Here is a 476,072-nt window from a genome sequence, read left to right on the forward strand (position 1 = left end):
ATGATCCCTGCTGGAAACCTCTAATTGCAAGCATTCTGTCTATTGATTTCATTTTCTGAATCATCTGCTCTGATAATCTGAATGAGGTTTGAGAAGCACCAGCCTAAGGTACAGCAGTCATTCTCAACTGGGGGCAACTTTGCCCACCCACCCCCACTCCCCAGGGGGAGGACATTTGCTAATGTATAGAGACATTTTTGTTTGTCGCCACTGGGAGGAGGTGTACTGGCATCTAGTAGAGAAAGGCTACAGATGCTGCTATACATCTTATGATGCACAGGAACTATACTCCACAACAAAGAATTATTCAGTCCAAGATGTCAATAGTGTTGTTTTTGAGAAACTCTGAGCTAGAGTAACCCGAACCCTTACCCTGAGAGTGAACAGATGATAACAGAGATCCTTGGCAGGGGCCCCAGGAGCTGTGCCAAATACCTCCACATCCAAACCAAGGTACCACTATGGGGATGGGGAAGTAGGTGCTTTGCTTTTATCTCAAGCCAAGTCTGACGGGCTTCATGAGCACCAATTGGAAAAGATGACATATGTCCCTTGACATCTTAGACAGACAAGACTTGGTAACTGATTCACATTTGAAAAGTCCTAAGTCAAGAGGCCGAGGCTGCCTCCAAGCACAAGATGCGCACAAGGCTGATTGGGAACAGTCCACACTTCTGTGCACGATATACATGTGCTTTTTGTGGACCAAGTGAGAACCCCATGTAAGAGAGCTGGACTGACTCATCCTGAGAGGGGCTGTCTAACAGGACTGCCTGCACGGGTGAGATGATCCCAACCTGGAGACAGATCCCTGGATATCAGAGGACTGATATAAGATACACCAGAAGATACTTTTCTGAGTCAAGAGACTGTGGGTGGGTGACCAACCTACAGAGGCATTCCGTGAAAGAAAGGGTCAGCTTCAAACGTCAGCTACACCCCAAGGACACTGACACCAGGCTAAAACTGTTCCCGTTAAGAAAGGTCCTTTCTGCCCCAACTGTTTTATTCAACCCTGGAGGGGACCCAGATGAAAAGCCAGCCAGGGAAAAGGTAGAACAAGGCCAGGGGGAGGGGGGGAATGATGGAGAATTTTTGAACTGTATGAGTCTGAGATTTTTGACATTGCACTGGATGGGAAAAAAGACCATTTGTTTACTTCTAAAAAATGACTAGAGAACTTTTTAATTACTTGAGAGTGACTGGAAAATCCAAAGCCTTTGCCTAAGATTTTGTCCTAAGTTTAGAGAGGGATCCTCAGAGATTTTCGGAGACAATAATGAGAAAGAATAAAATTGGTTTCTGCTTGCCCTCTCCCAAATCCGGCTTGTTCATCAAATTAGGAACAACAATTTAAGAGTTTCTGTCACTTATAACCAAAAACAGATTATGAAGCCTCAGTTTAAATCAGGGTTTCTCAACAGTGGCACTAAGGACATTTTGGACTCTCTTATTACTCAAATGCAAAGGAATCTGAGGCCTTCTTCCTCCAGCCCTCCTCTGGGATATTGGCGAATATCCCATGGGGCAACCCCACCCTCAGATGAAAACCAACAAGTATTTGAGTCCTTCAATGCGTGGCTCTGAAAATATTGTGAACAAGACAGAAACACTGCTCTCACTGAGCTTACAGTTCAGAGGAGCCAGGCAAAAAATTAAGTACACATGAAAATCTTTTTTTTTTTTTTGAGGAAGATAGGCCCTGAGCTAACATCTGCCAATCCTCCTCTCTTTGCTGAGGAAGACTGGCCCTGGGCTAACATCCGTGCCCATCTTCCTCCACTTTATATGGGACGCCGCCACAGCATTGTTTGCCAAGCAGTGTGTTGGTGCACGCCCGGGATCCGGGCAGGCGAACCCTGGGCCACCACAGCAGAGTGCGCGCACTTAACCGCTTGCGCCACCAGGCCTGTCCCACAAAAATCTTAAAATAACTAAAATTTATTGTAAATTCTCTGAAGGAAACAAACAGGATACTGAAGTGGGGAATAATGGATGAAGAGTGCTACTTTAGACAGGGAATATCGAGGTCGGAGTTAGCCAGGTGAAGGAGGGACAGGAGTTGAGAGTAGGTATCTGGTAAAAGTGTATCTGACTGAGGAAACAGCATTTGCAAAAGCTTATTTAATCTCAGGTACATGAGCATCAAAATGTATGCTTTGTGTGTTGCTATTTTTATTTGCCATTCAATTGCAAGAATGAGAAGGTATTTTTTTTTTTTTAAAGATTTTATTTATTTTATTTTTTCCCCCCAAAGCCCCAGTGGATAGTTGTATGTCGTAGCTGCACATCCTTCTAGTTGCTGTATGCGGGACTCGGCCTCAGGATGAACGGAGAAGTGGTGCCTCGATGCATACCCGGGATCCGAACCCGGGCCACGAGCATCGCAGCGCACGCACTTAACCACCAAGCCACAGGGCCGGCCCGGTATTTTTGTTTTGATATGACCATTCAATTGTCTTCCTTCCTCCCTCTTCCTACCCCCACTTCTTTTCTCCTCCTTCCTTTCTTCTTGTCCTTCATTTCTTCTCCCCGCCACCTTCCCCTGCATTACCAGATCCTTCAGTATCTGGCCTGATACACAACTCCAGGGTTTACAATTCACATCATATTTGATACCAATGGCGCCTCAAGAGTTCTGTTCCAGACTCTGTGATTCAGCAGGGTGTCCACACTATGGAATGTATGTATAATCTCTCCTCTCTGAGGGTGGGGGTTGATAGATTGATTTCCCAATGATAGTATCCTTCTTTTTCTTGTTTTTTCTTTTTTGGTGAGGAAGATTGGCCCTGAGCTAACATCCATGTCAATCTTCCTCCATTTTGTATGTGGGATGCCACCACAGCATGGCTTGATGAGTGGTGTGTAGGTCTGCACCTGGGATCTGAACCCGAAAACCCCGGGCCGCCAAAGCAGGGCATGCAAACTTAACCACTACACCACCAGGCCAACCTCGATAGTATCCTTTTTTTTTTCTTTTTTTTGCTGATAAAGATTCACCCTGAGCTAACATCTGTGCCAGTCTTCCTCTATTTTGTGTGTGGGTTGCCACTACAGCATAGCCACTGACAAGTGGGCTAGGTCCATGTGCAAGATCTGAACCCTGGCCACTAAAATGGAGCATGCTGAACTTAACCACTAGGCTACGGGGCCGGGCCCTGATAGCATCCTTCTTTATAGCCTATTGATATATCCTTTGAAGAAAAGTAAGGGATTAAGGATTCTGGATTAAGGAATAAAAGGATAAAGGTAAATTTCCAAGGGTGGGCAAGGAGGATGGGAATCTACAGAAGTTAAAAGTGGGAGAGATGTTGCATTGTCAGAGTGCATTTGCTTTGTGAGGACTGGTCCACAGCAAGGACTTGACCTGGTGTCCACATAGAGGCCCTAACCTGCTGTCATCTAGGCATGAGCCACACTGCCTCAAACAGTCACATCATTTGTCTTTCCTGTGCCCTAGAACCCCTGAAGGACAGTTAAGCCAAAGAGGGCCCTGGTTACCAAGCAGGTTGGTAGCGGGGGGACTTGGGGGTTGAACTGAATTTGCTTGAACACTACAGTAACAGAACACGCCAGAGACATTTTCAGTAACACGCCTGAGACATTTTCAGTGAAGGAATTTCGGGAACAGTGACTTTTGTCTTTTTGTCTACTTGGTTATCTGACATTGATTCGTGGAAATATATATATAAGCTCTTTATCACTTAAATATATTTGAAATATCTTCTATTTGCTGGCTTGACTTTTCATCTCGTTTTTGTGTGTGTGTGAGGAAGATCAGCCCTGAGCTAACATCCATGCTAATCCTCCTCTTTTTGCTGAGGAAGGCTGGCCCTGAGCTAACATCCCTGCCCATCTTCCTCTGCTTTTTACAGGACGCCCCCTCAGCATGGCCTGACAAGTAGTGCATCGGTGCAGCCCAGGATCCGAACCCCAGGCCGCCAGCAGCGGAGCGTGTGGACTTAACCTCTAAGCCACAGGGCTGGCCCCTGTTGTCTTTTGATGCAGAGATGAGTTTTACAGGTGACACATAGTTTTGGGCAGCAAAATTACTTAATAATGGACACCGTTTCAAACCTCCTTTTCAAAATGCTCTCATTACACAAGTTTCTTTCAAAAAGCAGTTACTTTCTCACTCATTTTTATTCCTCCTCCTTTTTTTTTTTTCCCCTCCCCAAAGCCCCAGTAGATAGTTGTATGCCACAGTTGCACATCCCTCCAGCCGCTGTACGTGGGCCGCGGCCTCAGCATGCCTGGAGAAGCGGTGCGTCGGTGCGCGCCCGGATCCGCGCCCGGGATCTGAACCAGCGGAGCACGCGCACCCAACCGCCAAGCCACGGGGGCCGGCCCCTCTCACTCATTTTTATTTTTTTTTTTTTAAAGATTTTATTTATTTATTTTTCCCCCAAAGCCCCAGTACATAGTTGTCTGTCATAGCTGCACATCCTTCCAGCTGCTGTATGTGGGACGCGGCCTCAGCATGGCCGGAAGAGCGGTGCCTCGGTGCGCACCCGGGATCCGAACCCGGGCCGCCGGCAGCGGAGAGCACGCACTTAACCGCTAAGCCACGGGGCCGGCCCCTCACTCATTTTTAAAATATCCCTTTTCCTTTGAGGCCTTAGGTGACATGTATAGACTAAAAAAAGTCTTTTTTAGTTAACATATTGCTGACAGCCACTCGTTATCACAGCAAAGGTTAGAAAATTTAAAACACTTGTCTTTTTTCAAATTAACCTATACAACTCTCCTTTAAGTCAGACAGTACTTTTGCACAAGACATCAGGGAACAAACGATTTTCATGATCATTCTGTTCACTTTTTACAGAGGAGTATAAATATTTAAAACATTTAGATATTTGACTTTTTAAAATAAAAACCATATTGCTGACATCATGTAGCACGTAAACTGAAATATTTTGAAATATGTTGAAAATAAAGGAAGGAACGGTAGCACCATAGGCATCCTCCGAATTGTGAAACTTCCATTCTCGTTCACTGAACCCAGGATAGGTGACCATTTGTGGGGCAAACTGAGGCCTTGGCGTCAATCCCTACATAGAATCTTGGCAAAGATTCATTTCTTCCATATTTACCATAAGAATGGAAGTAGAAGCTCCCGTATTTTCTACTTGTTTCTGACGGAGATTGAGCATCTTGCATTAACATTTGGGTACATGCCCCACTTGGAGACCAAAAAGTTAGAGGCACTCAGACACACCGAAACTGCGATTTTAACGAGAATTTGTATCAAACTGCTTTTATTGTTTGCATATCAATCAATTGAACGCATTTTAACAGTTACACAAATTGGAAGGCGGATCTCTTTCTCTAGGCACTAAGCCAATACTAAGGTTTCAATAAATATTTGATTTGATCTTGATTATGGCTTAGGGGAAAACGGGACAGATGAATTTCTACTTTGCAGATGTGGAAAAGGAAACACAATTACTTTCAGAGAATCTAGGTCCTAAGATGTTGGGAGAATAAAGAGGAGAGAAGGGGAAAAAAGTATTGAATTAAGTTGTCTAATATTCCTTTGTAATATTCCTTTGTACAAGGTCAGAAACTTGAGGCCCTTCCGTGGGCAGCCTTCATGTAGATTCTGTAATGCATCGAGGCGAGAAAAGAAGGGAGAACTCGTGTAAAAACGAAAAGCGCCTCAAACCTAAAACTGCTCTGCAAGCACACGGTGCCCCCGCCTGCCCCGGCGGGCTGCCTTGGAAGTCCCCGGGGCAGGGCAGGCCTGGGTCTCCTACCTGAGCCCGCCGCGGCGGCCACGCCCCAGGTCGGGGCGGTCTCTCCTCGCAGCCCCGCCCCTCCCCGCCCGCCCGCCCGCGACGCCCGAGGCGCCTGCGGCGGCCTCGGAGACACCGGAAGGGGCCGCGGCTGCTGCGGGAAGTGGCGGGTGCGGGAGGCGGGGAGCCCGCGGGCAGCGCTGCGGAGCCGCTCTCCGGCCCTCCGGCCGCGACGCCGCTCCTCTCCGAGGCCCGGGGAGGAGGAGAGGAGCTGGCCGCAGGCCGCTGTCGGCCGCGCTGGCGGGGCCCGCGGGGAAGGCCGTGGAGGTGAGCGCGGCGCTGTGGAGGGCGCGGGGGGCCGGGCTCCGGGCTCCTCGCGCGCGCCGGGGGCTGCGGACGCTGCCCGGCCCCTTCTTCTGGGTCCGGGGCGGTGGGGGGCGCGCGGGCGGGAAGCAGGCCTGGGCCCCTCGCAGTGCTCTGCGTTGCGGGGATGATCTGGCGGCCGCCCGGGCGGGGGTCGGCGGAGGACGCGACTCAGTCGTAGGTTTGAGGAGGGGGTTCCCAGGGGCGCTCCCCTGGGAGGCAGGCGGGGGCAGGCGAGTCCTCGCGGGGGCTCCGCTCTTTCGCTCGGTCTCCCGGTGCCGGCGTGCCAGCCGCGCACGGGGGGCGCAGACGGCTGCAAGCCCCGCGGCGCGCGGCTCCGGTTGTGGTTTCGCTTTGCGGCGCAGTTGGGGCGATCGGACCCGTTCGTGCAGCCCCAGGGCCCCGTTATTCATTGTTAGGGAGGAGAAAACCTACGTGTCATCGTCGCTGGAATTTTTCTTCGACCAGTGTTTGATGCAGACTGTTTCACAGGTTACCCCCTACGGGCTGTCCGTCTGCAGCTTTTGTTTGGGTCAAATTTCCATAGTGTCTGGTTTCCCAGAGCTTTACTCTTACATGTTTACCGACTACAAAACGCTCGTTATTTGAATATTTGCAGGGTGCAAGTTGAGCTGTTGGATGAGATTCTTCTAGGTGCTTTGCCCTCAATTTAAGTATTTTTAGGGTTTACATTCTCGCATAATCAGTATTAGGCCTGGAAAATTGGGCCAGAAGGGAAAATCCTGGCAGGAGCGTAGGCTCTAAACTGAGGAAGAATTTTTACCACAAGGATCTCTAGACTTCTTGCTTAATAGATGTATAGAATTACAGAGTTTTTTAGTTTAATTAGATTATTTTACTTTTAAGAAGAACCTGTTTCAACAAATAATGAGGCCGTCCTAGTTCCATTTCTGGTTGAGACAGTTGTATCATCTGGAATGGTCTAACCAAATCAGATAATAGGCTAAATATTGTTAGTGGATTCATACTATTAATATAAATAAGGGGAAAAGTAGGAATCTTATTGAAAGACGGTGCTAATTTACAAAAAAATAATAGTTATATTTACACTATGCCAGGAGCTGTATGTTATTTCATTTACTTTGGCAGGATTGGAAAAAAAAAGGACAGTACAAAAAATATTCCAGGAACAAAGTATTTGACGTCTTGCTGAATGTAAGAGGGATCGTCTACTTAACATTGCTTCTTGTTTTTGATCTGGTTTGCTGCCAGCTTTCACTTTTTTGGCTTTTGTGAGCTCTTTATAATCTACCAATAAGCAAATAACATAACAATGCAGTTTTATGGCATTAGATTGTGGTAAATAGATTATTTTTTTAAATATTTGAAATTCAGAGTTGAGATAATTCTTACATTTATGTATCTGTATTGCTGTTAGAATTTTCAGTGACCTTTCACATACAATCTTATTTGATCCTCATGCCAATCGAGTTAGGAATGCCAAGAAGTCTTTTCCCGTGACAAGCATTTTGAGATTGTATAGGGATCAGACTTTCCTTAAAGCCTGAAATAATCTCGCTGAAGTAACCTTTGATATAAATTGGAATTCAGATAAGATATTGGAGCATTGTGAACTATCACATACAACGGACTGTGGACTCTGCAATAAAATGAAGTACATAAATGGTGAAAGATTTTTGATAAAAAATGTGAAATGTAATTGTTTCTAAAAAAAAAAAGAAACAGTAACAGCTGTTTCTTCAGTGTAGTTTTTAATCTTTTTAACTGTACGTGTGATTGCAGGAGCATTTTGATAAATAGGATAGCTCCAAAGAGTCCAAGATGAGTACAGTTGGTTTAATTGTCTATAAAAAGGAGCGTGAATTTTGTACAATATAGTATGTATATTAAGAGAACTAATATTTAAGAGACAATGTGTAATGGAAATAAATGTCCCTTTCAAAAGTTACTTTAGGGGGCCTGCCTGGTGGCGCAAGTGGTTAAGTGCAGGCACACCGCTGCAGTGGCCCGGGGTTCGCCGGTTCGGATCCCGGTGCACACCGATGCACACCGCTTGTCAAGCCCTGCCATGCTATGGCGGCGCCCCATGTAAAGTGAAGGAAGATGGGCGTGGATGTTAGCCCAGGGCTAGTCTTCCTCAGCAAAGAGAGGAGGATTGGCAAATGTTAGCTCAGGGCTGATCTTCCTCGCAGAAAAAAAAAAAAAAAAGTTACTTTAGAAGGCTAAGTAGGGGGCCGGCCCCGTGGCTTAGCGGGGGTTAAGTGCCCGCGCTCGGCTACTGGCGGCCCGGGTTGGGACCCTGGGCGCACACCAACACACTGCTTCTCCGGCCATGCTGAGGCCGCGTCCCACATACAGCAACTAGAAGGATGTGCAGCTATGACCTACAACTATCTACTGGGGCTTTGGGGGCAAAATAAATAAACAAAATAAAAAAACATTTAAAAAAATAAAATAAACTGTTAAAAAAAAAGGCTAAGTAGGTTCAATATCTGTAAGTGTACTAGGAAATAATACCCTTTGGAAATTAAAAAGAATGAAATATGATTTCTACCTTCAAAGAACTTAGGGTCAGGTTTGTACTCAAGTAGGGCAGTTTTATACATAATTACAGTAAGTGCCTTATGAGTATTATAATCAGGAATTTAGTGAGGGGGACATACCTTGTGATTGGATCTTGCTGGAGATAGCATTTGAGATGAGTGAGCTTTGAAAGATTTTCAACAAGCAAATATTGGAGGACATGTCTAAAATGAACAGATTATTGGGTTCCTGGAAAGGTGCAAGTTATATTTGAGAAACGATCAGTAGAACAATTTGGCTGATAATAAGTTATGGTTTGTAGAATTTAGTAAAAGGAGATCAAAAAGACAAATCATTGAAGGTGTTTGATCAGAAGAGGTATGTGATCCACAGGAATGCAGAATGAGCTGTAACTGGGAGAAGATTGAGACCAGGACAGCACTTGGGCAGCTTTAGGTTAAGCAAGATTTTTTTTTTTCCTTGGTGAGGAAGACTAGCCCTGAGCTAACATCTGATGCCAGTCCTCCCCTTTTTTCTTGAGGAAGACTGGCCCTGAGCTAACATCCGTGCCCATCTTCCTCTACTTTATATGGGACGCTGCCACAGCATGGCTTGCCAAGCGGTGTGTCGGTGCGTGCCTGGGATCCGAACCTGTGAGCCCTGGGCCTCCGAAGCGGAGCGCGCGCACTTAACCGCTTGCGCCACCAGGCCGGCCCCTAAGCAAGATCTTGACAGCATCACTTTTGTGGCCCTTGTAGTTTCTCTGAAGTGCTATCTTGGAAGCAGACCTTGAGATAAGAACATGGGTGCAGGTGAGATGCCAGGAAGCACAAGTGAGGGAGTGGGTAAAAAGTCGGAGAAGGGAAAAAAGCCAATGGATGGGCTTAATGCGGGGCTTAATCCTGTGGAGATTTTCGTAGAACTGCCTCAGCATTGTCCCACCAGATGAAGGCGAGCTGGGGAGCTTTTTTACCTATTCCCAGTCCTCACTGATGGAGATCATCCTTGAAATGCCTCGAGCACTTCCATTGCCTTCGCTCGGGTTGGGCAAGCTCCTGATGTGTTGGAGAACTTAGAAGCAGAGAAATGGTTGAGTTGGGAAGCTGTCAGTCTGCCTGGATACTGTCTATACCAGCTTCAGGGGAATATTGAGGTGGGCTGAAGGGAAAGGGGGCCAGATATCGACTGTGTCAGTTAACAGGCACCCTCCTTAAATAATCCGGATGTGAAATAAAAGCCTCCATTTTGGTGGAGACTAAAAGAAATATGAATTGAGGAAAAGTGGTGAAAAATGAAGCAAGAAGTAGAATTTGGTAACTGATCGAATATACAAAGTGAGGAGGGAATCTACGATGGCACTGAGGTGTGAAAGTTACATAAATTGTGATTGAGGAGGGTTGACGGAAGGTCACCGACTTTCAAATTAGTTATTTCAGGAGAATAAAGGAGTTTCAGAGTGTTGAAGAGTGTTGATAAAGTAGAGTGTAGATGATCAGGCATTCAAAAGGGAAAAGTAGGGTGGAGATTTGAACAGTGCTGCCACCCCTATTAAATTTATAGAGTCTGGCCCGTACTTGGTTGTAAGTCTCTGTATTCCCAGGGCCTAGCACAGTCCTGAAATATGGTAATATGGTGAAAATATGGGACTGAACGTGACATAAAATAAGGCCATTTCCTACAGTTTTTAACTATTTATAAAATCCTGGAGGAGGAATTTCTAATATTTTTAGTAGAGGCAGTATTGAGATGAATAAATTTTGATTCTTTTTTATAATCACCAATATTCTGGTAAACAAAAAAAAATTGACAAAATTTCTTAGAGTGGTTCTCATTTGAATGTGGTAGTTGCATGTGTTTTTCCATGTTTCTGCATGGTCCACATAAGTATTTTTTTTTTTTTTTAAGATTTTATTTATTTATTTTTTCCCCCCAAAGCCCCAGTAGATAGCTGTGTGTCATAGCTGCACATCCTTCCAGTTGCTGTATGTGGGACGCGGCCTCAGCATGGCCGGAGAAGCAGCGCGTCGGTGTGAGCCCGGGATCCGAACCCGGGCCGCCAGCAGTGGAGCGCGCTCACTTAACCACTAAGCCACGGGGCGGGCCCCACATAAGTATTTTTAATGACTGTCCCATAATGCTGATGTAGTTATTTAATTACCCCTCCGTCTTGCTCAGAAGCCTCCGTTAGAACTCTGTCATATTCATTCATTCTTGTTCTCCCTCTTTCTTCCTCTCCCTCCCCCCCTTTTCTTCTCTCTTCCCCTCTTCCCTAGGTGTTTGTCATAATTATTTCAACTAGATAAGGCTACAATTGACTGTACTCTGCCATTGGACAGATTTTTTTTTTTCTTTATAGGAAATGCTAATTAATGTTTGCAAATCTCAATTAAAGGATTTTATTTAGAGTGAGGGTTGCCAGGTTTGAGCTATGCTTTTGGATTATTTATTGTGGCAGTGTTAAGAATAGATTCTAGGGGCCGGCCCCGTGGCATAGCGGTTAAGTGCGCGAGCTCTGCTACAGTGGCCCGGGGTTCAGATCCCAGGCGTGCCCCGATGCACTGCTTGTCAAGCCATGCTGTGGCGGCGTCCCACATAAAGTGGAGGAAGATGGGCATGGATGTTAGCCCAGGGCCAGTCTTCCTCAGCAAAAAGAGGAGGATTGGCAGATGTTAGCTCAGGGCCGATCTTCCTCACCAAAAAAAAAAAAAAAAAAAAAGAATAGATTCTAGAACAGATAGATTGCAGATATTGAAATCAAGAGATTATATAGTTCTCTTTGGGCTGGCCCCGTGGCTTAGCAGTTAAGTGCACGCGCTCCACTACTGGCGGCCCGGTTCGGATCCGGGCGCGCACCGATGCAGTGCTTCTCCGGCCATGCTGAGGCTGCGTCCCACATACAGCAACTAGAAGGATATGCAACTGTGACACACAACTATCTACTGGGGCTTCGGGGGAAAAAAAAAGGAGGAGCATTGGCAATAGATGTTAGCTCAGAGCTGGTCTTCCTCAGCAAAAAGAGGAGGATTAGAATGGATGTTAGCTCAGGGCTGATCTTCCTCACACACACACACAAAAATAAAATTAAAAAAAAGATTATATAGTTCTCTTAATAGATTTAATAAGCTTCTCATTAATTAGACTGTTAAGGGTCAAAGAGGGAAATTAGAAGATTAATACTAAATTTCTTTGTTATGGTTTGAATGAAAATTAAGAATGATTGGGGGATTTTATAGGACTGTGAGATCTGTGTGAATATTTGAAGAAGTTTGTGTTTGCCAGAATATTTGTTGAAAGGACAAGAAACAGTTCTTCGTGTAGGTTCACGCCTGGGAACCAAACCCAGGCTGTGGAGGCAGAGCACAGTGAACTTAACTGCTAGGCCACTGAGGCTGGCCCAAAAAATGGTTCTTGAAAGTGCTCATCAGAGTTCATAGGTTAAAAGTCTCCACGAACAATTACTATGGGTTGATTTAGAATGAAAGAAACTTTCTGCTTGTTATTGCGCTCTTCTCACTCATACTTCCATCCATCGGTTTTTTGGCTTGCTTTTATTGGGTAGCAAGTTTCTTCTATGGTAAATATAGAAAAATTAGCCATAAGCTTATTATAGTATTGCATTTTTGCAATTAGAATAATTGTAAAGCCTAATATTTAAAATAGTACTCTTGGGCTAGTCCGACTAGTTGTAGTGGTGGAACAACAGTCTAGGTTGAAACTTCTGACAGACAAATGAATTTTTCCGTAATCAGAGAATCTTAGAATTGACTTTTTTTTTTTTTTTTTAAAGATTTTATTTATTCAGCTTTTTCCCCCCAAAGCCCCAGTAGATAGTTGTATGTCATAGGTTCACATCCTTCTAGTTGCTGTACGCAGGACTCGGCCTCGCGTTGGACGGAGAAGTGGTGCCTCCGGGCGCTCCCGGGATCCGAACCCGGGCCGCCAGCATCAGAGCGCGCGCACTTAACCGCTAAGCCACAGAGCCGGCCCTGGAATTGACTTTTTAGTGCAAAATGTTGTCCTTTGAAATACCTCTGACGGTCATCTAGCCTCTGTGTGTAACAATGGTGGGGAACATCCTACTTCCCAAGGTTTGCCCTTCGGTTTTTGTATAGCCCTAATTATTGAAACTCTTCACCATTGATTGAATTTGCTATTTCTAATTTTCTCAAGTTACGTAAAAAACAAAGGATTCCTCTTACTTTGGTCATTATGTCCAAATCAAGTCCTCCAACTTCTGCCTTCTGCTGTCTAAACATCCATGCTTTCAGTTGTTTCTCATAATAGTTAACATTTATTTATTGAGTGCTTATGTCACTCTGTTCTAAGCACTTTATGTATGTTACCACACACACACATATATATGGGTGTATATGTATGTGATTATGTAGGTATATATAATCCTCCCAAAACTCCATGAGGTAGATATTTGTAACTATCTCAGTTTTATAGATGAGGGAACTGAGGCTCAGACAAGTAACCCTGATCACAAACCAAGACATAGTGGAGCTTGGATTTGAACCCAGGTAGCCTTGCTCAGAAATTTTACTGTTAGCCACAGTGTCATCTTTATCATAAGGTACAGTTTTCAAATTATTTGAGGCCATCTATGGAAAGCATTCTTATTCTGTAGCTTTTAGTATTCTTCATAAATAAAATATTCCAGGTAATAATCTATTTAGTGGGCCAGCCCCGTGGCGTAGCGGTTAAGTGCATGCGCTCCGCTGCTGGTGGCCCGGGTTTGGATCCCGGGAGCGCACTGATGCACCGCTTGTCAGGCCATGCTGTGGTGCGTCCCGTATAAAGTGGAGGAAGATGGGCATGGATGTTAGCCCAGGGCCAGCCTTCCTCAGCAAAAAGAGGAGGATTAGCATGGATGTTAGCTCAGGGCTGATCTTCCTCACACACACACACAAAAATCTGTTTAGTTTATCAGTACAGTAAGACTAGCTATTCTTTGTATTCTGAAACCTATTCTCTTGACAAATTGAGTAAGAATTGCCCTGTTGTTTCATGCATCTTCTAGCATCTAGAATCTAAATACTTGAAACCCTTTTTTTGGCCTCACTTTAGACAGTAGATTCTTTGAACCCCGATATAGAATATTACATCCATCCTTGTTAATTTAGCTCATTTCTCTAGTTTTTCTTTAAAAACTTATTTTTATCATTTTATAGTTAGATTCCACTAGCCTACCTTCTGTATCTTTATCCAGATTTTTGTTAAAAGTATTGAATAGTTTTGCCACTTGCTAATACAGACCTTCTTCTGGATTCACTTTAATCTTCTGTATAACTATTAAATTAGCTACCTGACTAAATTCCCCTGACATAAATTTTTATCCTGCAGTCTCTTGAATCTGACTTTATAAAGTTTTACTTTTTGGAATAGACCAGGCAGTGGAACACAGGCAGTTTCTCAATAATAAAAGGTTCTTATTAGGTTACCAACTATGTCCTGATGTGTAATAAATATTAATAATGGGTCCCTTTGCTTTTCCAATATTAAACTTTGAATATCTGTTCCTCTGTTGTTAGGATGGCAGAGTGAGAATTTTGGGCCTGAAACTTGGAGATTGTACTGCTAGAATTCCCCTCCATGAAAGTAATATCTTCAGGAGCGGTTTTGACTCTACAGATGGGCAAACGAGCCCCCAAAACTGTATATCATAGAGCATGAATGCAGTCATTTCAATCTGGAAAATTTTTCAGTTGGTGTTATTATCCTCATTATGGCTGAGAAAATTTCAAATAGTCCAATTAGGGTAGATAGAGGAAAAAGTTGCCAGATAAAAGATTTCAAAGGTAAGGACAAATTGAGGTCAGACTCTGGAAAGCTGTAATTTCTATGCAAAGCTTGAATTTTCTTGTGCTCCCTGGTGATTCCCAACCTGTTAACCACAAGCTTCTAGAGCATTCTCAGAGTTGTGTGGGATATGCATTTGTAGACGGAACAAATAGCATTTTCATACACAACTGTTATTTTCACTGCCTTTATGTTGTCTGTCTTTTCTAATGTCTCCCCTGAACAAGCTATCAGACCACAATGAAAGCATGCATGCCTTCTTTCTTTTGATGTACACTTAGAGAAAAAATTGAAGGAGCTAAGAACCCCTGTTGTCTTACCCTCTTATATCTGAATACCCTACTCTCAATCAATCTTTATCAAAAGAAGGCATAAAAGAATGGTTTTGTTACCATAGTGAATTAACTTAGTAAAATAGATGACTAGAATATTAAGGACTTTCTACTTTGATAGTCTTGTATTTAATTACAGTGAATACTTAAATAGCCTTAGTACAAATTGTTAGCTTTTGTTTACATTAACTAATTCTCATTAAATTGGTTAGATACCGGAAAATTAATAGCAGAACAGAGAGAACTTATTTTAATCTTTCCCTAGCCCCCATTTCTTTTTTGCTCTGAGGCAACATTCAGAGTATATAACCTTCAAGACTATATTTTTATGCTTTTACAGTAGATGTGTACATCCAGATACAATGTGCTGTTATATATGTTTTAAAATTTTTACTTCGGTAGTATCATACATTATGTATCATTTTACATCTTCCTTTTTTCCATTCAACATTATGTCCTTTAGATCTATCCATGTTGATAAATTATCCATTCAGTTCAATTGTCATGTGGTGTCCGGTCATGAATACACCATTTATATATCCATTCTTCTGATGATGGACTTAAAACATTTTAAAATCAAAACTGAGATTACAGACTATCTAGAAAGCAGTGAGAAGGAGAACATTTCCATTTCGTTGGCAAACATTGGTATTTAGAGGAAAATGTATAATTGAAATACTTGTATTATTAAGTAAATAAAAATGAGAGAATTCAGTACTCATATTTAGGGATTAAGAAAATAAAACCAAAACCAAGTAGAACGTGGAGATTAAAGATAAAACTGTAGTTAATGGAATTAGTAGAAAGGATAAATCCCAAAGCTGGTTTTTTGCCAAGACCAATGAACTAGATAAAGCTCTTGTAGAAGGAAAAAAAATTGGAGTAAAAATATACAAGATTATGAATGAGAAAGGAAACATCATAGACACCCAGATATAGGAGAGATTAATGGATGATTTTATAGCAAAATATAAATTAGTAAAATTGACACAAGAAGTGGAAAACTTGAATTGATCAGTTTCCACTAAAAGATTGAAAAAATGATTGAAGATCTATCCGTGAGAGGCAGCATAACAGATGGTTTCACACCTGAATTTCATTTAACTTATAAAGAACATATAATTAAAAAAAAACCCTATCCTGTGGTATAGAAGATGCAAAGTGCATTCTGTGAAGCACATATACTTCGACCAGAAAAGGTCAGTCTCACTTATGTCTAGAAATGCAACATTTCTAAATACAATGTTAGCCAATAGAATCTAGATACGAAACAGACTAATGGTACATTTGGAAGCATTAGGGTATATTATACCAGTGCAACGATCATTAGTATCAAATCTCTTGATATAATAGATTATATCAACAAATGAAGCAAGAGATATAGTAAGCCATCAGTAGTTGCTGAAAAGGCACTTCATAAAGTTCATCAAGACCATTTCTTTTTTTTTTTTTTTTTAATTAATTTATTTATTTATTTTTTCCCCCCAAAGCCCCAGTAGATAGCTGTGTGTCGTAGCTGCACATCCTTCTAGTTGCTGTATGTGGGACGCGGCCTCAGGATGAACGGAGAAGTGGTGCCTCGATGCACACCCGGGATCCGAACCCGGGCCACCAGCATCGCAGCGCGCGCACTTAACCACCAAGCCACGAGGCCGGCCCCTAAGACCATTTCTAATAAAAAAAGATCTAAGTAAATTAAGAATAAAAGGAAATTATAGCAAATATTCTGAACGGCAAAACCATTAAAACAAGGACCCCAATATAGATGCTCACGATCACTTTTATATTCAAGATTTCAACAGGTAATTGGTATTAATATTGGAAAATAAGTAAAACTATTACATTTTCCAGTATATTCAGAAAATGGCTAAGAAAACTGGGAAAAGGAATAGTGAAGGAGGTATATCTTGCAGTTAACAAAATATTCTATATAGTTATGCATCACTTAACGATGGTGATATGTTCTGAGAAATGCATCGTTAGGCGATTTTGTCATTATGTGAACATCATAGAGTGTACTTACACAAACCTAGATGTTGTAGCCTACTAAACACCTAGGCTATATGATATTAACCTTATGGGACCACCACCGTTGTATATGCTGTCTGTTGACCAAAACGTTGTTATGCGGCGCATGACTATATAGCCTCTGTAATCAGATTAATATGGTATTGGCATAGACAGATTAGTGGAACAAAATAGAGAATCCAGAAATATGTGTAAATTTAATAAAGAGTAAAGATAGTTTTACAATTCAGTGGGAAATGGGTAGATTATGTAATAAGTGGTGCTGATACAACTGTGTGCCCATCTGGAAGAAAATAAAATTGGATTCCTGTCTTAAGATAAACTCCAGATGGATTAAAGCCTTGTGAAAAAATATTTAAGGTTATTCTACAGCTTTAGCTATGTGTATGGAAATGTAAAATGGTACAGCTGCTATGGCTGACAGTATCTATGTATATGTATGGTATGGCAATTCCTAAAAAAATAAAAAATAGAATTACCATATGATATAGCAATTTCACTTCTGGGTATATACTCAGAAGAATCAAAAGCAAGGACTTGAAGAGATATTTGGACAGCCGTGTTCATAGCAGTATTATTCACAATAGCCAAAAGGTGGAAGTAACCTAAGTGTCCAGTGGTGGATGAATGGATAAACAAAATGTGGTAAATACATACAGTTGAATGTTTGCTCAACCTGGAAAAGGAAGGAAGTTCTGACACATGCTACAGAATGGACGAACCTTGAGGACATTATGCTAAGTAAAATAAGCCAATCACAAAAAAACATACTGTATAATTTCGGTTATGAGGTACCCAGACTAGTGAAATTCATCGAGACAGAAAGTTGCCAGGGACTGGTGGGAGGAAGAATGGAGGTTTGCTGTTTAATGGCTGTAGAGTTTCAGTTTTGCAAGATGAAAAGAGTTCTGGAAGTTGGTTGCATAACAGTGTGAATGTACTTAATGCTACTGAACTGTACAGTTAAAAGTGGTTAAGATGATAAATTTATGTTATGTGTGTATAGCCAAAACCACGGGTTAAAACTTAATAAACAAATAGTAAGTTTGAAAAAACATTTGCAGCATAGAAAACAGGATTAATTTTAAAAGAAACGCTATTGACTCAATAGTAAAAAGGGGAAAATAAAGAAGCAGTAAATAAAAGAGCAAATCTAGGAGGCCATAAAATTCATGAAAAGACACTCAAACTCACTGATTGTCAAGGTAATTCAAATTAAAGTACTAGTGAAATATAACAATATGCCCATCAAATGACAGAGGTAAACAATAATACCAATTGCTAGTAGATAGAATGGTGTTGCTGTGCAGAGAATGGTATTCCCTTATATTATTAGTGGAAATGTAAGTTCTTAGAGCATTTATGGAAAGTAGCCTTGCAAAATCTGTTTTTACAAACTGGCCCATGTAAGATTATATTTACAAGGATGTTTTTAATGGCAGAATATGGAAACAAAGTGAATGTCCATTGACAGAAGAATTGATTGGATAATTTATGCAATGCGTGCATCATGGCATATGTGGATCTGTGAAAAAGTTGACATAGAATGATATCTGGTAAAGTATTATCGACCAAAAAAAGGCCATATATGTCTCTGTCTCTGTGTTTGTGTATGATTGAAGCACACATAACATGTTTTATAGTGCAAGTATGCTGATGATAATCTTTCAGCTTTTGTATGTCTAAAGAGATCTTTGCTTTACCTTTACTATTTTTTGTGAGGAAGATTGGCTCTGAGCTAACATCTGCCAATCTTCCTCTTTTTGCTGAGGAAGACTGGCCCTGGGCTAACATCCATGCCCATCTTCCTCTACTTTATATGGGACGCCACCACAGCATGGCTTGACAAGCGGTGCGCCGGTGTGCGCCCGGGATCCGAACCAGCAAGCCCCAGGCCACCACAGCGGAGCGCGCGCACTTAACTGCTTGCACCGCTGGGCCCGCTCCAACTTTTATTTTTTTATTATTTTTTGTGTGTGTGAGGAAGATCAGCCCTGAGCTAACATCCATGCTAATCCTCCTCCTTTTGCTGAGGAAAACCGGCTCTGAGCTAACATCTATTGCCAATCCTCCTCCTTTTTTTTTTTTTCCCCCCAAAGCCCCAACAGAGAGTTGTGTGTCATAGTTGCACATCCTTCTAGTTGCTGTATGTGGGACGTGGTCTCAGCGTGACAGGAGAAGCGGTGCGTCGGTGCGCGCCCGGTATCCGAACCTGGGCCGCCAGTAGCGGAGCGCACGCACTTAACCGCTAAGCCACGGGGCCGGCCCCCAACGTTTATTTTTGAAAGATGTTTTCCTAGGTGTGAAATTCTAGGTTAGTGGTCTTCCTTCAGCACTGTGAAGATGTTGTTCCACTGTCTTCTGGCTTGCATTGCTTTCAGTATGCATTATGGGTCTTTCTTGGCTGCTTTTAAGGTGTTCTTTTTATTGTTGGTTTTAAGCAACTTGTTGTTGATGTGCCATAATATAACTTGTTCATGTCTTGTGGCTTGAGTTTGTTGTGTTGCTTCAATTTGTAGGTTTGTAGTTTTCATCAGATTTGAACGTTTCCACTCAGCTGGGTAACGCTCTTGTTTAATTTTCTCGATCTTATCTTTTTGTTTAAATTTGGATAATTTCTTTTGCTGTGTCTTGAAGTTCATTATTCTTTTGCATTGTCTGATCTGCTGTTTATCTCATCCACTGTATTTTTCACCTCAGACTTTTTTTTTGTTAACATCTAGAAATTTCATTTGGGTCTTTTTTTCTATCTTCCTTATTTCTTCTTAATGTGTATATCCTTGGTTCTACCATCTGTGTCATTTCTGGATCTCTTTCCTTCCTCACTGTGGGTTAGATTTTCCTTCTTTTTTATGTCTTATAATTTTTTTTTTAAAGGAAATTTGAAGGGAACTTTAATCATTAATTCTTTTTTTTCTTTTATAATTTTATTTATTTATTTTTTTTCCCCCCAAAGCCCCAGTAGATGGTTGTATGTCATAGCTGCACATCCTTGTAGTTGCTGTATGTGGGAAGCGGCCTCAGCGTGGCCAGAGAAGCGGTGTGTCAGTGCGTGCCTGGGAGCTGAACCCGGGCCGCCGGCAGCGGAGCGCGAGCACTTAACCGCTAAGCCATGGGGCCTGCCCTATGTCTTATAATTTTTGATTGGATGCCAGACATTGTGATTTTTACCTTGTCAGGTGCTAGGTTTTTTCATTCCATTGAATGTCCTTCAGCTTTGTTCTGGGACACAGTTAAGTTCTTTGGGAATAGCTGACCCTGTAATACTTGCTTTTGAACTTTTTTAAGGTAGAACCAAAGTAGTTTCTGGTCGAGGGGTTATTCTTTCCCAATACTGAGGCAATACCCTTCTGAGTACTCTATTTTATTCCCTCTGTGTTCTGAAGTCTTTCAACTCTGGCTAGTGGGAACACAGACCTGTGTTGGCTTTGAGAATTGTTCTACTTAGTCCTTTCCGGTAGTTCTTTCCCCTCTTTAGGGTAATATAATCACAGGCACGTGCTCATTGATAGTCAGCTGAAGACTTAATGGTAGCCCTCTCTAAATTTCCAGAGTTCACTCGCTCTCTATTCAGTTCTTTGCTCTCTGTTACTCTACCCTGTGAATTCTAGCCACCTCGGCCTCCCTGAATTTTCAACTCTGTCTCTACTACTCAAGGAGACTGTCAGACTCTGGGTTTTCTCCTACTGGTACTGTGGCCTAGAAATTCTCTCCAAGCAGTAAGCTGGGGCAGTTACCTTGTTTTTATCTCTAGGTGGCAGTGTCCCACACTGCCTATTGTCCGTTGTCTGAAAACCATTGTTTTATGTATGTTGTCTGGTTTTTTAGTTATTTAAAGTGAGAGGGTAAATCTGGTCCCTGTTACTGAATCATGGCTGGCGGTGGAAGGAATTGGGTAAGAGGGAAGAGGTATCTAACCACAAAAGGAAGTGAGAGGTGGGTGGAAAAGATTTCCTAACCCTCCCCCAAACATAAATAAGAAGTGGAAAATATTAACAATTATTTTAAGTTTAACGTCATGCTCTGAAAATCTGGAACATGGCTTATTTAATATTATGTAGTAAGGTATTTTTAGAAATAATGATTTATTCACTATTAAGCCCAGAGTGACTGCTGATGTATTTTGTAGGTTGCAGTATAATATTGGACTCATTATTTGATTTGATTTAATTGAACCTTTTTGTTTGACCTTTTTGTTTAATGTGTTTACTAATGTGTTAATATTTCAGCACATTTATAACTCTTTATTCTTTCCTAGTAAGTTCCTTAATTTTTTCTCAAATAGTGTTCTCAAACCCCAAAGATGAACTAAGGGCATGAAAAGCCCTGTTATTAAGAATGTACAGCCCAAAGAAGACCAAGAAATACTGAGTTAGACTTGAGACTTTTACTTGTAAGTCACTCACTTTACTTGAACCAATCATAAGCTTTTTGTGTGTTAAATGCTGTGTATCAGTTAGCTCTACTAACTGATTGATAAGATTTGTAGTGGAGATAGATAAAATTTAGCAACATTATAATATTCCTATCATTCTTTTTCTCATAAGTTATATTTATAACATTGTGATGTCTTGGAGGAAATTAAATGAATTGGGATTGTAAAACACTTTACCTTCCGTTTATTTTAATGGAATTGAGGAAACTTCTGAAGAATATTAGGAAAATTATGATTGATTTGGGAAATTACCTCAGTCTTTAACTGGTGGTCTCATGGGGGAGGGAGGTATGAGACCTTAATGGTCATATTAAAAAAACTATATAAAGGGATGCTGCAGAGTCCTAATAAAGTTGTATGTGTATGTGTAGTACTATGTGTGTGTATGTACACACACACACACTTGATATGTACTGCCTTGTTTAATCCTTACAATAACCCCATAAGTCAGGTATGCTCTTACAGGTATCCTCAGGTCCATCTGACTTCAGAGCCCTTGCTCTTACCCATAAGATATATAGGTGGATTCAAATCCTAGTTCTGCCAGATGCTAACAATGTGAGCTCAGTCAAATTGGTCTCTTTTAGCCTTATATGCAAATGAAAATAATAATTGTACCTACCTTGCGGTTATTGAAAGGATCATATGAGAATGTGGTTCTCAACCTGGGGTAATTTGTCCCCTAGAGGACATAATTTTACACTGTCTAGTGACATTGGTTGTCAAAGCTCAGAGTGGTGGTGAGGGTGTTCTGGCATCTAGTGGGTAGAAGCAGTATGTTGCTAAAAATCTTACAATGCGCAGGCCAACTCCTCCCAATAAAGATTTATCTGACCCAAAATGTCAATGGTGCCAAGGTTGAGAAACTCTGATATAAAGTGACTATCCTAGTATATTGCTAGGATACCAGATAATTTCATTTATATCATCAGTAGGTGCTGCTGCTAGCATGAAAATGAAGGTTTCCATTTGAATTTTCTCTCTTTTCAATTTCTGTTCCAGTTTAAGAGTTAACCTTTTTTTTTTTTTTTAAAAAAAAAGAGGATAATAATACTTAAATTGGGCAGGCCAGCCCGGTGGCATAGTGGTTAAGTTCCTGCGCTCCGCTTTGGCGGCCCGGGGTTCACAGGTTCGGATCCTGGGTGTGGGCCGACGCACCGCTTGGCAAGCCATGCTGTGGTGGCATCCCATATAAAGTGGAGGAAGATGGGCATGGGTGTTAGCCCAGGGCCAGTCTTCCTCAGCAAAAAGAGGAGGATTGGCAATGGATGTTAGCTCAGGGCTAATCTTCCTCACACACACACACACAAAAAACTTAAATTGAATAACTTGAACTTTTTCTGTTTTTATATCAATAAAAAGTCAAATGAGAGAGAGACGGGAAGAAGCAGGAAAGGTAACGGAGAAGCAAACTTACGTTGATTCATAGGTGTCAATTTTAATAAAATGTTTAGTAGAGAAATTTCCAATGTTCAAATTAACTTCAGTTATGAAAGTAACCTAGGTATATTTGAAAATATACTCTTTTGTAGGGCAAACTTGTAAACATGTATGCTTCTTATTTTATTTTCTATTTTAATCATTGTTTAATATATTACCATTTTTTAATTAACTTTTTGGTCATTTTTCCTTTAGATATTACCTCATTTGGAAGGCTTTGGGAAACAGGAAAAAATTTCTAACAAAATGTCAACTTTCCGTAATCACTGTCCACATTTGGATTCAGTTGGTGAAATAACGAAAGAAGATTTAATACAAAAATCTCATGTAAGATACAGGTTTTTTTCTTCCTTAAAAAATCATATTCATTTTTCTCCCACGTGTGTTTTTTCTAAATTACTACAATACTCTATGTTCATAAGTCCCAATTTTTTATGTATGATATTATTAATGAATTGTATTTGTTTGGCTGTGTCAATGTAACGATAATGTTGTCTGTGTGATTTTTGTTTCTTAGGGTACTTGTCAGGATTGTAAAGTCAGAGGACCAAATCTTTGGGCGTGCCTGGAGGTATGCATATGTTTCTTCTCAAAAGTTTGATAGTATAAAAATTTATATCTGAGTCAGGGTAACTAGAAGATTTTTTTGACACTTAAAGGATTTCATAAATGAACATACTTTAAAAAGATCATTATTGATAAAAATTAAACTTCAGACGTGGAGTTTTAACTTATAGTGCTTTTGCAGAGTTTTAGTAAGTCGCTATAATATTTTACATTTGCCTTTTGTTAGAGGTGACATAGCTTTTAACTTAGAAATCTTCTGGTTTTATTCTTTCGGCCTAGTACCTTTTGATTAAAATAACTGACTGTGGAAAGTCATTGAATCATTAAGTTAAAACATGTGATGAAAACTTAATTGTAAATGTAATTGTAATGCTCTGATTGTAAATTTACACATTTATAAAATACCTTATTTTCCTTTTCGTATAATTATTTATAGGATAGATGTTCATATGTTGGCTGTGGTGAATCACAAGTAGATCACAGCACCATACATTCTCAGGTATGTATATAGAAAATTTTCATGCAAGACATTTTTAAAAGAGAGCCTGAATTATTAATTGAAGTCGTAGTTCAAAATTTTGCCCTTTTTTATATGAGTCAAACGTTTGCTTATACTCTCTGAAAGATGGAGAGGGAAATTGCTAAGAAGATCAATATTAGAATGTGGTTGTAATTAAGAGAGGAGTAATTTAAGAAGTATGCCTCTAGATGTCTGGAGATGATAGCTAGCATATTGGGAGGATGTGGGGGTTGAAGTCAAGACTGGATGCCTAGGCTTACAACAGGGCCTGGCTAACTTCAAGTCTCAGCTCATATTACCTTTTCCTGCATATCTTCCTAACTGGAGGCCCCTTTCTACTTCACCCTAGTTGTTTGGTGCTTGTGTGTAATTCTGGCATGCCTCTTTTATAGTATTAGGTAGAGCTTCCAGTCTAAACTGTAAGTTTCCTGAGAATGAACTATGCTTTTCACGTTGATATCTCTACAGCATCAACAGTTCTCAGTCAGGGTTCCTCAAGAGAATTAATTAAGTCCGAATACCCCAAAGCTCTCAGGCATCATTGTATATAATTAATTTACTTCTCTTCTGTGCATCTAGAATGGTAGTGCTATGTACTATTCTTGGGAGAATTGAGAAAATAGTTATTCAAATCATTTTCTATAGGGCATAATTCTCTTGCAGAATTCCAGTTGAGAAAGGCTGGAGTTTTATATGTCCAAGATCATATATTCACTATTGCCTGAGCCATTTTGTGCTTTGACTCATGTCATTTGTGTTCTTTTGCCGTTCTGATCTCCTAGAATAGTTACTATGCTACTGTCAATTATTTTCTTGTTTTATACTTATTTGCTAACTGCAAAGCAGAGTCTCATGCTCTGCTGTTTATCTTTATAATGGAATAGTGGTGAAAAATGACAAGAGAATAACTTCTAGAGTAGGCTTAGATATTGTTACTATTCACTATACTTTAGCTGTTTATCTAAAGAATGTTTTTTGGTGCTCCAGTTTAACTGTTCTCTTTTGAGTGTATTATTATTCATCAAAGACCAGCAGTTCATCTTCAATGATCTTTTGAAATGTTTTCAACTATATCTAATTTTGGTTCCTCTTCTCCCTCCCATGTGACATTATACAGGAGACCAAGCATTATTTAACTGTGAACCTTACCACTCTTCGAGTATGGTGTTATGCTTGCAGCAAAGAAGTATTTTTGGATAGGAAATTAGGAACTCAGCCTTCATTGCCTCATGTAAGACCGCTTCACCAAACACAAGAAAACAGTGTCCAGGTAATAATCTAAATCCATTTAATTAAAATACCAAATATTTTCAGGTAATAATTTTAAATATGTCATGTATTTTAAATTTAAAAGAACCCTACCTAAGCTGTACTTTAAAAAATTTCTGTAACATGCCTTTTTTCCTCAAATGACACAGTGGGGCTGGCCTTTGTTCTTTTGTAGAATAATAGGTTAGGGTGAGATTGAAGCCCGCCTGTTTGAAGATGGAGAACACCTGATGTGTTTTTAAAATTAAAAAAAAAATTGGTTTAATGTTTATCTTTTTCTAGCAAATCTGATTCGAGGAGAGATGGTAGGCCTTCTTTGATAAGGAATAACAAATTGTAATTCAGCTCCCTTTTTCTCATTTCCCTCTCCTTTCCACCCCCATTTGCATTACTGTGAACATTTTACTAATGTATTGAAAACCAGATAGACTATATTAAAGCTTACCGTCAGTCTTTGGTTACAAAATATATGTAAGCTTGCAAAGATTGATCACTTAATTTGAGAATTTTACAGTCATATAAAAATAGGAAAAGGGAAATGAAAAAATTAGAGTAATTAGTTGGCTTCTAACTTATTCTAATCATCATTTGCTCTGTATGGTTTCATTAACACATTAGTGAGTTTTTTTCCTCATGTGTGTTACAGAAATTGTGTTGTATTTGTATACTTGTGTCCCTTGATACCAACTCGCTTAGATTTTCCTATTGTATCTTTGTATCACTTTCTGATGGTAGACATTTCTGATAATAAATTTTCTTGCCTCGCACTTTATATAACTTAACGTGACTAGGTTTTAGACAAGGTATACTTGTTGCATTTTTAGTTTCACAGTTGAATGGCTCTAGTTAATAAATCACCACCATTACTGTTTCTCCCACTGATGCCTGTTTATCATTCAGAAATGTGTTTTTTGTCTTTTTGAATGCCCTGCTAGTTTGAAAATAAGTTTTCCTTAGCCGTTTTATATTATTAACAAAAATATGATAACTAAAAGTTGAATTACATAAGGAACTGATAACAGTATTTTATAAGCGCAGTACCTAAAAGGTGGTTAAAAGAATAAGCGCAGATAGTTCATGAAGAAGAAATACAAATAAAAACACATTGAGAAAATAATCATCACTAACTAAAGAAAAGTAAGTTAAAACAGCTATCTGTTGCCATTTCTGCCAGAATAGATTAAGATTGCAAACTCTTAATGTTGAATCTGGTTGAGTAAATATACTGATACTTTTTACTAATGGCTTGTAAATAATTCTCTGGTGAGTTATATTTATAAATTATAAAAGGCATGAATTTGCTCTCATGGAACTTCTTGATGATCCCATTGTTAAAGAAATTACTCAGAAGAAAAAAAGTTATTTGTACAAATTTCTTTAGAGGTATAAAATATATAGACCGTTTAAACCCAATTCGTCAGAGCATTAATTACAAAATAACAGTATTGGAAACTATCAAATGTCATTCATAAAATTTTTCAAATAGAAGTTTTTTCTAGGAGGTAAGATTTTGAATGATGTTTTTCTAAGCCTCTGTAACTCTCTGTATTTAAATACAACAAAGTGAGAATATGGGGCCTGCTCAAATGTCCAGTATCTACAGATGCCAGGGAGGTAAAGTAAATGTATAAAGTGGGTGGGTATGAGTGCATATGCATGCATTGTAGGGGTGGAATAAGGGTCTAAGTCGGAGATTCAGAGGACATACTAAGTGTGTGCTCCTATTCAGTTTCCTCCTCCAACTGATAGCTGCTAAATGGGTTCAGTGTACTTAGATCTTCTGCTATTACAAGAGAACTTGCAAAAGCTGTTTTTTTTTTTTTTTTTTGTGAGGAAGACCAGCCCTGAGCTAACATCTGATGCCAATCCTCCTCTTTTTCGCTGAGGAAGACTGGCCCTGGGCTAACATCCGTGCCCATCTTCCTCTACTTTACGTGGGACGCCACCACAGCATGGCTTAACAAGCAGTGCATCCGTGTGCACCCGGGATCCGAACTGGCGAACCCCGGGCCGCTGCAGCGGATCACGTGCACTTAACCGCTTGCACCACCGGGCCGGCCTCTGCAAAAGCTGATTTTTATGAGCTCTCTCAATTTTTAAAATATTAGCTCAAAGTTTTACTTTCATTTTGGTTTTGTCTTTTTTTTTTTCAACAGTATAGGCTAGCATTTGACCAACAGGTCACCAGTTGCAACCTCTGAGTTAAACCAGTTCTCAGGAATTAATATTAGAATATTTTATTGCTGTTTAAAACAAGTGAACTATTTCATATGCATAAAAGGATGCAAAATAAGTCTAGTAACAAGTATCAGGAGAGATTGTAGAAGTCTATAGATAAATTGGTGTGTTAGGATGGAAAAACTTTAGTATTTTTTTCCTGTAAAAAGAAAAATCTGAAAAGGCAATGTAGGATATGTGCACTTAGGGCTTTTTAGCTGTAATGTGATCTCACTTAATTAGAGGTAATTGTGTTTAAATTCAGAAAAATCACCGTGGCTTTGTTATTCAAGTACATGTGTTAATAAAGGTAGGGTGGCATGCTATTACCTAGTGTAGATCCTTATTGTTTTCAAAATATAAATGTAAATTTTATTCTAATTGGTAATACCATGAATTCCTACTTAGAGTTCTTTAAAATAACATCTCTTAATTTTTAGAGTGTAGATGTTACATGAGATAAAATTAAAAAATTTTTCTAACCTAAGGATTTGTTCAAGTCTGCTATCTTTTCTGTTATCAAGGATTTTAAAATACCCAGTAACACAACATTAAAAACTCCTCTGGTTGCTGTATTTGATGATCTGGACATAGAAGTGGAGGAAGAAGATGAACTTAAGGCAAGAGGTAAAATAATTCTCTCAAGTATAATGCTTGTTTGTGTGGCACTGCCCATTTAGTTAGGAAACTGTGTATAATTTGAAAATTGCAAAATCTAGAGGAGAAAGGGACTCTACAGACGATAATTACGAAAAAGAAAAAATTCTGAAATTTGCCCTAGGACAATTCTATTTGCAAGGAAAGCAAACTGACAACCTTGAGTGACGCTTGGTTTCTCCAGCATCACTTTACCAAAGCCCACAGGTCTTAGTATAAACTATCTGTATATAATTTAGTACAAATTTTCTTTTATGATTAATGTAAGGGAATTTTAATCTTTTAAGTGTATATTTAAATAATTTTCTGAAAATTAACACTTTGGTATATGTCTGACTTTTCTGAGTTAAGTTGCTATTTTGTATTTCCATAATGTGTTTTATATTTCCTTAACGTAGTTTGGGAACCAGAATAACTACCATACGTAGTTATGTTTTCAGTAAACACATAAAATAGAGTTATTGTGTTATTGGATTATGATATAATTTATAATTTTTCTTAATAGGTCTTACAGGTTTGAAAAATATTGGAAATACTTGTTATATGAATGCAGCTTTGCAGGCTCTTTCTAATTGGTAAGTAGAGAAATTATTTTTGTTTTATTTTGAAATTAATTTTGTTCATATAGCTTTTTTTTGTGTGTGAGAGGAAGATCAGCCCTGAGCTAACATCCACGCTAATCCTCCTCTTTTTGCTGAGGAAGACCGGCTCTGAGCTAACATCTATTGCCAATCCTCCTCCCTTTTTTTTTTTTGTTCCCCCAGAGCCCCAGTAGATAGTTGTATGTCCCAGTTGCACATCCTTCTAGTTGCTGTATGTGGGACGCGGCCTCAGCATGGCCGGACAAACGGATCTGAACCCGGGCTGCCAGTAGCGGAGCGCCTGCACTTAACCGCTAAGCCATGGGGCCGGCCCTCATATAGCTTTTTAAAGTTGCCCTTTGAGCAGAAAACCATGCTGCTGTAATATGCTCAAAAAAAAAAAAAACAAAAAAGAAGAGGAGTGAGAGGAGAAAAGAAAGAAACACACATTAATAGTAATATGGGAGAAAGTTAACAATTCTATTCAATTCCCTTATCCAACAAGATCCTATAAATCCCTGGCTATACTTCCCTCATCTCCCTCAATACATAATTTTCCCCCTCACCTCAACTTTCTGAAATGCCCCCATTTAGAAAATTATGTGGATTAACTAAAACTAAATATATAAATATTTCTGAAAAAATTATTTCCTCTTTCTTGTTGAGTAACTCTCAAGGTAGAATAGGTAAGAAACTAGGTTTGGACATAATCCCTTATTGTCCTAATGAGATTACTGTATTCATGCCTGTAGTTAGACTGGTCCTGGCTTAGACCCTAGGTAGTTGTATGTCTTTGAACAAGTTACTTGTTTTTTTACATCTAGAAAATGAGGAGCTTGAACTAATTAATTCCTCAATTCACTTTTAGTTCAGCAATCCTATGAAAATATTTTATATTTTTCTGTAGGTGGAAAGTCTCTAATAAAGTATCCAGATTTTCTTTCTTTTTTTTTTTTTTTTTTTATTTAATTATTTTTTTCATGAGGAGGATTAGCCCAGAGCTAACATCTGTTGCCAATCCTTTTTTTGCTGAGGAAAATTGGCCCTGGGCTTGTGTCTGTGCCCATCTTCCTCTACTTTTTTTTTGTATGTGGGACACCTGCCACAGCATGGCTTGATAAGTGGTGTGTAGGTCCACACCCAGGATCCAAACCTGCGAACCCCAGGCCACTGGAGCGGAGCACGCGAACTTAACCACTATGCCACTGGGCCGGCCTCCAGATTTTCTTTTTTTTTTTTAAATCATACTCCTAAAGAGTAGGTAGGGGCAAGATGGCCTGTTTGGTATATATCAGGTTCATCAGGTCTAACGTGTAGTTTTTTTATTTTATTTTATTTTATTTTTTGGTGAGGAAGATTGGCCCTGAGCTGACATTTGTTGCCAGTGCTCCTCTTTTTGCTTGAGGAACATTGTCCCTGAGCTAACATCCATGCCAGTCCTCCTCTATTTTTTGTATGTGGGACGCCGCCACAGCATGGCTTGGCAAGTGGTGTATACGTCTGTGCCCGGGATCCGAAGCTGCAAACCCTGGACCGCCAAGGCAAAGTGCTTGAACTTAACCACTACGCCATTGGGCTGGCCCCTAATGTGTAGTTTAAGTCCAGTGTTTCCTTATTGATTCTCTATCTGGATGATCTATCCATTGTTGAAAATGGGGTATTGAAGTCCCCTACTATTACTGTATTGCTGTCCGTTTCTTCCTTCAGATCTGTTAATATTTGCTTTATATTTATTTATATTTATATAGTGACCTTCTTTATCTCTCGTGACAGCTTTTGAATTTAAGTCTGTTTTGTCCAATATAAGTATAGCTACCCATGCCCTCTTTTGGTTTCCACTTGCATAGAATATCTTTAGGATAGCCAGTTTCTTGCAGGCCAGGATTTGGTCCTTTGCCCAGTCAGTTTCTAATAAGTGAATAGATTCATGGAGGTTCCTTCAAGGTAATCAAGCTCATAAAAGACTACAGTGCCTTATAAATTGCCAGCTTGAGCCACTGGATGGATAACAGTACCACTTACTGGGATGTAGAAGCTTGGAGGAAGAGCAGATTGACTTGAAAGTTAAATTTTGAGCATGTTAAATTTGAGATGCCCATGACAGCCTTCATTTTGGGCACTTGATATAAATCTGGAGTTTAGAATGAGATGTTTGACTTTTATAAATTTGACCGTCATTGGCATATGCCTGAACATTTAAGATCACCCAGGGAAAAGAGTACTTAGGGAAGAGAGGAAAAGTCATAGGATTATGTCCTGAGGAGCCCTGATATTTAGAAATCTGGTAAGAGCAGAAAAAACGATGAAGAGGGGAAAGGGTGGCCAGAGAGGTAAAGAAGAAGAGTAGAAAAGTGCGTTACAGGGCCGGCCCCGTGGCTTAGTGGTTAAGTGCGCGTGCTCAGCTGCTGGCGGCCCGGGTTCGGATCCCGGGCGCGCACCAACGCACCGCTTCTCCTGCCATGCTGAGGCCGTGTCCCACATACAGCAACTAGAGGGATGTGCAGCTATGACATACAACTGTCTACTGGGGCTTTGGGGGAAAAAAATAAATAAATAAAACCTTAAACAAAAAAAAAAAGAAAAGTGCATTACATTGGTCAAGAGAAGGGTTGCTTGAGAATGAGGGAGTAAGTCACCTGTGACGAATGCTGCTGAGAGGGCACTGGGGGTGTTAACTGGGTCTGGCATCACTGAGGACTCCGATGTGGTGGGGTCAGATCTGATTTGAATGGGAACGAATTTGACGAAATGAATGTGAAACTGTAAAAGGAAGCAAAGGAATCATAGATACAAGGCTCTATGTGTATTGAAAGACTAGAAGTCTTTGAAAGACTAGAAGTCAATCAGTATTAAGCTTTGATTCCACTATAACATTTTTCCTTTTTTAAAATTAGCCCACCTTTGACACAGTTTTTTCTGGATTGTGGAGGACTAGCTCGGACAGACAAGAAACCAGCCATTTGTAAAAGTTATCTCAAACTGATGACAGAGCTGTGGCATAAAAGCAGGTGTGTACTTAATATATTTGTTTTCTTTTTTATATATTTAAATGAATCATAGGTATTAAAAGGATGCAGGTCCATTTATAGAGCTGGAAAAATTAGAAGAGAGGGAGATTTGAGATGAGTTCAGTTTTGGGCACTTACTTGGAAACTGAACATCCAGATGAAGTATCAGGACTAGAGATCGGATATTGAACTGCTACAGCTGCTGTTACTGAACCTTGTGTGTTTTAATGCAGGCATTCTCACAGTGTTAAGTCAGGCCATAGATACCTTCACAAATGTTCATTTTTCTGCTTATGTTTATTTGCTCTAAAGTGTAGCATTAGAAGAAAAATTGTTTGCTGTAATATTTTACTAATTTTGTTTTAGAGCTATTCAGAAAACTGCTTTTACCATTTGTCCTTCTTAATGGTTCCTAAACCACCCAACCTTACCCCTAAGAAAATAATCACCAAAGCTATCTTTTTTTTCTTTCTTTTTTTTTTTTTTGTGTGAGGAAGATTGGCCCTGAGCTAACATCTGCCAATCCTCCTCTTTTTGCTGAGGAAGACTGGCCCTGGGCTAACATCCATGCCCATCTTCCTCTACTTTATATGGGACGCCTGCCACAGCATGGCCTGACAAGCGGTGCGTTGGTGCATGCCTGGGATCTGAACCGGCGAACCCTGGGCCGCTGCAGTGGAGTGCGTGCACTTAACCGCTTGCGCCACTGGGCCAGCCCCCAAAGCTATCTTTTTTTTAACTTTACTTTTATGTAAGACCTTTGAGGGTTTTGTTTTTGTTTTTGTTTTTTTTTCTGAGAAAGATTGTCCCTGAGTTAACATCTGTTGCCAATCTTCCTCTTTTTGCTTGAAGAAGGTTGTCCCTGAGCTAACATCTGTGCCAGTCGTCTTCTATTTTGTATGTGGGACGCCACGACAGCATGGCTTGATGAGCAGTGTGTAGTGCTGCCACAGCATGGCTTGATGAGCGGTGTGTAGGTCCATGCCTGGGATCCCAACCCGTGAATCCTGGGGCTGCCGAAGCGGAGCACACAAACTTATCCACTGTGCTGACGGGCCAGCCCCGACTTTTGAGATTTTAGTGATTTCTAATATAAAAATTTCAGTTTTTCAAGTTTTAGCATTCATTCTTTCATAAGTGCCTCAGTTTTCTTTGAGATATTTGACTCCCTACTAAGAGTATTTCTTAAGTTAAACAAAAATTTGTTACTACTGTCATTTCAGTATGCTAGAAAAAGAGGATGGTTTTAATGAGTTCTTTTGGGATGTGAAGGTAAATGTCATCTGCATCTGTAACATTAAAAAGCCTGAATCCTCCGTTGTCGTTTCTCTCTATTGGGTATTATCCAGTGCTGCCACAGGCTCTCATGTTTCTAAGTTCTTTTCTGCATAGCCCTAATTACTATGTTGAACCATCTTTGCCCTGAAACTGTGCTTTAAACTTAATATTCCCGGAGGTTTACCAAACTTCAGAAGCGTCATAGTACAGAATACTAAGCGGTGAAATCTCATATATTTGGTTTACTTTTCATTCTTGTTTTCATGGGTATTTGATGGCTGGTTTTAAAGTTTTATTTAGATAGTCTACTAGGTACACTTAACCTTAATTATCCCAGAAATTTCAAGTAATTAAAATTTTATTTTTAGTAATTAATTAGAAGTATTTTTGAGAAATTACTTAGTAGAGCACGATCATTTCATCAGAGAGGAAAGCAATAAAATATAGCTTAAATATTAGTAATAAGCTGTTCTGATGAGCTGATGAAACATAATACTGGGCAATTTTGAGTGATTTTTTTGAAACAAATACTTTCTTGATTGCTAATTTCTAAAATAAAAACTGAAAATCACGGATTTCTCATTAAAAATGTTTTCTTGCTCAGGCCAGGATCTGTTGTCCCTACTAATCTGTTTCAAGGAATTAAAACTGTAAACCCAACGTTTCGGGGGTATTCTCAGCAGGTAAGTCTTCATTGCTATCCATTCATAATATTAATCTTTAATAAATTTGCAAAATGCTATTATGCATTATGCTATTATGTAGTCATTTGTATTTCTTCCTTTATAAATATATTTTATTTGTCCATTTATATTTTGGGGTCATCACTCCTTGTGTCTTTATTTACCAAGAATGATAACCCTTTATCATATGTTTTGCTTATATTTTTCCACTTTTCTCTCAATTTTCTATTTTTCTAGAAATTTTTAAGTCTTGATGTGTGTAAATATGTCAATATATTTCTTCTAGTGCTTTTAGCTTTGGGAAGTTCCTCATCCAGAGATAAGTTTTCACCTATATTTTCTATGACTTATGCTTTAGTTTTTTAAAAAATGTAATTCTTCAGTGCATCTGTAATTTATTTCATATTACAATATAATTCAAATTTCATTTTTCACAGCTAACAAATTGTGCCAAACTACAAATTTAAAAATTTTCTTCTGATTTTTAAAATTTCTTCTTTATTAATTTTTATGCATAAAATAGTATATAATAGGGTCTGTTTCTAAGCTTTCTAATCCATTTCATTGACCTGTGGTTTTCTGAATTAGTACCAATGGCAGTTTCAATTATTGTAGCTTTATATAATATCTTTCAATATTAATACCTAGCCCTCACATATTTTTCTTTTTCAAAACAATACCTATTCCCTGTTAATTTTTTTCTGATGCAAATTCCCAGATCACTGAATAGTATCCAGTAGAGACTGTGATTTGGTGGGTGTGAGTTGGGGCCTACAAATTTGTATTTTCTTTTTTTTTTTTGTGAGGAAGATTAGCCCTGAATTAATATCTGTTGCCAATCCTCCTCTTTTTGCTGAGGAAGACTGGCCCTGGGCTAACATCCGTGCCCATCTTCCTCCACTTTATATGGGACGCCTGCCACAGCATGGCTTGACAAGCCGTGCATCAGTGCATGCCCAGGATCTGAACCCTGGGCTGCCGCAGCGGAGCGCACACACTTAACCACTGCGCCACTGGGCTGGCCCCGAATTTGTATTTTCGATAAGCATTCCAGGTTGATCAAGGATTTTTCTTTGAGATATAGTATAAGATTGGATGCAGCTTTAATTTTAAGCCAAACTTATAAAATATTTGAATTTAGGACGTCTCTCTGAATTCTAATTGACACGAGGCAAATCCATGTTTTCTTTATGCCTTACTCTTCCAGTTTTTTAAAAAGGCAGCAGTGGGGCCGGCGCCATGCCTTAGCGGTTAAGTGCAGGCGCTCTGCTACTGGTGGCCCGGGTTCGGATCCCAGGTGTGCACTGACACACCGCTTCTCCGGCCATGCTGAGGCCGTGTCCCACATACAGCAACTAGAAGGATGTGCAGCTATGACATACAACTATCTACTGGGGCTTTGGGGGGCAAAAAAGGAGGAGGATTGGCAATAGATGTTAGCACAGAGCCGGTCTTCCTCAGCAAAAAAGAGGAGGATTAGCATGGATGTTAGCTCAGGGCTGATCTTCCTCACAAAAAAAAAAAATAGCAGCAATAGTAAAAGCTGGCCTCCAAATCATCTTCAGTTTTTTAATTACTTTTGTTTTCTTTACATAAATTTTTAGAAATTAGTGCTTCCCTTCCCTCCAGTGCTTTATGTTCTATAATCTGTTAATTCCTCAGTATAATGCTACACATTTAGAAATCAGCTGATAACTACATTTTGTATATTTTCTCTTAGTTTCTATATACATGTATTTTTAATGAAGTGGTAATATCTGTGTTGCTTATCTATTAGGATGCTCAAGAATTCCTTCGATGTTTAATGGATCTGCTTCATGAAGAATTGAAAGAACAGGTCATGGAAGTAGAGGAAGATCCTCAAACTCTAACGACTGAGGAGACCATGGAAGAAGACAAGAGCCAGTCAGATGTAGATTTTCAGTCTTGCGAATCTTGTAGCAGCAGTGATAAAGCAGAAAATGAAAGTGGCTCTAGAGGCTTTTCTGAAGATAATAATGAAACAACAATGTTAATTCAGGATGATGAGAACAATTCAGAAATGTCAAAAGACTGGCAAAAAGAGAAGATGTGCAATAAGATTAATAAAGTAAATTCTGAAGGAGAGTTACATAAAGATAGAGACTCTGTATCTGAAACAGTCGACTTGAACAACCAGGAAACTGTCAAAGTGCAAATACACAGCAGAGCTTCAGGTGACAATTTAATAATTAGAAAATGATATTTTCATTAGTAGACAATGAGTGCAAGATACTATATTTGTATTTAAGATTATAATTGTAATTTCACCATTTTCTGAGGAAATTAGCATGGCATGTTCCTAAAATCAGAACCCATTTCTAATTTACACATTAATATTCACAGTTTATATTTAACATAATAAAAATGAAATAGAATGATTAATAGCTTTGGCTTTATATTTTGTGTGTAGTGTATGACATTATAGTTCAACCATACTAATTTGAAGAAAGAGGTAATTAAATAATTGTTACTTCGGGGCTTTCTAACTAGTAGAGTTCAGCAATATTTGCATGTGAGTGTTAAGTTATTGTCATTCTCAGCAGATTCTGTTGCAATCCTGGGAAAAAGCAAAATAACCTAAATTGCAATTTTATAATCTTACAAACTGTTAGATTTAGATTGCTGTCATGGGCATCACATCAGCTAATATGAAATATTTTGTATATGTTTTGGTATAGGAGTTTAATTAACTATAATGAACCCTGTCATGATAGAGTATATCATAACACTAGTCAGTGTTCCTTTGAGAAAGCAAGTGGCCAAATGAAGGGTAGTTGAGCTACGTTGCTTTGCATTTATTTCTTCAAGAGTTAACTTGGGCCGGCCTCGTGGCTTAGCGGTTAAGTGCGTGCGCTCCGCTACTGGCGGCCCGGGTTCAGATCCTGGGCGCGCACGGCGCACCACTTCTCTGGCCATGCTGAAGCCGCATCCCACATACAGCAACTAGAAGGATGTGCAACTATGACATACAACTATCTATTGGGGCTTTGGGGAAAAAAAGGAGGAGGATTGGCAATAGATGTTAGCTCAGAGCCGGTCTTCCTCAGCAAAAAGAGGAGGATTAGCATGGATGTTAGCTCAGGGCTGATCTTCCTCACAAAAAAAAAAAAAAAAAAGAGTTAACTTATCTTGGGTTATTGTGGTATTTGGTTCTTCAAGGCACAAAATTAAACCATTAGAGGTTCAGATTATCTGATCTTAAAATAAATGGCAGACAAGTTAACATAAAAAGTTTATCTTCTCTAATTACTGAAGAGTGAGAACTATAAGCAATTTATTTAGGTATTTGAACGAATTGAAAATTCCTTCTTGAGGAAAAGGATATTTCCTTAACCACAGGAATACTTGTGGTTCACCTGTGTACAGTGCATAAATGCTTTCTAGTCAGGCTCCTTAATTATACTGACCTTAGGTTTAGAGTTTAGATGTGTTTAGAAGTCGTTTAGTCAAGAAATGTGAAATGTCAGTCTTAAAAGACTTAGCGTAGACTGCTGTTGAGCCTTCCCTTGTCAAGAGTCTGATTGAGTCTGAAGGGATATACTGTACTGGTTCTTTTGTGTGTGTGTGTGTGTGTGTATGAGTGTGTGAGGATTATTAGCCCTGAGCTAACATCTGTTGCCAATCCTCCTCTTTTTGCTGAGGAAGATTGGCCCTGAGCTAACATCCGTGCCCATCTTCCTCTACTTTATATGTGGGATGCCGCCACAGCATGGCTTGATAAGCGGTGCGTAGCTCTATGCCCGGGATACAAGACTGCGAACCCCGGGCTGCCAAAGTGGAGCACGCAAACTTAACCACTTTGCCACCAGGCTGGCCCTGGGATGTACTGGTTCTTTATTGCTCCATAGCAGGTTTGTTCTTAAACATAATAACTAATTGATGACCTAGATCACGGATCTGAGCTTTTACATTTTTTAAAGACCTGATTGAAAAATGTGACAAAGACCATGTATGGCACACAAAACCTAAAATATTTACTATCTGGTCCTCTATAGGAAGCATTTGCCAATCCCTGATCTAGATCATATTTACTGTATTCCCTTCAGAAGGGCCTAGAGTGAGTCTCTTTGGCTCTCTCCTGCCAGTGTTATACAGTCTGCCTTTAGTCGTGGTTGAGATAATGAGAAATGCCTAGGTGAAAGTAGTAAAATTCATTTATTTTGCATTATCTGGAAAAATCCCTGAAGTCATTCTGTTTCAGGGTCTCTTATGAACATTTCTCTTTTCTTCACTCACATACTTATTGAGCGCAATACCTTGCCCTGAAATACGTGTTATGTACTAGGAATCCAACAGCAAACTATCAAGATAACTCTCAGGAGTTTATATTTGCTTGATTCATAATCTAATTCCAAAAAAGGTCCTTTCCTGACAAAGGGATGTGTTTCCTTTTATCACAGAAAGAATAAAATAATTTATGATTATTTTTTGCCTAAATTTCTTAGATTTTGATTTCTCTGTTGGGGAAGATAATCTTTTTCTCCCACATGGTTTTAAAGCTTTTTAAAAACTGTCCTAAATATCGTATTAAAAAAGACTAACTTAGGACAAATCCTCTCTGGTTTTATATTTCCACTGCTCACTTCCTGAATTGCCTACAACAGAAATGTGTTATAAACATTAATTGAATTCCTAGGGGGAGAATCACTGTTATTTCACTTAACAAGCACTTTGTCTGTTAAGTATTTTACCCGACAGTTATTTATTATTTTTGTGTGTGTGTGTGTGTGTGAGGAAGATCAGCCCTGAGCTAACATCCATGCCAATCCTCCTCTTTTTGCTGAGGAAGACTGGCCCTGGGCTAACATCCATGCCCATCTTCCTCCACTTTATATGGGACGCCGCCACAGCATGTCCTGACAAATGGTGCATTGTTGTGCGCTTGGGATCCGATCCTGGGCCGCCAGCAGCGGAGCGTGCGCACTTAACCGCTATGCCACAGGGCCGACCCCTACCTGACAGTTATTAAAGTGAATTGGTGTTCAGAATCTCAAATGAAGAAACCTTTAAATTAATTAACATTATTTGACAGGTGGAATAATTTTACTATTTAAGGTAATAATACAAATTTTAAATATTGCAGAATATATTACTGATGTCCATTTGAATGACCTGTCTACACCACAGATCCTCCCATCAAATGAAGGTGTTAATCCACGTTTATCAGCAAGCCCTCCTAAATCAGGCAATTTGTGGCCAGGATTGGCACCCACACACAAAAAAGGTAGAAGTTTCAGTTATTCAGGTTCCTTTGCTTTGATAATTTAAAGTGTTAATTATGAAATATTATTCATTCCTTTAAAATTGACAGCATAATTTTACATAAACATGATTTAAAATTTTTTTGTGTGTGTGGCACAAATTTACATACAATAGAAGTCACTCTTGGTGTAGAGTTCTGAGTTTTAACACTTGCATAGATTCTTGTTACCACCAACACAAACAGAATGTAGAACAATTCCAACACCCCAAAGAATTCCCACACACTACCCCTTTGTAGACCATCTCCCTACTCCTCCCTAAGCCCTGGCTCTCTTGATCTGTTCTCTATTCCTATGGTTTCGCCTTTTCCAGAATGTCATATAAATGCAGTCATACAGTATGTAGTCTTTTGAAGCAGGCTGCTTTCACTTAGTGTAATTCTTTTGAAATATAGGCATGTTGTTGTGTGTCTGAATAGTTCCTTTTTATTACTAAGTAGTATTTCATTGTATGACTATACTACTGTTTGTTCATTCGCTCATTGAAGGACATTTGAATTGTTCCAGTTTTGGCAATTATGAATAATGCTGCTGTAAACATTTGTGTACAGGTTTCTGTATGAACATAAGTTTTCATTTGTCTAGAGTAAACACCCAGAAGTGGGGTTATTGGGTTTTATGTTAGTTGTATGCTTAATGTTGTACAGAATTGTTTTCCAGAGTGGCTATATCATTTTGCATACCCACCAGCTATATGTGAGAGTTCCAGTATTACAAAACTCTTAGAAGAAAACATAGGAGAAAGTCTTCATAACCTTATATTAGACAAATAATTCTTTGAAGACATCAAAATCATGATCCATGAAAGTAAAAACTTAAAAACTTTCTTGGCAAAAGACACTATTAAGAGAATGAGAAGATAAGATTGAGAGAAAATATTTGTTAATTGTATAGCTGACAAAGGACTTGTATCCAGAATATATAAAGAACTCCCAAAACTTAATTATATAATCCTTTCTTCGAATAAAGCCTTCCTTGGAAGCAAAAACAAACAATTAAAAGCAAAACTATTCAGATTGAAGTCAAGATGGGGAGACTGAACCCCTCCTATTTCATCTGGGTTTCTCTGGATTTTTTTTTTTAAGGAATGCCCTTGAATGGTATTTTGACAAATTTCTTCAGCATAGTAAATTTTAATGTTAAAGATTCCAGAGAAAAATGCTAAAGGAACTACTTTGATTTTTAAAAAAATGTTCTACACTTGTTTTTCAATCCTAGCTCAATCTGCATCATCTCCAAAGAGAAAAAAACAGCATAAGAAATACCGAAGTGTTATTTCAGACATATTTGATGGAACAATCATTAGTTCAGTGCAGTGTCTGACTTGTGACAGGGTGAGTATGAGGGAATTATAACACACAGGAAATTTCCGTCAAATGTTCTTTTTTAAAAAAACCTAACAAAATGGTATGAAAAGTTTAATTCCTTCTCCCTGCTGCTGCTGACTATACATGTATTTCTTGTGTTTACATCACTATAAATTGATTCTAGGAGTAGAATTTGTTTTTTGGAAGTAATAGCACCTTGTTTAAGGATGGGTCTTTGACCCATCATTGGACAGGCATGCATAAGCAGGAAGAATTAACTCAGTTCTTCATCGCTCATCACATATAAAGGTGATATGTTGCTCAGCAACAAGAATCAGTAACACATGCGTATTCTCCCAAGGCTGATGAAATCAGTATACTGGGAAACTGTTGCTATTCACAGGCACAAGGCTGAGAATGTCTCATCTACGTTTGGTTGTATGGCTTGTGCATATTTTCCCATGTTAAGATTGGGGCTCAGATAATAAAGATAGTGTCAGGTTCATATACAAGAGCATAAATTAAAATTGTCATGAATTCTTTAACAATACCTCTAAATCCCTGAATTTCTTTGAGCTTTTCTTAAGAGTAATTTTACTTCAGTGCAGTAATGAATATAATTAATGAATATAAAATGACATCTCTCACCAAAAAAAGCCCACAAAGTAAGTTTTCAATTATTGTGTTAGAATCTTAAGTCTAGGGGCTTTCAATAGAGTCATTTCCATGTAGGCTGTTTTGGTACCAAATATTTAAATGGAATTATCCTGAAATGTTTTCACCTATTTAAAAATTACATGCTAGGTTTTACATCTTTTAAAAACTATCACGAGAGCTTATTTCCAAAAATAAATGCAGTAGTGCTTAAGAGCTTAGATCTGAAGCTACAGTGGCTGGATGTGAGGTACTTCTCTATGCTGCAGGGTCCTCGACTAATGGGGATGTTAGTTACCTCATAAGATTTATGTGAAGATTCAGTTGAGAACAGCACCTGGTATACATCAAGTGTTTTTGCTGTTATTCGTATAAACACAGTTTGATTTTTTGTTTTTTGCTTGTTATAACTTGCTTTGATCTTTGCAGTCTAAAATCTGTCCTCATAAATATTTGTACTGGATTATTTTCATCTCATTCTTAAAACACAAAACAATTTTAGGTATCCGTAACCCTTGAGACCTTTCAAGATCTGTCCTTGCCGATCCCTGGCAAGGAAGACCTTGCTAAACTGCATTCATCGAGTCATCCAACTTCTATAGTCAAAGCAGGATCATGTGGCGAAGCGTATGCTCCACAAGGGTGGATAGCTTTTTTCATGGAATATGTGAAGAGGTATGTATATATTTTCTTTGTGTTAATTGGTTGTTAAAAACTGCTGTTTCTGCTGTACTGGCAGAACACTTCCTTTTTTTTTTTCTATCAATAATGTTTCAGGTTTGTTGTCTCATGTGTCCCTAGCTGGTTTTGGGGTCCAATAGTAACCTTGCAAGATTGTCTTGCTGCCTTCTTCGCCAGAGATGAACTAAAAGGTAAGAAATATGAAACGGTTTTCATTTATGGCTAAGTTGTTATGGGTGATCTAAAATACTAGTGAGACTAAATATAAAATGTATTCATAGAAGCTCAGTTTTAAGACAGCTTAAATGGTACTTGCCCATACTGCCACAGTGCCAATATCTACCATGGCAATATAAATATAAATACCACAAATCATAGCCTGAAGTCATTTATACAGATTCCTGTAGTACAAGACAGTATGATAAGTGAGATATCTTAAAACTGCTCTGGATTCAAAGAAGTGAAAATTCAACCAATATACAAGACTTATTTATGTATCTGGACTAGTCTGTGAAATCTTCCATAATATTTAAGATCCTTCACTATTTTCGTGTGTCCAGCACCTTGCTTAGACATATCGTAGGTGGTCAATAAATTTTGTTGAGTGAATAAATGGAAAGGATGTTATTTGTGATAGGCCTTCAAGGTTGTAAAGAGAGGTACAAGTTGTTTTAGGCAAAGTAAATGTCATGAGCTGACTCTTGAGTAGAAACTAAAAAATGTGAGCTTTGTGTTACTGTACTGCAAGGTCTGCCTGTGGCAAACTTGAAGAACTGCAGAACCACAAGAAAATAACTTGCTTTTCATTGAGAGGAATGACCAGATCTGTTCTGTTTTCAGGTGACAATATGTACAGTTGTGAAAAATGCAAAAAGTAAGTGTCATTGACAATACTTTGAATTGCATGTTTTATATTTCAAATGATATTTTTCTTGGTTATATGAATTGGGCATGTGGAGTTAATTTTCCACTTCATTTAGAAAAAGACCAGTAAGCTTTGTCCTTGTAAAAATAAAGAGACTGGTTGTTGTGTAGAACAAATTTGAGGTAAAAATTTTAACAGATTTAATAGGCTTGTTTAAGATGTGAAAGTGTATTTTGAGATATAAGTATAATTTTTTGCTCAGCAACTTCTAGCAAATAAAATGCTTTTTATGCTAAAAAAAAGTATGTGATTTTGCATAAAACATTTTCCAGATATTTTATGTAAGATATACTAGGATATATAACATACAGTTTCATTACATAGGTTAAGTTTTGTCATCCTAAATAAGGCAATATTGTCTTCTGGATTACCAGGTTAGCAGGCTACACTCAGGAAGTGAAAGTGACTATAAAGGTACATAGTTTCAAATCTGGGTAAAATTCGGAAAGGTTACACCAACTTTGATGTTACCTGCTCTATGAGGGCAGAATAGAAAGATAGTTAAGAAAAGTATGATTTTGTTTCTTTATATCTACTACTAGCTGCCTTTTTCTATCTTGTAATAAATTTAGGCTTTTAAGGCTTCTTGGTGGTAAGTTAGAAAAGAAAAGTAATTGGAGAATTGAAGGCAAATATGTTTGAGGTAGGGTGAACTGGGAAATTTTTCTGAGTCTCTGTAATAAAAAAATAATAGCCTCCTAATAAAATCTAGAATCTTCATAGTACAAACTTCTGGCTGTTGGCAGTAACCCCAGGGAAATGTTGATCTGCAGCTGTTGGTCCTCTTCATGACAAAAAGGAATGGTGTATGTTGTAAAGATGAAAAGCTGCCTTGTACTTTCTAGAAAAAAATACACCTCTAGTGATTTGGAAAGTATTTATTATCAGTTTGTCCTTGAAGGCCATAGCTGATGGCTAAAGAGGGAGTTGGTCTGGAGGGGGGAACCTTCCTTAAAAAGTAACGCTGATGAGGAAGAAGAAAGTAGTGAAGATGGAAGAGAACCTTGCATCTGCCCCCAAATCTGCAGTAGAGATCTGTCAAGCGTATGCTAATATTGACTGTTAATAACAACCTCCCTGGGGCCGGCCCCGTGGCTTAGCGGTTAAGTGCGTGCGCTCCGCTGCCGGCGGCCCGGGTTCGGATCCCGGGTACGCACCGAGGCACCACTCCTCCAGCCATGCTGAGGCCGCATCCCACATACAGCAACTAGAAGGATGTGCAGCTGTGACAGACAACTATGTACTGGGGCTTTGGGGGAAAAATAAATAAATAAAATCTTTAAAAAAAAAAAAAAAAAAAATAACAACCTCCCTTCATTTATCTCGGGTTGTTTGTTTCCACAGTTAAGAATAAAGGTTATATTGACCTGACCAACCAATTCTATAAAATTGCAATTTTATTTTACCCAGTTTAACTTGATATTTGGATGTTATAAAGGCATAGCCAGACCATGGATGGTAAGACATTTGTTTAAAAAAATTAGTTTTCATCAAAGAATTACACAACTCCCTAAATTTTTATTACTGATATCTTGGTTGAAATAATTTTTTTAAATAAGGGACTCCAGTGCTTTACTAGTGTGTACTTTTAAATGGGGTAGCATGTAGGTAGTCAGCATTTTTTGTCTAATACCTTTTGTCTCTGCATTTTCTAAAAGGTTTTGCTGTATATTTGAAAATACTAAAGCTTTTGTAGATTCGTATGGGAAATGGATTTATTTAAATTGTTTTTTTTCCTTTTCCCCCCTTAGGTTGAGGAATGGAGTAAAGTTTTGTAAAGTACAAAAGTTTCCTGAGGTATGGGCTTTATTATAATTCAGTTTATTTTATGTGGTAGGAACATAAAGCATTAACATAACACAACATAGTAAATTCTTCAGCGTGGTTGAAGAGTGGAGTGGTTCTATTCACTGGTTGCTATGTATACCCTATTAGGATTATCCATTTTTAAAATACTGAGTTACATACCAAGTAAGTGCCCTTACAGTAAAACTGTATTGAACACAGTTTAATCAGACCTTGTAGGATCTTGCAGGTATAAAGTATAAAATTAGAAAAGCCAGTAGTTGTGAACTTAGGAAGTACTGTGTTTCACCATTTCCACATTTTAATATCTGGAATCCAATTATCATAATTGCAGGAGAATGTTTAACCTTGACACTTAAAAGAGTCTATTAAATATACACATTGAATTATCTAGCATGTAAAACAATAGAATTTTATGGGCCGGCCCCATGGCTTAGCGGTTAAGTGCTTGCGCTCCACTATTGGCGGCCCGGGTTCGGATCCGGGCTCGCACCGACACGCTGCTTCTCCGGCCATGCTGAGGCCGAGTCCCACATACAGCAACTAAAAGGATGTGCAACTATGACACACAACTATCTACTGGGGCTTTGAGGGGGGGGGAATTATCTAGCATGTAAAACAATAGAATTTTAAATGATCTTACCTTTTTCTTTTAGATTTTATGCATTCATCTTAAAAGATTCAGACATGAACTGATGTTTTCCACCAAAATCAGTACCCATGTTTCATTTCCACTGGAAGGCCTGGATCTTCAGCCATTTCTTGCTAAAGATAGTCCAGCTCAAATTGTTACCTATGATCTTCTGTCAGTCATTTGTCATCACGGAACTGCAAGTAGTAAGTATACAAGTTTGACACATGTTCTTAGATTAAAAAAAAAGTAAACATCTGAACGGATCTCGTAAATAAGACCTGACTGACCAAAAGAAAACATGTAAAGATGGATTTTTATTTTATTTTAATTATTAAAAACGTGCTAGGAAATTGAATAATTTTACTCTGAAATACTGGAAATTATGTTTTGTATGAAGTTAAATAATGAAGACTTTAACATGATCATGTTTATTTTTTTTTTTTTAAGATTTTATTTATTTATTTTTCCCCCAAAGCCCCAGTACATAGTTGTCTGTCATAGCTGCACATCCTTCTAGTTGCTGTATGTGGGACGCGGCCTCAGCATGGCTGGAGGAGTGGTGCCTCGGTGCGCACCCGGGATCTGACCCCGGGCCGCCGGCAGCGGAGCGCACGCACTTAACCACTAAGCCACGGGGCCGGCCCCACATGATCGTGTTTATACTGGGTTTTTTAAGATTACATTTTCTGTCCTTATTTCATTTCCTCAAGTGATGGTGGTGAGACTGCGTACTGGAAAAAAATAGGAGCATAGTTCTTGCTGTATCTCAGTTTGCACTAGGAACTGGGGATACAAAAAGTAGTTTATCTTCCGTTCTTGTGTTAATGTTGTATTACTGAAATGATTTAAATTTTTCCACTGCAATTCAGGTGGACACTATATCGCCTACTGCCGAAACAATTTAAATAATCTCTGGTATGAATTTGATGATCAAAGTGTCACTGAAGTTTCAGAATCTACTGTACAAAATGCTGAAGCTTATGTTCTTTTCTACAGGTAAGGAAGTAACTCCTGAATAGGCTATTTTGACAAATATGAAAGAATATCTCACTTTGGGGTTGTTAGTGGCTTTGAAGACTTTCAAAATGGATTGCTGAGTGAAGATTAGAAATTATTTTACTCTCATTTCATTATGTGAGTAAAATAAAGTGAAACGTTACATGCAGAATGATCCTGTGTTAAGAAAATGTTAATTCATTTAGTTGAAGGGCAAAGGAATATATTTGGTTTTAGAAAGATTGGTTTTAATAAAAAGAAAACTAGGCGCTGACAGTAGAAATTAAGTACCAGATTTTCTCCTAAAATAGCTAATAAAGGAAGTATTGCTATAAAAATAAATCTTTGGTATTTTTCAGTATCTTTTAAAAGATTAAGTGCCAGCTATTGAAAGAGGAAAACAGCTATTTAGATTGATCTTATTAACAAACATTTGAATGCCTACTGTGTACCAGTAGTTATGAGGATACCAATAGTTAAGATTCAGTATTGCCGCTAGAGGTATATAATGTAATGGGGGGTGATACAAAGTGTTTTTCTCTTGAATAGTTCCCAAGACCTAGTAAGATTCACAGTATTAATGTGTATGCTAAGTCTAATAAGGAACAGGGAAAATCCACTTACTAGTCTAATGAAGTAAAGTGCACATTGAATTTAATGAATCATTGTCCTTCATAGGAAGAGCAGTGAAGAGGCACAAAAAGAGAGGCGACGGATATCAAATCTGTTGAACATAATGGAACCAAGTCTCCTTCAGTTTTATATTTCTCGACAGTGGCTAAATAAATTTAAGACCTTTGCTGAACCTGGTCCTATTTCAAATAACGATTTTCTCTGCATTCATGGAGGTAAGAAGTTCTGTAATGGAAAGTAATGGTAGGAGTTTGCTGTTAAATAATTTACAAATTAGGAAAGAGCCAAGAATTTTCCTCTCCCACTTATTGTCCATTTTCCCATCTGCAGTCCAGCTTAAATGTGTTCAATTCGCTATGGTTTCAGGAATTGGCCTTTTCTTCTGATTATAGGTAATCTGTAGCTTCTTCATAGAACAGATATTTATTAAGTCCCCTGTGCTAGAGCCGGAGAATACCTAAGACACTATTTCTGTTCTCAGAGCTGTAATTTCGTAGTAGAGACAGATACATAAACAGCCAATGACAATACAGTGAGCACTTTTATTACGCATCATTTTTCTCGGCCGAGAGGCATTCAGCTACCCACTGTATTTGTGGCTCTTATCCCTTTTGTCTACATGAATAGCTGGCCCTTTTCCTGAGTATGAAAATGTACTTGGAATTTAACAAAAAAGCCTCATATAGTTATTTGCTAAGTATAACTTAATGCTTTTGTGATTGGCTATGTTTGGTCCCATGATGATAACACCTTAGTGTGGTACCTTGATTAAATTTCATGGTTGAAGATCAATATTCTCATTAATTATTTTTGCGGTGAAACCACAAGAGATAGTAGGAATCTCCTGTATTGGATTTAGAAACCTCAACCTTGAATATTTCTGTAGGTGAATTCTTCTCTTGTTATTTCCCTACTTGAACTACTAACATAAGCCTCTTTCTGTTCTGAATTTCCCTGTAAATCTTTTATGACATTTATCTGTGCCTGTCTTTTACTATAGTTACTTATATAAGTGCTTCATTTCTTCTGCTAGCTCATAAGCTCCATGAAGGAAAGGTTGTCTCTTATTTATCTCAAATTTCCCCCAATACACAGTCAAGACTTAGTAGAGATTTACGTAAGTTAAATACTTGAAGATCTTGGTTAACTGATTTTTCTCTGTTTCAAGAAATATGTTCATCTTTAGGAACATAATCACCAAAAAATGCTTATACTTGCTTAACTTTTAACCTTTTGGGGAGGAGTTTTAAGAATAATGATTGAAAAATGCCAGTAATTAATCAGTTATAAAATGAGTTTAACCTTTGAAAATAATATAAAGGAATTTAAGAATGAGACAGACCCATCTAAACTTTTTTAGGTGTTCCTCCACGAAAAGCTAGTTATATTGAAGACCTGGTTTTGATGCTGCCTCAGAACCTTTGGGATAACCTATATAGCAGGTTTGTTCTTTAAATCAGACAGTATGATATTGTGAAAATCAGTTTATGAAACTGGTTTAAAGGGGATTGGATTATTTCATATATGTTCCTTGTGCTGTATGTTGCTTATGGAGAATATCCCCCCTTTCCTTCTTGCATTCCCTCTGAAGTATGAGTAGGAAGACTTTGTAGCTAGTGTGGCCCTAATCTGGATAATTAATTCTAATTTTTATGTTCAGATTACCTGTATTTGTAAAACTGTGCCTAATATTTAACTCTTGAACTTTAAAGTTAAAAATTTTATTTTAGAACGTTTCATACATAATTTCCTTATTATGTTTTCCTTAGGTAAATATTGAAAATAATTCGTTCCATGAATTCTTGAGTGGCCAGGGGAAGCCTCATGTTTAAAACTTAAGACCATGGCTGTGTGTAACTAAGATTTATATGTTGTATGCTCATTTTTAAAAGCGACTTCTTCTACTTTGTGTTGTTGTTGCCTCAAACATGTTTTGTAGCAGAAGTAGCTATAAGGGAAAGTTGAAATATAGATAAAAACAGGTTAGTCAATAAATTGATCAAGTCATTGACCATTATAAACATAACATCGAGTCCTTTTGATTATTTAATTTTTACATTAGTTTAAGTATGACTGACAATTTTCCTGGGAGGATTTATTCTTTACTAGGCATGTAGCCATTGAGTAAAAGTTGGAGACATCAGCTTTCTTCAAGATTCCTGTAATTATTAAATTCTTCATACTTTAGGTATGGAGGAGGACCAGCTGTCAACCATTTGTACATTTGTCACACTTGCCAAATTGAGGCGGAGAAAATTGAAAAAAGAAGAAAAACTGAATTGGAAATTTTTATCCGGGTAAAAAACGTGATGTTTTTCAAATTGTAAATATGATCTAGGATAAAGATACAGAACTAACAATTAGCGGAACTATATTACGTTAATGAACTGATTGCATGAAAGAGTTGTAATAGATTGGGTGTGTAACAGTGAGAGTCCCCAGGCAAGTCACTACAAATCTAGTGAGTTAAGGTCTCCTTGTGTGGGTTTTAGTTTTCATGGTTTGGTAATAAATTTTGTTTTATGGATTAGCACTGGCAAGAAAGGTCCTTATTGAAATGGTGAATTATAGGTTTCCTTAAGTTAGTGTTTTTCTGAAAGCAACTACCAGACTGTATTCTCTACTTTCTCCCCTCTGTGAAATATAATATTGTTTTGGGGGACTCTCTGTGTAAATATACCCAGTTTCTACCAAGTGAGTGTATTATGAAGCATTCCTTGATTGCAAGCAGCAGAAAGTCTGATCACAGAATCAATAAGAAATGCTGAACAACCAGGTTTTGTGGACAAGGACTAGTATAGTCCCGTTTATCTAGGGAGCAAGAAGTAAGTCTCTTCAAAGTGCTGCTCTCAGTAACACAGCTCCAACTCTTTACGATCCAAGTTACCAGTAGAGAATCCTAGTAGAGTTTGGTCACTTGAGAGGCATGTTCAGTGGTAATCCTACTGAAACTATATTAGATGAAGGGATAATTCTGTAAGAGAAAATTGAGATTCTTTTAGCAAAAGAGGGGGCCGGCCCGGTGGCTTAGCAGTTGAGTGCACGCGCTCCGCTGCTGGCGGCCCGGGTTCGGATCCCGGGCGTGCACCGACGCACCGCTTCTCCGGCCATGCTGAGGCCGCGTCCCACATACAGCAACTAGAGGGATGTGCAGCTATGACATACAACTATCTGCTGGGGCTTTGGGGGAAAAAATAAATAAATAAAATCTTTAAAAAAAAAAAAGAGGGGGAGAAGTTATTGAGCAGACAGAATAGATGAACAGTACATTCCATGTTGTGACTGCCCAGCATGCGCCCGCACATGCGAGCACACACATGCGCGCACACACCTGCTTCTCTTCATAGATTTAGGGCTGTTTTTGTGCCTGTGCTAAAGTAAAGAAATTTTCACATACACAGGAAGATATTACAGGTATGAATTTTTTTGTTGTGCTTGGGCCTCATTTGCTTCCTAAATCTAAGAGAGAAAATTTTAGTTGAATATTAAAACTAATTCATCCCATGAATGCTTAAATAAATGGCTAATGACTGATCCATTAGGGATTGATCAACAGAAGCCATTCTAAGTATTTTCAGTAGAATAGGAGTACAGGCAATGAAAGACTTAAACAGTTACTTAAAGGACTGGGCAGTGAAGGACACGCTGACTTTCAGGAAATGCAGTAAAGGACATGCTGACTTTCAGGAAATGCAGTGAAGGACATGCTGACTTTCAGGAGATGCAGTGAAGGACATGCTGACTTTCAGGAGATGAAGTGGGAAAGGTTGCCATTCTGAAGGTAGGAATCGGGCAGTGGCGCAGAGTGGGTTTCAGAGCCCAGGCAGGGTAAAGAGAGCTTTTGTGTATTGGCGTGGGGTCAGTCAAGGGTGTTGGAACCCAGGCAAGATGAGAATGGATGCCCATGTTGGCTGGGGATTGGTGTGTGAAGGGGCGCAGTATAGTGGCAGTGGTAGAATCGAGGGATTGGTTTCATTTGAAGAATCAATCAAATAAAAAGTGTAACGAGATCCAGGTTTCTCATTGCCAGATAACGGGGTTACGGGTATGGAAAGGGAGAAAACAGAAATGGCCTCTGTGTTATTAGATTTAAGTTGTAGGTATCTTTGTGAACTCATGGTCATACATACATAGATATAGAGGTATAAATGTGTGTATGTGTGTACGAATATATAGAAACAAATAATGTACATATATTAATTCCCTAACTCTGTCACTGAAAGGACCTGGGAGCAGTGATGACTGCAGTAGGATTGAGCATACCTGGCTCTCATCAGATCTTGGCTTCCAAACATCTTTCTCCACTAAAAGGAACCAGCCCTCCTTGGAGAAATGGCAGCTCTCAGGTCCGGAGCAGGGGAATTACAAGATGAGCCTGGAACATCTTACTGTGCCAAAAATTAAAGTTCTTGAAGAATGATAGGAACCTGTCAAAAGTACACAGAAGCCAGCTTGAAGGGACTCCTACTTGGCACATTTGGGACAATTTGAGCTTCAAAATAAATTATAGTAACATTATAACCCATTAAACAAAATAGAAGATGTTGCATCCATACTGATATAAATAAATAAGTGAATAAATTGAAAGGTTGATGAGGAATGGAATATTAACATAATTTCAACTTATTCCCTACAAAATACTTATTAATTATAAAGACAAAAACTAAGCAGAGAAGCCTGGCACCACCTTAATGAACTTATTAAGTGAACATCAGTAGAAATGGAGCAAATCAAAACCATGTGCCAGGATAGGATACAGTGAGAAGAACACAATGTCACTTACTTGGTACACAGATGCGTAATCTGAATCTCAAATGAGGAAAGACAGACAAACCAGAATCGGGAGACATCTTATAAAACAACTGGCCTGTAGGGCCGGCCCTGTGGCTTAGCGGTTAAGTGCGCGCGCTCCACTGCTGGCGGCCCAGGTTCGGATCCCGGACTCGCACCGACGCACCGCTTCTCCGGCCATGCTGAGGCCGCGTCCCACATACAGCAACTAGAAGGATGTGCAGCTATGACATACAGCTATCTACTGGGGCTTTGGGGGGAAAAAATAAAAATAAATGAAATCTTTAAAAAAAAACAAAACAACTGGCCTGTAGTCTTCAAAATTGTCAAGGACGTGAAAGTCAAGGAAAGACTGAGGAACTGTGCCAAATTAAAGGAAATAGGAAGTTACACGCAACAAGTGATTCTTAACTGGATCCTTTGGCTATAAATGACGTTGTTGGATCAATTGGAAAAACTTAATGGAATCTGAGAGTTAGATGCTAGTATTATATCAGTGTTAATTTCCAGATGTTTATCATTTGTGTTAACTGTGGAGGAAAAAGTCCTTATATGTATGAAATATACACCAAGAGTTCTGGAGGAAAACATTTACTGAGCAACTTACTCTGAAATGGTTTAGGAAAAGAAAATTTCTTTTCTTTTTACTGGAGTTTTCTTGTAAGTTTGAGATTGTTTCAAAGTTAAAAAATCGTAAATTGCAGAAAGCCTCTGAAAGCTATCTATGCTGTTTGCCACTGGTAGTTCTCAGGAGAATGCTCAGAAACCTGATAAACCTCTAATCTCAGGTCCCTGGTGGGATTCTCTGAGGATGCTCAGAAGACACAAGATGCTGCTGTTAAAGATGTTAGCTGGCTATGACACCAAGTGAGGGATTCTTGGGAAGATGCTTGGAAGTAGTGGCAAAACCCTGTTTGTGCCATCTGTGGATGCCGCAGTCGTGCCCACAGCAGCCACCAGAATGGGGGAAGAATGTTTGTCTTGTGCCTTCCATATATTGCGTATATCATTGGTAGTGCCTAATCTGGAGCACTACTGGCAAGGGATCACGGAAAAGGTAGTCTCCGCTTCATAGAAGAGAGTATAAGAATGAATGGAGGGCCGGCCCCGTGGCTTAGCGGTTAAGTGCGTGCGCTGCGATGCAGGCTGCCCGGGTTCGGATCCCGGGCGCACACAGACGCACTGCTTCTCCGGCCATGCTGAGGCCGCGTCCCACATACAACAACTAGAAGAATGTGCAACTATGACTTACAACTATCGCTTGGGGCTTTAGGGGAAAAATAAATAAATTAAAAAAAAAAAAAAATTAAAAAAAAAAAAAAGAATGAATGGAAATGATGCATTAACAGACAAGACAGGTCAGCCTGCCCCCTTGTCAATTTAGCATTCATATGCATTCGTACATCTAAGCAACGACAGTAGCAACAGTATCGTGTTTCTGTCTAACGTGATGCAACTAACTCATACATGAATACATGCAGCATTTACCCTATCCCTAAACTTGGGAGACCAAAGTCCCAGTACTCATTATATCCTTTTCTGGGTGATGGTCATTCACCTTTAGTTCAGTCAGTTCAGTCACGATCTCCCTTTTATGTTCTGTATTCTAAAGAATATAAGATTAACCACCAACAACATACCTTATTTGAAATAGTAGAGGAATGAAAGGAAAAATAAATTGGTAATTTTTTACAAACTGGTAAATGTTTACAAATACGTACATTGGGTAAGGAAGAAATATGTGTCTATGGTTGATGACTACCTATTCCATATTCCCTGTTTTCTCAGCCAGCTTCAGCTGGTTATATTTGTGTTTACCTGGTAAACTAAACCAGACCTTCATTCCTGAAGAGTCTGAGCTCTTTGTGGTCTTGCCTGTGTTAGATTTCTCTAGCTGTCTATTAGCTTTTAACTTCTGGATATGGAAATAACTGGATGGTGCTTGTAGTGTGTTGAATGGTGGTCTTCCCAAAGGTAGTTCCATGTTTTAATCCTTGTGAATTGACCTTATTTGTGAATTTGACTTTATTTGAAGAAAAGGGTCTCTGCTTATGTAATAAGTTAAGGATCTCTAGATGAGATCATCCTGGATTTATCTGCATGGGTCCTAAATCCATTGATGAGTGTTCTTATAAAGAGATGCACAGAGGAGAGATACATAGAGAAGAGGTGAAAGCAATATGAAACCAGGAGGCAGAGACTGGAGTATCTAGCCACAAAGCAGAAGCTTGAAGAGGCGAGGAACAGAATCTCCCCTAAACTCTTCCCAGGAAGCATGGTCCTGCCTACACCTTGATTTTGGACTTCTGGCCTCCAGAACTTTGAGAGAATATCTGGTTTAAGCTACCAAGTTTGTGGTAATTTGTTACAACAGCCCTCTGAAACTAATACAGTGGATATAATCTGGTTTTCAGACGTAGTCCTCCTTGCTCCTGTTGGTAGCAGTCATTTTATTGCACCCTTCATATAGCCAGTACTGTAACCCCCTCTTTGCCTCTTGGTTCAGTGACATGAGGAACTCAAAATGACCAGAGGAGTGTCTCAACTGCCAGTCCACTAAAGCCATTATTGTGTCCCTTTGGGAGCTAATACCTCCAAACTAGTAGAGGCCAAAGTTGTGGTGATGCGAAGCAAAGCTTTTGTGAGTACGTCAATGGATAGTGGTAGACAAGCTCTTCCACTTCCTTTACCTGGTACCTGCCCCATGTGTTCTGCTTATGGGAAGAACAGCACCATATGTTGGTTTCTAGTGTGGAGCGTATGCCACATCATATACGATAGTGCCAGCCCCACAGAGTTTTTTTTTTTTTTTTTTTTTTTTAAAGATTTTATTTATTCAGTTTTTTCCCCCCAAAGCCCCAGTAGATAGTTGCATGTCATAGGTTCACATCCTTCTAGTTGCTGTACGTGGGACTCGGCCTCGCGTTGGACGGAGAAGTGGTGCCTCGGGGCGCTCCCGGGATCCGAACCCGGGCTGCCAGCATCAGAGCGCGCGCACTTAACCGCTAAGCCACGGAGCCGGCCCCCCACAGAGTTTTGCCACCCAGGCCAGTAGCTTTTAGGTGATGCCACATGGTAAGGTCGGTGAGCCCATTTCTTCATTTATTTTGTATAAAATGAGTTCCATAGTCAGAAGTAATGTGGGATATCATCTCAGTGAATGAGACATTCAGTAAGACCAAGAATGGTAGTAATGGGAGAAACATTGTGGGTTAGGAAGGTAGACCCAAATCCAGTGTAAGTTCTAGGTATTTCTAAAGCACATGTCCTCCAAGGACTATATCTAGACTATATAAAGAATTCATAGAACTCAAGAAAACAAATATTCCAATTTAAAAATAAGCAAAAGATTTTAAAGACATTATCCTTAAGATATGACTGATCACATGAAAAGATACACTATCAAGAGTCATTAGGAAAAAGCAGATTAAAACCACGATGGATACTGTTACACACTTCCTAGAATGGCTAGAATAAACAGGTGGACAATATCAAATGCTAACAAGAATGCAGAACAACTAGAATTCTAATATGAACATCACTGGTGGGAATGCAAAATGTTACATGCCAAATGACAAAGCAGGTTCTTGTAGGTTACACAAACACTTAGCACATGACTCAGCAATCTCACTCCTAGGTATTGACTCCAGAGAGATGAAAACTATGTTCACAAAAACCTGTACACAAATGTTTATAGCAGTATTGCTCATAATTGTCCTAAACTGGAAATAATTGAAGTATCCATCAGCTGGCAAATGGATAAACAAATTGTGGTATAGCCATACAATGGAATACTACTCAGCAATAAAAAAAGTTGGACTACTGATGGATGCAACAACGTGGATGAATCTCAGAAACATTATGCCCAAGTGAAAGAAGGCAGACATAAATAGTACTATGTAATGTATAATTCCATTTATATGAAATGTCCAAAAAATGAAAAACTATGGAGCTGAAGTGGATCAGTGGTTTCCTGGGGCTGAGAGGAAAGAATTGAGTGCAAACTGGTGTGAGGGAACTTTCTGGGTTGTCAGAAGTATTCTAAACTGGATTGTGGTGGTAGTTGCACAGCTATAAATTCACTGAAAACCTTTGAGCTTTATACTAACATTGGGTGGATTATACCTTAATAAAGCTGGTTTTTTTTAAAGATTTTATTTATTTTATTTTTCCCCCCAAAGCCCCAGTGGATAGTTGTATGTCGTAGCTGCACATCCTTCTAGTTGCTGTATGCGGGACTCGGCCTCAGGATGAACGGAGAAGTGGTGCCTCGATGCGCACCCGGGATCCGAACCCGGGCCACCAGCATCGCAGCGCGCACACTTAACCACCAAGCCACAGGGCCGGCCCTAAAGCTGTTTTTTTTTTAAAACAAATCTATGATTATTCCATAACACCAGGGTTTTTTTGTCTTATTCTACCCCCTCCCTTTTTTTTTGACAAAGCAGTGTGTTAGTATAAAAAATAACACTGGAGTACAAAAATAGGTGCCATTGACGGAATGGAAATTAAGTGTAGTTTCTGAAAAATTGAAAAAGCAGATAGGATCGGATTAAGAAGTAAACCAGGGCTGGCCCCGTGGCTTAGCAGTTAAGTGCACGCGCTCCGCTGCTGGCGGCCCGGGTTCGGATCCCGGGCGTGCACCGACGCACCGCTTCTCCTGCCATGCTGAGGCCGCGTCCCACATACAGCAACTAGAAGGATGTGCAGCTATGACATACAACTATCCACTGGGGCTTTGGGGAAAAAATAAATAAATAAAATCTTTAAAAAAAAAAAAAAAGAAGTAAACCAAAGGCCACGGGAAATGACCACACAGGCTTCAACCTTGGCAGTGACAGCAATAATACTCTCAGCATTCTGTTCCTGCATTGTACAAGGCAGCAAGCATGAAGGTGTCTGCTTGGATAGGGCAGTTAATATGCACACTTGGGTCAGTTAAAGAAACCATTATCTTCGCTTGTAATATCTACAAAGAGTAGTGATTTTCTGAAGTATGCCTTAAAATAAATATGATTGATCCTCACCTCAGGGAGATGCATAAGGACATTGTATCCTAAAAACAAAAGAAGACTTAATAGATGGATTGATGGAAGGGCAGAATAAATGCTGCTGGAGAGCAAATTAGGTACGGAAAGATCTAGCAAAGGGTTCCTCCTAAAATGAAGCACAAGGATAAACAGATGGAAAACAAAGAAAAGCTTCAACATGTTGGGTAGATAAAGCATCCAGTGTTTTTCTAATAGCTGTTTTAGAAAAGAATAGAAGGAAGGAACTACTTTTAGAGCAACAGTTTAGAAAAATTTCCCAGAACTAAAGAAAAACAGATGCCTTTAAATTAATGGGTGATTGTACTTAACTAAATTTTTACAAGCTCCCATCTGGACACATCAGGAAGAAACATCCTAATGCCAAAGATAAAGAAAGTCCTAAAAGTGTCCAAACCTGGTAATGCTATGAATTAAATGGATTCATCTGGCAGAATCAGTCTGACATTACATTTCAGAAATCTTAGTTCTCTAGGGATGAGTTGTATATCACAGAAAGTCCTAACTTTGATTCTATACTTTGAGACAAACATGCCTTGATTTCTTTGCTAACCACCAGAGACAGCCACAACATTTTTATTGCCTTTCATTATTCTATGGAAGCAGCTATCTTGTGTCCCAGAAGGATCCCTACCCTCAAATAACTTAGATTTAATGAATAATACATTATACATTAAAAGGTGATGAGTTCTATGGAAAAGGAAAATATGTAACAGGATAAGACGGATCAGGAGTCCAGCGATGAGGGGAGGAGTCAGGTGCACTTTTAAACAGGGTGATGAAGATGGGCCTCATCGAGAAGGTGACATTTAAGCAAAGACTTGAAGGAGATGAGGGAGATAGTCACATATCTGCAAAAAGAAGTGTTAGCCATGCAAAAGCTTTGAGAGGCAGAAATGTATCTGCTTGGTTCTGGGAATAACAAAGAGGTCTGTATGAGCAGAAGTGAATAAATGAAGAAGAAGGTATTAGAAGATGATGTCAAATCATGGGGCCAGACCATGGAGGTACTTCTGGGCTATTAGAATCTTTGGGGACAATTGCAGGGTTTTGATTATAGGAGAGACATCTGAACTTGGTTGTCTTTGTCCACAAGTACTGTGTACCATGGGCATTTAGTTACCCATCATGAAATGTTTTTAGGAGTCTCACTGCCGTTTCACACTGTTACATTTAGATAAATTTCTTTTTTTTTTTTTATAATTTTATTTATTTATTTTCCCCCCCAAAGCCCCAGTAGATAGTTGTATGTTATAGCTGCATGTCCTTCTAGTTGCTGTATGTGGGACGCTGCCTCAGCATCGCCGGAGAAGCAGTGAGTCGGTGCGCGCCCGGGATCTGAACCCGGGCCGCCAGCAGCGGAGTGTGCACTTAACTGCTAAGCCACGGGGCTGGCCCTAGATAAATTTCAAATACCCTTCATTTTGCTCAGGCTCTGTTGCCTCTACCTCTGTTTCTACACCAGTTTTTCTGTCAGTGGGTTTCTTTAGTTGAAAGTGGTAGAAGCCAGATTGGCTAACTTAAGCACAAAAGAGATTTATTGAAAAGAAAATTTGAATAACCAGACCTCCAGAAATTCAGGAACCAAGGTAGCCCTGGGTATATAGTAACGAAATTGACATTGGAGTGACTCCATTCACCTTTAGGTTACTCCTCTAAAGAGTTCCACTTCTAGTAGAGTTTCGCCTAGTTTGAGTCACGTACCCATTCCTTAGGACTTAGGACTAGGGGAGGAAGTGGAATATCTTCAGGGACTGTCCCACCCCTGTCGAGAATTTATCCTATATATACGTGTATATTGTCTGTGAAGTGACATGTACGAGATCATTCGTGGCAGCATTGTGTTTTTAATAGCAGCATGTCGACCGATACCTTAAGTGACTAGAAGTAAGCTGTAGACAGTGGATGTGGTATGTTTAAATAAGATTTACACGTCAGATTTTTTTTTTTTTTTTTTTTTTTGTGTGTGTGCTCATTCGTTTTTTTTTTTTTATTGCAGTAACATTGGTAACACGTCAGATTTTTAATAAATATATGGAGTATTTATTGTTTTGAAGACTTTGCCTTGACCATCTCCACTTATCCAATCTTTTATGTCCCTTTTGTGTATACTTGGTAAATTTTGAGACATAACCTAGAATTGTTTATTAATGGGTGTTACGATGTATCCTAGTATTAAGATAATTTAGCATCGATGTACATCACATTCTTTGTGTATGAGGAATTGGCCTTATCAGATGCTAGAGTAGAGTGGTTTTATTGTTATGCTACAAAACAAGTTCTAGATGTTAGGTCACGGATTTTTTTTTCCCCCATAGCTCAACAGAGCATTCCAGGAAGAGGACTCTCCAGCTACTTTTTATTGCATCAGTATGCAGTGGTTTAGAGAATGGGAAAGTTTTGTGAAGGGTAAAGATGGAGGTAAGTGGTTAACTGAAAAATGAAATTCTTTGCAGATTTGTTTGTTTATTTAACAAATATTTTTTTAATGTAAATAACATTTTTACTGAACATACCTTTTCTAAAATAAAAAACAGAAGAGTGGCGTTGTTTTACATTTTTGAAATTTCTTGTACTTAGTACAAGACAGCTGCATTTTCATATCTGCTTCTGAATTCAATCTGTTGCAATATGTTATTTTTGTAGAAGTATTAACAGATATTTTTTGAATATCTCTATGCACTTGGGATTATACCAGTAAACAAGGGAGAAAAAGGTCTCTGCTCTCAGGGATCTTACATTCTAGTTTATATTTTGGTTGTTTTTAATTTTCTAAAACCTATGTCATGAATTATAGCATATTCATAGCAGGAACAAAGGAACTGAACAAAATTAGTCTGCTATCTTAATATTGAAAAGTTAAAAAAAATCTGTCCGTCAATAAGATTGGTTAAATTATGGTTTATCCATTACAATGGATACTGTGTGGACTTTAAAAATAATTTGTGTGACACTATTTAATAATTTAAAAATAAGATGTTCTTGATATATGAAAAAGGTTGCAATACAGTATGCATAGTTTGAACTTTTTGTATTTAACAAAAATAAAGGCAGGGCCGGCCCGGTGGCTTAGTGGTTAAGTTCAAGTGCTCGGCTTTGGTGGCCCGGGGTTCACCAGTTTGGATCCTGGGCACGGACCTACACACTCCTCATCAAGCCATGCTGAGACGGTATCCCACGTAGAGCGACTAGAAGGGTGTACAACTCGGACATACAACTATCTAGTGAGTCTTTGGGGAGAGATAAAAAAAGGAAAAAAGGAGGAAGATGGGCAACAGATGGGAGGAAGATTGGCAACAGATGTTAGCTCAAGGCCAATCTTTCTCAAAAAAATAATAATAATAATAATAAAAGGCAGGGCCGGCCCCGTGGCTTAGCGGTTAAGTGCGCGCGCTCTGCTGCTGGCGGCCCGGGTTCAGATCCCGGGCGCGCACCGACACACCGCTTCTCCAGCCATGCTGAGGCCGCGTCCCACATACGGCAACTAGAAGGATGTGCAACTATGAAAACTATCTACTGGGGCTTTGGGGGAAAAAATAAATGAATAAATAAAATTATTAAAAAATAATAATAAAAGGCAAATATGCAAAGGCAAAAAGACCACAAAAATAAAATAGTTTGCCTCTCTTTCTATAGTGGGATTACAGTATTTTTTTCTTCCTTGTGCCTTTTTTTTACAGCTTTTGATAATGAACATGCACTGTACTTCTGTACTCAAGGGGAAAACAAATAAGGTTTTCTTCCTTACATTAAAAAAAGGATGTAGGGGCTGGCCTGGTGGCGCAAGTGGTTAAGTGTATATGTTCCACTGCGGCGGCCCGGGGTTCGCCGGTTCGGATCCCAGGCGCACACCGACGCACTGCTTGGCAAGCCATGCTGTGGCGGCCTCCCACATAAAGTGAAGGAAAATGGGCACGGATGTTAGCCTAGGGCCAGTCTTCCTCAGCAAAAAAAAAAAAAAAAAAAAAAGCCGAGGATTGGCAGATGTTAGCACAGGGCTGATCTTCCTCACAAAAACAAACAAAAAAAGGATGTATTTTAACATTTCATTTTGTAATGCTTTTATTGTTTTTAGGTTTTTTTTTGTGAGGAAGATCAGCCCTGAGCTAACATCCATGCTAATCCTCCTCTTTTTTGCTGAGAAAGACTGGCTCTGAGCTAACATCTATTGCCAGTCCTCCTCCTTTTTTTCCCCAAACCCGCAGTAGATAGTTGGATGTTATAGTTGCACATCCTTCTAGTTGCTGTACGTGGGACACGGCTTCAGCACGGCCAGAGAAGCAGTGTGTCGGTGCGCGCCCGGGATCCGAACCTGGGCCGCCAGTAGACCGTGTGCACTTAACTGCTAAGCCACGGGGCCGGCCCTATTGTTTTTAGTTTAAGTAATGACAATCTGAAACAAATCGAGAACTACATAATTTTTTTTAAATTACAAAGGAATTGTTCTTTTATAGCATTTAAAAGTGCATTTTAACCTGTAATCCCCAAATGGATTGTTAAGAAATCATTTCTAGGGGCTGGCCCGGTGGCATAGTGGTTAAGTTCATGCACTCTGCTTCGGCGGCCCAGGGTTGCAGGTTCAAATCCCGGGCATGGACCTATGCACTGCTCATAAAGCCATGCTATGGTGGCATCCCACATACAAAACAGAGGAAGATGGGCACAGATGTTAGCTCAGGGACAATCTTCCTCACAAAAAAAAAGAAAAAAGAAATCATTTCTATTAGATTTTGTATGATAGTGAGAGAGCCTCTCACCTTTCCTGGTTCTCTTTTGGGGGAACTAAGATCCAAAAAGGAAGAAGCTCAAGAGAAGACAGTTAAGAATTGACTATAATAATCTGACTGAAAAATAATCAATCTGATTATATAGTTACATCCCTCAATTATTTCAGACACAGAAATATGCAAATCTTTCGTGCATTTCTTTGAAAAGTATGCATTTTGATCATTTGTTTTTCCTTGTCACTTAGATCCTCCGGGTCCTATTGACAACACTAAAATTGCAGTCACTAAGTGTGGCAGTGTAATGCTCAGGCAAGGTAAGTTGGACTAATATTTAAGCCTTTACTTGTTAGTGATTTGTCACTGTTAAGAATATATCATCACTAGCCATCTATGCCACTTTTTTTTTTCCAAGCTCAACAATGTGATTCATACATGAAGTAGGACAGATAGTGGAAAAGCTGCCAACGTTGAATTTTTATCTGAGGAAAGGTTTTAAGGCTGTTGATAGGAGCTAGGAAAAAGGATCTCTAACTTTTTAAGACAGACCATAAAATTACAGCTTATAACAGTATGGGCTGATAGTCTGAAGATTCACGTTCCAGAAGTTCTCAGTCATTCCTAGAGGATTCATGCTGGGGGGTACATTGAAAAAGCCTTTGCAGTATGAATATGTAGATTTGTAAATATTATTCTTTCTATATTCACTTAATTTTAGGAGCAGATTCTGGTCAGATATCTGAGGAAACATGGAGTTTTCTACAGTCTATATATGGTGGAGGGCCCGAAGTTATCCTGCGACCTCCAGTTGTGCACGTTGACCCTGATACACTACAAGCAGAAGAAAAAATTGAAGTAGAAACTCGGTCTTTGTAATTTTGAGGATGTAGACAGTTCTAATGAGAAATCATTTTCATTTCCCCTGACATGTACACTTGCAAAAAACATTCCTAAAAGCATGTTTATTTTCTTGATTTTTAATATTTTCTCTCTTATTCCTTCTTACTGGGCATTATGGAAGAATATGTTAAAATGTATAATATACTACAGGTTGGTGTATTTAATGCTAGATAACTTACCAGGAAGTCTTTCAGTGTAATATTTTTGAAAGAGAAGGGTTGATCATGATCATTTGGGAATCAGGTCGTCTTTGATCTTTATACTACATGCAAATCCACAGTCTCCTTTGTAGTTTTGTAAATACTTCTGCTTTGAAAACTTTGTCATTACTCTAAACCACGGTAACTCTGACCAATCTTTTCAGTTCTCCAAAAACCTAATTTAATTATATAGTTTTGACATGGCTTCATATAATAAAGAGCCTATTTTAAATTGAGAGTTGTAGTCAGAAAAATGTTAACTTCCTAAAGCTCAGGAAACGTTAGGGTGTCACTTCTTTTGCACTGCAGCATATAAACTAGCATCTTAATATTTACGAAATGTGTTTTTGAATGTATCAAGGATGTTTTTAGTTTGAGTGGAATTTGTGTCAGCAGATATCAGTAACTTATTGCCTCTTATACTGGTAAAATGTTAAACTTTAATTCCTATAAACCTAGATAGTATTCATTAATATCAGTAAAAAAACTTAGTTTTAGGGCACATTTTATTTTGAGAGCATGAAGTATGCAATGTGTCAATAAGATTGTTGATAAAGCTGAAGCCACTTGCAAAATGATTTTTTTAATGAAATGCATAAAGTCTTTTTCAGTAATATAGTATGCACTGCTATTTGCTTGATTATGTGATGTCAAAAGTTTAACTAAATTCCAAGTACAGGAGCAAACTGTATTACTTTGAGGGTGTTGAATAGCATTCATGATGGCTTTGTTTTGGCTTGGGGCAAGTTGCCACGAGCTAAAACAGCGTTGTTAAAATCAGTTCAATAAAAATTATTTAAAAATGTATAACTTGGACGTTGAATTTATTTGATAGATATTAAGGGTGAAGGGTATAAAGTTCATTAATGTCTTCCTGTTATTTCTTAATCAAAGTATGCAAAATAGGAAGTCATTCAGTGTAGTATTTAAAGTTTGGATGTTTGAAATGATGCACTTATTCATCAGCCATTAAGAGTTATTTGAATTTAAAAAATATATTTATAGTTTTTAGTTTTCTTCTTCCTTATTATTATACTGTGATCCTCGTCAAGGACTGAACGATATTATTGATCTGTCTCTGCATCACCAGAGTTTAGTGTAATGCCTGGCATTTAGGAGATAATCAAAAAAGGTTTGTTTTTAATAGTGCTTGCCATTTATTGAATACTTGTGATGTTTCAGCCATTCTACTAAAGTGCTTTACTTAACATTTAATCCTCGTTACAACCCTATGACTTAGGTCAAGTGGCTGGCCTAAAGTCATACAGCAAAGAATTGGCAGCTTTGGGACTCCAACTCAAGTTGGTGTAACTTCATACCGAAGCTCTTATTCACTGTGATATATTGTCTTCTTTTGAAACAGATTATAGGGCCGGTCCTGTGGCTTAGCGGTTAAGTGCGCATGCTCCGCTGCTGGCAGCCCGGGTTTGGATCCCAGGCACGCACCGACGCACCGCTTCTCCGGCCATGCTGAGGCCGTGTCCCACATACAGCAACTAGAAGGATGTGCAGCTGTGACATACAACTATCTACTGGGGCTTTGGGGGGAAAAATAAATAAATAAAATTATAAAAAAAAAAAAGAAACAGATTATAGTATTAGTCACGTTCACTAATAGCATCTGTCATTGGGATATATAAGATGATAAAGAATACCAGTCTCCAAGAGCATAAATAATTTTTTTGTTATAATCATCAAAATATGTAACAACACAGTAAAGGGGTAGCAGTCCCATAGACTTTCAGCTAAAGGTTGACATATGTGTTGATGGGTGTGAAATAAAAGAAATGGTTTCTCTGAAGATGATTTGCTTGGAAATATTTAAGCTTAGAAATAGGAAAATTGCAATCAAGGGATAGTGAGAGCCTACATGTGTTAAGAGTACATTGATTGGGACCGGCCCCGTGGCGTAGCGGTTAAGTGCGTGTGCTCCGCTGCTGGCGACCCGGGTTTGGATCCTGGGCGTGCACCGCAGCACCGCTTGTCAGGCCATGCTGTGGCGGTGTCCCATATGAAGTGGAGGAAGATGGGCACAGACGTTAGTCCAGGGCCAGTCTTCCTCAGCAAGAAGAGGAGGAGTAGCATGGGTGTTAGCTCAGGGCTGATCTTCCTCAAAAAAAAAAAAAAAAAGTACATTGATTTATAACACGAAGTTGATTAGTTTTTGGACTCTGGAGTCGGTTTGCTTGTACTCAAATCCTAGTAGCTATATCACCTTCCAGCTATGATTTGGAACAGCACTTAAAATTCTCTGATCTTGTTTTTTTCATCTGTTAAATGAGAATGTTGCAGGTTGGGTTTTCCAGGAAGCAGATGTTGAGATGGAGTTAGGAATGCAAATGATTTGTTTGGGAGTAACACTGGTGAAAGAAAATGGAGGAAGCAGGATTGAGCAGGAGTTATCAGACCATAACGCTGACCTGACAAAGTCTCTACCAGCCCCATGGGGAGATCTGGAGCTAAGATTAGCCATTAGAGGAGTCTTGCGTTGGGCAGAAATGGCTAGACCCTAGTACTATCGCCTTGTTCTGTCACTGGCTAGTGGCTGCCTAGAAAAAGAGAGTGACCTCAAATTGACACTGGAGAAACTAACAGATAAATGCTGTCAGCCAAGCACATTCCTCTCAGTTGGGCAGTGAATACTTTCTTGAAGAGTGGTTTGAAAATCTGCATGTCTGCCACACTTGATCATAGGATTATGATAATTACATGTGTGGTTATATACAATATAATTAACATAATGGGCACATGATGATGTGATCTTATTCTCTTTCTCCTTTTCAAAATGTGTAACTTTTAAGGGCACATTATCTGTGTAAGAAGCCTGCTAAAAATGTTTAATCTGAATCTGATCATGAAGGGGGAAAATCAAAATAATTTTTTAAAAAGGCACATTGTGCCAAACAGCTGTCCTGAACTCTTCAAAAAATTAGTATTATGAAAGACAAAAAAAGGCTGATGAAGATTAAGAGAACATGATAGCTAAATGTAATGTGTGATCCTTGCTTGATCCTGAATTGGAGGAAATAAATTTATAAGGAGCAAATATTGGAACAGTTGGGGAAATCTGTACTTTTTATTTATTTATATATTTATTTATTTATTTATTATGTGTGAGGAGATCAGCCCTGTGCTAACAACTGCCAATCCTCCTCTTTTTTTGCTGAGGAAGACTGGCCCTGGGCTAACATCCGTGCCCATCTTCCTCCACTTTATATGGGATGCTGCCACAGCATGGCTTGCCAAGCAGTGCATTGGTGCACGCCCAGGATCCGAACGGGCGAACCCCGGGCCGCCGCAGCCCAGCGCGTGCACTTAACCGCCTGCGCCACCGGGCCGGCTGGGAAATTTGAATATGGAGTATATATTGCATAATAGTACTGCATCAGTGTTAAATTTCTTGAGTGTGGTTAACTACTCTAGTAATGTGAGAGAATGACCTTGGTAGGAAATACATGCTAAAGTTTTTAAAGTTGAAGTCATGCTATATGAGATACATGTCTGTGAGAGAGAGAGAGAGAGCATGCGTGTGCGTGCACATGTGGCAAGAATTAATAATTGGTGAATCTAGGTGAGTGGCACAGAGATTCATTCTATTCTTGGAACTTTTCTGTAGGTTTGAAATTTTTCAAAAAAAAAAGTTGGGGGTGAATAAGCAATTGTTACCAACCCTACTCCCCCAATTTAAAAAGTTTTCTCTCCCTTGATTCTCAAAATAACTTCGTTGCTCAGAAAGGTGGTGATTTGCATAAGATTACATATTCAGGTTAATTACATAGTTAATTACATAGTTACAGGTTAATATTCATATATCCTGAACTATCACTAAACTACTTTCAGTTTTAAAATGTAGTTTAAGAAGGAATAGAATTTCAGAACCATTTAGAATCATTGAACTCAAAAAGAGAAGATGGGAAGGCTAACAGTATCAATATACTTTTATGTCGTAATTAGAAAATATTTGTTTTTGCATCAGTTTAGCTCCCAGTGCTTAGTGACATCCTTAGTGATCCTTTGTCAGTTCCTTGGGATAGCACACTACCACACCAGCTCTTCCAGACCTTCCCTTTCCCCTGGCTGCAGTAGATAACCTTAGCCCGTTTTTGCTAAGATTGAGGAGGTATAAGGTCCATTGTCATCCTTTTGTCGCCACCTCTTAATATTTGGTACCCTCTCTCTTTCTAGATAGAGAAAAAAGCAGCCTTTCTCCTCCCTCTCTGACTTCCTCTGTTCCCCTATTAATTCATTTAGTCATTCAGGGTACTTTACGTGCCCTTTCACTTCCCTCAGTACATTTTAAAATCAAGTATCCACCCCATAGACCTCAAACTTTCCCTCTTCACTAGCACTTCCCCTGCCTTTAAAGTTGCTACATTTTCTTTTACTAGGAAGATGAGGGAAATGAATATTCATTCCCTAGACCAATCTGACACACCTGTTTCTTCACTTCTTTTTTATTGACAAACTTTGTACTTGATCGGTCGACACTCTGCTTCCACTTCAGTATTCCTCCTCTTTCCTTTTCAAATTGACTATCTGGCTTCTATGGCCACCCTGCTCAAAAAAAGTTTTTCTCTTATATGGCTTATTAGCAATCATTACTATTATTATAACAAAATCTGGTAGATTATCTGTGACTAATTATATCAGAAAGAGGCAACTTCCTTGACTTTTGAAGCGACTGCCGTAACTCAAAGAAAGGTGATCAGTTTGAATATACTTGTCACCATTTTGAAGGATTGTGGGTGAGGGGGTTAGGTAAGAAACTGTTTCTTTAGGGGAAAAAACAGGCCATTGTTCAAAACTATTTCAATAACACAACCACTACCAATCATGGCTAATGTTGAGTTCTTAGCAAATGTCAGGTACTAGGCTAAACATGCATACAAACAGATTAATGTGCCCAAGTACATACAACAATTAAGTGTCAGAATTCAAACCAGATGTGTGATTCCAAAACCTGTGCTTCGCTCAGAAGTCACAAATTTCCAATTAGGAAATCCAATGGTTGTTTCTCAGTGACAACTGTCTCCTGAACCTCCCTCTTTAAACTTGTATGGTTCTGCATTTTATCAATTTTTTCCCCCTGCATTATCTGCCTACTGTGCCTTCTCTTCTTTTTGCCTCTCTTATTCTAGATGTTGAATGGTAAATCTCCTGTCACTCTACCTTTGTAAATATATACTGTATTCTCTTATTTAGAGCTCATTCACTCCCTTACTTTCAACTATCACTTCTTTTAAAATGATTTTCAAGTATATTTCACCACCCTTAATGTCTCTTCTAAATTCAAGTCCCAATTACTAACTCTGCTGAATATATCTACTCACATGTCAGTCACCTAAAACTCAATATTTTGAAAAGCAATATAGTCAGGAGTATGGGCTCCAGAGCCAGTATATCAGTTACTTTTGCTACAATAATGCTATGTAACAACCACAAAGGCTCAGTGGTATACAAGAACTTGTATTTATTTTATAAGTCTATGGAGTTCAGCTGATCAGGCCTTGGCTGATCTCAGCTGGGCTCGCTCATGTATCTGCAGTCAGCTGGGCTCACTCATTTCTCTTGGTTGGGCTGATCTAGGATGACTTCCACTGAGATGCCTGGAGCAAATTGGCTCTATTTCTTGTGTCCATCAGGCTAAACCCAGGCATGTTCTCTTGGTTATTGCAGAGGAGCAAGTCATTTTCAAGTTTCTGCGTGTGTCCTATCTGCTAATAATTCATTGGCCAAAGCAAGTTACATGGTGGAACTCAAAATCCAGAGAAGGGGGAATAGATTCTGTTTTTAATGAGAGGAACTGCAAAGTCACGTGGCAAAAGATGTGAAAAATTAAGGCTATTAATGCAATCAATCTACTTTAGTCAAATTGCTTATATTTGAATACTGGCTCTGCCACTTCATAGCTGTGTGACCTTGGAAAGTTTTCTGACCTCAATTTCCTCACCTGCAAAATGAGTACAGGTTTACAAGTCTACCTCCTTGGGTTGTTGTGAAACTAAATGTTTTAAAAGATATAAAGTACATAGTAAGTGCACAGTATCTCTCTACCCAGTTTTGGGTGCAGATAACGCGCCCTGCCAGATGCCTAGTCCTACAGTGCTTTTCACATGTCACCAGTGGCACAAAGTCCAGGATCCCAGTCCATCCCCCTCTATGGCTCTAAGTGTTAAGTAGAATTCATGTCTGAAGTGTGTACCTTTCCAGAATTATGGAGGCATAATTACTTTTGATAGCAACTATTCAGGTGTAGATTGATCAGACGAGCTCTTTGGGTTTAAGTTTCTTCAGTTCTGTGTGTCTCACCCGTGTGAACTTCTGCTACACGACCTGTGGACACTGAAGTGTGAGACTGTTCATGAATATAGAAGTAGGTGTGGTTCTCCGACAGTAAAGTCATGATGCTACTCAGGTTGGAGACTGTCTTTTGTAGCATAACAAAGCACTCAAAACTTACTGGCTTAATGGGGCCGGCCCCGTGGTGTAGTGGTTAAGTGCTGGTGCTATACTGCTAGCGGCCCTGGTTCGGATCCTGGGAGCACACCGAGGCACCACTTGTCAGGCCGTGCTGTGGCTGCATCCCATATAAAGTGGAGAAAAGATAGGCACAGATGTTAGCCCAGGGCCAGTCCTCCTCAGCAAAAAGAGGAAGATTGGCATGGATGTTAGCTCAGGGCTGATCTTCCTCACCAAAAAAAAAAAAACTTACTGGCTTAAAACAAGGATTTATCATTTTTCACAATTCTGTGGGTTGTCTGGGTGGTTCTTCTGCTCCATGTGGTGTTGTCTGGAGTCACTCACGAGGCTGCATTGAGCTGGCAGATAGACTGTGCTAGAAGGTCCAAGAAGGCTTCTAACATAACTGGGGCCTTGGTGCTGACTGTCAGCTGAGGCCCTACGGTTATCTCTATCAAGACTTTTCTCTACAGGATCTCATCTTCCAGGGCCTCTCCACGTGGCTTCTCTCTCTAGGTGGATATAGCCTGATCTTCATTACTGCATGCAGCTGGGTTCCAAAAGGATGAAAGAAAATACTGTAGGCTTCTAAAGGGTTAGGACTGGGATGGCACGGTGTCATTTCTGCCATCTTTTATTGGGAGGGAACTACTAGATATCAATATAACCGTCTTGACCAGCCTGGTGAAGCAAAGGGAAGGAGGTAGAAGGGGTCACACAATATTTGGTTGTCCCACTTTTAATGATACAAGGATTGGTCAGTGTGTTCAGATGCTGAGAGCTTAATTCTTCCATTGTAAAGTTACTGGTCAACTTTTCAACTAATAGTTTTATCTACTAATGGTTGTTGCCTAAATCAATTATTTCATTACAGATTATAAAATGGTGATTTTCTAATTCTAGTGTTTCTTTTTTTTTTTTTTTGGAGGAAGATTGGCCCTGTGCTAACATCTGTTGCCAATCTTACTCTTTTTCTTTTTTTTTTTCTCCCCAAAGCCCCAGTGCATAGTTGTGTATCATAGTTGTAGAGTTGTAGCTCTTCTATGTGGGATGCTGCCTGAGCATGGCCCGATGAGCGGTGAGCAGGTCCCTGCCCAGGATCTGAACCGGCGAACCCCAGGCCACTGAAGAAGAACCAGTGAACTTAACCACTGCGCCACTGGGCCAGCCCCCTCTAGTGGTTCTTTTGAGGCACTTTTTCAAAATCTTCTTCACGTTGTAAATGAATTGTGAGACAAGAAAGGAAAGTGGTTCTGGATCTGTGATGTGGTAAATGTTGAAACCAGGACTAACTTGGTGCTCTTGGGGTCAGTTGAGATCCAGGAGACTAGTATATATGGAGTGTATTAACTAAATGAATGATGGATCATCTGAAGAATGTATAGTCTACTCATTCTTTCAAACATTTCTGGATCTTTCCTTGTACTAAACCAGACTATGAGTTTCTTACCTGGGCTATGTTGTTCACGTCTTCCAGGCCTACAGAATTGCCTTCAGCCTAGATTGAGAGATGTTGTAATAAAGAAAGAGTCTGATAAAATTAATTGATGGATTTACTATAAGGATGCTGTTGAGGGCACTGTTCAGCCTATCACATGATCTTGTTTTGAGAAACCACGGGAGAAATTTATCTTTGGTCTTAGTACTGGGAATGGTAATGCCTCCTCTGAGCAACTGGTTTGTTATCCCATGGATACTGAGACTGTCATAACTGATCTTGTTTTTGCTTGTTATGTCTGCCAGAAGCTTAAAGCAAGTGTTCGGGACCTTAGAACATGTATTTTTGTGCTCTATTTTTCTTGCTTTTATCTTCCTTTTGCCTGAATTTTGCCATTTTAATTATTTTAAATTCTATTTTACTTATTATATTAATTTTTTGGAAGCCACATAAGTGTTTTTAGAAATAAGCAAGGCATAATTTTTAAAAATATGCCAAATATATTGGCCTTTTTAGTGGTATACAATGTCTTCCCCACTAGGCACTAAGCACCAAAAGGATTTGTCTTTTTTTTGTGTGTGTGAGGAAGATCAGCCCTGAGCTAACATCCATGCCAATCCTCCTCTTTTTGCTGAGGAAGACTGGCCGTGAGCTAACATCCATGCCAATCTTCCTCCATTTTATGTGGGATGCTGCCACAGCATGGCCTGACAAGGGGTGCATCGGTGCGCGCCTGGGATCCGAACCCGGGCCGCCAGCAGCGGAGCGCACACACTTAACCGCTAAGCCATGGGGCAGGCCTCTGTCTTGTTCACTTCCAGTGCTTAACACAGTGTGTGGCACAAAATAGGTGTCTCGTAAATTTGTCTAAGAAGTTAATGTTGATGACTCCCTCTTTCAAATTTCCTCTTCCTTGGTTTTTGGGGTACCCTTCCCTCCCATGGGGTACTCTTCTATCACATGGGGGTACCCTTCTATCCCAGTTCTTTTTTACTGTTCTGAACCCTTATTTCTCTTCCATAGTTGTCACTTTTTTTCCTTGCCTCCAAATTTCAGAATTTCTCTGGGTTTTGTTCTTCATTTTCAGCTCTTCTCACTCTTTGTGCCTTCCCTGGATAACCTAATCTACACCCTGGGTTCCAGTTACCACTTCTATGTTAAAGACTCAAATCTGTCCCTCCAGCTCAGACCTGAAGCCTGAATCCCAGACAGATATATTCAACTGACTCCCGGGCAGCTTCATTTGGATATATGAGTTACTTTAAATTCAGCACACCCTAACCAAACACATCACTTTCCTCCCTAAACTTGCTCCTACTTTAGTATTTCCTATGGTCATCAATGATACCTCCATCTCCCCGGTCACCCAAGCCAGGAATCCTAGACTCATCTTTTAACTCACCTTCAAATTCAATCAGCTATCCAAATCTTGGACATTCAGCCCCAAAATATCTGGACACATATTTGGACACAAGGACATTCATTAAAACAATCATTTATTAATAGCAGGAATGTGGAACCACCTGAATGCCCCCAAATAGAAAAATGGTCAAATAAATTATATAACCATCTCTTGGAGCTTTTGAAGAATATTTAATGACATGGAAAATATCTTATGATCCAATGAGAGAAATTAGATCATTGTTTCATATTAGATTTTATATATATCCATAGAAAAAGTAGTGGCTTCTTTCTGGTAGTAGTAAGTTGTAGTAGTAGTAGTAGTAGTAAACATATAAGTAGGTAGTATTAAATTCCATCCTCGTAGGGCCTTTGCATCAACTCTTCCCTCTGTGTGGAATGTTTTTCCCACGCTTTGCCTGACTAAATCCTAAATGCGTATTCATACTTGGGGTCTCACTCACCCTGAGTGTTACTTCCTCAGGAAGGCCTCCCTTTTCCTTTTATTTAAAGACCTTAGAATATGTACTTTTGGGCATATGGACATATTCTCATAGTGCATTGCACTTTTCATTCATGGTACTTAGTTTGAATTTTAGTACAATATTTGTGATTATTTCTTGAATGTCAACCTTCTCTAGACTACAGGCTCTGTAACAGTAGAGTCTATCCTTGTTTTGTCCATTACTGTATCTCCAGCACCTGGTACAGCTCCTGGTATATTTACTGAAAAAGTGAATGAATGAACTACATCAATGGTTTTCTAAGTGTGTGCTGAGGCAGTGCCTCACGTGCCATGGTAAGGGGCTGAGGGAGATGCCAGTGGTTGCCCCTTCCATTCCCAGGTCATCTTTTATTTGCGTAAAGTATTGGATTCTGGCATAAGATTGTTTGTAAAAGGAATGTCAGTGCTTCAGGATATATTGTACAGACCCTGAATTAGATGATCTTGACGTCTCTTCCATCTTCAATATTCTGTGATCCTAGATGAAAATAACAAAGGCTATATTTGGATGTATCATAATTAGGGAGTAGCCTTCACCAGTGAGGTTGGCAGTGGTTCTTTTTTCCAAGAGCAAGGAAGCTCCTCTTTCCCTTAGATAATTGAAGATCCGAGGGGCTCTTATCCCTTTCTACTTGGCTAAGATCTACTCCTGGGCCTAGAGTTTTCTCTCCTTGGCTACCCTTTTTACCATCAGTGAACTTGTCCTTTCTCCTCATCCCTTTAGTGCTTGCTCCAAAGACCCTCGAGTCCAGCCACTTGGTGCTTCTTGTAGTTTCCCTCTCACATTGCCATGCATTCACATTCATGCAGTTCCCTCAGCTGAGAATGGTCTTTTTTCTCTGCTTTGCAAAGTCAGGCTGTAACTCAAATGCCAACCCTCGTAAAAAGCTTTTTTCAAACCCTCCTCTGTTCCCACATTATTTTATTTATATATCTATATAGAACCTTCTGCACTTCAAACTTGGGCAAGTTACTTAACTCTTTTTTAAGCCTATTTTCTCATCAGAAAAATGTGAATAGTGCCACAGGTTGTGTTCCCCAGAAAGCAGACTCTTACATGGTTAGTGTGCAGATTTATTAGGGAATGCTCCTGGGATCATCACTTGTGAGAGGGAATGGAAGAAGAATTTGACAGAGGGAGAAGCTGAGCTGCGATGCAATCTTAATGGGGTGCCTCAGCTGACGAGGGTTGTTCTGGAGATGGGATGCTCCATCAGAATTGTCCCAAGTTGAGGTGAGAGGGCTGGGCCTTCCAACAATCCTTAGATACTGTTAGTGCCCGTGCATTGATCAGTCATTGGATGCAGACTCCTTGGGAAGGGGTGTGACATTGGGCAATGCTAGAAGGGAGCTGACAGCTGATGGCTGTCTGTGGCCAACACTCAGGGCCGCTGGGGTAATAAGTCCTTCATTCCTGAAGGGCATCAGAGAAGTACATTTCAGTGCCCACCACTAATAGTATCTATCTCAGGATTGCTGGAAGCCTAAAATAGGATAAGGTATAAAAAGCATATTGCTGGCACAGCATATTGCTGGCATATAGGACTCAAGAAGAGATGGTTATTATGGTTATTATAAATAAAACTTGGCTCTATAAGCATATAGAGCAAGGTAGGGAAACATTGTTTTGTTTATTTTTGTGTCTCTAGTCCTAGTGTAGAACCTGGAACCAATTAGGTTCAATAAAGGCTTGTTGATGTGTTAATATAAGAATACACCGCCACACTTTGTCTTGAAGCAGATGTTACCTTCAGTTGAAATCTCAACTAAAATAAATAAAAAAAGCCATTTCAGCCATTTAATAACTTTTATTAGCAAAATTAAAGGAGGCACACATATCTATTTGCCTGAAAAAAAAGTTCCAAAGACAAGGAAAACAAAAGCAACGAAGCAGTACTTGACAACTGCAGAAGAGCTCCACTTAAAATGGCTTCTATCACTAGATTTTATGTTTTTGGAAGAGAATCTTCAAATTATAGACAGGGAAGGAGATTTAGCTCAGCTTTTCCACAGCTCATATGGTTAGGTTGTGAATAGAACTATCAACCCAAAGGAAGTGCTTATCGCCATCACTGCGTGTTGGGCTGGGCTGTATTCTCCTGCATGCTCAATATAGTTCGTTGACATGTTTTAATAGAGTATTTATTAAACACTGCTTTGTGCCAGACACAGGTCTGGGGATATCGCAACGAGCAAAGGTTACAAAGTCCCTGCCTTTAAGGATCTCACATTCTTGGTAGCAGGGGAGGGACAAATAGGATCTGGAAGTGATAACTTTAAGAGCGGTGGTGCAAGTGTGCTCTTTTGGATACAGGAGTCTGGGAAGATGTCGACCTTTGATAAAGGACCTAAAATACGCACTGCACATCGACGAGTTAAAAGAAATCTGGAAGCAGTGTTCTAGCCAGAGAACAGCAAGCGCAAAGTCCTGAAGTGCATTGAGCCTGCGTGTTGTAGGAACGGTTGGAAAGCCAGAAGGGTGAGCAAGGGGGCCGTGCGATGGCAGATGAGGAGGGCAGGAGCATATATAACACACACACACACAGATATTTTCCTAGCCTCAGACCACACTGCTAAGGGAACTGGGGTGTAGAAATCCCTCAAGAGGCCACAAGGAGCAGGATGAAGCGGACTTCTAACAGCGGAGCTACAGGCACGCCTTTCCTCCAAGGGTAGGGCCAAGGTAGAGCACCGCAGGGGATGGACTGGGTCCCGCCCTCAGCCCCACCTTCGCCCAGGGCCGGGGGCGGAGCGCGGGGCCGACCCGCGGGGGTCCCCGGCCCGGCGGTGCTGCACGCGCCGCAGTTACCAGCAGGCGGTGCAGTCAGCGCGCCTGCAGCCGCCGCCGCCGCCCGCCCGGCCCGGCGCGGAGAAAGGAGGGGACCGGAAGGAGCCGCTGGTGCTGCGGGAAGTGGCAGGAGCGGGAGGCGGGGACCCACCTGGAAGCGCCGCGGCGCCGCTGTCGAGCTTCCTGCGGCAGCGGCCACCCGAGCAAGTGCCGTGGCGGGGGCGGAGAGCGGCCACGGCGGCGGCGTCCCCCCGAGTGGCCTGCGGCGCCCGGCCCCGCGCGAAAGGTGAGCAGGCGCTCGGGGCACGTGGTGAGGACCCGAGGCGGGGGAGAGGGAATGGAGGAGGAGGGAACCCGGGGGACGATCGGCTGTGGGACTCGGCTTTGGAGCCGAGCGCGGGGAGGGGGTGGGCTGGCGGCGACGGCGAAGCCCCCACGTGGGGCGGGGGTGCGCGCGCACGTGTGCGCGGGCGACAGGGGGGCGGGGAGGGCTCCTGGGAGGGCGACGGGCGCGCGCCCGCTCAGTAGTGGCCCACGTGACGGGCACGCCGAGAATCTGCTTCCACGTGACAGGCAGGGAGGCTGGCTGAAGCAGAGGGATGCTGTGTCTGTGTAGGATAACTGCGGACAGCGGAGGTTTTAGGGTTGTGTTGCTGCTTTTCTTCTCTACTGGGGGAATAAGATGAGAAGTATAAGGCGGGAAAGACTTCCTGCTCTTTCTCTGCTATACACGTTCTCCAGTCCGTTAATGAAGCACTTTTTAAGTTCCGAAATACTGATTTCTCTGTCCCGCCATGTTGGTTGAGAGGAAACTCGCGAGATGCTGGAGGGCTTGTATCGCGAGATCTCTCGATTCTCGCGGGACCTTGTTGGCAGAGCAGTTGTCCTGGATGGCGGAGCTTTGGGTTCCGGGGGCCTGGGACCCGCAACTCTTTCTTGAAGGCAAGTTGTTAGGGAGGGGCCGGGGGCGAGTGCCTCGCGGTGCCGGGAGACGTGCTGTGTCAGCTTCCTCCGGTCTTGAAGGGATACATTGACCCCATTGAGTCGGCACGGTCCTCCCCACCCCCCCGCGGGCGCTCCGCCACCTGCAGAAGCCTCAGCCAGGGCTGCCTCTGCCCCGCGCGGGGACCGTTCCACCCCCGTCCCGCTCACTGGAAGTCCGCAGCCGGGCTCGCGCAGACGCGGCGATTCCAGTGGATACCGTTCGCTTACTTCCAAACGTTCTTGTCAGTTTTCCCCCTTGTTGCCATTTTCTAAGGAATTCCAGACCCGTTAACTATTCTGACGCTTGTTTCTGCGGCGGTACCTTTCTCCACGGGGCGTTCTCGGACGCTTCAAACAGAGCGCCCTCCACTTCTCTGGGCGTCATTGACTCCCATTTATTTGGTCCTTGGTAACTTCCTCATCACTCGAACTTACTTTGTATTTACAGTAACTTTTGGCAGTATTGGGAGGGATCCCTCGTATCTCTGTCAGTACCTGATGTCAGGATAAAATCGTTCTTTTAATCTTTTTGTACGTGCTTATTAACTCAGAATTGTCGGTAAGATTTTGATTACTAGTGTGTTAGGAGGTTGCCATCTTTGATGTTCAAGGATGGTTGTTTTAGGTTACATATTTAAGGTAATAGTGGAATGGTTTAAGTCAAATTTTTAGTTAAAAGCAAACCTCTCTTCATAAACTTTGGTATCAAAGTTTGCGTTACAGTTTTTCCTTAAATGAGTTTGACATGAAATTAATTTTTCTCGAACTCTCCAGTGTCTTATCCAAAATTTCTTTACAGTGTACTTTTTTTATATTCTTGAGCGGTCTTTGGATTTATTTAGTATTCGTAGCGGGGAGTTAATTACAAAACTAAGCAGATACCTATAATCCATTCATAATTTGTTTTCTTTTTTAAACTACCAAAGTGTTCTTTGCTTCTACAGTTAATACAGAAAAGTATAACGAGTAAAACGCTCCCTGTTAACTCTATCTACCCATTTGCCTTCCTCCGTCTTAAATCTCTGTAACCACTCTTGGCAGTAGCTGTGTATTATTCCAGATATTTCCCGTGTATTTGTTTGTTTTTTTTTAATGGAGAAGAGGAAGTGGAGGAGTGTTGTTTTAAGATAGACTGTGACAACATTAGCAATCAGTAAAATTTTTTCTACTCAGTTAAATTTTTAGTGATATATGCATATTGTGACTCATATGCATATTTGCTTTAAAAAAGTAAATTTTCTACTTGTACAGGTTTTTTGGTAGTGTAGTTTCGTGAAAATATCTTGAGTGGTAGCATTATTTCTGCTCTAGAGATTCAGTTGCTGGTAGCTTTGCATAAAAATAAAGTCCATGTAAAATAGGATTTAAAGAAATGTTTTATCACTTGAGTTTTACAGTTTTTTGTTTAATGTTTGTGTTATATATTTGCCCTTATATTCGTATGTTTATATTTTATAATACTTATATATTCTAAACTGTAACCCAAATATGTGCATAGGAGTTCTCCAGAAGTTTTGAAGGTTAACAGCTCCATTAAAGTAATAGTTCTGACCATGCAGTTTAGTGAGTTCAACTGGAGAGTGGTAGATGTATTAGTAGTTAATGCAAGCAAACGTACATATAGTACTCAAAAATTGCTAAGCAGCGTTTGTGATCATTGTGTTTTGTATTTTTCCCCCCAAACCTACCAGCAATATTGTTTATCAGACCTGTCACATAAAAAAGAGTGTCCACTCTTCTTGGGCATTGTGGTTTTCTGTTGTAATAGTTCAGGTAGGAATGTTGGGGAATAAAAGTGAGTGTTGAGAGGTGCCGTGTGGGAAAGAGGAAAAGAGACATGGGAGTGTGTGTAGGTTGATACTGAAATGGAATTGGAGAAACTGTGGAGAAAAGAGAGGATGGTAGAAGGTTAACAGAGCTGTGGTCCAAGAATAGGCAGGCTCCTGATGGTTGGAGGGCAATTTGAGTTGAATAGAATTTGGAATCACTGTTTGAGGCAATTTTTTCCTCTGAAATAATTTTGTTAGACAGTTTTCAGTACACCCCCCAAATTGCTTGATATCACCTGTCATAAAAAGTCAGCAACTTAAGTTGATATTTGTGAATTCTTTTCTTAGGTAAAGCTCTCTTGTTAAATAACTTTTGTTGCGTACATTTTATTATTTTTAGAAGTAGGAAATTGTGAAAATGACAGTGGATTCAAAGGTCACAGTTCTGTTAATGCCCTTTGTAAAGGTATCTACAAAGTTTTGCTTGGTGCTTGGGCTTTTGGTAGTTCATGTGTGCATCTGATCTTTGCTATAATAAGAATAAGATAATTCCTATTCTTACAACTTTGTTTTATAAACTGTTTTTGGTAGCAGATCTTGGGAATCACCAGTCTTTTACAGAAACTAAGTTATCTGAGGTACTGGGTAGAAATATGCTGAGAAAATCTGAGAGAGAGAAGAAATGTATTTTACATGATTTGAGTTTGCTTGAGTAAAACTTAACCAAGAAATTTTATTTTCCTTTTTCTCATTTATTACTGTCATAGAAATGATCTATGAGAGCTAATGAGCTTCAGTGATAGAGGAAATTAATAACAGTGATAATATAATGTGATTTATCCTCACTTGGATTTTTTTCTTAAGGTCTGACACAGTGCTAATTTCCATGGACCTCTAACTTTGTAAACTATACAGGGTAATACCTATTTACGTATTAATTACATCAAGAATATGTTTTATTTTTTACCTCTTCTTGAACCAGTGTCCAAGAGAGATTACAGAAAATTACTTGACCAGAAACATCAATGAAAGTATGTTGCAGGTGCTTTTAAAAAAATCTATCTAATTTCATATGAAAATTCAGTCTGGATTTAACTACAAGGAATATTTGCTTAAAGTAATATTTAATATAGATGTGGTGTACACTTTGGTGCAAACTTCTGTAGTTAATACTCTGACAACTGCTTTTAATTGTACTTTAAAAAACACTACCAGTAAATATTTCCCAGAGTCCTAAGTCTTCTAAAGCTGTGGAAGTATGGACTTTGCTTTTTTTTTTTTTTTTTTTGGCGAGTAAGATTAGCCCTGACTAACATCTGTTGCCAATCGTCCTCTTTTTGCTGAGGAAGATTGGCCCTGGGCTAACGTCCTTGCCCATCTTCCTCTACTTTATATGGGACACTGCCACAGCATGGCTTGATAAGTAGTGTGTAGGTCTGTGCCTGGGATCTGAACCTGCGAACCCCGGGCCACCGAAGCGGAGTGTGGGAATTTAACTGCTACGCCACTGGGCTGCACCCTGGACTTTGCTATTTGAACTTGTCCTTCTCACCTCTTTTGGTTTTTTTTCTTTTAAGCTGTCCTTTCTCATATATGTAGGTAATTTTTGTCTTGTCAGAAACAAATGAGTTGAGTAGCTTTCCCTGAGGAGACTTTCAGAGTATTTAATTATTATTATGTTTGGGGGAACTCCAGTATATTTATAAGTTACAGTCAGTAATTCAGCAAACATTTTTTCAAGTGCTAATGATCTCAGCCGTTTGAAACAGCAGGGATCCTGAGCCTTCCAAGTAGGTAACCAAGTAGTAGACCACAGTAGTAAGCCTATGGTCTTTATTCAGAAGCTACTAATTGGAGTAAATTCAGGGTTGGTTATCTGATTTTTTAGCCACAGATTATAATCCACAGGGTTGGCCATTGGAGTTAGGCACACTGACAGCTGAAATGTCATCTTATTTCAAGGGAAAAGGAAGAAGAGCTGTTGAAAAGTAGATGGAGGGGCCGGCCTGGTGGCGTAGTGGTTAAGTTCGCGTGGTCTGCTTTGGTGGCCTGGGGTTCACTGGTTTGGATCCTGGGCGCTGACCAATGCACTGCCTGTCATGCCATCCTCTGGCAGCGTCCCATATAAAGTAGAGGAAGATGGGCATGGATGTTAGCTCAGGGCCAATCTTCCTTGCACACACACACAAAAATGTAGGTGGAACTATGGAAGAACAGTGTTTTAAGGCCATTACATAGAGATGTACAGTCCTATAATCATTAACTTCTGAGGGAATCACAATATTGTAGAGCAGTATAGTACATGGTATGTCACAATGACGACCTTAATCATAAATAAACTTGTATTCTACGTACTGTGTTTAAGGAAGTAAGAAATTGGTGTCTTTTTAAAAGATAGAGCGGTAAATGTTTTCAAATCTTTGTTAATTAGTACATTTCAGTTTTCTAGAAAATTCACTTACAGAACTTATCTGATGATACCAAATAAAAATGGTGCTCTTGTGTATGGAATTTCCTTGTTTTATTTTATTGCTTTTACCTGTTTATTTCCTTATTTAATATTTCAAGAGATTGCCTCTCAAATAAGGCTCTATTACATTTAATATTTGATATCCATAGTAACCAGTTGTCTAAAGACTAGCACCTTGGTTGATGAAGGAATTTTCAAAGCAGATGATTAGAATTAGTAAATAATCTGTCTATATGATTCAGTTCTGTAGTTTTGAACCCTGAGAATTGAATCTCCAACCTTTGCACAGCTGAGTGTCTTGAGGTGAGAAATGTTTCATTTTGTAGTGGATTTTCTTTGCTTGCTTTCCCAGTCTCTTTTAATATGTTGATTTAAACTTTATATTCCCTTCAGTGGTAGAGTAGTGGTAGATAGTATTTGACATAGGTGTAAGATGTATGTATGTGTTTGTGTTTTAATGATTTTGATGTCTAGCTTGAGGATTTTAAATCTTGGGAATTAATATAATATTAACATTTTGATATATTTCTTCCATTATTTTAAAATATATCCTTTACATACTTGCAGATAAAACATGTTTAATTTCATGTCCTGCTTTTAAACCTAACGTTAGGTAACATTTGCCCATTCTCACAGTGAGTCTTCATAACCATCATTATAAATGGTTGTATGATGTTCTGTCTGTAGATGTATCATTCCCCTCTTCTAATATTTTGCATATATAAATAACAGAATGAAGAACATTAATACATAAGGTGTTTCCTGTATGTAGTATATTGCCAGATAGTATATTGCCATTTTGTAGTATATTGCCAGAAATGATTTTTAGGTACATTTTAAAGGCTTTTAAAACATACTGTTGCGATATTTATCAGAAGGATCCAGGGGCCGGCTCCGTGGCTTAGCGGTTAAGTGCGCGCGCTCTGATGCTGGCGGCCCGGGTTCGGATCCCAGGCACGCCCCAAGGCACCACTTCTCCGTCCAACCCGAGGCTGAGTCCCACGTACAGCAACTAGAAGGACGTGAACCTATGACATACAACTATCTACTGGGGCTTTGGGGGGAAAAAAATGAATAAATAAAATCTTTAAAAAAAAAAAAAAAAGGATCCATTAATATTCACATTGGAGTAGTTGTTGCTCTATACCTCAGTATTAAATATTTATAAAATAGGATGTAAGCCATATCACTTTTTTTCTTAGATTACTTGAGGTGAAACATTACTCTGTGCTTAACAGATGTATTTCTTTTGTGAGTTTTTAAGATAAACAGAATTTTAAAATTAATATAATCAAATCTTTTGATCTAATTTTGTTCTACTCCTGATCTTATGAAATTCTTTCTTGTCCAGAAATGTAATAAACAAACAATACTGATTTAATACGGTTTCTTTTAGTTTTTCTAGGTTAGATTTAAATAAATTTAGGGGCCGGCCCCGTGGCTTAGCAGTTGAGTGTGTGCACTCCACTACCGGCGGCCTGGGTTCGGATCCCGGGCGCACACCGTCCCACTGCTTGTCCGGCCACGCTGAGGCAGCGTCCCACATACAGCAACTAGGAGGATGTGCAACTATGACATACAACTATCTACTGGGGCTTTGGGGAGAAAAAGGGGAAAAAAAGAGGAGGATTGGCAATAGATGTTAGCTCAGGGCCAGTCTTCCTCAGCAAAAAGAGGAGGACTGGCATGGATGTTAGCTCAGGGCTGATCTTCCTCACCAAAAAAAAAAGTTTGAATAAATTTAACTTTTTACCTCATCGACCATTGGTGTGAAGTGAGAATCTAAATGTTTTCCTCCTAATTGGTAATTGTCTCAACTCTATTAAATAACTCTTTATTTTTCCATTTTTTTGTTATATTTCATTTTTACATTTTAAATTGTTTATTTTTATCCCAAACTTTAATTATTTATTTATTTATTTATTTTTCCCCCAAAGCCCCAGTAGATAGTTGTATGTCATAGTTGCACATCCTTCTAGTTGCTGTATGTGGGACGCAGCCTCAGCATGGCCGAAGAAGCGGTGCGTCCGTGTGTGCCCCGGATCCGAACCTGGGCCCCTGGTGGCGGAGCGCGTGCACTTAACCGCTAAGCCACAGGGCCGGCCCCAAGGAGAACATTTTTAATATTGAAAGTTCTTATTGTTTATGAAAGTGTGGTTTTTTCTTTATGAAATAATTATTGAAGATATTAAAATAATTTTTAAAAAGTGAGATACTTACATTTTAACATTTTAAAACTAGGATGGCTCCAAAGCTGTTATTTTATTAAATAAAGACTTCAACATTTTCTGTTGTTTACAGATTGGTGTGATTTACATGAATGCTAGGAAGAAAAACCAGATTAACTTTGTGAATGTGAAACCATAATAAATATTTGAAAACACATGTGTCCTGTGTTAGGGGATCACATAAAAAGAATTGCAGATGAAGAACTTGGTATGATGAAATTTCCTTCTAACCGTGGATTGGGATGAGACTTAAAGGGATTGGAACATAATTTACACCTTTTATTTCTCCTGGAATTCTGCTACCCCATAAGGGATGAGTTGATTTCGTTAATGTCACTGAAGTGGTTTAGGAAATAGCAGTAGCTAATTGTATTCTGACGCTTACTTACCCTCCTTACTAGTTATTTTTTTTTTTATTGGTTAGAAGTTTAAGGAAAACATTCTACATTTCGTATGCATACATTTTTCCATTAGAAAGTAGATTTATGTGTTTCATAAATAAAGTGAAACAATACTTTATTTGGCTTGGCTGTATTATAGAGGGAAGTACCAAGATTTTTTTTCTCCTGAAAAAGGTGTGTGTGTGTATTTGTGCGATTTATCTACTGATAGCCCTTGAGGAGCTTTGTAATACTAATCTGTATTAACTCTCTATTCCCCATCCCAAACCTGTAATTCTTAATCAACTGTCTCTACTAAATATAATTTTTCAATGTTGTTTTTGCAGTAATATGTTTCATTCCCTGAGGGAGAAATTTCCTCTTTTCTTCTCCCTGCTTTTTAAAAAAATGTAAATATGAGTAAAGTATAATGCACACAGAAAGTTCTCATAAATGTACAGTTCAGTGAATTTTCACAATGTGAACACACCTGTGTAATCATTACTAAGAAGCAGAACATTATCAAAAGCTCAGAAACTGTCTTTGTGCTCTATTCTGGTCATTAACCGCCCTTGCCATGGGAAGCCACTATTTTGATGTCTAGTACCAGAGAAATCTTTTTTTTTTTTTGGAGGAAGATTCACCCCAAGCTAACATCTGTTGCCAGTCTTCCTCTTTTTTTTTTTTGCTTGAGGAAGACTAGCCCTGAGCTAACATCTGTGCCAGTCTTCCCCTATTTTGTATGCGGGTTGCTGCCTCAGCATGGTTGACAAGTGGTGTAGGTCTGTGCCAGGGATCCGAACCTGTGAACCAGGCCACCGAAGTGGAGTGCACTAAACTTAACCACTACGCCGTGGGGCCAGCCCCCAGAGAATAATTTTGCTTGCTTTTGAACTTTGATTTCCTTCATAAACATTATTGCATCTTTATCCTGTTTTGATATGAGTAACCTGGGAAATCCTAGAACTCAATCTAATTTATACCTGTAGATCTCAGCACTTGACTTAGACATTTTTCTCATCGCATTCATAATTTTCATGAACTCTTAGAAGGGACATGAAAGAAAAGCCTTCTTTGTTTTCGGATTCTGTGGTAGACCCTGTTTGTTTTAATGTTAATTTGGGCAAATGTGATACTTGTAATTTCTGTCATTGATGGCCTACAACAGTACCTCAGCTTTTTGTTTTTCAGTTGAAAATTTTGTTTTGAAGACTTCGCTACAGCATTCCTGACCACCTAATAGCTTTTTGGACTTCTGTCCTATGACTTGGCAGGTTTCTTTTCATTCTTTGAATTCTTTTCAAGCAGTGATTCCCGTTCTAGTTTTTATGACAGACACCCTGTGGTATCCTCTTTTATTTCAAAGAATGTTGTGAGTGCCCCACCCCCCTGCAAGAAAAAAGCCCCAATTTAGGTTAAACTATTTTAAAATATTTATTTTATATTTATGAACAGTACAACATTGCAGTGTGCAGATTATAAAACCAAATTATAGGCTACTAAAAAATTGAGAATGAGGGCCGGCCCTGTGGCTTGGTGGTTAAGTGCGCGCGCTGCAATGCTGGTGGCCCGGGTTCGGATCCCGGGTGCGCATCGAGGCACCACTTCTCCGTCCATCCTGGGGCCGAGTCCCACATACAGCAACTAGAAGGATGTGCAGCTATGACATACAACTATCTACTGGGGCTTTGGGGGGAAAAAATAAAATAAATAAAATCTTTAAAAAAAAAAAAAAAATTGAGAATGAGCTAAGAGCCTTACCTAGTTAGTATGCTCTTTCAGGCTGGCTTCAAGTGTAAGTGCAACTTTATTATCAGAAATTCTCCTTTTTTATTTTCTTTTCTACCCTTCCCATTTCACTTTCTTAATTGTAAAGAAAGGGATAGTGGAAGATTTATTGCTGTGTTCCTGCACATAATTTTTCTTTCACAAAAGTCCCATGGTTAGTTTGAAAGATACACTTAATTTCCTTTGTAAACGAATTTTGATTATTGTTGGTAATTGTTAGGGCCAGAATATTATAAATGGCCTGTAGCTTTTGAAATTACATATTTTGTTCAAGAATAATTTAAGATTAATACGTACCTACATTTCAGTCTCTAGTGATCTTTTATTTGCTAAGCTTTTGTGGAAATTAAAAGTAATGCAAAGTTTTAGCCTAATTCCTAAAAAAAGTTTTCTTTTTGCCTGGAGATGTTAAATGTCTGACTTTGGGGGAATATCGTTTTATAGGAGAACATTATCCCATGAAGAATGAAAGAGAGAGTAATTGACTTTCGTAATGGTTACAGAGTTACCACTAAGTTTGCATAAATGCTGTTCTTACTTGGTGAATGAGTCAGGACATTTTCCAGTTTGACCTAAGCCACATATATAGATAGGTAGATATTTTTTTTTCTATAGTTAGCAAAATGTCACCAAGGAAATTCTGATTCATTTGTAACTCGAAGGCAGTGGTTTCTCAAACTTTAGTATGCATCGTATTCACCTTGAAGCGTTGTTTATTTTTGTTTTTTTAAAATAATGGATGGCTGGGCCCCACCCCTGGAATTTCAGATTTACTAGGTCAGAAGACCAAACTTGGAGAACCAATACCAGGGTATAGTCAGGGCACCTGCTTTTAGAAACAAACACACAGCCCACAAGTGATTCTGATGTATATCCTAGCTGAGAACCTTGGAGCAGTAGTTCTCAAAATATGGTCCTGGGAATAGCAGTATAGCATCACTTGGGAACGTGTTACAAATGCAGGTTCTCAAACTCTGGAGTGGAACCCAGAAAGCTGTTTTATTTATTTATTTATTTGTTTATGTATGTATGTATGTATGAATGTATGAGCAAGATCAGCCCTGAGCTAATATGCATGTCAATCCTCCTTTTTTTGCTGAGGAAGACCAGCCCTGAACTAACATCTATTGCCAATCCTCCTCTTTTTTTCCCCTTTTTCTCTCCAAAGCCCCAGTAGATAGTTGTATGTCATAGTTGCACATCCTTCTAGTTGCTGTATGTGGGACGCTGCCTCAGCATGGCCGGACAAGCGATGCGTCGGTGCGTGCCCGGGATCCGGGCCTGGGCTGCCAGTAGCGGAGCGCACACACTTAACCGCTAGGCCATGGGGCCAGCCCCAGAAATCTGTATTTTAAACCACCTCTCCAAGTGATTCTGATGTGTGCTGAAGTTTGAGAACCATCCTTGTAACTCAAAAGTGTCTGTGGCACCTGTCTGGGAACTTGTTAGAAATGCAAATTTCAGGCCCTACCTAGATCTTTGGAATAACAGAATCTCTTTTTAACTAGATTTCCAGGCAGTTTGAATGTATATTGCAGATTGTGAAGGGCTGCTCTAGATGGTTTGTAAAGCTATTATAAAAGTAATACTGATAAATTAAAATTGACTGAATATTTACTCTATACTGGATACATATAAATACTGTCTTCATTATCATTAAGTCCTCAGGACAACCTTGTAAAGATGGTCACTGTTACCCTTGTTCTGCAAATGAGCAAGTTGAAGCAGAGAGGTTAAGTATCTTGCTCAGTGTCACACAGGTGCTAAATGCAGCAGGGTTTGAGACATAAACCTAAGCATTCAAACTCTGCTTGTGGAGTTTGAGGTGCTATCATCAGGACCATTTATGTGTGTATATGTGTGTCCTCTCTTGTTCCAGCACTGTAGTACATATTGTAATGAATTTTTGTGTCACATTTTACAATGACATTTGAATTTTCTTCAGGGTCTTATATTCAAGGACTATTTTTGCTAAAATATTGTGTTTTAGACAGAAAAACAGTCAGAACTGGAAGCTGTGATTTGAGTACTTTGGTCTTTAAAAGTAGAAATCTCTTGTTTATTCATCAAGGTTTTATTTAGACTCTTTGTTCCCTTATACGTTTTGTTTTTGCGTGCAGTTTTAGTAAGGCAACTCTTACTGGTTAGTGTTTCATTTAAAATTTTGCACAGTGATAAGTGTCATTTTCAAGGGTTGTAGTTCTTTATTAAAGAGACCACAAGGTAGTTCAGTACCTAGAGGCCTCAGTGTGCTAAAATTACACTTTGGGGTTCAATTCAAGTAAGACTTGCAGATTTGCAGAATAATAGATCTAAATGCTGGTGTTAATTTCAAGATGGCAATATAAGGAAGGAGCCTCCTGGTCACCTTATTAATTACAGGTTTTATTTGGGAGGATTTCTGACTCATATTCTTCTTAAGTGCACACTTCAGTGACTTTTAGTAAATATACAGTGTTGTGCAACCGTCCCCACAGTTCAGTTTTAGAACATTTCCGTCAGTCCAGAAAGATTTCCTTTGCTTATTTTATTTTATTTTTATTTTTGTTTTTTTTTTAAGATTTTATTTATTTATTTATTTTCCCCCCCAAGCCCCAGTAGATAGTTGTATGTCATAGCTGTACATCCTTCTAGTTGCTGTATGTGGGACGCGGCCTCAGCATGGCTGGAGAAGCGGTGCGTCGGTGCGTGCCCGGGATCCAAACCCAGGCCACCGGCAGCGGAGCTCGAGCACTTAACCGCTAAGCCACCGGGCCGGCCCTCCTTTGCTTATTTTAAGTCATTCTCACCTCAGCCTATTACAGGTTTTTAAAAAATCAGCCAGTACATTTTAGAAATCCTTTAATATAGTACCATACTACAGCTTAGTAGTAAAAACCTACTTATAAACCTTAATCCATTAGCCTTTTTTTTTACTTATTTTTAAGAAACTGAAAAAAAAATATTGATATTCTAGCTCTTAATTTGTGTCCACTCAGATCAGTTTACCTGATTGGTAGGATTTAAAGTGATGTGAATGGTAGTGTTCAGGTCTAGGAAATGTTCTTTCATTCGCTTAATTGGCTATATAAAATCTAATGTGTGAGAAGGAAATCAGGAGAAGAGAGGGAGAAGATAATTAAGAGAAACTAGAGTCCCATGATGATATTGACAACTATAGAGTTCTCATTGTCTGTTTGGTGGTTGCTTGGTTTCTGGAAAACTGCCATAAGTATTTGTGTTGTCTTGATCTGAATACTTCACAAGAATGACAGTTTTGTTTCTTTTTTTAAAGCTTTTCTCCACGTGTACTTTAAGAATTTAAAGGGTGACTAACGTAGTATGCTGAATAAGGTAGTTAAGCTACCTGATTTTATTATGTCTCTAACCCTGGATTTTTATGGTTGTAGGTAAGGTTCTTTTAACACAAAAATATCTGAAGAATATGTTTGGCATAATGTGATACAGTTTTTGGTTTTAATTAGTGGATTAATTAAATAATACACTAATAATAAAGATTATCAGAGCTTTTGATAAATTCTTTGCTAGCAGTTTAATCTCCTAAAAGTTGAAGAGAATTGGTGGTGTGAAATTTATTCTGACCAATGAGGAAGAGCAGTGAGGGACATAATGGAATTAACCATTTTTGAACATCTCTTTTTGGGCCAGTGGACCCATTTTATAGTCACTTCTCTGTGGTGTAGTAAAAAGAACATGGGCTTGGAATCAGATAGACCTGAATTTAAATCCTGGCTCTAGCACTTATGAGCTCTGTAACTTTAAGCAAGTTACTTATCTCTAAGCCTTTGTTTTCCTCATTATAAATGATATAGTACTTGCTACTTATATGTAGAATATATAAGGTCCTTGATATAAAATAGGTGCTCAATAAATGATGTTATTTTATTGATGTGGAAAAATGGAGGCTCAGAGAAGTAAGTGACAAATATCTGTCCGACTCGAAAGCCCATGCTTTCACGCTACTCTTTGCCTCCCAACTGGAAATGGAATCATGGGCATCGAAAGGCAGTGCCTGTGTAATCTTGGAGTTTATATTTAGGTAGGAATTCACAGAAAAGCAGATTTCAGAAAGTTCAGAAAAAAAGGTTGGTAATGACCACAGATGGTATAAACAATCAGTGTCGATCGAAGGCTCTTAAAAATGAAACCTGTTATTAAAATTACAAAAAATTTCCATTGAGGGGAGAAAAATGTGAGTCGTCTAAGGAAATTATTATGATTTGCACAAGTAATTTCTAATAAATTTCAAAAGAAAATATATCAAGAATACTGACATAGCTAATGGTTAATACAGAAAAGTCATGTGTCAGTAGGTATGTAGGGAGGCTAGAGCTCTGAATGAGTTAAAGCTTGCAAAAAATGCTTAAGGACAACGAAAAGGGCTAGTTTTAGTTAAATTCAGACCAATATCAGTAAGGAAGAAAGAGGCCCATTGATTGGGGAGATAACATTAAACAATGAGAACTACTCATATCTCTTCTCTTATATCTAGGAAAATGATTTTCAAACTGGAAGGGAGACAACCCTGTTTAAAGAGGAAATTTTATTCTGTGATATGCTATGTGATAGCGTCTAGTTTCATTAAATAAATTTAGATCTCTAGTTCTAATGAGTTACTTAGAGCAAAGAAGTGTTGGTGTTTCTTGATGTCTACGGCTGCTTTTGGGTGTAGAGAAGACTGTTTACAATTTTTGGTAAAATTGAGTAATTAAAGTAATAAATTAAAAAACTTGTCTTTAAGTTCAAGTTATACATTTTGTCCTATTAATAAATCTAGCAAGTTTAATATAAACTAAGGATATTTTTATTGTTTTGGGCAGCGTGGGGGATGACATTTGGGTTAATATATTTTAGTAATTCTAGTTGAACAGATTAAATCTCCCTTACAATACCCTTCCCAGGTAAAATGGCTTTTGTACTGGTTTTCTTTTCCTGTAATACTCTTCTCATATATTTGCATGGCTTGCTCCCTTACTTCTCAGGTTCAAATGTCACCTGATCTAGAGAGGTTTTCCCTGATGAGGGAGTTTCCAAGGGGCATTATTTACGTAGACTTCTGTGTGAATGGTACTCACTGGTGTGACCCTCATTACGCCATCTAAAATAGCACCTTCTTCCTTCACTTTCCCTGGTTACTTTTCTTCATAGTAATTATCATACCTAATATTTATTATTTGTCTCTTCTCATTAAAATATAAGATTTGTGAAGGTTGAAATTATGTTTTAGGGCCGGCCCCGTGGCTTGGTGGTTAAGTGAGCGCGCTCCACTGCTGGCGACCCGGGTTCGGATCCCGGGCTCGCACCGACGCGCTGCTTCTCCGGCCATGCTGAGGCCGCGTCCCACATACAGCAACTAGAAGGATGTGCAGCTGTGACACACAACTATCTACTGGGGCTTTGGGGAAAAAAATAAATAAATAAAATCTTAAAAAAAAAAAAAAAAGAAATTATGTTTTGTTCACTGATTTTGTTCTCAGAGCCTGGAATGATGCCTAGGTCATGGTGGATGCTTAGTGATTGTTTCTTGAATGAATGAGCTTATACTGTAAAGTACTTGGAACAGTGTGGGGCACTAGGAAAATGCTGTTTGAATGTTAGCTGTTAGTACTACTGTTACTACTGCTGCTTAACTTAATTACATTCCTTATATTTATGCATTTAATATACTGGGTTTTGTTTTATTTTTTTTAGCACTTTATATGCCTTATGGAATAAATGTAAAATTTCAACAGGCAGGACTTTCCCAAATATTAAAACTCTTTTTAAGTTAATAAATGAAACATGTAAATATAGTGATTCACAAGTTCTCTTAAACATTCCAATATTGCTTATTAACCAAATCAAATCTCTTATACCTTTAAAGTCATAAGTCTGAAGTCGGTTACTATTTTAAATTTAGAATAAGACTGTCAAATCTATAATGTTAAAATTCTCTTAAACATTACAAGAACTTCAAGAAAAAATATATAGATGGTTTTAAATTTAACATGGAAATAATATCATAGGTTTGATAAACTTAATTTCAGCATTATATTTAATTCTAATTCATCTTGGAGGTTGGACAGTCACTTAAGGGAACAGTTTTGTTGTTTCAGGCAAGTTGAAATTTCTCTCACACAGTTTATGACCACAGATCAGTTACCATTTCTTGACAGGCTGATTATCAACCTGACATTGGCCTTGGAAAATGCCTTTGTCCAGGTGGTTTTTCTCATGCTACGGGTGGACGTATTGAATCTTTAACAAAAATCATCCCTATGAAAACAGTGGAACTCCAAGACAACGCCCTTTGGTTTCTTCTGAATTCAAATTTAAAGTCTTTCGTAAATAATTTGTAACTGCCTTTTTTTGTGTGTGTGTGTGAGGAAGATTGGCTCTAACATCTGTTGCCAATCTTCCTCTTTTTGCTTGAGGAAAGTTGTCCCTGAGCTAACATCTGTGCCAGTCTTCCTCTATTTTATATGTAAGATGCTGCCATGACGTGGCTTGACAAGCAGTGTGTAACTCTGTGCCCAGGATCTGAATCCTTGAACCCCAGGTCCTGAAGTGGAGTGCACGAACCTAACCACTATGCTACCTGGTCGGCCCCTGTAACTGCTTTTTAACTGCATTGCCTGATCAAGTTCTATAAACCCCATCCAGGTTGCTTCACTACTTGATTGGATTCCAAGAATCCATTTTCTACCTGTCTGGCTTATGCCACGGGTTTTAGATCATTTAAGTGACATGAACTGAGAGGTGTTGATAGCTTTTGTTAATTTGTGGTGAATCAAAGTATGTCAGAAGACTAGAAACAGACATAGTCTTATTTTTAAAAAAGGAAAATGTAGTTTTGGAAATCATTTTCCATCCTTGGAGGTGAGGTAGAGAAATATAGGCTAGCTCATCAGCATTAAGAACATTACATTAATAGGTGTAAAATAACCTTTCTTAAATAGTGTTACAAAGAAATCAGTGTCGAAGTTAGAGATGTATTTAAAAAAGCTATTTTTGTCCTTGTATATTTTAATATTTTTATTAATGCTTTAGATAAATATACGGTTGTGCTTATAAAATTTCTGTACAACTCAGCTGGCAAGGATAGATGACTAAAGCAACTTCAAAATTTTGCCTGAAATAGCAGGTAGGAACCTATAGTGTGAGTTGCTTAAAAGTGAGGAATTAAAAAAATTTTGGAATTCAATTGAAAAAGTTCTGTGAGCAGAATTCAGTTCACGAATTTTAAGGCACTATACTAAGGGAATTAAAAATCAGTTACACTGTTCCTTCAAGGAGCCTATAATAAAGTAGAGAATACAGACATATCAGACTATACATTGTAAATTTTATGATAGAAGAATTAAGTGTTATGGGAGCAAAAGAGAGAGTAGTTAATTCTGAGGGATCATTGAATTCGTCTTTGAGCAAGAAGAGTTTCCAGGAATTGAAGATGAGGGAAAGTCATTGTCTTTTTTTCAATTGGAGGACTGAAAAATCAATTAGGGCTGTGTTTGTTAAGACAGATATATTTGTGAGCTGATAAAGACTAGATTGGAATGGGAGACTAATTAGGCTATTGCAGGTTGAATGGAGTGATGATGGTCTGAACTGGAGCAATAACAACAGGACAGAAAGAATAGACAGTTTTTTCCAAGACATTTTAGAAGTAGAATAAGTGGGATTTGTTGATTGTATATTGGTAGGAAAAAGAAAGAGTTAAGATGTCTCAAAGCTTTGTAGTTTGGGTGATTAGATATTTGTCACTGAGATTGTTGATATAAGGAGGAGGTAATTTTGCCAGGCAAGGAAGAAAATGAGTAGGGATTTGTACTTGTGGAATACAAGGTACTTTTGGCACATCTAGATTGAGAGCTCAGAATATGGTAGTCTGAAGTTTGGGGTAGAGGTTGGGTTTAGAGACACAAAACAGTTTATAGGTTAAAATTTTCTGAAAGAGAGTTATAATGATTTTCCCTATGGAGAGAGGATTAGAAAGGGACGTGTACATCTTGAGGGGAGCAGAGAGGAGTCACAATGCGTGAGAAAACGGAAGAGAAGAGACTTGGAAAATTTGTCTCAGAGGTAGGAAGAAAACTAGAAGGAAGTGGAGGTCGAAGATGGGAGTTTCAAAGGAAGGAGGGAAATGATGACTTGGTTAGAAGCTTCAGAGGGACAAATGATGTGGGGACTGAGAATATCAACTTTTGCATTTGGGGGAAGAACTAGCTCAATTTGATAGAGACTTTTAGGAGTTTGGTTTTGCATAATCTGAGAGATCCAACAGTGTGAGTTGCTTAAAAAAGAAAAAACAAAACAAATGAAGTACAGGGCTGTGTTGATAGGATTCTGTCCATAATAAGGGATATAATATGTATTCCTTGTTGGTTAGCACACATTTACAATGTTGACCTTGCTTCTGAAAGCTGTTTTTTTTTTTTAAAGATTTTTATTTATTTATTTTTTTCCCCCCAAAGCCCCAGTAGATAGTTGTATGTCATAGCTGCACATCCTTCTAGTTGCTGTACGTGGGACGCGGCCTCAGCATGGCTGGAGAAGCGATGCGTTGGTGCGCGCCCGGGATCCGAACCCGGGTCGCCAGCAGCGGAGCGTGCGCACTTAGCCGCTAAGCCACGGAGCCAGCCCTGAAAGCTGAGTTTTAAGAACAGGAAATGAAAAATTGGATGTTTTAAGAGGAAGATAACCAGATGATGAAGTGTCTGAGAACTGTTGAAGGAGTTGAGAGTGCTTACTATGAAGGGAGAATGGGAGGGGACAGCTATTTTCAGGTAATGAAAGGCTATAATGAATAGTCTTCATAGAGTGGCACTAGATCCAGGTAAGTACTGCCAGACTTTTTTCCTTAAGAACTAGGATATTCTCTTAAATAGTTACAGTTACAATGAAAAAATCAGGAAATTTAACATTAATGTAATGTTACCTAATTCATAGTCATAATCAAATTTTCTCAATCATCCTAATGACTTTCATAGCCTTTTAAAATGGAGGAGATCATGCGTTGTATTTAATTATCTCATGTCTCTAGACTCCTTTAATCTGGAACAGTTCAAGTTTCTTGACCTTGACATTTTTGAACAGTTTAGGCCAGTTATTGATTTTTTATTTTTATTTTTTGTGAGGATGATTAGCCCTGAGCTAACGTCCGATGCCAGTCCTCTTTTTGCTGAGGAAGATTGGCCCTGGGCTAACATCCGTGCCCATCTTCCTCTATTTTATATGGGACGCCGCCACATCATGGCTTGACAAGTGGTGTGTTGGTGCGTGCCTGGGATCCGAACCTGTGAACCCTCAGCTGCCGCCGAAGCAGAGCATGTGGCTCTAACCATTACGCCACCGGGCTGGCCCCTAGGCCAGTTATTTTGTTGAATGTACCTCAATTTGTGTTTTTGATGTTTCCTTTTGGTTAGATTCAGGCTATACATACTGTTAGTCTTAAATGTAATTAACTTTTTCAAAAACCTTTTTATTGACATATACATTTGTAAAATACATCATCATTATATATAATATATATAACGTATATAGCTCAGTGAATTTTCAGAAACTGAACACTCCTGAGTAACCAGCGACTAGGTCAAGAAAGAGAAAATTAGCAGTGCTTTCTTCCAGTCACCTTCTTCCCCATCTCAAGGGTATGTTTTATCCTGACTCTGACGGAATAGATTAGTTTTCTCAGATTTTGAACTTTATGTAAATGACATCATGTAATGTTAACTTTTGAAAGATTTTAAACCTAAATATTTTTACTATTGCTATGAAATTACGGAATCATTCAAGTTTTATCCTTTTGCTTCTAGGGAAAAGATGATCTTTTGTATTTGTATAATTTGTTTAAAATGTGAGTCTGTACTGACTTTTCCATTCGTGTATAGAAATTCCCGTACCTCTGTATGATGAAATTGATGCTGACATTTCTATTGAAATGAACAGAAATTACATTATTTTTTTTTAGTGAAAAATAAAAAAAATCATCAAAAGTGGTTTAGATATAAAGTAGGATTTAATTTGGAATATCTAAATTAGGTATTGTCTATAGGATTTTGATAGTGTTATCTTCTGATGAACATACTGATTGGGAGAAGGGGTATTTTTTTTTTTTTTTTTTTTGTGAGGAAATCAGCCTGGTGCTAACATCTGCCAATCCTCTTTTTTTGCTGACGAAGACTGGCCCTAGGCTAACAACCGTGCCCATCTCTCTTTTTTTTTTTTTTTTTTAAAGATTTTATTTATTTTTTTATTTTTTCCCCCCAAAGCCCCAGTAGATAGTTGTATGTCATAGCTGCACATCCTTCTAGTTGCTGTATGTGGGACTCGGCCTCAGGATGGACGGAGAAGTGGTGCCTCGATGCGCACCCTGGATCCGAACCCGGGCCACCAGCATCGCAGCGCGCGCACTTAACCACCAAGCCACAGGGCCGGCCCTAACCGTGCCCATCTCTTCCACCTTACATGGGACGCCGCCACAGCACGGCTTGCCAAGCGGTGCGTCAGTGCACTCCCGGGATCGGAACTGGTGAAACCCGGGACGCCGCCGAAGCGGAGCGCCCGCACTTAACCGCGTGTGCCACTGGGCCGGCCCCGGAGAAGGGGTATTGTAGAAGGAAAGATATAAAAAGATAAAGGACTTTAATGATAAGTGTTTGATATTAAAACCAGAAATTAGGCTCTGCTAAGGCAGGATGGCATGAAACTCTTTCTTCTGGTAGGGAAGTTTGGTGAAGCTTGACATCTTTTTTTTCTGATGTCCTTTGTTCCTCGGTAAATAATTATCAACACTGTGGGTTTTCTTACTGTGGGAAATTGGGCCATCCCCTTAAAACAATGGAATGAAGTGGCATTTGGCGGTGGTTTCTGAAGGATGTGCTTAGTCTGAAGTTCTGATAATCAGTTATTTGGCATTTGGCACTTGTGTGTTTCTCTGATAAACGTTACTATCTCAATGTCAAGTTACTCTGTGTGGTTTTTGAGCTAAGAAAATTTTCCTTAGGTAAATTGAAATACTGTAGAATCAGCATTTCTAACCATTCTGTAGCCTTGAGCAGAATATCAGAATGCCTTGTGAGAGTTTCTAGCAAGTGTCCCTTTTAAGTTTTATTGATTTCTGCTATATTTATGACATGGCATCTTCAGGTATGATTTTTTTTTTTAAGAGGTACAGGAATTAAAAAAATCTGAGACCCTTGCCACCCCTACACCTTCAGTCATACTTCTTTGAAAGGATGCTTTTTCTTTTTTTAAATCAAAACATCAGATTAAACTTTTCTTTATTTAAAAAGTTGATTAGGTTTATTAGAAAAAATGAAGTGAATTGATTAGCCTAAATCTAAAATTATCTTTCATTGTAACATTAAAACACTGATAAAGCTGCATTGAGTGATAGCAAATTAGTAAAGCATATTATAAACCTCCTTTTCTGTATAAAGTATGCTTTATAAGCATATCTTAATGCACTTTTTTGCAGTCACTTTATTTTTTTTTATTTTTTATTTTTTTTAATTTTTATTTATTTGTTTATTTTCCTCCAAAGCCCCAGTAGATAGTTGTATGCCATAGCTGCATATCCTTCCAGTTGCTGTACGTGGGACGCGGCCTCAGCCTGGCCGGAGAAGCGGCGCATCAGTGCGGGCCCGGGATCCGAACCCCGGGCTGCCAGCAGCGGAGCGCAAGCACTTAACCGCTAAGCCACGGGGCCGGCCCATGCAGAGTCACTTCAAAGTAAATTTAGAATTTACATTCCTAACAGAATGGATGGGGTTAAATTAGGGACTGCTTATAAGGTTTTTGTAGAGCCCTTGACAGTTTTAAGACTTTAACCATGTAACGTGTTAAGGGGAAAAGGGGGAGCAGGATGCAAAACTAAGTATGTGTGTGTGAATTTTGTTTTAAAAAGTGCACCTAGAAATAAGAATGGAAGGGAATACACCAGTATATTACGTGGTTGTTGAAGTGGGTTAAGCTATATTCGTACTTTATATTAAGGATATGTCTAATAATAATTGTATAATAATTATTCATTTAACAAATATCTATTGACCATCAAGTGCTAGACTAGGCTCTGGATTATAAAAATGAAGAAAACAGATAAGTTCTTCTAGTGGAGGGCCGGCCCTGTGGCTTAGCGGTTGGGTGCGCGCGCTCCCGCTGCTGGCGGCCGGGGTTCAGATCCCAGGTGCGCACCGACGCACTGCTTCTCCGGCCATGCTGAGGCCGCGTTCCACGTACAGCAGCTAGAAGGATGTGCAGCTGTGACATACAACTATCTACTGGGGCTTTGGGGGAAAAATAAATAAATAAAATCTTCAAAAAAAAAAAAAAGTTCTTCTAGTGGAGCTTATATTCAAGTTACAGGAGACGGCAAGCAAATATTCAGTTGAACCGTATTAAATTGCTGTTATTTTGCCATTTTTGACCTATAAAACTGGCAATTTCATGTGGCTCAACCTAATATATATGTCAGATCGTGATAAGTGCTGTGGAAAAAACTGAAAGTAGGATAAAGAGGATAGAAATTGTGGTTGTGTGGAGGCGGGGAGTGGTGGTCAGGGCAGCCGGATATGGTGATATCAGCAGAGAACTGAAAGAACTGAAGGAACTAACCAGAAAAGTATTCCACACGGATGGAACAGTAAATTGAAGTTCTGAAGCTTGCAGTTGTGTATTGCTCTGTGCTTGTGAGAATGCTTTAATGTATTTTTTGCAGTATTATGTGTTCTAATTGTAGTCCTAGCTTAGGCCAACTATATTAGCACAATAAATTTTCCTAGGCAGGGGAATAGAATTAAGATATGATTATCTTCTATGTGTTTTTTACATATACCTGTTTTCTGGATAACAGTTCCCAACTTTTTCCTATAAAAGATCTTATTTATTATTTTCCCTCATAATCTATATTTTCAGAGGTTTTGTTTGCTAAACAAGTAGTGTTAATACTTCTGATCAGCATTGAGATTAACATTTCTATATAACTTTCTAGTAAAGAAACTTAGGTAGCGGGCCGGCCCCGTGGCTTGGCCGTTGGGTGCGCGTGCGCCGCTCCTGGTGGCCCGGGTTCGGATCCTGGGCGCGCACCGACACACTGCTTCTCCGGCCATGCTGAGGCCGCATCCCACATACAGCAACTAGAAGGATGTGCAGCTATGACATACAACTATCTACTGGGGCTTTGGGGGAGAAAAATAAATAAAAAAAAAAAAAAAAAAAAAGAAACTTAGGTAGAACTAATGATAACAATGTAAATACCGTCAATTCTCATTATTTGCCGGTTTCATATTTACGAACTCACCTACTTGCTAAAATTTGTTTGTAACCCCAAAATCAGTACTCCTGGAGATTTCATGGTCTTTCACAGACATTTGCAGAGTGGTGAAAAATTTGAGTCACCCACTGTACATGTTCCCAGCTGAGGTTGAACAAGGTCATGCTCTGCCTTCTTTCAGCTGTCATACTGTAAACAGTGTTCTTTTCATCGTCTGTTTAGTGCCGTGTCTTTCGCATTTTTATGTTTTTTGGGATGAGATTTTGCTGTTTAAAATGACCTCGAATTGTGCTGAAGTGCTGTCTAGCGTTCCTAAGTGCAATAAAGTTGTGATATATCTTATGGAGAAAATACATGTATTAGATAAGTTTCATTCAGGTATGAGTTGTAGTGCTGTTGGCGGTGAGTTCAATGTTCATGAATCAACAATGTATATTAAATAAGGTGTCTTTAAACAGAAACACATAAAACAAGGTTACCCTGCATTTCCCTTAGGAGAACTGATTCAGTATTGGCTAATTCAGTGTTTGTGGCAACTTTATGGAACATAACCACTGGGAATGATGAGAATCAACACCATGAGATTTGTTATGACAGTTATAGGTTTTTGAAATATTTTTTTTTCATTTTAATTTTATTTATTTATTTTTTGAGGAAGATTGGCCTTACGCTAATACCTGTTGCCAATCTTCCTTTTTTTTTTTTTCTTTTTTCTCCCCAAAGCCCCAGTACATAGTTGTGTATCATAGTTGTAGAGTTGTAGCTTTTCTGTATGGGATGCCACCTCAGCGTGACTTGATGAGCGGGTGAGTAGGTCCACGCCCAGGATCTGAACCAGAAAACCCGGGCCGCCAAAGCAGAACGCCTGAACTTAACCTCTATGCCGCTAGGCCAGCCCCAGGTTTTTGAAATACTGCAACTAGCTAAGGAACCCTTTAACCTCCTCTATAGGTTCTTAGAGGTGGCGGAGCATTGTTTTAGAGGTGGATTAGTATGTTGGTGAAATTTTTTTGTCCTCTCAGCTACTCTTAATTGTTTTTTTTTTTTTTTTAAGATTTTATTTATTTTTATTTTTTCCCCCCAAAGCCCCAGTAGATAGTTGTATGTCACAGCTGCACATCCTTCTAGTTGCTGTATGTGGGACGCGGCCTCAGCATGGCGGGAGAAGCGGTGCGTCGGTGCGCGCCCGGGATCCGAACCCGGGCCGCCAGCAGCGGAGCACGCACGCACTTAACCGCTAAGCCATGGGGCCGGCCCTTAATTGTTGTTCTTGATTGTGTTGACCAAAACCATTGAGAATTCTTAGGACAGGTGGAGCATGGCTTTTAGAAAGGATTAAGTAATCATTTATTATCTGTGACTGGCTTTTAAAGAAACTGACATTGAATAACATCCTTCAAGATAAAAATCACTGAATAAAATTAGTGGAAATTTAGCCTTTTCTCTAAATTTAACTAATTGACAAATTTATAACCACACTAAATACAGCATTGCAGAATTGGAATTTAAAATGATTATAGGGCCGGCTCCGTGGCTTAGCGGTTAAGTGTGCGCGCTCTGATGCTGGCGGCCCGGGTTCGGATCCCGGGAGCGCCCCGAGGCACCACTTCTCCGTCCAACGCGAGGCCGAGTCCCACGTACAGCAACTAGAAGGATGTGAACCTATGACATACAACTATCTACTGGGGCTTTGGGGGGAAAAACTGAATAAATAAAATCTTTAAAAAAAAAATAAATAAAATGATTATAAATGTAAGACTTTTGTTTTTAATATTTTAAAGTAAGCACTTAAGAATCATAATTATTTGTAAGCATTTTCAAAATGCTGTCTACAGTATGGCAGCTATGAAAGATAGCTTTAGAGAGGAAAACTGAAAGTTGATAAGGGAAAACGTTTATAAAAATTGAAAGTAATAGAGGGATCTTTACATCAGACATTTCACATAGGCTTTGCTGAATTACTAATACTTAAGTTGCAAATATCCATTAAAGATGAATGGTTGTGCAGAGCTGAGGTCGTGTCCTAATGATGATAAGTGCATGGTACATAACATGTGTTCAATTTATCCTGAAATAAATCAGTCTTACTAGTCCAAGAATCATTTCCAAGCTTTTCTGTTCCAGGAATAACCAAGCTTGTTTGGACCTCAATCAGAATGATATTTACGTAGATGCTTTCTCATTTCATATCTTCTAAGTCATCAGTCAACTAAGGGAATTTTTTTGACTTAAGAAATTGAAAAGTTCAGGTTGTTTATCTGGCTTCAGGCAGAACTAAATCAAAGTGTTTAAATGATGTCCTTTTAGGGCTATATTTCTTTGGCCACTGAGAGTTTCAGCCTTATTCTTGGCCACTGAGAGTTGCTTGGCTGCTGACAGTTTCAACCTTATATTTTGCTGCTCTAGTGAGAATCCTGTCTGTTAGGCTGTCTTAATTAGCCATATAACATCTCATGGAGGAACTGTGATTGGTGTTGCTTGCATCATACGCTGTGTGTGTGTATACACATATACATGTGTACACATAGATGCACGGATATGTACAATATAGCTTTACATTGTGTGAACTTTTAGCTTGTTTATTTTCATTGCTGAATATTATTTCATTGAATAATTCATCTAATGTTGATGGGCATTTAGGTAGTTAAAAATAGTGCTGCTATGAACATTCTGGTACATGTCTTTAGATGAAACATGCGTGCATTTTTTTTCACGTATATGCATTTCTATTGGGTATATACCTAGCTAGGATTGACGTGGTTGGGTCAGACAGTGTGTATTTATTGAGCCGTAGATATTACCAAGCAGTTTGCCAAAGTGGTTGTATCAGTTTACACTCCTACCAGTAGCATATCAGAGTTCTGGTTGCTCCACATTCTTGTCAATACTTGGTTTTGTCTTCTTTTATTATTTATTTATTTATTTATTTATTTTTTGAGGCAGATTGGCCCTGAGGTAACATCTGTTGCCAATCTTCCTCTTTTTCTTTTTTCTCCCGAAAGCCCTAGTACATAGTTGCATATCCTAGTTGTAGGTCCTTCTAGTTCCCCTATGTGGGATCCCACCTCCACAGGTCTTGATGAGTGGTAAGTATGTCCGTGCCTAGGATCTGAACCAGTGAACCCCAGGCAGCCGCCTAGGATCTGAACCAGTGAACCCCAGGCAGCCGAATCAGAACGCGAGAACATAACCGCTATGTCACCGGGTCGGCCTGGTTTTGTCTTTTTTTAAAATCTTAGTCATTGTGGTTTTGATTTCTGTTTCCTTGATGACTAATGAAGTAGAACATCATTTCACGTTTATTGGCTAATTGGATCTCTTCTTTGTGTTCGAAATGCCTGGTTCGAAATGCCTGGTTAAGTCTTTTGCCCATTTAAAAAATATTAGGTTGTCTGTCTTGTTCTTATTGGTTTATAGGAATTTATAGAATATAATTTGGACTTGAGTCCTTTTTTTGATCAAACTGTGTATTGCAGATATTTTCTCCCACTCTGTGGGTTGCTTTTCATTCTCTTAATGGTTTTTTGCTGAACAGACGTTCAAAATTGTAATATCCAGTTGATCCATTTTTTCACATATGGCTTTTTGTGAACTGTTTAAGAGAATCTTTGCCTAGTCCAAGATCCTGAAGATATTCTTCTGTTGTTTATCCTTCACCTTTAGATCCATAGTCTGTCTGAATTGATTTTTGTGTGTGGCACGAGGTAGTAGTCAAAACACATTTTATTTCATATGGATATCCAGTTGACCGAGTATAATCTATTGGAAAAAACCTTCCTTTCCCCATTGTACTGTAGTTTTACCTTTGTAGTAAATCAGGTGACCATATTTGCTCATACTCCTTTTGGTTAAAGGAAAAGTAGTTGTTCCTTTTAAACATTTAAAAATATTGTCATTGGGCCGGCCCCGTGGCTTAGCGGTTAAGTGCGCGAGCTCCGCTGCTGGCGGCCTGGGTTCGGATCCCGGGCGCGCACCGACGCACCGCTTCTCCGGCCATGCTGAGGCCGCGTCCCACATACAGCAACTAGAAGGATGTGCAACTATGACATACAACTATCTACTGGGGCTTTGGGGGAAAAAATAAATAAATAAAATTATTAAAAAAAAAATATTGTCATGACTAAAAGTCAAAGGAAAAGTAATTCTACAAGAAAACATTTTTAATTTTGATCTTGAAAATCCTTTGTTTTATCACATTATATTAGTATTAACTAATTGGCTTGCTTGTCTTAAGTTTTCTCTTCTAGGAGATAAATAGGAAATAAATACAATGATGGGTACTTTCGGCATCAAGCCTTACGCACTGCCATGTGTTCAGGCCTCACACCTCTTCATAGATGGACATCTTTCCCTCTTCTGGACAAAGAGAGAAGACTTTGCAGGAGAGCCTGAATGACTTACAAAGAAGTATAAAACTCTCTTCTCTAGTTTTCTGTTAAATGATATCATTCATTAAACAACAAACATACTACAGAAAACAATAATAGACCTGTCAGAATATCTTCTACTTTTGATTAGCACTGGGCTATTCTTACAGATTTCGTGTAAGTAGTATAAAGTTGTTATTGATATTCTCAAGTAAATCTGTATTTTAACTTCTGGAAAACTTGATTGTTGACAGCCTTTGGGAGGAAGTATTAACACAGACCCTGTATCATCTGTTTTTCAGACATAACCTATCTTATTTTCTTGTGGAAGGAGTTCTTCCTTCACAGTGTTCATAGAATTATTATCATAATGCAGAGAGCCAGAGTCTCGTGGATTGAACTCTGGTTTAGGCAGTAAAACCTAGGTTCAAGTTCTGGCTTTATTAGTTGTGATCATAGGCATTTCTTGAGTCTGTTGCCATATTTAGGGAATGAAGATGATGCCTAGCCTGTCTACTTTTGAGGTTATTCTGAAGGTATAATGAGGAAGTTGTTATTGTAAAGCACAGTATCAGTAGAGTGGTTATATGTTCTGCCACTTAATTAGCTGTGTAATGTTGGATAAAATAACTTTGTTAAGCCTCAGTTGTCTCATCTGTAAAATGAGAATAATAATAGTGCCTACCTCCATCAGGTTTTGAGAGTTTTAAATGAGATAATGCATATAAAGTATAGAGCCTGGCATATTGGACATAATAAATGTTAACAGTCCTTTTTATATACATCTAGTGATTAGGCACTATGTATTGGGGGTACTTTATATAAATTATTTCGTGTAATTCTTAGGACAATTCTCTGTGGTAGGAATGCTTTTCCCCCATTTCACAGATGAGGAACAAGTGTCAGAGGTTAATTGCTCAAGGTCACATAACCTTGTAAGTGGTTTCGTTTGGATTGGAACCTAAAACTTTTAAAATTTTTCTCTCCAGTATACTCAGATGCCTTTCAAATATATGCTGTAGGTATGTCTACACCATATGGACAAATCACCTTTGATTCATGTTTACAAAATTTTTCAGACTGAGTTTTGTGTATTTCTACTGTTTTCAAATGTCTTCTATCCCAGTCTTCCTAGATTTCTTTAATTTGCTCAATAGGCCAGAACTTCTACTACAGAAATAAACATACTTTGTTGGTATATAATTAAGAACAGTTAATGGTTTGTTTACAAACCACTAGACTCCTTGAGTCTGGCTGAGTTAGCTATTACAGAGTGACTTTCGATTTTACGTTTGGAAAGGGAAAAATACTCTTTGATTTTATTCTCTGCTTATAAGGAGCTTACTTCAATTTGAAGTGCAAAACTGTAATGACTCTATAGCCAAGAGAAAAAGGTCAGAAGACCCAGAAATGAAAAAGTACCGAGCCTTAAATATTTCTGGGTGAAGGTTTTTAATGCTGAGTCTGGGAAGATAGAAACAGCCATTGTATTCAAAGGGAATTTGGAGAAATATTTTCAAGTTTTCTTTTTTTTTTTTTTTCCCCTGATGCAGTTCATTTTTTGAACTTGGAAAACTAATGGAGATCTTTAAAGTAGTCTTAGTCAAAGTACCTCCTGCATGATGGTCTTTCACATTTCACTCCATTGCTTGTAAAATGGGTAGCATTCAAATAAACTCTTTCACTTGGTGCTATATATTTATTTAAAATCCATTTTTATTTATTTATTTATTTTTAAAGATTTATTTATTTATTTTCCCCCCAAAGCCCCAGTAGATAGTTGTATGTCATAGTTGCACAGCCTTGTAGTTGCCGTATGTGGGACGCGGCCTCAGCGTGGCCGGAGAAGCGGTGCGTTGGTGTGCGCCCGGGATCCGAACCCGGGCCGCCAGCATCAGAGAGCACGCACTTAACCGCTAAGCCACAGGGCCGGCCCTAAAATCCATTTTTAAAAGACAGTTTTTGTGGAAAGGTCTGTGTGTTTGTGAGCAAAAGATTTTCTACTGACAATTCATATGTGAAGTTGAATTTGTAAATCATTGGGAAAATAAAACAGCATTTATGAATTTTGTCAACAACTTGGAATTTATCTTCTATGTGGAGTTAGATTTAGGTGTTTATGAAAGACAATTTGTTGTGTGTTTGTAGGTCATAATACTAACACTGTTTCCCAAACTTCAATCCTCTTATAACTTATTTTTAGTGTATGTAAATATAATCTGTATAATTCTTTACTTGAGACTTTTCTTTGACTAAACCTTCTGCCTAGCCTCAATTAAAATTTTTTTAGTAAAATCATTGGTTTGATGCACTAGTTATCCTTTTTCATAATACTCCTTAAAGTAAACACTACCTAAATAAAAGGTCATTCTTTTACTCTCTGAAATTATCAGCGTAAGAATGAATAACATATTTTGAAATGTATCGAATTAACTGAATTATCACATTTATAGTTACATATCAGCATATAACTCTGAAATTCATAGGAAAAAAATGAGAAATAGTCTTTGATGGTTAATGAGTCCGTAGCTTATAGAAAAATTGCTTCTAAATTTTTCTTTTTTTTTTTTTTTTAAAGATTTTATTTATTTTATTTTTTGCCCCCAAAGCCCCAGTAGATAGTTGTATGTCATAGCTGCACACCCTTCTAGTTGCTGTATGTGGGACTCGGCCCCAGGATGGACAGAGAAGTGGTGCCTCGATGCGCACCCGGGATCCGAACCCGGGCCGCCAGCATCGCAGCGCGCGCACTTAACCACCAAGCCACAGGGCCGGCCTAAATTTTTCTTTTTCTTGGTGAGGAAGATTAGCCCTGAGCTAACATCCATTGCCAATTGTCCTCTCTTTGCTGAGGAAGATTGGCCCTGGGCTAACATCCATGCCCATCTTCCTCTACTTTATATGGCATGCCGCCACAGCATTGCTTGACAAGCAGTGCGTCACTCCACCCCTGGGATCTGAACCTGTGAACCCCGGCTGCTGAAGCGGAGTGTGGAACTTAACCGCTTCGCCACTGGGCTGGCTCCTAAATGGGTTTTTAAAACTTCATTTATATCCTTAGATTCACTTTATGTTTTTACTTTGTTCAGTACTGCTTTGACCCACTTACATGAAATAGAATTCTTGAATAATATTTAGAAGTGATAGCTTGATAATTCCTTGTCTTTTTAATACTTATTTCTGTATGATGTCATAATATCAGTTTTATTACAACTTCAGTGGTTCCAAGTTATTGTATTTAATTGGCAAAAACTTAAAAAAGGTTTTACAGATGAGTCCAGGATAATTTTCAAAAAAATTTTTGGGATCAGTGTGGGGTCGCCAATTTTTAATTTTTTTAAAAAATGACATTAGAAAATTTACTGAAACCTCCTTTCACACCAAAAAAGAGGATGACATAAATTCAGAACAAAGGAATTCTTTAAATTGAGTAAATCTAGCTATATGGAAACTGAAGTATATTTTCTGTATTTTACTCACTTCACTGAAGACTAGTTTTTGGGACCTAATAGCCTAAACACAGAATTTGGTTATGTTTATTTTTTCAGGTTTTTGTCCCATTTCTCTGACGGTTCTTTGTCAGTTTCTGGAATTGTCTCTTCTTTTTATACCTGGTACCTGGACATTGGTGCCTTCAGAGTTTCTGTCCAAAACCCTCTTCTCTATTCTCACCTTGGTTGAATTAATTTGCTGTCACAGCTTCAACTGTGATTCATGAATTATGCTTCTGTAGACTATTCATGTTTTGAGAATTAGCCTGAGATTTTCTACTTCTAAAATGGAACATTAGAATCTTTTGCTGAAGATTTTATTCCGTTAGATTTTTCTTTAAACTAATATTAGAACATTCACTTATATACTACTCACTTTATATACTATAAGTTAGAGAAAGCTATGACATCATTAAAGGTGCACATTATGTACCAAAAAAAAAAAATGATGAATGATTGGATATGTGTATGGGTGAGTGGGTTGGATGATAGAGGAAAAGGGAACTAAAAAGTTTACTGCAGAGTTTTGGTTTGGACAACAGGGTGTTTTGTCGTGTCATTCATTTAGATAAGTAATTCTGATGGAGGAACCAGGTATTAGTACTGGGGCTGCAAGGAAGATGATGAATTCAGTTTTGAACAAGAAGAATTTGAGGTTTTTGTAGAATCTGGCAAGCAGTTGGATATATGGAACTGAAGCTCTGAAGAGAAAAGTAGAAGCTGACATACAGATTTAGGAGCTCTCAGCATTAGTGAGGTTATTGTGCGAGGATAAAAGAAGGCAGTTAACAGAAGAGGGACTAGGACAGAACCTTGAGGAGTACTCCCTGAGCAAAGGATGAGTAGTTTAAGAATCTTTGACTTTCTCTTAAAACCCCACATCCAGTCTATTAGTGAATAGATTAGTCTATTAGTGAATTCTGTTGGGCCTGCCTTCAAAATCTGTGTTGAAGTGGATCATTTCTTACCACTTCCACTGATAACTGCACTGTTATTTCTCCTATAGCAATAATAGCTTCTGAAACCATTTCTAGTCTTTTGTTGTGTACAGTCTGTTCTACACACTGCAGTCCAAATGATCCTTTTAAATAAATGTCGGATCATGTTACTCCCTTGATCAAAATTCGCCAGTGGCTTTCATCTCACTCAGAATAAAATCCAAAGCCCTGACTGTGGCCTACCAGGTCCTACATGATCACTATTTAAATGTTAGGTCATTAGAGAATTCCTTTCTGACCACATCATCATTTTTCATTGTCTTCTCTTTATTTATTTATGTTTTTATTGGTCATAATAGTTTATAACATTGTGAAATTTCAGTTGTACATTATTATTTGTCCGTCACTGTATGAATGCACCCCTTCAGCCCTTGGGCACACCCACAACCCTCCTCCGCCTGGTAACCACTAAACTGCTCTCTCTGTCCGTTAATCTTAGACATATGAATGAAATCATATGCTGTTTGTCTATCTCTGTCTGGCTTATTTTCGCTTCATGTAATATCCTCAAGATCCATCCATGTTGTGAATGGGACTTTTTTTTTTTTATGGCTAAGGAGAATTCCATTGTATATATACACCATATCTTCTTTATCCAATCATCAGTCGATGGGCACTTGGGTTGCTTCCACTTCTTGGCTATAGTGAATAATGCTGCAATGAACATAGGGGTGCATAAGTCTCTTTGAATTGTTGATTTCAAGTTCTTTGGGTAAATACCCAGTAGTGGGATAGCTGGGTCATATGGTATTTTTATTTTTAATTTTTTGAAACATCTCCATACTGTTTTCCATGATGGCTGTACCAGTTTGCATTCCCGCCAGCAGTGTTATGAGGGTTCCTTTTTCTCCACAACCTCGCCAACATTTGTAACTTTTTGTCTTGGTGATTATAGCCATTCTAAGGGGTGTAAGTGTAGCTTTGATTTGCATTTCCCTGATGGTTAGTGATGTTGAACATCTTTTCCTGTGCCTATTGGCGATCTGTATATCTTTTTTGGAAAAATGTTCAGATCCTCTGCCCATTTTTTGATTGGGTTGTTTGTTTTTTTTGTTGAGTTATGTGAGTACTTTGTATATTATGGAGATTAACCCCTCGTCGGATATATGATTTGCAAATATTTCCTTCCAGTTGGTGGGTTGTCTTTTCGTTTTGATCCTGGTTTCCTTTCCCTTGCAGAAGCTCTTTAGTCTGATGAAGTCCCACTTGTTTATTTTTTCTTTTGCTTCCCTTGTCTGAGTAGACATGGAATTGGAAAAGATGCCTCTAAGACTGGTATCAGAGTGTATTGCCTATATTTTCTTCTAGGAGTTTTATGGTTTCATGTCTTACCTTCAAGTCTTTGATCCATTTTGAGTTAATTTTTCTGTATTGTGAAAAATAATGGTCTACTTTCATTCTTTTGCATATGGCTGTCCAGTTTTCCCAGCACCATTTGTTGAAGAGACTTTCCTTTCTCCATTGTATGTTCTTAGCTCTTTTGTTGAATATTAGCTGTCCATAGATGTGTGGTTTTATTTCTGGGTTTTCGGTTCTGTTCCACTGATCTATGTGCCTGTCTTTGTACCAGTACCCTACTGTTTTGATTACTATAGCTTTGTAGTATATTTTGAAGTCAGGGATTGTGATGCCTCCAGCTTTGTTCTTTTCTCTCAGGATTGCTTTAGCTTTTTTCTCAGGATTGGGGTCTTTTGTTGCCCCATATGAATTTTAGGATTCTTTGTTCTCCTTCTGTGAAGAATGTCATTGGGATTCTGATTGGGATTGCATTGAATCTGTAGATTGCTTTAGGTAGTATGGACATTTTAACTATATTTGTTCTTTCAATCTTTGTGCATGGGAAATCTTTCCATTTCTTTATGTCATCATCAATTTCTTTCAGTAATGTCTTATAGTTTTCATTGTATAGGTCTTTCATCTCCTTGGCTAAATTTATTCCTAGATATTTTATTCTTTATGTTGTGATCATAAATGAGATTTTCTTCTTGAATTCTCTTTCTGTTAGTTTGTTATTAGAGTGTAGAACTGCAACTGATTTTTGTAAGTTGATTTTGTACCCTGCAACTTTGCTGTATTTGTTGATTATTTCTAATAGTTTACCGATGTATTCTTTAGGGTTTTCTATATATAAAATCATGTCATCTCCAAACAGTGAGAGTTTCACTTCTTCATTGCCTATTTGGATTCCTTTTATTTCTTTTTCTTGCCTAATTGCTCTGGCCAAAACTACCTCCAATACTATGTTGAATAGAGTGGCAAGAGTGGGCACCCTTGTCTTGTTCCTGTTCTCAGAAGGATGGTTTTCAATTTTTCCCCGTTGAGTATGATGTTGGCTGTGGGTTTGTTGAATATGGCCTTTCTGTGTTGAGGTATTTTCCTTCTATACCCATTTTATTCAGAGTTTTTATCGTGAATGGATGTTGGATCTTGTCAAATGCTTTCTCTGCGCCTATTGAGATGATCATGTGGTTTTTATACCTCATTTTATTAACGTGGTGTATCACATTGATTGACTTGTGGATGTTGAACCATCCCTGTGTCCCTGGTATGAATCCCACTTGATCATGGTGTACAGTCTTTTTAATGTATTGCTGTATTCAGTTTGCCAATGTTTTGTTGAGGATTTTTGCATCTATCAGTGATGTTGGCCTGTAATTTTCCTTCTTTGAGTTGTCCTTATCCTCCTTTGATGTCAGGGTCATGTTGGCTGTGTAGAATGTGTTAGAAAGTGTTCCATCTTCCTCATTTTTTTGGAATAGTTTAAGAAGGGTAGATATTAAATGTTCTTTGAATGTTTGTTAGAATTCTCCAGAGAAGCCATCTGGTCCTGGACTTTTATTTTGGGGGAGGTTTTTGATTACTGTTTCAATCTCCTTACTTGTGATTGGTCTATTCAGATTCTCTATTTTTTCTTGGTTGAGTTTTGGGAGGTTGTATGGGTCTAAGAATTTATCCATTTCTTCTAGATTGTCCAATTTGTTGGCATGCAGTTTTTCACAGTATTCTCTTATAATCCAGTGTATTTCTGTGGTATCTGTTGTAATTTCTCCCCTTGCATTTCTAATTTTATTTATTTGAGCCTTCTCTCTTTTTTTTTTAGTGAGTCTGGCTAAGAGTTTGTCAGTTTTGTTTATCTTCTCAAAGAACCAACTCTTAGTTTCCTTGATCCTTTCTACTTCTTTTTTTGGTTACACTTTCATTTATTTCTGCTCTAATTTTTATTATTTCCCTCTTTCTGCTGACTTTGGGCTTTGTTCTTCTTTTTCTAGTTCTGTTAGGTATAGTTTAAAATTGCTTCTTTGAGATTTTTCTTGTTAAAGTGGGCCTGTATTGCTATGAGTTTCCCTCTTAGGACTGCTTTTGCTGCATCCCACATGAGTTGGTATGGTGTATTTTCATTTTTATTTGTGTCCAGTTACTTTCTGATTTCTCCGTTAATTTCTTCAACAATCCATTAGTTGTTCAGTAGCATGTTGTTTAGTCTCCACATCTTTGTCACTTGCCCAGTTTTTTTCTTGTAGTTGATTTCTAGTTTCATAGCATTATGGTCAGAAAAGATGCTTGATATGATTCAGTCTTCTGAAATTTATTGAGGATTGCTTTCCAACATATGGTATATCCTTGAGAATGTTCCATGTGTGCTTGAGAATGATGTGTATTCTGCTGTCTTTGGATGGAGTGTTCTATATATATCTCTCTGTGTATATTAAGTCCATCTCGTCTAGTTTTGTTTAAATCCACAATTTCCATGTTGACTTTCTGTCTGGGTGATCTATCCATTGATGTAAGTGGGGGTATTAAGATCCCCTACTATTATTGTGTGGTTGTTAATATCTCCTTTTAGGTTTGTTAATAGTTGCTTTATGTACCTTGGTGTTCCTGTGTTGGGTGCGTATATATTTAAAAATATTATGTCTTCTTATTGGAGTGTCCCTTTTATCATTATATACTGCCCCTCTTTGTTGCTCATTAGCTCTTTTATCTGGAAGTCTACTTTGTCTAAGTATGGCAACACCTGCTTTCTTTTGTTTGCCATTAGCTTGGAGTATTGTCTTCCATCCCTTCACTCTGAGCCTGTTTGTCTTTAGAGCTGAGGTGTGTTTCCTGGAGGCAGTGTATTGTTGGGGTGTGATTTTTAATCCATCCTGCCACTCTGTGTCTTTTGATTGGAGAATTCAATCCATTTACATTTAGAGTGATTATTGATGTATGAGGGCTTAATGCTGCCATTTTATTGCTCATTTTTCGGTTCTTCTGCATTTGCCTTGTTTCTTGTCCCGTGTATTTCGGACTACCGATTCAGTTTGGTAGTTCTCTATGATGGTTATATTAGTTTTCTCTTTATTTATCATTTGTGTCTCTCTTCTGATTATTTCTTTAGTGGTTACCATGAGGTTTGTATAAAAAAATCTCATAGATGAGGTAGTCCGTTTTCTGATAGCCTCTTATTTCCTTAGGCTAAGCCGATTCCATCCCTTTCCTCTTGCCCTTCTAAGTTATTATTGTCACAACTTATTCCATCTTGTGTTGTGAGTTTGTGGTTAAAATGATGAGATTATATTTATTTTTGATGTTTTCCTTCCCTTTATCTACAATGTTATAATTGTTTGCTAACCTATTCTGACAGAGACCTGTAATTTTCTGATTTTGTCTACATATGTTCTTTTTTTTTTTTTTTTTTTTAAATTTTTATTTCTTTATTTATTTTTCCCCCCAAAGCCCCAGTAGATAGTTGTATGTCATAGCTGCACATCCTTCTAGTTGCTGTACGTGGGATGCGGCCTCAGCATGGCTGGAGAAGCGGTGCGTCAGTGAGCGCCCGGGATCCGAACCCGGGCCACCAGCAGCGGAGCGCGCGCACTTAACTGCTAAGCCACGGGGCTGGCCCCTGTTCTCCTTGCTCAAGGCTTTGTAATCCTTTATTTTTTGCCCCCCAGGTATGAGGGCCTAGTTGAGCATTCTTGTAGGGAGCGTCTTGTGTTGATGAACTCACTTAGCTTTTGTTTATGTGGGAAAGTTTTTATTTCTCCATCATATCTGAAGGATACTTTTGCTGGATAGAGTATTCTTGGCTGAAACTTTTTCTCTTTCAGAATTTTGAATATATCATTCCACTCTCTCCTAGCCTGTAAGGTTTCTGCTGAGAAATCCACTGAAAGTCTGATAGGGGTTCCTTTGTAGGTTATTTTCTTCTGCCTTGCTGCCCTTAATATTTTTTCTTTGTCATTGACTTTTGCCAGCTTTACTGCTATATGCCTTGGAGAATTTCTTTTTACGTTGATACAGTTAGGAGTTCTATTGGCTTCTTTCACTTGTGTTTCCAGCTCCTTCTCCAAGTAGGGAAGTTCTCAGGTATTATTTCTTCGAACAAGCTTTCTGCTCCATTCTCCTCTTCTCCTTCTGGAATACCTATAATCCTTATGTTGCATTTCCTAATTGAGTTGGATATTTCTTGGAGAGCTTCTTCATTTCTTTTTAGCCATAGTTCTCTCTCCTCCTCCATCTGAAGCATTTCAGTATTTCTGTCCTCCAGACTGCTGATTCTCTCCTCCATAATATCAGCTCTGTTATTCAGGGAGTCCGGATTTTTCTACATCTCATCCATTGTGTTTTCATCTCCAACATTTCTGATTCGTTTTTCTTTATAGTTTCAGTCTCTTTTGTGAAGATGTTCCTGATTTCATTGAACTATCTGTATTTTCTTGTAACTGATTGAGTTTATTTATGATAGCTATTTTGAATTCTCTGTCATTTAGATTATAAATTCCTGTGCCTTCAGCATTGATTTCTGGTGCTCGTCATTTTCCTTCTGGTCTGGAGATTTAATAAATTATTTTATACTGTCTGATGATGTGGATTTGTGCCTCCACATAGTGATAGTATCTGGTTGCAGATTCCACCTGCCGACTTTGGGTAGGGGTCAAGAGCTGTGTGTTCTGAGCCGGTTGCGATCTGTGGCTCACTTGCACACAGCTGCTGCTTTTCTGTCTTCTCTATGGGTGCCCTGGCCAAATGGCTGAGCTGGAGCGCCAGTTTAGGGGAGGGGCACGTTCTTTTGCCTGTAAGATCCCAGGGGCGTTCTCACTTTGCCCTCGCTATCTGCTCTCCTGGGGTGCTAGCTTGATGGAGATACCCCACAGTAGTTTCGTCACCTCTGTGTAGGGCTTTTCCATGAGCTGTGAGGGAACTTAGAGAGTGAAACTGTTCCCACAGAGGGCTGCCCTTCCCTCCTCTCCTCAGAGCCACACAAGGTCTGGACCCTGGGTCTGGAGCCCAGGGTCCTTCCCGATGAGGAGGGAGAGGAGATCTCCTTACCTCCTTCCACTTCCTGTAGGGGGGTCCAGCACTTCCACTTTCAGCCGTATGGCTGCCTGGTCTCTTGGACATCTTTTGTGTGGTGTGAATGTCCTCTGTTGGTATATGAATGTCTTTTTTGTTGTATCTTAGTGGGGAGAGTCTAAGGGGAGAGCTCACGCCTCCATAATGCTGCTGTCACTCCTCTTCTCTTTATTTTGTATAGTACTTCTCACCTGACATAATTTATATATTGAATTGTTTATAAAAAATATAAGCTCTGAAAGCAGGAACTTTCCTTTACATTCCAGTCTCCAGAACGGTTGTCATGACCATGGTTGGTCCCAGTTAATATTTACTGAATGAAGGAAAACGAGTGACAATATTGGATGTTGTCACTTTCCTGCTTAAATTTTTGTTTATTCTTTTATTCCCTTTGATCAGATTTCTTATTGTACTCTGTTCCCTTTCCATTATACTCTTGAGTTCACATTCACACAGCAGCCAGAATGATCTTTTAAAAATGTATATCATGGGGCCGGCCCGGTGGCGTAACGGTTAAGTACACGCTCTCTGCTGCTGGCGGCCCAGGTTCGGATCCTGGACACGCACTGATGTACTGCTTCTCTGGCCATGCTGTGGTGGCGTCCCACATAAAGTGGAGGAAGATGGGCACGGATGTTAGCCCAGGGCCAGTCTTCCTCAGCAAAAAGAGGAGGACTGGGATGGATGTTAGCTCAGGGCTGATCTTCCTCACATACACAAAAAAAATGTATATCAGATTGTATCATTCCCCTCTTTAAAATTCTTCAATAGAATAAATAATCCAAAATAAATTAAATAAAACAAAATTTAAAAAGTAAATAAAAACAAAGATCAAATTCATCTCATAGCCTACAAAGCCCTTTATGGTCCGGCGGCTGTCTGCTTTAGAGCTTCTTTCGTGATACTTTCTCCCTTGCCTGCCCCAAGGGTCCAACCTCACTGGCCTCATTCCAGTTTCTGATACGCCAAGTCTTTTTTTATTTCAGTGCCTCCATAGATACTGTTCCTCTTTTCTCAAACTTTTTTTCCCTTACTGGTTTATCCTCCATATTTACCCTTAGTTTGAGTAATGTCCCGATAATAATCTTTAATAAAGGCTTTCTGGGCACCAGGGAAATGAAGAATAAGAGAGGATATTTTGTTATAAAATAGTTTTCGTGAATGAAACAGACAAGTGAATAGATGAGTATAGTAAATAGTAATTTTCAAACTTATAGGGGGATAGTTTGAGGGATGGTGGGCAAGCTTACTGTCATGCAGTCACTTTACCTTTACTTTTAAGTAGAGTGTATTCACTTTTTTGTTTCTCCAGCACATAATTTAATTAAGAGTTTTTGCCTTAAAAAACAGTTTGAAAAACACCACATATGCTTGGTGGTATGATAAGAGCTATGCACAGAGTTCCCTGAGAACAGTTAGCTTCCTGGAGGATGTGGTTGCATGCGATCTGTGCCTTGAAGGGCAAGATAAATGTTAGCAGAGGAAGGAAGGTAAAGATGCTTGAGGCAGAGGTAGTTTTAATCCTTGGCTGTTTATCAAAACGATCCTTGGAACTCTTAAAAAATATATACCTCTACACTTTGTGACAATTGATCACTGTACATTTTTAATTTGTGTACTTCTCTGTATGTATACTGTACTTTAATAGAAAAGTTAAAAAGAATATAAAAAGTAAAATAATTACAATGAGACTGAATTCCAGACCTGAGGAATCAGCAACTCCTGCTTTTTTTCTTCAGTGCCACAGATGATTCTGATACTTATCCATGGTTGAAATCCTCTGGGATAGGAGATTGCAGTTTAGATCAGTTGGCTACTAGGGAGGATTTAGAGTAGAATTAGATAGGGATGGAACATTTAGATACAATTTGCACATCCTCATTGAGAAGCTTAGATTTTAATCTGTATCCCAGAAAGGGTGTTTTGTTTTTTGGGTTTATTTTGGTACAGCTTTATTGAAGAATAATTCACTGCACAATAATTTAGTGTATACAGTTTGATAAGTTTTTGTATGATATGCACTGTGCAGCCATCACTAATAAAGATAGAGAACATACCTGTCACCCCTCAAAGTATCCTCATGCCTTTTTGCAATCTCTTCCTACTGTTGCTCTCTTCTCCCCCATACTCTGGCCACCACTGATCTCCTTTTTGTCACTGTAGACGGGGATGTGGATTGTTGTCAAATGCTTTTTCTATATTTGTATAGATGATCTTATGGTTTTCTTTGATAGTCTGTTAATATAGAGTGAATTGCATTGAATCAACCTGTGTACATGTAAACCAATCTTACATTTTGGGGATAAATATCATTTGACCATGATGTATTATCCTTTTATAAATTATTAGAATTGGTTTGTTGAAAATTTGTTTAGAATTTTGCTTCTCTGTTCATGAGGAATATGGGTTTGTAGTTTTGTTTTCTTGTAATGTCTTTTTCTGGTTTTGGTATCAGAGTAATAGAATGAGTTGAGAAGTATTCCTCTTCAATTTTCTGGAAGAGATTGAGTAGATTGGTATTTCTTCCTTAAATGTGTAATACATAGTATAGTCAGAATTCGCCAGTGAAGTCCTCTGGGCCTGAAGTTTTATTAGCCAGTAAGTTTTTAACTATAACTTCAATTTCTTTAGAAATATTTAATGTATTCATTTCTCCTTAGGTGAGCTTTGGTAGTTTTTGATATTTCAAGGAATTTGTCCATTTCATCTAAATTGTTTGACTTACTGGCATGAAGTGATTTATAATCTCTTTTAAAAATTGAGATATATAGGGCCGGCCCTGTGGCTTAGCGGTTAAGTGCACACGCTGCACTGCTGGTGGCCCGGGTTCGGATCCCGGGCGCGCATCGACACACCGCTTCTCCGGCCATGCTGAGGCCGCGTCCCACATACAGCAACTAGAAGGATGTGCAGCTATGACATACAACTATCTACTGGGGCTTTGGGGGGAAAAAATAAATAAATAAATAAAAATTAAAAAACAAATTGAGATATATAAAAATTGAGGTATAATAAAATTTACCCTTTTTAAGTGTACAATTAGTGATTTTTTAGTATATTCACAAAATTGCCCAACTATTACCAGTATCTAATTGCAGAATACTTCTAAAAAGAAACTGCATACCCTTTAGCAATCACTTTCTACCCTCTGCTCCCTCCTCCATTCTCTACAAGCACTAGTCTCCTTTTTGTTTCTATGAATTTGCCTTTTGTGGACATTCATAAAAATGGAATCATACAGCATGTGACCTTTGGTGACTGACTTCTTTCATTTAGCATAATGTTTTTAAGGTTCATCCGTGTTGTAACATGTATCAACACCTCATTCCTTTTTATGGCTGAATAATATTCCATCATATACTACATTTTGTTTATCCATTCAGCAGTTTATGGACATTTAGGTTGTTTCCACTTTTAGCCTATATGAATAATGTTGCTATGAACATTTGTAAACAAGTTTTTGTGCAAAAATATGTTTCCTTTTTCTTGAGTATATATCTAGAAGTGGACTTCCTAGGTCATATGATAATTCTATGTTTAACTTACTGAGGAAATGCCAAACTTTTCCAAAGCAGCTGCACAATTACATTCCCACCAGCAATGTTAGGAGGGTTACCAATTTCTCCACATCCTTGCCAACACTTGTTATTGTCCATCTTTTTATTATATTCCTCCCGGTGGGTATGAAGTGGTTTCTCATTGTGGTTTTAATTTGTATTTCTCTGATGGCTAATGATGTTGAGCATCTTTTCATGTGCTTGTTGGCTATTTGTACATCTTCTTTGCAGAAATATCTGTTCAAGTCTTTGCCCATTTTTTAATTAAATTATTTGTCTTTTTATTGAGTTGTAAAGTTTCTTTATAGACAGATGATTTGCAAACATTTTCTCTCATTCTGTGGGTTTTTTTTTCATTATTTTGGTAGAGTTCATAGAAGCACAAAAAGTTTTAATTTTGATGATTCCAGTTTATGTGTATTTTTCTTTGGTTGCTTGTTCTTTTTTAATTTTAAATTTTAAACTGTGGTTGAATATGCATAACATAAAATTGACCATTTTAATCTTTTTTGTGTGTGTGTGTGTGTGTGTGTGTGTGAGGAAGATTAGTCCTGAGCTAACATCTGCCAATCCTCCTCTTTTTGCTGAAGAAGACTGGCCCTGGGATAACATCCGTGCCCATCTTCCTCCACTTTATATGGGACGCCGCCACAGCATGGCTTGACAAGCGGTGCTTCAGTGCACACCCGGCATCCGAACCCTGGGCTGCCGCAGCGGAGCGTGCGCACTTAACTGCTATGCCACCAGGCCGGCCCCCATTTTAATAATTTTTAAGTGTACAGTTTAGTGGTATTAAATACATTGACCTTTTTGGGCAGCCATTACCACCATTTATCTCCAGAACTTCTTTCATTTTGGAAAACCTTAACTCTGTACCCCTTAAACAATAACTCTCCATTTTCCCTTTCCCCTAGTCCCTGGCAACCACCATTCTACTTTCTACCTCTGAATTTGACTACTCTGGCTACCTTATATAAGTGGAATCATATATCTTTCATTCTTGGTTTCTTGTGCTTTTAGGCTCATATGTAAGAAACCATTGTCTAATCCAAGGTCACAAAGATTTATACTTAGGTTTTCTTCTAAGAATGTTGTTTTAGCTCCTACATATAGATCTTTGATTTATTTTGAGTTAATTTTTGTATATGATGTGAAATAGGGTCTGACTTTCTTTTGCGTGTTGATAGCCAGTTGTTTTAGCACCCTTTGTTGGAAAGGTTATTCTTCTTTCTCCATTGATTTGTCTTGGTACCCTTGGAATAATTATCTCTTAAGTATAGAATCTATAGTAATATCACTTCTTTCTTTTGTAATATTGGTAATTTGTATATTTTTCCTGATCAGTCTGGCTAGAGATTTATCAGTTTTATTGATTTTTCTTAACCATCTTTTGGTTTATTGATTTTTTTTTTTTCTATTTCATTGATTTCTATTCTTTATTATTTCCTTTCTTCTTTTTATATGGGTTTTATTACACTTTCTAGTATCTTAAGGTGAAAGCTAACATAATTGAGTTGAGATCTTTCTTCTTTGTAATACAGTCATGCACTGCAAAACGATGTTTTGGTCAATGACAGACTGCATGTATGATGGTGGTCCCATTAGATTAGTACCATACAGCTTAGGTGTGTAGTAGGCTATACCGTCTAGGTTTGTGTAAGTACACTCTATGATGTTCACACAACAGTGACATCGCCTAATGACACATTTCTAACATATCCTCGTCATTAAGCAACACATGACTGTGTATCTTTACTGCTATAAATTTCCCTGTATGTACTGCTTTTGTTGCATCCTATAGATTTAATATATTGTGTTTTTATTTTCATTTAGTTCTACTATTCTAATTTCTCTTTTGATTTTTTTCTTTGACTCATGGGTTATTTAGAAGCATGTTAGTTATTTCAAGATATTTGGGGATTTTTGAGATATATTTTTATTATTGATTTCTAATTTGATTCCATTGTGGTCACGATTTATATGACTTGAATCCTTTAAAATTTATTGATTGTTATTCTTTCCGAGTAACTTTTTCCAGATAACTAAACTACTTTTAAACTTTTTAGACCATTTATATTTGAAAGGGCTGTATTAAAGTGATTATTGACATAGTTAAGTTTAAATCTACTACCTTAGGGGCCGGCCCTGTGGCTTGGTGGTTAAGTGCGCGCGCTGCGATGCTGGTGGCCCGGGTTCGGATCCCGGGTGCGCATCGAGGCACCACTTCTCCATTCATCCTGAGGCCGAGTCCCACATACAGCAACTAGAAGGATGTGCAGCTACGACACACAACTATCCACTGGGGTTTTGGGGGGAAAAATAAAATAAATAAAATCTTTAAAAAAAAAAAAATAAATCTACTACCTTGCTATTTTTTAAAAAATTTCTCCTATATGTTCTTTGTTCCCTTTTCTCTCTTTTTCTGCCTTCTTTTGGATTGAGTATTTTTATTTTTTACGATTTTATTTTATTGCCTTCATTGGCTTATTAACTATCACATTTGTTTCTTTTATTTTTTTTTTAGTGGCTGCTTTAGGGTTCATAGTATACATCTTTAATTTATCACAGTGTATCTTGAAGTGATATTATACCACTTCACATGTAGTATAAGAGTGTTACAACATTGTATTTCCCCCATCCTGGCTGTTGTGCTATTACATTTTACTTCCCTGTATGTTATAAATTTCATAGTATATTGGTATCTTTTTTGCTTTAAATAGTCAATTATCTTTTAAGGAGATTTAAAAAGTAAGAGGAAAAGTCTTTTATATTTATCGTCACATACCATTTCTGGTGTTTTTCATTCCTTTTGGTAGATTCAGACTTCCCTCTAGTATCTTTTTCCTTTTGCCTGAAGAACTTCCTTTAACATTTCTTAACATAGTGCATGTGTGTTGGTGATGGATTCTTTTAATATTTACAATTTGAAATTACCGTTATTTCACCTTAGTTTTTGAAAGACATTTTCTCTGGTATTTCTTTCAGTATGTTCAAGATAAACTTCATTGTCTAGTGTCTTGTGTTGTTTCCAGTGAGTAGTCTGCTGTCAATCTTATTTTTCTTCCTGTGTATAAATGTGTCATTTTTTTCTATCTGCTTTTAAGATATTCTTTTTATTACTAGTTTAAAGTAATTTGGTTATATATAACTGACTGTAGTTTTCTTCATGTTTCTTGTGCTTGGGTTTATTTAGTCTCTTTTATCCGTGGGTTTATAATTTCCATCAAATTTGAAAAATTTTGGGCCATTAATTTTTCAGATATTTTTTTTCTGTTTCTTTTGGGCACTCCAGTTACCTATATACTAGGCTGCTTGATGTCCTATAGCTCGTTTATGCTTTTTTTTTCTTCAATCTTGCTTCTCTCTGAGATTTATTTTGTATAGTTTCTATTGCTTTGTCTTCATGTTCATTGACATTTTCTTTGCAGTGTCTAATCTGCTGTTAAGCCCAACTAGCATTTTTTCATTCCTAAAAGAATCAATTTGTTTTTTTAAAAAAAAATATCTTCTGGGCCAGCCCTGGTGGCCTAGTAGTTAAGTTTGGCACACTCTGCTGTGGTGGGTTGGGTTTGGTTCCCCAGCACGGCCCTACACCATTTGTCTGTCAGTGGCCTTGCATTGGCGGTGGCTCATATACAAAAAGAGGAAGATTGACAGTGGATGTTAGCTCGGGGTGAATCTTCCCCAGCTAGAAAGAAAAAAAAAATCTTTCCTATCTTTACCTAACATGCTTAATCTTTCCATTTACCTTTTGAACATATGAACTACAGTTATAATAACTTAATGTTCTTGTCTAGTAAGTCTAACATATATGGTTTCTTTTCTCTTGATTGATTTTTCTCATTATTAGTGGTATTTTCCTGCTTCTTTGCATGTCCGATAATTTTTAATTGGATGCCAGGCATTGTCAATTGTACCTTATTTCATGCTGGAAGTTTTTGTATTCCTATAAATTTCTTGAGCTTTGTTCTGGGACACAGTTAAGTTCCTTGGAAATGGCTTTATTCTTTTGAGGCTTGCTTTTAATCTTTGTTAGGTGGCACCGGAGTTTTTAGAGCTCATTTTGCCCCACTACTGAGGGAGTGCCCTTCTGTGCACTTTATTTGATGTCCTGTGAATTAGGAGGTTTTCTGCTCTGGCTAGTAGGAACTGTTCCTGGTCCTGTGTGAGCCATGGGTAGTGGTATGCTAGAGCTTGTGCGAGTTCATTGTTGAAATGTTAGGAAGTTTGTGAGCCAGTTTAATTCTTAATATAATTAAATCATATAAGTTTATAATTAAATCAATTATATTAAGAACCAAGGTGATAAATACTCAAAACTCATTGCCTCCTAATTATATTATTACATATTACTATTTTTGCGCTCTGATGGTAATGTACATTTGTTGTATCTCTATGGTGGAAATACAATCATGCATCACATGGTCAATGATGGACTGCACATATGATGGTGGTCTCATAAGATTAGTATCATATAGCCTAGGTGTGTAGTGGGCTACACCATCTAGATTTGTCTAAGTACACTCTATAATGTTTGCATAACAAAGAAATCACCAGTGATGAATTTCTCAGAGCATATCCTTGTTGTTAAGTGTCGTGTGACTGACTGTACTATATAATGTTTAATGTGCTACTGTGTATTTCTTCCTAACTTTGCACTCAGCGATATTACTTGATAGCTTGAAATTGGCCATAGGTAGGAGTATTCACACCACACACCCTGGTAAACCTGTAAACCAGGAACTACAAACCACTAACCGCCCCAGTTGTTACACATTTTCTTGCATTCCCCTGGCTATGGGTATCTTTCCCTGTACTCCTTCTGGGTAGTTTTCCAGGCCTTGGAAACAAGGCCTGGTACAATGTTCTGGGGACCCTAGCTACTTTGATCTCCCTACACTCCTCACTTCATCTTCTTTTTTTTTTTTTAAATAATTTTATTTATTTATTTATTTTTCCCCCCAAAGCCCCAGTAGATAGGTGTATGTCATAGCTGCACATCCTTTTAGTTGCTGTATGTGGGACGTGGCCTCAGCATGGCTGGAGAAGCGGTGCATCGGTGCGCACCTGGGATCCGAACCCGGGCCACCAGCAGCGGAGTGGGCACACTTAACCGCTAAGCCACGGGGCTGGCCCATCACTTCATCATCTTAACTCAGGGAGACTGCTGAACTTTGCCAGGGATCACTTGCCCTGCTCTGCAGCCTGGAAACTCTCCAGACAGTAAGCTGGGGCAATTAAAGGCTTTGCCTCATTTGTTTCTTCTCTTTCATTGATCACTGTCCTACATTGTTTGGTTTCCAATGTCTAAAAAACATTTTCATGTATTTTATCCAGATTTTTATTTGTTTCAGGTGGCAGCATAAATCTCATTCCTATTACTCTGTCTTAGCCAGAAGTGGAGGTCCCTTGGAAGGGTTTTAGAAAGCAGAGTGACAAAATTGTGCATTTTAGATTATTCTGTAGATCCTGCATTTGTAAGGGGAGAGACTTAAAGTAGAGGGACCAATTACAAGGCAGGTGGGTTAGTTCAAGTGAGAGATGTTGAAGGCCTAAGGTTGGTCGTGGATGATGATACTGGGGGGGGGGAATGATTTGAGAAATATGTAGGGGGAAGAATCTAGTGCAGGGTTTCTAAAAGGATAGAATATGAGCCATTTACATCTGAATCACCTGTAGTATTTGATAAAATGAAGTTTCTGTGTCGTGCCCCAAGTTTATTGAATCTGAATTTCTAAGGAAAAAGTTTAAAAATTTGCATTTTAAGCAAATACCTAGGATAATGCTTATGAACACTGAAGCTTCAGAAGAAACTGATGTAATTCTTTTTAAAATATGTTCTTTGGGCCGGCCCCGTGGCTTAGCGGTTGTGTGCGCGCGCTCCGCTGCTGGCGGCCTGGGTTTGGATCCCGGGCGCGCACTGACGCACCTCTTCTCTGGCCATGCTGAGGCCGCGTCCCACATACAGCAACTAGAAGGATGTGCAGCTACGACATACAACTGTCTACTGGGGCTTTGGGGGGGGAAAATAAATTAAAAAAAAAAAAAATATGATCTTCGTCTTTGGGGAGCTCCTACATTGGAATGACCTGAAGTGCTTAATAAAAAATAAAGATTTATGCATGCATGTCCAAAACTTCTGAATCTGAATTTCTGGGGTGGTTGGTTCGAGGAAATTTCTTAGACACACTAAAGTTTGAAAAGCAGTAAGCTAAAGTACTTTACAGACGTAATCTCTTCTGAACTTCACAATAACTCTGAGACGGAGTAGGCAGGCATTATGTCTCCTGTTTTATAGTTGAAGAAATGAAGCACGAAGTGGTTTGCTTATGGTCAAACAGTTATTAGTGGTGTAGGGAATCATACTTATGTCTCCTTCCACCAAACCTGATGCTCTTTCTACTACCTTTCTGTTGACTGTGAAATAGGCTTATCTCTAAAATCTGTACCAAGTAAAAATTCAGTTCAGCTCTCTATAGCAAGTAACCGTGATAAGCTTTATTGCCTAGCAAAGGTGTTTATATCTTTGACCATTATCGTAATGTTTTTTACAACTGACTTTAAATGCCCCCCTTTGTTTCTTTTAAAATCATTTAAAGACAGACTAGAGTGCACATATTTAATATTTTCATTTATAACAACTGAAGAATTGGGTCTAAATATGAATCTATAGTATAACCTTTGTTTTGAGTTTCTTTTCTTGAGTCTTGTAAAACTAAAAAAAAATTTCAGTGTCTTGTAATTTAGGTTGCGTTTAGCTTAGACCTCACAGTTATACTTTTAAGTAAGTTGTGTGGTTTATAACTTTGCTGTATCACTAGGACTGATAATATTTTCTAGTGAGATTTTCTGTAGTCTTTTGAAGTAATTTCATATGTGCCATGAATCTGAGATCCTGCAATCTATTTAACACAGTAGTACCAGTGTTAGACTGCAAATAGTAGGAAAAGTAATTCTTTTCAGGCAAGATTGGTTTTTGGATTTGCTTTTGGAGTTCTTGAATAGTCAATGAATTTTATTAGTATGTGAAAACAAGCAAAGCTCTGTGGTAAGGAATAAATAAGAAGGCCTTAGGAACAGGATTTAAATGGTTTGTTTTCCATTTTGTATTCTTTTTAAAGATAAAATAGCTTAAGTTTTTTATAAACTTAAGGAAGTAAGTTACTATAGTTAAATAAATCAAATAAAAAATTATTGTAGCTTATCACAATTCAAAGTAGTTGATCTGCTCCAGAAAGATTATAGCATTTGTGCAGAATGCTTAAATTTGAAATGTATAGTGAATGAAATGAAGAATGCAGTGTAGGGAGTATAAATTTTTGGCTAGTTTAACTTCCTTGCTTGTTATAAGAGAATTTATAGCAACTTTTAAATTTAGGAATACTTATATCTGTGTTAATTTTTATGGCATTATTTAAAGTCTTTTTTAACATTTGTAAACAAATGAATAGAGAATTGTTTTAAGTGTTTAAGGATAGATATCAGTTACTTTTTTTTTTTTTTTTTTTTGGTGAGGAAGATTGGCCCTGAGCTAATGTCGGTTGCCAATCTTCCTCCTTTTCTTTGAGGAAGATTATCCTTGAGCTAACATCTGTGCCAGTCCTCCTCTATTTTGTATATGGGACGCCACCACAGCATGGCATGATGAACGGTGTATAGGTCCACACCCGGGATACGAACCTGCGAACCTCACCACTATGCCACTGTGCTGGCCTTGATATCAGTGTTTCTTAATCACTGTTTATTCTATTGTCTTATTTCCTCCAATTTTTTTTATTGAGATGTAATTGACATATAACATTAATTTCTACTCTGTTATTAATGAAACTTATCACTAAGAAGATCTGGCAGGTTAACAATATCAATAGCAGATTTTGTCTGCAAAACAGATGTAAGGCTATCTGCATTTTCTGTGTAGATTTTTTACTTTCTTTTTATTATATAGGAATTTGGAATGGCACACCATGGTGAATCATGTCAGAATGCCATTCATAGGTTTCTTTCTTTGATATGTATGAATGACTATTTTTTGCAGCTCCTTTTTTTCCACTAATAAACTGGTTGAAATGACTTAAGGTTTTAGATAATGCTTTTTGTCATCATTGTAAACACATCACTGTGTTTCTCAGACTTGTAATCTACAACCAAGTCTATGTTTTTAAGAAGCTTACCTTTAAGGAATGTTTGTACAGCTACATCTTGATTTATTTCTTCATTTATTTTGTCACACATATTTTCTCTTTACTTCCAAAATAACATTGGCAAATTAGTCTCAGAGGGATAATCTGACCAAGGCAAAAATATCACTGTAAAAGACATTGAATATTTTCAAGTCACATTTAAGGGAAAATCATGATCTTTTTTACTGCATTCTTAAGCATTATAGATTTATTCCCTAATATCGTAAAACACACAAAAAGTACTTTTCTATTAATGTCTGAATAATTATAGACTTCTGGAAAATGAGGTTTACCTACATTGGTAATCAGAAAGGAATCTAAGGAGCTCTCAAATTTGTAAGAATTTTAATTTAGAATTAAATTTTGAAATATTTTATGTGGGTACTCAGAATCATTTGTAAGAGTGTTAGCAAATCCTCTTAGTCTGTTGAAGATAACACACGTTTTGTAGCTAAACATAAGGAATTATTTGTGAAGTTTATTAGAAAATGCAGTGTGCTGTGTGTTTGGAAATATTATCACTTTTATCCACAAATCTGTAAACAGTAACACATCCATAGTGACTATATTGTGGTTTCCCTTCACAGATATCAAGTTGTGCTAGTACAACCATATAAATAATTAATACCTGAAGTCTCAATGTAACATGGACATTAACAGTGATGACAGATAAATGCAGACGCTTGGGAATCAAATACTAGGCGAAACACTTTAAAAAAGGTAAGAAAAAAATGTAATCTTAATTAAGGCCAAGTGGGCTTTAGTTAGTAGAAGTTATTGACTGAAGTTTCTTTTTCAGTGTATCAGGCTTTTAAGAAACACATCTGCATGATCCTGTTTATCTTAATACTGGTAGAACTCCACTGTAAGTATTAGTTCTTCTGTGAAAATAACAGTTGCAGATATCCTTGCCTGGTAAATACCATAATGGATGATGTTCCTATAGTGAACCCAATCCAAATAGGGTAGTAATGTTGCTGACTGGACCTTGATGGAGTGCTAGATCTGGGTGTTCATGTCTACTCAGATGCATCTCACTTATGGATCCTCATTGCCTGTGATGATTGCCACCACCGCCTCACACTATAGAATGTAATGTTTTCCATGTTTGTGAAAGGCTTTCAGGATTGGGTACAAAGGAGTTGGAGTCTTTGTTATAAGAAGAGGGAATTTTCAAATCAAGGGTTACTTTTTGTAGGATCATGTTTTCATTGCACACCCTCCTCATGTTAATTTAGAAAATTTTTTAATGTAGTATTAAATGATTTTATTTAGAGAGTTTTCCTACCTTTTGCTTTTCAGGAATTTACAAGGCATATTTGGGAGAGATTGCATCTACAGATATTAGATATTAGCCCTGTTCCCCTTCTAGCTGACTAAAAGTGTAATCTGTTTATTTTTACTAGGTAATACTCTAGTTTATAAGGTTTGATAATTGCATCAGTTTTTAAATTGTAATCTTTCACCAAAAATAGTGTCACTTTTAGAATATCTTGTTTTGTGTTTATAATAAAGTGACAATTTCGATAATAAACATCACTAGTCTTTTTCCTGGTGTTCCTCCTTGTTTCCAAATGGGCTCTCATAATAACCTATTTAGCAACATTCTCTGAAAAGGATATCATAATACGTTATTATAAAGTAAACCTACAATTAATCAGACTGTCCAAGAAATGAAATGTAATTAGGTTAATTAAAAATCTGGCCAGCTGGGTACTAAAACCAGAAAATCCTTATTGTTTTTGTCTTTGTTGAAAATCCATATGCCAAAAATAATAGAAATTTTCCTTTATAGTAGAATCTTGTAGCACTTTAATAACCCCTCAAGGTTATGATGGAGATATAGAAGACTTGGTTGATTCTCTTGTGTGTATAACCCAAATTATTTTTGTTGTTCAGTCCACAGTTTTGCATACTTGAAGGCCAAAATTTGGGGAGGCCTCTAGAATAAGAGTAAGAGATCATAAATTCTGTATGAGAAATCTTCTTATCAAGGGCAGTCTTTGGGTCATCTCAAAAAAATATTGCCTAGATTCTAGAAAAGAACTGAGTCACATTTTGACTCAAACTGAGTTGTTATAAAGGTTTAGTATATTTCAAGCTCTTTTTGATTTGTCTTTGTTGGTTTCTAAGAAGGCTTTTCCAGTTTCTTAATATCTCTGAGACTACGGAGTTACAAACAAGTACCAAAGTTGTTACAATAAACAGTCTATTACTTGCTATTTCCTCTTATTATAGAAGGGGTAAATCTATTAGCGTAAGTTAATTTGTTTCTTTAATTCTTTTTTTTTATTATTTTAAAGAAAGGAATTTAGGAGGTTCTAGTATTCTCCATGGCTGAAGCTGAGAGTCTGAAACCCTGATGCTTAAGCTCTATTCTAGATCATAGCTCCAACTCCTTCAGGATATAAGGAAAAGAGATAATATTTCCACAATGATAGATCTTTGGTTGTACAGGTAAGTTATTTAGTTTTGCAGTAGTGAAGACAACTATAGTTTGATTTTTTTTGGGGAGGGGGGCACTTGTTACTTTTCAATACTTCTTTCTCTGCATGGAAAATTGTGCAGTCTAGCTTGCTGTTCATAGGAGTTTGGAGCTATAGGGAATGGGTTAGGGATGAAATATTTTCCCACTTTTTTTTTTCTCAACGGGGATAAATGAAATCTCTAGAGCAGATTATACCTATCTTTGACACCCTAGGTGTTTTTGATTCAAGGAGCATTTTGAAATTCCTTGACTTCTCTTTCTCCTCCATTGTCTTTTTAAGTGTGTATTCATTTAGCTCTATCTGTATCTGTCTGTCTATCTATCTGTCATATACCTGTCTCTTTTAATGGGGAAGAAAGAAGAGATTCCTTTATACAAGAAAGTACATAATAGAGTTCCCAGACTTCAAAAGGGGGGACGTATTAAGAACCTTAAGTTGAATTGCATACAAGGGTCCCCATGTTTCACTCTCCTACTTTTAACCTTGTAGGTACAGTGGTAATTGCTCAGCTGAAGAAATTGGTCTTAAAAGAATTGTATGAGAGGGTAGTCAGAATGATTATTAAGCAGTTTATGTTTATGTTCTAGACAAATAGAAGAACAGTCATATTTGGTAGCACTTCCCCATTGTTCTTGCTCTTTTTTGCCTTTTGCTTTGGTTTGTCTACATAGTATCATGACCAGTTTCCTAAAAATTGTTTGCTTAATAAAACTGAGTATTATGAGAATGAATATCAGCTAGGACATTGATGTTAATGGAGGATTGCCAGTCCCTCAATTCCCCAACTACTTTGATGATTATAGTAGGAGCAAAAGATTACAGGCAGTGTCTTTGAAATATCTTTTTGAGATTTCTTTCTCTTAAGTAAAGGTGATAGCGGGAGTAATGAATAAGGTGATAGCTGGAGTAGTGTTTCATTAGGTAGACCGTTTTGGTTTAATGTTTATTATTCCTTTCAGTTCTCATTGATGCATTTCTGCAGATATGATCACAGGGGCTGGAAATTTATGATCTCAAACATAGCTAATACTGTTTCAGAATCCTATGGTTAGATTTGAAGCAAAAGTAGATTCAAATTTGGGGGAGGGTAGTTCAAAAGCAAATAAATGGGTGAGATATGTGGAATTACAGGTAGGATTTGGGGCTTAATATGAATGGATAGGCTGAAATTTGGTTGACTGTCCTTCTCAGATATGCCGTCCAAAGGATGAAGACTTACCAGGGCAGAGAAAAGAGGAAAGGTGTATAGTGATTGATCATATTCTTTTCTCTCTATTCTAGATAGTGCCATATTCATTAGTTGGTGGATAACATATAGGAAAAACTTCATTCTGGTTGCTACATTGGGTTTTGCTGTGTGGATATATTAACTAATAGTTTCCCTTAATTCTAAAACTAGAGTGATTGAATTTCTAGTTCCAGTTGGGTGTTGGCTAAGGTTTTCACCATATGCTTCCTATTTAGTTAACTAGCAGGGTTATTTTCTGAGATACTTAGTTTGTAAATGAGTTCCTTTCTGTTTCCTTAGCAACTTAATTTTTGACAGGAATATAATTTTGTGATCCAAGCCTCTTCACTGAATCTTTTCAGTAACTCTGTATTATAAAATGAAGGAAACAACTGCCTTAGTCTCTAATACATTGCTAAGCATGGCAAAACAATGTTGAGACTTGGTTGAGATAATCAGGACATTTTTAGTCCTTTTTTGGTAATTGAATTTTGCAGTTTATCAGATATCTACGGAAGATATGTGCCTTTACATATGGCTATCCAAAATGGAAAAGATATGAAGAAAAACGTTAGAACAGAAGGAAAAAATCATCAGAGGGAAGAGGGTTACAATTTCATTTAACTCTAATCTTCAGAATTTTAACCAATTTATTACCTTAAGTGCATGTAGTATGTTAATTTCAGGAAAGAAATTTTTATAGTCCTCTATTTGGTACTTCCTTAGCCAAGGGAATAGTGGCTTTATTTATAAATTTTTTAATATTAGGATCAAATAAGGAATTAAAGGCTATATTATAAATAGATCTAATTTAGTTTGAAACTTGATGACTATATTATTTTAATAGAATACTGTCTGGTTTCAGTGATCTAAGGCAGTGGTTCTCAAACCCTAGTAGGCATATAAGTCACCTGAGACTCTGATAAATTGATAAGTCTGGGGCAGGGTCTGATATTCTGCATTTCTAACAAACTTCTAGGAGATGCCCATGATGCTGGTTCTCAGGCCACACTTTGAGTTGCAAGAGTTTGAGGTACCAGAAGAGTCTTTGTTATGAAACAGATTTGCTGTAAATATGGCCTGATAGCACAGGATTTGAGAACTCTAAAACATGGGCTTCATTGTAGTTGTTGAATGGAGTTAAAAATATTTTTAGGGAGCAAAAGAAATAAAAAGAGGTTTAATCTTTCATATTAATCAGTGTTGTGATCACTGGAATGGTGAGAAAATAAAATAGGCCCTTGTTATAGGCAGTATTTTATAATGAGATATATATGGTTTGTTTTTATAAGTAGTTCTGAGTACTAATAATAATAGGTTTATTTCATTAATAATGATGAGGCAGAGATTTTGCTCTCATTTGGATTGGTGTGGAAAGAAAGGAAAGGCTAGGAATGTTTGTTATTGGAATCATTTGAGGTTTATAAGTCCTTAATTGGCATCACATTTTAAAATGTAAAGATTAACAGATTCTTTTTTGTTTATAAAATATTACTGTTGCCAATATTATTTTGAACAATAAATTATGAATATAATTGAATTTGCCTTAAAGATATTTGCATTAGATTTTGTAAGTAAAGTTTATAAAATTAACTTATGTTTTCTTTGTATATTTACATAGGTATTTAATATTTAAAAATCAGTAACCTTCAAATTTGAGAGCTCCAGATTTGGGTACATGAAACAAATTGATTTTAATATTTTTTAGTTTGTGCTCTTTTGAAACATCATTTGAAGTATAACTTAAGTTTTTGGTAATTAAAAGTAGTATTTATGGGACATTCACTGTTTATTACCTGTGAATAAAAATAGATAGATTGTAATCTTGAAAAGATTTTAGCAAAAGAGAATTGCATGTCAGGTCCCTCTAATGCATCCCAAAACGAAGTTTACTGTGAGTTCTGATTGGTGTCCCACACTTAGTGTTCATTTGATTGCTATGGAATTCTCTGGAACAAATTATCATGCTTTAATCCCAGGGCTGGTTTTGTTAGTCTTGTACGATTTTTAAAAATTGTTAATTAAAAATTTAGAGGTATGCCATACTCTGAAATAAAACTGAATTCAACCACCTTATATATTTTACAGGATACTTTCTCAATTCATTTGTCAACAGGCAGGAACAGGAAGACAGTTTCCTTTAATGTTTCCTTTTTTTGTATGTGGTAGCGTGTTGCTGTGTCTTCTAGTTCTTCATAACTTTTCCATTGTTAGACATTTCCAGCTGAGGCAAAGGAGGATTGTATTTGATTTGCGGGGGGAGGGTAGAATGGCGTTTGGAGGCTTATAGGAGAAGGAGGCTATGGGAAGGATGGCAAAGGGGAGGGTGGGTACTGTGAAACTTTGTACTACAGCCATTTATTGGCCTCTTTCTCTATCCATCCTGCACCCCATTCGAAGCTGGCAGTGTAGAGGCAAAGTATCTTGTGAAAAGCTAAACAGAGAGGATCAGAAGAATGGAGACTTGAACTTTTAATAGCTCCTGTATTCTGCTTGATGGGAGAGCCTTTGGAAAATATCACTAAACCACTCAGAGTTTATCCAAATGGATCAATCAGGGAGTTTTTCAGTTTCCCTCGCATTTCTATCTTAGAAACTCCAAACATCCACACCAGAAAACTTACTCATCTCCCCAACAGGCATTAAAACTGTGGCATACACATATACACAGGAGTTCGAAGAAGGAAAGGATGAGGTTATATGTGTACTCCTGATTTTTTAAATGTAATATTTGCTTCGGGGTCTTCTTTCCCTTTTTCTTCTATCCTCTTTGGAATACTTCCCTTCACTTGCTAATTTATGACTCTCCTTCTAGAGACTGGGGAGGCTGGCTTTGCTGTTTTGCTCTTAGCAAGTGCAAGCTAGAATTGTGATTTCTTTCCGTCTGCTTAATTACAGAAATTCTACTGCAACCAAAATTTTTTGGATGCCACATAGTTTATTATCAAAAGATTTGACCGGAAACTCATTTTAGTGAGAGTGAATTAAAAAGAGCAGAGCCTGCCTTTTTAATTGCTGCCTTTTTAATTCCTGCCTCCCAGGAATGTTTTGAGGAAACATGAGAAATGATTGTGGGATAGTTTTTGTGATAGCTGCTATATAAATTCAAGATTATTATTTAATAACCAAGATGAAATCCTGTCTTTGAGAGAGATCTTTTCTGGGCCCTTTGTGCCTATGTATCTGAGAGGCAGATACACAGTGAGGCAGGTTAAGAGCAGGGTCTCTAGAGCCCTGCCCTTCCACTTACTAGCTGTGTGACTTTGGACAGATTACTTAAACTGTATGTGCCTTGATCTCCTTGTTTGTAAAGTAGGGATGATAAAAGCACCTATCCTAGTTGTTGTGAGACTTAAGTGAGTTAATTATGTAAAGTATGTAGAACGATGCCTGGATCATATTAAGTACCATATAATTGTTAGCTATTAATAATATCATTTTTCAAAATGTTAATAAAAGAAATTTTGTCATAATTTATTAGTATTGGCTATACTTGGATTAAAAAGTTATAGCTTTATACTTTTGTTTTAGGTATATTAACTATTACCTTTTTCTCATTATTTTGTTTACATTTTTGAAGGTTTCCCAATGAGTGGATCATGATGACCGTATTGTAGGGACTTGCCATAGTATGGCTGCTTCCCGATCTACTCGTGTTACAAGATCAACAGTGGGGTTAAACGGCTTGGATGAATCTTTTTGTGGTAGAACTTTAAGGAATCGTAGCATTGCTCACCCTGAAGAAATCTCTTCTCATTCTCAAGTACGGTCAAGGTCACCAAAGAAGAAACCAGAGCCTGTGCAAATTCAGAAAGGAAATAATAGTGGAAGAACTACTGATTTAAAACAGCAAAGTACTCGAGAATCATGGGTAAGCCCTAGGAAAAGAGGACTTTCTTCTTCAGAAAAAGATAACGTAGAAAGGCAGGCTGTAGAAAATTGTGAGAGAAGGCAAACAGAACCTGTTTCACCAGTTTTAAAAAGAATTAAGCGTTGTCTTAGATCTGAAGCACCAAACAGTTCAGAAGAAGATTCACCTATAAAATCAGACAAGGAGTCAGTAGAACAGAGGAGTACAGTAGTGGACAATGATGCAGATTTTCAAGGGACTAAACGAGCTTGTCGATGTCTTATACTGGATGATTGTGAGAAAAGGGAAATTAAAAAGGTGAATGTCAGTGAGGAAGGGCCACTTAATTCTGCAGTAGTTGAAGAAATCACAGGCTATTTGGCTGTCAATGGTGTTGATGACAGTGATTCAGCTGTTATAAACTGTGATGACTGTCAGCCTGATGGGAACACTAAACAAAATAGCACTGGTTCCTATGTGTTGCAGGAAAAATCAGTAGCTGAAAATGGGGATTCGGATACCCACACTTCAATGTTCCTTGATAGTAGAAAGGAGGACAGTTATATAGACCATAACGTGCCTTGCACAAATTCAGAAGTGCAGGTCAAGCTGGAGGACCACAAAATAGTAACTGCCTGCCTGCCTGTGGAACATGTTAACCAGCTGACTACTGAGCCAGCTACAGGCCCCTTTTCTGAAATTCAGTCATCTTTAAGGGATTCTGAGGAGGAAGTAGATGTGGTGGGAGATAGCAGTGCCTCAAAAGAGCAGTGTAATGAAAACACCAATAACGCCCTGGACACAAGTCTTGAGAATATGCCAGTCTCTGGAGAATCAGAACCATCTTCTGTTCTAGACTGTGTTTCAGCTCAAATGATGTCTTTATCAGAACCTCAAGAACATCGATATACTCTGAGAACTTCACCACGAAGGGCGGCCCCTACCAGAGGTAGTCCCACTAAAAACACTTCTCCTTGCAGAGAAAATGGACAATTTGAGGAGAATAATCTTAGTCCCAATGAAACAAATGCAACTGTTAGTGATAATATAAGTGAGTCTCCCAGAAATCCTGATGAAATTTCTCAGAGTGAAAAAGGGATATGTTGTGACTCTGAAAATAATGGGAGTGAAGGACTAAGTAAGCCACCCTCAGAGGCAAGACTCAATATTGGACATTTGCCATCTGCCAAAGAGAGTGCCAATCCGCACATTACAGAAGAGGAAGATGATGATCCTGATGTTTATTACTTTGAATCAGATCATGTGGCACTGAAACACAACAAAGAGTATGTGTAAATATGGTAACCATGAATTCTGCTTTGTTTATTATTCCCCACGTTTTCAGTATCTAGTCATAAATGTCTATTCCTAGTGTTTTTATTACAGCTAAAATGAATGCTTTAGCTGAAATTTTAGCTTTAATGTAATGATTTTCTCAACTCTTAAAAAAACTCCAAAAAAAAGAAAGACTTTAAAACTCAACTTTATTACTCTTCTCAGTGACAATATGGTTTTCTAGATTTGGTTTTTCACACATCTCAGAAAAGACCTGTAGAAACAGGGTTGATGGTGTTTTGTTTTTTAATAAGTTTTATACCATTTGAGTTAATTTATAAAATGGAAACATTGTTAGTTATCACAATACACTTTGATTTATAGTTGTAGAAGGTTATGAAGTGTCTATGCCTACCAGATAGAGTAGAGCAACTGATGAGTGCTTAGACAACATCCAGATAAGGAAAATCTAGCAAGCTACAAATCTACTTTTATCTTAGTTGCTTATATCTAATTTCCAATTAAAACTTTTGATTTAAAGTGTGCTTTATGCATCATTTTTCACTTTTGTGATTTAGAGAAGTAGATATTACTGTTAATACTATGACAGCTAGTTGTATGTCATAATTAGCATATTAGAAAGAGCCTGCTCCATAGTTTACATAGAGCATTTTGAGACAGCTTTTTCCTGATTCTAAATTACAAGGGGAGACTATATCTTAAAATACTTTCAGTTCTTAACCTTTGTGATAAAGGCACTCTTTAAAATAAAGAATTAAGTGTCCAAATTTATCACAGTTTTGCTTAGATTTCCTTTGAAGTATTCTTGGCGGTAACACAAATGAATTGGAGCTATGTCTAAATAAACCTGAAAGGAACTGTTAACAAACAGTGCTTATCATAAATGTCATGATAACCAACAGTGAAAGGTACATTTATATATGTTAATCACCTTTACTTCTACAGAGCAGGCTTTTGAATTAATATCCCAATCAGATTATACAGACTGCATTAAAATACTGATTTGAAGAACCTTTGTAATGTTTTTGTTGTGGTAGTTGTCAGATCCTGGTATGTATCAGGTCAAAGTATCAAATCCTGGTTGTGGAACATAATAAGTTTTTGCCGTGTATTATAGATAGTTCAGATTTTGGATATGATAATATGGTGGCCTTTTAGTATAGGTCTCTTTACTAAAAATTTTCGTCTGTTTTCTTTGTAAATAGTATTTTAGTATAGGGTTTAATAGAGAGGTCCTTTTATCTGAGCACTTTATTCATTTATTTTGTGGAACTGTTAGCATTTTCATGTATTTAAAGTGTTTTAAAGTCCAATTTGAGGTAGAAAACTTGTAAGTGAAGTTTTTTCTATTTTAGGTTAGTTGAGTTCTTACCATCAGTATTATGTGTCAGTTTTTAAAAGTATCACTTATCTCTAGGCACAAAGGAGCAGAGCATATGTCTTGGGGAAATACCAAAAGCTCAAAAAATGTGCATTTTTACAAAATGATATTTGGCTAATTCTGTTCTTTGCTTATTATTGTTTCTTTGGCGAAAGAGATGCTCTCTTAAGGCTTAGCTGGTTATTGATGATGGAAAATATTTTCCCATTAATTATGTTACTTTTGTTGTAAGAGCTTTCCTGATGATGATTCTGAAGGATGATGATGTTCTTATAAACAATTGTCTCAAGATAGTGGCCATAACACTTAAAAAGTGATGTTCTGTATTCCTAAGCCTTTGGGAATGAGAGCAATACAGTTTCATGGGTTCCTTAGGATATACAGAGTCCTATGAAATTTGGATGTTAGTTGCTTTGTTAGGACAGTGTTCTCAAATTAATGCCTCATTGGGTGACTTTGGGCAAAAGAAATCAGTCCTTGCTTTTTTACCTTGCTCCAAGACTTTTGAAGAGAGCACCTTTTGACACTTCACTTTTAACTTTTTTTTTTCCCTAAAGGAAGCAGATCAGGAGAAATGAGATGAAGAGAGGGGGCATCTTGATTAGCATCTTGGTTAGAGATAATTTAAGGAAAATTGGGAGAGGGTAAATTTGATCATGTCAGATGTAATCTCTTCAGTAAAGTCCCTATTCCTATGCTTTTTGTGTAGAGCCAAGAGATGATTGGATGTAGCGTTGGCTCTTTTTACCCAAATTGTCATTGTTAAGAATAGCATCATGATACGTCTAATGCTTCCGAGTCTCAAGTAAATTTCTGGCAGTTTGAAATTGTTATTAAAAGGCACTTGGGGTAAAGAAAAAAAAAACACGGGGTAGATGGATTATTATCTTCCTGCATACACAGATGTGCATACACCCCCTATCAAATTTTTTTTTTTCTTTTTTATTCTTCTCATGCTGGAAAATTTCTCCAGATAATTATCTTTTGAAACTGGGAATTGGCCATTGCCCAGCCTACACGTGAAATGTCTTTACCGGTAGGGAATGAGTACTTCCTGATAGCCAGTTTAAAAAATACGTTATTAATAGAAAACACTGAGCATGGTTTAGTTCTTTGGAGCCAGGAGGACATGGCTCTTCTTTGTTCCAGTTCAACTCTCCTCTAAATTAACATTGATTAGTTCATCAGCAACCTTCTGTTCTAGCATTCAGCCTGTAATTTATCCATCTTGCTTGTAAGGATATCACATGTAGAGTCGTCTCATCACTTGTAAATGTTATTGTGTGTAGAGTCCTAGCCTTAGACCTGATTCGTGGAAATTAGGTCATAGGCGAGAGAAATGAATCTGCAGATGTTCTGGGTACTTACCTTGTTTCCTCTCTAGATGCCACCCCTCTTCTCCAGCACATAAACCCACAGTGTGCTTTTATATATTTATTTTTCCAAATGAAGAACTCCTCTATGAGTAAAGGACTAAAGAGTATATTTTTCTCTGGCAAAATTCCGGCTGTGGATTATTTTACTAGATGTGCCTTCTCAAAGATTAGGGGCTGGGCAATCAAAAGAGATATATTTTGTCTCAAAACTCTCTGATCTTCAAGATTGATGGATTCTGTTAAAGTGGTAGATAATACCTAGTGACTCTCTTTTTGGCCTAAATAGCCAGACTGACTGAGATCATGTACTTAACTGTGGATTGCCCTTTCTGTTTGGGAATTGGTCTTTTGCTCATTTTGAATCAGAAGCACTGAAACTGATCTCTAAGTTTTCAAGTTCTGGCTCTAGGGAGAGCAGATATGGAAGATTTTGGGTCCTGGGCTTTAATGTTCAGAGCTTTTCTTCCATTTCACAAGGCAATCACTGGAAAATAAAATTTCAAGTGAAAATGTGATTTGTTCAGTCGCCTCTGAATTCTTATTGTGCAAGAGTAGTTAAATTTATATTTGAAGGGCCTTGTATAGTTTCAGTTAAGGATCTTGTAACCTGTCATGAACAGATAGAGGGTGAAAAGTCAGATTCAGGGTTTCTCGATTCTTGAGGTCTCACAAAAGATTAACTCACTGATAGTATTGCCAATGTTGATACCAATTTTTAAGTGTCTAGATAATGAAAGTGTATGAGTAAGATAGTTCTTGCTCATCTAAGAGTATTGCTCATGTAGTCTCCAGGTAAGAATCTAATTTTCAAGCCATATTAGAGAATATTTACAAGAATTGTAGTTTCAAACTTGGTTCTCTGAAAATGTTAATGTACTAAATAATTATGATATATCCTGTTGCACCATGCTTATGATGAACCGTTTGATATCTTTATCAATTTCAGAAGCTGCATAGAGAAAATCCTCATCAGTTCTTACAGACTCACTTCCTGTGAGACTACTTTTACTGTTTGTCAAAGAATTTCTTTCAAGGAGCCAGAAAACTCCAAGACTAGGGATGGATTTTGCTTAAAAGCACTAGAGGAGTCATCCTGCACTGGATAAAATAATTTTACCTTTGTACTGTGGTTTATCATTTACAAAGCAATTTCATGTAGTTTCTCATTTGACACCCACAACAACTCGAAAGGAGACAGCATAGGTGGCATTATGCACTCCTCATTTCCTAACTCATAATTAAGGTTTTTAAGTTATTTAAGTATCATGATGAATTATTGGTAGAAATGGGATTAGAACTCCTATCTTCTAATTCATAGTCTGACCTATACTTGGTTACCTCATCCAATAAGGACTTGTTCCGTGGACTTTTGGGTTTCTAGGCTGAGAATTCACATGGAGCAGATCTTGGGTACTCAGTTTTCAAAATTCTTTAGCCCGAGTTTAAGCTCTGTAACTGTAATCATGATTACTTGGTTTTATCTGTCAGAGAATCAGCATTATAGGTAAGTAACCTGTTCTATTTATTGAATGAAATACTTTCCTGTTCATCATTTTGAAGAACATTTTGTTTGTGTGTCTATGAAGAATAACTGCTTTTGTTAGTGTGTCTGTGAAGAATAACTGCCCTGTGCAAGCTGGGGAACTAAAACTACGGCTATAGCTCGACTTTGAATAGAGAATTTGGATAGTTTGTAAAAAATACTTTGGGGAGTGTTTAGAATGCAGTTAGGTATATTAAAGTCAGAGGTTACTAGGGAAAGCTCATGCTTGGTATACCTTGTCAACTCATTGGAAAAGGCTGTGGGCTATAGTAGGCAGATTGGCTCCGGGAGTTTGGCACAAAGAATAACGGGAAGAGGGAAATAACTGTCCTAAGTATAAAATTTTTGCTTGTAAGTGGAGTAAGCCATTGACTATCAAAATAGTCAGTGAATTCTTTGTTTTTTAAAATTTTTTTGAGGAAGATTAGCCCTGAGCTAACATCTGTTGCCAGTCTTCCTCTTTTTGCTGAGGAAGATGGGCCCTGGTGCCCATCTTCCTCTACTTTATATGGGGCGCCGCCACAGGATGGCTTGACAAGCGGTGCATCCGTCTGCGCCCAGAATCCGAATCTGTGAACCCCGGGCCGCCGGAGCGGAGCGCGTGAACTTAATTGCTACGCCACAGGGCTGGCCCCTGTTTTTTTCTTTGAATACCAACATCTTTTATTTCAACTGATGTGAATAGTTTCTAAAAGTGATTCTCTGCTGTAATCCAAGTATATTTGTACCCGAGTATAATTTAACCTTTTCTTCTGGATTTAGGGTTATCTTTGCTGACAGAGGTTATGTAGTGATACTTTTCTGGCATCACTGCCAGAATAGGTCTGTTTTCACCTATGTTAAATGATTTGGGCTTCTCTGCTTTTTATGTTCTTATAATTAGGCTTCTTTTCTATGTTCTTTTCAAGTTGCATGGCTTCTTATAATTTCTTTTCTTCTTTTTTGGCGGCTTTCATTAGTCGCTTGTGTTGTTATGGTGTGCTATCACGGTACTTTCCTGTAATAACTCAGCCTTCCTTTCTAATTGACTGTTTTTAGTTCTCTTTAAACTTGGAAATCAGAGTAACCAAGCTTATCAAAATTAAGTCTCATGATTCTTGAGTGATACACTGAGGAATTTCTCTTTGAATGGATAGAGAAGCATTTGTGCATGGGATTTTTTTTTTTTTTTTGTGAGGAAGATCAGCCCTGAGCTAACATCCATGCTAATCCTCCTCTTTTTGCTGAGGAAGACCGGCTCTGAGCTAACATCTATTGCCAATCCTCCTCCTTTTTTTTTTCCCCCAAAGCCCCAGTAGAGAGTTGTATGTCATAGTTGCACATCCTTCTAGTTGCTCTTTGTGGGATGCGGCCTCAGCATGGCCGGAGAAGCGGTGTGTCGGTGCGCGCCCAGGATCTGAACCGGGGCCACCAGTAGCAGAGCGCATGCACCCAACCGCCAAGCCACAGGGCCCGCCCAGGATGTTTGTTTTAATTGTGTGTTTTCTTGTTTGCTTGTTTTCTGGTTTGGAGATTATGTCTTATGTAAGTTACCAGACATCTTAATTCTGGATAAACAATTGTTTCTTTATAAATAGCAATAAATACTCATTAGCAATAAAACCCATCTAAACAATTATCCTTTATTTGAGACCAATTGAAGCTTAGCCGTTAGTTGCAGGAACTTTATTTCAGTAGTTTTTATGGTAGGCTCAAAAATATTGTATTTTTACATATTAGTAAGCAGATTATACCATATATACTATTTCTCTGATAATTCATGTGATTAGATAGTGTATTATAATGTATCATAATGGGAAAATCTGTCTTGTAGATCTGTCTTGTGACCTTTCAACTCTGTCTGTTTTCGGTGGGATCTGTTTACCACTATTTCCTTTATATTATTATGGAAAGTTGCTTCTACTTGTCTCTTTAACCTCCGATTTTAACATAGGGAAATTTGTAAAGTGGTGAGAGGAGAGTAATTTGTTCAAGAGTCTCAATAGGGGCCGGCCCCGTGGCTTAGCGGTTAAGTGTGTGCGCTCTGCTGCTGGCGGCCCGGGTTCAGATCCCGGGCGCGCACCAACGCACCGATTCTCCGGCCATGCTGAGGCCGCGTCCCACATACATCAACTAGAATGCTGTGCAGCTATGACGTACAACTATCTACTGGGGCTTTGGGGGGAAAATAAATAAATAAAATTAAAAAAAAAAAAAGAGTCTCAATAGGCAGAAATCTCTGTAGTGTGTTATGATTTAATTTTCACATGTCTAGTAATCTTTGTATGGTGGGCAATGTAAATATGTTGTTAAGAGTGGATTTTGTTCTCTTTATTTAAAAAGTGTTGCAATTTGTTCTGACAGGCAGTTAATTAGCTTGATAATAAGCTTGATCCTGTTAGGGCTTCTGCTTTAGCTCTGTTAGGGGAAGTCCAGAGTCCAGAATACCCAGTATTCTGGGTGTAGTTTCACCATACTTCTATGGCGTGGCCTTTCTGCTGTCTCATTTATAAAGGTCTTTACTCTCGCTGGGTGAAACCTGATGAGCCTAGCCTCGTGAGAACACTGGTAGTTGTTCCGTGTACAGCTCCTTGGTAGTTGTTCTTTGCTTGGTTTCCTGGAATCTCATGTTTTACACATGCAGCTTTATATTCAGCCAAAGACTTAAGGAGACTTCTATGCGATTTCTGTGTTTTCTGTCTTTTTATGTTTTGCTTTTTGCTCTTTGGTGCTCTGTCCCACAAATTCCAGCTGCCTCAGCTTCCCCAAACTCTGTTTTCTGTCTCTCTGCTCATCAAGACCCCTTCCTGTTCCATGGCACTGACAGTATCTCCATGTAGGAAGTGAGTGGGATCATAGGGCTTATCTCATTTGTTTGCCCTCTCTCACACATCACAGTCCTGCACTGCCTGGTGTCCAATGTCTAACAATAATTGTTTCTAGGTTTTCTCCAGGTTTCTAGTTCTGTATGGCAGGAGAGTATTTGGTGTTAGTTATTTTGTCATGACTGGAAGCAGAAGTCTCTCATTTAATTTTAATATGTATTAGGTATGTTTTCTTCTTATGACAATCAACCCCAACCTGCAGTTTTGACCATTTGGAAATTATTTTTTGCTGACACTCTTGTGACAATGAGGGCTAGTTTTTAGTTATAGCTTAAAAATTCGTTTACGCAACTTCTTTTTCTAAGAAGCTAAAGTCAGAAATTGGAATAATACCAATTTGAATTGAACGATGAAGGTAAAAGAGACTTGACATTTAGTTGTGTTGATGCGATGTTGCTGTGCAGAAGTAAAAATTGGGTTACTGGTTCACAGAGTTCGTGAGGATGGTTAAAAGAGAGAGTGACACACAAGAAGAAATAATGTTTACTAGGTTTGAAATGGTACCCTTAAGAGATTAAGGAGTAATGTACCTGAGTTTTAGTTAGCTGCTTTCCTTAGATCCTTTAAGTTTTTTTACTGGACCAGATTTGCTGTATTATATTTTCAGAAAACTGTGGTGAATATGCTCTTTTTATGACTATCAGTTTAATCTAGTTTCTTGTAAATGTTTTTTTCTTAAGTAAAATTACATGTAGAATATTTTGCAGAAATTTATTTTCCCTGGTACTGTAATTCTTACCATTTGTATTAAGTTGGAGAAATTTGATTCAACTTTTCTTTCTTTCTTTTTTTTTTTGCTACTTTTCACTTGTCCTGTATTATCCTTCCCTTTAATTTTTAAATGTATTTTTTATCATATTATTTTAATTAACAGTTCTTAGAATATAAAAGCCTAAGATTATTTCGTTATGTTTAAACTTTTAGTTGGAGGGAAAGAGTCATGCTAACAGTTTATTGGCAATGAGTATTTTGTTATGTTTAAACTTTTAGTTGGAGGGAAAGGGTCATGCTAATAGTTTATTGGCAATGAGGGTAGGAAGTGCAATTGAAAAAGATTACAACCAAAACCTAAAATATCTTCTTTTTTTTTTTAACCTTTTTTTTAATAATTTTATTTATTTATTTTTTCCCCCAAAGCCCCAGTAGATAGTTGTATGCCATAGCTGCACATCCTTCCAGTTGCTGTATGTGGGACGAGACCTTAGCATGGCCGTAGAAGCGGTGCGTCGGTGCGCGCCCAGGATCCGAACCCAAGCCGCCAGCAGCGGCGCGCGCGCACTTAACCACTAAGCCATGGGGCCGGCCCTTAAAATATCTTCTTAATAAACATTTCAAAACATAGACATGGATGTGAAGAGTCAAGTTAAATGAAGCAAGTATAATATTTTATGTCATAAGTAATGTTTTTTTTAAGGCACCAATCATGACTAGATAATGTTTTTATTTTTAAAATCCTATCTCGTGTAAATCTAGAATCTCAATATTTTAAAAAATTTTATTTGTAAATTATTTACAAAGGTTGGACTAGATTTGAGGAACATTCCAATCCCCTTCCATTTCCATTTTTTACCTGGCAGTATGACGCTAGATAAAATGTTTTTAACTTCTGTGGTTGTCAGTTTTCTCATCTATAAATAAAGGCTGGCACAACTTGATTTCTGTAATTCTAATTGTTTCACATGTATATATGTATGTATGTATATATGATTTAAAATTCTCTTTCTCTGCCCTTTCCCTTACTTTTGACACTGCTCAAGCTTCAGTTATTGATTTTTTCTTATTTTGCGTGCTCTCTGTGGGTATTCTCACTTACTGCTGTGGCATAAATTACCATCTACATACTGATGGATTTCCACAAGTATATCTCCAGTCAGATTATTCTTGAGCCTCAGACTGTTTACAAGATATCTTCATTTGCATGTCCCGCAGTAAACTCAGTGAAACATGTCTGAAACTGAATTTATAATTGCTTCCTCCACATACACCTAATGTTCAGCACTATCTTTTTACTTAATCAGTAGTGTTTTTCACTTGCCAAGTCTAGAAAAATGGCAGTAATCTTCAATTACTTCTTCACTATACCCTTCTTTCCCATCAGTGTTATTGTTTCAACTTTATTTCTTTCTTCTCAGTGCCACTTTCTTAAATTTAGGTCACTATCATCTCTTTTCTGGAGTACTGGAAATTCTTGCTTAATTGCCTTCCATGGTACTAGTATACTATTTCCCCAGTGGACTCCTGTACTGTAGCTGCAGTGAATGTCCTTAGAACAAAATCTACTCTTTAAAATGAATTATTGCATGTTTTTTTGTGTGTGTGTGAGAGAAAGATCAGCCCTGAGCTAACATCCGTGCTAATCCTCCTGTTTTTTTTGCTGAGGAAGACCGGCTCTGAGCTAACATCTATTGCCAATCCTCTTCCTTTTTTTCTCCCCAAAGCCCCCCAGTAGATAGTTGTATGTCATAGTTGCACATCCTTCTAGTTGCTGTATGTGGGACGCAGCCTCAGCATGGCCGGAGAAGCGGTGCGTTGGTGCGTGCCTGGCATCCGAACCCAGGCCGCCAGTAGCAGAGTGCGCGCACTTAACCGCTAAGCCACGGGGCCGGCCCATATTGCGTGATTTTTAAACATTCTTTTTTACTATCTGCCTCTCACTCTATATTCTAAACAGATTAAACCTTTAGTTTCTCAATTATTATGTTCTTTCACTCTAGGCTTTCTCATATGCCTAACTGCCTGCTCTAGTCCACCCCCATTTCCCTGGTTATTTTCCTTTGTCTGCAAAGGGGGAATCTCTGAGAAATCTTTCCTGTCTTCCCAGAGCTGATTAATTACTCTTTGTGTGCTCTATATTAGCAGATTATAATTTTCTGTGAACATGTACAACAGATCTCAAGCTCTGTGAGGGAACTGTGTCATTCTAGTAGGTTGATGTATCATCAGAGCAATATCAAGCCTTATCCTGGTTTGAAAATGTCAGAAAAATTTAGCATGCTTTTCATAGTAGAAATTTTTTTATACCATTAGTTTGACTTTTAAGATTCTGAATTTCTGGAGTTAGTATTAGTGGTGATTTCCTTTTTTAACTTTTGAAAAAATCTAGTCTAACTTTTCAAAAGAAAAAATGAATAAGCTGCATAATCATTTCACTAAACTCAGGAATTGGAGAGAGAGGGGGCTGGTAGAAGGGTGTGTCTCGTGATCAAAGATGGTTGTCTGTACACATTACCTGGTGGTAAAATAGTGTTTTTCATGGCTGTATAAAAAACGTAAGCTCAGTTGTTAATACCGGACCCCAGAGAGAGGAAGTAGTTGTATTATAAAGCAAATTTACAAGTTTGTTATGATCAGAATGTTGCATATGGTTTCAAATATATTTTTACAATCTATTTTTGCCAATAGGCCTTAAAAAGCATACAAAGTGGTACGAATCTGGTTGGGGTTGGGGTTGTCTTGTTGAATTGTTGAATTGAAGGACTTGAAAGAAACTGTGTATCCCTGTCCATTTATGTGTATCTAGCCTATTATTTAAAGATTTTTCAATAGATGATATTACTCATCTTTCTCTGTGTAAACTCATAATTTTGTGTAGATGCTAGAAATAATTGAGAATGACAAGACATGTCCTGTGGCTTTGAAGTTATTGTGAAATTGTATATAGATAGCTTAACAGATATTTAGTTTGGTTATATTTGAAGTGTGTTGGCTGTTAGAGTATTAGTTTATAAATAGAAATTACTAGCTTGTCTCTACTGTATGAAACTTTTATGTATTTGCAATTCCAGAGTAGAAGGTGAATTTTTTAGATGTTACAGTGGATTGTTTCTTAGAATGGGTAATCTAAAACTCTGGTGTAAGGAAAATATGTGAATCTTGATCTAATTGGTGGTCAGGATTTTTTCTAGATGTTTGTGCAACTTTTATAATATCGACCACAATACAATTGCATTCAGCTTCCTATTTTAAGAGGGAAAACTCAAGAATTCTGTTGAATAGATTTAGATGAACAGGTACTAGGAACAAGTTGAAAGGTCATCTTTTAAGGTTTATTATCACAAGAAACTCAGACTCTTTAGAGAGGGAAAACAACCCACTTTTTTTTTTTTTTTTTCCCCTTAAAAGCCTCATGTTTCTGAATTTGGGGAAATAAAAAGCAATAAAAATATAAATCAAATATTTAAAAATGTTGATAAGGCAATTGAATCTTGGAAAGTACAAAACAGAACTCTTCATTAACGTATCATGTACTTTGGGATCTTTTTTTTCTGTTATGTGTAGATTACTTTTCTAAAAATAGGTACTTCTGATGACAGGATTTCTTATAAGTTTTCATACTTCCTCATTTGACTTGAGATACAGACATTTATTTTATTTATTTATTTTTGGTAAATATTTATTTAATTATATAAAAGTATTAAACACTATTAAAAAGTTGAAGACATGATAAACTAGTGGAATCAACATTTACAATCAATATTACATTGGTTACTGTTCTTAACATATTTTTTTTTTTTAATTTTTTTTTATTGCAGTAACATTGGTTTATAACATTGTAAAAATTTCAGGTGTACATCATTGTACTTCTATTTCTGCATGGACTACATCATGTTCACCCACATTTTTTTGAAGGCTGTAAGAATGTGGATTAAAAAAAAAAAATACGGCTACATTCTTCTAAAAATTCTGGGGCCGACTCGGTGGCCTGGTGCTTAAGTTCGGTGTGCTCTGCTTTGGCGGCTTAGGTTCGCAGGTTTGGATTCTGGTTGTGGACCTACACCACTCATCAAGCCATGCTGTGGCAGTGACCCACATACAAAATAGAGGAAAGATTGACACAAGTGTTAGCTCAGGGCCAATCTTCCTCACCCCCCAAAAAAAAAAATCCATGAAAGCCTTTATATGATATTTCAAAAGGTATTCAATTTGAATACAGGATATTCAGTTTGAACATAAGGTATTAAAATCCAGTAACTAGTAAGGAACCTCAGTAGCTTATTTAAAATCAGCAAGGGAAATAAAGTCAAAGTAGTCAGAGCTTGTTTTAGTAAGAACTTGTTGGTTGCAAGAATCAGAAACCCATTCAAAGTATGTCAAATAAAAAAATGTTTATTTTAAATAAATAGTAGATAGTCTTATGAATATCCAAAGTCAGTAAATAAGGTCTAGCCAGGCCTTGTGAAATTGTAACTTGTCAGTGTTCAAGATAATACTGTCTTACTTCTGCTTTTCTCTGTGTAGTACAGACTGGTTTTTCTTTTGTTAACTGTTTTTTATACACTTTTCCCCTTCTTTCCCCCATAATTTCAGTTTGCAAATGGCAATGACTCCCCACTGTGCTTGCGCTGGTCTCAACTCTACGTGATCTTTCTTTTCCAGAGCCTCTTCACATTCTCTAAAGAGAGCCTAGTTATTGACTCTCTAGTAGATTGACTCCCTTGGGTCAGGTTTCCATCCATGGCAAAATTATCCATGGTAGGGGGTGGAGCTATTGGCCGGGGGTAGAGGGGTAAGCAAAGGCTGCCTTGGCCTGCCCCTTCCACAAAGACTTCTTCCAGAAAAGAGGTTGATGGGCAGTGTAGGCTTCAAAACATGCCTGTTATAGACCATTTGATGTTTAGGGTCAAATTGTATTCTTGACCATTTAGTTGTGTATGAAATGGGTTATGGGAACCCTCATACATTGCTAGTGGGAATGCAAAATAAAATGGTGCACCCACTTTGGAAATGTATTTGGTGGTTCCTTGATAAGTTAAACAAAATTACCATATGATCCAGCAATTCCACTTTTAGATATATATTGAAAAGAATTAACGGCAAGTGTTCAAATAAAAACTTTTACACAGATGTTCCTGGCAGCACTGTTCACAATAGTCAAAAGTTGGAAACAACTCAGATGTCCATTAACTGATGAATGGGTAAACAAAATGAGGTATTATCAATACAATGGAATATTATTCAGCCTTAAAAGGAATGAAGTACTTTTACATGTTACAACATGGATGAATCTTGAAAACGTTATGCTGAGTGAAAGAAGCCAGACACAAAAGGTCACATATTATATGATTTTATTTATATGAAATATCCAGAATAAGCAAATTCATAAAGACAGCAGATTTATGGTTGCCCGGGGCTGATGGTTGCACAACATTGTGAATGTAGTAAATGCCACTTGATTGTGTGCTTTAAAATGGTGAATTTTATATTATGTGAATTTTGACACAATAAAAAGAAAGCCAAAAAAAAAGGATTGGTGAGGTATGTGTATACCAGGGGATACTCGAAATAATCCACTGGGAGATAGGAAGAAAATGCTATTTATATGTATTTTTCCTCTTAAGAATTTCTGGGATTCTTTGTATATATTTATAATGTATATAATAAGTACAGTAAAACGTGTAATTTATAAGTAAGTATACATATTGGAAGCATGTGCCACAATTTTTGTTTTATTTTTTACCTGTAGAGGTGCTTAGTGCAAAAAATATGGAAATCACTGTTTTTAACACGGAAAAGCCAATTACTGATAAATCATTAATTTTTTGCTTTAGTGTTTAGAAGGAGTTTTAAAAGATATTATTAGATTCTCTCTTGAAGTAGACCGGTTATAGAATCCTAATAATATACTTAGAGAAACTACAGAGCTCAGCTGACATTCACTTAACAGTCTTGAAAATAACTTGGGTTGCATTTAGCCAAATTGTGTGGTCTATTATAATTGGACTGACATTTTAAGTATGACTGTTATTCCTAAGAAGAACACCAAGAGGTCTTGGGAATTAGAGATTTGTGAACATCTTCATACTGGGAAGCTGTGAGACCAATAATACTAATGATAGTAGATATGAATACTGGGTATTTAAATAAAAATGAACTATTTTGGGGAAAGGAGTCATGATTTCTGCAAGGACAGGGATAGGAAGCATGCCTGGGTAATTAATGAGAATTTTTTCTCAAGAGATAAATTGTTAATAAGATAAAGAAAACTTAGAGTGTATAACGTATATAGACTTTAAAAGCCTTTGGGAAGGTTCCATGTAATTATGGTCATTTCCTTTTTAATGTGTGATTAAAAAGAAATATTAGTTAATTTGAGGCGGCCTTTGATGTACAGGAGTTACATAGTGGTTATATTAGGTAGCATGTGACTATAAGGTAGTACTACTGATTTTTTAAGCTTTATTAAAAAAGCAAAAACAAGTGGAATGATATCAGTACTTTACTTTGCTAGACTCAACTATGATTGCTCAAAATGTTTTTGGAACTCAACTTTTGGAACAGTTTGCAGAATATCCTCAGTGGCAGTTCTTTTTAAAGGATATTTAATTTTTACTAGGATTCTCAATCAAGTTTGGTGCAGAAATATAACACAGAGAAATATATATTCTTTGTGTCAAAAATGAAATATAGGGGCCAGCCTCGTGGCTGAGTGGTTCAAATTCTGTGTGCTCCGCTTCAGTGGCCCAGGTTCGTGGGTTCAGATCCTGGGCACGGACCTACTCCACTCATCAGCCATGCTATAGAGGCATCCCACATACAAAATAGAGAAAGATTGGCATAGATGTTAGCTCAGGACAAATCTTCCTCACTGAAAAAAAAAATATGTATAAATAATGAAACTGACGTCCTTTGATCCCTCATTAACCTGAACTAAATGTGACACATAAACTTAGCTCTGAAGAATTTCACAACAACTGTATAGCCATTTTGCATATGCATCATTTAGTGCTAAACAGAGTAGAACAATGTTAATTTAACTATCTTCTTTCCTGGATTGTGAGTTTCTTGAAGCTAAGGACCATGTTTGTTGATGTAGTTTCTCCACATTGATTTAATTGTTGCCATCCTTGTTAAAGATTGAGAATATTTTATAGGCTTTTTTCCCCCTTCTTTGTCTTATTTTTTTGAATTATTATAGTAAAAAATTCTGGGAAATCATTATGTTTATAGACCCTCCTCCTTAATGCTTATATTCCGTAATTCTGCGTCTGTTTAATTTTGAGTGACCCCTGACTATCCGAAGGTCATTTACTGTGATGACGGTATTGCTGTTTTTTTGTTAGGTGGGAAGAAGGCTTCCTCAAATCATTTGATCTGCAGATCATCAATTGTGAAAGCAAAGAGAAAGAGAAGAGGGAGCACCTGGGGCTGCACTGGTGCAGAGGGTCTGATGGCTCTGGATGCCTCTGCTATTGCTGCCATGCTGTGCAGTCTTCATTCCTTCATTCACCCCATTCATTAATGCTTCTCTGAAGAATGTTCTTTTCACATTTACTTCACTAATATTAGAAGTCGATTTTAACTTCTGGTTCCTTGGCCATGGTTAGAATCTGAAGTTATGTTTTCATTTGAAAGTAGATCAATATGAATATTGTGGGGGCTTTGAAACTTGAAGCTAGGCACACCCTGGGCTCTTGCCTCTTTGTTTTATTACTCTTTTCTGGCATAACACTGTACTCACTTCTGATTTTTATATCCAGTCATCCTTGTTATCTTTAAGATGAAGATACAGTAGGTAATAAAATCGTTTAATTAGTAAATGACTAGAGTATATCTAGGGTTCACTGTGGTGGGAGTCAACTCCTAGGAGTGGAAGTGGCAGAGCTATTATGCTAATTGTACATGTAATAAGCTTTTATTTTTCTCTTTGAAATTAGAGGTACAGCAAAATTGTTTGTTTTCTATTAGGACCTACTAGATAAAAAGATTTATTTTAACACTTTACATACAGTTGGTGTAATGATAATGGTTTCAGAGGCTATTTTATCCCTCTCAGTTTATAGGTATAAAGAACTAGACCAGAAAAGATGAATCATGTTGAAGATTTCAGAATTAGTGACAGGATTGCCACTTGTTCCATGTTTCCTCACTCACATGTCAGGCATTTTCTACTCTTGATTCCTTATAAAAGTTTTAAATTATTATTATTGTTATTATTTTGGTCTACATAACAGTCCTGAGGATATGTTAGTCAAATTTCACTACCCCAGTGAAGAAACCGTAAAATTCTCCTATATTTTATTTATGTATGTATGTATGTATGTATGTATGTGAGGAAGATCAGCCCTGAGCTAACATTCATGCTAATCCTCCTCTTTTTGCTGAGGAAGACCGGCTCTGAGCTAATATCTATTGCTAATCCTCCTCCTTTTTTCCCCCCAAAGCCCCAGTAGGTAGTTGTATGTCATAGTTGCACATCCTTCTAGTTGCTGTATGTGGCATGTGGCCTCAACATGGCCAGAGAAGCGGTGCGTCGGTGCGCGCCCGGGATCCGAACACGGGCCACCAGTAGCGGAGCACGCGCACTTAACCGCTAAGCCATGGGGCCGGCCCCCTCCTACATTTTTTTGATGGGCTTTTTTAGTATAGTTTTAGATTTATGGAAAAATTAAGAAGAAAGTACACAGAATTCCCATATACCCTGCACCCAGATTTCTCTAGCAACATCTTATATTAGTATAATATATTTGTTATAATTAATGAATTGATACATTATTGTTAACTATATTATAATATAGTTCTAATTAACTAATATATATAATATAATAAAGTCCACACTTTATTGAGTTCCTTAGTTTTTACCTAATGTCTTTCTGTTCCAGAATCCAATCTGGGATACCACATTACATTTTTTTTTAAATTTTATTTATTTATTTTTTTCCCCCAAAGCCCCAGTAGATAGTTGTATGTCATAGCTTCACATCCTTCTAGTTGCTGGATGTGGGACACGGCCTCAGCATGGCCGGAGAAGCGGTGTGTCGGTGTGCGCCCGGGATCCGAACCCAGGCCGCCAGCAGCGGAGCGTGCGCACCCAACTGCCAAGCCACGGGGCCGGCCACCCATTGCATTTTATTTTCATGTCTCTTGAGGCTTCTCTTGGCTGTGGCAGTTTCTCAGACTTGCCTTGTTGACGACCTGGGCAATTTTGAGGGATACTGGTCAGGTATTAATAGATGCCTCTCTATTGTAGTTTGTCTGATGTCTTCTTCCTGATTAGACTGGGGTTGTGGGTTTTGGGGAGGAAGACCACAGAGGTAAAGTGCCATTTATATCACATCATACCCAGAGATATACTGTTAATATGATTGTTGCTGTTGTTGTTGACCTTGATCACCTGGCTGAGGTAGTATTTGTCAGGTTTCTCCACTGTAGAATTACTCTTTTTTCTTCCACCTTTCCATGTTGTATTCTTTGGAAAGAAGTCACTGCACAGCCGACACTTAAAAAGAGTAGAGTATCTATGTAAATGATTTGGATTCTTCTGCATGGGAGATTTTTTTTCTCTTTTCTTTCATTCATTTATTCAATCATTTGTTTGTATCAGTATGGACTCATACATATTTATTTTATACTTTGGGTTATAATTTAGTAGTACTTTATCTTGTTGCTCAGATTGTTCCATTGGGAACCTTTCTGTTGGTGCCTCTGTCCTACCAGGTGATATGTTTTTGTTTGGTTTGCTTGTTTTTTGAGTACTTTCTTACTCTCTGGCACTTCAGAATACTCCAGGCTCATTTTGTATATTTCCTACCCCAGTCCTAGAATCAGCCGTTTCTCCAAGGAAACCTGGGTCTCTTCATCACAGAATGGTGTTAAAAACCAGTATTTGGGTGCTATGTGTGCTTATTGCTACTGGGGTGTTGTTGCTTTTTTTAGCTGTTTCAGGTGTCAGAGCAAGAAAAAAAAATATATATATGGGCCGGCCCCGTGGCTTGGTGGTTGGGTGCGCGTGCTCTGCTACTGGCGGCCCGGGTTCGGATCCCGGGCGTGCACCGACGCACCGCTTCTCCGGCCATGCTGAGGCCGTGTTCCACATACAGCAACTAGAAGGTTGTGCAACTATGACATATAGCTACCTACTGGGGCTTTGGGGCAAAGAAAAGGAGGAGGATTGGCAATAGATGTTAGCTCAGAGCCGGTTTTCCTCAGCAAAAAGAGGAGGATTAGCACGGATGTTAGCTCAGGGCTGATCTTCCTCACACACACACACACACACACACACAAATATATATATATATACACACACACACACTAACCTGTGTATCTGTGCACATATCTATAAATCTATATGTAATAATCTGTATCTATACTAAGCTAAATCTGAGTTCATATTTTGACTCTGCGTCTAATCCGTTATATTATCACTTAGATCATTCTAGCCTCTTTCCATTGCTTATTGGTAAACTCCAGCAGTGACAAACCTGGCTCTCTCCATTTGCCATCCATTTACTTAATTTTCAGTTCTAGTATGCATGTATAGTAGTATCAGAATTGTTAGCCTATATCCCCATGGAAAATAACTTTATCAACCAGAGAATAGTTCTTATGTGCAAGTCCTTTTAGTTTTACAGATACTACTCATTTCCAAAGTTACCTGGATCAGGACCTTTTCCTTCTGCTCCCTTTGGTGAGGTTATTCATGCGTTTGTAATACAGTTAGATCCTTCTGTCACAGTTTGCATTCCTGACCTCATAGAAGATTTTTAAAAATTTTAATATGTTGAAGTTGATACTTTGTAGAGTTCTGTAGGTTTTAACAAACGTGTAACGTCATGTGTTCACCATTACAGTGTCATACAGAATAGTTTTACTGCTGTAAAAATCTCCTTCGCTTCACCCCTTTCACCATCTCTCTCTCTTCCCAAACTTCTGAGAACCAGTGATCTTTTTACTATCTCCACAGTTTTGCCTAGTCCAGAATGTCACATAATAGTATGAAGCTTTTTCAGACTGGCTTCTTTCACTGAACAGTATGCATTTAAGGTTGATCCATGTTTTTTTACGGTGTGATAGCCCATTTGTTTTTATTTCTGAATAATATTCCATTTTATGGGTGTGTCACAGTTGGTTATCCGTTTACCTGTTGAAGGACATCTTGATTGCTTCCAGGTTTTGGTAATTATGAATAAAACTATAAATATTTGCATACAGGTTTTGTGTGGACATGTTTTCAAATCAGTTGGGAAAATACCTAAATGTTTGCTTGCTAGATCTAATGGTAAGACTATGTTTAGTTTTGTAAGAAACTGCCAAACTATCTTCCAAAGTAGCTGTTTTGCTTTCCCATCAGCAGTGAAGGCGAGTTCCTGTTGCTCTGCATCCTCACCAGCATTTGGTGTTGTCAGGTTTTTGGATTTTAACCAATCTAATAGGTGTGTGGTGACCCTCCTGTATTTTTAATGTGCACATTGCAGAGACCTGGGCCATATAAAAATATTTACCATGCTTGACATTTTATTTCATGCAGTAGATGTTTTTATAAACATTTTTGTAAGTGAAATAATTTTAAAGGCTTTGGGGATCACTTAAGGAAACTGTTGGTAATTTCTAATGCAAAAAATTTTTGGCATAATTGATTCCCTTGTTATAAATCTGTTCAAAGCTCTTTCAAAATGAAACTTTTGTTAGAAGAATAGTGAGGTGTGTTTATCATGAGAACAAGAAATTTCTCAGTAACACATTCCCCTGTATTTTGAATTATGGTATATAATACCCTATTAAAATTTATTTTTCTCAAAAGATGAAAAAAAGTGATAACTGTGTTTATTTTATGATGTTGAAATTATGGGGACTCTATTTCTTTTCATGTTTCACATTTTCTGCACTGTTACGTAACTAGAAAATATTTTTAAAAATCAAACATGGGGCCAGCCCGGCAGCGCAGTGGTTAAGTGTTCGCGCTCTGCTTTGGCAGCCCGGGATTTGCAGGTTTGGATCCTGGGCTTGCAGCGACGCACCGTTTGTCAAGCCTTGCTGTGGCGGCGTCCCATATAAAGTAGAGGAAGATGGGCACGGATGGCCCAGGGCCAATCTTCCTCAGCAAAAAGATGGAGGATTGGCTAGCTCAGGGCTGATCTTCCTCACCATAAAAAGAAAAAAGATTCAAACATATAAAATTTATTCTTATGAAGAGTAAATATTGTTATAAAGAGTAAATATTGTTATGAAGAGTTTAAAAAGGAATTTTAACCACCCCTTCCAAAAAAAAAAAACCACACCCCAAAAATGTCAGTTCTCTTGTGTTGTGCTAGGGAGGAAGGAGCACTAAGATGTAGACTCAAGAGAGATTGGCATGGGTCTCAACCCTTAGCGGCCAATCATGACGAAGTCAGTCTCTTTGAACTCCATTTTCTTCGATTGTGAGATGAAGAGGTTGTGCTTATCCTTGAGATGGTACCTTCTAGCTCTAATATTCTATGATTCTGTGGCGTCTGTAGTTGCTATTTTGGTAATTTTGCTTAATATTGTTCTCCTAAGCAAACTTTTTTTTTTAAAAATAGGTTTCTAAGAATTTTAAATGATCTTATCCATCTGTGGGATAAATTTGTGTCAATTGATACTTAATTATTAATTCGGCACATATCTATTGAGTGCCTTCTTCATGCTAGTGGAGTGCTGGTTGCTGGGGATATATGAACAGATAAGTCATCTACTTGAATTAAATATGGTGTACATAATTATTGCAAGGTCATCTGTATTTTTATGTGTGTAAATGTCAGATTTATTTATTTTTCTGGGAAGTTTCCTTTTGTAAAAAGAGACAAATATAAAAGTGTTAGGTGTCATTATCACTTGAAGGTCAGTGTGAAGTGATATTAAACACTTATTAATGAAGCTAGTAAGAAAAAGTATTTGTCGAGATTAGCAGTGTTTACGCCCCGCCCTATTCAAAGTCTGATGTTGAAAAAAATGAAAGCCTTAAACCTCACATAAACTAACATTTTGATTAAATTAATTCAGTATAAGAGTTTGAGAAAAAAATTTACGATGTCAGATAGTTTATTGGTAACTAAATTTTCATTAGTCTCAACAATCCTTTAAGCCTTTTGTGTTCTGAAATTTATTATAGACAAAACATTCTGACTTTACAATGTGAAACTATAACAAGGGGCTAGAATGTAAATAACTGGTTCTGTTTGAGAATCTTGCATAGTTTACATTTTATTTAGGTATTTTTAAAGTGTTTGACAATTTTATGGGCCGGCTCCGTGGCTTAGCGGTTAAGTGCGCGCACTCTGATGCTGGCGGCCTGGGTTCGGATCCCGGGAGCGCCCCGAGGCACCACTTCTCCGTCCAACGTGAGGCCGAGTCCCACGTACAGCAACTAAAAGGATGTGAACCTATGACATACAACTGTCTGCTGGGGCTTTGGGGGGAAAAAAAACTGAATAAATAAAATCTTTAAAGTGTTTGACAATTTTAGCTGAAGGGAACTATCAGTATGTATATAATTGCATAAATATTTCATACTTTGGGTGATTTAGAGGATTTTGGTGCCTGATATTTTAATTTTTTTTTGTTTTAGGATGTCAGAAGTAAGATTTTAGATTTGAAATATTATCCGTTTTCTTTTTTTTAAGAAGAAACTCTTTGAAACAATGGTTCATAAATTTTAGTCTATATAAAACTTACCATGTCTTGTTTAAAATATAGACTCCTGGGCCTACACTCAGAGATTGTTTTAGTAGATTTGGGATGGGAACTAGGTACCTGGATTCTTAACATGCATCTTGGGGATATGGATGCAGCTGGACCTTAGATCACTTTGAGAAACTGCTGTTACAAACTTTTTCTTCCACCTTTAAAAGATTCCCCTGACCCTACATTTTGTGGGATGGAAGAGAAATATCATCTTCACCTTGTCTGGAGGAAGGTGATATTGAGGGAAAGATAGGACATAGGGGAGATATGTCCTTGAGAACATCTATCATTTCTTTGATTCTAAGAAATCTGATTGAAATGATGATTGAAATCTTTCAGCTTTCTGGAGGACTTAGCAAAATGCAGTGCTGTTTGCAGACCACAGTAAAAATGCAAACTCACATTGTATGGATTTTGTGATTATTAATTTGAAAATAGGCATTATTCTTACAAATGTGATTTTCTAATGTCTCAATAGCCTAGCAGAAAATTGAATTGTCAGACTCTGGAAGAAATAGGTGGTTTTGGTTTTGAGAAATAATTATTTTTTCATTTCTAGACATAGTAATTTTTATCTGCTATGTTCAGAGTCTCAGGTTTAACTAATTAATTTAAAACTGCCTTGATGATAGAGTGAAAAAATTACAGTAGCTTGTTAATCATGTTTGTAAACCATGTAAAAAATAATGATTGTGTAAGACCTGCATCTGTTTTGACTTAAGTATTTTTAATTAAGTGTAGGTGAAATCCTAGTTGGTCACTGGCACTGATTTAGGGCTCTCCAGTATTTCAGTGCTGGGGTAATTGCTTTTGCTTAAAGCTGGTGCTTCAGTACTATAGATTCTTTAAAATTAATTTTATCAATCAAACATGTAGTCTGGGCTGCTGTTGCTTTGCTCGGACTTAATTCAGTTCGGCTAACCTCTGTTGAGTGCCTACTGTCAACTTGGTGTAGTCTTAGACACGACATACATAAAGATGAGTAAGATTTGGTCCGTTTCCCCAAAGAGTTTAGGGAGACACATCTTAAACCACTACCCTGTTTCCATCCCCATTTGTATTTTAGTCACACAGTCTTGTTTTCACTTCTTCCAAGTATTTTGCTCCCTTTCACCATTGGACTTTTTTCTTATGTCTGCAAGTCTCAATTAATCATTTAATATCGCAAGGATGTTTTTGAAGCTACTGCTTTTCCATAACACTTGAGATGTGATTGCAGAGTATTTGTGTTTGCCTTTCCTTTTGTTTTCCTTCCCCAGTAATTGGCACAGAATAGATGGACAACTGATAATTGGCAAATAAATACATAGACGAATACACAGTTTTTTATTCCCTTAACAACTCTTTTCTATATTTGCCCTTATCTCTCCTTGCTTCCTTTTCTTATCTGGCTTAGATTCTCTGATCTTTAAATGCATAGTTTTCTTGCCAGTTTTTTTTCTTCCCAGCTCCCATTGCGTTTCCTTTGTTCCTACTAAAGAAAAATCACATACTTCTGCATATTGTTACTACTATAAATTCATGGTTTCCAGTTATAGTTGGGGCCTCTGAGGTGCCCTGTACCTTCCATATTTCCCTAATCAGCTTTTTCTTCATGACTATTTAAAATCTTTTTTACTCTCATTAAGCCTCTCACTCCACAGATGACTTGGCCTTCTACTTCATGAGAAAATAAAAGGCAGCAGAGCAGAACTACCTCAGTCAGCATCTTGCTACGTATTTATCTACGTCTGTACCTGTCCTTCGTGAGTGAGAGTGTAGCCTATTGATTATGCTCTGGGGAGTCAGAGAGGTTTAGTGGGGTTCAAATCCACCACTTGAAACCTTGGGCAAGTTACTTAACCTCCTTGAAGTTTTGTTACCTCATCTATAAAAAGAGAGTAATAATACCTTCATATAGGGCTGCTGGCTATTGTAAAGGGCTTAGCATGGTATCTTATAAATACTCAATTTAATACAGAATCATGGTAGTGATGATGATGATAAAAAACAATCTTTAAATAAGTGAATGAAGGAATCTCTTTTTCCTACCTGAGGCTAAGCCTTCTACCAGTGAGTTCGGTCCCATCCCGTCTTTCTTTTTAAGGACTTGCTCTGTTTGTTATTACTCTTGACTTATTTTTTAGAATCAACCTTTCTTTTTTTGTGTGTGAGGAAGATCAGCACTGAGCTAACATCCATGCCAGTCCTCCTCTTTTTGCTGAGGAAGACTGGCTCTGGGCTAATATATGTGCCTGTCTTCCTCCACGTTATATGGGACACTGCCACAGCATGGCCTGACAAGCTGTGCATTGGTGTGCGCCTGGCATCTGAACTCGGGCCGCCAGCAGCGGAGCGTGCACACTTAACTGCTACGCCACGGGGCCGGCCCCCTAGAATCAACCTCTCTAATGGGCCCTTTCCCGTCAGCATTTAAACATGCTTAAGTCTTTCCTGGTTTAAAAATCATCTTTTTGTTTCCCATATACTTTTTTCAACACTGTCCTACTTTCTTTCTCCCTTTCATAGCTAAATTTCTTGAATAAATTGGTTGTATTTCTATTTCCTGAAGTGTTGAAGTCTGGCTTGGACCTCCATCACTCCACTCAAGTGACTTAGTGATTTCCTTGTATGAAATCCAGTGGACGTACCACAGTCTTTTACCTTAGATTTTTTATTAGGAGTTGGCTTTGTAGGCCCTCGTTTTTTTGTTTTTTCTGGTGAGGAGATTGGCTCTGAGATAACATCTGTCACCAGTCTTCTTTTTGCTTGAGGAAGATTGTGCCTGAGCCAACATCTGTGCCAGTCTTCCTGTACTTTGTATATGGGACGCCACCACAGCATGGCTTGATGAGCAGTGTGTAGGTCCATACCCAGGATCAGATCCCACGAAGCACAGGCTGCCAAAGTGGAGCATGGGAACCTTAGGCCAGTTTCCACTGTGGCACCAGGCCAGCCCCTTGTGGGCCCTCCTTCTTGAAACATTTTTTTCAGTTTCTTTTATCTAGACAGTCACCAAGTGCTATAGAGCCTATCTCATAAATCTCAGATAACTGACTCTTTCTGTCTCCATTCCCACTACCTTAATACATTCCATCTTCTCCTGGGTTATTACGACAGCTCATTAATTGGTCTCCCTCTAGAGTCTTGCTCTGCTCTGCTCTGTTCTTCCTGTTCTGATGTGAATGGTCTTTGTAAAATGTGAAATTTTTATTTTTCTTCAGCGTAAAACTTCTTCACAGCTTCTTATTGCCCTTAAAATCACATTCAGTCTTGGCTTCACCGAGCTCTGTGTAACGATCCCTTTCTTCCTCCCAAGCCTCAACTCTGTTCACTTCCAGTCACACCAAACCTCTTTTCTTAAGTGCTGTACTTTGCTTAGAAGCACAAGTTTCTGCATAATGTCCCTTCTGTTTCTTCTGTTTGGAACAGTGCTTGAACTCCTTCCCTTCTACCCCCGTTTCCCAGCTAGTTCCATCTCTTCTGGTCTCAGTTGAACTTCTTTTGGGAAGTTTTCCCTGACCATCAGAGATCTTTGATGCTGTCCTGTGTTGTGTGTGTCTCTCTTTACATTACGCAGCACCCCATATTGTAATTGTGTGTTTGCTTATTTGTGTTGCCCCCTTGACTGATAGTTTTGTTAGGAAAAGGCACTTGTCTGTTTTGTCCACCATTGTATCCCGAGTGCTTAATGCAGGACCTTAGTCTAGTAGGTTAATGAGTTAATGAATAAATGAGTGAAGTCTTGTTGGTTCTCCAAGTATTTGGAACTAAAAAAAATGATGTTAAAAATCATACTTTGGCATCAGAGTGTAGAAATGTATATGAAGCTTATTTAAGCCTTCTATTTAAATCAGACCAAGTGGCTGATCTTTCCTGACTCATTTTAAGCTAGACAAAACAACAAAGTGATAAGAGACAAGGAAAATATAGCTTAGCTGTCTTACTTGATTCCTTTTTTTTTTTGATTACTTACTTGATTTTTTTTTTTTTAGTATTGTAGAGAGAGACTGTAGACTCCAATGTATATCTATTTTAGGCCAGTTTCCAGGTGCTAAGGTAGATTCTGAAAAGAAAAACCTGATAACTTTTGTTACAGTGGCCACTGAAAGAATGACTGTATTTTCAGGATTGTTGATTAAACCTTCATGCAAAAGAACATACCCTTTGAAACATATTAGAAATTACACTTCTTTCAGGAGGCCAGGTATATATTGAGAACATACAAGTGAAGGCTTTTTGGAAAGAGGCAAGTGTTTTTGTACAACTGTTTGAGGCTATCAAAACTCCTCTTTAATTATGAACATGTTTTAGTTAAATGTTGGTTACTCTGTTTATGATACATTTAATTAAAAAAAAAAAATCTCCGGGTACTTTTCTTTCTCCTCTGTTGTTTTCTGTTATTGAATTAGTATTTGTACTAGTAGATGAATAGGAAGACTTGTTAAATAGGCTAATTTTATTACTGTTCTGCTATATTTTAAAAAGAGGCAGGAAGGGGCCAGCCCGGTGGCACAAGCGGTTAAGTGCGCACATTCCGCTGCGGCAGCCCAGGGTTCACCGGTTCGGATCCCGGGTGCGCACCGACGCACCGCTTGTTAAGCCATGCTGTGGCGGCGTCCCATATAAAGTAGAGGAAGATGGGCATGGATGTTAGCCCGGGGCCGGTCTTCCTCAGCAAAAAAGAGGAGGATTGGCATTGGATGTTAGCTCAGGGCTGGTCCTCCTCACCAAAAAAAAAAAAAAAAAAAAGAGGCAGGAAATTAAGGCCTCAAGTCAGGTTTCGGATAATTTCTGAGTTTTAGGTGTAGGCTAATTTTTTCCAGTGTATAAAATGTAAGCTCAGTATTACACATAAATTAGGATGTGTAAATAATCATGTTATGGAAAGAATTTTATGACAAGAATCTTCTATCAGTACTTAACGTTTCCAAGTTTTGGTTATGCCATCTGTAAAGTGGTAATAATACCTATTTCAGAGGGTTTTTGATGGACAGTAAATATGATCACATATATGAACATAACTAATATGTACTCAATATTTGTGGAATGAGAGTACAAGTAAGGTAACAATAGCTATACAAGGGTAAAATTAATAGTAGTGTAAATATAATGAAATTATAAGGTAGCAATATCAATACAAGAAAAAAAAGTTTCTATTCCATTTTGTGATTTAAAAATTTTGTATAGGGGCCGGCCCGGTGGCGCAAGAGGTTAGGTGCGTGCGCTCTACTGCTGCGGCCCGGGGTTCGCTGGTTCGGGTCCCGGCTGCGCACCAATGCACCGCTGTGGTGGCGTCCCATATAAAATATAGGAAGATGGGCACGATGTTAGCCCAGGGCCAGTCTTCCTCAGCAAAAAAGAGGAGGATTGGCATTGGATGTTAGCTCAGGGCTGGTCCTCTTCACAAAAAAAAAAAAAAAATTTTGTATAAATCCAACTCTTGCCAGATGCTTATACACCTAAACACAACTTTAACCATTCTTTTTTTTAATTACTCTTTAAAAACCACTGTGGTATAAATACTTAAGTTGGTCTAATATTGTTATCTAGGAGAACTACCATTACTAAACTGAAGGGACTCTTGTGCTCCAACTTTTCCTCCCCCCAGCCTCCTCATCAGAATGCACTGTTTAACAGTATATAGTAGCTATACCAGGCATAATGGTTTCTATTTTAATGTCACTACTGTGCTGAAGCACTAAAATTAAAAGACTAGAATTGTGCTTACTTAATAGCTTAGGTTGTATAACTGTAGTCGGTGTAGAGATTAGATTTATTTGACGAAGATTTTACATTTGAAATGCTCCAACAATTATCACTCTTAAGCAGAATAGAGATAATATCTAAAAAGATATTTTGAAGATTTTATTTATTTATTTTTTCCCCCCAAAGCCCCAGTAGATAGTTGTGTGTCACAGCTGCACATCCTTCTAGTTGCTGTATGTGGGATGCGGCCTCAGCATGGCTGGAGAAGCAGCGCGTCGGTGCGAGCCCGGGATCCGAACCCGGGTCGCCAGCAGTGGAGCGCGCTCACTTAACCACCAAGCCACGGGGCCGGCCCCTAAAAAGATATTTTGAATAAATACTCATATTGGGCAGAGATAGTGGCTGAAAAATATTTATAAATTGGTGAGTTCTACAACCATTAGAATGATTGCTCTGTATGGTAAAGTGTAACCAGAAATAAATGACAGTAAATTTCCTAACATAAAGTTTTTAATTTTAAAATAATCAGATGGGATCTCTTAAAGTCTAATATTTCAGCTGGTGGGATCTTAAATATATACCTCAATTAAATACTTTCTCTTTTGCTTTCCAAGGTAACAAAGCAGTAGTGGCTACAGGGAAGGTTGGGAAATTTATTTTATTTTATTTATTTAAATAGTTTTTTTTTAAAGAACATTTTTAGATTTATAGAAAAATTAAGAACATATTACAGAGAGTTCCCATATACTCCCTACCCAATTTCCCCTATTATTAATAATCTTACATTAGTATGATACATTTATTACAATTAATGAATCAATGTTAATACATTATTATTAACTAAAGTCCGTATTTTATTTAGAATTCCTTAGTTTTTGCCTAATATCCTTTTTCGGTTCTGGAATCCCATCTAGGATACCACATTACATTTAGTTTTTGTGTCCCCCTAGGCTTCTCTTGGCCATGGCAATTTTTCAGACTTTCCTTGTTGTTGATGACCTGGTCAATTTTGAGGGGTACTGGTCAGTATTATAGATTTCTCTCTATTGGAATTTGTCTGATGTTTTCCTAATGACTAGACTAGGGTGGGTTTTGGGGAGGAAGCCCACAGAGGTAAAGTGCAGTTTTTCTCATGTCATACCAAGGGGTATACTACTAATAATTTACTGCTGTTGCTGTTGACCTTGATCACCTGGCTGAGGTAGCATTTGTTAGGTTTCTCCACTGTAGAGTTATTCTTCTCCCTCTTTCTAGTCACTATGCACAGCCCACACTTAAGGGGTGGGGGGGTATGTTCTCCCTCCTTGAGGGCAGAGTATCTACAAAGTTATTATATATATAAATTATATAATCTCCCCCCCTTCCGTCTCTCCCACTCCCTCCCCCCTTCATTCAATCATTTATTTATATCAGTATGGACTCATTTATTTTTATACCTTGGTTATAATTTAGTATTTATTTATTTTGTTGCTAAAATTGTTCTAGCTTTGGCCATTGGGAACCTTTCTGTTGTCCCACCAAGGGGGTGTATTTTTGTTGCATGTGTTTGTTTTTTGAGCACTGTCTTACTTTTTGGCACAAAATACTCCAGACTCGTCTTGTATATTTCCTGCCCCAGCCCTAGAATCGGCCATCTCTCCGGGGAACCTTGGTTTCCTTTATTGGAGAATGGTGTTAGAAACCAATATTTGGGTGCTGTGTTTGCTCATTGCTACTGGGGGGTGTTGTTGCTTTTATTGAGCTGTCTCAGCTGACAGAGCAAGAAAATATATGTGTGTGTACTATCCTGTGTATATACACATCTATAAATATTTCTATATGTAATCACCTATATCTATACTAAGCTAAACATGAGTTTGTATTTTGACTTGACCTCTAATCCATTATATTACCTCATAGATCATTTTAGCCTCCTTCCCTTGCTTATCTGTAAATCCCCACTCCAGCACTGGCAAACCTGGCCATCTACCACTCATTTATTTAGTTGTTTAATTCTATTTTATATGTATAGCAGTATTAGAATTGTTAACTCTTAACCCTGTGGGAAATACCTGTCAGTTGGAATATGGTGCTTATGTGTGGTTCCTTTTGCCTTTAATCTTAGAGATTCCACTCATTTCCAAAGTTGTCTAGGTTAGTACCTTTTCCTTCTACCCCCTTCACTGAGGTTGTTTCATATATTTATAGTACAGTTAGATCCTTCTGTCACAGTTTACATTCCTTCCTAGGATCCCTTGACCTTCTAAATGATTTTTTTAAACTTGCATACATTAAGATTCATTCTTTATGCTTTAAGGTTTTTTTTATGGGTTTTGACAAATGCATAATGTCATGCATCCAGCATTATAGTATTATACAGAATAATTTCACTGGTATAAGAAAAACCCCCTTTGCGTCATGTATTCAGTGCTTCTCCCTCTCCCTGAATTTCTGGGGACTGTTGATCTTAGTTACTGTCTCTGTAATTTTACCTTTACAAGATGTCATATACTTGGAATCAGAATATATGGCCTTTTTAGACTGAAGAAATTTATTTTTTAAATGCTCTTTCCTGGTATCCTTAGAAACCGTCTTAGAATGACCTTGATGGAAGTCTAGTCCAAACTTCCACCTAATATAACACCTCTGTAGCATCTTTTGATGGTGGTCATTTGGTATCTGTTTGAATTTATCTAGTGACAGGGAACTCACTACTTGTTGAAATCTTTCCTTGTGTTGAGCCTCAGATTCCTCCCTAAAACTTCTACTCAATGATGTGAGTTTTGAGTTTGACTTTGGGGTGACTTGGAATATGCATTCCCGTCTCTACAAAGCAGGTGCTCATATTTTGGAGACAGTTGTAATATGCTCTTTTCTGCCAGCAGTGTACCTTTAACTTCTCTGCTTTTCAGAACCCTAGCTAGTTAACAACTTGTGGGTACACGTCAGTGTTAAATATGGTGTTCAAAATGTAATCTTATACATCAGCTACATAGCTTTCTATGTGGTTTCCATTGCCATTTTCATCTCTCTCAAGTTTATCTTACACATTGCAGCCATTTTAGCCTTCCAGATGCAAATGTCTTTTTATATCATCATTGTCAAAACTTGCAGTTGCTCCCTGTTGCATTAGAGTGGTGCTTCTTTATGCAGGACGTGTTTCAGAAAAATCTGTGGAATTTCTTTTTTAATTATAGATGCTCAAGCTGTACTTCCTGGGGATTCAGCAAGTGGAAAGTGATGTTTCACTTTTGAAAAAGGTTTTGTAGTCACTTATCTGGTCTGTTCTTCTCATTTTCTAGCTGAGGAAGCTGAGGTTTAATGACTTGAATAAGGTCCCATAGTTAGTTGCTAATAGAGCTGGGCCTTGAACCAGGACTCCTATGTGAATCCTAAATAAAGTTCTAAAAAGGTAGAAGTGATCTCTCTGTAACATTTTCTTCCTAGAAAACTTTCCCTTTTAAAAAAAATTGTGCAATATCATAACAGTAATGAAATAATTATATACTGATACGGAGTAATTATGAAATCAAACAGTCTATAATTGTTTAACCACAATCCAGGTTAAGAAGTACAATATTGACAGCACTTGAGAAGTTTCCTGTGAATAGTTCCTCAGTTACCCACTCCCTCTTCTCAGAGATAACCACTGTCTTACTTTTGTGAAAATTCTTTGCTGTTTTAAAAGGTTTTACCACCTATGTGTGTATCCCTAAACAGTAAAGTTTAGTTTTTGAACCATGCTACATGTACTCTTTTGTGATACATTATGTTTTTGATATTTTACCTGTGTTGATATAAATAGGTATAAGTTGTCTGTTTTCATTGCTGTATAGTACTCCATTGTATACCTGTATCACAGTTTATCCATTCTGCTTAGATGGACATTTGGGTTGTTTCTGATTTTGAGTTGTCATAAATAAGGCTGCTATAAATATATGCTGCTGTGTATGTTCAAGGGTTTCTTTTTTTTTTAGTGAGGAAGACCAGCCCTGAGCTAACATCCAATGCCAATCCTCCTCTTTTTTTGCTGAGGAAGACTGGCCCTGGGCTAACATCCATGCCCATCTTCCTCTACTTTATATGGGACGCCGCCACAGCATGGCTTAACAAGTGGTGTGTCCGTGAGTGCCTGGGATCCGAACCGGTGAACCCCAGGCCACCGCAGTGGAGTGCATGCACTTAACTGCCTTGCGCCACCAGGCCGGCCCTCAAGAGTTTCTTGAGGTTACATACCTATATGTGGGATGTCTGGATCTTGGGGTATGTGCATTTTCAGCCTTTCTAGATGATGACAAACTGAGATATTCTACTCCACTGTGAGAGGGCTGTTTACTTCCTATTCACCCTTATTCCTAGGGTATAGCTCTTCAGGATCTCAGGCCAAGGCATAGGCTGGTTTCTCAGAGCCTCTACCCTTGATAGGCCTTGGACTCCAGCTTTGATCTCCAACCATTTTAAGCTATCAAAAGCACTGCTCAGCCTCTCAGTCTCCGCTACTGGATCAGTCAATTGCTCCAGGGTAAAAGTGCCCCAAAACATATTTTAACTTTTTCCATTTTCTTATGGATCTTGACCTGGTGATACATGATGATTCTCTTAGCTCTTTGATGCTTTTAAATATTTTTTCCAGCCTCTCTAGAATGAAGGGTTTGTTCTGAATGTGCTAGTCTACATTTTCGGGAAGTGGAAATTTGTCCTCATTGGGCTTTTAGTTGTAATTATTATATATATATATATTTTGTGTGTGTGTGTGTGTATGTGAGGAAGATTAGCCCTGAGCTAACATCTGTTGCCAAGCCTCCCCTTTTTGCTGAGGAAGATCGGCCCTGGGCTAACATCTGTGCCCATCTTCCTCTACTTTATATGTGGGACGCCTGCCACAGCATGGCTTGATAAACAGTGTGTAGGTCCATGCTCGGGATCTGAACCTGCAAACCCTGGGCCTCTGAAGCGGAGCATGTGAACTCAACCACTACACCACTGCGCTGGCCCCTTAATTATTATATTTTTAAAATTTGAATTTCCTTTTTTTTCAGAGCTACATACTCTGTTTTTTGTTTCCTATTCCCTGTAGCTATTTTCAAGCTTGTCTTTTATTCCTTTTGTCTTGCTTTCTTGTATGCTTGGTAATTTTTAAACCTGAGCTGTTCACTTTCTTTGGAAAATTATTTATTGGTTATCTTTGAGGCCTATGATTAAGATGTATTTCTCCAGAGAAAATTGCATTTGCTTTTGTGGGTATCTTTGTGGGGGATGGGGGTGTGTGTACCAGTCCAGAACTACTGCTTTAAACTATAGTCATGGCTTCAGTTCTTTTAGGCCACCCGGGTAATTGGATTTGGGGCAGCAAATATGTACAAGGACTGTATTGTGGTAACAGCTTGTTATGCTTGAAATTTTTATCTGCTGCTTTTCTTCATTCTCAGAGCAACTTACCTGTGGGATGAGAGTGAGGGGTAGGGTTGCAGCTTGATGGGAGAGGGCCTCCTGTTAGACTATCTCCTTTGGTGGCTCTGTCTTCTGTTCCCTGGCCAAGTGAAGTACAGAAAATGGAGCTCAAGCTTGCATGGTTCAGTCCCTGCCCTCAGGGCCAGGGCCATTTTGTGCTCCGTTGGACTCTCCCAATTTATGCCTTCACTTAGATTTTGGCCTGTTAATAAAAAGTGTTAGTATCTTACTGGTTCTTCCATGCTTTTAAAATAAAGAAGTACATGGTTTTTTCTTTACTTGTTTTTAATTCAGCATTTTTAGTTATTTTCAAAATTGGGTTGATCTTATACCTGGAAAGACATATTATCAGAAGCTGAGGTATTAGTTTCTGGCTTAACACAGAATATTTTAAAAGGCTTTTTGATCGTCCTCTAATGATTTCTGGATTTAAATAGAAAGTAAGTGAGAGATCATTTATGAGTTATTGAATTTGCAGATCCTGTAGTTTCAAGTGTTTGAAACCCTTCATGAAGGAAGAGAAAGTATCATCATACAGCTCCTGTTTCACTAAATAGATAATTTTTAAAAATGTATGTTCTACTCACATAAAAATAATTTCTGTTCAGTCATGTATGTACCTAGTGAGCTCAGTATTTTGCAGAAATTGGAAATACCACTCTTGATTGAAATGATGGTGTAGTTAGACTAAGTTGAGACACTTCCCTCCCAAATTGTTTTACACTGATAAATTGCTAGGATGGAATTTGTTATTGTTTAAAATGGCCCGGTTGTTATTCTTGAGGAACAATTCACTTTAACATAGTTTTGTCCTGTTGAAAATGAAATCCAGCATGTATCTTGCTCTTTTTTCTCTTATTTCCTTCTACTCACCAATGCATACCTGTGTGCATTTGTACACATGTGCACACATGTGAAACATATTGGTTAACTCATCTGATGTAAGTTTTTCTATACCCCTTTCCCTTTTCTTCTTACAGTGTAGTTAACCTAATACATTGATTCTTATGTCACCTTACTTCTTCTAGTTTTTTTCAGTGTGTTTAATCAAGCTCACTGTTCATAGGATAATCAAGCTGCTCTTTTCCAGTAGCCAAGTGTAATGAATAGCTTCTTCATTACTCAGTTTTTATTTAGGAAAATTATAGAACTTAGAAAAACTAAAAGAATAGTATGGTATGTATCTGTATGTTCTTCAGCTAAATTCACCAGTTGTTAACAACTTAACATGTTGTAACATTTGTTCTCTCTCTCTCTCCCTTTCACCTCCTCCTCCTTCTCCCCCCATACACTATAAAAGTTTTCTATTTGCTGAGCCATTTACAAGTATGTTGTAGACTCATCACCCTTATAGTTCAGTATATATCTCCTAAAAACAAGGACATTCTCCTGCATAACCTTAAATACCTTATTATTACACCCCAGCCGTTTGGCATTGGTACAATAAAATGATATAATCCACAATCTGTATTTAAATTCTTCCATCTGTTCCCAAAAATGTCGTTTCCCCTCCATGGGTTCTAATGCAAGATTAGGCATTACATGTGGTTGTCATGTCTCTGTATCCTTTAATCTAGAGCAGGGCCTAGCAGACTTTTTCTTAAAGGGCCAGATAGTAAATATTTTAGTCTTTGGGGATCAGCTTCACTTTGCAACTACTCCACTCTGTCATTGTAGCTAGAAAGCAGTCATAAGACATTATGTAAACAAATGAGTGTAGCTATGTTCCAGTAAGACCTTATTTATAAAAACAGACAGTCTGTAGGTTGTAGACCCCTGATCTAGAATAACTTTCTATTTTTTTGTGTGTGTCTCTAGTGACACTATTTAATGACTGTTTGAAGAATCAGGCCAAGTTTTTGGCAGAATGTTCCTCAGTCTGAATTTTAAAAAATGTTTCTCATTAGTTTTCTAAGATTACAAATGCCATGTAACCTTAAGAGTTGTTTGTACAATAGAAATGGAAATCTGATTCCTTGAAAAAGATTCTGGTTCAATTGAAAATAAAATCTTTATTTCTCTCTCTCTCTCCCTCCCTCTCTCTCCCTCCCTCTCTCTCTCTCTCTCTCTCTCTCTCTCTCTCTCTCTCTCTCTCTCACAGTGTGTAATGTTACTGCCCAGAAATTGGACAATAAAATTAAACTTCTAGATTGTTAATTCCTTGGTATTCTCTTTCAGACATTAAGATTTTTACCTATATACTCCTTCATATCAATGTTTTTATATTCACAGAAGTGAGTAGAGAATTCAAGAGGACTTGTATAATGAAAGGGAGTAAAAATATCAAGAGGACTTGTATAATGAAAGGGAGTAAAAATAACTTAGATATAGACTTGAAGAGTATTTACATTTTAGCCAAATATAATTCCAGAATATAAAAAGCTAAAATTATTTTATGGTGAAGGCATGAAACAAATTAACAGTTTTTCACCACGGGTAAGCTTACTGTTCTTAACGTTAGGTTAAGCTTTAGAAATAGATAACAAATAATTTTGGTAAATTTAATACAAAGTTGTCCATGTGGGAAAGCTTTAGCTATGCTTGCTTCCATGCAAAAGTATATACATTTTTTTTTAGTCATTCTGTTCTCTTGGTTCTGTGAGTAGAAAAAGTGAAAGTGGCATGTTTTACTGGAATTAAAGAATTTTAGGAGTTTTAGTGCTTGAATTTCCTTTAAATATCTTTATGAACATCTCTGGTGATTGAGTGCTTTCCTACCATCTTTTATTGGTTTTGACTGAGGCAAGGTTTTTCTTCATATTGTGTGTTTATCACAATTTGATTCTAGTTTGACCCTTTATACCCTGTAGAACAAGTCTACCTCCTTTTCTACATAGCTGCGTGTTAAATAAAGACTGAAATAATGTTTTATTGGATATTTTCATTTCTAGGCTAAATATTCTCAGTCTTTATTCCTCACATCACATCTCCTCAATAAATGCTGATATGATCTTGGCAAGTTACTTAATTTGTGCCTTGATTTCCTTATTTGTAAAATAAGGATAATGGTACCTATCATGTAAGTTTCTTGTGAGAATGGAGTTATTACACTTAAAATACAATGTCTGCGTATAGTATACATTCAGTAAGTGTTAGACACTACTGTTATTTCTTGTTATGTAGTTTCTCATCCACCTTGTCTGTTCATGGACCTTTTTGTCTCTCAAAGCAGAGCTGTGTACAGTAGCAGGTGTGATCTGATCAGCCCAGGAAGAGTACAGTGATCATGTCCCCCATTAATTTGGACTACAATTGGAGTTTTCTTTTTAATTCATTGTGGAGAATTTCAAACATACAAAAAAGTAGACAGACTGGTATGATGGACCCTCACATACCCGTCCTCCAGCCCCAAGAATATGGCCAATCCTGTCCCATTCACTCCAATTCAGTTTCTTTTCTCCCTCTCTAGTGTAATTGTAGCTCCCCTACTGTACCTAAGCTCTGTTTCTGATTTACCTTGGTAATTACTAAAGCTTTCAGGATAGTGCTTGTTCGCTTAGTAAGTAATTATTGAATTAATGAACAAATGAATCTTGCCTCAATTGATGCCTGGATCAGCTTCCAGTACTTTGCTTTTGGAGATGAAGTGAGTGGGTGGGTAGCATTGAAAACAGATTTGTCTTTATCATACTGTTCTTTTAGATGTCACCCCAGTTTTTTATGATTCCTTCCATTTCTGCTTAGGGATATATATGGTAATCTTACTGGTAAAATCTCTGAGTACTCTAGGAAATAATTCAAATTAGCTGGGCTAGTAGACTTGAATTCACTATTTTCTTACAGTCTTTTCACTTATTCCGGACTTGGTCTGTACCAATGTTTATCCTAGGCCTTTCAATCTGATAATCATTTTACCTTGATTAAAGAGAAGCAAAGAGTTATACTTTCTTTGTCATCTCTGTTAGAATTATTTTTTTAAAGTCAGCATTATTGTGGAATAATTTACGTACAGTAAGATTGTTAGAATTTGTTGTTTTCAAATGGATGCCTTTTTCCCCCAGTGTCAATAACTGACTGTAGCAGTTTTTTTTTAAGCCTCTACTTGTTTTTTCCATAACTTTATTCTTTCTTGTGCCTCATTAATTGTTGTTGTGCTTACAGCAGTGGGCTGAAAGTTTGAGAGACTCATAGTCATTTTTATATTGATGATATAGAAGTATGTAACTCCTGTTAAAAACAGGGGTGAATTGTATCATAGAGACACCATGACAAGTCTTTGGTTATTCAGCTAGTGGGGGAGGAGTTCTGGAGGTGAAGCATGGCAGTTAAGGGTATTGTCAAGAGCATAGGTTCTCCTACTCAGCTCACTACCATCGTCTCAAGACTGAGCCTACGTGAGCCTGCCTGGTCGGAACAGCCAGTGCAGGCAGGGCTGTACACTCCATACACCTCAAAGCAAACGAAGGCTTAGGAAAGTGAATTTAGACTTAACCTCGGAAACTTATCCAGGAGTGACTTAGTACAGCCCTTGCTTTCCAACTCAGTTCTTACTTTTCAATGAACTATCTCTAGCTTGAGAGGAGTCTTATCCTTCAGTGTTAGTGGTTTTTACCTTAATTATTAAACGTTTTTACCTTAATTATTAAACATTTCATCAGGGGTTAGTTAACAAGAGACTTGAGAACAAGAATAAGATGTGTTTTAGGCAGGGGGCTGAGAAAGTTTTCTAAAAGAGAATGTCAGTTGTAATTACACCATGGCCGTGAACCTCAAAATTGCATGTTTTTCCTAAGAAATTTCTGCTAGTTTCCTAACTTATGAACTGAAAAGATTCAGTATACTTTTTTTTTTTTTTAAATAACCAGGTAATTTTTTTTTTTTGTGAGGAAGATCAGCCCTGAGCTAACATCCATGCCAATACTCCTCTTTTTGCTGAGGAAGACTGGCCCTGAGCTAACATCTATTGCCAATCCTCCTCCTTTTTTTTTCCCCACCTTTCTCTCCCCAAAGCCCCAGTAGATAGTTGTATGTCATAGTTGCACATCCTTCTAGTTGCTGTATGTGGGATGCTGCCTCAGCATGGCCGGAGAAGCGGTGTGTCGGTGCGCGCCTGGGATCCGAACCCGGGCCGCCAGTAGTGGAGCGCATGCACTTAACCGCTAAGCTATGGGGCCAGCACCCAGTATACTTTTTGATTGCGCAGTATATCCATTCATTCATTTGTTCATTCAAAAAATATTTACTGAGCATCTATATACTGGGAAGTGTGCTGCACACTGGATAAACAAAACAGTGAACTTTTCTGATGTGTTTTCCGTTGTGGAGTTTACAGTCTAGTGGGAAACAGAATGGAGTTTATTTAAAGCCATAAAGAAAAATGGTGCTTCACTAATACTTTAAGGGAGTAACCACTTATTTTGAAGTAAACCTTTTCTTGATTCTTTTTGCAAGATGTATTTGAGCATTCAGGGCTTTTGGGTTAACATGTTTCCATATGTGTATCGATATGTGAAATTAGACACTAGTCAGAGAGGCAGGACAACTTGAATCAAAAACAAGAGAGAGAATTAATTAGTATACATGTAGCGTAGTGAGATTTCAAGATAATGACAGGTAGTAGATTTGTGTGGGTAAGTTATGTGTTAGCTGTGCTAAATGGACCTTTGTAGGCAGGAAAGTAAAAAAATATCTTTAAAGCCTTTCTTTAAAAATGTTCAGTACTTAAGAATTGATGGGAAAGTAAACTTCCTCTAGAATGGAGGTATAATGGAAAGAGCAATGAGAATCGTGACACCTAAGATCATGTTTGAATTACATGACAGTTTCCTGTAACTCTGGGCAAGAAAACGTACCTCCGATTCCTTATTCCGACAGAGTACAACAGAGGGACTGGATTTGATCTCTCCTAGTGCTAAAATCTTATGATTTTAATTGTTTTTTATTTAGCAGTTTCTTGATGACTTTGATTGTTGGAAAGTCAAGATGCTTTCTTGTTTTCTGCACTTGTTCAGGTTCCAGAATTAAAAACTTAAGATGGGGGAATAAGGCTTTGCTTTCTCTAACTGATCTTTTTTTTTTTTTAAAGATTTTATTTATTTTATTTTTTCCCCCCAAAGCCCCAGTGGATAGTTGTATGTCGTAGCTGCACATCCTTCTAGTTGCTGTATGCGGGACTCGGCCTCAGGATGAACGGAGAAGTGGTGCCTCGATGCGCACCCGGGATCCGAACCCGGGCCGCCAGCATCGCAGCGCGCGCACTTAACCGCCAAGCCACAGGGCTGGCCCATCTCTCTAACTGATCTTTTCTGACTAGGTACTTCGTAACTCATGAAGACCTCATTTATTCCCAGTAATATGTTTTACTAAACTCTTTCAGGTAACTTTAAAAAGACTGTGTGACTTATTAGTAGATTGTGGCTTGAACTCAGTTTTTATTTGTCGTTGTTGCTAGAAAATTTTAGTGAGGTGTTTTTCTTTGTCTCTGTAGTTATCAGAGACTGTTACAGACGATTGCTGTACTCGAGGCTCAGCGTTCTCAAGCAGTCCAGGACCTTGAAAGTCTAGGCAAACACCAGAGAGAAGCACTAAAAAATCCCATTGGATTTGTGGAAAAACTCCAGAAGAAGGTATATATAGAGAACTTTTTAAGATTTATTGAGATATATTTGATAACTTGGTTTATTCTTTTTGTATGGGTATATACTTTTTTACATGTTTAATTTTTTCCCTTCTGTAATTAACTGTGCTACTGAAGGCAAATCCTGCCTTCCTTCACCCCCACCAAACCACACAATAAAATACCCCAATGAGAATAGCTAGGAGCTTTAATTGGATATTTGTATAGGAACTTGATGTCCTTTTCCTTAGCCATTTTTACGATCTTTTCCTTTTACCTTCCCCAACTTAGAGTGTTTTCCCTCTTCTCCTTTAAGGACTTCAGGATTAGTGAAGCTAAAAGAAAAAATACTTGAGGATTTATTAATTGCTTAGTTGCGGGTTACTTTTGTAACTTATCATAGTGAGATAGAAAACAATGGTGATAAAAACAGAAACTCTATTTTAAATGTCTTTAAGATTAGGGTTGCGAAGTCCATGAGGAGGAAGTATAAATTTTACTTAATTCTGAAATGACTTTTATTTTAGTGTGGAAATTCCTTATAATTTTCTATTTCTCTTAAAACATAACTTTTCATATTTAATAGTTAACCATTTGAAAGTGATTGAAGTTTTTATAGTAACTTTCTTGGTATATAAATATGGAGACATTCTAAATGTGCATTTATGCTGTAGTATGTGTCTTGAATTAGGGACCCACTAATTGTTCAATAAATTTGAGAGGCATAATATTAATCAGCATTATGTGAAAAGATTAAAACTATAAAAAAGAATCTTCTTCACCTTGATAAACAAAAACCTAGCCTGTATAGTATGACAAGTTTAGTATAGTTATTAGTTACTGGTTTTTAATGGATTATAGAAGTGGTCTACTAGGTGTTGAGGGAAGAGCCCTCGGGACTTGATTTCATTTAGATGTATTAATTTATTATTCGGATCTTTCTAGGTTTATTATTTACTTGGCAAACATTCTTTTCTCTTCATGCTTTCAGAACATTGAATATCATAATGGATGTAGACTCTCTATATTGATTTGTTAGAACTTCTAAAGTTTTTGAACCCTGTTGTACCCTCTCTGTTATAGTGGGCCAACTTAGATGTTTATTGATTCTGCATTGGTTTTAAATAGTTTGCTGGTGCAAAAAGATATAGTACAATGGTTACTTACAATGGATTCAACTGAAACAGATGGATTAGAAAAGTAAATATTAATAAAACATTATTAACCTTAATCTCATTTTGTGGATGGGCAAAAAGATGCACTTAGGCACATTTACTAGGTTTGTATGTGGTTGGTTATTTGCTGGTTCTCCATTTCCACCTTTAGTTTAGAACTGAATTTCTTTTCATTTTGTCTCAGAAACAGAGATGTGATATTGACCATCTTAAGAATCTTTTACCAAAATGTACAGATGTATATTAAATCCAGATACTTTAGTAATCATGAAAGACTTATGTTCCTTGGAAAGAAAATTATTATTGGATTTAATTTGGAAGTTTGATTAGGTTTACCATATTAGTTTAGTTGTTGACATGAGATCCGTTTGTTTTAGTGGACGTCTAAAAACTGCTAATTGAAATTAAGAAAACTCGTGGTATATATTGGTATATAGAATGCGGGGAAGATTTAGTTTTCTTTGATATTACCATCATTATTTTAAAAGACACTCTAATTTTGCAAAAGTTGAGCCTTAGACTAATGTGTAGTATGATGATGATGATGATGATGATAATGTAATATGTCAAAAGCAAAAGAAAAATTAAGAATTCTGTGTCACAAAAGTGGATTTTGCTTGCCAGTTTCATAATTTATGACCTGATTTTTTTCTCAACTTTTTATTATGAAAAATGTTAAGTACACGAAAAGTTGAAAGTGTTACATAGTTAACACACACCCATATCCACTCCCTAGAGTCAACACTTAACATTTTACTATATTTGCTTTATCACATATCTATCAATCCTTCAGTCCATCATCCCATCTTATTTCAAGATGGGAATGCATTTGATACATTCCAGAGTTGCAGATGTATGCACTTCACACCAAAACACTTCAGAATGCATATCGTTAACGAAAATTTTTTCTTTTTAAACTTTTTTTTTTTTTAAATGTTAGGCTTTTTTTTTTTTTTTAAATTTTTTATTTATTTATTTTTTTCCCTCAAAGCCCCAGCAGATAGCTGTATGTCATAGCTGCACATCCCTCCAGTCGCTGCATGTGGGACGCGGCCCCAGCACGGCGGGAGAAGCGGTGCGTCGGTGCGCACCCGGGATCTGAACCCGGGCCGCCAGCAGCGGAGCACGTGCCACCCAACCGCTAAGCCACGGGGCCGGCCCTTTTTAAAGATTTTATTTATTTTATTTTTTTCCCCCCAAAGCCCCAGTAGATAGTTGTATGTCATAGCTGCACATCCTTCCAGTTGCTGTATGTGGGACTCGGCCTCAGGATGGACGGAGAATTGGTGCCTCGATGCGCACCCGGGATCCGAACCCGGGCCACCAGCATTGCAGCGCGCGCACTTAACCACCAAGCCACAGGGCCGGCCCCCGGTCCTTTTTAAACTTTTTAAGGTGAAATTTATATACAGTGAAATTGACAAATCCAATTGTAGCATTATATGAGTTCTGACAAATACATCTACCTATGTAACCCAAATCCCTATCAAAAGATATTGATCATAATGATCTGGTTTTAGTAATTATGATAACTAGTGATTTCTCTAATGGTGGTTGTAAAATAACTGATTTCCAAGTAAATTAAAGGTGTAGTTTTGATTCTCAAGATATTATAATTTTTTGTACATGTGGTTAGAGTTGTATATTGTGAAAATAATTCATTGTTTTATGGATATGTCATGAACATGGAGGTACATTTAAAATGAATTCTGTGTGTCAAGTCTCGTCTAGGCAATCAAACACATTTCATATACTGTTCTTAGAGATAAAAACCTTCCTTGGCTTTGCTATTCATGTTTCAAGTGTTAATGATAAAGTATAATGTGTCTAAAAATAGTGCTTATATTTTGTTAAATTCATTCTTCCTTCACTTGCTATCATCTTTTCTACTTAATGTTTAGACTATATTATGTTACTTTTATTGGCTCTTGGATTCAAACAGTGAATAGAAATGTCCAGTTGATGATGATTTGGATTTGGACTCATCTGAAAATATGATTATAGTTGGTAATTTCTTGAATTAAATTTAGACTGTCACTTTATTATTTTTTTCCCCAGGCTGATATAGGGCTTCCATATCCACAGAGAGTTGTTCAATTGCCCGAGATTGTATGGGACCAATATACCAATAGCCTTGGGAACTTTGAAAGAGAATTTAAAAATCGTAAAAGACATACAAGGAGAGTTAAGCTAGTTTTCGATAAAGGTAAGAAATTATATGGTAAGAATTTAAGGAAAGAAATATCTGGCAAAGTCTTGCTTTAATAATCCTACACATGGTCTTCTTTTTAGTAGGTTTACCTGCTAGACCAAAAAGTCCTTTAGATCCTAAGAAGGATGGAGAGTCCCTTTCATACTCTATATTGCCTTTGAGTGATGGTCCAGAAGGCTCAAACAGTCGTCCTCAGGTAAGCAGTATGAAGTGTTGGAGTAGGAAAATTTGAATTGTAGACAAAACATTTTAACATTTTCCTGGTTTGTATTCTTAAAATTCACACAGTCTTTAACTAAAGATAGTGGGGACATGAACATTGAAGTTAAGAGAAACCTGGGTTGGAATCTCAACTCTGCCACGTACTGGCTGTGGAACTTCAGATGTTATTTATATTAAAGTCTCTAAGCTGCAGTTTCCTTTCATGTAAAATGTGATTAATATTACCTATGTTGTAGAGTTGTTGTGAGGATTAGATTAGTAGTACGTGTAACATGCCTAGTACAGTGCCTGACACACAGTATTTATTCTAAAAATAAGACCTCTTTGTGTGTAGGGGAGTGTGACCAGGATTTGAGTCCTGGCCTTGCAACTATTAGTTAGATGAACCTCGGTAGACATGTGAGTTCAGAATGGAAAAGTAATATTTTCTTTTCTTTGAAATGAAGTTACGGTCATAGATATTGCAGAATTACTAGGGGTATAAAACCAAATGAACTAAAGGAATGTGAAAACCTTTTGCAAACAATAAAAAATTATGTACACATTAAAAAAATAAATTTACTAAAATATTTTGAAATTAATAAAAAATTCCAGAATTTGTATGTTATTCGGCTATATCAAAGGGTAGTCTTTGTTATTTTCTCCTTGACAAAAGCCTTGTTTTTATATGCAGATGATAAGGGGACGCCTGTGTGATGATACCAAACCTGAAACATTTAACCAGTTGTGGACTGTTGAAGAACAGGTAATAGGTATTTCTAAATTGTTTAGGTTGGAAAAAAAAATGGTTAAGGGGCCAGCCCCGTGGCTTAGCGGTTAAGTGCGCATGCTCCGCTACTGGCGGCCTGGGTTTGGATCCCAGACGCGCACCGACGCACCACTTCTCTGGCCATGCTGAGGCGGCGTCCCATATACAGCAACTAGAAGGATGTGCAATTATGACATACAGCTACCTACTGGGGCTTTGGGGCAAAAAAACAAGGAGGAGGATTGGCAATAGATGTTAGCTCAGAGCTGGTCTTCCTCAGCAAAAAGAGGAGGATTGGCATGGATGATAGCTCAAGGCTGATCTTCCTCACACACACAAAAAAAAAGTTAAAATTAGAGCCAATATTATGAGTAAAGTGTATATTGTTGTATGTAATCCCTCTTAACTGTGAATTTAAAATATTTAAACTTATTTCTGTATACCTTTTTGCACACTTCAAGAGTTTTGAATTTTGAGAACATATGAATTCCTTTTTGGGGGTGATTTTTAATGAAGGAACCTGGGTTATGGGAGGGGCATTGGAAAAGTTAGTGAAATGGATAGAAGAAAGTTTTTGTAATGTAGCTTTGGGAGAGAGAAAAACCTGGGGCCAAGTAAAGCTGTTCCTCAAAGTACATTTTTTTTTTTGTTGTGGAGGGGAGCTAGCAAAGCCGGCTCAGAGCATTGTGTTTGATTTTGGGATACAGCTAGGATTGTTTGTGGGTGAGGTTTGAGACACATCTCTGTCTCTTAACGAAGATTAACCCCACAGCTATCATGAGTTTAGTAGTTTATAAAAAGCATTAGGAAAACTTTATTTGAAGCATCCAGATTATTCTGCATCTTTAAGACTGTGGGAGAATTTAGGAGGTAAGTCAGAATATTAAAATCAAATATTTGAATGGAGGACCACACAAAAGAGGGAAAAGTCTCTTTTATTTATTTATTTTTTATTTTTATTTTTTTTTAAAGATTTTATTTTATTATTTATTTTTTTACCCCCAAAGCCCCAGTAGATAGATTTATGTCATAGTTGCACATCCTTCTAGTTGCTGTATGTGGGACACGGCCTCAGCGTGGCCGGAGAAGCGGTGCGTCGGTGCGCGCCCGGGATCCGAACCCGGGCCGCCAGCAGCGGAGCGCGTGCACTTAACCGCTAAGCCATAGGGCCGGCCCATGGAAAAGTCTCTTTTAGTATTCTGTCTAAATTCAAATGAATTTACACATTTTTGTCAAATCTATGGGGGCGAGCCTGAACGTAGTCTAGCAAGAGAAGATGGCCAATGGAAATCACTAAGATGTGTAAAATACTAATTAATTAGTTAATTACATTTTTGGGGTGCTGTCGTTTTATTGAAGTGACCAGAAAAATCTTTCACAGGTTTATTCTCTGATCTCTTTTTCCCCATGACATCATAAGTTCCTTCCTAGAAATTTTTTCTACCATGAGGATTTCTAGTGATCTAACCCCCAAAGTTGAGGAGGGAGTGTTACTGTTTAAAATGAAATGTGAATATGTTTATTTAGAAACTCAGTATTAGACTTCCTCAAATTTGGTCTTCGGTTTGGCTTAGAAAAAGCTTGAACAGCTACTCCTGAAGTACCCTCCTGAAGAAGTAGAATCTCGACGCTGGCAGAAGATAGCTGATGAGCTGGGGAATAGGACAGCAAAACAGGTAACTGAGGAGATGGCCCCATATTGTTGGCATGTTTTTGATTGTTTTTTTATGAAGAATAATGCAGCTGACATCAACAGATCTGCCGCATCATTTTTAGCTACAGAGTGCTAAGAAAGTATGTGGGTTTTTAAAAATTTATTAGTGTTGTGTATTTTTGTGTTAATTTCAGAAACAACTTGGAATAATTCTGCTTTGGATCATTACTAAATACTAAAAAGTGAAAATGTAATGAACTTAGTGTCTCTTGAATGTTTAGTGAGAGCACCAGTTATGTACTTTTTGGTTAGACTGTGCTAACAGATTTGTGACATTGCCTTAGTCAATGTTCCCTAGTTATCTTTCTAAAAAAATACCTAGCGGTTTTCTCCTTCGCATTCCCATCGATATTAATAGATGTGTTTTTATGCTACAAGCATGAGTGTTCACAAGTTGAAAATGTGTGTTTAGCTTTGGAATCAAACAAATTTAATTTATTTTTTGTCTAGATTTTAAAATATAAGTGTCTTGGTGGCAGCTTAAAATTATTTCTAGGTTTATGATAAATTTTAAATTGTTAGCATTCATTAAGATACACGTACATTTTAATTTTTAAAAACTATTCAGGTACTGCATGTCTTGTCATTATGTTAAAAGACTTGTCATGTTTTCTTAGGTTGCCAGCCGAGTGCAGAAGTATTTCATAAAACTAACTAAAGCTGGCATTCCAGTCCCAGGCAGAACACCAAACTTGTATATATACTCCAAAAAGGTAAAAAGAAAAGAGATGAAAGTAAACCCTAATCTTCGATTAAACTCATCAAAGTCAGAATTGGTGTGTAAAAGTGTATGTATTTATCAGAAGAGAGTTGTTTTATTTCTAATATTTGACTCACTCTATGCATTTGGTTATATTGGGCATAAACGTAGGATAGAATTCCATTATTGCTACTCAGTGAAATTGAGTGAGCTTTAATGATGATTGTTCATTATCTTCTTAGGAGTAGGTTAGTTTATGTGAATGAGTGCTACTTGAAATATTTTATTTTTATTTTATTTTTTATTTTTAAAGATTTTATTTATTCAGTTTTTTCCCCCCAAAGCCCCAGTAGATAGTTGTACGTCATAGGTTCACATCCTTCTAGTTGCTGTACGCGGGACTCGGCCTCGCGTTGAACGGAGAAGTGGTGCCTCGGGTCGCTCCTGGGATCCGAACCCCGGGCCGCCAGCATCAGAGCGCGCGCACTTAACCGCTAAGCCACGGGGCCGGCCCATTACTTGAAATATTTTAGATTAAATGTATATCACAAAGGTCTTTGTGAAGTTTTAAGGGTGTTTGACTCTTTAATAACACAGTCAATTTCTGTTTTACAGATATGCTATGTAAATCCAAGAATAGAATGTTTATTAAGATATTTAATCCTCAGTATAATTCTCGAACTGTAGGTAGTATTATCACCTTCACTTTACTGATAAGAATGACAGCCAGCTGTTAATATTATTACTGTTAAATGCTCTGGGCCAGGTACTGTTCTACAACCTTTTTATAGATGAGAAAACTAGGCCTTAAAGTACATTGAGTAAATTGTCTAGTCACATAGCTAGTAGGTCTTGGAACCATTGATCTTCTGATTCTGATCCTAACTAAGCCTTTTCCACTATTCTCTGTGGCTCTACAGTGAAAAAGCTACCATCCCTTTCCTGCATAGAACACTGTATCAAATTGTAGCCAATTTTTTGCTTTAATTGCAAAAAATAAAGCACATAATTGGCCTTCTTTCATTTCCTTAGTAAATATCCTGTTACTTCCCCTCCCCCATCACTGCCATCCTTCACATAAAGAGAAGCTAAGAGTATATCTAATGCTATTACCCTTTGTTATTGAAGCTAATTATTTTACACAGTTTTACATTAAGAATATTGTCACTTCTCCGTCCAACGTGAGGCCGAGTCCCACGTACAGCAACTAGAAGGATGTGAACCTATGACATACAACTATCTACTGGGGCTTTGGGGGGAAAAAACTGAATAAATAAAATCTTTTAAAAAAAAAAAAAAAAAAAAAGAATATTGTCTAAACAGCTCCATGTTTTACAAGTTTTGTTTTTATTCTTTTTACCAAGCTTTGGAAGCTTGTTTTAATTTGTCAGTTGTTTGAAATATTTTGGATCCCCCCAACCCCAAATGTAGCATTACCTGTATTAGATATGTAGAATTCATACGGTAACTTTGGAACGTTGGAAACTTGATAACCAGCGTTCACCGTAACAGCTCTAATTTTCATGGTTAATTTCTAAGTTAACTTTAGATGTGTCATGCACATTACATTTTTACAGCTAAGACTAGATGATGGTAACAAAGGGAATACTAAAGAAAGCTAAATGTGTTCCCTCCTTTGGGTGCACTTAATTTTAAATTAACAGACATTTTGACTGTAGAGATCCATCCCAGTCGCAGACACAATGATTCCTTGCTGTGGTTAGTTTGAATTTTGAAACAGATGAGATGATGGTTCTCCGTGTGGCTGAGGTTATTCTTTGTGGCTGTGCTGTTGGTAGAGGCAGTCTGCATTGTGGTTGAGACTGAGGGCTTTGGCAACACACAGGCATAGTTTGTAATCTTGGTTCTACCACTATCTAGCTGCAACACCTTGAGCAAGAAACGTAACCTCTCTGTGCCTCCATTTCTTCATCTTTAAATTAGAGGTGATAATAACTACTTTATAGGAATGTTGTGAGGATTAAATTCATTGACACAGAGTAAGCAGTCATTACCATTTTCAGACATACATCATGTTGTAGAAATTTTCTTTTTACTTGATAGTTTTATATCTGGCTTAGGCTACTTCATCCTCCCTGATCGTCTATAAAATGACCATAAGAGGAGTTCAACATTTGAATGCCAAGAGTGTGATAAATGCTGGGATACAAATAAGCTAGATAATGTGCATGTGACCCATTGTACTGTTGTTGGGGTACTGCCCCTATATTTCTTCTTCTTCTTTTTTTTTTTTTAAGGCTAGTTGTGCTTTAAAAATACAGATATCATAGAAAAAGCAACAACATAAGAGTATGCTGAAGGGTAGAGGTGAAATCCTTCTAATGGATAGACTTGCAGGAAGTAACATTTATATTTTTATATTTTTGATTCTTTTAGTGATTTTTCCACTGTCCCAATTAAAAATTTGTTTTCTCACTTAGTCTTCAACAAGCAGACGACAGCACCCCCTTAATAAGCATCTCTTTAAACCTTCCACTTTCATGACTTCCCATGAACCACCAGTGTATATGGATGAAGATGATGACCGATCCTGTTTTCATAGCCACATGAACACTGCTATTGAGGAGGCATCAGTAAGTTATCTATTTATACTGTATCTATCTATCTATATAGATATCTATTATCTATCTAAATATCTATCTATTATCTATCTAAATAGATAATATCTATATATTTGTGTATTATACAGATTAGGGTACAGAATGAGAGCACCAGGATTTTCTAATTATTCCTACTCTTCAGAGAATATGCTTTCTTTTCTTTTAATTAACAAGTCACATTTGTTCGGTTTTTTTACGATGTGTTTCATAAATTTTTTAATAAAGAAATTTTCACACATATACAAAAATAGAATAATATAATGAACCCACATGCACCCATCACCCAACTTAACAAAGATCAGCTTGTGGCAATCTTGTTTTCATCTATTCTTCCTACCCACCCCAACTCTATCCTGGATTATTTTGGAGCAAATCCCAGACATTACACAGTATCATTATCATGTTTATTAAAAGGTAATTCTTTATATAATCAAATATACAGTCAGTTCGCATTTCCCCAGTCCTTCTTTAAATTCCAATAGATTTCCTCTTTCCCTCCCTCCCTCCCTCTCTTTTTTTTTAAATTTTATTTATTTATTTTTTTTCCCCCAAAGCCCCAGTAGATAGTTGTATGTCATAGCTGCACATCCTTCCAGTTGCTGTACGTGGGACGCGGCCTCAGCATGGCCAGAGAAGTGGTGCGTTGGTGCGCGCCCGGGATCCAAACCCGGGCGCCAGTAGCGGAGCGCGCGCACTTAACTGCTAAGCCATGAGGCCGGCCCTTTCTCTCTCTCTTTACTTTCTCACAATTTTTTTTGTTGAAAAACAGGGTCATTTGTCTTGTAGAATTTACCGCAGTCTGTTTATTGTTTGCATCTCCTTGATGTCATTTAACCTATTCCTCTGTTCCTTGAATTTCCTATAAATTGGTAGTGGATCTAGGTAATTGATCAGATTCAGATTTGTTTTTTTGTTAGGGTGGGCAGAACTACGTCATGTGTACTTCCATCAGTCTGGTGCTCTGTCTTTTTTGATGTAGCAGCCATTGATCATTGCCTAGATTCTTTAATTTATTAGGTGTTACAAAATAGTGATATTCTTTTATTTTTTCTTTTATTTGATAGACTAGTCTATAAAGTAAACCTCCCTCATCAACTGTTTGATTACCCTAAGGTACATATAGAAAAGGCAGCATAACTGCTTGATTTTTTTCCCTTTAAAATAAGAAAAGTTTTTGAAATAATGAGTTTATTCTTTAATATTCTCCAAAAATGACTAATGAGGTTTTTAAATTTTTGTATTCTTATGAACTGTGGGAGTTAAATATATTTAATGTGTTTCAGTGCATTGATATTATCTTTATTAGTGTTTAAGTTGGCCCATTGGTCATTTGTAACCTATTCAAGTTGGATTTTGAATTCTTCTGATAAGATTCTAGCAGTCTTTGATAGCTTCCTTACTGTCTGGTATGACAAGGAAATTCCAGGCTTATCTTGTATATTTCTTGCCTCAGACCTAGGGGTCAGTCCTGCTTTCTTTTATTGGGAAATGGTATTTGGAGACTATATCCTGACTCTAGGAATGTTACTTGCTGCTGGGTTGATCATTGTTTCTAGGCCTATTTAGTGGACAGAGCTGGGAAATATGTTATATTTTTGTTCAAAGATAAAAGATATCATAAGTTCATATTTCTATTTCAAATTCAATTTAAGGACTATGGGGATATTACTTACTTGTATTGATCTTAAGTGTGTATCTTCTTTCTTCCATGCTGAAAATCCCAGTTATCAGTGACATCAACAAAATAACTTTCTTTGTCTTACACTGCTCACATAGCCTCAGAGTGGAATAATACTAACACTACTATCAACAATGTGATTACTGAAAACAGATGTTTTGTGGCAGTTCTTTTTTTGCTATAGGATATATCCCACTACAGAAATAAAGTCAAATTACACTTTTAAATCCTCTTGGAATAATTTCTCTCTGTGTTATCATTGACTGGATGCTAATTTAGGTTGATTCATTTCATTTTACTTTTTATTCATAGAGATTCCGTTTTATTGCTGTTAATATTTTTTATTTTATTATCTTGAAATTTGTTTCCAGAATAATTAACATGATTCCGATTCCTTGTGTAAAGGACATAAAGATTACCTTGTATCTTTCTGGGTTTTTTTGTTGTTGAGATCATACTAGTTTATAACATTGTGAAATTTCAATACATTATTATCTGTTATTTACCATAAAAATGTGCCCCTTCACCCCTTGTGCCCACCTCCCAACCCCATTCCCCTCTGGTAACCACTAATCTGTTCTCTCTGTCCATGTGTTTGTTTATCTTCCACACATGAGTGAAATCATACGGTGTTTGTCTTTCTCTGTCTGGCTTATTTCGCTTAACATAATACCTTTGAGGTCCATCAGCATTGTTGCGAATGGGATGATTTTGTCTCTTTATATGGCTGAGTAGTATTCCGTTGTATACATATACCACATCTTCTTTTCGAATCATCAGTCAGTGGGCACTTGGGTTGCTTCTACTTCTTGGCTGTATTGAATAATGCTGCAGTGAACATAGGGGTGCATAAGTCTCTTTGAATTGTTGATTTCAAGTTCTTTGGATAAATACCCAGTAGGGGGATAACTGGGTCATATAATATTTCTATTTTTAATTTTTTGAGAAATCTCCATACTGTTTTCCATATTGGCTGTACCAGTTTGCATTCCCACCAGCAGTGTATGAGTGTTGCCTTTTCTCCACATCCTCTCCAACATTTGTTATTTTTTGTCTTGGTAATTATAGCCATTCTAAGGGGTGTAAAGTGATATCTTAGTGTAGTTTTGATTTGCATTTCACTGGTGATTGGTGATGTTGAACATCTTTTCATGTCCCTGTTGGCCATCAGTATATCTTCTTTGATATATGAACAGAAAAATGTCTGTTCATATCCTCTGCCCGTTTTTTGATCAGGTTGTTTGTTTTTTTGTTGTTGAGTTGTGTGAGTTCTTTATATATTTTGGAGATTAACCCCTTGTTGGATATATGATTTGCAAATATTTTCTCCCAGTTGGTGAGTTGCTTTTCGTTTTGTTCCTGGTTGCCTTTGCCTTGCAGAAGCTCTTTAGTCTGATGAAGTCCCACTTGTTTATTTTTTTTTTCTTTCCCTTGTCCGAGTAAACATGGTATTTGAAAAGATCCTTCTAAGACTGATGTCAAAGTGTGTATTGCCTATATTTCTTCTAGGAGTTTTATAGTTTCAGGTCTTAACCTTCAAGTCTTTCATCCATTTTGAGTTGTTTTTGTGAATGGCGATAGCAGATGGTCCACTTTCATCTTTTGCATGTGGCTGTCCAGTTTTCCCAACACCATTTATTGAAGAGACTTTCCTTTCTCCATTGTATGTTCTTAGCTCCTTTGTTGAAGATTAGCTGTCTGTAGATGTGTGGTTTTATGTCTGGGCTCTCAATTCTGTTCCATTGATCTGTGTGTCTGTTTTTGTACCAGTACCATGCTATTTTGATTACTATAGCTTTGGTAGTATATTTTGAACTCAGGGATTGTGATGCCTCCAGCATTGTTCTTTTTTCTCAGGAATGCTTTAGCTATTTGGGGTCTTTTGTTGCCCCACATGAATTTTAGGATTCTTTGTTCTATTTCCGTGAAGAATGTCATGGAATTCTGATTGGGATTGCATTGAATCTCTAGATTGCTTTAGGTAGTATGGACATTTTAACTGTATTTATTCTTCCAATCCATGTGCATGGAATGTCTTTCTATCTTTATGTCATCATCAGTTTCTTTCAATAATGTGTTCTTCAGTAATGTCTATAGTTTTCATTGTATTAGTCTTTCACCTCCTTGGTTAAATTTATTCCTAGATATTTTATTCTTTATGTTGCGATTGTAAATGGGATTGTATTCTTGAGTTCTCTTTCTGTTAGTTGTTATTAGAGTATAGAAATGCAACTGATTTTTTTAAGTTGATTTTGTACCCTGCAACTTTGCTCTTGTTGTTATTTATAATAGTTTCTGATGGATTCCTTAGGGTTTTCTATATATAAAATCACGTTGTCTGCAAAGAGCAAGAATGTCACTTCTTCATTGCCTACTGGACTCCTTTTATTTCTTTTTCTTGCCTAATTGCTCTGGCTGAAACCTCTACTACTTTGTTGAACAAGAGTGGCAAGAGTGGGCACACTTGTCTTGTTCCTGTTCTCAGAGGGATGGCTTTCAGTTTTTCACCGTTGAGTATGATGTTGGCTGTAGGTTTGTCATATATGACTTTTATTATGTTGAGGTACTTTCCTTCTATACCCATTTTATTGAGAGTTTTTATCATAAATGGATGTTGGATCTTGTCAAATGCTTTCTCTGCGCCTATTGAGATGATCATGTAGTTTTTATTCCTCATTGTGTTAATGTGATGTATCACATTGATTGATTTCTGGACACATCCTGTATCCCTGGTGTAGATCCCACTTGATTATGGTGTATGATCTTTTTAATGTATTGCTGTGTTTGGTTTGCCAATATTTTGTTGAGGATTTTTGCATCTATGTTCATTAGTGATAGTGGCCTGTAATTTTCCTTCTTGGTGTTTTCCTTGTCTGGCTTTGGTGTCAGGGTGATGTTGGCCTCATAGAATGTGTTAGAAAGTGTTCTGTCTTCCTCAATTTTTGGAGTAGTTTGAGAAGAGTAGATATTAAATGTTCTTTGAATGTTTGGTAGAATTCTCCAGAGAACCCATCTGGCCCTGGACTTTTATTTTTGGGCAGGTTTTTGATTACTGTTTCAATCTTTTTTCTTGTGGTTGGTCTATTCACATTCTCTATTTCTTCTTGATTCAGTTTGGGGAGGTTGTATGAGTCTAAGAATTTATCCATTTCTTCTAGATCATCCAATTTGTTGGCATATAGTTTTTCATAGTATTCTCTTATAATCTTTTGTATTTCTGTGGTATCCATTGTAATTTCTCCTCTTTCATTTCTAATTTTATTTATTTAAGGCTCCTCTCTTTTTCTTAGTGAGTCTGGCTAAGGGTTTGTCAATTTTGTTTATTTTCACAAAGAACCAGCTCTTAGTTTCATTGATCATTTCTACTGTTTTTTTGGTTTCAATTTCATTTACTTCTGCTCTAATTTTTATTATTTCCCTCCTTCTGCTGACTTGGGCTTTGTTCTTATTTTTCTAGTTCTATTGGGTGTAGTTTAAGATTACTTATTTGAGATTTTTCTTCTTTGTTAAGGTGGGCTTGTATTGCTATGAATTTCCCTCTCAGGACCACTTTTGCTGCATCCCATATGCGTTGGTATGATGTGTTTTCATTTTCATTTGTCTCCAGATATTTTTTGATTTTTCCTTTAATTTCTTCAGTGATCCATTGGTTGTTCAGTAGCATGTTGTTTAGTCTCCACATCTTTGTCACTTTCCCACCTTTTTTTCTTGTAGTCGATTTCTACTTTCATAGCATTATGGTAGGAAAAAGGTGCTTGATATGATTTCAATCTTCTTAAATTTATTGAGGCTTCCCTTGTTTCCCAATGTGTGGTCTATCCTAGAGAATGTTCCATGCAGGCTTGAGAAGATGTGTAATCTGCTATGTTTGGATGGAGTGCTCTATATATATCTGTTAAGTCCATCTGGTCTAGTATTTCATTTAAATCCACTATTTCCTTGTTTACTTTTTGTCTGAGTGATCTATCCATTGATGTAAGTGGGGTATTAAGGTCCCCTACTATTATTGTGTTGTTGTTAATGTTTCCTTTTAGGTTTGTTAATAGTTGCTTTATATACTTTGGTGCTTCTGTGTTGGGTGCATATATATTTATACGTGTTACGTCTTTTTGGTGGAGTGTCCTTTTTATCGTTATATACTGCTCTTCTTTGTCTCTCATTACCTGTTTTATCTTGAAGTCTACTTTGTCTGATATAAGTATGGCAACACCTGCTTTCTTTTGTTTGCCATTAGCTTGGAGTATCGTCTTCATCCCTTCACTCTGACCCTCTGTTTGTCTTTAGAGCTGAGATGTGTTTCCTGGAGGCAGCATATTGTTGGGTCTTGATTTTTAATCCATCCTGCCACTCTGTGTCTTTTGATTGGAGAATTCAATCCATTTGCATTTAGAGTGATTATTGATATATGAGGGCTTAATGCTGTCATTTTATTGCTCGTTTTCCAGCTCTTCTGCATTTCCCTTGTTTCTCATCCTGTGTATTTCGGACTACCAGTTCAGTTTGGTAGTTCTCTGTGATGGTTATCTTAGTTTTCTCTTTATCATTTGTGTCTCTGTTCTGATTATTTTTTTAGTGGTTACCATAAGGTTTATATAAAAAATTTCATATGTGAGATAGTCCATTTTCTGACAGCCTCTTATTTCCTTAGACTAAGGCAATTCCATCCCTTTTTTCTTCCCCTTCTAAGTTATTATTGTCACGACTTATTCCATCTTGTGTTGTGACTTTGTGGTTAAAATGATGAGATTATATTTATTTTTGATGTTTTCCTTCCCTTTATCTTTAGTGTTTTAATTATTTGCTAACCTGTTCTGATAGAGACCTGCAATTTTCTGATTTTGTCTACCTATATATCTCCTTGGTCAAGGCTTTGTAACCCCTTCCTTTTTTTTTCCCAAGTATGAGGGCCTTCTTGAGCATTTCTTCTAGGGGACGTCTTGTGCTGATGAACTCCCTCAGCTTTTGTTTATCTGGGAAGGTTTTTATTTCTCCATCATATCTGAAGGGTACTTTTGCTGAATAGAGTATTCTTAGCTAAAAGTTTTTGTCTTTCAGAATTTTGAATATATCATTCCACTCTCTCCTAGCCTGTAAGGTTTCTGCTGAGAAATTCACTGAAAGTCTGATAGGGATTCCTTTGTAGATTATTTTCTTCTGCCTTGCTGCCCTTAATATTTTTTCTTTGTCATTGACTTTTGCCAGCTCTACTACTATTTGCCTTGGAGAATGTATTTTTACATTAATATAATTAAGAGTTCTCTTGGCTTCTTTCACTTGTGTTTCCAGCTCTTTTCCCAGCTTTGAGAAGTTCTCAGGTATTATTTCTTTGAAGATGCTTTCTGCTCCATTCTCCTTTTCTTTGCCCTCTGGAATATCCATAGTCCTTATGTTGCCTTTCCTAATTGAGTTGGATACTTCTCAGGGAATTTCTTCATTTCTTTTTAATCTTAGTTCTCTCTCCTCCATCTGAAGCATTTCTATTTTTTTAAATTTAATTTTATTTATTTATTTTTTCCCCCAAAGCCCCAGTAGATAGTTGCATGTCACAGCTGCACATCCTTCTAGTTGCTGTATGTGGGACGCGGCCTCAGCGTGGCCGGAGAAGCGCGTCGGTGCGCGCCTGGGATCCGAACCTGGGCCGCCAGCAGCAGAGCGCGTGCACCTAACCGCTAAGCCACGGGGCCGGCCCTGAAGCATTTCTATATTTCTGTCCTCCTGACTGCTGATTCTCTCCTCCATAATATCAAATCTGTTATTCAGGGAGTCCAGAGTTTTCTTTATGTCATCCATTGTGTTTTCATCTCCAACATTTCTGATTGGTTTTGCTTTATAGTTTCAGTCTCTTTTGTGAAGACGTTCCTGATTTCATTGAACTATCTGTATTTTCTTGTAACTGATTGAGTTTTTTTATGATAGCTGTTGTGAATTCTCTGTCATTTAGATTGTAAATTTCTGTGCCTTCAGCATTGATTTCTGGGTGCTCCTCATTTTCCTTCTGGTCTAGAGATTTAATAAATTTTTTCATACTGTTTGACGGCATGGATTTGTGCCTCCACATAGTGATAGTATCTGGTTGCAGCTTTCACCTGCTGCCACTGGCTGGGGGTCAAGAGCTTTGTATTCTCCATTCTCTCCTTCTTCCAGCCCTTGGCAACTGCCATTCTACTTTCTGTCTATGAATTTAACTGATCTGGGTTATCTCACATAAGTGGAATTACACAGTTTTCGTCCTTTTGTGACTGGCTTATATCACTTAGCATAATGTCTTCAAGGTTCGTCCATCTTGTAACGTGTGTCACAATTTCCTTCCTTTTTAAAGCTTAATAATATTCCCTGGTGTGTATATACCATATTTTGTTTATCCATCCATCCATCAGTGGACACTTGGGTTGTTTCCACCTTTTGGCTGTTGTGAATAATGCCGCTGTGAAGACAGTATCTCTTCGAGTGCCTGCTTACAGTTCTTTTGGGTATATACCGAGAATTGGAATTGCTGGATCATGTAGTAATTCTTTGTTTAATTTTTTGAGGAACCTCCGTACTGTTTTCCATAGTGGCTCCAACATTTTTCATTCTCACCAACCATGCCACAAGAGTTTCAATTTCTCTACATCATTGCCAACTCTTGCTATTTTCTGTTTTTTTCTTTTGATAGTAGCCATCCAATTGGGTGTGAGGTGATGTAACTTTTCTTAATCTTAATCTCGTTTACCAAATTTGGTAATATCCTTAGACTTTAGATCCAAATTTAAAAATTTAGCACAATTTGTACTTTGTATTTGCTTAAAATATCTGATTTTGATAAATTTCATTATAAAGCTTATTACTGCATTATTATTTAGGTCACATAATATTTATCAGTGTTATTTATTACGTTACTTATGTTGTCTTTCTCTGTGATGACACAGAAAGGCAGTAGCTTTAATTTAACATCTTTGCTTGATAAGAATTTGAAATGAATGAAAGATAGTGGGAGATAAGGTAGGTGAAGTGTGAGATTGTAAAGAATCTTTTATCCAGGTGAGGATTTTAGATTTGATGCTGTAGACAAGAAGTCATTGGGAGATTTTAAGTGATGGTGGGGGCAGAGGAGGGAGTGCATACTACAGAGGAGCAATTTGAGAGAGATTTTAGAAAGTATTAAGTAGTGACAGAATTTGTTGGATTAGATATGAGACAGTGAAAAATTAAGGGTAACTCTTATTAGATTTAGGCCTTGGGCTGCTGAGTGTGGAAGGAGTTAGTTAAATAGACAAATCTGGTTTAAAAAATCACCTGACTCTGCAACTAATTAAGTATGTGACCTTGAGCAAATGTTATAATTTCCGTAAATGTCAGTTTCCTTAATGTAAAATAAACATAGTTGTTAATAACATACCTGACATGGAGAGCAGGAGGAATGGGAGGGGCGGGGTTGTGTGGTCCAGGATTGGGAATTGATAGAACACAGGGTCAGTGAATTGGGAATAATTTTAGGAGCATTGTGGAAATTAGTGACCATGGGATCAGTCACTGGGTGGCAGAGCACAAATAAACTGGGAGAATAGGAAGCAGTTAGCAAGTCATCTATCAACTTCAACTTCATATTTATATAGTTTTTACTGTCTGTTTCTTTTATACTCTATTCTTAATAATCATCTTTGTAACTTGGTTCATCCCTTTGAGTAAGAGAGGAATGTATTGGGAGTACAGAGCAGAAAGCAGAGCAGAGATTGGTTTGTTTGTTGTTACCTGAGGAAGCATAAAAATTTGTTATATTGGAAAAGAGGAGCTTCCTGCAGATCAGGGAGAAGTAGATTATCAGGAGTCTCTGAAGTAGCCATGAGTATTTTGGGATAGGATTGAGTTGCATTAGTGTATGACAGAGGTGGGAGTCATGCCATGTTCCCTTGCTGCTTGGATTATGAGGTAGCCTACTGCAATTCAGTATTACTGTTGCATTAAGAAGCTCTACAAAATTGTTAGTCTAAAATATTGTTGATAGCAGCGCTAATTTTCTATGAGCCCTAAAAGGTGAGGTATGTTAAAAATGAAAAATATCTGTCAATAGAAAAATATTCTATATCAATATTTCTTATACTTAGTTCATCTTAATTATCAAACTAACATTTTTGTTTTATGTTTTGTTCTTTTCAATAGGATGAAGAAAGTATTCCTATCATGTATAGGAATTTACCTGAGTATAAGGAACTATTACAGTTTAAAAAGTTAAAGAAGCAGAAACTTCAGCAAATGCAAGCTGAGAGTGGGTTTGTGCAACATGTGGGCTTCAAGGTAAATTCTACTTAACCTTACTATTGAAAAGGTGATGAGAGATATTTAAGGTGGTTTCCAGGGCTTTGACCTCCACAACTTCTGAGCATACAGATAAAAGTTACTAAGTTTAGCTCTTGTCCTGTTCATTTATACAAATTAGTGTGCCTCAGTTACTGATGTCAAGAGGTTTATGATTCAGTAGAGAAAAGACAAACATACAAGTATCTATACTTTGAAGTGAAGTGTGAGATGAAAAGTTTTTGTCTAGCTATTTCTTTTTCTTTGCCCCCAGCTTTACTGAGATATAACTGATAAAAAATTTATATATTTAAGAAATACAAAAATTTAAGGTGTAAAAAAATCACCCCACATAGTTATCTCTTTCTTTTTGTGGTGAGAACACTTAAAAAAGACTCTCTTAGCAGATGACAAGTATGCCATACAGTATTATTAGATATAATCCCCGTGCTGTACATTAGCTCTTCAGAACTTATTCATCTTATAACTGAAAGTTTGTACCCTTTTACCAACAACTCCCCATTTCTCCCACCCTCTAGCTCCTGGCAACTACCATTCTACTCTCTGCTTCGACTTCTTTAGATTCCATATATAAGTGAGATCATACAGCATTTGTCTTTCTGTGTCTGGCTTATTTCACTTAGCATAATGTCCTCTAGTTTCATCTATGTTGTGGTAAATGGCAGGATTTCTTTCTGTTTTATGACTGAATAATATTCCATTGTATATGGGATATTTTTTATGTATATAAAATAAAAATAAAAATATTATTTATATATAAAATCATATTTATCCAGTCATCCATTGAGCTATTTCTCTTTTTGTTGCTATTGTTCATAGATCATAAATTTCTCTTCCCCTTTCAGATTCAGTTATCTCTGCTGTTTTTTGAGAGGCTGGTAGTAATACATCCATTCATTCCACAAAATTTTGAAATACCCGTTGTGTTCCAGGCACTTTGCTAAGTGCTAGGGATTCAGCAGTAAACTAGGTGGACTCAGTTCCTGCCCTTACTCTGTTTTCATCTCAGAAGGAATTTAGAGAAGTTAAATAAGTAAAATAGTTGACTACGACTAGAGTGCATACTGGAGAATAGTGAGAGGCTGTTGAGGTGCCTTGGAAATTTTGCTAAATTAAACTCTCGTAAAAGGTTGGGGAACCATTGAAGGATTTTAAACAGAGAGTAACATGAAATTTGCATTCCAGAAAGATCATTCTAATTGCTTAAACTGTTAATATTGATAATCTTTAGGAAGGAAGGGGGTTTAGAGTGGATAACTCAATTTTTGACTACTAGATTGTTAAATTCTTTAAACAATAATGTATTCATGTATGTTATTTATGTAATGGGAAAAAAAATTAAGTGAGAGGGAAAAAGATCATTCTGGCCTTAGTATGGAGAATGGATAGGAAGAAAGCAAGGCTGGAGGCAGGGAGACTGGTTAGAGATTCTTTTGGTAATTTAGACAAAAGATGTGGAAATAGAGACTGACAGGTTTGAGAACACTTTAAGCATTAGAGTTGACTGTACTTTGTGGAATTGGAGCAGGTAATATTGAGACCATGAACTATAAATTTGCTGGTAGTGGTATTACATACCTTATGTGTGCTGTGACTGATAAACTGAAATTTGAAGCAAAATTATTATACCTCTGACGTGCCCATTAGCCAGACTATATTAAATGATTTTTCCTCTTGATCTTTCAGTGACTCTGCTTCTCCATTAGAGATATTCCTGATTGACAGCTCTGGCCTTTCAAGAGGAAACTCTTTCCACTTCTCCTAATTTTGTTGCAAGACCCCGCCGTGGCTTGTTTGCCAGTGTATCAGCCACTCTACTTGGCCTGATGATCAAAGAAACTAGAAATGAGATTTAGTTTGATTTCCAAAATTGCACAGAACACACTGAGGGCTACCACAATGCCACCACATTGAGAAAGAGCTAGATCTGCCTTTTCTTCATGATGGGCATTAGTTCTTAGGAATCTTCCGGCTTTGGAGAATAATGCACTAAATAAAAGTTTAGAGAGGATTTTGTGTTTACCTCGGTTTATGTTAGCTATAGCTATGATAGCCTGTGGAATAGTTCTGTAACATGTTTGGATAGTTTTAACTATTAAGTCAATGGTTCTCAATCACAGTCGTTATACACTGGTCTGGTCCTATATACAGCACACTGGTCCTTTCAACTAAATAGTTACTAATAATCACATGCTCAAGTTTGCGGGTGATTTGCTTAAAATTTTTTAAAATTATTAAAGCATATTGAAGGTTGGCTTTTATAATGTCCCTCTCACCCACCTGTAGCTTGATCTTGAGTGGATGGAATTTCAGCCAGTTGGCTAGAAACTATCTAACTTAGAACCATTTTTATGTTATACCACTGTCTAGTGAATGGGAAGAAAGGAGAGGATGTCTCTGTGCACGTCATGTGTTTCCAGCAGAAAAAAAAGTGTCTTGGAACAATATAGCTTAATACTTTTTCTCTCTGAATCTTTATTATAGTGCGATAACTGTGGCATAGAACCTATCCAGGGTGTTCGGTGGCACTGCCAGGATTGTCCTCCGGAAATGTCTTTGGATTTCTGTGATTCTTGTTCAGACTGGTGCGTGTTTTCTTCATTTTAGGTCTGATTTGTTGACAAGTAAAGAGCTTTTCAGCCGCTAGTGAATTTGATTTCCATACTACTTAGAAAATCACATATGGTGTATTAAACTTTGTTGTTCTAGGCAATTAAGAAATTTTCTTTAGGGCCGGCCCCGTGGCTTGGCGGTTAGGTGTGCGCGCTCTGCTGCTGGCGGCCCGGGTTTGGATCCGGGGTGCGCACCGACACACCACTTCTCTGGCCATGCTGGGGCCATGTCCCATATGCAGCAACTGGAAGGATGTGCAGCTATGGCATACAACTATCTACTGGGGCTTTGGGGGGAAAAATAAATAAATAAAATCTTTAAGAAATTTTCTTTAATCATACTACTTCTCAAGTAACTTTTCAGTAGAGATTTTGATAGATTAATGGATTTAAACAGGTAGAGCTGTGAGGAAGTTTTGTAATATCTAGACCAAAATGCATCCAGTGCCATGTAATGATGTGTTTGTGTTTTTTCTTTGCAGCCTACATGAAACAGATATTCACAAGGAAGATCACCAATTAGAACCTGTTTATAGGTCAGAGACATTCTTAGACAGAGACTACTGTGTGTCCCAAGGCACCAGTTATAATTACCTTGACCCAAACTACTTTCCAGCAAACAGATGACATGGAAGAGAACATCGTATACTAGTCCTCTTCAACACATAGCAATGGTATCATTGTGAATTATGTGCACAGTTTGGAAAGATTCTCTGCTTTCCCTGAAATGACACTCACAGCATGACAGCTTCCTGAGTGTTCTCGTCAAGTCCAGCTCTGCACCGTTGTGGCTCTAGATCACTGTTCAGCAGCTGAACATTCCTGGTGAGCAAAGGGTTTCCTTGGTGAATTTCTCACCACCACCTTAAAGCCTTTTAGGTGGTGATCTTAAATGGGTGAGATGGAAACGAGAGCACACATTAAAGAGAGAGTAAATTCCAAAGGTTTCAAAGAACTTGGTCATAAATATGATAATGAGAAGACAAAAGTATTTATATTAAAACAGTTTAGTAGCTTTCAGTTTTGTGAAAATAGTTTTCAGCACAGAAACTGACTTCTTTAGACAAAGTTTTAACCAATGATGGTGTTTGCTTCTAGGATATACACTTTAAAACAACTCACTGTCCCAGTGGTGGCCACTGATGGCCTTTAGTAAGTTGGAGCTGCTTAACCATATTGATGTCTAATTTCTTTTAACCACAATGAACTGTCCTTATTACCAACAGTGAAGCACTACAGGAGGCAACTGTGGTATTGCTTCCTTAACCAGCTCATGGTGTGTGAATGTTATAAAATTGTCACTCAGATATATTTTTTAAATGTAATGTTATATAAGATTATCATGTGATGTGTACAAACTATGGTGAAAAGTGCCAGTGGTAGTAACTGTGTAAAGTCTCTAATTCACAACATTAATTCCTTTAAAATACACAGCCTTCTGCCTCTGTATTTGGAGTTGTTAGTGCAACTCATCAAAGAAAACTGCCTAATATAAAAATCATATATATGGTAATAATTTCCCTCTTTTGTAGTCTGCACAAGATCCATAAAAGATTGTATTTTTATTACTATTTAAACAAGTGATAGAATTGAGTCTGCGCAGTGAGCGAGAGTTCACGTGCATTCTTTTATACTGCTGGATTTTGTTGTGCATCATTTAAAACATTTTGTATGTTTCTTCTTATCTGTGTATACAGTATGTTCTTGAATAATGTTCATTTGTCAGGAGAACTGTGAGAAATAAACTATGTGGATACTGTCTGTTTATATTATAGAATGTTTGTTGTGACTTCCTTTTGGTTAGATTTTGGAGTTTTTTACTAGTGTTAAAACCGCAATTTTTTTTTTTTTTTTTAAGGGGTTGTTTTACCTACCTGTCCTTTAAAAAGAGTAAGGACTGTATTATGGAAAAGGGGGTGAACTTGAGAAGCTCTGTAAAAGATGGTAATGTTTTCACTCAGTGTGTGCTGAAACACTAAATTAAAATAGGTTGCAAAAAGAACACATACCATGGTTAAAGAAAAAGGCAATTATTCATGTGCAGATGTGAAAACTAAACTTCGGTTGAAAAATTTTACTCTCATTCTTTTTGATGAAAATAAGCCCCTCACGTATTTCATTTAAACAGGTGGTTTTTGAAAATCACTATACTCCTTGAAAAATAGAATTGATTATCGGAAAAGATAATATAAATATTCTAAGATTAATTATTATACTGACCCAATTTTTTTTTTTTTTTTTTTTTTTTTAATTTTTTGTTTATTGCAGTAACATTGGTTTATAACATTGTAAAAATTTCAGGTGTACATCATTGTACTTCTATTTCTGCATGGACCACATCATGTTCACCACCAAAATACTAATTACAACCCATCACCACACACATGCACCGAATTATCCCTTTCACCCTCCTCCCTCCCCCCTCCCCTCTGGCAACCACCAATCCAATCTCTGTCCCTATGTATCCGTCCATTGTTGTCACTATCTACTACTTAATGAAGGAAATCATACGGTATTTGACCTTCTCCCTCTGACTTATTTCACTTTGCATTATACCCTCAATGTATACTGACCCAATTTTTATAGTTCCTTGTTTTTTCCAATTTTAAATCAAGGGAACATTAGTCCTCTTCAATCATTGTAGGGTACTAAAATCTATACCCTATTTTGTTTAATTGAGAAAAGTAATAGAATTTTAAATATAGAAATATGAGAATTTTAAAGTAATATATTGATTAAATATTACTGATGATGTTTATAAAATATATCACATCAGAAGAAAAGAATATGGATTTGAGCTTAACTTCCCACCTTGGAATTATTAGTTGTGGGGAGTAGAGGGGAATTGTTAGAATTCTGGGCATTTTGATATTAAATGTTAAGTGAATATGCCGAAGATCTACCTTCAACTTGTAGCAAGACAGTGGCATTTGATGATAAATTCTGTAACTTCTGTGTTTGTATAGGAATAATACTGATTAGTTTTGGAGAACCATTCAGATCCATTCAGAAATCCCATGAAGTATTCTTTGAAAGAGGGCTGTGAGTAATACAATTGTTAGGTAAACAGAGTAGACAAAATACATCCACTTAAATGTATTTTTCAAGGACAAAGCTTTTGAGAATTTTGAGTGGCAAAGAGTATTATTTTCTGCTTGAGCAAGATGTGTTTATTTTACATTTTTCAGCTCTAAGCAAATAGTCCTCATGCCTTTAAAAGGCCCTAAAGGGCAGTAATAGTGGTAATGTGTTGTTGTTGTCATTTGAGGACTGCAGGAATGGGCAGGGTTGTCATTTTCAAGTAGGCCTTCCATCTCCTACAAAGAATTATTGGCTGTAAGAGACAACACAGACCTACTTGCTAAAGCATTGCTTATTAAGTGGTATTTAGTAGGTCAGAAGTATTTCCTGAAATATTATGCTCAAGTTATTGCTAAGAACTGAAGGAACTTGTAATGACACCTAAAACCACTGCTTTAAGGTTTAGGCAGAGGAGATTTTGATTGGTGTGATGTGCACTAATAATAGCACACTGATATAGTGCTTACTATGTGCCAAGCAAGCATATAATAACAGATTTAATTTTCACAACCTTATGAGACGGGTTCATTTATTATCCTGCTTTCATATGAGGAAATCTAGCCAGAGAGGTTAAATAAATTGCCCAAGGTCTTATAGTTAGTAAAGTGGTGATGCTTGGATTTTAACCTAGACAGATTGCTCCAGAGTCAGCGTCTGCCTCACTACCCTATTTCCTGAGCAAGAGTATTCCTTTTGTGTCAGGCATCACTAAGGCATTGGAGGTCGAGGTGTGCAGGAGTTGCTTTCCAGTCTTTTTTCCTGGGGTGGTGTGGTCCTAGAGTGCAGACCTGAGCACATGTCCAGGTTTATAGCACAGAATAGAGAAGCATATCTGTGGATGGGGGAAAAGCACTGAAATGGTCTGCCATGGTGAATTAGAAAAACACACATACCTAGAATTTACATATTCTAATTTGGCAGCAAACATGGTTGTGAGGCTTGAGGCAAAGTTGATACTAAGGCTTGTGTCTCCTGCCTCAGGTAGAATTTGTTTCTGTGCCTCTCGCTTGACCTAATAGTTTGCCTTGTCCATTTTTCTCCCCTTTCCCCTTTTATTTAAATTAAATTGCAGAACACAATAGTTCACTGAGGTATGAGGAACATTAAAAAAAAGAAATAGAGAAAACAGTACATCACATGTAGTAAGGATAAATATTGTTTTGTGAGATTTCTTTTTTAGTTATAAGTGTGGCATGCTATGTAAACTGTATTTTTTACTGTAGATAAAGTTTGAAGGCCGTTGTTCCACATGCACTGGATGGAATTGGAAGTCTCCAGATAATAAGTAGGTTTTTCCACAAGTTTATGGAGGCATTGTCCTTTTTAGGCTGTAAGGTGTTTGTTTTTGTCTCTTAGCTTGATGAAAAATGTGCTTTGTTTATATGATTCCAGAAAAAGACATAACTTTTTGTTTCACAGTTCATGTAGCTGATTAAATGGATTTTTGAGAGTGCTGTCAGATTTAGCTTCTTGAGGACAGAGACCATCCATGTCTGTCTGTAACCCTAGGGCCTGGCTCTTCATAGGCTCTCAATAAATAATTGTTGGTAGTATGACCAATGTTTTGGTGAGTTACATTTTTTCTCTAGGAAGTTAGGAGATATCACCTACACCTGAGTCTATCTGTGAGTGCATCTGTGGGACCCTTAGAAGGTTTGGCTCAGGAGATCTCCTTTACAGGGCTCTGAGAGGACTGAAGAATTGGCATCCTGTCTTATCTAAAGGATATGGTTCAACCCTGGGTAGCTGAGAAGATTTTGGTTCTCTCTGGGACCCCAGTTAGGCCATGTATCTTGATTCTCTGCCATGTTTTTAGAGTGATGTAATGGAAAGGGCACTAGAGTGGAAATTCTGGGTCCTAGTCCCAATTGTGGGAGAGAGGCACTCAATAAATGTTGACAAAGAACCATCTTTTATTGAGCGCTAGGAACTAGTAAATGGTTTATGTGTATTATTAACTCGCTTAATCCTCACAACACCTCTATTAGGTTGCTTACCATTATGATCTCCACTGTATAGATGAGAAAACTGAGGTTCAGAGGATTGAAATGTTAGCTCTCAATAATAATTGCTCTGTGTGGGGCTGAGGATACAAAGCCTTGCCCTCAAGGAGCTTATAATCTAATGCAGAAGACGAGCAATAAACAAGTAAATAAAGAATATTATGTAATTTTAAGCAGAGATAAATGCTGTGAAGAAAAATAATGCTTGAAGAAGAATGATGGAAGAATGGGGACCAGTCTGTCATGTTAGATGGAATAATAAAAGAACGCCTCAATGACAAGGGTAAATTTGAACAGAGACCTGAATAGAGTGAGGGAATTAGCCTTGGAGGAAGAGGCAGAAGGATAGCAATGACAAGGGCTCTGATCCAGTAAGGAGCTTGGCTTGTTCAGGCAACATTAAGAGGGCCAGTGTAGCTTGAGCTAAATGAGCAAGAAGAGAGTGGTAGTTGATGGGTGAGAGAGGGTACAGGGCCAGATTAGGTGAGGCCTTGAAAGTAGACCATTGTAAAGGAGTTTGCATTGTGTTCTGATGTCTTCTCCATACGCACAAGGTATTCTGCTATGCAGAGACCTCTAAGGTCCTTTCCTGCTTTAAAATCCTATGACTTTAAAGTAGTGATGTCATTTGAAGCCATTCAAATCAGTAACATGTTTTAGCAGTTCTGTAGAAGACTGGATTTGCACCTCTAGGTACTCTTCGGGGCAAAGCCCCTGCTGATTTTTTTCAAGAGGGTAGCCAACTACAGCCGTAAAAGCTATGGCTGGGCCGTCTACTGCCCTGCTGTCTCCTTCCCCTTACCCAAGCTATCAAAGCGGTGGTGGGTATGGACTGTGTTTGCCAATATGCGGTATGTGTTTAAGGAATGTTAATCCCTTCAAAAGAGTTATTTTGTGTTTTCTGGCACAACTGATAATTTTCATCCTGTAACTCTCTTTTTCTAGTTTGCTCAAATACTCCTTGTGCTCCCCTATAGAGAGTATAACAACTTGGGGTAGTAATAAAGTATTTGACAACTGTGTGAGCTGTAGGAATGTGCCCCTTTTTGTTAATAGAGGCATAATTGTAACCAAAGACATTTAATTTCTTCTTTAGCAAACACTGACATTTCTGTTTAAGAATGACTGCTAGAGAAAAAGGAAATATGAAAATTACCATGTATCATGAATACACTGAGAGTTCTCTCTGTAATAGCTCAAAACTGATATATGGCCAAAATTAAAACCATATGAGCATATCGTAAATCTCAACTATTACTGTGTTTGCTTCTAATTCTGTTTGGAATAAGGCTTCAAATGCTTTCCAGAATGATTTGAGTTACAAATAAATAGAAAAAGAGTTATCCTGTGTTCCATTTATTTTATTTGTATATATCCATGTCAAGAAAAAAAATGACTTTAAAAATACAATTCTGTCCCAGGAATGGATCCTTATCTGCACAACCATTGAAGGAAAAAAAAAATCATGCAAACTGAAACTATGGTCTTGTGTAGTGATTGAATGGACAATGCAGTTCCAGTAGAATATATAAGAAGCTCTGATTTGGCAACAGATAGCACAAAAGAGAACCCAGATTTCACTGGTTTGATGCAAGGGAACACAATTTTACATATGAGTATGATAAGGTTTTCAAACCCCTGGAAAAGGCCCGTATGAAACAAATACAGCATTGGGATCTGTTAAACGTCATGTACTGACTTGCGTCTTCCCACCCACATGAGTTTTGGTACTCTTACTTTATGTCTTACTTGTTTGGCAACAATAGTAAGAAAATAGGTGATCATTTAAAATCAAAACTATAAGTTGACATTAGTCCAGTGAATGCAATGACAAATCACCTCATGCTTTTAAATTATGTTTGGTCATTGGTATTAATATATAATTGCCAAAATGCACCACCAGGTATAGAAGAGACTAGGTTAGACGATTTATCCAATTTGTTCTCTTAGCCATTATGACAGTATTCCAAGTAGCCAGTTTCATAAAAATGAATAGAGAAATGTTACTGGTGACTACTTTGGGTTTTGCTGTCTTGGAAAAGCTATACAATTTCACATTTTTAAAATTTCTTATCACAGTTTTCAAATTTAATCAAATTTCTTATCAGCCATTGGCATTGTTTTGTCAATCCAATCTCTCTGGCTCTGAGCTACCACTGCATGAGACTTGAGGAAACAGCGACAGCCGCCAGAGGAAGATGCCCAGGCCTGCCCCCCATATTAAGGGCCTTCATCAGACAACAGCATATAATCCTGGGGAGAGGAAGGAAGATGTGATGGGAGTTAGGGATGCTAACTCCCTATTTGATGAAAGTAGAACCAAATGATCAGACTCGAGCAAGTCCTAAGGGCACAACTGACAGACTGGCACTGCACTGCTGTTCACATACTAACTTAGCTCGGAGGGGCAACCTATGTGGTAGGAAAGTGTGTGTGCTGTGAGTGCAGACAGCTGTCTGAACTGTGAAGGAAAGGTCAGGTAATACCAGGTACGCCATGCATGATTTCCAGACACCTCTCAGGTCAAGCTGGGAAGCAAACAGCAACATCAGGATTTGGGGGGGACAGAAAAGGTTAACTTGAAACATATTGTGTTAAGGGGTAAACCTTTTAATATTTTTCTCTGTCTCCACTCTCCTTAACATGCGTGCATTTTTGCTTTCAGAAAAGAGAGTCAATAGCTGTGCAGAGACGAAGAAAAACTTCTTCTGGTGTCCCCTCTGCATTTATCTGTATTTAAAAGGAGAAAAAGAGAAAGTCTTAAAAAATGTTTGTAAATAAGACATTTTTAAGAATAAAAAAAGATGACCTGCTTATAACTTGCTATGCAAAATTTTAAAACATAAAACCCCAAAACCACAGAGAAAAAAGTGAACAGTAGTTTAAAAACTAAGTGCCTAAATTAAAACAATAAGATAACCACTCACATCTATTAGAATGGCCAAAATGCAAAACCCTGACTCCACCAGATGCTGACGAGGATGTGGAGCAACAGGAGCGCTCCTTCACTGCTGGTGGGGATGCAGAATGGCACAGCCACTCTGGAAGACACTTGGGCAGTTTCTGACAAAATTAAGCATTCTCTTACCATGTGATCCAGCGCCTGCACTCCTTGGTAGTTACCCAAAGCAGTTGAAAACTTGTGCACACAAAAACTTGCACATAGATGTTTATAGGAGCTTTATTCACGATTGTCAAAACTTAGAAGCAAACAAGATGTCCTTCAGTAGGTGAGTGGATAAGTAAACTGTGGCACATCCAGACAATGGAATATTATTCAGTGCTCAAAAGAAATGAGCTATCAAGCCATGGAAAGACATGGAGGAACCTTAAATGCATATGACCAAGTGAAAGAAGCCAATCTGAAAAGGCTACATACAATACGACATTCTGGAAAATGCAAAACTATGGAGACAGTAAAAAGATCGTGGGGAGAGAGGAATGACTAGGTGGAACACAGAGGTAGTTGTTTATGGTAGTGAAACTATTCTGCATAATAGTATAATGGTAGATACACGTCATTATACATTTGTCAAAACCCACAGAAGGTACAACATCAAGAGTGAACCCTAAGGTAAACTAGAGACTTCGGGTGATAACGAGGTGTTGATGTAGGTTCATCGATTGCAAGCAACGTCCTCCTCTTGTGTGGGATGTTGATAGTGGAGGAGGTTGTGCGTGTTTGGGGGTAGGCGGTATAGGAGAACCCCGTACTTTATGCTCGATTTTACTGTGAACCTAAAACTGCTCTAAAAAATGAAGTATAAATAACAACAACAACAAACACTAGCTGCCCTGTTGAGGTAAAGCATTGTTACGGGTTATGGAAAGACTTTGGAATTGGTTAAAATGAGACCTCTGAGTGTTCTGGAGCGTTTGGAGCAGGGTGGGAATAGGGCGGAGGTTGGGGGATGAGGAGGAGGGGTGCAGAGAAGGAAGCGGAAGCTGGGACCTCAGCTGGCGAGGGTGCTGGGGGCAGAGTCTGCTTGGAGATTGCTGACACGCCCGTGCACAGAGGAAGTAGGAAGGAGCTGATGTCCTGGGCACGAAGGCTCTGCTATCCCTTCCTCTCTCAGAATGTCCTGACAGTGTGCCAACCACTGAGAGTAATCCCACCACACATGGAACACCCACGGCAAGTAGAGGCCTGGTGGTCCAAGTGAAACTCACGGGAAGGGGAGTGGGGTGGGGGTGGGGGTTGCGAGCTTGCTAAAATGCAGCTTTTTCACGCTTCATCTCCAGAGGGTCTCCTTTGGTAGGTTTGGGCTGGGCCTTCCAATCTGCATATTTAACAAATGCTCCAGCTGGTTTTGATGTGGGCCATCTTGGACCACAGTTTGAGAAACACTAGATGATTTCTTCAACTCTTGTCTAACTTTGTGCGAACTAGTTTCCATTTCACAACCCTAGGGACTTCACTGATTCCAAACATAGAATGAATTCTCAAAAAAACAAAAAACAAAAAACACCACACTTAAATATCCCAGAAAATAGATACAACATTTATAGAAGCATTGTTTGTAATAGCCTCAGACTGGAAAAATGGAAAATGTCCATCAGCAGTAGATGGATAAATAAATTGTGGCAGAGTCATATAATGGAATACTATAATAATGGGAAAAAAAACTACGGCTACATTCAACAACATAGATTAATCTCACAAAGCTGAGGGAAAGAAGCAAGTCTCAAAAGTACATGCTTACAGTATGATTCAATTGATATAAAGGTCAAAAACAAGCAACACTAAATTATATTGGTTAAGAATCTATATATAGGGGGTAAAACCATAAAGAGAAGCAAGGAAACGATTATCATAAAAGTCAGGAGAGTGGTTCCTTCTTGGGGAGAGGAAGGAGGTGTGATCAGGAGGATGCGTGGGGGAGCTGCAACACTGTTGTTTCCTGACCTGTGTGGTGATTACACGGTGTTCATTTTATAATTCTTCAAACTGTACATATTACTTGTATGCATTCCTGTATGTGCATCTCACAATAAGGAAAAATAAACAAAAATTAAAACTTAAAAGAATTTTTAAGCCCCCCCCGCCACTCCCAATGTGTCGTATGATATCCTTATAGGGGAGTCAAAGACAGCCGTCGGCAACTGTCTCCCCACCAGAGGCTCTCCATTTGGGGGCAGTGACTTGGCCTCCGCCACGGTTCTGTCCCTCACAGCGCCTTGCCTATCACTTCTCGTCTCCTTCCTTTTCCTTCCAGCCAACAGACATTTCCTGGCTGCCAACAATGTACTGTGTCCTGGAGAGACCAAGCTGAACTAGACAGCGGTCCTGCTCTCAAGGAGCTCACAGCTCAGGGGCAGAGACAATTAACAGGAATTTATACTGTTGGGGGGTAAGAACGGGAGCTGTGGATAAAGGAGCACCTTACACAAGCTTGGTAGGCCAGGCAAGCTTCCTGAGGAAAGTCATCATCATCATCATCATCATTTAAAATAATGAACTTTACCACTAATGAAGATGAATCCTTGTTATGTATTTATTTGTCTTTTTTCCCCCACTTCTGCCCTCCCTTCTCTGCTAGCTCCCTTCCTTCTTCCTTCCCTCCCCCCCCCCAGTCCCTTCCTCCATCCCTCCATCCCTGCTTTGCCCACTCCGCCCCACTCCTTCCCGCCCTCGCGCTTTTCCCCTCCTTCCCTTCCTGGCTCCTTCTCTTGCTCACTCCCTTCCCTCCTCATTTGCTCCCTGTTCCATCCGCTGCTCCATCCCACCCCACCTCCCTAGCATAAGCGCTTTTTAAACAATCAGGTAATTCTAAAAATGATCTTAGAAGACAGGCTATCCCCATTTCACAGCTGACAAAACTGAGGCTGTGACAGATGAATTAAATTTCCCAAGGTCATGCAGCTAAGTAAGTGGCAGAGATCTGTTTCAAACCCAGATCTCTGACTCCAAAGTCCTTGTGCTTGTTGACTACATACACTACATCCACTGGTTTGAAATGGCTGAATGGTTGAATTTGATGGGAGTAGCAAGGAGTGAAGCTGGAATGATATGCAGAAGTTGACTATAAAGAGGCTTATATACCCTATTACATGAGAATAATGGAGAGTCACACAAGGGTTTTTAAGGAATGGGTTGATATCATCAAACACAGGTACATAAAAATCTTTGATAAATATTTGTTTAATTGAAAAGAATTGCAAAAAGGTTGAAGTGTAAGGCAAAGAGCACTGTATTAGGAGTGACGATACCTGTGCTGTCCCCAGTGGGCTTCAAGACTCCGACTAGCCACTCATCCTTTTGGGGCCTCGGTTTCCTCCTCTGCTGTATGAGAGGACTGAACTAGGACTTGAGAGTCTCCAGGTGGGTTCCAGCTCTGGTATTCTGTGCTATTCTGAATCTAAGTTCACATTTTCATGGGGATGAGGCTCCTATCCGTAGGCATCAGGATTGTTCAGGTCAGCTTAGTGTCTCCAGCTAAGGGGAGCCTGGTGGAATGGGTATGTATTTGCAGATGGTAAAGAAGAATGAGTCTTCCCTCTGGAGAGAACAGCATGTGCCAAGGCTCGGAGCTCTGAAAGCATCTGGATTTTTCAGGGAGCACTGGGTCATTTGTTGAGGGTACAGCAAAAGCGGTTTGGTTTGGGGAAGGAGAAGGAGAGGAGGCTTGACAAATAGGTTGGGATGAGGTTGTGCCTCCATAGATTTGCCTATTCTGGACATTTTAGATAAATGGAACTATGCGGTCTCTTATGACTGGTTTCTTTCACTTAGCATCATGTTTTCAAAGTTAACCACGTTGTAGTGGGCATCAACACCACTCCTTTGTATTGCAGCATAATGCCTTATCATCTTTAACCTGAATCTACAAGACCTGCCTTGGAATGTCTGCCCTCCTCACATCCCTTTTCAGCAAATCTGCCACTGCCCACTGCGCTCTGAACAGTCACCTGACTTTGCCTTATCAAACCTGGGAGGAGGGAGAAGGGGAGGGGTTGGTGACTTCCTTTCCCTGCCCCTTCTCAGTCTCCCTTCCTTGCAGTAAGCGTGGCTAAGAAAAGACAAATCCACAAACCCTTGGCTTATCATTTACGCTGTCCACAGCCATATCAGTGGGAGATACATCAGGTCTCTGGAACCCAAGAAGTTCTCTGAGCACAAAGACACAGTACAATCCTTTGTATGCCATGTAAGTTCTCTGGCCTAGTGTCCAATGCTTTGTTCTTGGCACAAACACTTCCCAAAGCCCACTCCAGATCTTTCCCAGAAGAGGACACTAATTAGACTAGGGATGACCCCAAGTCACCTTCTACTTCATTTGCACATCAGTATTCTTAGTACAATTAGGGATGCCTGTAGTGGGACTTTCAGATGGGTTACACCATCTGCTTCATTTGGACAAACCACACCTATATTCTGGCACCTCTCTTGTCCTCACAAGGTGGTCGATATTTTGCAGTCTTCCTCATTATTTATCTGCTCTCCACAGTGTCTGGCTGAACTCTACTAGTTCCTTGCGTTTAACTGACTTATCACATCCTATTTCTAGCTAGCCCTGAAACATTTCCCTCCTCCAATCTGTTCTCCTCTAACCAATACTACCGAACATTCTCCAACCTTATATGCTTTGCTAAATTTATCTTCCTTCCAAAAGAAACCCAGGCCTGCATTTCCCACGTCCTTGTCTCCTATCTAATAGTCATTATGTCTTTTTTAACACTGATAAATTGTTAGTACAAAATTTTTTAAAAGACCATTGATTATGTCCTATTTTTCTCTATTTTCATAATTGATAACCTGGTCGTTCAATGTCATGCCAGCTTTGGATTCACATAATTTGGGTTGACCGTTATCCAGAATTTCTTTTAGATTCTGATGAAAACACATTTGTTCATTACAACCACCTTTCAGTTCATTGTGTTACCTTCCCTCTTTATCATCATAATGAACTAATGGCTCCTTCAACACATTCAACTGGTTGCAGTTCACTGTAATGTTCAATTTTTCACTTCTTGGTCAGATAAAACCCACCATTATCTCAAATATCTACACGTCCAGCTAGATGGTAGGATCTGTGAGGACAAGGCTGTCACTCAACATTTGTACCCTCAGTGCTTGGCTCTAGATAGGCAGGCAAAGAAAAGTCAAATGAAAGAATGTATCCTCATTTCCACATTCCCTCTTCCCTTTCCTCACAGAAACAGGCTGTTGTGGGGGAAGAAATACGCTCTTGGCCCATTTTCTGACCCACAATCTGGACTTGATGGAAGGACATGGGATTCTCTCTTATGAAAACTGGGCAACTTGGCTTCAGAAACAAGGGCTAATGAGCACGAGTGCCTGAGGGGCGACCCTTGTTAACCTCTGACAGCTGGAGGCGAAGGCTTTCCACTGGGATCGTGTCAATCAGGCCAAAGCTGAGGTTTTGGGGGAATCTGGGGGCCCGGCTGCAGGAGTGAGTCATGCCCCGGAGCTTAGCTGGACCATTTCCCGCTTCTATTTCCATCCCAAACCTCCCTCTTCATTTTACTTCGTGGCTTAAATATGGGGATTTATTTATTTAATTAAATAAAAAAAAGCTTCTCGTTGCCACCCAGCCAGAGTCACATGCTGTGGTGTGTGCCTCTGTGGAGCCCAAGGACGTGAGGAGATTTAACGACAAAATCAAATAATCAGGCTTTCTAGGTGGAATAAGTAGCCTTTGACTTGGGTGAGTGGGAAATCTATGAAGCTATCTGGGATTCTCATTAGGCCCAAGAAACAAAGTTCTGAGAAAAAAATTTAGAGGCAGTGAGGCAACTTCTTTTTTCTTATAGAAGGCGGGTGTGTGTGTGTGTGTGTGTGTGTGTGTGTTGGGAAAGGTATGAATTGGGTTTTTATGGAGCAAAAGTGAGCCCAGCTGGGCTGGCCTGGTGGTGTAGTGGTTAAGTTCGCGTGCTCTGCTTTGAAGGCTTGGGGTTCGTAGGTTCGGATCCCAGGCGCGGACCTATACACTGCTCATCAAGCCATGCTGTGGCAGGCGTCGCACACATAAAGTAGAGGAAGATGGGCACAGATGTTAGCCCAGGGCCAAACTTCCTCAGGAAAAAGAGGAGGATTGGCAATGGAGGTTAGCGCAGGGCTAATCTTCCTCACCAAAAAAATAAAAGGAAAAAAAAAACAGCCCAGCTGAACGGGGTGAGACCAAAGCCTCTGTCCACTCTCTGAATCTCCCCTTTGTTTCTCTGTAGATTACCCCAACATTTCCTGAGTCTCAAAGTGGATTCTCCCTGCTCATCTAATTGCCACATGGAGAATACTTTAGGAGAACAATAAGTGGCTTTTATATTTTCACATATAACTGTGTAACTCAAAGGAAATGGCAAAGAACCAACTGACTAAGTGCCTTCTAAGTTACAGGAACTATTCTCAGTATTTACAACTTTAGCAAATTTTAAACCAGCTAACAAGGTGCTGGTGTTGAACGTCTTTGGTGAACAGATAAGAAGCCTGTGTAATTAGCATATTGTCGTTTTGTGTGAAGGAGATTTCCTCAACAATTGTGCAAACTTGAAAATAAGATGTCCTCCAATATATGGTAAGTTTTTGCTCCATAATCAATACTTATAATACCAATTTACAGCAACCCTCTTTTCCCATGAATAGTAAAAGCAAGTTTCATGATGTCCCTTTCCCAAAAGATCTCCAATTCTGAATCAGCAAAGTCAGAATGTATGAGGTTTTAATGTATTAAATTTAATTGAAAACTAGGTAAGTGGATTTGCTTCTGACTTTAAGAACTTGCCCTTTTTGGTCTGAGATTTGATATAAAATCCTGCAGTAAGTGATCAACATAGAAAAGATTTTTTTAAAAAAAGCTAAAAACAAGTGAACAGGAAATATGATTACATTTCCGAGTTTGCACCTGAGTTCTCGAAGGACAGCAGTCAGAGATAATATTTCCCAGCAGTCAGCAGAACATATGTTAAATTAGGAAAGTAGTCACATCGCTTTGGGAATTGCCCATTTTGCCTACTCTTCTCTTTAGTTCCACGAATTTGTAAACCATAAAACAGTTGGCCGGTTCAAACACTGCCCAGGTCTAGTTGTGTTTTTCCTGAATTTTCCCACACTGTTCAAAACATTGCTTGAGTTTTAGTCTTGCTTTTCATGTTTTGGTATCATGGGGCTTCTGGGACAAACCCACGCTGTCCCAGAGTGGTTTATGATTATATTGTGTGTGCCACCTTCCTCCTCTTCTAATCCTGTCCTCCGTTAAACCAGGCAGAGCCTCACACCACAGGGATCCCTCTTGGCCGGAGGAGAGCAGCCAAGGCCAAGCCCTTCATGTGCTGCACCTGTGCACCGGCCGGGGACTGTCATTAGATGCATTTTTCAAAAGTTAGGGTTATGTACAAGACTGCTCCTGGGGAGTCATCCATTTCTCATATCCGGTCAGGCCACGTATTTCTCCTCATTCTCAAGGCCTTAGAAAGAAGGAGGACTATATATGCTTTTACTTTAGAGAGCTTTAAGGACAAGCTTTAGCAAAAATACAAGGATGATTTATAATCTGCACATTAATGGCTTCTCTAAACATAGGACTTCCCAAAGGACGAGCAGTTTGTCCGTTTAAAATGTCACATGGTACTATCTTTCCTTCTGTCTTCTCTTTCTCCCAATTCTGTCTGAAGTTTAAATTCAACTAACAGGGGGCCTGCCCCGTGCCTTAGCGGTTAAGCACGAGCGCTCTGCTACTGGCGGCCCGAGTTCGGATCCTGGGGGCGCACCAACACACTGCTTCTCTGGCCATGGTGTGGCCGCGTCCCACATACAGCAACTAGAAGGATGTGCAACTATGACACGCAACTATCTACTGGGGCTTTGGGGAGAAAAAAAAAAGGAGGAGGATTGGCAATAGATGTTAGCTCAGAGCCGGTCTTCCTCAGCAAAAAGAGGAGGATTAGCATGGATGTTAGCTCAGGGCTGATCTTCCTCACAAAATAAATAAGTAAGTAAATAAATAAATAAATAAAATAAATTCAACTAACAGATTTTTTACAGACATGAAAAAAAAAATCATCTTTTCTAAAAGTGACCTTTCTAAAACAGATCTGATCAGTCATTTCCCTATTTAAAGTTACCCAGTGGTTCCCTCCATTACCTGCAGTATTTAGCTCAAATTTTCTAGGATAGTCTAGAACTGTGCTATCCAATGCAGTAGCCACGCGTGGCTTCTGAACACTTGAAATGTGGCTAGTACAACGGAGGAACTGAATTTTTAATATTATGAAATTAAAATTAATTTAACTTTTAAAACTGGTATTTGATTCGGTTACTGGAAAATTAAAAAATATATGGAACAACTTGGGTATGTGAAATCTACCTTTTCTACCATAAATTTTATGAAATGCAAATACAATTCTGGTATTTCTGATGAAAATTTCGCATCTGAATTGAGATATGCTTGAGTACCAGATTTTGAAGACATATTAAAAAAAAGAATGTAAAAATATCTCAATTTTTATATCTATTACATGTTGAAATTATAATACTTAGGATATAGTAGGTTAAATAAAATGTATTGTTAAATTAATTTCATTTGTTTCTTTTTACTTTTTTTTGGTTAATGTGACTACTAGGACATTTTAAATTACATATGTGGCCCACATTATATTTCTGTTGGACAATGCTGATCTAGAAAATGTATTGAATGAAGGAGGAATGAATGAATGAATGAACGGATTCAAGACCCCTCACAGCCTTGCCTCACTTTGCTTTTCAGTCTAGCCTGCCTCTACTTTAATTCATCTGTTTGGCACTACATCCTGTGCTGACATTATTGAGCCCCCAAGTGTCAATGCCTTTGTCCCTTCTCCTCCGTCTGTCATGAAGTTGTACTCATCCTTAGGACCCAGCCCAAATGTCTTCTTCTCTCTGAAGCCTTTATCTACCTTTCCAGGCCCAAGCTCTGTGCTCCCAAAGACCTGGAACATTCTGTCAATCCTAGTACTACATCTATCAGCTGGCTGGGGGTGCAGATTTTCATGCGTCTTTTTTCCTCTCTGAATTCCTAGCATGAAGCACCATGCCTGGGACATTAGAGATGCCCCATCAATGTCAGTGACTAGTCAGGGACCTCAGATGGACCAGCACCAATTCTCTGCCGGTGGAATCCATGGCAGCGGCTCCGGGAGAGGTTCTGAGTTGAGGGAAGCCCATGGAAGAGTCTGCCCCGAGACGGGTGAAGGCAAAACCCACCATGTGATGAAAGCAGCCACAGAGGAAGGAAATCAAGAATGTGCACAGGAGAGAACAAAGGTCTGGAGTTCTCTTCCGCCTGCTGTTCTGGGAGGATACAGGCTGCAGTGAGCACAACTCATTTCAACGGGACTGCAGCGGGGCAAAGAATATTGCACTGAATCAAAAGCTCTTTGCGGGAATCTAGTGAAGGCCTGAGAGTCAGGAGGGGAGAGGGCTGGAGAGAAGACTGTTTCAAGCAGAGTCATAAAGAATGAGTTTCAGTCTCTCAGAGACAGATGGAAGGTTCATGCCTCATTTGTCAAGTGAGAGGAGAGAACCTTAGGGCTCCTGGAAGTCGCTTTCTCCTTCAAAGTGAAAACCTTTCTTGTTCTCGAGCCAGCAGGCAGGACGGAGGGTTGTCTCCAAGTCCAGGTTGCTGGTGGCTGTCACCCTGGGGAGTGCTGCCTCGGGACTGAGTAGTAAACTTGGCTGAGGTGGGGCATCGATAGAAGGGGCCAAACATCCAGGAACTGGGAAATCCCAGAGCTTTTCTCTGTTCAGAGCTCTTCTCAGGGCAATGTGGAGAGAAAGGGGAGTGGAAACGAATGGGTTAAAAAAACCTCTGCTTAGACTAGCTTAGCAGTCTCTCCCACCAGAAACAAAAGCCCAAATAAGGGGGTTTGTTTACTGCATAGTTGTCAGTAGTAGACAAATAGAACCCACCTAGAAAGAAACTAGTTGAATAAATTATAGAATATCCATATTACGGAATATTACATAACTATTAAAAAGAAAACATTATTGTGATATGTATTGACTTCCAGATGTTCCCAAGAAATGTGTACAGGATGGTAGTATTTTCATGAAATCAGAACTCCCCACCACAGGGGGAGGGTGTGTTTATACAGAGTAGATAGGTTGAGGTGAGAGAGAGAGAGGGTGAGAGAATGACAGAGAGAGAACAAGAGAGAAAGAAGAAGGAGGAGGAGGAAGGTGGGGAGGTGGAAAGATACACAAGAAACTGTTCACGCTGGTTTTTTTTTTTTTTTTTTTAGTGAGGAAGATTAGTCCTGAGCTAAACAACTGTTGCCAATCCTCCTCTTTTTGCTGAGGAAGATTGGCCCTGGACTAACATCCGTGCCCATCTTCCTCTACTTTATATGTGGGACGCTGCCACAGCATGGCTTGATGAGCAGTGCATAGGTCCGCTCCTGTGATCTGAACCTGCAAACCCGGGCCTGCCGAAGCAGAGCGTGCAAACTTAACCACTATGCCCCTGGGCCGGCTCCTCACACTGGTTTTTTGAAGGGAGTAAGATTGGAAGGAGCATTGTTAGTTGTTTTATAAATAGATAGATAGATACCTTTACTCTTCACTTTATTGTAGTGAGCATTACTTTAGTAATTTGAAAAAAAGAAATCTTTTGAGTAAATCTAATCCCAGCCACCAACGTGAACACGGCAATTTAACGCAGCAAGGACCACTGGATCACCTGCTAATGCTCTCCTCTGTGTAGCCTATTTGATGGCTCTTCAAAGAATCTCAAGGAAACACCCTCTCCCGCCCCTTACCTCCTGGGGCATGGGATCTGGCAAGCATCCCTTGATAAAGCCTCTCCCAACTTCCCACTAAAATATCCATGGAGACCAAGAAAAAAGTGAGGAGTCATAGGAATTCTGAAAACTGGGCTTGTTACTTATTGCCAATGGAACTAGATTCCATAATGTGCTCCTGACCCAGAAAATGACCAGAAAAGCAGATATCTGTCCTTCTGCTACATGGCCATGATTTTCAAAGGCAAGAGTTCTCCCTATGCTCCACCAGGACATATTTTTCTATATCTGACTTATGACCGTATTCCCAAAAGAACAACTGAAGGGTGTGGGGACGCATGCCAAACTCGGAGGAGCGGCCCTGGTGCAGGAGGGGCAAGAAGGAAGAGCCCTGGGAGCAAGGGCATCGCAGGGCACGGGGTCCCTGCTCAGCCCCCTCAACCCCGCAATTCCACATTAGGTGCCAGCTTCCCAGATGCTGGAGACCAGAGGAGGAGCTGTGCACCCTGGTGTGCCCTCCAGCGTGAGATCTGAGCACGACCAGTCCTGAGTGCCACCAGTACTTAAGGGCACATAAAATGAGATTAATGCCAATCTGCATATCCTGTGGGTCTGGAGGATTCCCCTCCACCTCCACCCCTGAATGGGAGGATGTAGCAGATTATAGTTTCCAAAAATGGTAGCAACAGTATCTCCCACCCACGTACTCTTCTGAATGTGACTTTGCCACTCACCCATCAAGAGATGGTGTATAACCACCATCCCTTAGAACCTGGGCTGGCCTTCTCGTAACCCGTAGAAAGTAGTAGAAGCGACACTGTGTAACTTCCTAGGCAAGGTCAGAAGAAGCCTTGCAGCTCCTGCCTTGGGCCCTTGGAACATTCACTGGAGGCTATCACTGGGGCACCAGCTTTGGACCCCAGGAGCAATGCTGTGAGGAGCACAGCCGTTCTAGAGAGGTCACACATAGGCGCTCTGGTTGACAGTTCCGGCTAAGCCATCTCAGCTCAGGCAGCAGACATGTGAATGAAGAACCATCTCTGAAGTGGACACAATAACCCTAGCTGGGGTAGCCCCCGGTGTCTGAGTCATCCCAGCTGAGGCCCCAAACACCAGGGAGCAGAGAAGAGACATCCCCACCATGCTTCTTTCAAATTCCTGATGTGCAGAGGCCACGAGTATCAAATCATGGTGCTTGTTTTACACCACTAAATTTTGAGGTGGTTTATTAGCAACAGCAGTAGATAACCAGAATAGAAGATAAGTGAACTTAAACAAATTGAGATTTCTGGGGGAAAAAACTACAGAAAAAGGCAAAGGGCCACTATTCCAGTGACTCAGAAGGAGAGAAGACCCTTGAAAATCATATAATGCAGAACCTGGAAAATTTTTAAATAAAATTTTTGAATACTCGACAATAAATATTTATTGAGTACCTTTTTTTTTCTTATGCCAGGCTCAGTGCTACACACTGGGGATACAGCTGTCAACAAGACAGACATAATTCTTCCCACCAGAGAACTGACTTTCTATTGGTAGCTACAGAGAAGTAAAGTAATTATAACAAAGCATGATAAATACAAAGAGGGAGAAAGAAACAAGGCTCTAAGAACACACAGGAAGGACAATTCATGTGCACTGTTGCTAGTTTCACCAGAATGTAAGAAGACATGGTTGCTAGGAAACAAGAACAGAAAGTCATGAAATGAGAACAGGCTCAGACTGAAAAGGCAACAGTGTGAGATGAAAAGAATAAGCTAAGGTAAACAAAAATACACATGAGAATTAAAATCAATGTCGGCAGCTAGAGAGCAGGAATGATGGTGTAAAAAACTGAATTGAATGGGGTTGGCCCCATGGTGTAGCAGTTAAGTGCGCGTGCTCCGCTGCCGACGGACTGGATTCGGGTCCCAGGAGCACACGGATGCACCGCTTGTCAGGCCACGCTGTGGCGGCATCCCACATAAAGTGGAGGAAGATCAGTATGGATGTTAGCTCAGGGCCAATCTTCCTCCCCCAAAAAAGAGGAGGATTGGCATGGATGTTAGCTCAGGGCTGATCTTCCTCACAAAAGAAACCCCAAAAAACAAACAAAAAAGCTGAATTGGGAATGTGGAAGACAAATTTGGGATTTTCCCCAGAAAGTAGATTGCAAAAAAATGAAAATAATGGAGTGGGTTACAGATATGGAACTGTGCTCTCCAGTAAGGAAGTCACTGCCCCGTTGTTGCTATTGAGCACTTGAAATATGGCTACTCAGAATGGAGATGCGCTGTCTGTGTAAAATACACACTGGATTTAAAAAAAAAAAAAAATTAGCGTTACCTGTTTCTTTTTACTTTTTTTTTTTTTGGTGCGGAAGATCGGCCCTGGGCTAACATCTGTTGCCAATCCTCCTCTTTTTGCTTGAAGAAGATTGTCTCTGAGCTAACACCCGTGCCCATCTTCCTCTATTTTGTACGGGGGACACCACCACTGCATGGCTTGATAAGCAGTGTGTAGGTCCACACCTGGGATCCGAACCTGCGAACCCCTGGCCACTGTAGTGGAGTGCATCGAACTTTAACCACTAGGCCATCAGGGCTGGTTCAATGTTTACTTATTTTTGATCAAAAAATATTATGACCTAACTTTTATATCCAGTGCAACTCATTTGTATGTAAAGTCACCATAGGGACATTCTCAGATATTCAGAGAGAAATTGAACTGAAAATTAGTTGGAGTTCCTTTAGACAACTGAAAGAAGTATCAAAATTAAGAATTCCAGTACAGAGAATTCAAGGCATAAAGTAATCCTGGGCTTTCCTTTACTTGTTAGACTCCAAGCCAAGCAGTCTAGTCAAGTAAGGGTTATCAAGCAGATTTTGCATCCAAGGGGTGAAATCTGGTGTTATGGTGCCTTCTGCTTCCACTCCTTTTATGGCAGGACCAGGGACTGCATTACTCATCTCCATTCGTCAGGTCACAGGAAGTCTCCCGCCAGACTGGATGACTACCCAGAACAATATGGGTACTGCTGTGTTTCAGGACTTAACTAAAAATGGCTAAACTATTTTTTTTTTTTTTTTAAAGATTTTATTTATTTTATTTTTTCCCCCCAAAGCCCCAGTGGATAGTTGTGTGTCGTAGCTGCACATCCTTCTAGTTGCTGTATGCGGGACTCGGCCTCAGGATGAACGGAGAACCGGTGCCTCGATGCGCACCCGGAATCCGAACCCGGGCCACCAGCATTGCAGTGCGCGCACTCAACCACCAAGCCACAGGGCCGGCCCGGCTAAACTATTTTAAAAAAAAAATTTTTTTTTTTGTGAGGAAGATCAGCCCTGAGCTAACATCCATGCTAATCCTCCTTTTTTTTGCTGAGGAAGACCAGCTCTGAGCCAACATCCATTGCCAATCCTCCTCTTTTTTTGTCCCCAAAGCCCCCCAGTAGATAGTTGTATGTCATAGTTGCACATCCTTCTAGTTGCTGTATGTGGGACACGGCCTCAGCATGGCCACAGAAGCGGTGCGTCGGTGGGCGCCCGGGATCCGAACCCCGGGGCCGCCAGTGCGCGCACTCAACCGCTAAGCCACGGGGTCGCCCCGGCTAAACTATTTATGAAGTTGGGACACTGCAGCAGAAGAATGCTGAATAAAAACCTATTTTCTCCTTTACAAAAGCAGAGTTATGAAGGAACTGGATTTTCTGCATCTGTAAAATGCATGTTTGATAAGTCATTGGCCTCTCTCTCTATTTTTTTAATTGATTAAGACCAATAAATAACCCAGGGACAGCTATCATCTGTTATCAGGCCCTTTTCATCTATGGCCTGGGGTGTTTCTGGGCTAATTATACCATGAGCAAAAAGTATATAAAAAATGGGGAAAAACAAATGTTGACCAATTACGGCAACAAGAAAATAACTCAAAATGTTCATTAGTGGTTATCTTTGAATGGAAAAATTCTGGAAAATTTTTGTCTTTATACTCTTAAATTTTCTTTTTTCTTTTTTTAAAGATTTTATTTATTTATTTTTCCCCCCCAAAAGCCCCAGTAGATAGTTGCATGTCATAGCTGCACATCCTTCCAGTTGCTGTATGTGGGACGCGGCCTCAGCATGGCCAGAGAAGTGGTGCGCGCCCGGGATCCGAACCCGGGCCGCCAGCAGCGGAGCACGCGCACCCAACCGCCAAGCCACAGGGCCGGCCCCAATACTCTTAAATTTTCTAGTTTGTTTTTTTTTAAAAGTAGTTGTTACTTTTAGACTTAGAAAAATGAGAGATTTTAAGGATCAATTTATACAATTCTGTACATGCCACTCGAGGGCGCTATTTCTGGGGTTTCTCCAGTTCGCAACAAGCCCTTCTTTTCTGGGAATTCCTTGTCTCCCACCCAATTCCCAGGGAAGAGTCCCAGACAACTATGTTTATATCAGTCAGATCTTAATTCAAATGCTACCTCCCCAGAGACTTTCCGAACACCCACCTAAAACACCCCCCCCCCCCCCGACAACTCACTCTTCTGTTTTATTCATAGAGCCTATCCTATTAGCAATTATTTTACTTTCTTGTCTACCGTTTTTCTCTTCCCAGTGAGGGACTTCGTCTGTCTTGTTTACTGCTGTGTTTCCAGCACCAAGAACAGTGTCTGACATGTTGTATGCACTCAGTGTTGTATCCTCAGAACAAATGGAAAAGCCCCAGGTGAGCCCACCTGCCTGGCCATAGCTGAAAGGACCAGGGAGAAGAGCCTGAGCAAAGCAAGGCCAATCAGAAAATTTCTCTCTGGAATTTGGAACTGTTGTGGGAACTTGTGAATGTGGAAGCTGCAGGATGGCCATATTCTGGCTTCTGGGCCAGAAAGAGAGAAAAATCTGATGGGCGAGAGAAGGTGAGGACGTGTGTGAGAAGCAGAGGGGAGCCAGGCCCCAGAGCCGTCCTGGGCCTGCTGTGTGTCAGCTCTGGGGCGCATCACCTTATAATTAAGTTCCGTGTTTCAGGTTGGCCAGCTGGAGTTGGGGCCTGTTACCTATAACCAAAGAGTCCTGACTGACAAACCCATGGTCACGACATTTTATTTTTTCTGAGAATCACAGAGTGATAGAGCCAGAGGATTCCAGGAGATTATCTTCTGTCCATCCATTTTCTTTTAGGATGAAGTTCACAAAGCTCGTTCGCACCACCGTGCCTCAGGCTCTCTGATGCTCAGGCCAGTGTTTTCTCCACCAGGGAGGCTTTGGCCAGTTATTGTGCTTTTCACCCCCAAATGCTACCTTTCAATTGTTTTTTCAGTAATAAATGCTCCCACTCAAGGTGAAAAAAAGCTTCCTCTTATGGGTTAACTCCAGTGAACTGGGTGTGACTATCACACTGCTGTGCTGAGAACGTTCCTGAGGCAGCGTCCAGACTGGGTAGCAAAGGAGTGCCACAGCTCTCCGGGCAGGGAGGAAGGGAGTGGAACGGAGTCAAGTTGTGTTCTAACTCTTTCTCAGATACACAGCAAAGCTGCTTTATGAGAGGGGAAACAGTTGAAAAGTCAGGGCTCTATCGTATCACACATGCCTCTGGCCCTTGGCTTATGTTACAAGGAGTTCTGACTTTATCCTGTGATGATGGCACAGCAAGGACACAAAGAACAAGGCAGTGACTGTGTAAATTCTGCTTGGCTTTTCTATTACCTTTGTTTGAAATTGCATTGCACTTTCTTTGGCTAGCTGCTGGCCAAGAGGGCTGACTGTCATCAGGCAGGGGTCAGCTGGTGGATTCAATACAAGCATAACTGGGCAACACCGAGGCCTGAGGGAAGTGCTTTGGAGGCTGGGCTGTTTCTGGGCTGGACCACAGCGGGGCTCTAATTCCAAAATAAATCTCACTGAGCTACTGATTTGTCTCACTTGCATCTTGAAGTGCATTCACCACCCCCACCTGGTTTAAGAAAACCCGTTAAGCCATCTAGGAGCCCACCTGGATGGTGGGCAGCCCTGCCTTGGGCTCCATAAGCCAGTGAGACAGGGAGGGGGTGCTAACAATCCAAAGAACATCACGGGAACAAGACACAAGCTGTCACTTAGAATCCAGGGAGAGAGGAAGCTGTTGCAAGACGACCAGGCAGGAGCTCAGAGGCCAGAGAGCACGAAGGGACAGAGGCTGTCTCCTTCCCCAATGGAAAACAAGCCTGCCCCCTCCCTGCTTCTCCTCTGGTCCCCCTTCTGTAGTCCGAGCTGCTGGCAAACCCCACGGGGCACCTGCGAACAATTCTCACCTCCCGGGGCCCAGCACTCCAGCCCTGCTGTCTCTAGACGAGGTGGGGGAGGAAGCTGGCTCATCTCTGTGGCTGCGTGGGGAGAGGACAGCCCAGGGCAGAGGCTTCCCCAGAGGCCCGCTGGGGGTTCTGAGGGCTGGAGCCCACACTGCTCTGGAGTCAGGGCTGGAGTGGTTCTAAATATTTGCAAAGTGGATCATACATGTTACCTTACCATGGACCCAGCTGCCAGCATCTCCAAAACGCAGGGGAAGCTGAAGAGACAAGCCAAATGGGACTGGAAACTTCCTTTCCCACTAACTAAGGAGGATTCCAGAAGTCAGATTTATCTGAGAACTCAGCCCCTGTATCCATGTGCCAATCATTTGTGAGTGTGTAGAATCTGGGCTGGAATAACACAAGAGAGAGATAAAAGGGATTTTCTGACTCCGAAAGTGGTGAAACTCTGAATTACTTAGGGATTTTCTCACCTCTACCAATCTTTTTTCTTTTTGTGAGGAAGATGGGCCCCTGAGCTAACATCTGTGCCCATCTTCCTCTATTTTGTATTTGGGACACTGCCACAGCATGGCTTGATGAGTGGTGCGTAAGTCCGCGCCGGGGATTCGAACCTGCGAAGCCTGGGCCGCTGAAGCAGAGCGTGTGAACTTAACCACTATGCCACCAGGCCGGCTCCTCACCTCTACCAATCTTGAAAGTGGAAGAAGTTCTCTTCTATCTGGATAATTTCCGTATGTGGTCCAGGCTGTACAAATCACTCACCTTGGACAGGCCTTTGAAACCCTGAATTCTTAAGACCCTGCTCTTATATAATGCACTTTTTGTTTGCTTGTTTTTAAAGATCTGAGTCTTTGTTTTCTGTGGTAACTGGAGGTTACACGAATCACAACACATAGGTTTCATCTTGCACATCAATTGGTAGCAGCTGCCCGGAGTGCTGTGTTCACAAACATTCTGAGGCCACACCCGGGTACTGCAGGAAAGAGTGCCACGACGGATCAGCAGTGCCTGCCGTGGATACGGAAGTTGGGGACGATGGCTCTCATGCCACGTGTCTCACATTCCTGAGTTAAATCAGGGGCATCTTTCAGACTTCTATACCCAGGGCTAAGATCTTAAGATTCTGCAAAATGGACCTCTTACCTTCTAACAGGTTTAGAAGATAATAATTTATTATTAATGGTTTTCCCCAAGGAATTGATAACGTAACTGCCTCAGAGACAAGTTTTACGACTGATGTCTCCTATTAACTTCCCTGAATCACAAGAAGCAGGTGTCCACTCTCCCTACTCTGCTTTGGCTCCTCAGGATTTTGTTCCTGGATCACTGTCCCAGCCTCCCAGTGGTCTCCTAGCCTTACCTTCTTGGGGTCCGTTCTCCACAAGACTGGCGGAGGGAGCGTCTAAATCAAAACCCTGACCACGCCTGTCCCCCGTGGTTCCCGTCATCTCAGGACAATTGTCTGCTCCCACATAAGGTTCATCTTGATCCAGTCCTTGCTTGTCTCTCCATCCCCATCTCTTGCTCCTCTTTTTCCTTGGCACTTTGTGTCACAGCCAAGCCCAGTTCCTTGTCTCTCCTGACCTTTCTCACTTGGGCTCCTTCTGTGTGGAGTGCCCCACTCCCTCCCAGCACCCCCACCCTGTGGCTCAGCTTTGTTCTCCTCCTGCGGCCTTCCTCGATGCCTTTCCTTCCCCCTCAGACTGTGTTCAAGGGCCCTCAGACCTTACTCTGTGCCTGCTTGGATCCCATATGGTGCTCACAGGTTTGTCTCTCTCCCCCCTAACACCCTAGGCTCTAGCAGGCAAGAGCCACATCTTATCATCTGCTCCAAACCACCAGGGCAATGGACGGCCCATGGGAGGTGCTTGACACATATTTATTAAATAAGTGAAGGGAGGGAGATTGGTAGTTTTCCCAAATTCATGAAATTAATGCTGACTCAGCATGGATTATTACTCATGATCATTAAGTTGATGCTATCCATTTCCACAGTCTCTTCAGTGTTTCACCTAATTACCTGTTCTCCTGCCCCCATGTGCTACTGCTCCCAATGTAAGTTACTGCTAGAAATTGAGGCAAAGGAGCCAAGTGCAATTATGAACTATATAAAAATCTAGAAATTCAAAGTTGTTGAATTTTAGATCTAGATAAGATCTTTCTGATCATCCTGTTCAGCTGAGGTCTAGAAGGCAGCACTTATGCCTCATCCATGTCCCCCTCCCTCCCTTTCTCTCTCTCTCGCTCTTTCTTGGAAAAACTATAATAGCATACATGAAAACTGTATGACCAGCTTTTCATAGTCCATATAATGACAGATATTTAATTTTGATTGATACAAAAGTGAAGAGAGTAAGGGACCCATATTTTGGCCCAAATCGTGCAGCTGTATGCAGCTCTGATTCCCAGATCCTTAACCAAAATTTTCCCAGTTTTTTCTCTTTTCTTGGAAAAAAAAAAAAAGGGTAACTGGCTCATTTTGGTGAGGGGAAGTGAAATAATTCACCTTGTGTAGCTGTGTCTTCGTCTCATAGTAGGCGATCAAGGGGATGGATGCTCGGTAGTAGGTTTCAAGGCGCTTGGCGATGGTGGCGGTGTTGTCATCCGTGTGAGGGCTGCCCCGGCTCCTCTGGAGAAGGCGGTTGGTCATGGTGTCTGCCGAGCAGTCCATACAGATCACCAAGTGTGGGTCTCCAATCTAGGGGTGGGGAGCACAACATGATCAGAAATTCCACTCTGCGATGTTCTGGAAAGACCTGGGACCCCCAGTTCTTTCCTTTCTTGGCCTTCTGATTCCTCTCAAGCTCCCACAACTACATCGTGGCAGAGTTGGGACTGGACTTCAGGGCTTTCCATACACTGCCTCAGAACCGTCTCTTGCCCTCAGCTTTTGTCACCTTACGTAATGTGGGAATTAGATAGTAAGCTATGCAATGCAGTCACAATCTGTCCTCCATACTAAGGGGAGGAGTGTGTGTGTGTGTTTGTTTCTTCCTGGAAGCCTTCCCTGACTTACTGAGGCAGAGCTAATCCCTTCCTCCTTTGTACCAGCATTATATCTTATACCAGCCACCAGTAGCGTGATGTGACCCCCACACTGTGTGGGGGTCAGCAGAGCATAATGGTTGAACGCACAAAGGTTGAAGTCAGGCTGCTTAGGGTCGAATCCTGGTGTGGTGACTTGTCTCCATGATGGTTGTCATCAATTCCTTGCCTCAGTATACTTTAAGCTCTTCCCCCACTGAGACATAGGGTCCATTCCTCCACCTCCTTGAGTCTGGGCTGACCTATAACTGTTTCGACCAACAGAATACAGTGGAAATGATGCCACATGCTTTTAGAAGCAAGATCATAAGAAATTTTGCAGTTTCTGGCTGGTCAGCTGCCATCTAAGATGTCCAGCTCCTCTGACTGCTAAGCTGCAAGGAAGCCCAAGCTAGCCACACGAGAGGCCATGTGGACAGAGATGCTGGCCCAGCCCTCCGCTGTTTTAGACATTCCAGCCCCTGGCTCCAGACATGTGCACTCAGCCTTAGCCACTGTCTGACTGCAGCTATATAAAGGATCCCAAGTGAAAGCCAGCCAGCCAAGCCCATCAACCCTCAGAACCTGTTAGAGAAAATAGCGAATTGTTATTTTAAGCAACCTGGCTTTATCCTTAACTAAAAGTCTCACTCAATTTCTCTGCACCCAAGTTTTCTCATTTATATAATGAAGATGATCATAAATTGCTGTGAGGATTAAAGAAAATTAAGTAAGGTAATGTAGGCATGTTGCTTGGCATATAGCAAACAATAAGGCTTAGCTATTATGCTTATTTCCAGTGTTAGGCTACGATCTCTCTGTGTGCAGGAGGTGGGAGTGCTCAGCTCCCGATCCCAGGTCGTGCATACAGTAGGTGATTAAGAAATGTTTGAATGAATGAATGACAGTGACATGATTAGTAGCATGAATCTCCCCATTTCCCCATCCTTCTCTTAAGTGTTCTTTTGCTCCTGATGTCTCAGAGAGATGCCAACCTTGCCTCCACTATGACCCCCAACTCTGGATCAACAGAAACTTGCTCCCTCCTGATCTTGCAGTAGTCAGGCTGTAAGTAAATGAAGGCTTGCTGCCCCACTGTGGAAAGTGCCCAGGATGGCTGGGAAGAAAGTCAGGCTGGGGGAGGACTTGTAGGCAACACATGGAATCATAAGTTCCTTGTGAGTGTTGATCAAACATTTATCTGCCCCCTGGTGAGGGATGTGCTTTAAGGAACAGAGTGGAAAAATTCTCCAAAATCTGGAAGAGTGAAATAAACCTCTGGAATACGTCATGCAACTTTACTGCCTGTATTAATTGGAAAACAAAATGAGCATCTGACAATGGCTGGGTGAAGGTTTAGAAGAAAATGACCCTGGTCCACCAGCAGAGGGCGAGCTTGGGAGGCAGGCTAGGGTTCAGTTGCAGAGTTTGGCTCCCTGGAGCAGTTGCTGTTTGGGGCCGCGTGAGGAGACTAAGCACTTTTTCTAATTGTGGGGGGTTTTCAGGCCACTCTTGGGGACAGGAAAGATAATTCAGGGACTCATTCAGGTACAGAGATAATGTGTATCTGAGCAGGAGCTGGCAGTAAATGACCCTCTGGACCAAAATAAGCGCAGGACCCCAGGTAGCTTTGCCTTCCACGTTGATTCTCCAGGCGTGGTCCACAGACCAGCAGCACAGGCGTTGCTAGGGAGCTTGTCAGAAATGCGGTCTCAGGCACGGTCCCCAACCTGCTCAATCAGAGTCTGCATTTTAAGAAGACCGCCTGGGGATTCTTCACAAAATAATAGTTTGAGAAGCTGCTCTACCAAACCATTTCCTCCTGCCAAGACTAAGGGGTTTGACCTAACCTCTCTCTCCTGGAATCAGCATTCCTTTCCTATGTAAAGAGCTATCAAGCAGCCATTCCATTTGGAAGTGGCCTGTACCACTGATGTTTTCAATATCTAAAAATGTTTGAAATGTCTGAATGAAATACCATTTAATTATTTTTCAAAACACTGATATACACCTTTAGGAAGTCCCTTGGAGCAGCTCCCTGGTTCCCAGCTCTGCCTCTTTTTCATGGGACTGTGGTCAGCCTCTAGCATCACGTGAGTGAGAGAGCGGAGAACTCTGCCCTTGTCTGAATGAATCAGAGACTTGGGGACAGCTCCCTGTCCCCGACATCACTCTGCTGGTGTCCCTGCGATTCTGCCACAGCAGCACTGGGTGCTTCACGGCCTGTGCGTATTCAGGGATCCCCACCAGCGCACAAGGGCCCTTGGAGGGTGGTCAAGACACCCGTAGCATCATTCCAGCAGCTGACCACACTGTGCTAAGGGCTTTATGGATGGCCATCCTTTAACCCTTTCAGCACCCCTGTCGGGGGTATTATCTCTACCTTAAGCAGGAGGAAATGGAGGGCCAGCCCCAGTTAAGTTTGGCACGCTCCACTTCAGTGGGCTGGGTTCGGTTACCCCGTGCGGACCTACACCACTCGTTTGTCAGTGGCCATGCTGGGCGGTTGCCCAAGGTCACTGAGGACTAGTTAGTGACAGTCCTGAACCAGCTGTGTTTAACTCCAAAGCCTAGTGACTTCACCCTGGTGGAGGGCGCCAGAGCCTTCAGACTGAGGCTCAGGCCAGATGCCTGGTGGGCCAAATGGAGCCAGGAGAGGAGGGCGGGGTAGAGGGAAAGGAAGTGGGTGGGGTCAGAGGTCACGGGCACTGTACTTTACAGAGCTGGCTCTCGCTGCCTCTTGGGGTCTAGCTGGGGTCAGCATTCACTCGGCTGAGAGCAGCCACCAGGATGAGGGCGTCGGCTTCAGTGGACTTGTGACAGTGGCTCTGCCTTGGTAGTTCCAGCAGGAGGAGCGGGAGGAGGAGTTTACCCTGCTCTCCTCTGACCCCCACTCTAGTTTTCTTCTGATTAAGTCAGGACACTGGTTAGGCCACATTTACCAGTGGGCAGGGTGACTCTCTTGTGTTGAGAATAACAGCTGTCTTGTTCTCTCTGGGTGCCTCAGTTTCCTCATTTTAAAGTGAGGATAATAATAGTTTCTACCTCAGTAGGATGATTGTGAGGATTAAACGGGTTAATACATGTCAGGTGCCTGGCCCATTTCAAGCACTATATAAACGTGAGCTCATATTATTTAATGTGGGCCTGGCAATAGACTCATCCCTTTGAACTGTAAAAGCCCCTGTTGGTCAGATTTGGGTTTAGAAAGAGTCAGAGGCCCCACCCACATTTTTAGCCTAAGTCACATGCTCCAGCATATTTACCAGTCTCATTGCACCCCGGGGGTGGGGGGTGGGGTGGGAGTGTGAAGGTCCCTGGCTAACAATGAAGCGGCCTGCCTATTCCCATTTGCTCCCACCCCTGGGGTATATCCCCTTGGGAACCTCACTAGAGGAAGGGAATCTGGGTCATTCCAGCATTCCTGAACACACAACCCTACCAATAGTAATACCACCCCACTGCCAACATAACTTCAGCCCCCACACTGCCATAACACAGCTCAAAGTTCTACAACGAACCAGAAGTAAGATGAAGAGAGCAGAAAATCTCAAGTGGAAAATCCCAAGGTGTTCCCCCAGGCACCCTACAACTCCAAACAACTAGAACACACCATCTAGAAAGTCGCTTGGCCTGACTCAACCTTTTTCTGTTAAGAGCTCGTTCTGAAGATTAGAATACATTGATAAATATATATAAACAGAACCACTGGTTCTGTAGATAAAAAGCGTTAGGAGAGAGTTAAGAGTAGTTGGGTAGAGGGATATAATGCCATCATTCATACATCCAGGAAAATTATCTGCATGTTCTGGCTAAGGCAAGAATTTTGGCTAAGAGACTTCTGGAGGGAAAAGCCAAGAGCGAGTCCGTGCATTTACCTCTATTAGTATGTGTTTACTTTGGCTGCTGTTGAGTAAAAGGCTTGGTTAAGACAGGAAAGTGTTTCAATTTCACACCAGGGAGCCAGGCCAAGTACACAGCCCTCCTCAAGATGATGATAATCTATAAAGTGGGGATAATAACACCTACGGAACAGGATTATGAAGATTAATATAATGACATCGGGAAAGCATCTAGTTCAGTTCCAGCACATTTTAAGTGCTCAAAAAATAACAGCTATTATTCTGTTAGTTATGTATTCTGTGTGATTTTAACTGTAGAAAAATGAGCAGAATAAAGACTGGAAGAACATATCTCAAAATGTTAATGGGTGTTATCTCTGGGTGTTAGATATTCTTTTTTTTTTTTTTTTTTAAAGATTTTATTTATTTATTTTTCCCCCAAAGCCCCAGTAGATAGTTGTATGTCGTAGTTGCACATCCATTCTAGTTGCTGTATATGGGACGCGGCCTCAGCATGGCCGGAGAAGCGGTGCGTCGGTGCTCGCCCGGGATCCGAACCCGGGCCACCAGCAGCGGAGCGCGAGCACTTAACCGCTAAGCCACGGGGCCGGCCCTAGATATTCTTTGTTTTACACTTTTCTGTATTGTCTCATATGTATGTAATTTTTATTTCTATAATTAGAAAAATACACAATTTTGAAAAAAACGGTAACAATTTCTTGAACCCACTATGCAGACTTATACATGTGTAAGGCACTCTTCAAGGATTCCATCCAGTCTTCCCAAGAAGCAGTGAGATAGCTATCTTCAAACTACATTTTATAGAAGAGGAAATTGAGATACGTAAAGTTGAATGACTTGACAATGAGTTATAAAGCCAGGCTCTGAATATAAGCCTCTTAACACCGAAGTCACTACAACCAGGGATTCTTAACTGGGGTGGAAGATAAGGATGGTGATCAGAAACCCCAACTCCTCCTTCATATTCCTTCTGCCCCTGTGACACACACACACACACACACACACACTCACACACACACAAAGTCGCTGACATCCTTCCCTTCCTCAATACACCATATTGGATACTGAAGGCACAGATCGTTAATTCAATGAGGGAAAAAACCAGCCTTGGGAATAGAAGATAGGAAAGTAATAGAGAAATCACATACAGACTTACCCCTAAGCTGTGGACATCAGTCTGTGTCTGGTTTTTAGTGATGTTATGTACAGTAGCCAAGCAAATCCTCAAAGGAACTTGCATCTCAGAGAATTCAGCTATAGGTATGCTAAAGCGTCAGGCTACCTAACCGAACTGGATTTTTTTGGCAACAGATGGTACCGTGCATCAGGCACATCAGGCTCTGTGGCTGGTGAGATGCCCGTAGGCTGGCTGAAACCAGTCCCAGGCCTGAATGGGCTTCAATCATGGTGGCAGGTCTGACGGGTGTACAAGAAACACTCATTATGCCCTCAACCAGGCTGTTTTCTCTGAATCTCTGCATAAAATCAGATGTCTATATTTGTCTTTGCCAAATTTCAAATTAATTATTTGCCTGTAATTTGAAGGGGGCTGTACAAATGACGGGGTCCCTGCTGGGCATAAATGAATCAATAACGGCTCGTTCTGTGCTTGTAGCATCGTTGTTCTTCTGGTCAGGTTTCAAGCAGGTGCTGGTTTTGGAGGGTTGGATGAGTTCTCTTGCACACAAACCTAATGGATATTAGAATCTTCTAAAGTCACTGTACGTAGGGACAAATCAATATCATGCTTGATCTTCGCAAACTCCCAGCAGTATGTAAAAGACTGTTTTTAGAGACATCTCACTTGAAGGTCGCCGGTTCAGTAATGAAATGGGGCACTTGTATATTTCTTGAAATGGCATGAATTTTAGCTTGGGGTGAAGCTGTCCAGGCACTATGTTGACGACTCTTTCTCATCGCTAAAGTTCTAGATCCGCTTCTTTTCTGACACAGTCTAACACCTGTCTGAACGGTGCCCAGCGGGAGAGGAAGTTTTGCTTTGCTTTAGGGATGTGACTTGGGTGGATGACTCGAATGCATACATACCCGAAGGCCAGGGAAAGACCGCTTGTCCCTCCAAAGCCCTTAACTCACCCAGACCAGGTCATAAGCAAAGGCGAAAGGTGTGACAGAGTGGGGGTTTACAGGTTTGTATGAGGTATGATTAAAAATGAGTGACCCTAAACTACAGAACATTTTACAGCCTTTTATAGCTTAGAAAACACGTTTATGTATATTATATCATTTGATGCTCATAAAACCCTCTATCTAGGGTTTGGCAGGCATATTATGATCCCCATTTTACAGAGGAAGAATCTGAAGTTGTGTGACTTGCTGAGGGTCACACTAATATATGGCAGAGATGAAAATCCAGATTTTCTGATTCCAGATTACACGAGTGACGTGCTTTAAAGATGTCACCTGGGAGGCTCTGCGTGTATGCCAATAGTGCTGTCACCGCTCCAAACAGTTCGGAATCCCACAGGCCTAAATTCAGGGATTTGCCTTCGGATTCAGTTTAAAAAGTCCCAAAAGGAGAATAAGTATTATAATATTGTTGTTGTTTGCACACAGTAGTTGGTCAAAAAAAGGCCATCTTTACCAGACATCTTATTTATCACACTTGGCCATTTGGGGGTTTCAAAAGAACAATCTATCACCTCTGAGAGCAATTAAAAAAAGACTTTTGAAAACATTTTTTCCCCAGCACTTCCAAGCAATTGCATGACCTGCCCTGACCCTCCCAGAGGCCTGCCCAGGGCTCTTGGACCTTAAACTCACAGGCAAGGTAAGTGTGAAATCAGCTGGTCGGCTGCTGCCACCTTGAAGCCTGAAACTCAATAAACATTGTTGACCCTGCAGCAGTTCGAGCACATTCCCAATCACCACCAGGCAGGGAGCTCCTCCAGGGCCGACCACACCTTCCTCTTCTCTGCATCTCCCCTCAACCCCCAGCCTTGCACAGGCCCTGATCCTTAGGTGGCGAAGGAAAAATGTCCCCGTCCCTCAATTAGTCAGCGTGTATCCCTGGGTGCCTTATGCACAGCCTGGACAATGGCTAGAAGACTAGAATAAACAAAAATGTAAAACAATCCATGGAAGATTTAACATCATTAAGATGTCAACGCTACCCAAAGTAATCTAAAGATTTAGTGCAATCCCTATCAAGTCCCAATGGCATTTTTTTTTTTTTGCAGAAATAGAAATATCCATCCTAAAATTCATATGGAATCTCAAGGGACCCTGAATAGCTAAACCAATCTTGAAAAAAGAACAAAGTTAGTGGTCTCATACTTCCTGATTTAAAAACTTATTACAAAGCCACAGTAATCAGTGTGGTACTGGCATAAAGACAGACATACAGACCAGTGGAATAGAATAGACAGCCCAGAAACAAACTCTCATATATGTGGTCAAATGATTTTTGACAAGGGTGTCAAGACCATTCAATGGCGAAAAAACAGTCTTGTTGGGGAAACTAGACATCCAAATGCAAAAGAACGAGGTTGGATCCTTACTTTATATCATATACAAAAATTGGTCAAAACGGATTAAACACCTAAATGTAAGAGGTAAAATGATAAAACTCTTAGAAGAAAACATGGGGGAAAAGCTTCATAACATTGGTTTGGTAATGATTTCTTGGATATGACACCAAAAGCACGGGAAACAAAAGCAAAAATAAATTGAACTAGGGGCCGGCCTGGTGGCGCAAGTGGTTGGGTGCGCGCGCTCCGCTGCAGCGGCCCGGGGTTCGCTGGTTCGGATCCCGGGCGCGCACCGACGCACTGCTTGGCAAGCCATGCTGTGGCGGCGTCCCATATAAAGTGGAGGAAGATGGGCACAGATGTTAGCCCAGGGCCGTCTTCCTCAGCAAAAAAAGAGGAGGATTGGCGGATGTTAGCACAGGGCTGATCTCCTCACAAAAAAAAAAAAAAAATAAATAAATAAATAAATTGAACTATATCAAAATAAAAAACTTCTGTGCATCAAAGGACACAATCAACAGAATGATGAAAAGGCAGCCTACAGAATGAGAGAAAATATTAGCAAATCATATATCTGATAAGGGGTTAATATCCAGAATATATAAAGAACTCCTACAACTCAACAACAACAAAAAACCGAACAACCCGATTAAAAAATGGGCAAAGGACTTGAACAGATATTTCTCCAAAGAAAATATACAAATGGCCAACAATCACATGAAAAGATGCTCAACATCATTTATCATTAGGGAAATGCACACCAAAACCACAGTGAGATACCACCTCACACCCATTAGGATGGCTATTACAAAAAAAAAACCAAACAAAAAAGCCCCCCAGAAAATAACAAGTGCTGGTGAGGATGTGGAGAAACTGGAACCCTCGTGCACTATTGGTGGGAAGGTAAAATGGTGCAGCAGCTATGGCTGGCAGTATGTGTGTATATGTATAGTATGGCAATTCCTCAAAAAATTAAAAATAGAATTACCATTTGATAAGTAATTTCACTTCTTTGTATATACACCAAAAGAGTTGAAAGCAGGGTCTTGAAGAGATATTTGTATATCCGTGTTCATAGCAGCATTATTTATGATAGCCAAAAAGTGGAAGCAACCTAAGTATCAATAGATGAATGGATAAACAAAATATTATTCAGCCTTACAAAGCAAGGAAATTGTAACACATGATACAACTTGAATGAATCTTGAGGATATTATGCTAAGTGAAATAAGCCAGTCACAAAAGGACAAATCTGTCTGATGCCACTTATATGAGGTGCCTTGAGAAGTCAAATTCATAGAGACAGAAAGTAGAATGGCGGCTGCCAGGGGCTGATGGGAGGGGGAAATAGGGAGTTGTTTAATCGGTGCAGAGTTTCAGTTTTGCAAGATGAAAAGAGTTCTGGGGCCGGCTCCGTGGCTTAGCGGTTAAGTGCGCGCGCTCTGATACTGGCGGCCCGGGTTCGGATCCCGGGAGCGCCCCGAGGCACCACTTCTCCGTCCAACGTGAGGCCGAGTCCCACGTACAGCAACTAGAAGGATGTGAACCTATGACATACAACTATCTACTGGGGCTTTGGGGGGAAAAAACTGAATAAATAAAATCTTTAAAAAAAAAAAAAAAAAAAAAAAAGAGTTCTGGAGACTGGCTACACAACAGTGCAAGTACACTTAACACTACTGAACTGTACACTTAAAATTGGTTAAGATGGTAAATTTTAAATAGCTCCTCTATTTAAAAAGATTATTAAAAATATATCAAAAGAAATAATATATATGACAATCTTTTAAAACTAGTCGAAAGAGATATCTATATAAATATTAATTCTTGTAGGCTGTGGAGTCTTTGTTTAATAAATGGGGATAACTGTCCCTCTCTTGCTTGTTCTTTGTAAAATCAGAGGTAATGTATGTAAAGTGCGTAGCACAGGACCCAGCCCAGAGTAGGTTCAATAAATGGTAGCTACGACGGTTTTTACTGACTGCTGTTCCCCTGTGAGTGGCCCTGATCCACCCTCTTCACCGGGAGAGGGTGGGACCTGGGGAGGTTGGGATGGTGGGAGTTGGAGTGGTGGCAAATATATATATATTTGATTCTGCCTGTCTGGCATCCATTGCCCTGCCTTCTTCTAAGGGCATCCCTAGTTTTCTTTGGGTAATCTCCCTTCCCTTTCTCAGTCTGTGTGGTTCAGGTGTGGCGCCTGTTCTCCCTCTTCCCTTCCCATCCCCACCCTGGTCCTCCAGGCTGGACCAGCCTATTCCTGGAGATTCCGTCACATGCCCTCCCATCTTCCCCTTGGCCACAGTGATCGGCTCAGTGATGGGCCCGTGACCTAATAATCCAGGATGATGAAACACAACCCAGGAGAATAGAAACCCTTTTCTGTGAGGTCACGTAGATGGCGGAATATAAACCTGAAACAGGAAGAAAACGAGGCCAACACAAAGGAAAGAAAATCCAAGAGATGGAGAAAGTCAGGTGATTGATGAGCAAGTTTGAATACATGGATCCGACCAAGTGTGAACCACTCCTGGAGGTTTCAGTACTTGAGCCAATAAATCCACCACCATCAGTCCCCGCTTCTCCTTTTTTTTTGCCAGTGTGTTCGAGTTTCTGCCATTCGTAATGGAAAGTTTTGATTAATGTAACTGGGAAAGGGATAGACCTTGAATTTATCCCCCAACCTCAATGATGTCCCCTATTTTTCTTCTGGGATGGTCCCCATAACAACACTCACCCTACGTCCGAACTCTGCCCCCTGCTTTACTTCCCGAGGATAGCCGTCGATCAGGAAGCCCTTGCTGCGGCTGCGGCTGGCCACCATGGCCTCCTGCAGGAGCGCCAGAACGATGCCCTGGAGCGGGGACAGAGTGGTCAGGACCTGAGCTCCTCCACAGAACAACAGAGAATCACCACAGGTCTCCTCAGTCATCCCATTGCGGGACGGAGAAAGGTTCAGGTGAGATGAACTGCAGCCAGCAATATACCATATTTCATCAATTCTAAATCTCGCTTTCCCCCCTACATTTTAATGTCTATGAAATTGGTAGGTGTCTTACAATCAGTGCTGGGTCATAGTTTAATTGTTAGTGTTTTTTTCTGACTCGTATATTTTTACTAGTTAAATTTTACTGGGGTGTTCTAAAATAATGGCATTTAGATTAGATGAAATGTGGTGACCATATTTCCTACGGTAGCACTCATGAATTAGGCACAACAGCAGTTTAAAACTAGACCAAACATGGTATAAAATGTACGTCACCGTTGATTTCCTTCCAGTAAATATTTTAGAAAATGTGACATCCACTAACTTGAGAAGACTTTCAGTAGATGTGAAGTAGCATTTTCCAGCAATATTGCTTTCTCTGTTAAAGATTTTGATTTAACTTGAGCTTACAGAAAAAAAGGGAGGAGAGATACAGGGAAGCTAGGGGATGGATGCAGGAAAAATGCAACCAGTGCTCAAATGGGGAGAACGCCCTGCTCCCTGGCATCCCCTGACATCTCCTGACTGTTGGCAGGGGCTCAGGGAATGCAGCCCTCACAAGTGTGGTCAGAATTGATCCCTAGCTGATCATGAATCAACTCCTCACGAAGTTTATATTCTCGTGAGGAAGAGATGATAGATGAACAAATAAATATATGAGTCAGCTAGAGAGAACTGCTAGAAACACAATTAAAGCAGAGCAAAGAGATACAAGAGTGCTGGAGGTGCTATTTTAGATAGAGTGGTCAGGGAGGGCCTCTTTGATAAATTGTGACAGGTAAGTAGAGATCTAGATGAAGCAAAGGAGCAAACTATGTGAATATACAAAGGAAGAGCCCTCAGGCTGAGGAAATAGCAAGTGCAAAGGCCCTGAGGCAGGAACAGCCTGGCTTGTGGGAGAAACAATGAGGAGGCCAGTGGCTATCAAGCAAGTGAGCAACGTGAGAGTGGTGGGAAATATATTGGAGAGGAAGCTGGAGTCTAGAGCCACGGGAAGGACTCTGGATTTCATTCTAAGTGTGCTGGGAGCCACTGGAGGTTTCTGGGGAAGGGAATAACTCAGTTTGATAAACATTTTCAAGAAATCACTCAGGCTGCTGTGAAAAGAGTAAATTGTAGGGGGTAAAAGAGTAGGCACAGGAGGCCAGCTAAGAGGCAGTTGCAATGGTCTGTTCCTTTCATGAGGACCATTCTGGCTTCCAGGTGGGAAACACACTGCACCTGGTTAAAGAGGAAGCCTAAAGCTCTGTTGGTGAATAGGGACTGTACTGTTCAAGCCTTAATGACAGAGCCCAGCATGGAACCTAGGATGGCAAGGATGAATATTTTTGGATACCCATGGCATCCAGCTTCTCAGAGATGGATGGTGACTTGAAAAGAAAAAAGATACATAAAAGGGATTTTCTTTATTTAAACTACACAAGGAAGATATCCAATTTCAAGATAATGCTATCATACTTCCCAGAACTAGACCAAAACATTATTTTCTCTTTTCCAGAGGGTTCTAATTCTAGGCTCTGCTGCACCATGCTCACTTCTGCTTTGAAGATTTTAACTCTTAAGGTGGACACCAGTTTTGGGGGAAAACGAGAAACAGGCTAACATTCAAGAGGCTAGCAGAGCAACAAGACAGAAGGAACCTGGGTCTGGACAACTTGGTCCAACAGATGGGTGGCAGTCCTGCCACCTGCCTCCAGACTGTTACATAAGAGAGAAAGAAAATACAGCTACTGTTCTTTTGGGTCTCTTTGTTCCAGCAGCTCAGACTAACTGTAACACTCCGAAAGGTCTCCCCTGGCAGGGAAGGCAGCTGTTGCTTACTGAGGGCACCAGGTCTCCACGTTCCATGATGTCTCTGATCAATTTGCTTCTTTCGGATTCTGATGACAGCTCATTACGCAGGAGCTCATCAGTTGAGAGATGTGTAAATCCATATTTTTCCACCAGCTTTTCGCACTGTGTACCTTTGCCAGAGCCTGGGCCACCTAGAAAAGAAGTCATGTATCAGACATCCGTCCCAAGTCTGTGCCTCATTTTTGACTACAGTCACTACGGTGAGCAAGCCTCAGTGCTTCCCTCACCAAGCAAGCATTGAGTACTTATGCTTTACGCAGAGCTGTGTTGGGAACTGTGGATACAACAGAGAATGGGATACGGTCCTTCCTCTCAAGGGGCTTCCTGTCCATGGAGGGGAGGCATTACAAACAACCAACAGTTACTATGCGGTGGTCTGGTGGGGAGGAGTTCAGGCTGCTACAGGGGTGCAGAGAGGGGTGCACGACTCCATTTTGGCAGAGATGCAAGTCAGAGAAGTTTCCTGGGGAATGCAATCTGCTGATGAACTGAATCAAGCACTGACCACAGTGCCTGATACACAGTGACTGCTCAACGAATGCTAGCTGTTAATTAAAAAAAAGTTTCATTTTCAAACAATCACAAACTTACAGAAGAGTTACAAGTAGAGCACAAAGAACTTTCTGAAACATTTGAGAATAAGTTCCCAACTTGATGCCTCATCACTACAGAACACATTCATGTCAAGGAACCAAGCACACCCGTCTACACATCTACACCCCATTCACATTTCATTGGAATTGTCCCAATTGTCCCAATAATGTCCTCTGAAGCCAATGGATCAAGGTTAGAATCATACACTGCCTGTAGCCGTCACGTCCTCTGGTCTCCTTCCTATGGAACAGCTCCTCTGTGTTTCCTTGACACTTTGGAAGATTATAAATAGCTATTTAGTATGATTTTTTCTGGTTATTATGGTTAATTCTGAGTATCCGCCATATTCTTTTGATGACCATTACATCTTTGACTCTTTCTCTTGCCTCCCCAAGCACAACCAGAGGCTAAGTTGTAAGATTTTACATCTGAAAATAACAATAGCTAACCTTTGCCAAGAGCTCACTGTACCATGTTCTAAGCATTTATGTGTATTAATTTAAAATAATCTTAAGAAGTGCCACTGTTATCCCCATTTTTACAGACTGGGAAGCAGAGGCACAGAGAAAGTTAACTCTCTTTATGAGTTAGGCTGCACAGCTAGTAAGTAGCAAGTCTAAGTTTTGAAGCCCGGACTCTGGCTCTCAGCGGCGTTCCGTCCTCTCCTCCCTGCTGTAGCCAGGTTTACCTGGCCTCGGCTCAGGTCCTCATGCTCTTGGGTACGGCAGTCATTCTGCCTCTGCATGGGGGACGGGGGAGGCTTGGGGGCCAGCAGACCTGCTAGCAGGATGCTCTGCCTGAAAAGCACGTCACTTCCCGGCTCCATGCACTCAATGGCTTCCCATTCCCCAAGAATAAAATCCAAACTCCTTAGAGTGGCATTTCAGCCTTCCAGAATCTAGTTCCATTCAACCTCCCAAGCCTTTTCTTTTTTCTTTTCTTATCCTTGCCCGACACTGTGGTGTCCATCCACATACTGTCCCTTCAACAAGATACACTTTTCCAGTGTGGCTTTGCTCTTCCAAGTCCTCAGCCTGGAAGACCCTTCCTTCCTCCTCTGACTCTCAAGACCCTCTTGGTCCCTCAGGCCTAGATCAAATGCTTGCCCCTTCTGGCAGGAACCAGACCTCCACCCTCACCTCTGTTGGAGCGAATGCTATAAACAGCACCCGGCTGCTCCCAGCCTGTCCTACGCCTAGTCTCCAGCTCACTCACTAGGACAGCACCTTGCACACAGTAGGTGCTCCATAAATGCGTCATGAATCGAGGTTTTCCTGTTAAAAGGGAATATTTAACATTAAAACGCAAAACATGATGGAGATTTTAGCATGGTAGCAGGGATTTGTGACTTATTCTGCAATTTCCTGGTTTGCCTCTCTTCATATTCAAAGCTCCTTTCTCAGAACAGTTGGCGACTTCCCTCTTGAGGGACAACCTTAGCTGTTGTCTCTCCTTAGTAGAAGGGCCTCTCATTCCCTCTCCTTTGCTTTGGCAGAAAATCCAGGAAAGGTCCACATTTTCTGTCTTCTGCTCATCCATCAGCTGCCGTAAGCCAGATGGGGAGGGTTCAGACTCCTCACAGTATTGTCACGGATGGACTAGATGTAATAGGAAAACAGCAATTACGGAGGCTTGCAAAAATCATGTGGGCCACTTAGAAGGAGCAGCCAATGGCCAGCTAATGCTACGTCTGCTCCAAGCACGATGACTCCTGCCTCCTGAGATAACAGAAGCTGAGAGCGTGGGGGCAAGAGAAGGCCATTCAGGGAAGAAGTGCTTCCAGAAAACGAGTAAGGGGAACAGAGGGCTGGGCTCCTGCAGAGGCCAGGAGGACTTCTGTGGCTGGATTTACCTAGAAACTCTTTTCCCGGGATGGCTGGAAGCCAGTCATGTGGAAAAGATATTTTCAGACTTGGCTTACAAGGCAAAAATGCCGTGTTCCAATTATTTTCTTCCTTCAACATCCTACTAATACGACTATTATAGTTTTTGTTCCTCTAAAATGTTATTTAATAAATCTTGACACAAAGGCAATTAAAAAATCTTCAGCTGAGATTAGTAACAGCTGTGTGTTAAACAGCGGCCGCTGCCCCAGTTAGAAACCTTTCGTGGGAGCAACAGCTGCAAATTCTTAGCATTCTTTAGCCAAATTGTGCCGGCACCGTGGAATTTTAAGTAATCTGCACAATGGCTTGATTCTTCCCAGGGCTCCAAACTGGAGAACAGAGTGATTTTTATCACTGTGGTGAAGGCACAAAAACCACTAGTAAAATATGAATTTTCATATACCATCACTTACATGTCTTGGAGGTCTTAACTTATGACTTTTAAATAAAAAACAATTGGGCCTTGATATCCTTCCAGGATAATTTGTTACATGGAAAAAATCTTTTGAGGTGCCACATATCAGAATGAGGGGGCTGTGTTCTCTGGTGACAAGATGACTGATGGCAGATGAGGAGCTGTCACATTTACTGTCATCACGCTGATTTTGAGTGTATCGTTACTCAAGGCCTAACCCCCTGAGCAAACCTGTACACGAGACCACGTGGTGGATTCACAAAGAGAGTCTAGAATCTGAGATTCCATTTGAAGGGGTCTGTCAACATCTCAAAAAAAAGGTGAAAACTCTTTATTCTCAACCTCCAATGTAATTTAAAATTTTTTCCTTGTGAGGCCAAAGGTGCTACCTTGTGAAGAGTGGAAATCTTGTGAACTCCCACTTCACAGCTCAGGGTATCACTTCTCCCTGAGGTTCCCACAGCGCGGCACTGGGACGGGAGAGGTGCCCGTAGGAGAACCGCGAGCCCAGGGGGCCCACGGCTGTATTCTTGCTCGAGCATTCTCTTTGCTACCTGGTGTTCTTTGAGGTGGCACTGACAAGTGGCATCCCCTCAGCATGCCACCTGGGCCACATTTTTCCAGGGTGCCTTTTATTTACGGGAGCAATCCTCTCTTAGGAGACAGCTTGTGGATTCATGAGCTGGGCCCTGCAGGAGAAGACCTGCTTTCCCAGCAGCTGTGGCAGCGGGCTTGGCCTCAGGATAAAAAGAACGAATGGCAAAGCTGGTGTGTTACAGCACCTGCTGGGCTCAGAAAGAAAGCCCCAACAAATACAGATGTCAGGCAGATAATCAGCTGAATCCCAAATACAAACCAATGCATGCATGTAAGTTTCTGTTACACTTTTATTTTTAAATATTTTAACTAGTACTGGCATAGAGTAGGTTATAATGTCCTTTGCTGACATTTTATTGTATCTTGTTAACTACATAGGGTGCAACCTGGAATTAAGCATGAGGTCTATTAATACAGCTCTTCATTTGACAAACGTCTGTTGGGCAGCCACTATAGGTCAGACACTGTGCTGAGTGCTGGGAATAAAAAGACTCCGAGGCCCTGTCTTTTCCATCAGAGAACTCACAGTCTAATGGGAAGGGTGACGGGGAGCTCAGCACCACAGCAGTATGGTGGGGCTGTGAGCCCGGTCTGTAAACCCTACTGCAGAAGCATTGGGAGGGGCTCCTCGCCCAGGGGAAGGGTAATTAACAAACAGGCATAATTACCTTTGCCAACATAGGAGACATGTGGAAAAGAAGAGCATAAGGTTGAGCTTGGTACCTTCAGTAACGTGACTTGGAGCAAGACAGGGTCCTGCGGAGAATGGCGGGAAGGGGAGGAGTGTGATGCATTGGGAAGGGCACGGGACAGAGGGATCTGGCAATACACCCTGGCTCTGTCACTTACTAGTCATGTGGCTAAGGGTGAGTCTTAATTTCTCTGAGCCTTACTTTCCTCATCTGTAAAATGGAAGGAAGTAAGAACCAATTCTGTGCCTCATTCTACCTGTGACTCTCCTTCCTCCTTACCTCCCATACCCGACCAGTGGCTAAGCTCTATTGAGTCCACTTTTGAAAAGTTTCTGAAATCTGTCCCTTTGTCCCAAATCTCACTGAAAATTTCCCTTGCCCCATCTCTTTGCCAAAAAATTGGTGCTTGGTAAATGCCACTTACAATGAGAGTAGTACTTACAACTCATCCCTCAGCTCTTCCTGAGTTACATCTGCAGGGTGTCATCTAGCATATCAAGGTCTGAATTAAACACAATCCAAAAACAAGTACGGAGACTAGCCCCCATCACTTTGAGATGTCCAGACCACTTGCAGATGATTAAGATATATATCAGTGTGTGTTTATACACACACACACACACACATACATATAAATTTGACAGTATATGTACAAATACATGTATCTGGTTTAGAAAACTCATTAAGTTTATTTTCTCTAAGGCAAAGCAGAGGGGACAGCATTTTCTAAGTTCTAATTGCCATCAGCAAAGCTTTCCAGGCCTTAATTCCCATCCCATCCAGCCTCAGAGTTCTTTAAACCTCTTCAGCACCAATGACCGCATCACTAACCCAATTTCAGCTCCCTGTTGATCTGACTGAGGGCTATCCTCACACTCTGATCACATCTTCCTCCCCCTTTCTCTTTCCCCTTGACCTCACTTCTTCTCAACCTTCTCTCTGCCTTCATTGTGACCTCATAGAATTGGTCCATTTCCTTTGGGCTCCACTTACCTCCTTGACCAGCTGGACACTAGGCCCTTTCTAGTAACTTTGAATCCTTCGCCCTTTGAATTCTATTGTGACTGCCGTGAGAACCACCAGCCTGCTCTCTCTGCACAACCCACCACTTCCTTTATCTGCATCTACTCTGGGTTGCCAAGAATTCCTAGAGAAAGTAAGAAAACCGAGTCAACTGGGTCATGCTACCTAACTTCACAATAGCTTTTAATGCTTCTTGGCAAATGTATTCCTCTTTTGCTGATACCAAATTGGATGTCCATGGATGGATTCTAGTATATTTCTCCATTGTTCTCAAATCCTCGAACATATTCATATTTCTCTCACTCTTATCAGGCATCTTTAATCCTCCTATTCACTAAGCAGGTGAAGATTTATCTTCTTTCCTCAACATTTTCCAAACACGTGTGTCTCATCCTTTGTCCTCCATCTCTCCTTTCTCCTGTTTGGAAGACTTTATACAACTATTCAGCCTAAGGCTAACTTCTCTGCCTTGGCTCTTGAAGCACCTTGGCATTTTCCTTCACAGCATTTTTCATAGTATATGATAACTATCGTCTATCTATCTATCTATCTCTATCTCTCTATCTCTCTCTCTCTCTCATCATCTATAGTTTGCTTAAAATCTGTCTTCCATATTAGACTCTATGGCCCACAAGCACAGGATATGGGTGTGCTTTGCTCACCATGGTGCCCAAACACAGTGCCTGAAACACAGCAGACACTACATAAATGGCTGAAAGAATAAATAATTTAAGGATGAATTGATCCTCTCCTCCTGCCTGCTCCAAAAACTTGATCTTCTCTTTCTTGTCGCCATTAAATTTATTCCTCTCAGCTGGCACCATCTCTTCTGTATAGCAACAGGCTTGGTTATCTCCAATCCAAATGAAAATATTTCCACCATTGTCTGCATCCTCTAGTTGTGTTTATATTCTTTCCCTTTATTTTAGTACCTAAAACTGCCTGTGTCCATTGCCTCCTCTTTTATTGACTCCCTATCCTCTCACAAGCTACCTTCTACTGTCATCACTCTCCAAAATTGATCTTTTAAAGTTCTACAGTGATTGAATAATTGTCATATTATTTAATGACGTTCTTCTAGTCTTTACTATCTTTGACTCTTTAGTAGCATTTAGTACCTCTGACAAACATCTTGAAATTCTCTCCTCCCCTGGCTTCCAGGACACATGGTTTGCCCACATTCCCTCTCTTCCTTTGCCAGACTGAAGCTCACAGAGAGTAGAAGCTGCTTTATGTGTGTTGGTATCCCCACAGAACTTTGCACTGTGTCACAGCAATTGTTAAATACAGTCAATGTCTAGGAGCCCTGTGGCCCCACAAAAGTGACAATTCTATTCTCTTTCACATAAAAGGAACACTGGATCAAAGGACTCAAGTTCCAGGTTCACATCTCAGACCTTTATCTGGAACAAGTCACTTATCCTCTCTGAGATTCAACTTCTTCAATTACAAAATATGGATGATCATAATGTCTATTTGTAGTGAGGACAAAATGGGGTAATAAAAGTAAATTGCATGGAACAGTAGCTGGCACAATGAAACACTCAATAAGCATCATGACTATTATCTGTAAAATGAGGCGGCTAGCATTAGTGATGCTTAAAAGTCCTCCCAGCTCTACCATTCTATGATTTTACAAAGATTAGACACAGCATTTTTATAATGTGGTGCTATTTTAACATCTTTAAAGATGGAGAGTCTTCGCAGTTATAGCTTGTGAAGGTATCAAATATCTTTTGTAAATCAGGTTATCCTATTTTTAGATATTCTGCAGAGTTTATCTACCTCTTGAAATATTTCTTTCTCTCTAAATGAAAATGGGCTCCAGGTTTTTGTGACTGAATGATTCCTTTTGGAGAAAAGCTATTATGCCATCAGATCGTGAACTGACTGTGCCCTAGGAACGTTCCTCGGCCACTGAGGGCCTGTGAGTCACCTTAAACATTCCGTCCCTGGGATGAACCACACTGGGTCTCAGCCGGCTGTTGCTGCGACTGACTCTCTCTGACCAGAAACAGTTAAGAAAAATAGAACTTACTCCTCAAAGACAACATCTCTATTAGTTCTGAAACGCACTGCTACTTCAGGTTATTTGGTGAATAGGATGAAATATGCCAGCGATAGGGTCAGCTGAAGGTTATGGAAGAAATTTACACGGGACTAGGACCTTCTTGGTGGTGGGATTGTGCCTTGTTTATCGGTGCCTAGTGTATAGCAGGCACTTAATAGTTGTTAGAGCAATGAATGGATGGATGGATGAATGGATGGATGGACGGATGGATGGATGGATGGTGAATGATCTGGGAGCTTTAGGGAGGTAGCCCTGTGCATACCATTGGGAGGTAAGGAGACTTTGGTTCCAGACCATTCCTGCTTTGAACTAGATGAGTGATCTTGGGAGAGTCTCTTTGCCTCCTTGGATGTTAGCTTCCTTGTCTGTAAACTGAAGAGTCTGGATTACACGAGTGGCTTCCTGTGTTATTTTGTATCACTCTTCCTAAATATTCCAGCTTTCCTTCCACAGTGAGGAAGGAAATCCTTCCTCCCTGAGGAAGGATTATTCATCCCCAACTTTTTGAACTTAAGAGTTCCCAAGTGGCTTGCTTTGGCCAACGAAACGTGGGCAGAGGTGGATGTATATCACATTTAGGCAGAGGTTTCTATACTCAGGATGTGGTTTTCCACGTCTCTTTTCTCTTTGCCGTGATACCAGCAATGTTTCTGATCTGAGGGGCTCAATCATCATGCCGCTGATGAACATGGAGCATTAGTCCAGAAGAGGAGAAGAAGAGGAAGAGGAGGAGGAGGAAGAAGAAGAGATATCTTTATTCTACACCACAGAGATTTTTAGGAGGGCTTATTTGTTACTCTAGCATAACCTGGCTTCTTCTGACTGATACTTTCCCAAACTTGACTGTGCATCAGAATCACCTGGGGAGATTTAAAAAAATTCCTGAATCAGTAGATCTCTGAATCTCTGGGTTGAGGCCTGGAAATTTATAGTTTTAGGAAGTTCCCTAGGGAAAGTGTACAGATACCTGCAATTTACTTTGAAATGTGTAAGGGAAAAAAGATGTGTTGATGGATGGATAAAGGGATGGACAGAGGGACATACATGTCATAAAATAAGTTATAGTAAAATGTTAATGGTAGAATCAGGGTGGTGGGTATACAAGTGTTCACTGTAAAATTCTTTCAGCTTTGCTGAATGTTGTTTTCTTATTTTTGTAATAAAAAGAGATGATCGTTAAAAAAACTCCCCAGGTGACTCTGATGACTAGCCTGATTTGGAACTTCTACATGAGATAATCCATGGAAGGCAATCTGCTGTGAAGTCCCCAGTGGTCCTTGCAGAGGGTCTTGGTTGATAGTTCTTTTAATGTTTACAATGTAATAATGCTGAGACAGTGGATCTGTCATGAATGAATATTTGTTATGATGGTTAATAAACACCCTCATTGCCTTATCAAGAGCAGAGCCATCCTCTCTCCTGCAGATGAGGTGACTTTCTGTTTTCTCAGCATCAAGCGGAGAGAATAGGAGGGGGACTGATTTTGTACCAATGGAGTAATTCAGAGACAATCATGTTTGAGAAGTCACTGTAGACTGGTCAGAGAAAGACATCTGGTTCACAATGCTTTTGGCTTGATACTGGATCTAATAAGTATCTACTCTATTTGTAAAAATTCACTTAATCCTAACAACAACTATTTGAACAAGCTACTATTTGTAACCCTATTATATAGGTTAAAAATCTGTGCCCAGGGGCCAGCCTAGTGGTGTAGTGGTTAAGTTCGTGTGCTCTGCTTTGGCGGCCCGGGGTTTGCAGGTTCGGATCCAGGGTGCGGACCTACGCACCGCTGATCAAGCCATGCTGTGGCGGCATCCCACATACAAAATAGAGGAAGATGGGTGCAGATGTTGGCTCAGGGGCCAATCTTCCAGGCCAAAAAATAAATAAATAAATAAATAAATAAATAAATAAAAATCTGTGCCCAACAGCCAACTGTGCCCTGGTAACCGCTAAACTCTACAGTCTCTCATATGTAAGACTATTCTGGAAATCAGACAGACCTGCTGTTCAGAAATGCACTGTGCAGTCTTTAGTCAATCAGAGTGGTCACTGGCAGCTGGCTTTCCTCCTGGCCCCATAGGGTTGCCAGATGAAATACAGGACGTCCAGTTAAATATTGCGTAAGACATGCTTATACTAAACACTGTCAACGTTTATCTAAAATTCAAAGTTAATGAGGTGTCTTGTATTTTTATTTGTTAAATCTGGCAACCCTATCAGGCCCCACCGCCTAATAGCCTGGAGACTTTAGGGACACGATTCCAGCTCTGTTCTGACAACTCTAACAGTCTATGATTCTGGATTCATTCAGCTAAAACCCACCACGGGCAGAGCGAGATGTGTGAAATGTCTAACTCGGACAAGATTCTGAAACCGGATTCCACGACTCTAGTGCTCACACAGACAGAAGACAAGGGAGGTTCAGGTCTTGAGTGAGAGGAAACGGCAGACACCATGGTGGTGATTCCTAAGCATTTCCACCCCATACAAGCTCACAGCACCCTAACCCCATCTCCAGACAGGGACAGGACAGGATTTCCAAACCGCCCCAAGGAAACACCACTCAAAATCCTGTCCTTCCCTCCTTCTTCCCCCGGAGGTCTCCGGGGCCTGTACCATGCCCAACTCACCAAGCACATTCATTTTTTTAAACTTATAGACTGGAGCCTTCCAAAAGCTGCTTCGGTCAGGCCCTGCTTATTTGGGTCACTGAATTCTTGGAATTCATTCCACTTGGAATTCATTCATCTGGAGTGCTCTGCCTCTTCCAGGTTCCTATTTTGTAGTCCCTTCACACCATGATCTTAGGCATGTATAAAATGAATATAATAGGCAATTTATAAACTTAGCCTCTCCTTTCTATTTTTTCCTTTTTTTAAAGAAAATAGTTTTTCTCTACTGTAAAAGAAATATATGCTCCTTGTTGAAGATTTAAATAATTCAGAAACGTAAAAAGAAGAAAAATCTGCCATAATCCCACTCCCCAGCGGTAATCGCCAAGACACATTTCTTGCTGTTTGTTTGCAGCGTTTTTTCTACACTTGGTTTTCTGGTTTGATTTTCATTGGGAATCCGTCTGCTCTAATATTTCTCCTCTTTGGGCTTCTGTATTTTCATCTGAAAATAAGCTTGTTGGGCTAGATAAAGCCAAGGTCACTTTCAGCACTACCATTCCGTGTTTTCGTCTTTGTGAGAGAACTTGGGGAGTATTTGTGCTTGCAGTCTATTTATGTCCTGTAAAAGGAAGCGAGGACATTTAAGACAGGTAGAGACATTTGTGGTGAATGTGAGTTGGACTCCATCTGGGGTTTTGTGTTCAATTTTGGGTCACATCACGGAAACTGGAAGTCTTATGTGCTGTGATGGGAATGTAAAATCGGTACAACCTTTCTGAAGGGCAATTTGGTAATATAAGTCAAAAGTCTTAAAAGTTTTCACGTCAGTGGATTTATCGTAAGTGAAAAAAAATCACTGTTTTAGTTACATGGATATTCATTACAACATTTTTAATGAAAGCAAACAATTGGGGGAAAATGCACGACAATGGGAATAAAGTGATAATAAAGCAATACAAAGGAATAGTATATGGTTATTAAAATGATGTATTGAAAGAGGATAGATACAAACAAATACATACAGTATGATTCCATTTATACAAAGTTCAAAGATATCTATGACATTCCTTGCAGGGGGCAATGAATAGAAGGGGTCACAGAGAGCCTTCTGGGCTGCTGGTTATGTTCAATTTCTTGATCTGTGTGTTGGTAAGATGGGTGTTTCTACTTAGTGAAAATTCTTCACGCTACACACTTATGGTTTGAGTGCTTCTCTATTTCAAGTCAATTACGAACAAATTTTTTTAAATGACTTAGTATATTCGGTTTCACAATCTTGGAAAGACACTCACGATATTTTGTTAAGTACAAAAAGTAGGTTTTAAACTTGCATGATCTCATTTTGATGAAAAATGTATATTTAAAAATATGTACATAGTAAAAAACTAAGAGGAATATAAATCAAAATCTTAATAGTATTCATTCCTAGGCTTTGGGATTTTGGGTGAGTTGTGGTTGTTGATACCTGTCTTCTAGAATGAAGATGTATTATTTTTGTAAAAAGAAAAGAAATCCATAAATTAAAAAAAATTGTAGCCAAGCTGGTTTAGGAGAGATCTTGGCCACATGTGTCCAAAGAGACAGGAGGGAGTGGGAAATGATAAAAGCAGAATTTATTCATTCATTCGTAGTAAATATGGAGACTCCATGAGAGCGAGGGACTGTGTTTCAGTACTGAGGACATAAAGATGAGAACACAGTGCCCTGCTCTCAAGGAGCTTACAACCTATAAAATAGCAGATGAAGCTGGAGGTTCTTAATCAGATGAAGACGTGACTCACAGGACAGTTATAAGTGTTTTCAAATATTTGAATGGCTACAATGGTGGAGAGAAAGCTGATTGGTTGTGCGTTGCTCTGTAGGGCAGGACTGACCTAGACAGTGGAAGTTTTGACAGAGCAGGTTTAGACTCAGTCTCAGGAAGGCCTTCCTAAGGCCAGCAGCTGTCCAACAGGAGAGACCCTCTCGTCCGCGGGGGCCCGAGCATATGCAGCCATTGCCCTCCACTAGGGCTCAAGGCTACGACGGCCCCATCTGAGTTCACCGACACCACAGTGGGGCACGAGAGGAGGGGTGGCATTACTGAGGCTTTGGTAGGTGGCCCAAGAGCCACTGCTGGGCAGCGCCAGAAGACGCACTTCAAAAGGAGGGCCGCAGCCTCTGCCCACTTGCCAGGCTGCTGTCCTGGCTTTGAGAGTGGACTGTAGATCTCTTGGGGGCCCAGCTTAATTCTACTTTCTACTGCTGCGTGGACATTAGTGGTTGTACCCCCTCCACAGAGGAGCATCCTCTGTCTATTGTTTTGGTAAGCTCAATCCTACCAAGGATGATTAAAAACCCAAACCTTTTTTTTTTTAAGTCAAACCCACTTTCCCTGCTGCCAGAGTGCATTAGACTCTGATGTAGAAACACAATATCTATTTTCTCCTTCTTTCTGAAAAATTAAACCTTATGATTTTTGTTTTTTTGGTGAGGAAGATCAGCCCTGAGCTAACATCTGTTGCCAATCCTCCTCTTTTTGCTGAGGAAGATTGGCCCTGGGCTAACATCCGTGCCCATCTTTCTCTACGTTATAGGGGACGCCTGCCATAGCATGGCTTGATGAGAGGTGCGTAGGTCCGCACCCAGGATCCGAAACTGTGGACCCCGGGCCCCTGAAGCAGAGCGTGTGAACTTAAGCACTATGCCACCAGGCTGGCCCCAAACCTCATGACTTTTAAATGGGCACATGGCTTCTTGGAATACAGACTACATTTACCAGCCTCCCTTGCAGGTCAAAGTGTCTTTGTGACCAATGGGATATAAGCAGAAATGGTGAATACAACTTCCAGGAAGTGTCCTTGAAGGGAAGAAGCATGTTCTTCCCCCCCCATTTCCTCTTCCTGTTTAATGGACTTAGGACATAATGGCTGGAGCATGAGCAGCCATTTTAGCACATGAGGTGACTCTGGAGAGACCACATAGAAGAGTAACAAAATATAAGGAACTTGAGTCTTTCAGACCATAGCATGTCATACCATTCCTATGACAGCTTGCACCTAGAATGTTACGTGAGAGAGAAATTTCTACCTTGTTTAGCCAGAGTTATTATTTTTAAAAACTTACAGCTAAAAATAATCCACACTGATTCAGACTCCATATAGGGCTAATTGTTTTTTTATTTTTTTTGTGAGGAAGATCAGCCCTGAGCTAACATTCATGCTAATCCTCCTCTTTTTGCTGAGGAAGACTGACTCTGAGCTAACATCTATTGCCAATCCTCCTCCTTTTTTTCCCCCCAAAGCCCCAGTAGATAGTTGTATGTCATAGTTGCACATCCTTCTAGTTGCTGTACGTGGGATGCGGCCTCAGCATGGCCGGACAAGTGGTGCGTTGGTGCGCACCCAGGATCCAAACCCGGGCCACCAGTAGCAGAGTGCGCACACTTAACCGCTAAGCCACGGCTAAGCCACAATTAGCCCAGTGCTAATTGTTATTAGTTATTCTATTATTCATAAGATAGTGAATGCCCTGTCACTTAAAGTATTGAAATTAAGGCTGAATGATTATTTGTCAGTGATGCTCAAGATTCATTTCCTAAGTTTGTTGGGGAATTAAGCTAGAATGACCTCTCTCTGAGCTCTGTGCTTCTCCTGTCAGGGAGGAGCGAGGAAAGTGAGCGCAGTCTCTCATTTTACACCTTCCGGTGATGGTGTGCAGTGCTGGGGTTCACATTTCAATGCATGCTTCTTCTTTCTTTGGAGAGGACTTGAAAACAAGGGCTCTAATCAATTATTTTTGCTTGGTCTGAGATACTTCAGATGCAAACCTTTTCTAAGTGTGCATCTTCCCACCGCTTTTCCCTGAGAGCATTAAAAAGAACCCAAACCCATAAAACTAGAAGAGTAAATATGAGAGGTATATGGGCAAATTCACCAAGGGCGGTTTTCCCTCCTGGTGCTTCCTCGCCTGCTCACCAGCCTGGACTGGTCCTCGGTCCACATCACTTCCATCACGTCATTCCTCTGCCTCCCGGGCTTCTGTGATCTTGCCCCTCTCCTTCCTGTTCCTGGGCCATGAGGGGTATGTTCCTACTACTGTAATTTGTTCCCTACTTACAATCTCCCTTCTTGGAACCCCTCTCTCCTCAGCCCTCTCTCAAATGTAGAGGACCCCATGGGTTCTCTGAGGCTCCCCTGGGTTCTCAGCTTCTCCAGGAAGGGGCTCCCACCATTCAGCCATGTGCTTTCTTTGTCCTCCCATCCCTGCTAACACTCACGGAAGAGCTCCTCTGTCAGTTAATTCTACACTGTCCTGTATTGGTTCTAAAGTTTTCAGAAGCATCAATTCGTTGCTTCATCAAACAGATTATAAATAAGCTCCTTGAGGGGTGGGGACATTAAAAATTTTTAAAAAAATTCTCCCCTGTACTTACCGCAGTAATGATCATAATTCAGCCCTTTCTTGCTCTGCTATCTTTAATGACAGTTTAACAACACATCAACTCCAGTCCAAGCTCCCTTCTTTGAAGGATGGTAACAGTCAGAATCGGTACCGCGAATGCAATGATGTGCTAGCTGTGTCTTTTGTATTTTGCTTCCTGACATCTACTCCAGCTACATAGCGCTGGACTGCAACGGGATTCTGGTACAGAAGCTGTATACTACCCCACTCAGGAAGTTTACCAAAAGCCATGTTTTTTTTGCTTTTTGGTGGGAAGGGGCCAGGAAGACTTTATAACGACTCCATTGATTGTTCAGGAGCCATCCAGAGGAAGAGTCTCTTAGTTATGGTTGGTTCTTAAAAAATGGTCAAGCCCTGTAGTTTTACTTCAAACCTCTGCTCTTGTCATTATGACTCAGAGATGGTTATTGGTGGAAGACAGGTTAATACACTTATTTCTGACAACGGGTCTTTATTTACCACAACTGAGCTTGAGGAACTTGGGGACAGTAACTTTATCTGAGCTGTCATCACCTTCCATTCCATTTCCATCTCTTCATTCATTCATTCATTCATTCATTCTAAAGACATATATTGAATGCCTACTGAGTGCCAGGCATCCTGACAGATGCTGCAGAGACAGCAAGAAAAGGAAAAAAAAAGGGCATGATCTCTGTCACCTAGGAGATTTACTAAAAAACCATTCTCCAATCAAGGGTCATCATTGACTTCAAGCAAGTGGTCTGTGGAAGAGGTTCGCAGGGGCAGACTCTAGGAGACTGCTGGCTGGGCTTGGTCAGGTTTCTCACTGCTTAACATTCTCTTCCTTTCTCAACAACAGATGTTGGAATGAGGGGCAGTCTCAGGCCTTGCCTCAACCGCTCCACCCAGACCAAGCTGAGGACTTCCAAGAAAAACAAGACTGTGTTCTGCGTGCTGTTCTGCTCACACCAGCTTTCCACACAATTACGATAAGAGTTAGTCCAAGCAGGGAATACGCAAGGGACCAAACAGGTTCCTTCCACTTTAAACTGAGGTCATTTGGCTGGTGTGGATGGGTGGTTGGTGTCTGGCACTAACTCGGTGATCCACTTTCTGGTAGAAGGCACTTCTTGAAGCACAGTAGAACCATGAGGAACAGTGCCTTCAAGGTCAGCGCCCCAGACCATATGAGAAAAAAACATCAGCTGGGTCACAGGACCATGTCATGGTAAACTGAGCTGCACTCAGTTACAAGAGGAGAGAGCCTTGACCACTGCTGGTTGGTTTAAACACATTTCACTTACAGCTAAAAAGTTGCTCTGAGACTCTCGGTTCTGGAGCCTGGAGCAAAATGAGTGGGAAATACCTTGGGAATATTACATTTAGGAAGGCCAAAACAGTCACTGTCCCCTTAACCACTGGCCTGTTATTCTGCTTCATTCCCCAAGGCTAACTATGGCCTCCTAGTGTAAAATCGCTGTCGTGTTATCGTAAATAATGGCAGGTATGTGTCCACAGAGGAAATGGCAGCCTAATGGCAGGTTTAAGCCCAAGGCCTAAGAGACCCTTCCTCAGTTCCACTTGCCCTGATCCCAGCCAACCACAGCTGCTCAAGGGAAACACACTTAACAGGTCAGTCCCTTAGGGAGGTTCAATTTTGACAAATGACACCAGAAACATACAGGAACTTACCCAACTTCTTGACCTTCGTTATGGCTCCCCTATCTGGTAGGCATTCTTTCCTTGTTCCAATTCACTTCTGTTCCCATTCTCGTTTCCCCTTTCTCAGGATCCTCTCTTTCTTATTGGTTGTCTCCCCTCACTCAGCGTATAATAGTCATAATGAGAGCTAATGCTTGTTGAATATTTACTAAGAGCTCTGTGATATGTGTTAACTCATTTCCTCCTCACATCAACCCTAGCACCTAGCTACGATCATCGCTTTCACATTACAGGTGAGGAAACTGAGGAAGAATGGGTTTAAGGATGTTGTCCAAGGTCACACAGCCAGGACATGGTGGGGCTGGGATTTGAACTCAAGTAGTTCATGCTCTTGACTAGAGTCTGTACTGCCTCGCTTTTATATAAATGTGCTTGACTCCCTCATAGTTTAAAAACATTCCGCTACTGACATTCCTTTCCCTTTAGATACTGCTCTCAGACTTTCCTTTCTCTCAGAGTCGTTTCATGAAAGTGTAGTCTGTATGCGTCCTCATTTCCTTATCTCTGATCACCCCCGAACCCACTGGCTTTACTCCTTTCGGTTCCACTGGAACTGCTCTCACCAAACTCACAAATAACTCTTTGGTTGCCAAACCCAACTGACAACTTTCATTACGTTTTCTTTAACCTTTCCCAGATGGAAACTGTCTCCTCCCTTGCCTTCTCTGACACCATTGGCTCTTGATATTCTGCTTTTCTCTTGTTCTCTCCTCCGCTGGCTCTGGCATGGGTGTTTCTCAGACTCCAGGTCCCAGCTTTCCTCCAGCCTCACTCTGCCTAAGCTCGCTGGGTGATCCCTCGCACATATATGTGGTTTCACCCACCAGTGATATGCACATCTGTATCTACAGCCAGAGCTTGTATTTTGGGTACCAGTTCTCAAAAACTTCTTGTTTAATGGATATTACCTCATGGATGTCCCATTAGCATCTCAATCTTAAAATGTTTAAAACTGAACTCTTCATCGCTCCCTCAAAACCCATTTCTTCGCCAAATTCCTTATTTCCTTGAATGGCACCTCTGTTCACCTGTTGGTCTAAACCAGTCACTTCTGAGTCATGTTAATTCCTCTCATTCACCTGCACATACAATGGATCTTTATGTCTTGTTGCTTCTACTTCCTAAAATCTCTTGGATCTCTTTCTTCGTTTCCACTTCAACTGCCTCCTTGTTCCTCATCTGTATGACCATCCAGACGACCTCTCAGCTGGCCCCCCTGCTGCAGCCGAGACTCCCTCTCACTGCTGACAGAGGGCTCTCTCTGAAATCCAAATCTGACGACATGTGACTAAGAGCCTTGACAGGTCCCAGCTGTTACAAGATGAAGTTCATATTTCTTAGCCCGGCATTCTCAGTCTTCCATGCTCCAGACTTTGCCTCCGTCTCCAGCTCTGCCTCTTACCACTTCCCATGCCCTCACCTCTGAGACTCTCTCTTGCACACTTGTTCCATCTCCTTGATGTGGGCCCACTCCAACTTTCTTCCCACCTAGCACTTGACCAATTCCTTTTCTTCCTCAGGACTCAGCTCTGACTTCCCCTTTCTGCCCCCACTTCAGTCTTTCTCTCCATCACCTGTGCCTCTGCCGTGGCATATATCAACATGAGCTCCTTGAGATTAGGGAGCCTCGTCTTTCATCTTTGTAGCTTAGGCCTGTCACTTTGCTGATATATAGTAGACACTCAATAAATGTATCAAACGAATTACTGAAAGTCACCCAAAGGAATATATACCTAATGGAAGCATTTAATATAGCAGTGAGAGAATATATTTATAATAGGGGAGTTAAGCAGCCCCCTTGAGGTCTGTAAATCCCTTGGCCTAGGCTATTTTTTCCTCCTCCTCCATACTAGGCCATTGTTTGAAATCAATATATAGTCAAAGTACCCCAGCCAACCCACAAAGAAAATCTCAGGAGCACCAGGTTCCCTCAGATGCACCCAGGATCACATTCTCAAACACTCGCTCATCGTTGCTCTTGGTCCTCTGAAGCACTTTTGGTAATGCTCACAGAAAATGTGCCTGTGATACGTCTTAGTAAAAGATGCAGTAGGTATATTCTGAAATCAGTGTGCTTTGTGTGTGTGTGTGTGGGTGTTCAGTAATGGTTCAGATACTTTTATGAATTCAAATTGTTTCCTGTTTTGAAGTTAATATAGAATTTCACGTAATTGGGAGAAACATGGTTGTGGCACTCAGGGGTCTGTTTCATTGATATTCATTTGATGTCTTATTATTTTGTCTTTGTTTTCAGACATCAATAGCTAGATATACGGGAACAAAGTAAAATAGAAAACCACGGCATTTATTCAAACAGTTATGGCAAACGTTTCCCTCACCCACTCTTCTCCACCACCTCACCTATATTTGACCTCCTTCTTACGCTTCTACAGACACTTTGAGAGCATGGGCTTTGAAGTCTGAGAAACTTGGGTCTGAGTCCCAACTCTATCCCTTACTAACTGTGCACCCTTGGGAAAGTTACTTAACATTTCTGAGCCTCCATTTCTTCATCTATAAAGTGGGGAAGAATATGAGTACTGATGATTGGTGTGCCAACTAAATAAGATAATATGTATAAAGGCAGCTAAGTGTCTGGAATGTAGTAAGTCACCAGAATATGTGTTAATGTTAATATTGCTATTAGCTAATTAAAATAAATATTTGGGGTTGGAGGATGGGGCCTTTGACTTATTTAATTGCCTTCATACTTCACTTCCTTGGGGCTACGTCTCTATTGTACATGCTTCCCATTAATAGAAGAGTTAGGAACATGTCGACTCATTGGCTGCTCAAATTGGGGGTGGACAGAGAACAAATATTTTGCTATCTTAAAAGAAATTCAGAGAGGCTAAGAGTTTGGTCCAAGGGCACACAGAACTTGGATACATGTACAAGATTTTGGGCATTCTCTCATTTCCAGTGTCGGGGGGGGGTGGTCCTTCTACAATCATAGCATCTGCCAATGTCTACTGATCATTCTTAGGGGGTCTCGGAAGAAGCAAAAGAGGCCTTCAGTGAGTCAGGCCTGGAGATGTGGCCTTAACTGAGTGAACAGGCTGAGTACCTAAAGCTTTACCTGGTGACTCAGTTGATGAGTTAATGGTGCTTCCAGAAAGATCTCAACAAATGGGTAGGGAGACAATGAGTGTGAGGATGTGAGGGCTCCATTCACTATACCTGATAAAACTCATTCACTCGTGCTCTTTTCTTTTTAGTAGTAATTTGCCCTTCTGGATGACTCCTCATTAACTCAGCAATATTTCTTTTTTTGAGGAAATAATTTAAAAAACATGGAAAAAATAAAAACCCACTTCTGTCATGTCATGCAGTGTTCCAAGGGCTGTTTAATGTCTTTTTGACACTCACAGTTCTTTAAGCATAGTGAGTCCTTGATAAAGGTTTGTTAATTTGGTCTGATTAAATGAAGAAAGTGTTTTGTTCTAGTTCAACATTACTGAGAGCCTTTTTGCAGTGAAAAGGTTTATACAGTTAAGTAGGTTCATTGTCAGTACACAATGCCTGCACTTCACCAGCACTAGAAAGACATCCCATCAGCTTGTGAATGCATTTGAGGTTCTCTTGGAAATGGCCCAACGTCTCTCTTTCTTTACTCTCATCCTGACTGGCCAGGGCTTTGAAAATACAGGTGTCCAGCCAGGAGAGTGCCAAAGGGGCCCTTAGTAACTGCATCTCTTTAGAGGAGAAAGAGCTGTGGCAATCGTGAACCTGTGCCTAGAGCAGGGATGATGGTTCACAGTAGCGCAGACCACAGGCTTTGGAGTCAGATGGAAACTTACGCCTCTGTGTGAACCTAGCCTGTTTCATGAGCTGCCTGTTTTGACTTCGTGGTGGAAACTCAATCAAGTCTAGGTTTTCTTAGTCCCATTTAATGATTTCTGATAACCTTGATAGTCCAGTTCTGCTACAGACTGACTGTTTGTATCCCCCCCAAACTTCATATGTTAAATCCTGACTCCCAATGTGATAGTATTAGGAGGTGGGGCGTTTGGGAGGTGATTAGGTCATGAGAGTGGAGCCCTCATGAATGGGATTAGTGCCCTTATAAAAGAGATCCCAGAGAGCTCCCTCGCCCCTTCCACCATGTGAGGACGCAGTGAAAACATGGCTGTCTATGAACCGGGAAGTGAGCCCTCACCAGTCACTGAATCTGCTGGTGCCTAGATCTTGGCCTTCCCAGCCTCCAGAACTGTGAGAAATAAACTTCTGTTCTTTATGGTATGGCTACCCAGTCTATGGTATTTTGTTTCAATGGCCCAATCAGACCTAGACAAGTTCAAATTTCAGTCTCCATGTCAGGGCACTTCTCCCATCTCGAGGGTGCTCTTCACCCTCCCTCTGGTCCTGGTTCTTCCTGCTGTTGATCCCCCGAGGCATACCCCCTCTACCTTCCACCCAGCCCCTGCTTTGGAGCCTCTTGCTGGACCTCCTGGTACATTCCTCTTTGCTCAACCTGACAAGCACCTAGACTTTGCTTTCAGGCATCCCCTGCAACGCTGGGTATGGAGAAGCATTCAGAACTCTTACAGGCCCAGAGGAGCCAGAGAAACAAGGGTTGTCAGTAGATACACCCCCTACTCACATTTGTGAGGTTATTTGCTTCTAAAAGAACAAATGAAAACAATGCCCAAGGGACTTTTTTCCTCCAAGACCTCCCAAATGCTAAGTCTGGCATTTCATCTAGCTGCTCAACAGCCCCCCCACCCCAATTAACCCTAGGGTGGTACTTCTCAAAGTGTGGTCTACACACCGTGGGGGTCCCCTATTTTCATTACAACACTAAGAGGTTATTTGCTTTTTACTGATGGTGCAGACGCTATGGTTGTAAAACTGTGGTGCGAATCAAGGCAGATGCATCCAATTCTACTAGTCATTATTCTTCACCACCATGAACTCGCAGTAAAAAGAAAAAGAAAAGGGGCCAGCCCGGTGGCGTAGCAGCTAAGTTCATGCCCTCTGCTCCGGTGGCCTGGGGTTCACAGGTTCAGATCCCAGGCGCGGGCCTACGCACCGCTTATCAAGCCATGCTGTGGCAGGCACCCCACATATAAAGTGGAGGAAGATGGGCACGGATGTTAGCCCAGGGCCAGTCTTCCTCAGCAAAAGGAGGAGGATTGGCAACAGAGGTTAGCTCAGGGGTAATCTTCCTCATCAGAAAAAAAAAATAAAGAAGAAGAAAAATGCCAGTGTTACTTAAGAATGCCCTTGATGAAGCAGTAAAAAATGTTAATTTAATTTTCACCCTTGAGTACATGTCTTTGTAATATTTTGTTTGACAAAATGGGAAGTACTCATCAGGCCCTGAGCATACCTGGGTGTAACGGTTTTCTCCAGGAAAAGCACTGTGTGGCTGTGTGAGTTGCTTAACTAGTTGCTTTTTCACTTGAACACCATTTTTACCTTCTGAAAGACTGACTAACAGATAAACTATGGTTTTTCAGACTTGAGTACCTGGGAGACATTTTCTTGAAAAGAAATAAAGGAAGCCTACCACTTCAAGGAAAACAACTGGCAGCATTTGTTGCCAATGATAAAAGCCGAGCTTTCAAGCCCCAGGTCCATCACTTACTAGCAAATTATTTAACTCTCTAAAGTCTTACTTGAAAAGTCAGGATGGTGATAATACTTATGCCAGAGGGATACAAGCATTAAATAAAATAACATTATAAAACGTTTTATACACAGGCTGGTGTGTGTTAAGTGTTCGATAAATGTTTGCTTCTATTATAGCTATGTCAAATTAAAACAGATTTTTCATTTTTAATTTAACCAAATATGTAAGTCAATTCCACAAAAAATGTTCAACCTGAGTCCCAAGTAGATACTCTCTAAAAATTAAATTAATTCATAGTTCTTCAATAATAGGCAACAATGAAATGACGATAGGGCTCTAGCAAAATAATGGCAGGCATGGAAATATTGAGTTTTATGCAAAAATTCTCATTTCTTCAGTTTTCCTCCAGGAAATAAATAGGCCTAGTTGTGCAGTGGTTAAAAATGCACGGAATCAGGGGCTGGCCCAGTGGCGAAGTGGTTGGGCTTGGCGCCCTCTGCTTCAGAGGCCTGGGCTCTCCGGTTCAGATCCCAGGCGTGGATCTATGCTACTTGTCAAGCCGTGCTGTGGTGGTGACCCACAAACAAAACAGAGGAAGACTGGCACAGATGTTAGCTCAGGCCCAATCTTCCTTACCAAAAAAAAAAAAAAAAAAACAACCCACACAGAATAACACAAAACATTGTCAAAGTGCCTCCCAAAGCTTATTACTTAAAAGCAGCTTTTCAGCACGAAGGCCAAGATACACAAGGCCATCTGCGTCCCCGACAGGCTGAAAGTTATGGCCACTGACAGGTATCTTCATCATTAGGCCATTAGCATCACACCTCATCTGTAAAGTTGGACGATTTTCCAAACTGAAGCACTTCTACAAGGCTTCAGACAGGGATTAATGCGAATTCAGGTTATGTCACATTGTGGGCCTAGGCAGGCTATGAAAAGCAGAAAAGGGAAAAAGAAGCCAAAACGGGTTGGATAATAGCAAGATAATGATCAAGAGATTTAAAAAAAGGAAAAAGGAAAGAAATGTATCAGAAAAGGTTGTGAGAAACTGTAGGAGCCTGTTAGCGGGATATAATGAGGCTCTTTAAAGGATATTTTTACATTTTCCAAATAATTTTCCGTTTTCAGCAATGATTGAGTCCCAGTCTTGTACATCAGCACCGTTCTTATACCCTGTGTGTGAACAACCAAAGTCCACAGAACCTTTTTCAATCCTTTGATCACCAGGCCTCTCCTGTGAGACCCTCACCTGTCCTTTGGAAGGCGTTTCTCTATAAACAGCGACTGGGCTGCTTTCTTCATGAACAAAGAGGGAGTGTTCACACAACATTCAAAGGGCCATCTAGGTCCATCCTTGTCACCTTTCCCTTTGGTCCAGCCAGTACACTTCCCTGAATGTTTTCTCCACTCAGATGGCGGTCAGTGCTATTACCTGCCTCCACTTATAAATGTTTTGCAAATGAGCAAGAAAAAGCACCAGCTTAGGGGGGCAAAGTCGGTGTCGCTTGTTCCCAGTGAGAGGGCAGCAGCTACGTGGAGTAAGGAGCATCTGATTAGGCTCATAATTAACCTGAAAACTGTCCTGCCGGGCACAGCTACAGCAGCAGCAACCCGCCTGCCGGTTCCAGTCCACGAATTTCGATTGCTATTTCGGTTGTTATGGAAATTGACCACACTGCTTCCTAAAGAATTCATTATTCCAACAAATATTTGTTGTTCGAGTCATTTTGGTGTGTCTAAATGAGAGATGCAGACACAAGGATGGAGGAGCACTGAGGAGGAAGGCTGGTGATTAGAGAAGACTTCACAGGGAGCTAGAACTTAAACCAGACCTTGGGGCATGATTAGCTAGGGGAGAAGACATTTCAAGTGAAGGACTGGCAAAAGCGAGGAAGGTTCAAGGGATAATAATAATGCAGAGGCAGAGCTGGAGCTGAAGACTCACGTCGGGGGAGAGTGGGAAATGGGGAAAACACGTTGAGGCCAGTGGGGAGGGGGCTTTGAAGGCCAGTCTAAGGAGCTTGGACCTTTCTGTGGACAAAAGGGAACTAACGGGTACTTTGAGACGGGGAAGAGTGCTTTAGGGACATTAATTTTATTTTAAGACTAACAGAGAGGATGTCAGCCTCGCCTCTGCTAACACTACAGCTCCACTGTGGGTCTGGTAGATGCCAAGACAATGACTTGAAAACGGAAAAATTCAGTTATCTTCTCATACAGACAAAACCACACTCGTTTCACTGAAATCAACTGACTCTTGCTTGCTAAAACTTATCAAAACTGCTATGGGCGTGTCTATGACATCCTGAGTATTTCTAAAGCTCAATTGACCTGCAATAACACAGCCCCCAAATACCATCCTGCCATCTGTCAAAGAAGTATTTAGAACTAAGGCATTAATTTTCAAGCAGAGTCCAGTAAAAACTCTAGAAGAAGAACAGTTATTTTTCCTCATATCACAGTGGATTTGTACCTTCTACTGCCCCACAGTAAGCTGACATCATTTTTACTAGAATAGTGATTGACCAATAAGTTGAAATACAGGAGAGTATGGTTGGATATAAGAAAAACCTGTTGCTCAGAGCAGCAGTTCTCAGAGTGCGGTCTGTGGACCCTCAGGGATCTCAAGCTTTGTCTGAGGCCAAAGATTTTATATTGTGTATTTGACTGTCTGAAGGGCACAGGACTTAAGAACCGGTGAGCCAAAGTTGTTAGTTACGCCTAGACGGACAGAAGTGATATTTGAAAATACATTTCAAAATTCAACTGTGAGTGCTAAACAACGGGTAAATCTGAAATAATATTCTTGCTAGAGAAGTAACAACAACCACAAAACAAGCTGTACTACTTTGAGAAGCTTTTTGGGACCACAATACTAAGAACACAGATTTCTATGTGACAATAAAGGCTCATTCTTTGGATTCCTGAACATCAAGTTTCAAGAGTCTCTCCCCTTCCTAATTTGGCCCCTAAGATATAAACTGAACAGAAAGTATAACAGATTGTATATGGCCTTGGTGCCAAGAAAACTGATTAAAGTTTATGTGGAAAGGGGAATTTTCTTTGAAATTATGATGATGAGTTTCTCTTCAGTAAGGAGTAGAAATACCATACTTTTACTTTCTGGAAAGAATGTAAAATAGGCATGGCGAGAGTCCATCCAGTTCCCACGGCGAAGGTCAACTAGAGGCGTGCAGGTCAGAAACAGAACTCAGGTTGGGCTCAAAAATTCTCACGGCTTAAGACACGCTGTTCTCTTGGGCTGGAATTCTTCCTCCTCTCATGTCTCATTAATCCCTTCAGTCACCACCGTCTCTTTCTTCAGTTCCCTGCTTAAATGTCACTTCTACAGGAAAGTCTTCCCTGATCACCTCGTCTAAAGTAATCACCCACTTCTACCCCAAACACTTACCCAGGTTGTTCTCTGTTTCAGCTCCTTTTTGTGATAATAATTTGATTAGTTCTTCTTTTCATCTAAGATGGAAGCTCTGTGATCCTTGTTCACTGCCCAGCATGGGTCCAATACTCAGTATGTATTTGGGGGATGATTGAATGTGGGAGACAGTCCAGGGTAATGACTCACATGACTGAGTGGTGGAGTGGGGAGGGCCCTGGAATGGGGAACTACAGCTCTGGTTTCCTCACTGCCACCAGTTGGTTGAATGACCTTGATCAAACTCCTTAAATTCTCTGGGACTCAGTTTCCTCATTTGACAATGAGGGAGACTTATTGAGAGATTTCCAAGGAAGCAGCCTGCCTTTAGGGTACAAGATTCTAAGTTTACTCAATTATATTTCTAGGGTGCTGCTAACCATTCTTTTTTCCCACTCATTGAGGAGGTGTGGACCTTTTCATTATTTCTGAAGATAAATGGATATTTTCTGAAAAATGCAAAGGCAGGTGTATTGACTTTTTTATAGACTTGAATAATTAGAGGGAAAAGGACTAAGTTTCAGGAGGTGCTCTGACAACGTTTTGTGCTATTCTGTGCCATTTTAACTGTTGTACAACTAGTCCCATTGATTTCCATGAGGAAAACTGGAAATCTGGCTCTCACGCTCATTAGCTCTGTGACCTTGGACAAGTTCCTCAACATTTCTGAGTCTTAGTTTTCTTGTTTGTGTCATAGATATGTAATAGGGATAGACTACCAACCTACAGGATTGTGGAAGGATTAAATGAGATATCCTGGAACAGAGAAGACACTCAGAAAATGCTGGTGAACCCCAAATGAATTTTATGCCACAATTAATTTACCAATGAGTTTCATAGTGCTAGGACATAGGACAAGTGGATTGTTTCTACTGTTAGCTGTATGGAATGCAGGGGATGGTTACCGAGGTATATTTGAATATGTGGTCACTGATGTATTTAGCGAGGAGAAGGTCATTGTTCAAACAGAAAAGATTTTGACATACAGCATCCTCCTACCCACGGGATTACAATGTATTTTATTATCATAGAGCTAAACTCAGGAGTTTGATATTCCTTAGAGATCCTACTTTGTCTATGCTGAAAAGATGCAAAGCCAAGAGCAATATAAAACTGTATAAATGAAAGCAACAATCCGGAAGCCTCAGGGGTGTTAACCAAAAAAAGAGGTAAGACTTCAAAACAGGATGAGAAATGAATAGTTTTTTTCCCTACCAAGTTGTTATTATCAGCAACTGCATTAGAAAATTTGAGGGCTGTTACTCACCAATCAGGAAAATAATTTTACACTTCCTCAAATCTTCCATGAAACCTTTAAAGTAAGAATAATTTAAGTTATTGGCAAGAAATACTGTATTGAAACTGTGGTATTACTCGCGCTATGTAAAAATCAAAATCCTGTAGTTTTATTTGATAAGAAGCTTGGAGTTGAGTAAATAGGTCATAATTAATAGGCACTGATGACCATTTCAGCCTAATCCCAGACCCAGGTAATACATTTTCATTTTAACACAGAGTACAGACTTTAGGTGGTAAAACTGATAAACCATTAAATAGCACGAATCACAAAGATAATTTTTAAAATTATTTAAAATTTTCCTAAGTGTCTCAGTTTTGTATTTCACATTTTTTAACATTTGCTAATCTCTCTTCTAATAAAGGGTTAAAACACAAGTAGGGAGTCTGGAAGACAATATTTTAAAAATAATTCCTATTTACAGAAAATAATGCTACTTTCCATTTTAGGTAGTGATAGAAAGTTTCCTTTTAAAATAAATGTATTTAAATGCGAGGCAATTTAGAGAAAAATATTAAATAATATATAGTACAGGCAGTATAGCGATGAAGCAAAAATCGCTAAGGTGGTGAGGGAAGACTGAGTTTTGGGGACCACTACTTAAAGGCAAAGGATTGATTAGAAATTTTTGGCAAAGCGAGAAACCCTCCAGACTTTGCGGCATCCTAACAGATTTCCAGTGATCACGTGGTATAGTGGGTAGCCATGACGGATGGGTAGACAATAGCTACATTTTTGATCCTATTGTCAACTGATTTGACGTCAGCAAGTGATTTCCTCTCCTTGGACCACAGTTTTACCATCTGCAAAATAAAGCTTTTGGACCCAATGATCTCTAATGTCTCTTTTGGTTCAAATACCTATGATTCTGTGGTTCCCATAAATAAATGGGCCACACGAGGAAGTGGCTCCCTTTGTCCCTTGGCTAAAATTATGATGCTACTATTGTTGTATGTTTAAGATATCTTCCTAAAGTAAACCAAAATTCTAAGAGGCCTTGAGTGAGAGTGAGGTCACCTGAAGAGTTGACCAAGCTAAAAACTGGAATTGGGAATGGCTCTGTGAGCTCAGGGTCTCTGGGCTCAGAAAACGCCAATGGTTACTGCTTGAGTCTGGAAGCAGGGGGTCCTCAAACTAAGAAAAAAAATTTAGAGTGAGAACTTGAAGACAGAGGAAATAGCAGTCCTACCCAAGATTGTTTCAAAGAGGAGCAGATACAAGTAACTCACCCTTGCTTTATGGCCATAGGGTTTTATTTATGAAGGTTAGATTTTACATGTGCTCAGGAGTTGAAGCCGCTACCACAAATGAGAGTTAGCAGGCTGCCTACTCAACTGTGCCGGGGCAGGGTCAGGCTTCTGTCCTGGAAGCAGGGTTTTTGGGCAGGCCAAGAGTCCAGCTGTAGGCTAGTTCAGGATGCTGTGAAATTCAGAGTGGGAATCTGTAGAAGCCACTTCAGGAGGTACTGCTCCAGCCTAGAGGCCATCCTGAGTCAATGAGGATGGTGTAAAGCCTAACAAGCAGGCCCTAGGAGGGTCAGAGAATCTTACCATGTTTGAATCCATCCTCGGACGGCTAATTTTTGAGCAGCTTAGTCTAACACCCACAGGGGTGTGAGGCTGATTCCACAAACAAGAACTTCTAGAAAGATTTCTTTGATGTGCTTAGGCAAAGGCCAGGCAAAGATTCTGAACCAGTGAGCTGGGTGAGTGTGGAGTGTTGTGGACTATGACTAACAAGAGTTATCATTCAACGTCATGTTTTTAGAGCACCGTGCTGGACAAACAAAAGCCCTCTGAGGCTGGATGCTCCCCTCAGCTGCACAGACGTGACTGCTGATAGAGTAACTGAAGATAATTTTGAATACTTCATTATTGTTGTTAACCCCTATGCTATACGGGAGATACTTTTCCAACTGTAAGATACACTGAATAGACAGTAATATATTACGATGTAGGATATTGTGATTTTTTACTTCATGAAAAATTTGGATGAAGTTTTAAAGTAAAAACACTAGAGTTCAAAGGCATTTGGTGTTTCTTGTTGGAATGCTGGGCCCCTGGGGTGTGCATTCCAGGTCCTGGGCAGCAGAGGTTCCTGGAGCAGCCCTCTCAGTGGGAGACCCTGGGAGCGAGGGGCAGCACTGGATGGAAGCACCCTGAGTCCTAGTCTAGGGCGAGCTTTGGGCTCTTTTCCTGGTTCTGGAAGTGGCTGCCTTTGTTCATCCCATGGGTGTGAGTTGAACAAAATGACAAGTGGAATGTGATTACCTGGAGAGGTAATAGAAGGTTTTTATTTCCCATTTTGGTAAAAAAACCTGTAATTTTTACACTTAAAATGAACATATAGGGGACCAGCCTGGTGGCATAGTGGTTGAGTTCATGTGCTCCACTTTGGCGGCCCGGGGTTTGCAGGTTCGGATCCTGGGCACAGACCTATGCACCATTTATCAGCCATGCTGTGGTAGGTGTCCCACATATAAAGTAGAGGAAGATGTTCATGGATGTTAGCCCAGGGCCAATCTTCACCCATAAAAAAAAGAGGAGGATTGGCAATGATGTTAGCCCAGGACTAATTTTCCTCACCAAAAAAAAAAAAATACTGATAGGACTCTGACTTATACTTCGTATTTCATATAGATGATAAGTACTTTTGAAAGTTAGGTCATTCTTCTGACAGTTATAAAACTTACTTTTTAGTGGAATTGAGGTGGTTCATTCCTAAACACAGTGCTACATTTTTGCAGGAATCCACTATTAGCTGGGGGAAAGGCGAAACTTGACCAGAGAGAGAGAGAAAACGGGACAAGAAGAATTGGGTTGGAGATACAAGGGGAAGGAGACAGGGGAGAAAGAGCTGGAAGCAGAGGAAAGAAGTGAATGTGGGGTCTTGGGAACCATTTGGTTTTCACACTGAAGCATGAACTTTTTGTTCTTTTTAATAAAGGGATGCTCCAGTTTCTTTACAGAGCAGCCCACGGTGGCTGGAAAAATTCTACGTTATCTGGAGCTTTCTCTTCAAGGCAGATACACTGTGTTCTTAACATGTGGGACTAGATACGTTCACCAAGACTTCCAGTCTACTTTTATGAAGTTGAGCAACTTTTAATCTATTTGCAATCTAGGAAAGTGGCTGTGGTTATTATTATTATTATTTGGTATGGTATCCCTATTCCAGTTCTAAAAAATAGTTATTTTAAATTAATAATGGTACATTCATACAGTGTAGTCATTACAAATTAAGGTTATAGAGAGTTTTTACTGACATGGGAACATGCATATGTTCTGATAACCACAAAAAAACCTGGAGATCATATTTGTAAATACACATGTATTCTCAACTATGTGTAAATAGGTATCTAGATAACACACTGGAATAAAATATACCAGAATGATAACCATGATTATTTAGAGGTCATAAGGTTTTAGATGGCTCTTATTTTCTACCTTAAAAAAATTTCCACAATGAATATGTTAATTTGATAACCAGGAAGAAAGAAAACTTTATTAGGCAATGAATCAATCCTTATCCATTTGGGACCAAGTTGATTATTTGCTCTTGGCTCTTGTTGATGTGCCTTTCTCCATGAATCACCATGATGTCATTTGATGACCGAGATTTCCACATACTGCTATTGCCATTGTCATCAAATGACACTTTATCTACCATCTCATGCTCAGGGATCAGTGCAGGATTAGAGCTGGGTTATTTAGAAAGCCAAATCACTCACTTGTATGTGCTCACAGACAATATCAACATGTTTCCATGGACCATAATTGTAACAACCTTTATTACATAGAGGAAATCTTAGAAGGTATTTTACCTAGGGCAGTCATAAACCTTATCTTTTTTGGACAATCTTAAATTCACATAATTTTATCTATTTTCAGTTCCGTGTGTAGCTAGTTACGGTTGGATTTTTAGTTTTTGCAAGACTTCTAACATGACAAAAATTATAAAGCAGTATAATTTGGATATTTCTTAGGTTGCATCCCAATGGCACACTGCAGAATAGTAATTACTATGCAGGAAAAAGACTTTTGTGTTTCAACAAATTTGAAGTTAGCCAGTTGTCTTTACTGCGGGACTTTGGGGAACCTTGCTGTGCAGTTATATATGTGATTCTTCCAAAGGGGATTGAGTGTTAAGTACTCCCCAAACATATTTTACCAGAGCATCGTCTCCTCACTGAGCAACTCCAGGGTCATCTTCTCTGGGCAGTGAGGAAACGCATCTCTTAGTAAGGTCTCCCTTTGGTTCTTTACGTGGGCCAAGACGGGAGACATCCAAAGAGTTCCCATCTTAACCACGTTCTCCGGCTAAGGGAAAGGTACATTCTGTTGGTAGTTTCTTGTCTCTTAGTTGGTGTTTAATTAAAAAAGACATGCTCAAAGCTATTAAAATGACAACTTTGGTCTGATCAGTAAAAGAAACTCACCTCCCATGGTGTCTTCTCCAAATACATTTAACTGGTCATCACCCTGTTTATAAAAAGTCAAAATATTAGATGATAATACCAACAGGCATTGTGCTAAACTTATTGCCAACATTAACATACTTAACCTTCCAAATAACTCTATGAAGGAGGCACTATTATACCCACCTTTTACAGATGAAGAAACTGCGAGTTTGAGAAGTTAAGTTGCCCAAGGTCACATAGTTGTGAGGGACAAAGCCCAGATTTAACCCAGGGCTGTCCGTCCCCAGAGGTCATGCTCTTCTTAACTGGTACAATATCCTGCCTCATTTTCTTGGTGCATAACCTATCTCTGGTCAGAAAAGCTGATTTCAAGAAGGCAAAACCCTTCAGTACCTGAAGCTCACTGATAGGTGTAGTCACAGCTGTTTTATAAAAAACTCCACAATTTAAAGCTGGACCTGGCAAACTTTCTAGTAAATAGAGTAAATATTTTCAGCATTGTGAGCCATATGGTCCCTGCTGCAACTACTAACCACTGGCCATAATTTGCCAATCTCTGAAAACTAAAGCATGAAATAAGGGAAGTTGGAATGACTAGCTTTGATTGATGCCTGGCTTTAAAATTTTCATTCTATTTTTTAATCAAACAGCTGCTCCATTTTCCTTACAGAAGAACCTATGGTGGTTGGGAAAAAATCCAGAAAGAAAATTTGTAAAAAGGTATTTGGTGAGAATTCTTATTCCCACCTATGTCTCCATTCATCCCATTTTCCCACTCCCTGATCCTTTATAGGTAACCACTCATAGAAGGTTTTTTTGTATCTTTCCGAAACACAAAAGGTGACTTCCAGATATCTATGAATACTCTTGAATATAAACATATAATCTTATTACCTCCATTTTTTAAACAGAAAAAAGCATATTTATACATGCATATGTGTTTATAATACACATACTAATCTATAATAATACTGTTCTTCCCCTTGCTTTTTCACTCATCAATATATTTTGGAGAACTTGCCATCTCAATACAGAATGTTCTTGGTTATACAGTATTCTATCGTATGGAAGGTACCATAGTTGTTGTTATTGTTTTTAACGAGTCCTTTATTGATGGACCACTGCGTTATTTCCAATCTTGGACTATTTTTGAAAAAGTAGCACAATGAATAAACTCGTATAAATGCCATGTCATACACACATACCTGTAGGATAAATTCCCAGACAGTCAAAGAGTAAATGTATTTATAATTTTGATAGATTTGGCCAAACTGCTCTCCATAGAGGTGGCGCCATTTTGCGAGGACAGCCTCTGGCTCACGCTTCACTCCAGCCTCTTGCCTCTAATTCGCTTTGGCGCAGGAGTCAGTTAAGTGAAGTCGCATTAATGCTCCCTTGAGGTAACCTGCCTTGAGAACACTTTGAAAGCAGAGCCTTGCCATCCTTTCTCAGAACATATGCTTTCAGGGCAACTTGATGGCTTGTCTTCTTAGATTTGCCTGTGTATCCAGAGCTATTCCAGGTGAGAGAAGAGTTTCTAAGGAGTGGTCATTCAGGGGCATATTTACATTAATGAACGCCCTTCCATGAGCAGAAAAAACATCAATTATTCCTCAATGAGCCTCCCTACGACTTCCCATGTTGAAATCATTGCATTTCAGAGGTGGGAGTATAGGAATCATCCAATCCAACCCTACCATCCTCCTCTCCCATTTTACAAATGAGAAAGTTGCCGTTAGAGAGGTCATGTGAGGGGCGCACGGCCATGTCATCATGTCCTTAGTGAGGTCAGGGTTAGGATGAGAACCACATCTCCTACCACCCAGCACGGCTCCTAGAAATTTAGTCCCATCAGCTTAGCCACTGCAGTGGATCTGTTACTGTCCCGATGGCAGGTGCAACCACCCCCAGCTGCTGCTAAGGACACACAGCAGTCTGACCCCTTCTTTAAGCTGGGATGACTCGGTATAAGTCGTGTCCCAGAGGTCCCTTCGAGATCAGGCTGAAGCCAGGACCCAGCCGGGACCACATCCTTGCTCAGCTTCTACCCCTGCCCTATCCTGCGTCTCTCCCTAATAACACACTTGCAAAGAATCCCCATCTCAGGCTAGGCTTCTAGGGAAGCCCAAGCCCACAGCCCAAGTCTGACACAGGGACCTATTTGAAGCAACTAATACATTTGCCTAAGATGCAGTTACATAGTAAGAGGCTCAACAGCGTTTGCTGGGGAAGGGCTGTTTAATCAGACTCTGCTTACTGCTTGTCATATAGCTATTGAATACACCCAGGTAATGGCAGGACGAAACCAATGAGTCCTTTCCCTCAGTTTTTAATATTAGTGTTCGATTATCAGACTTACACCCACCTTACAGGCTAAACTATATCAGATCTGTCTTGTACCTGGCTATCATGTTTTGGGAGTTTGATCAGAGATAATCTGAATTCATAAAACAAGGCACCATGTTATAAAAGGGCCTATCTGACCTCTATTTGGCTTCTGGAGTTCTGATCTGTTTTTATCCATAGCTCTTATTCACAGTCTTCTGTTCTGTCTGCCCAAATGCTTCAAATGAGCCCCAGCTTTATTTCCAGGAATGCATTGATAGTGAACAGGTTTCTGGGGCATAGATGCAACCGTCATCAGCTCCGTGCCAGGAGTGCGGTGCCTGCACCCACTGACAGGACAGCCCAGGTGAACCGGACGTGTGATTGGAGGGTGTGATTCTCCAGTGAGGCTCAAAAACCCATGGTTCCCATGTGAATCTCTTGTAAATAAAATTAACCTGGCATCTTAAATACACACACACACACACAGACACACACACACACACACGACAACTAATGAAAGGCAAACACTTCTGGTTTTGGTGAAAAAGATGCCGTATAGCCCTTGGAGGTCCTAAATCTTGTCGCTTTCTTTTTAAATGCTAGGTGTGTTCTGCATGAAAGGCACAAATTTCAGAATGTCAATTATATAAGGAGCAAAATGTCACACAGGCTTATTCGAGAACTATCTGATAAGGCCTTTATACCCGGTTGCATTGTAGCAGCATCTTCAGGGAGGCACACTTTGAGAAAACACACACCATCAACTATCAAGCTCCACCCTGAACACCAATGGGCGCTTCTTTGCGTTACAGCCTTTTACGGTGTTCCCACTCCGACCAGTCAGCCCTTTGTCACCTGTAAGTCTCAAGTGTCGGGTTAGGCTTGGGGGGTACAATAAGACGTAGACGACTTTCCACAGTATTTCACTAGGTTTTGGAGTGCATGAAGCAGGATACCAAACCTCAACAAACCGACGAAGAGAGTTAGTACAAATGCAGGCAGAGGTTTTATGTAAGTGCCATCTGTGACTCACAAGTATGGAGCCAAGACACAGGCTGCCATGATGCAATTAATGCCGGTGAAGTTGGGAAGAGCTGCAGCGACACCAATCACACAAAAACACAAATTCAGGCCACTGTATCTTTTTGTGCTATATATATGATAATGAGTTGGTAATTGATGGAGAGAAATCTAGAATCCTATTGAAGGGACACAATCAGAACCTCGAGGTAGGACCAGTGGCTTGATACAGAAATTGTGGATTTAGAACAAGATTTGTTTTGGTCTCTTTCCCTCATTCTCCAGTCAACCCAGAGTCATAGGAGAGCAAAAACAGCCCACATTCAACTTTATTTCCCAGTGTGGGTGTGTAGGCAAGAAACTGGTTTTGCAAGGCTGGATTCTGGTATTACTGTCTGTAGGAAGAGCAGCTAATTGGTGTGTGGATGTGTTTTCCTCTATGATCAAAGCTCCTAGTATCACCACCTCAAGATATGGATGTCCCGCCACTCCCAATTCCTGGAACTATTGACTTTTTCGTGGGAGAGATCAAAATAGAACAACACAGCTTCACAGATGGGTTCATCAATCATAAGGAATTATGCTCTTCAACCTACTTTGATTGCAACATCCTGGTTACAGGAGCAATTTCATGTGGCATTGTCACAAGCAGATCAGGTCATAATATGAAGCTGACATTTAAATAGTGCTTTACAGCTCTGGAAGCGTTTCTGCAGACGTGATCTCACTGGATCCTTGCTGCAACCCTGTGGATGAGGACTGACGTAACTGAGGTTCTGTGGTGCCGCGGGATGGGGATGTGCCTGAGCTCCCAGTGCTGCCCAGAGCTGAGCTGAGGACTGACCTAAGCACTGTGATAGCAACCTATCCTTCCTGAACAGCATCCTCGTACTGCTATTGGAGGTGGGGTCACGTAGTCAGAGACGCCTGCTGCCCCTCCTTAAATAGTGTTGATTTTTAGAAATCTTTTGGGACCACAAAATTAAAGCTCTCCTGGGAAGGAGAAAGAAGTGGGCCATTTTTGGGGTATCTTCCTCGTTCAGAGTAACCTATTTGTATTAACCAGTGTGTGTGTTTCATGGCATAAAAATGTGTTTAGTTTCAAATGGGATTATGAGAAAGAAGCTTTACTTGAGAACAAAAGGTTACAACTAAGATTAATTTCTTGCCTTAAAATTCACAAACAAATGCTGCAAAGACTATTTTTTTTCCTCTGACAGCACAGACACCAACTTCAAAATCCAAAAAAAAGGGATTTCAAAGAGATTCCCTGGTTTCTGAGACAATGTGAGCAGCAGTCTTTTCTGATTTTTTTCTTACCTCAACTAGTACTAAGCAGATGACCCAAATTCTGGAAGAATTGTGAACTGTGAAATGCTAGCATGTGAGGATTTTCCTAGGTTTCTATTTAAATTGGTCTAATGACTCCATCTCTGGTTATAAGAAGCAACAGCAGGGCGGTGGGGATGAGGTTTGGGTACAAAATGTTTGGCAGTTCTCGGAAGGGGTCATCTTCATTGAGGAGCAGAATCTTTTTTTTTTTTGGTAAGGAAGATTAGCCCTGAGCTAACATCTGTTGCCAATCCTCCTCTTTTTGCTGAGGAAGATTGGCCCTGGGCTAACATCCGTGCCCATCTTCCTCCACTTTATATGTGGGACGCCTGCCACAGCATGGCTTGATAAGCGGTGCGTGGGTCCACGTGTGGGATCAGAACCTGAAACCCTGGACCACAAGTGGAGCACATGAACTTAACCACTACACCACTGGGCCGGCCCTGAGGCGCAGAATCCTTATAGGAAAAAACAATAATTAAAAAAGAGCAACCCAAACAATACCAGGCTAGTTCCTCATCTTGTAACCTGAAAATGAAATTTTTGCATTCCTTCTTTATGCCTGTTAAAAAACAAAAACAGCAAAGCACCTCACACAAACGATTTTAAATGCGGTTATTGGAACAGCTCTTTGGGCAGTATTTAGAGGGTTTTCAATGTGTCTGATCTCCTCTGATCGTCGGAAAAACACTAGGAGGAAACTCAGGCTCGGAAAGCTATGTGACTGTGCGGGATGCCGCAGCCAGTCGGGGGCCCTGGTTCCCCAGGCTGTGTTCTGAGGCCTCTCCTGATGGAGCGCGAGGTCCCGTCTGTGTGTGAAAGCACAGGGGGACAGACTGTAGTGAGTGACTACGCTACACTGGTGTCGTGAATGCTCACGGTGTCATGTGAATAGAAACCACGATGGATTCACTTGCTAAAAGAGAGACTCCAGGGGGATCATGCTTACCAAGTGATTTGAAAGTGAAATTCTCAAGTTTTACTGGTAATCTGTGAATGAAATTTTGAAATTCCTCGGAACTTCAGCAGGAGAATATTGGAAAATAGAACCATAATTACATTTTATCAGCAGGATGAAGGGAAACTGGTCCTTGAGAAATGTTTTGAGTGTTTACAGTTCTTTTCTAAAGCATGTTTTCATTTAAAGTAATGGGAAATTTGGGAAAAAAAGAAGTCCAGGAAGTGGTACGTAATTTAGTTACACCCCAGAATTTATTTTACAGCAAGTCCCATTTCTCTCTCACTGAAGTGTACGCAATTAGAGGTCTGCTTGCTGTGGAAGTGCTTGTGTAATTGAGTCAACAGCGGTGAAAAAAATATAGGGGATGCTAGGCTAACCTTTTTCCAGTCTTATTAAATTGCAGGTTCTCTACATGAACTGCTTTAAATAGTGATTTCCAGTTCCAGATCTCTAGGAAGAATGATATTTACTTCTTTTATGCATAAATTGAAATGTCGGGGTCTCTAATAAAAAGTTTTAAAGAAAAAAGTTTTTCCCGATGTTTTCTTACAACTTCCTGTTTTCACCTCACTGCTAGAACACCATGTAAGAAACGCTTTGATCTTGTCTTCGTGCGCCAAATGCGGCTCAGCGGTTAAGCAGGGCTTTGGCAGGCTGGTGGTGTAAACGAAGAAGCAAAGGTCCCATTCTGATTTTGTCTCATTTAAAGTTAATGTTGGCCATAAAGTCACAGCTGACTAGTCTTACCACGGATGGTGATTCGGCCTTTCCCTCCTTGTTTTCTGATTCCTCGTAAAATAGAGCTTCACCATTGGCAACCACAGAGCCCACTGGCCCGTCTCTAGTACTTTTGTGAGATGCTATGAGGATATAGGCTCCTTATGAGATACTCGCAGCAAAATGGAAAATCAGGTTAATAATTAGAATAAAACACACTATATGTGTGTTCATGTGCTTTTCAGGGAGAAAAATGTCACTCAGAGGAGTCATCCTTTGTCCCACCGTCTTTATTTAAAAGGAAGTAAGATTGGAGGAAGGTCAGTCTGGATGAAGTGAGCAAAAGGCCAGCATGGAGGACTCCTTGACAACTCCCCCTCCATCCCTCTGCCTTCTGAGTTCTCCACTCACCATGGGTGGACCCCAGTGCTTTCTCTGAGTCTGAAGCTCTTCTTTTATTTTTATTATTATTTTTTCACTAATGAGTATATCATTTTATTCCTATGCCAAAGTGAAGCACGGTGAAGCACTTCTTGCTTATCATTATCACAGATGCAACAAAAGCTTTCTAAGGACCATCCCTGAGCCTACAGTCCAGCTCTGACCCTGCCCTACTTCTCTCACATTCATTATTCCCCAACTTGAACATCTGTGTTCGGTTCCCAGAGGTTTCAGAGGGTCAGGCTGAGTGGGGAGCGGGACAGGGTTAGTGAGTGGCCTTGGGGCTTAGAGTGAAGGAGGAACCAAAGACGACATCCAGGCTGGAGTTGAAGATCAAAGAGGCAGGTCGAAAGAAGTGTTCTTCCCACTAGAAACAATCTGTAGACCTGAGATGACGGGGCTTTCATTAGAGTCTACAAGTCCCAGGAAGGGCTCAGGAGGAGAGAGATTGCCGAGCAGCTGCTATTTACAACTTGTATACAGTTCATGCTGTTTTGCTCAAGCTAGTTAAGATAAACTCTACATGAGACAAATGAATCTATTAATTTTCCCAGAACTTGACCTATTTAATCTGGCCTCTGGATCCCTGCTTCTTACGTTTGCCCAGCCTGGAATGCCTTCTCCTTTGTCCTGAGTTTGTCTACATTCTGCCTCTCCCCGCATCTCCCCTCCTCTCTGAGCCTTCGCCAGTCACTGCTCCATCAGCGAACTCCTAGGGAATCAGTCACTTGGCCTAGAGCATGTGTGAGTGCTAATACCAGCATCAAGAGGAGGTAACATGTTTGCAGCATGTGCTGTGTGCCAGGCACAGTGCCAAGCACTTTACATGCATGATCTCATTTAACTGTGCTGTTATTTAACTTCCCATGTGCAGGAGTCACTTGCAATACTCCCCTCAAAGACAGGGCTGCCTTTTATCTTTTCATACCCCAATGATTGAGATAGATAGAGATGTGCTAAGTAAAGATTTGTAAATGACTAATACAATAAGAAGACAATTTTTTTCCCAAAATATGGTAAGAATAGTCATATAGAAGATACCGTGAGTAGACTTCTCCAGAAGGAAGAAAGGCAGAAGTAATAAAAGGAAGAAAAGTCTACATGTCTAAGATCCTTAGCTATTCAACCCTAGAAGGGTTGATTTGGAAGGTGGAGAGTCCCCAGCACCAGAAGTATTCAAGTAGAGGCAGAATAACTATCTGCCAGTGAAGAGATTCTTAGACTTTGTAAGAGGTTAGACTAGACGCTATCTAAAGAGGCTTCCAATGCTGAGACTCTACCATTCATTCAACAACTCCACAAATATTTATTGAGCTCTGAAGTAGATAGAATAACGGCCCCTCAAAGATATCCATGTCCTAATCCCTGGAACCTGTGGATGTGTTACCCTACATGGCAAACGTGACTTGCAGATGTGATTAAGACTCTTGAGTGGATTATCTGGGTGGGTCCAATGTAATCACGAGGATCCTCATAAGAGAAAGGCAAGAAGGTCAGAGTCAGAGAAGATGTGACACAGAAGCAGAGGTCAGAGTGATGCCATTGCTGGAAGGGGGCTACAAGTCAAGGAATGTGAGCAACCTCTAGAAGCAGAAAAAGGCAAGGAAATGGATTCTCCCCTAGTGCTGCCAGAAGGAATTTGATCTTGCTGGCACCTTGATTTTAGCCCAGTGAAATCCATTTTGGATTTCTGACTTCCAGAACTGTAAGATAATAAATTTGTGTTATTTTGATCCACCAAGTTTGTGGTAATTTGTTATAGCAGCGAACAGGAAATGAATATAAGCTCCTCCTATATACTAGGAACCGTTCTAGATACTGGGAATATAATAGCGGATAATTTTGACTCAATGAGTATATTAGGTATTTGAGTATGTGCACACACAAAAAGAGCTGCAAATCATTTTTATCCGTGGAAGCTTTTATTCAAACAGAATTTCATATGGAAGCCCAATATCAAAAATAGAGAAGATTGGAGCTGCTACTGGTGGAAGTAGAATGGGAAGCATCAGAGCCTGCCAGGGCCGCCTCGTCTGCCCTCCTCCTGAACCCCTTAGGCAGCCGCTCTCAGATGCCTTCTCAACAGCTCACCTGCTTTCTTGCAGGCAGAGGCACCTCCCTCTTTGGACAGGCTGACAATGACAGATCCTTGCTTTCCTACTCTCTGTACTCTGGCCATGGGCTTGTGACCAACTCTGGGCCAAGAGGATGTGAAGAGCAATCTTTCGGGGGCTTCGGAGGACAGATTAACTCCCTATCAAAGAGGGAGGGACACACCTGGGGACAATGAGCCTCACTCACCCATTCGATTTTTGCAAATGGTTGTGTGAGGACGAGATGTTTGGAGCCACCGCTGCCACCTTGTGACCTTGAAGGGAGGCAGTGACTACACAGGGAGGAGGGCAGATGGGAAAGAAGGAAACAGTCCGGCCTTGTGTGACCACTACTGCACCAACCCTGGAACTGTCTACCTCTGGACTGTGATTAAGGGAGAAAACAACATTTTTAATTGTTTAAGCCAACTGTTGTCAGGTGACTTGCAGGTGGAAGCAGCCTCACTGAATCCTGCTGAACTTACGCACAATTGCAAAATCCTCTCTTGGGTGAATAATGATGCAAGTATACAGAATTTCATTTTTTTGTCTATACTTAAAGGCACTTACCAGTAATCTGATAAGTAAGTTATTAAGGGTTAATAATATTCGGAATCCAAACCTAAAATGAGCGTGTTTTTAGAGCTTCTGGAGGACTCCGATTTAGTATTCTAAGAACTTGGCCGCTGCACGCAGCCGCGCTTGCTCGTGCTCCCACAGAGCGGGCACGTGCGGAAGCGGGCAATCTCGCGGTTGTCGGGAAGGATGCTTTGTTGCTGCTATTCTTGCTTTTTCATTATAAATTATGATTACTTTATCTTCATTATTGTCATTTTAATTTGTTGTGGGTTGTTTATGTAATGTTACTCTGTGCGGGGACACTTTGCATCGACAGTTTTTGGGGATAGACTTGAAGATCTACAAGTTCGATGGTTCACACATGAACCTCCAGGCTAATCCGGTGACAGAATGCACATCTCTAACACCCCAATGTGCTGGTGCAGTAAAAGTCAGTGCTGTTGCAGGGTTATTTTTTGGGGGAAAAGTGCGAACAGGTGAAGTAAGTAGGCAGTGGAGACAAAAAAAAGCATTTCAGTGCATTCTAAACCCTGAACTAATGTTTCTATCATTTTATATATTGGTTATAGTAACACCAACTACATTTATTGGGTATCCTCTCATTTAATTTGCTCACCATAGCCTACTGAAGGAGGTGCTATCACTCCCATTTTACATATTTGAAGCTGTGCCTTAGGGGTTATGGACTGTGCCCGAGTCAAGCAGCCAGAAAATGTGGGAGCTGGGATTCCGACTCAGCTGTGTCTAATTCCAAAACCTGGGCGCTAACTTTTAAAAATATAGCTTCTAAATGTCCCATTAAAATAAGAAAATTCAAAATCATGAAGGCAAATTACGAGGATTAGGTCGTGTTTATATCCATAAGATGTTGTTTCCCCGCAAATTCAAAAATTGTTTTGGAATTACTACATATTGACTAGGCTACTTGTCAAATAATTATTTTATATTGAAAATATTTTTACCTATGCATTTTTTATTGAGGTATAATTCACATAAAACATTATAATAATTTCAGGTGTACAACATAACGATTTGATATTTATATATCGCAAAATGGTCACCACAATAAGTCTAGTTAACATTCATCACCATATATAGTTACAAAATTTCTTTTCTTGTGATAAGAACATTTAAGATTTACTCTCTTAGCAATTTTCAAATATGCAGTACAGTATTATTAACTATAGTCACCATGCTGTACATGATATCCCCAGGACTTATTTATTTTATAACTAGAAATTTGAACCTTTTGACTCCCTTCACCGATTTCGCCCACCCCCCACCTCTGGCAACCACCAATCTCTCCTCTGTATTTATGAGTTTAGCTTTTACAGATTCCACATATAAGTGAGGTCATGTGGTATTTGTGTTTCTCTGTTTGACTTATCTCACTTAGCATAATGCCCTCATGGTCCATCCATGTTGTCGCAAATGGCAGGATTTCCTTCCTTATTTTTTTTCTTCATGTTTTTTTTTCCTGTGTGTGAGGAAGATTAGCCCTGAGCTAACATCCATTGCCAATCCTCCTCTTTTTTGCTGAGGAAGATTGGCTCTGGGCTAACATCTGTGCCCATCTTCCTCTACTTTATATGGGACGCCACCACAGCATGGCTTGCCAAGCAGTGTGTCGGTGTGTGCCCGGGATCTGGGCCTGTGAACCCCTCTTAACCCAACTTAACCACTGTGCCACCAGGCTGACCCCCAGGATTTCCTTCTTTTTTATGGCCGAACACTATTCCATTGTGTATATATATATATATATACACACCACATTTTCTTCACCCATTCATGCTACCTATGCATATTGACCCTACAAAAACACTTAAATAAAATTTCCAGTCTTGTGCCTCAAATATATTTTGCCTTCTCTTTTCTTGCACGCAGTAGGTGCTCAACGGTTGCTGACAAAGGGAAGTATCATTTGTTGAGCTCCTGTCAGGCACTACGACAGTGCTTTCACAGATCTCTCATTATTCTCATGCTAATACCATGAGGTAGGTTTTACTATCGTCTGTTTATAAGTGAGAAAATTAAGGCTCTGAATATTTCATAGTTTCACCTGCTTTAAGGAGAGGGAAAAGCCATATTGGTGGTTAAAAAAAAAGTTTCGAGGTTTGTCCTTGCACCATCAGATCAAACAGTCTGTAACAGGTTAACGGCAACTCTGGCCTCAAATTTTCACTCTTCCCTGCATTCATGCCCCTTGCAATATCACTTTGCAGATCCTCTCAAGAGGTGAGTCTTTTTCCCCACCCATGAACCTGGGCCAGTCTTGAGAATTGCTTCAGCCAACAGCTTGAGGAAGAGGTGACAGCATGTCATTTCTGAAGCTACACTTCAAGAACCTTGCATGCTTCCATTTCCTCCCTTGGCACCCTGCTCCTGCCGTGAGGACAAACCTGGGCTAGCCTGCTTGACAGACCACGTGGAGCAGAGTTCCAGCCATCCCGGCAAGGCCATCCTAGACCAGCCAGGCCCTGGCTGACCCAGAAGCTGACCACTTAGAGTTCTATCAAATAATAGAACCAGTAGGATACAACTCTATCTATATCTCTCTATCTCTATAAGAGATTTCTTCAAGGAACTGGGTCACATGATTGTGGGGACTGGTTAGGCAACTCTGAAATCCACAGGGCAGGTTGGCTGGAAACTCCAGGGCAGGAGGTGACACTGTAGACCACAGGCAGAACTTCCTCTTCCTCACGGAAGCCTCAGTTCTGCTCTTAAGGCCTTCAACTGATTGCTTGAGGCCCACCCACATTATCAAGGATAATCTCACTGTTGGTGGGAATGTAAACTGGTGCAGCCACTATGCAAAACAGTATGGAGGTCCCTCAGAAAATTAAAAATAGAACTACCATATGATCCAGCAATTCCATTTCTGGGTATTCATATAAAGGAAATAAAATCACTATCTCAAAAAGATATCTGTGGGCCGGCCCCGTGGCTTGGCGGTTAAGTGTGCACGCTCCGCTACTGGCGGCCTGGGTTTGGATCCTGGGCGCGCACCGACGCACCGCTTCTCCGGCCATGCTGAGGCCACGTCCCACATACAGCAACTAGAGGGATGTGCAACTATGACATACAACTATCTACTGGGGCTTTGGGGAAAAAAAAAAAAGGAGGAGGATTGGCAATAGATGTTAGCTCAGAGCCGGTCTTCCTCAGCAAAAAGAGGAGGATTAGTACAGATGTTAGCTCAGGGCTGATCTTCCTTAAAAAAAAATAAAAAAAAAAAAATAAATAAAAATAAAAAAATATTAAAAAAAAAAAAGAGATATCTGCACCCTCATGTTCATTGCAGCATTATTCACAATAGCCAAGACATGGAAACAACCTAAGCATCCATTGATGGATGAATGGCTAAAGAAAATGTGGTATATATGCACAATGGAATATTATTCAGCCATAAAAAGAAGGAAATCCTGTCATTTGTGACAACGTGGGTGGATCTTGAAGGCATTATGCTAAGTGAAATAAGTCACAGAGAAAGACAAATACTGGATGATCTCATTTATATGTGGAATCTAAACAAAAATCAAACTCAAGGATATAGAGAACAGATTGGTGGTTGCCAGAGGCGAGAGGTAGGGGGTGGGCAAAATGGGTGAAGGTGGTTAAAAGGTGCAAATTTCCAGTTCTAAGATAAAAAAGTCCTGAGGATGTAATGTACAGCATGGTGACTATAGTTAACAATACTGTCTTTGACAGATGCTAAGACAGTAGATCTTAAATGTTATCACAAGAAAAAAAAGACTGTAACTATGCATGGTGATAGATGTTAACTAGACTTTTGTGGTAATCATATTGCAATATATACATATATCAAATCATTATGTTGTACACATAAAACTAATACAATGTTATATATCAATTTCCTCTCAATTAAAAAAAAGAATCTCCTTTACATAAAGTCACTGATTGTAGATATTGACCATATCTACAAAATACCTTCACAGTAACACCTAGATTGGTGTTTGATTAAGTAACTGGGTACTATAGCCTAGCCAGGTTGACATATAAAAGTGACTGTCACACTGGATATGTGAGTGAGCCCAGCTGAGCCCAGCCTCGACCAGTGGAACCGCTCAGCCAACCCTACTATCTCAAGAGAAATAATAAATGGATGTTATTTTAAGCCACTGAGTTCCAGGCAGTTTTGCAGCAATAGTTAACTGATACATAGCATCTCTGATTTTAAAACAGTATTTGAAATCTTCAGCCCAAGGACTTTGCCCTTTCTATTTTCTCTCTGTGCTATAATTTCCCCAAGACAATGCAGAAGACAGCTAAAAGGTTGGTTTCTAGAGTGATCTAGCTGTGTGCCTTCCGGAATACGTTGCACTTGAAGGCCAGCCTTTGTATCTCCCCTGTTTTAAAATTCTAGTACAAAGTCCCACAGGAGGTAAAAGAGAAACATTTTACTATCTTTCGAAAAGCCTTTGGCAAAGAGTATTTGGGGAATATTTAAAAGCCACGATGACATCATATTGGAAAAGCACACATTCAACCCACCACCAAAAAACAAACAGATGCAGGAGGCAAAGAAACCAGCCTGCTCTTTCCTGCTTTTCAAAGTCTCTCATACAGAATGCTGTGCAGAAAAAAGAAACTGCCGAAAGCAGAAATAAAAGAGGCTCAGGAAAGACAAATCTATAAGAGGAGTCAACCCTTAAAAGCTGAGACATTTAAAATGGAGGGCTGGATGCCTGCTGCTGAGAGAAGGCAGCCCTTTCCCTGTGGCTGGAGGCTGGAGATGACCTGCCTCTGAGGTATGGCTGCCATGTACAGTTCTACAGTTGTGCACTGTGCAAATATTCTTGGCTAGGGGGCCGAGTGCACTCACTACCTGTGTGTCCCCAAAGATATGTGTGCCTGGAGGGAGGTCTTTTTCTAATTTGCACAAAAGCAGTACATGGGCTAGCACTGGCCTGCCTCGAGGTGAAGTTTGATCAATTTTTCCCCGTTAAATGTTCAAGATAGAAAAAAAAGAGAGTAAGGGAGGAAAAAGCAAATGAGAGATTTATAGCTTTTGCAAATGCCACCTCCATGGTTATCAGTCAGACACCGCCCAGCTGCTCTGAGTAAACACACTACTTACACACCCGCCTGGTACTTGCTACACCAACACGGCCTCGGGCGTCGTCAGCCCTGCCTTGACCCGACCCCAGCACGTGAGCTCCTCGTCTGCTGCTGCTCTCTGCCTCCTGTCCTGACTCATAGCATGGGAACCACTATTCCCTTCCTGCTTACGCGGTGACGCTGTTCCTGCTTATGCGGTGACGCTGTTGCCAGGCTCGGATGAGGTCTCAAGAGAAAGGACAGGGCGTAAATGCAGGGTGTGGCTACTGTTTATGAAACGGCTCTGCCTTGGAGTGGGGCAGCGCTGGTCTTCTTCTTCGACGTGGCTTATGAGCTCAGAGCGCTCTCCTTCCCCTGAAGCTGCAAGATGGGAAACTTTCAAGGCCAATGGGAATGTGCTAAGGCTGGAATCAGTCCTTCTCACCAATGCCTCTTTGTGTCTTTTCTGCTACTTAGTACACGTCTGTACTAAAATTAAAGAAATAAAAGCCCCGAAGAGCAGTAAATATGGAGGAGATTATGCCATGGATTTGACACATTGGTATTTATTGTAGAAAAAAAAGATAGGGTAAGAAATTAGCATATGCAATGGGTGAAGGGAGTCAAAAGGTACAAACTTCCAGTTATAAGATAAATAAGTCCTCGGGATGTAATGTACAGCAGGGTGACTATAGTTAATAATACTGCATTGTATTTTTGAAAGTTGCTAAGAGAATAGATCTTAAAAGATCTCATCGTAAGAAAAAAAAATTGTAAGCATGTGTGGTGATGGATGTTAACTGGACTTATTGTGGTGATCATTTCACAAGATATACAAATATCAAATCATTATGTTGTACACCTGACACTAACATAATGCTGTATGTGAATTATACCTCAATAAATAAAAGAAATTACCATATGAGAACTAGGTGGGCCATAAAATAATTACTTTATGCTGAAACAATGTTTACCTTTGAACACTAGCTTCACCAAAGCACACTTATAAATCATCGGCTGTGGCCTTCCCAACGCCTTTTCCCTGCTCTGATTTTCCTCATTTCTGAGCAGCAGGCCCTGCACACAGAGATCTACAGGTGGAAAGAGGGATACTCACTGTTGTGAATATGTTCACAGAAACCCTGTGAAGGAGGAATCAGGAGCCTCCGCTTTACAAGAAAGGAAACTGAGGCTGGGGGGTGACACAACTGTCCAACATCACGCCCCTGGCACGTGAGAGAGCCCATGTCGGAAACTGGGGGACAGGACTGCAGATTCAGTGAGCTCTTCCCTGTCTGTGAGTGAACACGTGAGGACACTCGACATTATTTTGTATGCAGGAATCTGTTAGTGCTTATCCAGGAAGGTTACTAATTGTTACATGTCCATTCAAGTCCACGTCTAAATTAATCTGGTCCCACCTGTATTTTCTTCAGATTTCTGTGTCTTATGTTTCTGCAGTGTTTTATACAACGGAGTGTACTTCCATTTCTGACACCTGCAATGCAGTGTGGGATGCTGGAAAAGGCACTGGACCCTGAGGAACCTGGGTCTGAGTCTAAATGGCTGTGCTCTTGGTAATGTTGGTGAGGCCTTCACTCAACACTGAGCCCCCGCTCTGCCAGGCACCGGCCTGGGCGGGCAAATAGACATGGTCTCTGTGCTGACGAGCTTCCTGTCAGGTTGGGGAGGGTGATCTTAATTAGATAATCGTATAACTAAATGTATATTAAATATGGATGTATATAAAAACAGGGTTCTAGGAAAATTAGAACAGGAGCTCTAATGCGCACTGGGGTCGGGGGATGGGCTCGAAGTTGGCCAAGTGGGGAAGGGAGGAGAGGGAAGGTGGGGAGAGACAAGCCCGTCCCAGGAGGAGCGCTCAGCTGATGCAAAGGCCGAAAGGAGGAGTAGCTGGTGTCCTGGAGAAGCTGAAGGCGGGCCAGCGAGGCTGGGCGCGGAGAGCGGGAGGATGGCGCGCTGAGGCATCCTGCGAGGCCTCAGGGCCACGGGCAGGGCTCAGGGTTGATCCCAGCAGCATCGGGGAGAAAGGCATTGGAGGGCTGTAAGCTGGGAAGGGCCATGATCAGTGCTGTGTTTTTATAAAGATCACTCTGTCTGAAGTGGTGAGTACCATGACCACCCCAGAGGGTGGTGGCTGAGAGGAAAGGAGCTGATCGAGAGTATTTCGTAAACAGTAAATTGGTGTACAAACGTAAGGTGTTATTATTACATCCTTTGTTTCTTAGTATGTCAAGGCAGGGGTTATCTTTCTTGTCTTCAGAAAAGCCGCATCTCTTGTTTAAGGTTATAAGAGAAGTTTGGGGTCAAATCCAGTGCCAGAACCCACCCCCTTTCCCACCTCGTCTTCCCATACAGGCCACCCCCCCCCCCACCTTGAACACCGAAATCGACCCAAGTGGCCTTCGGTGGAAGCTGGATGTAAGCAAACGTTACCACAGAACATTCTGAGGTGAAATCCGAGGCTCACGGGTTCCTCACCACGGATGACACTAAGGCCAGCATCTAGCGTGGCATGGAGGGGTGAACAGGACATGTTGGTTGAACGCAAAGCGAAGAAATGCAAATTCTTAGGAAAGCCTTGGGGAAAATAACTCACCAAACATACTACTTTTTCCTTTTTTTTTAAAGAATGTTAAGCTCAAGAGCAACTACAGTACATTTGTTTCTTCATTTTTTTTCACTTAACTGAGCAGTTGCCACGGCAACTCAAGAACAGACTACTCATCGCCTTCAATGAATTGCAGATACACATTTTTCATCTACTGAAAGTTGCAGCGAGCTTTTTAAAAAGGTAATTTTGAGCTGTTGCTTTTTTCCTGGCCTGATATCAGTATGCTCTCTCCACGGGCCCCAGCACTTCGCTTTCATGAATGAGAAAAATATGTCCTGGGAAGAGAGGGTTTGGAAATTTCATCAGGCTTCAGACTTGCCAGCCAGTCAACAACAGTCAGACCCCACAGCGCGCAGAGCGGGACCGCAGGCACAGGAGGGGCAGAGGAGCAGACAGCAGAGGCGGCTCCCTCTTTCCGGGAGCACTCCAAAAAATCAGCAGCCCCTTCTCGGCAAAGAGCTCCCAGAGTCAGTCCTCAGAATTTCATCCTGGAATTAGGATGAAAGGTCCCCTCTCCCTTGATCTCTTAAATCTCTCCTCTCTCACCAGCCCCTCTGCTTCTGCCCTGGCCCCTGTCCCTATCATCTCTTTTTGCCGGAATTATTAAAATAGCCTCCTAATTAGCCTCCCTGCAACTAGTTTCTTCACTTCGTCCATTCTCCACATGGGAGGCAACAGTGTATTTCCAAAACGCAGGCCTGATGGTCTCCCTGCTCCAAGGCTCACAAGGAATTTCCACCAATGAGCACTCAGAGCCCTTCCTGACTCAGGCCAGCCCATCCCTCCAGGCTCATCTGTGTCACTGTCTGTGCCCACAGCCCTTCTGGCTGTCCCTTTATGTGCACTGCCACTTCCAACCTCTATATTCAGCCTATCGTCTTTCCCTGGAATGACCTGCCTAGCTACCTACGACTCCTCTTATTAGAAGACCTATTTTAAGACTGAACTCAAGAGTCACTCTCCTTCCTCTCCTTGGAATTGATCTCCCTCTCCAGTGTGGCCATAGAGGATGCTGCATCTCTGTGACAGTACACACCACATCACACTCTGCCCTATATTAGAGTTAGTTGTGTATTTTATTCATCTTTCATCTTCCTTGGTGCCTTGAACACAGATGGAGTAAGTGGCTCCCTCCTCATTAACACAGGGCACTTCTATAATTTCTGAGCATAGCGGACATCTGTTGGTCTCTTTGCCCAGCACCCATCCTGCCCCTAAAATGTGACCCTGGCCACAGGTGATTGGATCAGGTGTACACCTGAACCAAGCCTGGACAATTAGCATCCTTCCCTAGGAATTTACACTGAGAGAGACTGGCCTCTCTGTTAGCTGGACCAGTTGGTAGACACATTTACCACCATGTAAATGGGACTAGCAGGAGAAATAAGTCTGCAAAGAGAGAAAAATACAGCAATACATACAGGGATGTAGACATACAATGGAGGGAAATTCTTAATGGCCTTTCGGCACCTAGTTCTGCATTGTTCCTAATGTTCAGGTGCGTTCTTCCTTGGATTTGTGAGAGGTCCCCAAAGATTTATAATAAATTTACCTTTTGCAGAAGCTACCCAGACAGGTTGTTGTGACTTGCAACCAAAAGAGTCTTAACTAAGACACTCACATAATGAGGGTGTGTTTTTGTAACACGTTTGTCTTTCCCAGGAGACTGAGATCTTTGAAGGCAAGGACTGAGCGAATCTACACTAAGTTTTATAACCCCAGAATCTGGCCTAGTGCCTGATATTTAGTGAATGCTCACTATGTAGTTGTTAAATTGGTATATCGACATTTTTCGACTCAGATGAGATGAGTACAAAACCCATAAAGCACTAAATCAACGTGAGCCTCGCTTATTGTTTATCAGACTCACTGTGCTGAACTCTGCCCCTTTACTCCTCTCCAGAGGAGAAAGAGCAGTGTCTGGGGGACTTCTCAATTGTTCAGAAGTCAGGCAGGAAAGAGAGGTGCTAGTCATTGGGCCCTCCTCAAACACTAGGGGGGAAGAAGAGGGTCCTCCCTCTAATGTTCTCCTATAACTTATTTGAAATGCTTCATTAATTCACATTCAACTAATTCACGTTTATGATAATCCCACTAGGATCTGGATTCTTCTCATGCCATTAAAAAAGGATTTGATGCTATATTGCAAATAAGGCAGCAGGGACACAATTAAAATAGTCAAGAGAAGAAATTTTAAGATAGCTTTAAGCATTGCAGAGGTTCTAGTTTACACAGAATTGATGCAAATTACTTTTCTCCACTAAAGCAGAGTTCAAGTTATCAATAACAATCTCCTTAGTCTATCTCAAGAATATTTTCAACAAACTCAATTTATTATTTTAAGGCACAGAGAATAATGCCACTGTATTTACTGAATATGATTCTGAAATTGAGACTAACCAAACCAACACAGTTTCCAAATTATTGTGTTTTTTCTACTTTTTGCAGCATTCAAAAATGGTGAGGAAGCATATTTACTAATACTTAAGGAGATTCACAACATATTATTATGTGAATAAATAGGTAACTAAACAGTAGGTGTGATCTCATTTTTATAAAATGTATATATACACACACAAAAATTTATAATAAAAATTAAAACGTTAACATATTAAATTGCTTAAATTTGGGTGCATGGTTATAGATGCTTTTCCTTTTGAATATCTGTATTCTATAATTTCTATAAAATGAACATGTGTTACTCAAGTGAAAAAAAATTTAAACAGAAAATTCAGGATCCACATATGACTCATCCTTTTATCCTTCCTTCCATCCATCCATGCATCCATCTACCGTCCATCCATCCATCCATCCAGTTATTCAACAAAGATTTGTTAAGCACCTACAATGTGCCATGCCACGTTAACCCAGATCAAGGCAATGAATGGGTTCCTTGGCCTGTTCTTCTTGTGTGGAAGCTGTAATGCTCAAGTTTATGATGTGGAGAATACAGACCATCTACTCTCTTGTCTGTAACTTTTGAATACGATAAGAGCTTGTGAACCTTGGAAAGACAGGAGATATTCTTAGAAAGTGCAAAGTCAGAAATGCTTTCTAAAGACTGCTGTTTGTCCTCCTACAAAGAAAACTTTCTGTTCTTCAAATAACATTCCTAGAACATTTTGATCACACCTCTGAATCATTTTAAACCAAGCTGAAATGTAGAGCAATCTCAGGATTGGAAAATTAACTTTCAAAAGACAATGGATATTATGTTTCTTTCATTTTTACTGGGGCCAGTGTGTGTGATCAAACAAATGTATATTCTAATCTTAACCTGGGTTTGGTAACAAATCCCTGTTTATAGGAGGAAGGAGTGGGTCTATATACAAATACCCATTTTTTTCTTTGACTTGCTTTGTTTGTTTCCTGTGACATTTACTATTATTTTAAACGTTCTTCATTTGATTCCTCTTTTGCATTGAAGCTGGCAATGACATAATCTCCTATCTACACCTTAGCATATTTTGTGTGTACAGTGACCCATTCTGTAAGGTCTGAATCACTTTATCAGCATCCATTGGACACAGTCCATATATATGAAAATGTTCTTTATTTTTGTCTTTATGACTCTTTTATTAATGAAATTTGTATTCCTGGGCAAGGTCTAGAACTGTGTCATATCTCCGAGATAACACATGTACCTTAAGCCTGAAGTGATCTCTCTGCTCATTGTAAGATCATAAGATTTAGAGCCTTCACAGATTTCTCTGAATGTCAGTATTTCCCCTGGGTACTTGCATTGTACCACATAAAAGATTAAAAGTTCTATTTCTTTAAAACAGGATAAAATATATTTTAATGATTCAGAAGTCACACTTATTTAAGCAAATATTTTCTAGTTCAAGAAACTCAAGATGAATTTAAACAGTACCACTTCTTCTTGTTTCCTTCTCCAACTCCCTACATTAGTAGTGATACTAATGCTAGCTACCATTTACTGAGGCCCTACTATGTGCCAAATACGATGCTAGCTTCTGGGGATATACAGGTGAACAAGACAACGCTCAGGAGTTAGTTATTAAGTCTGTAGTTCTCAAAGTGTGGTCCCTGGACCAGAAATTCAGTATCCCCTGGGAACCTGTTAGAAATGCAAATTCTCAGACCTTACCTCAGACCTACAGGGGTGGGGCCCAATAAACTGTTTTAACCAGTGCTCCAGAGGATTCTGATGCTCCTTAAAGTTTGAGAACCACTGCGCTAAACGAATGAATGAAGACAGATTTGGTTTCTGCCTCTGTGGATCTTCCAGTCTACTGGGGTTGTGGTGGTGGTGGTGCGTACAGAGAAGTAAATAGACAACGACAAACTCCGAAACTTGCTGTGATAGGGGAAGCACAGGATGCCTGGAGAGCTTTTACAGGCTAGAGAAGCAAGCAGAGGCCTAACCATTTAGGAACTTGTAATTCATGAAAGGAGTCTGAAATTAATCTTAGGGACAGTGAGAAGCCATTAAGACATTTTTAAGGAGAGTGATAAAATTAGATCTATGTTCTAATAAGATTACCGGGGTTCTTTGGAGAAAGGGAATAGGATAGATATGAAAGACAAAGGACCCAGGTCCCCGGACACAGGAGGAAGGCCAGAGCCTGAAAATAAGATTAAAGGTGCCTATGGGGCAGCTGGACCACCAACTCTCTTCCCAGTGAGTAAACCAAGAGCCAGAATCCTGTTCCCCAGGAAAAATACCAGAAGTTATTTGCTTGGGGAAAGACAATGAAAATCTCTACATTTTGGCATTGGAGGTCCACAGGGAAACGACTAGTCCCTGCCTGTGGTAGGCTGAATAATGGCCCCCCTCAAAGTCCATGTCCTAGTCCTCAGAACCTGTGAATACATTACCTTACATGGCAAAGGGGACTTTGCAAAGGTGATTAAGTGAGGGATCCCGAGATGGGGAGATTTTCCTGATTATCAGGGTGGGGTTGCAGCAATGTAACTGCAAGAATTATTAAAGAGAGAGGTAGGAGGGTCAGAGTCACAATAGGAGATGTAAGAAAGAAGCAGTTGTCAGAGAGGGAGGGAGAGAGGGGGATGGATGGATTTGAAGAGGCTATGCTGCTGGCTTTGAAGACAGAGAAAGGGGCCACAAGCTAAGGAATGCAGGCAGTCTCCAGAAGCTGGAAAAGGCAAGGAAACAGATTCTCCCTTAGGGCCTCCAGAAGGAAGGCAGTCCTGCTGACCTATCAGAATTCTAAGATAATAAGTTTATACTGTTTTAAGTCACTAAGTTTGTAGTAATTTGTTACAGCAGCAGCAGGAAACTAACACACTGCCTAACCACGCAGGACTAAAGCCCAGCACTGGACAAGCCTCCTACCCCAGCCGCCCCAAGCACACAGAGCAGTTAGCCTGCCTCACTCCTAATATAAATGGACAGCCACAGACCTCAGAACTTAGGAGGAAACTTTAACTATGAAAGAAAGAGGTCTTTGGGATTAGGGTGACCAACCACCCCTTCGCCCAGGACCCAGAGGTTTCCCAGCATGTGGGACTTTAGGCTTGAGAATCAGGACAGTCCCAGGCAACCCAGGATGGTTGGTCACCCTACTTGGAACTGTGGCCCCTCTCATTCTTTCCAGTCTATGACTTAGGTGTGTTCTCTCTCCCTGGGACACACACCCTCCGCCTAGTCAACTCCTACTGAGCCTCTAGGCTCCAGCCCAAATTTGGAGACGGAGAAACGCACCCACGTCGAGGGGGCTCTCTTCTCCAGCAAGGTGTAACACCAGAACAGGCTGTTAACTTCTCGAGAAGCCTTGACTCAGGCAGATGCCAAAGAGACCTCCCCCTGCTCAGAGTGAAGACCTGCAGTTGGGGTGGGATTTAGTCCTATTTCCCTGTAAGATCAGAGACTCATCTTTATAGTTCTCTAAAAACTATTAAATCTCACACATACTTTTGAGGAGTTACCTGCCATTTTACTGACTTCCCCTGGTGGTTGTCTCCTCCAGACACCACCTGCCACTGTGGGCAAAGGCTGAGCTGAATAACTGTGTGGAACTTGCAAAATGCCAGGCACCCCAGTCACACTTATTCTAATTTAGGGTCACCTTCATGAATTGGCAAATTTTCTTCACATTTAAACTAATCAGAGAAGTTCATATTTTCTTACATTTTGGAGCCACTGTTCTTAGTGCTTTTGATCTGCTCTACTATCTTTGCGCTCTTCATCCCTTTCAGCCAGCAGCCTGCTTAGCTAGTGGTGGTGGGTCTTGTGCCAGCTGCACGTTAGAATCACCTGGAGAGCTTCTGAAACATAGTTTTGCCCAGGCTTCACTCCTAGACCAATTAAATCAGACTCTCTGGGGGGTGGGGCCTGGATTGGGCAGGTTTACCAACTCACCAGGTGATGCTAGCAGCTGGGATGACAACCACGGAGTTGAGAGCATTGGTTTTGGGTCCAAAAGACTTGGTTCAAGTCCTGCTTCAGCAACATACAAAGTATTTTACCTGGGCCAAGTAGTGTCACTCTCTGAGTCTCAGTTTCCTCATCTATGAAGTGGGCTTGATAATGCCGAGCAGATAGGGCTCGGGTGTGGATAAAGAATGTAAAGAACTTAGCTTAATGTCTGACCCATATGGAGTGCTCAGCAAGAGTGAGCTGGTCATCACTGCTCGGGCAGTGGAAGAAGCTTCCTACTGTAGATCAAAAGAAAGCACAACACGATTAACCAACTTGTTCAAGATCTTTGTCCAGAGAGAAGATGGAACTTGAGATCTTAACTCTTGGTATGGATTGTAGTCTATAAATTAAACTCCACAAAAGATAACAAAAAACCTTGAGAGAGAACGTCTCCATTTATAAAGATTTTATTTATTCATTTTTTCCCCCCAAAGCCCCAGTAGATAGTTGTATGTCGTAGGTTCACATCCTTCTAGTTGCTGTACGCGGGACCCGGCCCCGGGTTGGACAGAGATGTGGTGCCTCGGGGCGCGCCCGGGATCCGAACCCGGGCCGCCAGCATCAGAGCGCGCGCACTTAACCGCTAAGCCACGGAGCCGGCCCAGAACGTCTCCATTTAAATGGTAACCTAGACCCGCTCAAGAAAATGCGTAAAATTAATGTCATCCAATGACTTGTGTGCCAGACATAAGCAGTTAAAACTTTCCACAGTGAAGAGTTGCAGGTAGAAGTGTTATCCATTCCACTTGACTTGGCCTGAAAATGATTATTTTTCGTGGTGATAAACATTAATTTCCTATTTTGGCAAATCTATTTAGTCTCTTTGGAAAACATCAAGTCAACAAGAAAGCTATGCTTTGGTTTTCAGAATTTAAATATGTTATTTGAATGCAATCATTTTCAGAGTAAATAGAAACTAATGAAAATAAAAATGATTAAAATCTCTAGAAATAAAGCTAGTCGGATATGTGATGAAAAAGCAACCATGTCTCATTTTATGCTGTTGGTTCATTCCAAAAAAAAAAAAAAAAAGAGAGAGAGAGAGAATGCCCAGGCTCTTAGGCTGGATGGAGTAATATTGTCCAAGAGAAGGTGGGATTTGAGGAGAGGAGAATGAGCCAATACTGCCTTTTCTAGCCAGGAGAGAACATTCCAGCACAAAGAGAGGTTGTAGCTTGTGAATGGAGGAGAGCTGACCCTACTCCCATGTCAACAGTCCTAGGAAACGCCAAGATCTCTGGTGGGTTTGGCAGGTGAATGGCCGGGATCTCAACTGCCCCTGTGGTCCAGCTGGTCACAGCAGCATGGATGCCGTGAGCGGAACAGCCACTTGTGAATCGATCACACAAGCTTGAACAATACGCATCTCAGGTTGACCATAAATAGCTGAAGACCAGAAGCCTCTTCCTCAAACTTTTTGGACCAAGTAAGTCTTCCCAGACTCTAGTGAGACCCTAGAGGAGAGGACGAAGGGGCTTCCCATACCATGACTGAGAATGAAACTTCCATTACCTACAAGTATAGGGCAGTGGAACCAAAGTGATTTACAAAAATACCAAAGTGTTACATGAAGGCAGTATATAGTCTTACCTAACTACTGTAGCACTGTTGCTAAAAATGTTTCTAATTTACAGTTGATACATATACTTCATGTATAGTATAACTGTACTTATTTAGTTTTTCACTGATAGAATTGCATAAAGTGATAGAATTGCATAAATCCAATTATCTTTGGTATATAATTATTACATTTAAATATTTAAAAGGATCAGTTGAGTGAGAGCAATTTGGAAATGTATAATAAAATTGAAGACACACAAATCCATTGAAAGATAGGCTGGCCAAGTAGCCTCATTTTACTCGTGAGGAAGCCAATGCCCAGAGGGCTGAGATGATTTCCTGACTTCCCACTCACCCCAGTGTGATTTAGAAGAGGAAAATATTTAGCATAGGCGATAGCCAGTCCCTTTCCACTTCCTCCCCTCCTATTTGTTAGAGAGAAACTCTCAACAGCTGAGCAAGAAGACAGGACATTCACTGCATCAAATTTACAACATTAAAAATTAGAAACAACCTAAATGCCCATTACCACAAGAACGGATCACTACATGGTGTTATAGTGTTAGGCTGGGATAATATATGGCAGTGAAAATGAATGAAGCAGAGTTACATTATCAGCATAGATTGAGAAGGATATGTGCAATATGGCACAATTTATAAGGGATTTAAAACATGAAAAAATCCCTACATTGCTTGGGAATACATTATCTATTTTACATACAATAAATATTTATGAAAAACCTACCACGTGCCAGATGCTGTTCTAGAGGCTGGTAATACAGCTGTGAATAAAGCAATGTGCCTGCTCTCCTGGAACCTACAGTCTAGTGATAGATGCACAGGGAGTAGAAATACAAAGACAGATGTGGGATCGATAAACACTGAATTCAGAACAGCGGGCACCTCTGGAGAGGGCCAGAGGACTGTGATTGGAGAGGGTGCACAGAGAGATTCAATTACTTGCACTGTTTTATTTCTTAAGCTGGGGAGTGGGTAAATGGTGTTTGTTATATCATTCTTTATAGTTCTTAGTCTGTCTGATATATCTTATAAAAAGCAATTTACTTTTGTTCCCTAGTTTTGCTTCTACAAATTTCTTGTATTCCTGTAAAAACACGTTTTCCTTCACAGATTGTAGGGAGGTCAAAGAAACATAAGAAGATGAATGGAGATGATCTGGGAACTAGCTGTAGATATTTAAGAAAGCCTGTGTGTTTGGAAATAATGAGGACTCTTGGATGTTTTGAACGATACTGTTTCAGGAGAAAGGAAGAAGGTGTGTAAGCATCAGCACAGAGCCAGGCCCAAAGGAGCTCAGTAGCTGCTTGTGAAATCAAGGACTGACTGTGGACTGAACTTGTTTCCCAGGAAAAGCACGGTGGGGGGGGGGCGGGGGCGGGTTCTGCTCTATGTCCCAGGGGCTAACCTAGCCGGCCACACGGGGGACTGGCATTTTGGAGGACTGGTTTATTGATCAATGGACTGCAGATATTTTAGCATTTAATGTACGCTCTGCATCCTGAGTCATGTGGGACTAAATTGGACCTAGTTTGACAGCTCTTATTTCAAACAATTTAGACGAACAGCCTTATCTAGAAGTCTTCCTCTTTAGAATCCTTTTGTCCCATCAATAATCCTTGTTTTATTATTGAAGTATATCCGATTAGAAGGAAGTGGAACTATTGTAATACTACTCATAATACCCTTTTGCCCAATAATCCCAATATTAGTAATCTCTCCTAGAATAATAATCAAGGATTTGGGCAAAGTTTATGATATGCCAGGGCAGCATTATTTATAACAGCGAAATGATGAAAAATAAGTGCCCTGCAGTAGGGGAATGATGAAAATAAATATAGTATACCTATAGAATTACATTTTATACTGTCATTAAAAACGTGTTTACAAAAATTATTCGATGACATGGGGAATTCCATGTTATTAAATGAAAAAATTTGACGGGGCCAGCCCGGTGGCGCAGCGGTTAAGTGTGTGCGCTCTGCTGCGGCAGCCCGGGGCTCGCCGGTTCGGATCCCGGTCGCGCACCGACGCACTGCTTGTTAAGCCATGCTGTGGTGGCATCCCATATAAAGTAGAGGAAGATGGGCACGGATGTAAGCCCAGGGCCAGTCTTCCTCAGCAAAAAAGAGGAGGATTGGCATTGGATGTTAGCTCAGGGCTGGTCCTCTTCACAAAAAAAAGAAGAAAAAAAAGAAAAAATTTGATTATAACATTATTAAATATCTATCTATTAATCAATAAAGTACTCCAAAGTGTTAATGTTAATTTTCTTCTTTATATTCATTATAATTTTCCCTGGCATGTAGTTTGCTTTTATAAACAGGAAAAAAGTTATTAAATTTAAGAAAATAAGGAAATGGAAGTGTATTTTGCATTGAAAGTGACGCAATCACAGACCTGACATTTCTTAGCATCTTCATCATCTGTTTATACGGCGTGCTCATTTTATAAGCCTGTGAAGAGATGACCTCCTATGACTGCAAATACTAGGATAAAATACAAGCTAGGTTTTTTGTTTTTGTTTTTGTTTGGCAAGGACAGGTTTTCCGGAGGTCGTTATTATAGATTCTGGGGCAGCAGCATGGTTTATTGGAAACAGATGAACTTGGAGTGAAGACATTATTAGTTGTGTGACCTTGGGGATAATGATGCTTTCCTCCCAGAGTTGTGGTGAGGATTAAACCAGATCCTGAGGGCTCTTGGTTCAGGACAGGCACCTAATAAAAGCTGTTGACTCTGAATTTTCTTCAAGGTTATGAATATACAGTAAAAAACTGCAAGTTTTACGTTGTGTTCTCTGCCAGTTTCCCCCAGACAAGATTAATTAAAAAGCAAAGTGGCTTTAAAAGGAGTGTTGTTGCATTTACTGTTTAGAACCGAGTATGTTCTTTGTGAGTCATCAAGCTTCTAAATTAGAGAAAAGACAAGCTAACACAAAGCCCCTTTCCCTCCACCACACGGCGGCCTCCGAGTCCACCCAATCTGTTCTCTCTGGGCCCATGCCACTCCCGACCTCTCGGCAAGTTCTAGCAAAATCATCACAGAGGTAAATGGGCTCTGACTGTCTTTGATTCCTCCTCCTCCAACACCCTGTCTTCTTTTGGGTCCTGGAACTGCATGTGGTTTCCTGGTTTTCCAAAGTCCTCTGCCCTGCCAGGGGCAATCCTCAAGGTGGTTAAAGCTTAGTCTCGGTGATGTTACACTGCCCGGTTTTGAATCCTTGGCATGTTACTTAACCTCTCTGGGCCTCAGTTCTATATCTGTAAAATGTGAATAATAATAAAACCTAGTAAGGTTGTGGCGAGGCTCAATGCTTGGAAAGTGCTTTGAATAGTGCCTGAAACATAGTAAGCACTTGAGAAATTTTAGTTATTATTATTGTTGCTATTTCTTCAAGTTCTTGCTCTAAAAGTCCCTCATAAATGCAAGGCTAGAAAGCACCCTCCTCAGTAAGGAGGCCGTGGAGCTTAGGAGCACAGCTTCTGGTACTGGACAGAGTAGAGTTGAGTTACAGCTCTGTCACTCTCCAGCTGTATGACCTGGGGCAGGTAGCTTAATGTCTCTAAGTCCCAACTGAAACTTGGGCTAGAGGCAGGGTTGGTAAGATAACTGAATCATGCTTAGCATTGTGCCTGATCTGAGTAGGTACTTAATACATTTTAGCTATTGTAATTGTTCTAAGTGTATTGTGTGTATTATCTCATTTAGTCCTCACAAAACCCCCATTTGGCAAGTGAGGAAACTTTGGCTTAGAGAAGTTCAGGGCCACGCAGTTCGTGATTGGCAGAACCGGAACTCAAACCCAGGCAGTCTGACACCCCCGCCCACGGTGTTAACCCCTGTGGACCCATGAACACCACCACCTCGGCTTAGTGATAAGGAATTCCTTCATCCTTCAGAGTCAATGGCCAAGAATGACTGAATATGCTTCTACTCCTCCTAACAGTTACCTTCTAAAAGAAAACTCCTATGATTTTTGATATTTGATAATACAGTGATTTTTATGGGTCTGAATTTAGGCCTGAAAAAGATGGTACAAGTAACAATGTTCTCAGATGGTGAAAATTTTATTCAGCTGCAGTTAGTTACAGTTGATTAAATGATATGTTAGTGATGAAGAATTGAGAGAGACCTTCTAGTGACACAATATCAACCCCACCTTTAGATTCCTAAGTGATGGGATTTCAGGTACTGAAGCAGGCTAGTGGGGGTGCTATCGAGATATTTCTGGGATTAATAGTGGTGGGAATTGATGCTGCACACACACACACACACGCACGCGCACACACACACACACAACCCTGGCTCTTTTGTAAACAAGTAGACTCAGAGATGGAAAGGACCTTAGGAGGCATATAATTTTCCTACCCAGTACAGAAATCATTATTTTTTTGACATCCCTGAGGAATGGCTACCTAGAATTTGTTTGAATATCTTCAACAAATACCGAATATTCAACAAATATTGAATATCTTCAATACCAGTGAGGTATTCAACTGGATAACACTAGTTAGAAAACTCCTTCATACATTGATCTGAATTCCGTTTTTGTAATCTCCAACTCGAGGGCCCAATTCTCTCTTACACAGTAGTATAGAAGTGTAATTCTCTCTTCTAAAATGATATATTCCCTTACAGAATGGAATTTCTTCACTGAACAGTTAATTATGGAGCATGAGTCAGGTGCTGTGCTGGGAACAGAGCTGTGGACAAGACCACAAACCCCACCCACCAGGGAGTGGAGGCCAGCAGAGCCTGGTCAGGCATCATGCTCTCAGGAAAGGTTCTTCTCCACTTAGGTATTTCCAGATCTTTCAGCCACTTCTAAGATAGTTTTTGGATCCCTCAACATCCTAGCTACCCTCCTTTGAAAGCAAGTAAATTAGAAAAAATTTCATCATTGTCATGTAAATTTGTTTTATTCCCTCTTCTCCATTTACTGTTTACAGAATGTCAGACTTCTTTCTTGTACTTTCCTTCGAGATTCTTCTTCATTTTGTTTATGGAGAAAATATTTCTGATTTGCCCTCCTATACTTTGTCAAGCATTATGCAAGGAATTGAGGAATTATAGTGAAGTAGACATGGTCTGGGTCCCTAGGTATAATCTACCAGGGGAGAAAGACATGCCCACAAATAGCCATAATCCATGTGACAATGCCCTAACAGAGATGGAACAAGTGCTGGTAAAAGTAAGAAAAGCCTGCTGAGAGCTTTCAGGATGGTACTGGAATCCCAAGTAAAGTTTTATTTTCACTATTTTAGTATTTTCTTTCTCTCTGTGCTATTATTTAATGTGTTTTGGGGGGACGGTGTCCTTTCAAAATCCTAAGTGGTAAAGCTGTACTTCTATAATGTATTTTCTGTCTACATTCAAAAGAGGATATGGGAAACTTACAGCAAACAGCATCACGTTAAGACTTCATGTTTGTATAACTACATGTGTAGTGCCTTAGATTTGATAGAATGCCTTGATAAGAATTAGCTCTTAATCTGCACATTATTTTCCTCATTTTATAGATTTGGAAACTGAAACTCAGAGAGGTGAGTGGATGTGCCAACAGCACAAAGCCACTAAGTGGCAGAACCCGATCTCACACCCACCCAGGACTCTAAGCCTGGGGTCTTTACATCCTCTAGCGACAACCACCATCCCTAATAGAAACATGCATTCAGTAGGAAAACTGAAATAAGGATATACAAAATAAGGATAATATCCAAAACCCCAGATAAAGAGAAAGATAACTTGCCAGTAGGTGGACAATGGTAACTCCGCTCCTTGGCAACCAACTCCAAGCAGCAAAGGACAATCTCATCTCATCCCTCTCCTGCCACTCACATTTAAGTCTGTGTAAGCCTGTGTTTGCTTTTAGGTTGGGTTTTCAGGTTTTTGCGCACTCTCCCCACCCTCACTTCTGTAAATACAAAATAATCCCAGGAGGTTATTTGGTTTCCCATTAACAACAGTTTCCTGTGGTTCAAGGCTCCGATGCACATCGGATGACTGGTCACACATGAGTTCTATTTTCTTCCCTTTATTAGGCAGTGATACTATTATCACAGATATTTTCATTTTGCCTTCAAAATAACACGGCATTCAAGGTTATTCCTGTTAATAAGATGTCACAGGAGACTATGAAATTAATTATAAAACCTGTCCACTGGCACAAAAACAGACACACAGATCAACAGAATAGAATCGAAAGCCCAGAAGTAAACCCATGCATGTGTGGACAGCTAATCTTGGACAAAGGAGCCAAGAACATACAATGGAGAAAACAAAGTCTCTTCAACAAGTTATGTTGAGAAAACTGGACAGCCACATGTAAAAAAACGAAAGTAGACCATTAGCTCACACCATACACAAAAATTAACTCAAAATGGATTAAAGACTTGAATATAAGACCTGAAACTGTGAAACTTCTAGAAGAAAACATAGGCAGTACGCTCTTAGACATCGGTCTTAGCAACATATTTTCAAGCACCATGTCTGACCGGGCAAGAGAAACGATAGAAAAAATAAACAAATGGGACTACATTAAACTAAAAAGCTTCTGCACAGCAAAGGATACCATCAACAAAATGAAAAGACAACCTAACAATTGGGAGAAGATATTTGCAAACCATACATCTGATAAGGGGTTAATCTCCAAAATATATAAAGAACTCATGCATCTCCACAACAAAAAAACTAACAACCCAATTAAAAAATGGGCAAAAGACCTGAACAGACATTTCTCCAAAGAAGATATACAGATGACCAACAGGCACATGAAAAGATGTTCAACATCATTAACTATCAGGGAAATGCAAATCAAAACTACAATGAGATATCACCTCACGCCCATCAGAATGGCTATAATTAACAAGACAGGAAACAACAAGTGTTGGAGAGGATGTGGAGAGAAGAGAACTCTCATACACTGCTGGTGGGAGTGCAAACTGGTGCAGCCACTATGGAAAACAGTACGGAGATTCCTCAAAAAATTAAGGATAGAACTACCATATGATCCAGCTATTCCACTGCTGGGTATTTATCCAAAGAATGAGAAAACACCAATGTGTAAAGATACATGCACCCCTGTGTTCATTGCAGCATTATTCACAATAGCCAAGACTTGGAAGCAACCTAAGTGCCCATCAAGGGACGACTGGATAAAGAAGATGTGGTATATATACATAATGGAATACTACTCAGCCATAAGAAACGATGAAATCCAGCCATTTGTGACAACATGGATGGACATTGAGGGTATTATGCAAAGTGAAATAAGTCAGAGGGAGAAGGCCAAATACCGTATGATCTCACTCATTAATAACAACAACAAACAAACACATAGAGACAGAGATTGGATTGGTGGTTACCAGAGGGGAAGGGGGGAGGGAGGAGGGCAAAAGGGATAATTAGGCACATGTGTGTGGTGATGGATTATAATTAGTATTTGGGTGGTGAACGTGAGAACATCATGTAATCCCACGCAAAAATAGAAGTATAATGATATACACCTGAAATTTATACAATGTTATAAATTGTTACTGCAATAAACAAAAAATTAAAAAAAAAAAAAACCCCGTCCAACAAGAATAATAGGGTTTTTGAAAAGAGAAAAGTGAAGAGTCTCTACTGATCTGTGCTTCATATGTTTTTACCCCTGGAGTATATATCCTATCACTTTGAAATAAAGAATGCTCTCAGTCTCATTTCCTTCTGCAAAGATTTCTCCTGTAGTCCTGTGATATGGCATGCCAGATGTGCATAGTGATGTGGCATTTACTTTTACGTCTTTGGAGTGTGGAAATATATTGAACTCCTGGATTAAAATTGGAAACCCAAGTGATATAATGTGCTATTTAATATTTAATACCTACACTGAAAATATGAAGGACATCCCTGACTTTGTAGTCAATAATGGTGAAAATATATTCTTATTAATTTATGAGGTTTAAAAATGGGACTTGCCTTTCTTCTTACAGAATCAATTAGCTTCAACTCCCCATGGTCAATAGAGACAGCCAGGAAGGGCTGGTTGCCTGAACCTGCAGCAGGTATTTTTGTCTTAGTGTTTGGAGAAAGCTAGACTTACATCCTTCTGACTTTGGTCCCTCTGCAATAGTTCTTACTTGCATTCTTCCAATAGGGCACCAATAGTTTTCACCAAGTACAGGTGTTTCCTTGCAGAGTGGAGGTAAACCTGGCCATTCCAGTTCCCAGCTTCAGCCAGTCCTTGTAGGACTTGCCACAAAAACCTGACTTCCCCTTTAGAACAAGAACCTGACTTCCCAGATTATGATCAGTGTTATGCGACTGAAATATACTGCTTTGGGAATGGTACCATTTTAAATCAGCTTTACAAATACAACCTAACGTGTTTTGGCGAAATGTAATATTTCTTGATTTAGAAGCTGAATATCACTATGGAAATTCAGTTAAATCACACACACACACACACACACACCAGTAAACTCTGTTATCTGTCCTGACTGGGGAATGTGGCATTATGCTTTTATTCAGTAAGTCTATTTTGATCCCAAGAGTGTCCCTGTCACAGTGTAGTGGACAGAAAAGAAGTACATGATAGGGTCCTCCCCCTTGAGAAGGAAACAAAGAAGAGGAAATATTTACTGGATGGTCTACTGTGTCAGGTATTTTTACATAGATTTTTTCTTTTAATCCAAATAGGCTGCAAGGTATTATGTCCATTTTTACAGATGAAAAAAACTCAGGCTTGAAGAGGTTAACTAACTTGCAACCCGTACGTGTGGCACTGGATTCGAACCAGATCTCTCTGGTTCCATAGTCCATGCTCTTTCTCATAGTGGATGCATGCAGGAGACAATCAGGGAGTCATAGGAGTCACTATATAATGAAGTACAAAATTAAATATAATAGAGTGTTAAGACTTAGGGTATAAACCTCAAAGTTTTCGATGTTCAGTGGGGCAGGCAAGAAATGAATATGTACTCTCATTATTAGAGAAGATCTCAAGGAAGAAGAAGCAGGATTTGAAATGATCCTTGCAAGATTGCTAGGCTCAAATATTCTCTTTAATAAAGAGCTGGCTCGTATTTGTGACATAGAGTTATATTTTTAAAGAAGTCAAATGTACTTCTAATTCTTCTGGGCTTTGCCCCCTAACTGTCCTCTGTCCACTTCCTGTCCTCGGTCCGCCATCACTTACACTGCTGATGTTCTGCTCTGTCTCTTTGTAGCACATATTTGGTAAAACTCCATCCCTGAATGAAGCGAACTATCGACCTTCTCTGTGCCCCATGGAAGTTCCACAGCCCTCTGTATCTTTAGTGCCTAGAAAAATGTCTGGCACCTATAGAGTACCCAACAAAGTTTTACTAAATGAATGGAAAAGAATGAAAAGGATCAATTGGTCAAAATAAATTTCTGGGCACTAATGTCAAATGGGCTCTCAGACTCTATATGAATAGAGTTCCATCCCGCTGTGTTTCCTTAGTTCACTCTCTGCTGGATTCTACAACCACAATTCAATCCTCCACTTGCTTCAAACCTTGGACACTCAACAGACAGCTTTGCCTCTGGAAGTCATCTGACAGGAACTCATCAACTTCCTACCATTAAACATACAAACTCATGCTCCCATTCTGTCCGGGTTCCTTCTGTTATAAACCATGTGTGGTCCCTCTTCTGTTCTAAGGCCAGTCTCCCCAGCTATGCTTTAGAATCCAGCCCACCTGCATTCAGGGGAACCTTTCTCTCTCTTGTATATTCTTCTCCCTAGTGAGTGGGTCCTTCCTATGAGTTTTTAAACATGCTCAAGTGTCTTCCATTACCAACAAACAAAGACAACCTCTTCCACTAACTCTTTGTAAAGTCAACAATTTCCTCCATGTTTCCATATACAATGGCCATTTTCCATTCTCTCTCTTCCTTATCCTCTGCTCAACATTTGACTCTGCTTCTTGAAATACTGTTTTCTTTGGCTTTTAGAGCACCACATTCTGCAGATTTTCCTCCTATCTCTCTAAGAGCCTCTTTTACAACTTTTTTGCTGCCTCATCTTCCTCTACCCAGCCTTTTAATTTCCTCAACGCTCAGCTTTAGATCGTCTTCTCTTCTCAGTTCTGTTCTCTTTCTCTATCTCACCTCCACTCACAGCTTTAAGTTCTACCTATATTCAGAAGATCACAAATTTATATTTCTAGCCTAGATCTTTCCTCTAAGCACCAGACCTGTGTATTTAATTCTTCCCTTGAATCCTCTACTTGGATGCAATAAAACACTTTGAACTCAGCATGTCTAAAATTACACTCATGCTCTTTCCTTACAGAACTGGTGTTTTCTTAGTGTTCTTTCTCAGTGAATGTCACTACCAACCACCCAGCTATACAAGTTAAAAAACCAGGCATTGTCTTCAACAGCTTTTGCCTCACAAGGACCTCTTGAATACATCCTTTTCTGTCCATCTCCTCCACCACTCCAGTGCAAGGTACTATCAACCATCTCTTGTCTGGACCACTGCAGCCTCCTGCTGGACTCCCTAGATCCATTCTTGCCTTCCTCCAGTGTGTTCTCCACATTGCAGCCAGAACGATCTTTTTTTTTTTTTTGGTGAGGAAGATTGGCCCTGGGCTAACATCTGTGCCCATCTTCCTCTACTTTATATGTGTGATGCCTGCCACAGCATGGCTTGACGAGTGGTGCGTATGTCTGTGCCCAGGATCCGAACCTGCGAACCCCAGGTCACCAAAGTGGAGTGTGCGAACTTAACCATTATGCCACCAGGCAGGCCCCAAGAACAATCTTTTTTTAAGCACAAATATAATTATTCTGACAGCCTCCCGCCCTCCCTCCAAAACAAAAAACAATACATCAAGGCTTCCCATTGCTCTAGGACAAAGTCAAAACACCTAATCTGCTTTCCAGAGCCCCACTCTCCAGGCTCCTCTCACGCCATCTTCCCCCTTACTATGCACTCCACTTACACGGGTCTTCTCTCAGATGCTGGGCTTCTTCCTGCTTCTACACTCTATTTCCTCTTTCTGAACATCCCCTTTGGCCCCCCATGCCATCATTTCCTGTTCTCTCACTTTCTCACACATACCTGGTTACCTCTTACTCATCTTTCAGATCTCTACTTAAGCATCTCTTGCCTTAGAAAAGCCTCTCCTCACTTCGCTGACCACATCTACACATTGCACTATGTACTTCTTCTCCCAAGCACTTAACACAGTTTTAATTTCATATTTACGTGATTACTCTATTATTATCTATTTCTACTGTAAGCTCCATGATAGTAGGAACTGAGTCTTCTTTTGCTCACCATCTATTCCCAGCACCTCATAGACAGTCTGGCACATTAAATATTACCAATATCAGTTGAGTGAATAAGTAAATTAATAAAGTTGAAGGCATGGGCATGGATGAAGCAGTTGTGTAGCAAGAGAAGAGGTCCTATGATGAAACCTGGTGAACACAACGTTTTAAGGGGAGGGCAGAGGAAGAAAAACCACGTTGGGGGGAGGAGACAAAGAAATAATGGCCATAGAGGTGGCATAAGCCAAGGGAACCAAGAGTTTTGAGAAAGTGGAAGTGCCATCAGTGTCTTGGGCTGCAGACGTTATAAGAACTAGGAAATGTTCTCCTGACTTGGCAGTAATGAGATGACTTTTAATGGTCTCTTAGGGGAACGGGGTAGGTAGAAGCTAGTAGAGGGCAGAACGGGAGGTAAGGATGTAGAATCACGGGAGCTGACTCTCTTTCACCAAATTTGGTGTTGAAGGAAAGGGGAGAGGAAAGAGACTGTCCTACTTGGCCTTTCTGTGACACTTGGCACTGTTGATGGCTCTTTCTTTCTTCAAAGTGGGGATGGTGGGTTGGTAGACAGAGGAAAAGAAAGATACTTCCAGGGTGAGAGCCTGGAGAAAGATAAAGCAATACCAGTTAATGGAGCAAGGTCCTGGGGGGAGATGGAAGGAATGAGATCAAGGACTCGGGTGGATGGTGAGCCTGGAGACCCTCTGTTATGAGATGTACATACATTAAGGGTCGTTATGTCTTCTTGGAGTATTGACCCCTTTATCATTATGTATGCCCTTCTTTATCCCTGATAACATGTGTTGCTCTGAAGTCTGCTTTGTCTAAAATTAATACAGCTATTCTTGCTTTCTTTTGATTAGTGTTAGCATGGTACTCCACCTCTTTACATTAATCTATATGTGTTTTTATACCTAAAGTAGGTTTCTTGTAGACAACATATAGTTGGGTCTTGTTTTTTGAGCCACTCTGAAAATCTCTGTCTTTTAATTGGTGTATTTAGATCATTGACATTTAAAGTGTTTGTTGGTATTGTTGGATTCATATCTACCATATTTGTTGCCCATGTTCTTGGTTTCTATTTTTGTCTTCCAAACGTTTTCTGCCCTCTTGGTTTTAATCGAGCATTTTATATGATTCCATTTTCTCTCTTTTCTTAGCATATTGATTATATTTCTTTTTAAACTCTTTTTTTTTTTTTTTGTGAGGCAGATTAGCCCTGAGCTAACATCTGATGCCCATCCTCCTCTTTATGCTGAGGAAGATTGGCCCTGGGCTAACATCCATGCCCATCATCCTTTACTTTATATGGGACGTCGCCACAGCATAGCTTGACAAGCAGTGCATCGGTGTGCACCTGGGATCTGAACCTGCAAACCACAGGCCCCCAAAGTGGAGGGCATGAACTTAACCACCACTGGGCCAGCCCCTTTGTAAACTTTTTTTAAGTGGTTGCCCCAGAGGTTGCAATACACATTTACAACTAATCCAAGCCCACCTTCAAATAAGTGGACAGTGCAAGTACCTCATAATAACAAAATATTCCTAATTCCTCTCTTCCATCCCTTGTATCATTGCTGTCATTCATTTCACTTATACATGAGCATACATAATTGAATACATTGTTGCTATTATTATTTTGAACAAATTATTATACGTTAGATCAATTAAGAATAAGAAAAATAAAAGTTTTTATTTTTCCTTCTCTTATTCAGTCTCTGATACTCTTTCTTTCTTTGTAGATCTGAATTTCTGACCTATATCATTTTCCTTCTCTCTAAAAACTTCTTTTAACATTTCTTGTAAGGCAGGTCCACTGGCAACAAATTCCCTCAATTTTTGTTTGTCTGAGAAAGTCTTTATTTCTCCTTCAATTCTGAAGGATAATTTCACAGGATACAGAATTCTAGCTTTTTTTTTCTCTCAATACCTTAAATATTTCACTCCACTCTCTTCTTGCTTGCATGGTTTCTGAGGAGAAGTCAGACATATTTCTTATCTTTGCTTCTCTTAGGTAAGGTGCTTCTTTCAAGATTTTTTCTTTGTCGACTTTCTGCAGTTTGAATATGATATGCCTAGGTGTAGGGTTTTTTTTTTGTTTTGTTTTTTTTGTATTTATCCTGCTTGGCGTTCTCTGAGCTTCCTGTATCTGTGGTTTGGTGTCTGACATTAATCTGAGGAAATTCCCAGTCATTATTGCTTCAAATATTTCTTCTGTTCCTTTCTGTTTTTTCTCCATCCAGTATTCCCATTACATGTATATTAACACCTTTGATAATTGTTCCACAGTTATTAAATATTCTGTTCTGCTTTTTTCAGTCTTTTTTCTCTTTGCTTGCAGTTTGGAAGTTTCAAGCTCAGAGATGTTTTTCCTCAGCCATGTCCAGTGCATTAATGAGCCCATCAAAGGCATTCTTCATTTCTGTCACAGTGTTTCTGATTTCTAGCATTTTTTTTTGATTCGTTCTTAGCATTTCCATCTCTCTGCCTGCATTATCTATCTGTTCTTGTATGTTATGCACTTTTTCCATTTGAGCTCTTAGCATATTAATCATAGTTTTTTTAAAAAAAATTCCTGTTCTGATAAGTCCAATATTCCTGACACATATACCTCTTGTCCTGACACTTGTTCAGTCTCTTCAAACTGTTTTTACCTTTAGTATGCCTTGTAATTTTTTGTTGAAAGTTGGACATGATGTACGAGGTAAAAGGAATTGCAGTAAATAAGCCTTCAGTACTGTAGTGGGAAAGTGTGGGGGGAGAGGAAGTGTTCTATGAAACTCATAAGACTATATGAGTAGGACTCAGTCCTTTGGTGAGTCTGTGCCCTTGGACTGTGAACTCCACCAGTGCTTCTCAGAGTTTTCCCCCCTTAGGTGGGACAGGATGGCTAGAGGGGGCTGGAGTTGGGTATTTCCCTTCTCCCAGGTAGGTTAGACTCTGATAAAAACCAGCACTTAGGTTGAGAGCAGCCTTTGTTAAGAAAAACAGAATGCTCTAGCGTATTTCAAAATGGTTCGTTTTCCCCTCCCCCTGCCAGAAGCACAAGGAGATTTTTCTCTGATATTCACTGTGAGGACATGGGAGAGCTCCAGGAGGTAAAACTCACAAAGTGTGGGGACTCTCATGACTGGGTCCCCTGGAGTTTTTCTCTCTCAGACTTGCCCACACTGAGCCTCCAGCAATTCATCAATTACAGTCTGGGTGGCACTGGTTCCTGCGGAGGCTCTGCTCACAGGTTTCTCCTCTGGTAAGCTGTGATTCTCTGAATCCGCTGTTTGTCTCTCCAATTTTTGGTGCAGCTCTTTGCCTTGTGACCTCACTTCTCTGACAGATCTGAGAACAGATTTTTCAGTTTGTTCACCTTTTTACTTGTTGTTAGGACAGAATGGTACTTTTTAAGCTCCTACATGCCAGACTGAAAATCAGAAGTGCTCAATTAGCTTTCACTTAGCTGAAAAAATGGTGGCCTCTGTCAGCTACAGAAAGGCATTGATTCCTGAAAAGTTCACTCTAAGTTGGGCTTGGGGGAGGGAAGAAAGGGAATATTTGTTCTGTACAAGGTACCTTGCTCTCCCTACATCCTGCAAAAATGCTTCTGAATGGGGTTATCATCACCATTTTCTAGAAGAGGAAACCCAGGCTCAAAAGAGTTAGCAAGTTATCAAAAAAAAAAATCATATATTAAGTAGAAGAACTAGAAATCATTTTATTGGCTTTTTAAAAAAATGGACATTTATTGAGCACATGCTGTGTCCCAGGCTGTGGGGCAGGAGAGCAGAACATAGGCCCTGTAATGCAAAAGGATGTTACAACACAAGGTCTCATGGGTCCCCCAAGAAGGTGAACTGAGTGTGTAACAAGAAGGGCTTCCTCAAGAAGCATGGTCCTTATGGAGTATGAGTAGGGGTTATCTGGGACAGGGGTGATGGGGTTGTGGAAGCTTCCATAGAGAAGAAAGAGACTGTGCAAAGCACAACTCACTTGGGGGAATTGCAAATGGCTTGGTGTGGCTGGAGCATTCAGTGTGTTTTGGTGATTGGCAAAGGATGAGTTTGGGGAGGGAGGGAGGGGGTCAGATTCTGATTTGAAGGTTCCCGTGTATTGTGATAAGAGGTTCCGATTTAATTCTGACATCAGTGAGGAGCCAAGAAGGGTTTTAAGCAGCAGAATACCATGACCGGCTTGCTTTTCAGCAAGATGATTTTGATGAGTGAGAAGCCTGGGGCAGGGAGCCTGGTTAAGAGACTGTCACAGTGGTCCCGGGGAGGAAGGCTGAGAGTGTGAACCAGGGCAGCGGCAGCGGGACTGGGGAGGGAAGGAGTGATTCCTGCACAGAGCTGACCAGTCTCTTGATCAAACGGATGTAGAGAGAGGGAAAAGAAGGAGGTTAGAAAGATGCCTTTGTGTTTGGCTCGGGCAGCTGGGAGGAGGGCAGTATCACTCACAGAAATAAGAAAAACAGAAGGAAGAACAGATTTTGTGGGGGAAGATGGTGAGTTCAGTTTTGGACGTGTTGAGTTTCAGATGCACACGGGAAATCCAGCCATCGCTGCTTAGCGGGCAGACATACGTGATAGGAGCTCACCAGGGAGCTCTAAGTGAAGCTGAAATCATGGCTATGACTGAGCCTCTCAAAAGAGAATGTGTGCAGTGAGCAGTGAAGGGGCCACAGCCGGGATGCTGGGGAGCACCCACATTTAACTAATCTATTGATGGAGAGGAGTTCAGCAAGGAAACCAACAATGAGTGAAGTGGGAAGTTGGAGGAGTGCCAAAAGAGACGGACCACATTGAGGGGCAAGAGCTTCGTGGCCGAGGCTGGCTCGGTGCTCACCAAACCTATCTCTCCCTTCCTGGACACCAAGTGAGCTCCATTTTCCAGCCTCCTTGCATGCAGGGAGAGCCAGTGACTGGGGACGCCAAATGACTGTGGGAGGAAGTGATGTGCAAGTAAGAGCAGGTCTGTCTTCCTCACGCTCTTTTCTTTCCCATCCATGATCCCTTTGGAAGTTGCATGTAAAGAACCTCTGGAAAGAAAGCACTCAGATTTTTAGTTTTATTTGCTACCATAGCAGAGCCTAGCCTATCCTTCCGATCCTGGCTCTGCAGTCAGACACTGTTTGAATTCTGTCTTTACCTCTTGCCAGCTGTGTGACCTTGAATAAACTGCTTAATTTTCCTGTGCCTCAGTTTCCTTATTGGGATAATAATATAATGAATATAAATAATGATATAATAAATAATAAAATATATTTATTATTTAATAATAAATAATAAAATATTTATTATTTAATAATAAATATATTTAATAATATATAATTTTAATAATAAAATATATTTAACATAATACAGTAAATAATAATATAATAATAATATCTGTCATATAATTGAAGATGAAATGAGGTAATAAATGTTAAGCACTTAGAACAGGATTAAATACTCTAGAAATGTTAGACGCTAATGGAAAGGACAACGTCAAGAATGGGGGGATGGTTTACTGCTGGGGTCAGCAAACTATGGCCTGCAGGTCAAATCCACTCTGCGGACTCTTTGTGTATAGCCTCCCAGTTAAGAATGGGTTTTAGAGCCAGCCCTGATGGCCTAGTGGTTAAAGTTCTCCGCGCTCTGCTTGGGCAGCCTGGGTTCAGTTCTTGGGTGTGGAACCACCCCGCTTGTCTGTCAGTAGCCATGCTGTGGCGGCGGCTCACAAAGAACTAGAAGGACTTACAGCTAGAATATACAATTATGTACTGGGGCTTTGGGGAGGGGAAAAAAAAAGAGAGAGGAAGATTGGTAACAGATGTTAGCTCAGGGCAAATCTTTCCTAGCCAGAAAAAAAAAAAAAATCACCATGTAGAAACAGCTATGAAAAGTACATGTAGTTAAAAAAAACAAAAACAAAAAAAGAATGGGTTTTACATTTTTAAATAGTTGAAACAAATCACTTGGAAATTATATGGAATTCAAATTTCAGTATCCATAAACAAAGCTTTGCTGGAACACAGCCACACCGCACTCATCTGTTTAAGTATTGTGACGGCTGCTTTTGCACTACAATGGCAGAGTTTGAGTGATGGTAGCAGAGACCACATGGCCCACAAAGCCTAAAATATTTACTACCTGGCCCTTTACAGTGGAGGTTTGGTGAATGAATGAAGCATAGGTCAAGAAACATAACTAAAAAGTGTCAATTAGACTTGGCAATGGATTACCAGTGACCTTGACAATGGCTTTATTTGGAGTGGTGAAAGTAGAAACCAGATTCTGGTGCCAGGCTGACCAGAGTTTGATTCCTGACTCTACATCTTGCCAGCTGCGTGGTCTTGGGAAGTCATTTAACTTCTATGAGCTTCAATTTCCTCAGCTGTAAACTGGGGATAGACAGAGCCACCTTCTTGAGTGACTGGAAGGATTAGCAATAACACACGTAAACCATAAAACACACTGTCTGGTTTACAGTCGGTGCTCAATAAATGCACACTCTTGCTTCATTTACTCTGCTGCCACCAAAATTGCTGTTCCTTTATAGGTAAGGCCTTTTCACTTTTAATATTTAATTTTTGTCCTTTGTGTTCTGATGTTTTACATTATATGCCAAGTCTCTGCTCACACCATACCTCTTTAGTGAGGCCGTCTTGGTTAATATTGATCATCCTATTTAATACTGTAATCTGCCCCCCAGCCCAGCATTCCTAACTCTCTCACTCTGTTGTATTTTTTCTTTTTTCTTTTCTCATAAAACTTATCTCCTCTGACAATCTAGAGAAGTGATTAATTTGTCACATTTATTGTTTACTATCTGTCTTCCTCACTAGGGTGCAAGCGCCTTGTCTGTTTTACATAATTATATATTTCAAGTGCCTAAACAGTACCTGGCACACAGTAGGTGCTCAATTAGTATTTGTCGAATGACCAAATGAAAAAAGAATAGGTGAGGATTTTTTTTTTTTTTAATCCTGCTCAGGACTGGATGTGCTCCTTCAATGTGGGGACTTGTCTTCTCTCATCTCTATAAAACTCTCAACTATTGTCTGTTAGAATACAGCCTCTGCTCCATCCCCTCCATTTGGTCCTTCTGCAACTCCTTTTAGAACACTTTGGCCCAATCATTCTATGCTCGGCGTCTCCTCAGTTCCTTCTTATATTTGACAACTATTTAGCTTTCTGTTTTATTCTAAGGCAATTTCCTTAGCTCCATCATTAAGTTTCTTTTTAGCTGTGTCTAGTCTACTATTCAACCTGTTAATTGAATTTTTATTTCAAGGACATATTTTTTGTGCCTAGAAGTTCTATTTCTTCCCTTTTCTTTCCTGCCTCTTCCTTACCTTTCTTTCCTGTACTTGTTTCATGGTTTCTAATCTTCCCTTTATCTTTGAATATTTTAAATATTCCCTTATTAAGATTTCTTTCAGACTCTTCTGTTATCTCTAGTTCTTGGGGTGTGAAGGCTTCCATTTGTTTAATTAGTTGGATTTCTCGTTATGGTTCATTTCCTTGTGCAGCCTATAATTTTGGATCGTGAGCTCACCTTCAGTAGTGGTTGTCTGGCGTTTGCCTCTGCTGGGGTCTTAAGAGTTAGCAACTGAAGAGGCTCCAAAAACGACTCACTGAATGGCCTGACTTTGGAGGCTAAGCTGGAGGCAGGATAGCGCAGATGTTTGGAAATGTGCCCTCAGTTCACTTCCTCCCGTGAAACTACTTGTGTAACTGTGGGAAAACTACTCTTTGATTCTTAATTTTCTTATCTATGAAATAAAGATAATAATTCCTATTTCCTAGAGATGTTGTGAGGAATTAGTGAGATAAGCAAATTAAGGAACTTAGCAGAATGTTTAGCATGTATTAAGTGCTAATAAATGCTAAAAAATATTATAAATACGTGGTACCTATTATCTCACTTGTAAATATTTTCTCCTCGCTTTGTGATATAAGGGAAGAAACGTAATGCTCATGAAAATAGCTTCTGAATGTGTATATGAAATGTATAGCCAGCTGTTACATTTGGACACTGCTCAGACCTCTTTGCTTTATTTGTGACATGATTTAATTGAAGATGGGAAAAACCCCCAGAAGAACACGTTCACTTGGCTTTCAGCCACCGTAGAGGAGCACTGATGAGAGATGGAAGGAAGTTTCAGACATCCTTTTAAAAAAATAAAGCCTAATTAGAGAGTTGGATCATTTGCCAACCATTTTGGATCATTAAAATATAGCAGCAGGGAGAGTTCTTCTGCTGAGAGGAAAATGACCCAGATAAAGTTCTTTTATTCAAATAGAAAATATATTTAACTTCTTGGCTGTGTTGTCATTGGCCATCATTCCCTTTCAAAGGTTAGAAATAGAAAAGCAGAGCCCTGAACCTGTAGCTCATGCTCAGTAAGTACTGTTGGTTCATTATGGGGAAGGGACAGAGACACAGGCAAATTCTCGGGCAAGAGAGCCTCATGTAACCTCATTTCTATCTTGTGTGACCTTTGACCAAAAACCTTTCCTGAACGAATTGCCAGTTTGGATCTGCGGATACAGGAGGGCTAAAGGGCTGAAATTCATGAGTGAAAGCTGTAGGCTACTATGATTTATCATGGAATATGTTACTAGTTACCTGTAAACACGTCACAAAATGATTTATAATTCTAATTCTCATAAAACATTTACAAGGGCTAAAATTAAAAACATTTAAATACAGACATATTTTTAGATTTTAATTTACCTGATCTTCATAATCAGATCCTGTATCAACGTTCTCTCCAGTGTCCAACATCATTGAAGGATCAAGATCACTTGAACCTAAGATTAGGAAAGAAAGGATTACCTGATGGAGGCTGTCTGTCCATGCATCTGAAGCAAACCATCTCCCACTTGGTTTCCATATTGTCCTTATGGTTACATTAAATTCACAAACATTTCTAGACTCTTCCCAACCCCAGGCACTATGTTTGGGCTGCAGATAGAAAACGCAAGTACTCTGGACACTGTCTCCACCCTTAAGAAGAAGACAATCTTGTGGAGGAGGTTGATTGGTCAACAGCAAGGTTCAGAATCCAAAAAGAAAGAGCTGTTAATTCTGACTCATGGTGGAGGTGATGATGGAGGTGGGATTCTTCATGAGGAACTAATCTATAAGCCGGAACCATGAGGGTGAACAGGATTGTCCAGGAGGAGAAGCGGTTTAGGGGTGTGCAATGGTAACTGAGGTAGAACGGACACCGGGAGCAAAGTACAGAGTGGGAAGAGCAAGGGGTTTCCAGAAATCAGAAGGGCTGAGTTTGCTCACTCCATGAAAACCTGAGAAGTTTTTCCTCCAGCCTTTGGGTCATCTTAGTCCCTAACTAAAGGTGAGAAAAATCAGGTTAACTTAATGTATTAATAGAGAGGTTTTTTCCCTCCTAATTACTACAGTTTACATTAAACTGCTTACCCATGAATCCCCAAGGCTCAAACTTAAACTGGTCATTTTCGTAATGGGGTTCCTGAAGCACAACTGATTCATTGTCCTCATCGAATGAGTCTTTCCTGCTGGGAAATGCGCATCACCTAACCAGCCAAAAGGACAGACTTCAGTGCTGCCCATAAGATGCTATGCACCCTGTGAAGAAACCAACCACTCCACGTTTCATCGTAAACTTGGCCTTGCCAAATAGTTTTGGTCGGAATATGCAATGGGTAATGTTTAATGAAGATGGATTTTTAAAAGAACTTCAAGCATCTCACATACTTCTCAGATGTGGACCTCTCCTAGAGACGCTGCTTTCATACTTTCTTCCCAAAAGAAATTCAAGCAGTGTCTTCTCATCTCTTCTCTTTTTTCTTCTCTTCACATCATTACCCCTGATGTTTACCAAAATGACTAAGTACTAGCTCATTATCAAACTGACTAAGTACTCAGCAGTCATACCATTGTTTACTATGTTTATATCTTAAAAACTTTTTTAATGGTTGACAAAGGTTTTCAAAATGGAGATACTTGACCCATCAACCATTTTGGAAAAGTAACTAAGTGCAGAGTTGCCAAATGCAGTTGCGTAGGTGTGTACAACACAAGTCTAGGTGATGCTAGTCACCCTGTCAGGGCAGCACTTGTCAATTCCGTGGTCAATTCCGTGCTTGCTAGAATGGAGTTGGGGACACCACGTACCACATGCAACTATCAGAGTGAGACTACAGGGGTGATATGGAAAATTTAATTTTATATATATATATCTGTTTAAGTAGTGGGATTATATATAATTTTTCTATATTTGTGCTTTTGGTATTTTTCAAAGAAAAAATGTTATAAGGTGTATCTTAGGGCCAAAACATTCGACTGTCTCAAAGCCCAATTTGAAGATCAGTTTGCACTCACGTGTCGTGAGGCAGTAGAGATGTCAGATGTAGAATGCATATTTTTCCATGAGTAGATCACAGGCATTTTGGAAACAGTATTTCACAGAATCCCACCCCCTTGTTTCAAAAAGAGGAAAATTAGCTGCGGAGAAGTTAAATAACTTGGCCAAGTCATGCAGAAAGTGAGTGAGATCAAAGGCAGAAGTCGTAGCTCCCATTTCTCTCTCCTAATACATTCTGCTGACTCCAAATTCTAAACAAGAGCAACCCAAATGGCCTTATAAATATGACCTTTCACGACAGTACTCTGCAGGAGAGGACCTGGAGGAGGCAGCCATCTCTTTCACGTTCTGAGAAACTGAGGAACAGTGAATGGTTGATATTGAGGCGTGTCTCTGGGTGGCTGCGGAAATGGAAGAATCAGAAGGGAAACCAAGGAGTGTCCCTCCAGCCTGTGACAGTCAACGCTCCTGTCTAGGTGGCTGCTATTGACAGCATCATTAAAGGCAATGCCAATTTGATTTAGCTTTCATTACTTCCACAATATGGATATTACCCACCACTCACTAGTGGAAATGGTGATAGGCACCTGGATTCAAATGACACCCTCCCCTCAGCGGTATTTAGAGGGATTCATGTGATCTGAACACAAAGGCTTATTAAACATATAGCTGTTTTAGTTCCTGTGTCCTACTTATTTTATTTAATTAGAAACTAGTCTTTCAGTTGTTTTAAAAAAGTACAATATGAAGGGCTCTTAAACAACCCGGTTAACAGATAATACCCATTAATATTTGACACCGGAACAAGATTATTAGAAAACTATCTTCAGCAATGGTAGAATGAAGAGAACTTGTTGGAAAAAAAACAACTTGTGCTTATAAGGAAGAAGAGATTGGCTTTCCTAATAAAATGCTTTTAACAGAAACTTTATTGTGTCATTAAAGGATGGAATTTCTTGACATGTTGTTGCTCTTGGCAACAGTGCTAATACATCAAAGGAGGCAATAGACAAAGGATGTCATTATCAGCTCAGATAATGATTGAATATCCTTCATTTTCTTTTAGTATTTGTTGCTCGGTTTGCTGAAAATGGGACCTTTAATGATAGTCTAAGGTTTGACATACAAAATAGGGAGGTAAATATAGCCATATGTACACATTTTTGCCTTCTTTCATTGGACAATTTAACACATAAAAGAACTTCAATGATCTTGTTACTCAAAAAAGACAGCAAAATTAGGACATTTTGAAAAAGGGATAGTATGGCTCTCATTTCTCCCTATTTTAAATTTCTTGACTTCTTTTCAGATTTAAAAATATCCTTTCTATAGATAACAGAGAAAGGTATGAGCTGAACAGAACCCCACAGGGAGCACTCAGTGTCACCAGTTTTAGATGTAGAATGGTCTTTGGAAATATTATTTTCAGGTTTTCTCCTTAAATTTAAGTGGAAAGATGATACAAATTGGCTGTAGAGGTAGTGGAAGGCTAACCATCTTACTTTCTGGGACAATGTCACAGACTTTTTTCTTCCTAGTGGATCTTCAATCTGAAGTTTTAGGAAGGTCCTCCTCCCACTTTGAGTACCAAATAAAGGGACACTGCTGCCAGGCAGGACTTCTGGGGCAGTGCAGGGCATCTGCAGGCAAAACTCCTCCAACTCTTCATCTGTCCCCTCGCAGGAAAGTGGTCTCCCCTGTCCCGTCTCTTCCAGTAAGCTGTAAGCAGCTTTAGGTAAGGTTATATTTCTCTGAATTTAAGAACAAAACTTAGAAATTCTATGCATTCGATACACATATGCTGAATGACTGAAAAAAGAGTAAAAGGACATTTACATTTTACTTTTGCAGATCTTGATCCTTTTCATTCCCTCTAGAAACACTAATCCCTCCTAAGAGCCTTAGGCATTAGGCACGGAGAATCCAGCTCTAATCCCAAGTGTGGGAAATGTTAGTCACAGTCGGCGTTAGAATTCCTTTGAAGAAGAGCACTGCATTTCTTTGTAAAAAATCTGGACCATATTTGGGACTAGAAGGTGAGCTCCTTGAGGGATCTGATGTTGGTGGACTCTTCCGAGTGAGAAGGGAACGGAGGATTTTCCAGTTAGTCCACGACAGGGGTAGGGGAAGGGAGGGAGAGAGAGAGAGGAGAGAGTAGAAACAGACCTAGGAAAATGGGGAACTGTTGTGTTGAATATGTGGCCTGTCCCTGTGACTCCTCCAATCCTCAGCAAAGATACTAACTTATATGTAGCCTCTTCAATGTGACAGCCACACGCTGTATACACATAAGCCATTTATTCTCCACAACAATCCTATGAGGTAGCACTATTATTAGCCCCTCTTTATAGAGGAGGAAACGAGGTCCAGAGAGATTGAGTGATGTGGCCAGATGGCTCTGCTAGAAGTATTAATGAAAGGTGCCAGGGAAAAGAAGACAATGAAGAATGGGGCTTGAAGGGTGCAGAGGTTCAGGGAATGGTGTTCCATAGTGTGGAGGCAAGCAAATGCATGCTCTGCTCTGGAGCTAAAGAAAATTTAGTATGGCCATGTGTCAGTGTACTCGGTGGTCCAGCTGAGGTGGCCAGCTGGAAAAGAAAGAGCTTATGTGCCATCTCCTGTGAGATTCACACCGGATATCAAACACACAGATACACGCAGGCGCACAGACACAGACACAGACCGACAGACAGACAGACACACACACTCTGTCCTCATGAAGTCTTGCCCTCTAATAAGGGAAATAGATTTTTAATAAACAATCATATACCTAATTATAGAATCACAATTGTGATGAATGTCCTGAAGGAAAAGCGCAGGTACTATGCGAGGGCCTAATCTAGTCTGGGCAGGCGTCTGAGAAAGCTTCCTGAGGAAATCACACTTTAAACTGAGATACAAAGCGGGATCTGGCCAGGTGGAGGATGGGGCTAGGAGCTGGGAGAGTAGAGGGATGCAAATGGAGACAGGCAGTTCCAAGTAACTTGTGCAAATGGCCAGAGGCAGGAAGGTACTCGAGGCACTCAAGGGACTGGGGGAAGCTGGCGTGGGGGAGCGGGAGGTGAGTGGTCCTACAGGACCAATGTAGGAAAGCTAGGATACTTCTGTCATATTAGGGACACTGGCACTCAGCCCGCAGGAAAGTCATTGAAGGTTTTTTTTTACTGGGGAGGCGGGGTGATCAGAGTTGCACTCTGTGAGGATCCCCACAGCAGCCACAGCACTCATGACAGACGGGAGTGGCCAGGGATGAGGTGAAAGGCCAGCGAGGAATGACACAGCCTTTGATGAGTGCAGGGGAGACAGAACAAGGACGGGACTCCCGAGGGTCCCTGAGGAATGAGGATCCGTGTGGGCCAGGATCTCATTTATATGTGGAATCTAAAAATGTCCAATACATAGAAGCAGAGAGCAGAGCGGTGGTTACCATGGGCACGCAGGTGGGGGAGAATGCTGGCCAAAGGCTACAAAGTTGCAGTTGAGCAGGATGACTAGGTCAAGAGCTCTAATGCAGAGATGACTAGAGTTAATACTACTGTATTGAACACTGGCAATTGGCTAAGAGAATATATTTCAGGTGCTCTCCTCACACACAGAAAAATGGTAACTATGTGAAGAGAAGATATGTTAATTAGCTTGACTATAGTAATCATTTCACTATGTACATGTGTATCAAATCATCATGTTGCACACCTTAAATATATACAATTTTTATTAAAAAATTCAAAAGAAGAATTGAAAGCCATTCACATGGAGGTGATGTGGGACCCCTGGGGCAGCTGCGATTCTGCGAAGAGAGAAGGGGAGAGTGGAGGGACCAAACCTGGGGGCAGACAAGTCACAGAGCAGAGGCTTGCTTAATTGGGTGAGTCACCAACATTTACAATCCTGGAGATTTCACCTACAGATGCAGTGTTCTGTTTTCTCTTGAAAGAGAGAAGGATCCAGCAACACCAGCCAGTGTCTTAATGGCAACAATAGCCTGGAGCTGAGAAGCGGCTGCCTCCCACAGGGGAGGAATCCTTTATCTCTAGTTTACCACAGGCCCTCCCAGGCTGACTTCACTCACCAACGGCTGTTATAGACAGAACAGGGTTATTTTAAGGCTGCAGCAGAACCCAGCTCTCAGGGTCTGGGGAGTGGAAGGGAGCGAGCAGGAGTTGGGGCTATGGGTACAGACTCTTCTGCTCATAAGCCCGGAGGTGTAGACAGGAAAGAGTAGGCCCCTGGAAACCTCTGCTACAGGCCAGGCACCGTGCACTCTGCCAAGGGGACTTGGGGAGGACGAGGACAGAGCACCTGTCCTCGGGCCATTTACCAACTAGCACAGAAGCCAGCACAGCAGCATTACTGCACGATTAGGCCACCTTGGAGAAATGCCACCAAGTGCTGGGGTTCTAAAGAAGGGGCAGCTTGAATCAGCTCCTCCATTGCAAACTGAGGATATCTAGCTGTTAGATATTTGTCGTAGAGGTCTAAATAAATGTTCTAAATAAAATATTCACTTAAAAAGCACAGGGTCACAGCATTTTTCAGAGCAGCAATAGTCTTGTTTACATGATCTCACATGCTTCTCAATATTCCGTCTTTCCCTGCAATAGGCCATCTTCTTGCAAATGTCACTGGAAAACTAGGCGGGTGAGTTCACATCAGTTATCTGTGCTCTGTCGGTCTGCCTAGAAAGAATATCGCCTTGCCCTTCCTTTCATTCTGCCTCTCTTTGAAGCTATTCCTAGGGGGCTTCAAATATGGTTTAAAATTTTAAGTGGTTAGCCTTTTTCTCTGCAGCCCAGAACTTTTGGTCTTTACCCACTGAGGCCATAACTGAGAAGAAAGGTCAGGACTGGACGAAGACTTGAGAGTCGTCCACATGGAGCTGATAGTTGAAGCCATCAGGGACAAGGAGCTGACCCAGAGCCAGAGAGTAAAAGAGAGCGAAAGAGGGGTAGAGGACAGAACTGTGAGAACCGCCCACGTAAAGGGGTCTGATTGCCTTGCACTCCTGTCCAACGTCCAGCTTCTAGGCCAGAGCACGTAGGAGGAGTGGGGGCAGAGCCGCTACAGGGGCTGTGGGCAGGGAGGGGAATGGCCACCAGATTGAAGGGGAGGCTTTTCCCAGGCGGCACAGGAGTGACGTGTCTGAGTTAGGCAGTCCTGGAGCAATTGTAACTTTGAATTGCTGCACGCAGTATGGGCTAGATTAGATTTTTTTCTGTTATAGTAACACAGGTCCTGCTACATTGTGACTACATTTACATGAGCAGTGACCGGAAGAAAAGCAGTAACTATGAGGGCCAGGTGTATAGTCCTTCTTTTCTATTTTGTTTTGTACCTTTATTTTTAAACCAGAAAGTGTAAAGCTCTGAGGACTGTGTCATCCTTAAAACCTTACAGCACTTTGTCGCGCTCTAACATTACCACAAAGCCCCAGAGGAGCGGGGCATGCTGTTGTCCAAGGGGCACAGGCACTTACCGGCCGAGGCCTCTTTGTTTGGGAATAACTTGCTGTCAACTGCTGCGCTGATGTCACGGAACACCTCATCCTCGTCTCGGTCAGCGTCACACTGGGGGACATCAGGACAGACAAGTTGGGAACATGAGAGTACACAAATTAGTTCTTCCCAAAATATAATGAGCACGCTTCACACAACTGTATCTCTAATGAGGCAGGACAACAGGAATTAAAGCCCTCGAGTCTTTAATCAGACATTTAGAGAGTTTTTCAGCCCAGACCTCATATCAAACAGGGAAGGATATTAGGGAGTAAATGTACAGTCACTTATGGTTAAGAAAAATGTGTAGAATTTTCGTATTTTATAAAGTGAACTTTGGAAAAAATGATCATTGAGATTTACCTTGTGCTTTTCTGGCTCCTAATATTTTGTTTAATTAAAAAAACTTGATGAAAATATATAATTCTAAACAACAGGGGAAAAGATTTTCTAATTTATTGTTAAAAAAAGAAAGAACCCTCAAACCAAATTTTAGATACTATACTAATACTATAGATACTATACTTAGATGTGGTCTATAGACATTACAGATTTAGAAGTAACAAAAATTACAGATTTAAATATTTACCATTGTCTAAAATTTACAAAATTTTAAGTATTAAAAAATGTGGTTATATTTATAAATCCTCTATTTCCCAAGTTGTGCAGTGGTTTTTTAAAATACGTGTTTGTCTTTTTAAAACAGCTTTACTAAGTTATAACTGATTTACAATAAACTGCACATATTTAAAGTGTACAAACCGATACATTTTGACATCTGTTTACACTTGTGAAACCATCATAAAAATCAAAATAATGAACATATCCATCACCCCCCAAAGTTTCCTTGTGCTTCTTGGGAATCCCTTCCCCATCAACTAACCCCCTACCAGGTAATCATTGATCTGCTTTCTGTAACTAAAGACTATTTTGCATCTTCTAGAATTTCATATAAAAGGAATTGTACAGTACTCAACCTTTTTGTCTGGATTATTTAACTCAACACAATTATTTTGAGATTCATCAATGTTGTATCCATAGTTCATTCCTTTTCATTGCTGAGTAGTATTCCATTGTATGGATATACTGTTAGCCCCATCCTGGGTATCTTTCAACTCAGACATTGTAGTTTTCATCTCTAGACGTTTGATTTGAGTCTTTAAGAAAACCTATGTCTCTATTTAAGGTTTTGAGCATCTGAAATATAATAATTTTTAATGTCCTTCTCTGCTAATTCTAACATCTGGTGTCAGTTCTGAGTCAGTTTTGATTCATTTTTTCCCCATCATTATGGGGCATATTTTCCTGTTTCTTTGCATGCCTTAAAATTTTTTATTGGATGCCAGGTATTGTCATTCTGACCATGTTAGATGCCAGGGATTTTTGTATTCCCATAAATATTTTTGAGCTTTGCTCTGGAATGCAGTTTAGTTACTTGGAAACAACTTGATTCTTTCAGGTCTCGTTTTTAAGATTTGTTGGGCTGGACCAAAGCAGTGTTTAGTTTGGGACTAATTATTACCCACTGTTGAGGCAAAACTCTTTGAAGAACTCTACCCAGTGTCTGGTGAATCAAAAAGTTTTCCAGTCTTGGCTATTCCAAGCCTGGTGTGAGCACCAGCTACTGTTCCCGCTAATCCTTTTGGGTGGTTTTTCCCAGCTTCAACTAGTTCCCTCATGTGCACACACTGATTAGTACTCTGTGGAACACTGGAGGGGGACCCTCTGCAGATCTCCAGAGTTCTCTTTCTGAGAATCTCTTGCATCTCTGATACTCTGTCCTCTGAACTCCAGCCACCTTGGTCACTTGGACCCTCAGCCCCATCAACTCAACCCACGGAGTCCACCAATCTCCACAAGGCTTCCTTCTCTCTGCACCGTAGCCTGGAAACTCTCCAGCAGTAAGCTGGAACAACTGAAGGGCTCCCCGCATTCGTTTCCTTTCTCTCGGAGAATCACTTCACTGCTTGATGTCCAGTGTCTTGAAAATTATTTTCTTAAAATATATTTTTTATATTTATTTTTTTCTTTGTTTCATGTGGGAGAGAAAATCTAGTCTCTTTTATTCCATCTTGGCCAGGAGTGGAGGTCTTAACCCTTTATCTTTTAACCTTAATTATTATCTTGAAGATATTTAAGAAGATTTAAGTGATTTATTCCTTTATATTCTCCTACTGAAGGGTTTTGTTATTTTTAGTGAGGGAAATTTAAGAGCCTAAATTAGACAGTTATTCCCTTACTTTTCCTTACACAGGGAAAGCACATCTGTATGGTGCTTCCGAGTGCTTTCACTATGTCACCTTAGCCCGTGGGGAGGGAGGCAGAGAGTCTTTCTTCTATTTTCCAGGGGAGGAAATATCTACTTGGAGATACAATGACTTTCTCAAGTCAAACAGCTAGTAAGCAGGAGAACTAGGACTTGAACTTAGGGTGATTGACACTTCCCATCCTACTGGGCTACATATGATGGTCACAGTAAGACGAAGGGAGCCCTTCTGCTCACATAAGTGTTAACACAGCACGTTTGTCTAAAAGCAAGGAGAGAAGGACAGGTGGTGGTTAGGGTAGATACAAGGAGAGCACGGAGGCACAATTAGGGCCATCGTAACGCACTGCTTCCCACACCCCAATAAAGCTGGTGTTTTTCTTTCAAATTATCTGTTGGCTATCATCAGAAGGGGTAACATCTACTAAGCGGGGTTTTGTTTCTATCTTTTTCTTGGACTTTTGAGGGATGGGTGGCAGCACTGTCATTTTATAAATGAAAGAGCATAAGCTTATGTTTTAGCCAGAGATCCCTAGCAAACAGAGCCTAAGGCAAAACTTATAGGTTAACACTTTATTGGGGGCGGGGTGTGTGTGTGTGTGTGTGTGTGTGTGTGTGTGTGTGTGTATGCGACCCCAGAGCAGTAAGTGTGAGGGCAGAAGGAAAGTGAGGCAAAGAAGGAAGGAGAGCAAACGTCAGGGTCTACGTTCCTGATCTGGGCCCAGCTTCACAGGAAGACACAACTGGAAGCTCGGTCTCCAGAAAGGCTAACTGGACCCACTACATCTCAGAGCAGTCTGATGGCAGAGGAGGGAGAGGCATTTATGTGTGGCTCCTTTGAGTTTCCTATCTTTCATTGGTCCAAGTTTTCCCTGTGAGGAGTTGAGTCTCCCCACTTCTTTCTTTCTTCTTTTTGTTTTTTTGGTGAGGAAGGTTGGCCCTGAGCTAACATCTGTGCCAATCTTCCTCTATTTTATATGTGGGACACAGCCACAGTATGGTGTGGGGGATCAGAATTGGCTACCCCAAAATGTGTCTCTTTGGCCTGAGGATTATTTTGGGCTAATGAGGATTATTACTTTTAAAAACTGCAGACATAGGAGAAGCTCTGAAAAGTAGAATTTACACTTTGTAAGAGACACTTACATTTGTAAGGGAAATCTCCATCTATAAAGGTATTTCCCTCTCTGTACCAGGAAGAAGGGGGGATGACCTTATCTCTAGAAACTCTTATCAATGCGGAAGGCAAGGACTTAAGTCTACATAATAACCTTAGTCTTGTTTACCATGCTTTTCTGGTAATCTCCAGTAGCTGAGTCCCCCTACCCGCAACATCCTCCTTTGTCTCTACTGAAGATGGTATTTAAGATGAGAGCCCCTGCCATTTTGGTGAGTTGCTCAGTTTTCCTGAGTCTCTCCCAAGCATACATGTTATAAAGCTTTGTTTGATTTTCTCGTGTTATTCTGTCTTATGTCAATTTAATTTGTACCCCAGCCAGAAGGACCCAGAGGGTAGAGGATTTGTCTTCCTCCCCTACAATGGCTTGATGAGTGGTGTGTAGGTCTGTGCCTGGGATCTGAGAACCCCGAGAACCCCAGGCCACCAAAGTGGAGCATGCGAACTTAACCGCTACACCACCGGGCCGGCCCCCCATTTCTGGATTGTGTGGCTTAGCCTCTGGTGTCCCAGGGAGCAGCATAGCATCTGAATCTAGAAGTGTGGAGAGGAGCCAAAGCCTCCACAGGTCTGGTCTGGCTGGGCCCGGCTGCCATCTCTGCAGAGGCTCCCACCATGGTGGGCATGATGAAGCCCAGCCCTCAACCCTGAAGAGGCTGGCTGGGGCCATCAGCAATGTGGAGGTACAGGGCAGTGGTGGACAGCGCTCTCCATTCAACAAGCAACAGAAGCCCAGGGCACATGGACTAAGTGAGTCAGGGGAGTCTTGTAAACTGGGTTCACACAGCTTAAAACTGTCTAGGATTGATTTGAATTTCTGCTTCCCTCTGTAGCAGCTGTCTGACTTTGAGCAACTTATTTCCCCCTGTTCTTTGCATCTATACAATGGGATTGTTGTGAGGACTAAAGAGATGGTATATTTAACACACCAGCACAGAGCCTGGTGTAAATTGTAGTCTTTCTTTTTCTTCTCTCTTTGGGTCCCTAGGGCTGAGGGAGTATATCCTATAGATCTTTGATTGCTTCTGTACTTTTGACACACACACACTTTTTTTCTTTTAAACTTGCAGATTATAGAATAAGGAATACAAGAGACTTTGAGGCTTTCTAGGAGATAGTCTATCCTCCCACTGATTTGAACAAGGATATGTTAGTTCTAGCACAGACTAAAGTACTTGATTGTCCAACCCAAAAGACCAAGTGCAAAAGGTAAACACCACTCATGAAAGCATTCAACCAATATTTGCTGAGTAACTACTACATCCTAGAGAGACTCTTCAACTGACCACTCCTAAGTGTTTGGACGGTGAACATGGAACCATGAGGACGGAAGACGACACCCATATGGCCAACTCAATTCTGGGATTACGCAGATGCTGCTGAAGCCCATTGACTCTCGTGTCAGGACCACAGAATTTAACCCAGATTTCCTTATTTTCTGTAACATCCCACATCTAGAACTTCAAGACTAGCACAGAAGTCTTCTCTCCAGTCTTTTAGCAAATAATGTGGCATAGACCTTGGAGAGCATTCTGATGGAGTACTATCAGAACAACTGCCACTTGTGATAAATAAATGACTAGCAATAGGATATATTGGAGTATGTGAGGAAGCCATTTCGTGTAAAACTAATTTGGCCTGACCTTGTTTTTCCAAAAGGACCTGAGTGGCCATTGAGCATGCATTGTATATCTGCTTTAAGCATTTACTATGTCTCAAAGACAAGAACAATGCCTTTAAAGATAAAGTAACTTCCCCCACATCAGCATTTCCTTAAGGATAAGCATCTCTCCCTAGGCTAGGGATTGATTGCTGACCTGCTGTGACCACCCAGCTGGAGATCACAGACCTGTGACCTGCTGTGTTCATCAATGGCCGTATGAATCCCTGTGCCAGCTAGGCAATCTTGTGACTGTTGTAAAAGGGACATTGCAATCATATGTGATACATGCTCTTTGATGGTATATAACCACTCTATATACCCCTCGGCCCTTGGCCCTTGGCCCTTCCTTCCTTGGCCCAGTCTTCAGATCTGGCCCATAATAAACTCACCCCAATTTTGATTTATAGATTGATTATGGATTATTTGCACTGACACTAGCAAGGATTTTTTTTCCAATCATTTTATTGAGGTCATAATGGTTTATAACATTGTGTAATTTCAGGTGTACATTATTATTTATCAGTTTCTTCAAAGATTTTTACAAAATGGTAACATTCAGTGTTGGAGATGTTGTGTATATGGTGAGTGGAGAACTGGCTTTTAAATCATCAAACATTTTACTTGTTTTTGCATAAAACCATATACATCAATGGTTTTCAACCAGGAGTAATTAATTTTGTCTGCCCCTCCCTTGCCCGCCCCAACATTTGGCAACGTCAGGAGACATTTTTGGTTGTCATAACCAGCAGGGGGGACGCTACTGGCCAGGGATGCTTCTAAATATCCTACAGTGCACAGGACAGCCCCCTCACAACAAAGAATTACCCAGTCTGAAATGTCAGTAGTGCCAAAGCTGAGAAACCCTAATCCACACCAAGGCATTCTCAGTTTTTGGGTTTCTAAACAGTGTCTTGAAACTAAAGTAGTGATGATTTTCCTTTTCTTTCTTTTTAAAGAAAAAGGTTTTGAGCTGCAAGAACCTGGGCTGTTAACTTCAAAATACAAAGAACAGCAGAAGTGATGCTGCTGCAGGGGTAGCAAAGATAAGGGTGATGAAAGTTCTAGGAATAAAGGTTATTTACATCTCATGGGTCAGAAACGAGCTTCAGGGGGCAGCTGTAATTGTGTGCTGCTACACCAGATGATGTCTGAGGTTGCTCCCAGCTCTGACTGTCTGTGATTAGAGGAGCACTTTACCTCTCCCGTGGTTGTTATTTAATGCCTAGCAATCTTAACAAAACTCTTTTCTTACTCTGAGGGAAAGAACTCACAGAGGACACGGTCTGCATAATCTGTTTTACGTCATTTAATGTAAGAGGGCTGCAGAGATCAACTGGAAATTTCAAAATGAGATGCTTACCAAATTCCCTATTTCACTCACAACACATGTTTTAATTTGAATAACAAATGTTGTACCAGCTTTCAAAATCATACAAAATATATCTAGATTAGGAAAGGAAATTATAGTAGAGGGAGTAAAATTAGGCACCATCTGAGGGGAAAACGACAATGATGGTTTGTGTTTTTAATGGCAGAAATGAGTTTTTGTTTTTGTTTTTTTTTTGGCCCTGATTTTCAGGCTGCCACAGGCTGCCCAAGTCTTCTCCATGGAGACAGAGTTTTATGCATTCTTACCTCTGCTAGCCAGGAATGTTAGGTCTATTAATATCCTAAATGGAATCAAAAGGAAGGATACCAGGTCAATCTCTCTTTCCAGATCCCACCTTTCATTAAACTTAGGTCTATCTCCCATTTTTTCTCTGCTTCATCATTTGAGGAGGAAATAAATTGGCTCTGTTATTAGTATTGCCTCAGTTTTATATATCCCATAAGCATCATTCTCTGAGCATCAAACCAGCTTCTTGAATTTTTTACTTCTCCCTGGTTTCCTGCAAAGAATTTCAATTAAGCGTGCTCTCCACCAATGGCTTTCATCATTTGCTACTGGAGATTCCTCAACATGCAAGAAACTGGCCCTTCAAATTTTCTCTTATATGTTTAGAGACTTCCCTCTAAATGATTGATTGGTTGGTGTTCTCTTTACAGTGACTTTGTTTTTCTCCAACAAAAATTGGAGATTTCACTAAAATAGTAATAATTTAAAAACTTGTGGTAACCGGAGTGAAATCTGTAGTTACCAGCGATGGAGTAACGACAGTTTATATTATTCTGCAGAACCATGTCTCTAAGCCTTCATAATTAATCCTAAAATTTGATACAGAAACACCTAAGTGGATTTGGTGGGAGGTGGGTAGCGGCAATATTCTGTCTGAGAAAGCCAAATCAACTCCATATTTTGATGAGCAGAATTCCTGTGGTATGGCCCTGCTGAACTGAGATGTATAGAACATATTTCTTAACAGAATAAAATGAGGGTTAAATGTGAAAGAAGATAGATATAAAAATAGACATGATTGGTATACAAAATGATGAGTACAGAACACTAGAAAGCTGTAGATATCTTAACAAAAGACTCTTCTTTTCTCAGCTTTTTGTACAGAATCTTTATTTCACTAGATATTCAGATTATAGACAGCATCTAGAAAATTTTATTGGGAAAAACTCAACACAATAAAAAGATTCCAGAGAAAACTGCTGCAAAGGTTATGAAACGTTCTAAGAAAGAATTTCTTCCTGAACTTGAAACCTTAACAATGTAATAATGACTGACTTATCTTATTCTATAGAAACCTAGAAAAGAAAGCTAAATTGAGATAATTTTAATTACTGTTACTACACTAGCCCAGAGGACATTTTTCAGAATCTTCATCAGTACTCAACAACGAAAGGGCGCCAAGTAAAGCCCCATGTTCTGTTACTATTTTTTGAGCATCTATTGTGTGCCATGCATTGCTAGTTTTCTTTATACACTCTCATCATTCAATCCCTACAATATTATTAAAAAGGGGTATCATTATCTCCATTCAAAAACTGAGCGCCTCAAAGATTAAATAATTTTTCCCCGGTCATGTAGGCAGTCAAGCCAGGATCCAGATTCACATCTGTCTACATCAAACTGTGAGGCCCACCACCCACCAACGCTGTCATGGTCAGCTCTCAGCTCCAAGGGGCAGCCTTAGATCTTAGCTGGGCACTTGCAGAACAAATCAGGGCTTTTAGGAGTACTGCCAGGACAGCCCCCGAAGAATCCTCAGAGGCCAAGCCAAGCGAGGTCCAGATGCAATATACTCAAATATTCTTGATCTTTTTCTTCATTTTGAGGCCAGAGTAGGTGATTTTATTTCTCTGTATGATGCACGTACCCTGTACATCGTGGCTGTGGCTGTTGGCAGACGAACGTCCTTGCAGGCCAGCCAGGGGCATCAGAAGTGGCAAGAACAGGCAAAGTTGACGGTAAGAGGCAGGTGACTTCCTAACTCCAAATAGAGCTCTCTCTGGGGGTCTTTAGCTTAATGCTATCAATTTCACAGGGAAGCTGGCTGCTACTCCAGAATCCTCTTTGTCTACTGTTGACTCTAGTTGCACCCTCCACGGCAGCCTTCTAAAACTTCTCTCTGCAAACAACTCTGCCTTTTAGTTTGGTGAGAGGACTGAAGTCATCCAGCATGGATTCTGTTTTTCTCTTCTCATCACCACTCAATCCCCCCTCAGAAATCAAAGAAAGAGTAGGCCTACTCTTCCTCTAAGAGCCTCTCTGGAGTTGGAGCATAGATTTGTGACATGAGCCCATCTCTGGTCTGGCACCTCCTGTAGAACTGCTTTGGTTCCGCCTCAGGGCTCCATCCACCAGCACCCGAGGCCTTGCCTGGCTTAGCTGCTCCTCTCTACCTCACAGCCAGGGCTTCAGCTCTGCCTTTGACTGAGAGGCAGCATTCCAGACTCCTTTCCCAGAGCTCCTTGTGTTGGTTGTCTCATTAGAAGATGGTGGATCCAAAACCAGGCTACCCCCAATAAGAAGGGAAAGGGTAGGTCTTAGGTGACACTCTTAGGTCATGAGAGAGAAAGGCCAAAGTGTAAAGAATTCAAATCAGTGGTGGGAACTAGGGTCTGGAACAATTCTTGAGCTGAAGGGTGGGTGTCTGCAGTAGCTGAGTATTTAAATTTTGCAGGCTCAGGTAGAGCCCTGGAGCAGACATCCTCAATCTGACCAGTGTCCAGATCGTGAACAGACATCAAGTGCCCAATATTCTGCTCACTGATCTGTGGGCGCTATCACAGGACATGTCAAAAATTAAGTTGCTGCATGTGGAATCTAAAAAAAAAAAGCTAAACTCATACAAACAGAGAGTAGAATGGTGGTTGCCAGGGGCCAGGAGCTGGGGGAAACGGGGAGATGTTGGTCAAAGGGTACAGACTTTCAGTTACAAAATGAATAAGTTGTGGGGATCTGATATTCAGCACAGTGACTATAGTTAACGATACCATATTATATACTTGAAAGCTGCTAACAGAATAGATTTTAAATGTTGTCACCACACACACAGATTATAATTATGTGAGGTGACAGATGTGTTAACTAACCTCATTGGGGTAATCACTCTGCAATATGTACATGTATCAAATCATCGCATTGTGCACCTTAAACTTACACAATGTTATACGTCAATTATACCTCAATAAAGCTGGGAAAAAAAAGTAAAACAAAATCAACTTGCTGCAGAAAGCACACAAAAGGTATATCTACTCTAATGGAGGCAGCTGAAATAAACCCCTATTTAGCAGATGACAAAGGGATTTACTATTTTTTAAGATGATATTACTACATGGTGCATTGCTTCTCACTTAAAAGTGAATTAAGAAATAGATCTGTAGCCCAGCAAATAGGTTGATATAATGGATTTTGTCAAATAAATAAAGCTTTAGACTATATCTTGGGATCACCATGGATTCTATCCAATCTTTTAAACTGCCTACAAGATGCAATTCAAGTCAGTAAAGATGTATTGGCACGTACTCTGTGCCAGGCGTGTGCTGGGCACTAAAGATAAATGGAGGGGAGATTAAATCGTGTTAGCTTTTCTGTAATTATTAAGGCTCCAACAAGGACTAAAATACTCTGAAAAGACTTGATGAAGAAAGGTTAAAAGAAGAAAATGGAGAAGAAAAGACACGATATGCTCACTGTAGACAAGAATCTCATTTCTATTTTTTCTCCACTGCACCTAGCAAAGTTCTGAGCCCTGCAGTTAGACAATAAATACTCGTCAAACTGAATTAACCAGAAAATTCAACTAATTAAAATACCCTTTCCCTTCCTATTTTCTCTTCTTCTTCTCTCCTCCTAGCATTTCAGCAATCTGAGACTTTATAAAACTACAAGGTGGTGGGATAAAAATTTAAACATTTGCCAAGAAAGCTTCCAAAGTACAGAAACTAGTTTGTCTCAGAGGTCAAAATTCAGCCTCGTGACTTTTGGTACCTTTCCTAATTACAGGCTCCATTCTCTCCAGGGCTCAAGTGTCTCCTGCTACAGAGCCCTAAGTGGTACCCTGGAGCCTGAAAAACCGCTGCGCTGCCTGAGCGCCAGATGTAAGACTAGAGGATAATTTAGGCCCTGGGAAGCTCATCATTCTGTTTTCTTTTATTTATTTATTTATTTTTTCCTTTTATTTTTTTTTCTCTTAGTTGAGATGTTTCATTCTTTTATTTTGTTAAATTTTCTCTCCAGCAGTGTTGACTTTAACTACCCTGGTCAAATATGTCAGTTCATAATTACGTGGGAGATTCAGTGGAGATCAACGAGAATCAAAGAGATCAGCTTAGAAAATGAAAAACTAAGGGAAATGTATTTGCCATGTGAACACAGGACGTCGCGATGAAACACATCACTAACAAGTAGAAAAAGGGTTCAAATTTTAAATCAAATTCCTTTTTAGTTAATACATACATTCTATGTTCCCAGTATTGAGAGATTGGTTTTCTCTTTTACAAACTTCTTTAGGATAGCGTTTAATATTTATGAAAACGTATTTTATTGGAATAGTCAACAATCATTCTGGATAATAAAATAGCTGTTAGAAGAATCATGTTAATGTTTCCCCTTATTGGAGATGTGGACACGAAGTATGACTTTGGGGAAGTTAATTTAATTCAGTCAAATATGGCAGTATCTCTGTCCTCATGGAGTTTAAGGACTATGTTCAGAGACTGACAAGTCAATCACTAATAACAGTTCCATGTGGGAAGGGCTGTGATGGGGTGTACATGGGGTGCCCTGGGTGCTGGGGCTGGGCAGGTGGGTGGGCGGTGTGGGGTTAGGGGATGGTCAGAGAGACTTCTTGGGGAAGCTGATCCATGAGTCAAGTTCTGAACAAGTGAGACTAAGCAAAATGAAGAAAGGAAAGGAAAGGCATTCCAAGGAGAGGGAACAGCAGTAAAAAGAAACGAAGGTGTGAAAGGCATAGATTCTTTGAAGAAAATTAGAGTGCCTTAAGATCTTGGGATTCACCGTTTGAGAAGGGATGGGGTGATGCCCCGTTTTGCTTACTGAAGTTATTTGAAGCCCTTCTTGGGGTTTTTGATCTGATAGCTGCTTCCTCTACCGGAAATCCCTGGGCGTGTGCATATAGTGAGTGTGTGCTGGGCTGTGCACACAGGAATGTGACAGGTGAGCCCATGTACGTAACAGTACTTATCATTTATTGAGCACTTTCTATACTCTGGGCAATAGGCAAAGTACTTTGCAAACATCTCAATTAACGCCCAGAACAACCCAAGATATCAGTCCTCAAGGAAATAGTTGGCTGAGAATGGTAAGTTCTTACTTAAGGTCACACAACTGGTGAGGAACAGGGCTCGCATAGTAACTCAGGCCTGTCTCACTGCGATGCTTGTGCTCTTAAGAACTAAGCTATTTTAAGTCTGAGAAGAACAAATCCTATGTTCTTAGTTATCCCACATTCATTTCTTTTTCCTCTCCATTTTTAGCTTTAAGGTCATTTCCAAATTCAGAGTCATTTAAACAACCATCCTCATTTTTTCCTTTACTCACTCATCCAGGTCTAGCACTTTGTGATAATGTTGTTTGTATCAAGTTCCCCCAAAAAAACAAACTTTGCTTTTGTCTTTGTTTCAGAATAATTAACTTATTAGCAAGATGGCTATGACAGCCTTGATGTTAAAAAGTAATTAAAGAATGGAAACAGAATGGAGCTTGTGTAACAACTTACTAGCCATTGAGCCCTGTGGATAACTGAGCAATTTTGCCCCAGGTTTTAGGAAATATATAAATGAAGCAAGAAGGAAAAAGAAAATTATGAGAATGGAAATCTGATTTGTAATAATGGGATTTATATTTAGTCCATGGGCAGAGGAAGGAAATTAATATACAAATAGATAAAAACATCCCTTTAAATGCTTCTGAGGCTAAGTCTTTATGTGGATTTAACTGCTTCAACCATGAGGATGATTACTCCTCTTATTCCTCTGCTAAATTGATTAGATTTTTGACTAGAAGCAACATATAGAAAAAGAGATTACTTGTCATCCATAAGCAATATCTACATTTTATTTGTTGAATTTTGAAGTGAATTATTTAGAAAAATAATTATATTGGCCATGTATCACTCAACCAACAATGCACTCAGCAAATTCAGAGTCAAGTGTAGTCCTGGGTTGATTCTGTTGAGTAAGTGTGGCATTGATGGATCTTTCAGGCGGTAGTTGAGGGGGGTGGCTAGAGAGGAAGGCGAGTGAGTCAGGGGACACAGATGCAGGATATGCCTCTATCTCATCCCATGGAAACTCATCCATGTGTGTCCTGGCTGCACCTTCTCCATCACTTTTTTTGTTTGTTTGAAGTTATTTTTTTAAATGATTCCTGTATCTTTTTTGTTTTCAGGTATACTGGAGATCCTAGAAGAAATCTTTCCTAGCCTCCTAAAGACATCAGTAATCAGAGGTTCTGTTCTACAAAGGTGTGACTTCACTCAAGGACAAAGTGAGCATTGCATCTGGAAAGCCAATTAGCCTCCATGCTGCCTCAAGCCACGTCTACTTCTCTTTATATTTTTACCCCTGCAACCAGGGGCATGGCGAACTTCCTCCTGAAGGGGATTGGAGTTGGTAAGCTTACCTAAGGTATAAAGAGTGCATAGTATTTGCAAAGCAATAGGCTCATCCAAAAGGTTATAGACAATGTTCCACTTGGTACACATGGGACAGGTCAAAGGAGACAAAGCCAACAAGAATCTGTTAGGATCCTCAGGGTAAAAGGCTGAGCCTGAGAAAAACAAAATTCATGCCAATTTCAAATCCAACCTTCAGGCTTAACGAATGAAGCAGCTTTGATCACACAAATGCAAAGGCAGTATGTCAGCTTTTACAAAAAGACAAGGTGACTTTGCAGGACATCTAGAAAATCTGTCACATCCCACAAGACCCCTTTCCTGCCACACAAAGCTCTGCCCTCATCCTAAAGAAGAGAATCCACCATTTCCCCAGAAGCAGGGGGGACCAGTGCCATGCTCAGAACTCTGCCAGGATGTCTCTGATCTTCTTTCTTCTTTCCTTCAACTGCAATCCTTCATTGCAGCAACAGTTAGGGGAGAGGAGGGCCCTCATATTTACCTTTTTCCCCCCAACAGTGGATGAGGGGAGTATTATTCAGGGGACTTTAGATTTAAAGGTCACTTGTTGTGAGTATTCTTAGGTCCTATGTCTCTTAAAAGCTGTGAGTCACAATCAGTTTCTCTATTCCCTAGTAAATTCTTGAATTTGCAAGCTCATTAGGAGGTTCTCACGGTTGGTTTCCATGTACTCAATAAGCATTTACTGAGTACCTAACATTTTCTGTGGGTATAGTATACAGAGATGTTTTACTCTAGTATCACAGAATAGAATAGAGAGAATTGTGTTTTTCTCTCTTATGAATGTCCTCTCCCTGTCCAAGTAGGAACTTCCATTAAAGGTGAGTGAGAAAGCGACACTATTGAGTGTGGAAACTTTTGTTAATTCATTCATTAAAAAACACTTGGGGGCCGGCCCCATGGCTTAGCGGTTAAGTGCACGCGCTCCGCTGCTGGCGGCCCGGGTTCGGATCCCGGGCACACACCGACGCACTGCTTCTCCAGCCATGCTGAGGCCGCGTCCCACATACAGCAACTAGAAGGCTGTGCAACTACGACATACAACTATCTACTGGTGCTTTGGGGGAAAATAAATAAAAATTAAAAAAAAAAACAAACAAAAAAAACCAAAAAAAACACTTGGGGCCGGCCCGGTGGTGTAGTGGTTAAGTTCTCGAGCTCCGCCTCGGCGGCCCGGGGTTTCGCAGGTTCGGATCCCAGGCTCGGACCTATGTACCGCTCATCAAGCCCTGCAGTGGCGGCATCCCATATATAAAATAGAGGAAGATGGGCACAGATGTTAGCTCAGGGGCCAATCTTCCTCACAAAAAAACCCCAAACAAACAAAGCAATCCCACTTCTTGTGCACCTACTGTATGCCACGCACTGGAGGTTCAGTGCTCAGTAAAACAGGACTCTTGCCCTTAAAGAGTTCACAGTCCAGTGATGGGGACATTCACTTGAACTCTAACATTCATACAGAATAAGGGCTGTCACAGAGCTATAGAGAAATGTACAGCAGGAGATCAGAGGAGAAAGGAGAATTAATTGGTCTCAGAGAGGGAAGGGGGATTCAGAAGGATGTGTAGGGTGGGTGGGATTGGGTGGGATTGAGGATTAAAGAAAATGTTATAAAAGAGAGGGCATTTGAGCCCAAAATATTCACGACTCATAAATGTCCTCGTCTGGGTTTATGGCTGCCCCACCAGATCTAGTAAAGTTATTCTTCTTTATCTGACAGCAATTTATGAATCAGAAAACACAGAGCCAGATCTACACTATTTTTTATCTGGCTGGAGAATTAGGTTTCTCAATGTCAACAACGAATTGTTTTGCTTTGACGGCAGGTAGCACTAAAGGGAAGTGATACGACATACAGCGAGACTCTCGAACTAGACCACTGGGATTCAAATCCTAGTCCAACCAGTACTAGATGTGTCACCTCAGAGGAGTTACTGATGCTCTCAGCCTCTTTCCTCATCCACAAAAACGTGATAACCATAGTGCCTACGTCATGTGGTTGTGGGTTGCTGAAAGGGTTAGGTAAGAGAATCTATCATTACCGTAGAGCTCGGCACATAGTAAGTCTCAAAGAGTGGTAGCGATGACTATTTGGGGGGAGTGGCAAATGGTTGTCAGTGTAGAATCACATTTTCTGGAAGCATTTAAAACGGGATCAATTCTCTTAAGTCCAAAATGATTTACATCTCTTTCTGACAACCTCCTAGGTCTCATCATTGCCTCTGCTTTTTAAAAATCTCCCTGGTTCACATTTATTTTATAAATACCATTATAACATGGATAAAGGAAATAAAAGCCACGATAACAACGTCACCCCAACCTGTGCCTCACTTTCACTTTTCCACAATCTCTTTTGGACCAAGCACAGTCATTAACCTAGAGGAGGTGCTCTGCAAGTGAATAAATGAATAAACAAATGAATTCTTATTTCAATGGTTCTGCCTCAAAAAGAAGTGTAACGTATTACAAAAGTCATGCCCTAAGAACTAGGCTAGATTTGTGTTTAACCCTGAAAGCTGGTAATAACCGTAGTATCATAGAATGCTTTCCTGAATTTTAAAATATTTAAAAAGAAATCCCAGCACTGTTTCTTGGCTGGAAAGGCAAAATGGGAGATTGTGGGCAAAGTGGCGAATTTGGAACAAGAAACTATAGCAATGACGTTAATACTAGATTGCTATAACGGGTTTCTACGGACTATAAAAAACAATCCTTTAGCCACTAAAAGGCCATTTCCTTTTGGCATAAAGTCATGACCTACTTAGCTGTCTTGTCAGGAGAGTCAGAACCATTATTATGAACCTGCAGATTTGGGTTCTGTATTCGCCCAGTTATGATTAACACAGCTGGATGAGAGCCGAGGGGCTGAACACAATCCCTTGGGCACGTATTGAAGAGAAATCAATATAGGTTCTCTTTTGAAAATTCAGATACATAATTTTTAAAGATGTATAAGTAGCCAGATACTTATCTCACTTTAAGGTAACATTAGTATTCACTTAAAATGCGTTATTTAAAATTTTTCCTTAATACATCAAGCGAATTACAGAGGGATTTGGCTTAATCAAGTCACTTATCTCATATATGGCACAGAGCAAACCAGTAATTACTCTGAAGAAGAGCGAAGCAACTCATTAGAAAGACCCCAAATGTGTTAGAGGCTTTTTTCCCATAAGATTCATGAGATTTTGAGTTTGGAAACTTGCGCCTTGGAGGAAGGCTGAAAAATAACATCCATTTTAATCTCATGCCTTCCAATAATATTCACAGTGTATTTTTAACTACACCCAGGCCTAAACATAAACAACTAATTTAGAATGTATGATTATATATGTGCATATTCACTGGTTAATCTATCATATAGCAGAGACAAAGACTGGGAATCTTCCGGATGTTTCAACCACTCTGCAGGATCCAAGGATTCCAGAATTTCTAACCTTTATTCAAGGACGATCTTGGAGTCTACAATCTGTCCTTTTAGATGGAGGGAGATGCAGCTGTTAATTCCATTTTCTAAAAGGAAATCAAAGTCACTCTATGAAGCAATAAACGGCCAGGATCAGTGGTTTCCAATATTTGGTTTTCCTCATTTATCTTACCTTCCTCATTTCTGAGCATTTGGTATAATGAAGAGGTTAAGAGTGTGGGTTCTCATATCATACCGGCCACGTGGCTCTGGAAAATGTACCCATCTCAGTTTCTATAGGTGCAAAATGGGGTAGCAACAGTTCCTACCTGACAAAAATAATCCATGCATGGTGTCTGCACATGGCAACTGTTTTATAAATGCTAGTTATTATTATTACTATCTGGTACTTCAGCCTCTTTTCTGTAGCATTTATCCATGTGTTCATTCACCCATTATCTATTAATTGATCATCTGCTATGGACAGACACTGTGTGACATCAGTAGCCTGAGGACGTTTTTACATGAAGAAGGTGCTGAGATACAAATATATATATCAGGTAGGGACACCAACCCCAGCTGTTGTGAATGTTGGCTGCTAACAGCTCACCCCCGACCCTTTTCTGGAGGACTGCTCTTGGCTGATGAGTGCAACCTGGGAGCAGTCCCCGCCCCCTGGGCCATCTCTGTGCAATTCCCTCTATGGAGCTGCTGGTGAGATCAGGCTGGGGCTGGGCTGCTCCTGAAACCCTTTACTGGTGTCGGCCTTCATCCCCTGCCCTCTCCTGCGACCCTCACTCCATGGCATGTGTCTTCTGAAAGCACTCCCTCAATAGACCCTCAGCGGCTGTGCTGTTACAGAAGCCAACCCAAGATAAAATGTGCCCATGTGTTATTTTGATAAAAAAGTTTGATAAAGCAGCTTTCAAGTAAATACACTAACCAAAAATTTCTAGAGCTTCTTTAAAATACATAGATAAAAATAATCTCTTGTTCTTCTAAAGTGATTGAACATGTACTTTTTAAGTATCCTTATTCAGGCTTCACTCTGCCTTTCTTTATTATCCTCACTTCTTTAAAACGTCCTCATCCTTAAACCTAAGAAATCATGTACTGTAATGGATGTAAAGTAAATAGAACAAAAATCTTATTTAAGAACTTTTAAAAACCCTTTTGAGATTTGTCTTTATTTCTCACATTCTTTCAAAACTGAAATAAAAGCTTTCTTATTTTTTGGATGGATTGGTGATTTTGATCATCTTCCTGGTCCAGTGTTTATTTCCATTGACTTTTTTTCTTTACTCATCACAAGTGGTCTGGGTTTGTCACTCTGTGTAGAAGGCTCTTAGCTTCACACGCTCTGAGCTGAAATGCGTTTCTCCACTCTCACCTAAGAATCCAAGTTAACAGTTTTATCAAGTGTTTACTGATACCAATCATGAGGCCACCCAAGATGTATACAGCAGTCTGGCAAAATCTAAGTTTCACGTAGCGAAATGTGCTCTGGTCAAAACTTCCACATCTTTGTTTTATAAACCATGACAAATACTGCAATTATGAACAATTATAGATGAATGGATGGTATAGGCATTCACACTTTAGAGACTGTGCTACATCAAAGTAGCTTTTTTATGAAATTAAGCATAACTGATTGTAACTGGGTATGATAGTCAGACAAGAACAGAATGAACTTAACATTCTGGAAGTGTGCTATCGAACAGCTAATTATCCTTTATAGCTGGTGATACTTCCCCAAATCATAGAATCACAGAGTTAAAGCAGACTTCGAGTGTCCAGCTGAGGTCCTTCCTACTCCTGCACTCATGCAGACCCATGCTTGAAGTCCGCTGGCCAGGTAAACCATACTCTTCTAAAAAGGAATTTTAGAGAAACTGTGTTTTCAAAATAATAACAATTTGTTAAAATAGTAATAATTTGCAATCATTTTACCTCCTCAATTCCAGAATTCATTAGTAATCACACTGTCAATTTCTTTAAAAAGCTAAAATTGTCTTCATTTCCTCTATCTTCCTCTTTTGCGAAGTTTTCTTCTCTCTTCTCTCTAGACCCTCCTGTCACTTTTCTGTGCTTTACTTATGTAATTCGGCATTTCTGCTGTGCCAGGCAACCTCTGTGCCCCAGACAATGCTACTTTTTCTCCTTTCTTCTTTCCTATCAATGAGGCCCAGAAACCCTTCTGCGGTAGCCATAGATTTATCCACTTTCTTTCCCAGCATTTGGAACAAGGATTTGCAAATATCTTTCCTACATGTTTTAAAATTGAGTGTTACTATTCCTTCCCCATCTCCACCATTTTCTTCTCTCAGGCAGATGTGGTCTTGACTTTCACCAATAGTGTGTCATGTCAAAGTCATCCGCAGTCGCCCTCTGCAAACCTCAGAAAAGCATCCTTAGGCTATGGAGCTCATATACATCGCAGCGCCCCCACGACGGTCCCTTGCAATTCAGGCTTTCGTTCAGTCAAAGAAGTCAGGTACTATAATCAATGCCATAAGTTTTACAGATCCTTAATTCGCTATTTGGTTATCATGAAGTCTTCTAGTTCTCCTTCCATGAGCTAGCTCCTCTTCATCCAGTCCCCCACTTTGCCTCTTCTACTCTCCTCCACATACCCTGATACTCTGAATTTACTTCCTTAATTTGTGGTCTGTGACTCAGCCTGTCCACTGAAACAGCAGCTCTTCCAGTCACCCCACCAGAAAGGACTTGCCACATCGCATTCTCCTTTTGGCCAAGTAGAGGAAGTTCAAGGCTGTAATCAATCTTCTTTTTTTAAATAGATCTCATCCTTCCCACACTTTGTTTTCAGTAGAGCATAATACTTCTCTTAAATGTCAGATTTTATGTAGCTGACAAGATTTTAAAAGTATTTCTCCCACATTTCATTCTAAATTATCATAGTTTCCCATACATGAGGAATGCTTAATGTGACAAAAAAAGGTGAGGTCCAGAATATTTTACATGGATTTTGGGGTACTCTGAGATGTTAAAGATTTGGCAGCACAGGCTCTGCCTGAATGCTGAGAACAGCTTACTGACAGAGAGAGGGGGCATGATTGGGGTGATGATAATTCAGAAGGGAATATACATATTCCTTTGCTCCCTAAATGTAGCATTTAACAGGGACAGAGTGTCTGTGACTGCTGTTTCACTTTCCTTCTGTTTAATGACAGCCATCTGTTAATCTAGCAGCTTGACTGATAACATAAAGTATGTATGTCACTACGGAGACCTTTGAGGCTGGTCTGAATCAGCAATGAATGCCCAACACTTGTGATATTCTGTTTGCAGAGCTATGGAAGAAAAAAAATGTCATGGAGTGGAATAAGTGATATTCAAACCTTGAGTCTGCTAAAGTCCCATTTATATATATGTGCATGACAATGGAACGTTTAAACAATGTGGTTGTTATTGTGCCATTACGTCATAATAGATCAAGAAGCAGTAATGCTTGTTCTTGTTTAAAATAGCAGGATAATAAGAAAATAAATAGCTGAGAAATCAATATTAGAAGAAAGTACCCAGGTGGTGGTTTTAGCAGACAGTTTTAACCCAGAAATAATGGTTTATCTTGCTTTAAGCAAACTTTTCATGATGGAAAATCCAGTCATAAGTGAAAGATAAATGAGGGGATCATTATTTGCTTTTCAAGAGACTGAGTTGTTCCCTAAAAATGCTGCTAGTCAGACATCAGGTCCTGTTAATTCTCAGCAGAATGTAAGTAATTTTGAACAAGATGCAGGAGGCTTGTTCTGGCTCCATTCTGCTAATAACTTGAAATGTGATTTGAGATGCGTCTGGTCAAGTGTCTTCATCTATAAATGGAGACGTTCTGGGTCCAGTAAGTGGTTTCCAACTTGGGAGTCTCCCTGGGGTCTCAGAAAGCAATGATAAGCATCAACAAGTTACTTTTCTAGGTATTTTACATTTCAGAATGCCTAATGGAAATTGTAGTTATGTGTCACTTAACGACGGGGATATATTCTGAGAAATGTGTTAGGTGATTTCGACATTGTGCAAACATCATAGAGTGTACTTACACAAACTTAGATAGTATAACCTATTACACACCTAGTTACATGGTACTAATTTTATGGGACCACTGTTGTATATGTGGTCTGTTGTTGATCGAAATGTCATTATGCAGCACATGACTGTACTTCTATCCACAAAGATGCTCTAAAAGCCAACTAAAACCTTGAGTTTCTTTGCTTGGTCTTGTTGACTTAGTAAAGTAACAGAGGTTAGCAAATGCTGATCAAAGGTTCTGATTGGCTGCAATGACATTCTAGAAATTTCCAGTGAGAATTAGGATAAAATAATTTTTAAAGTTCCTTGGAGGTGAAAATATTATGAATACCTAAGTTTTTCCATCTTTAACATTCTAATATCCTTCCTTTCCATGGCCACTGCCATTATTATAGTTAAAATTGCTCTCATCTCATAGTGGGAATATCACAATAATTGCTTAATTCTTTGCCGACCTCTGGTCTGGTCTCTTGGTCACAGCGTCCCTCATACCACCACCAGGCCGATCGTGCTCTAAAATTCAGGGACTTATTATTTCCTACGAAATAAAGTCTACACTTGGCACGGCCTCTCCAGACTGCCCTTTCATAATTATTCTCACTCCACCCTCCTTTTTTCAATATAAATCTTATGCTGCTGCCATGCTGGTTTACTACCCAGTGTCGGCTGAATTGTGTCCCCTAAATTCATATGTTGAAATCCTAACCCCCAGTGCCTTAGAAGTGACTATAGCGAGAGATAGGGCCTTTAAAGAGGTAATTAAGTTAAAATGGGGTCATTAGGGTGGGCTCTAATCCAAAATGACTGATGTCCTTATAAGAAAAGGAGATTAGAGCCAGCCCTGACGGCCTAGTGGTTACAGTTCAGTGTGCTCTGCTTTGGCGGCCTGGGTTCGGTTCCTGGGTGCGGAACTACACCACTCATCTGTCAGTAGCAATGCTGTGGTGGTGGCTCACATAGAAGAACTAGAAGGACCTACAACTAGAATATACAACTATGTACTGGGGCTTTGGGGAGGATAAAAAAAAGAGAGAGAGAGGAAGATTGGCAACAGATGGTAGCTCAGAGGGAATCTTTCCCAGCAAAAAAAAAAAAAAAAGAAGAGGAGATTAGGACACAGACAGCACAAACCGAGGGATGATCATGTGAAAACAAAGTGAGAAGGTGGCCATTTACAAGCCAAGAGAGAGGTCTCAGAAGAAACCAAACCTGCTGACACCTTGATCTTGGACTGGTAGCCTCCAAAACTATGAGAAAACAAATTTCTGTCATTTAAGCCACCCAGGCTATGGTATTCTGTTATGGCAGCCCTAGCACACTAAGACACTCTCTACCTCACAATCACTTCCTAGCTGCCTGCCTCTGTTCCCATGTACTTCCTGTGATCTCCACTGGAAAGTCCTCCAGGCTCTTCCACTTACTCACATGTTCTTCTTAACACTCAACTCTACCCCCTCTCCGTGAACTCAACTCTACCCCCTCTCCGTGAACTCAGCTCTACCCCTCTCCGTGAACTCACCTCTACCCCCTCTCCGTGAACTCAACTCTACCCCCTCTCCGTGAACTCAGCTCTACCCCCTCTCCGTGAACTCAGCTCTACCCCCTCTCCGTGAACTCAGCTCTACCCCCTCTCCGTGTACTCAGCTCTACCCCCTCTCCGTGAACTCAGCTCTACCCCCTCTCCGTGAACTCAACTCTACCCCCTCTCTGTGAACTCAACTCTAACCCCTCTCCATGAACTGAAGCCCACGGCATATCATCTCCTCTCTGAAGTCCTGAGATATTACCAGTCTGTCACTCTTGTTTAGTATTTGGATATGCTGCCTTACAACATTGTCATCCTGAATGAACCACAGACTCATGGAAGGAATGGACTGTCTTGCAATTCTCTATATTCCTCTACAGAGCCTAAAATAATTTATTGGGCTTACTAAAAGTCTCAAAGATAATTAATATTGATTGATTTATATAAATTAATCTACACATATTGCTAGGAACCTGGCTAGTATATAAGCAAGATTATGACTATTCCAAGTCTTTTTGTTAATTTAAGAATAATTACACCAAAGTCATACATCCACAGAGTTAAAAAGAAAAAGAATATGTTATTGAAAGGCTTAATGAGAAATAGCACTCTACTCTCTCCTGCAGGCAAAACACATTTTTATTTTAGCTGTTTCATCTGGAAGTTATTGTCATGATAAATAATATACTTTTACTGCTATTTCTTGATTTCTCAATTTTAGGCTTTCTCTCTTATACCACTTTCCACCTCCTATTGTTATGATCTCCCAATAATATTGTATCACTATTTTCCATTAAATAATTAATGCTCTTTCATGCATCCTGCTCCTGTTCTGTGGCGACACTATTTTCTCCTATCACTCTGAAGATGTAACTAGAAGGTTATGAATGTTTTCTCTCATTTCCTGCATATTTCCATTTTTTCCAGGTTCGTATTGCACCCACTTTCATTCTGGAAGCTTTCCTCAAAAATCTTTTTGGTCGACCAGGCATATTTATGAATGAGGCCATTTTGCCGAGAGACCTCTCAAACGTCAGAAAGCATTTCATCGGGACCCATCAGTTTCTCCAGAGAGGTGTGACTGATGTCCTGCCAGAGGACAGGACTTGACACTGGTGCTGTGCACAGCGCAGGGCGGGGGCCATGGTTGGATGGCCTTGTGGGCAGGCTCTCAATTCAGCCTAAATCTCACCTTGGCTGCTGTAATAGGTGTTATGGGCTGAATTGTGTCCCCCTAAAATTCATATGTTGAAGTCCTTAACCCACAGTACCTCAGAATAGGACTGCACTTAGAGTTAGGGTCTTTAAAGAGGTAATTAAGTTAAAATGAGGTCTTATGGCTGACCCCTATTCCAATATGACTGGTCCCTGTAAGAAATGGAGATTAGGACACAGATGACACAAAAGGAAGACCACGTGAAGACCCAGAGAAGGTGGCCATCTGCAGGCCAAGGAGAGAAGTCTCAGAAGAAACTAACCCTGCCGATGCCTTGATCTTGGCCTCCAGAACTGTGAGTTCTACATTCTCCAGAACTACAGAAAATAAAATCTGTGAGAAATTTACATAAATAAATTTCTGCTGTGTAAGCTGCCCAGTCTGTGGTACGTTGTTACGGCAGCCCTAGCACACTAATACACTTGGTGTTTCTGCATCTTGAGTTTTTCTTGGTTAATTTATATGTAGGAGAGCCCTCAAAATTCTTCCCAGGGGAATGGGCCTGAGTAACAGTGTTCTGTACGCGGGTATCGGAGGGGAGGAGCCAACTCTTCTGTACACTATTTTTCAACAAATGTCTGTCATTGGTGCTGAGCCTTGTCCTTATGTTAAGCCATACCTGGTGTATCCAAATCCTGATCCTCTCCAAGGCTTTGCATTTTCCCTTGTTCCATTTAAAATGTTTCCGTTTTAAACTGTGTCTTCCTTCTCCCCTGTTAAATCAGTCACTCGTATCCCATCTGCCTCTGTCTTCCAAAAATTTAGTAGCCTCTTATTCATGGACGGCCTCTCTTGTTATCATTATCCTGGCACTTTGTACATTTAAGAAAAAATTCCTTTATCATCATGTTAGTGGGCTCTTGGGAGGGAGAGGAAATAAATATGAGTGGGTCATCTAGCCACTCTTAATCTGACTCAAATCTTTACTTCATATTAAAAACTGGAAATAAAAGCCATTTCCAATAAAATACTTAAAAGCTGGATTTAAATATAGTAATAATAATGTCTTACTTCTGATTAAAAATATCATTTACAATTGGATCTTAAATTCTATGCTTTCATCTTATGTTTTTTATAGTTTATTTCAGGATTTAAAACTGAATAAATAATAGCTATAGCATGTTACAATAGGGCATAATTCTGAACCAAATTTGATCTCATTTATAAATGATATAGTTAAGACAGCAGAAATTACAGAGCAACAGATATTTAGAGCAGTTTTACTATAATATGAATTAACTTATGCATTATAGCATTTTAATGACATGTATCATAGTACCAGGAATAAAGATTATATTCACGAAAATCTTGATTAATCGGTTGCTATTAGGTGGAAGGGCTGCTCAGGACAGGGCAGTTGAGCTCTGGTGTCAGTGATATTTTGGATAATCTGTTTTCAAAAAGTTAAACTGAGACTTTACAATGTGTGAATGTGTGTTTCCACTTTTGTCCTCTCCCCCTGCTCTGACCCCCAGTAGTGGATGTTGGGACCAAATTTTACCCAGTTAGGCATCAAATTCCCTGTCTATTTAATATTTATTTATTTATTTTGTGTGTGGGGGTGTGTGTGTGTGAGGAAGATCAGCCCTGAGCTAACATCCATGCCAATCCTCCTCTTTTTGCTGAGGAACACTGGCCCTGAGCTAACATCCGTGCCCATCTTCCTCCACTTTATATGGGATGCCACCACAACATGGCTTGACAAGTGGTGCGTGGGTGCGCGCCCGGGATCCAAACCCGGGCCGCCAGCAGTGGAGCGCGCGCACTTAACCGCTATGCCATGGGGCCAGTCCCGAATTCCTTGTCTATTAAGCAGCCTCTAGACTTTGTTTTCTCTTCTGAATTATGTGACATTAATTAGGTCATTAGAGGATTCTGATTCCATTTCTCGACTGGTTGCCTTTTACAGGAATATGTGAAGTGCCAACATTTTTTGCATAAACAGTTGCTAAGGAAGGAGTGTAAAATGGTGATAGTCATTATGGATTCCTTAATATGTCTATTATCGCTAACCCCCTGAGAGAATTACTATTTGATTTTATATTTACATTCTGTATAAGTCTTTGGCAAAATACTGCCTTCGTAAATTAAAGTTAACTTAAAAAATTGTATTTTCGAAGGTTACAGAAAGATAAATACAGAGATATTCAACCTAAAACTGCAAGTATTTCTCTGTCTTTATGACCCAATTTGAATGTGTTTACATAGTTTTTTGGCATATTTTTTATATATAATCAGTGTGTTAGCACATTTTGTATTCTTTTCCACTGTTACGCATGGATCCGGTACAGTTCGCAGTGCTTAGCGTTCACCCACTCATTGAGTCCCCAACACCCCTGTGAAGTAGGTACTATGTCCTCCCCATTTTACAGATGAGGAAATTGAGGAACAGAGAGTTGGAGAGTTTAACCTGACTGTTCTACATCTAGTAAGGGGCAGAGCCTGGACTCGCATCCAGGCAATTGGTTTCCACTATGCTATACTTCCTCTCCCTCCACGAGTACCAAATAATCCGTAGTCCCGATAGTCACTAAAATGTTATTATTTGTAGTAGTAGTGCCATCATTGCATAATCGTAGAAGTATTGCTGCATAAAAGAGGTGTGCTCATTTTGGTAGATGTTGTTACATATTTTGAATTGGCTTCCATAGTGAATATTGGCCATTGGGTTATTCTAGTTTCCCTAAGCGTCACACAGAGTAATACAAGAAGGTTCCCTATTTCTTTTCTTCCTTTTCCTTTTCCTGTTTTCTCTTCTTTCTTTGTTTTTCTTTTGCATTGTTTCAGAATCAGCATGGTATGGTAGAAAGAGCTTGGATGAACCAAGATTTGAATCTCTCTGAACCAGGTGATTTATCTAAGTTTTCTGGGTTTCAGTTTCCCCATCTTTAAAACACAGTCAGTAATATCCACCTGTAAGTATTTTAGCAAGGATGTGAAATAGTATCTGTAAAGAGTCTCGTGCAGTGCTTACTTAAGCAAGTTCTCAGTATAGTAGCTAAAATAATTATCATCATTACATAGTCCTAGAAATATTGCTGCATGAAAAGGATACGCTCATTTTGAAAGATCTTGTTATATAGTTTCAACTATCTTTCATAATGATAGTATGAAATTTACGTTGCTGCCTGCAATTTATGAGTATACTCTATAGCTCTGTCAATGTTGAACTCCATTGTTTTTGATAATTTAAATAGTTATGAAGTGGCACTGAATGTTTTGGTTAATTAATATTTCCTTGATTACCACCCAAGTGTGAACATTTTTTTCTAAATGATATCTATTCAAGCCTATCTGTGCAATGAGGGCCTGTTATCGTACTTATAGCTTTCTTCAAATGCGAAATTTAGATGTGAAGATAACTATCACATTTATGTTGATTTCATTATATCTCTAGTATAACATATTTTTTAATATTTCAGTAATAAAATTCATCTACTTATTATTTCTTATATTGCTCCAAATGTAAAGGGAAATATATTTACTTTCAGAATTTTAGCAATTATACCACTGCATTTTTTTCCTAAAAACCCTACATATTTAGCTGTTTCATTAAGCTGGAGTTTATTGTGGTCTTTGGAATAACATTTGAGTTGAACTGGTTTTTCTTTATACTGACAACTGTTCATTCCCCAGGGCATTACCACCATTTAAAAACATTTGGTTTAACACATACCTATATTTTGCATTTTCAGTCATTTTATTAAGTTCTTAACGTTTTGATATTACATTTTGATATTCTGCCTGGAATTGAACTTACTTTGAGTCTTCTTAAACATTACAGTCAGGAGCAAGGCTTATGTTGCCTTTCATTCAAACTGGTCTTTATTTTTCCCATTAAGCTTTGGTAATTTTATTTGTTCAGTGCTAGAGAATGTCATATTAGCTTAAGTAGCAGATATTTATTATTTTCATTGATACAGTAAGTGGGATCCCTTTTTTCTTCATTATTTCTCATTTTATGATCAGTCACTTCACTAAATTTTCTAATAGCTTGTTATGGACTGATTGTGTCCTCCACCCACATTCCCTAACTCCCAGTGTGACTAGGGAGGTACTTAAGGTTACATGAGGTCGTAGGGGTGGGGCCCTAATCTGATAGGACTAGTGTCCTTATAAGAAGAAGAAGAGACACCAGAGATGTCTCTCTCTCTGCCATGTTAGGACACAGAGAGAAAGTGCCATCTATAAGCCAGGAAGAGAGCTCTCACCAGAAACCAACCCTGATGGCACCTTGATCTTGGACTGCCAGCCTCCAGAATTGTGAGAAAATAAACTTGTGTTGTTTAAGCCAAGTAGTCTCTGATATTTTGTTATGGCAGTCCAAGCAGACTAATACATAGCTTTTAGTTTAGTAGCCTGGATTTTCTAGCTATAGATAGTTTGCAGTGGTGATATTTTTCTTTCTTTATTCCTCTACTGAGGAATTTTTTTTTGACTTATTACAATGGTAGGAATCTAATAATGTAGAAAACTCAAGTACAATGAAGTGAATGCTCGTTTTGTCTGGAAATGTCTGTTATATGTCTTTGTTAAGTGTAGTATCTCTTAATTTTAAGTAAATCTTATTACAAAAGAATCATTTTATGCTTAAACTTTCACTTTTCAAAAAAATCCAGACAGATGTACATTTCTATCAAATGTCTTCTTGAGCAAGCTATTCATATGTTCATCATGATTTTTTTCTCATCATGCTGTTGATATTTATCATAATAATGCTTTTTCTCATTTGGTACAAGAGTTGTTCTAGGGATAAGCATTACTTAGTTATGGCAAATGAACTGATGAACATATTCATTTATTCTCTTTGCATTTCTTTTACTTAGGCTTATAAGTGGGTTGACTACAAAGGAGTTTTACTTTTAGCAATAAACTTGGCAAAATTCAGGGTCAGGATGACAGGTGCCTCAAGAATCCTGTGATGCTGGCTGAGGAAGTATTATTGCTACTATTAACAATAATATCACACCATTATAGGATTTGAGGGCTGGAAGATCCCTTAGAGAACATCTGGTGTCCAATGTTAACTCCTGGTTAACAGTTGAAGAAACTGAGGCCCCAAAATGTGAATGACTTGTCAAAAGCCCATACATAGCTGGTGGCATAAGATGAATTAAAAACATATAAAAAATGTGTTGTAAGCCCTTAGAAGGGACAGCAATATGGAAGTCAAATAGTCATTACCATCATTTGCCCCAGTCTTGCACTTTGTGCACAATCTCTAAGCACAGACAAAAGAATGGTTAAAGGATTAGGAAATGGGTCTTATGAGGAAATTGAAAGGGAATTGTGTTCATTTAGTTTATGGGAGGGAAACATTGAAAGGCCTTAATATCATTTTCATGCAAAAAAAAGAATCCCTAGTGGAAGGAACGCCTGAAAATCGGTTTTATAAAGTTCCTGGAGGAACTGCGGGGTGAAAACTGACGCCTGAGATGTGCAGGCAGTGCGGCGCTCGCCTTCCACCCGTCCAGCCTCTCCCTGCATTGGGGGGTGGAGGGGTCAGTGTGCACATGGTGGGGGAGGCCCAGTGAACGGGCCCTGAAATTTAATAATCGAGCTTAAGTATTTCTCATAAATTTATTACTTTGCTTAATTTAACACTATCTCGTGTTCTCACTAAGGTTGTTCCCACATCAACATGGAATTTACTTTGCTTCATAAGATGTTAGTTACTTTTGGATAATAACGTGTTTCTAGAGTTTAGCTGAATACATACAACAGGGAATGCTGAGTGTTCTAGATGATAACAATCAGAGTATATTGGTAAAGATAAGATAAAGTTACCTGGGAACCCCAAAATTTTATGAGCTGAAGAAAGATTGTTCAGAATTCCTCATGTTCAGAATTCTGTTAAGCAAACCTCTGTGAAGTCAAGGATGCCATCCTGTTGAGGACTCAGGAAAGACCTATTTTGTAACTGCCTGTTTGAGTATCTGTCTTGCCCTCCTGTACATGATGTCTTTGAAAGCAGGGACTATGGGTTTTTCTTTGCAGCCTCTGGTGCTGAGTACAGCATCTTGTTCAAAGCCGGCTCGAGTTAAATATTGGTTGAAGAAATAAACGGACGACTGGAATCTGGGCTAAACTGAAACTCTTGCTTAAGAAAGAGAATTTACTCATGTTCTGAGAGGCCTTGAACCTTAAAGCATTAATAGTATTAAATTGAAAAGTGGAGTTAGGAATTTAAGTCTCACCTCTTCCACATCTCCTCGTCAGTCTAAACTCCGTGCCACGGAGCCATAATAAAGCTGTTGTTTCCAGACCGTGCCACGCTGTGTAACCTCCGTCGTCTCACTGGCTGGAATGCCTTGGTTTCCATTCTTCATCCAGCTAATTCCTATTTTTCCTCATAACTCAGCTCAGGGCACCTCCTCCTGGAGCCTTTCCCTGACCTTACTTGGCCCTGTCTCTGCGGCACACCTCTATCTTGACAGCACGGGGGACTCGGTACTGTTGCCTTACCTGACTGTCCCCAGCACTAGTCTGTGCTTTCTTTGAGGGTGGGGACCATGTCTTAACCATGGCTATGCCCAGCGCTCAGCACGGTGCCTGGTACAGCAGAGGCGCTCAATAAACGCTTGCCGATTAAATGAGGAAGTGGGCTCACAGTTTTCCACTGGGGCTTGACACAAAGTGTTATATATAGTAAATATTTGAGGAACCAACTGAACATCCTCCAGTGAGTAAAAGCAGGAGGTGGTAGAGAGCAGCTGGCCAGAAGTGCAGGCTCCAGAGTCAGTGACTGGTTCTAGACTTGGCTCCGTCACCTACTAGTTGTGTGACCTTAAGCAGTTATACGCCGTCTCCAAACCTCAGTTTCTAGTCCATAAAACCAGTGACAACAATAGTGCCGACAACGACGCGGGGGGGCGGTTTGGGAGCACTGGCTGTAAAGCACTTAGCACAGGGCGGTAACTACGCTCAGCAAACGCTTTTAAATGTGAGCTATTGTTACCACGAAGCGAAGCGCTGAGAGCGCTAGGCTTGGGCTGCGCCTGGTACTGCACTTTCCTTCCAACCCCGGGGGCTGAGGCGTGGTGCACTCAGCAGTTCTCTTCGCCACCCCAGCCCTGTTGGGGAGGACGCCAGACAGGAGCTGCATATGCTTGCAGCCACCACATCTCAGCTGGCTTATTCAGCACGTGCCTTCTGAACAGTTTCAAACACTCTTTACTCTGTGGGCTCAACGGGAACCTTCAGGATGCTGTCATTACTAATTATTAGTTCCCTGGAACCCTGCAAGCTGTTGACGTGCTACAGAAACAGAAAACCCCGTCTTTTTACTCCACTGGCTTTTAAGGCCTGTGTGAAATGCATACTTTAAGCACTGACCCAGATCAGTCATTTACGTCTCTTAGATTCACAGCGGATACAAGTTACAATCTGCGAAACGCTATGCAACGAAAGCATGGGGATCAAATAGCACTAACAATGTCTACTATTTCTCTTGTTTCTGTACCCTACATTTATTTTGTTTTCAAATTTCAACGTGGACACCTTGTCTATTCTTTAAAGACACACACGCCCTGCTTACACCCAAATATCCTAGTTACAGAGTTAAGGAAGCCTCTAAGTCATAAATTCATGACACCGAACATGCTCCTCCATCCTCGAATTTACTACATTTGCAGGGTCTCCTACTGCCACGACGAAGATTATTTGGATCACTAGGAATAAAAGACCCTAAGTGTGATGCTCAGTGGCCCTTTAAGTCTGTGCAGGTTACCAGCCCTTGGGAATCTCTGATGCTAATCTGTAGGGTTCCTAAATCCAAAGGACAAATAACCCTGCTGTCAGCAGAGAAAGGAAGCAAGAGCAAGAGCTTCTCCCTCTCAGGGGTCTGTGATAATGATGATGATTAATGCTCTTTGCAAACCACAGTGGGCAAGGCTCCAGAGAGAGTGCTGAAGACGCCAACTGCATCCACTGCAAGTGGGGTCCTTATCTAGAAGGGAGATGGCCACTGGAGGCTTTCCGCCAGGGCTCACCCAGAGCTCGGGATCTTTGCCATACACTGCTCCTTCCTATTTAATCACTGGGCCTTCTGATGCTGGATCGCCCTAGATCCACCAAGGTCAAAGGGCACACGACATGTTCAGACTACAAGACTGTGGGACAAGGCAGCATAGGTGGTCAAGACTGGGGAGCAAAATTAAGAAACATGGTTTTTACAGAGTAGGAACACAGTATGTTCTCTCTTGTGCCCGCTGTGGTGTGTTTTTGCCCGGACCTCCCAAGATTGTGAAAGCATGTCCATCCCATACAGAGCAGCTGGAACAATAACCCGCCTCAAACACTGTTTATCGTACCTCTTCTCTGTTCAAATCGATGGCAGTGTGCTGTCCTAAGATACCTAAAACTCACCTTAGCCTAGAGATCCTATATACTTCTGACACTTCAATTGCATTAACCCTAGTCATTGTTGCCATAACAGCTCCACTATCTTCCCTAGAAAGCTTCCTCATTTTGCATACTTTTTCACATACCCTTTCTTCAGTTCATATGATGACTTCTCCCCAGTTTCCTCATCAATCCAATCTTGTATTAATATACATTTTAATTAATCCGACTCTACTGTCAAACACTATTATACTGTTTCACACGCAGTATAAGGACTTTACAACAGTATATTCCCAATTTGTCCCTCTTACCCTTTGTGCTCATATGTTTCATGTTTTTTTACATTTTATAATTTCTATTGATGTACATTTTGCTTTTACATATGCCATAGACACAAAATACATATCTATTGGTTTTTCTTTAGACAGTTTTCTTTTTGAGTAATTAAAAATTTAAAAAGGTGACTTTTCCTTTACCTTCATTTATTGTATTTCAAGCTCTCTTTATTTCTTTGTGTGGATTTAAGTTTCTGTCTGATGTCATACTCCTTCACCTGAAGAATTTCCTTTAACATTTCTTGTATTGTAGGTCTGCCGGCAATGAATTCTCTCAGCGTTGATTTGTCTGAGGAAGTCTTGATTTCTTCATTTTTGAAAGGTATTTTCACTGGGCACAGAATTCTTTGTTGACCCTTTTTTCATGTCAGCACTTTAAAGATGTTACTTCACTGTCTTCTGGCGTACAAGTTTTCTGACAAGAAGTGTGCCGGGAATCTTATCTTTGTTCCTCTATATATAGTGCGCCTTTTTTTCTTTGGTGGCCTTCAAGATTTTCTCTTTGTCTCATTTGCAGCAGTTTGATTATCATATGCTTAGATGTTTTGTTTGTTTTTGCATTTACCCTGCTTGGTGTTCTCTGAGCTCCTTATATCAGTGGTTTGGTGTCTATCATTAATTTTTGGAAAATTGTTTCTTCAATTTAAATGAAATTTAAATTTCTTCCACCCTATTTTCTCTTCTCTCCCTTCAGAGAGTCCTAAGACATGTATGTTAAACTTTTTGGTATGCTCAGTTCTGGTTTTTTTTCTTTTTTTACTTTGTCCCCCCTCTGTGTTTCAGTTTGGGTAATTTCTATGGACTTGTCTTGAAGTTTTCTGATTCTTTCCTTGGCTGTGTTGAATAAAATTGTTTTGTGACTTTTAGACAAAGAACTTAATAAAACAACATGATGAGTGCTATCAAGCAGGTATTTATAAGTTGCTGTAGGGAACAAAGGAGGAAGGTCTCATAGGGATTGTGACATTCAAGATAAGTCTCAAAGAATGAGTAGGAATTCTCCAACGGTAAAAGGTGTGCAAACTCACATCTTTTACAAAAACACAGAGGTGTGAAACTGTATCCCCCACTCATGGAACCACTAGTATTTCAGTAGAATCAAAAAGAAACATGGTAGAGTAGCCCTAAGTTCCTGCTAGGGAATCCTCACTTTATTCAAGAGGTAATAGGGAAGCAAAGCAGGATTTTAAGCAGTTGGGTGACATGATCATACATATCACCCGTGAAGCATGTGGATATTGTCTGGAAGGGACTGGCTTGAGAAAAGGGAAAGCAGTGAGTTATTGTAGCAATGCCAGCAAAAAGGCATGGGAGGAGGGGGCTAACTGAAGAGGTAGGAGCAGGAATACAGAATGTAGGGAAAGGCCCATCTGAAGGGATACCTTGAAGTTAGGATGATGAGAACTTGGTCACTGATTGGACATACGGGTAAGCGGGGTTGGGGGGTGTCCAGGGTGACTGAGGTTTTTGACATGGTTCCTTAGGAGATGGTGTTGACATTTAGGGAGGTAAGGAATGCAGGGAAGAAGCATGTTTGGGGAAGGGCAGAAATTGTAAATTCAGTCTTGGATAGGTTGTGTTAAATTGTCCATGGGACATCAAGTAGGGCGGACCCCACTCTCAGGGCATCTGATATAGGGGTTTGGATCTCCCAAAGAGTATGAGGAGAAGGGAGGAGGGTCAAGAGAGAAACCAAGAATGACAACATAAAATCTGAGAGGAGAACAGAGCCCGTAAAAGATGAGGAGAGGACATTCTCCATTCTTTTGGAGCAAGTGATTGTCCCATTACTTTGAATACTCAAGTAGGGTGATATAATTGTGCTTGTTTCAGCTTTATTACAGAGCAATGCTATTTAATAGTACCACTTAAAGAAAGTGGGACTCCTATTTATTTCTCATTTTATCCATATCTTTTACTTTGGCTGACATTGTGCAACCTTTCTAGTAAATACAACACCAAAATACCAGTGATTCTTTTTGAAAACCAAAGAGAAAACAAATCAAAGAGAAGACCCATAGGAATAGCTACACGCACCACCGATCAAGCTGCCAATAATAAAAAAAAGCAAAACAGGTTTTTTTTCTGGCACTGAATTTTCACTTTTTAGCTTGGTTTTATACCAACTGTAGGCTACCTTTCCCCAGCTGCTTGGAAGTGAGCGCCATCAGAGCCTGCCTCAGACTACCTGCCTGCCCTCTTGATTTGTGTTAAGTGAGGATGAGGGAAGAAGGATGGAGTCTGAACTGTGCGGCTGGAGACTCTAAATCAAATTATTGCCATGTTCCCTAATTATTCTTCAGTGTCTGGAGTCTCAAGTGACATAAGCCAGTGGTGCCCTCTTTGAGTTTTCATGCAGTGCCAGAAGTCTGAGGCTGTGGCGAATGTGTTGAACACTGCAGCGTGACTGTTGCCGTTATTTTTTCCATCAGAAACTGAGAAACATTTGAAAAATTAAACATTAGCTCTTACACAAATCTCTCATAACTAAAACTCATAGCTCTTGGCAGTTGACAATACATTTGCACCTCTATTCTCTCACTTGAGCACCACAGCAACCTAGTGAAACAGATATTAATGTAATCTATCTGTTTCCAAAGATGAGAGGACAGGTTCAGAAACTAAGTCATTAGGTCACACATACGTGTGACAGGGCTGAGAGTCAATCTCAAGCTGTCAAGTTCCAAACCATGATCTTTTCTTACACGACACCGTCTCCCTATGGAAGCAGCACTTTAGATCTGCTTGATTACTGCAGCATCTCTGAAGAGCTGCCTTTCATCGTGTGGGCATAGGAAGAAAGTGGCTTGTGCGGCATTAAGATGGTTCAGTGGGATGCAGGTTCCCAGTCCTACAGATTATCTACTGCACAATACCCCCAGACAGGGCCTAGGAAGCAACCCTGAGGAAGAGCTGAGAATTCAGTCCATTAAAATATTTGTGACCTACAGACATTGTAAAAAAAAAAAATCTCTTCTCATATTGAACAAAACAGGAGCAGAGTGCGGATGGGGCACGGAGCATCAACACTCTAGGGAAGGCCAGCTCTAAGGCTGTTCTCTCTCATTTCCACTGGCTCCAGTGTTATTTCTTTTAGCGTGGGATAGCAGATCTCCAGAACGCAAGCTGTCATCTCCTTTTCTTGCATTTATGGCAGACACTGCTAGGCGACCAAGATACTCCTTCTGATAGAGCTCCAGTTGCTCACCTGCCTCAGCACAGCATCTAGGTGGGCCACTGCTCAAGTTCCGTATGCCAGACAAAATATTTTGGCATTCCTGCTTTAGGGCAATGATCTGAACTGCTTTGTGTTACATCGTAGCACCATGAGCACATGGTTTTGACCTGGCTTGAATCTCTTTAGCTGCATGACCTTGGCCAAATACTTCCAAGTCTCTCTCTAGCCTCAGTTTCCTCATTTATAAAACGGGACTAACACCTTAAAGTACACTGTTACTGAGAGGACTAAATGAAATAACAAATATGGGTCACTTAGCTCACTGCCTGGCTCATAATAAGCACAGAGTAAAGAGTAACCTTGTTATTGATATTACATAAGGCCCATGTTAAAAGGAAGAGTGATTAATTTTATGAGTTTGATAAGAATGCACTTACTAATATCATAAAATTGAGAAATCAGATAAACTTAGTGAACATGAAAATAATGTATTAACTGCTTTTTCAATGATATTTTTTAGATCTCTCTATTACATATTACTCCTTAAAATAAACCTGTACTTAATGGAAAATGAGTCTCAAGAATAAAGCATATTTGGAAAGGATATTGCTAAACTTGATCTTGTGGCTTCCTTCTCTTGGTTCTTAAAAAAAGCATTACCTCAATTGGCATAAAAGAACTGAACTGAAATGCAATAGGGAACTTTAACCCAAAAGGAAATTCTTATTTGGGAGGATTTCATGATAACTACTTAGAGAATTAATTGGTCACTTTACTATCAAGCAAAGTAAAAGAGAAAGAATAAAAGCGAGCTCAAGGGCATTTTGCTTGGCTAAGAAAACAAAGCTGGGAACTGTTCGAGGACAAGCTTCCCACAGCTTTTCTGGAGTGGTTTGGGTTTTGAAAGATTTGCATACTCAAATCTTATGAGATCGTACTGAAAATGGTAGGCAAACAAGAGGCTAAAACTAAATTCTATATTTCTGGTACAAGCTTTGCTAAAGAAACTGAGACACCAATCTAATTTCAAGTGAGTCTCTACAGACTCTGAGCTAGAACTCATTCAGTTGGAAAATGATGATGTTCTATCTAAATGGAAATCTCCAAAATGACACATTTACTCAACATATGTATTTTATAGGCTGAGAAACATAGATATATTTTCTTGGGCAATTTTTGATGTTATTTAGAATAATATTTTTATATAGGTTTTCTGATATACTGATCACAGTGTAATGTTTAAGATTTACAAGTTACTTTTATTTTTTTTATTTTTTGTGAGGAAGATCAGCCCTGAGCTAACATCCATGCTAATCCTCTTCTTTTGCTCTGAGCTAACATCTATCGCCAATCCTCCTCCTTTTTTTCCCCAAAGCCCCAGTAGATAGTTGTATGTCGTAGTTGCGCATCCTTCTAGTTGCTGCATGTGGGACGCGGCCTCAGCACGGCTGGACAAGCGGTGCATCGGTGCGTGCCCCGGGATCTGAACCCGGGCCGCCAGTAGCGGAGCGTGCACACTTAACCGCTAAGCCACGGGGCCTGCCCCAAGTTACTTTTAAAATATAGAGAATATACTCACTTCTTATAAAGCATTTACAATTTACTTTAGGGAGAACATGAATAAATTTTGAATAATGATCTGGCAATCGGATGACCATCTGTTAAGGATGTGTATTCAATCATATGTTTATTCATTTACTCGCTCTTTAAATCAACAAATATTACAGTGTCACTATATGTTAGGTGTGGGATTATAATGATGGATAAGATGGAGGCCCTCTCCTCAAGGAACCTACAGTAATAGGCTCGAGAAGACAAATTCTCTATTGAATGAAAGGTTACACTAAATGGCATCTAAGATCTCTTTCTTCTTTACGTTTATGCCTCAACTATAAAAAATTTTTAAAAAATGATAGTGCTCAATGCTGATAGAGTGCAATGAGGTGGGAATTCTTCATACATAACTGGTGGAAGTATAAACTATTACCAGCTTATTGTGGAAAGTAAGTTTGCAATACGTATCAAGTCTAAAAAAAACCCATAAATTTTACTTCTTGGAAATAATTCTGAAAAAATAATTAAAAGTGTGACATGTATAAACAAAGGTACTTGTTGTTTCTTTATAATGGTAAAAACTTGGGGAAACAAATGGCTAAGAAAATTAGATCCCTACACTAGAATAAAAGGCAGCCCTAAAATGATGTTTATGTGGAATTTTTAACTGGTAAATGCTCATGCTAAAATTCTCAGAACAAAAATTGGGCATTTAATTATATACAAGATGCCTTCATCTTGTATGTACCTGCTCTATATTTAGTTATTTATATTTTACTTAGAAGAATGTCAAAATGTTTGGAAACTGTGGCTAAAGATTTTTGTCCAGTGGCATTCAGGTGGCTAGAAGACCTCCCGAAGTTCCTTTCATCCAGTGCTACTTTTTGCCTGAGTAAATCTGGTCCTTACATATCCAAAGCAATTTAGTAGATACTTTTTCTTGATCAAAGAGAGAGTAGGGTTCGGAAACTCATTCTGAAACACTGGCATTTTGACATTAGTAAGTTAAATGTATTAAAAATGACTAAGAGTCATACTTCTCTTTTAGAATATTAAATGTAGAGATTTAATCACAAGCCCAGTTTTGTTAAAGATTCTCTTTTTTTTAATTCCCCAGAGTGTTGAAATTTAATAATAATTTTTTTCCATGAGAAAGGTGGGGAAAAAGGTCTGGGAATTTTTGGATATTTAAATTCTGGTGTTTAAGTGCTCATAAAAGAAGTATTCTCACAATTGGGCTAAGTCCCTGATTTCCATGACTGTTACTGTGAAATAGGAAATGGCATACATTTCTCTCTGTGTTGTGCAATTTTTGTTCTTAGAATTTTTTAAAGAACTTTTCTAAAATTCACTGTAAAATTTCAAAGGAAACACATTAAAAAAATCTAGTGGTACTCAAGGTCTGGTAAGTGTCAGTGATTAAAAAATATGAAGAGAGTGGGCTATTATTTGTGATTTATCAAAGATAAACACATGCTAACAGTACAGGCTGCATTAGTAAGGATTAGGAATAAGGATGATAAACACAATCAAAAGCAGATGGGAGAGATCCAGAGGTTCACACGAGTGTGTGCTTTCACGGGGGAGTGCAGGTCTGCCATTTCTGAGAGGGTCAAGCATCCTAGGTAGGACTAATTAAATCCTGTAATTCTTTCTCTTCAATCCCTCTTCCTTCTCCCATGATGGATCTTTCCAAGGAGTGTTCATAAGTATCAGAACTTAATAACTAAAACTTTTCCTCCTTTTCCTTCCATTTCCCTCCCTTTCCTTCTATTACGCTCTAGTTTGCAGGCTAAATCTGGAGTAGTGAGTGAAAGAATGGAGACTCTCACGTATCAAACATTTGTTAAATACTGGGCTTCTTACACGATATCTTTTTAAATTTTCCTAATAATCCTGTGCAGTAGAAGTTACTATCTCTATCTTATAGAGGAGCAAACTGACCCCAATGGAAGATAGGCTGCGTTAATGTCCTGTGGGTGGCAAGTGACAGAGCTGCCTTCAGAAGACAGGACTGCCTGACTTGGAAGCCCACCTTCTTCGCAACCATGCTTTCAAGTAGGTTCTCAAATGCCTGAGGGGTAGGCAACAGTGAGAATAAAAACGAGCCAGATCGGGGACCTCTGACAGAAAGGGACTTACTAGCCGGCCTAAAAGTACCACTGAATTGACTCCCAAACTTGTTGCTTTTGCTACCTGCTCTGAAACTCCCTTTCTAAACAGCACCTCCAGGGCTACAAAATATTCTTTCCATTTGAAGATGTCTAGGCTTCAGGGAAAATTATAAGGTTGGGCCCCTGCCCCTTCTTGCCTACCTAGATAGACTAGATAGCCAACTCCTGGACAAAAGTAATCCACATGAATATGTTCTTGGAAGGCTCTAAATAATGCCAAGAAGGGCTCCTGGTCATGTGAGAACTACAGATAGGAATAAAAGCACATTCTCACGAATCAGAGCCCAAGCAGAATTCTGACTGCGAGAGAGAAACCACGTAACTGTGTGAAGACACGCGGATGGAAAGAGTGTGGGTGTTTACAGTCTCCCCACGCCCACACCCTCTCTTGTTCAGCATCGGATGGAGTTAACAGGTAATGGAAAGTGACATCCAGCCATGCGTAAATGATTTTAAAAAAGTATAAAAAAGCAGAACTGGTAGAGGAAGGCTTTAGAAAAGAGTTGTACAACAAAGTGTGGCATTGCTACTTCAGGAGAGCAATGGGCAGCCAGAATAACCCCAGAAGTACTGGAATGGTTAAGGAGGCACCGGGCTGTGTTGAAGCAATGCCCAGCTGGGAGGAAGGGTCTTGGGGCCTGGATCGCAGGCTGCTGGCCCTACACTGCTTGGCAGGTTTGCTAAGCCCACTGGGCTGGGGCTGGAAGCCCACGGGGCTATCTCACTTCTGGCACAAGGTGAGGTGAAATACTCCTTTCCTTCTACTCTCTGTGGCTTTCCAAATGTACTAAATGGGAGAACAACCAAGAGGAGGAAGGTCATTCAGTATTTCTATCCCATTCCATTGTTCCTTCTGACAACCTCGATCCATCCTTGAAGTTTTAAAACCCCATTCCACTATGACATAGTGGATTATTCACAGTTCTCACATGTGTAGTTGGAAAATGAATTGTAATCCAAATTCCCCCCAGTCTGTTTGCAATTTCTTCTGTGTGGTGTGAAAGTTTACTCTGAGAGAGGCCCTAAGGCTTTGAGGCTGCCTGGGAGTTTGTGAGATGGGGGACGATTGTCAGAGGCTGAAAGGGAGAATTCACTGCTTTGAGATTTGGGGCTTAATCGCTTTTCAGTGACTTATGGGAGAGAATGTCAGGCAGCCAAGCTTACTGCTAGAATTCTCCACAGGGCTGGAGGTGAAGTGTGAAAACAAAAGCTATGTACCTGTTGCTTGGGACAGGTGTGAGCAGATGAGAACCAGCAGGGCGGGACCAGAGCCCTGAAGGAGGCATCTGCCTCGTGTCTGGTCCCAGACTCTCAGCGAGCTGCTCCCGTCATGGCAGCCTCAGTCTCCAAGGGCAGAAACATGCTGCCGAAAGAAGTTTCCCCCAATCGCCCTTTTGGGAAAAAAAGAAATGTGGGGAAATTATATGGCTTTCTCAAAGCAGATATAATTGCTATGTCTCAGCAATAGTAAATGCCATATTGGAAACGGCATGTACTGGCAGTGGTTTTAAAGCACGTTTTTTCGGAAGAGCATGGCTGTACTCTAAACTCCAAAACTTGTCTATTTTCTTTTGATAATTTATGATAAATTTTTTTTTTTAAAGATTTTATTTATTTAATTTTTTCCCCCCAAAGCCCCAGTAGATAGTTGTATGTCATAGCTGCACATCCTTCTAGTTGCTGTATGTGGGACTCGGCCTCAGGATGGACGGAGAAGTGGTGCCTCGATGCGCACCCGGGATCCGAACCCGGGCCACCAGCATTGCAGTGCGCGCACTTAACCACCAAGCCACAGGGCCGGCCCGAATTTATGATAAATTTATCTTGAATGCTTTTATCAAAATGCTTCCTGAAACTACTTCAATGTTGACTACCTTTTAATGGTAATAATTACTTCTGGAGTAAAATATGATTTCCTTGTAATACAAATAATTCTGATATAATAGGTTCTTATCTTAAACAATTTGCATCACCATTTTCATACACTGCCTATTATACAAGGGCAGTACAATCCCATTTTGTCTTCAGATATACAGATGGAAGAGGCAAAATGAATATAACTCTCATGCTTAGTTGATACAGGAGACACAAAGATTATATACGTGATAACAGACTAAGTTGACAACAGAAGATTGTAATAACTTGAATAATTTGGGAGATCCATGACATTACAAGAGAGATGTATACATTACTTATTTGAAGACGAAAATTAGGGAAAATAAAAGTAGTGTCTGTTTTCACTGAAAAAACAATTTGCTAATATAACACTTTAAAAATTTAGATTGCTATCTATGTTTTAAAAGTAGAACTACAGAAGTTCTCTGGAGGTACTGTTAGCCTTGCTAAAATGTATATTCTTTTGAATAAATTTGAGGTTGTGTATTGGAGAGAGAACAAGCTTGGGAATTAGATAGATCCTGGTTTGAAATCTGGCTTTATCACATACCATCTGATTTTAGAAAGGTCATTTAACCTCTCTGAGCATCTGCTTTTTCATCTGTAAAATGGATAACAAAACCTCCTTTGAATAAGGATGAAAATGAGCACCATTTCAATGAAACAAACATTCAGTAGCCTGGTATTAACTGCAAATAGCATTAGTTAATTAAGGAGTGATGTGTGACCACTTTTGATTGTTAAATGGAGCTGGATCCTTAAATTAAGATTACACATATTATATTAATCTTTAGAGATGCACATAGAACTATTAAAGTATTATCACATTATTCAATTGGAAAGGAAAAGAACCCTCTATAATACACTCATGAGCTCTCTTAGGAATAATTAGTCTTGGAAACAAAGGCCGACAGAAAGTAACTGCAGAGTCTCAGCATTTCTCAAGTGTGAAGATACTACTCAGACAGACCACTGACATTCAGCAATCATGGGTGAAGGCTAACATGCATCAATTGTCATTATTCAAGAAAGAGAAAAAGCACTAAGTCCTCTGCTTGGAAAATATATAACTGAAAAGCAAATTTTAAATCACTGAGTAATTTACTAGCACTTTAGCCCGGGGACAATTCCTTGTCATTATAACTTGACCTTATTGAAGAGTAGAGAGATTTTAAACTGAAAATTGTCCACAAGTTAAAACCACAGTTCTCTCCTGATACTTTAACTCTAAGACATATGGTTTATGTTCACACATTCATCCAAAGCAGAGTGTCAAAAATAAAGCAGCTAAGTACAGAGAACTTGGTACCATACTTTTTGGTACTCACAGTGAAAATAAAACTTCGCAACCGTTATTCCTGGGGTAGAGGTAGGAAGGTGTGGTCGAAAGAGCATGGGCTTTGCAGCTAGGCAGACACAGAAGGAATTCTGGCTCTGCCACTCACTTGCTCTGTGAACTTGGGCAAATCACTTCATCTCTATTAAATGTAATAGTCTTATCCATGTTACAGTTAAAGGTTTTTCAACAGACGAGAAATAGTCATGACAACCAAAACAAAGATAGCAATAGCACCTACAAGTTACTGGGGGTTTACAATGCGCTAGGTACTGGACCACATGTTTTACAGACACAACCTCACTTAATCTGTACAGAAGTTCTCTGGAGCTACTGTTAGCCTAGTTCACAGATGAACAAACGGAGGCTTAAAGAGATTAAGTAGGATCTGGACCTATTATACTCTAAAACTTGGTTATTCTGTCTCCTTCTGAATGGATATGAAAGACTTAACACCTACACATGAAGTCTCTGACACCCTTGATAAATTGTAGTGATAATGATGATCGTATTTTCATCACATTGTTTTTGGAAAAAAAACAAAACAAAACTGTTTCTAAAAGCAATGTTTATGTGCAATATTTGGCAATAAGAGAATTACAAAAAGATAAAAGAAATGTCTTGTAATACTATCGCCTAGAGAAAACCAGAATTAAGATTTTGCTATATTTCCTTCAAGATTAAAAAAATGTATAATGTTATAAGATAAATTTTGCACATTTCTATGGTATTAAAAGTCTTTGAAAACATGACTCAATGTGTATAAATATTTCATTGTTCGAATGTACCATAATATATTTATTAGGGACCTTGTTTCCTTTTCCTGCTCTTGTAAGTTTATTAATTCATTCAACAAATATTTATTGAATACCCACCATGTACCATGCACTATTCTAGGCTTTGGGATACAGCAATGAATAAAACAGACAAAAGAAAAAAAATCCCTGCCTTCATGGAGCTTACCATGGAATGAGGAGAGGTAGACAATGAATAAAATTAATTCAATGGTATACTAGAAGGTAATAAATATCCTGGAGAAAAATAAAGTAGGTAAAGAGGATCGAGAGTGTGGGTGAAGGGAGGCTGCAAATTTAAAAAGCGGGTCAAGGAAGAGCTCTTGAGAAGGTAAGATCTGAACAAAGACTTGAAGTGGGTCAGAAGCAAGCCATGTGGATACCAGGGAGGGGCACCCCAGGCACAGGGAACAGCAGAAGCAATACCCTGCGGTGGACTGTGCCTGGGGCACTGGGAGAAGAGCAGGGAGGGCAGTGAGGTTGTGGAATAAACAAGAGGAAAGTAGGAGGCATGAGGTCAGAGATAACAAGACACCACAGCAGAAACAGGGCCATATGGGCCAAGGTAAAGACTTTGGTTTTTACTGTGAGTGAGATGAGACACCGCTGAAGAATGTGAACAGGGGAGTGACATATTCTGGTTAGCTTTTTAAAGTGTTTTGTTAGGCAGCTATGTGTCTGGTCTGCAGGGAACATGGTTGGAAGTGGGGAGGCCAGTGAGGAGGCTGTGATAATCCAGGAGAGAGACAGTGTGGCCTGGACTAGGGTGGTAGTGGTGGAGGTCCTGAGAAGCGGTGGGATTTTGGATGTATTTTGCAGGAAGAGCCGACAGGATTTGCTGATGGACTGGATGTTGGGTGTGAGATGAGAAGAGTCAAAGGTTACAAAGTTTTTGGCTTGAGCTACTATAGAAGGATAGAGGGACCATCAACTGAAATGGAGGAGAGCAGAGTAGAGCGGGGTTGGGGGGTGTGTGTGTGAAGGATCAGGAGGCAGAAGGTCAGTTTGTACACGTTAAACCTGAGATGCCTATTAGACACCCAAATGGAGATGTCAAGTGGGCAGTTGGACATAGGAGTCCAGAGTTCAAGGAAGAGGTTGAACTTAGAGGTATAAACTTGGAAGTTAGCAGTATGTAGAGAATTTATAGACATGAGGGTAGATGAGATCACCAAGGAAGTGAATATATCTTTGATGAATATTCTTATTCATAAACATTAATCCTTACTATGGTCATTTCATCAGGACAGATTTCTAGGAGTGAAATTATTGGGTCAAAGGGCATGCACATTGCCAAGGCTCTTGATACATACTGACAAATTCCTCTTCAAGGTGGCAACAATTTATATTACCAGCCAACGATGAATATTACACTTTAATCTCTTTTAATTTGACACACATATAAACGGAGTCTCATGGTTGATTTGATTTTTCTGATGACTAGTGAAGTAAAAAGTTTTTATAATATGTTCGCTGATCATTTTTATTTCTTCTGTGCATTGGCTGTTATCTTGTTCCGAGTAAGTTTTCTGTTGGGGTACTTTTAAAAAAATTGTAATTTGCATAATTTATAACTTTATTACTTTAATTAGTTATTTATAGTTCTTTGTTTTTTATGTATAAGACAAGGAAGTACGAACTATGAAGAGGGATCAGAGGGATGCCATAGCGATCTTTCTGGTAACTCATGAGTTGTGACATTCCAGGTCATTTTACATGCTTAGGCAGATAATGGCGGTCTTAAAGTAATAAAGTATTGAGCTACAGTTGGGAAAGCATACATAATACAGCCCATTTTTAAAAACACGTAATGAAAAGAAAAATCAACACAATGTAAGAGAAGTTTTTAAAAATTAAAACATTGTGCTCACTGAAGTGAAATCATCTGAAAACTCGAAATATTGTTAATATTGCTAGAGGGTGAGTAGCAAATGTTTTAGGTCAACTATTTTTTAGTCTAATAATACACGGCAGTAAAGAAAATAATAATAACAGCAAACATTTACATAGTACTTCCTATACGCCTGGTGCTGTTTGAAGCACTTGATATATATTGCCTCATTCTTCTCTATTGCCCCATTCTTCTCAACAACTCTATGAGGTAAGTATCAATTAGGAATTCCTTTTTAATGGAGGAGGAATTTGAACCACAGATAGGTTAAGTAACCTGCCCAAGATGCCACAGCAGAACCTGGATTCTAACATCCATAACCTGGATTCAAGAGCCCAAACTGTTTCAGTTGCTTTATACATATTACTTCATTTACTTTTTTTTTTTTTTTTTTTAAAGATTTTATTTATTCATTTTTCCCCCCAAAGCCCCAGTAGATAGTTGTATGTCATAGGTTCACATCCTTCTAGTTGCTGTACATGGGACTCGGCCTCCCGTTGGACGGAGAAGTGGTGCCTTGGGGCATGCCCGGGATCCGAACCCGGGCCGCCAGCATCAGAGCGCGCTCACTTAACCGCTAAGCCACGGAGCCGGCCCTACTTCATTTACTTTTGATAGCTACCTTCACAGGTAGACATCTCCCCATTCTAGAGACGGAGAAACTAGATACACCACTTGTTCAGGTCCTATAAGTGAAAAATAGAAGCTGGACTTGACCCAGGTCACTTTGAGACCAAAGTTGGTGTTCCATCCCCTCATACCACTCTGCCTCCCAGGAAATAGTTAAGAGCCAAAATGCGTGGGACAAGTATTACGTAGTAAAGGAATTCAGGAACAAAGGAGACCCATGGAGGCTGGAATTGTCAAGGAAAGGAGGTAAAATGATGAGGGACAAAAGATAGGATCTGAAAGGTAGAATGGAAGAGAAAGGGCAACTTAAGTGAGAGGAGCAGAGCTTGGGTGGGTGAACTGGAATGGCATGTTTGGGGAACATTACAGAGATCGGGGTGGAAGAGAGAGTTTGTACTGGCTTATGGGCTTGCACTCATCTTTCTTATTCTTCTGGACTTTATTTTGACACATATTAATTATGTGTCCTCCTGTCTCTTCCATGAATACCCTTCCTATGATCGAGTTTCTATTAAACTGTAGCTTCTAAAAGGCAGAGAGTTTATTCTGTTCATTTTTGATCCCTAGCCTATAAGGACTTAACATATATTTGTTGACATTGGTTGACTGCTGGTTTTGATCTACTCTAGACTTTTAGATAAGGCTGCTTACATTCACAGATTCAGAGTCCATCTCTTCCTTTCAACTGTGTCCCTTCAACCAGCATTGAAATATACTCACGTCTCTCCTCCCTTAAACAAAAACAATGGGGTATGAAACCCAAACAAACCAACACAGAAACAAACCAAAAACTCTTCTCAACTCCACTTTCCATTCTAACGACTGCTTTATGTTTCTTCTTTCCTTCACGGTCTAACGTCTTGAGTTTTGGACATCTGCCCACCCAGCTCGTTTTCTCACCTCCCACTTACTCCTCTGCCTACGCCAATCTGGTGTCTCTCTGTCAAGCCAACAAACAGGCAACGGACAGTAAAATTCATGAACTACCTTCCAATGGTTAAAATGAACTGGCTTGCTCCAGTCCTCATCTTTCTTGACTTCTCACAGAAACAACTTTGGACAGTTGACTCCTCTCTCCCTGGAGCACTTTTAATTTAGCATTTACGATACCCAATTCTCCTTTTCTCTCATATCTTTGACTACTTTCTCTTCCCCTCCTTGCCTCACCTTCCCCTAACAACCTTAAGATGTTGCTTTATTCAAGACTATTGCTATTTATGCAATATTATTCAATTACAATCTATTTACCACCAACAATATATGCTTATAGAGTTGATGAATGGACAAACCACCTAGTGCCTTTCTCGGGCTGAGTTCTAAGAAAATCTGTTTCTTTCTCCTTGTGCTGAATGCTTCATTTAACCTTCTTCCTATGCTATTCTGGCATCTTCTTCTAACTCTTGCTAAACTCTCTATTTGGTCCCATTACCAATTTATCCCTGAGCCTCAGCTAACCCAAGATCCATCCCTTAGTCTGTTAATTCAGTTCCTAGCTCTGACCAAGTTATTTAGCTTTGGACAATTTTTTTTTTTTTTTGGTCAGGAAGATCAGCCCTGAGCTAACATCCGTGCTAATCCTCCTCTTTTTGCTGAGGAAGACTGGCTCTGAGCTAACATCTATTGCCAATCCTCCTCCTTTTTTTTTCCCCAAAGTCCCAGTGGATAGTTGTATGTCATAGTTGCACATCCTTCTAGTTGCTGTATGTGGGACGCGGCCTCAGCACCGCCGGAGAAGCGGTGCATCGGTGCGCGCCCGGGATCTGAACCTGGGCCGCCAGTAGCGGAGCTCACGCACTTAACCGCTAAGCCACGGGGCCACCCTGGACAACTTTTGATAGCATTAATTCTCAGTAGACTTTATGGAGGGAGAAAAAACATTGCCCATGAATTTGACAGTTGTTTGGCACCATGAAACCAAATAAATAATGTGAAGTAAAGTTAGTGAATTATCTGGGGAGAAGTTTCACAAAGAGTTCAAATAAGTTTAGTATGTATTTTCCCCTTATGGAAAGTATTTCATTGGTTTCCTGCAGATATCACATTGCCGTGTCTTGTTTATTTGAGCTGAATTCTCCCACTTCTTATTTATTTGAACTGGCTGACTTACTGTTATTTTTGATCTTCAAGTATATGCAGTTTTTAATAATTTTTATTCAATTTTTTAGATTATCAATAGAATAGTAGAAAAAGTCATAGAAAAGAAGAAAAAAGATAGAAGTCATTCTTAATTCCACCTTTCAGATATAACCAAATACATATGAATTTTCCATAGTAACATGATAATTATGTAAAAATACCCCTTATATGCTTGTGGCAAAAAGAAATATAGTTTCAATGTTTTTCTATAACATAAATGAACAGAATCTGAAGGAGTTCTCTCATTTTATAATTCTTTTCTTTTATGTTTTTTTCCTGAGTCCAGGAGATCTTTTTTCCTCTATAAAAATAATAGTTTTAATTTAAACCAATCATTGTAAATGGTCTGAGTTTACAAAAATAGACTTTTTCTTTCCTCTTTTTTTTGAGGGAGGCTGGAAATTTTCTATTTAACTGGCAAATCACATTTTTGTGGGTAAAATTATAACTGTCTGAGGTAAGAATAAATAATTCTCTGAAGCATGACTCATTTTAAAATTGAAGGAGCCAAGGATAGAAGGAATTCAAGATCTGAGAATCCTTTTTAAATAATTAAGGCAAAGTTCTACTTGTAGTCAGAAGGAGAGCTTAACCTCTGCTCTTCTCTAATGTGTTCATGTTTTAGCTTCATCTCTGGGACCAGACTGTAAACTCTCTGGGGTTAGCAGCTGTCTTGGGTCTTTTCTGGATCCCCGCAGTGATCTGCAGAGTCTCCGTAAATGCTTAATAAATATGGGCCTTTCGATTCCTTAAGTCACGTGGATCAGAATAAATAATAATTTCATTTGTGTGCTCTATAAGTGACTTACAAAGGACTCTCACATCTTTTTTAATTTGAGCTTCACGTTAATTCTGTGAAGTAGAAACACTAGGTCATTATTATCAAGGCTTTGAGAAGGTAAATAAATTGCCCATCTGATGTCTTGCAAACATGCTCATGGTATAATTTTAAGTTAAAAAAATTTTAAAGCAGAGTACAATATGATTTCAACCACCACACTCTCAAAATATCAAAGAAAAACACTGCATGGAAAAGACGCAAAACGTTAACAGTGGTTATTTCTGGGTGCAGAATAATGGATGATTTTTATTTTCTCCTTATACTCATCTGCATGCCTCACCCCCAACAGCCACCCACACATGGGCGCACACGCACGCACGCACAAACACACACACAAAACCTTTCCATAAACATTACTTATTTTAAAATGGAAGCATAAGATTTTTACATAAAAAGAATTAAAAACAGAAGTAAATAGACTCCATTTTTCCTCCTCTTGAGAGAAACTTGAAAGCTGCTCATCCTTCAGGCGTCTCTACTTGCCAATGTTGAGAAGTAAAAACGACAGAAAATAGCATAGCACGCATCTGCCAAGACAGATTTGTGGTTGACGTTTCTTCTGAAAAATGCCTCCATTAAAATAAGTAGCTGTTGGTGTTGTCTCCTGATTTAGTCATTTTGAAAAGTAACGAGTAGCTTTCAGAACTGGGTTTCAGCTTTCCCACAGAACCCATCACCTTGAATGGATATACCATAGACATGACTGAGCATGTGATGGAGGGGAATTTATCACCAAGCACATGTCATCTTCCTAAAACATATTTGCATGATGTTGTTCACCACAGTGAAGTGCTCAACAAATGTAAGCTATTATTCTTTGTTATTATTTAGCACATATTTTGATTAGACTCGTTTCTAAGCGTTTTGGAGCATGGACTATGGATTACATGAATAACTACAAGTATCATCTATTTAACCACCCATGTGATATGAGTACTTTATTAATATTATTTCTAATCCTTAATCTTGCAGGTCAGTTAACTCCACCCCCATTTTACAGATGAGGAAACTTCAGCTTAGCGAGGTTAAGAAACTTGCCAGGATTCAAATCCCGATCCTTGTGACTTCAAACTCAGCCTTTGGCCCCCCCATACCACACTGCGTTTTGCTTAATATCATATTTATCATTGAGTCCCGTGCAGCATTTCCCTGGCATGGGGTTCCTTTGACTATGTTAGAAATTGAGCAGGGTTTCTGAATGACATAGGCATGAATGGACATTTGAAACTTGCAGCTTGCCCCAACGTTCTTGGTATCTACGGAGACCATCCTCAGAGAGGGAGAAAGGGGGAAAATCAATGAAGAGAGTGAAAGCAAAATTGGAAGAAGAAAAGAGAAGAGAGAGAAATCAACACCAAGAGCCTATAAAATAGCTTCTGAAGGGTTTTTATAACTGGAGACAGGTTTGGCAATGCTTCTTTCAGACTGTTAGGCTGCATTCAATTTTCTCAGTTCATCATTTCATAGCAACTGTAGCAGCCACCTTCTTGAGATTTAAAAAAATGTTACTGGAATATAGGAATTTCTTTCTTGTCAGAAATCCAATATAGTAAAAGAATCGGGATGAGAAAGCAGCAGAGCACATGTGGTTGCTGTAGCACTAATAATACTTCTAGCCGGCACAGGAGGAAATACCATCAAAATATTAATAACAATAGCTATTCCAATAGTGCTTTCTCTGTGCCAGGCACTACGTTGAATGCTTTAATTAGCTTTTCTCGTTCAATCCTCACAACCCTCCTAGGAGGTAGGTATTATGAGATTCAGTTTTCAGATGTCATAACTGAGGCTCTGAGCATTCCAGTAACTTGTGGAAGGTCAAGAGCGGGCTAATGCCTAGAACCAAGATCAATTTGCTTCTGGCCTCTGAGTTTTTAATCACTGGCCCCATTTTTCTCCTTTGATAAATGGTGCTGTTTTCCCTTTTCTGGCCATGTTCATTTTTTTCTAGATTCTTCTCTTTATGTCTCCAAATCCAGAATGTGATTAGGGTGTTGGTTTAAATCTATGTTCCATTCAATAAATGTTTACTGAGCACCTACCATGTGCCAGGCAGTGTTCTAAGAGTTTGGGAGATACTGGTAAAGAAATCAGTCAAAATGCTTCTCTCACGGGGTTTTTGCTTCAGTGAGATTGCACATCATTTCTGAAATCTGCATTATTTGAAGAATTCTAAATTACCTTATGAGAGTGTGGAACAAGGAAAATAAAAACCTGAAGTGCAATTTAAGACTTAAATTTTGAACCAAGAGACCTAACGCTTAAAAAGAAAACAAAGCATGTTTACGGCAAAGTGAAGACTAGAGTTCTTAAAGGTGTTGTTACCTAGGACTAACTGCAGAGAAGATGTGAAAAAAGGTTTCCAAGCTGAAAAGTCTTTTTTTGGCTTTGTTTTTACTCCCTCTTCCCCCATATATATATTAAGCTCATATATATATATTTAATGAGGGCCATCATATAATTGACAACCCATAATATGAATTTAGTAATTCATATTTCTAAATAGTAATTCATATTACTAAATGAATATTTACTAAATATGAATACTAAATATTCATTTAGTAAATATATATTAAAGGCAAACTTACGGGCTCCAAGCCAGGTGCTGGAAATAAAATATTGACGACAACAGCAAAATTATAAAGAAGAAAGCAGACAGTGGAATTATAAAGACAGTAGAATTATAGTTGAAAGATACTAGGGTCATAAAGAAGTGGAATGATAAAATAGTGTAATAACTGCCATGATAGGGATCAAGAAGGGGTGTTAGGGGTGCTCATAGGAGGGGCATCTGTCCCTGGCAGCCTGGTTTCCCAGAGGAAGCCCCCTCCGGTACGACAGCCCAGCCAGGTCAAGGCAGAGCGGTGGAGCTGATCAGGACTGCAGGGAGAGGGCAGAGCCCGGGCAGCAGCCCCTGGCTGAAGAGAATGCAGTCTGTGAGCAACTACAAGCAAGAGAAGATAATCAGAGCCAATGCAACTTTCCTATGTTTCTTCTCTTCTCTTCTCTTCCACTTTTAAAGCAGAGTTACCATTTCACAGAATATGGAGTAGAGCAGTGCTATTATGGAATTGCCTACCTTTGCAATTTTAGGACATTAATTAATTGATATTGTTAATACCAAATTTCAGTGTCTTAGGAATTCACATTCAACTGATGAAATAAATAGGCAATCAGAAGCAAGCTACAGTCATCCAACAGCGCTGACAGAGCCAGGAGGATTCCACTTGAGGCTTTAGGATCCACTGAGACAGACAGGGTGTAGTTGGAAATTACTGCTGAGTTCAGTTGTAAGGGATCATATCATCTTTCTGGAGTTCTGTCAGAATTAATTTGTCATGAACATATGAACTCCAAAGCCTTGGTAGAAAAACTAAAAATAAACATTATCAAGTATATATCAAATGATGGCAATGTCTATATACAGATAGAAGTTTGAGGATAGAAGAAAAATCATATCTCACATTGCGCAACAATCTCTATATTTTCAGATTAAATTTTCAGGTGAGAAGCAAAATTCTTTACCAAAAAAGAAAAAATCCATTGTTTCTCTTTTACTTCCTTGATCCTGAATTTGACAGCAATTGTAGAAATTGTTTGAAGCCATACTCTGTGGTATTTTCTGAGAAATCTCTCACAGTTGCTGACACCTTCCAATAACCTTTGAATTGGCAATGGGTAGAGGCCCGACCACAGGCAAAAGCATGAATTTTTGAAAGCCTGAGTTTAAAACACTACTGAAAAGCTACTTATTCAATCCAAATCAATGAAGTCTAAACACAGTCTTGTTCACACTCAACTTATTAGAACTAACTCATTCAGTCCAACTCATTAATTTATGCATTAATTCAGCAAATACTTTTAAGCACTCTCTCTGAATCCCGTGCTGTTCTGGCTGCACAGTCCCTGATAAGTTGGTTACTGAAGAGAACAGCCCAGGTCACACTACAACTTGCACACATGCAGGCTTCTTTTCTACAGACATCCTTTTAAATTCAGGGTTGTTTTGTTACTTCGTACAGTAGGATCTGAAAGCCAAAAATCAATGTCTTCATTAATATTTGAGTACCCCATTTTAACTGTAAATCTGAAACCAATTGCCTAAAAGGAAACTGATGAATGAATGTATTTTTGAAGGTTATTTTCTACTTGCTCAATTAAATTCCTAAATCAGGGAGAGGGTAATCAACAAGAAATTAGAATGGTGAAGATAAAATTTCTTTTATATCTTCACTCCTTCGCTGGCTGTTCAGCCCTTGATTCTGTCTTTTTTTCAGTCTACCTGTTCCCATTTCCAATCCTGAACTTGGTAATGACTATGACTCCTCACTCAGTAATTCCAAATACCCGATTACTTCTCTGAATGCATGGAGTAATAACCCCCATAGACTGTCCCAGAATGTTTCGAGGTCATTCAGTCCCACAGGAGTTACCATGGAGAAGGCAGAGGCAATTTACTCCATCTCGTAGCCCTTTATACATCCTTCCAGCACAATAATGGTCAGACGCATTGAGGCCACTCATTTATTTCCTCTCCTCCACTCTCCGCGTGGGCTCCTTCAGAGCAGGGGCATGTCTGCGTATCTGTCTACGTCCCATCTGCTAGGTGAGGGTAAGCTAGGTGGAGGCTCCTTCCTTGGGGCTGTGCCTGGGTTAGAGCCTTCCAGAGGCTGGCTGGGTGAGAGGCAGAATGACAGATGAGGGCAGCCAGACACAGAGGAGAAGAGAACAGATGTTAGCACGTGCTGAGCCTGAAGGGTGAGGTGGGGCAGATGGAGAAGAAAGGGTAAAGTTGGAGTGAGACGTGGAGCGGGTGAGGCGAGAGTCACGCTGTGCAGTTCAGGATTTTCTGAGAAAGGACAGCAAGCTCTTGTCCTCATCTGAAATGAGACTATTTAGGTAAAACACCTGGCACCTGTTAGGCACTAAATAATTTTAATACCTACCTTACAGGGTTGAGTGATTAAAGGAGGCAAATATGTGTAAAGCAGCTGGTGTAGAATATAGTCTGTTAGTCCCTCTCCGTTTCTCCTCGAGTCCCATTTCTCAGTCAAGGACATCTGCAGTTCACAGTAATATGGCCTTATCAAGATCTTTCCGGACTCTTTTGAGGGGGTGGTTTAACTCTGCTTGGGTACAAGTCTGGCTCAATTACTTGTTATTAACAGAGTGGACTCTGGGGGACAGAACCTATTTCAAACCTCAGCTCCCTCATTTACCGGCCCCGGCATTACGGTACGTTCCTGAACCTCTCTCAGCCTGTTGCCTTCATTAAATTTTAAGGACTGTTGTGAGAATTAGATATAAAGTGAATAAAGAGCCTGGAATATTGAACGTGCTTACTGAAAGGTAGCTATTCTTATTAAGCACGGACACTTTCTACCTTAACCATTTTGGACAGAATTACTAGCAAATGTATTTTCCCATATCTTTTTAAACAGAGAAAACTGAATTATTTTTTATTTTTATTTTTTTATCTTGTAGTGGTTATTATAGGTTGGCTTACTCAATATTTGTTCTAACTCCTTTTTCCTCTGCTTTCCTCTACATCAGAGGCTGGGAAGCTAAATAATTCACTTCCCAGCCTCCCTTGAAGGCAGGGAATACATATGACCAGTTCTGACCTAAATGCAAGTCAATGAGGGAGGGAGAGGAGGTTTATAGGAAAGCTCTTGCTTTCTGAATGAGGGGTAATAGATGTGGCTGCTCAGCCCCTTACCCTAACCCCTTTGTCTTATTTGGAATGTGGATTTGATGACTAGACCAGCAGCAGCCATTTTGTTACAATAAGGAAACACATTAAAGAGGGTGGATCAGAAAGATAAAAGTAGCATGAGTCCTTGATGACACTATTAAGTCACTGTGCTTGCCCTGGGTCATCCATCTCTGTACCCATGTTTACACAAGTCAAATAAACCTGTTTGTTTAAGCCATAGCTATTCAGCTATTCTGTCCTTGTGATCAAACACAACCCTAACAGATACAAACCTTTTATTTTTGATGATAACTTATTATTGTGCAATGCTTTAATGGAACCAAGTCCTCATATCTATAAGATGTGTAGGGCTGTCTGCCATGAAAATAAATGGTTCCAGATATATCTACAATTTTTAAATTAATTTATTAATTTATTCATTCAATGAGTTATTTTGAAACAATTTGTGGAGAATAATTGGTGATTCAACAGACCCTTCTGTCTCTTTGCTTGGATTTTAATGTCACTTTACAGTACTTTAGCTAATCACAGTCCTCATTACATCACTTTTCCTTTCCTATCCCCTTTCCTTTCAACCCGCCCATGAACGCTATCCAAATGGGAAATCAAAATGGTTATGTTGGTAAAATTTATGTTACATCCCACATGCAGATGATGGATGAGTGCTGTTTTTCCTCAAGCACTTTTTCAGTTACTCACACTTTTGCACTTAGTTCCAGACGGTTGTGGATCCTGCCCCTCCATGGAGAAGTAAAACCTTGTGTCACACTCAGTCACCATCCCAGCTCAGGCCCTTATCAAATCCGGCCAGACGCTTCCTCCATTCAGTGTTTTCCACATAGCTACCAGCTTATATTTCTAGTTACGTCATTCCCTTGCTCAGAGCCTTTAAAGCTCGCCCCTGCCCGCAGAATAACCCTTTTCCTTAGCTCAGCACTTCAGGTCTTCCTCAGTTTGATCCCAGCACATCTGTCCTCCTTCTTTCTAATTTTCACTACGCCATTACACACCCTACATGCCTCGTGTCTGCTCATGTCTGCTTAAACGCCCTTCCTTCCCATTTCTGGGGTCCCACTCTGACCCACCCCTCAAGAAATGTTTCTAGTCAAGCCTTCCCTACTCTTTCCAGGAGGAAGTCATGCCCCTGCCCCTGATCCTCCTGGCCTGTGACACCTCTGTGTGTGGCGCTTACCCTTCCTGGGCTGTATTCCAGTTATTTATGTTGATGTCATCGTCTGCACACAAACTCCACGAAGGCAGATCCAGCTCCACATCCTGCCCGTATTCCCCACAGTGCCTGACGTGAGCCCTTGTCCGTGATACTGTGCGGCATGCAACAGGCCCTCAATAAAATGGTTTGAATGGATGACTGTCAGAGGACCGCCATCACGGGGAAGAGGAACCACAGACTCGGAGTAGAGAAGGCAGGGCTTTGCCTGCAGCACAACCGCAGCCAGTTTCACATCTGATTGCAGAACTGAGCAAGGTAAGAAGATGATGACTACTATAGACACACGAAAACACAAGGCCCAACGGTTGGCCATTCGTGGTAAAATTTCCTCCTTGTAATGTGTGTTCAGATTAATCAATTTTATGAATTATCTTAATGATTTTACATCTGTCACCTAGTAAAATTACTATTTAAAAACATCTCAGTGTAACACACCAACAGAATTAATTTTCTCATTTATTCTCTCCTGAGAAACAGAACTGAAGAAGTGACAGCTGAATAGAGGGGCTTAGCAAACGGGAAATGCCCGGAGGAAGCAGGAATTCAAGATCCGGAGTGTGAAAGTGTCACGTTTTAATGAAGCGACAACACGGCAGTCACAAGTGCTGCCTCTGGGGTCGGCATCCTGGGTCGGGCTGAGGCTTCACCGCTCTTGTGGGATCCTGGCCCCCTACACTTTCCTGTGCTTCAGTGTTCTCATTTACAGCACAGAGATGATAATGATACCTGCCTCACGGAGGTCTGGTGAGGATTCATGACCCACCACACGTGAAGCACCTTGAATAGTTCCAAGCGCACATCAAGCACTCAGGAATTGTTAGCCGTTGTTTTTTAAGATACTGTCTAGTCATAATATTTTCTTGTATTTTCCTGACTGGCAAGCCTTACATGCCTGTCCTTTTTCTTTTTGTCTTCTTCTTCATTCTTTTTTTTTTTTTTGGTCACTTTAACTATAGTTCCATCTCTCTTTAAAGATGTTGATCAATTCCAATTAGTTTGGTCTTAAACATGAAAAAATTTAGTCCGAGGACTTAACCAAAAATATTATTTTCTTACTCGTGTTCCCAATAAGTCTCAGCATAACGTATTAAAGTAAATTAAGACCTAATTCTGGAAGTGTGGACTGTTTGTTGACGCTATTGTCAAAATTATTGTTCTGATCACAGAGCATCTCCTGGAGAAGAGACCAGCTGAAAAATTTGTACCTGTATATGTATACATTTTCCTGTCAGGAACTGTAGAGTTGAAACAAGAGTTTATAGGAAGCTGTTAGTATGACATGACATTCAGCTACCAACTATCTACTAATCTGTTTTATTTTACTTTAAAAAGTTACAGATAAAGACAAGCTGTTGTGAAAGTCAGTCCCATAGAGAGAGTACAGGCCTTAACTGAAGTATTCTTAGACAGACTTGTCAATACAGTTCTTGGAATTGGGGGTTTCTTAATGTGACTCTTCCAAATTTGTTCACTTGAATATTATCTTGATTTTATCCACATCATTTATTTCACGGTTATCATGTAAGGACCCTACTTTATAGTTAAGACGATTCAAGAGTCATGCAGGGGGCTTTTCGGACTCTATTTCATGGGTGTCTGTTACAATAAAATCAACAGAAAAATATTTTACATCCTTCTGGGGAAGGAAGTATGTTCATTCTTTCAGTTCCTCCTCATTTTTTCTGTCAACACCTGTATGAAACATCACAATGAGAATAGTGCGTTTGTTGGTGTGAGAGTTCCCATCATCAGGCGTTGACAATAGGGTTGCCATATAATGGCCATCAATTTCCCACTTCGGAAGGAGATGCATTGGCTGAGTCATTTGGTTTGCTCTCTGCCTGCAGAGTGTGAATAGGGCTGATACTGAGCGAGCTTTGGGTATGGAAAAGTGTTGAGTCAGGGTGCTTGCTTGTTACGGAGACGGAACGCCAGAATTAGCTATAAATACAGTATCTACTTGTTCTCCCTGCTGTTTTGACGATGTTTAGGAATCAGCGTAATTTGCCCCCAGAACTGTGGATGTTACTTGGCTGTATGTGGGTGGGCACTTTGTGAGCAAATGGCTTTCTCTCTCAGAGCTTTTATTTTCCTTTCTACACAAAAGATCAGAGAATGAAACTGGTATCATAGTATTTCAGTTTTTGGAGCCCATAATGATGACAGTTTACAAAAGGAATCAGATTTACTTTTCCATTTAGTTCTAGATATTTTTAAATCAGGATTGCAAAGATCAACGTTAATAGGTAAATTAAATGGGTACCACTGACTAATCCAGAGATGTTACCCTCTTAAAGTCAGCAACGATACTTTTTCTAGGGCAGCCTCATCTTGCCAGCTCTGCACACAGTAAGATCTGATAAATGCTCGTTGCCCACACAGTGTGATTCCTTATTCAAGTCAAAAATGTATATTTCTCATGTTTCTTCTGGGCTCTTCATGTTGAGATTCTATCAGTATCAGGTTTCATGCCAGAAGGTACTATCTACTTAATTTAAAAATACTTTGAATTTAAAACATTTCAGAGGGCCATATATCCAGGTGCACATAGACACCATTGTCACCCAAGTAAATATCTTCCAGAATACCTCCATAGCCATTCCTGTTTATTAACCTTTGACAACTCCTCCTTGACTATTTTCTGTCTTGGTTACTAAATCTACCAAATAAGAATTAATGGGGGCTTTTGGCTACATGACAATGGATGTTTAAACAGGATATAATAAGCGATGACACTTAAAGGAAATACAGCTTCACGTCACATATTACAAATTCATCAACCTCAAGTACCGAGAAGCAATAACAGAATTTTTTCCTCCTAGTAATTTTAGGAGAATGGGTTTGTTTGGGTAAACTGTTACCATGTATTTGCATTGTCTTTCTTAGGTTTAGGTGGGTTGTTGAATCTACTGAGGGTTTGTGCCATTTAAATTTCTTTTCTACCACTCCATGCAGCGATGCTAGTGGAGATGGCGATAATTAACCAATGGCTGTGCCCTGGGAGTTTCGGGATAAGGATACGTGTACTTTCAATGTTAGTGTTGATTCCTTTGAAACGTGAAGTTAATTAACAAATAATTATTCAGCAGTTCTGTCTAAATTAACTTCCACTATTCCTGTTTATTTTCCCTTTGGCTAGGAGAGTCTGGTGGGATGGGAATTACATGGTTTCAGTGGTAAATCTGAAATATATAATGGAGGTATTCTCAAATGTGAAGGAAGTGATATGTGGCACATGAAGCAAATGCAGTGCAAATGGGGTTATCTGGGGGCTCAGGGACTCTGTCTGGTGAATGAACAATAGTGTGGTTTTGTTCTCTGTGCCAGTGGTTCCCCAGCACTGATGCCAGTTTGTGCTGAAGTATTCACTTATCCACAGCAAAATGAGAAAAATAAGGCAAATGTTGAGAGTTCTTCTTAAAGCCAAACAGATTTGTTTAGAGACTTTAGTTGTAACTATGTCACTCCTAATGTTTTTGTGCTAAAAATATCCCTTTCAAACAATGGCAATAATAGGCGTTTTTTTTTTTCCTGACACCCTCATTTAGTAAAATAAAAAAAGCCAACTTGGGAAATACAGATTAAAGCAACAATGAGATACCACTAACACACCTATTAGAATGGCCAAAATCCAGAACACTGACAACACCAAATGCAAATGCCAGCGAGGACGTAGACCAGCAGGAACGCTCATTCATAGCTAGTGGGAACGCAAAACGGCACAGCCACTCTGGAACACAGTTCGGTGGTTTCTTACAAAACGAAACACACTCTTACCATATGATCCAGCAATCGTGCTCCTTGGTATTTATCAAAATGAACTGAAAACTCATGTCCACACAAAAACCTGCACATGGATATTTACAGTGGCTTTTTTCATAATTGCCAAAACTCGGATACAACTGATGTCCTTCAGTAGGTGAACAGATAAATAAACTGGACTACATCATACAAAGGAATATTAGCGCTGAAAAGAAATGAGCTATCAAGGCATGAAAAGACATGGAGGAACCCTAATTGCATATTGCTAAGTGAAAGAAGCCAGTCTGAAAGGCTACATACTATATGACATTCTGGAAAAGGCAAAACTATGGAGACAGTAAAAAGATCAGAGGTTGCCAGGAGCCAGTGTGAGGGATGGGGAGAGGTGGGGAGGAATGAACAGGCAGAGCATAGAGGTATTTTAGGGCAGTGAAAATACCCTGTATGATATTATAATGATGGATACACGTCATTATACATTTGTCCAAACCCATAGAATGCACAACACCAAGAGTGAACCCTAAAATCAGCTATGGACTTGGGGTGATCATGACATGTCAATATAGGTTAATCAATTGTAACAAATGTATCACTCTGGTGGGGATGTTTATAATGGGGGAGGCTCTGCACGTGTGGGGGCAGGGAGTATTTGGGAAATCTCTGTATCTTCCTAACAATTTTGCTGTGAACCTAAAACTGCTCTAAAAAAATTAAGTAAGCCTTAAAAAGACGACTTCATCTTAGCCCATTAAAATTTTTTTTCTGATCTATTAAGTACTGAAATTAGGGAATCACTGGTCTATGTGGGCTTGTTATACACCAAGATGGTTTATAATTAGGCCCTCACCCACTTTCCCAGGAAAATTGGTGTTGGTGAACGAGAAATAATCCTGATTTTAATATTTGTCAGCCTATGCCTTTCCTGGCTGAAGAGATCTAGTTGCTAAATCTGGGTATTAATTAGCAGGCCTCCTATGACTACAGCTTACTTCTCATTTTAAGCTATGCTTCTCTTGTTTCCTCCTATGAAAAGTCCAGAAGAGGGGGCCGGCCCGGTGGTGTAGTGGTTATGTTGGCGTGCTCAGCTTCGGCAGCCCGGGGTTCGCAGGTTCATATCCCGGGTGCAGACCTACGCACTGCTCATTAAACCATGCTGTGGCGGCGTCACACATGATGAAATAGAAGAGGATGGGCACCAGAAGAAAAATGACCATTTGCTTACTTCACAGACTAAAGCTAAGTGTGGACTTTCACTGATTATCATCCATATTAAGTAGTATTTGTTCAGTGTATACAAGTGTGCAACCATTTACCTGGCAAGTTTCATTTTTCCAGCTGAATAGACTATCCAATGGCACAATGCATTTTGGAAAATAATAACATACACATTACATCTTACTCTATTGATTTTCAAGCATTTTAAAAGACCCTTTTCTTAAAAAAATAAACAAAACTGCACGTACTTTTTAAAGAGTTCATCAAACTTACAAAGACTTGATTTGTCTTAACTAATGGTATTTCTTAAAAAAGTTTCATGCAATTTGGTGAGGATGATTAAAACAAAGACTAGTTTTCTTTAAAGCTTTTACAATAAAGAATTATCACTAAACATACACATTATTGAGGCTTTTGAAAAATCTATAAAAGGGAAAAAATTGTTTAAGAGTTATACTTTCACCAAGTCCAAGTGCTCTAAAATGTCATGAGACACGGCTCACTCAGACTCAGTAAGCAGCTTTCCTAGTCCCAGTAATGCTCAAACACACTTCGAAGAAAAACTTCTGACAAACTTTGGGAACTCACAGCATCGTAGTCTTTAATTAGAACTCACAGTATTAATCTTTAAAATGATGAGAAATTACATCCAACCTTATGGTAAGTTCAAAAACAACACATAAACTCCCTGAGAGGATTCTGTGAAGTCCCTAATATACTGGCCCTGTGATTTCCTATCATTTAATTCATACTTGCACAGATGGCTGTATACAGACAAGAACAGTAAAAGAATAAAAATGAAGAGGTCCATGTGATGGGACCATGTCAAGAAGATACGATATTTAGGCAACAGCATGTTTCCTTGGCTATTATGATTAGGTTTTCTCTTCAGTCACACTGGGTTTGTTCTTTAGCCAAATCTGCCAACAGACACAGTCAATGATGAAGTAAAAAAGAAAAAAGAATGGGTTTTCTATCTATTACAACTTAAGTACATTATTCAGACATAGCCATTAGATAGCTTGATTACATGGATGCTATAGAAGTTAAGGAAAACACTGGGACAATTTTATAACTGATTAACAGACACTTTTAAAGAAAAAAATGAATTCAGCATGAAGTTTTTAAAACCTAAATTCTTCACTTTGGATTTCTTCAATAATCTATCTATGGGAGAAAATGCAACCGAGTAGCCTCAAAGAGCACAGAATTGTTAGTGGTAATTGTGGGTTCCAAAAGATAGGCAGTAGAGGGGAAGGAAGAGGGAGGAAGAATATAGAAATTATAAAATACCATCAATCCCTTAAATTGCCCTAACAACATTCCAGGCCCCCTTCTAAGCACTTGAGACATCATTTACTCCCCACAATTACAATGAGGTAGGAGCGATGATTATACCCATTTTACAGGGGTATTTTAAGCATCTGAGTCACAGAAAAGATAAGTAACCTACAGGAGGTCAAGCTGGTGGTAGGTGGTGCAGCTGGTGGTGCAGGGGGTAGGTGAACCAGGCAGTGTGGCTGGCGCATCTGCATTGCCATCGTCTGCCATGTTACACACATTCTCTCTTGTTACCTGTACAACAATATGTGGTAGGAAATGTCATCTCCAGTTTATAGATGGAGACCAAATCCTAGAGTATCACGAATTTATTAAATTGGAGCTGAGATTTCAAGTGAGAGGTTTCAGACTCCAAAGGCCTAAAACCTGAAGAGGAGCACCAAGAGGAAGTTTCTCAACTGGACTGAAGAGGGATGTGGTCTCTGTGGTCCTTAAGAAACTCGCACCCAGATAAATGGTTAAGCCTACCCTTGGGCGGTGAGAGAGTCTATTCTCTTCACAATAGGGAATTCCAGTCCCTAACACAGTGCAGGACCTACATGAGGGCACCCTGTACATTCTCCTTTGCAACAGTCATCACACTTAATAACTTGTTAATACCTCTTTCCCCATAGACTGTAAGCTCTGTTCATTTAGTGGGAGCATACCATGTACCAGACAGGTTCTGCTCTAGGTGCCTGGAGTATGTCAGTGAAGAAAACACAGATCCTTACCTTTGCTTATTCAGCTTTGCACCCCTAGCACCTAGCAGAGTGCCTGACACCCACTGGCTCTCAATAAATATTCACTGAATGAATAAATGAATAAATTAGGAGGGGCAAGTAGAAACAAAAGAAAAAAAAAAACTGCAGAGAAAAGGAAATATTTGTTTGATCTCTTAACCCTCAAATTTTTATTAAAATTTTAATATGCTGATGATTAAAAAGGATAACCATTTTTATTATTTAAGTCATCTTTAAAAGCAGAAACGCTACCAAATATATTTTAATTCCAACTGTGAAGTATGGTCTGTGTTCTGAAGGCAGGACATGTGGTTCAGGATGAAGCATCTGCTGCTTCCTCAAACTAAATTTTCAAATTATATTCCCCGAGCTTAGCCTGTGTTCGCGTTCACCACTTTTCAAGAGGTGATTTTCCAAGGCAAGTCTTCTCCTGTAATTAGAGGCGTTGATTTTAAAGCTCATTTGGTTTTAGCGGCGAGGTTACAGGCTGCCATCCACATTGTTATTGACTCTCTCAATTAGAGGCAATGGCATTTCACCTCCATGCAAAATATTAGTAAATTAACAATCCCGCTCTGCATTCATTCGGGAAATCAGCTCTGCCTGTGATGACGAACGTGACAAGCAGGGAGTAAGCAGACACTCCAGTAATACCTTTAAGCCTTGCAAACACCAATTAAAACTCTGGCTCTGCACCTTACGGTTGGGGGTTGGTCTGTACGGTAAATTTCTTTTTCCATGACACATCGCAGAAGTCAGCATTGGTAATTTGCAAGAGAAACAAGCAACAACCCCAACAAAAAATACCCACAGAAACATCCACCCTGATTTTCTTGAATCCTTCCTGTTGCTCAACGTCTCTTTTAGACCATAAAATAAACTCTGGCATAGTGAACAATTTTCAGATCAGATTTACAACTCTCTTCACACGACAACTTTAAGGCAAATTCTAATAAATATTTCTTTTATAGTGTTAAAAAGACGGCAAAGAGATTATTATTCAAATGTCATGACTGTCTCTTTCAGATCTAAAGGCATCTCAGTCTAAGGAAGGGATTTTTAACCTGGGAATTGTTAGGTCACAAGAGCTCCGTAGACGGGCTTCAGTAGATTTACCTAAAATTTGTGAAAAACGTCTTATGTGCATTTTATTGGGCGGGTATGTGTCACTTTTATCAGGTTCTCTACAGGAGCTTGTAACCCCACTAGACAAGAATCTCTGGTCTGATGAGAAGGGCCCAAGGGCTGAGGCGAGGGCTCACCGAGGTCTGCCACCACCCAGCTGTCAAGAAGCTGCTCTGGTTTTAACATCTTCTATAACATGCTTTCTTCAGATGGCCAATGATCCTCTTCGTCTCCTCTGCAAATTAAAACTTGAATCTCTGATGTTGTGGGGATCATAAATTTAGCTGAATCTTCACCTCTAATGTCCTGTATTCTGACAACTGTATTAACTAATGATTCAGCCTCATCCTTCCTTGGCACTTGGAGTATCATTAACCACAAAACAAACTAAACATTTATGAAAACATTAATATTTGCATTGTATTGATGGGGCAGAAAGATCAACACCTTCCATTTAAAGACATCACTTCTTTGTGCCAAGTCAAACCCTTAGGAAACTTTTTCATACTGTCAGAATCTCATTTCTTTATGTGATACATTATGAAAAACAAAGTTTGACTCACAATTTAAGTCCAATTTAACACCATTTCAACTGTGTGTGTTTTTTTGTGTGTGTGAGGAAGATTAGCCCTGAGCTAAAATTCAATGCCAATCCTCCTGTCTTTTTTTTTTTTTTTTTGCTGAGGAAGATTGGCCCTGGGCTAACATCCGTGCCCATCTTCCTCTACTTTATATGGGACACCACATGACGTGACAAGCAGTGTGTTGGTGTGCACCCGGGATCCGAACCTGTGAACCCCCCGGCCGCCGAAGCGGAGTACGAGCACTTAACCACTTGCGCCACCGGGACAGCCCCTCAACTGTGTGTTTTTAAGTCTATCAATTTTATTAGGTATCCAAAGACAGAAGAGTTGGGGAACTGGGCAAGTATTGCTTAAAATTATCCAAATAATCATTTCAAAATCCTTTTTCGGGGGGGGGTGGTTATAGAATTCTAGCCAAGGTTAAAATTGATCATCTTTTGTAAAATCAATTAAACTAAAATTAAAGTATTTTTATCATTATGGCTTAATAAAATCATATCAGGTCAGAATTATCGATTTTTTCATTGGATCTGCACCCCCAAAAAAGCCAGTTTTTTTTTTGTGAGGAAGATCAGCCCTGAGCTAACATCCAGGCCAATCCTCCTCTTTTTTTTTGCTAAGGAAGACCAGCCCTGAGCTAACATCTATGGCCAATCCTCGTCCTTTTTTTTTTTTTTTTTCCCTTTTTCTCCCCAAAGCCCCAATAGGTAGTTGTATGTCACAGTTGCACATCCTTCTAGTTGCTATATGTGGGATGCCGCCTCAGCATGGCCTGACAAGTGGTGCGTCGGTGTGCACCAGGGATCCGAACCCAGGCCGCCAGTAGCGGAGCACGCACACTTAACCACTAAGCCACGGGGCTGGCCCCAAAAGCCAGTTTTTTAAAGAAAGGGGATTTCTAAATGAGAACATGAGCTAATTAGAAATCTGAAAGATCATTCTTGTATTAGACATGGAAAAGTAGAGCTAACTTACTGTCATGATGAGTCCCTTCTCCTGGAAGTATTTAACCAGTGGAGCAGCGTTCTGCTTGAAGTTCATTAGTCTCCTTTGGGTAGCTTTCAGATTGTCATCAGGCCGCCCCTGTTGTTCTGCACGCTTCTGTAATCTTTCTTTGAGCCTCTGATTGGTGCAAGCCAGGAATACCACCAAGTCAGGAGTGCAGATCTGTGGAGAGCATCAAACCAGGAGACAGGCATTCAGCACACCAACCAATGCAAGTGTGGGCAATGGCATTCGTCTCTTTTGGTTCTGTCGAGGCTGCCATATTTTTTGGCCCTCTATGTTTTTGCCAGCATCTTTCCAGGCCTATCTCTGCACAAGGCCAGGAGGAGCCATTGCCATGATAGTCCATGTAAATGGCATACCCCAACCCACGCAGCTGTATGCAGTGGCATAAGTGCTTAAAAGCATGGATTTTAGACTCAGATCATCCTGAGTTTGAATCTAGACTCTGCCATCTATTAATTCTTTGTCCTTGGGCAAATGGTTCAATTTCTCTGATCCTCTGTTTTCTGATTTGTAAAATAGGGAGAAAAACGCCCCGTCTCAGTAGTTTAGTATTTCACAATTTTTAAAAATCTTTTAAATAGCTTTTGAGAAGCCTTAACAAGTTAAAAAATCACTTTGTAATTTTTGTGTGATATACGATAAGGAAGTTATCTGAAGTTAAAACTTTTATTTTATCAAATATCAAATAAATTATATAAGGAAGAAGACAATACTTGACAAATAAATTAAAATGATATACTGTGCTTGGTATGGTCATAATGTGTATCAAAATATGGAAAAAATCTGAACTACTAGCTCAGTATCAAATGCAGATAAAAACTTCTTGCATTTTGAAATTCTTGCATTTTTCACTTAAATAGATTAAATGATTTACTTTGATACATTTCGTGTTTTGTTTCAGGCTGCAAGGTAAGTGCTTTTCTCTATATAACACAATGAGGTCATGGATAGACTTATATGTGTAATCACTATATTTTGTCTTTTACTAATGGCTTTTGACATACCAGAGACAGCTTGAAATTTATATAAGATTTTTTTACACTTGATTTATTTTTTTTAATTTTTAAATTAAAAGGCCTTTAAAAAGCAGTTTTAGATTTACAGAAACTTGAGTGGAATGTCTAAGTTTTTGATCAAGGAATGTAACTTCATTCATAAAAATGACTGGTGTACATCTGCAAAGTTATTTAATTTTATAATTAACTTACTATCTTTCCTTGGTATAAATTAAACAACATATAACCGGGAATAAAAGAAATTAAAATGCAGAACAGGTGAGACAACCACCTGTGGTCAGCTAGGGATAACCAGCTGCCTGCTCAACAGAGTGACCACGGCCACCACACATTTATCTGATTCCTAGTTACCCTCACATACGTCCACTCGTTATGGCCTCATGTTCTCCAATGGTGCTCTGTTTTAAAGGAAAAAGTATTTACATTGTTTATTTTTTTCCCCAAAGTTTAAAATAGAAGCAGACACTATTCTGTTTCAAAAGACGTGAGGCCCCCTAGAAAATTTTCATGAAATTCACTTGTAAAATGTTGAGAACTGTCACCGAACAAAGCAGCTGTCATAAGATCCTTGGCACACTTTCTCTTAGCCTATGTTCTCAAAATATATTTGCTAATTGAATTAATCAATAAATAAATGAGAACAAAAACTGAGATATCGCTTTTGTCTACATGGAAGTAAACTTCCCAATTGCTGATTTTGTTTCTCCCACTGAATCACCTAAATCAATCTTTTGCTTTTCTGTCATTATATAAACAAGTCAATTTTCCCCTCTCCATTTCATTAAAGTCCCTTACTGAATGATTGTTCTGCTAAAAAGAACCTATGACTGTCCTTGATAAGCAAAGACGTGTTCACTGTGTCAGACTGCAGAGTGAACTCATTTTAACACTCTTGTTCTTAACTGTCAGGACTTTTGACTGCCCTATTTTTTATGAAGACGTGTTAGAAGGTCTAGACCCCATAATTCAGACCAGCTACACTGTCAGAAACTAGGAAGCAAACACTTTAAGAAAAAAAAGAGAGAGAGAGAAGAGATCACAGTTGAAACAAAAACTGGAATCACAAAACTAAGAGATGGAAAAAACTTAGAGGTTCTGTGACTCAAATTAATGGCAAACCTGTAATCATCTCCACACTCTCTTGACAAATGACTTTTAAACTTGGAACATTTAACCTTGAATGTTCTGCCTGAGCATTTCTTCTGATGGGTACTTACTACTTATGAGTAGCCCCTCTCATTGTTGGATGACTCTCATAACTGGTAAGTTCTTTCTAATACTGGGCTAAAATCTGCTTCTCTATTCTGCCTACAGGGAAAACATAAAACAAATTATTTCTTTCACCCACTAAACATTGATTAAATGTATACCATTATCACAGAGACTAGACTAGATCATAAAAGGAAAAAAAGATAGATAACTGGACTTCACTATCATTTAACACAGAGATAATTTCTGGGCAGTGTTTTTAACAAACTATGGGGCTGGGGTCAAAAACCGGAATATGGGGCCCACCAAGAAGGAGGAACTCTAGAAAGTACCTCTAGGATTTCGGTTGGAACCCTAAAGGGCTATAGCATCAAAGTATGGGTGAACCAGCCCTCACAGGACTGAATCCCATTTAGAATCATCATTATATTAAGGTGATTAAATGTGTTTAACAGCCAGGTAAGCATAGCTGAGAGAGAATCAGTGAACTAAAAGTTCAGAAGAAAATACCTAGAATGAAGCAAGGGAGAGAAAGCGATAGGAAAAGTACAGAAAAGAGCAAAAGAGACATATGAGACATGGTTAGAAAGTCCTAGAGAAAGAAAAGAGAAAATGAAGAAGCAGTATTTGAAAATATAACAGCTAAGAATTTTCCAAGCTGACAAAAGACATCAAGTCCCAGATTCATGAAGCAATATAAACAACCAAGAAGAGGAAACAGAAAACTCAGATTTAAGTGCATCACAGTAAACTGCTGAAAGCCTAGACAGACCAAAAAAAAATCCTTAAAGCAGCCAGAAAAAAGAAATGAAAGATTATCTTCAGAGAAGCAACAATAAGACAGATAGCTAAATTTTAAAAGAAACAGTGAATGCCAGAAAATAATGAAATGATTATCGTTAAAGTGCCAACCAAGATTTTTATATCCAGTAAAAATACCTTTCGAAAAGAGTACATACAGACATTTTAAAACAAACAAAAACTGAGAGAATTTGTCATCAGAAATTCTACACTACTGGAAATATTGGAGAGTATTCTTTAGGTAGAAGAAAAATGATTTAGGATGGAAAGTTGGCCCAGAGGAACAAATGAAGAGCAATAAAACGGTAAACATGCGAGTAAACCTCCATGAATGTTGACCTTATAAAAGGGTACTAAAAGTATTTTGTGGTATTTAAAAATAAAGATAAGCCATGAGGCAGGTAAACAAAGTTCAGCTGTTCTAAGGTCTGGTTCAGGAAGTGGTAAAAGTACTGATTTCTATGAGATGTTAACAAGTTCATGATGCATGTCATAATCCCGAGAATGAGTGCCAGCAAACTCTTTCCGTGAAGGGCCAGATAGCAAATGTTGTAGGCTTTGCAGGCCATATGGCCTTGGAGCATGAAAGCAGCCACAGAAAGAAAAGTAGGATCTGGGGACTGGGAATGCAGAGGAGGAAGGCAAGGCAATGCAAAGGTGCAATGTTGAGTTAGGCACTGCGACAGGAGACTGGGAGTCCACGCTGCTGGGGCTTCGGAGGGGACACCTGTGAGGAGCCTTTATCCATCAGACCCTGTCCCCTATCGGTCAACAGTTACCTCTTGGCATGTTACTTCCCTGATACTTTCACACTGTGTATGTGTAAGTCCCAGGGCAGAAAGCCAAACACACACAGTGAGTTGCTGCACATCACACTGGCGCAAAGCTGGTCACAGCAGCAATGGCCAAGTAATAGGTGGGCTGAGAGAATATGAGGTGGGGCATCAGAGGTGCTTGATATAGCAGCATACTTTAAATATGCAGATATAGAAAGCTAAAAGTAAAAGGATAAAAAAGACATACAATGGAAACGTTAACCAATAGAGAGCTGTTAAACTATATAAATATCAAACCCAATTAAAAAATAGGCAAAGGACTTGAACAGACATTTCTCAGAAGACGACATACAAATGACCTACAGGTACATGAAAAGGTGCTCAACATCACTAATCATCAGGGAAATGCAAATAAAAAACACATTGAGATATCACCTCACACCTGTTAGAATGTCTATTACCAAAAGAAGAGATAACAACTGTTGGCAAGGATGTGGAGAAAAGGGAACCCTTGTACAATGTTGGTGGCAAACGTCCATAGGGCGGCCACTATGGAAAACAATATGGAGCTTCCCCCCAAAATTAAAATTACCTCATAATCCAGCAATCCCACCTCTGGGTATATATCCAAAGGAAAAGAAGTCAGTATCTCAAAGAGATATCGGCACTCCCAGGACGGTTGCAGCATTATTCACAAAAACCAAGATATGGAAACAGCCTAAATGTATGTTGACGGATGAATGGATAAAGAAAATGTGGTGTATATATATATAGGCAACGGAGAATTATTCAGCCTTTAAAAAGCAGGACATCTTGCCATTTGTGACAACATGGATGAACCTGGAGGACAATATATTAAGTGTAATAAGCCAGACACAGAAAGACAAATACTCCATGATCTCACTTATATGTGAAATCTAAAATAGTCAAACCCACAGAATTCTACTACAGACAGTAGAATGGTTGCTATCAGGGGCTGAGTGGAGGGGGAAATGGAGAGATGTTGGTCAAAGGGTACAAAGTATCAGTTATGCAAGATGAATAAGTTCTGGAGATCTAATGTGCATTAATATGACTATAGTTAACAGTATTGTATTGTATACTTGAAATTTGCTAAGGAGGTAGATATTAAATGTTCTCACCACAAAAAAGAAAAAAAAGAAAATGATAACTATGTGAGGTGATGGATATGTTAGCATGATTGTGGTGATTATTTCATTATGTATATGTATATCAAAACATCAAGTTGTACATCTTAAATATATACATTTTTTTTTGTCAGTTATACCTCAATAAAGGTGAAAAAAACCATACAAATATCAGACAACGTAGTAGACTTTAGGAAGAGAAGTATCACTGGAGCTAAAGACCGTCATTTGATTATGACAGGTTTATATAATTATACCAGTTTAATTACCCGGGAAGAAACAATAACTCAACTTGCATGATCTAATAAGACAGGCTCACAGTATACAAAGCCGAACTTGGACAGAACTAAAAGGAGAAAGTCACAAATCCACAATCATAGTGGGAGATTTTAGTTGTGCTCACTTTTTTCTTTTTTTTTTGTGAGGAAGACTGGCTCTGGCTAACATCCATTGCCAATCCTCCCCTTTTTCCTGAGGAAGATTAGCTCTGAGCTAACATCTGCGCCCATCTTCCTCTATTTTGTATATGGGATGCCACCACAGCATGGCTTATGAGTGGTGCGTAGGTCCGGGCCCGGGATGCAAACCTGCAAACCCCGGGCTGCCGAAGCAGAGCATGCGAACTTAACCACTACACCACCAGGCAAGCCCCGTGGGAGATTTTAATATATCTTTCCAAGTAACTGGCAGAACAAGTAGCAAAAAAAAAAAACCAATAAAGATATAGCAGTGTTTAACACAATTAATAAATTGATATATATTTATAACACTACAACCATTAAGTTGAACACCAAGTCTTTTATTTATTTATTTATTTATTTTTTATTTTTTTGTGAGGAGGATCAGCCCTGAGCTAACATCCAATGCCAATCTTCCTCTTTTTTTTTTTTTTTTTTGCTGAGGAAGATTGGCCCTGGGCTAACATCTGTGCCCCTCTTCCTCTACTTTATATGGGACGCTGCCACAGTATGGCCTGACAAACGGTGCATCGGTGAGTGCCTGGGATCTGAGCCTGCGAACCCAGGACCGCTGAAGCAGAACGTGCCCACTTCACCACCACCCCACTGGGCCGGCCCTGAACATAAAGTCTTTTAAAATACACACAGAAAATTTATAAAAGTTGACCTCATTCTGAGCCATGAAGGAAATCTAAGCAAATTTCAAATGATTGAAATTACACAGATTATCTTCAAAGACTACAGTGAAAATAAGCTCTGCATAAATGATAAAAATATAAATAGAAAAATCCCGTGTTTGGAAATTAAGCAATATACTTCAAAATAATTCTCAGGTCAAACAAATTACGATGGAAATAGAAAATATTTTTAATTAAATGATAATGAAATTTTGACATTCCAAAACTTGTGGGATGTAGCTAAATCCATATCTAAAGGAACATTTATTGCTTTAAATGCATACTGTAGAGGAGAAAAGGAAGGTTGAAATTAGTGATCTAAGCATCCATTTCAAAATTATAAAAAAAGAAAAAATTAGATCCTTTTAGGTCTACTAAAAAGTAGAGAGAAGGTAAAGACAAGAGCAGAAATTAATGAAATAAACATTTTAAAGCTAAGGGGTTGACTCTTTGAAAAGACTAATAAAATTGATAATCCCTGGTGAAACTAATCAAGAAAAAGAGAAAAGGCACCAATAAGTATTGAGAATGAAAAGGAATGCATCTCTAAATAACCTACAGAGATTAAGGTGGTAAAAAAGGACATTAAGAACAGCTTCATGAAAACAAGTGGGAAAAATTACACGAAATGCACAAATTTCTAGAAAAACACAACTCCCCAAAACTGACAAAAGAATAAACAGAAAATCAGAATGGTTCTATATTTATGAAAGATATTAAATCCATAATTAAAAACTCTAACACAAAGAAAACACCAGACCCAGATGGCTTCCCCAGTGAATTATACCAGACACTAACCTAACAGAAACTCTTCTATTAAATATGAAAAGAGGGAATACTTTCCAGTTCATTTTATGAGGCCAGCATTATCTCGAATCCAAAGCCTGACAAGGACATTAGAAGAAATAAGAATCACAGGCTAATCTCACTCATGAATGTAAATTCAAAAATTCTAAGTAAAATACTAGCAAATCAATCCATCAATATATAAAAAAGATTATATACATCATGACCAATTGGGGTTTATTCCATGAAAGAAAAATTGGTTTACCTTTCAAAAATCAAGCACTGTAATTTACCAAACCAATGGAATAAAAGAGAAAAATCATATGATCACCTTAACAAATAAATATAGAAAAGGCATTTGGTAAAACTTAACATTCATTCATGATAAATAATCTTATTAAACTAGGAATTTGAGAGAACATCCTTAATATGATAAAGAATAAATACATAAAATTTATAGCAAGCCTCATACTTAACTGTGAAATGCTGAAACCTTCCCTCTGAGATGAAACAAAGATGCTCATTATCATAATTTCTAGTCAACATTATAATAGAGATTTTAGACAGTACAATATGACATGAAAAAGAAATAAAACATAGGATTGAAAAGAAAAATACAATAGTCATTTTAGACAATATGATTGTACATGTAAAAAATCCAAAGGAATTTAAAAGCCATTAGAATAAATACCCAAATTTAGCATGGTCTTTGCCTACAAGGGCAGTAAACAAAAATCAATTTTATTTTTTCTATATACCACCAACAAACAATTTAAAAATGAAATAAAAATGTTTGTTAAATAACCAAAAAAAAAAAAATTAATTACCTAGGGGAAAAATCTAATGAAAAATGGTACAAGAATACTACATAGACCTTGGCAGAAAATAAAGATTTAAATAAAATGAAGCATATGCCATATTCATGAATGGAACACTTAAAATATGTCAATTCTTCCCAAATTGATCTATAGAGTCAATGTAATCTTTAAATTCCAGCAGGTTCGTTTTTTTGTCTATGTGTGGGAATTGAAAATTTGACTCTGAAATTCATTTGGAAATGCAGAGGCCCAAGACTAGCTGAGGCAATCTTCAAGACAGTCTTGAAGATAAAGAATAAAGTGATAGAACTTATCGCCAGATAGTTCAATTCATTACAAGTATATGGTAATTAATACAGTGTGGTATTGGTTTTAAGGAAGACCCATAAACCATTGGAACAGAGAGAGAACTCAGAAACAGAGCCACTGCCCAAATAAATGGGCATAAGATTCACGACAAAGCTGGCTCTGCAATGCAGTGGGGAAAAGCACAGTCTTTTCAGTAAATGGTACTGGGACAACTGGATGTTCATATCACATCAATGACTCTTGACTCCCTACATTATATGATATGCAAAAATTCATTCCAAATGGATTTTCAGATCTAAATGTGAAAAGTAAAATGATAAAGATTTTAGAAGATAACACATAAGAACATAGCTTATAGATCTTAGGGTAGACAAGGATTTCTTAAATAGGACCTAAAATACCCTAACCATAAAGGAAAAGTTTGATAAAGTGAATGGGTTTAAAATAAAAAACCACTTTTACTTATTAAAGTACACTATTAAGAGAATGAAAATGTCAGCTACATTTTCATTCAGAGAAGATATTTGCAACACATATAACCAACAAATGGCTTGTTTCAGAAATATGAAAAGAGTTGTTACAAATCAATAAGAAAAACAGAAAACACAATAGAAAAATGGGCAAGAGGTTTGAACAGGCATTTTTTTTTTTACAAAAGAGGATATCCAAATGACAAACTAATTGAAAAGGTGCCCACATCATTAATAATCCAGGGAATGCAAACTGGAACTACACACCCACCGGAATGGCTAAAATTTAAAAGACCAAAACCAACAAATGTTAACAAAAATATATAGCAACTGAAGCAAGTTTGTGATAACTCATAGAACAGCACATTCATAATCTGTGTACCTATTATGTGCTAGATTCTATTCTACATACCAAGGACTAATAACGAGCACATCAGGTATGTCCTCGCCCTGATGGAGCTTATGGCCAATTAGCAGAGACAAACTTTAATCAAAGCATCTCACAAACAAATACAAAACTGTAACTGTAGTAAGTACCACAAGATAGAGGTGGAGTAGTTGTTACTGTGAGAACATATAATAGGGAGATCCAATCTTATCATGGAGGTCATGGAAGGCTCCAATGGGGAATTGACAATTGAGCTCAGATGGGAAGATGAGGAAAGATTAAGTAGACAAAGAAGGGGAAGGAAGAGTGGTCTTTTCAAGAGAACAGAAATTCATACAGAAGGGCAGGCATATGACCTAAGAGGAATGCGACACCCAAATTTTACATGAAGTATGCAGCTCACAAAATGAGAATATTTTAGACATCATTCTCCTAGAGAGGAGATAATCTAAATAGGTAGGCAATGTTTTTTTAGGATAGGAGAAGTAATGAATGTCTTGTTGGCGGATTTCTCCAAATTAAGTTTACAAGTGGAATATTCTAGACACTGGAACAGACGAACTGGAACCCCGGCAAATATGAGTTCTGTCACCTGTTTTCTTTGTCTACTCTCTTTTCCCAATTAACATGCACGGGCTCTGCAATCACATAGCTTGGTTATAAACTCTACGACCTGAGCTATTAAGACCCTTAGGTTTATAGAAAAGGACAAAAAGTAGGAGAATGTTAATCTCTAAGGAAAGCAAGTTAAAGACTCCACTTCCATTCTTCCCCATCCCCCTCTCTTCACTTTTGAAGAGAAGTGTGGCTAGAGTTGGTCAGAGCAAGACTTTTCACTGAGCCATAGTATTAGGTAGGGGTGTGGTTTCTCTCACCTAGGATCCTCTCTTTTATTTCCAAGAGGCTGGAGACTAATATCCATCTCTCTTTCTTTCTGCTGCTCATCTTTCCTTTTGAATTTGCTTCTTTCTATGCTAGTGAGATCTGCTGAACTTAATTGTCAAAAGGCCTGCATGGGGCAGTGCTAAGCACTGACACAATTTATGGTTTTCTGGCTCTGCTTTCTGTCTCCTTCTCTCATTGGCATTCTCTGGATTGATATTTCTGTGACAACAGTAGGACAATCTGAGCCTTGAGGGGTGGGATTAGGGTTGGAGGAGGTCTTCTGGCTGCCTTGGTCTTAGGCTCTAGGCTGCAGGTGGCCTAGATAAAAGGAATCCTCCATGTGGTTCAGATAGTACTTTTGGGCTCCACTGGGTTTAGAGACAAAGTTTCACAGTAAAAGAATATTTTTTTTGCTGTCAATTGCTGTCCCCGCCTGTATTTGATTTAGACATCATGGTGGAGGATTGGTAGACTGAGGATAGGATTTGGTTGTTCCTCAAATATCATTTTAATCTCTCGTGTTTCCAGTCATCAGTGTTTGGCATTAGGCCCTGATTAGAAAGAGGAAGACATTTTCCCTGACCTGAAGGAGCTCATAGTCTAGTAATTGAGATGAAGAGATAATTATAATACAATATGATTAGCATAATGTTTAAAAAAATATGAGACTAAAGAGGAGGGCCACTTCCATATGGCAGTTCTCATAATACATGGTGTCAATTAACATATTCTCCCTAAGTCTTCTTTTCTCTAAGACAAATACCATCCCAGATTGCCATTATTATTACAATTACATGAAATTCCATAAATTAAATGAAATCTGTTTCACTGAGGCAAACTCGGATATCAACATGAAGGAGACTCTACAGCCATGTTACTGAAAGAGTAGTCCTCGCACTAGTGGCCCTTGCACGGCATCCCCTGGAAGCTTGCTGGCAATGCACGTTCACGAGCTCCACTCTGTTCTACTGAATCAGACTCTCTGGAGCTGGGCCTCAGGAAGCAGTGTTTTAACCTCTGCTTTATAATATAAGAAACCCTACACAGAAAGGAGTGCTCAAAACAGGAGCTTATGGAAGTTGCAAGGTCTTTAAAAGTAAAATAACAAAACAATAAAAATCCAAAGAGGATCGATATGATTAAGCACAAAAACTAAAGAAACTAACTTAGACAAATACCGTATGATTTTACTCATAGGTGGAAGATAAACAAATACATAGATAAGGAGAATAGATTGGTGGTTACCAGAGGGGAAGGGGGTGAAGGGAAGGTGAAAGGGGTAAAGAGGCACATGTGTATGGTGACAGATGGAATCTAGATTTTTGGTGGTGAACATGATGCTGTCTATACAGAAGTCAAAATATAATGATGTACACCTGAAATTTACACAATGTTATAAACCAATGTGACCTCAATAAAATAAAAATAAAAAGAAAAGAAATGAAAAAAATTTCTTTTCTAAAAATTAAAAGGTGGAAAAAAAACTAACTTAGGGAGATAACTAGTATATGAAACCGTATTTTTATAGTTTGGGCATTTCTTTTTGAAAAGCTATAGTCTATCCATTTCCATGACCCTGTGGTAATCTCTTACTACAAAATGCATATTGTTTCTACCACTTTAGTTAAGTAGTTATCTAGGTTATTCTGCTCTTTCACAATTTGTCACAAGCCAAATTAATCACATCTGCTGGACAGAGTATATCATTAATGGTTTCAAAAAGATACTATTAGTTTATGAAAAGTACATTTCTATGGCTTGACTTTTATGGTGCAAATCTTCATTTCAATAAGAACAGTTGGGGTACATTAAGCGTCAAGATGTAGAAAATTAATGAAGAGGAAAAGATTAAGGTTTTATTTAATATATACCAGGTTGACAACGTGGAAATGAAGGTAAACTTACCATGCTATTTTTTCCAAGATGTCTTTTCCCCACCACTAATTTGATTATGCAGGCATCTACTTCATTCGTTTGTTTATTCATGCAATTAATATTTACTAAGATTCCTTTATGAGCCAAAGCTGAAGTTCTGGAAAGGTAGGCTGAGACTAGACAGGCTGGCATTGTCTTCCAAGCTAAGCAGTTACGGTTTTATCTTATAAATGTGGGAATATTATATTTTATTTCATGCCTTAGAATGAATGTCAATGGTAATGCAGGGGGCAGACTGGATGGGGAGAGACTGGAGGCAAACAGATCGTCTGGAAGAGCTAATGAGCCTGAACTGTCTACAGTGATGTGCCCCTTATGAATAGAGGTTAAATCAAATATAATGTAAAACAATATTCTTAATATTGTCTTTATGGATGTGCTTGATTTTAATGATCATTTAGGAAATAGAGGGAACTGTTAGTGCCAGCATTAAGCAAACAGCCCTGAAATAAAACAAAAGGACTTCCTGAGATTGGAGGGGAGAAAGGAATGAAGGCAAATGGGTAGAGTTAAAAAAGATATCGCCTGTTTCTACACCTGTGGGAGGAACCATGCCTGCCTGGTTCATAGCAGTCAGTTTATGGACTCTGCATTACTAGCTCATATAATGCATGACTGATTAGACCACAGAAAATAGTATCTATTAAGAAGCAGTCAAATGATTGGGCGATGATGTTGGGTGATGTTTCCAGACCCAGCCAAGAAAATCACCGTAGGGAAAGACCTTGAAGAAGTGGAAGATCTCAGCATATTGCTAACGCTCACCATTTAGCCAACTTCTAAACCAGCCGCTCTATACCTTGCCTCTTTACAAACATTTAACATTTAAATACATAATATTGACAATAGGAATAATTACCCATGAGATCCTGTCTTTGGTATGTGGGCACAAACCTGACTTACATTGTCTACTACGTTTTAAATTCATGGAAGCAAAGAAGAGAGGGAGAATTCTTAAAGATCAGGTGGTCCAAATTCCTATTTGATTTACTGCATAGCAATCAGTTTTTAAAAAACTATTGGAGCTAAATATAAGATATACTTTTAGTTGCATCAAATATGATAAATATATTCATTTTAAAAAGCAAGAACAGTGTAGTTTCTCTCTGACCTACCTATTTTAGACAACTGGATTTTATGCTTTGAGACATTGCATCCATTCAAAGGAAGTATTAGACCAGTGGTTTAGAAATTCTTCAAGCAAGAAGCACATTTCAAATCTTTCAAAAGCATTTCTTGGAGGAAAATGAAGTTCAAGGGTATATTAAATGCTAACTGATATTATGGGAGTATAAACTAGATGAGAAATTATGTGACAGTTCCATTAATACTCCATGCATAGACTTACTGAATGGAAAATAGGCTGAAAATTCAGCACAAAATGCCATTATTAAAGATTTCCATTTGAAGTTTAGATGGAAATTTTTTTTAACTTTGGTGTCCTTCCAAAGAAAAACTGGTATCTTTTTCTTAGGTATAAGTTATCTTGATTTGTGTGGCTGAAAGAAGCTAACACTTCAAAAGAAGATGCATGACTAATACAGTTCTATTTCACACTTATCAATGTTGATTGCTTAGCATTCACTCAAACACAGAGACTGTCTCCAAGGAAATTCAGAAAAGACTATTAAGTTATAAATGGCTGGAGGAGTGATAGTATTCCACTCTATTCATTGGACATTACTATCTCTCTCTGCTTAGCCTGTCTTCTCATTTATTGATAACGAAGAAAAATACTTAAATTCATATCCTCAGACAACATTTGAGGCGTTAAGTAAGACCCAAACAAATTCCAGCCCGAATTTGAGAACATATCTTTAGAACATCTTGTTCTCAAGATTTTCTTGAACATCCTAAGTATGAGAATCACTACGGAAGATTCCTTCATTCTTCTACTCATTCAATCCACAAGTGTTTATTAACTATTTTAATATATGCCTACAAGTGGTTAAACTAGGTCACTATTCTTTCATTCATTTCTCTTTCTATTTTAAAATCTTCTGTTAAGTAGTATTCTAGCACTCCTTGGAAGTGCACGTACGTGTCCACTTCAGTTCAACAAACATTCATTGAGCATCTACTATGAGCTAACTACCATACTAGATGAAAGAAATGCAAAATGGGCAAGACACAGTGCCAGCTCACCAGGTTCTTCCAATCCAGTGTGGAAGCAGACACATAAAATGTTATTTCAATACAGTGAAATTGTATGGAAATTCCACTACGTTGGAATACAGTTTCAAAATGGAAGCCAGGGCAGGGTACAATAGAGGCACAGAAGAGGGCCTGGAGTTCTGGAAACTTGTGGCCCATGTGAACACCACATGACTACATGGGACACTTTCTTTCCCTAGAAGCTTTCCAGGCTCTGCTTTTTCTGGGGAAAAGGTTTAGGGTGAGGAAGGAATGAAAAAGTTAGTATCTAAGTCTATGTTCTGGTAGGCAAAAATGGGTCTGTGAGAAACTCCGCTGATATAATCAAATTATTCTTCTATCTTTCACTCATTCACTCACTCACTCATTCACTTAGTGAGATTTTGTTGAGTACTACTAAGCATCAGAAGTATAATGGTTGCATTTTGCATTTAAAAAGTAGCTCATAATCTGGCCTCCAGCTCTGAATTGCTCTGATGTAACAGAATGTGATGAACTAAAGCTTCATTTTAGAAGTTGGTCTGGTAGCCATCATCACATCCAGAGTAGCAAACTAAGCTGAGAGACACCCAATGAAGTGACCAGCAGAATATGTGAAATCAGGATTCTTTCTGACAATCAGGAATAGTCTCCGTGGGTACCCCTATCTCACTCTATGCTCCTTTAAATACAACCTCACTTCTAGGAGGAAGGTAAAGGTTTTGATTTTTTTCCTATAAAGATCTAATAAATAGCCGGGTAGATTTAGGGTTCTAGAACATCTGGAATGGGAATTCAAAGTCTTATAATCTCCAGTCTAAACACCACAGATATGCCCCATCCCAGAGGCTTTCTATCTGGATGGGCAGAGAGTCATCGTTGCCAATGATCACAGCAATCTAGATTCAGCTTCAAAGTCCTTCTCAACATAGCCAGCTAGGGAGCCATCACCATTTGAATGTGGTACACAACAGGAAATCTTTTTGCCACTGCTAGTTTATATACCTTAGAGAGGTGGCTCAAGAAGCCATACATGAAAATCAATTTCAGTCTCATTCTATTGAGTAACAACACACACACACACACACACACACACACACTCAATTAACTGGATTTTCAATGCTAAATAGTAGTGGACAGAAGAGGTATTTTTTTACTAAAACCAATGAAGTTATTTCCCACAATCAATGACGTCTGCTTTCAATGTTCTACTCAGCATTTTCAGCAGGCCGATCTTTCGCTTACTTTTCCATTAGTAAATGGGTAATTTTCCAAGGCGCTAGAAGACAACAGCTATTGTAAGAATGGGTCTTTTCAAATTGTGCTGGTGCCATTGAGTGAGAACAGACTTTCGAGTCTCTTTTGGCCAGAGTAGCAGCTGCCTTCACCTTGGCCTTTCCGCTCTAACTGGGAGCCAGAGCACTGAAGCATAATCACGCTAACAGGATATTTTTAGATTATTAATTTAGTGCTTTGAAATGTATGAGTGATTTGGGCAGAAACAAATCTGAGCTGGAAACCCTTTCCAAATATTTCTCTCCTCTGTGTGTGTGTGTGTGTGTGTGTGTGTGTGTGTGTGTGTGTGCGCGCGCGCATTTCTTTCTGTCTATCATCTATCCATATGTATGTATACACAGACATACACACATATACATAGACATTGCCTAAAGAATAATATTTATTAGAATATTTGGTAGCTCAAGTAAAACTTACTTGGGTGAATTTTCAGAAGGCTCATTATTATATTTTAATAGAAAGCAAAGAACCATGGATATGGAAAGACCCACCGGAGATTTTAAGCCATTATCTATTTTATTATTCACTCACTCATTTACTCATTCATTCTGTAAATATTGAGTATTTAATGTGTGCAAAAATAATATTAAAGAATTCCTAAAAATTTATAGACAAGAAGAATCAGTGGTTGGCTCTAATAATTTGCTCTAATGCTTAACAATTGGTACTTTTAAGGAGATTTTCCTCATATATAATTCAAAATTATTTTCTTAAACACAGATACATTTACTCAGCAGAGATGAACCAGACAACATACCATTTATAAAACTTTTAGACATGCTTGGCAAACAGTTGAGGAGATGACTATGAAGACAAACAATGATTCTGAGGTAAATATGACAAACTTGTAAATCTGAATGTGCTTTCTCCTTCAAAATAGACCCTTTGGGAAATTAAAAATTCATTTTAATATGTGGTCCACTGTTCAAAACGTTTTTGGAACTGTCTTTTGGATCTAACTCCAGAGAGGTTCTTTTGGATGTAAATCCCTCCTTTCAGACTAGATTCGACCTGCTTTTTTTTGCTCGGGGAGATAATATGTATAATTGGGTAGAGAGAGGATTGGACACAGGTGTGTGGGCTGCTTCTGGCTCAGGAGCTGGGGTTGCTTACTCCAGCTCTCACATTAACTCAATTTGTGAAATCCAGCCAGGCACTTTACCTCTCTGGGTCTCAATTTTATCCTTTACAAAATGAGATCAATAGCTACCAAGCTTTTTTCATTTGAAGATTCTTTTCAAAGGCTTTAAAAAAAATCCTAAGAATTTCCATGTAGTAAAACCTGTACTTTTGCTGTCAGTTGATTGAGAAAATGCTTATTTTGCCTAGTTCTGTTTGCCTCTGCAATGACTCAGCTACCCCCAGAGGCAGAGACCACCAGTTACAATATGCAGGATAGAGTAGCCTCTAAAATTTGTGCTTCTGTGAACCTATGTACTCATAGAGGGCATTATTTAAAGCATGAATGAGAAGATATTTTTTGGCCATGACTCATGAAAAAAAAAACAAACTGAGGACTACACCAGATTAAAAGCAATAATCAAGGGCTCCTCCCCACATTAGAAAATTAGTCACTACCACTTTTCTGACGCAAACATGAGCATATTTCCCTCTCTATCCCAACCTCAGATATAGACAAATACCAATGACTGTATTCGAATGCTATTAAAAAAAAGATGTTATCCTTCTAAGTATTATTTTAATAAAGAATCATCACAGAAAGTTAAATTAAACAATAAGCCAGAGGTGGCTCACCCTATGTTTTTTATAATATATTGAAATTTGCTGCTAATATATAGAACTACAATTGATTTGCACATTGACCTTGTATTCTGTGACTTTGCTAAATGTATTAGTTTTGGTAGTCATTTTGTAGATTCCTTAGGATTTTCTTTGTAAACAATCATGTCATCTCCAGCTAGAGTTTTACTTCTTCCTCTCCTGTATTTATGCCTTTTATTTATTTTTCTTGTCTTAGTGTGTTATTTAGAACCTCTGGCTCAATGTTCAACAGAAGTGGTAAGAATGGACATCTCTGCAGTTCCCAGTCTTGGGGGAAAGCACTCAATATTTCATTATTAAGTATGATATTAGCTATAATTTTTTTCATAGATGCTCCTTAGCAGATTAAAAGAATTTCCTTCTATTCCCAAATTGCTGAGTTTTTTTCATGAATTGATGTTGAATGTTATCAAACTGATTCATGTATTCTGAAACTTTTTTATTAGGTATATACACATTTATAATTTTTATGTCTTTCTGATGAATTGACCCTTTTATCACTCTGGAATGTTCCTCTTTATCTCTAAATACTCTTTGTCTTAAAGTCTACTTTATCTAATATCAATAAAGTCACTCCAGCTTTCTTATGTTTAGTATTTGCATGGTATATCTTTCTTTGTCCTTTATTTTCTGCCTGTGTCTTTATTTTTAAAAAGCATCTCTTAGAAAAATAAAGTATGTTCATTTCTACCCAAATAATGAAAATCCCAGTTGAATCTTTCTGTAAAGGTAGGAGTCCTTTTATAGTGTAAGCAATTACCCTGTCTACTCATTTTAGAAATTCAGCATCTCTGACATTTTCTCACAACACGTGGCACACTCATGCACATATTTACTCTTCACAGAATGTAATATGCTTACAGTCAGTGAGGCTAAATTGGTAGGATCTGAGAATAGTGTCTTGGGCTTCCAAAGTATATAACAGTCAGTTTAATTTGAATTTATATTTTTGGTAATTACTTAAGAGACTCAAATTATAACTGTATCTGCATTTTCTCAAGGAACTGGCTTTTCTATTAAAGACATTAAGGGGATTGGGCCTGGAAATTCAGGAAATACAGTAGTTTATGTTTGAATGAATCACTGTGCAAAAAATAAATGTTAACACTGGGAAAGCCTTTTGTCACTCATCCTTATCAAGCATTCTGGGGAAATGAAACCAATGTAGGTTGGCATAAAAGAATGAAGATATGTTTACTGAACAACTACTATATGCAGTACATTGCAGGGCTGTGAGAAAGACAAAAAGTAGATGCAAGGCTCTCTGTCTTAATGAATTTGTAATTGTGTTGTATATTTTCCCTTTATCTCTCCAGCACCACTCTCCACCATTCTCTCGCCAACTCTCCGCCCTGGGTGGTTGATTCTTCTGGAATGAATCAATGGGTTCTTTTGCCCTCTGGCTTCCAGTTGGTTTTGGCCTATGGTAAACACCAGCAGGAGATCCGAGGAAGGCAGGAGAGGAAAGTCTGGATATTTATTACCTTGGCTGCCATCCTGTAGCGTCATCATAGGCTGGCTACTACACTTTACCAAGGGTCAAAACTCCTGTAAGGAAGCCTTCTTCATATATCTGTCTTTTTTCTGAGTTCAAGTAACTGCTTCTTCTTCTTGAATCTGTAGGCCTCGGGATGGTAACAGATGCTACTTTTACCAGCCTCGTGATACTGAACTATCCTTTGTAGTTTCTTCACATCCTATGTACACCTTTTCAATAGCTCCTTTATTAAAGACTCTTCTGCTTAGCCTATTTGAGTGTGCCATATCTTTCCTATTGGAATCTGACTGACACAGCAATCTGGTGAACTAATAGTTAACAATTTAAGGTACTATGTGATAAGTGCCGTGCTAATGTTACAGACAGTAACGTATTCTGCTGAACAAGCTGAGAGTAGAGAGAAATCTCCAAAGCTTGGGATTCTAAGGGAAGGTGTGTGGGAGAAGGTGAGATTTGACAAGCGGTAAGAAATGACCATCAAGGAGAAACAAATAGCGAGTGAGCAAGGACAAAATGTGTTCAAGGCATGGTGGTAATACAAGCCAAGTCTGATTCAGATCAGACTGCATGGGGGCAGTGATTCCACAGAAACACAAGAACCTTATGACATTAATAGAGAACACATATTATGTGAAATTCCTCACATTCTGAGGAATTTCTCTCCCACTCAAGAAAGTAAGTGTGAAGGCTAGTGAAGATGACATTATTGGGATAACTGAAGATGTGCTCTGATTTCAGTACTTCAGTATTATTAGCAACAGCTGCTTGCTCCATAACTATGGCAACATGCTATGGCTGAGAACCTTCGTTGTGTGCTGTTAAACACTAAATTAAAATTTGTACTCTAATGTGCTTAAGAATAGCTTTGCTAAAGGTTGTTAACTTGGTAACGTGCAGATTCTTGGGTTCCACCCACTAGAAATTCTATTTCTGTAATTCTGTGGAGGGACTTGAACGACCTGCATTTTTTAACAAGACATGTACCTGACTGATACAAACCAGATAGGGAGAAACACGTTTGTAGACAATAATTGGCATTAAAGGGTTTCGACCAAGAGAATGAATTAATGACAGTGGTCTTCCAGAAAGATTAATCAGGACACAAGATAGACTGGATGTGGAGAGAATAAGGACAAGAAGGGTAGAGAAGTGCAGACTCTATAAGTCCAACCAGATGGGAGTGAGCACCTGACGTGAAAAGATCTGGAAGATAAGAAATGAAGAGAGCCAAGTGAAGAATGGGCAGGTATTTATTTATTGAGTATCATGGTGCGGTGGTTTAAAACATGTCGGGGCACTGGCCGCGTGGCACAGTGGTTAAGTGGGCGCGCTCCGCTACTGTCAGCCTGGGTTCGGATCCCGTTGCGCACTGACGCACCGCTTCTCCCGCCATGCTGAGGCGGCATCCCATATGAAGTGGAGGAAAATGGGCACGGATGTTAGCCCAGGGCCAGTCTTCCTCAGCAAAAAGAGGAGGATTGGCGTGGATGTTAGCTCAGGGCTGATCTTCCTCACAAAAAAATAAAAATAAATAAATAAATAAAAAGTCAAGATTTTTTTTTAGTGGGTTCTAGTTCTCCTCTTTTTGAATATGACTCATTTCTAACGAACAGAAAGTGGTAGAAGTGCCATAGGACTTTTGAAGCTAGGTCAGAAAAGATGGCAGGGCTTCCTTCTGGCTCTCTTGGGTTACACGCCTTTGGGGCCCTGAGCTGCCGTGAAGCCCAGCCATCCTGCCACCTCCATGGGGCGACATAAGAAGAGATGCCTAAGGAACTCCAGCTGTTCCACCCCCAGCTGGTTGAGTTTTCCCAAACCAAGTGTCAGACATGTGAGTAAAGAAACCTAACCCCAACCACCATTTAAATACAACATCACCAGAGATCTGGAGTCAAAACCAACCAGCCGAGCAGTTCTTGATTTCCTGATTCATAGAAAGCATGTGAAATGATAAATATTGTTTTAAGCCACTAAGTTTTGGGTGATTTGTTATGGAGCAACAGTACCTAATTTACTTGGCAAAGTCAAAGACAACTCTGATTTTATATTTGTACGAAATCTGGAAATTGTCTTTACACTTTATATAGGGCAATTATAAAAATTTCTTTTAACTTTAATGATCTTTTGTAGTCACAGTACATTGCAATAAAAATAATCATCTAGTAATATATTCTCAATTTCAAAACTTAATTATTAAATAATTACAAGCAAGCTTCTAAGTCATTAGTTCCATGGAACACATCCACATGTTTTTAATATTTTGCATGAAAGTGTTAATGCTTAGAAAAAAATTTGTGTAACTGAAATTAAATCACTCCCCCTTAGGAGCAAATCAAATTTGTCCCCCTTAGGAACAGCAAATCAAATTATGAGTCTGTCAAATCAGTTCACTATGCAAGTAGGATGACAGCCCTGTGAGGATTGATTTTCTATCTGTCAGCTTTCTTTTAAACTATATTTATCTAGTTGAGAATTTTTCATACATCCAATCTCACTCACTCAAACTCAGAACTGAACTCTATATTTTCAGACTGCTTTTAAATGGCAAAGTTGAGGCTACATTACAGATCCTAGAGGAAAGCACACCTAGAAAAAGAAAAAAAATTTAAATAGTCATATATACCTGCTCCAGCAGGTCTCAGCCTCTTTATCCCACAATGGAGCTGGGTGTGCTTATGGGCCACAACCCTAGGAAACACAATTCCTGGAGTCCGTTCTCTGTCACTCAAGCAGCCTGAAGGAATGCAAATGAGCAAGAGCGACCTGCTTATAGAAATAATCTTGAGTCCACTACTTTATTTAAAATAAGTATTTCCAAAGCACTGGCGAAACCTAGGGTGTCTTGGGGGGAACTTTAAAGTCCCCTCCCCACTACCTCCCCCCTTGACTACTCCACTACAACCCAAGTAAAAATGCTTAGTGCCTGCTATTACTAAACATCAGTACCTTCACTATGAACCTCACGCCTCAGAAAACAAACTATGGCGAACTGTAGGTTTAAATAAGAGTTTGAGTTTGTGTTAAAGAAGCCATTACTTCAATTATTCCCCAAATGATCTCTGAGTGCTATGAATCAGCCATATTTAATCCCCTAGTCCAGGATTCCTTAAGTAGGGTGCGTGCACCCCAGGAGGATGGCCGGAGATGATGGCAATTCATCATCTCCAGTACAGGAAGAAATATTAGATCTTCTATTTAAATTATTTTTTTTTAATTTGACAAATAGGAGAAATTAAGCTTCACAAATATTTAATATAGAGGCTGACAGTGTGGCCCCCACTATGTCAGATAGCCATATGTCACCTATCTTTGTGAGATATTTTTTGTTGACAAAACAACAATTAAAATCAGCCACAGCTGAGACAAGGGGAGGACAAGGGGCACTGTAAGGTATGGCTCTAAGGCCTCATTAAGAGCCAGGCTGTGACACAAAGGCCAGATACTGGCTGGGGGCGGCAGGGGGGAGGCCTGCCGTGACTAGAGAGCACCTACATTGTCTAATGACAGTAGCACTACTCAGACGTGGGAACATGGACTGGGAGCTGCCAAATTGCCAAAATTTCAAGACAAGCCAGAAATCTGCTTTTTAATATGAAATCTCCCAATTTTAGAATTTGGTACACGTTAAAAAAAATTATCTGAAGCCCACATTCAGCCTGAGGGCTGCCAGTTTGTGACCTCAAGGTTAGAGAAAGCTAGTGGTCTAGAATATCTGTATCCCCTCCCTTGGAATCCTAGCTGTGTCTTCACTTGCTGGTGGCTGTAGGTAAGTTACTTAACTTGTTTGAACTTCAGTTTCTGTACTTGTAAAGTGGAATAACAACAGCTAGTGTTGGGGAGTAAAGTGACAACACAATGAAAGGCAATTATAAAATATGTACATTCAAATATAAATTTCTAGAAACAATCTACTTTGCTTGCACCAAAAACAGAATCAAAAGTGCAGGAACAGTAGAAGAATCAGGTCAGTTGAACACCAATTGGTATCTATAAATAAAATAGAAAGGAAAAGTCTGGATCTTTGGGACATTTGGGTCACAGAAACAAAATATTTTTTGATTACACTTGGAAGAAAACCAACCGGCCAGCATTATCATCAAGGAAGCTCTGCACAGGTCCCGAACAAGGCAGCAGGCGGCACCAAACCACTCCCCACATGAAAATCACATGGACGTGGATGCACAAGCCTCGCTAGGAAAGGGAAGGAGCAGCTCTGAGGGACCACTCCCAAGGACAGACAGACCGGGAGGAAGACTGGGTGAATCAAAAGAGGGTACACAGAATGGAGGGAGTTTTGGTTTGTTTAAAGACGTAAAACCAAAATGCGTACTGAGTACACCACTACTAATTCCTGGGTTTCCAAGTGCTTCTGCCCCGCAGTGTGAAGGTCCCAGGACTCTGGCTGAGAGATCACCGGAGAGGTTCCAGCCATTTTTAGTGGTAGAAAAATTTCTTCCAACAGAGTCTTTCCCGGAACCTCTGAACGTAAAATAAAAGCAAAGCTGCTCTGGGCTGCCTTAACACCTCAAGGTGGCCTCTCAGCGCTCCAGCAATCAATTTGAAAAACAGCCTAGAAGGAACCTAAAGGCCCTTTTGCTTTCAAAGCGTCTGACAAAAAGGAGGGGAGAGTTGGTGAGGGCCCTTCCACTGTATAAGTTTATGGAGTGTTTACTGTCAACACGTCTCATAGTCATAACCACTTCCTTCTGTTGAGTGGGTTACTATGAGCCACACGCTGTGCTAAAAACTTTAGGTACTTGATCTTATTTAATCTTCACAACGATTCTGTGAGGTATTATTCTCCTCATTCTTCAAAGAAAAACATTGAGGCGTCAAGAGGGTCAGCAAATTACTGTAGCCAAAAACATACAGTAAATGAGAGTCAAACCCAGTGTACTCCATCGACATTATAATCAACTCCACTGATTTACATGAGGGTCTGAGGAATTGAACTCAAGATCGCTTTTTTTACTTTTTATTGTGGTAACATTGGTTTATAACTCAAGATCACTTTTTAAGCAGTCACTTGAATCCTTCCTTTTCTGGATATCCGTGACACTAATATTTATGTTTCATCTCAAATCGACATTTAATAGAACCCAATTAGTAAAGAAAGGTGCTAAGTCAGCAGGACGGGTGTGGAGGTCATGGTGGGGTAGTGGTGAGAAGGGAAGAAGAATATGGAAGGAAGTTTACAGCATGAATGGGACAGCTCTGCCCTAAGGAGAACTGAATAGAGAAGAAGTCTGTCTGGGGGGAGAGATAGACACACAGACAGGAACACTCACAAACAATAATTCTACAAAGATCAATTAAGCACTAAGAAGAATTGGTCAGAAAAAAAGTAGCTGATTCATAATAGTAGTAAAACTAGGAAAAAAGCTAACAAAAAATGTACCAGACTTGTCTATGGGAAACTATAAAACTGTTTACTGAAGGACGTAAAACAAGACCTGAGTAAACGGAGTGATATGGCTATGTTCATGGATGGGAAGATGTCAGTCCTCTGGAAATTAATCTAAATATGATACAATCTATATGGAAATTCAAATAAAAATCTCAACAGTTTTTTATGGGTCTGACAAACCGATGCTAAAATTCAAAAAGAAGAATGAATATATAGACATAGCCAATTCAGAAAAGAAGAATTGGAGGGGATTGCCCTTCAGGCATCAGGATATAATTTAGAGGTCTTCGATTGAAACCTTGACATCAGTGCAGAAATATATAAACAGACAAAAGAAGTGGGTAGAGAAACAATACAGCAGACCCATATCTATACGGGAATAAGTCACTTCAGTGGGGAAAAGATCTACCAGTCAACAAATGACCTTTGGACCACTGGGTACGTTTTTCATTTCCATTTAAAACATACAATAAAATTCTATCTCTATCTCATACCACATACAACAATTAATGCAGATAGAATAAACACCTGAACCCTCAAAACAAAACTAAAAATTACTAGAAAAATATAGAATATTTTTGTGAAACTGTAAGGAACTTAAGATGAAAGGTACATGTTTACATATAAGGAACATATAAGGAGCATTATTGAGAAAAAATAAATGGAAGAAAATATTAAGATATAAAGCAAAGGATTAGGATCTAGAATGTACAAACCAATAATAAAAACTCAAACAATGCATCAGAAAAAAGGGGCCAAGGTTATGTTTTGACAATTCTCAAAAGAAGAGATAGAAATGGCCATTAAACATGTTTTAAAAATGTTTCAGTTCACCAGTGATTAGGAGAATGCAAATTAAAATAGCTATGCAAAAACATTTCTAATCCATGAGAGAGCCTAAAATAAAAAGATTTAAAATTAAGTATTGGTGAGATGTGGGGAAATAGGAAAGAAGTAATCCTAAATTTATGACTACTGTTTAATATCATATTAACAAAATCTAAAACATAGATTCAAAACTACACACACACAATCTGCCCTTTACCCTAGAAAATTCATTTCTAGAAATATTCCTGAGAGATCTTTTTGACATATGCAAAGGGAGATGCGTACAAGGATGTTGGTCACAGTGTTGTTGGTAACAGCAGAAATTTTACAGCAACCTGAAAGTCCACTAATAAAATACGATATAGGTATAGAATGTAATATTAAGAAGCAGTTGTAAGAATGAGCTACGCCTATAGATACCAACACAGAGAGAGCTCAAAAACAGAATGCAGAGTGGAAAAAGCAAGTCAGGGGATGATATAAATAGCACTGAGGAATGGCAGGAGCAGGTCACTGTGAGAACTAGGAAGTAGTCCAGCATATGCGGTATGTCCAGTAGAATGCATATGCAGATACATAAAATTGGAAAATTAGCTGGGGCCAAAAAGTTGAACTTATTGTTACTTATTTTTATATATAGATTTGGTGTAGGCTTCCCTCCTCCATTTTCAATAATAGCACCATAGAGTTCTTATTGGTTTCAGCTTTACTGTTTGGTTACTAAATCCTCCGTACAGAAATCTAGCTTTTCTCCCCACCCCCATCCCATGGAATATGAAATTCTACAACCTTTAAAAAACATCTTGCTTAGGTTTTCACTGTGGATTCTGGGCTATCTAGGGAAATCTTGGCTGTGCAGTATGTTCAGCTGACAGTGGAGAGATTGTAGACTTCCCACTCTTGCCCATCATGATTCCTTTCCCCTCACTAATCTGTTACCTCTTTTCAACAATCAGGCCAAAGGTGAGAAGAAATTTTCAGATAGGAAGGAACTAGTATCAACCGCAAGGAGGAGAACCAGGGCTATCCTCTGGTGATGAGGAAAGTCTCCATCTCTCCCCTCCCCTTGAAATGGCAAGTCTGAGAGCTGGGAGAGCTCAGCTCTGGGGCTGGGAAGTAGGGTAGGAAGGGAGGATGGAGCTGGGCACAGCATGTTGCCTTTGGTGGAAACTGCCGATTGTCTCTCAAAATCTGTTTTTCCTTCTTCCGTAATAATAGCTCCGTAGCCAGGCCTAAGCCTGTTGTTTTATATGGCCTCAGAGTAACCACCATCAAAATGAGAAAACAAAGAAATAAAGCAGCTTAATATTGCGAAAATTAATAAACTAAAACCTCACTAAATTGGAGTTTGGAGGCCAAAAAGGGGAGCTCTCATGCTCTACACCTACTGCAGAGCCCAACAGGAAGAAGAAAGACCAATGAGAGACTCTCACAACTCAGCCAATGAAAAGCCACTACATCTCAAACTCTTTGTTTACGATAGCCCTCCCAATTGCCTCTTCCCATCTGTAGAAGAGTTTTTCCTCTTTTTGCTGTGGGAGATTTGCACGTGGCTAGGCATGGTTGCAGACCCCAAATTGCAATTCTTTGCTGATCCTGAAAAAAAAATTTTTGCTGGAGAAATAACTGGCTGTCTATATGTTTAAATATCATATTTAAACATTTAATATTTTATTTAATATTTAAATGTCAAAATTATCCACATCCAGAAAAGAACTTTGGGTGTAGTTACAGGCACATGGAACTAACTGGAAGCAAAAAGGGCAGAAGCCTACCAAATTTTTGAGGAAATGGTTTTACCAAAGCAACCATAAGCCTAGCCAGAAGAAACTTGTGTTTTTTTCAAGCTTAAAATAGCTCCCAAGGTGGGCATAGTCTCCAACACAACATTTTGATGTGGCCATGCAGGATAATGGACAAGAAGAAGAACTTCTCAGAGGGCCAGGAGCCTCAGAAGAGAACAGACAAAGAGTTCCTCCATGGTGGAGAACCAGGAGTTGCCAAGGGGCTAACCTAGGAAATCACTCCACTGCCAGGGTGAGGGCCCTTCGAAATCCCTGCTTCACATGATTTGTTATTTGCTATGGTTCAGTGACTACTCTGTGTTGCCAAACTGCCCTTTTCTGAATAGGAGCCTTTATTTCACTTCTGGTCTTGCTTCTCCACTATTTATTGGTGGCAGAGAGAGAAGACAACTTGATGTTTAGTTTATAGGTGGCTAAGATGAGGAGTCAAATCTGAACCTAATGAAGAGAACTGTACATCAAGTAGAGATACTCAATTCTTGAACTAGATGGTGGGACTCTGGGTTGTTTTCCTTGGGGAGTGAGTGAGTACATTCTATGTGTGGGAAGAAGGGAGCATACAGATATTTGGATGGCCAGAGGGGCAAACTGTGGTAGAAACTGCTAGCCAGGTCTCCCATCCTGCCATAGTAACAGAACTATAGCCAGGCACCTGGCTGCCCAGCCGGACTATATTTCCCAGCCTGCCTTGCAATTACAATGTGACAAAATTCTCAGCAACGCCACGGGAGCAGAAGTCATGGATGCCACTTCCAGATCTGGGACTTCAGACCTTCACTTTCTCTTCCCCTTACATGCCAGCTGGAACCCATATGTGATGGCAACTCTGTTTTGACCATACAGATGATGACAGTGTCCTAGTGGATAGCAGAACAATAACTTGGAAGGAACCATGATCCCTAAAGGACCTTAAGGAGAAAAGCTGCCCAATCAATCTGGACTGTTTACACTCAGGCTATTCCCTAAGAGGAAAAATACACTTCTCTGTCCTATAAGCCACTTAAGTGTTAGGTCTTTTTGTTACACTGGTATTACCATCACTAGTATATGGCCAATGTCAGAAATCCATCTCTTCTTACACCCTGGACCTGTGAGGAAGTCTTGGGAAAATTTCTGCATATGCTTGTGTTCATGCTCACATGTGCACTAAAAAAAGCTGGTTAAAGAACAACCTTGAGGAGTTGTGGTATAATAAAAATATATATTTAGTTTTTGTCCCTGGTTCCTGGCACAAAGCTTCTAAAACCCTTGGAATTTCCTGAGTGATAGGAGCATCTTTTGTTATTCATAATGAACACCTCTGACTACACCTGAGTCTAAGCTAATGAGGCGACTGGGGGGGGGGGCGGCCCAGACAGGGTCAGGATGGGGGCTGGTTGCCAGAAGAACCTATCATGAGATTAGCAGGTGGGAACTCTCAGCCCCACTTCCCCAAGGAGGGGAAGGGGTTTGGAGATTGGATTATAAAAACTCTTCAACAATGAACTTTGGGGAGCTTTCGGGTTGGTGAACACATTGAAGTGCTGGAGGGTGGTGCACCCAGAGAGGGCATGGAAGTTCAAAACCCCCACCCCACACTTTGCCCTACACATCTCTTCCATTTGGCTGTTCCTGAGTTGTATCATTTATAATAAACAGGTAAATGTAAGTAAAGCCTTTTCCTGTGCTCTGTGAGTCATTCCAGTGAATTATCAAACCTGAGGAGGGTGTTGTGGAAACATCCGAATTTATAGCTGATCACGCAGAAAAGGTGGCCCCTGGGACTTGCAAATGGAGTCTGAAGTGGGGGGCAGTCTTGTGAGACTGAGCCCTTAACCTGTGGAGTCTGCACCAACTGTGGATAGTTAGTGTCAGAGGTGAATTCAATTGCTGGATACCTAGTTGGTGTCAGAGGATTGGAGAACTGGTGTGAATCCCCACATAGTTGGTGTCATAAATGGTACAAGAAAAAAAGACCCGATGTGGGGCTAGCCCCATGGGCTAGTGGTTAAGTTTGGCGTGCTCTGCTTTGGCAGCCTGGGTTGGCGGGTTCAGATCCTGGATGTGGACCTACACCACTTGTTAGACATGCTGTGGCGGTGACTCACATACAAAATAGAGGAAGATTGGCACAGATGTTGTCTCAGGGAGAATCTTCCTCAAGCAAAAAGGGGAAGATTGGCAACAGATGTTAGCTCAGGCCAATCTTCCTCAGCAAAAAAAAAAAAAAAAAAGACACACAGGAACTTAAGGGTACACAGGGTGTGGAGTAATCAGGGCTGACCCTAACACTTTGTTTTACATAAACAGTCCAGCTTTGCCTCTGCACCCTCTCAACTCCTGCAGGTCAGCAATGGTGGCATCGACCTCAGGCACCACTCTACTGTCCAAAGTGGCCAAGAACTTTCAGGCTGCTATGATGCCAACCTAAGAAGATGTTAAATTGAACTTTTCCAGCCTCAGAAGTGTGGTTGAGAACAGCAAATGCAAGTGACTGCACATTCTAGAGACACCATACCATCCTATAGAACTTGCTAACAGGTGTCCCCAAACCAGTATCATAACCCCTGGCCCATCACCCGTGTCCAGATTATATAAGAGAAAGTGGAGATTGACCACGTATCCAGAGAGAGTTGCTGGAGAGTTATGCATTTCCTGCCCCTTCCCCCCGACCTGTCCCACATGAGGAAGAATTTCAGGATTCTGAGACATCACTCTAGTTTTCTGAGCCTGAACCAGGCCCAAGCTGAAGGTAGCAGAGATACGTTAAATTAAATGAGAAATTGAAGTTTTGATTTAGATTGAACTGGGCTTTTTTTCCAGCTTTACTGAGATATGATTGTAGACTTTTTAACACCTGAAAATGAGACTATCTGTTAATGTTTTTAAAGTGACCGGAAAAGCTATGGGATCTTCCCGAGTTATTATCCAGGGGAGAAGTGAGAGACTTGACAGGGCATGTTTGAAAGGCAATAGAGGGAAAGAATCAAGTCACTTTTTCTGCTTGTACCCACCAAGTGCACTTCATTTGATACATAAGGTGGACATAAGGTGGACCAGGTTTGGAATGCCTGCCTACCTGCCTGGCTCTCACGCTTCCACCAATAGCTCAGGATCACATGGAAGGGTTGCCCTAGCACCCATTTCCAACAGCAAAATCACGGCGCAGCAAAAGCAACAACAAAATATTGATTTTCTCTCTTCAGGGCCAGAGCAATCAGAACCAAGCCCTTAAACTGAAAAAGCCCCAGAGGTTCTGGACTTACTGCAGGAAGGCGAAGCCTGAGGAGGAGAGAAAGACACTCCAGCCTAATAGGTGTCCCAAAACAGTTAATCTGAATATTCAAAGAGAGGCTTTATGAAGCTATCTTCTGGCCTTGAACTGCCGAATTCCAGACTTCTTTTTACATGAGACATAAACTTACATCTTATTTGACTTAATCCTCTCTGATAGAATATCTGTAATATGTTTTAAAGTTTAAATAAGTAACAAGTAGTAAGAAAAATATAAGTAAGAAAAAGATAAACAAGTCTGTAGAAAAATGGGCAAAAGAGAGTAGGCGATTGACACAAGGAAGAAATACAAATGTCTGAAAATACACCTAACCTCAGTAGTAACTTAAGAAATGCAAATTTAAAAAACGAAATACTGTTTCTTACTTATCAGGTTGGCAAAAATTTTAAATATGAATTATATCTGATTGGAAAGGGTCTAGAGAAGCAAATACTCTCATTCCACATCGATGGGACTGTAACCTGGAGAAGTCTTTTTGGAGAATAGTTTGGCAATAGCTAGGAAAATTTAAAATGCATTTGTATATGAGCTGCACACATGTGCGTGCATGGGTGTGTGTAAGTGTGTAATGTACAAAAAAAGGCCTGGAAGAATGTGTAACAAATTTAACAGTATTTCTATTTCTCAGGAGAGGAGGGGCAATGGAATGGAAGGAGGGTATTAATGGACTTTCATTTTTTATACCAGGGCTTAAAATTTGTATGATGTTATATTATTTTTGTAATTAAAAATTTTAAAGGAAAAATCAGTCATACGAGCTTTTCAAAGATTAAATAGATATACAAAATATTTTAATTGATTTCCCTCTAAAATAGATGTGTTGGGTGTTGAGCAGCATGGTCTACTCAAACTTGAATAAATTTTGGCAGCCATAACCCTACCTTGTCATAGGTAGGTAGTTTAGCATTTCACAACCCAATGAAGAGGGCTTCCTTAACTGGTAACAATGTAAGTACACGGTGATGTTTTATATCCCTGAGCAGTACCGAATAAGGCTTGTTTAAGTAATTAAGCATTAAAAATACAATTTTTTTTTTAATTTTTTTTTTTAAGATTTTATTTATTTATTTTCCCCCCAAAGTCCCAGTAGATAGTTGTATGTCGTAGTTGCACATCCTTCTAGTTGCTGTTATGTGGGACGCGGCCTCAGAATGGCCAGAGAAGCGGTGCGTCAGTGCACGCCCGGGATCCGAACCCGGGCCGCCAGCAGCGGAGTGCGCGCACCCAACTGCTAAGCCACGGGGCCGGCCCAAAAATACAATATTAAGGAAAGTATTTTGAAATAAAATTTAGAGAGATTTGCATTTTTTAATAAAAATAATGAATTCTATTATTAGTTTTTATCTTTTCTTTTTGGCAGAGACTGTCTTCAATTTTTAAGCATGAGTGCCAAGGAAATGACCTTCTGCCAACCCATACTTGCCCATTTTCAGACCAGAATTCATTCAAAATAATACCAAGTCTTCCAAGAAATCTTTCCTTTTTAATCTCAATGTTTTCAGCAAAAAGTAGGTCCTTTAGAATATAAGGAGACATTCTTACTTGGTCCTCAAAAGAGAGAGCCTGGGCAACATCTCTTGGAAATCCATCAATAACGATGCCCTCTTCATCAGGTATTTGCATCAATTTCTGTTTTATTTCTGTAATTGTTGTTTCCTGTTATAAAGAAAAAGGAAGGAAGACCACAGTTAAATTTAGTACCCTCACAACTGGTATAAAAGCCTTTGTAGAACAGAAACAAATTATACAGCAGTACCTGTGGGGCCAGTTCTCCAGTTGTAATTATTTTGGCAATAAGACTCCATTTCCTGTTGCTGCTGGTGCTGTGGATCTTCTTTCTTAATAATTCTCCCACCGAAATGTATTGAAATCCATAACGTTCTGCGATTTTCAAACTTTGAGTACCCTTTCCACTTCCTGGACCACCTATTATTTAAAACAGGCAAAATTGTGACCTCCTTCGACAATAAGAAACTCTCTTTTCTACAACTACTACCTTCGTGTTGAGATGCAGAACCTAGACCACCAGCACTGGGCGGATAACTGCTCTACGTGTATCATTCTCCATGTTACCTCTGAATGCACAGCAAGTGTAGACTTAGCCAAGAATTGTCATGATCAACTGCATTACATGAAAGAGACATTTTTTCCTCTACCCATTTTAGTACATAGCTAATTCTTTGTGTGTGTGTGTGAGGAAGATCAGCCCTGAGCTAACATCCGTGCTAATCCTCCTCTTTTTGCTGAGGAAGACTGGCTCTGAGCTAACATCTATTGCCAATCCTCTTCCTTTTTTTTCCCCAAAGCCCCAGTAGATAGTTGTATGTCATAGTTGCACATCCTTCTAGCTGCTGTATGTGGGACGCGGCCTCAGCATGGCCGGAGAAGCGGTGCGTCGGTGCGCGCCCAGGATCCGGACCCAGGCCACCAGTAGCGGAGGGCACGCACTTAACCACTAAGCCACGGTGCTGACCCTCACAGCTAATTTTTTTTTTTTTTTAAATTTGAACAATGCAGTTGAAAAAAACCTTTACGATTTTTCTATGTAAACTATAATAGTTTTTTCCTCTGTAATCACAGAAAAATCTATGGGATACAAAAGACAATGATCGAAATAACAAAAATGTGTTCCATGCCAACAAAGAGTTAATGTGCAATTTGGTGAGTTGTAACAATTATTTTTAAACTGAAGCCACATGGATATTGATGCAGCTTATTTAAATTTTTTTTGAACTCTCTCTGTTCATGGATGTCCTTGCATTATCTCCTTCAAATTCAAAAGCAGTGTTATGCAATAAATATGCAGAATGAATAGAATAGGTCCTTAAGGTAGAACAATTTCATAGAACTCATGATAATTTTGATTTTGTGATACATTAGTATGAAATAACATTTTGCAACATAACTCAATACTAATTATTGGTAATTGCCACTTATTTTTTAAAAGCATCAGTATTAAAATAATTATAAAATACATGCCTCAGATTTTATTTCCAAATCATATTAGATTATTTAGTTAATTTATATTTCTAAACAACCAGGACTAATTAGAATCTAGAGTCTAAACAAATTTCAAAATAAAGCACGCAGCAATCAGCCGAGTCTGTTGTTATTTTGTTGGCAGTTATCAGAACAAAATATTTTCAAGTACTTAAGCATAAATTATTGAGTATAGGCAAAATATTTTTATAATTATAATTTATTAAGCAATACTGAAAATAAGAGTTCAATAGAAAAGTGAGTTCATGTTCTCCCTACTAATTCAATATATCAAATTTTGGGGGGGTTGAAGTAATTTTATATATAATTATTTAGTAAACATTTTTTATTCCTGTTGCAAATAATATCAGCAAAAAAGAAAGACAGCTATTTTGTTTTGTTTTGTTTTTTGTAAGTAGAGTTCTGAGTGGGTAGACTTGGTTGGCCAGGGCTTATTTCCACTTTAAAAATTTTAATGTGCAGAATTCTAAGATCAACTAATATAATAAGAACCATTTCTTAACCCCAATCCCAAATAATGCACCTGATAATATCTAGCTTTCACCTTTTTATTCCTTTATTAAACTTAGGATAGGAATTTGTTTACATTTTTGACCATTCTCTTTCTAAGAAACTCTAAATCCTATTCTATTAATCTTAACATTATGAGCTACTACTAGATTAAATTTATTGCTTTGCAAATCAAAAGTAAGTTTTGGTTCTAAATAGTTGCTTTTGGTCCAATAACCAATGGGCAAATCATGGACTGGCTTGAAGAATAAAAAATTATATGACCAACTCCACCAACAAATTCAAATTGATTCGATCTCTGAAGAATGAAAGTTATCTTTCATAAACTACATTTCCACACTTGATCTCACAAACCATCAAACCAAGAGATTATAAATTCCACTGAATTAAAAACAAATTCAAACATGCTAACAAAGTTATGGCACCTTCAAGGAAAGAATGGAGGCAATAGTAGAAAACAAAAAAACATGATTAGCACAACTGACAGAGAATAGCATTAATTTATTGGATGAAGTTGATTACTGAAGCTTCCTAACAAATTAATTTTATATACTTTCTTCTCTCTGAAACCAGAGTAGCTCAATTTTGTTCTATTTATCTATCTCTAATGCTTATAAATACTAGGATCCATCTAACTCTTAGAATTTATGATTATGTTAACATAAAAGAGAGATTCACATGGGGGCTGGCCCAGTGGCGGGGCAGTTAAGTTCGTGCGCTCCACTTCAGCGGTGGCCCGGGTTCTCCAGTTCGGATCCTGGGCACGGACCTCCTCACTTCTCACCAAGCCATGCTGAGGCGGCGTCCCATATAGAGGAGCTACAACTCTACAACTATGATACACAACTATGTACTGGGGCTTTGGGGAGGAAAAAGAAAAAGAGGAAGATTGGCAACAGATGTTACCACAGGGCCAATCTTCCTCAAAAACAAAACAAAAACCAAAAAGCAAAAACAAAAACAACAACAAAACAAAGAGATTCATATCCATGCCAAGAAGGCCAGCTTTTTAAAAAAAATTCTGTATCGTCAGAAGGGAAATTTTCTTTATTTGGATGTAACACCATGTAAGTATCTATACCTCCTCCACCCTGTATTAAGGCTGGAATTAATAAAAATTTCTAAGGTTCAGGTACAATTACTTTATAATTCTTAAAAAGTCATAAAATTGTCCCAATTTTCTCATATAACCTAAGGTTTGGCTTTTCCTTTCTTCTCTTTTCTCAATCTTCTAAAAGTTATTTACACTCATCAGTTCTGCATCATTCTTATATTACATAAAATCTTACAATACAGTGTATAAGTCTAAAACCAAAATCACACCCTTGGGAAACAATCTGATTTTACCGAGTAAAAAAAAGAACTGCGAAGTGCAGGAGATTTGAGCATTTACACCTTCTCCAAAGATCTTAGTTTATAGCAAAATTTTAATCACTTCATATAAAATTCACAGCGCACAAAAAATTCATATATGCCCTGTTTTACACAAGAGCAATTTGGTATTACACCTTTTTCATGGATAATCAAGCCTCCATTTGTACATCCTGTTAATAATCACCAATAGTTTACTAACAGCAACAATAAAAACAAAACTGAAGGAATATTTCATCATAAAATGGCAAAATAGTTTCCAATATTTCTTCACTTGTAGCTCTATCTTTAATAAAGCATTTCCTTGTCTTCTAGGTAAGGACCTCAAATTTTTATGCACAAACAAAAAAATTCCATTTTCAAAAATAGAGATTTATGGCATAATAGCGGTTACCATACGTCAGAAGAATATTTTGACTTTTAGAAAGCTGATTTCTATACTCTTTTGCTACAATATTATTTTAAACAATTCAGGGCTAAATCTATTTGCCACTTCATTCTCACTACACTTAGAGATGTACAAATGCCACTCTTTCTAGTCTGGAGAACTTGAAAGTTCCTGTTAGAGCTTGCTGTGTTCATTTGCAGGCTTTTTTCCTAGTTGCCATCATTGTTATATTTTCCCGGAGCAGTACTCATTTGCATGAGGGTTGCATACATTTTGCCCTCTGTTAACAGTTATTGGCTAGAATCACTTTGAACATTTCACACTAGATTTTGCTCTTGGTCATCTCTGTGAAAGCTGAGTCAAACTGGAAAGTGAGACAATGACTCCATATGTTGCTTGTCCACAGGTCTCTTCACGATTTTTATAGATTTTTTTTTTTTTTGTGAGGAAGATCAACCCTGAGCTAACATCCACGCCATTCCTCCTCTTTTTGCTGAGGAAGACTGGCCCTGAGCTAACATCTATTGCCAATCCTCCTCCTTTTTCTCCTCAAAGCCCCAGTAGATAGTTGTATGTCATAGTTGCACATCCTTCTAGTTGCTGTACGTGGGACGCAGCCTCACGGCCGGACAAGTGGTGCGTCGGCGCACCCTGGGTTCCAAACTCGGGCCACCAGTAGCGGAGCGCATGCACCTAACCGCTAAGCCATGGGGCCAGCCCCTGATTTTTATAGATTTTGAGGAAGTTAGAATTCACAAGAGTGGTCAAAAAGGCTTTTGCAAGAATACTTAAAACATTTTCAATATCTATTCCTTGTGAAATGGCATAAGACTGATATTTTCACATTCAACCTAAGATGCATATTGGCAATTAAAAAATTACTATTATCATTATTATTTTGATTAATACTCTGATATTATGTGCTGTGTAAAACACTATTCCATTAGATTTGCTTGTCTAATAACATCAAAACTTAGATTTTATTGTAGGTGCTGGTCTGCCATGAGGAAGATTCATTTATATGAGTCTTTACCAACATATTATAAGGTATTTTTCCCTTTAAAGTTAATAGTGAATAAAAATTCAATTTGCTGAGTTAAAGGAAGAAAACACATCATGTTTAGAAAACTTCTAATGAATTCAGTTATCTATGTTAAAAATTAGGTAAAAACCACAGGACAATAAATCTTGAAGAGATTACCTACTTTCAATTCATAATAGAAAATTTCTATGACATTGTAATGGGATTCTATAAAATCCCATTGCAATAGGCATTAGATAATATAATTAGAACAATTTCTGTTTTATTGAAAAATTATGCTAAAAATATTTCTATTGTCTCTTGAGCTTTTGTTTCTATTGTTTGTCATTATTCAACTAAGTATTTGCAAATATGATACATAATTGACATAATTTTTTGAAATGTAAACATATAAACAAAGTTAGCAATAATATGAGAATTTTGCTTTCTGTCCTCATACCTATAACAAGAATGATTTTTGGTCGAGGTCTGGTAGGATCAAAAACCTCATACTCCTCAATTAACTCTGCAGTCTCGGAAAGGTCCGTATCACTTTCTATGGAGAATTGATGTATTGGAGGGAGTCGATCATACCGCCGATATGGAAAGTTTGAATTTTCGGGCATTACTGCAAAAGAGTAAGATAACTTTGAAACGGAAAAAAAAAACGCATAATAAAACATTTTTGGCACTTAACTAATTAGTAGAAGAAATTTAAAAACTAAATGAGTTTTATTTTTTCCAACTGGAAGTAGACCCCATCCCATAAGTGGTCAGCAAACTTTTTCTGAAAGGGCCAGATAGGCAATATTTGGGGCTTTGAAGGACATATGGTCTCATAGTCAACTTGGCCATGGAAAGCAGGAAAGCAGTCATAGACAATATATAAACAAATGGATGTGCTTGTGTTCCAATAAAACTTTATTTATAAAAACAGGCAGTGAGCTTAACTTGGCCCATGGGTGGTAGTTTGCCAAGCTCTGCCCTGGAGGAACCTTTTAAAGTACTGCCTAGTTTTGCTTGGTAGTTTGTATACGTCCTGGTCTCTGCAAATTGTACTCCCTAGAGTTGTGTAGTGCATAACCTTCACACCTTTCACAACCATATGCAGCTGCCCATGGAGCCATGGGCAGCATAATGTATTTCATTTATTCAATATGTATAGATACACACCACTATGATCCAGGCATGGTAGTGTAGTCCAGTGGAATGGCTTAATGGCGTAATGCACAAAAACTTAGGGTACTGTTACAAGACAGGTAACAGGGTAGCAAACAATTTCTACACTTGGAGTATCTTTCAACATCATTTAATTTTACTTTTCCAATATTTATTATCTTTAATATCCTTGATTTAAAAACGTAACTATGAAGATTTAAGTTTATATCTACAATGGCAACAAATATTTGCCATTTATTACCAGACGTGTTAGTGTGCTGAGGATGATTCAGTAGAAGAATAAGATGTAGTCCTGTCCCCGCAGGGCTTACAAACTGGAGCTTACATGCTTATATCTGACAGTGGTAAGCACACCAGGCAGGATAAGTGCTAAAAAGAATATCTCTTATAGTAAACACCACAGGCGTTCAATGAGTGGGTAGATCCATTTGGGCTGGAGTGGTAGGAAAGGACTTGCAAAAGAGGCGGGACCTGAACTTTGAAAGACAAGCACAGGTGATGAAATGTGGAAAGTTACCCCAGCTGGTGGAAACAAAACACAAAGACTCAGAGTCAGAACTACAAGTGACATATTCAAAAGGACCAGAGGACAGAGCTGGCAAGCTCAAATCAGGCAGATGGTCTCATCCCGGCTCCTTCATGGTTCATGGCCACCTGGTTCATGGCTCCTTCCTTCCTCACCCCATGTGTCAGTATTCCAGGAATACTGAGAATACAGAGAAGCCATAACTACCCAAAAGGCACCTGCACAAAGGAGACAGGCCACCTGGCTTTCCACGAGGGATTTGGCTAAGGGAACTGTTGGATTTTAGTATGGCATAATGCTCACATCTCCTCCTGGGTGTTGATCAGTTAGAACTTTCCATTCTCTGTTGATACAATAAATGAGGTCACTAACTATTGACCCACTGGACTCACTTTAGTTCCACAAAAGGAGTGGAGTAGTTTGCAGATGACAGTGGATATTCTTTAGAAAATTCTGGGATGGGCTATGTCAGGAAAGGAGCTGACAACAGAATCTTGTTCTGCCTTGAAATTGAATTGCTTCACCCAACACAGGGCAAAACTCTAGGCATTATCCTTGATTACTTTCTTCCCTCACTCTTTACATCTACTCCCACAGACTTTGTCTCCAAAACATATCTCAAATGCATATACTTTTCTCCATCTGCACTACCACAACTCTTCTCTAACCTACCATCATTTACTTGGCCTACTATAATAGACTCTATCAGTCTACCTGCTTCCATGCTTGTCCCCACAATCCATTGCCTGAAATGCTGTTCACCTGTTGGTCCCAGGGCTGACTGCTTTGTGTCATTCACACCTCAGCTTAAATGTCACCTCCTATAAAAGGATTTTATTGACTTTTTAATCTAGGGTAGCCACCCAGTTAATTTCAAGGACATCACTCTAATAATGCTCTCACAGAGAGCACACCATTTCTCCATCTGAGAGGTCTCTTACTCATTCATTGTTTGTCTTCTCCCATTAGAGTCTTGAGTTCCATGACAGCAGGGACCTTACCTACCTGGAACTCTGTATCCTTGGGATCTAGAACTGTGATTGGCATATAGTCAGTGTCCAAAAAATATTTGTTGAATTAATAACAAAGAGAACAGCCTTGCTGAAATAGATGGTTTCCCCTGGAGAAAAGCCAGGAGATGGGTAGGTAGAGTGTGATCACAAGGTGAAGGACCTTGAATCCAGAGTAAAGTGTTTGGCTTTAATCGGGTAGAAAGCCAGTGGAGGTGTTTTGGGGGGTAGAGAAGTGACATGATGAAATATGAAATATGCTTTTTAGGAAAATTAATCTGGTAATAGTTAGAATGGATTCGAGTAGGGAGAGACTAGGAGCAGAAAGGTAGCAGCTAGGAGGCTGTTAAAGTAATCCACAGGTGAGAAGTGAGGGCTGAGGTTAGAGGGCTAGTAGGAGAAATGGAAATAAACGGCTGGATGTGAAGGACATGGTTAGGATTGGGATATGAGAAATGAAAGGAGGTGATAGTTAAACAATAACTGCCAGGTTTCAAGTCTAAAAGAATAAGGAACACATTGCATTTCATATAGTATCTTTCTGCCCTCTCTTTTCTGCCAGAAATACTGGGCATCTCTCATTCCTGTCTATATCATAGCCTCTTCCTCTACAGCAGGACCTTCTGTTCTCTGTTCCCTGGTATACTCCCAATCTCCTCCATCCTTCTCTTGCTAATACGTACTCAGCTTTCTGTCTCTGAGGATTAGCCTATCACTTCTTCCAGGAAGCCTACTCTGAACCCCAGCCTAGGTTGGATCCAGCCCCTTGTTAATACGGTTAGTTCTATGGCATTTCCTGTAGCACGCATTGTGCTCCTAATATTTTTAATGCCTGACTTTATTGCTAGACTGTAAGCTCCATTAGGGCAAGTGCCATGTTTGTTCTTTCTTGGTGGCTACATCCCCAGCCCTAAAAGAGTGTCTGACACATTTTAGCTCTCAATAAATGGTTATTTTATTGCCCAACTGAGGCATTGATGGGCTTCATGGAAATAGGAAAAGGAAAAGGGAGTGCTGGTTTTGAAGCAAATATGGTATGTTTGGTTTTGGACATGTTGCGTATAAGATGACAACGAGATATTCCAGAAGAGAAGCTCCATGGACATTTGGAGCTATGGGACTAGAACTCTTCTTCACGAGTAATTATTTATTCAGTTGTATACATATGGAAGAAAAAAATGGATGCTCATTTCACGTTTATAGTAAAACGTTTTAAAGAACGGTCAGCCAATAATTTATCCTTGTTTTTACCATGTTTTTACTTTAGAAAGTAATTTGCTTAAATGATTAAAATGTTTTATTTCACAGAATAATTTTTCATGATAATTACACATCAGCATAGCTATGTCAATACTTCAGCAAAGATGCACGAATCACTTTTTTTGTGTGTGTGTGTGAGGACGATTAGCCCTGAGCTAACATTTGTTGCCAATCCTCCTCTTTTTGCGGAGGATTGGCCCTGGGCTAACATCCGTGCCTATCTTCCTCTACTTTATATGGGACACTGCCACAGCATGGCTTGACAAGTGGTGCGACGGTCCGTGCCTGGGATCTGAACCTGCGAACCCTGGCTGCTGAAGTGGAGCATGCGAAGTTAACCGCTCGCCACCAGGCTGGCCCCACGAATTACTTTTTATTTCTAGAAACAATCATAATGCTTTAAGTTACTGGGAAATTAGCAATGTTGTTGAATTTAATAGTAACTTATTCCATAAATTACAGCTAAAACCTACAAAGAGTGAATGTGTAAAGCATTTCATAAAATAAACTTTTATTATTACATGACAAAACTGTTTAGAAATCATTTTCTGTCTTTTAGCACATGTTCTAGATATAGGAGAGTGTGGTACAACATTCTTGTCACCATGGTACATGGAAAGGTTCTATTTGATGAGTAATTAAAAGGTCTCTGAGCGGGAATTCTGGTCAAGTATTAGGTATGGAGACTCTAAAAGTAACAAGCAATTTTAATTCTAATGAAAGTTAAACCTACATTGTCCATTCCTGTGTTAGCTTATCCTGCTAGATTGGCAGTTCCAAACTGGTCATCTGTGGCATAGCCCCACAGATGTGTTTTGTTCAACTCGACATTTTTCCAGAATTTGTTCTTGACTGCCTTTAGACAATGACTGCTCTCTCTAGTTCTGCTTCCTAGTTTGACCACAGTCCCCACCATTCTTTCTTACCCACTTGGCTTGCCTGCCTTGCCAAACCAGGTAACAGTATAAAATAGAAGCATTTGGATTTCATTTTGTTGTAAAACAGTCACTTTATGTACCCAATCTGAGAGCAGCTTTTTGACTAAGTGAATTTCATATCCTCTTAGATTTAAATTTAAAAACATAAAAATATTTTAGACTAAATCCTGTAATACCTGAGGTTTGTTAGTACTTTAAGGTTTAGAAAGCAGTTCCCTATATTTATCTCACTTGATTTAACAAGGGCATGGGGCATGTATTTAACACTGAGCCAGATTCTAACAGTATGACGACACCCTGGGAAGTAAGTTAGCAAATCTTCAAGCCCATGAAAATATCATTTTCTTCACCAAAGCAGTAATTTACTAAATGGGGTGCTGCAGTGGTTAACTGGCTAAAGGTACTCTCTTGAGTTCCCAATCCTAAATCACCTACTGATGACTTCTGCCTGAACAGGGAAAGATTATTCTCCTCTCTGGAGATATTTCTGAGAAAATGTTGTTTCCACTTTCTCTCTCTGCTTCTGTTTCTTAAAATTAACACACCGTGACTTTTCCCCACACCACATTCAGATAAAATCTAAATGGGTCGTGACTAAATAAGATAAAACAAGCTAAGATTTATTTCCCCCTTATATTTATTGCAAATAGAATTGTCTCCACTTCAAATTCTGTCAGTATAGCTGAAACTGTTCATGGTATACCTTTTGAGAGTGTTATAAACTTTGAAAACATAATGATCTTGGCCACTGGGAAAGAACTGCTAGTTTCTCTTGTTTGGAACTGATTCCATTTTTCACATATTATTATACTTAATTTCATCTAGAGCCTAAAAGGCTGGTTGGCTGATGTTGAACCACTAATTTGGATAAGCACATATTTCAGAAAGCTATCAGAATACCACAAATCTTCTCTAGCGAACTACAGTTCTTAGTTTCAAACTATTCCTAAAATTGTTCAAGTTCATATTGTCTACTTCTTTTATAATACTCAAACGCCTAATCCAATGTATTGCATTCAGTAGCTGCTTAACAGATCCTTGTTGAATTAACTAGTATAAACTTTACATGCATTTGTGCAGATGTGTTAACATGAACTCTGAATTTGGAAACATATTAATAAGTCAAATCTCTTCCCAGCTAATAAAAAAATGTTGACTTGTTATATAATAACTGTCAATTTTGTCTGTCATCTACTCATTTATTTGGAAAAGTCTTATCTGCGATTTTAAAAAAAATCATAGTTTGCTAATGTAATTCATTTTGCAAAGTAATGAAGTCAGTAACAAAATTTCATTAAGCCTTTAGTGAACTGCTGGACAATGGTATGTAATTTTGTTTGTTTTATCACGGAGGTGATTAGAATTAATAGCAGAGAGACATTAATCATATACCAGGGTCAAATAACCTTCCAGGTGTTTGGAAACCTAATAAATTAAATCATTGCCTACAGTCTACAAGGTATGTTTTATTTTTTTAAAGATTTTTAATGTTTTTTAATTAGTCAGTAGGGAGAATGGGAACATTTTCTCATCCTGAAAAGAGATTTTTAAATTATTTTTTATGCATAATACATAGTACATTTTAAAGAGAACTATTCTAACTATAAACTTTCTATTATTCTACATATACATTACCATTTCTTAGAAAGGATCTCCGTGACTGCCCTCCATTGAGCGGAGGTAAGGTCTTCTTTTCCTGGCTGACAAATGTGTCCCATTTCACCTTGTCACAGCCGCCCAGCTCCTTTACTTTCTGTAAACAACTTTCCAAGTACTCTACTGGGTCTTCCGGCTTAGAACACATGAGTCCATTCAAAAGGCTCTGAAATACAACAACAAAACATGTCCACGTAAAATATGTTTTAAAACCACTTTTGTTAAAATAGTGTTTGTCCCATCTTTAAATTCTCAGTTGCTTTTGTTCTTTGCATTTGTTTTTTTAATAAACAATTAGAGTCGAAATTATGATCTGATTGGGTAATTAAGATAACCCGTTATGTTTAAAACCTCTGCTGGCGGTGGGGGGTTAGATTTGCCAATTTCCATGCCGTAAAAACTCCTAGCATGGCAAGTTTCAAGTTACTAACTGACTTACTATGTTCCTGAAAGTCTATGCCATTTTCTAGTACTTGAGTAAATGAACTTTCATTTTTAGAAATTAAAAAAAAAAAAAAAAGATAATCCCTTAAATTCTTGACCAATTAGTTTTCAGCTCCGCATTCTCTGCCTTTTAAACAATTCAGGTAACTATATAGTTTAAAATGGAAGAGCCCTATCAAAATGAGATAATGTGCTGTGTGTAAAATGCCCCAGTCATTATTTATCTCATTCCTACCCATCCTTAAAGTCTACAAGCCTCAGTTTCTTCATCTGTAAAATGGGAGTAATAATACCTACCTTAGAGGGTTTTTTAAGGATTAAAAAATTTAATATTTGTAAAATATGTATTAGGTGCCTGGCATATAGTAAGTACTCAAGAAATATTGTTCATGGTTTTAGTTAACATTATTATTATTATCAGGAAATCTCCCTGAGCTCATAGGTTGGCTTGCAGATCCCTTCTTCTGTGTTCCACGGGACCCAGAAAAAAACATCTTACCTGTCATTTTATACTGAAACCATCAGTTTATGTGTTGGTCTCCTCTTCTAAACTATAAACTCTTCAACAACACAATGTAGGTCTTATTTATTTTTCAATATCCAGCCCTTGACACACCTGCCCTGGAACGTGGTAGGTGCATGTTGGACTGGTTTCTAATCAGGAAAAACAATTCACTCAAAACATGAAGTCTGAGACTTACAAAAAAGCCATTTGATATATAAATCACCACAATATCCATTGAGGTTACAGAGGAAAACCTGGTGTCCGAAGTGTCACATGTACTAGTTTCTAAAAACGCTACAAATTTGGAAATGCTGATTCCTGGGAACTGGATTGATGTGTGAAATATTTTCCTTTAGAGTATTTCATGGAAAAAGAATAGGTTATTATTATCACCAATATACATTATTAATGCACAAAACACACAGTCTTTGTAAGGCTGACATCTTTCCTAAATACAGTATTTTATTTTCAAATTATTCTTGTGCAATTTGCCCAAATTGGTAGGCAATGCTTACCAGGTACATTTGTTCACTGAAATCCTAAATAGTGTGGGTTAGGGTCTTCAATCAGAGGAGTTCAACTGCAGAGGAGTGGAGAAAACTAACCTGGGCATCCATATCCAGTTTGTGTGTCAAAATAATCACACACACAAGCTATACATACACACATACAGACACAGACACACACACACATTGCGTTAAATTCCTCACATTCCTCCCATGTTAACACAGGAGCTCTGTGGTAGTGCTTACTCTGTATCTTTGTATGCCTTAGCTTACCCAATGCACTCTTAGCCCTATGTGGTATATCATCCCCACTTTATTTAGGAAATCATGGCTCAGAGATGCTAGTGAGTTGATCAAGGTTACTCAGCTAGAAACTCGTAGGCCCAGGATTCCAACTTATTGTTTCTGATTCCAAAACTCACATACTCCTCTCTCCACATCTTGCAAAAATAGGATATGGGATAAAAAGAAAATGCCAGATTATCTGTGCCCCATACATAATCCAACTACAATATGAATCACTCAAGATTAGGTCTTTTATTTTTTTTAAATCCCTATTATTGCCTAAAATGAGCAAGGATACTCAATGAAGATCTTTTCTTAATGGAAAATATACATTTCCACTTTCCCTAAACAAGTCTGTCTCCCAGAATGGTACTGACTTTAAACGGGTAAATGGGTTCCACTCCTTCACAGATAATTTAAATCCTTTCTTCTAATAGTCAGCCACCATCAGGGATCCAAGACAAGTAACAGACATTGTTACTCAGTCTCTGTGAGTTAATCCTTTGAGAACTTGAATAATCTAATTTGATTTTTCTCAGTATTCAAATTAATTGCCAAATCTCTGCTCTAAGGTATAGTAATACAAGATCAATATATACACCATAAGGTTAGCTCCAGTTAAGAACTCAAGACAAAAATAGGGGAAAGCGGTTTTTATTTTAAATATTTAATCTAAAACTAGAAACACACTCCAAACTTGAACCTAGCAGAGATATCCCACCTAGCCTATGCGATGCCTCGAGTCAGGAAGAAATCTGAACAAGTCGGTTAGATACATCTAGCTGTTTGACAATATGGAGATTCAATAATCAGTCACTCGGTCTACAATGGTGTCTAATATCCACAGCTGGGGCCAACGTTTTGGGTTTGATAGATACCTAATTGCTAAACTTTGTATACCTAGAAACTTTGTATGCCTATATTGTGGTTTTGAGGGAGAAAATCCAGTTTGGAAACTTAAAGCATTTGGTTTTGCTGTCTACACCCATCGCATGGAGAACTGCCAGGTTCTACTTCTCTCTTGCACTGTACACAGCACAGATTCTTCTTACTGGAGGGATGGAGCCTTTGGAGGCACCAGCAGTCCCCTTCCATCTTCCAACGTCCAGGATTGCATTTAAGTACACTGTGTTATGGCATTTCACCTAAGCAAGTTGAGTTCCTTTTCTGGGTGTGCACAAGGTTAAAACGTCCCATTCATATGCAGAAAAGCGTAACACCTGAACAAAAACACCTGCCATCACTTATTTGCATACACTGTGTAGATTTTCATGAACAAACTATCGAAATTCTCTGTAGCTACCAAGGAGGAAAAACAGTACCCACTTTTATTAAAAAAAAAACACATACTATTAAGCAGCACTTTGCAATCAGGTGACCCTCCAGCAGATGTTTCTCATTACTCTTTTAGAAGTGTAGGAATGAAACTGATCTCAGTAGTAGTGTTTATGACTAAGACCTTCAGCACTTCCTCTCCATATTTACTTTTTGAAAATTAAAAAAAAAGGAAAAGAAAAATTCAACAATCCTACATCCTCCAAGACCTGTCCTTAGGCAACATCTCCTGATTATTTGCAAGCACTAGTAATGCACGTGCTAGATTGGGGGTTCACATACCGCGCTTGTGCTCAGTGGGTGGTTTACCTGGAAATCTTGGCTTCAAATGGACTTGAAACGGTAGCTTACAGAGGTGAGAAGAAAATGAAGATCGGTAATTATGGCGGCCCATTTTAAAGATAATTTGGAAAACAGAGACAAAATGCTTTTCCCAAGTGGTGTTTTAAAATTCCTTGCAGCAGAACAAACCCCCAAACAGGAGAAAGAGCAACTCATGGTCTTTAGTTTGCTATATCAGTCTACAGTCTGTCATCTTTCAGAAATGGGGGAGCAGGTTTGCAGTGAATGGCTTTTCCCTTTCGGGGCTCACTCTATGGCGGTCGGCTCGCTTCCATTCTTTTTTTTTTTTTTAACCTAAGCAAAAGCATATAGGATTCAGGAATGTTTTAAAATTAAAATATGGAGAGAAGGAAAGGAAGTAAAACGATCCGAGACAAAGGCTGTGGTTTAGAACTAACCAAGGTTCCTTAGTTCATCCCTCAACCCTCGTCTCCCACATTCTCCAAGTCCCTCATCCCCCGGGGCCCTGGTGCAGATGATGCTCTGACGCTGTCTGAAGACGGAGCAACAGGAGTCGCACCAGCCTCCTCGCTCTCTCTCCGACCCTCTTTCTCCAGATGGACTGGAAAGGGCAGGCGAAAGCCCGGGCGGGGGAGGAGAACCATCCTTTCCAAGGCGACGGGAAAACGTGCTCAGGAGTTCATTCACCGAAAGCGCAGAGCAGCGCTGGGTCCCTGCCACCTGGGAGGCAGCGCTGCACTTCATGGGTTTGGATTTGTTTCTTGCATCTTCATCGCTCTCCTCCCAGCTCCCCTGGGGAGGGCTGTTTTCGTCTACACCTCCCCTTTACTGCCGGGGTTCCGACCCTCGGCGCACCCTCCCGACCCCTCAGTTTCTAACCCTTGCTCGCTCCTGAGCGCCAGCGTACCCTCCTGGCCTGGCGCTCGCCCCCAGGGAGCGCGGCCGGCCGCTGCCCGCAGCCCATCCTGGGTGTCCACATCCGAGGGACGCGCTTGGGGCAGCCTGCTCCCGAACCCGGCTGCAGGACTGAAACTTCATCTACCAGATGCGGGCTTCTGAGCCCAGCCATCTGACGAGGACCCCGGCAACCCGCCGGAAAGGCGGCGACCCCAGGGCGAGCGCTCGAGCGAGCTTCTGCAACCCCCTCCAATTCCGTGCCCAGCGTCTGCAAGGTGGGACGGGCGCGGCTCCCTCACCCCGAGCCCCGGGGCTGCCCTCCCCCCATCCTCCCGCCCCTCTGCCAGCCCTAGCCCCCTACCTCGAAAAGCTGAGGGATTTCCCTCCGGGCCAGATACTCCTTGGCATCGTTGGTGTTCATGGCTGTGCCGCGCGTGCCTTGGGGGCGCAGGCGGGGCGGCGGCGATCCGGGCTGGGGCTGGCGGGGTCGGCGCCGAGCACTGGTGCAGCCCTGGCTCTCACGCCAGACACTCCACGCTCAGCTCTGCCCGCCTGGCCCGGGCCCCTCCGCCTCTCCCCGGGGCCGTGGTCTCGGCGCTCCCGCCGCCCCCGCCTCGGCGCTGGTCCCCGCGCCCGAGCTGCGGGCTCGGAGCGGCGGCTTCCCGGGCTCCCAGCAGCGCAGCCGCCAGGGGAGGGGCGGAGGGAGCGGAGGAGGGAGGACAGCGCGGCGGCCGCCAGGCAGCAGCCCACCCGCCTCTCCGATCTGGTCTGCGGCGGCGGCCAGTCACGCTGCGCGGGCGGGCGCGGGGCGCGGGGTGGGGACGGGGGCGCGTGGGCGGCCGGCAGTCACACCCCCGTGTCACACCACCGACCGGGCGCGGCGCTTCCCTGCGCGCGCCGCCCCGGGGACGCAGCAACCTGGGACCAGGTGGCCCAAGGAACAGAATCGGGGTGTCTAGAAACCTGCGACATTTTCGCTTCTCTGGACCTTCTTCTACACACCTACACACGTACACACGTACACACACACACACACACACGCACACGATTACTCATGCGTCCCCAAGGAAGAAATCGAATTGTCACAGAATTTATTCCTAAGGTTACCGATCTTTGACAATAGGGAGCTGGGGGTAAGGAGAAAAGGGGATTCATGGTGTGGAATCCATCCTTTTAAGATAATTTTTAGAACTTGGGTATTTTTATCCTTCAGGAAAGTTTTGCTAGCTGGTTTCAAATTTTTTCCCCTGTCAGTGTCACAAATCCCTACAGATTTCAGTATAATGCCTTAGAAGGAGCCTGAAATCTTCATTAACAGAAAGATTAGTAAGTAGTCAACTAGTTAATTCTTTCCATAGAGAGGAATGGGAAAGTGGAGGAGAGAAGTGGGTGGTGGTGGAGAGCTGGAGACAGCTGAAACTGGAAATGTGCTTAGAAGGTGGGGTGGGTGCCACATTAGTTAGATCTGAGGAGTGTGCAGGCAGTGGACTACGGGCCATCAGAGCTTCCCTGGGGTGAGAATGGGTGGGTGTGCTAAGGCAGTGATTCTGCAAAGGATTTCCTGTTACAGACCAATATCAAGGTGTACTCATCCTCCTCCTAGCTCCCAAGATGACTCATCTCCCCCATTAAGAAGTCTTTTCATTGCAAGATGGTCCATGCCTCCCTGAGAACATGACCTCTCACTGTGTGCAAGGCCTGAGGCTGTGGGAGGGTGTGTGAGAGGAACAGGAGGCTCTGATAGACACTGACGCCCAGGGGCTGGCCAGGCAGAGAAGTAACCTGCACCCGCTTCCAGAAACCAGTGTCTGAGTGTCCATTTCAAGTCCATCTTTGCAGATCTTTTCTTGGTTCTGTGTCTTCTCACGAACAACTGCTGCTCAAGCCTTAACTGTAGTTGCAATTTTGTTTTACCCAAAGGAGGGAACTCAAGAATTAATTGAGTTTTGTAAAGTAAATGAAGTTTTCTGAACACTTGTGAAACCATCTGTCATATGGTAGCCTTCAGTGAGGCAGGTGTTCCAGTTCCACGGAAATTGGTTTCTGCCCTCAGAATATGCCACGTCACTTACAGTGCCAGCGTCTGACATTCTTTACCTTATTTAAGAGCAGGTTATGCCAGTAGTGAAGCATTGTCTCTTCCCTATGCAACAATGCTTGGAAAGTACCGGGGTCCACGGCAGGAAGGCTGGCTTTGTGAGCAGGCACAGCTGAGGCGGAGCACCGTCATCTGAGATAAAGAGGCCGCTTTCTGCAGGACCTTTCAAGGTCACCCTTTACAGACAAGAATCTGGCAGAGCACAGCTCGCATCCTCCTTCCTGGGGAGGAATGTATCCTAAATGGATATATGATTCTAAATGAGCTTTAGTATAGCCGGGCAACTTGCTTGTATAAAGAAAGTGGATAAGAAAGACTGCATTATCCTAAATATTCTAGATAACCTGAAAAATACAGTAACTGGAGATGGCAGGTTTTCAGGTAGCCTAATGCACTGACAATGAGTGCTTTTTGGTGTATTCCAGATGTTTGAAAGAGGCAAGATGCTGCTAAATACTTTTGCAAAGGGACTTGTGGTCTGGTAGGGGAGGGCTATATGAGGGAAGCATAATGCTTAAAAGCCAGGCTAATGGTTTAGAAGAGAGGAGAGAGAGAGGGCGAGGAATGACAAATACACCCTTGCCATGGGAAAGCTGACCCGTTGCTTCCTGATACGAAATTCCAAGGATGGGTATAGAAAGGGTTCATGGCCCTTTGCTTTTTGTTGACTTGGGGGTGCATTCCTGCAAGCTCTAACAAGTCAAGACGATTACCGCATGTCTGGTGTCTCCAGATAGAATCTATTCTGCTTCCACATTGGAAGAGTGTGCTGGGTTCTGAGGTGCAGCAGCAAATAAGATAGACGTGAGCTCTGCGACCAAGGAACTTGCATTCTACTGGAGAGTGCATGGAAGAAGTGCAGATGGACAATAAACAAATAAAAAGGCATAAACAGCATCAGATAGTGATAAACGAAGGGCCGATAAGCAATTAAAAACACCCCCCCCCGAAAAGACATAAGCAACAACGTATCAGATGGCGATAAAACTAATGATGAAAATCAAACAGGCTTACCTGTTGATTTGAAGCAAGGGAACAGAGTCCAGATTGTCTGCTGGAAGTGGCAGAGGAAGTGGGAATGGGGATAACCTTTGGGACTGTAACTAGAACTTTCCAAAGGTGCAGACATCCTTGAGGAAGAGGCTCTTGGTGGGAATCTTTCTCTTGGTAATCCCTAAAGAGGGCTCCCTGCTGACACACAGGCTGTGTATGTCTCAGCAAAGGAACGAACCTTGCTGTCTCTGTTAAACGAGTGTCTAAGAATAGGCACCATTTGCCCCATCCACACAAAGAAGACTCAAGGGCTCTGTACCCAGGACAGCACTTTCCAAACCCCACAGAGATGGCTGGAGCCTATGCTTAAACCCTCATCCATTCCTAACAGATATTTATGCCATCTATAATTTAGATGGGGCCAGTTTAACTACAGAAAATTTTAGCAATAAGGTGCTAAATATTTCTCATATTGCAGTTTCTTGCCCCAGAAGAGGAGCCAGATGGGATCAGCCACAGGCACTGGTGCAGGTGATGGGAATGGCGTGATGACAAGTCTGGCCATAATAATACAAGGTAAGGATTTATTGAGGGCTTGTTATGAGTCAGGCACTGTAGAAGCACTTTATAGAGTATATTACATATTTATACACATGTCATATTTGATCCTTAAATCAACCTCTGAGATACATGTTATTATCTTTAAATAAATGAAATAACTGAGACTCGAGAGCCTAATTTCAAGGTTGTACTAATAAGTTAGTGTCAGTCCACCTGCAAAACCCTATGCATCTTTGTCCCTTAGAGCATCATCACAATGCCTTTCGAGTTTACAAAGGCCTGCAACCATTTCTTTTTGTACCTTTCAGTGTTTTCTGAGGGTCCTTCATTCTTTCTTTCCTATTTCCTTCCTTCCTTTCTTTTTTTCAGCAGATGTTATTTTGTATTTGGGAGGAAATGAGCTATTTCAAACACAAGCACAACAACAAAACATGTGTAACAACAAATTTATCTCAGTAGATTTTCTAATTGTTCAAAGTCCTTTTCTATTTGAAAGTTTTTGCCTGGTTCAAAGGTTGAACAGACAAGACAACATTCCCATTTACTGAATTCTCGAGTGTTGAATTCCTCTCATCAAGCAAAAAATCAATATCTTTTTCCTTATTATTCTATTTCCCTCACTAATTGACAATTCACTGGGCTATTTATATATTCTGGGCCATTTGTAAATATTTTGTTTACCCAGAAAAAACTAAATGTATAAGACCTTCCATATTGTGTGTATATTGTCCTGATAAGTATCCCCCTTGTTTACGTGTATTCTTTTTAGAAAGTTTTTCTGAGGCTTTCACTTTTTTGTAAATACGGAATGTACACACTGCTCTGTGAAATCTGGAGGAAATGCAGGCTGAAATAAGGGTGTGTAACACAATTCTTCAGCCAAAGCAGAATTTCCCTATGCTCTATTTCTTTTCCCCACACTGGCTGAGTAGCTGAGCCAGACACTTCGATTCTGGATCTCAAAGACTGCTAGGAATTTTTGGATTAGAAGAGGTTAGAGGTAAGAGATTAAAAACTTGCCCATAATGTCTGAAAGCATTAGGAAAATTTCCAAGTATATAATATATATGCTAAAAATAGTTAAGATTTGTGAAACCCTATCTATTTATGTGTCTATTCATTAGTTAATACATTCATTGATCAAAAAATTATGAAATAACCTTTTATGTTCCAAACCCGTGTTTGGAGCTGGGAATACAAAACACAAGACTTAAGGGGTTCACTCTCTAGTAGGGAGAGATGGACTTGTAATAATGAAGTACAGAGAAGTGTAATAATATGCTTTAATAATATGATAGCAGTAGATATGTGGAGGAAGGTCGTTATGGTGGGGACACGACCCGTATAAATATGTATATGGTGAAAAAAGCACTTAGAAAGTCTCAAAAATAGACTTTCTTTCAATGTTTCTTCACCACTCAAAAAATTATTTGTTTTTTAGCTGTTTTTCCTTCCAGCTTTTTCCCCAGATATACAGCTTTTCAGAAACATCATCATCACTGTAATTACACACATTTCCATGCTGTGCATAGCCATCTTTTAAAATGCTTTGTAAGAGCTCGTTAAGAAGCTTTGACAGGGGCAACTTAGCCATTTTCTCCCATGGCTGCACATTTTGGTTGCTTCTACTGTTATGCTACTCTAAGCAATTCTGGTATGGAGAGCTCTGTGCACATGTTTTCACATCTTTAATTATTCCTTAGAAAATTTCCAAAAGTGGAATTACTGGATAAAATGGAAAATGCATTTTGTGGTTCTTGATTTATTTATCAAATTTCTAGAAAGGTCTAATCCATTGATAGTGCCATAAGCAATATTCTGAATGGATGAAAGTTCCAGTTTTACTATATCTCATCAAGAAGGAATTATATTTTTTATTTTTAATTTTGCCTTAATAGATTAAAATTATACATTTAAAAAAATTCCATCGTAACTTAATTCTCATCTACCTTGCTAAGTCCTACCTTCTGTCATTTCTCTTTTAACTTGGGTCCTTTTTTAATAATTCTTGTTTTCTTCCGTTTTTTATTCTTGTGCTCCTCTTCCGTGATCAGGCTTTTGTTTATGGCTCTATTACAGTATTTGTCATATTCTGCCTTATGGAAAAGTTATTTGCAAAACTGTCTGCGTTCTTTAATAAGCTAGCAGCACCTTTTGGAAGGGATGTATCTTTGTATCTGCCACAGTCCCCAGTGCAGGGTCTTCCACATTGTGGGGCCTGAAGTATGAAGCACTTTATCACATTGTCTCATTTAATTCACACAATAACTTGAAGCAGGCATTGTTTTCCACTTTTAGACAAGAAGAAAATGAAACCGAGTTTCAGATCACACAAGTAAAACTCGATTGAAATGTATACACAAAAATCAATTCCAGATGGATTTTAGATCTAAATATAAATGGTAAAACTATAAAGCTTTTAGAAGAAAACATACCAGAACATGTTTGTGACCAGGGAATAGACAAAGATTTCTTAAGTAGTTCATTAAAGGTGTTTGTAATGAAAGAATAAATTGTAAATCAGACTACATTAAGAGTAAGAACTTTTGTTTCTCAAAAGACACCATTAAGAGAACAAAAATGTTATATTTTCTCTCACTATTGAGTGGAAGACAATATTTGTAATACCTTATATCTAATAAAGGACTTGATATACAAAGAACTTCTACAAATCAATAAGAAAAAGACAATCTAATAGAAAAACAGACAAAAGACTTCAGCAGACACTTCACAAAAGAGGCTCTCCAAATCCAAATTCAAATTGCTAATAAATATGGGAAAGGTAATAATTTCATTAGTCATCAGATAAATGCAAATTAAACAATGTATACCGCTAAATACCCACCAGAAAGGTTAAATAGAAATACAGTAAATACCAATGTTAATGAGGCTGTGGAATAGTCGAACCACATACCTGCTGGGTGAATGTAAACTGCACAACTATTTTGGAAAACTGCTTGGAAATAACTTAAAGCTGAACATATGTATATATGTATTCACTGAAAGACAGGTATTAGAATCTTCACAGACACACTCTTCTAAACAGCCCCAAACTGGGAACTACTCCAGTGGTCACCAAATGTAGAACACATAAATTGTGTTTTGTTCGCAAAGTGGAGTACTATAAGCAATGAGAATCAACAGTCCACAGCTATAGGTAGCAATATGGACGAATCTCACAAACATAATACTGAGTAAGCAACAGACACAAAGGATACAAACCAGATGATTTCATTTGTATAAAGTACAAAAACAGGCAAAACTAATCTATGCTGTTAGAAATCAGGACAGTGGTTGCCCATAGGGGAGTGAGGTGACAGAGAGAGAGCTCAAGGAGGGTTTGGGGGATATTGCTTGTGTTCTGTTCCTTGGTTCGGATGCTGGTTACATGGATATGCTCATCTTGTAAAACTCATTCAGCTGTACAAATAGGATGTGCACTTTTCGTGTATCTTTGTGTGTATATTATACTTGAATAAAGAGTTATATATTAAAAGTCAAAGGTGTTGAAGTATGAGATTCAAACCTAAGACCATCTCAGTCTTAAATTCCATGCTCTCCTAACTGTTCCATGCTATTTATCATCTAACAAGCAGATCAAAATTGAATTTGCAATCCACTGCCCTTTATTATTACACTTAGAAGCAAATTGCTGCTATAAACACTGTTTTTTATAGGTAATAATTTATTTACATCTTAGTCTTTCCCATTGCGAGGTTCTGAGCTCCTCACAGGCAGGGACCATGTCCTAGAAATGTTTATATTCTCAGTGCTTTGGATAGGGCTTGGCCTAAAATAGATACACATGAATGCAGGAATGAACTGTCTATGTCTATATCTATAGAATCCACAGGACTCAGCCAAAGAAATTTAGAAAGATACTCTAGAAGGAAAAAGTAAACTTTCTAATATTTTTTAAAACAAACATGTTGAAGCCTTCTAAAATTACACCATAAGGACTTGAAAGAGTAATTAATACCATTTATAGGGATTCCTGATCTACTATGTGGGAGCATGTTTAGGTGCGGAAAAAATCTAGATCAAGCAATGTATTTGTAATGTCTAGAAATATAATGGTTTATAAAAACACGATTAGGCTACACAAATTACAATGAAAATAGTGTTTTATGGTGATCCATTCAGTCAAATATTTCTTGAGTACCTACTCTGTGCCAGGCAGTGCTGTGCTGCCAGGCACCTGGGCGAATAAAACACATGCAAGGAACATGTATCTAGGAGGGGAAGCAATAAAAATCATATGTCATAAGTCATAAGTATACTATAGATTGTTAGAAGGCGATAAATGCCATGGGAAAAGAAAATGCAGACGGGAGTGAGGAGGGCCAGAGGCTGGTTACAATTTTAAATAGAGTGGTGAGGGAAAGCGTCATGGAGAAGGTGATGTTACAGCAGAGATTTGGGAAGGTGAGGGAGTTAACCCTGCCAGTATCTGGAGGAGCAGCAGGTTCAGATGTCCTAGGGAGGGAGGATGCCTAGCGTGTTCTGGCAACAGGGGGAAGGCTGGTGTGGCTGGAGGAGGGGGAGGAGGAGAAGCAGGGAGGAATGTGGCCAGATCACGTAGGGTCTCGTAAACCGTGGTAAGGTGTTGGACTTTTACTCTGAATGAAACGGGACATTAGTGACGGGTTTTGAGCCGAGACTAACATGATCTGACTCACATTTTAAAAGGAAAATCCATCTGCAGTTTAGCAAGAGGTAAGAGGCAAAGGTAGGAGCAGGGAGAACAGTTGGGAGGCTGTGTGATTCAGACGAGAGATGAAATCAGTAGAGGCGATGAGAACTGCTTAGAGTCTAGATATATTTTGAATATAGGACAAACAGGATTTTTTGACAGATTGTATGTGGTTTATGAGAGAAAGAGAAAACATCAAGGATGACTTCATGTTTTTTGGCCTGAGGATAATAGGAGACTGTTAACTAATTGGCCACAAGTAGCTTGCTAACTTATGAAGGTAAATACGCAGAAAGGAACTCTGACTTGCTCTGAAGGGGGCCTGGCACATGGTGAGTTCTCCCTACTACTTACTGACCAGAATTATGTTTTCATCCACAACCTTTGGTTTATGGCAGCCATCTGAGCTCCAAAGTTAACCTACATGTTAGGTTAACCCACATGTTGCACAAAGGTAACCTCTTGTGCAAGTAGAAGAGAGGAGTTTCCACTTATTTCAGGAACATACTTGGAACTTAATGTTTTAGAATTTCAATGTCCATTCATCTGCATAAATATTTTACCTAGGGAAATCTGTAACTCCATCAAATCTAGTCTTCATCAGCCAACCTAACTTGGCTACGATAAATATAAAGAAGGAAACAGCTTAAGCTCCAAGGAGCCTCTAAATTTAAAAGGTACAGCTAAAATACATAGAGAAGCATTTTCACTTTGATTTAAATAAATATTCTGACATATGCTTTGAAGTAAAAGCTTTTTTGTCTCATATAAGCCCCAGAGGGAAACAAAAATATGACATCAATTTATTTTCTTAAATTTGTTTTCCCAGAATGCAAATAACACATTTGAGTTTTTATTATTCTTTTTTATCATTATTGACAAATGGCAATTCTGTGAGCCTAGAGGCCTAAAATTTCTAAATCACACATACGTGTCAGAACCATTATGCCCTTTTGAGTGTTTACTTTGCTTATTTTTGTGTTTTTACTGTATGTCTCATGAACGATCTATTAGTAATACATACATTAATCAGCTTAGGATGAGTAAGATATAATCTTTCCATCCAAGGAATTAAATGTGTTTCTCAACAGTCACAAGGCATTCATGTTGGTGTGCTAGAAATTTTTAAAACTTACCAGGATTTACCATCTGCTACTGTTTTTTATCTATTCCATTTAGCCACGTTTCCTCTATTAATTGTTCTTCTGCAATATAATTAATTAACATTCACACTGTTTTTCTAATGAGATGAAATCATAAAACTAAACGTCTAGTGGAGATTATATGAGCAGTGATTAATTTAAAGAAGTCCCTTCCCCAAATAAATCAACATTTTGGATTGTGCAAAGGAAAACGAATACTAAAGCATTTCTCCAATCATGTCACTCTGTTGTGCAAAATTTTAGTGGCTACCATTGTCTGCACTGTCAAATATGGTAACCTAGCTACGTGTGTTATTTAAAGTTAATGCATTAATTATTTAATAATAACTTTAATACAATAAAATTAAAACTTCTGTTTCTCAGTTGAACTAACCATACTTCAAGTACTAAATAGCCATGTGTGGCTGGTGGCCACCACGTTGGATAATGCAGATACAGAACATTTCTATCATCACAAAAATTTCTATTGGAAAATGGTGGTTTAGAGGATAAACTACAATTTTTTTTTCACATCGAGTTCCAAGCCCTCCATAATTTCATTCCGGTTTACCTTATTAGGTATATCTTCCACTATACTGATCATATGGAACCCATGAATCCTGTGCTGTTTTATTTCTGAGTCCTTACTTAATTGATTCCCTCGGGTTATAGTTTCCTTTGTTTTCCACTTAGTGAAATATTCCGATATCTAAAAGGATCCACTTAAATGCACCTTCTTCATAAAAGCCACCTGTATTTAGCCCTAATGGATTTAAGTAATTTCTTCTTTTGTGCTCTCTAGAATGCTCTTGTATCTCTATTGTACCTTGTAGCTTATTTGTGTATGTTTGTTTCTGTCATCTGCTCCAGCCCCCAAAATATGTCTTCGTGGTTGTACCCCTATGAAGCTTATCGCAGCGTCATGTACATAATGAACACACTAAAGTCATGATTGGAGTAATTTATAATAAGTTTAAATATTCTTCTGTTCTGTGAGCATTTGCAGCTCCATTGTTTGATGTGCTTTGAATTTGTAAATTTATTTCCTCCATTATTTTTTAGGATTATCATTTTCAAACCTTATCTACATTGACTAGCCTAGAAGGGGGGGTTGGGGGCACGAATTGTATTACGTTACAGACACAGGTTTCTCTTTTCATGACTTTAATTCGGTGCTTGAGCATTCAATTGCCTTTGCTATTATTTCTCATTCCTGTGGCTAGAAAACAAGATGCAATTTAAATCAATCAAACAAATAGAGAGTCTACTAATCCCTGATAATTGGTCCTAGGTGATCGGTGTCTTTCCATTCAGCTGTCTCTGGTCAATGGTTTTCCAGAATCACAAGCATCAGGACAAAAAAGGTTGTTATGACATTGTTCATGCCTTTCTAAAAGACTGTTGGGTACACTTCCATTATTTAAAGCAAAACAAAGTCTCTCAGTGATTAATCTATTTTCAAATCATAAGCTCCAAATGGATTCCCAGAGGTCATCACTCCTCTCACCTCCAGAAAATATAGCACAAGACCATGGCATATTCCTTTTAAGGAAATTTCGAACTCTGTTTCTCTTGTCTTCTACAACATTCTCATTTGTAGTTTTTAGAAATTGGCAGATGTTATTTGTGAAGATTATTTCATGTTAATGAAATGTTGGAAGTCCCAGTGTTGGAACTGCCTTCGTGATTAGGAGAAGAGGAAGTTTTTGTATATCTCTGTTATCCTGAGTACCCACTTTCAAAAGAAGGTGTTCCTAACATGGCCCTGGTGGCTTCATGGGGACACTCATCCTGATATTTTTGGACTTGACAGCTACTATTCAATAAGAGTGGAAAGAGAAAGTAGTCTTATGCTCACCCTGAAGCTGACATATTTATTAAATGCTCTTTGAATTTATTATAAACACCTTTCAACTCATTTATCTTATGACTGTACCAATAATCTCTCAGCAGGTGACTTCTACATCTGTGCAGCTCCAGCCTTGGCCTCTCTCCTCTGCTCCAGTTCTGCCGTTAAAAGTAGTTGCTAGATATTCATTCTTTCGTTCAGCTATCATTTTTTGATCACATATATGATCAGTGTGGCAAACACTGTGCTAGGTTATTAGGAAAAAAAGACACAGCCAGCGTGGCAGAATGCTCACGGTCTCCACAGAGGAAAACGGCTACTAGACCAAAGATGACAATGCAGAAAGGGACAATATAGCAGAGTGGAAAGAGCATATGCCGTGGAGTCCTAATTTCTAGTCTTGTCTCTCTCTTACCCAGCTATCTGATATCTATAAGTTATTAACCAGTTTTATAAGCCTCAGTTTTCTCTTTTATAAAAGTGGGAATATTAATCTTTAACTCACTGAGTTATTGTGAAGGTTAATTGAGCTGGGAAGTGAAGAGTTGAAACTTAACCTAATTCTCTGCCTCCAAATTCCAGTTCACTGTCTACTAAATTTCTTACTCTATCATTTAAGACCTTGATCCTAATTACCCCTGTTCCCTCTCACACATTGCAAGCTCAGATTAAACTGATTTGCTTTCTGTTCCTTGGATACACTTGCCTGATGCCTCCTTGCCTTTGCTCAGGCTCTTCTTTTGGCCTGGAATACCTGCATGACTAAATTCTTCCTGCTTCAAAGCTCTCAGTGAAATAGAATCTTCTTCATAAAGCTTTCCTTGGTTTCAGCAGCATGAAATAACTACTTCCCATAAAATCCTGTAGCATTTTGTTCAAACTTTTTTTTAGTGATGTTTTTATGAGACAAGGTACATCTAGTACTAGAATGAGAATGATAATTAATATCTATGGATTGAAATATTATAACTGTGGCAACAGTTTGTCATTTGAGCTTGTGGAAGATATAGTGGAACAAACTTATACCTCTGAAATGAAAAGAAACGAAAGGAGTGTGAAAGTGGGTACTCATCTTTCCCCGTAGCCAACCCTCAGTTTGCCCTTGCTAGTCCCACTTCACCAATTTTGCTTTCTTCTCATTGTCTTTAGGAAGCTGCTTTTATGTCTTAAATTAGAAATGGTGGTAATGAACCAGACATAAAAACCAGCTGGTATAAGTCCTTATGAACAACTTCAAGGTGAGCATTTTTAAACTTGGGTTTTTTCCTGGTTCTTGGTAAATGTGGGTTTGTTGGCTTATTTTTCCTTGAACCATCTCTAAAAAAGTCTTGAATGCCTGAAAAGATGTGAATCTCTAGAGGTTCAAACTGTTTTAATTACTGAAGGAAGAGTGAATGTCATTGGTAATCTCATTTGCTTCATATGTCATTAGACTACTCAACCAATAAATATGTTGAATCTTCATAAGTAAGAGATATTTTCCATAGCAGCAATTTGATACCCATTGTTCTAAAGTTTGAGAATACATAATGAATTAAATTATTCATTGACAAAGTAACCTCACTTTCTGTGTTTGTGCAAATATTAGTAAAATTCATAAATCTCTATTAAATGCCTAGGCTCTTTGACAAGTAACAATGATTTGATGGTGAATTATCACCGCTTTTGTGGCAGTCATCTACAATCAGACAGGGACCAGGAGGTGCTGCGACAAACAGCCTGTATAGTCTTGTACGTCCACTGGTACTGCCAATTGTACCTTCTTTTGCAGGAGAGGCCATCATCTCCATTTTCCCATTAATATGAATATGTATGAATTATGATGTATAATATGAATGTACATATGAATATGTACAAATAGTTTCATTGAACTCTGTGAGCAACTCTATTAATCGTAGTTCAAAAATGTACTTTCACACTCCACACAATGAAGCAAATGAGCTCTTTCTGTTTGCTTCCTTATGCTATTTCTGCCTTGATCATTGCTGAAAATTTTAAAAGGTTGATTTAGCATCTCTATATATTCAATTTCAAAATCTTGGTCATTTTATCTGTCTGTATTATCCAGGCTGCAGACTGCATAGCGTAAATACTCCCTCTTTGCTTTTTCTTGAGATTGCCACAGACTTTAAGTTCTTTACTTTCCAAGTTCTTTAGAATTTTTTATTTCTGTTAATAGCAAAATATTTTTGTATTGAATATCTCTGCTACACGTTTCCCACATTCTCTAAGATTTGACATACTCTTTTATCCTGTTTTTCTGATCTCTTTATTTAATCAGAATTCTGAATTATTTTATTCTGTACAGAAGATATTAGTCAACTGACCCAAGGATAACCACCTGCTGATGGCCACTGGCCACTGCTGAATGTCTATAGGTGGCATGGCATTCTGAAATACCTGATCCACAATAGTGTCAGGGACTGGTGATATAATTTTATAAATCTGCTTTCTATTTTAGCTGTGTCTGCATCCAGCAACTGCGACTTTACTTCCACCTCAGTCGTAAGGTACAGTTCCCAGCCTGGGCACCCTCCTGAAAGAGAGAAGGTAGATCTAAGGGATGGGTACAACTGACGCCACTGGAGAGAGTGTTCGTTCTTCCTCTTAAGTGATACTTACCACTTTCTCGTAGGTGGTTAGGAGAACAGACTCTGGTAATAATTTGCTGAATGGTTAGTGTGAACTAAGAGCACTTGCTTCTTCATTGCCTCTGACTTCCCATGACTGGAAGTTTGAATGTGAGGACAGAAGCAGGAATTTCATTGGCACCTTTCTCAGTGGAAAAAGAATTCAACCTGACAATTACATAACCACTCTGCTGTTGCAGCACCACATGGCAACATTAAAAGGATCCTAAGGAGCCTGGGAAATCAATTCTACACATGATTGTGAACCATGTATGGAAAAGATTCCTCCATGTCTTCATTGAACTAGGCAGGCTAGTGCCTTAAATTATTCTGGAACGAGTAAGTTCAAAGCTGACTTATATTCATTTCCTTTCATGTGATTTCAACTATGAGTCATCTGTTCTGCTGAAATTGTGGACACGTTGGTGTATTTTTAACTTACTATGAGCCACTCTTCTAGAATAAAACAGAACAGAAATGCAATATGCAGTTGTCTAGAGGGAAGTGGTGTGCAGGGTCTTGAGTGGAGATCTATGTCCTGGATCTTGCAGGAGCCGATGAAGGGCTCCAGGGCTGAGGCTCTCAGCCCGCATTCCCCAGGTCTGCCTTCCCAATCCAGAGGAAGAAGAAACACAATTTCCCATAGTGTATCATTCCTTGGGGCTGCTGTAGCCCTTGGCTTCGATGTCTTCCACTTTTCTGGACACTGTTTTACTTTTGCGGTTCCCAAACCAAGCACTGCTATCTAAATCATAGTAGAACCTCCACATATATTTGTTGAATCCATCCATCCACTTATTCCTTCCTTTATTTAACAAATATTTATTAAGCACCTATTATGTACAAGATCCTGTGCTAGGCATTGGGGATACAGCAGAGAAAAAACAGTTCCTGCCCTGACACAGCTTAATTTAGTGTGTTAAGGGTGGGGGAAGTCAGACTACACATGAAAAATTACCCAAATAATTAAAGCTTCAATATTTATAAGTGATCTGAAGGACTAGGGAGTCCTTACCAAACTCTGTTAATTAACTAGCAATATAACACTGGCCCAATTACTTAACCTCTCTGAGTTTCAGTTTTCTCATTTGTAAAACAAGAGATTTGCATGAGTTGGTATCTAAAGTCCCTTTTAGGCCTGAACTTTATGATTCTATGTTGGGTTAGTGAAAAAATATGTTTTGTACAAAGAGCAGCTGATTAAAATTATTCATTAAATGATAAGACCAGTAACAATAATCAGGAGTTCATTTAATAAATTTTCAAACTCTTGGTGACTGTAATGAGAACCTCACCACGTAGAGAGAAATAAAGTAGGGAATCTGCTAAATAAACAAAAAGTAAAACAAAAACACAGTTACATTAAGAATTGGAGTAAAATGAATGAAATGTCTTGAATTCTGAATATTTGGCATCATTTTGGATGAGTACAAGGATGGTGTGAAGTATTAACTGAAATCTTTTCTAGCACCAGAGGGTTCCAAATAGTGCAGGGGTTACAAAAGAGGTAATATCTCTTTGAGACTAAAATTACTAAACTCTTCAATGCTGCATTTAAAAAAGGCCCAGTTCTTGGCAAGAGACTTCTGTTTTGTTCCCGCGTGAGGGGGGAGAACTGAATTGATGACCTTTACCAGTGAGACAGATAAGAGGAGACTGGAAGAGTAGAGTGTTTTAGGGGTTATCTCCTCCTCTCCCCATGGAGGAAGGAAGGGAGGTGCTCAAATAGTTCCTTCCTTGAGGTTGAGGGAAGGGAGCCCAAGAGATTTTCCCTCCTAAAATTTGTGGGGTAGCTGGTAGAAGAACAGATTGACATCTCAAAGCCTGGTGGTTGCCTGCTGACTCATGGCTTGTTGACCTGCCCTAGGCTGTTAGAGTGAGGGAAAGAACGCTGGGAGGAGACGTGATTGTAGTAAGCTGGGTGGCCTGGAAGCAGGAAATTTCCCTGCAAGTTCACTACTCTCAAGAGATACAGCAGACACCTGAGAGCAGGCCAGCCTCATCTGTGCCACAGAGCATCCATGAGATGGGGGTTTGGGAGAGACTTATTGGGTACTGCTGCAGCAAGAGGCCATGAGGCACACACAGAAAAGGGATGTAGCATGATGCTAAATAGGAATCCTCCAGCTGAACAGGCCCACTCTCACAGGTACCACCAGGGTCTTAGGGGAGTTTCAGGGATCTGAGTACCTCATCGGTGGGGTCTGTTGACTCCCCCCTCACCCCACAGAGACAGTAGCTCAGACACTAGATCAGTGATGATAACCACAGAAAGGAGACAATAACTCTGCCACATCATAAAAGGGAACAATGGTCACATCCAAAAAAGATGAAATCAATAATTAGCCCTGGGCAGTCAAGGAAGGAAACATTTGTCTCTTGCTCCTGCCTGAGATGAGGCTGATTTAGTCGGGGAGAAGGACTGGCCCCTGACCACGTAGTTTCTGTACGTGAATTACACCAGCAGCAGACTTTGGGTTCCAGTGGCTCGAGTGAAACAGCAGCTGAGCAAAGGATGCCACCCAGAGGCCCAGAGGAAGCACAGGACCTGGTGCCTGAGGACTCCAGCTCTTCCCTAGCACCTTCCCTCCTGAGCCACACCCTTCCCTCATCGCATGAAGACCATGGATATTTAAATGACTATGGGATACTGAGCTTTAAAACATGTTGGACTAAGTTAATTTTGTTCCTACTTACCAGTGGACGAGGGGCTCAAGGGAAATCTAGAATAGCTGTAACCAAAATAAAGAATCTGCATTTACTTTGTAGACTTGAGTTTTCAAGTCTGGATTCCTGACCCTCCTATATACTATTATTGAGTTAAATAAATAATTGGATTACAAAAAGTCTGAAAAATTGGATTCTCGGTTATAAATAATGTATTGTAGAAGTAATATAATACAGAAAAACCATGTATGACTGAACCTATTTTGATATGAAATAGAGCAGCTTCATTTCCCAGCTCTGAAACTTATTAGGTGTCTGGCCTTGGGCACATTGCTTAATTTCTCTGCCTCAATTTCTCCATCTGTAGAAAATAGAAAATAATAGCCATCTTGTTGGATATAAGGCTTGGGAGTAATGCGTATAGAGTTCAAGAACAGTCCCCGGCACACAAATGATGCTAAACAGTGGCAGTTACCATTAGTACGATTACTATATGTTGTGGTCTTCTTACTTTTTCTATAACAGAGAAGTCAGAATCACTGGCACCTGCTTACTTTAGATGAATAAAGCTTAATCTCTTAGCCAATTCTCCTACTGTATATTGTAGACAGCCTATGCTTACCAAAAACCACAATGGGGGTCAAATTCTATTTGTTGTCGATGTTACATTGCAAAGTCTTTCAAGTTAAAATATTCTTCCTCAATGAATTATAGGAAATAGAATGAGGAAAAAATGTGAAAATTAACTTTAGAAATCAATGCAATTCTTGAGACTTGTTTTTTAGACAATGGAAATGGAGAGTTGAGAAATTTTTATTTGATCCTCAAAGGTAGCCAATTAGGTTATTTTTGGTCCCCAGTTCTTCCTTTTTGAAACTTGTAGGAACTATTTTTTCCTGAAACATCAAATAATTACTTTAATTCCCTTTAAACACCTAAATGGGCACCTATCTAAACAGAAAAGTTATGGAGAAAGACTATTTATGAAAATAATGATAGATTAAAAAAAATTCCTAAAATAGCATAGTTTACTAGTTCTTTAAATACGTGAATTGCAAAAGTTTCCAAGATTTTCTGTCTCTGGTAATGTATTTTTCTTATTTATCCATAGCATGTCTCCATAACCAAAAAGATGTTTAATAATATACATTGAAAAAATATCAACAACAAAAACATCTCTCAAGCTTGCTAATTCAAAATAACATAAAGTACAAAAATATGGATATAACCATTGGGGTGAAAATAGAAAAGTTGTAATGCATCCAGACAGTTCCATAATCTGGGTATCTTTTATTGTTTCAATCACATATTTGTGCTTTTTACTGAATTTCCCAGTTCTTATGTCTATGATCAATCAATAATTAATTAGTTATTAATTAATTAACTAATTGATTAATTAGTTATTGATTATTGATTAATAATAATTGAACTCTACATGTCTTACTCCTGAGCCTTGTATTAATCCAATAATCACAATTTCAATATTGCCCCAGTGTTTCTGCTGTCTGTGATTACAGTTCCCCTCTACTCCATTTTAGCATGTTACAACTACAGCAGTCATACCAGTGTATCTTCTGGGACATTTGCAAATTCAAATATTCTGTGTCATCGGTCCCTCCTCCCCACTCATCTATGAGCACTAGATACCTCCTACTTATAGGCTCTGTCTCACCTTGTCTTTGTTCCATACTCAGGAAGGAAGATTTTATGATTCCTTAAAAGCAGATGGAAAAGAAATCAGATGGAGTCCAGAATTAGTTGTTGATTCATATTATCAACATATTAATCATGTGGAAATCTAATATTAAAATAACATGAACTCAGAGACGGCAGAACAATACATCCCAGTTTTCCTCCTACCTCACTGACTACTCTTTTTTTTGTTACTTTTGTTGGTTCTTCTTCATCTTCTCAAGTCTTAATTACAGAGGGTGATAGGACCTAGTCTTTGGACCCCTTTTTTTCCTCTATGGACCCACTCCCTTTGTGATCTCATCCAGTCTTGTGGCTTTACATGCCACCTGTAGACTTAGTCTTCCCGAATGTATGTCCCCAGCCCAGACATTTCCTCGAACTACAGGAACTCTTGTATACAGTTGCCAACTTGATGATTCCACTGTAAGGTCTAATTGGCACCTCAAGTTTAATATTCCAAAACCAGCTTCCTGATCGTCTTCCCTTCTGCCTGTCCTCTAAAAGTCTTCTCTACCTCAGTTAATGGCTACTAAATTCTTTCAGAGGCTCAGGCCAGAAGCCTTGGGTCATCTTTGACTCTTCTCTTTCTTTCATCTCCCACATCTTGTTGGCTGTAGCTTCACAGCATATCCAGAATCCAATCACTTCTCTCCATCACTGCCATCCTGGTCCAAGTACCATCATTTCTCACCTGCATTATTGCAATTGCCTCCTGAAAGTTCTCCTGGCTTCCATGCCCTGTAGCCCACTTCTATAATCAACACAGCAGCTAAAGTGACCTTGTTAAAAATTAAGTCCAGTCATGTCATTCTTTGCTCAGAACCCTCCAGTGGCTTCTCATCACACTCAGAAAAAAAGCTGAAATTTTGCAGTGGCTAAAAATGCTCTACACGATTTGTCTTTCTTGACACCCACATACCCTACCTCCAACCCTTCACTCTGACCTCATAACCTCTTCCTACTGTTCCCATCCTCCTGTGCCTAGTTCATTCTGCTCCCTTGTGATTCCAAGGTCCTGCCAGATATGTTCTTTTCTCATGGACTTTGACTTGTACTTTCTTCTGCCCGGACGGCTCTTCCCTCAAATATCCATGTGGTTTGTTCTCTCACCTCCTTCATGCCTTTGCTCAAATGTCTTCTTCTCGGTGATGCCTTTCCTGACACCCTTATTTAGAACTGTAAAATCCCCTTCCCTCACTGTTCCCCAGACCCCATGACTTCCTATTGCTTCTCTCCTCTCTTATTTTTCCTGTATACTACTTATAATCATCTAGCAAACTATACAATTTGCCAGTTAATTTTTTCTATTTTCTATCTGATGGTCTTTTCCCAATTAGAAAGTAAGTTCCATGAATGTGGAGTCTTTTTTTCCTGCATCCTCAGTACCCTGTACGTAGTAAGTAATTAATATTTATGAAATGAATTATAGTGGATACGTACTGAACTTTACATGTATTAATTGAATTCATAACAACCCTATGAGACAGATCCTGTCATTATCTTCATTTTACAGATAAGGAAATTGAAGCAAAAAGTGAATAAGTATCTGGCCCAAGGTCACACAGCTTGGATACAGTGGAGACAAGTTTCCAACCCACCCATTCTAGCTCCAGAGTCTGAGATTTTAACCGCTTTGCTACATTGTTTCTCAGAAAATTCATCTCAAGTTTGCTTAACTTTAAATAACCAGACATTTGTATAATGGCTTTACTTTCTCCTTTTCCTTCCTGTTTTATTAAATTAGAAGATCTCAGTGAAACAAGTATGCTCCTAAAACCTTGGTATCAGTTATAAATTGAGGTCATATGTGGACAAGTGAAGAGTAACTGTTTCTCCCTCCTTAGTGTGGAAAATTGGTGATCTGGTGGTTAAGATTTGGCACTGTGGCCCTTTGTCGCTTCCTGGTCAGAGAACCACACGCCTGTCTGTCGGTTGTCATACTGTGGCAGCTGCGTGTTGCTGTGATGCTGAAAGCGATGCCACTGGTATTTCAAAAACCAGCAGGGTCACAATGGTGGACAGGCTTCAGCGGAGCTTCCAGACTGACAGACTAGAAAGAAGGACATGGCCACCCACTTCCAAAAAATTGGCCATGAAAACCCTGTGAATAGCAGTGGAACTTTGTCTGATACAGAGCCAGAAGGTGAGAGGATGGCACAAAAAGACCAGGCAGGGTTCTGCTCTGCTGTCCACAGGGTCGCTAAGAGTCAGAATTGATTCAAGGGCACTAACAATAACAATGTTTCTATACACTAACAATGAACTACCAGAAAGAGAAATTAAGAAAACAATCCCATTTACAATAACATCAAAAACAATAAAATACTTAAGAATAAATTTAACCAAGAAGGTGAAAAATCTGTACACTGAAAACTATAAGACATTGATGAAGAAATTGAAGAACACACAAATAAGTGGAAAGACATCCTGTTTTCATGAATCAGAAGAATTGCTATTGTTATAAAGTCTATACTACCTAAAACCGTCTATAGTGTTGATGGAATCTCTATCAAAATTCCGATGGCATTTTTCACAGAAATTTAAAAAAATCCTAAAATTTGTGTGGAACCAAAAAAGATCCTGAATAACCAAAGCAATCTTGAGAAAGAAGAACAAAGTTGGAGGCATTTCACTTCCCGATCTCAAAACTATGTTACAAAGCTATAGTAATCGAAACGGTATGGTACTGGCATAAAAATAGACACATAAACCAATGGAACAGAATCAAGGGCCCAGAAATAAACCCACACATATATGGTCAACTAATATTTGGCAAGGGAGCCAAGAATACTCAATGGGGAAAAGATAGTCTCCTCACTAAATAGTATTGGGAAAACTGGATATTCACATGTGAAACAATGAAACTGGACCCCTATCTGACACCATTCACAAAAATTAACTCAAAATGGATTAAATATTCAAGTGTAAGACCCAAAACCATAAAATTCCTAGGAGAATACATTGGGAAAAAGCTTTTTGACATTGGTCTTTGCAATGGTTTTCTGCATATGACACCAAAAGCACAAGCAACAAAAGCAAAAATCAACAAGTGGGACTACATCAAACTAAAAAGCTTCTGCATAGCAAAAGAAGTAATCAAAAAATTGAAAAGGCACCCTACAGAATGGGAGAAAATATCTGCAAATCACATTATCTGATAAGGGGCTAATATTCAAAATATGTAAGGAACTCTTACAACTTTTAATAGCAAAATAATAATAATAATATGATTAAAAAATGGGCAGAGGACCTGAATAGACATTTTTCCAAAGAAGACATACAGAGGGCCAACAGGTACGTGAAAAGATGCTTAACATCACTAATCATCAAGGAAATGCAAATGAAAACCACAATGAGATATCACCTCACACCTGTTAGAATGGCTATTATCAAAAAGACAAGGGATATGTCAAAATGGCTATCAGTAGAAAGATAAGACACAACAAATGTTGGCGAGGATGTAGAGAAAAGAGAACCCTAGTGTACTCTTGGTGGGAATGCAAATTGGTACAGCCACTATGGAAAACAGTATGGAGGTTACTCAAAAAATTAAAAATAGAACTATCATATGATCCAAGAAGCCCACTTCTGGGTATTTATGCAAAGGAAATGAAATCAGGATCTTGCAGAGATAATCTACATTCCCATGTTCATTGCAGCATTACTCACAACAGCCAATATAAGGAAACAACCTAAATGTCCACCAACAGATGAATGGATGAAGAAAATGTGGTATACATATCATGGACTATTATTCAGCCATAAAACAGAAGGAAATCCTGCCATATGAGAAAACATGGATGAAGCTTAGGGCATTATGCTAAGTGAAATAAGTCAGACAGAGAAAGACAAATACTGTATGATCTCACTTAGGTGTGTAATCTGAAAAAGCCAAACTTACAGAAACAGAGAGTAGATTGGTGATTGTCAGTGGTTGGGGGATGGGAGAATTGAGTGGTCAAACTTTCACAATGGTACAAACTTCCCGTTATAAGAGGAATAAGTTCTGGAGATCTAATGTACAGCACAGTGACTATAGTTAACAATACTGTATCATGTACTTGAAAGTTGCTAAGAGAGTAGAACTTAAATGCTCTTACCACTCACACAAAAGGTAATAATGTGAGGGGATGGGTGGGTTAACTAACTTTATTATGTAATCATTTTGAAATATATACGTGTATCAAATTACATTGTCTATCCTAACTTACACATGTTATATGTCAATTATATCACAATAAAGCTGGAAGAAAAAAAAGCTAAAGTCGTGACTAAAACTATTGGCAAGTTATTTATTTAATTACAAATCCTGGCTTAATTTCTTGCTTAATATAATAAACACAATAATTATTTTTGAACTAATAATGTTATCTGTTAACATCTTTGCAGTTTGACTTAGAAATTTCTTTAGAATGGATATTTTTTTTCTCCACGTTTTGCTACTAACTCAATGTTTTCAGATGTAATGAATAAGGACGTATTTTGTTTCATTTAGAAATGTTTTTAGCATTTCCAACATCAAAAAAGAAGTACTAGAGCCATTTAAATTATTAACTATATATGTTATATTTATCCTTCACTTAAGATATTTTAAGTCACATTAGGAAAAAGATCAAGTATTTCTAACCTTAATATTCCATTTCTCACCACATTCTCTTACCATTTTCCCCCTACTCTTGCCTTCCTGCTCTAACTCTCCCCCCCACAACCCCATCCTTATTTCCTACCACTGGATTTTACTATGTGTTTTGAGATCATTCCTCTATGATATTTCTAAATGTTTGGAAAGGCAGTCTCATGCACACAGTCTTTCAATCCCCTCTGGCTGTGTAAGAAGGGCCCTTAAGCCTGGAACAGTTCTTCATCAAGAGAAAAGGAGCCCTCACAGCCCATACTGGGTTTATCCCTTGTATGGGAACATCTTTCCTGTTTCAGACTCAGCGTGTACTTCTTTGTTCTTCTTAAGTGTGCCTGTCAAAGGGTACCTGGCCAGCCCCACTACTATATCTGTCCCCTGCAGGAAAGGGACGAGGTCCTGTTGCAGCATAAGAGAGGCACGTGCAAGCCAATTGCCCTGTGTTAGCTGCCGAGAGGCACCTGCTGGACCTGGGGGAGCAACGTGCACTATTGAAGTTATCTTGCTCTCTCTCTGCTCTGTGCGAGTAAAGCGTCATTCCACCTGGTGCTTGATTGTGTTATATTTTCCTTGCCGACTCTGATAGTAAGATGCAGAAGTGCTTGGACTTCTACTCCTGGTGATAGGAGACAGATGCCACTTGCTCAACACAAATCTTCAGCAAAATTACTGCTTGTTTGTTTTGTTTGATTTTGTTTTCATGGAAACTCCTGGTAGATTGAACTTTGTGCCCAAGTGCAGGTACCTGAGTGGACATGTAGGAAGGATAGAAAGAGGGCCCTGTACTCGCATAAGCCTTGAAATTAGGGCATCAAGCCACGTTTCCATAATCCCCAAGGGAAAGAGAAAGCCTCAAATGATATTAAGTTACAACAAGCTTATTCTAATCTTATCCACTTATGGAGGGGTGGCTAGACAGAGCATCCTCACTGTGCTATAGCTACCCACCATCCCTTTTTGAAATCCAAAGGCTGGGAACTACTGCCCTAGCCAGCAGTCCCCAATCCTATTAGACCCATAGATATGGTAGCTTGTATACACACCTCCCAAAAGTAAAAATAATTCCCTAAGTATAATGTAAAGGAGAAAAAAAAGGAAACCAAGTCATAATAAAATAACGTGTAGAATAGAAACTAGCCAGCCCAAATTTTACTTTGAAAAACTTACAAGGAAGTAGATTAAAGCCATCCATTCATTTCTTCATTTTTAATTCATGGAAAAATCTTTTTTAAGTTTTTGCATGAAAAGAGACAGCACAGCTTACTGGTTAAGAGCGTGCTCTAGAGTTTGACTGCCAAAGTTTGAATCCTGATTCTGCTCTTTTCAGCAAGTTACTCAAGTTCTCAGTGTCTTAATTTCCTCGTCTGAACAGTGGAGATAAAATTAGTACTATCTTAGAAAGTTGTGGCGAGGACCCAATGAGTAGATACATGTAAAGTGCTTGGATCAGGCTAAGTGCTAGCTGTTATTATTATTGTGAAATGGCTTGAATGACACTATTGGACATGTCAACACCAAAACAAAGTACATCTGCAGAACTTCTATAAAGATTTGTACTGTTTTTTTCCCTTAATTTAAGCTATTTTCAAAATATATAAAATAACAGAAGCTTTCTTCCCAAGTTGGAGAGATCTCTCGGCAAGGGGCTGGCTGGAGAAGGAGAGGAGCTCAAATTGCAAGGACATGCGAGCTGGGAAGCAGAAGTGACCACTAAGCCTGTCTGAGAGGGACCATTTTGAGTTCATAAACTCATAGACTCAAGGATTTAAAGCTTTCAGAAAATATCAAAGTGAAAAGCAAAATTCTGCTTTGTCACCCTCTGTGCCAACAGTTTATGCCATTGCCAGTGGTTAGTACTATTAATAGCGTCTTATTTTTCCTTCTAGAAAGTATCTGTAAATATAGAGCATACATATTTTTATTTTATGTAAATAAAATGAAGTTTCTGTCTGTTTGTCTCTTTGTTACTATATCGTACAATAATACCTGGATGAGATTCCATCATGTCTGAGAGGAATTCACTGAGGATGGTTTGACATAAAATACAGACTGCATAACAGAGATGAAAGTCACTCTGGAGAGTCTTTTGGGCCATTGCAAAGAAGCAGGCAGTTGTCCTCTAAAGCAACTGACAGTGAGGTACAGGAAGCTTGTGTGCTGCCAACTGGCAAAGAAGTGCCATATAGATTAAAAGATCTAGGACAGAGAAATCAAACTGGGGTTTCAGACATGGATCCCAACTGGAAATTCACAGAAGTACACACTTTAAATTGCAGGTGTTGATTTCTGATGAAGATCTTTATCGTGTGATAGTTTTTTGCAGTATCCTTAGGATGAGCAGCAGCAGGGATTTATTTACTTAATATTGGTTAATGGATTTCTCAAGCCACACTGGGCAGGTTTGCTAACTATATGGATCATTTCCTCCCTCACATATGATATTTGGTGGTTTACACAACAAATATATGAGTGTCTACTCTGTGCCAGCCATCATATTAAGTGATAGAGTTATGAAAATAACCAACACTTTGTCCTTGACTTCACAGAGTTCAAGTCAAATTAAGATAAAATTTCCACTGATGGTCTGAAGGATATGTCAGGTACAACCCACTTTGAGCCTGAAGCTCTTAACTTGGTAGAGAGGAGAGCATAGACTGGGAATCTTTAGATACTATGGACATTTTTAGAATAGTTCTTTATTCATAAATAATCATTTATTCCACAAATATTTACATAGTACAAATATTTGGGTGGTAGGCCCTGGTAGGTCATTGTGAGGACTTCGGTTTTTACTCCCAGTGAGATAGAAGGGAGTAGAATTTTCTGAGCAGAGGAACGACATGATCTGACTCACATGTTGACAGGTTTACTATATTTGAAGAATAGAGTCTAGGAAGCCAGGGCAGAGAAACCAGTTAGGAGGCCATTATAATAATCTAGAGAGAGAGGGACAATGGTGGCTTGGACCACGGTGTTCATGGTAAAGGTGATAAAAATCAATTGTCTTCAAGATATGTTCTGAAGACATGTTTGGTGATGGATTAGATGTGGGTTTTGAGCATGTTGTCAATGGAGAATTGGATTTAACAGGGGTTGGGCTTTAGGCAAGCATATGTGCTCTGTGCTGGAATATGACAAAATGAGCATGAATACAAGAGAATTGATTGTAATGATTGAACATTAAGTTGGATAAAGATGGATGTGGGCACCTGAGATGAGGTGAGGGTAACTGAAAAGGTGGTAGAATCAATGAATTGTCGGTTTTGATACGGTCAGAGATCTTTGGAGATAGGGTTCTAAAAGAGTGAGGTAGAAAAATAGGTAGTGGTGGGAAGTTGGATGCTGAAAACTTAGAAGGGTTGCAGTTTTTGGTAATAACAAGGTGTAAGGTTAGGAATGAGTGGCTGACATAAGGTGATGGAGGACAAGGTCGTGGAGGAGAGGGGGTAGAGGAACTTAGAGGGTAGAGTATTGGAAGGATCATCTACCTGGATTTTGAAGTGACTAGGATTTAAGAAAGTAATAGTGTTGAAGAGAGCGACAGTGAGCCAGGAATTAAAATCTGGCGGATGACTGCAACAAGAAGAGGTAGTGGGTGGTATAGTCGGATGATCTGAGATTTAAAGTCAGAGAATTTTAGGGAGGAGGAAAAGAGAATGACCTGGAGATGAAGCAAGGAGGACACCTATCCCTCACCCTATTTTACCTGCAGACCTAATATTTCCAGGAAAATGGAGGGAAAACACCTGCCACATGATAGGATCCCGGGGGAGAGCCAGGTTCACAATAAAGCAAGAAGGTGAAGGAAATGCCGAGAGAAGAAACTTAGAAAATAAGAGAGTTTGCTGCTGCTGATCCATGAGTTCCGGAGGGCACAGAGCTCACTCCTTGTTCTTGGCACGGGAGGAGCAGCCGCTGGGAGTGCGTGTGTCTTATTCTGAGAGCCCTCCCAGAGGGCGTAAGCTTTCTGGGCTTCAGTACATCAGGAATCTGTATTGGCAGAATATATATTCCTCTGAATTTTTGAAGTGGAAATGCCTTTTGCATTTCAGGATTAATACACTTTGTCTACTTTAGGAAGGACCTAAATTTAGAACCAATCCACATATCTACTATAGGTTTTCTGTATTGGGCACCTGAAGGGACTCATCAGACGCAGAGAAGGGACCCACTTGGATTGATAATGGCCCCCTAGGACTAAGACTATTAAGCAAATAGTGGGGAACAGAGACTTATTGAACCTCTCTAAGTCCCCTGTTTGTTAAAGGAATCATCATTAACGTAGAAGAGAGTTGGCATTCCTGGAACATTTTGTGGTGCAACTTGCAACACTGATAGATTCCAGCAAATTTGCTGGGTAAAAGTTCTGAGCCAAAGACTGTGTTTATTACCTAGTTTCTTTTATGCTCACCTCTTTGACCCCTGCAATCTGGTTGGGGTGCCTGAGAAAGCCCAGATTGCACACATTTTATTTTTTATTTTTATTTTTTTTGTGAGGAGATCAGCCCTGAGCTAACATCTGCCAATCCTCCTCTTTTTTTTGCTGAGGAAGATTGGCCCTGGGCTAACATCCGTGCCCATCTTCCTCCACTTTATATGGGACGCCGCCACAGCATGGCTTGACAAGCGGTGCGACGGTGCGTGCTCGGGATCCGAACCAGCGAACCCCGGGCCACTGCAGCAGAGCGCACGCACTTAACAGCTTGTGCCACCGGGCCGGCCCCTACCCACATTTTAAATTGATCAAATACAGCAATGCTTGGCACTGCTCTTTTTTTTCTTAATGGAGTTAGATTTTCTTTTAAAGATGTTTTTTCTTTGTATCAAAATAAATCATCACTACAGTTGGCTCACAAACCTCAGCTGGAATAATGTAATGGATTTTTAAAAGCGCTTTCTTCCCTGATATAACTATTTGGGGTAAAAATGGATCCTTTATTGAAATAATTTCCAAAGCATTTAATTGAAATGCTTGTTTCTGGAAGATTCCATTTCTACATTCTTAGAAGAGAAATTGAATAGTATTTGACAGACTTAAACTGTACAGATTATATTTGACATCCGTTATAGCCATCATTAGAAGAGCAGTAATGAAAATTGAGTGGATGTATCACTTTATTATATACAACAGAATAAAAAATTTATTTTTCTCTGATACTCATAACCTCATATATAACCCTTGTGGCATTATTACATATTGCTTAGGTACAATTTTATCCTTAATTTTGAGCATTTTTGTGCCTGTTTTGGTTTGTATCAAAAGTAGAAGAGTGTAATTATTCAAGGAACAGAATAGTGTTAGGTTTGTATGTGTAGCAGGTACAAATTTCACAGACACAAACCTGTGTGGGTAAAAGATGAGAAAACTCACTTTATTTTCCCATAACTAAATTTAATTTCTACTTCTAGCTCCTGTTTTCACCTGATGGCAGAAAACTTTATCTCATAATTCAAGGTAAACTCAGGCAAATGCAGTCATTTCTCAGTCATTTATGTTTAAGTGTAGTCCAGTTCAGAGCGCTCTCCCTTCTCCTCTCCCCAGGATGGCCTCTCGTTTTACGGCGGTGGGGGGAGGGAGCAGGTGCTGGAAGGGTCATTTATGGCATTATGGCGTTGAATAAGCAGAGATTTCTGCCCTGGAATTCTCTGAGGTGGCTGGTGATTGCTCATGCTGACGTACGCTAGGTCTGCTTCTGGTTTCCTGTTTGCATAGTTCACGCTGATATCTGCAGATGTGATCCCTTTTAAGGACTATAAGACCCTTTGGGAGTGGCTATTTGCTTTGTATTTTTATTCTCTGAAACAAAGAGAAAGTTTGGCCAATCGCCCCTCACTTCTCACTTCTCTGGGTCTGTGAGTGACCCAGAGCTGTCACTGGACTTCTCTGTCCCACTGCCTTCACCCCATTGTGGCCCAAGGCACTTCTTTGGGATCTTTTGTGCTTCACTTCCAGAGCTCCAGATGTGAAGCAGACACAAGTCCTCTCTACAGAACCCCCCTGCCCCCAAAGTTTATATGGTGGGCCTGTTATCCACCACCCTTCCTCAAGACCAGCTCTTGGAGAAGGCGGGAAAAAGGGCTCTCGTGAGGACCTGCCACAGTCTAAGCTTCTTCCTTTCACTCTTGAAACTCTTCTCCCCAGAGGATGGTAAGTGGATGCTACTCTGGCTCTTTTTGGGAAGAAATCTTAGGCTTCAATTCTTCTAGAGCTCAGCCTTTTAAAACTCAACACCTACTAGTTTCAAGAGCCTACTTTGTAATTAAAGATATGAGTGTTGACCATTTCTTTTTACATCTCTGCTCCTCTCTGGAGGCCATGGATGCCCTGACCAATTTGAGGGAAATACTTACATGAGGAAGAGCTGGACAATGGGTGACAGTGGAGGATGCAGAGAGGACTAGAAAACACACTGCTGATTACCTGAAGCTATTCTCCCACAGTATCTACTCTGGCCTCATGACCATCTCCATTTGTATATTCTTCCCAAGGTTCTGTGACGTCAGTCAAAACTCTTACCTCAATTATTTCCTTTTTCTCCCTTCCCACTTTTGTCTCAAACAGAGAGGTTCTGGTTTTGGCTTTTGATTTTTCTCTCTTCTTAGCCTCTGCCTCTTTGAAATTTCATGCATTTTAACACCTTCATCTGCTATATCTAAATAGTGCCTACCTCCAATTCTGACCTCTAATCTCACATTTCAATGGCCTTGACGACCTTTCTACTTAGACCTAGCATCACCTCAAAACAACAGATCCAAAAAGAAATTCTTCATCTTCCTGTCACCTTTCAAAACTAGCCCCCACTTTTCTCCCTATTTCTATTAATGGCATCACCATTTTTGTAGTCACTATGTCCAAAACTCTCCCTCTTTTTGGCACCTAACAGTCAACAAATCTCGTGCATTATTACTTTGAAATGTCTCTTATATTTGCAACCCCGTCTCCATCCTGACTCTCAGCCCCAGACTGTGGCAGCTGATTATCTCAGTACCTGTGCTCTGATTTAGGAATTTCTTTAGCCTCACCTCCTCCTGCCACGTCCGTCTCTTCCTTGTTTTGACTCTATACCTTGGCTCTCTCATTCCATCTTGCTTCTTAGATGGATGAATAGATTTTGGATGTTCTAGCCTGGTTCTAATTCTGAGTGTCTTTCAGGGTATTTGTTCTTCAATTTTGTGTGCCAACCCTGCATGCTGTCTTGATTGATGAGGACTCCACTTGATAGAGCCTAATCTTCACCTGATCCCTGCCTAACTGGGAAAGGTCTTCAAATTAACTCGCCTTCTGCCTGCAGTCTGCGGACCACCATCCTCAGATTAATGGTAGTCTTATCCACTCTCTTTCTTCCTTCCTAATCCTCAGGGATCCTTTATAATTACCTATAGGAGAAAATTCCAACATGTTGGATCTTCGATTTAAACTCTTCCACATTCTGTCACCAACCAGCTTTCTAGCTTTACATATTAATAAGTGTCATTGGACCTTAAATTGGTCCAATTACATCTCTCCAGCACTTTTTGCTTTTGGACCTCTGCAACTTTGTTTGTATCTTTTCAGATAACGGAAATCCGCCCCCCCCCCAATTCCACCTATGGAAAACACTCTTGTTTCAAATTTTAGCTTAAATTCCTTCCTGAAACTTTCCTACCAACTTACTGTCTCTCTCCCACTGGAAACACAAAACAATAGCAGGAACTGAAACAATGAATCATTATAATCATATAAACAGAAACACAGAATATAAAGATATCTGTATATAACAGTTGCATGTAAGTAATTTTACTAGTTGTTACAGCAGTTGGATTGGCAACCCTCTGGATGGGTTTCTGTGGGAAATGAGAGATGATTTTTAATTGCTCTAGCAAAGGTCAAAATGACCTCTAAATCCCCAAATCTAGCCCTTCTTCCTAGGCCTCTTCCTTCTTGATGTTTGTTGCATGCATCCTCCCCAATCCCCCTGTCCCCTGGCCCCCCATTTCCACCGTATTGGTCCTTCTTCCTCAATGACTGCCCCTTTTCAGGTGGGTTTTCCATCTTTCTTTTCCTAAACCCTGATTTGCAGGTGCTCCCTGAGTGATATCACCATTGACTTCAAGGACCAGCTTATGACTCACAAATATTGAAGTCTACCCCTGACTCTTCTACTAGCAAGCTCAGTCTAGACCTATGTTTCTGGCTTGGAGGTTCTGTAGGTAATTCAAACTCTAAATATCCTGAACTGAGCTCACTATTAGCCCCCACAACCCCAATTTGCTCCTCCTTTTGTATTTGCCATCTGTGATGGAAACAACATCATCTTCTCAGTCACTCATTCTGAAAGAATCCTCAGCTGCTCCTCAGCTCCTCCTCTTCCCTCAACACCAATTCAATCCTCTCCTTGAAACCCTTTGGAGCATCTCATCACACTCAGAGTTATATCACAATTTTTACCATGGCTTTAAAAGTCCTGCACAAGCTGATCTCTGCGAAAGTCTCCAACCTCATGTCATGCCACTCTTCTCCTTTTGCCAAACTCTAATAACTCAGATTTTTCACCTGGTGGCTGGCTTATTAGGATTCTCCACATCTTAGTTTAAAGGCCACCTTCTCAGAGTCACAGTTGTCCTAACTGAGGTAGCTCCACTTCTATTATTTTCTATTACCCATCATTCAATTTCTTTCTTTCTTTGCTTCTTCCTCTGAACCACATATTGCCTACTCTTCCACTGGCAAACAGAGTTTGAAATGAAAACAGGTGCCATGTCTGTTTTTTCATTGTGGTAGCTGCAGGTGCTTGCCATGCAGTAGGAACTCAATAAACCTTTATTGAATTGAAAATCATTCATCAAATTCTGTTGATTCTACTTTCAAAATGCCCCTTGAATACAACTTTCCTTTCCATTCTTACTGCTTTTTCTCTAGCTTGACTCTCACTACCTGAGAAGCAGTGAAGGATAGTGGTTAGATATGCGACTCAGGAGCGAGACTTTTTGGGTTTCAGTCCTAGCCTCAACACTCACTAGCCATGGAACTTTAAGCAAATTATTTGACAACTGTATACCTATGTTTACACATCTATAAAGTGGAGGTAATAATAGCATTTGCCGTATAGGACTGTTATAAGAATTAATACACCTAAATAGGTAAATAATTAGCATATGCACATAATAAGCATTGTGTGTTAGCTATTATTACTTTTCTCATATAAACTATTATTGTAGCCTCCTAACTATCTTTAGTATCTTGACTGCTATCTTCCTAAAACACAAATTTGATCATAGTACTTTGCTACTTGAAGATGTTTAATGGCTTGTACTGTCCACAGGATGAAGTTCAGCACCCAGCATTGAGCACAAGGTTGTTCGCAGTCCAGCACCACTGCCCACCACTCTGACCCAAGCTCCTGTGTTCCAGGGGCTTGAGTTACTCGTCTTTCCTCAAAAGTTAACTGCGTTTCTTTCCCTGATTCTGTGTCTCAGCTCATGTCCTTCCACCTAGAATGCGCTTTGCCCCTTCCAAACAGGCAAATTCTTTCTTTACTGGGACATTAACATTCTTTCTCACCATCTCTGAATGCCCAGTTCTAATGTTGCCCGTTCAGTGAAACCTTCCCTAACTCTTCCTAATAATAATTATAGCAATACTAAAAATAATGACAGCTGTTAAACTTATTGAGTACTTACCATATGCCAGCCACGGTGCTAAACACTTCATATTTATTATCTCATTTAATCTTTTTAATGAGCCTATGAGATAGGGCTAATGTTAGTCTCCATTCTACAGATGGAGAAACTGGGGTTAGAGAAGTTAACCAAAATTAACAATTTCTCTGTACTCCAGTAGGACTTTAGATATACCTCCATCATAGCTCTAGAATCCTGTTACACTATTACTTATTCAAGTGTCTGCTCTGCCTCCATTCCTGCAGAATGAGCCCCTTGCAACTAAGAACCGTGCTATTCAACTTTTTATCCTCCAGGCTCACTGTGATGCCTGGCACATAGTGGTTAGTCAGAATGTGCTTTCTCTTGCTTGAGTTGTGTCTTCACTAAGGTATCCAAAATCAGTTTTAGACAACTTTCTCTAATTATGTCTAAAATTTCCTTTGAATTCTTGTGTCTGGCCTAAAATTGCCGCATTAACTTTTTTTGAACTAAATAATTATAAATCCCCTTTAAAGAAGGGATGGAGAAAATAAGAGAACCACATGGGACATTAAAATTTGTTTTACTTATATGAAAATCAACGTAGATATCAAATGATAAAAAGTTCCAACTGTAAAAATAAATAAAGTGTAAACAAAGCATTCATATTCATTTTGTGGTAATGACACAAAACAAAAGGAGTAAAAATGCATTTTATTTTGATTAAATTTGTTCTGAGATCTCTATACCTAATGATGCCCTTAAAAACTAAAGTAATTTTTGTTTTGTATTTTCTTAAAGCCATAGGATGCAGCTATAGAAATTTCCTGACATGATAACCCTACATATCTTTCACTGATAGGTGCTTCTCTATTCAAAACAATCTCTCTCTTCTTGGGAAAGACGCTTTTGAAACCACATATGAAAAGATTAGGTTTTTTTCATTGGAACTGACAGATAAAATTAGAAATTAGAAAGGTCTAGTTTATGTGAAAATTTTAGGGTTTTTTTTTGCCAGAATATGCCACTATAGAGAGAGAAGTCTGGCAATATGAATTGCAGCTTAACCCTATTATTTTACTATTCCTATGGGAAGTACTAATTTGAATTTTGCAAAAGTTCCCTTGAAGTTACGGGAAAAACAAGAACATTGAAAATAAATTATTCTATTAAGTAAGTGAAATTCAGGAAGGCAGTGGAAGTACATTTTGTATGCTGTTACAAATCAGACTACCAGAATAATTTTTGCCCCCAAAGACCTGCAATTTGGAGTTCTGTTGGGGCAGACAGAGAACGAACTAGAGGATTTGCTGGAAACAGAGAATGGGGCTCACCCTAGGGGATGGGAAGAAGGAAATGTTAATAATGAACATTATTTGAGTACTGGTTATGTATCAGACACTGAGCTAAGGGCTTTAGCCTGCATACATATGCAATATTTCATTAAGTATGCATTATTATTTTCATTTTATATATGAGAAAACCAAAGCTTAGGGGAATTATATAACTTGCCCAAGGAAACATAGCTGGTAATGTCCAGCTGAGACCCAAACACCAGCAGTCCTGACTCCATGGCTGCACTTTTGACTGTTATGCCCTAACAGACTCAAGAGGCCAAAAGTTGGGCTCTAGAGGTTCTATCTTCAGTTTCATCTCCATAAACAGTAATTTGTGGTGACTCTACATAAGATTGTTAGGTTCAACCTAAGAAATTCAACAAATAGGAAGTTGAGAAAAGCATTTCTGGGCAAGACTGATCACTGTTGGTCTTGGGGGCCTTGGAAGCGGCTCCACATTTTAGGTATGCTCTTTAGACAATAAGAAAAGTAAAGGCAAAAATAGGAAGATTAAAGTTACTAAATATAGAATCATATAATTTTTGATGACAGCTCAAGAGGCTTTACTGCTAAAACCATCATAAAAATACAGTCTTTACAATATTCTCAAAAATCTCCAGAGGAGGTATACCGTTCACAACCTACTTATAAAACACTGTGGTCATGAATTTCTTCCTGATGTCTAACCTAAATCTATCAAACTGAAATTTAAACCCCTAATTTCCTTAAGTATAAATGATGAACGTTTGCTTATCCATATACATTTAAGGAAGCTGTACAAAATGCTGAGTAAAACTCTGCAGGGACTTGGTGACATTTGGGCAAGTTCAGGGTCATTACTGGGAAGAATTTTTAGGCTGGTGAAAAATTTTATGAGTCTCAAAGAATTTCTCAGTTGTTGATGAATCTGTCAAGTGTTGATATACAGCTAACACCAAAGGTCTAGGTAATGATCATGCAGTTATTGATTATCCATGCCCTTTAACTTTTCTCCTTCTCCCTTTGGCTGACTGTTCCATATAATTGCTCTGCTTACTTGAGATTAAAATCTACCCATCCTATTTGTCAGCTGATGTGGTTAAAAATATTTGTTAGTAGTTAAAACAACACAATCAAAATAAAATTGTATATCATACATAGAATCATCATTTTAAAATGTCCCCTCTTTTTCCTACTAATAATGGACTCATTTTGCTTTCTTTGACATACCAGGTCACTTTCTTTAAGATTAATTCATTGAATTTGGCCCTTACCAGTTGTCTTTTCTTGTTTTGTAGAAATAACTTGGTATGTACTTTCTATTGATGTTTTTTATTTTTTTAATAGACTTTATTTCTTAGAGAAGTTTTAGGTTTACAGCAAAACTGAGTGGAAAGTACAGAGTTCTCATATATCCTCTGTGCCCCCGCCCAGTAAATACAACCTCCCCAACTATCGACATTTTGCTCCACAGTGGTATATTTGTTACAATTAATGAAACTATATTAACACATCATTATCACCCAAAGTCTATAGTTTGCATTAGGGCTCACTCTTGGTGTTGTACATTCTATGGGTTTGGATAAATGTATAATGGCATGTATCCACCATTGTAGTATCATATAGAATAGTTTCACTGCCCTAAAAATCCTCTGTCCTCTGCCTATTCATCCCTCTCTCTCCTCAGTCCCTGGCAACTATTGATCTTCTTACAGTTTCCGTAGTTTTGCCTTTTTCAGAATGCTGTATAGTTGAAATCATATGTTGATCGTACGTAGCCTTTTCAGACAGGCTTCTTTCACTTAGTAATACACATTTAAGATTCCTCCATGTCTTTTCGTTGCTTGATAGCTCATTTCCTTTTAGCACTGAATAGTGTTCCATAGTCTGGTTGTACCACAGTTGATTTATCCATTCACCTACTGAAGGACATCTTGGTTGCTTCCAAGTTTTGGCAATTATGAATAAAGCTGCTATATACATCCATGTGCAGGTTTTTGTGTGGACATAAGCCTTCAACTCATTTGGGTAAATACCAAGGAGCACTATTGCTGGATTGTATGGTAAGAGTGTGTTTAATTTTGTAATAAACTACCAAACTGTCTTCCAAAGTAACCGCGCCATTCTTTTTCCCCCGCTGGGAAAAATTCACTCTAAGATAACATCTGTTGCCAATCTTCCTCTCTCTTTTTTTTGTCCTCCCCAAAGCCCCAGTACATAGTTGTATATTGTAGTTGTAAGTCCTTCTAGTTCTTCTATGTGAGCCGCTACCACTGCATGGCTACTGACAGACAAGTGGTGTGGTTCTGCACATGGGAACTGAACTTGGGCTGCTGAAGCGGAGCATGCCAAGCTTTAACCATTAGGCCATCAGGGCTTGCTCATAACTATATCATTTTGCATTCCCACCAGCAAGGTATGCAAGTTCCCGTTGCTCCACATCCTTGTCAGCATCTGGTGTTGTCAGTGTTTGGATTTTGGCTATTCTAATAGGTGTATAGTAGTATCTCATTATTGTTTTAATTTGTGTTTCCCTAATGGCATATGATGTTGAACATCTCTTCATATGCTTATTTGCCATCTGTACATCTTTTTTGGTAAGGTGTCTTTTTACATCTTTTGCCCATTTTAAAATCCGGTTGTTCATTTTCTTATTGTTGAGTTCTAAGAGTTCTTTGTGTATTTTGGATAACAGTCCTTTATCGGATGTGTCTTTTGCAAATATTTTCCCTTTTACTTTTTTAAAATATAAAACGTTTCCATGATTTCTACAGTTATCCTTTTCCCCCAGTTGGTATTCTTTTTTTTTTGTGTGTGTGAGGAAGATTGGCCCTGAGCTAACATCTGCCAATCCTCCTCTTTTTTTGCTGAGGAAGACTGGCCCGGGGCTAACATCCATGTCCATCTTCCTCCACTTTATATGGGACGCTGCCACAGCACGGCTTGACAAGCGGTGCATCTGTGCACGCCCGGGATCCGAACTGGCGAATCCCGGGCCGCCACAGTGGAGCACGTGCACTTAACCGCTTGTGCCACCAGGCCAGCCCCCCAATTAGTATTCTTCATTATTTAAATTTCTTTGAAATCTCATTTATTTATATTTATTCAAAATGCATTTATTGAGCACCTTTTGGCATGTCCTAGGTCATGGGAATGCAAGATGAATAAGGCATCGCCCTTGGCTTCAGAGAGTGCAATCTGTCCACCTTGAGAGACAATATAACAACTGCTGTGATAGAGACACATGTAGGGTGTTATGGTAGCAAAAGATAGTTGTTACTCTTCTGGGAAAGATAGGGTCAAATGAATAACAATGATAGCAATAATAATATCTGAGATTTATTTATCAAGCTCTTTCTTTGTACCTGGCATTGTAGCCAAGAGTTTTACGTACATTATCAAATTTAAAGTTCACAATAACTATGTGAAGTATATATACTTTAATCTCATTAAATTAAGGATTTCTGTTCAATGAAGGATAACATGGACAAAGCTGAAAGACCAATGACAGGAGGGGGAGAAGACATGTGAAATGTCTAAAACCAATAAAGAATTAAATATTTGTATTTTGTAAGGAACTCCTGCAAATAAACAGGGAAAAGACAGAAAACACAACTTTAAAATGGGCAAAAGAATATGAAGAGGCAATTTACAGAGGAGGAAATCCAAAATGTCAACAAGTTTATGAAGACACATTCAAAAGTATTAGTCCTCGGAGAACTATATATTAAAACAATGAGCTATCACTTTACCCCTATTAGAATGGAAAAAAGAAAAGAGAAATGCTAAGTGTGGGGGCATAGGGATCCTCATGCACTGCTGGTGGTAGTTTAGATGGAGCATCTGTTTTGAAGAGAAATCTGGCTTCGCTTCATCATATTAAATATGCATATCTTTTGCCCCAGTGATTCTGCTCCTACTTTCCTCACAGAACCTTAGCTCTTTTTCTGGAAACAATGTTACTACCTGTCCGGGACAAATAGTGATTGATCTTGGCTAGTCCTACCAATCCTGTGCCCCTTTGTCAGGTCTGGAAATGGGCATGTGACCAAGCCTGGACAATCATGCATAAGGTGAAGTCTGCTAGGAGGCAACTAAGATTGTCTTCCGTGATATGCAGGGATATGATATTTGGAGCTTTCAGCAGCCATCCTACTACCATGAAAAACAAATCAGAGTCCCAAAGCCAATATGCTGAGATGGCGGAACGGGAGGATCCTTGGTCTTTGAAGAAATCACTGAGTTTGCAAACCAAACTCGAAACCATCTTTCAATGGACTGCTTGTCTTGCCACGTGATTAAATATCTTTAGGGTTTAAATCAATTTACTGGGAGTTTCTGTTGCTTTTGGGCAAAATCATCATTACTGATGCAGTGCTCAAATGTTTGTTGAATGAATAAATACTGATTGCTATAATCATCACAAAACAAACTATTCTTTGTCTCTATTTCTACAATAAAAGAAGTTAAAGAAGTGAAGGAAATAATGAATGGAGGTAGCATAATACTAAAAAATTTAGTTGATTATGAAAATAGCTATGTTAGACCCTGTATTGTTTTTCTAGGTCTGCCATAACAAATTTTACTATAAACTAGGTGGCTTCAAAACAACAGAAATTTACTCTCTCACAGTTCTGGGGGCTAGAAGTTTGAAATTAAAATCAGATTCCCAAAGCCAATATGCTGAGATGGCAGAACAGGAGGACTCTTGGTCTTTGAAGAAATCACTGAGTTTGCAAACACAACTCTAAAATGGGCAAAGAATATGAACAGGCATTTACAGAAGAGAAAATCCAAAAGGTTAACAAGTGTATGAAGACATGTTCAAAAGACATGACTTTCTTCTCTGTGTATATCTCTCTATGTGCTTTCCTCTTCTTATAAGGACACAAGTTATGAGATTTAGGGATTATATCCAGTGTGATCTCATCTTGTTCATTCTTGATCACAAAGCCTCTTTTCAAATAAGGTCACTTTCTGAGGTTCCGGGTGTTCATGAATTTTGGGAGGATGCTATTCAATCCACTACAGAGCCTAAATATTTTATTTATTTCATCTACAGCAAAAGTATCTGAACTCTAAATCTTCCATTTTTTATGCCATAAAAATAGTCTCTCTTATTTGCAGTTAAGCTGATAACAGCTCCGTGGCAAATAACATACAAGTTCTCATTACAGCACCATCATTATACATCACTTCTACATTATGATACACTATTTGTTGAACATAGGCAAATTTATGTTGATTCTCATTAAAGGACATTACCCATTCAAAATGTTACAGACACCTAAGTGCATTGAGAAGCAAGCAAGCAAACAAACAAATAAAAAGGACCACTTAAATAAAATTAAGAACATTTTACTTGTTTAGTGATTTTGATGGCATGGTATTTGTTAATAGGCTGTCTCTATTTTTCTTCCTTTTGGTTTTCCTAGAGATGTTAATCCTTCACTACAAACATCATTAGGGCATATTTATTATAGAGGTGTTATTCTCCCCTCCCCTTCCAAAGGTAATCTCAAATTATGGTTTGGAAAATTACTACTCATCTGGAAATTGTAACAGAAGAGCCTAATGTTGAGAAATTGGGAATTCTTGGTTTTTAATATCCAGTTATTTCATTTATGAAATTTCTTTGAGAAAAGTTCTTTTCGTGGTACATTTTGTGTTGATTTCAAAACAATTTTTGTCCTTTGTTCCTTTACTTGTGTTCTTTAATTTTGATCTGATAAAAATAGAATTTCAACTGGCAAAGAAGCTGGTTCTAATTTCCCTCAGGGTCGACATTAAGTGCATTCCACAAGCTCTTTTTGATAGATTGACTACCAAAAGGTAATAAATCTAATATTTCCTAATGTAAGTTCTGGACAGGGAGGCTATTGACTCATTATTTTATTTTACTTTTTTGTCCAGTGTCTTCAATTTATTAACTTAATGATTTCATTTGACTGAAGTATTTGAGAGAGAGAGAGAAAAATGTCTGATCATTAAACTAAATTTGGCTAAATCAAGCAGAGCAAGTGGAGCATTTCTGGGACTAAGCAGCTGCTGTTAGCAGATATAATGAGTGGGAGGAATGTTAGCTATTCCTTTAAATAACACTAGAAGTATTCATTTTTATAATAATAAAAGTGATATGTGCTCATTTTAGAAAATTAAAAAAATTTGATTTCCCATCTCTGTCTGGCAAATTCCCATTTATTCTTTAGTTCTAAGCTGAAGTCCTCAGGAAGGCACTCTCTGACTAGGTTGGGCTGCCCTGGTACATGACGATGTCACCTGTACTTCTCCTTTGTTGAACTTATCACAGTATAATCAATTAATAAAGTGTAATTATCTGTTTAATATCTACCTCCCCTACTCTCTAGGTTCCATGAGGACAGGGATCGTGTCTATCTTATTCTCACCTGCACTCTCGGTTCCTAGCATATTGTCTAGTATAGAGTAGATGCTCAATGAGTGACTGTTGAGTGAGTGAACAGATAAATGAAATAGAACTTCCACAATCTCAATAACCAGGACTAGAAACTGGTTACATTTTAGGAAGCTTCCTTCTTATTTTTGTCTATTTTTTTACATGGTTGAGAAATTATTCTCTATACAATTTTCTACACTGTCTTTTCACTTAATGTTATCTAGTTTTTCTTTTAATGATTATTTTTATTTAAGATGTTTTATAAATCCATGATAAAACAAAAAAGTTCAAACAATACTGAAGAATGGAGAGTAAAAGCCCTTTAAGAATCCAGTCTTCATTCTCAGATCTCCAAACACTATTAACAGTTTAAGTACCTGTCGTAGTTTTCTGTTGCTGCTGTAACAAATACCACAAACTCAGTGGCTTAAAACAAAACAAATTTATTATCTTATAGTTCTGGAGGTCAGAAGTCCAAAATGGCCTGGTAGAGCTGTGTTTTTTTGGAGGCGCTAGGAAAGAATCCATTTCCTTGCCTTTTCCAGCTTCTAGAAGCTACTCACATTCTTTGGCTGGTGGCTCTTCATCACTCTGACCACTGCTTCCATCATCACATCTTCTTCTCTTCTCTGATCCTCTTGCCCTCCTCTTATAAGTAGTCTGTGATTACACTGGGCCCACCCAGGTAACTTAATATAATCTCCCCTATTTGAGATCCTTAATCACATTTGCAAAGTCCCTTTTGTCATGTTAGGTAATATATTCCAAGATTCTAGGGACTAAGACATGGACATCTTTGGGGAGTCATTATTCTGCCTACCATAGTACCCTTCTAGCAATTTTATATTAAATACACAACTGCTTCCTCTCCTCTGCACCACTCGGATGTCTTCCTAAGAGAGGCCTTTCATGATGTCCCACACTTTACTAAACAGGGTATAATTAAAATATTTATTAAAAGTCTTTGGGATTTAGGGAATCTCACAAGATGCTTACTGAATAAAGCAATATACTATTGAATAAAAATCTATTGAATAAGATCAATTGCAGTTGTAGAAAATTCTCAGCTCATAGAGAACTAAACTCTATCAATTAGTTTTATACCAATAGAATCAGTGGCTTCTTGATTGACAAGGGAAGATCACACTACTAATGAGATACCAAGTTTTACCTCACTCAGGTATTCAACGTGACTTTCTGTCTAGGTCATTATGGCATTGTAATGACAACACAGGATTTCCAAAATGAGACTTTGAAGGGCAGTTGCTCTACTCTTGCATTGAAGCAATGTTATTATGGGTTAGTTCTGAAGCTAATGAGAAGGATCATGTGATGGAAACTGATTACAGCAGAACAACAAACTATTATTAAATGGCTCAATGGAAGGAGGGAATAAAAGCATTTGAGGCCAAACTGAAATGGAATTTAAGGTGGTCCAATATCAAAATCAGTACTAGGAGATGATATAAATACACTGGAAAGAATGTCCTTTTCCTTTATTTTAATTGATTTTTTTCTATTTGTATTTTATTATATATCTGATTTCCTTTTATTGAATTTTATCTTGCCCAAAGAAACATTTCAACTGTTAGATATGAAATGTTTCCATCAAATACTTGTGATGATTGTTGTAGCAAATAGACTTGCCTGTAGTAGTTAAACTACATGGTATAAAGCACATTGTAAAATTTGCATTTCCATTCATGTTACGTTTTCTAAATGTAACAACATTTATTTAGTAGTCACAAAAGTATTTATAATAAGTTTATGCAAATTTTCTTTCCAAATTGTTCTGGGTAAATATTTAAACTAGACCTCACTCGTATATGAATCCTAAACCTGGTCCGCTTCCTGTTATTCTTATGTTTTTAAAAAAATGGCACTACTATGCATTCATTTGTGCAAGTCAGATTTCCAAAAGTCATCCTTGAAATTGTCCTCTCTCCTACTTTCCAAATATTATCCATCATCGTGTTCTGGTGGTTGTAATCTTAAAACTCTTATCAGATCTCTCCATTTTTCATCATCTCCAATCTTACCCTTCTGGTCCAAGCTACCACTGCCTGGACTGGAGCAATGGCCTTCCAAAAGCTCTGCCAGAAGCCCTTCTCCTCAGTGGAGCCGGTGTGATCTTTACCATTCTGAGGCTTTCCTTGACCTGACCCTCAAGGCTTTGAAAGGAGGTGGCACCTGCTTAGCAACACAGTTTCATCTTGCAGCACTCTCTTTTGTTCTTTGAACTGCAAGCACAATGCCATTCAAAAAGTTTCTGTAATAAGTGAAGCTCCCTTTCTTCCCTAGGTTCTTTGCAAGAGCTGTTTCCTCTGCCTTGAAAGCTCCACTGTCCCTTCCATCTTTGCTTCATTAACTTATTAATTTCAGCTCAGTCCATTTCCTCAGGGAACCCTACTTTGGTTTTTCTTACAAAGTTGTGCCCACTACTAAGGGACTAACTAGTCTAACTCTCCTATTAGACTTTTACATTTATTTAAATGCTTCTACTATGAATGTCTGCCTCGCCTAGTCTGTAAGCTCCATAAAGGCAGGCACTTGCTCAGTCTTTTCTCTCTCTTCCATTGCCTGTGGCTAGCACAATGCCTGGTACATAACTGGTGCTCAATAAATACCTACTGAATAAATGAATAACACAATGGTGTTCTTGGTGCAGAAAGGAGAGAGAGAAAAAGATATGGTAGGCATACAGATAAGAGAAGAGAGCAAGAATAAACACTGATCCAACACCAGAGTCAACAGGCAATCTGAGGGCCGGCCCCGTGGCTTGGTGGTTAAGTGAGCGCGCTCCACTGCTGGCGACCCGGGTTCGGATCCCGGGCTCGCACCGACGCGCTGCTTCTCTGGCCACGCTGAGGCCGCGTCCCACATGCAGCAGCTGGAAGGATGTGCAGCTGTGACACACAACTATCTACTGGGGCTTTGGGGGGAAAAAAAAATAAATAAAATCTTTAAAAAAAAAAAGATATTATTAAAAAAAAAAAAAAACAGGCAGTCTGAGTTATCACTGGATTGAAGAGCAGTAGTAAAAACAGCGTGGAGAGACCTTATGCTGTGCTTTCTGTGAGAGTCAGGCATGAAAACTTTCATTAGAGAAGCCATGGATGCGTATGGATGTGTGGAATTTTGATCTGATTGTTTTTTCTTTTAGTTGCTAAGTTAAGTCAGTTATTCACTTAATGAATAACTGAATTGAATTCTAGTCTAAATGAAGACTCTGGTTAACAATTCTTTTTTTTTTTTTAAATTGAGATATAATTGACATATACCATTGTATTAGTTTTAGGAGTATAACATAATGATTTGATATTATGTATACATTGCAAAATGATTACCACAATAAATTAGCTAACACTCATCAGCACACAGTTACAAATTTTTTTTTCTTGTGACGAGAACTTTTAAGATCTACCCTCTTAGCAACTTTCAAATATACAATACAGTATTGTTAACTATAGTCACCACACTGTACATTACATCCCCAGGACTTATTTATCTTATAAGTGGAAGTTTATACCTTTTGACCCCCTTCACCCATTTCTTCCACCTCTTCCCCCTTGCCTCTGGCAATCACCAATCTGTTCTCTTATCTATGAATATGGTTAATAATTCTGACCAAACAATGCTATCTCACATATTAAGAGATTAAAAAAAATTATTTCCCATGTTGAGTGGTGTCTAAAACTGCTCATGTGTCCTATATTTAGGTATGAAGCTGGCTGTATCCCATACTTTAAAATCAGTGGTTCAACGAAAAAACCAAGAGAAATAGAAATCTACTTTAACACGACAACAAGTATTTATTCTAGTCCAAGAACTAACGATAGGCTTAATGAAAAAGTGCTAAAACCATTCCTTTTAAAACAAAAATGAAACAAGGAAATTTGCTTGCTATCAACATTATTAATTAATACTGAGCCATAACACAAGCTATGAAAAAGAGATATAAGGAATAATACTGGAAAGGAAGAGGTGAAAAGATAATTTGCAGATACTATTACTGTAAAACTAGAAAAGCCAAAATAATGTCAAACAAAATTTTTAAATAATTTTCATTATTAAAATAATGAAATAATTATTATTAACATAATGAAAGAGCAGTTGGACACAAAATATGACCTATATATCAGCAATAACTGATCAGAATACATAATATTATAAGTATTACCAATTTATAATTATTTATATGTATTTCCCATACAATGAAAAAGAAATCCAGTAAGAATAACAACAAATGTTAAAAATGCTTAGGAAGTAGCTTAATTTAGATATCTCTGACTTAAAGTTTTACTGAGAAATTAAAAAAAGGGACCACAAGGGGCTGGCCAGGTGGCATAGTGTTTAAGTTTGTGCACTTTGCTTTGGTGGCCTGGGGTTCGTGGGTTTGGATCCTGGGAGCAGACCTATGCACTGCTCATCAAGCTATGCTGTGGTGGCATCCCACATACAAAATAGAGGAAGATTGGCAAGAAATGTTAGCTCAGGGCCAATCTTCCTCACCAAAAAAAAAAAAAAGAGAGAGACCACAAATAAATGAAAGACTTCCATCTTCCTGGATGAGAGACTAAATATGATAAAGGTGTCAGCTTTCTCAAACTTATTAATAGATTTTGTATAATCTCATTAAAAAATCCAAATAGTACTATTTTCTTATAACTTGAAAAAATTATTATAAAATTCAATTGGAAAATTTACCAGGTGAAATCATCATGAAGTTTACTGAAATGATTACCCACAATGGCCACATATTAAAACATATTAAAAGCCATAATAAGGAAAATAACATGCTATTGGCCCCCAAATAGACATACATTTTAATTGAAGAGAACAGAAAGCCCAGAAATACTGTATTTTTTATAAAAATTTAATAAAAAGTTATCATGAGGCAATGGGAAAGGCAAGCATTATGTAGAAAATTATGTTGGATAATGGAATACCAATTTTGATAAAAGTCCAGGTAGATGTTATAGCAATGGCTCCCACAGAATCACGTCTGCCTGTTTCCACACCCTTGTGTCTCTGGGCTTGGGCACACCACAAAGTTCTGGGTGGTTTGTTATGCAGCAACAGATAACTCACGTAACATCTTAAAGCATATACCAAAATGTATTCCAGACAGTTGAAGAGTTAAACATAAAATTAAAAGAAAATAAAACTTTTGATCTGAGACCTGAATGAACTCCTCGGACAAGTTCTTTCAGGTCCCAGATCAAATGTTATCTCTGCAGAGAGGTTCTCCCCAACCACCTCATTGAAGTAGTGTCTCGTTCCCTTTCAGTTTCTGTCTCTTTACCCTATTGTATCACTATGTGAATTTACTGTATCCATTTTTCTTTTCTTCTCTTCTTATTGTTTGGCTTCCTTACTAGAATGTAAGGCTTATGAGAGCAAAAACCTTCTTTTTAGCAGTGTCCTGGTACATTATCAGCATTCACTAGACTTTTGTTGAACTGGTGAATAAATAAAAGGCATTCCGCTAGTGTGCTAACTTTCTCGGCCTCACAAGGGAAAACCTGAATTCTGACTACTTAACAAACATTAAACATCTCATCAAGTGCCATAGTAAAAGAAAAAAATAAAATGGAAAGAGAGAGAAGAGAATGAGAAAAGCAATAGCATAAAATATGACAAGGGTTAATGTCATTTCTTTATAAAGATATCATTCAAATTCATATGTAAAACAAAGCTATGTACAGAAAATTTACATCAGAGGACATACAGAGAGTTTATAAACACAAGGAAAGACATCAGATCTTTTTTTATTTTTTTTTATTTTTCCCCCCAAAGCCCCAGCAGATAGTTGTATGTCATAGCTGCACTTCCTTCTAGTTGCTGTATGTGGGACCCGGCCTCAGCATGCTGGAGAAGCAGTGCGTCGGTGCACGCCGGGGATCCGAACCCGGCCGACAGGAGCGGAGCACGCGCACCCAACCGCTAAGCCACGGGCTGGCCCAAGACATCAGATCTT

General features: G+C 39.6%; 3 protein-coding genes across 15 annotated transcripts; 2 read left to right on the forward strand and 1 right to left on the reverse strand.

The window, feature by feature from the left end:
- The first annotated feature begins 5,904 nt into the window (after positions 1-5,904).
- USP33 (ubiquitin specific peptidase 33) lies at positions 5,905-62,811 on the forward strand. Of its 7 annotated transcripts, none has more exons than XM_087448650.1 (26): positions 5,969-6,062; positions 18,208-18,321; positions 21,051-21,158; positions 22,836-22,967; positions 23,158-23,211; positions 23,644-23,706; positions 24,845-24,997; positions 27,738-27,840; positions 28,376-28,445; positions 31,346-31,459; positions 33,342-33,420; positions 35,198-35,615; positions 38,525-38,665; positions 39,921-40,036; positions 41,166-41,338; positions 41,441-41,535; positions 42,185-42,218; positions 44,021-44,066; positions 44,732-44,912; positions 45,579-45,705; positions 46,384-46,553; positions 47,699-47,780; positions 48,527-48,635; positions 58,496-58,598; positions 61,150-61,218; positions 61,620-62,811. In XM_087448650.1, the coding sequence occupies exons 4-26, from the start codon at positions 22,887-22,889 to the stop codon at positions 61,775-61,777; spliced, it is 2,739 nt and encodes a 912-aa protein (XP_087304776.1). In that variant the 5' UTR covers positions 5,969-6,062; positions 18,208-18,321; positions 21,051-21,158; positions 22,836-22,886; the 3' UTR covers positions 61,778-62,811. The 7 variants fall into 7 exon arrangements, with proteins under 7 accessions (XP_004431576.1, XP_004431577.1, XP_087304786.1 ...); XM_087448679.1 differs by having other exon boundaries at positions 41,465-41,535; XM_087448660.1 differs by lacking the exon at positions 18,208-18,321 and having other exon boundaries at positions 5,959-6,062.
- An 11,922-nt stretch (positions 62,812-74,733) lies between these two features.
- Positions 74,734-196,284, forward strand: ZZZ3 (zinc finger ZZ-type containing 3). Of its 7 annotated transcripts, none has more exons than XM_014788281.2 (15): positions 74,734-74,878; positions 124,983-125,115; positions 125,195-125,260; positions 126,699-126,852; positions 131,693-133,248; positions 172,386-172,524; positions 175,748-175,895; positions 175,982-176,097; positions 176,797-176,868; positions 178,446-178,547; positions 179,203-179,298; positions 181,727-181,879; positions 191,724-191,858; positions 194,364-194,464; positions 194,974-196,284. In XM_014788281.2, exons 5-15 carry the CDS (start codon positions 131,744-131,746, stop codon positions 195,116-195,118), a joined length of 2,712 nt encoding a protein of 903 aa, XP_014643767.1. In that variant the 5' UTR covers positions 74,734-74,878; positions 124,983-125,115; positions 125,195-125,260; positions 126,699-126,852; positions 131,693-131,743; the 3' UTR covers positions 195,119-196,284. The 7 variants fall into 7 exon arrangements, with proteins under 7 accessions (XP_014643767.1, XP_087304878.1, XP_087304865.1 ...); XM_087448752.1 differs by having other exon boundaries at positions 175,985-176,097; XM_087448722.1 differs by lacking the exon at positions 74,734-74,878 and adding an exon at positions 75,166-75,534.
- A 4,646-nt stretch (positions 196,285-200,930) lies between these two features.
- On the reverse strand, positions 200,931-430,427 carry AK5 (adenylate kinase 5). The gene is made up of 14 exons (XM_004431516.3): positions 430,138-430,427; positions 425,481-425,667; positions 419,393-419,560; positions 414,399-414,568; positions 414,185-414,298; positions 382,908-383,099; positions 317,759-317,849; positions 310,671-310,747; positions 265,537-265,579; positions 261,069-261,113; positions 234,736-234,899; positions 232,666-232,782; positions 222,060-222,251; positions 200,931-202,305 (listed from the first exon to the last, which is right to left on the reverse strand). The coding sequence occupies exons 1-14, from the start codon at positions 430,195-430,197 to the stop codon at positions 202,237-202,239; spliced, it is 1,689 nt and encodes a 562-aa protein (XP_004431573.2). The 5' UTR covers positions 430,198-430,427; the 3' UTR covers positions 200,931-202,236.
- Positions 430,428-476,072: the final 45,645 nt, after the last annotated feature.

Source organism: Ceratotherium simum, chromosome 2, assembly GCF_057802395.1.
Source record: "Ceratotherium simum simum isolate JZ-2026a chromosome 2, ASM5780239v1, whole genome shotgun sequence".
Lineage (NCBI taxonomy): Eukaryota > Metazoa > Chordata > Mammalia > Perissodactyla > Rhinocerotidae > Ceratotherium > Ceratotherium simum.

Coding starts and splice junctions, on each gene's coding strand:
- ZZZ3 (XM_014788281.2), top strand. CDS start 131,744: ATGGCTGCTTCCCGATCTACTCGTGTTACAAGATCAACAGTGGGGTTA. Junction 172,525..175,747: donor TGGAAAAACTCCAGAAGAAG/GTATATATAGAG, acceptor TTTTTTCCCCAG/GCTGATATAGGGCTTCCATA. Junction 175,896..175,981: donor TAAGCTAGTTTTCGATAAAG/GTAAGAAATTAT, acceptor TCTTCTTTTTAG/TAGGTTTACCTGCTAGACCA.
- AK5 (XM_004431516.3), bottom strand. CDS start 430,197: ATGAACACCAACGATGCCAAGGAGTATCTGGCCCGGAGGGAAATCCCT. Junction 414,299..414,398: donor CTGGAGAACTGGCCCCACAG/GTACTGCTGTAT, acceptor TCTTTATAACAG/GAAACAACAATTACAGAAAT. Junction 232,783..234,735: donor GTGGAGACCTGGTGCCCTCA/GTAAGCAACAGC, acceptor TCCCCGCTCCAG/GGCATCGTTCTGGCGCTCCT.
- USP33 (XM_004431519.3), top strand. CDS start 22,887: ATGTCAACTTTCCGTAATCACTGTCCACATTTGGATTCAGTTGGTGAA. Junction 31,460..33,341: donor GAGCTGTGGCATAAAAGCAG/GTGTGTACTTAA, acceptor TTTCTTGCTCAG/GCCAGGATCTGTTGTCCCTA. Junction 35,616..38,524: donor AATACACAGCAGAGCTTCAG/GTGACAATTTAA, acceptor TAAATATTGCAG/AATATATTACTGATGTCCAT.